Source organism: Malania oleifera, chromosome 5, assembly GCF_029873635.1.
Source record: "Malania oleifera isolate guangnan ecotype guangnan chromosome 5, ASM2987363v1, whole genome shotgun sequence".
In the NCBI taxonomy this organism is placed as follows: Eukaryota; Viridiplantae; Streptophyta; class Magnoliopsida; order Santalales; family Ximeniaceae; genus Malania; species Malania oleifera.
In genome coordinates this window covers 32,915,025-33,491,740 of record NC_080421.1, presented here as the reverse complement: position 1 = coordinate 33,491,740, position 576,716 = coordinate 32,915,025, and the positions used below count along the sequence as shown (strand labels likewise).

General features: G+C 36.1%; 7 protein-coding genes and 1 long non-coding RNA gene across 12 annotated transcripts; 4 read left to right on the top strand and 4 right to left on the bottom strand.

The window, feature by feature from the left end:
- Positions 1 to 23,381: 23,381 nt before the first annotated feature.
- Positions 23,382 to 24,835, top strand: LOC131155531 (transcription factor DIVARICATA-like). Its single transcript, XM_058108748.1, has 2 exons — positions 23,382 to 23,882; positions 24,326 to 24,835. Exons 1-2 carry the CDS (start codon positions 23,575 to 23,577, stop codon positions 24,561 to 24,563), a joined length of 546 nt encoding a protein of 181 aa, XP_057964731.1. The 5' UTR covers positions 23,382 to 23,574; the 3' UTR covers positions 24,564 to 24,835.
- A 43,159-nt stretch (positions 24,836 to 67,994) lies between these two features.
- Positions 67,995 to 70,260, top strand: LOC131155799 (protein MODIFYING WALL LIGNIN-1-like). The gene is made up of 3 exons (XM_058109213.1): positions 67,995 to 68,568; positions 68,736 to 68,944; positions 69,494 to 70,260. Exons 1-3 carry the CDS (start codon positions 68,461 to 68,463, stop codon positions 69,756 to 69,758), a joined length of 582 nt encoding a protein of 193 aa, XP_057965196.1. The 5' UTR covers positions 67,995 to 68,460; the 3' UTR covers positions 69,759 to 70,260.
- Positions 70,261 to 71,140: 880 nt separating this feature from the next.
- LOC131155798 (protein decapping 5-like) lies at positions 71,141 to 106,645 on the bottom strand. Of its 2 annotated transcripts, none has more exons than XR_009136901.1 (8): positions 106,211 to 106,611; positions 95,008 to 95,108; positions 77,648 to 77,719; positions 76,678 to 77,562; positions 72,669 to 72,863; positions 72,382 to 72,492; positions 71,908 to 72,254; positions 71,141 to 71,679 (listed from the first exon to the last, which is right to left on the bottom strand). XR_009136901.1 is itself a non-coding variant. In XM_058109212.1 (8 exons), exons 1-8 carry the CDS (start codon positions 106,377 to 106,379, stop codon positions 71,613 to 71,615), a joined length of 1,746 nt encoding a protein of 581 aa, XP_057965195.1. In that variant the 5' UTR covers positions 106,380 to 106,645; the 3' UTR covers positions 71,141 to 71,612. The 2 variants fall into 2 exon arrangements, 1 of the variants encoding a protein (XP_057965195.1); XM_058109212.1 differs by having other exon boundaries at positions 72,109 to 72,254; positions 106,211 to 106,645.
- An 82,440-nt stretch (positions 106,646 to 189,085) lies between these two features.
- LOC131155050 (AP-4 complex subunit epsilon) lies at positions 189,086 to 257,957 on the top strand. The gene is made up of 11 exons (XM_058107959.1): positions 189,086 to 190,050; positions 190,311 to 190,496; positions 191,229 to 191,444; positions 191,583 to 191,693; positions 196,970 to 197,167; positions 197,277 to 197,408; positions 218,372 to 218,428; positions 218,646 to 218,762; positions 238,892 to 238,969; positions 242,538 to 242,681; positions 256,297 to 257,957. Exons 1-11 carry the CDS (start codon positions 189,475 to 189,477, stop codon positions 257,329 to 257,331), a joined length of 2,850 nt encoding a protein of 949 aa, XP_057963942.1. The 5' UTR covers positions 189,086 to 189,474; the 3' UTR covers positions 257,332 to 257,957.
- An 8,890-nt stretch (positions 257,958 to 266,847) lies between these two features.
- LOC131155626 (uncharacterized) lies at positions 266,848 to 269,007 on the bottom strand. Its single transcript, XR_009136866.1, has 2 exons — positions 268,414 to 269,007; positions 266,848 to 267,338 (listed from the first exon to the last, which is right to left on the bottom strand). It is a non-coding gene; the product is annotated as an uncharacterized LOC131155626 (long non-coding RNA).
- Positions 269,008 to 271,925: 2,918 nt separating this feature from the next.
- LOC131156193 (uncharacterized) lies at positions 271,926 to 459,085 on the bottom strand. 3 transcript variants are annotated; one of them, XM_058109692.1, is made up of 46 exons: positions 458,378 to 459,085; positions 458,152 to 458,232; positions 457,947 to 458,059; positions 457,666 to 457,759; positions 456,159 to 456,190; positions 455,756 to 455,824; positions 448,734 to 448,795; positions 448,128 to 448,311; positions 445,822 to 445,890; positions 442,512 to 442,591; positions 423,192 to 423,338; positions 409,727 to 409,790; positions 394,846 to 394,953; positions 392,778 to 392,975; positions 392,580 to 392,707; positions 382,660 to 382,810; positions 358,289 to 358,384; positions 358,053 to 358,154; positions 351,183 to 351,241; positions 350,907 to 351,009; positions 345,890 to 346,066; positions 345,674 to 345,790; positions 331,033 to 332,344; positions 329,791 to 330,929; positions 323,368 to 323,496; positions 323,119 to 323,274; positions 321,961 to 322,530; positions 321,778 to 321,849; positions 321,215 to 321,679; positions 320,900 to 321,083; positions 320,065 to 320,815; positions 319,862 to 319,978; positions 307,270 to 307,540; positions 291,146 to 291,259; positions 290,918 to 291,001; positions 289,918 to 289,968; positions 289,654 to 289,833; positions 289,258 to 289,583; positions 288,827 to 289,183; positions 288,676 to 288,739; positions 275,257 to 275,403; positions 273,728 to 273,832; positions 273,526 to 273,636; positions 273,326 to 273,430; positions 272,894 to 272,963; positions 271,926 to 272,743 (listed from the first exon to the last, which is right to left on the bottom strand). In XM_058109692.1, the coding sequence occupies exons 1-46, from the start codon at positions 458,484 to 458,486 to the stop codon at positions 272,049 to 272,051; spliced, it is 9,918 nt and encodes a 3,305-aa protein (XP_057965675.1). In that variant the 5' UTR covers positions 458,487 to 459,085; the 3' UTR covers positions 271,926 to 272,048. The 3 variants fall into 3 exon arrangements, with proteins under 3 accessions (XP_057965675.1, XP_057965676.1, XP_057965677.1); XM_058109693.1 differs by lacking the exons at positions 448,734 to 448,795; positions 455,756 to 455,824; positions 456,159 to 456,190; ... (2 more) ...; positions 458,152 to 458,232; positions 458,378 to 459,085 and adding an exon at positions 448,436 to 448,463; XM_058109694.1 differs by lacking the exons at positions 271,926 to 272,743; positions 272,894 to 272,963; positions 273,326 to 273,430; ... (2 more) ...; positions 275,257 to 275,403; positions 288,676 to 288,739 and having other exon boundaries at positions 289,035 to 289,175; positions 458,378 to 459,079.
- A 7,271-nt stretch (positions 459,086 to 466,356) lies between these two features.
- Positions 466,357 to 468,504, bottom strand: LOC131155381 (pentatricopeptide repeat-containing protein At3g12770-like). The gene has a single exon (XM_058108462.1). The coding sequence runs from the start codon at positions 468,396 to 468,398 to the stop codon at positions 466,527 to 466,529; it is 1,872 nt and encodes a 623-aa protein (XP_057964445.1). The 5' UTR covers positions 468,399 to 468,504; the 3' UTR covers positions 466,357 to 466,526.
- Positions 468,505 to 512,465: 43,961 nt separating this feature from the next.
- LOC131155312 (uncharacterized) lies at positions 512,466 to 574,692 on the top strand. Of its 2 annotated transcripts, XM_058108349.1 has the most exons (8): positions 512,466 to 512,768; positions 514,904 to 515,052; positions 520,086 to 520,154; positions 525,211 to 525,240; positions 546,772 to 546,804; positions 551,420 to 551,490; positions 573,110 to 573,191; positions 574,307 to 574,692. In XM_058108349.1, the coding sequence occupies exons 1-8, from the start codon at positions 512,756 to 512,758 to the stop codon at positions 574,415 to 574,417; spliced, it is 558 nt and encodes a 185-aa protein (XP_057964332.1). In that variant the 5' UTR covers positions 512,466 to 512,755; the 3' UTR covers positions 574,418 to 574,692. The 2 variants fall into 2 exon arrangements, with proteins under 2 accessions (XP_057964332.1, XP_057964333.1); XM_058108350.1 differs by lacking the exon at positions 520,086 to 520,154 and having other exon boundaries at positions 512,499 to 512,768.
- Positions 574,693 to 576,716: the final 2,024 nt, after the last annotated feature.

Genomic DNA, 576,716 nt, shown 5'->3' with positions numbered 1-576,716 from the left:
TTTATTGAACAATTTATGAATTTTTGAAAATTTTTTTTATCGCAGGAAAATTCCCAAGAGCTAAAACGGGCATCAATTCATAATTTACACATAACTTTCTCATCCAAACTCCAATCAAGACGATTCAAATTTCTAGAGAAATATGGGAAGATTATATACAATTTATGTTTTTTGAGCTTCAAGAGAAATGGGCACCAGAAGAGTCAAAATGGGCCTTGTTCATGGAGAGAAAAATAAGAAAAATATATATATAAAAGTAGCTTGATGTGACCCCGCCATGCAGGCCGGGTCGGATCTCCTAGGTCGGGTTGGCCATCCAAGTTGTAGGGCGTTCTTCCCCTTTCCTTTATATCTCCCTTTCTCCTTCTTTTTTCAGTGTGCCCCGCGCACCCTTTTCTCTCCCACTCTTTCCCTCTCTTCTCCCTTTCCTTCTCGCTGCTTCTCTCTTTCTCCCTTCCCCTCCTCCTTCCCTTATTTCCCTCTCTCTCCCCTACCATTTCTTTTCCTCTCTCAGCCTCCCAGCTCACTCCTAAACTCCCTCTGATCTAGCCACTCTCCACGGCCAATCCAAAGACCTCTACAGCAGCTGACCACGGCCACTCCCACACTCAGCCGAACACCACAGCAGCAGCCACCGTCGTTGGTCTCTCACAGCACTGACCAAAGCTCTACTTTGGCTTGCTTCTGCAATCCAACCCCGAAGACCATCTCCAACACCAGCCCCAGGCGCTACACGACACCTTCCCGAGCCACTCTACCACTACTCCAGTTTCAGACCACCTACGGCCATCTTCTTCAGCAGTTGAGCCCCACTCCAGCCACTCCGAAGGTTCCACCAGTCCACCACCTCAGCCGCACCCTCCTGCAACCACCCAAGGACACAGCCCTCTCTCTCTCTCTCTCTCTCTCTCTCTCTCTCTCTCTCTCTATTGTCTTCTTTATTTTTATTAGTATTATTGTAATTGGAAATTTTTAGAATTTTATTCAGGTTTATTAGGAAACTTTAGATTTTGGATAATTGTCTAAGCAATTTCAATTTGATTGAAGTTTATTTATCTATTTATTTTTCTACTAATTAAAGTTAGTGTTAGATTTAAATATTGCTTCAGTTATTTTTTTTCTTTCTTTCTTTTTTTATTCTTCTAATTAAAGTCTGGTTTGGTTCTAAAATAAATAAAAAAAGGAATAAAATAAAAAAAGAAAAAAAAGTGTTTTTGTTTTTATGAAATTAAAATAGTTGTTCTTTTCAAAATTTATTTTTTTTTTTTTTTTTGTCGAAACTCGACATAGTTTAGGGTCTATTTTATTAAAGCTTGTATTTTTATCATGTTCCGTGATCATTTGAGTGTTAAATTTTCGTTGAGTTCGTGTTTGCATTTAAATTGTATGCTTGATTCAATTTTGTAATTTTGTTAAAGGTTCGTTTTTTTTTTATTGTCTGCTTATGTGTCTGATTGAGTTTTCATTCTTACATGATTTAATTACATGTTTAAAGTTACCGTCTTTAGTTCACTGCATGCTAGGATTAGGGTTTTAATTCGCGTGTTTGTTTAATTTGTTGAAGGAAATCTCAACCAATCTTGAAAATCTTGAATCTGAAGTGAGTTCAGTAACCTTTTATTTTTTTGATTGGGTGAATGTAAAACTTGAGATTAAAATGCATTTCTTGAGGAAACGATTTAGCCCTTGGGCAGAGTATTACACAACGTAACTCCTATACTTGGGACAACTTCCGAGTTTCTCATTTTTCGAGTGAGTCTCATTAACAAATACATTATTAATGAAGGTTTTATAATTCGTTAGTAATACTATACTATTTATGACGGTTCAAGAAAATCATTACTAATAATGCATTATTAGTGACAGTTTCTAAGAACCATCACTAATATTGTTGACTTTTTCTCAGTCAACATGCGTTATTAGTAACGGCTCATGAAGTCGTAACTAATATAATACTATTAGTGACGGTTAACTAATTGTTACTAATAAGTGGCTTTTAGTGATGCCTTGAATTCGTCACTAATACGCCAAGAAACATCGCTAATATTTTTCAGGGACAGTGTTCGCACGAAAAGTGGTTTCCCACGATGGTTTGAGTGGGAGAACTGGTTTTTAGTGGCGCAATATTAGTGACAGTTTTAATTTCTTCACTAAAAGTGTCTTATTAGTGACAGTTTTGAAAACCGTCACTAATACTCACACAAGTAGTAACGATTTTTAAAAACCAAAGTCACTTTTAGTGACGAAATTAGAACCGTCACTAATACATTCGTCACTAAAAACGAAGTTTTTTGTAGTGTCATTCCGATAAGATGAACCAATTTCTTGAATGTTGTAGTAGGTAAAGCTTTAGTGAATAAATCTGCTAGATTATCACTTGATCGGATCTATTGAACATCTATATCACCATTCTTCTGAAATTCATGTGTATAGAAGAATTTTGGAGAGATATGTTTTATTCTGTCACCCTTTAAGTATCCTCCTCTTCGTTGAGTTGTTGACCCTATGGGCAATACCCAGTTTTGATAATGACAAATACTCATTGTATTTGATGGCTTTCAAGTTTGTATGTAGGACCATACTAACTGGATTATATTGATGGCATGCGACAACTTGAAGAAGAATGAAGACCCCGACATATTTTTTTATTGTAATTCCTTTAATTCGGTCTCTAATAGTAATTAGGAGAAAAGGTCTATAATAATTATCTGCATATCATGCAAATAGGATAAATTGTAAGCTCAAAAAGACCTAGAATGACCCTAGGACCCACATGCATGCATAAACAAATGTTCTTATATGAATAGGGTTACTGTATATAGGGATTAGAACCGAAATGCATTAAAAATGCATGTTCGGTTGACCGAACCAGAATTTATAGGAACATTTGGTTGACCAAACCAGTCAGAGGTCAACAGTTTGACCATAGTATGGTTGACTAGACCTTTCCAAGTTCATACAGCTTGGTCAACCGAACTCCCACTGGATTAACGATTTGACTCCTCAGTTGACCAACCAAAAATGTGAACCAACTACCTAGTCGACCGAACCACCATGTGGGACATGCCAATCGCCTGGTCGACCAATCCTCCTAGTTCAAAATTACCTGGCTGACTGGACCGCGTGGATTTGGAAAATCACCCTTAAACCATACATGTACGGTCGATCGAACTCTCAGCTCATTTCTTAACGGTCAACTGAACTTTGTCACTTGGTCGACTGAACCTTAAGTTCGATAGACCGGTGCTCTCGGGTTGGACAATTTTTTTACCGAGGTTAAAAGTTTTTAAATGAGGTTAACTTTGCTAAATTATTTTAAAACAATCCTAATAATACCATATATGTCCTAAACGGTCATAATTTGGCCTTGGTCTATAAATATGAGTTCATTTGTGAGGATTAGCAATAGATTAGCAAAAATCATTATCAAAAATCCTCTCTATTTCCAAAAGTTCATATTGCCCATTTTACTACAAAACACTCTCAAATCTTTATTCTCTTGATATATCCTTGCTTTGTGAGAGTTCTATATTGGGTTATTAATTAGTATAGATTGCGCATACTCCCATTTGCTTGGCTTGATTGTTTGATATTATTTTGGCAGTTTAGCAAAGTTTTTCCCACGGATTTGAATATAGTAAATCTTGTGTTGGGATAAACTCATAGGCTTGAGGATCTTTGCATTGTCATTGCAAGATTCCTATAACTTGATTTTGTTGTGCAAAATATTTTCTATAAGCTACAATATTTTCAAACTACTCTTATGCTCATTTCATTGAAGGAAATCTTTTCAGATAGTTTGATTATCTGATTAGCATTTTGAAACCCTGATTTGTTATTAAGATTTGATATAACTTGTTTCAAAGATATAGCTTGTTTAGAACACTATTGAACATTATAGTGATCACATCTTGTTGAGTGTTATTTGCACAAATATTCACATCACTGAGCTTACATTTACCTATATAGTTTATGTGTATTTAATTGATTAAATTGGTACATAATCTGCTTAGTTAAGAAGCATACTTGTTGTACGCAATTTTATTGAGATATCTAGTGTATTCCAAGGGTGGCCTGAGGGGGCGGTAATCCAGTTCGGTAAGGATTGGTTGTAAAGGTTGGGGTCATCCCTATGAATTTGACCTAGGGCCTTCTCCGCCCTGTAAATAGAATTTGTAAAGGTTGAAGTTAGCCCTGTGCTATTTGACTTGGTTGTATTAGGTGTCGCTCCACCTGTGAAGTGAGTCTTTAGTGGAATCCTTGTGTTTGTGAGCCAAGGCGGGGACATAGGCACAGTTGGCCGAACCCCGATAACATATCCCGTGTCATTTTCTTTTCCTGCACTATTTAATTTTTCGCAATTATTTTTTATATTTCAAATTCTTTGAATGCTTGGGAAATACTAAGATTGTGTTAATTGTTTAAATATTTTCTTAGTTATATATCTGCGTTATTGGGGAATGCTTAGATGACCCTAGATTGAGTTATACTGTTGTTGGATTAGATAAACTTAGGAAGAATTTAAATCTCCAATTCACCTCCCCTCTTGGGAATACACAAATTCGACCAATTGGTATCAGAGCCTCGTTGCACTAGACTTAAACATTTCTGCAAAAAGATCGCAATGGCTCACTTTGGTGAATCCCCATTCAGAGTGGGACAGTCACCTTCTAGGCCTCCTATATTTTGTGGTGTCGATTACTGCACCTGAAAAATTAGAATGAGTGTATTTATAAAATCAATGGATTGGATGGTCTGGTGGGTGATTGTGAATGGAATTTGCATGCTAGTAAATGAAAAAGATATTAATTTGATGCATTCTAATTCACATGCCATGGATCTTTTGTTTTGTGCTTTAGACACTAATATTTTTCTTGAGATTATGGCATGTACAAGTGCAAAGGATATCTGGGATGAACTCGAAAGAAAATATGGGTATCCCAGAAGAATGAGACCACCATTCAGGAAGTGGTAAATGACATGGTAGTTGCACTAATAGAACATGAGGTATATGATCCTATCTCAGCCTCTATAGATGATTCATTTGTTGAATTATGTGATACATTTTATGCTGAATGTTGGCCTTACAAGGCTTAAAATCTTGTTATCTTGTTTTGATGCTAACAAACAAGTGAAATTTAATGTATTTGTGGGAGTAATAATATTTCAGGGTTCATATATGTGATATTAAGGTCAAAGTGCCCACAAGGATCAAATATGATGGAAGCAAGGTCAAAGTGCTCACAATGATCAAATGAAGCTTAAATGAGCCAAGACATGAATTACTTGTTGAAGAACATGAGGACATGAATAAGTTGTTGAAAGCCAAGGCATATTAAAGTCAAAAGATCCAAAGAAAGGCAAAGTAAGAAAGCTTAAAGAATATGGAAGCTTGAAGAAAATATGGATTCAATCTAAGGACAAAGCATGAAGACTCAAGAACTTAGAATGTTAATATTTTAGAAGTCTCATGTGAGTGCTTTAATGTTTAAAATATCGTTTGAAATATTTTGAAGCTCTTAGGCTAACTTCTTAGACCTAGATACTTTTTAAAATACCTGAATAATATTTTTATAAGGTCAAAAATTATTTTAAAAAGGTTAGAATCATTTTTGGAATAAAGAGCACAAAAAAGAGTTTTTTTCCAAATGCTGTCAGTTTTTATACAGTCACATTGAGGTGAATTTTTCTCTATAAAACACTCATTATTTTAAATAGTGGTAAACATTAAAGTTGTAGGATTTTCTCTTAGTTTTCTTTTTACACTAAGAACACCTAATTTGGAGTTATACATAAAAATTTATGGCCAAAACACTGAAACGGTGTCACTATTGTCAAACATTTAAACACTATTCAACGGGCAAATTTTTAAAATTCTAATGTTTTAAATTATAGCCATTTGAACCTCAAATATTTTAATAAATAGGGAAACTCTTTAAGGAAACTTTTTCAAGTTTGAAAGCCTATAAATACATGGTTTTGAAAATCAAAACTCATCCAAGAATTGAAAAATTTGTTTTAAGAAGCTAAAAGTACTCTTGTTCTTCCTAAGTTCTCTTGCTCACTCATTGAAAAATTCTTTTGCTGAGAACTCTGAAGTACTGATCCTTCTTCCTTTTAATTCCTATTGCTAATCCTCTTCTAAGAAGGATATTGGTGAATTCTACACTTGAGCTTCATTCTATTTCCTATTGATATTTTACATTTAAGTATATAGTGCTGAAATTGTACTAACTTGCTCTTTGAGAGAGTATACTTGTACGTAGATTTTATCTTATGTTTCTTGTAGTTCATTGGCGTTCCAAGGTGTTTGGATCGTTGGCTAAGTAAGGGGATATTGCTTAGAGAGGCAGACTCTAGCTTATGAAAGGAGTGACCGAACGAGGGAATATCGTTTGGAGAAGGCAGGCTCTAGCCTTAACCAAGGAATGTTGTAATCGGTTTTGTTCCACCCATCAACGGAACAGGTTTAGTGAATCCTTTGGCGGTTTTCCAAAGGGGAGGACGTAGGCTGGGTATAAGCCGAACCTCGTAAAAATCTCCGTCTCACTCTCTCTTTCCCTATTCTTTATTTTCAGTTCATATACAACTGCGTGGATGATTTAAATATCTAAATTATACATACTACACATATTTGGAAATCAAGTAAACTTAAAATCCAATTTTGATTTGGGTTGCGAAAACCGAAAGGGAGTACGTTGGTTACACCATATCTTGCGGAAACCATACGGGAGTACGTTACTTGGTTAACACCCCAAAGATAAATTTACCAAGAGTTTATTTGAATTCTAAATATTTGGAAATAGTGATTGGAGTTATTTATACAGGGCTTTACTTCAGTAAGCATAAATTATAATTCATAATCACAGGGCTTATATAAACAAACAAACTATCTCAAGATCTTATATTAACAAAGTGCTGAATATTTTATATCTTGGTTTGGTTGTTTGTTGTTTAACTTGTACTTGGCAAATAAATTGATTGTTTGGTTTGAAGATTGTGTTTAATTGATTGGATAAAAGAATTCAGTTCTTGATTGATTAAGGAATTAAAAAAACAAGTCAAGAATTGGTTAAAAGGAATAAAAGAAGTTTAAGGTATTTTAAAAGGAATCAAAAGAAATTTTTAGATTCCAATTCACCCCCCTCTTGAGAAGTTATTCCTAATTTCACTGAATCATCTATTGAATATAATGATAGTTCTATTATTAATGCATGCATTGATTCTTGTGAAGAATTTTGTGATACAACTTGTGATGAATCATCTGCTAAATATTATGATATACTGACTGATTATAATGCTTGCACTGATTCTTGTAACAATTCTTATGTTAAATTTTGTGATGAATTTTATGCCAAATTAATTGATAGGACCATGTTTCTAAATGAAAAGCTAGAAAATATTTTATGTAAAATGCACAAGCTTCTAGATAGGTTGCCTAAGCAGAAAACAATGTTGAAAAATGAAACTAACAAGGTAGCAAAACAATTAAAAGTATTAAAAGAATATCATTCTATCCTATAGAAGAATAAGATTAAAAGGATATTGAAAATTGTCTGCTTAGATGAAGATATAGATGATTATTCTAAAGTTGCTCTCAAAATTAAAAATGAAAATAATAATCATAATAAACCCTTAGGAATTAAAAATAAATTCTATTCAGTAAGGGTTCAGGCTTAATTCATAAATCCTATAGTCTTGCCTCATCAAGCAAAAAGAATTTAAATAAGCATAATTCTTCATGTGTATATAAAATATGCTTATTTCATGAAAGAGAAGGACATGTGTTGTTTAACTGTCTATTTAGAAGTGCCAGAGGCTTGAGTAAAGAGTTGATATGGGTAATCATGAATGCAAACCCCGTAGGACCTAAAGTGAAATGGATCTAAATTAACATTACATAAATATTTTGTCTTCCTTAGTTCCTAGGGTTAAGGGGTAGTGATGACTATAGGCTCGAAAAGTGGTGCATGCTTAAAATTCCAAATCTTAGTATAGGTATTCACTATACACTATTGCTATACTAAGATCATTTGAGAATCAAGCCAATCTGCAAGGCCAAGTATACAACCAATCTAAACTTAATGCATATATATCATAATGATTGGTGAAAATATGAAAACATTGGCAGTTTACTAAAATGAAATCCACTTCCGAATGGACAAGGCAACTAGGCCTAGTATATAATTCTGATTGCTTAAATCACACGCAAATATGAAAATCTTTAGTTAAGCACACTTTTTTCCACTACACAAGCTTGTGGTTTAGGGAATCCATCTCACACTATACATCATTTAATCCTAAACCCATCCTTGAACTCTATAGCCTTGAACAAGTAGCAGTCATCACTCTAGGTGTAAGCACTTGTTATTATAAATTCCTAATCTAATAAGTGCTTGTTAAAAAGTCATCCTCCTTGTAATCAAAATTAGAGACATCCACTAAGGGATTGCTTCCTTTGAGTTCAAAATAAAAATCCTCTATTTTTGGTTCACCATCTTCTCCATAGGAAATCTTTACCAACCACAATCACATTCGATAAAGTTTTCATCCTATTCCATGGTTTGTATCCTTACTCAAGATAGTGATCATACTTAAAGGATACTTTCCAATCACCAAAGAGCTACAGTCAAAATTCATATACTCATTAGTTCTCTTTGCCAAAATAGTTAGGACAATGTCTTTAGACTTCTTATCTTGGAAAATGTCGTGCCTATCCTAAATACTCTTCGGTACCCATTAGCGATTTAATTTTCAAAGAGTATTTACTCAAACTCCTTTCACAAGCTCTCAAAATTTAAGTCAAAAGCTTTAGATCTTTATCTTCGTGAATTAAGTTAAATGGTTAACATGATTGGTTTAGGTTTCAACATGTTTCAAGAAACCTATGCATGATTCTTAAAGTTTAATGCCATTTGAACTTGTGCCTCTCACACTTTGAAGATCATAAGAAAATAGGCAGTTATAGGCTTTATTCATTGAAGGAATATTGATTGTGACTCTTTGGTCCTTTAAAGCCTATGCATCTACCGCTAAGATATAATCACCGAAAATCTTAAAACACTTGGCTAAAGAATTTGAAAAATAGAAAAGACATGATTTGGTTGTGTGCATAACTCAAGGGGAGCGTTCATCCTTCATATCTATATAAATTAAAATGCTCTCATATCCTTGTATCGATTATGCCTTATGCTTATATATGTGTACAACATTGCCACACTATCCATGATTTAATAAATGATTAAAATTTCTTCGATGGATAGTTTATGCTTTTTTTTTTTTTTGCATGAACTTCTATTGAGCTATATTGAATATCTTGAGTTGATTATACTACTGGATTGCATGTTTGTATTGAAAGCCTCTTGCATGGTGGATGTAGTTGATATGTATTGCATGCTGGTAGTGGATATAGGTGCTCGTGTGCCTTGAATTGAATTATAAACTACTTAATTGAACCTATCAGGTACATGTTTTATAGGAAAATGTCCGATTTACAGGTGGCTTGCTGCCAAATTTTTGAAAAAATTTCCCAAAATAGAACCCTATACATAGATGATTATGATAAAAATAATGTTAAAATCTTTTTGAAAGGATGAGTGAAAACTGATAATATTAAACTTCATTCTAGCATAATCATCGAATGTTTAGAAAGACTCAAATCCATCCCTATAGGAAGCACAAATGACCCATATGCATCACTTTTGTCTACTGAAATATTGAGGCTCTTTTGATATCCTTGAACATTATATCCTGCACTTAAAGTTCTATGATTTGATATGAAATGTTCTTGGGTCATGCACTACATAGCATGTCTTAATATATATACTCTGATGCATCTATAGTCTATAGGGACAACTATACTGATAAGGATAAATATAGTTGATTAATAATCAGTATGGTTGGTTTAAAAGGTTCAAAATGATGGCTTATACTACTAAGCATAATGAAATAATTCTCTATCTGGTATAAGCTATTTATTGCATCTAAGCTATAACTCAAATTGATAGGGGGAGCATTTTAAATTAAAATACTCATCTTATTTTGCTCTCAAATACTTTTAGCTTAGATTTGTTATTGAATCAAGTGTGGCATGTGTTTAAATGAAATGGTTTATTGAAAATCTTAAGCTGAAATATATTAATTTGCCATAGTCATTTGTATTTGTCATATGATCTTGCATATGATTGTTAAATCTTTAGGATCATTATGGTTCTGGTTTTCTGGTCATATTTTAGTATGTACTTAATTGACAAACCATAAAAATTTGTGCTTGCTTGTTTTAAATTAAAGTTTATTTTTCAGCAAGCACCCCCAGTATTTTTTGCAAATATCAAAGGGGGATATATGTTTATATTTATATACATATGTATTTATTTTAATACTTTATGGTAAGAACAAATTTCAAAACTAAAACTTTTCCTCTTGCCTCATTATTATTATATACATATGTTTTTTAAAAAAAAATTGCATAACTGGTTTGGTAACTTCACATAAGAATGCATGCGAACGAGTTAGGCTGTTTTATGCTCAAACCTTCTACCTGTTATCATATGATGTGTGTTTTAAACTCATATCTTCCACGAGTCTTATGATATCTTTCAATTGAAATGGTTTGTGCATATTTATGGTCTAATTCTGTTTTCATGTCATTTAAATTTTTAAATAACTAGTTATATAGTTTCTATGTTTAATTGTTAAACCTGTCATTGCTTTATATGTTATGAATTTGTTTGTGGTATGAAATGCACAGCTATCATATCTCTTGCATATTGGTAATTATGTTTTTTTTTAATACTGGATTGTTTGAGTAAGTAGTTGTGGATATATTGTTAATATATTACTCAAACAGGTCACTTGTATACAAAGATTTTTAGGAAATGCTCTACTTTCAAATAGTATGCTGCCGAATTTTCTTAAATTTTTTCCATACCATATCTTGTATATGAATGATTTTTTTTATTTGCCTATATATAATTAAATGTTTATCTAGACCCTTTTTGCTATTACCAAAAGGGGGAGAAGTAGGAGTGTATTTGTCATCATAAAAAAAGGGGAGATTGTTGAGCCTATGAGTCAAATTCGGTTTTGATAATGACAAATACTCTTTGTATTTGATGGTTTTCAAGTTTGTGTGCAAGATCATACTAACTGGATTATATTGATTGCATGCGACAACTCGAAGAAGAATGAAGACCCCAGCATATTTGTTTATTGTAATTCCTTTTATTAGGTCTGTAATAGTAATTAGGACAAAAGATCTGCAATAATTATCTACATATCATGCATATAGAATAAATTGTAAGCTCAAAAGGGCCTAAAATGACCTTAGGACCCACATGCATGCAAAAACAAACGTGCTTATATGAATAGGGTTATTGTATAAGGGGATTAGAACCGAAATGCATTAAAAATGCATGTTCGGTTGACCGAACCAGAATGTATAAGATCATTCGGTTGACCAAACCGATCAAAGGTCAATGATTTGACCATAGTACGGTTGATCGAACCTTGCCAAGTTCATACAGTTTGGTTGACTAAACTCCCACCGGGTCAACGGTTTGACTCCTCGATCGACCGACCAAAAATGTGAACCAACTACCTGTTCGACCGAACCACCACGTGGGAAATGCCAACCGCCCGGTCGATCAAACCTCCTAGTTCAAAATGACATGGTCAACTGAACTACGCAGATTTGGAAAATCACCTTTAAACAATACATATATGGTCGGCTAAACTCTCAATTCATTTCTTGCACTTTCGACCGAACTCTGTCACTTGGTCAACCGAACCTTAAGTTCGGTCGACCGATGCTGTCAGGTTGGACAATTTTTTTACCCGAGGTTAAAAATTTTTAAACGGGGTTAACTTTGCTAAATTATTTTAAAACAATCCTAATAATACCATATATGTCCTAAACGGTCATAATTTGGCCTTGGTCTATAAATATGAGTTCATTTGTGAGGATTAGCAAAAATCATTATAAAAAATCCTCTCTATTTCCAAAAGTTCATATTGCCCATTTTACCTCAAAACACTCTCAAATCTTTATTCCCTTGATATATCTTAGCTTTGTGAGAGTTCTATATTGGGTTATTAATTAGTATAGATTGCTTATACTCCCATTTGCTTGGCTTGATTGTTTGATATTATTTTGGGGAGTTTTTCAAAGTTTGTCCCACATATTTGAATATAATAAATCTTGTGTTGGGATAAACTAATAGGCTTGAGGATCTTTGCATTGTCATTACAAGATTCCTATGGCTTGATTTTGTTGTGTAATATATTTTCTACAAGTTACAATATTTTCAAAATACTCTTGTGCTCATTTCATTGAAGGAAATCTTTTGAGATAGTTTGATTATCTGATTAGCATCTTTGAAACCCTGATTTTTTATGAAGATTTGATATAACTTGTTTCAAAATATAGCTTTTTTAGAACACTCTTGAATATTATAGTGATCACATTTTGTTGAGTTTTGTTTGCACAAATATTCACATCATTGAGCTTACATTTACCTATATAGTTTATGTGCATTTGATTGATTAGATTGGTACATAATATGCTTAGTTAAGAAGCATACTTGTTGTACGCAAATTTAGTGAGAAATCTGGTGTATTCCAGGCATAGCCTGAGGGGGCAGTAATCTAGTTTGGTAAGGATTGGTTGTAAAGGTAGGGGTTAGCCCTGTGAATTTGACCTAGGGCCTTCTCTGCCCTGCAAGGAAAATTTGTAAAGGTTGAGGTTAGCCCTGTGCTAATTGACCTTGTTGTATTAGGTGCCGCTCCACCCATGAAGTGAGCCTTAGTGGAATCCTTGTACTTGTGAGCCAAGGCGAGGACATAGGTATAGTTGGCTGAACCTCGATAACATATCCAGTGTCATTCTTTTTTCCTGGTCTATTTAATTTTTTGCAGTTATTTGTTATATTTCAAATTCTGTGAATGCTTGGGAAATATTGAGACTGTGTTAGTTGTTTAAATATTTGCTCTGTTATATATCTGCCTTATTAGGGAACGCTTAGACAAACCTAGGTGTAGTTATACTGTTGTTGGATTAGATAAACCTGGGAAGAATTTTTAAATCTCCAATTCACCCCCCCCCCCTCCCCCCATCTTGGGAATACACAAATTCCAACATGAGTTATACATGCAACATTATCTTCATATAAAACTGTTGTAATATCCTTGATTGATTGAAGGCCACAAATTTCTTGGATATGAGAAATCATTGATCTGAGCCACACACATTCTCTACTAGTTTCACGGATAGCTAGTATTTCAGAATGATTGGAGGATGTTGTTGTAATAATATGCTTTACTAATTTCCAAGATATAGCCATTTTTTTGTAAAGAAATACATATCCAGTTTGAGATTTAGTATTATGAGGATCAGATAGATATCCCGCATCTACATATCCAACCAATTGAGATTTGGAATCAAATAAGTAGAATAGACCCAAATCAAATGTGCCTCTCAAATAGCACAGAATGTGCTTAATTTCATTCCAGTGTGTTAGCTTTACTGTGATCTCAAGAGGGGGGGTGAATTGATATTTTTAAAATTTATCTCTTAGGTATTCCTCCTAACCGCAGTATATTCACAAGCCTATGGACAATCTAGTGCAAGTAATATAAATTTATCAGAAATTAAGTAGAGCAGTTTAATTACTCACACAAGCACCAGAAAGCAATAGAGAGAGTGTGACACACATATATGTTATCGAGATTCGGCCAACTACTTATGTCCCCGCCTTGGCTAACCAGCACAAGGATTATCACAATAACTTACTCACTTAAACGAGTGGAGCGACACCTATACAAACCAGGTTAAATTAACACAGGGTTGACCTCAACCTTTACACCAATCCTTACCGGCCTAGATTACCGCCCCCTCAAGCCACACCTGGAATCTCTTAGATATACAATCAAAAGGTACAATGTAAAGGTGCTTTCACGTAAAGCAGATTTGTACCCCAAATGCGCACAATCACAAACACCATAAATGATTTAAGATGTAAGCTCAGTGTGGTCTAGATAGTTCAACTCTCAAAGATTTTTTCTATCAGTGTAGTGAGTACATGAGAGTATCAATAACAATCTGTGTATTTCAAAATGTTTCAATCAAATGTGTTCACACAGAATGCCAAGCAAGCCTCAAGAATATCAATCAGTAGAATATCTCAATCACATGAATATGTATATGCTTTGGATTACAAAATAGATAATCTTTGTATTCAGAAAATGATATATATATACTTGAATAAATATTGCCACAAAGATTAATGTAACAAATACAAATATCTTTTCACAAATAGTTCAATAAAGATTCCACAAGATATTTGAGTAAGTTTGAAAATGTTTTTGCAAACCAAAAACAAATACAAACTTCCAAAGGTATTGCAATAAGAATACAACACTCGGAAGTTCACCACAAGCCTTCTTACGGTAGGCTTATTAGAAAAGCCTCCTAAGAATGCTTAGGTTATGCTCTCGTGAAAATTGATTCAAGCACTCACGAAATAAAAGAGCAAACCTCTAAATGAACACACTCAATACACTTACAAATGATTCAAAGAAGTAAAGAAGGTAAGTTTGAGTGGATTTGGAAATAGTATAAGCAGTAGGAAGTATTTAGCTTGAGAGAGAAATATGATTTTTTGTTTTTGCTAATCGATGCTTAATTCTCTCAAATGAAAGAGTATATATAAACATACCAGAATTTTTGACCATTGGGGACCTATTAGGAATTATTGGAAAAGTTTAATGACATTTAAAACATTTTAATCCTATTTAAAAATTATTTAACCACGGTAAAAATCAGGGCAACCCGAGAGGTCCGGTCGACCAGAAATGTTTCGGTCGACCAGGTTTCATATGGTTCGGTCGACTAGGGGGATTTTGAACTAAGGGCTCCGTCGACCAAGAAAGGGTGATTTCTTAATTTTCAGAGGTTTAGTCGACCGGCCCATTTTGAACTAGGTGGTTCGGTTGACCAGACAGTTGGGAACTTTCCCGAGGACCCTCGGTCGACCAGGTAGTTGGAGTACAAAAGTTGCTCGGTCAACCAGATGGTCAAAATGTTGACCAGAGAGGCTTTTGGTCGACTGGGGCCTTTTGAACTACCCAGTTCGGTCAACCAGAGCCTTGGTCAACTGTTGACCCAGGCTTGGTTCGGTCGACCAAGGCAGAATGAACTACCTGATTCGGTCAACCGAAAGTGCACAAAGTGTGCATTTTGGTGTCATTTTGAAACATGCAAGCCCTATTCAAGTGCGTAACATACATATGTGCAAATGTGTGTGTCCTAGGGTCACTTGGGGTCCAATTTTGAAGACACCGAAAAAGTCTGGTGTCGATCGACCGAAGGGAAACCCCTAAGGTCATTCTACGGTCACTTTTGGATTTGAGCTTATAAAATAAACCATGCATGTGTTGTGCATGCTTATTACAAACCAAATATCCTAATTACTATTACAAAACAAATAGATATGAAATGCATTACAAAAACAGATTTGATCTTCAACTTTACTTTCTTTTTGTGCTGTCAACGTATCTACTAATATAGACCTGCACATAAACTAGATATTCATTAAATACATGAATATTTGTCATTATCAAAATTGGGCGTAACCTATAAGGTCAACACAGTGCCACTGAGTAGGAGCAGAACTATATCTTGCTAGTAGATTTATAGAAAATGCAATGTCAGGTCTTGTACAATTTTCCAGATACATTAGAGAGCTGATAACACTTAAATATGATACTTCAGGACCAAGTAATTCCTCCCCCTCATCATGAGGTCGAAATGGATCCTTCTTAAAATTAAGTGATCGCACCATCATTGGAGATCCCAAAGGATGAACTTTGTCCATATAGAATTGCCTTAATACCTTTTCGGTATATTTAGATTGATGAACAAGAATTCCGCTATTTACATGTTCAATTTGTAAGCCGAGACAATATTTTGTCTTTCCTAAATCTTTCATCTCAAATTCTGTCATTAAATAATTAGTAGCTTTAGTAAGCTCTTCAGGATTTCCACTAAATTCAAATCATCGACATAAATAGCAATTATAGCAATCCGGATTCTAATCTTTTAATAAAAACACATGGACAAATTGGATCATTTATAAATCCCTCTTTCATAAGGTACTCACTTAATCGATCGTACCACATGCGTCCAGATTGCCTTAGTCCATATAAAAACGTTGGAGTTTAATTGAATATAAATTTTTGGGTTTTGCTTCAATCAATTTAAATCCTTTAGGGATTTTCATATAAATTTCATTATCCAATGATCCATATAGGTATGTTGTTACTACGTCCATAAGATGCATGCTCAGTCGTTCAGTAATTGCTAGCCCAATTAAGAATCTGAAAGTGATTCCATCCATTATGAGAGAATATGTCTCCTCATAATCAATTTCGGATTTCTGCGAGAAACCTTGTGCCACAAACCTTGCTTTATATCGATTAATTTCATTATTTTCATTTCGTTTGCGCACAAATACCCATTTGTATCCAACAAGTTGGACATCTTCTAGTGTCTAGACAATAGGTCTAAAAACTTCTCTTTTTGATAGAGAGTTTAATTCTGATGTAATAGACTCTTTCCATTTTAGCCAATCACTTCTATATCGACATCCATTAACAGATTTAGGTTCAGGATCCTCATTACTTTTGGTAATGTCAGTAGCTACTGTATATGCAAATGTGTTATTGACAACAATTTTATTTCTATACCACATTTCTCCTGTGTCATGACTTGGGATGTCTCTTTATGAGTTTTCCTTTTCAAGAGGTTCCATAATAGGGATTTCAATTCAGGAGAAATGGGTTTGTGAATGCTGAATGAAATATCCACCTCTATAATCTTTTCTGGAATGTTTATAGATTTCAATCTTCTCCTTCTGGGATTTTTACTTTTGCACCAACAGGTCTTTCACGCTTAACTTGTGGTTTGGGTTCATTAGCCAGCTGTTGTCCTTCAGGGAAATCAATATGTGCTGGAATATTTGCAGCAGGTATATATGAGATTTTAGTATGACCATGGTATCTGTAAAAGAATCTGGTAATTGATTTGCAATCCCTTGCAAATGGATAATCTTCTGAACTTCCAAGTTCACTTTGAATTGTGTGAGAATCTAAATGAGATAAACTCATGGCATTCTATGTGATTATATGTTGTGGTTTAGGCACTGATTTAGTTCCCCCTGATGTAGGGAATCCTACTTCATCAAAATAACAATCTTGAAATCGTGCTTTAAACAAATCACCTGTTAAAGGTTCAAGATACCTAATAATAGAAAGGGAATTAAGACCAACATAGATACCAAGCTTATGTCGAGGACCCATTTTAGTTCTTTGAGGAAGGGCAATAGGAACATAAACTACATGACCGAAAATTCTTAAAAGGAATATCAGATTGTTGCCTAGAAACTAATTGCATGGGTGAAAGATTATTGTAAGCAATTAGCCTTATACGAATTAAACATGTAGCATGAAGAATAGTATGTCCCCAAACAGATAAAAACAATTTAGTTCTCATAATTATAGGTCTAGAAATAAGTTGAAATCTCTTAATAAAAGATTTAGCTAAACCATTTGTGTATGGGTATTAGCAATGGAATGTTTAACATCTATTCCAAGTGACATGCAATAGTTATAAAAAATTTTGGACGTAAATTCACCAGTATTATCCAAAAAAATTGATTTAATTGGATAATCAAGAAAATGAGCTTGTAATCAAATCAATTGAGAAAGAAGTCTACCAAATGCAATATTACAAGTAAAAAGTAGAGAAACATGTGACCATCTAGTAGATGCATCACTTAAAACCATAATATATGTAAATGGTCCAGATGGTGGATGTATTGGTCCACATATACCACCATGAATTCTCTATAAGAAACTGGGTAATTCAAGACCTACTTTTGAAACATATGGTTTGACAATTAATTTCCCTTGAGAGTAAGCAACGCACATGAAATGAATTGATAAATAAATCTTTTGGTTCTTTAGTGGATGACCATGTGAATTCTCAATGATTCTTTGCGTCATTACATCTTTGAGATATCCAAGACGATTATGCCAATGTGTAAATAACTTTGGGTCATTACACTTCTGGTACAAGACATTATATGATTCAACTGCTTTAATCTTTATATAATACAATCGAGAAGATAAAATTGGCAGCTTTTTAAAAATTTGTTTCTTCCAAGAAACAATAGAAGTAATATAAAGGAATTATTTACTGTCTTCATTTGTAGTGTTGGAATTGGTGTATTCCCAAGAGGAGGGGTGAATTGGGTATTAAAAATTTAGTCCTAGGTTCAATGTCCAGTAGCAGTATAACACAACCTAGGGTCTATCTATGCAATCCTAAATGCGCAGATAAATATAATATACAGAAATTAAATCATGCGCAATATTTACAGTCTAATGAAAATAACATAAATGTATAATAAATAAATTGCGGAATAAAGTGCACACATGATATGCTATCAAGGTTCGGCCAATACTACCTATGTCCCCGCCTCAACTCACAAGCCCGAGGATTCGACTAATGCTCACTTAACGGGTGAAGCGGCACCGATTACAACCAGGTCAAATTTCTAGTGCTGACCTCAACCTTTACAAACTCTCCTTACAGAGCGAAGAACGCCCTAACAACTGATCCTTATAAGCTAGATCGATACCCCCTCAGGCCACGCCTGGAATACAATCAATGAATATCAAATTTGGGTATAATTTAAATGCTTCTACACAAGCAGATATGTACCGATACGCACAAGAAATAATCAATGCACTTCCAAAAGATAAGAGCTATAAGCTTAGTGCAAATATGTGAAATAACACTCTAGGTAATGCCAATAATCAATCAAGTGTGAGAGTGTATTATCAATCTATCTGTGAAACAATATATAAATATATATCAACCACAAATAGGGTTTCAAAGATTTCCAAATATATAACCAAAATATTTCAAAATGATTTTCTCAAAGTTTAAGCACAAGAGATATTTTCAAAGCAAGCCTGTCAAAAAGTTTTCTACAAAACACAAGACAAGCTTAAGAGTCGTGCAATAAACAACGCAAAGACTCATTAACTAATAAAAAGTTTTCCCCACAAAATGAATATTAATTAACTCAAGGGGGAAAGCTTTTGGGCTTAACTCTCAATAAAAAATCAACAAGAAATTTGTGAGTATGAGAGTTTGAGCAATAGTAGGACTTGTAGGATCACTTAGAATACTCTCACTCAAAAATATTTTGCCATAGGATGAGTAGGGGAAAAGTATATGACTTATGTGTGAAGAAAATGCTCTCAAAATTTCAGAGGAAATCTTTCTTAATCAAATTGCTAATTTAGTGCTAATCAAACCAAATGAGGGAGTATATAAAAACACTCCAAAAAATATAACCGTTCGGGACTCATTCGGTATTTTTGAAAAAGTTTAAGTAAGCTTAATAAAAACTTTAACCTCAGTAAAAATCAAGCAACCCAAGAGTTTCGGGTGACCATATTTGAGATTCGATCCACCATATCACTAATTTCAATCGACCGTGGCATTTTTGAATAAAGGTTTTGGTCGACCGTATTAAGGCGGTTTTGAACCCTTTAGGATTCGGTCCACTAGGGCAAATTCGGCTGACCATATTTTGATGTTAGGTCGACCAGGTCAGATTTAAATTAGTGGTTCAGTTGACCAGGTTGTTGGGAGTAATCGATGTATCAATTCGGTCGACCGTATAGTGCAAGTTCATTTCAAATTGGTCGACCAAATAGTCAACATGTTGACTCTTGTAGGTTTGGTCGACCGAGGCTTCTATGTAGGTTTGGGTTTGGTCGACCGAAAACACTTAAAGTGTGCATTTAAGTCCTTATTTTCATTTGAAGTTACCCCTATTTACATAATTATAACTTCTAAGTTATAAGGGACTTTTCATGTGATGTTTAGGGACCTATGATTAGTCTACGGTCTAGGCTTTTCAAGTAAGCCTACAAAACCTAGCGTCGGTCGACCGAATTCTTTCTATGGTCATTTGTTTCCCTATGGTCAATCTACGGTCATGTTGAGCTTATATTCCTACCATGCATGTCATGCATTAATTATTACCGACCAAAATATAATAAATGCATTTACAAATGAAGCACAAACAAGTCTTCTTCTTTTGTTCTTCATTTTCCCATTGAATATGCCAAGAGTATGATCTTTAAGTTCCTTAGGCTTCCATAAATCCACTCTCATGTGTGTGTTGCATTATAAACCTGCTCACAAACTAGATACACACATAAGATTCTTGTGTTTTGTCAGCATCAAAATTAGAGATTGGGCTCAAAAAGTCAACATGTAGTTTCAATGTGATATCTATTAAGCCTTAAATATTTAAAGCTTAACAGATTTCTTTTGGATTCGTTAGAATAGAAAGTTTCATCAATTTGTAATAAAGTACCATTAGGTAACTTTATATTAGCTCTTCCCAAGCCTTTAATCAAATTTGTAGAACTAGATATTGTATTAACATTTGTTGAAGATATATTCAAGTAAAGGAAATATTTCTTATCTCGAAGAATTATGTGCGTTGTAGTATTGTTAGTTAAACAAACTTCTTCCAAAGACATCTTGGAATCAATCAAAACTTTAAGACAATTCACACTACAACAAATATTTTACAAACTCATTACTATAATTGATTAAAATACAATAGTACTTACTATCTATCTTAAAATATTATATCATTATTTTCATTTGGATTTACAAGGAAATCAGCAATATCAAGATTAATAGAGTTGGATGGTCCAGTATTAAGATATATTGGAACAACATTATTAGAAAATTTTGTTTCAACCTCTTTACTTTTTTTCTTTTTCTTTTATAGATGCTTGGTATAGATCTACGAAGTTCCTGAGCATACAACCGGTATGCGACTAATGACATTTTCCTCCGCATCTGTAACATTTAGTTTCATGCTGCTTGGGTTGCTGATTTTGATCATTTACTCGCTTCTGGGGGTCATCCCTCTTCTGGGGGATTACAACCTCACGTTGATTCCAGTGATTATTTCAACCATGCCTACGACCATGCATGCGACCTCGTCCTCAACCACAAGATGTATTCATATTCACTTCAGGGAATGAGGTTGAAGCAGTTGGACGAGTTTGATGATTTTTCATCAAAAACTTGTTATTTGGCTTAGTGACAAGAAGACATGACATAAGTTCAGTAAATTTAGTAAATTTTCTTTCCCTATATTGTTGTTGTAGGAGCATATTAGTTGGATGGAAAGTAGTAAAAGTTTTTTCTAGCATGTCTTCATCAGTAATATTTTCACCAAATAATTTTAGCTTTGAACTAATCTTATGCAGGACTGAGTTATATTCACCGACTGTTTTAAAATCTTGCAACCTTAGGTGCAACCATTTATATCAAGCTTTTGGTAAAATTACAGTTTTCTAGATCCTTTAAATTTTTTCATAGGATAAGTGGGTCTTTAACAGTGAGGTATTCAGTCTTTAATTCTATCTAAATGATGACGGAGGAAGATCATAACTTTTGCGCGATCTTGTAGGGACGCGGTATTTCTATTTAAAATAGTATTTCCCAAGTTCATTGCATTTAGATGGATATCAACATCGAGAATCCATGATAAATAATTGTTGCATTTGATATCAAGGGGAACAAATTCAACCTTGCTTAGGTTCGACATCTGAATAAATTAACAATAATAAAATAATTTAGGAAACAAAATGTAAAAATTAAAATAAAACTTAGATAATAATATAATATTATTTCCACCCTTTTGTGGTACTTAAATATGTTTTTTGAGGAACATTATTTTATTTTTCTCAATTAGTACTTTTCAGGGGCATGATTCCAGTTTTTCGATATTAAATTGGGCAATAATTTACCACCTCTTTTGAAGGTTAAATATACTACCACATATGGATGATAAATGCTTCACCTATTTAGGAGGTCGAATTTAACATCTTTTTGTGAGATTAAAAAAATATACTCTCTTCAGGAGGTAAATATTTACTATTCCTTCTGGATATTAGATACATAGCCTCTTCAAAAGATATATCTCTTCGAGAGATTAAATATGTAGACGAGAAATTTAAATATATTGTCACCTCAGGAGGACTATCGCTTCGAGTTATATATAAGATTTAAATATATATAACCTCTTCAGGAAAACTATTTTACCTTCTCTTCTGGAAATTGATAGTTTAAATATATATATATATATATATATATATATATATATATGTATGTATGTATGTATATTGGTTTTACAAAAATAAAATCGTCCGTTAAGGCGGCATAAACATACGAAAATATATCAGTCAATTAGAGTCTCGTAAATTAAATAAGAATTAAAGAAATATGCTAGTTGGTTAAAATCTCATGTTGATAACGTGTTATAAAAGATGCAGAAAATAAATAGAGACGAGACAGAAATTTTACGTGCTTCGGCTACGCCTACTCCACGAGCGCAAAACTTCACTTTCACAAGAGGAATTACAATATGATATGAAACCAATCTTGTACCAGATATCTCTATCTTCTTTTTATCACTTCTCTTATCCTCACTATATGTCTACTTATATGGAAGCATCAAATATTTGTCCCGAATGAAAATGGCAATATGAATAGTTAAGCATTTATTGGAGAGAAAATTTAGAGGGTGGAAAATGGGGTGACATATATTTTATTAAAATAAACATATGGGGTAGCCTCCAGGGCGTGGCTCAGGTGGTCGAGCGGATGCCGGGAGTGCCTTTCACTTGGTCAGGGATTTCTCCCCTTTCGGGTTCGATTCCTCCTCTGGGCTCCTACTTTACCCTCCTCGTGGTGATGTGGGGCTGGATCCACGGGGCGTGGGATTAGTCACGACCGGTGCGGCGGACCGTAAAACGGACGTCGTTAACGGTTGTGGACACCCGGCGATATTCAAAAAATAAAAAAAATAAATAAATAATAAATAAAACATATGGGGTAGGTTCACATGAGACATGAATTAGTGCAAATATATGAGACAGGTTTATATTTGACATGAGAGATATCCATTTATATTTCATAATATGACATGGTTTTTTTATTATAATATGTTATTAAATATTTACTTTTTCTTTTAAATGAAAAATTAAAAATAAATATAAAACAAATATAGTTGTCGTAAATTGACGACAAATTTGTCATGTTATATACTTTTAAATTTTTAATAACAAAAAGTTAATATGGATGGAGATACTGAAATAAATTTAAAGGTTCAAAAATATTTTAAAAAATTAAAATTTAAGGGATCTAATAAAAAATCAAAATAAAAAAAAAAAAAGGCGAAAATCCAACGTAACAAAAAACGTGTTGAAAGAATGCACTGAGTTGGCATTCCCAAAATGAAACCAAATTCCGAAACAGAATCTCTCTCTCTCTCTTAAATGCCGTTCAAGTATGAGAATCCCGCAAAAGTCTTTAATTTTCCCACCAAACACAGATGTCAAATCCCCAAAAAACTTGATTTCTCAGAAGGAAGAGAAGGATTGGGAAAGGAATCGAGGGTGATCTGAGCTATGAGTGGCGGAAATCCGTCGGCGCCGGCTCAGTCATCTTGGACTTGGGTGGAGAACAAGGTATTTGAGCAGGGCCTCGTGCAGTTCCCCGATGAAACGCCGGACCGGTGGAACAAGATCGCCGGGCTTCTGCCGGACAAGTCGCCGGCGGAGGTGCAGCAACACTTCGAGGCATTGCTACACGACGTGAATCTGATCGAATCAGGCCAGATCGAAGTCCCCTGTTACGCGGATTTACCGCCGGTGATGTCGGACCCGGCAGCGAAGTCCAAAAAGAAAGCGAGTCCCTGGTCGAAAGAAGAGCACAGGTAATTCATTTTTCGGAAAATAACGGGGTTCTGTTATTGCTGCGATGTTTTTGTTTTTGTTTTTTTTTTTTTTTTTGGTTAATTAGTTACTTCTTTTTTTCATTCGAGAAGTTTCCTGCATTTGATTATCCAAAAATCAAGTAAACTTCATACCTCAAAATTGATAATGAAAATTGTTCACACCGTAAAATTTTCTTTTTGATGCAACCTATAATGTGTGGTGTTATGAATTTCAATTTAGGAAATTTAATTGAAAAATTAATAATTCAAAATAAATGAATAAAATTTGTTTGCAGCTGAAAATTTTATTTAAAAAAAAAAAAAAACAAAAGCAAGCTGGGGCGAACTGAGAAGAATAAATCAACTGATGATCTATGAAATTCAGAACTTATGGTATGTTTAATTTGTAATGTGAATGGATTTTAATTTGGCAATGAGTACAGGTTGTTTCTGCATGGTCTTGACATTTACGGGAAGGGAGATTGGAGGAGCATCTCAAGGTACGCAGTGGTTTCAAGAACTCCAACCCAAGTGGCCAGCCATGCCCAGAAATACTTCATTCGCAAGAACGCCAAGAAGAATGAGAGGATGAGGTCCAGCATCCACGACGTCACCATCGACTGCAGCCTCCGCGCTCAGCCGCCGTCGCCGGCGCAGGCATTTCAGTGTTCACCCCCCTAAACCTGTTTCCCTGCGGCTTCCTTTGTCGCAATGATGGTAGTAGGATAGTTTTTTTTTTTTTCTGTATGGTGATCCAATCCTGTTCATTTTGCCATGGGATTTCATTGTATAGCAGTATTTTTTTTTTTTTTTTCTTTAGATTTTTTCGTTTTCTCTAGATATGTTTTTGGTAGTCTTTCCATCAATGATTTAATTTTTGGTATGTCTGAATAAATATTTTTATGATCGTGGTCATTTAAATGCACATGGTAATAAAGTTATAGTGGATGTCAGAGTTATCTTAGATAGTGTTTTTCTTTTTTTTTAAACTAGTTACCTAAATAGGAGAAAACACATATAATGTGGCGCCCCAAACCGATAGGGTCAGGAGTGCTATTTTTTATACATATATCTCTGATACCATCATTATAACAACCCGAACTTGAAGTGGGATACTGGGTACACCTGTCGATAATTCATTTAAAACATGCAACAAAAATACTTCATACCACAAAAATTATATCAGAGTACTAAATCTTCGCATAATTATTCATATATTTCCAATCATCCATAATACATCTCAAATAAACAAAACATATCTATATACACATATATACATGTCAGTGTCTCCCATACACTTACTTTTAACAACACTATCTAATCCCGCCCCGAAGCTCCCTAAGTTCAGCTCCCTAGATTTCCTAAAATGTTAAAAGTTATTGGGATGAGACACTTTTTCAGTAAGACGGAATATATTTTCACTAGTGTATGACAACATGAGTTTTAGTGTAATAAACGTATCCATTAAATAATTAACTTTAACTGAGAAATCATGTAAAACTGTGCTCACATCTATACATTTAAAAATACATACTTTCTTTTCAAAAACATGCTTTGGTTCAATAATTTTTCTGTTTACGTAAATCATCATATACATACATAAAAGAATTCCTCTTAATGGACATTCATATATCATCATGTAATAACCCCACATGATCGGGTTATGCGGTCCGAAGACTAAACTCAGTCATGGCTGGCCTACCACCAGACTAAGTCAAACATAATCGTTTGTAAGTATGATTGGCCTACCCAGCCTGATCCGGACTCCAGGTGGGTACTCTACTCTTCTCGGGCCCAATCGACTATCCAACCGCCTACACTTTCACAATAGTGTGGCTGCACTGGCATGTCATATTAGCAACGGTACCGTGCTCTTAACAAAATTGGTCCATTAGGGTTCTTATACCATATAGTACCATTTATAATATAAAACAGTAACATGATCTCATTTCACAATTCAGTATAAAACTGCCAAAATATATCTCAGTATAAAACCGTCATAATATATCTCAATATAAAAATGTCATATCATAATCAGTATAAAGTTGTTATATCATAATGATCATATCGTGTCTCAGAATAAAACTATAATATCATAATCGGTATAAAATCATCATATCATAGCTATCATATCGTATCTTAGTTTAAAACTGCCATTTCATAACTGTCATTTCATATTTATTCCTTATGCCACACAATTTGAGTGATACTTTATAATGTAATTAATTGCCCAAGAAAAATATATTTCGCTGAAAAACAAGGGTATGATCATCTCCATAATTTTATATAACTCAAAATACATGTGTTAGACCAAGTAGTTAAGGGTCCTTCATTCCTACTATGTTTTGATGACAACAACTCATTAGCAGTTCTTCAAGGCTACTAACCTTTCTCTTTAAGTCATGATCAGCTATACAGAACGGCACTAGAACCAACAAGTTTCAAATCAGTCGAAGCAACTCGTGCCATGACCAAAAGCACAGCCTCTCAAAGCAATCATGGACTCTACACAATATACAAAGTGATCTAGAGGATGAGTGTGAAAATGAGAGAGAGACTATTTTTTAAATCCCTTATACATAGAGTAACTCAAAATTAAAAGCAAGAAATGGGGCATATCACACACACACAACAAAAACAAGTAAAGTTATTAAAAGTGTGTAAAGAAACCCCCAAACGGACAAGGACCTTGTTTGAACTTAAAAGAAATTTTCTAAAGAAGAAGGGACTCTTCGACGAACGCAGGGTTTCGTCGACGAGTGTAACACAGACCTTCATCGACGAACACAGGGTTCTCATCGACGAAAAGAAACCAAGAGGTACTTGATATCAAAACCAAGACTCGTCGACGAACACAGGGCGTCGTCGACGAACACAGGGTTCTCGTCGATGAAAAGAAACCGAGAGGCACCTAAATTCAGAACCAGTAACTCGTCGACAAATACAGGGCTTCATCAACGAATTTACTGAAGAGCTCGTTGACAAGTTTCATATTTCGTCGACGAACCTCGGGAAGCAGCGTTCATTAAATGCTGCAGAACGGCTAGTTTGACCCTAATCTTACATTAATAAATGCCCAACGGCTCTCCAGCATTCCTCTCGCCCATTTGGTGTTTAAATAGGAGTTATTGCATTTACTTCTCACCAAGAAAGTTTATATTGTATCAAGATCATTTATTGGTGCTTTCATTCTAGGGTTTGCTCATACACTCACTTGCCCTCTTCTTGTTGCTCTTACTTTTGTTTCTACTCCATTGATAAGAGGACATTGAGTGAGAATATTGTTGTGATACTCAGCTCAAAGGAGCATTTAAATTCGTATTTATTTCTCATCAACTTCTTGTAAAGAAAGGCCCTTTGTGAGCCATTGTAGGGTGTCTCTAAATGAGTACCTTGTTGAAACTCTTTGTGAGCAGCTGTGTGTATTTGGTTTCTCCGCCTGAAGGAGGATCATAGTGGATTTTGGGAATCCTTGAAATGGTCTCAAGGCGTGGATGTAGGCAGGGTGCCGAACCACGTAAATATCTCCATGTTAAGTTTCTCTTCTCTCATATCTCTTTTATATTGTTATTGCGATTTGCTACATCTTTACACTGTGATTTTATGCACTTGTTCTTGGTAAGATTTTTGTATTTGTAGAAAGTTTGCATATCCGCGAAAAACGTCTATTCACCCCCCTCTAGACGCTCAACTAGGCCAACAAGTGATATCAGAGCGCCAATCGCTAAGATCCGGAGTAACTCCCAAGCGAAAAGATCAACATGGCGGATATGTTTGCCCAAGGTCAATCCGTGGACCGTCCCCCCAAATTTTGTGGAACTAACTACCCAGCATGGAAAGATCGAATGTCGATCTTCATCCAAGCTTATAACTACCGAATGTGGAACGTCGTCACTAAAGGAGACTACACCTTCAAAAACGAAGACGGCGATGACATACCCATTGGAAAACTTCCCGAGGCAGATGCAAGGCTGGCACAGCTGAACTTCAAGACCAAGAACTTCCTATATTGCGCTATAAGTGATGAAGAGTACAACCGAATATGTGGATGCAACACGGCCAAGGAAATGTGGGAAAAGCTTCAGGTAACATACGAAGGTACAACCCAGGTAAAAAGATCAAAAATTTATATGCTAGTAAAAGAATATGAGATGTTCAAAATGGAAGAAGGTGAGACAATTACAGCCATGTTTACTCGGTTCACACACATCACTAATGGACTAAAAGCTCTCGGTAGAGAGTACTCTATGGAATATAATGTGCAGAAAGTCCTTTGTTCATTATCGACATCTTGGCACACCAAGTCCACAGCAATTGAAGAAGCAAAGGACCTCTCAAAGGTCACCCTTGATGAGCTAATTGGGTCTCTTATGACCTATAAGATCAAGAAGAAAAATGCTGCTGCAGAAGCTAAAGTACCCAAGAAGGCTACCGGAATTGCTCTAAAAGCCGGAAAGCAAAAAAAAAAAACTCGTAGAAGAGGAAGAAAATGATGATGATGATGATGATGAAGTCACCCTCCTTACGAGAAAATTCAAAAATTTTTTGATGAACAAACGAAATGGAACACAAAAGAAGAAAGGAGAATCGAGCATTAGATGCTACAATTGCAAAAAGATCGAACACCGCACGGCCGATTGCCCTCTCCTCAAAAACAAAGGCAACAATCAACAGGGAGACAAAACAAAGTTCAAAGCAATGAACGCAACCGAATGGGATGAATTGGATGGAACCTTAACTGACGAAGAAATCGAGGAAGAAGCGGCTCATTTCTGCCTTATGGCGGACGAACAAAGTGGGGTAAATTCTGATGACGATTATCTCCCTTCATATGAAGAATTAGAAGAAAATTGTTGAAAACTCTATGTTGAACTAAGAGCATCTAAAAAGAAACTCAAACTCTTAGAAGAAAATCATTCAAGATGCAAACAAAAACAAATTTGTTCATGTGACACTTTGAAAGAAGAAAATGTATCTCTTCGTCTTGAAAATGAGAAGGTCTCTTAGGAATACATAAACTACAAAAAGTCCTCTCAAAAGGAAGTTGGAAGCTTGAAAAGTCAACTAGTCGATTTTCTTCAAGGAAACTCTTGATTGAAAAAGAAGGTGGAAGATCAAAACAATACTATTTATAAATTTACAAATGGTAAAGAGAATTTCAATAAGTTACTTGGAGCTCAAAGGTTTGGAATTTTCAAAGAAGGATTAGGATACGGTCTTTCGTCTTGAGAATCAATAGGATTTGCAAATCTTTATGCTAAAAGGAACTCCGCATCAAAGAAAAACCATGCACCTAAACTAAACCCCTCACATGCTAATAAAGTTTGTCTATATTGTGAGAGAAAAGGTCATGTACGATTTACTTGTCCCTTCAGGGGAAATAGAGGAAAGAATATGAACTACAAATGGGTGATTAAGAACACTAACCCTATAGGACCCAAGAAAATATGGGTACCAAAACAAATCACTTAATGTTGTGTGCAGGTATGTTTGAAAACCGACTCCATAAGAAACAAATGGTTTCTCAATAATGGATGTTCAAGACACATGATGGGAGACGCAAGCAAATTTCTCTCTCTCACCTACAAGAAGGAAGGGATAGTCACGTTTGGAGACAATGCTAAGGGAAGAATCATCGGTAAAGGTGAAATAAGTAATTCATCCTTGGCTATTGAAAATGTTGCTCTTGTAGATACTCTCAAACACAACTTGTTAAGTGTTAGTCAATTATGTGATAAAGGATTAAACATTACTTTTCAATCCACAAAATGCTTAGTAAATGATTTAAATGGAAATACCATCCTCGTAGGAAATCGTGAATCCAACATATACACAATTGAGTTTGATGATATCAAAAATTGTAACATTAAATGTTTAACAGCTACAAATGAAAATTGTTGGTTATGGCATAGGAGACTAGGTCATACAAGCATGGATCTACTTCATAAACTTTCATCCAAAGAACTAGTAAATGGCCTACCAAAAGACAATTATGTGAAAGACAAAATATGTGATGCATGTCAAAATGGATAACAAGTTAAGACCTCTTTCAAAATTAAGAAAGTGATTTCTACCTCAAGACCCTTAGAGCTAATTCATCTTGATTTATTTGGCCCTAATGACATAGCTAGCATTAGTGGAAAGTTGTATCCATTTGTTATAGTTGATGACTTCTCAAGATTTTCATGGGTAATTTTTCTTGCTAACAAATGTGACACTAGTAATGCATTTATCCATTTTTGTGGAAAAATCCAAAATGAAAAGGGAACGTCAATTGTACACATTAGGAGTGATAGAGAGAGAGAATTTAGAAATAAAGAACTAGAAGACTTTTGCAATGAGAATGGCTATTCACACAACTTCTCCGCACCAAAAACTCCACAACAAAACGGAGTAGTTGAAAGAAAAAATCGAACACTCCAAGAAATGGCTAGAACATTGTTCAACAAACATAACTTGCCAAAATACTTCTAGGCAGAAGCCATTAGCACAGCTTGCTATGTTAGTAACCTGTTTATCATTAGATCCAAGTTAGGAAAAACCCCATATGAGATATGGAAGGGTAGAAAACCTAACATTTCACACCTTAAGGTTTTTGGATGTAAGTCTTTCATATTAAACGATAGGGATCATTTAGCAAAATTTGACTCAAAGTCCGATGAAGGAATTTTCATAGGATATGCCATGAATAGCAAAGCATATAGGGTATTCAACAAAAGAATTCAAACTCTTCAAGAATCAACCCATGTTGTGTTTGATGAAACTAACCCTCACGCATCCAAAACACCTGTTGAGATATATGAAGAAAATCAAGTCACCGCCTTTAGAATTGAAAGAGAATTAGAACAACTCAAGTTAAATAATGATCAAGATACAAACTGTCAAGATACAAACATTGATCATCTAGGATCATCTCCTCAAAAGTCTAACCAACCAAAAGAAAAGGAGAATCATGAACTACCTAAAGCTTGGAAATTTGTAAAAAATCATCCAACTGATCTTATCATAGGTAGTCCATCCCAAGGAGTTAGCACCAGATCTCACCTAAGAAGTGGATGTAATCATACCGCTTTCGTATCTCATCTAGAACCTAAAAACTGTGAAGAAGCTAAAAATGATGAAAATTGGATAAATGTCATGCAGGAAGAACTAGATCAATTTGAAAGAAACAAAGTATGGCACTTAGTTCCTAAACCCAAAAATACTACAATAATTGGCACAAAATGGGTATTTAAGAATAAGAAAGATGAAGATGGGAACATTGTTAGAAACAAAACTAGATTGGTAGCCCAAGAAGGGTATAACCAACAAGAGGGTATTGACTACGATGAAACTTATGCCCCAGTAGCAAGACTAGAAGCTATAAAGATGCTCCTTGCCTTTGCTTGCTACAAAAACTTTAAGTTATTTCAAATGGATGTTAAAAGCGCACATTTTTAAATGGATACATAAATGAAGAAGTATATGTCAAGCAACCTCCAAGATTTGAGAGCCACACTCATCCCGATTATGTATACAAACTCTCAAAAGCCCTTTACGGACTCAAACAAGCACCAAGAGCATGGTATGAGCACTTAAGCAAATTTCTCCTAGAAAATGGGTACACAAGAGGAAAATTTGATACCACTCTCTTCTTAAAACATAAGGAAAATGATATGCTTTTCATACAAATTTATGTGGATGATATCATTTTCGGTGCCACAAATGAAACCTTGTGTCAAGATTTTGCTCAAACAACGCAGGAAACATTTGAGATGAGTATGATGGGTGAGCTAACCTTCTTCTTAGGATTACAAATTAAGAAAATGAAACATGGAATCTTCATAAATCAAGCCAAATACATCAAGGACATGTTAAAGAAATTCAACCTTGAAATGGGTAAGTCTAAGGTAACTCCTATGAGCATCACAACTAAGCTTGATGCCGATGAAAAAGGGGAAAATGTTGACCAAAAACTCTACCGTGAAATGATCAGTAGTTTATTGTATCTCACTGCCAGTAGGCTTGATATAATGTTTAGTGTTTGTCTATGCATTAGATTTCAATCTTGTCCCAAAGAATCTCATCTTCAAGCAGTCAAAAGAATCTTTAGATACTTGGCAGACACTCATGACTTAGGACTCTTCTATCCTAAAAATGCTCCCTTTGACCTCACATGTTACTCTGATGCTGACTACGGTGGTTGTAAAACCGATAGAAAAAGTACTAGTGGAACATGTCATTTCCTTGGACACTCTCTTGTGTCCTGGTTTTGCAAAAAACAAACCTCCGTAACTCTCTCAACCACCGAGGCTGAGCATATCGTAGCCGGTAGCTGTTGTGCTCAAGCCTTATACATGAAACAACAGCTTGAGCACTTTCGAATCTTAGTTAAGGGTACTCCAATCCATTGTGAAAATACTAGTACCATCAACATCTCAAAGACACTGTGCCTCCATTCTAGAACTAAGCATATTGAAATTAGGCACCACTTCATTCACGACCATGTTCAAAAGGGAGACATTGAGTTGGTTTAAGTTCCTACTGAAAATTAAGTTACCAATATTCTAACTAAACCACTCAATGAAGAAAGATTCCATAAAATCCGGCATGCCCTAGGCATGTGTACCCCTTCATACATATCCTAGGATCCTTATTTTGATACCTACTCCATTCGTTAGCTCTTTTTACGCCTAACTAAGTTTTTCTCCTTCTTCCTGCTCTCGTCGACAAACACAGGGTATTCGTCGCCGGGAAGTCTGAAGAATTCATTGACGAACACAGGGGTCTCGTCATTGAATTTGCCTAAATTTTCTCAACAAACACAGGGCCTCATCGATGAAATCTGTCGGGATACTTAACCTTCCCACTCGAACAACCCGTTTTCTTTACAAACCGTAGCCATCCCTTTCACTCCCCTCCTTCCTCTCAGCACTCTGTCCCTATCTCAACACACCTTGCACCGCCCTATACCTCCTTCCACATCCCTTTCTCTTTCACCTTCAGGCTCTCCCGTCCTCTTCTAGCTCTCTCCATCCCTTAGTCCCTCAATGGCTCCCCATCCAAAACGCCGCAACCTTCAAACCGAAGCCAACAAAGGTTCCTCTCATCGCCCTACCTCCGGTCCTCCTACGCTTGCCCCCGCAAATCCCGACCCCCGTTTCATCTCTCCCGAAGCTGCCTACCACTATCAAAATGACATTCTCAAGCAACACATAGTCTACAAAAAAATCGTGCCCTCTGCTTTTCTCCAACTCCATTTCCCCACTCTTCTCTCCAAGATTAAAGCCCTCAGGTGGGATGCCCTTTTTGACCTTGATGAACTCATCTATGAGGATTTAGTTCATGAGTTCTATGCAAATTTTGTTCCCTCACATTGTGGAATTGTCACCTACTCCATAGTTCGGGGGACCGTCATTCGGCTCTCCAAGGACACATTCTCCTTCGTGCTCGGTTGCACCCCTTATCCCCTTCGAGGCCTCCCCAAGTCATCTTGGCCCACATGATTCGACTGGTTCGACTCGCACACCGCACTCAATCTAATTACTGGTAATCCTCACATTTCTGCGATTGCTCGCCCAAAATCCAAGGACCTCATAGTTGAATTTCGGGTCCTCCACCATATAATCACATACAATTTGTGCCCTCGCACTGGTGGCAGGGATTGGGTCACCCTAGGTGATATCTTCAGCATGTACTACCTCTGGGTTGGCCGTGGCATATACCTTCCATCCATTATTGTTCAGAATATGGAGGAAGGCCTCAAAAGGCAGCGAGGTTGTCTTCCTTACAGTCGTCTCCTCACAACCTTCTTTTATCACTTCAACCTCATTCGTGTCGGCTTGCCCTTTATTCATCTTGTGCCAGAAGATATATACACTAAGGTGACCCTTCATCACATGCCCTTTGAAAAATACGAAGAAACCAACTCGTGGGTCAAAGCCTATGAGCAGGGCCATCTTCCGATCGATGAAGTTGAGGCCGCCATAGAGGCTAATGAAGAGGAAGGCGAGCATAAGGACACTGCATTTGGCCATATCTTGGAGCGCCTGGACGGGCTTCATCACACCATGACACAATCCAAAATTCGTCACCGTAATTGGTTTGATTCCTTAGATGCGTCTCTTGCCCGGCAAGAAAACACTAACCGCACTCGCTTTGACACCCTCGATGCTTCTTTTGCTGCACTCTTTGACCGTCTGGGTCACCCACGCGAGTAGTGCTTTGTCTCTGCTTTCCCCCAGTTTTGATTATGGCAAAGGGGGAGAAATAGTTTTAGGCTTCTATTCGGATGTATTCAGATTTATTTAGAATGTATTAGCTTTGTAATCACTGCACACAATGTAGAAATTTAGTACTGAGATTATTAAACTTAGCAAGCATTGAAACTTTTTTGAACATAAATGCTCTATCTGTGTACAAACATGCTTGAATGATTGATATACTGGACTGTTATGTGTTATGCAGGATTAATTGGGAAATGTCTTACTTATAAACAGCATGCTGCCAAAAATTTAAATAAAATCTTCTTTCATACAATGCAAACATTAAGGGGGAGAATTTTATTTAAACTCTAAAACCTATTCATTTAGTAAGGGGGAGCATATATCTTTCAAAGAGAACACTAATGGATTGTCATCATCAAAAAGGGGGAGAATGTTAGACCAAGTAATTAAGGGTCTTTCATTCCTACTATGTTTTGATGACAACAACCCATTAGCAATTTCTTCAAGGCTACTAACCTTTCTCTCTAAGTCATGATAAGCTATACAGAACGGCACCAGAACCAACAAGTTTCAAATCAGTCAAAGCAACTTGTGCCGTAACCAAAAGCACAGCCTCTCAAAGCAATCATGGACTCTACACAATATACAAAGTGATCTAAAGGATGAGTGTGAAAATGAGAGAGAGACTATTTTGTAAATCCCTTGTACATAGAGTAACTCAAAATTAAAAGCAAGAAATGGGGCATATCACACACACACAACAAAAAACAAGTAAAGTTATTAAAAGTGTGTAAAGAAACCCCCAAAAGGACAAGGACCTTCTTTGAACTTAAAAGAAATTTTCTAAAGAAGAAGGGACTCATCGACGAACACAGGGCTTCATCAACGAGTGTAACACAGACCTTCATCGACGAACACGGGGTTCTCATCAACAAAAGAAACCGAGAGGTGCTTGAATTCAGAACTAGGACTCGTCAACGAACACAGGGTGTCGTCGATGAACATAGGATTCTCATCGACGAAAAGAAATTGAGGGGCACCTGAATTTAAAACTAGTAACTTGTCGACGAACACAGGTCTTCGTCGACAAATTTACTGAAGAGCTCGTCGACGAATTTCAGATTTCGTCGACGAACCTCAGGCAGCAGCGTTCATTAAATGCTACAGAACGGCTAGTTTGACCCTTGTCTTACATTGATAAATGCCCAACGGCTCTCTATCATTCCTCTCGCCCATTTGGTGTTTAAATAGGAGTTATTGCATTTACTTCTCACCAAGAAAGTTTATATTGTATCAAGATCATTTATTGGTGTTTTCATTCTAGGGTTTGCTCATACACTCACTTGCCCTCTTCTTGTTGCTCTTACTTTTGTTTCTACTCCATTGATAAGAGGACATTGAGTGAGGATATTTTTGTGATACTCATCTCAAAGGGAGCATTTAAATTCGTATTTATTTCTCATCAACTTCTTATAAAGAAAGGCCCTTTGTGAGCCATTGTAGGGTGTCTCTAAGTGAGTACCTTGTTGAAGCTCTTTGTGAGCAGCTGTGTGTTTTGGCTTCTCCGCTTGAAGGAGGATCATAGTGGATTTTGGGAATCCTTGAGTTGGTCTCAAGGCGTGGACGTAGGCGAGGTTTCGAACCACGTAAATATCTCCGTGTTAAGTTTCTCTTCTCTCATATCTCTTTTATACTATTATTGCGATTTGCTGCATCTTTACACTATGATTTTATGCACTTGTTCTTGGTAAGATTTTTTTATTTGTAGAAAGTTTGCATATCCGCAAAAAATGTCTATTCACCCCCCTCTAGACGCTCAACTGGGCCAACAACATGTTTAATAAGAAAAATGAGATGATTACCTTACTCACTTTAGTTTTTCCCAAATACATATATAATAATTAGAATCACTATATCCATATGCCTGAATATTCAAAAAAAAATCATATATAACGTTTATGTAATCACATACTCCTTTTTAATCGGTTAAATTTGTAAAAATAACTGACATAATTCATTCCCCTTACCTTATCCCTAGAGTGGTGCCTACAATGCCCAAACGACGAATCCACTTCGATTAAAATGCTAAGGATCGGAGTTAGGATCCTGAAATGGCGTTTCTTTTTCAATCTGACCTAGAAATGGAGAGAAATTGAGGAGAGAGAGAGAGAGAGAGAGAGAGCGAGGAGAGAGAGAGAGAGAGAGGATGAGAGAGAGAGAGGAGAGCGAGAGAGAGAGCGAGAGAGGAGAAAGGAGAGAGAGAGAGAGAGAGAGAGAGAGAGAGAGAGAGGATTCGTAGCCCTAGAAGGAGAGAGAAGATTTTCCAAAAAAAAAGAACTAAAGTCCTATTTATAGGCTGCTGTCTCAGACAAAATCATTTACGGTTTTAAGGGTTTCCTTAAAACTGTCAATGGTTTCCTTAAAACCATCAATGGTTTCCTTGAAACCGTCGACGGTTTGGTCTTTAATCAAACTGTTTTTCACCACTTTACCTTTACTGACCCTCGATAATTACTTAAAACCGTCGATGATTTTTCTGAACTCCACCAAACCGTCGACGATTTGGTCTGCACCAAACCAAATTCCCTTTTTTTCTTTTCTTTTTTAATAAATTTTTTGGGTCTTTACATATAGCATCATATTCAATTCAAACATAACATTTAAGAGCCATTCCAAAGCTTTTCTCATAGTTCATTGCATCCTTATTTTGTAACTCTATATATTATTCTATCAGTTTCTTCTTCATTTAAAGAGTAGCGCAATAATTTTTTTTTTTTTTTTTTAAACTATTTTTAGGTTTGTAGGGGTATATCAAAAGATATGACAAAAAGGGAAATAATTTAATTTATTTGATCAGTTTCAAAATGCTAAAAGTAAAATGCTAGTAGAAGAATAATTTCAATTCATTGCGTGCAAATATTTGGAAAGAAGGTTACCATGTCTTGAAGGGAGTTAATCTTTTACTGGTAAGACAAAAGATCTTTAAACTCCTTTTTTATTGGACAATATATACATAGGACATGCTAGAATTTTATAGTCCATTCTAAATCGGTCTCGTCAAACTTGCCTTTTGAAAGGCACCCTTAATTCTCATTCAAAATGCCACAATAATGAGAAAATGATTCTGCATTATGATGTGATATCATACATACCACACTATCGAAGTTCTTAAAGCATCCGGTTTGCTTCTATTGTTATGCTTGTGACACATGCACTATCAGTCACAATTATTGAATTTATTTGTTGAAACCTTTGATGCTTCAAAAAATTTTAACCTATTTTTAGCCTCTTCATATTGACAAACTCACTCTTTCTTCTATTTGTCAAAACTAACAACATATAAAACTAACATTTATAACATGTACTGATGCCTAAGAAATAAAAGAAAAAAACTTTTTTTTCCTTTTGATTGCTCCAGTTGACCCAGATGGATAGGCAAAACTTAAAATAGCATTGATTTAAAGGAGTAGAAGTAAAATTAGTAAGCCTTTTACTAATCAAAATGTGCATTAAATAGCCTATTAATATAAGTTTGAGGAAAATGATTGGGTATTTAAAGGAATATAATATAAGAAGAGTCCAAAATAATTTAATTAAAATTTTCAAAAAATCACTACAGTCTACAAATTAATTTGCGACATTAACCAAAAAATATTTTATTCACAAATCCTAAAAAGGAAAAATCAACTAAGAAAAAGAAACTGGTGTAATATATCATATCAGATGTGCTAGTGCATTCAAGGACTTAATAAAATGAAAATTAAATTCCCACAGACCCAACCATGAGATGAAGAGATGAAGTACAAAATCTTTTTCAATGTTTTGCTAACTGAAACAATTTTTTTATACACCAAAAATGCAACAATATATTATCAATTCAATGCCCAAAACATCATTATAATTCTAGACCAAAAATTGTAATTGATGCTTCACAAATTGAGCAAAGATCGACAAATTAGTCTTCTGAACTATACACTCACAAATTCTAATGCACTAGCAGCTCAGCACAATCAAGCTATAAATTTACCAAAACAATCTATATCATCTTATTCTTGATAAAAAATTTTCATCTAAAAATTTAGATTGGATGCAAACAACTTAATTTCAAACAAAGTATCACACTCTATTGCATCAACAGATATAAGCCAACTATAACTCATGATATGTGCGTGATATTCCGTTGAATGGAGAGGAATTTATAAGAATATGGAGACCAGTAGTAGATTCATTTAGTGAAGAGTAGTGGCCATAACAATGGGACAATTAGAATACTAACTATTGAACTTTGATGAACAGTCTTCTTCTGCATAACTGCCGATGATAGATGGAGGGATTGCACTAAATGAACAACATGCAATGGACTCTTCAGTTCTAACTTTTGGGGCATACGGGGGAATAAAATTTTGTATGAATAACAAAGAGAGGGTAAATTTGGAATTTTAATTTTTGTAACCTAGTAGACTACCAATATTTCCCTTTTATGCTTTTAGAAGTAGTTTAATATTGGGATGTAGTGTTTGGTGCAAAATAATGACGACTCAAATCAGTATGAAGACATTTGTTAGGTTTGTTTGTGAGAGATTAATATTTTAAATACTATGATGGTAATTATAAATTAAGACAATGTTTGGTAATTGAAAGTCAACTCTAATTTATTTTGATTCATGTTCCATGTACAATCAATATTTATCTAACTTTTAGCTCATTTTCGATTCATACCTTTTAATCTAAAATCAAATTCTAGTTTTTTGAAGCACAATATTTCTCTTGAGGGAAAGAATGGAGAGTTTTATTGAAGAAAGAAATTTTATAAAGGAGAAAGAGAAGAATGTGTCAAAGATCATAGAGTTTAGCTAGGGTGTTGCATTGTTCAAGTGAAAAGCTTCACCCAGCACAAACTAAAGAGCCAAAGGATGTAGCTCCAAGAACACCCAAAAGCATCTAAACAACTTGCAACTAGACACCCATCAAGTACTTGGTTTGCGACAATTTCCAAAATTGCTCGATGAGCTCAAGTCAAAATCTTCACACATTTCATTAGACCTAAAAAGCGAATTGGGTCTGATAATTTATGGCAAGTTAGATTAATTATCAAGTAAGGAAATTAAAATCTATATCAGACTCAATTAAATGACAAGTTTATGACAATTCAGATCGGATAATCTACGGTAGATTTAATAGATAATCCGTCATTCCCATCCCTATTATAATTCATTTTATCATTTGATGAACAATTTATTTTATAACATAATAGTTTACGTGATTTTTAAAATTATAATTTAGTAAATTATTAAACATTTAATAACTAATCAAAAACTTATAATCCTTAAAAATTTTCAAATCATGAATTTGGGGCTTTTGTTTTGATCACAAGAATATTTGAATTTGAGTTTGAATGTAAGCATGGGGTAGACTCAAAGGTGCATACAATAGTAAAAGAGTTGGGAGTGTGGGACTTGCTTCGGCCAACCAGACCTATGTTGGTTTGATTGATGCCTATTATGGATATATGAAATTATCTATAAATTTGGACATTAGTCATTAACAGATAGGCAAATACCCATCAAATAAAACTCGAAATCTGCTAACCTACTCGTTTAGAGGCGAATAAAAAAAAAATTGAACTGTATTCGACTCATTTAATGTGCAAATCGGTTATGAGTCGATTTAAGCGGGTCAAAATCAATTCGAATTAATGGATTTTCTCCATTTTTTCATGTCTACATTCCACTAATAATACAAATTCTTCAAAATTTTCGAGGTTATGAGATCACAGTCTATAGCTGTATTTTCAAAGGTACGTTCTTTCATTTCAAATTTCCTAGCTTAGAACTGTACTTACCCAGCACAATGGCAGCTGGAGTGGTGGTTCGAAGAAGTCCAAACAAATTCTCTTATTTCAAGGAAATCAAATTTTCAGCTACCTCTCCAGTTTGCGTGAAGCTTTGGCTATGAGAGAGGCTTTATGTGTGGCTTGAGACAGTAATATTGCCTCTATTCCCGTGTATTTTGATACTAAGGAGATGATGTTGGGCATTTTTTTTTATTAGGCCAAGTAGCATGGTAAGGCATGGATGTGTTCGAATATATCTGTTACAAACGAAATCATGTGGTTATATCACATTGATGGTTTCAGACATAAACATTTTCAGAAGAAAACCGCCGACAGTTTGTTGAAATAGTCGATGGTGTACTGAAACCATCGATGGTTTGCTAAAATCGTCGACGGTTTTGTTCATTGTTGATACCGCCAAGGATATCTTTATTTGAATATTGGTTGTGTGACGACCCAAAAATTCTAATAATAATAAATACAAGCTCTGATGCCAAAATTGTAACGCCCCCAAAATAAATCCATAATAAATATAAAAATTGACATCATCATATAATAACTCTGATACCACAAATGAAATAACTCGAACCCGACAGGGGCCTCAGGTATAATCTTCCATAACATAATTAACATACATCCAACAGAAGTAAAAGGACTATCCATTCCATTCCTACCAGAGTACTATCTGACAATCATTACAACCTTGAATATCCAAAAACATCTATTGTAAACAGACTATTGTCCCACCAACACTCACACTCAGCAAGAACGTCTAAGTCTCGCTCTGGAGCTCCTAGGCTCGATTTCCTGTAGACCCTGAAAAGTTGATATATTTATTGGGGTGAAACACTTCTCAGTAAGATGAAATAAATTAATATTAGTATATGACTAACATGAGTTTTAGTGCAATCAGACACATTCTTTAATTTACTTTATCTGACAAATATGTCATTTGTATAATATAACTCACACCTATACAATTGAAAATATAATTTTCTTTCATAATATAAATCGGCTCAATAAATAACATCATTTACATAAATTCCCATATATGAGTAGAAGAAACCCCTTTTTGGATAAACAACATCATCATGTAATAACCCCACATGATCGGGTTGTGCGATCTGTAGACTAGACTTAGCCCTTGTTGGCCTATCACTAGGCTAAGTCAGTGAAATCTCGTTTGTTAGTCTGATTTGCCTACCCAATCTGGTCCAGACTCTAGGGGGGTACAACAACTTTTCAAGGACAAATCGACTGTTTGAAAGCCTACACGTCTACTACCATGTGGCTATACTAACCCATTCACTAGCAACGGTACCGTGCTCTCATCACAGCCGGTCCTCGGGGTTCTTAAACCATATAATGCAATTTAAGTAATAAAAACTGTAACATATTCTCATTTTCGTAATTTAGTATAAAACTTGTCATGTCGTATCTCGACATTTAGTCGTCATCTCAAAGCACGGCATACAGTCATCATATCAAAACATGGCATACAACTGTCATATGAAAACCCCAGCATATAGTCGTCATATCACATTTCCAATATTTTCCATAAATCCGTATAAATCACTTTTTTCACTGTATAATACCATAATAATACTCAGATTTAATTATATATACAATAAAGTGAATTAATCTCATGCCACACGATTTGACTGATATATCATAACATAATAAACTACTAGAGGAAAATATATCTTTGTTGAAAATTTGGTCTGATCATCTCCATAATTGTATTTAACTCAAAATACCTACTTTATAAGAAAAAGGAGATGATTAACCCGACTCAAATTGGTTTTTCCCCAAATACGAATAAAAATCAAAACCATCAATTTCATATACCTGAACCATTGTGAAAATCATATACAACATATAAGGGTCCATATACTCAAGTTTAAATGGTTCGAATTCAAGAAAGGGCTGATATAATCTATTCCCCTTACCTGTTGGTTCGAATTCAAGAAAAAGCCAACATCTATCCCCCTTACCTGTTCCTTAAAATATGCCTACCACGCTCCCTAGAACAAATCCCAAGTTCATGAATACAATGAGGAGAAGGCCGCCGAAAGCCGATGAGGAAGAGGGAAAAGACTAGAGGGGTAGGCAGAGCCTCGGAAGACCGTAGGAGAGGGAGAGACACGCGGAAGAACAAAACCCTAGCAGAGAGAGACGGTGAGAGAGAAGAGAAATGGAATGAAATGATTTTAAAACACTTAAGTTCTATTTATAAGTTTCCAGCCCATGACGAAACCATCGACGGTTTTCCTGAAACTGTCGATGGTTTGGCCTTTAACCAAACCATTTTTTCCTTGTTTCTTTCATAGCACCTCTAGGTAGAAGAAACCGTTGACAGTTTTCCTGAGATTTCCAAAACTTTTGATGGTTTGGTATCAAACCAAACCTTCCTGACTAAAACCGTCAAATGTTTTCCTGAGTCCTTCAAAATCGTCGACGGTTTGGTGTTGTACCAAACTGTTTCCTTTCCTTTCTTTTTCTTTCTCTTTTTATTTTCTTTTATTTTCTTTTCTTTTATTGGATCGGGTTTCTACAGGTTGATATTAGATAGCCTAGGATTCTCTTGTTATATTATTTAAATATTTGTTGATATCAGATAGCCTAGGATCTTCTTGTTATGTTATTTGAATATTTTTAAATTTGTAACTACTATACTCTATATAGTTCCTAAATATAGGAAATCTATATATCAATGAATGTATTTTGCAAATTCTTTATGGTATCAGAGCTTATTTCTCTAACGATTTTTTCCCTCATGGTTGTTTCCCATAAGTCTATGATTGTCAACAATTTCGAGTTTCATGACAGTGGTAATACTTATCTTGTTGCCATCAATGCCGACTTCTAGCTTCCTTTGAAGCCGACCCCTTCCAAATTTCCTTCATGGCGCGCCCAACTGACGTCCTTGCTCATTGACTATGATCTCCAGGGCTATCTTGACAGTACCACTATATGTCTATCACTGACGTTTTCCACTAGCACCTCCTCTGCTAGATCATCTTCTGCAGATGTCTACAATCCGACCTTCAAGTGTTGGCTCAGGCAAGATAAGATGATCCTTCATGCCATCCTTGTATCTGTCTTTGAACTAGTGATGTCACTCATTGCTGCTTCAACCACTGCTCGTGGTGTATGGTCCAAGTTGCAATAATTGTATACCAACCATTCACGTACTTATGTTATGCAACTTAAGGAGGAATTGACTCTCATTCAGCAAGAGTCTCGCTCGGTCTCAGAGTATCTCCATGCCATCAAGGTTCTAGTTAATGAACTTGAATTAATTGACTCTCCTTTCTCAGCGGATGACATTACTCTTTATGTCCTCAATGGCCTCGGTTCTAAATTTTGGGATATTGCAGCACCCATGTTAGCAATGCATCGCAGCTCAGCACATTTAATGAGAGTGATGTCATTGATAGTTACATCAATGGTTTCAACTCAGAAGGAAACCATCGAATTTTCATTTAATAGCCAATGGTTTTGTCTGCTCCAGATTAGTAATATATCATGCTAATAATTTTTTCATATTTACATGCACTAACTTTATAAAATATTACAATCTTGCTCTCGGACGAAATTGGGTAATCATTCATGTTGACTTTTTGAGTTCGATTCTTATTTTGATGCTGACAAAGCACTTGGAACTAATGTGTGTGTGTAGCTTGTGAACACTTACATGATTCAACATACACATAAGGGATAGGAAAATGGAAGCTAGAAGGACTTAAAGCACATACACTTGGCATATTCCATGAAGTTTGAAGAGGAAAAGAAGAAGAAGAAGAAGAAGAAGACTTATGATTTTAATTTGTAATGTATTTAAGTTTAATTTTGGGTCTGTAATAATGCATGAATGCATGATAGGGTTTAATGCTCAAAGGCCATAGATTGACCATAGGATCCACAAACCTTCAATTTAAATGCTATAACTTATTTGCACAAGGTTGAAAATGATTAAAGACATAATTGGGAAATAATCCTTATTTCTAAAGAGCCTCGGTCGACAGAACCTTGGGTGTTCAAAATACCTTAATAGATCGACCATTATCTGAGCAAAATTATATTGCCTCGGCCAACAGACTAAAAATGAACACACTGCCCTCAGTCGACCAACCATTAGGGTTTGCTTTGTTCAGCGTACTCAGTCTACGATCAAAATGAACTAGTTAAGCCTCAATCGACCGAACCTACGAAGGTTTGAAAATAGCCTTTGGCTCAGCCGACTAGCCCTTATCTCAATCAACCAAGCCTCATGTATTTTTGAAAATCATAGAGCCAAATATTTACTGTGCTAATTAGGGTTAATTTTTTACTTAAAAATTTTCTAAAATTCCCTCCGTGTCTCCAACGGTCATAATTCTTGGGAATTCTATAAATACCCCATCATTACTCCAAATTAGCAAGAAGATTAGCCAAAAATTCTCTCTAAAATTCTTTGTGCCTTTATTGCCTATATTTTAAAATTCAAGCATCCACTTATACTCTCTCTCATTTTTCCTTAGCAAAATCATTTTAAAGAAGAGAGCTCTATGTGTTTATCCTCTTCATTTGCAAACTTATTGCAACTTGAAAAATGATTGATTTTTATTCTTGTGGGCTTAGTCTCATCTCTTTCAAAGGCTAATACTCTCTCATACTCATTTGTATTTGAAAAATATTTTGAGAGTTTGCTTTGAGTGTTTCCCAAAATACTTCACTCATAAATATTACTTAGGAAAACTCTCTTTAGCTTGTGAATGTTCACATCCTCATTGCAGCTTTTGTGTTAATTGTAAATATATTTTTTGTCAAGCTAATCTTCATTATCATTTTTTGTGGACATAATATTATTTGAGGTTTAGATCTTTGAAAAGCACTTACTAATTTTCGTATATTTAATTCAAAGATCATTTTTATTATCATATCTCCCATTACTTGATAAATACATTTTTGAGAGAAAAATTTGAAATACTCTACTGAGCATTAATTCTAATCATATAAGAGTGCATTTTTGCTTATTGGTGTACATCATTTGCTTATTTTAGAAGCTTGTTATTTGTACACAAAATCTTTATTATTGGTGAATTCTCGATGTGTGGTCATAAGAGGATTGCACTGGTCTATCACGTGCACCGAATTGACTCAGACTTGGTTAGGAGAGCACTAGATAGACTTAGGCCTGGTTAAAAAAGTTTCAGACTGGTTCAGAACCGATTAGGAGAACTAGGAGCACCGTCCTACAAGGTGTATTGGTTGGGGTTAACCCTATAATGTGACATGGGGTATTCCTCGCCTAGTAAGGAGAGGAGGTTGTAATCGGTATCGCTCCACCCGTTAAGTGAGCATTTGTGGAATCCTCTTGCTTATGTTGAGGCGAGGATGTAGGCAACATTGGTCGAACCTCGATATCATATCGTGTTGTGCTTTCTCTTCCTTACACTATTTAATTTCCGCACTTAAATTTTTGCACTTGACTTAATCTGCTATGTATGATTTATATATATGCATATTTTAAGTTATTGTGAATGGTTAAGAAACACTAAGACTGCTATATTGTTTTACATATCTACTCAATTTATTATTGTTGGGTAATTGGTATTTGCTTAGATAGGCCCTAAGTTGTGAAATACTGATTGCTGATTTGAACCTAACATAGGAAGAAATTTTTAAATACCCAATTCATCCCCCCTCTTGAGATTACACCAATTACATCAATTGGTATCAGAGCCTCATTGCATAAACTTAAACATTTTTGTAAAAGATCGCAATGACTTAATTTGGTGTATCCCCATTTGGTGAGGATCGATCATGGCTCAGGCCTCCAGTATTTTGTGGTGTCGATTACACCTCATGGAAAATTAGAATGAGGGTCTTCATAAAATTAATGGACCGGAGGGTTTGACAAGTGATTGCTAAAGGAAGATATGCACAAATTAATGAAAATGATTTTAAGTTGATTAATGCAAATGCCATGGACTTACTATATTGCGCTTTAGATTCTAATATTTTGTTTGAGATTATGGCATGTAATTATGAGAGAGATATTTGGGAAGAGTTGGATAGGAGGTATGGAGTGCCTAAGGAGAAAGATACCACCACTCTAGAAGCTCCACGCTCAAACAATCAGGTAATGGCATTTCATGGGCAAGTAACATTTGCAGACAGTGAGGTATATGATCCTCACTTTATTTCTATTAATGACTCTTGTTATAAATGCTGCTATATATCATTTGCTGAATCTAATGATAAATCTATTAATGATGCATTTGATGATTCTTGTGTTGATTGTTACAATATATCTTGTGATGAATCATCTGATTGCCCTTGTGATAATTCTGTTAATAATTCTTGCATTGATTCATGTTATATTTATTGTCAAAAATCTTATGATAAATCATGTAATAAATTAAATGATAAAGAGATGACCTCTAACAAAGAACTAGAAATAGCTTTATATAAAATCCATAAGCTTCTAGTTAGAGTGTCTAAACAAGAAATGATCTTGAAAAAGAAAAATAAAAGGTTGGCAATACAATTAGACAATCTAAAAGAATACTATGCCACTTTAGAAAAGAAAAAGATAGTGAAGATATTAAAAATTATCTGTTTTGAGAGAAAAATAGAAGATCATTCTAGAATGACACTTAAGGATAAAATAGAAGATCATTCTACAATTAGACAATCTAGATCATTTTTGAAACAATGGTGTCTAGATTCTGAGACACTCGACTAATCGATGAAGATAATGGATCTATATCTCTGCCCTTCTCCACTTAAATATCAAAGTATTATCTTAAATGGAAAGTTATAACTCCCGAGAATCGAACCCTAATCATTTAACTAGAAGAGTCTTGAGTTTACCATCTATGACACCCTCGAATGACTTATCAATACTAATTGGCCAACATAAAACGTTTGCATAAATCTTCCCAATCTAAATCGAGTATACGGCCTCCATAAGGTTGGAGAAACATTTTGACCCTTATTTTGAATATTTCTTAAGAACACATTGTTCAAAAGGACTTGTGATTGTTTTGAACTGTCAAGTCTGTTACCAAAGTGTCCTTGTGTTCGCAATTTGAAGTGATATAGGAAACAAAACCTTCAATTAGTACCATTGGTTATCTGCACATCTGACTAAAATGGAACACGTTCCTCAGAGCCTATAGATTCACCTTTCAGAAAAGCTTTTTTAGTACCATCACTGATAGGCTTTTTCAAAAAAAAAAAAAATCAAAAATCAATCCTTCTGTAGCAATATGTTATTCATTGTTTTGGAAATCCATGTGCTGCCATTGACACCTGCATGCTCGTCTGGGTCTCTTTTATCCTCAGAGTTTGGACTTGTAATTATCTCTGTTCAAAATTAGGGTCTAAATGTTGTATGTTTGTTACTATAAAAAATCATCCAAACCTTTTATAGCAACAAACATATAAAGAAGGGCAACTATAGACACCTAATTTTACACAGATTGAAATTAATTGAAGAATAAAAGTGTCTAATTGAAATTTCTCTCCCCTTTCTTTAAGACTTTGTTTATAAATTTCAAACTTGAACCTTCAATTGCACTTTTAAGACTTAATAGAGCCTTAATTAAGCAAATTGAGGAGTTATCTAAGATAAGGATAAGCTTCTATCCTTGGGAGAATTTTTTACATATTTTAATAAGTGTCAATGCTTCATCAATACCTAAACATTGTTGTCATCTGATAAGTTAATGGTAAAACAAATGCAATCACCAAGTAACGAACACAATCACCAAGTAATGTGTTATATCATAAATTGTTGGTTAAACTTTGAATAGTGAATATTAAATTGGGTATGGTTAGGTTTAGATCCAAATTCAACATTCTAGATTATTTTTTTTATGGTTTTATTTGAGGTAATTTAGTTGGGATTAGAGCAGGAAGGTAGTTTAGGTTTGCAAGTGCTCTAAGATATTTGGATCATAGTTAGATGGAAACATGAGAAAGTGGCAAGGTGGCTTGAGAGTGTCTCAGGGTAATAATAAGACATTTCTTTTGTGATTTCTTCTTAATTTTTCACTCTATTATAAGAGGAAGAGAGAGAGAGAGAGAGAGATTTGCACCTCATAAATAAATTGCATTAATTTTAAAAATAATAAATTTCAACCAATTAAATTTTTTCTTAAATTTATTGAAATTAAAATTCTAAAAAAAATAATTGAACCAATCTTAATTCAGGATCTTAAACAGCAAATAATTGAAAATTAGTAAAATATTTTAAAGATTCAAAATTATGAAAAAAATTGGATTTGGGATTTGGAGGCCTATGAAGGCATACTGACTTCTTTTAATATTATAATATAGATTTGCATCTCATATTATTTATATTATACATTATTATAAAAAAATCTCAAGAGCTTTGAATTGAGATTCTAAACAATTAAATGTGTCTTCTCTTCTGCCCTTTTTAACTAAGCAATTTCTTCCTATACACACTTTAGCTCATTCCTTATAATATCTAATGATGACATAAATTGAAAACCACCTTCTTTAGTATAGTTAATTAATCTTTTTTCTAATTTTGAAACACTTTTGCTTCATTAAATCAATTGATGTCCCTGCTTGCAATACAGAGATCTCTTTTTATTAAAATATGTTTATCTTAAAATTGTTAAGAATTTGACTTGTGATTTTGTCCCGCATTGAAAAAAGTGAGTAGATGATGGGTACTTATATATGTAGTTGGACTCAAAACTCAATAAGCTTAAAATTTTGGGTCAAGTAGATGTTTACCCATGTGTATCAAGCACACTTACGAACTCCTCTGGTGTTAAAAAGTGGTATCAGAGTCGATGATTTATAACTCTGGGTAATATCCGGCCTTGTACAAACCATTGCATACATCAAACTACCAATTGCTGATGAGTATGGAATTGCTTCCATTTCTTCCACTTCTTTCCTTGAAGAAAGACGCGATCTTTTACTCAACTTGAAGTGATTTGCCAATAGAGTAATGACTGGCTTTTCATTCTTCATGTTGAACTTTTCAAACACCCGTTCAACATAATTTTCCTATGACAATCACAATTTCTTGGTTTTCCTGTCACGAATAATTTTCATGCCCAATATCTGCTGAGCTGGACCTAGGTCCTTCATGTCAAATAATTTGGATAGCTCTTGCTTTAGTTTGATAATCAAACTTGCATCCTGTTCGACAATCAACATGTCATCAACATAAAGCGTCATATAATGAAATTACCATTAGGGAATTTTTTGAATGTAGACACATTGATCTGTTGTAGTTCTCTTGTAACCATGACCCACCATGAATGAGTCAAACTTTTTATATCATTGTCTCAACGCTTGCTTGAGGCCATATCGACTCTTTTCCAACTTGCAGATCATATCCTCCTTCCCTAAAACTTCAAAACCTTCAGGTTATTTCATATAGATTTCTTCCTAGCTCTGTACTCAACTTCAGCTGAAGATCTTGAAACCACTCCTTGTTTCTTTGATTTCCAAGATATCAATGACTCACCTAAGTAAACAACATAACCAGTTAAAGATCTTCGTGTGTCTGGGCAACCAGCCCAATTTGCATCACAAAAATACTTAATATGCAGCTCTAAATTACTTGGGAAGAAAATTCCTTTGCCTAGTGGACCTCTAATATACTGAAGTACTCTATTGGCTGCAAGCTGATGAGGTTCCCTGGGTTGAGATACAAATTGGCTTAACCTATGCACAGCATAGGTAATGTCTAGTCTGGTTAGAGTTAAGTATAATAATCTGCCAATTAACCTTCTATATTGAGCAAGATCAGCAAGTGGTTTACCTTCATACTTGGACAATCGCAAGTTTTGTTCCATAGGAAATTTAACAAGTTTGCTGCCAATAAAACATGTATCATTCAGAATTTCCAGTGCATATTTTCTCTGATTTAAACTAATTCCTTCATCATTTATTGCTACTTCAAGGCCTAGAAAATATCGTAATGCTCCCAAATCTTTCAAACCAAATTTAGCATCAAGAAGATGCTTCAAATTATCAACACAAGTAGGATTGTTAGGATTGTTACTAGTAATCAAAATATCATCTACATAAACCAATAACACTGTGAAAGAACAACTAGACGTGTGAGTGAATAATAAATAATCAGACTTTGATTGAACAAATCCCATCTATAGAATTGTGGTAGAAAATTTTTCAAACCACTGCCTTGAAGCCTGCTTGAGTCCATAAAGACTCTTATTTAATTTGCACACAAGATGCTCCCCCTCTCTGTGAAAGCCTAATGGAAGAGATATGTATACATCCTCAATTAACTCCCCATGAAGAAAAGCGTTATTAACATCAAGTTGATGTAAATACCACCCTTTCACAGCAGCCAATACAAGCATTATGCGTACTGAAACAGACTTGGCAATAGGAGAAAAAAGTGTCTGAGTAATCTAAGCCAAGTTGTTGAGTGAAACCTTTGGCAACCAAACGAGCCTTATATCTTTCAATGGAACCATCCGGATGATATTTAATTATGTACACCCATTTGCAACCAATGGGAGATTTACCTGGAGGTAATGTAGTAAGAGTCCATGTGTTATTAAGTTCCAAAGCAGCAATCTCTTTGTCCATGGCTTCTCTCCACTCAGAAAACTGAACTGCTTGATGAAAAGAAGCAGGTTTTGAGGGTGTAGAATTAACAGCCATTACAAAGGAATGAAATGAGGGGCCAAGGTGAAAGTAGCTTAGACTAGTAGAAATGCCATATGGTAAACCAAGAGCAGGTTTATTACTGACAAGTTTACAAGAATAATTTGATAAGTAAGAAGATCTAATAGACCTTCTCAAAGAAGGAATAGAAAGAATAGAAGGAGAGGATGGAGTATCTGTAGGATCAATGTTAATGGGAATGTTTGCTAAAGAACTAGGATTTTCTGAATTAAGGTTAGAAGAATTATGTTCAATGGAAGAGATATGATTTTCAGAATATGTAGGTATAGTGGAGTGAGAAGTAGTAGATTGTGAAGAAATAGAAGCAGAAACAAGAACAGAATTAATATCATAAGATCCAAATGTAGAATGAGGAAAAACAAAATTATCCAAATAAGAAATAGAAGGATTAACAGATTTTTTAAAAGGAAAGATATGTTCATAAAATTGAACATCTCTGGATATGAAAATAGAATTAGTTTCAATATCCAAAAGCTTATATCCTTTAATACCATGAGGGTAGCCTAGAAACACACACTTTCTAGCCCTAGGAGCAAACTTGTGCCTATTGTGAGAGAGAGTAGAAGCAAAACATAAACAACCAAAACATTTCAAATGAGAATAAGAAGAAGACTTGCTGAAAAGAAACTCAAAAGGACTCTTATTACCTAAAGATTTAGAAGGAATCCTGTTAGGTAAGTAATCAACAGTCAATATGCAATCACCCTAGTAGCTCAATGGCACTTTGGATTGAAATAACAATGCTCTTGCAACATTGAGTATATGTTGATGCTTCCTCTCAATAATTGCATTTTGTTGAGGAGTATCAACACAGCTCAATTGACATAAAATTCCATTTTTATGAAAAAAAATCTTTAAAAATAAATTCAGTGCCATTGTCACTCATGATGGTCTGAATTGTGGTATTAAATTGTGTTTTAACCAAAGCAGCAAATTGGGGAAGAAGAAACTGAGTATCAGATTTTTGCTTAACTAGATAAACCCAAGTACACCTAGTAAAATCATCCACAATTGATAGAAAATATCTAAAACCTTCAAGAGTACAAGTAGCAAAAGGACCCCATAGATCACAATGTATTCGCTCAAAAGGTTTATTTGAAGCATTACTACTACAAGCAAAAGGAAATCATCTGTTTAGAGAAATGACAAACATCACAACATTCTGGTTTATTGGAAATATTTACATCAAGATCATCTTTAAGCAAAGAAAACTTGGAATAAGAAGGATGACCTAGCCTATTACGCCACAATTCTGAAGAAGAATAACCAGCATGAGTATAATTGACAGCAAGGGCAATATGTACAATCTTGCAACAAATACAGCCCATTGTATTCTTTACCCAGTCCAATCGTGCTTCATAGAGCAAGGTCCTGAATGAAACAGTAATTACCAAGAAATATAAGACAATAATGAAGATTTTTGGTAAGTTTACTAACTAAAATCAAATTAAAACTAAATGTAGGAACACATAGAACATCAGTGAGGATGAGAGTAGAAGAAAGTTATACTGTGCCTATGTGTGTGACTAAGGCCTTTTCCCCATTTGGCAAATAGACATAAGTTTGTACAATAGAAGTAACAAAGGTCAACTGAGAAACAGAATGGACCATTTAGTCAGTAGCTCCAGTATCTATGATCCAATTATTGGATTTAGAGTCATGTATATGAATAGATGGAGCAGAAAATTGAGCAGAAAATATGGAATGAGATAGATTTGGTTGAAACCAAAAGGAGTTACCTAAAAAATTAGATGAATAAGAAGGAGTAGAACTGCTGCAAGCATGGAAAGAAGATTGAGAAGATGCAATGGGTGCTGAAACAGATGTAGTCTGATGAGGAGTTTAAGTACCAAATCCTGATCCAGTTATTGAATGACTTTTCAAAAAGGTAAGCAACTGCTCACATTGAGCATGAGTAGTTGGACATTGTTCCGAGGAAGGCTGTTGTTGTGTAAAGTTTGGCTGCAAAGGACCACCAAAAATATTTGATGAAAGTTGTTGTGTCTGAGGCATGCTTTCTGAATGAAGACCAATTTGGGGCAACGAACCAACCACTCGATTAGCCATAATTTTGTGACCTCCTTTAAGTTTGTACCCTAGAGGATAACCATGAAGCTTATTGTAGTGACTTAGAGGAATTATAATATTTTGATAATAAAAGGAAGGGAGAAAATACCAAGAGAGGTTTTGGGTGATTCTGAATTTCATCGATGAGGAAAGAGTTCGTCGACGAGTTGTCTTTATGACCTCATCAACGAGGTGATGTGGCTCGTTGACAAAGGCCAGTGTATAAATAGTGATTAATGCGATTTTTTAGCTTAATTTGGCTGCATAATCTCTCTCTCTCACTCTCTTTTCAGTTCCCCTCACTTCTCTCTTGCTTTCTGGGCCGTTCTTCACTGGATCAACGATCCGAAGCCACCACAACACTCCTAGGGAAGTTCCCTACATAACTGCTGGAGTGGATCATTGGTGGGGCTAGTTCGGAATCCATCCCAAATCTAGGGTAACGTTTTCTACTTAATATTTGACTTCTTGATAGTTGTAGAAAGTATAGTATACATAGAAATACTGAAGTTTAGTTTTGGGGGATATCATTTTTAGGGTGTTGAACAGGGAACTCTTAGGGTGCAGGATTGTTTTCCTAGGGGCTCTTTAGGAATCAAGTAAGGGAATAAACTAAGTTAGTTATTTTATGAAAATGTATGTATGTTATTACAGCATTTGATTTCAGGAAAATAAATATATTTATATATGTTTTATATTTGGGAAATACTGCTGAAAATGATGGTATGTTAAATATATGAAAAACTTATTTCGTGTGACATGAGTAGAAATTATAATGAAATACTATTTTCTGGGAATATAATAAAGATATGGATTTTTATAATGTGAAAAACTAGCGTACGAGCTGAGATTTTTATATGATTTGCCGACGTACGAGCCGAACTATGGATATGTTTGCCGGCGTATGGGCCAAGCAATGGATATGATTTTTCAGCGTACGGGCTGAGTTATGGATACGATTTGCCGGCGTACGAGCCGAGTTATGGTAAAATATGAAATACTGACGTACGGGCCGATGATTTTTATGATATGTATAAATATGCAAAATGATGCGATGATATTGATTTGGCAACTAATAGTATGAAATATCCATGTATCACAATTTGATTATATGTTATATGTTATCAGAACCTGGTTGGTTTGGTCTAGACTAGCACTTGCATGGTACCGATACTATGTGTTCATGATTTATCATGATATTTGTGTTAACGCTGTTGTACAGAGTGGCGTGAGGTTGGATGGTCGTCGATGTGGTTTTAAGAAGTGTGAGCACCCCTCGTGTACGGACCAGGTCTGGTAGACCCATCGGACTTACAAACTATACTTTTGACTTGGCAGCGATGCTAACTATTCTCAGGTCTCGCCTTCGATCCACACAACCCAGTCATGTGGGGGTAATACATGACAACAACCAGCTAACCTACCAGGGTTGTTTTTGTATTATATTATATAAGATGAATTTTATTTATGAAAATCCTGTATGTTTTACCATCATATGAAAATATATGTTCCTAGATATGATACAAACAGTTATACTGATATGTTTATGTATGATTTTATATAGAACACAGAAATACTTATGTTGCCACACACTAGTATTAATTTATTTTCCTTACTGAGACGTGTCTCACCTCGAATTACATCAACTTTTCAAGAGCTCCGGATAGGAGAGTAGATAAAACTTCGCTGAGGTAGTTATTGTCAATCTGCCCTTCCTAATGGGTAAGTATTTTGATATGGTCGGATGGACTTTTGAGAAGTGACTCTTGGGCATCTTTTGGGTTGTGTATTGTGTATATACGTAAATACAATGGATATAGCAACTTTAGTTTTGTGATAGATGGTTTTGTGTTTATGTTATTATGATTGTATGTTTCCTGCTGCTTAGGCTTCCATTATGTATTTCTGATGTATCCCTGGTACCCACGGGTCTAGGTGGATTATGATCTGCTGGATTTATTATATGGGTTTAATTGTATTATAAATATATATATATATATATATATATGGAAATTAAGCAGGTCATTACACTTATAGCATTTATCAACTATATGACCTGTTAAACCACTATAGGTACAAATTGGTCTTTCTTTCTTAGAATGCTCTCCTCCTTTACCACATTTGAAATGCTGAAATTGTCTTTTGTTGTGGTTAACAAACATCGTAGCAACAGTTGCTTCAAGATTATGACCTGTAATGTCATGACCAATATTTCTCCTCTTTTCTTCTTGTAGAACCAAAGAGCAAACTTTGCTTAATGAAGGAAATGGTTCTCTTAGCAGTATTTGACCAATAAGATTGCTATAACTATCATTTAAGCCCATCAAGAACCTGAAAACATGTTCCTTGTGTTGAACATCCAATTGAGAAGCCTTGGATCCACAAATACAAGCGTAAGAACATACGGTAAAAGGTTGATAGCTGACAAACTCATCCCATAAAGTCTTGAACTTTGTAAAATAAGAACTTACTGAGAGTGATCCTTGTGAAAGATGAGAGATTTCTTTCTCAAGTTCAAACAATCGTGGTATATTACCTTGTGAAAGTCTATCCTTAAGATCAAACCACAAATCCTTTGCATTATTGATATACATCACACTAGCTTTTAATTCTATACTCAAAGAATTGGTTAGCCAAGAAAGAACTGTAGTGTTGCAGCGACTCCAAGAATTGAATAAAGGAGAAGAAGGATCTGGTTCTGCGGTCAAACCATTCACAAATCCAAACTTGTTCCAGGAACTCAAGGCCAAGAACACTGATCTAGCCCAACTAATATAATTTTCTGGACCTATAAGAGGTTGAGATGTAAGAACAAAACCTGGACTCTCATTCGCAGGAAGAAAATAAGGATTATTAGCATATTCATCCGCCAATGTTGTGCTTGGATTGGACACAGATTGCGAAGAATTAGAAGTAGATGTTGTCTATGATGAACCAGTAGCGGAAACCATTGAAAATATTGAAGAAACTCGAAATCAAGAATCTTCAACGCTCTAATACCACGTGAAATTTATGAAAGCATTTTCGATTACTGTATTGCAGTGAATTGCTTGATTATCTCTATTATGCTCGAGAGCTTACAAAGATATATATATATATATATATATATATATATATATATATAGAGAGAGAGAGAGAGAGAGAGAGAGAGCAAATTACAATAGAAAAACTGATAACTAATCATCTAAAATAATTATAATAACTAAATTAAGCAAATAGCTTAACTGCTTGCTATTACAGATAACAAAGTCAGTTTATTATTCTATTGCTACTAATACTTCTCTGCTGTTGAGATTAACAAAAAGACATGTTCTCTTCTAGAGAATATTATACTCGTGTGGAGTAAAAGTTATAAGAAATAAATTAAATAGGATTTAAAGAAATATTTCAATAGTTAGAGTCTCGTACTAATAACGTGTTATAAAAGATACAAGAAAATAAATAGAAAAATAAATAGAGACAAGACAGAAATTTGACTTGGTTTGGATATACCTACTCCACGGGCAGATGGGATTAAAAACTACACTATCTTGACCGGAATTATAAGATGATTTGATCCCGACCTTATACAAAATATCGGAACCGGCCTTGTATAAGATATCTCTTTTCTCTTTATCTCTCCTCTTCTTTTTATATGTCTACTTACTTCAAGCATACAAATCTGTATATAAGCATGCGCATATATGTGTTTCAAATAAGAAAGGAAGAATTATCTAAACATTTATTAAGGTGAAAAATAAAGGGGTGGAAGATGGGGTAACATTCATATTTTTCGTGAACACAAATGAATTATTAAAAATTAAAAAAGAAAATTGAATCTTGTTGAAACAAAATACGAAAACGAAAAAAGCTGTTCTGCTCACTCCCACTTTCTAAACGGAATCTCTCTCTCTCTCTCTCTCTCACACAAACGGTTTAAAATTTCCCACCAAAAGTCATACAACGAAAATCTCCAACAAACTGACCCAGGCGAAATAGAGCAATGATGGCTATGAATCAAACTGCGCACGGCGAATCGTCGCCGAATCAGTGCTCTTGGACATCGGCGGAGCACACGCAATTTGAGACGGCGCTTGTAACATTCCCCAAGGACACGCCGGGCCGGTGGAGCAAGATCGCCGGCTCACTCTCCACAAAGTCGCCGTCGGAGGTTCAGGAACAATACGAGAAATTAGTTGACGATGTGAATCTGATCCTACCTGGCCGGATCCAGCTCCCGCATTGCGGCGACGACTCGCCGCCGAGGAATGTCCCCGCCGGTTCTCCAACTCAGTCCTCTTGGAATTGGGAGGAGGTGAAACAATTTCTGGAGGCGCTTGAGGCAATCCCTGATGGCACGCCGGACCGTTGTAACAAGATCGCCGGCCTATTCTCCACAAAGTCGCCGGCGGAGGTTCAAGAGCACTACGGGAGATTGGTTGCAGATAATGGGACCGAATCGGAGGATCCCTGGACTCGAGAACAACACAAGTAAATACCTATTTCTTTTGAAATTCTTTATTTCATTTCCGAAAACGAAAAAGCTTTTCTGAGAATAGGGTGTTTTTTTCTTTTTTTGTGCAAATGTTGCCTTCTCTGTCAATCAAGAAACGAGCCGCATGACAAAATCTTGAAAAAAATATATATATATTTTCTGTCTATTAAATACAACAAAAAAAAATTATTTAAACATTATAAAAAAAATTTTGAATCAAATGTTAAAACATATCTAAAATTTAATTTTTTTCCCCCAATGATTTACTATATATTTTATCTTTTTCTTTAATAAGGAACATGAAAAATTAAATGTATTCACATATTCTTTTCATTTCCCTCGGATTTCAACGAGAAGTTCCTTTACTATACATACTATAAGATTATGTAAAATAAAAATGTAATTAAAATTATACAAAGACGTGATTGTTTAGAAAAAGAAAAGTTACTTATACCAAAAAATTGTACTATAAATCTATCTAAATAAAATAAGATAGGATTGTGTATTTAATATTGTTATATTTTACCTTTAAGGAGATAATATATTTTCATTGGATAAGTTATCAAATCTTTATATCATACAATAACTTTTACAGAAATAAATATTTTGTGAACCAAAAACAATGAAAAACATAAACTGACATTAAGATTCATTTATAGAATGAAATTGATCAGCATGAAACGAATTAAAGATGGGATGAAACTATTGTTAGAATTCATTATTATTTCTAATTTGTCATATAAAAAGACTGTCTTGCACTTCTTTTCTAACTTTTGGTGAATGTGAAAAATAATTCATTTCTCAAAAATATTATTAATGCATAATCATCTAGTTTTGTAATCCTTCAAATATATCACTAAAATCTCTCTAAACATGAGGTTAATATTTTTTATATTTTTAAGACATAATAACAATAATAATAATAATAATAATAATAATAATAATAATATGATATTTTCATTTAAGCAAAGGCTAGGATTTTTTTTTTTTTTTATAACCTAAAGACTCCAACCACTATCGTGTCACTTTGAACACTATGGTGCAGCATCAAATTCGAGGGGTGAAAGTTGTCCGCCCATTGACGCACTCTTGGTAATTCACCGGGGTAAACTTTCAAGAGAGAATCGAACTCATGACCTTGAGTTTACCAAAATCACAAGTCGTGCTTACCACTCGAGCCAATCCGGCTGGGTGCAGAGGCTACGATGTTATCTTGTAGTAGCAGCAGCAGTTGCTATTGTTGTTGTTGAGAGACAGTTTGTTCGTATTTTTATTTTTTTTTCCTTTTTTGAGTTTTTTATTTAGTACCAATTAAAATTGTCTTTCAAAAATGAAGATCGATAAATAAATAAAAATTCTATACAAAAATTATCATTCCAGTAGAATACAATTTCGCATTCATCTATGCAAATCAAACATCACAATGATGAATTAAGGTTTGAGCTTCAATTAATTCCAACCCCCATCGCAAACAAAGAGGTGTAAATTCTTATTTCTTGGTTTTCTAAGTTAAACAGTTCCATTTTACAAAATACTTACGTTAAAGAATTCGCAATTCAATGAAGTCATATATAATAATGGGAGTTTGATTTGGGGTTGATGAATTGAACAGCCGATTTCTGTTTGAACTAACGCTATTTGGAAGCCAAGATTGGAGGGCTAAGGTGTGGAACAGACACAAATGGATGGCGAAAACCCCGGCCGAAACCGCAAGCAGCACCTCCGCTCCCAGCACCTTCCAGCCCAGCACTGCCGCCGTTGAAAGCCCGGTTCCTCCGCCCATCTGCCTGTGGCAGCCACAGGCATTGCTGCCTTCAGCCTGTGGTGATGAAACCCCAGTTCCTCCGCCCATCCGCCTGTGGCCGCTGCCGCTGAGGGCATCGCAGCCTTCAGCCTCCCCCATCCGAGGCGGTGATCCGAACAATAATAGCGTCTAGTTAGCACGTTCATCTCTGCATGCACATATGTACATAATATGGTCTCTTTTTTCTTTTTTTAAAAGGATAGATGCTCCAATCCAAATCATTTTGTCAAATTGAATTCATTCACTGTTGTTGGTTAGGAAGAGTGGGATGATCATGTGAAGAAAAGATGGGAATTCATTTTACAAAAATATATTTTTGAAAAAATATTTTTTTGGCTAGCTAAGGATGTACTCTTTTGATCGTGTACTAGTCATTTTAAATCATTGGCCTTGATGAACAGAGCTTGGCTTTCCAAATAGATATGGCGATTTAGTATAGAATAAATGGAGAGGATTCAATTCATTTGTGTAAAGTATATATGGCCGCCGTGATAATTGATGATTGGTGTTGTTCAACTAAGATCATGGCAAGGGGTTGGTATGTGTAAAGGTGTAGCTAAGTAGCATGCAAGCTCAAATTTGGAAGGGGTTTTCATCTCCATTGGAGTGACATTTGGGCAACTAATGGTGTTCTAAAAGGATAAGTTTCTTTCTTCTTCAGCTTACTATTTAAGAAAGAAGTCATAATGGAGTTTATGTTTTTTGAATTTAGAATTTAGTAAATATCAAAGAGCTAGGGTTCGGAATCTAGTGGTATCAATTATCAATTTCTTAGAACTTTCTTGCCCATGGAATTAAGAGCAAACGAAGAGGACTCCATGATTTGTCCATTAAATTTCAACTCTTTTTGTAGTCAAGTTTACGTATGATCATCTTTAAAATCAACATTACACCAAGTAATTGAGACTCCCTTTTCCCGTAATCTATGGTGTCACACAAGTGCTTCTAAGATAAGCTTCCTATTGGGGTTGGAGACTTTGGGCAAGATTCTTATGTTTGACAACTCCAAAAAGGGGATGGTGTATATTAATTATTGCTACCATTGCAAATATGGTCAAGAGAGTATAAACTACATCTTCTTGCATTGCCCCTTTACATTTCTTGGGTCATGGCAAAGAACCTATATACACTACTTTATAGTTAGGGCAACATAAAACTTGAGAGACATCGATTTTTGAATGAAAGTTCATTTTGTCAATAGCTTGGAGTAGATCATCACAAGCTCCATATATATGGAAGTTCAATCTTTAACTATGGCACCATAAGGAACAATTTTCGTGTACACTATTAGATTGATGATAAGAGCAAATCTTGTGTCTATCCTAGACTAATTTTTGTGTACACTATTATGATAATACAATTGAAATGTATGAATGGCATATAAAGAATAATCATATTTTTAGGATAAAAACCTACAAAACAAAATGTGTCATAGTAAATATTTATTCTAAAAATTTCAATCATCATAGATTAAAAAAAAAATTCAACACATAATAATTCTAAAAACTAACACATGATAATCCAATTAATCAAAATAATGGGGGTGATAGGTCTCAAAAAATTAGACTACAGGTCTAGTTAGTTGAATTATAATAATGCAATATATTCTAACATAATTTAGTATACACTGTTATATGATAATAATAAAATTACTTTCCTTTTTTACTGCTTTTATTTTTAACATCATAATAATTTAATTACTAGCATAAATATAAAAATAGCATTTAATAACACTATATTACGAGGGCATTAGTACCTAGCTAGCATTCTTAGGGAATGTGAGATTACTCCAACCCTAAAACAAATGCAAGAATATATATATATATATATATATATATATATATATATATAGCAAATTAATAAAAAAATTTAATTTTATACATTATTAGTATTTTAAATTTTTAATTATATTAAATATTTTTTTTATTTTTTAAAGTATATAATGTTAAGAGAAATTATAGCAGAAAATGGGTTTCTTTCTTATTTTTCTTTCCTTTTCCCTAAAAAAATTCTTAATCCAAAAAAATGTGCTTTTTTCGGAGATATGACCCATTATTTGTGTTTTTGAAATTATATTGTGATAAAACCTAGTTAGCATTAGGTAAGTGGGAAGTTAGTGTAGGAATACAATAACCCTATCATGATGTCCTCAAAAATGACCTCCAAGGGGTTCACAACATCTTTGAACATTCCTATGTCCATGACATCTCATTCATACATTTGTTTAGGCATAGGAATCCTAAGTGATAGGCATTTTCACATTCCTAGGATTGAAAAAATCCAATAAAGCATGAGCATCTCATTCCTATACTATACTGCTCGCAGGTGAGTAATATGAAAATCTCATTTTTATGGGAATTTTACTTTTTTGACCAAATCACAATTATTATTTTTGCAAGTTGAACAACAATCCACTTTAATCCAGTATTATTCTACTTAATTGTTATATTAAAATAATAAATAATTAATAGAAAGAAAGTAATATTATTATCATGATATAATAATATAATTTAATTATTAATATTTATACAATGCATTACCTAAATTATTTTAGTTAACTGTATTATTTAAGAGTTTTTTTTCTTTTTAATTATGATTGCTACGAATTTTGTGACATGGATTTAATTAAATATATATTCTTAATAATATTTTTTGTTTGAAAATATAATCATTCTTCATATATTGAGTATACACAAGTCAAGGTATAATGGTCATCTTCTTGAAGTACTTGCTAGATTCACAAGCCGAACCAAACTTTGGCATAAAAATCTTGTTGGAGATGGGGCTCATATTTGAGTGGAAAGCATGCACCGAGGAAAGCATAGTGACGCAAAGAACAAGGAGGGCGGTTGTAGGATCAAACCATCGACAGATTGGTCGACCTGTATGAGAGACGATTTGCTCTCGGCATCAAACCATCAACGGTTTCATTCGGTGCAAGTCACGAAATTTAAATCAGAAATCAATAGATTGGGGGATTTTAGAGGATTTTCCTCTAAGGAATTGGTACAGAAGTGTTGTAGTTATAGTATAATATTTTTGTACGCATAGGGTTAGTATTTAATCATTATTTTATAACCCTTGAGATAAACTTTGTAAGCTTCACATTGTGATAGTGAAAAACAGCCACTTGCTCCCATGGATGCAGGCAAATTACTGAACCACATAATTCTTGTGTCGTGTTTGATTTATTACTTTCCTTTATTCATTGTGCTTGATTGTTAATTTCCGTATTGTTCATTGATTCAAGTTTGCGACGTTTTTCGTTGTGCACTCACATCAACAATTGGTATCAAAGCGCCAATTACAACAATTGGTATCAGAGTGCCAATTTCAACAATTGGTATATTAGAGCTATTGGTTGCAATGGCTGAGATCTCTTTGGTGAAGTTCAATGTTAATAAGTTCAATGGAACAAGAAATTTTGAACTTTGGCAGAGGAGGGTTAAGGACTTGCTGGTGCAGTAAGGTATGGTGAAGGTACTATACGGAAAGAAGCCAAAAGCCATGGACGACACGAGTTGGAAGGAGTTGGTAGCGAAAGCAGTGTCCACTATCAGGCTTTATCTAGCCAATGACGTGTTGTATCACATCATGGATGAGGAATCACCGACAACAGTTTGGCTAAAATTGGAGTGTCGGTACATGTCCAAGTCATTGACAAACAAGTTGTATCTTAAGTAAAAACTATATTGGTTTAAGATGGTAGAGGATTTGGATCTAATTAAGCACATCAATGTATTTAATCAGAACATTAGTGATCTGAAGCGAGTTGATGTGAAGTTCGAGAAATAATACAAAACGTTGATGCTATTTAATTCCATACATACATCTCTAACGTACGAAAATCTAGTTACGACTCTGACATGGGAGAAAGAAATCCTGGAGTTGGAGGATATCACAAGTGCAGTGCTGGGGTTCCATCAAAGGAAGAAGGCCAGCGATGAGATCGAGTTCACAAGGTGAAGGGCTCGTGGCAAAGGGTGATCAGGATCGTGGAAGAGGCAAGTCCTAGAGCGGATCAAGTGATAATAAACCTAAGTCGCAGACCAAGACGAGGAAGGGTATTCGTTGTTTTAAGTGCAAGAAAAAAGGGTACATAAAACTAGAGTGTCTGAAGTGGAAGAAGGGGAATGAAGAAAGTCAAGAGGGTTCGTCAAAATCTGCAAATGTAGCGAAAGAAGGAGACTCGGGAAGCAGTGATTGTGATATGTTTTCTATTTCATCTAGTTCAGAACACCTCACGGATTCTTGGATCCTAGACTCAGGATGTTCTTTTCACATAACGCCCAACAAAGTCTGGTTTATCACTTACAAATTAGTTAGTTGTGGTTCCGTTCTAATGGGAAAAGATGATGTCTGCAAAGTTGTTAGAATTGGGGATATCTGGATCAAGATGTATGATGATGTGGTAAGGATGTTATATGGTGTAAGGCATGTACCTGATTTACAGAAGAATGTGATATCATTGGGCACTTTGGATTGTAACGGGTATAGTTATAAGTCTGAAAGTGGGACAATGAAGGTGTGTAAAGGCATCTTCATGGTGATGAAGGGACAGAGGTTAGCAGGAAATCTCTATGTAATGCTAGGTGACATGGTTGTAGGTGGAGCTGCAATTGAAATTTATGAGTTATATAATACCGTTTTGTGCAAAACAACCACACACAAAATGAAGGATATTCTTAACTACATTGTTTTGGATGTTTGGGGACCGGTGAGGGTAGCATCACAAATTATACATGGGTACTTCATGAGTTTATCACAAAAGGTCTGGGGGTACCTCATGCTGCACAAGTTGGAGATGCTTGTCAGGTTTAACTTCTGGCTGAGGTGGAATACCAAATCGGGAGAGAGTTCCTCAAGTCAGACATTGGATTTGAGTACGTTGGTGTTCAAGGAGTTTTGTGAGCATGGTAGGTTGTATGCACAGTTTGCAAGGAACTTCTTGTTATAGTCAACGAGTATAGCGTGTTTCTTGAATAATCGATCGCCAAGGGTATCACTAAATGGGAGAGTTGTAGGAGGGGCTTGGACAGGTTATACGAAAGACTTCTCTAGTTTGAGAGAGTTTGGAGGTTCAACCGTGCACGGTTCTAGTGAGGTGAGATCTAAGCTTGGTGTAATGTCTAGATAGTACAGCTTTTTTGGGTATAAGAAATATGGGTTCAAGTTGTGTGATCCAATAACAAACAGGGTGGTGATCAGTGGAGATATGGTTTTTGTTGTTAAAATCATGGTGTAGCGTACTCAGGTAGATGAAGAGAAATAGGTGACAAAAAGCTGCAGCAGCAACGAGCATGTTGTGTCGGTGGAGTTGGAGACTTAGGGCAAAAGTGCAAGGAGCTCTACCTCAGGAGACCAATAGTATCACAGTATAAATTGGGGCAAAAAAAAAATTGTGATGCGGGTGGACTTATAGACTCAGGGCAAAAATGACATTGTTCATATTATAAGGAGTTCTAACTTGGGAGACCAGCACAGTCACAATGGGCCCAGGTGCACCATTAGGCCACCGCCCAAGTATAAGTTTGATGACTTGATGTCTTATGCATTCATCACTACTAGTAAGGTTCCCACTATTTTTCAAGATGCGATGCACGGCAAAGAGAAAAATATATGTACGAGTGCTATGGTAGAGGCGATGGAGTTACTACATAAGAATCAGGTCTGAGAGTTACTGGAACTTCTAGAGGGGAAGAGGATGATAGGATGCAAGTGGGTAATTATTCCGTTATTTTATGTGAATGACATGTTAGTTGGTGGGAAAATTTTAACTGAGGTTAATCAGTCAGAAACTCTGTTGAGAAAGAAATTTGACAAGAAGGTTTTGGGTGCGGCCAAAAGGATTCTTAGGTTAGAGATTCGCAAGTATAAAGTTACAGGGAGATTAGGGTTATCTCAAGGTGGCTTTGTGTACATTATCGTAGAGAGATTGTAGTTATCTCAAGGTGGTACATCAGTGGCGAATCATTGCAAATTGTCTACCGCTCAGTACCCAAGGACAGAGGTGATGTTCAGGTCATGTCAAAGGTCCCCTATGCCAGTGCAATGGGATGTTTCAGCAGGCAACAAAGTGATTCGTCAGTTGTGAGATTCGCGTATGCAGGCTACACAAGGGACTTGGGTGATAGCTAGGAGACCTACAGCAGGGTATGTTGTGGGAGGGTCTATTTGTTAGAAGTCTAGGGTACAATCTTAGGTTGCACTTTCAACAACTGACTCAAAGTACTTGGCAGTGGCTGAGGCTACCAAGGTAGCATTGTGGTTTAAAGGTTCGTTCAAGGAGCTAGGTATTGAGCTAGGTGGAGTTCCTATTACCACGGACAAGTTCAAGTATCACTTGGACTTGGTTTACGTCTCCAGGTGTTAGACGATAGGTGGTCCCAATCTACTGCCCCAAAAGAAGCAACAGGGTTATGCTTTCGGATTTCTCCAAAGTAGTGAATATTCACCAAGGTGGAGATTGTTGAAGATGTGGTTCATATTTGAGTGGAACGCATGCACCGGGGAAAGCATAGTGATGCAAAGAACAAAGAGGCAAGTTGTAGGATCAAACCATCAACGATATAAGAAACGGTTTGCTCTCGGACTAAAATCATCGATGGTTTCAGGCTACAGCGGGAACAGCTCTTGGCATTAAACCATTGACGGTTTCGTTTGGCGCAAATTACGGAATTTGAATCAAAGATCAATAGATTGGAAGATTTTGGGGGATTTTCCTCTAGGGGATTGCCACAGAAGTGTTTTAGTTGTAGTATAAGTCTTCTGTACGCATATGGTTAGTAATTAATCATTATTTTGTAACCCTTGAGATGAGCTTTGTAAGCTTCACATTGTGATAGTGAAAAACAACTGCTTGCTCCCTTGGACATAGGTAAATTGTTGAACCACATAATTCTTGTGTCGTGTTTGATTTATTGTTTTCCTTTATTCATTGTGGTTGATTGTTAATTTTCGTATTATTCATTATTGAGTGCTTGCACTACTTGTTCCAAATTGATTTGAGTTTGCGAGGTTTTTCGCTGCGCATTCACATCAACAATTGGTATCAGAGAGCCAAATACAGCAATTGGTATCAAAGCGCCAATTACAAAAAATCTTGTATACATTCATATTCCCATAAGTTAGACATTCCAATATTTTTAGGAACAAAATTCATAAAAAAATGTGATTTCCTGAAAATATTTACATCGAGGACCAAACACCCCGTAAGTATCAACCCTGAGTTATTTACCATTTTCGCAGGCTTGTTATGTGCATTTCCATTCCATTGTCTTGCATTTGCCCACTACCTTCTTTTTTTTTTTTTATAATTTGCATCAAGTTCTATGGGTAAGCATTAAAAAAATTATTTAAAAAAAAAAAAACTAGAGAATTGAAATGATTTCACATGATGCCCATTAAGGTATGGATGTAAAAGAAGGCGAATGTAAATGCCAAATTTTGTAACAAGGTTAGAAATAGGGAATATATATAGAAGGACAAAGGACATCCGAGTTGATGTTTTCATTCTCGACCATAAAGTGTAAGATGTTTTGTCACAAGGGTTTGTGTTCAGAAGCACCTTTTGAACTTTATGTTGGATATTTAGATCCTTTCATTAAGGTTTCCTCTCCTATTTTTTTTCTTTTTGCCTCATCCAACGTGGTCCATTAATTTGGTAACTTTTGGATTTCAAATTAAGGAGGTAATTGGCTCTACATACATAAAATGCACTTGTAGATTTTCTCTATGCATGTCGACACATTGTATTTATATTTTGAATGGATGATTAATTGTTTCTTAATGACATTGATAGTTATTTGAACTCAAATTCTCAAAGATGCAAGCAGGTTTTGACTAATTCATATTTGAGACCTAAAGCTTTGGTGGTCTTGAAAAGGTTTGATGAAACTTAAGTTAAAAATTTATGTTGAAAATCTCAGTAATCGTACTTGGGCTTATAACATGAGGATAAAAACAATGCGGATGAAAATTTCTCTAAATTTGCTTTAGTTTTTTAGCAAATTACCGAACTACTCTAGATAAGATTATGTCCGAACATATTTCAGGAGGAAGAAATTGATGGCTCAATCTAAGTTAATTTGATTTAGATTGTAATGTAGGTTGGCTTTTTTGATTAAAAAATGAAAAGGATTTATTAGGCACAAAAATTTATTATTTTAGGGATTCAAAATCATTAGATATCGCCTTTTGATATTTTCTTTGCTCCTTTTGTTTTTCTTTTCTTTGCTTATTTTCTAAGTTTTGCTCTATTTATTTTTGTTTCCTCTCACCCATTTCCTTTTTTTAGTGGGTGAATATGGTAACAGTGATTTTTCTTAATTTCTTTCTTTTGTGCTTTTCAAGCCATTTTAGGTTTGCCTGAAGATGGGAAAGTGATCCTCAAAGTGGACCACTTTTTATGGTGTATATATATATAGTTTTAAAGCGCAAATAGGAAACACTTAGAAATTAGAACTGAAAGAAAAGGATCAATTATTTCTTCCCCTCCTAATGTTGGAGTAGTTTGATTTTAAGAGGGGAGAGAAAATTTTCTCCTTTTTTCTCTTTTCTTCCTACACCATGTCAATAAGTAAAATTAAAAAATTAAAAATTAAAAATGTCTGCTCGATCTCTTTTTCTTTCTCTCTCCTTCATTCCTTTGTTTTTCCTCCTCCCCACCAATCACACAATGGTAAAAGGTTAATCATCAGCAGCATCAAATGATCATTAGCCCAGAGGCCCACATCCCTTTCTCAATTAGCCTTGCTAAGTCTTGCATCTCTCATCTCAAATTTCAACCAATCTGGCGTATTCTATGGTATATATAATAATAAATTTCCAGCTTTTGGGTGGGAAATTTCTGAGAAGTAACATTGAAGCATGACCAGTAAGTGGAAGGATCGCCAGATCAACTCATCAACTATAGATATTGCTAAGTCTTCTCTTTAATTGGTCAGGGTAAATGCAGTTCAGCCCCTAAATGCATACATTTAATATCTCCCTATTTCTTTAACCCAAGTCAATGCTACTGCCACAACCTTTCATAAGAGGAACATAATTAATGTTTATAAATCAAATGATCTGTTTTTAATCTCATTCTCCAAAAACCTCTTCTTCTTCTTTTTTTGTGAACTTCAAACTCTCTCTCTCTCTCTCTCTCTCTCTCTCCTGCAGTTGACCAGCTCCAAATGTGTAGAAAGAAAAAAATGAAGGGAAGGAGATTGAGGGGAAAGCTTCACATATATTCCAAAACCTTGGAAGTAGGAATAGGAATGGTACCTATTCTTCCAAGCAATGAAAGACTTGTAGCTTGGGATTGGAAGAAAGTCTCCTCAATTACCACCACCACATCCGGTCCACATTTAGAAAAAGAAACTTCACATAAAAACTGATCCGAGCAAGGCAGCTGAGAGATGAGCGCCAACACCAAACACCAAACACCCTGAGTAATCTCCAAGCCTTCTCCCATCCTATTTTGCAATTCTCCGTTTCCAGGCTCCCATTTGTTCATGGACAAACCCCGGCAACACGGGTTTGCGCTCCTCTGCTCCTCCATGCTCTTCCTCGCCTCCGTCGCCGTCGCATCCTGTGTCGCTGCAGAGTTTAAAAGAACAAAGGTACTCGATGCTCTTCACAAATTACATACGACAGTTCTCTTCTTTTTTTCTTTTTATTTTTTATTTTTTTTCAAATTTTCAGTCCTTCTGCAATGTAATATTTTTTTGTCGGTAGATGTGGTTTATTATTTATTTGATTTTTTATTTTATTTGTGGGTTTTCTGTAGAAAGAGGATATAAAGTTGGATGGGAAGCTGTGCTCTTTGCCAGGTAGTAATGCATTTGGGCTGGGAGTGGCAGCTTTGATATGTGTTTCCATAGCTCAGGTAGTGGGGAATTTGGTGATATGCAGGCACTTCTGTTTGGGAAAGAATGGAAGAATCTGCAATAGGAGAAGAACCAGGATTTCGAACGCTGCTCTTCTGGCTGTCTCCTGGTAGGTGATATCAAACCTACCCTCCTCCATCCATAGATTATTAATTTATTTATTTATTTTAAATGCTTGAAAATAGAGACCAAATGAAATAAGTCATCATCCTTTTCAAAGTCTTACTCATGATTCAGCCACTAGGGGAGGCTGTTCTAATGAAAAAAAAAAACCTGCATGTAATAAGGGCATTAACTAGAATTTATAATCATAACACACTAATCCCATCGCGCATTCTTTTTACAAGATCAAGTTTCATTACATGAAGAATGTTAACGCGCTATATATCCTACCTAATATGCCCGCGACAATGTGAGTCGTCGCAGGGTGGCAAAATGAAGATATAATATTTAATTAGAGAAAAAGACCAAATAGGTAGAGAAAAGCTGAGATGGGGGAACATGGCCAGCTGGGGGGATTACTAAATTTATTAATTTTCATTTGCAATAATAATAATAATAATAATAATGGTACCAGACTTCCAATAGAATAAATTTAAAAGAGGCATGAAATTTGAAATTGAAGAATGCGCATATGGTATCCAATTAATGAATGCAGGATGAGCTATGGAGTAACGGTGGTATTGGTGGGCACAGCCAGCAGCATGAACAGAAGACAGGCCTACGGAGAAGGGTGGGTAGAGGGAGAGTGCTACGCGGTGAGAGATGGCGTATTCGTTGGGTCGGCGGTGCTCGTCTTAGTCGCCGTAAGTACGACGCTCGCGGCCCTCCTCCTAACCAGGAGGAAGCCCCATCTGGAACGAGGCCAGAAAGTGCATGCTCAGGTGCCACCAGATGGGTCACAGAGGAATCAATGTTTATAGACCAACAGCCACATTACAACCCCCTCCCCCCACTCTTTTTATCTAGAGCAACCCATTCTTTCGGCTTTCCTCCTCCTCCTCCTCTTCTCTTGCTTTTTCTTTTCTTTTTCATTTGAAGGAACCCTTTTTTTTGCCTTTCTTTTTTGTTTTATTCCTGCTTTTTTTCTTGGAGGAGCGAGGGGGTTTTGGAAAGGAACTTTTACCAGGTACAGAGGTATTAACAATACTTGGGGAGATGGAGGAGAGAGGGAAATGGCTTGTGGCAACTGAGGAATCCAATCCAGATCCCCACCACACGTCAAGAAGAAAATAATTATCAACAGTGCTGAAGGAGATGTTTTGTTTGTCTTTTAAAATATAATATCAATAAACAAGTGGTTGAGATGGATGAAGCCTCCACCGCTAACCACATTTGGATAGAATTTGACCTTTGTTTTTGGCATCCAGTGTACGGCTTCTTTTTTGAAAATGCAATGCATCTATGCTTTAATCGGCCAACAAATTATGGTACTACTCTTCAATGTGAAAAAATGGTGGGGGCGAAAAAGAGTATGGATGCTTATTTCTTTATATATATATATATATATATATATATATATATATATATATAGAGAGAGAGAGAGAGAGAGAGAGAGAGAGAGAGCATAGTTGTGATCAAAGAAGGATATGTTGACTTGTGGAAAATAATTCTGTTTTCTATCTTTAAAAAGTATCACATTGTTTTCAGTTTTACAACATTTGTTTAGAAAAAGTTAAAAAACTTTCAATTGATTTCCATATTTTCTAAATAAATAGTGCAAAATAAAAACAAGGCAACTTTTTATACTTCCTTAAAAAATTAATGAAACAAAAAAAAAAACCTTTGAAAAATAAAAATTTCACATCTGTAATAATGTCACGAGTAAATCCTACACAGGAATTTTAAGTCTTCCACAAAGATGTAAGTTAAGGGCATCAAAATAAGATGGGAAAGCCCCTCCAAATCCCACACTAAACGCACAATAAAAAGATTTTTGCTTATAAAAAATATTTGAACTTAATTATGTGAGACACCTCTTATAAGATAAAACCATAGATCAATGAGCTAAAACAAGCAATACCTCACTATGATTGAACCACAACCGTTATATTCACAACCCTAATGATTTATCTGGTACATAAAAATAGAATGAAAAAATAAAAATAAAAATTTGATTTTACAAGTTTACAAATTCATCATATAGATTTTTATTCAATTTCATTCCCACGGAATAAACATGATAAATTTCCCCTTCACCTCTTCATCCTACTAGGACTGAATAAAATGAACTTCTCTATTTGTTTGTTTTTTTGAGATGAGCACATTACCGGACCAACCACCACGATATACAAAACACAAAATGGCTACATTGAAACCGATAAAATGTACTCTTTATAGAACAGGAAAAGGGCAAAAAGTTGAGAATGACAAAGGGCAATTTTGTGGAAGCATGCCTCTGTACAACAGGAACAGAACACTGAAATGGTACTGAAATAATAAAAAGAAAAGGATAGCACACAGATACAAGGTGTTCAACTCCGTTTGCAAGTCTAGGCTTCTTTAGAAGGTGCGTATTATAGTATCAAATATCATGAAACTTGCAAGCTGAGCATCCCATGGGGCATGAAGTCTTGTCTTCAAAAACATTATAAAGCAGCATACCTACTAAAATGATCCCTCACCAACAGGATTTCTCAATACGAATGATAGCGTTATTAAATCTTTAAATAGTCCTGTACGACCTTACAATAAAAGATCAATCCTAAATGCCACAACAAGAAAAAAAATTTCAACTGTTACATTAAAACAATGACAATAAGTCATCTCTCTGGTCATCAATGCCCATTAGAAGCTGGGTTACCCACTAGGCTGAAACATTTATCCAAACAATTGTACCTGGCCCTGCATGTACGTGTGTATGTGGGGTGGGGGAGGGGGTGTGTGAGAGAGAGAGTAGATGGTAAGACTAATAAGTTCATATGAGACGTAAAGGTAGATACTATAATGTTCATTAACTGGCTTGATCATAGCCATTTGCATGAACATTCATGAGCAGGCTAAGTCAATTTCACCTATATGACAAAATTTCAAAGCGGGGAAAAACTTCTCAAAGAAATTGAAATTACCCACCTTTTGACCATTTTGTAGATAACACTGGCTAAAGATGATACGTGATAAAGGCTGGTTCATAGGCCAAAAAAACTTGAACCAGCCAGTTTGGGTGGATACAAACCATAACATGAAATACACAGGATCTTTCACAAAAGCTAAGAGTTTGGCAAGCAGTGGACAAAGACAAGCATATACTTTCAAAGATTTAAATTCTAATACCGGTACACGTCCATGTTCCCACCACGGCCTCCCCTATAATATCCATGTCCTCTTCCCCAATTAAATGAGCCACGGTAATTCTCACCACGTCCAGTGCCATAGCCCCCATAACCTACACGAGGCCTCTGCTGGAAGTTGCCAAAAGTCTGGACAAGAAAAGATATCAGCAAATAATCAAAGCCACAATCAGAAACTTTCCTCCCTCATTAGAATATTCAATGTCTCAAATTCACATGGTTTCACGTGTGAAAAAGAAGTGAAAAATCAGCAAACCTCAGTGTCCTGCCTCATTCTCTCAGAGAACCTATTCTGTCCATTTCTCGCTCCACGGGCGAGTGAATTACAAGAAATTGTGTCAAAGAAGTCATCCTTATTGTATGCAGACTGCAAAAAGAAGCCAAATATGATTTAACTCAACTATTCAAGTTTATATCCAAAATAACAGTGAAAAACCACAACCAATTTTCAGGCAACCTGAAGCACTCTTGTGTTTTTGTTGAAACACACAAGGGAGCCACAGAATCCAGCAGGTGAATACAGAAAAAATTTCAGAAACTTACTTTGGGATCAAACCTGGGTACCAAGCCATGGCCATCTTCAGCCACCGAGCTCTGCCCAGTTGCACTATTCTCCACCCCTTTGCTTCTCTCTCGTTGCTTTGTATGACCAAGACAGCCCCAGACCTCATCCTTTTTAAATTTCTCATTCATTGCTTCAAAATCAAATTCTTTAGTGAACTCGGTGGAGTCTTGAGACTGCAATAGAACACAACTAATCCAATTTCACTGAACTTTTTGAAAACTAAAATATTATTAAAACTACACCAACAGTAACCCATCATCTACTTTATTGCAGAGAAGCACAATGAACAATTCCCTTATTCAGTAACCATAATGATGAAGTGGACACAAAGTTCACATCAAACAGCGCAATTAAGCAATGATAAAAAACAACAGAGGACCCCACGTGACCTTAAATTGTCAAAAGCAGAAAATATATACTATTTTTAAAGTTCCTAAGTAATATATAAAAATTTTAATTTCACAAAAAATTTACTTAATTGTGATATTGTTCCCATAATGAAATTACTGTCAAAATTATAAAAAATTTTTATATTTCTAAATATCTCACTATTTATGACATCATCCTAACACAGTGCTTATGTCACCAGTTCAACCTGATGATGTCAAATTATATATTCATTGCTTATGTAACCACCAGATCAGCTATTTGCCTATGCTTACAAAATTTACATTCCATGTGCTCCGCCTTAAAAAAATTGTTTGTCCTAAAGCTCTTAGATTTTAGAGTACCCATCCAAAATTTAGAACTTATCACTAAGATACCATACTATATAAATTCTGTGGCAGGCATCAATGGACCATAATCATGCACAAAATTGTCAAATATCTAGTTCACAAGTATGAGTGAGGAGAATTTGTAATCCATCCTAAAAACAAACTCTCATGCCGTGCTTGGGAGCATGGATTTTGAGCTTTGGATTTGTGTGGATTTGGAGAAAACTGAATATAATATTGTATTATTATTATTATTTTTTATAAACAAAGAAATTTTATTAGAGAGGGCAGAATGTACAAAAAGAATAAAACAAGGAAAACAGGGAGAATAAAATCCACCCTTTACATCAAAAGTAAATAATTACAGATTTCCCATTCTAGGCCCAAAAACCAAAATCAATGCAAGAGAGCCAACCAGTCCTGCTGCATATCTTCCAAAGATATGTGACGAAAAAACCTATTGGCTAACACCCACAAAGATGAAAGATAAGTCACTCTACTCCAACGCAAGTTAGTAGACATAGCCACTCCTTTGAAAATTCTAGCATTCCTTTCCATCCAAACACACCAAATTATAGCCATAATGGAGCACTGCCATAAAGCTTTCCTATTCTTTCCCTTACCAAAGCCTTCAAACGTGATGCAGCAAAATGTCTTCAATGTGGACAGACACACCCAGCTCTCACCAAATATACCAAATAATTTATTCCAAACAGCCAACATGCAAGGACAATGAAGAAACAAACGTGCACAAGTCTCCCCGCTCCTCAAGTAGTGGACAAAAATATCCAGAGACGCAGCTTTATTGGGTTTTGTCTTTTGAAGAAAGTCATTGGTATTAATTTTTTCCAGGTACCACAGTTCAAATGAAAGCTTTTCTTTTCAAGGGAGCTTTGGCTTTCCAAATCAATGGATAATTTTTCCGTAGTAGGGTCACGAGTAAAATAATAGAAAAAGGATTTACAAAAGAACTCCCTAGAAATATCTAAGCTCCAGACCCTATTATATTATAATTTTATACAATTTTGTATTATATTAGTTAGAAATCCACAGAAATCCAAATCCAAGGCATCTCCCAAACATAGGGTCATTGTCTTGTTCATTTTTCACACTGGGTATCCAATACTGCCTGGAAAACCATACACTGTTTCCCACTACAAGCCCAAGTAAATATATTTAAGTTTGAAATGACAAGGCAGCCTCTTTTCCCCCAAAAAAAGATGAAAATTTTGTTTTGCAAAACAAGAAAAAATAACAAGCATGATCCGCGTACAATAATTAAAATAACAAGCATGATCCATGTAATTTTAAAAGGTTTAAGATTGGAGAAGTTCTTCTCACAAGACCAACTAACAATAACCACTTGTCAAACTCAAATAATCAGCCATCAAAATTCAAAGCTGTTGTCCATCATGAAAGGAAGATAAAGAAGAAGCGCTACACCTCCATATAAACTGCCAGGGAACTGCAAGTATTATTCTCTACAAAAAGATTGATATTAGCGCCTAAAAAAAAATAAACTTCTACCATACAACCTCCATGGCTCCATCTCAACACATCCACATGTCCCTCAATTCTCTCCACAAAGTAAACAAAAGATAAATGCCACCATAGAATCCAAACAATCTTGTACAATTCTAACAAAATGAACACTGCAAAACTTCATGCCCCGGCACTTGAGGATGCACCTCGAGCAGGTTGAGTCAATTTAAAGGTCAACACAGACACAACCCATGTGACAGAACTCTCAATCCCCATGCTCAATCCAAAGCAACCTCCAACCGAAGGTCCTAAGAGGCTCAATTTTGTTAAACTCACACTATGTCCAGGCTAGATTGGTTTGGCACAGTCTAAATGTAGATTCAGGCTGTCCTTTCAGTTTATATGTAATTGATTTTGAAAATATAACCGTTGGATATTCTTAATATCACAGTGCTATACGTGTGTACATACAAGGCTCAAGTCAGATCACCTGGCCAAAGACCTTTGCCTGAGCACATCCCAGGTTGGCACTACGTAGAGGTTGTCCAACCCAAGCCCAAAATTAAGTATTGAAAAATATTGTCCAAATTTTCCAAAAAACTTGGTTGGGCTCAAGGTCAGGTTTGGCTTAGCACGCTTGAGCTGTGACTCTTTCATAACAATACCATCTCTAACTGCATACCTTTTCCCCATTGTACTCCTCAACTTTTAAAAGCATAACCTGGTTCAGAACAATATCCACAGCCATATTTCCAATCAAGGTTATAAATAATGTCATCTGTGGCTCCACCAAATACACCTTGAAATCTAATCTAACTGTGATAATTGGGCCTTCACTAAACAGATACTAGGACTCCTGTAATGGGGCTGCCATCGCAAATCTCTGATGTTAAGACTCCATAAATACAAAACAACTGGCCCCTACTAACAAAAATTAAAAATTCAACCTAAACACTACCATGAAGCGAAGGGAAAATAGTTGCTTATGGCCCAACAATTCATCATTCAATCTCATTAGTAAGCATAACGCTTCTGTTCTGTCATACCTATTCCCACCACATCATTTCCTTAAGCTTGATGGCATATTCTCCATCTGCCCTACTCTTTTTTTTTGGGGGGAAAGAAAAAGAAGATGAATCTATTAGAAAAAGAAGAATGTACAAGGAGAACAAGAAATCCTCCACAACAGAAGAAAGAAAAAAGAGAAAATAAAAAATAAAACAATAAACAATAAAACAAAACTAAAACAATCAGACTAACGATGCCAACCAATCCCATTGAATATCAGAAAACTTCACTCCTTTAAATCAACCAGCAGAAGCACACCAAAGCAAGGCCAATAATGAATCTTCTCCCATAACAAAGATAGTTCAGCTTTTTATCAATGAATACACAAGCATTTTCAACCCATAAACCACACAGAATTGTGAAAACCGCACAGAACCACAAAGCATGAGCATCCTTCCTTTCAGAAAACCAGCAAAAGAAGTGGCCAACAAATCTTCCGTCTGTCTTAAATTTTGTTCACTTCTTGGTTAGACACAAAAAAAAAAAAATCTGGCACTTCTAACTCAGGAAACCTAAAGAAATCAGAACCATGATTGCGTGCAAATGTTTTGAAAAGCTCTAACTTAACCCAATAGCAGCCAAGGATTGTAATCCAAAACCATAAGAACAAAGCTGCAAAGAAGCATCAAACATAAAAAATATAGAACAGCACATGAAGCAACAATGAACATATATAACCAAATTTAGAAAGATTTTTTTCTAAAAGAAAAAATATTCTGACCTGCTGCACAGAATCTGGCAATGGCAATAATGGTTCTTGAAGTGCTGGGACAGTAATCGAGGATAAAGAGCTAGATGGTGTTAGTATCAGAGTGCCCTTATCCTTCTGATCATTGTATGTTTTCGGCATTGGAGTAAGAACAGGTGGTCTAGGCAGCATTAACTGATCAGGAGTTAACAATGTTGGTGGTTTTGTTAATAAAGGACCTAAAGTAGAACCAACCAATGGAGATGAAGAAGGCAAAGACTGAATAGGATGAACAAAAATGGGACCAGAAAAAGCCCCACCAATAACAGAAGGTTCAACAGTGTTAATATCTCGACACGATGAAGAAAGTGAAGACATGATCCGTTTATTAGCTGTCATGGATTCAGAATGAGATGGTAGAGGTGTCTTGATGGGCAAGGAGGATGATGTATCACTGGGAGAAGTAGAAAACTGTTCTGGAGTAGGTAAAATTTTTGGATATTCAGAACCATATGCAGTAAGTAAAGGTACTGGAATGACATGTTCTAATGCATTTGTCAAGCACCTTGGTGAGGACACTTCAATTTCAGAAGCAAGCAACTGATTCTGCACTTTTGAGGGGAACGATGGCATGGATGTTGGTTGAATAGGCTTAGGAAGATGTGAAGAATGAGAAACACTGGAAGCTGCATCATTATACCCTTGCCAATCCATTGGTGGTGAAAAAGAAGATACACTGGCAGTCTGAGCAGCTGGTGAATGACCCCATGAACCTATATGGGTGGTTTTAGACTGATATGAAGATAAAGACTCGTTACAGGCTCCAGTGGTCAAAGCTGTAATATCCTGGCTTGATTCTATCGAAGTTGCACCGCCAACTGAAGCTGATGACAAGGAAGATCTCCCAGCATAGTGTGACTGCAAAGAAAAATCAGATGAAAGTTTTGAAATAATTATCTAAAAAACAACAATTTTTTTATAATTTTTATGCACAAACTGGTACCTGAATAATAGCTGGATCATTGTGCATTTGCTCATCCGTTTGAGCAGGTGGGGAAGACTTAACTTGCAAATCCTGAAATGGAAATAGTTTATAAAAATTAACATATGCATAGTGCAAACTAGCAAATTATCACAAGCCAACATTTAAATTGCATAAATTATAAAATTTGAAATACTTTTGTGTGTTACCATTTGAGTCTGCCAGAATTGAAAAAGGGTCAGGCAATTATTCTTAGAATGACAAAAATAACATCCAAGGATTTTGACAAAAAAATTAAAAACAAAAGAATGTGCGTGTGCAGGTACTTACAAAAGCTAAAGAAGGCAGAGATATGAAAAAGTTTTAGGTGAATCTATTAGGAAGAGATATGACTCATAAAGAGGTAAGAGTGAGGATGGCCAAAAATTAGTCAAAACAAAAACAATATGGTTTAAGGTGTTGGAATAGTGTAGAAAATTTAATGCATAAAGAGGGAAAAAGGTAGGTGGGGAAAATTGTTATAAAGCTAAACTTAAAGCATATAATAACTAATATAGTGGACAAGATATTAAAATTTGAATAAAGATGTATACATACATGCTAGGGCTAGTCGCTTTAATAACAAGATTATTGTTAATTAAAAATAATAATCTTATATTAATTTCTTTAATATAAAACATTTAATTTTTAAAATATTAATTAAAATAAAATATTAATTAAAATAAATATTAATGGAATTGTTAATTAAAAATATTAAAATTTTAATTTAAATATTTTAAAATAATCAAATTGCACACTATAATAAAATTAAGTATCTACATACCACTTTTTTTAAACACAACCAAACACCACTTATAACTTTCAGAACTTCTCCAGTTCAACACCTATTATCAGTATTTTATTAAATTTAGCATTTTTTTTTTCCTGAAAAGCACTTATGCATAAGTGGTTCCAAACAATCCCATAAAACATCATCTTAACAAAGTCTGGAAAATCCAGATAAAAAAACAAAGAAACAACCTGAAAACTAAAAAAAGGGAGAGAAAAAACCAGCACAAACTAACAATCCAATAGATAACGCCAATCGCATTGAATATTAGAAAAGCCCGCCCCCTTAAAATTCCCCTGCCCCACAAGAAGCCAAATAATGAATCTTTTCCAAACCAGAAAATGTGATGACTTCTTCCCTAGAAAAATACGCACATTACACTCCAATTACAACCCCCAAAAGACTGCAAAAAAAAAATGCACATTACCAGAGCGCTTCCCTTTCCTTTTTCCTGCCAAAACCAACAAAAGAAACCACCAAAAAAGTCCTCCACTACCTCTGAACTCACCCAACATTCACCTAAAATACCAAATAGCTTATTGCATACCCTCCAAGCATAATCATAATGAATGAACAAATGCAATGCAGATTCTGATGACGAAAGAACAGAGACTTCTGGAGATAGAGCCTTTAAAGGTCTCCCAACTTGCAGCAAGTTATTGGTATTAATTCTACCAAGTGCAACCAACCAGATAAAACCCTTGGTTTAAAGAGGACTTCAGCCTTCCAAATGGATCTATAGATAGGAAAAGATAAATTAGACTTACTCAGAAAATCACAAAAATATTTGCAAGAGTAAACCCCTGAAGGATCCAAAGACCAAGACCTCCTATCCTCTAAAAAAAACAAGTCATCCAACAAGACTAGCAAAAAGAATAGCTCTACCATCTCCCTATCATTTAACAATATATGAAAGTGAAAATCCCAAGAAAGCAAAGGACCACCTGGATCAACAACAGATGAAGAAATGGAACCATCATGCTGTAAGCTCAAGCGAAAAAGGAGTGGATAAGAGGTGGACAAAACTGCACTCCCCAACCAAGGATCCTTCCAAAACCGAATACTACTACTACTACCTCTTTCCACCAGGAGTTTAATATGGGGAATGAAGTCAGCAACTCTGAGAAATAGCTTTCCCCCCGAAAAACATCTAAATCTCAAAACAGCATCCCACTTACTCTCGTCTAAACCACACTTTTAACAACTAAATGCCACAGGAAAGAATTCTCTAGCAAAAACCTCCAAAGGCACTTAGCCAAAAGCGTTGTGTTTTTATACACCAAGTTTCCAATACCCAACCATCCTCCTGTTAAGACCTACCCATCACTTCCCAACTTACCAAATAATCCCTAAAACCCCTACCCTCAACCACAAGAAGTCCCTCATTATCTTCTCAATCTTGCTAGCAACCCCCACCAGAATCTTAAAAATTGAAAGTATAAAGGGATACTAGAAAGACAAGTCTGGATGAGCGTAATTCTACCACAGAGAAAAAAGAGCACCTTTCCACCCATCCAGTCCCTTAAAAACCCTTTCCACGATGGGGTCCCAAAAGCTGACAGATCTAGGGTTAACCCCCCCCCCCCCCCCCCCCAAAAAAAAAAAGGAACCCCCAGATAGGACTGTGGCAAATCCAAAACACTATAAACCACCTCTGCAAACAACTCCCTAACACTCTTGACAGGCATATTGATAGGCATAATACTGCTCTTCCCCATAATAATCTTAAGCCCATAAACCTTTTCAAAAACATAAAGGAAACCCAAAATATTCATAAAGGAAGGTTTATGATCCTCTGAAAAAAAGATAGTATCATTGGTAAATTGAAGAAGCAACACCCTAACCCCCTCTCTCTCCCCACCTCCAATCCTTTCACTAAACCTCTATCCAGTGCTCTATCCACCATCCTACTCAAAATATCAGCCACTAAAACAAACAAAAACGGGGAAGGAAAATCACCTTGCCTAATCCCTCTCATAGCCTAAAACCAAGATTTAGACTTGCCATTCACTAAAACCGAGTGGCTCACATTATGCAAACAGCCTCTAATCCAACGCCACCATCTCTCACCAAACCCCTTCCTCACAAAAATCTTATCCAGGAAATTCCAATTCACTCTATCATAATCTTTCTCAAAATCCAACTTGAAAATGATTCCCTTCTTCTTCCTTCTCCAAATATCCTGAACAATCTCATCAACAACCAAAATGGCATCACAATTAGCCTACCCCCACAAACGCACTCTAAGCCTTAGAGATAGTCCTATCAAACACCCCACTCAGCCTATTAGCTAAAACTAGGGATGATTTTAAAAAATTTTCATCAAAGAAAGAGCGAAAACAAGTTACAATGAAGAAGGCTAAGACATCCTCCAACAAACAAAAACAGAAAAAGTAAAAAATACAAAAGATTTACAACAACACTGCCTTCCGGTCCCCAATGGAAAGCAAACAATGAGAGACCCAAAAACCCCAAAAGAGCGAACCCAAAAGAAAGCCAAAAGTGTAGCTTCTCCCACATCAAATTTGGGTGAGTCTTCTAGCCTTTCAAATTTTTAGCATTTCCTTCAAGCCAAACTGTCCACTGTCAAAGTATTGTGTGAATGGACAAATTGTCTGGCCTTGAGTTCTGTATATTATATATAGACTTTACAAGAATGCTATACATGGAGAGCAAATAAGTTCCCGCACGAATCTAGCCCTACACATATAAACTATATTCTGTCAATGGAAAGCAAATAAGTTCCCGCATGATTCTAACCCTATATATGTAAACTATAATCTGTCAAATAATGTATGCTAACTGTACAGAATAATGAATGGAGAAATAAGGAAATAATTGTGGGCTGAAATAAGGAAAGAAGTGTGGACAGCAGAGCTTTTGCTATCCGTTGACAACCCCCCCTCAAATTGATGCGGGTTGATCAACAAGCATCAATTTGCTACTTAGGAAGCAATGTCAATGACGAGTGAGAGCCTTGGTGAAGATATCAGCAATTTGTAATTCAGTGGAAATATGTGGAATAGTGATAACACAAGCTTCAAATTCTTCATAGATAGAGTGACAATCGACTTCAATATGCTTCGTGCGCTCATGATAAATAGGATTGTCCGTGATCTGAATAGCACTCATATTATAGGCATGTAGAGGTGTAGGATCGGTCTCAAAAAAATCTAGCTCAGCAAGCAAACCTCGAAGCCAAATAATTTCAGAACAAGAAAGAGACATCACCCAGTATTCAGATTCCGTAGATAACTTAGAAACTCTGTATTACTTCTTACTCATCCAAGAGATCAATGCATCACCTAAGAACACACACCAACTAGAGATGGAGCGACGTGTATCCGCACAATCAGCCCAATCAACATCACTATAAGCAGCAAGGCGAGTAGAATTGCCTGCAGGGAAGAATAAACCATGAGCAGAAGTGACCTACGCATAGCGTATGATTCTACAGACAGCAGCCAAATGAAGTTGACGAGGAGTCAAAAGAAACTGGCTAACTTGCTATACAGCAAAAGAAATGTCCGGTCTAGTAATGATGAGTTAAACAAGGCTACCCACCAACTTCCAGTATAAACTAGGATCAGCAAGTAAGTCACCTTCTTCTTTGCAAAGCCTGACATTTAATTTCATGGGAGTATCAATAGAAGTAAACTCCTAAAGGCCAGCTGTAGCCACCAAGTCACTAGCATACTTATGTTGATTGAGTAAAATACCAGAGGGACTACAATGCACCTCAAGACCAAGAAAATATGTGAGAGACCCAAGATCTTTCATAAGAAAGAACTCTGAGAGATGAGTCTTGAGCTGACCTAGTAAAGCAGAATTGGAACCAGTGATCACAATATCATCAACATAAACCAAAAGAACAACAATACCCATGTCTGATTTCCGAAGAAACAATGAAGTGTCATACTTGCTCTGCTTGAATGAAAATTGTAATAAAGTGGTGCGGAATTTATCAAACCAGGCCCTCGGAGCTTGTTTGAGACCATAAAGAGAGCAACAAAGCTTACACACATGTGAAGTCGAAAAGGGAAACAAACCCGGGGGTGGCTTCATATAAAGACACTCTTTAAAATCCCCGTGAAAAAAAGCATTCTTGACATCCATCTGATGTAGTGGCCAATCACTGGAGGCAGCAACAGCAAGAGCTAGAATCGTACAAACAATAGTCATCTTAGCCATAGGAGCAAAGGTCTCTTCATAATTGACACCATATTCCTAATTATTCCCAAGTGCAACAAGGCAAGCTTTGTAGTGATCCAAACTTCCATCAGATTGGACCTTGACTGAGTAAACCCATTTGCAACCAAGAGGAACAATGGTGGGAGGACAAGGCTCAATGTCCCAGGTGTGATTGGCGTCTAGAGCGGCAATTTCTTCCTGCATAGCCTGTCGCCAACAATCATGCTTGGCAGCGTGTGGGTAGGATGTGGGAATATCAAAATTGGACAATGCAGCAATAAGATCTGAAATAGAATTGCCAGAACTGGAAGAGGGAAAACCCATACCTATCTAGGGGTACAGACACTTTAGGAGAGCAACGTACCAAAGGTTCTGGAGGTGCTGCAACTGGTTACATTTGGAGCGTGGTAGGATCAGATATCGGGTGATCCATTGAAAGAGACTGTGGACGGGAGCATCTCGTATACAAAATACCTCGTTTAAAGCGAGAACTAACTTGATGAAAATCCGAGATCTGCTGCTCAAAGGAGGGGAGAAGCACAGTAGAAGAGGAGAGCACAGAGGACACCAAAAAGAAATGTTGATTTTCAAAGAAAATAACATTCCTAGAAATGCGTGTACGATGTAATGTAGGATCATAGCAAACAAATCCCTTTTAACACACATTATATCCCAAGAATGCACATCGAACAAATTGAGCAGATAATTTATGTCACTCTTAAGGAGGTAAATGAACAAAACATACACAACCAAAGGTACGGAGGTTATCATAACTAGGCTGCTTAGCAAATAAGCGAAAATAAGGAGACTCCATAAGTGGGACTTGAGAAGGTAAACAATTAATCAAGTAGCAATTTTCAGAGCCTCAACCTAGAACATGGATGGAACAGAGGATTCTAGCAAGAGTACGTACCACATCTATGAGATGACAATTTTTGCATTCGGCTACTCCATTCTATTGGGGATTAGCGGGACATGAACGTTGATGAATAATTCCTTTAGAAGCCAAAAATGTCTGAAACTCAATAGAAAAATATTCACCACCGGAAGTTGTGTAATGTCTTAATAGAAGCAGAAAATTGACTGTCAACATACGCTAAAAACTCAGTGAAAGTACGAAAAACGTCAGATTTAGACCGAAGAAAGTAGACCCAAACATCACTATGGATAATATCAAAGCACTGAGAGGCTCTACTAACATGCACAGGGAAGGGAAGAGTTTTTCTTTTACCAAGTTTGCAAAAAGCACACTTAAGAGATAAAGAAGAACGTTCTTTATTACCAAGTAAACTAGAGTTCAACACATAAGATAAGATCTGAGTATTGGGATGGTCTAAACGACGATGTTACAACATACTAAGATCTGAAACATAATTACAAGCAAAAGACTTAATAGAAGAAACTGAAGAACGTGCTGGAATAGGAAAAAGTAGTGGAAACAAGCACCCCACTTTAGGTCCCTTAGCGATCGGCTTCCCTATTACCTAGTCCTGCACAACACAAATAGCACCAGAAAAATCAACAGCACAATTGTTATCAACTAATTGACCAATAGAAATAAGATTCGTGGAAAGCTAAGTAGCAAGAAACACATTAGTTAACTTAGAAGAGGCATCTCAGACAGCAGCTATTGGCAAAGAACTGCCATTGGCAGTCCGAATAGCAGATTGACTAGCGTAGGGCCGAACATGACACGGAGCAATGGGATTATTCGTCATGTGATTAGAGGCATCTGATTCCACGTATTAGAGTTTAGTAGAATTGTTACCTTGGAACCCCATTGTTGATAATGCCGAAATTAACATCTATTGCACCATTTCGAGTGTGCAGTAACTCACTGTAAGAGGTGCGGGAATAGAGGAGTCACCTGAAGAAGAGCCAAGGGCCATAAAGATCACTGTGGGGGGTACAATAACAAAAGTCTGAAGCCTGGGCCTGACGATTCTGAGAGTGGATACGACAATCTTGATAATGTGACCCTTCTTGCAATAAGAGCAGTATTTCTTGGAATAATTAGCAGTGATATGCCCAAATTCCTTGCAGCAAAAACACTACAAGGTGCTAGAATGTGCAGACAATCCTCGTCATTGAGCAGCATAAGCCACAGGGATGGACCCTAAACTACCATGAGCCAGAGTAACTTGAGTACTAATTTGTTGTTCTTCACGAAGTAACTCACCAAAACAAACATCAAAATAAGGAACAAGAGAGCAATTCAGCAGAGAATAGCGAACTGATTCATACTCGGGGCAAGTTTCATAAGAAACTGATCACAACGACTAGTCTCGTGAAGACGTTGAATGATGGAAAGAGAGACAACAGGAACATCCGCGATAACCAGATCAGAATATTCGTTCCAAAGAGTCTAAAACGCCAAAGAATTGGATGGAACGATTGTCATGTTGAAACATGGAAATTGCATGCTCTAACTAAAAATGACGGGCACCGTTATCTTGATAATATACTTTCTTTAAGTACGTCCATACGGATTGAGCGGTGCGATGAGGCCGCAAGTCGGGGACATTATGCGGATCAACCGAGCCAAGAAGCCAAGACATAATCCAAGCATAAAGCACAGCCCATGAAGGAGAAGACGTTGAATCCTTGGATTTATCAAGATTAGGTACACAATTCGTGCCATCAATATGACCCCAAAGATCTTTTCCCTAAAGGAAAAGTTCAAATTGAAAAGCCCACGTAGAATATTTGTTGCCCGTAAACTTGGCACACAGGTGCAGAATCCATGCTAAATAAAGGGGAAAAAGGAAAAAAAAAAAAAAAAAAGGCCGAGACAAAAACAAAACAACCCAAAAACAAACTTTGCCAAAAGACAAATAGTGCCAAAAAATTGAGAAGCCCAAAAATAAATCAACACAGGTGCAAATAAAACTGAGATCGACCAGCCTGCACTGAAAAAATAAATTGCGAACCAAGAAAACTGCAAAGGAACGTCGCACAACACCTCCAATACCCTTAGACTACTATTCCGAGAATCACAAGGACAGAGTCACCGGAAACAACAACAAAAGGTTGTTCCGACAGCCACTCAGTCATAGAGTTGCCGAGAAATCAAGATTAAGGCTGCAACGACAGCCACCGAGCCTCAGAAATACCGAAAACCAGAGAACCAAAAAAATTCCAGAAGAGAACAGACCCACGACAACCATAAAAATACTGAAAAAAAAATTGTTGGGTGCAGCACTAGTCAACATAGACCTGACCGAAAGGCACGAGAGACATCTCCGAAACTAAGAAGACAAAAAATTTCGAGGGAAAAGAAAAAATTAGCAGTCGGCTCTGATACCATGTCAAAGTATTGTGTGAAAGAGTTCTGTACATTATATATAGACTTTACAAGAATGCTATACATGGAAAGCAAATAAGTTCCTGCAAGATTCTAGCCCTATACATGTAAACTATAATCTGTCAAATAATATATGCTAACTGTACAGAATAATGAATGGAGACATAAGGAAATAATTGTGGGCTGAAATAAAGGAAAGAAGTGTGGACAGCAAAAGCTGACATCCACAAGGTAGCAAAAACTGCACAACTCCAAAAACTTCTCCTTTTTCTATTCCTTCAAAAACCCCAAAAGTGCACTGCAATAAATTCCTGAACAATCTGGTGCCACCCAAACCCCACCAAAGCAGGGGAATAGGTTGTCTACACAAAAACCTTGCCACCCCACACTGCAAAATATAAATGAGAATTATCTCATTCTCCTCGTGACACATCATGCATACATATGGCCTAAGGGCCTTGTCTGGCCTCGTAGTGTGAACTCTGAAGCCAATCTTTCATGTTAATCCTGTTGAGACCCAAAGTCCAAATGAAAGTTTGAATCTTTTTTTCATATATATACATATAGCAAAAGAAAATTATATTAACACGAAAAGAATTTACAAGAGGGAGACTAAGATATCTCCCAAAGAAAATATGGAACAAACTAGAAAATACAACTAAAACTTATAGAAAAAAGAGAAACTCAACAAACCAGCACGTTCATTCAATCTCTTTGAATCTCCTGGAAGCTCTTTCCTCTGAAAACCCAAACCCAACACACCACACTGACGCTAAGAACTGGATCTTATCCCAGACCAGCTCCCAAATTAATTTTTTCCTAGAGAATATCCGTGCATTGCTTTCCATCCATATCCCCCATAAAACTACAAATAAACCACAACCTCAATCAGGCTGCCCTATCCTTCCTTTTACTGAACTTGTAAAAGAAATGGCTAGTAAGTCTTCCATCGATACAGGACATACCCAACTATTCCCTATAATACCAAACAGCTTATTCCAAATCCTCCAAGAAAAATCACCATGTAAAAGGAGATGAGAAGCTGCCTCACAGTTCTTGAAACAGAGCACACAAACATCGGAAAAAATAGCCTTCAAAGGTCTTCTTCTTTGAAACAAGTTGTTAGTATTTATTTTATTAAGCACAACCAACCAATCGAAAGCCTCAATTTTTCAGGGAGCCTTGACCTTCCATATTATAGAAAAGAACAAAAAATGAAGAATTAGAACGGATCAAGAATTCAAAAAAAAGATTGAAAAAATACACTCCCAACTAATCCAAGGACCAAGAGCGAACATCCCTCCCCAATTAAAGATTGCTTTTGTTCAACAAAGATAAAAAAGAAAACAACTCCTCCATCTCCTATCATTAGAAGGCTTCCTAAAATGAAGATTCTAGGAAACCAAAGGACTACTCAAATGCACAACTAAAAAATATATGGCTCTATTTTGCTTAGTACTCAAATGAAAGAGATGAGGGAAAGAAGTGGACAAAGCTATATTACCCAACCAAGGGTCTCTACGAAAGTGGATACATAAACCCCTTCCTGCCACAAGTTTAGTGTGAAGGGTAAAGGAAGGATAAATCTAAGAAATGGACCTCCATTGACTCCCCAGAGAACATCTTAAATCACTAATGGTATCCCACCCATTCTCATCCAACCCAAACTTCTTATAACTCTGTGCTAAAGAGAAGACTCTTCTAAAGCAAAGCACCATAACCAATTAGCTAAAAGGGCGGTGTTTTTAGACACCAACTTACCTAGACGCAACCGTCCATCCTTTCTAGCGCTACAAAGCTCATCCCTTCAAATCTTAAAGGGCCCTTTAGCTTTCCACACAACTTTATCCAAATAGAACGAACTGGGATATAGGGATTTTGTAAGACGAGTGAAAAAAAACTTTGAAGAAAAATATCCCGAAGAGTCTCTAATCCAAAGCCTAGCTTTCCCCACCTATTAGGATTGAAAGAATTTTATAACACTAAAGAGGCAAGTAAGTTCATCTACTTCTCTCTCATGAGATTTCTTAAAAATTGGAAGTTCCATGACACAAAATCCCCTCAAAAGAATGTGAAATTGTTGTGTTACAGATGGAAGATAGTCTATACAACCAAGGCACTAAAACTTCCAACTAAGCCTCACACCCAGATATCCTCCCAAAAATGAATCCTATCAACAATGCCAATAGTGAAACGAATTAGGGGGAAAAATAACCAAATACATGTGAAACTAATTTTTAGGGGTTTAGATGAGCAACAAAGCTACTCCCGCTAGAATTCTGGCCTTTCCTATGAATACCATACTAGCTTTTAATTACCCTGTGCCGTAAGGAGTTAGACTTTAAAGGGATTTTCCATAAACATTTTCCTATTAAGGCAATGTTATTAGAAACCACATCACCGAGCCCTAACCCCCCCTCTGATTTTGGTCTCTTAACCAGCTCCTAGCTAACTAGATGATTCCTCTTGTCCTCCCCATGATCAAACCACAAGAAATTTCTTATAATCTTCTCCAAATGCCTAGCTACTCTTATGGTAATTTTAAAAAGATAAAAATAATGGGAATATTAGAAAGGGAAGCACCGATGAGAGTAATCCTACCTCCCAAAGAGAGATAAGCCTTCTTCCACTCCCCTAATCTTTTCCCTACCCTCTCAATCACCAAGTCCCAAAAAGCAACTGACAAAGGATTACCCCAAGAGGAAGACCAAGATATGAGATGGGCCAAGCCAACACTTCACATCCCACCAAAGATATAAAACCTCTATCTCCTTATTATTCATATTAGAGCCCGCTAAGTCACTAACTCACTCTTAACCAAATTTATTTTTGACCCTGAAATCTCCTCGAAAATGCTAAACAAGGTAAGGAACTTATGAAATTTCTCAATACTATTCTCTAAATAGAAAATAGTTTTGCAAATTATGAATGAGACACCTCCACCTCCTCCCCACCAATTACCACACCCCTAATCACACCTAGATCCTTGGGATGAAGCATAAGCCTATTCAAACCATCCATCACTAGCATAAACAAAAAAGGAGATAACTGATCCCCTCGTCTTAAACCTCTAAAAACCCCCAAACCAATTCTTAGGCTGACCATTGACAATCACTAACATATTAGCTAAACTAACGCATCCTCCAATTCATTGACGCCCAAAACCTTTTTTAACCAACACCTTATTCAGGAAACCTCAGTTGACCATGTCATAAGCTTTCTCGAAGTCTAGTTTCAAGATAATGCCCTTTTTTGCCTCTCCTATTTACATCCCCAACCACCTCATTTGCTACCAAGACTACAACTAAAATTTGTCTCCCTTTGACAAAAGCTAATTGTGCCAAAGAAATGGTTTTCCTAACACCTCAACAAGACCTTAGTGAGGATCTTGTTAATGCTAGTAACTAAATTCTCGACCTAAAATTCTTCACCTTCCTAGACCCTCTCTTTTATTTAATAAGAGCAATAGAAGTAGGGTTAATGCTCTTACAAACTACTCCATTCCTATGGAATTCCCCAGAAATTCTCATTACATTGTCTTTCAACACTGAACAGTTATCTGAAAAAAGGCCATAGTGAAATCGTCCAATCCCAGGGCTTTGTCCCTATCTACATCAACACAACCCTCCTAATGTCCTCCATATTGATCAGCCTTTCTAACCAATTAGTAGTCTCCTTCCCGATGGGTTTCCAATCAAGCCCTTCCACCATCACCCAATGGGTAATCCTCAATGTAAAGCAGTTTATAGAAGTTAGTAATCTACTCCCCAATCTGCATGTAATCCGTCATCATCCTCCGTGAATCTAACTCCAACTCTTGATCAAACTCTTCCTTCTCCTCCCATTAGCTACCCTATGGAACAATTTAGAATTGCAATCCCCGTCCTAGCCTCCTAGGCCAACGAACCCTAGATTATTTAGAGCAACTCCTTTGTTCCCTTAACAAAAACATTCCAACTCATTACAAAGGTGAACTCTCTTCTCTCTATCTTCCTCTCCCAAAAAACCATATTCCTCCGATCTATCCAACCCAATCAGGTCATTCAAAATGCTATTTTTCTACTTCATGATATTCCCAAACTCCTCTTTGTTCCAACCTTAGGCTTGTCTTTTACAAACTTCAACTTTTTCATCACCTTAAAACCTTCTCACCACCCTTGAAGATGACACTCCTTCCACCAATCCCAAATTTTCCAAAAGCAAGGGCGGATCAGCCGCATATTTTTAAACCTAAAGGAAGCGGCCCCATTGGACAGCATTAGAAATAGAATCCAAAAGGATTGGATTATTATTGGAGGTTGGGTCTGACCATCACCTCTTGTACAACATACAAGAATAGTTCTTCCCAATCATTCAGAAAGAGTAGCGTATCAATACAAGACAAAGCTCTTCCCCCAAGGCCACCCAAGTAAAACAGCCATTATTTAAGGGAACATCCCTAACTCCCGAATAAAAGAATTGAATATTCTCATTAGTACCATTCACATTAGAAACCCCCACCTTTCCTTGGAAGTACGGGAAATATTGAGATCACCGCCACCACCCAAAGTGGATTGATGAGCCCGTACAAGCTGGTCAACTCTTCAAAAAATAAAAAATAACTACTACAGTCAAAAGAATTAGTAGGACCATACATAGAAGCAGATCATCAATACCCTACACTCTCAATTTCTAACAAACAAATAAGGAAAAAGGGATCCAAGTATACAATCTTTAAAAAGAAAATTCTAGAACCCTAAGCCACTATTAACCCTCCAAAGCCCTTGAAGAAGGAAAAACCACACACATTCTGAACCTCAAGTCCCAAATGCTCCTAAAAAGTTGAATACCAATCTATTCTCATTTAGTCTCCTATAGAAACAAAATATAAAGACTAATTGTATTAACCAAATCCCTAATAATCCTTCTCTTCTCAAAACCCCCAAGCCTCAAATACTCAACAAATTTTCATTTTGGAACATGTTGGACACCTAAAAACTTCCCCACTCTATCGTAATTGACTAAGGAAGCTAGTCTACCCAATTCCCTACTCAACTTTTTGGTTTTTCTTCTACCCCCAACCCCCTCACTACAAGTTCTAACCTCATCCCCACAAGAACTCGTCAGTGTAAGACTAAAATCAGTCAAAAGATTATGGGCTGCCTCGTTTTCTCTCTTACCCACAAAAAGGCTTACAATTTTGAGCATCTCCTCATTCTCAGCTTCCTTATGGCGCATAGGTAATTCAAAAATAATATGACTAGACATAGATATCGGAGGTTTACCTTTAGGTATCGCAATGTATCCCTGCTTTGCTATTGGAGTATCCCTTTCAAGTTCTTTGGTCATAATTAAGGGATTAGAGCAAGACTTGCCTTACCTAGAAGATCTAGTTGATATGGAAAGGCTGTTTCCCATTAAAATCCTTACATCCTTTGTGCTCTAGACTCCCAAAACAGGCATTGTAACCTATATAATGCTTTTCTAGATAGAGAAACCTTTAAATTTCTATCCTTAGCATCTTTCTCAGGCTTTTTTGTAAACTCGCTTTCACTCTCACTCTGTTCTCCTCCTCCCTCCCTTCTTAGGTTCTCGATTAGGAGCTCCTCCTCGAAATTGTAGTAAGATATCAATTGTTCCTCATCATCTTCAAAATCTGATCCTTTTCTCTTGTCTTGCACTCTTTCTTCCTCCAATTTTCTCATCACTCAAATCACAGACGTCCAACAGCCTTCACAAGGTTTGGGTTAGAATACCTATCCCATTGTCCTCCCGTCTTCTCCGTATTCCTTCAATTAATAAAGCCCTTTACCTCCCTTCGTATTCATCTATAGTTTCAATCTCCTAAATTTGTGCAATAGATCTCCTAAGTTCATTATCTCTACAGCATCTATTCCTTGAAGAAGTGGGCTCTAGGCTATTTATTTGGCCCCAATCCCTATAGCCTAGTGAGCCCAAACTCCACTTGTGCAATGAACAAAGGTTCTTGCTAGGCTTGATTTGGGACCATAATTTTTTTAGCCCAACTTTTAATGTTTGGCTCTATGTAGGCATTTCCATATTGGGCTTTAGGTCTCCATAACCCCCTTCCCGGCCCAGCTCGCCTAATTTGACATTCAAGCCTTTTGAAATCCTCCATGCCCCTTACTTCCAAAACCAACTTCCCCGCCCCCCGAGATCCCAATGCTTGCGTTTATTATGCCCCAAAATCCTCCACAAATCCTTTCATTTTCAAAAATTTTATTTCTCAGATTTTCAATGCTACAATTCCCCCTTCGCTAATTTCCCCCCACATAGTGGCATCGCTGCAGGCCATGGCAAGTTGATTGCATTGCCGCACATTTGTTGAACCACAAACGACATGCTGAGAAAAAGTTGATCTCCATATATGCCCCAAAATCCTCCACAAATCTTTTCATTTTCAAAAATTTTATTTCTCAGATTTTCTATGCTAGAATTCCCCCTTGATGTGGCATCACTGCAGGCCATGGCAAGTTGATTGCATTGACACACATTTGTTGAACCACAATCAACACACTGGAAAAAAAACTTATCTCCATGCTCGTTATCAACCCCTAGAGTCTCCTCCTTATTTCCCTCCATTGTATTCTACATCCCCAAAAAATTTCTTCCAACCTCCAATCTCCTTCCCTTATAAAATGCATATAATTTGAATTGAGCCTCTATTTGGAAAACTTTCTGGAGAACAGAACCTCCTGAAATGACCTACCCTCATTCTAATCATTAAAAAATGGTTGGGCACTATGAAAGTCCTAACCCACATTAGTCGTTTTTGTGAATAGGATGGCAAGCCACCTCCTTTCCTCCAAAGATAAAGAAAAATGAAAGGCCCATCCTACATTCTCTCCTTAGTCTTGAAAAAAGCATTGTCCTTGACAAAAGAAAATTGCTTATTGCATGGTTTCCCCCATAATCAAAAAAAAATATAAATGAGTTAAGCACTAGGAAAAAAAACAAAACAAAAAACAAAAACTTGAAAACATAAATCAACTCCTTGGTGATTTCACCTTCTTTGGTTGCCTATCAACTCACGCCCTACAAAGACAATTAATTACAAACCACTTAGAAAAAATCCCTAAATTCCAATTCCTTAATTTTTGGCATTTTTTCTCCTCCCATTTCAACCCCTCTACATGCTCTCCCTCATGTTTAGGCCCATTGCTTGAGGATAAAATTTATGTAAGGTGAATGACACAGAAACTTCAAGCCCACTAGATTCCCATCACTAATAGCAACACTTTATTTACCCATTTACTAAACAACAACAAAGAAACAAACCAAGCCTTAAGTCTCACTAAGTTGGGTCGGCTACGTGAATCTTTTTTCTGCCAATTTACATGATCGAGCGCAATTTCTTCCAACAATTTTAGGGTTATTAGTCCTTGTTACTCATTTCAAGTTATTTTAGGTCTACCCCTACCCCTTCCCACTACTAGTAACTAGCTCACTTACCCTCATGCAAGTGCCCAAACCATCTTAATAGCTCCTCCCCAATCGTATCTTCATGCTATGCCTAACTTACCAAAAATATATTTATTCATTAATATATCTTTTAACGTTATACCACTCATCCACATTAGCATTCTCATTTTGATATTTTTTACTCTTTGTTATGTTGTTTCTTAATTTCCAACATTCTGATCGATATAGCATAGCGGGTCTTATAGTCATCCTTTAAAACTTTCCTTTTAACTTTAACAGTATTCTATAATCATACAAGATGCCTGAAGCACTTCTCTATTTTAACCAACTTGCTTTAACTCTATGCGTTACATCTCCAATTTCTCCTCTAGCTTGCATAATAGATCCAAGACATCAAAATCCACTAGTGTTATTTATTTCTTTACCATCAAGTTTAGCCTCCTACCAATATTGAAATTACATTTCATATATTTTATCTTATTTCTACTTATCAAAAAATCTCTATATTCTAAAACTTGGATCCATAATTCCAAATTAGGTTCTCCTCCACCCTGGTTTCATCAATCAAGACAATATCATCAAGGAACAACATAGACCATGGAACCTCATTTTCAATACTCCTAGAAATTTCATCCATCACCAATGCAAAAAGATAAGGGCTCAAAGCAGATCTTGAAGTACACCTATTGTGATTGGAAATCCCTTAAGACTTTCCACCTCTGTCCTAACGCTAGTTATTATATTGCACATATAGTAAATAGAAAATATATAATTCTAAATCTATTTCATTATTTCTAGAATGGAGACAGCTTTGTATTAATTTTTACTTGTGCAATTCATTTAAATAAATCCATTATTTTAGTCATAATCTCAAATTACAATAATTGCATATGAAATTGGTAAGTCTAAACTCAAGTCTCAACAAGCCTAGAATACAAGGGAATCACTGAATTCACACAACATATTTACACCCCACCAACACATATTAACTCAGCAAAAGAAAAGGGAAAAGAAATTTAGATTCTGAGGTGGACTAGTTGACTTCAGATATTTTAATTAGAGGAGGAAAACTTCTAAGGCAAAAGGGGAAGGAGAGAAGCAAGTGCACAAACAAGAGGAGGAAGATGGCGATGACAACATGTGCCCATGACTAAAGTAATGGACATAAAATTGTGCCACATATTTGATGTAGTTCACTCGAAAGAAGCTTTAGGTTTAAACTTGACCAGCATACACAATCTGTCAGGAAGCTAAAGAAAAGTTTTCTATCATCAAATAGGAGAAGAAAAAAGGGAATGACGATAAGGTAAAAATATATTTAAAAAATGAAATTATCACACCTATGAATGTGAAAAATGAATTCTCACACCTTTGAAAGTGTTGTCATCAACAAATGGATGCCCCCAGTTAGGGAAAAAAATGGAAGTAATAAACACATAATTTTTGTTTTACAGTGAATATACAGTTGCACAAAGCAATATCAAACAACTCAAATCATCTAAGGGATGAGCAAGAGGCAAGGTACCCCCAAGAAAACAAATGAATTGCCATAATGAGCAAAAATCAAATAATGTCCCAAACCGTAGGAAAATGGAAATATGAACAAAAAGGATAGATAAATTTACCCTAAGGTACCTTAATATCGTTTCCTCGAAACAAAATATATTCATACACTTTATCGTTTGCAGGAATTTGTGGGCCATCTTTCTTCCGCCCCTCAGTTCCATAAGATCTTACTACAACATCAAATGAAACATAAAATCTTATTTTATTTTATTTTTAAAAAAACAATCAAATGAAACCAAAAAAAAAAAAGCATCAATCAAAAATAGCAATGTACCGCATGCATAAATTAAATTAGTTCCTACCCTATAAACTAGAATCCAAAACAATGAGCAAATTTATAGAATCTGTATGTACATAAATTGCATTTGCATGGACACGTGTAGAACATACTCTCTCAAACCAATCTTGCCAGCACTTTTCTGTTTGATATGCTACCAACAAAGATGCAAAATTAGCAATGAAACCAAAAAAAAAAAAGGCATCACTCAAAAATAGAATATATCACATACAAAAACAACAACAAAACCAAGCCTTAAGTCCCACTAAGTGGGGTCGGCTATATGAATCATTTTCCGCCAATTTATGCGATCATGGACCATTTCTTTTGACAAATTCAGGGCTATTAAATCTTTACTATCTCTTTCCAAGTTATTTTAAGTCTACCCGTACCCCTTCTACTACCCCCCACAGTAACTAACTCACTCTTCCTCACTAGCGCATTATGTGGCCTACATTATAAGTGTCCATACCATCTGAGTCGTCCCTCCCTTATCTTATCTTCTATAGGAGCTACACCTAACTTACCGCAAATATGTTCATTCCTTAATTTATCTTTTAGTGTTATACCACTCACCCATCTAAGCATTCTCATCTTGGCAACTTTTACTTTTTGGATATTCTTTTTCTTCGTTGCCCAACATTGTGATCCATATAGCATAGCTGGTCTTATAGTCATCCTATAAAACTTCCCTTTTAATTTTAAGGGTATTCTACGATGACAAAGCACACTTGAAGCACTTCTCCATTTTACCCAACCTATTTTAACTCTATGCATTACATCATCTTCAATTTCTCCTTCAACTTACATAATAGATCCAAGGTATTGAAATCTACAAGTGCTATTTATTTCTTCATCATCAAGTTTAACTTTGTCTCCAATATTCCTCCTACTATAACTGAAATTACATTTCATATATTCTGTCTTATTTCTACTTATCTTAAAGTCCCTAGATTCCAAAGCTTCTCTCCATAATTCTAACTCAGCCTCTACTCCGCCCCTAATTTCATCAATTAATACATTATCATCTGCAAACAACATACACCATGGAACCTCATTTTGAATACTCTTAGTTAGTTGGTCCATCACTAGAGCAAAAATATAAGGGCTCAAAGTAGATCCTTGATGTGCACCTATGGTGATCGGAAATTCTCTAGTTTCTCCAGCTATAGACCTTACACTAGTCATTACTCCATCGTACATATCCTTAATGACATCAGTATACCGACTACATACACCTTTTTTTTCTAAAACCCACCATAGAACTTCCCTAGGTATCCTATCATATGCTTTCTTTAGGTCAATAAATACCCTATGCAAGTCCCTTTTCTTTTCCCTAAACTTTTCCATTAATCTTCTCAAAAGATATATAGCTTTTGAGGTAGATCTCCTAGGCATAAAACCAAATTGATTTTCTGAGACCTTCATTTCTAACCTTAATCTTTGTTCAACTACCTTTTCCCATAGTTTCATCGTAGGACTCATAAGTTTAATTCCATGATAGTTATTACAATTTTGAATATCCCATTTATTTTTGTATATAGGTATTAAAGTGTTTTTCCACCATTCATTTGGCATGTTCTTAGTTTTTACAATTGTATTAAATAAATTAGTCAACCATATAATTCTATTATCACCTAAGCATTTCCAAACTTCAATTTAGATGTTATCTGGTCCTATAGCTTTCCCATTTTTCATCTTTTTTAGTGCAAACTTAACATCGTTAACTCTAATTTTGCAAATAAATCTCATATTTTTAGTGTTTTCCTCATTTGTCAAATCTAAGTTTAAGCCTTCTATTTGATTTTAATGATTCGATTTTCATTAAACAACTTAATAAAGTAACTTCGACATCTTTCTTCCATGTCTTTGTCCTTAACCAAAACAATATCATCCTCACTTTTTATACATTTTACATTTCCTAAGTCCATACTCTTCCTTTCTCTAGCTTCAGCAAGTTTAAATATATCCCTTCCCTTCTTTTGCATCTAATTTATCATACAAACTATTAAATGATATGTATTTAGCTTCACTAACAGTCATTTTTGCATCTTTTCTTGCTTCCTTATACTTTTCAAAGTTATCTATGTTTCTATATTTTTGTCACTTTTTATTCCAAATTATTTTTGTCTTTATGGCCTTGTGAACATCTTTATCTCACCACTAACTTTCTTTGCTATTCAAGAATCTTCCCCTTGATTCACCTAAAATATTTTTTGCTATTTTTTAATAGAGCTAGCTAATCTACTAATCTACTCCAAAGAGTATTTGTATCTATCCCATCCTCTATAGTCCAATCCAGATCTTTGATCATTTTACCTTAAAATTGTATTATATTTTCTCCCTTTAGGTTCCACCACCTACTTCTCTAACACTGGTTTATTTTATCATTTTTCTTCCATTTTTTAATACATATATCTAAAACTAAAACTCTATGTTGTGTGGTTAGGCTTTCACCTAGAATAACTTTACGATCCTTGCATGATAAACGATCTACCCTCCTAGTTAAAAAAAATCTATTTGACTTCTACTTTGTCGACTTTTAAAGGTTATTAAGTGTTCTTCTCTCTTCTTAAAGCAAGTATTCATTATACTAAAATCATATGACATAGCGCAGTCTAAGATCATCTCCACAAGCTCATTTTTGTCTCAATATGCATATCCTCTATGTATCATCTCATAACTTTTATTATCCCTTCCAACGTGTCCATTCAGATTTCCTCCTATAAATACTTTCTCAGTCCCAGGTATGCCTTGCATACTATCCATATCTTCCCAAAATTGTCTCTTAAGATTTTCTACTAAGCCTACTTGAGGAGCATAAGCACTAATGATATTTATTATCTTTTGGCCTAATACCATCTTAATTTTTATAATTCTATCCCCTACTCTGTTTACATCAACAACGCTATCTTTTAAGTTTTTGTCTATAATAATTCCTACTCCAGTCTTATGTTTTTCTTTTTCAGTGTACCAAAGTTTAAATCCTGATTTATCAATTTATCTAGCTTTCTCCCCCACCCGCTTAGTTTCTTTAAGGCAATTATATTAATTCTATATGTACATTAATTGCATTTGCATGGACAAATGTAGAACATACTCTCTCAAACCAAGCTTGCCAGCATTTTTCTGTTTGAATACTACCAACAAAGATGCAAAATATGGTACCAAATATATTCTCGTACAAAACAGTGAGATGCTCTTTTGATCATTCATCCTCTAACCAACTTTCAAAATGGAATTAAATTGGTAAACATTTCCCCAAGATAAAACTTAATTTAAGTGGAAAGAAATTTTTAAAAAATGAATAAATAAATAAAGTAAAATGTACACAACTTCTCTTTTATAGCAAAATATATATAATGGGCGAGAGCGAAAAGGATTTACAGCTTGAGGAAAGAAAAGAAGTTCTCCAATGAAAAAATAAAAATAAAAAACAAAAACAAAAATAAAATGAAAGAGCTTAACACAATCTAATTCAAAAAATCCTTTTTAACCCATTTCCATCAAAACTTATTGAACACTTCAAATTATCTAACTTGTGTTTATCAAAAAGCAACTTTTTCCTTTTCTTATTCCATAAGATGGGCATCCAAAAACCAAGTAAAAGTTGTTCACATAACATTATCACCAAAAAAAATTTATAATATGAAGCTCAAACAATGGACATGCAGATGAAAAGGCATAATCAGACCTCGTCTTTTCTTTTAAAATAAGAAATTTATAATCATCAACAACAACAAGCCTTAAGTCCACTAGTTGGGGTCAGCTACATGAATTATTTTTCTCCAATTCACCCGATCAAAAGCATTTTCCTCTACTAGATTAAGGGCTATTAAAACCTTCCTCACTACCTCTTTCCAAGTTATTTTAGACCTACCCCTATCCCTTTTCATGCCAAAAACAATAACTAACTCACTCCTCCTCAAAGGTGCTCTACTAGGCATACGTTTCAAATGCCCAAACAATCTAAGTCACCCCTCCTTCTCTTATCTTCGACCGGTGCTAAGCCTAAATTATTATGTCTATGCTCTATGTTCGTTACTTTGTTAATCTTTTAATGTTATACCACTCATCCACCTTAACATTTGCATCTCCACAACTTTTACTAAAATATCACAACTTCCTATATTTTCTAAATAATAGGAAATTTGTGGACGGTCGAGCAATCTCATAGTGCAAGCTTAGGACTGTCATAGGTTGAACACTTCACACCTTGTGAAGGGTCGTGCAACACTAATTGAAACACACTAGCTTAACTAGTACAGTAAATTGTGGTTTCACCACATGAACAAACTCACGACGTACAAAGCAAATGCAGTAAGCAATCATGAAAGGAAACAACTGACGAATCACGCCTTTTTTACTAGGGCTTTATCCTACTCAAAGAATGAAACCAACAACAATATCTACATAATGGCTACCCATCCCATGCACATGAGGCAGACGGTCATAGGCAAGCATAATACCCTGAACAAGCTTGGCTCGTGACATTCTCCTCCACTTATATGATCAACATCCTTGTTGACTTTGACACCAAGTACATCTCAACTTTTTCCACAAAAAAGTTCCATGTCTTCCACTATCATCCAACTGATTTCTTCATCTCCAAGGCACTTCCACAGTTCCACTTCACTAAGAACTCCTACCAATTCTTATTTGATGATGTGAACTCCCTATCTGCAAAGACATCTTCAACTCATTACAATGTCGTCACTGGTGCGCTGGTTGTTTGACTTATCGGCAATGAATTGCTTGAGATGCACCTTCATTCAAGCTAGAGGATCAATCTTCTAAGAAGCCTCCCTGATTTTGGAAAAGATGGGAACTGGTCCTTCATATTTCTAAAGTAGTCTCCTATATCGACCTCTTGATGAATTAATATATTTTGTATGGAGCTTAACAAGCATAAAGTCACCCACGTTTAAAACAACGGTTTTCTCACTTGATTTTTCCACTTCTTTATCCTCTTAGAAGCTTTCTTCATATAAGCTTAGGTCATCTCTGCTTCTGTCTCCATTATTTGGTGAAAATGCACGCTCTCAGACTTTTTTCATCTACACAATTCATCCACTGTGTGAAGAAACAATGATTGTTGGCCTATAACAAGTTCCAAAGGACTCTTGTTGTTGTTGACCTCTTTTGAGCATGAAACAAAAGTCGGCCACATCAAGTAGCTACACCCAGTTCTTTTGCTTATGATGAATTGGTGCAAGTACTCCTCTAGTAGCCCATGGAAATACTTTGTCTATCTAGCTTTTTGTAGGTGGTAGATCAAAGAAATGTCAAATTGTGAACTGAGGATTTTGAAAAGCTCTTTCTATGAATCTTGTCTCAGTCACTTACAATGTCTTAGGGAACACCCCAATACAACATGTTTCAAAAACTAGAATGCTATCTCCCTCGCCAAACAATACTTCAGAGCTGGTATGAAAGTACTATCCTTTAAAAACCTGTCTACAACCACAAGCATAGACCCTATGTCCCAACTCTCAGGTTGATGATGATATCAAGCAATATACTCTCCCACGGTCTCGGTGGTACTTGAAAGGGCTCCAACAGCCCTATAGCCTTCTTCCTTATCTTGTTGGTAGATGAGACAAGTCCAGATATACTCAACCACCTCACAACCACCTCATCACGCATGTATGGCCAGTAGTTCCTCTGCTTCAACAATCCCAAAGTTTAATGATAGGCCGCCACTACCCACATGATGTCATGGTACTTGCACAACAGTGTCTTCCTCATGCCAGCACCTGGTAGGAAAAAAGAGTCAACTACAATGTGTCAACAACAATCCATCCTCTAACCAAAATTGGTGCACTGTACCCTTTTCCACCAACTTCATGAGGTCTTAGACCATTTTTAACAAGGTTCTCCTTATTGCGCTCTCGCATTATCATGGCAAACTTAACAACTTAACTTACCATCAAAAGCAGTGTTTTAAAAGGCAAAGGCATAAAGCGAGGCATTTTACCCCAAATGAGGCAAGGCATAAGCCTCAAGGCGTTGACGCATAAGCCTTTTGGGAATTTAATTTTTTAAATATATATATATTTTATATACCATAAATAATTTTTACTTTTTAGCTCCTTTTTCCTGATGGCTCATAGGTTTAAGTCTAGGGAAATAGCCTATCTGCATAAAAGCAAGGGTAAGGTTGTGTATATTGTGAGAACCCTCCCCTTACCCTTGCAAAGTAAGGAGCCTTGTGGCCCAAGGATGCCCTTTTAAATAATTTTTAAAATATACATATAAAAATAAATTTTATTTATTATAAATAATAAATTTTAATAAATAAATTATGAAATCATATATATATAATTCTAAGACTTCCATTTCATATAGCTCCAGTTGGCCATGCCCATAAATGGTAAAGCCATAGCCATGGCCACGCGCCTTGAAATACAATTACTAATAGGATATCTTCCAGCCAATAAGAATAGTGTAAATTGCTTTTGAGAGTCGAAGAGATAAAAGGAAATCTCTCATGACCCAAATTCCAATAGTTCAGCACTTCAACCCTTGTCCTGACTCTCGTTTACTCTTCTTGCACACATCATCCTAAAGAGAATGAAATACGAAGGAATTTTCGAGAACAGAAACAGTTGAGAGAGAGTCAATCGTTGATTGGAGAAGCTTGTCAAAGGGCGAGGAAGGTCAAGAGAGGTCGTCTATGAAGATTCTTGTGTGTCACCATCAATTGAAGAGTTAAGAAGGTGGGTACAGACAGATTTGGGTTAAAGGCAAAGAGAGATTAGAGAAGCAGCAGCTCGTCCCTTCACTTTGCTGCTGCAGAATGAATGAATGAAGTCCCTTCGAGCCCTAAAGCATTTTTTTGCTTACGCCCTCTGATCAAAAAATATATCTATGTGTGTGTTCCTATTCTGCATACACCTCCTTTGGAAAAGCGTCAAAGGCATGCCTTTTGCTCTAGGGCATGCGCCTATTAGAGAAAAGTGATCGCCTTTCAAGACTTGCATATTCATAGAAGTGCCTTGATGCATTTTGGCCCCAAAACACCTTAAGGCGAATTGAAAACCCCTTTTCAAACACTAATCAAAAGTGATACCAATTATAAAGCCGCAAGCTCCGCTTTCCAACTCAATGCATCTACAACTGAATTCATCCGCCCCACCTACTCGAAAAATAAAATAAAATAAAACTCCACCATAAATTCTGGTCGATGAGTGTAAAGAAATGACTGACATCTGAATTATTTATTTCCACCACGAACTCGAACCCAAGTAGATAATGCCACCATATGCATAGACGATGAATCTCCGCAAACATATCCTTCTTTGCAACTGCATACTTCTGCACAAATTCACTAAGCTTACAAATCTTTTACACAACAAGATACCATCTTGTAACAAGACCACATGGATAGGATAGTCTGATGCATCTATTTGTGCCTCAAATGACTTCATAACATCTGTTAGAGCAAGTATTGAATCCCATATCATGTCTTCCATCAAACTGTCAAAGGCTCCCTAGCACTTCTCTGTCCAGCTCTAGAAATTCAATTAACAAGGCAATCCTCTTGAAGTGCCCCTGTATGAACATGCGATTGTACTTGGCAAGTCCAAGAAAGGAAAGCAGCTCCTTGACTGTTGGATCTTCTAATCTTGAATAGATCTCACCTTTTCCATATCCATCAAGATATGACCTTGCTCAATTTAACACTCCTTTAAGCAAAAAAAGTACTTTTTCACATAAAAGATTGTTCTTTCAGTCTACCAAACACCCTCTATAGACGCTCTTCATATTACTCCAATAGAACTGTAGCGTGTAGACATCAATGTCATCAAAATATACCATGACAAACTTGTCAATGTAGTCATGAAACATCTTATTCATCAACATGCAAAAAGTAGTTGGTGCATCTTTCAACTCGAAGAGCATCACAAAAAATTCATGTGCTTCATCTAGTGTCATGCTAATAGTCTTTGTCTCATCACCATCTACTATCTTCACCAGCTAAGAACATGCAGCAAGTCTAGTTTGGTGAAATTCTTGGCATGACTTAATTGATCAATAAATCAACAATAAGTGAAACAAGATACTTGTTGCACACGATCACTTTGCTGAGGATGCAATAGTTTGCACACATCTACATGCTCCAATCACATTTTAAAACAACACCAATGCTACAAACGATGCTCTAAAAGGACATATACTAGCTTCCAATTACTCATCAAATTGTTTCTTTAATTCCACTGAGGCACCATCTTAAGGACCTTATGCAAGAAACTTTACCCTTGGTAATAACTTGATCTCATGCCCCATACCTAGTTGCGAAGGCAAGTTCTACAATAGCTTATCCAACATCTTATCCGGAATCACAACTTTGTACTCCTCCAACACATCTTAAATGGCAGTAAACACCTGCTCTTGTCCTAAATTTTCATCCACCACCAACGAGGCAAGATACATCGACTAACCCCTTCTCAATCCATTCTCGAGTTGCATGGTTGTGAGGAACTTCTTGTCGTCCCCTTTCTTCACAACAACTTGCACCATGCAATGGTAATCTCCCATCAGACAAAGGAATCCAGCACACGAAATTAGTACTGCCAACATCAATACAGTCTTAATCTCCATTAAAATTCCATTTGAAGTATCACTTGGAAATCATCCATCGGAACAACTATGAAATTCACATGTCTCGCCCATTGTCCAAGCTTCACAGTCACTTGCTTGGCAACTCCTATAGTAGGCTAAACTACGGAGTTAAATGCTTTCATGCATCCCAAGTCCTTATTTAGCTTCAAGATGAGTCTTTGTGCTTCTTTATATGAGACAATGTTATGAGTAGCCATGATATCAAAAATCCACAAACATTAACCCTTTAATTCGATAACTTTAGTTTCTTTCATCTACCTTTCCAACGCATTAAGTAACTACATAGCACCCATCCTCAGGACCTCAGGGTTTCCTCCTCATTTTTATCCTACCCTCATGTCCCCTTTGCAATGGAAGCTTTCAAGGCATTGATGGCTTTGACATAAGAAGCATGCAAATCTTACCTTTACCATTGGATGTGTTGTGAGATCGAGATGAAGAAGCTTTCTTTGAAGTTGATGGCTTGGCGTCAACTCTACAACTTTTGGGTTTGCCCTTCTAAAAAGACTTTTAACTGTTTCCACTAAATGAGCCACTCCCTTTGGGCGTGGAGGAACTCTCTCCAGCATAGTAAGTCAAGTGTCCCGTGAAAGCATGTGAAGTGCAAATCTTAAACTCTATGTCGATGAAGTTCACCCCTTGGCCGTGATTTCAAGCCTTCAAGGAAATAGAACATCTTGTCATTCTTTAACATATTCCAAATATCCAATATCAAATTAGAAAATAATTTCACATACTCCATGATTATACCAGTATACTTAAGATCTCACAGTTTGCATTGAGTATTGTACTCCACATTCTTAAGAAAAATGGGCCTTAAGCTCTCAGTTCAAGTCTACCCAAGTATATCAATCACACACCTACCATTCTGGATCTAATGGTACTTTATATGCCAACATAGCTTATTGTCTCCACCCAAGTACATCATAGCTATGGATACTTTCACAGCTTAGGAACCAGTCCTAACCACAAAAAAGTATCGATCCATGTCATATAAGCTCCCCAACTCCTCCACATCACAGGCACTCCCATATGCTATGGGTTCTGTAGTACTCAAATTCTATTGGCACGAACCTTATTCTAAGAGCTTAAACCATTACGTTTATCTAGGCAATAACCTCACCTAGTGTTGAAGCACTTCTACCATACCTCCAATAAATCTTCCATCAACTCTTCAATGGAACTTGGGGAGCCCTCCAATAAATCAAAATGTTCAAAGTTGAGCCATCTCTATGGTCACATTGTTGGCTATTTTAGCTTGCACCTCAAGCGCATCAATTCTCTTGGTATTAATTTGCGACATGGTTCTTCTACCAATGGTTCGCACGATCCCACAATCTAAAGGCAACCAAATCACAAAGCAATTAACCAAGCTCTAATACCACCAACTGTCATAGGGTTAAATACTTCACACAAAAGGGTGACACGACACTACTTGTAGCACATTAGCTTAACTAGTCAAACAAAAGTAAACAAAGGTTTCACAATTAATTCAAAACTATTGAGTAAAAAGTAAGAGGCGGCAGTAAGCAATCAAAGAAAATGAGCTTTTTGGAAAATTGTAATGCAACACAATTCATTATTCACACATCCGTGTGCAACGTGTGTTTAGAAAGGGAAGAAAGTAGGCTAAATGAGTTTAGAATAGCTAGTGAATTTCGCAATGATTGATGAACAATCACCCTACCCTAAAGAGTTTTCTATGCTATTATAGTTTTGTCATTAGAACACATCAACCAAGTGTCATACTTTCTTTTCTTGACTAAGTATTATCATAAAGAATAAAAAATACATTATCATTTCCATGATGATTACTCATCCCATGCACACAAGACAAGTGGTCATAAGCCAGCATAATATCCTAAACATGACATTAGAGCTTACTAATGTGGAAGTGGTCACAAGCCAGCATAATATCCTAAACATGACATTAGAGCTAGCTTACTAATGTGCGAAGTTCCCTTCTTGAACCTCACATTTTACTACAAACGCTCCTTCAAATTAAATATAAAAAAGATGTAGACCGAAATTTACACTACTACTTTTTATTTTTTTATTTTTTTGTGGCCCGAGGGTTGGGCACATGCACAAAAAAGCGAATACAAATCCAACTACAACAGTATCAAAAATTCGCATTACATTTCATAATCAGCTTACGTTCTTATCAACCAACAAAGCAATAAAAAAATAAATAAAAATAAAACTATCTTTTTACAAAATTAATGGGGGGAAAAAATCAATTCGCCGCGTCATGAACTAACACTAACATTTGAAAACAAAATCCTAGGTCCGCAAACTACAACAAAAAGCACGTAAATGTGTGTGTTGTGTGTGTGTGTGTGTGTGAAAAAGGGTGGGGAGCCGCAGTACCGCTTTTGAGGCCGAGGGTTGAATCTTGAGGGTTGAGGTAGTATAGGAGGCCCTCGTAACGAATTTCATACTTCGATATCAAACTTACGAAGCTTCCTATGTACGAATCTACAGTCGAAGAAGATGATGACGGCGAAGCTTTATTTGCAAAAGATCGTTCGTTCGCCATTTCAATTTCAACGATAATTAAATGCGAAGAGTCCGAAATCAAGAAAAACGAGAAAGTCGAAATCTCCAAATCAAAATTTCCAGAGATTAATTGTTACTGAAGGTATATGCATGCGTGTGTATCATGGTTAGGGTTCTGTGACTATCGCCTATGGTCTATTTGTGCTGGTGTCCTTGTCTCCTTTGGGGGAAAATAGGAAGGGAAATTTCGGGTGTGGCGGCTTTTGTGTTTTTGTGGATGGTGCCTGAATGAGAAATGACGATGATGATGCGTACGCGTACTGCCGTGTCTGCCTTATGGAGAACTTCGATTTTTTTATTTTTTTTTTTCAATTACGCACCAGGTCTTCACGTGTCCATTTACTAATCTTACGTCTCTTGAAGCCGACCCCATAACTTCAAAGGGAGGTAAATTTCAGAAATTCAGGGGTAAAAATGAACCGAGAGAATTTAAATACCTGATTTCATGAGAGACACTTTCGCAGCCCGCACTACCACCTAAACTACAATTTGAGGATATTTCGAATTTTTAATTGAACCATATTTACATGGAACAACAAATATTTTTTATTTTCTAATTTTTAGTTTTCCAAAAAAATCATAAATTTAAAATTCTTACTAAAATATTAAAAAAAGATTTATTAAAATACATAAAATAGTTTTTTTTTTAATTCTTAGATTTTAAAATATTGATAAAACATAATTTATTTTTTACTGGAGGAAGCAAAGGACTAGCGGTCACATTGCCTTTCTTTTACAATAAGTATAAGATTGATGTTGAACTAGTAGACAGGGTAGAGTCAGACCCAGATTCCAAATAAATAAATTTAAACTTGAAAATGATTTTTTTGATTATCAATGAATGAACAATTTTGTGACTTGAATTTTAGAATTTTGTGAATTTAAAATAAATTTTATATATAGTTAAATAAAGTTGAAAATCCAAATTCAATGCTCTTATAGGCAAAGTAAAAGTTGAAAATTTAAAATAAATAAATAAAAAGTTATTTTTTAACTTTTCCATGTAGATTTAGAAAATTGAAAAGTAAGGTAACATTTTTACAATTATTGAAAAATTAAAAATAGAAAATAAAACTATTTCCATAAGCAAATATTACCGAAATTATTTAATATTGTTCATTTATTTCACGTAAATATTGTGAAAATGAAAAATTAACTGACTTTTTGTACTTTTTTGGCAAAATAAAATGGAAAATATGTTATTTTTTCATAACTAAATGGCCCTACTTATCTGAAAAAGGTAAAGTACTAAAAAATAATAAAAATCAAAGTTAGTGTTTCGTTGTACTTAAGTGATATTTAAATACTTGTAGCACTTAAAAAACATATGTGTAGCACTAATCACTTAAAATAAGTAGTTTTTATAAAATAAAAAAATAGTTTTTGAATTATTTTGCAATAAATACTTATTATAAAAAATACGTTTTTTTGAAACTACATTTTTGTGAGCTTTTTAAAGAGAATTTTGAGAAATAATGTGAGATAAATTTTTGGCCACTTGTAAGTGAAACTATTCATAGGTGGGGATAGTTTTGTAAATATAATAAATTTTAATAGTAATTTTGTAATGTTAAATAGTATATTAGAAAACAATCATGTATTATAACATATTAATTACTCATGAAATATAATTTAATTCTAGATTGAAGAATAAGAAGCACCTATTAACTCAAATTAACATTAAATAAATTAAAAATATCATTTTAATTAATAATATTATTTTAACATAAACCAATATGATAAATCAAATATTATAAACATACATTAAGAACAAGATTATTGTTAATTAAAATATTAAAATATTATATTATTTTTTCATAATAAAAATATATAAATGTTAATGTAGGATAATAATCTTATATTAGTGTACCCAATAAATATTTTTATATGTTAATTGAAAAATAATTCACATAGTTATTAATTAAAATTATTAATTTAGAAATATTAATATTTAAAATTTAACTGCATGGATGATTTAGAGTAGTTCAAAATGGTAGGAAGAGATATGATAATGATTTGACTTTTGACACATAAATCAAGACAAAATCTTGTCATTTTTTGGCTTTTTTTATCTTTTCCTACCAAATATGACTACATTGGTTGTTAAGAACAATCCAAAATGAGAATATGAGGTCTCACGGTGATTTTGACTTTAAGCACATACATTAAGGTAAAAACTTGTCATTTCTAGCTTTTTTAGTTTTTTTCTACCAAATATAACCATACTAGTCAAGTGATCGAGAGCAATTTAAAATGTAAGATAGTGTCTCACAATAATTTTACCCTTTGGAATGAAAATTAAGATCAAGCTCCATCATTTTTAGCTTTTTGCCTCTCTTTCTGTCAATTCTAACTACACCAAGTGATCTGAAATAGTCTGAAATGGTAAAAAGGGGTCAAACTATAATTTTAAATTTTACATGAAAATCAAGGCAAAATTGGGTTTTTTTGTAATTTTTTGGCATTCTTTTATAGTCATGGGATTTTTGACAGTTTTTTTGTGGACCCTAGGTACCTTTTTATTTTAGTATAATTTTTTTCAAAAAAAATTATATAATAGTATAATATTTTAAAAATTGAAAATTAAAATAATTGTTAAACATTTTTTGAGAAATCAAATAAATTCAGAGTTAGCATATGGGGACCGCGCACATGTGCCCTCAAAACAGCGTCATTTTGATTTTCAATAAAAAATGAAAATAAATAAATTTAAAAAATAAGTTGATGGTGCGTGTGTGCACATGCCCACTTAAGTGGAATGACGCTATTTTTGAGTTATTTTAATTGTTTAAAAATAGCATCATTTTAAATTCCCCCTTCTTCATCTTCCATCCCCTTCTTTTTCTCTCTCCTCTCTCCCTTTCACCGCTGCCACACTCAAAACCTACCCCCCACGCAACCCTCACCCTCAATCTCCCTCAATCTCTTCCTCGTTACTCTCACAGCCAAGTTGTTATCCTTTTTTTTTTTTTTCCTTTCTTTCCTCTCTCCACTTGCCTATGGAAGGCAGGTGGGCTAAGCATCGAGAAGGAGGCTCCTAGCCATTCTCGCTTGCTCTCTCTCTCTCTCTTGCTCTCCTCTTCTCTCTCCATTCTCCACCTCTTTCCATTCTCTTTTATGGTCTTCTCGTCTCTTCTTCTCCTTTAGTCTCCAACCCCTTCCTTCCTTCCTTCCTCCCTCCTCCTCCTCCTCCTCATTCTTCTTTTACTTCTACTTCTTCTTCTCCTTTTCTCTCTCTCTTCCTTTCTATCTATCTACTTCTCTCTCTCTCTCTCTTTTGCCTAACTCTGTGTGTGTGTGTGTGTGCATGTGTGTGTGAGTGTGTGCGCAAGTGTGTGAGTGTGCATGTATGGGATGCATGTGACTACATAGATATGATGTGAGCATGCATGAGTGCATATGCACATGCGTGATGTCATGTTGCATGGATGCATGTAAGCATGATTGCATAGATGATATGCATCATTGGTGTTGCATATATGCATGATGGCATGATGTTTGAATGCATAAGGGTGCATGTATGCATATGGGGATGTGTGACGCATGTGCATGGATGCTTGTATGCATGATGTCATGATGCATTAATATATAAGGGTGCATGTATGCATGTGGAGATGTGTGATGCATGTGCATGGATGCATGTATACATAAAGGCACATATGCATGTATGGATATATGTATATGTATGAATGCATGTGTTTGGGTGTGTGAGTATGCTACATGCATACATGCATATATACTAAATATATATGTGTGTGTGTGTGTGTGTGTGTGTATATATATATATGTGTGTGTGTGTGTGTGTGTATATATGTATGTATGCATTTAGGTATACTAGCAACAGTTGAGATTATTTGAGTAAAAGAAATCTCGTCTATACCAATTAAGACCCTAGACACACAATATAGGATATGCAATAGAAAATTATGATTCAATGAGAAGACAATAAAGATAATAATATGTGTATGTAACAATCAAAACAATACAATAAACAACAAAATAAAATTGTTCTTAAATTAATTCTTCGTGATAATTCTTTACAATAATCTGATACAGACCTACATATGTGTGTATATATTGGTATGTTTTTATGTATATAAATATATGTATTTATGTCTATAAGTGTAGGTGCCAACATACTAAAAATAATACATGTATGTATACATATGTCTGCTTCTATAATAACATGTATGTGGTTTTTATATGTTAGTTTGTGTGTGTGTGTGTGTATTAAGGTGTATATATACATATGTGGGTGTATGCATGTGTTTATATATGATATACATGTATGTGTGTTGATATATGAATATACATATATATATATATATTGGTATGTGTTTAAGTATATAAATATATGTATTTATGTCTATAAGTGTAGGTGCCAACGTACTAAAAATAATACATGTATGTATACGTATGTCTACTTCTATAATAACATGTATGTGGTTTTTATATGTTAGTTTGTGTGTGTGTGTGTGTGTATTAAGGTGTATATATACATATGTGGGTGTATGCACGTGTTTATATATGAATATATATATATATATATATATATAATGTATGTACATATGCATATTAACAAATGAGTTTATACATATGTATGTGTGTGTATATATTTAGGTATATTTTATATATATTGTTGTGTATATATACGTCTTTGTGTGGGTATATGTGAATAACGTGCATATGTGGTTGTAATTGTGTTTTAGTGTGTGTATTAGTGCGTGTTTTATTATTTAATATTGTAATTATTGAAAATCCCAAAAGAAATTAAAAGAATGTGAAAATCCCAAAATATTAATTTTTATCTATTGGTTCCCAAGTATAATTCTGGCTTATAATGAGACAAGGGGGAGAATTATATTGTATAAAGCTTTCTTCTTTTTATCTCTAGGCATGGTAAGAGTTTTTAACCTTTAAGAATCATATGATTTGAGAAGGATTACGGTTTCAAACAACAAAATTAGACCAATTGAACCAAGTTTTGTTTGTCTAGTGTTAGAGTTTTCTTGTTATAAAAAAGTCTTCAAAAATCCCAAAAAAAAAAAAGATATTGTGTTCTTTTTAGTATTCTTGACTTTAACAAGCTGATGATGAAGCTCTAGCTTTTTATATCAAATCATATTTTTCAACTTAAAGAGTCTTCTTCAAAATTCACCATTTTCAAAAGATTGGTAATACAGGTCCGATGCCCCTTTTCTCAAACATTGGTTTTTCAAGCCGATAATACAAGTCCGACTTTTTCTAAACCAGTTGTTTTCTTTACCCACCATCCATCACCATCTCATCATCATGTTTTCATCAAATATAGAGTTTTGAGCCCAAACCCTTTTAGAGCAATATTTTAATCTCTTCGAAGTAATGTCAAAGTGCTTAAACAGTGATACTATCACTAGAGGACAAAAGGGATCATTTTCCTTTTATTTTCTATTTCTTTTTTCTTTTTGAAAGCAACACAAACATAATTATGGTAATTGTTTTATGAACGGATGTTATTAGGGGTGTTGAAAGGCTAATCATCATTGAGATGGTTGGTTAATCACCTTCCTTTCGCATAAATGTACTATCAAACTCAAAACCTAGTTTCTCAACCTTTCCAAGGTTTTTCTTTATTTTATTTTTTGTATTTTAAGAAATAAGATGGCAATTATGTCACGTGCTTTTAAACCACTTACCCATTCTTTTCAAAACACCTTTTCATTTGGGGGCCACTATTCCCTTTTTGTCGGCACCTCGGACAAAATTTGGCATCGACAATCATGTAATAGAATATTATGACCATAACTCTTTCATATGTAGCACCAACATTCCTTAAGCCAAAGAGCATCACTTTGCAGCAGAATGTGCCCCACAAAGTGATGAATGTAGTTTTGCTTTATCATTTGCCATCTTGATTTGGTTGTATCCAGAGAAACCATCCATAAATAAAAATAGCTTGTGTCCACTCTTGTTATCTGCCAACATGTCAATGTGGGGTAATAGAAATCGCCCTTTGGGCTAGTCTTGTTCAAATCCTGATAATCAATTCACACCCTTACTTTTCCACCCTTTTTGGGAACTAGAACAATGTTAGCTACCCATTTTGGAGAATTGCATACCTTTAGGAAACCTGTGTCAAAATGTTTATTGACCTTTTCTTTAATTTTTACTCGCCATTTTGGATGCATTCTTCTAAGCTTTTGTTTTACATCATATGGAGCCTCTGTAATAACCCAAACTCAGAAAATTAAAGAAAAATAAATAAAAGAAAAGGGAAATAAATAAAGGAAAGGAAGAAAAATTTTAGGGTGGCACAGTAGGGTTTCATCGACGAGCACATATCGAGAGCCATAAAAATTTTAGATTTAATGGATTCGTCGACAAACCGAATGTTCTCGTTGACAAATGTTCTTCTTGGGTTTGTCGATGAACCTTTTAGACTCGATTCTGACCCGAATTTAGCTCGATTCGACAATCGGAAAACCACCATGAGTTCCTGGGGCGATTCTCTCCAAGTTAACTGGAGCAGAAACTTGATTTGAAGTTCTTGGGCACCACTCCAAAATTAGGGTAAGTAGGATATATTTTTAATATTAAATTAATTATTGGAAGTGTGTGGGCTTAGGAGATGTTAAATGATAAATATTCTAAGGTTGAACTGATTAAGTTAGGATTTTTGGAATACAGGGTTCTATTTTTCGTTCGATTTAGGCAGAATTTCGATGAACAAGAAAGGGGAATAAAATTATACTAGCTTTTTGATAAGTTAAACCAGATAACTTCGAGTATTTGAATTATATATTTATAATATGATTTTCTAAATGGTTCAAGCAACTTAAAATAATGATTTTGGTTGTAATTTTTATTTGGGAAAAACTATATGGCATGAAAATAATCTTTCATAATTAACTAGTTGTAATATTGTTTGGTTGTAAATACTGTTCTTCTATGAATACTATTCGGTTGTAAATTTTGCTTGTTTGGGTGAATACTGTCTGTTATGAACATAGATGTATAGTGAAATACATAACTGCCCTATGTGGGCCACGTATAGTGAAGTACGTAGCTGCCCTACTTGGGCCACGTACAGTGATGTACGCAACTGCTGTACGTGGGCCACGTACAGTGAAGTATGCACTGCCCTAGTGGGCCACGTATTGGGTATTATGCAATAGCCCTATGTGGGCCACGTACTAGATAGTATGTAGTAGCCCTATGTGGGCCACGTACTAGGTTGTACGTAGTAGCCCTATTAGGGCCATGTACTAAGATCAATGGAATGTACTCTATCCAGTGGGGATGTGTTGTGATGTACGTGAATACGTGAATCTTTGTGGTCGAATTAATATTAGATTGTGTGAAGTATATGTATTATATCTTGTGTGGATGAACTATGGTGTATATGTATGCTGACTATGTGGAATGATAGATGTGAATGTATGTGAATACTGGTATGTGAACTTAAATGCATGAATATTTATGGCAAAGTAAAACTCTCCGTCCAAGGGCTTACCAAGTAAGGTGAGTGCCCTGATCAGTATCAGTTGTAAACACACCCAGATTAAAGGGTATGGTTACAAATGGTATCAAAGCAGAGGAAAGGTACATGTATGGACGTGTAATCTTCCCTATTCTCAATAACTTTGGCTGGTAAATATTTATGTATTGGTGCGTGGATATGCATGTTTATTCTTTGTTGTGGTGGATTAAGAAACGACTATATTTTATATATATTGAAACTCATCTGCCACACACTATTATAGTCTATTCTTTCCTTATTGAGAGGTGTCTCACCTTAGCATTTTATTTTCTTTTTCAAGTTCTTCAGGTGATTGAGCTTAGAAAGCTCTTGGGGCAGGGTTTAGAATTTTGGTAATGTTGAGTGGTTAAAAGAACAGTTTATGTTTTTAGAATTTATGATTGTAATATATGTGGATGGATACTCCTTTTGGGGTTGTATATAGTGCTCTGGTATTTTATTTGAGGTTGTTTATTATTTTCCACTGCGTGAATGGTATTAGAGACGGTGAATGGTCTCACCACACCCCGGGCCCCACCTGGTGGGTTCGGAGCGTGACAGGCTCTCTCGTTCCTAGGTTTACCACTTCTAGTCCATTTGAATATGGCTTGATCTATTTCTTCTCCTACTCCAACATTCTTAAAAGCTCTTTAGAAGGTTCTAACTCTCTATTTCCTTCACTAAGGTTTGTCAAGGTATTTTTTGTGCAATCAACTACTTCCTTTAAACTTAATATGGGTTTTCTGCATGGATGAAATGAACTACTAAAGAGAAAGCAAGAAAAGATAAGCATGTTAATGAGTTTATCTATCTTTGGCCACAAGTCAAACCAAAGATAGATTTTGTTTGGCAAGTTATGTACATGGACAAGACCTCAGTGGTCCAATTGTCAAAGGAATTTGATGCAAATTCTGAAGCCTCTAGCTGATGATTTTCTTTATCAACCATGATGGCATATGGTTGGTCATGGAACAATTTTGCAAACTTGATCGCTTTTTTATGACATTGTCTTCAATCCATGATAAATTGTACACGAGAGCTTTGGAAATGTGCAATGAATATGAGGGATCACTATTCCAAGCTCATTGAGGTTGTTTCCTTAAATTTTGACCACCTTCCTTTCTTTGCCACAAAAGTAAGCTTCTGCTTTACCTTTTGTGGCTTGATGGAAACCTAATCCAAATGTGTTTGAATGACCCTTTAACATGATTGGTTATGCAATTCCTTGTAGATGCTTTCCTAATCCCTTTGTAGGCTTATATTCTTGTTTCATCATTTTCTTTATAGTCATCATACTTCATTGAACTTGGGTTCAAAAACCAATTCCTCGTCTCCTCCAAACATAGGAGACGTTATTTCCACCAAATTATAAGGACTTCCTTTTCCAATCCCAATATATGACACAATTCTTGACTTTATAGTTCCAATACTTTCCTCTCCTTTGATGGTGATCAAATGATCTCCTAGTACAAACTTTAATGAAAGGATGATGGTGTAACGACCTGCTAATTTAATCATATAATAAAACATATTTAATAATAAGGTCAACCCGAACCCGAGGGTAACGGGGACTCATCTGACATTCATAGCGGAAATCTAAGTAGTAGTAAATGTAAATCACATTCTCATAACCACAAATACATAATACCAAAGTTAACTATAATCCAAAACACTATGTTTATATACAATCTCCCAAAAATACAAAAATAACTCTAGGATCTCATATCAAAATCTTCTAATCCTAGTTCAAACTTACCCTTCTAACGGGGTAGCACAACAAACTCAACGACGGCCTCAATCCGCCGGTCCTTCTAGGTTTCCTGAAAATTGTTTAAGTTTCGGGGGTGTGACACTTCTCAGTAAGGAAAAATAAACTAAATACAATTATGTGGCAACATGAACATTTGATGCAATTATACATATACAGTACATTTCATATACCTGAAAACATTCATCATATCATACTGAATAATCATATATTTTCGTATTTTCTAATAAATCATACAGTTAATAAAATGTCTGATATAACTGATAATACTAAAAGTTCACCGAGGATGTATAGCTAGATGATGTCATATATTACCCCCTATGACGGGTTGTGCAGCCCGAAGGCGGGACTCGACAATGGCTGGCAGACCATTGCCGAGTTAAAAATGTTTGTAAGTACGATGGACCCGCCACACCTTGGCCCAAACTGCCAGGTGGACGTCTAACACTCTCCACTGAAAGCCACATCGACCATCCATCACCCACCCACTTGTGGAGCGGTTAGCACAAGTCTGAACATAATATCTGATCTTTATAGCTGCAGTACCGTGCTCCTGTAACTGAACTAAACTAACATCCGAGTTCTGATAATATATAATACATAATAATGTACAATTTAGCGTAAATATATTGATAGCATTTTCTGTGATAACAAAATACATACGACCTCGCGCCGATTACTTTCACATCTGTGGCCTTGTGCCAAAATCATACATATACATACGACCTTGCGCCAAAATCATACATCATACACGACCTTGCGCCGACTATCAATCACGGCCTTGCGTCAAATAGTTCATACATATCATTCTAAATAAATAAGTCATTTATCATGTATTTTGAAACTATAATACACTGCAATATTGCCTAACTTTTGAAAATCATACTTCATTCATAAAATTGCCATAACATAATACTTATTATGTAAAATAATATTCATGCCACACAATGTTGAGTAAAATCATACTTTTCATTCTAAAATCATATTTCCTGTATAACAGCAGTATTTTCCCAAATATGCATTTTATCAATAATATTCAAATATAATACATGCTTTCCTAAAAATTAATTTACTGATAAATAATAATAATTTGCATGGAAAATAACTATTTTAGTTTATTCCCTTACCAGAAACTGAAAAGAAACCCCCTAAAATGCACTCGTCCTGCACCCGCAGGGTTCCCTATTCAACACCCTAAAATGACAACTCCCAGGACTAAATTTCAATATTTTTCCGTGAAAAACATTTCCTATAACTACAGTAAAACCAAATTTTGCATAAAAAGTCTTACCTTAACCTAGGGATGAATTCCAACTCTGCCCCACCAATGATCTTGTAACAACCTGCTAAAATTCTATATATTTATATATTAAGTTAAACTGCATTGATAACTCTTGATGGAATAAAACATCAACCTAAGCAGCGAGAAACTGAAGTCAAGTATCCACAACTATATACATATACAATACAATACCAGAGTGCTAAATACTCCCAAAATACAAATACAAAACTGAACTAGGGCTACACAAAAATACCCTTTTTCCCAAAAGCGCTCACCCTCCTGGCAGGGTAGCACTATAGCCCCTCTACCTGCGAGCTTGATCTGCTCACCTAACTGGATCACTTGAAAAATATCAATTAAATGGGATGAGGCGACGCTCAGTAAGAAGAAACATGCTATTACTAGGGTGTAGTAAGTGAGTCATATATTTGGAGAATCTGATTTAAACAAAAAAAAAATACCATATATAACAAAATTGAGAAAACTTGTATACCTGTTATCATATAAAACATGCCCACGTAGCTTAACAGAGACCGATTATTCAGAATGTTCTAGTCATACTACTGATAATACTTATAGTATAGCTATCGTCTGTAAATCTGATCATAATATGTATAAATAATAACTGTGAAAATTCCCTGGATGGATAACTGAAGTCATGAATTAACCCTCATGACAGGGTTGTGTGGCCCGAAGGCAGGACCTAACCTGGTTGGCCGACTAGGGTAAGTCAACTGAACTCTAACAGTCAGATCGGCCCCCTCAACCCATATCTGATGGGGAGTCTGACCACAGCATAGGCACGATCGACTTCTGAATACCACCTATTATCTAAATAGGGGTTGCACTCGGAACTGAATATATAGCTACGGTACCATGCTCTATTGATGAATATAGTCCATTAGGGTCTGATACTATAAACGTAACTAATATTTCTGAAAAAAAATAATATTTTTACCATGATTCTGGAACATCGGAAATAACCATAACATCATATAAATTGCGGAGTAAACTGTAATAACTGAGTTTCTGAGATATCTGCATATTTGAATAACTAAAATATCTGATATACTGTATGAACTGAATGTTATGGTTTTGAAATAGGTATATCATAATATTCTGAAAATACTGCAAAATACGAGTTTCTGCGCGTATGTTGAAAATCATGGTATTCTCGAAAATTATGGAAACATTGTACTGAGCTAGTACTAACTCATACCACACAATTAAATGTCAACATTATCAGGCTCTGAAACTGTATAAATAATCTGAATAATAATTTGCTGAAAACATATAATTTATACTGAATCATAATAGGTTTGCCTAGCATAGCATATTTCCCTTACCCGATTTTTACTAAAATCCCCTACTGTGACGAGTCCTACACCCGCTGGGCTCCCCACTCAACATCCTAAAAATCAAATATCTCAGAACAAAATATCACTATTTCCTTGCGTATTACAACTGCTGGAAAGCCAAACTTTGACAAAAAGACCTTACCTTGAATCTGGGATGAAATTCAACTCCATCCCACCGACGATCCGCTCCAGCAAACTTAGGGAGAACTTCCCTAAGAGCATCGTGGTGGCCTCAGATTGTCGATCTAGCAAAAAATGAGACTGAAATCAAAGAAAGAGAGAGAGAGAGAGAGAGAGAGAGAGAGAGAGAGAGAGAGAGAGAGGGAATTTTCTGATTTTTCTACGTAAGAATCTGAGGTTTGGACTATTTATACTATGGGATTCGTCAACGAGCCACATCACCTCATCGACGAGGTCAAGAGGCAATTCGTCGATGAACTCTCCCCTTCGTCGACGAAATTCAGAGTTGCCCGAAACCCCCTCTCGGTATCTTCTCATCGACGAAGCGCACCCTTGTCGACGAGCCCAAAGTGCAATGTCGCGTTCGTCGACGAAGTCTATTGCCACCTCTTTACTATTCCCATTTTCGTCTCTCTTAATTATTATTTAAATACCATTATTCCTTGGGTCATTACAGATGGCACTTGCCTAGCTATATAAATCTAGGGTCTTCTGATTAACATGTTGAGCAAGGGCATGATCTTTAACACTTGAAATGGCACCTCAAATATGCAAGGTCAAATTTAAATATTAAGATCAATTTCTCCGACTACCTTATTCATAGTCCCATCAAAAGCTCTAACTATCAAGTTTCCATTCTTTATTTGCTAGCTTGTTAATTTCTAGCTTTATCAGTGTAAAATATAGGCTTGCATTCAAGGTTGACCCATTGTCGACCAATACTTTTGGTACGATTGTCTGACCATGCTTTATAGTTATATGGAGAGGACTTACATGACATTTTCCTTCTTTCAATGTCTCATCATCTATGTAGGCAATGCTGTTGATCGTTATGATAGCATCGATCAATTCTTCAAATTGTTCCAACAACACATTTTGTGGCACATGAGCATCTTTCAACATCTTTTTTAGAGCATTTTTATGAATTTCGGAGAATGCGAGCAAGTTGAGGATGGATATCTTTGTTGATGTCTTCTTAAACTATTTAATAATGTTATAGTTATTGATTTTGAGCAACTATAATAACTTAACCACTTAATCATCACTAAATTTTTGTGATTTCTCCTTCTCTAGTTTTTCCTCTTTGTTTTCAACAATCTTATCTTTTCCTTTCCTCCTAAGTTCTAATTCTTGCAAGGTATAACATCTTCCACTCCTTGTCATGCCTCCAATTATAGATAAGTTGGATACATTAACTTCCTTATCTGAGTTTTTTGTTATCTCAGCCTCATATTTATATTGCACAACTTGTTTTGAAGCATACAAGAATGATGAAAGTGGTTTAATGGTGATAGAGTCTACATTGTTTGCGGGTAGTGGTTGGTATTAAATGTATGTTAGGGTGTCAGTGATAATGATGGATGGTGTAGAATTATGAACTTTGCATATTTCAAAGGCATTGATGGAAGAATTATATTCAGGCAATGATCTAGTTTTGGTGTCAGGATTAGCAACATCTCCCTATTGTTGGAACATTAAGATGTTAACATCAATCAAGTCCTGCACTTGGTGCTTATGTGCTAGATAAGTGCTTGTTGCATGTCCGAGTACATTCATGTGATATTCACACAATACATTCAAATTATACCATCCTGGGTTTTGCCTTGATTTCATTAGTACGGAACAATTTTTCCTTGTGACACAAGCTTGTGATAAAGGTCAACCAAAGGTGCAAGTAAAATGGTGAATTCCCTCCTTGGTAGAGAATTGACATTATTATGATTTGAGTTGAATTTGGGTGAGTTCAAAGTGTTGGTATATTGATTGGAAAGTGGTTGGGTGGTATGAGTGCAGATGGCTTGGGTGGTTTTATTTTGTGCCTTTCCTTTAGGTACTGTGTTGACATCTTCTCCTTTTTTCTTTTCCTTCTTTATGAAGGTTTTCTTTGCAGTCACTTGTTTAGTCGTCTTTAATGTAGTGTAGTTAGTTAGCTTGTCCGACTTCAATCCACTTTCAATTCTTTCACCTATAGAAAAGCTTGAAAACATTTAGGGAATTATTTTATCATAATACATGCCTTTTAGGGTTCCAACGAAGGTACACCATCTTCGTATTGGATAATGGTGGGCTTGTGTTGCAGCCTCTCTCCACCCTTGTGCATACTCATTGAAAGTTTTAGAGTTCTTCTTTTCCATGTTTTGTAGAGTCATTCAATCAATTGCCATATCGACATTTAACTAATATTACTTCAAGAACAAATTTGTTAAGTCTCTCAACTTTGGAACTTTTTTATTATCCAATGAGGTATACCACCTTAAAGCAAGTTCAATTAGACTCTCATGAAAGACATGCATGAGAAATTTCTAATTCTTTGTATATGGTACGGTGCCATCTTTTTTGCATATATTTGCAAATGTATCTTTGGACAACTTGTGCCATTGTATTTATCAAAGTCAAGGAGTTTGTACTTTTATAGTATTACATCAGTAGGGAGACATAAGTCCCTAAATCTTCAACTCATTAATCTTGGATTCCTTGGATCGATCTCAATTACTCTTCGAAATAGGTCATACAACCCTTATCTCCTTATGATTTATTCTCCTCTTCATTGGCCTTAGCTGGCTTTGTTGGCTCCATATTAGTTACTTACTCAGTTATGTTGATGAAAATCAATTCTTATGAAACTGGTTGAGTAGGTTAAGTTTCATCAACAAGGGATGAATTAAAAATAATATAAATTATAGTTAAAGGAACATAAAACATGGAATTAAAATGCATTTTGAAATACAACATGCCAAGTGATTCCTTATTTGGTAGATTCCACTAGAAATTCCAAAGTACAATCATCCATTTTAAGGAAAGGGCCTTAGCCTCTTCCTCCTCACATACATCCTTAGCCTTTTTGAAGTAGGCTGACAATTGTTTTAGTACATCATAAATCTCTGAGAACTTTGTTGGAACCATCACATCTAATGCTCCCTTGACCAAGGGGCACAGCTCTTACGCTGAGTTGCCGATCTACTAAAGTATGGGGTTTAAGGTATGGAGACTCTCTTACTTGGTGTGGTAGACTAGAATGACAATCTGGGTTTGTCCCATAACTCCTTCTTGTAAGCCTAAAATTGAGATAGTTGCTTCTCCATGTGCTTAATAATCCACTTAAACTCCTAATTGGGAACTTTTTGAGTTGTTATCTCCTCACTTTGCCCATGAACACTTGCCTTTGCCTCCCACAACTTGTTCTCCAAGCCTTTATTCAAGTTTGAGAGTCGACGAATTTGCCTTTCGAAATCTTCCACCTTGGATGCCTTATTTGTAAGCTCAACTCTCTTAACTTCCCACTTGGCCTTCTACTTCTTTAGTTCCTAGTTATTTCATCTACCTCAACTTGAAGCTTCCTCTTGGCTACCTTACACTTTATCTTTTTTTATGGTGGCTTCCTCTCAATCATTTTCCAAACCTACAGCTATAGCCTTTAACTTGAAAATTTGACCTTGCAAAACTTTTACTTCTTCAAATTCCCTTCTCATAATGTTGAACATCTTCCTCCTTAATTATTTGAATCAATATGGCTTCCCTGCCATTGTTGGTGGTAATAATGATTTCTTGCCCAAAAATCCTTTTAACAGTCCTCAAGCTTGTCGAGGTAAGGCATAGGCTTATTTAGTCCCAAGGCACATTGGACCTTATAGCCTTCACCCATACATTTCTACCATGTGGAGTAGCTTAATGAAGTGCCAATAGTGGTACCTTCCTTCTACAGGATTTTAGGACTTAGCCAAGCTCTCTTTGCTTGCTTGATGAAGAGTATAGTGGTGCTCACTCTGCATCGGTAATGAAACTAGTGAAGTCCAATAGTCCAAGGTATATACTTGATGTAACGACCTGATTTATCATGCCATTTTTTTTGCATATATATTAACTGTAAAATTTCAATGCTCTGATACCTTCTAATTTAAATCAAACCATCATCACAGTCCAGATAGGAATTGTGGAATCTAAGACACAATAAACTACCTTTGCAGCAGAAAGCAAAATATATATAACCATGTCAATATATATAATGCCAGAGTGTCAGAATTTTCCCAAAAATATGCATACATAACCTTTCCTGAAATGCCCTCACTAGAACCTAGGGACTACTCAAAAATGACTTCCCAAGAACACTCACCCTACAGTCAGGGCAGTACTGTAGTCCCCTCTACCTGTGAACCTAATTTGCTCACCTAGCTGGATCACCTTAAAAATGTTAAATCATTGGGATGAGATAATGCTTAGAAAGATGAAATATGCTATTGCTAGTGTGTGGGAGATGAGTTTACAAAATTGTAAAATTTGATTTAGAAGAACTGCAAATATTTGAGTATGAGAAAACACGTATAAATAATGTACAGTATAGCTCATACCTATGTTACTTAACATAACATGTTTTTTCTTAAATTTCTATTTATAATACTTCTAATAATCATAGGTATGTCTACGGTTTCTATAAATTTAGATAATAATAATAATAATAATAATAATAATAATAATAATAATAATTGAGAAAAATTCCCTTGATGGATAACTAAAAGTCATGATTTAACCCCTCATGATAGGGTTATACAACCCGAAGGCGGGACCTATCACTGGCTAGCCGACCAGGATAAGTCAATTGAACTCCGAAAGTCAGATCGGCCTCCTCAACCCTAACTGATGGGGAGCTTGTCATAACATAGGCACGATCGACTGCTGATATCCACATACTATCTGAGTTATGTGGTTGCACTTTGAACTAAAAATAGCTACGCTATCGTGTTCTGCTGACTGAATCAAGTCCAACAGGGTCTGATACTATATATATAACTGATATTTCTATATTACTATTTTACCATGATTTTGAAATAACCATAACACTGTAAAACTTATCTGAATAAATCTAAAAATCTAAATAACTGACTAAATATTTAATATCTGTATAACTGAATATCTATCTGAATATCGGAGTATCTGGGTGTTACGGTTCTGAAATCATATTGCTGAAAATATATGTTTCTATACATATATTGTAAATCATGATATTTTTGAAATATTATAAATAATATTTCTGAATATATTGTAAAATTTCTATCTGTATGTATATTGAAAAGTCATCGTTTTATAAAACATGTATATCCTATGATATTTTCTGCTAATATACTGTAAAACATGATATTTGTAAACTGTGTAAATACTATACTACTCTGTTACTAGCTTATGCCACACAATTAAATAATTGGATTCACATGCTCTGAAATCTATATTTTCTATTATACAAATATTTTATGGTCTGAAAAATAATAATCTGGTAAAATATGTAATTTCTACTGATAACCATACTAAAATTCCTAGCATAGCATATTTTCCTTACCGAATTATCTGAGCACTAACTGCTATTAACAATCTCACGCGTGCAACATTTATCATTTCAACATCCTGAGATAATACACATATAATTTCCCAATCAAACAACTGAATTCACCTAAATAATTATCGCATACATACTTCCCCAAATCCACATATGCACAATTCCTAAACTATAATCCATACATCATTTTACCTATGTTCCTAAAATACCTCCCATTGGGGTCCTCAACCCTTGCCTACAGGGTCCTAAAACACCCTATTCCTAAAAAATATAATATCTTGATTTTACTTCACAAAATCTCAGTATATTCTCATATAATACAAAATATGGGTTCAAATAAACTTGGTAAAACTAACTATATTCAAATATTCTACTTACCTTGGCTTTAAGATGGTTCACAAACTTCTCAAATCAACATTTCGCTCCTGCTATGTTGTAAAGAATCTCCCCAAGATCACCGTGGTAGCTTCTGATCGTCGAATCGGGGAGAGATAGAGCTAGATTTGTGAAGAGAAGTCAGAGGAACCGAATTAGAGAGAGAGTGAATATGTTAAAATGAATTTTTCCTCGCTAAAATCTGTTTTAGGGCTATATATGGAGTGCTATCCACATGGCCTCGTTGATGAGTCCAAGCAGTAGTTTCATCGACGAACGCCTACTTCTCGTCGACGAGATTCAGGCCCCAAAAATGGCCCTCTCGGTAACTTCTCGTCGACGGGGTGCCCAAGAAGGATGCTCATCGACGTTTACTTTGTGTTTGTCAACGAGACCCTATAAGTCCCCTTTTAAAATTTTCCTATTTCTTTCTTTTTTTTTCTTTTATTATTTAATTACTATAATTCTTCGAGTCTCTATACTTGAAGTGTCCAAGTTGTTGTAGAGTCAAGGCAAATGCATAGCTAATGCATCCCCTTGCTCCAAATAATGGTACCTAAGAGAGATCTCCAAATTGAAGAAACATGGACCAAATGGGCATGTAGAGACCTGAAAAATAATAATAATAATAATAATAAAAATAATAAAAAGTAAGGAAAAGGAAGATTTGGTTTTGCACAGGCCAAACCGTTGATGGTTTTGTGAGCTCAGAGAAAACTGTCGACAGTTTTGAGTTACTAAGAGGTAGTAAGGGTAAAACGGTGAAAAAACAGTCTTGTTAAAATCAAACCGTTGACGGTTTTAGGCCAAACCGTCGATGGTTTCCCTCTAGCAAATAGCCTATAAATTGAATTCAAGTCATTTTTTGAGGTAAAAGTTATAACCCTCTCTCTCTCTCTCTCTCTCTCTCTCTCTCTCTCTCTCTCTCTCTCTCTCTCTCTCTCTCTCTCGGCTGCGACCCTCTACCTCTCTCTCTTCATTTTCTCCCTCAAATCTTACTTGAATTGACGATCGGACCCTACCGCGAGGTCCTAGGTTCGTCCCTCATCATTTTAACCTGAGCGGTTTTGTGAGTTAGGCTTCTCAAGTACCACTCCGAAACCAGGGTAAGTAAGATGGTTTAAGTTTAATTAGTCATTGGAAGTGTGTGGGCCTAGGAATGTTAAAATGATTATTATTCTATGGTTGAGTTGATTAAATTAGGGTATATGGATATAAGGTGCTGTGTGAGCGCCGCAGGCACTATTCTTGGATCCCTGCGGGCATATCTCCAGGAATCCGATAAGAGGAATAAATTATGTTAGATTCTTCAAAAATTGACTCAATTAATTGGAAGTATGAGAATATGAAAATATTGTATGTGGTTTTCTGATATATCAGGCTTTTGAAAAATATTTGTTTTGAATTATTATGTATTTGTCTAGGCAAGTATTATTTTGTGAAATACTACTTAAAACTTGTGTGGCATGAGTATTGGTTTGGTCACCATATATTTTACATATGGGATTATTTTATAATGAAATGTGATTTATACTGGCATATATTGTGAATAAAGGAATATGATTTTATATTTAACATGTGCAAATAATTTATGACAGAATGTGATTTATACTAGTTATGTGGAATATTGAAAAATACAAACATGATATTTTGATACTGAGAAATGTGATTTATACAGACAAAATATTTTAATATTGAGATTACTATGGAAATTGTGGAAATGAGAACCCTAACGGACCAGTGATGAAATTGAGAGCACGGTACCGTTGCTAGGAAATGAGTCAGTGCAACCACACTTCTCGGGGAGAGTGTTGGTATGGGAAGTCAATTGAGTCTGTGCAGGGATGTTGACCGCACCTGGGTTCGAACCAGGCTGCAGTGGGCCATCGTACTACAGACGAGCTATGTTTTGGCTTGGCTATGGTTGGGCGACCATATGCTAAGTCTATCCTTCGGGCCGCACAACCCGGTCATGTGGGGTGATTACATGATGATCATATATGAATGTCTACTCAGGTTGGTTCCCCATTACAAATATAACAAAACTACGTTTACAGACATGTTGGGTTTCGAACCCATGAAAACGTATTGAGTGCATACATATTTTTCAAAAAAATATATAGTTACAAATGTATATATATATATATATATATATGTATATGGATATGAGTGCAGATTTCATGATTACTCAGTTAAATTATTTGGGAAATGAACGTGTTTTGATTCATTTAAACTCATGTTGCCACACTCTGACGATAATTAATTCAAACTTACTGGGAGGTGTCTCACTCCTTAATATTTTAACATTTCAGGGAATCTAGAGAGACAGGCTTAGAAAGCTCCGAGCAGGATTAGTGTTTTTGGGAAATTAAAGTTAGTGTCTGTAATGACCCGAAAAATTTTAATGATAAAATAATTGGGAAAAATAATAGATGAAAAAAATAAATAAGGAATAAAGGAAAAAAGCAGAAAAGAAAAGTTTTGAAGAAAAGGGGAAAAGGAATTGTAAAAGGGTACAAACAGGTGCTCGTCGACGAGTAGGATTTTCTCGTTGACGAGAGATCTTCAGAAAATCATCGCCAAGTATGTATGTCTCGTTAACGAGGATTAATCGAGAGGGTTTTGGCTGTTCTGAAACTCGTCGACGAGTTCACAACCTTGTCGACGAGTGTTCTTCAGTGGTTCGTCGACGAGTCCTATCTTCTCGTCGACAAGTCCACGTGGCAACAGCACCTATAAATTGAACCAAGGTTGCTTCCACATGAAGGAAGTCAATTTTCCTTCAATTTTCTCTCTCAGAGTCGTCTCCTCTCCCTTTCTCTAAGAATTCGGCTCGGATTCAGCCTGAATCGATGATTGGAGTTCGCTACAATGTTCTAGGGACGATTCTCTACACATTTAGCGGATAAATTTTCTAAACTGAGCATTTTGGGAAATGCTACTAAGTTGAGGTAAGGGTTTGGATTCTCAGTTTTGGGTTTTAAAAGGTTATTTAAGGTTATTAAGTTGAGAAAATGCAGAAATAGTGTTTTATTTAGGATTATTTAATTAAACTACGGTTTTTGAACTAGGGACTAGGTGAGCATCACAGGCATGAGTCTGGATACTTGTTGGTGTAGTTTAAGGATTCAGGTTAGTGGGAAATTTATATATTAAATCAGGTTTTTATGTATTAAATGGAAATGGATTATGTTATACATATATATATATATATATATATATAATAATGTTTATATATATATATATATTTATGTTTTCATGTGGGTATAAATGCCAACCGTTTAAATAATGTTTTTCTGAGTTTAGGGCTGTTTATTTAGCAATGTATATGTGAAAATGAACTGTTGAAAGTGGAAAATATTTTCAGGATAATTATGTAAGAAATGAAGGTATATTTTCAACATATAAAAGTTAAATGTTGGTTGGCTTATTTTACAGGCAATGTATGAGTTTTACTGCAAAATTGTGTGGCATAAGTAGATGGTAATGTAGCATAAATGTATGTTATATGTATGAGATGCAGGATATGTAAGAAATGCATTGTTAATGAAATGTTAAGGACCATGTTGCTTGTGTTTGATAATGCAACCATGTATGCAATGACAGCTAAAAGGAGATGTAGACTAGGTAATGATAGCTAAAAGGAGCAGTGTTAGCAGATTCTAGCGCATATCTATGTGGACTAACTGATGTACAGCTAAAATGAGTTGCAGTACGAATGAATGAAATAAAAATGATATGAAATGGAAATGTGAATGAAATGGATATAAAATATGCAATGGGAACAATGTAAAATGTGAAAGGTTACGTAAAGTGAAATGCTATGAAATGTTAAAATCATGAACATGAAAAGATATGGATGGTTAAATAACGACAGACAGAATGATGTATCATGGTATTATCAAGTATGTATGTTAATATAACAAGTTACTTTAGGGTCGGGCAAACTCTTCACCGGAGGGCTTGCTAAGAAAAGCGAGTACACTAGTAGTATTAAATGTAGCAGTAGGCTACATAACACGTTAGGGTAGAGGGAAACTATTTGTATAGGTGGGTAGATTTTTCTATTCTCGGGGGCCTTCGCTAGTAACCTTTGTATGAACTGTGTGATTAAAAGATTAATCTGTTACTTGAGGGCTTAATGAGTAAAGTGAGTGCCTTAGTATGCTTCAGTTGTGACCCTTGGGTTACCTAATGTATCAAAGCAGAGGGTGCTACTTGTATGGGCGGCCTATCCTCGGGTAATCTCATCGTAAATACTTTGCATGTGTTTGAATAGGATCAGGAAATGTTTTCAGGAACTTATGTTAATGGTCTGTAAATGATATTAAAATGTTGATTATAATCTCATGTTGACCACACGTTGTTTTTAATATATACTGTTTCTTTGCCTTACTGAGATGTGTCTCACCCGATTACAAATTGATCTTTTCAGGACCACCACGTAAACGAGCTTAGATAAGCTCAAGGTTGATAGAATTTTTGGGATTCTAGATAAAGAAAAGGTTATAAATATTTTTGATGATATTCGGGATGTAAATAAGTTATATTTTATGTTTTAAAGTTTTCTGAGGTTTGGATGGTTGTGGAACATACTGGTGTTTGCGAATACTATATATTTTTGGAGATATGTGGATATATGGGAATACAAGTGATTAATGGCTATTATGGAATATATATAGAATTAGTAAACTCTGGTATTTTTATTTTTTTTTTATGATTGAGGATTATAGTTTTCGCGGCGTATGTATGATTTAATTATGGATTAGTAGAATTTAATTAGATATAACGCACCGAACTAAGTTTAAGGGTTCGGGGCATTACATTTTGGTATCAGAGCAATAGATTTTGGATTTTTCTAACTAAGGGATGATTTATACCAAAGTATAGGGACTAGTTAGGATAAGGATACAAGATGAATAAGTTAGGTGTTGGGAAGTAGGTTTAATGTAGAAAAGTATAGGATTTTGTCTTATAGCCTGGAGGCAGAAATCCCTTGGTGAACTTTTGTGATTTTTTGATTCAGTCAATGGTTTCATAAAACCATGGTAAATCCATTGACGGTGATGTTTCTTAGCTGTGAGATTAGTCCTCATATGGAAATTTTGGATTTTTATTGGATTTAAATTATATAATTGTGTATTGGAGTTATGATATGGAATTTTTATCTCCTTTCTGTCCTATTTTCAGGATGGACTCTGGAGATGAGAATATAGAGGCTGAAGGAAGGGAAGGTTCAGATACTTCCAGTGAAGAGGACATTGATACCCCCAAGGTGCTACGGGGTATAGCTTGCAAGGTTAAGGCAGAGATGAAGAAGGAACCTAAAGAATAGAACTGTCCACCTGTAGGTTAGGGCTGCAGCATTAAGGAGTTTATGAGGATGAACCCTCTGACTTTTGTAGAAGGATCTGATACAGTGGCTGCAGAGAATTGGGTACATGAAATAGAGGAGATTATGGTTGTACTCAACTGCATGGATGAGCAAAAGGTCCATTATGCTACATTCAAGATGACTGGAGAGGCGAAACACTAGTGGCTTTTTGCAAAGCTGCTAGAGGACCAGAGGCTGGAAAAGATAGCTCTTACCTGGGAGAGATTCAAGGAGTTGTTCTTTGACAGGTATTTTTCTTCATCTGTCAGAGAGGAAAATATTGAAAAGTCCACTAACCTGATCTAGAGGGAGATAACCATTGCAGAATACACAACAAAACTTGTGGAGCTATCACACTTCGCACCATTTCTGATTCCAAACAAGGCAAGGAAGGCCATGAAATTTGAGAAAGGCCTGAGGCGCAGAATATGCGAGCTAGTGGTGTGGTTTTAGGTTCAGAATTTTTCAGATTTAGTTGATAAGGCTTTGGTGCTAGAGAAGAGTATCTAGAGCAACACAGAGCCTTCAGAGCAAAAGAAGAGGCCTGCACCATCTACTTTCTAGTCTGAGGCAAGTCAGGGATCAGGGAAGAATAGGAAAGAGACAATGGACTCCGTATGCCAGAAATGTAATAAAAGGCATAAGGGTGAATGCTGGTTTGGCACTCCGAATTGTTTTAGGTGCGGTAAATCAAGCCATATCAAGAAAAATTGTTGGGAACCATTGCCTATGGTATTTGTTCAAAACCAGGATCAGGGAAAACAATAGGTACCACTTGGAAGAGGTGCTCCACCCCGACTGTATACAGTTCAGGCTGAGGTGGATGCTATCAGAGAAGCAGGTATGGGTTTATGATTAAGGAAATTATAAATTAATTCAGTTATGGCTGATTGAGCAGTATACATGATGATCTAAATGTTTATGATGATGTGATTAAATTGTAAATCATGTAGGGATTTGGGTGATATACATATTGAATTGTATAACTTAATGAATTCTAATGATGTGAAAGGATGATTAATAGGTAAAATTTCGAGGACAAAATTTCTTAAGGGGGGAAGAATGTAATGACCCAAAAAATTTTAATGATAAAATAATTGGGAAAAATAATAGATGAAAAAGATAAATAAGGAATAAAGGAAAAAGGGGAAAAGAAAAGTTTAGAAGAAAAAGGGAAAAGAAATTGTAAAAGCGAACAAGCAGGTGCTCGTCGACGAGCAGGACTTTCTCGCCGACGAGAGATCTTCAGAAACTCATCGCCGAGTATGTATGTCTCGTCGAAGAGGATTAATCGAGAGGGTTTTGGCTGTTCTGAAACTCATTGTCGAGCTCACGACCTTGTCGACGAGTGTTCTTCAGTGGTTCATCAATGAGTCATATTTTCTCGTTGATGAGTCCACGTGGCAGCAACATCTATAAATTGAACCAGGGTTGCTTCCACGCGAAGAAAATCAATTTTCCTTCAATTTTCTCTTTCTAAGTCGTCTCCTCTCCCTTTTCTCTAAGAATCTAGCCTGGATTCAGCCCGAATCGACGATCAGAGGTCGCTACGGTGTTTTAGGGAAGATTCTCTACACATCTAGCGGATGAGTTTTCTAAACTGGGCATTTGGGGAAATGCTCCTAAGTTGAGGTAAGGGTCTGGATTCTCAGTTTTGGGTTTTAAAAAAGTTATTTAAGTCTATTAAGTTGAGAAAATGCAGAATAGTAGTTTATTTGGAATTATTTAATTAAATTAGGGTTTTTGAACCCGAGACCGAGTGAGCATCGCAAGCATCAGTCTGGGTATAAATGCCAACCGTTTAAATAATGTTTTCCTGAGTGTAGGGCTGTTTATTTAGCTACATATATGTGAAAATAAACTATTGAAAGTGGAAAATATTTTCAGGATAATTATGTAAGAAATGAAAGTATATTTTCAGTATATAAACGTTAAATGTTGGTTGGCTTATTTTACAGGCAATCTACGAGTTTTACTGTAAAATTGTGTGGCATGAGTAGATGGTAATGTACCTTAAATGTATGTTATATATATGAGATGAAGGATATGTAAGAAATGCACTGTTAATGAAATGTTACGGACCATGTTGCTTGTGTTTGATAATGCAAACATGTATGCAATGATAGTTAAAAGGAGTTGTAGACTAATTGATGATAGTTAAAAGGAGTTGTGTTAGCAAATTCTAATGCATATCTATGTGGACTAACTGATGTACAGCTAAAAGGAGTTGTAGTACGAATAAATAAAGTTAAAATGATATGAAATGATGTTAATGAAATGGATATAAAATATGAAATGGGAACGATGTTAAATGTGAAACGTTGTGTAAAGTGAAATGCTATGAAATGTTAAAGTTATGTCATGAACAGTTATGAATTGTTAACTAATGACAGACAAAATGATGTATTATGGTATTATCAAGTATGTATGTTAGTAGAACATGTTACTTTAGGGTGGGGCAAACTATTCGCCTAATGGTTTGCTGAGAAAAGGAAGTGTACTAGAAGTATCAGATATAGCAATTTGCTGCATAACGCACTAGGGCAGAGGGAAATTATTTGTATGGGCAGGTAGATTTTCTTATTCTTGGGGGCCTTCACTAGTAAACATTTGTATGAACTGTGTGAGTAAAAGATTAATCTATTATTTGAGGGCTTAATGAGTAAGGTGAGTGCCTTAGTATGCTTCAGTTGTGACCCTTGGTTACCTAATGTATCAGAGCAGAGGGGTGCTACTTGTATGGACGGGTAATCACCCCTATCCTCAGGTAATCTCGTGGTAAATACTTTGCATGTGTTTGAATAGGACCAGGAAATGTTTTCAGGAACTTATGTAAATGGTTTGCAAATGATATTAAAATGTTGATTATAATCTCATGTTGACCACACGTTGTTTTTAATATATATTGTTTCTTTCCCTTACTGAGATGTGTCTCACCCGATTACAAATTTATCTTTTCAAGACCACCACGTAAACAAGCTTAGAGAAGCTTGAGGATGATAGAATTTTAGGGGTTCTAGATAAAGAAAAGTGTATAAATATTTTTTATGATATTTGGGATGTAAATAAGTTATGTTTATGTTTTAATGTTTTCTGAGGTATGGATGGTTGTGGAACATACTAGTGTTTTCAAATACTGTATACTTTACGAGATATGTGGATATATGGGAATGCAGGTGATGAATGGCCATTATGGAATACAGATAGAATTAGTGAACTCTGTATTTTTTTTTATAATTTAGGATCATGGTTATGTTTTCTGCTACATATGTATGATTTAATTATGGATTATCAGAATTTAATTAGGTATAACGCACCAAACCGGGTTTAAAGGTTCGGGGCATTACAGTGTCAATGAGATGCTATTGTTTTGTTTGTATATATATATATGTTTATCTACTTTAGGTTATATAGGTAGTTTGGGAGAGAGATACTGAGAGTTATGGTGTGTTCCCAAGAAGGGGGTGAATTGGGTATTTAAAAAAGTGAATTTATCCCTATTTTAATTCCACAATCAGTATAACACAACCTAGAGTCTTTCTATACAAGCATGAATCCCCCAAATAATAATGTATGCAAATATTTAAAATAATTATAACATTCAACACAAATTGAACATAAGCACATATGTGTGGAAAGTAAAGTATGGAAATTAAATAGAGTAGGGAAGAGGGAGCACAAATACAAAGTTTTTAACGAGGTTCGCATCTCGCGCCTATGTCCTTGCCTTGGGAAAACCACCCAAGGATTGCACTATCCTCTCCTTAAATTGGGACGCAGCTTCCCGTTACAATCTGCTTCCCAATAGGGCAAAGATTCCCTTTACAATCCACTACTTACACGAGGCATAGCTACCTCTTTACAATCCGCTGCTTATACGAGGCATAACTACCACTTCCCGGTTCGCAACCCGAACTATGACAACTTGCTTAATTTCCATATATTTTTTTTCCTAAAATAATACAAACCAATATAATAAATCCCACAGATCATAATCAACATGAACTCATGGGTATCAGGGATACCTAGAAACACAATACGGAAGCCTAAGTAGCAGGAAACATAAAATCATAATATCATAAACACAAAACCATCCATCTCACACCAGAGTTACTACTTCCATTGTATTTAAGTATATATATATATATCCCAAAAAGAAAGTCCTAGGAACAGCATTATCTCAGCAGAGGGTAGATCAATAGCATTATCTCAGCAGAGCTTTATCTGCTCTCCTATCAGGGGCTCCTAAAATGTTCATATAATTCGGGGTAAGACACCTCTCAGTAAGGGAAATAAACTAATACTAGTATGTGGCAACATGAGCATTTCTGTGTTATACATATAATCATATACATAAACATAATCAGTAAAATTTTATGTATCAATTATGGGAAAAACATTTATAGTCATAGCATAGCAGAACATATAGAATTTCTTTAAGCAGAATCCATCTCATATAATAATAATAATAAGAAAACAACCCTGGTAGGTTAGCTGGTCATTATCATGTATTACCCCTTCATGATTGCGTTGTGTGGCCTGAAGGCGGGACTTGACAATGGTTGGTTAACCACTACCAAGTCAAAAGTACAGTCTGTAAGTCCGATCTATCTGATAGACCTGGTCCGTACACCGGGGGCGCTCATACTTCTTAAAACCATATTGACTATCCGTCCTCACGCTACTCCGTACAACAACGTTAACACAATATCATGATTATCATAAACACATAGCAGCGGTACCGTGCAAGTGCTAACCTAAACCAAGTCAACCAGGTTCTGATAACATATAGCATATAATCAAACTGTGATACATGGATATTTCATACTATTCATTTTCAAATCAATATCATCACATCATTTTGCATATATATCATGAAAATCATCTGCTTGTACGCCGGCATTTCGTATTTTACCATAGCTCGGCCCGTACGCCGGCAAGTTATATCCATAGCTCAGCCCGTATGCCGACAAATCATATCCATAGCTTGGTCCATATTCCAGCAAAACATATCCATAGCTCTGCCCGTACGTCGGCAAAACATATCCATAATATTATCATGTTCCTAGAAAATAGTAATTCATCATTAAATCTACTCATGCCACACAAAATGGGTATTATGTATATTCAAAACATAACATCATTTTCAACAGTATTTCCCAACATGATACACATATATATATTTATATACATATATTTTCCTGAAATCAAATGTTATAAAATTATACTTATATTTTCATAAAGAAATTACCTTAGTTTATCCCTTTACCTGACTCCTAAGAAGTCCCTAAAATAAACAGTCCTGCACCCACAGGGTTCCCCGTTCAACACCCTGAAAACAACATCCCCTAGAACTAAATTACAGTATTTCTACGCATACTACGCTTTCGACAACTTTCGAAAATTCAAATAGTGAGTAGAAAGCCTTACCCTGAATTTGGGATGGATTCTGAACTAGCCCCACTAACAATCCACTCCAGTAGATATGCAGAGAACTTCCCCAGGACTGTCGTGGTGGCCTCGGATCGTCGAACCGACAAAAAATTGGCCCAAAATCCTAGAGAGAAGGAGGGAAAACCGAAAGGGGAGAGAGAGAGAGAGAGAGAGAGAGAGAGAGAGAGAGAGAGAATTCCTACAGCCAAAAATGGCTGAAAAATCGCGTTTAGGGCTACTTATATTATGGCCTTCGTCGATGAGCAACTTCACCTTGTCGACGAGGTCTAGAAGGCAACTCGTCGATGAACTCTCCCCCTCATTGACGAAATTCAGAGTCACCCAAATATCTTCTCAGTATTTTCTCGTCGATGAAGCGCACTCTCATTGACAAGCTCATAGTGCCACGTCGTTGACGAACGTGAAGCGTTCGTCGACGAAGTCTGCTGCCACCTCTTTTACTATTTCTATTTTCCTCTCTCTTTATTATTATTTAAATATTACAATTTCTCCAAGTCACTACATTCTCCCCTCCTTATAAAATTTCGTCCTCGAAATTTACTATTCATGTGATTCATCATCCCTTAAAACAAAACGGTTTACTTATTTTGTTACTTACCCTTACTTATGGCGAAAGAATGCCGTGGTTACATTCCGAGTCCTGGGAGATTACATATACAAAATAAAATTCCCCCAAAACTAAAATGTTACACACTAACTAAACTATTGCATGTACCTGCAAAAGATATACTACCTAACTATTTACATTTTGCTCGGTTAAACTTCTTAGAATAATTGCGGATACTTCTGCTTCATTTGATCCTCGGATTCCCAAGAAGCCTCTTCCACTACATGATTCCTCCACAAAACTTTTATCGGAGGAATCTTTTTGTTATGTAACTCATACCTTCCTATCCAAAATCTATACTGGTACCTCCTCATACACTAGTGAATCATTGAGCTCTAATTCACCATAGTTGATAACATGAGAAGGGTCTGAGACGTATTTCCTCAACATGGAAACGTGGAATACGTCATGAATCTTGGACAACGTTGGTGGCAAAGCTAGCTTATAGGCAAACGACCCTACTTTCTTTAGAATCTCAAACGGACCGATAAACCTAGGGCTAAGTTTACCCTTCTTCCCAAATCTCATAATTCCTTTCAACGAAACTATCTTCAAAAATACATAATCACCGATATCAAATTCCAATTTCCTATGACAGGTATCAACGTAACTTTTCTGTCGGCTTTGAGCTGCACTGATTCTATCTCTGATAAGCCAAACCTTATCATATGCTTGCTGCACCAGCTTTGGCCCCAAAACACGCCGCTCACCCATTTCATCCCAGAATAAAGGAGAACGACATCTCCTACCATACAGTACTTCAAATGGTGTCATGTCAATACTGGTCTGATAACTATTATTATAAGCAAATTCCACCAGCGGCATGAATTGAGTCCAACTACCCCCAAAATCTAATACGCACACTCGGAGCATATCCTCTAATATTTGCATTGTTCTCTCAGTTTGCCCATCTAACTGAGGTTGGAATGTCGTGCTAAATGATAACTGAGACCCTAGAGCTTCCTGCAAGCTCCTCCAAAAATGTGATGTAAAGTGTGGGTCTCGATCTGACACAATAGATACTGGCACCCCATGTGAACGAACTATCTCCTGAATGTAAATCTCGGCCAACTTGTTTAGGGAGTAGCTGATCTTGATAGGTAAAAAGTGGGCAGTCTTAGTCAAACGGTCAACAATCACCCAAATGGCATTCTTACCGTGTAACGCCATCGGCAGTCTTGACACAAAATCCATAGATATATGATCCCACTTCCACTCTGGGACAAATAATGGCTGCAACTGCCCTGCCGGCCTTTGGTGATCAGCTTTTACCTGCTAGCACGTCAAACACTGGCTACATACTCAGTAATCTCTTTCTTCATACCACTCCACCCGTACGACTCTCGCAGATCCCTATACATCTTCATACTACTAGGATGAACTGTATACAACGATGTGTGGGCCTCCTCTAAAATAGTCTTCCTGATGTTAGTATCGGGAGGAACACATAACCTGGAACGGAACCACAAAGCTCTATCATCTAACAAACAGAATTCCTCCCCCTGACCATTCTGTTCTTTGTCCATCACCTTTGCTAATTATGGGTCTTCTTTCCGAGCAACTTTAATTCTTTCCTACGGAGTAGGTTGCATGACTAAACTGGCGATATATACCTGAGGATCACTTCCAACTAATTCGATGTCGAGTCTCTCCAGATCCATCATGATCGGATACTGAATCTCCATAGCCGCCAACACTAATTCTCGGGACTTCCTGCTTAATGCATAAGCTACCACGTTTGCTTTCCCTGGGTGATAACTGATGGTACAATCGAAATCCTTAATTAGCTCCAACCATCTTCTCTGCCTCATATTCAGTTCCCTCTGAGTGAAAAAGTACTTTAAACTCTTGTGGTCAAAAAATATCTCACACCACTCTCCATAAAGATTATGCCTCCAAATATTCAATATCTGTACCACTGCAGCCAACTCAAGATCATGGGTAGGGTAGTTCTTTTCATACTCTTTCAAATGTTTGGAAGCATATACCACCACCCTGCCATGTTGCATTAATACACAACCAAGTTATTTCAAGGATGCATTACTGTAAATGACATAACCCTCACCCCATAATAGGATGATCAGTATTGGTGTTGTGACTAGCCTCTGTTTCAATTCCTGAAAACTCTATTCATAGTTGTCGTCCCACTTAAATCTGACATTCTTCCTAGTCAGTCATGTCAAATGCCTTGATAGTGCTGAGAACCCCTCAACAAAATGACGAAAATATCCAGCTAACCCCAAGAAATTCCTGATCTCCTAGACATTCCTCAGTCTAACCCAATTCACTAACGTCTCAATCTTACTAGGATTCACGGAAATACCATCTCCAGAAATAATATGCCCCAAAAACACGACCTTCTCAAGCCAGAAATCACATTTGCTAAACTTGGCGTACAACTTCTTTTCCCGTAGCATCTGCAAAACCTGCCTCATGTGTGTCTCATGCCCCTCATAGCTCCTCGAATAAACCAGTACATCATCAATAAAAATAACAAAAAACTTATCTAAATATGGATGAAAAATCTTCTTCATCAAATCCATAAATATAGCAAAAGCGTTCGCTAGACCAAATGGCATAACTAGGAACTCGTAATGCCCATACCTAGTCTAGAAAGCCGTGTTCGAGACGTCCTCTGCTTTCACTTTCACTTGATGATAGCCAGATCTGAGGTTAATCTTCGAGTACACCCGTGTACCTTGAAGCTGGTCAAACAAATCATCTATATGGGGTAGAGGATACTTGTTCTTGATTGTTACTTTATTAATCTCCCTATAATCTATACACATTCTTATAGACCCGTCTTTCTTCTTTACAAATGGAACTGGAGCTCCCCACGAAGATACACTAGGTCGTATAAAACCTTTATCAAGAAAATCTTGCAACTGATTCTTCAATTCTACCAATTTCACTGGCGCCATCCGGTAAGGTACTTTAAAAATCGGCACTGTATCAGGAAGTAGGTCAATAGGAAAATCTACCTCCCGATCAAGTGGCAATCCTCGTAATTCATCTGAAAAAACATCTATGAACTCTTTTACCACAAGTGTGCTAACGAGTTTCAATTCATTCCTGGTCATCTCCTTCACAATAGCCACAAACCCCTGACAACCACTCAGCAGTAGTCTCCTCGCCTAAATAGCTGAAACTAGTTGAGGCGGGATTGCACTCGCAACCCTGTAAACATGAATTCTGCTCTTCCTAGAGGTCTGAATAACACTTCTCGTGAATGGCAATCTATGCTGGAAAAATTAGCTGTTAGCCAGTCCATGCCAAAGATCACATCGAACCCATGCATATTCAATACTATTAAATCGACAGATAAAATTTCCCTTCGAATATTAAGTGGGCAATCCCGAAGTACCCTACTGCATCTCACTACTAACCTAGTTGGTGTAGACACTAATAATTCAGTATTCAACAGCTGTGTTTTTGCCCCGCACAATTTAACACATCCCGTAGATACAAACGAATGTGTGGCTTCTGAATCAAACAATACAATAACTTTAAAAGAAAGCATACTAACCATGCCTGTCACCACGTCACCGATCATCTCAGCATCATTTGGTGCTAGAACGAACACTCTGGCTGGAGTCGTATTCCTCTGCTGGCCCCCACGTGGCTCTTGGTAGCCTCCCCGGTATGGTCTGGGAGTAGGAGCTGCATCTGGTGGTGTAGGGCAATCTCGCACCATATGCCCCAGTCTACCGCAATGATAACAGACAACTCCACCTGCTCGACACTCTCCCACTGTCTCCTTCCACAAGTCTGATAGATAAGAGGACCCTGCACTGCCTGCACCTCGCGTCCTCTAATCTCTGGCCTCCATCCTCTGCCATGGTTTTCTCTCCTCCACTGTTTCTATCTAGGACCCTGCTAGTAGCCCGAAGATGCAAATCTCTTCCTCTGTCCCTGCTCCTCTGTATCTAGACGCTCCCCGACCTTTGCCAAGGCTACTCTATCAACTAACTCAGCAAAATTCTGGATCTGTAGCACTACCACCTGCTTAAATATGCCTTGCCTCAAGCCTCTTTCAAACTGCCTCACTTTCTTTACCTCATAGGGGACAATATACAGAGCAAAGCGAGAGAGCTCTATAAAACGTGTCGCATACTGCTCGACTGATAACTACCCCTGTTTCAAACTCAGGAACTCCTCCACTTTGGGCTCCCTAATAGTAGCTAGAAAATATCTATCGAAGAACAATTCCTTAAACCGATCCAAGTCAAGGCTATCGGCGTAGTCCTCCGCTGCTCCAGAAGCCTCACAGTAGCCCACCACCTCTCGGCCTCTCCTGTCAGTTTAAGGTGGCAAAGAGGATCCTCTGTTCTTCTGTACACTGCAACATGACCAAGACTTTCTCGATCTCCTACATCCAGTTCTCGGCAACTGTAGGATCGATTCCTCCTAAGAATGCGGGAGGATTCATCTTCATAAACTTCTCTATGGTATACCCAGGGCCTGAAGATGGACCACCCTGCTCTCTAGAGCTCCTAGCGATCTCAGCCATAACTTGCTGAGCCACGCAACATAATACTGCGTCAGAGTCAGTCCCACCTGCACCTGAGGGCCTTGCCCCATCACTGCCACTCGCATGGGCACTACCTCCTCCTGGATCTATCTTGAGAAACAACAAAACATAACTTAGAAATCCTATACTTTTAGCTTACACACCTAACATAGTTCCATACTTTAACTTTCTCAACTCATTCCTAACCATAGTCCTACATTCTAGGAACATAACCCGACAATAGTTTACTATGATTTTCCTGAAATCGTCACCCAGGAAAAATAAAGAAACCACCATGGAAGTTGTGTTTCTAGACTGCAAAACAAATCCTCAAATCCTTTTTCTATACTCTAGTATCGTTTTCGCTGCATTCTAAGGTCTACAGAACCCAGCAACCTAGGCTCTGATACCAAACTGTGACGACCTGCTTAATTTTCATATATTTTTTTTCCTAAAATAATACAAAGCAATATAATAAATCCAGCAGATCATAATTAACCTGAACCCGTGGGTATCAGGGATACGTCAGAAACACAATACGAAAGCCTAAACAGCAGGAAACATAAAATCTTAATATCATAAACACAAAACCATCCATCTCACACCAGAGTTACTACTTCCATTGTATTTAAGTATATATATATATATATATATATATATATATATATATATATATCCCAAAAAGAAAGTCCTAGGAACATTTGCCACAAAAATCCATCCGTCCCCACCAAAACTTACCCTTCAAAGAGGGCAGATCAATAGCACTAAACTTGCCCTTCAATGAGGGCAGATCAATAGCACTATCTCAGCAGAGCTTATCCGCTCTCCTATCAGGGGCTTCTAAAATGTTCATATAATTGGGGGTGAGACACCTCTCAGTAAGGGAAATAAACTAATACTAGTGTGTGGCAACATGAGCATTTCTGTGTTATACATATAATCATATACATAAACATAATCAATAAAATTTTATGTATCAATTATGGGAAAAACATTTATAGTCATAGCACAGCAGAACATATAGAATTTCTTTAAGCATAATCCATCTCATATAATAATAATAAGAAAACAACCCTGGTAGGTTAGCTGGTTTTGGTCATGTATTAACCCCACATGATTGGGTTGTGTGGCCTGAAGGAGGAACCTGACAATGGTTGGCTGACCACTGTCAAGTCAAATGTACAGTCTGTAAGTCCGATGGGTCTTCCAGTCCTGCTCCATACACTAGGGGCGCTCACACTTCTTAAAACCACATCAACTATCTGTCCTCACACTACTCCATACAACAGCGTTAACACAATATCATGATTATCATGAACACATAGCAGTGGTACCGTGCAAGTGCTAGCCTAAACCAAGCCAACCAGGTTCTGATAAATCAATATCATCACATCATTTTGCATATATATCATGAAAATCATCGGCTCGCACACCAACATTTCATATTTTACCATAGCTCGATCCGCACACTAGCAAGTCCTATCCATAGCTCGGCCCGTGTACTGGCAAATCATATCCACAGCTTGGCTCGTACGCCGGAAAAACATATCCACAGCTTGGCCCATACGTTGGCAAAACATATCCATAGCTCATCCTGTACGCCGGCAAAACATATCCATAATATTATCATGTTCACAGAAAATAATAATTCATCATTAAATCTACTCATGCCACGCAAAATGGGTATTATGTATATTCAAAACATAACATCATTTTCAGCAGTATTTCCCAACATGATACACACACACACACACACCTATATATATATATATATATATATATATATATCTATTTATATACATATATTTTCCTAAAATCAAATGTTATAAAATTATACTTATATTTTCATAAAGCTACTAGCTTAGTTTATCCCCTTACCTAACTCTTGAGAAACCCCTAAAATAAATAGTCCTGCACCCGCAGGGTTTCTCATTCAACACCCTGAAAACAAAATCCCCATAACTAAATTTCAGTATTTCTACGTGTACTACGCTTTCTATAACTGTCGAAAAGTCAAATAGTGAGTAGAAAGCCTTACCTTGAATCTGGGATGGATTCCGAACTAGCCCCACCAACGATCCACTCAAGTAGATATGGAGAGAACTATTCTACGAGTGTCGTGGTTGCCTCGGATCGTCGAACCGACAAAAATTGACCCAAAATCCTTGAGAGAACGAGGGAAAATTGAAAAGAAAGACACAGAGAGAGAGGGAATTCCTACGGCCAAAAGTGGTTGAAAAATCACGTTTAGGGCTACTTATACTATGACCTTCGTCAATGAGCCACGTCACCTTGTCGATGAGGTCTAGAAGGCAACTCGTCGACGAACTCTCCCCCTCGTCAATGAAATTCAGAGTCGCCCAACTATCTTCTCGGTATTTTCTCGTCGACGAAGCGCACTCTTATCGACAAGCTCATAGTGCCACATCGTCGACAAACGTGAAGTGTTCGTTGACAACGTGAAGCGTTCGTTGATGACGTGAAGCATTTGTCAATGAAGTCTACTGCCGCCTCTTTTACTATTTTTATTTTCCTCTTATTTAAATATTTTAATTTCTCCGAGTCTCTGCACGAACTGTAAATACAAATCATATGGAATTTTGTATATAAGTAAAATGCTTCACAAGTAAGCTCATTTGTACAAATAAAATTCTTAATGCACTCTCAAATGCTTTTCAAATGAAACTTGATAGAGTATGATAAAACGTGTTAAAAATATTTTACAATTAATAAAGTGAGATAAAGGAAAAGTATTTTCCTTTCAAATGACCTTTGATAAATCAAGAAGCCTCTCAAGCAATTAATATATGAGTTAAAATATGCTCAAGGCTATTTGTAATACTCCACCAGAATTTTCTCAAGAAATGATATTTCAAAGAAAGAGTAGGAGAGTGAATTTCTTCAAGATTGACCTTTGAAAAGCATCAAATGGTAAGAAGGCTTTCAAGCAATATATATTGGTATAAATATATTCTCAAGCTCAAACCTTGCTTGTAAACCCCAAAAATAATTCCCCCAAAAAGATTTTCAAGAAGAAGTGGGAGAAATAAGCTTTAATCTTCAAAAATGGAGTATAAAATATGTTTGGGAAAGAGAGAATATGCAAGAATGCTCTCAAATGGTTTTTCTAACATTTTTTAAATGGTTTAGGCTTGTATTTATAGGGAAAACTCATTACTAGCCGTTTTATGGCTGTTGTGGTATTAAAATAAAATTTAATTTGAAAACTAGCCGTTTTTCCGCCGTTGGGGCCCTTTCTGTGCGAATACGTTTCGATTTTTTAGACATAAATTTTTTTATACAACTCCAAATTATATTTTATTGGTATTCACATAAAGTTAAGAGAAAATATCATAACCTTCATGTTGAACACTTTTTAAGATAAAGAATTTTAGATAGAGAAAATTGCTCATCAATGAGACAAAAGAAACGTGAAGGGAATTTTTCTACTGCGGACACCCTTCAGTATTTTGAACATAAATTTTTCTAAACAACTCCAAATTGAATGTACTTGATATCAACAGAAAGCTAAAAGAAATATCATAACTTTAATGTTGAACACATTTTAGGATAAGAAGTTATTTATAGGTAAAAGTGCTCATAAATGCAACAGAATAAACATGAAGGGGTTTTTTTTTTTTAAAAAAAAAAAAACCTTGTTTTGGAAAAATGTTTCCATGAGAAGTTTATACCCCTAAGGTCAATCCAAGGTCTTGGTCATTTTGTGAAAGCTTCAATTCAAATCATATGATTATGCATGCACAAGTTGAAACCTAATTACTATTACAACTTAAAGCATAAATAAAATCTTCATGCTTCTACTCCTTAATACTCCATGGAATACACCAAAATTTGTGCTCGATTAGGTACTCCTTGACTTCCATTTTGCATCCCTTATTTGCGCCTTCTGGATCATGAATTTTTTCGAAGACTAAACGCACAAATGAGATGTTGTGGTTTGTCATAGTCAAAATAAGAATTGGACTCAAAAAGTTAACAATCCCCCCCTTTTTGATGATGATAAACACAAGAGCAAAATTGAGATTGCTCGACAAGGCTTCCCCTTACAAAATGCATAATTTAAAATCATATTCAATAAAGTTTACATTTACACATGAAGACTTTAGAAATTTCTAAGTTGAGCATTTGAGATCTGTTTAGTTTAATGTGCAGTTTATGTTGAAGCTGATTTAAAAAATATTCAGTTAAACACATTTATCATTTTCCATTTTGTAATTAAAAAAAGCAGGAGAATAAATGAATTTTAATTTTGCTCATAGATTTTCTCCTCCTTTTGTCATCAGCAAAAGTGTAAAAAATATTTTTTTTTTAAAAAAAGAGAAGAGGTAAACTTACTCCCCTTTTTGCCCTTGAATTTTAGAAATATCATGACAAAACGAATTGAAGAAGATTACAAAATATATGTCATGAATGCTTTTAAACTCAAGGCAAGAGATAAGATACATCTTTTATAAAATAGGTTCTTGTCATAAAAAATTCATTCTTAATATTTACGATAAGTAATGTGGACAATGCTTGCAATATAATAATTTTACTCACTAAAGTTCAAGTAAGAAAAATTTTTCTAGTAGTCATTTACGCACAGACATTTCATAAATTAATGAGAGAACTTCAACCATATAGATCCAAAAAGGTAATTCAGACAATTTAATCATAGATCATATGATTGGGAAAGAAGGTTGTGGCAAAACAACATATTTCAGTATAAAATTTTCAAAAAATCGTCATACTCTAATGCACATGCCACAGAAGATTTCTAATTTAAGGTATAATGTTGGTGAGCATAACAAGATAGAAATTTAATATTAAGAGCTCCTCCTTTCAATTTGAGTATGTGCTTAGATGTTTTCAACTACTTATACTGATAATGATTGTGAGAAAATCATTTCAACAATATAAGCAACTAGCTTAAAAAATTTACTAATTATTGTTTTGGCATTTTATCTAACTAGTAAAATCCCTATAGAATACACATGCATCAGAAAATTGAAATTAAGCCCTATAATGGTGTTCATATAACCCAAGAACAATCGATATTAAATTATAGATCAATAAAAGCGGGATATATTGTTCATGGTTTCCATAAAAGTTTAGTACTCAAAAAGAAAAAAAAATAATGCATATGAATCCACAAGAATGCTTAATGAAGCTCTAGTTTATTTTCTAATGATGGGGCTTAATTCTTCTATATACTTACATACATGCATACATGCAATTTTAGTTCAAGAATGATGTTCATTTTTCATGCATTCATCATATATTCATCCTTCAAAAGATTTCAACGTGCAGCAAATATTAATCATTCAGCACATATGCATGACGTATTGCATTTCAATCTGCACTCAATAGACAATCAAGGCTATACACAAATATTATGCAATAACTGTGCAGTTGGGGTTCAAGAAGGTAACACGACTCAAAAGACTCAATGAGCGTGTGACAAATAAAAGCTACCCCAATGTCATGCAATTTCTCCAAGTTTATGGACTTTAATCAAGGCATATGATTTTGAATTTAAAACAACCTGATTAATTATTTGGGTTTTACATGAATTTCATAAACCAAAGATTTGGACCAAATGGTGTCCATGATCTTAGACTATCCTAGGAACATAGAATATGCATAATTTAGAGCATCCTACGAGAATTTTAATGAAAAGTGTACATGCCTTTCAATTTGGCACATAGCATATAGGCTTCAACATGTACCAATCAATTAGATTAATTAGCATGCAATTTAAGTTATTTCTAAAATCCAATTAGCATGCACTAAATTTTAAATCATGATCATTCTACATGCAAATTCTTACAATTACCATTAAATCAGCATGCAAATGATCTTTTTATTATGCATCAGTTATAATTATTTAATAATGACACAATGCATATAATATACTAAGTGACCTCTTAAGTTTAAAAATGCTAAGTTCAACATGGTCACTATATGACAGTGCCACAGTATGCCGCTAAGTTAGCAGAGCTGTCTTGTTTTGCTCCATTTACGATTCCTGATGAGTTCAGGAAGGTGCAGAGGTTCGAGAGAGGGCTGAGACTGGAAATATATGAGTAGGTGGCAATTTTGCAGATACAGGATTTTTCGAAGCTGGTGGATGAAGCCACCATAGTTGAGACTAGTTGGCAAAGAGGTACAGGAGGTTAGAGTCAGAGAAAGAGGCCCACGCCTCTTAAATTTCAAGCGAGTACGAGTTAGGGGCAGTGTGCAACGACCTGCTATTTAACTGGGTTTTTTTTTTTTATACTATGACATTTAACATGCTCTGATACCATACTGAATTACACCCAATCATCAACCTAAGCAGCGAGAAGCAGAAATCACATAAACATAACCATATGTAAATATATACAATACTAGAGTGCTAAATTGTTTCCCAAAATACACATGTACGACTGTTCCCCAAAATACTCTTAACTGGCCTGGGGCTATACAAAATACTCCAAAAAAAAATCATACTCACTATCAACTGACAGGGTAGTACTAAAGCCCCTTCTACCTGTGAGCCTGATCTGCTCGCCTACCTGGATCACCTGAAAAATGTTAAAGTAATTGGGATGAGCCAACCCTCAGTAAGACGAAATATGTTATTACTAGTGTGTGGTAAATGAGTTACAATATTATAAAAATCTGTTTCTATAAAATCATATATAACTAAATCTGTAAATGCAGTACAAGTAAATGAAACCATCCCCATTTCCATGTTGCTTAACATATCTGTAACTTAGGTTTCTACTCAAAATACTTCTAATATAAATAAGTATACTTTCTATCTCTGTAAATCTGTATATACATAATAATAACTGAAATCTTCCCTGCGGATAACTGTGTGTCATGATTTAACCCCTCATAACAGGGTTATGCGGCTTGTAGGCTAGACCTACACAAGTTGGCCGACCAGGGTAAACCAATATACTCCCCCAGTCTGTTCTGCCCTCCCTAACCCACATCTGATAGGGAGCCTATCCACGTCTAGGGCATTATACGATCGACCTACTACCACGTATTATCTGAATAGGTGGTTGCACTCTGTAAACTGTATGAAGCTACGATACCGTGCTCTGAAACTGTATGGTCCAACAGGGTCTGATACTATATAATACGTTTCTACATACAGCTATCTGATTTACCATGATTCTGAAATAACTGAAATAATCATTATACTGAAACAAACTATAACTGTGTCAACTGTATCTCTGAACTGAACTGTATAATCATCGTACTGAAAACTGTATAATCATGGTACTAAATACTATATAATCATGGTATTCTATAACTATTATAAAACATACCCACTAGTTGTAGACTCTGTAAATCATATCCTGAAAATACTGTAAAACATGTTTCTTTACTATACTCATATTCTCAAGCCACACAAAAGTTTTAAACATATTATATATAAATAATAAATTGTATAAATTTCTATCGTGCGTAATCATCTGATAAAAACGTATAATTTATACTGAAACATGGTAAAATTGCCTAGCATAGCATATTTTCCTTACCTGTTTCCTGCTAAAATCTCTTACTATAACGAGTCCAACACCCGCAGGGTTCTACTCTCAACACCCTGAAAACAACATTTTCCAGAACAGAACATCAATATTTCTTGGCCTACTTCATTTCCTACAACTGTCATAAGGCCAAAAACTGAACAAAAGACCTTACCCTGGATTGGGGATGAATTCCAATTTCGTCCCACCAACGATCCATTCTGGCAGACTTGAAGAGAACTCCTCCAGGAGCGTCGTGGTGGCCTTAGATCATCGATCTGATGATTGATGGGTCCAGAATCAAAGAGAGAAGGAGGAAGGGTCGTAGGGGTAGAGAGAGAAGGAGCAGCACTGATTTTTGGTGATTAAAATGAGTTTAGAGGTATTTATACTGCGGGATTCATCGACGAGCCAAGTCATCTCGTCGACGAGTCCTTATGTAATTTTGTTAATGAACCTTACCCTTTATCGATGAAATTCAGAGTAGCCAAATTCTTCTCTTGATATTTTCTCGTCGACGAAGCTTGCCCTCTGCGACAAGGTCCTGCTGTACCCTCTTCGACGAATTCCCTGTATTCGTCGATGAGGCCCTAGTAAATTTATTGAGGTATTTTTCCCAAAGTTCAATGTCATCGATGAACGTAGAGTCCCTTAGGGTAATCTAGCGCCCTCTACTTGCCCTCGATGCTACAAGAGACATTTAGGGGAATGTCAGGCAAGAGCGATGGTTTGTTATCAATGCAGTAGACCTGGCCATGTGGCACGAGACTACCGTGCGCATCTAAACAATGTGCTTGCTCCTAGACCATACTGAGGGAATAACCAAGCACCCTGCGACTAGCAGTAAAGGAACACCGCCTCGGCTCTGGTGTATGCATTGACACCAGGAGACGCAAAGGTGGCAGGCGATGTGGTGACAGGTACCATTTTTATTCTGTCATATAAAGCTGTTATATTGTTTGATATAGGGGCGACTCATTTGTTCGTAGTCTTGGAATTTGTCAAAATATGAGGAATAGAAGCTCAGCCGATAGATATCGGTTTGTTAGTGGCTACACTGACATGAGTTGTATTGGTGTGTAGGAGAATATTTAGGGATTGTTCCATCAATATTCAGGGGAGGTCATTGCCTGCTAATTTGGTGGTTCTCTGTATGCATGGGTTTGACGTAATTTTGGGAATGGACTGGCTAGCCACTAACTATGCCAACATCGATTGTCATCAGAAAGAGGTGGTATTTAGACCTCTTGGGGGGAGAAGTACAGATTTGTGGGGTTATGTGTGCGCTCCTCACCACAGTTATTGCCGGCCATTTAAATGAGGAGGCTACTACTGGAGGGATGCTAGGGATATTTAGCTTGTGTGAAGAAACCACCTAAGGGAGGGTTAAAGTTTAAGGATATACCAGTTGTGAGAGAATTATATGATGTGTTTCTAGAGGATTTACCTGGCTTGCCTCCCGACTGTGAGATTGAATTTTCTATTGATTTACCTCCAAGGACGGCACCGATCTCTAAGGCTCCGTATAGAATGGCTCCGGCGTAATTAAAAGAATTAAAAGAACAACTGCAAGATTTGTTGGATAAGGGATTTATCAGATCCAGTGTGTCACCTTGGGGGGCACCAGTAGTCTTTGTGAAAAATAAATACGAGTCGATGAGGATGTGTATAGATTACAGAGAAATAAATAAAGTCGCGATTAAGAATAAGTATCCTCTTCCTTGTATTGATGATTTTTTTTACCGGTTCCAAGGAACACGGGTTTTCTCTAAAATTGATCTTCGGTCGAGGTAACATCAAGTGAAGGTCAAGATAGAGGATGTTCTGAAGACAGTGTTTCGAACTCGATATGACCATTATGAGTTCCTAGTTATGCCATTCGGATTGACGAATGCTCCTGCTGCATTCATGGATCTGATGAATAGGGTCTTTCACCAGTATCTGGATTAGTTTGTTCTGGTATTTATTGATGATATTATGGTGTATTCAAGAAGCCCCAAGGAGCATGAGGATCATTTGAGAATAGTTCTTTAGGTGCTAAGAGAAAGAAAGGTTTATGCCAAATTTAAGAAGTGTGAATTCTGGTTGGAACATGTCACATTCCTCGGGCACATGATATCTAGAGGTGGTATTTCTGTGGATCTGAGTAAGATAAAGGCAGTGGTGGACTAGGTAAGACCAAAGAATGTCCACGAGATTAGGAGTTTCTTGGGATTGGTAGGATACTACCGCTGATTTGTAGAGAGATTTTTCTAAATTGTCAAGCCTTTTGAACAGATTGACTAAAAAGAATGTAAAATATGCATGGACAAAAGAATGCGAACAGAGCTTCTAGGATTTAAAGTAGTGACTGATCACTGCACTGGTACTGACAAACCCTTCGAGAGAAGGGGGTTTCATAATCTACAATGATGCATCTATGAAGGGGCTTGGTTGTGTGCTAATGCAACAGGGTAAAGTTCTAGCTTACACTTCTCGGTAGCTCAAAGAGTACAAAAAGAACTATCGACGCATGATCTGGAATTAGTAGGAGTTGTTTATGCGTTGAAAATTTGGAGACATTACTTGTATGGTGGAATGTTGACCTTATAGGTCACGCCCTAGTTTTGATAATGACAAATAGGATTGCATTTAATAAATATCTAGTTTATGTGCAGGTTCATACTAGCATATCATCAATGGCACGTGTAAGCTCAAAAGCTTGAAGACAAACTCTTGATCTTAATTGTAATAATCTTAGTGAAATTTGTCTGTAATAGTAATTAGGGTGTTCAGTTTGTAATAAGCACACACATCACATGCATGATTTATTTTGTAAGCTCAAGCCGAACCATGAATGAGAAAGAACCATAGAAAGACCTTAGGGTGCACCTTGACACCGGACTTTTTCGGTGTCTTCAAATTGGACCCCAAGTGCCTCTAGGACACTCACACTTTCACATATCTGTGATAGGCACTTAAATAGGGCTTTATTGTATCAATACGGGACCGAAATGCACACTTGGTGCACTTTCGGTCAACCAGCTAACACAGTTCACTTTGGCCTGGTCGACCAAACCGGCCCTAGGTCAACAGTTTGACCAAGGCCCGGTCAACCGAACCCTTACAGTTCATTTGACCCCGATCAACCGAACCACCTGAGAGTCAACATTTTGACCTCTCGGTCGACCGACCAACTTTGTACTCCAACAACCTGGTCGACTGAAGGGTCTCGGGAGAATTCCCAGCGGTCTGGTCGACCGAACCACACAGTTCAAAAAGGTCCGGTCGACCGAACCTTGGAAAATTTGGAAAATCGCCTTGTATCGGTCGACCGACCACTCAGTTCAAAATACCCCTGGTCGACCGAGCCACTTGAGTCCTGGTCGACCGAACCATTTCTGGTCGACCGGACCTCTCGGGTTGCTCCTATTTTTACCGCGGTTAATAATTTTAAAATAGGATTAAATTGATTTAAACATCATTAATCTTTTCTAACAATCCCTGATAGGTCCCCAACGGTCAAAATTTTCAGTATGTCTATATATACTCTTTCATTTGGTGGATTAAGCACTGATTAGCAAAAAGATTAAGAAAATCTCTCTCAAGCCAAAATACTTATTTTTGCTTCTCATTACTCATTCTCTTTTTGAAACCTACTCAAGCTTACCTTCTTTATCTATCTAAATCATTTGTAGGTGTATTGAGTATTATTTCTTAGAGGTTTGCTCTCTTATTTGTTGCATATTTAAATCAATTACTCTTCGAGAGCATAACCTAAGTTTTCTTAGGAGGCTTTGCTAATAAGCCTACTCTAAGAAGACTTGTGGAAAACTTCTGAGTGTTGCATTATTATTGCAATATCCTTGGAAGTTTATATTGGTTTTCGGTTTGCAAAAACATATTTCAAGCTTACTCAAATATCTTGTGGAATTTATTGAACTATTTATGAAAAGATATTTGTGCTTGTTACACTAATCTTTGTGGTAATATTTATACAAATATTTATATCATTTTCCGAAAACAAAGATTATCTATTTTGCACTCCAAGCATATACACATTTGTGTGATTGAGATATTCTCTGATTGATATTCTTGAGGCTTGCTTGGTGTTATGTGTAAACATATTTGATTGAATATTTTGAGGTACACAGATTATTATTGACACTCTCACGTACTTACTACACTGATAGAAAATATAGTTGAGAGTTGAAATATTTAGACCACATAGAACTTATATTATTAAATCATCTGTGGTGTATGTGTTTGTGCGCATTTGTGGTACAAATCTGCTTTACGTGAAAGCACTCATATATTGTGCCGTTTGATTGTATACCTGAGAGATTCCAAGCGTGGCTTGAGGGGACGGTAATCCAGCCCGGTAAGGATTGGTGTAAAGGTTGAGGTCAGCCCTGTGATAATTTGACCTGGTTTGTATAGGTGCCGCTCCACCCGTTTAAGTGAGCAAGTTATTGTGATAATCCTTGTGCTGGTTAGCCAAGGCGGGGATGTAGGCAGTTGGCCGAACCTCGATAACATATCTGTGTGTCATCCTTTCTTTACTGCTTTCTGGTGCTTGTGTGATTGTCTAAATTGCTTTATTTAATTTCTGGTATATTTACAATATTTGCACTAGATTGACCATAGGCTTGTGAACATACTGCTGTTAGGAGGAATACCTAGGAGATAAATTTTAAAAATACTAATTCACCCCCCCCCCTCTTGGGATCACGGGAAAGCTAACATGGAAAGTGTGAGATATTTATAGATCATAAAAGTTTAAAGTATTACTTCATACAGATGGAGCTAAATATGAGGCAGAGGAGGTGGCTCAAGCTGATCAAAGATTACGATTGTACCATCAGTTACCACCTAGGAAATACTAATGTGGCAGCTGATGCCTTGAGCCGAAAGTTAGGAAGCGCTTCAGTATCAGCAGTGGTGGCGCAACATCAAATCATAATGGATCTAGAAAAACTTGGTGTGGAGATGATAGAGGGAGATCACCAGGCACTCATCGCCAATCTGGTAATTCAGCCCACCTTACAAGAAAGAATTCAGGCTGCTTAGATGAAAGATGTGGAGTTGGTAAATATAGTGGAAAAAGTGTAGAGTGGACAGGGAACAGATTTTAATATTTTAGATGACGGATCTTTGAGGTTTTCTAGCAAGTTGTGTGTACGCAATGACGTTGAAATTAAAAATACTATTTTGGAGGAGGTGCATCGTTCCTTGTATATGGTACATCCAGGAAGCACAAAAATGTATTGGGATTTACGGGGTATCCTTTTGGTAGAGCAATATGAAGAGAGAAATTGTTGAATACGTAAAGCAGTGTTTGACATGCCAGCAGATGAAAGCTGAACATCAGAGACCGGCAGGACCATTGCTACCACTTCACATCCCCTAATGGAAGTGAGAGCATATTTCTATGGACTCTGTTTCAGGATTACCACTGGCAATTCATGGACAGGAGGCCATCTAGGTAGTCGTTGACCGACTGACGAAGATTGTCCATTTTCCTCCGATCAGAGCTAACTACTCTATAAGTAGATTGGCAGCGATATACATGCAGAAGATAGTCAGACTACATCGAGAGCGTGTGTCCATCGTTTCTAACTGGGACCCACAGTTCACATCTCAATTCTGGAAGAGTTTACAAGGATCCTTGAGTTCTTAGTTGACATTCAGTACAAAATTTCACCCTTAGACTGATGGATAGACAAAGATGGCGATACAGATATGGGAAGATATGCTGCAAGCTTGTATATTGGATTTTGGTGGTAGTTGGATCCAGTATATGCCACCGTATAAGGCATTGTATGGTCGGAGGTGTTAATCCTCGTTATATTGGGATGAAATTGGTAAAAAACATATTTTAGGGTCAGAAATAGTACAACAGACTTCCAAGAAATGCAGACTCATCCGAGACAGAATTAAGATTGCTTAGAGTCAATAGAAAGCTATGCAGACACTCGCCAACGAGAGCTGGAGTTTGATGTAGGAGATCACGTGTTCTTGAGAGTTGCATCGATGAAAGGAATTATGAGATTTGGGAAAAATAGTAAGCTAAACCCTAGGTATATTGGACCATTTGAGATATTGGAAAGAGTTGGTCCAGTTGCCTACAGGTTAGCGTTACCTCCAACACTATCGAGGATCCATGATGTATTCCTTATATCCATGTTGAGGAAGTACGTCTCAGATCCTCCACACGTGATCAATTATGAATCACTAAAACTCAAAGATACCCTAGTATATGAAGAGGTGCCTGTTCAAATTCTGGACCAAAAAGAATAGAAATTACACACACAAGGATCCCCTTTGTAAAAGTACTTTGGCATAATCACGCTCTTGAAGCCTAGAGGAGAAAATGCGTCAGAGATATCCACGCCTGTTCAGTGGGACCCAGCATTCAACTAATAAAGGTAAAGGTAAATAATTGTTTTTGACTTTGTCATGTACAACGTAGGGTAGTTGGTTCTAAGTTAGTGTTTTTGGTTCTAAGTTGTGACAACCCAAATAAAAATGGAATTTAAATAATAAAGAGAAAGGGAAATGGAAAACAATAACAGAAGGAGGAGGTCGACTTCGTCGACGAATATAGGGGATTCGTCGACAAGGGCATAAGAGAATTCGTCAATGAGGAAATACCGAGAGAGGTTTTGAGCTGACTGAATTTTGTCGACGAGGACTGAATTTCGTCGACGAAATTATTAAAGGATTCGTCAAAGAATGACGTGGCTCATCGACGAATCCCCTGTTTTATAAATATCAAAATCCAAATTTTTTTAACTTCACCATTAAGCAATCTCTCTCCTCTCTCTCTTCCCTTCAGTTCTCTCTCTCTCTCTCTCATCGGTTTTGGGCCAGATTTATGCTGGTTTGACAATTTAAGCCACCACGACGCTGCTGGGAAAGTTTTCTCCAAATCTGCAGGAGCGGATCGTTGGTGAAAGCAAGCTGGAAATCATCCCTAAGTTGAGGTAAGACTTTTAAGCCAAATTTGATCTTACAATAGTTATAGGAAATGATGTACATGTAGAAATACTGAAGTTTTGTACTGGAAGTTTTCATTTTCAGGGTATTTATTAGAAAATTCTGCGGGTGTCAAGCTAGGATATTTTAGGGGCTTTCTCAGTAGTCAGGTAAGAGAATAAACTAAAACAGTCATTTTCATGCAAATTATTATTATTTATGAGAAAAATTATTTTCTGGAAAGCATGTATTATATCTATATATTACAAAGGAAATGTACGGTTGAGAAAAATACTGCTACTATGTTGAAATGTATGTATATGTATATGATGCCAAAAACTATGATTTTAGAATGCAATGTATGGTTTTATACAGTAGATGTGTAGCATGAATATTATTTTACACGGAAGAATATCATGATATGACAATGATACGAATAGAATATGTTTTAAGAAACTATGAAAGAATATAGTACCATATGATATTGAAAATGCATGATAAATTGATTATTTTCAGAATGATATACATATATGATATGTTCAACGCAAGGCCGTATTTATGTATGATTTTGGCGCAAGGTCGTATTTATGAAATATTCAGCACAATGCCGTATTTATAAAATGTTCGGCGCGAGACCATAATTACGAAATGTTTGGCACAAGGTCGTAATTATGAAATATGCTATAATATCACGTATTATATATTATCAGAACCCAGATTATAGTTTAGTTTAGTTTCAGGAGCTCAGTACCGTAACTATATAGATCAGATATCTATGTTCAGATTAGTGCTAACCACTCCACGAGGGGGTGGGAGATGGATAGTCGATGTGGCTTTCAGTAATGTGTGGACGTCCACCTGGCAGTCTGGACCAGGGTGTGGCGAGCCCATCGTACTTACAGATATATTTGACTTGACAGTGGTCGGCCAGCCATTGTCGGGTCCCGCGTTCGGGCTACACAACTCGTCATGGGGGGTAATACATGACATTAGCTAGCTATTCATCCTGTGTATATTTTTAGTATTATCAGTTATAACAGATGTTTAATGTACGTTATAACTTATTAGAAAATATGAAAGTATGTGATTATTTAGTATGATATGATGAACGTTTATGAAAATGTGAAATGTACTATATATGTATAATTGCCTAAAATGTTCATGTTGCCACACTGTTGTATTTAGTTTATTTTCCCTTACTGAGAAGTGTTTTACCCCCCGAACTAAATTAATTTTTCAGGAGACCCTGAGGGACCCGCGGGTCATGACCGCCATTAAGTAAGTGATATATTACCCCGTTAGAAGGGTAAGCAATGTACTAGGATCAGAATTATTTTGGTTATGGGATCTTAGATGTATTTTGAAATATTTTGGAAGAATGTAAATAAATACAGTATTTTGGGAATGTAGATAACTTTGGTATTATGTTTTATAGGTTGATTATTAAGATTTTATGTTTACTGCTGCTTAGGTTTCCGTTGTGATTGACAGGTGTCTCCATTACCCACAGGTTTGGGTTGACTTTTTCATTTATTATGTTACATTTTATGTTAAGGAATTTGAGGTTGTTACATAGGTTATGTTGGGTTTTGGGAGAATTTTGATTTGGATATTGTAATCACCCAAAGTCATTTATGAAACCACGGTATTCATTTGCCATAAGTAAGGGTAATAAAATTTCTGTGATTTTTCCTCAAATGTTGGTACAAGTGATTAACAAATTTCGAGGACAAAATTTTTATAAGGATGAGAGAATGTAGAGACCCAAAAAATAAAGAATAATAATAATAATAATAATAATAATAATAATAATAAGTAAGAAAAAAGGGAAATTGGTTTGGCACATGCCAAACCATCAACTGTTTTGTGAGTTCAAAGAAAACCATCGACGGTTTTGAGTTACTGAGAAGCAGTAAGGGTAAAACGGTGAAAAAACTGCTTGGTTAAAACCAAACCGTTGACGGTTTCAGGCCAAACCATCGACGGTTTTCCTCTGGCTAGTAGCCTATAAATTGAATTCAAGTCTTTTTTTTTTTGGGGGATAAAACTTATAACTTTCTTTTTCTCTTAGGGTTGCGACCCTCTACCCCTCTCTCTTCATTTTCTCCCTCAAATATTACCTGAATTGATGATTAGACGCTACCACGACGCCCTAGGTTCGTCCCTCATCATTTTAACCGGGGCGGTTTTGTGAGTTAGGCTTCTTAGGCACCACTCCAAAACCAGGGTAAGTAAGATGTTTTAAAGTTTAATTAGTCATTGAGAGTGCATGGGCCTAGGAATGTTAAAATGATTATTATTCCAGGGTTGAGTTGATCAAATTAGGGTATATGGATACAGGGTGTTGTGTAAGTGCCGTTGGCACTGTTCTTGGATCCCTGCGGGCATGTCTTCAGGAATCGGGTAAGAGGAATAAATTATCTTAGATTCTTTAGAAATTAACTCAATTAATTGGAAGTATAAGAATATGAAAGCACTTCGGAAGACATGAGGTGCTACATGGCCAAGGAACCAACTATATAAAAAATGAGTGCAACATAATAAGGCTCATTCACCTTCCTCTTTGCAGAAGTTGAGTGACATGAGTATCTCAGCGATGATGGTGGAAACCGATGCTTGCCCCTTATGCTCCATCTATAAAAAGACAATAGCAGCCCCATAATCATTAATGTGCGCACTTGGAGGAAATAATACTGATGAAGCTAGCAACTGAATCCTAAATTTGCCATCTAAGTCATCCAAGTGAACCTTTAAGATCTTCTCATTGTTTTTCCAATGCCATACTTCAGTTTCACCCTTATTTTGAGTCTTCCCTTCTAGTTTTTTGCTTTACCTCCCATAGTTCGGATCAAGGAATGAAGCGGGTTGGTGTTCAGATCAAATAAATAAACCTTGTCATGTGCTCTCTTAGGAACTTAGCGCAACTCGTCATACACCTCTTTATAGGGAACTATATTGGTTGATCAGAATGTGAAGCATTAGTAAATGATATCCCAATGTTTTATCATGAATTCCAACACTTTCCAATCAACATCTACTTTCAAGACATCTAATATACGATCATAGGATGCATTGAAACTCTTTTGTTCTTCCATTGATAGATAATTCTAATATTGTAGGATTCCAGCCATATCATGCTTCTTTACATACAAATTCATCTTTTTCGACAAAGTACTATGAAAATCTTGTGAAATGACATCTTATTCAATTAAATGTTTCCAGAATGTTATGCCTCTTCTATTATGTTGATGGTTCTTACTAACATGTTATGCACCTATGCAATCCAATTCTATGGAAAGAGAAAAGTCATGCAAACTATGCATGGTGGCATGTTCCTAAGGATCTTTTCTATAGCTCCATGTGTCCTAATATTTGTGTTCAACACCAAATGTCGGATAAGTTCTTTACCCTTGGGCAAGGATAAAAGTTATCTAGTGGATGGCAAAATTCTATGAAACATGACTCTAAAGGTTCTTAGATTGTCTCCAAAGAGAACAAATCGAGTGAAGGAATTTTCACAATGCCTATATAAGATACTAGCCCCCACAAAGGACCTCACTACTTCTTCTTTCTCCTATTTCCTACAAGGTGGGGAGTCTGGGTAGAGAACTTGTGCAATGTAGTGAAATGGGTGAATTGAGCACTTATAAGTGTAAATGCATAGGCATGGCAAACACATGACACATGGCATTTAAACAAACCACATAACATGGCACATATAATACACATTGTTGGCTTAACATGGCTTTTCAGTCTTGTTTTGATGATAACAAATAAAAGATGATTTAATATGTGCTGGTTAAGTGGTGATGTTTCAGGAAAGAAAAAGTTCTAAAGAAAAGCAATAGAAAGCTTAAGGACTCAAAAAGCCACATTCATATGAAGAGTGATCCAAAAGAAGCTCAAATAACACCAACATGAGTAAAGTGCATGTGGAAACTTAAAGCTAACTCCAGCTCAAGTTTAAAGGGACATAAGGCAAAATACCATGGAAGACTTGAAGATTAGAGTTTTAGGCTTTAAGAACAATATTGTGAGTACTTCATGTTTAAAAATCTCATGAAATATTTTGAAGCTTTTTAGGGGTAATTATGGACTTATAGAGATTGTATTTCAAAGTCGGAAAAATGCTTTATAAGTAATCAAAGGAAGAGAGCAAAAAGAACTTTTGAAAATAAAACTGAAAAATTAAAATATGGTCTGCCCAGATGACTGAGGTGTATGTCCAGAAGATTGAAGTGTTGTCTCAGAAGACTGAAGTTTAAACTCAAAGTTGCTCCATATTTATGACTAGTGATAGGTCTCTCATCAATAGGGGGTCGAATATAATAGTCATATCTTACAATGTAATTGTGGCCTCACTATGGGAATGGTGGAATGTGTGTGTCTCTAAACTCTATCAGTCCACAAATATAGTGACAAAATGCCAATCAAGTTAGATGTGACCAATACATTACAAGTCATAGAAGCCTACCTCTTATATTTAGTCGATGATGCGTTCATCTGCATCATACAATCTTTCAATGAATTATATGTGTAATGTCTCATAACCCGAAATTAGGGTCCGGAGTGTTATTTGAAACATATATGTGCTATCTTCTCATGACGCCCCGAACCCACCAAGTGGGGCCCGAGTGCCACGCGTTCTATTACCTATACTTGATATCATAAACTCTATTATGCAGCGGAAATAATAGCAAGTCCTAAAAAAATATACCAGAGTTTCTACATCGTTATACATCTCAAAACATAATCCAACATCCAATATTCACAAACATCCATAAACATTCATGAAAATATAAATATATTACAACCCCAAAATTGTAACCATAACTTATACCCTCTATTTCAAAATGCTACCACAGCTTCGAGCTCCCTAAGCTCGATCTCACGAAGGTCCTGAAAATATGGAATTCAACTATCGGGTGAGACACATCTCAGTAAAGATGGAATACACTAAAGCAGTGTGTGGCTAACATGAGATTTGTGTACAACGTACAATATATATTCCATATTTTCAAATGAAACCATAATTATAAAATCATTTTTTGTTCCTACTCAAACACATGCAAGGTATTTTACAAATGAGAATACCCAAGGATTGGAGTGATTACCTGCCCATACAAGTAATAGCCCTCTGCTCACATATTTTAAGCAACCTACGGTCACATCTGAAGTATATTAGGGCACTTACCTTTCTCAGTAAGCCCTTAGGTGATTAGTTTATCTCGTACTCACACATTCACACAAAGGCTTGCTGGCAGAAGTTCCCGAGAATAGGGAAGTTTACTCGTCCATACAAGTAGCTTCCTTCTTCCCTAATACGTTATGCAGCCCACAATTACATCTGATACCTATTAGGGCACTCACCTTTCATAGTAAGCCCTCAGGCGAAGAGTACACCCCACCCCAAATACATGTAATAATATAATATATAATAGATTTCTTTCTTTACTCTATATCTGTTGTCTCTATATCGTTCATTACATTTATATTCATATTCCATATTCTTATAATATGTTTCCATATCATTCCTGTCCATATAATTTCCATTTGCCAATTTCCATATTCGTTGTTCTCGTATGCGCCATTTCCCATATTATTCAAGGTTAAAATAACAATTATGCATTTAGAACTCTCTATACCAATTAAAACATAGTCATGCTTTCGCCCCATCACTAGTTGTGCGATCCGAAGGTTGGACTTTTTTCTAGTCGACCCACTAGAGCTAAATCAACCACATTCTACTATCTGTAGGTATAATTGGATGCTCCCACACTGGTCTAGACTTCATGGGGACACCACCCTTCCCAGCACAATCGACCATCCCATCTCTACACTCTATCTAAGACGTGTGGGTGCACTAGCTTCGCCAAATATATCTGCAACAGTACTATGCCCATTTTTCAGTTTACTAGTTTCTAGTTTACCAGAGTTCTCAAACCATACATTGTCATTTAACAATTGCAAACACATCCTGAATAGACCATATCACATTTTTATCCTCAATATATTTCCATTATTTCCTACATCTCATACATATATCATAATTCAACACAGAAATTTCATTTTACTCATGCCACACAATTTATTAACATAATTCATACATTTACCGTAAAATTAGCCAACCCACATTCTTCATTAATATACTGAAAATATACCTTTAATTTCTTACACAATTATCCAGAAAATATGCCATTTTATCCTTCCTTTTTTGCATATAATAACTAGCAACACAACCCTACACTCATAAATTTACATTTTAAATAGTTGGATTTTCAGAACTCACACTAAAATCATATACAAATATACATAAATATTCCATTTTTACTTGTGAATTTCACCAAAATCTTGATTTAACATATTCCCCTTACCTGATTTCTTGAACTACGCCAGCAGAAACCCCAAAATGATGTCTGTAACGCTCACCCGAACCCTGAATCAAAAACTCCAGTTTAATCAGATAAACCCCAAATAACCTACCATTTCAGCATTTTCTCAATCCATAAACCTCAAATAAACATTAAACACCAAAAACTAAGAATCCTAACCCTTACCTCAACTTTGGAGCATTTCCCAAAAAGCCGAGTTTAGAAATTTGCTCTACTAGATGTGTAGAGAATCACCCCTAGAACACCGTAGCAGTTTCCGTCATTTGATTCAGGCTGAATCCGGGCTAGATTTGAAGAGAGATGGTAGAGGAAACATTTTATAGAAAGAAAATGGAGGAAAATGAGTTTCTTCATGAAGAAGCAACTTTGGATCCTTTTATGCACGATGTTGTCACATGGCTTCGTCAACGAGAAGACAAGATTCGCCAATGAACCACAGTAGAGACTTCATCAACGAGAGGACGCATTCGTCGATGAAACTTAAAATCTAAAATTCACTCACTCGAGATATCTTCATCGATAAGGGACTGAACTTCGTCGACGATCTCTAGAAGAACACTCGTCGACAAAGACAAGAGATTCATCAACGAGGTCTGCTGTTCTTTCTCTTTTAAATCCTCTCTTTTTCCTTATTCTTTATTTATCTATTCCATTTATTATCTTCCTAATTATTTAATCATTATAATTTTCTGAATCTTTACAATATGCCACCACAACAATATAGTGGCTCCGAATGACCATTTTCCCATGCCCAACTAAAGTGGTGTTCATCACCCACTATGAGCACAGAATGATTACTTGGTCTTGAATTGATGCAATAAAGAAGAAAAGATGAATACATATTGCAAATTAACTTAAGCGGTGAAACATAAGAAAATAATTTGAGGTACCAAGTTATTGATGTCAGATATCATCCTCCTTGTCAGTAACATAACTCTCTAAGTGGCAAGTTAGATCATTCAAGATGCATACTAAAGAATCTTTAGTCAACCTTAAATGTTGTTCTTCAGTAACTTACAATATCCTCTCAAATTGAATGATTTGAATATACATTCGAGTGTTTTCTTCGTGGATTAAATTTAGTGTCTGTCTCTTTGAAGCATAAGTGTCTTGTTTGACAGATAGTGACATTTGTTTAGGAATTGGAACTTTTAGAAGTTGCAACTTCATACGTAGAGTGTTTGTCTCCTAAAGATGAAAATCCAACTCCACATCCATTGCAGAAATTGTATGTAAGGATTCATGGTCAGCAGGGCTTAACGAATAAACAATGGCCTCTAAGACAACAATATATTCCCATTCCTTCAAATAGTTCACTGGAGTGTAGTGCGAAGATAAGGGCTTATTCGCATTTTGTTGAACCCATCTTGAAGTACTTGTCATTTCTACAAAGAAGAAAGAACAGTTTGATGGCAATTGCATAGTAATGTAGATGTAGACATATATGGTTTGACTATAAAGCCCACGTCCATGATATATAGGTAATAATTTCTTCATATAAAGGGAGTATTCGTTGAAACTATTTAGAAGATTAAGTAACCCCTACAAGTTTTGAGGAACAATATAATAACTACAAAATTTATAAACTTTCACACTTTTGCAATAAGGACATAAAGCATTAATGGACAAGCCTTTTTCTAGGATGATCCTTGTGTTTGACTAAAGTTAGGTTTGCACGCAACTTCACCGTACTTGGCTCCAACCAAAAGTCTAGTGCCTGATTGGGTTAAAAACAACTACATGTGTTGCATAATATTCTTTTGTGTTGTAGTAAAGGTCAAAGCAAGATTCAATTGTCTTTGCACATGCAACTAGTAGATAGTAGTAAGGGAAGTGTAACTCTTGTCACTTCCAACATAAGGATTGTTGTTCATTGATGTTAAGAGTTATAACATTGTTGCCCTTATGCGGCTCTTGTTGTGCTATTGTTATGTTAAATGAACCTTTTAAACTATTGAACATGGTGACTTGATGTCCAATGGCCTTAATAATCTTTTTTCTTTCCATTGATAATGTGATGTACGAGGTATATGCATTGCCTATTATAATTATTTTGTGAGCTGCCTCCAATCAACTATTGAAATAATGGGTGACATGATAAAAAGTCAACTAGAAAATGGTCGTTATTAGCAGACTATGCACTCATTTAAGAACAATATTGAAACACTCCATGAGATTAGTGGTCATATTCCCATGGCTTTGCCCACCGTCGTGGCACTACATACATATATGAGGGGGGATCTAGTTAAAAAAATGACTTTGCCGATCGCTCATCTTTGGCAATAATCTTCTGCATCCACTTGTTGAAATTTTTTATTTAGTGTTCCCTCCCTACTTGTTTCGCCATCCACTTTAAAGTGGCATCTCCAACTTTACTATTGAAGTTGTTGATAACATGGCAAAGGCAAAATCGGTGGTGGGCACGTGGTGGTTACCAATCAAGATTTCATTAGACTGCAAGTATTATACATGCATGCATGTCTGATATTAAGTATATCTTGTTTTTTTAGTGACATGACAAAGGCGACCCAGAAAACAATTATATGTGTTGAAGCTCCCTTATTGCACAATGACAAATGCAAGGGAAAATATTTGTCCATTTGTGTTAGGAATCATAGTGATCAGAAGCTTGCCTTTATACTTCCCGTTTAGGTGTGTACTATTTATACATATAACAAGCAAACAATAGCGAAAGCCCTCTATTGATGCCACAAATGGCCAAAATATAGATACTAATATGGCATAAGTTTCATGCTCGGAGATATTTTTCTTCCTCCACTTCACTATGGTATTGGGGTTGTATGCGCACATCGCCTACATCCACTTCGAGAAGTTTGGTACACGATATCCCAATTGCTAAAAGCTTGCGCAATGAATTTATATTTTCCTAACCACACATTCTTATACGATATAGAGTATTTGAATTGACAATCTAGAAATTCTTTCAAAGTAGTGATGGAAGTAGATACATCTCTTATAATTATGTTTATTTTCTCTTTTGATCATGTTCATTATCTGCTCGCCTAGTTAGATCACCTGAAAAATGTTAAATCACTAAGATGAGACAATGTTCAGTAGAACGAAATATGTTATTACTAGTGTGTGGCAAATGAGTTTATTTATTTGTAAAATTTGATTTAGTAATACCATAAATAACTGAATCTGAGAAAATACGTATAGATAATGTACAGTATAACTTATACCTATGTTACTTAACATAAATTGTTTTTCTGAATTTTCTAATCATAATACTTCTAATATTTATAGGTATGTCTATGGTTTCTTTAAATTTGGATATAAATATAATAATTGGGAAAAATTCCCTAAATGGATAGTTGAAAGTCATGATTTAACCCCTCATGACAGTGTTGTGCGGTCCGAAGGCAGGATCTATCCTGGCTGGCCAACCACGATAAGTCAACTGAACTTTGAAAGTCAGATCGACCTCTTCAACCCTAACTGACAGGAGCCTATCCACAACATAGGCATGATCGACTACTAATATCCACATACTATCTGAGTTATGGGGTTGCACTCTAAACTGAACATAGCTACAGTACCGTGCTCTGCTGACTGAATCTAGTCCATCAGGGTCTGATACTCTATATATAATTGATATATCTATATTACTGTTTTACCATGATTTTGTAATAACCATAACACTTGTAAAAGTGATCTGAATAAATATGAAAATCTAAATAACTAACTGAATATTTAATATATGTATAACTGAATATCTATCTGAATATTTGAGTATCTTGGTGTTATGGTTCTGAAATTGTAGTATTATGAAAATGCTGAAAATATATGTTTCTGTACATATATTGTAAATCACGTTTCTAAATGTACGGTATAATTTCTATCTGTATATGTACTGAAAATTCTTCATTCTATTAAATATATATATATTCCATGGTATTTCTATTAATATACTGTAAAACATGGTATCTGTAGCTGCATAAATACTATGGTAATTTTCTATAAGCTTAGGCCACATGATTTAAATAAATAAATACACATGCTCTAAAATCTGTATTTTCTGCTATACAAATATTTTACAATCTGAATAATAATAATCTTGTAAAACATGTAATTTATGCTAAAAATCATACTAAAATTCCTAGCATAGCATATTTCCCTTACCTAACTATCTGAACACTAACTGCTATCTACAGTCTCACACGTGCGGCATTTATAATTCCAACATCCTGAGGTAATACACATATAATTCCCTATCAAACAACTGAATTCACCTAAATAATCATCACATCATATTTTCCCAAATCCACATATGCACAATTCCTAACCTATAATTTATATTTCATTTTACCTGTGTTCCTAAAATACCACCCACTGGATTCCTCAACCCTCACTTGCAAGGTCCCAAAATACCCTATTCTTGAAAATATAATATCCTGATTTTACTTCACAAAACCCCAATATATTTTCATATAATAAAAAATTTGGCTTCAAATGAACCCAGTAAAACTAACTATATTCAAATATTCTACATACCCTAGTTTTGGGATGACTCCCAAACTTCTCAAATCAACATTACGCTCTGATTATGTTGTAGAGAATCTCCCCAAGATCACTGTGGTAGCTTTTAATCGTCGAACTAGAGAGAGACAGAGCTGGATTTCTAGAGAGAAGTTAGAGAGAGAGAGGGAGAGAAAGAGAGAGAGAGAGAGAGAGAGAGAGAAATGTATAAATGATTTTCTTTCATCAAAATCTGCTTTAGAGCTATATATAAAATGTTGTCCACGTGGCCTCGTCAACGAGCCACGTCACCTCGTTGACGAGTCCAAGCGGTAGTCTCGTCAACGAATGCCTACTCCTCATCGACGAGATTCAGGCCCTATAAATGGCCCTCTTGGTAATTTCTCATTGACGAGATGAATGTCCCCGTCGACAAACCCAATAAGGATGCTCGTCGATGAACGCCCTATGTTCGTCGATGAGACCCTGTGATTCCCTTTTAGAATTTCCTTGTTTCTCTCTTTTCTTTTGCTATTTAATTACTATAATTCTATGGGTCTCCACTGATTTAAACTATTGTAGCTCAACCCTTACACTAGGGTAGAAAATTGAAGCACCTTATGTTTAGATTATGCTACTAGGTCACCTCCTTTGTCTTTTGGTCCATGAAACTCATACTACTTGAAATTTCGTTCAATCCTTAAACGTTAGCATTCATGCATTGCATCAAGTAGACATTCATTTTACAATTCAAAGCCACAAATGTGAAGAAAATAAAAGAAATCATCCAATTCCAAAATCCAATGCTAATGTGCCTTCACAGTTCAACTTGGGACAGCAGACTTCAATGAGCATGGTTTTCTTATAAAGTCCTTGAAAAGCCCCTTTTTTAAAACTAAAATTGCATTTCCACTTTACCCATAGTTCATCCATTACATGAGGTCTAATTCAAGAATAACAATTAAGCTTAACTTCATCTACATTAAGTAAATCATTTACATGAAGTCAGACATTTGCATTTGCATAGAATTGTCACTTGCATCTAGTTTAGTTTAAGATTAGTGATAACCTAATCAAAGATCGATCTTGGAGAAAACTTGGGTCCCCTGGAGCTGGTCGAATAAATCATCGATTATGGGAAGAGGATATTTATTCTTGATAGTTACTTTGTTTATCTCTCTATAATCAATGCACATCCTCATGGTCCCCTCTTTCTTCTTTACGAATAATACTGGTGCTCCCTAGGGCGACACACTAGGTCAAATAAACCCCTTATCCAACAACTCCTATAACTGCTCCTTCAATTCCTTCAGCTCAATCAGTGCCATTCTTTACGGCTCATTCGAAATCGTCGTTGTTCCTCACACAAGATCAAAAGAAAACTCTACCTCACGATCCGGAGGTAGTCCGGGCAAATCCACAGGAAAGATGTCAGGAAAATCCCTCATTACCGGGATCTCCTCTAATCTCAACTCTCCTTTTGATGCCTCCTTTACACAGGCCACAAAACCCTGACAACTTTCTTTCAATAATTTCCTCACCTGAAAGGCAGATAGCAACTGCGGTGGAGTACGCACACGGAACCCCACAAATTTATACTCCTGCTCCCCTGAAGGTCTGAACACCACCTCCCACGGGTGACAGTCTATACTAGAATAATGAATAGTTAGCCAGTCCATCCCTAAAATCACCTCAAATCCATCCATGTCCAACATCACCGGATTAGTTGGCAAAAACCTCCCTTGAGTACAGACTGGCAGTTTTCTATCACCTTTTCAAAAATCCCCACAGTCCCTGTTGGTCTAGCTACTGACAAACTAACCCCCAACTGCTGAGTGTCAAACCCACATAGTCTAACAAATTCTTGAGCGATGAAAGAATGAGTCGCCCCTGAATCAAACAGTGCAATAGCTTTAAATGACATTATTGAAACGATACCTGTCACTACGTCCCCGACCACCTCTGCATCATCGGGTGTCAATGTATACACGCGCACCGGAGCTACATTTCTCTTTTGTCCACCTCAAGGCACCTGGTGACCTCCTCTAAATGGTCTTTGAACAGGCACTGTTGCTGGCAATGCACGACAATCCCTAGCCATATGTCCTGGTTGATAACACTAGTAGCAGACTGTCTCCCTAAGCCAATATTCCCCTGGGTGTCTCCTATAACATGTGGGGCAAGGAGGGGGCGCTTGTCTACCCTATCCTGATCGATCACCACCCCTTGGTCTCCATCCTCCTTTGCTATCATGCCTCCTCCAAGGTCCTCGACTGGACTCAACTTGAAACTCCAAAGGTACAGATCTTTTCCCCTAACTCTACATTGTAGCACCTCTCTGCATACCACTCTCTATCACTGTAGCCCTGTCCACAACCTCTACAAATGTCGGCACCCAGAAACCAATGACCTACTTGAACAAATTTTGTCTCAAACCCTCTTCGAACTTTCTAGCTTTCTTTTCCTCATTCAGTGCCAAGTGTGGGGCAAACTAGGATAGCTCGATAAACCGGGCTACGTACCATGATACTGTCATCTGCCCGTAAGTGAGATGCATAAAATCTGCTACCTTCGCGCTCCGAATGGTAGGAGGGAAATACCGCTCGAAAAACAAATCCCTAAATCGGCTCCATATCACCGGTACAGGGTTCAGTCTCTGCTCCTCAATCAACCTCGCTGATCTCCACTAGCGTTTTGCCTCCCCTGTTAGTTTGAACGTCGCAAATAATACCTTTTGTTCATTTGTACATGGAAGTACTACTAGCATATCCTCAATGTCTTGGACCCAATTTTTAGCCACTGACGGATCCGCTCCTCCAAAAAATAATGGAGGTTTCATCCGCATAAACCGCTTGATTGTGCAACTACGCTCCCCCGAGCTTCTAGCCATCTCAGCCATCACCTGCTGAGTGACGTTTCGCAATACCGCATCAGAATCTTTGCCCCCCATACTGGAAGGTCTTACACCATCACCCCCATTATTCGTATCACTGTTTCCTAGGTCCATCCTGAAAAAAAAAAAAAAAAAAAAAAAAAAAAAAAAAAAAAAAAAAAAAAAAAAAAAAAAGAAAACCAGTCTCAGAATTCCATCACTATCACACAATTAATATATTCATCAAACTATAATTCATAAAATATCTTTCTAAAATCATTTATCTTATCACCCTCAGTTACCACTTAGGATTCAGTCCTACCACTCAAGAACAAGATCCAGCGATGGTATCCATGGTTTTTCTGTAATCGTCACCTCAATAAAAACACAAAAACAACCACGGAACTCCTATTTCTAGGTTGTAAGATAGAATCATAAATCTCTAATCTTATTTTCTAATAATCTCAAACTCATTCCTTATTCCATCCACTTTCTATCATCTCAAAATCCATTCCTATACACTGATATTGTATTCTGCTGTTTATTAATGTAACGCCCCGACCCCCTATGTGGGCTCGGAGTGCCACTAATCCATTCATTTACCTGATAATCCACATTCTAATATCATTTATGTAGCGGAAAAACATAACTATAATCTTCCAACAAATATAATACCAAAGTTTTCTACATCCATTTACACACCATAATAAATCATGCATCCACCTGTATTCCCATATACACATATATCTCCCAAAAATATTTAGTATTCACAATACTAGTATGTTTCACAACCATTCATAATATCTAGAAGACTTAAAACATAAAACATAAATTTTATACATCCCAAAATTAACATAGAAATATACCTTTTTATTTTTCTATTTCCTAATAATGATATAAAAACCTCGAGCTCTCAAAGCTTGATATCGAGGAAATCATGAAAAAGATAAATTCATATTCGGGTGAGACACATCTTAGTAAAGGAAGAAACAATATATTAAAATAGCTTGTGGCTAATATAAGGTATATAAATATCATTTTTCAAATCATTAACATAACACTAGAATCATTTTCTAAACCTAATCAATCACATGCAGAGATTTAACCCACGAGATTACCCAAGGATAGGGGTGATTACCCACCCATACAAGTAGCACCACTCTGCTCTGATACATAGGTAACCCTAAGGTCACAACTAAAGCATACCAAGGTACTCACCGTACTCAGTAAGCCCTCAAGTGTTAACTTGATCTTGTACTCACGCATTCAACAATATTTTACCGGCAAAGGCCCTAAGGATAGGGAAATTTACCCGCCTATACAAGTATGTTCCCTTTGCCCTAGTACGTTATGTAGCTACTGTCACATCTAAAGCTACTAGCGCACTCGCCTTTCTCAGCAAGCCCTCGAGCGAAGAGTACGCCCCACCCAATCGTAACGTGTTCTACGAGCATAGATACTTCTAGTATCATAATACATTGTTCTTTTTGTCATTATTTAATTATTCACATATGTTCATGTTCATAACTTTAACATTTTATTTCATTTCATCTTAAGTGACTCTTTCCCATTTTACATTGTTCACATTTCACATTTTGTTTCATTCATTCCTATTTTCATTTCATTTCATTACATGCCTAGTATCTTTCAGCAGTTTATCCAGCATCTTTCAACTGTTTTACCCAGCATTTTCAGTTGTTTTACCCAGCATCTTTCAACTGTTTTACCCAACATTTTTCAGCTATCATACATTTACCCAACATCTTTCAGCTATTTACATGGTTGCATTAACACACACAGGCAACATTGTTCATATCATATTTTATTCTTAATACTTTACTTACTTAACCTGCATCTCATACATTTAACATATATTTGCACAAAATCTCATGCCACACAATTTAACAGTAAAAATTCATGCATATTCCTTTAAAATAGGCCAACCCACATTTAATATTTATATGCTGAAAATAAATTTCTTTTCTTACATAATTATCTAGAAAATTCCCTTCACTTTCTTCAGTTCATTTTCGCATATACGTATCTAATAAATAGCCCTAAACTTGAAAAAACTTAATTTAAACAGTTGGCATTTTAAACCCATACCGAAACATATACACGTACATATAATACAATTTATTTTTCATTAAATTTATAAAAATTGTGATTTAATATATTTTTTTCCCTTTACCTGGTTTCTTGAACTACACCAATAGGGACCCCAAAAAGATGCCTGCGGCGCTCACCCAGATCTTAAAATTAAAAATTCTAGTTCTATGTAACTAATCCTGAATAAAATATTATTTTAATATTTCCTGAACCCATAAATTCTAAATAAATAAATATACCCTTAAATATAGCCAAACTACCAAAATTTTCAAATCTCACTCTCGCTTTGGAGTGAGGCCTAGAAAATCCCAATTGGAAATTTACTTATGTAAAAATGACGATGATCACAATTAGGACTCCATGGTGGTGTCTGATCGTTGATTTAACAGCAGATTTAACGAGAAATTAAGAAATTATGGGAAACTTATATTACCCCAAGAATGGTGCCTACACCGCTCCCACAACAAATCCGTTGTAGTAGAAATATCGGTGGTGGAACTAGGAATCTAATGGCACCTTCTGTTTCCCGATTGATGCTCGTTAAGCCGACGAAATTGAGGAGAGAGAGAGAAGCGGAGACGAAGATGCGAGATGGCGGAGAGACAGAGAGCGAACACAAAGGCGCTGGAATTCATAGGTAACCTTCTTTAATCTTTTTCATCTTTCTTTCTTTTCTTTTTCTTTCTTTTCTTTTACTTACTTTACATATAATATAATAATATTATATATATATATATCATATTATTTATTTAATACATCAGATTTAGTAATACTTAATTAATTAATTAATTCTTAATAATTTTTTAAATTTATTTATTTATTTACTTAATAATGTTTAATTAATTAATAATTACTCTTAATTAATTTTTTTCCCGGGTTATTATAACTAAAGTCTGCAGAACTTAACAACCTAGGTTCTGATACCAAACTGTAATGCCCCGATTTTTCATGCCATTTTTTTACATCATATTTATCAAATTGGCCACGTCACCACCCCGATAGCATACACATAACCTAGCCCGCTTTGGTACCGAGTATACTAGTCATATCATAATCCAAATACCTAACAACAGAAGTCGCAGCACATATATATATACTACAACGAATACACATACCAGAGTATCATCCCACCACCATATATATACACACATTTACCTAATCCAAACAAATCATCCCCCAAAAATCGAAAAAACCTAGGAAGACATACATCCCTAGATCAAACACTCATCTAGAAAATCATATGCCACACAATTTCTCAACCATTCATATCATAATAATAATTTCAGGGAAAAATACCATAATTCATTTCATATAAATTTCACAAAAATACCTGCTATAACTTATTCCTCTTACCTAACTTACTGAAATACTCACAAATAACCTACAATACATGCTCCTCGGTGTTCCCAGCTCAAAAGCTTGAAATTTACATTTACTCCAAATTATTAAACAAAACCTCAAAATAATTTTCATAAAACACTTCCTAGGTTCCTAATACTCCAAATAAACCATCAAACTCTAAAATACCCAACTTACCCAGGTTTTAGGATGGTGCCCCAAAACTCTAAACTGAAATTCTGCTCTAACAAGGTTGTAGAGAATTCTCCCATGAACACCATGGCAGTTCCTGGTCGTCAAATCGGCCAAAAACAGGGCCGAAATCGAAGAGAGAGAGCGAAACCCCCGTTTCTGGAGAGAGAAGGAGAGAAAAGAAGAATTTCTCACAAAAAAAATCAGTACTCGACTATTTATAACTGGTTGTCCACATGGCCTCGTCGACAAGCCACATGCATTCGTCGACAAGCCATAAAAGGAGGTTCGTCGACGAACCACGATAGGAGGTTCGTCAACCATATCCTAACCGTCGTCGACAAAATTCAGACCTTGAAGATAGCCTCTTGGCATCTCTTTATTGACGAGACACATGTCCCCATCGATGAGTCGTGTGAGTCTATTCGTCAACGAACGCTCTATGTTCGTCAACGAGACCCTGCTAGAGCCTCTTCAAATTCCCTTTTTCCTTTCCTTTCCTTATTATTTTAATTACTATTATTTCCCGAGTCTCTACAATTGAGCTTATAAATTCCTACATTATTGGTGTGCATTGATTATACTGTGCATATTGTAGTACATATATGCTTGTATAAGAAGTGTTTGTTTGTACGAAAATTTTCATATTGGTTGTATTCCAGACGTGGGTCTAAAGAGGGAGACTAGCCCTGTTGAATAGTCTCGAATTGGCTTAGACCCGATTAGGAAAGTTAGGTATACCATCCTTGTAAGGTGTAGGTTGAGGTCAGCCCCTTTAATTGACTTGGTTGTAAACGGTGCCGCTCCACCAATTAAATGAGCATTAGTGGAATCCTAGGGCTTGCGAGCTAGAGGCGAGGACATAGGCAATATTGGCCGAACTCTGATAACATATCATGCGTGTACTTTATATTTCCGCAGTTTATTTTCCACACTTTCATTTTTAGCACATGTATATATTTTGTTTAATTCATTATATGTTGTACATGTGTTAATTGGGTTTATGATTAAATAAAAAGACCCTAGGTTTGTACAATACTGTTGCTGGTTAAATTGAACCTATAAGAGAAATTTTAAATACCCAATTCACCCCCTCTTGGGATTGCACCAAAGTTAACAACGAGTCAAGTCGAGGTACATGTGTCCGACGTCCATCCTCATGAACAATCCTCAATCTATACGTCACCAATCCTTGTACTATAGGATCTTGAGAGATCATATCTACCTCATCCAGTATCCACATAACAAAAGTACAATGTGTGGGTTAATGTCTACTTACGAGACTTATATATACAACTGCGGTCCTATCCATGAAGCGTCGTGTGATGGACCTATACCTCATGAAGTATGGGTTATCCGAACGCAAGGATCATCCTCTAGCTCCACTAGGATGATATGCTATCTTCGATCCTATCATGCATCCACATACATCCTGTGAAAAGTCATCCAATCGGTCACCCCTCGATCGCGTCCATCAGCTGAATGGAGGTCGTACCCATGAAAATGTACCTCCGATGTTGAGAAAGGGTTGGGAATTCCCTGCCGATAGTCAAACTGACACAAAACTCGGTTAGGGATATACCACTCAACAATATGAAAATATATGAGTGGCACTAGAGCTACTCATGAGCCACTATTGACGTGATAATTGGTGGTAAGTCAACTACAATATCAATAGTGTATGACCTTCATATGAACTGCATAGAAATGGAAAAAAAAGTTAAGCGGACTATACATATCTCCTACAAAAAAACAAATTATTTTTTATGAACTTAAACTATGATTTATAAATAAAATATCTCATGCTCCCAGTCCATGTCCAACTTGAACTTGTACAAAGGCAATGTATGCTCTGCAACTAATGGAGCCCTCATGTCATCCCTCCATCTCTACAAAATGAAAACATAAATATTAGACTGTAACCAAGCAATAAGTACTACTTCATATGTTATAAAGTACAACTTCATTATAACAGAAGTTGTTACAAACTTGTATGCTAGTGGTAATCACTCAATTGGATCACCGTCTGTGTCCCTCACAATTAGGGGTGTGCAAACAGTATGTTCGGCCAATTAACCAAATTTTTTTTATTAACCCCAACCTATAATCGAACATACCAAATTGATTGCTTCAACCAAACCATACCCGACCGAACTGAATTTTGGAGTGATTCTATTAACCGAATAAAATTAAAATTAATTTTGAAAAATAAAATAGGATTGCCGGTTTGTGAAGTTTCTTAGAAGCTAAAAGTAGTTTTTGTTTCTAGTTTACCACCTTACTAGTTCCATCTTAATATATAATACAATAGCAGAACATTGAATCAAGATGCATAGATTCAATTGGATAAATTAGGGCTCAAAATCATCCAAATCAAAAAAGAAGTAACAGAGAGAGAGAGAGAGAGAGAGAGAGAGAGAGAGAGAGAGAGAGAGAGAGAGATGAATACTGACAAGGAAGAGCTCAAAATTAGTTCTTACAAAACTTGAGGGATTGAAGGACCGAAAGAGGACTATGACAGTCTATGAGTCTTCGAGGTTGTGAGCTACTGTTGGCATGACGCTATGGTGATTGGCGAAGGGAAGAGCTAAAGACTCAAAAAGGGAAGAGAAAAGGGAAGAGCTGAAGTGGGAAATGGGAATTTGGGAAATGAATCTAGGATTTATGAACCCTAGTTGCCTAAAAAACATATATCATATAATTTACTAAATTATATTTAACAAATAAATAATTAAAAAATTGGGTAATTCGGTTAATTGAAATATAGTTTCCCCATACTCGAACCAAAAATCGAATGCTCGAAATTATCTTATTCTAAAACCAAACCGACTGAATTTGGTCGGTTAATCCGGTTAAACTCGAATTATGCTCACTCATACTCGCAATTTGCAGCATATCAAGGCGTGAAGGATCTAGGGAGGGGAATCTCTCCAATGCCCAAATATGAAGTAAATGTAGAAAACCGGAGATCTCCCTCCTCGACGAGTGTGTAGCGCGACACATCTCTTTGTATGGCTATGCCAAATTCGCAAATCCCCAACTATATGAACTAATTTGTGTAAGGTCCTCTAAAAGTGAGAGAAACATCAGATGGGCATAACTAGTCGACATATCACAAAATAATGTCCCATATATCAACCGTAAAATGTGGGCTCGTGTGGAGAAGATTACACTCTAATCATCCGCATCTGCTGGTAAAATAACTTAATTGCTCCTATAGATATTGCATGTAGATGTGGGAACTGTGCGTCGCTGTGTCAGGTGGCATAACCCGTAACAACCGATGGCACATACGGTGCAATGCCACTTGTCCCTGGCGGTCTGCCTCACTGTCTACTGGTCCGCATGTATGACAAGTGATGGGCCTTCCATCAATAGGCAATCCAAACAAAATCGCGATGTCCTATAGCGTGATCATCGTCTCACCATACAGTCAGTGGAAAGTATGTGTCTCTAGCCTCCATCGCTCCATGAAGGCCGTCACTAAATGCCAATCTAATCGAATATGACCAATCAAGTATATTCCATATAATCCTATCATGCAGATGCATGTGTCACATGCCGACTATTTTTACACATTTGTGAAAGGACTGTGTAGTGCTAGCTAAAGCACTCTTGCTTAACTTGCCAGCCTATCATTTAACACAATTCATCCATGAAACATTTTCATTAGCATTCCATCAGATATCAGCGGAAGTTGTGAGCAATTATGAAAGCAGTGGCAAGGAAGCAGTAAACATTGAAGCAGCGCAATTTATTAACAACGCCTTTGTTAACATTATGTGTTTAACGAGGGAGGCAAGTAGGCTAAATACGTTGACAATAGCTAGTGAGTTTTACAAAATTGATGAACACTCACCCTCCCCTAAAGAGCATTATATGCAAATATCATCCTAACACTAGGAAACATCAAAGTGACCGAGGAGTCCTACTGCTTTATTTGGCATACAAAGAAACAAGTAGTAGAAAATAAACCTACACTAGTATTTACATAATGGAAAACCATTCCCAACGCACGAGACAAACAGTCACAAGCAAGCATAATGCCCTGAGCAAGCTCAGCTCGTGATGCTCCCCCACCAGTCGATGTCCTGGTAGACTTTGACGCTAGGTACACTTGAATTTTGTCGACGAAAGGTTGCATATCTTCTGCAAAAATCCAGCTAATTTTGTCATTACCAAGGCATTTCCACTTCACCATGAACTCCTTCTACTTCTTACTTGAGGATATAAACTCTCTGTCTGCAAGGATATCTTCAACTTCATGTCTGTCAGGTTGCATTGTCTTCAACTCTGCTATGTTTGACTGACTTCTGCTTGGATCGTCAGTGTCGACATTGAATGGCTTGAGGTAGTTAATGTAAAACACAGGATGCACTTTCATTTAAGTCAGAGGGTTGATACTGTAAAAGGCCTTCCCGAATTTGGCCAAGATGGAGACTGGTCCTTCATATTTGTGAAGTAGCCTCCTATCTCGTCCTCGTAGTGACGTAATTTGTTCAAGATTGAGCTTAACAAGCACCAAGTCACCTACGTTGAAGTGTTGCGGTCTTCTCCTCTGATTTACCCACTTCTTCATCTAGTTAGAAGCTTTCTCTAGATAGGCTCAGGCAATCTCTGCATTCTTTCTCCATTTTCTGGTGAAGATGTATGCTCTGGACTCTTTCCTTTGCACGTCTCATCCACTGTGTGAGGTAACAATGGTTGTTGGCTTGTAACAAACTCAAAAAGGCTCTTGTTGGTTGTTGAGCTCCTTTAGGCATTGAAACATAACTGTGTCACATTAAGTAGTTGCACCCAATTCTTTTGGGTGTCGTTGAAAAAATGACGCAAGTACTCTCGTGATACCCCGTGGATGAAAAAACTTAAAAAGATTAGATGTTTCTACCCATATCAACAAGGTGCACCTTTCTTTTTGGGAGTTTTCCCATAAGAACTCCATAGTTAAGCGTGTTTGGCTTGGAACAATCTTGGGATGGGTGACCACCTGGGAAGTCTTCTCAAGAAGTGTGTGAGTGAGGACAAAACACACTGAAAAGGACACGTGTTGGTTTATGGGGCCAGTCATTAGTCCAATAAGGCCCGCCCCCTGTTGTCTGGTCCAGGTGGAGGAGGAGAGACGTCGTGCTCCCTGACAGACTCAAGTGGGGGCGTTACAAATGGTATCAGAGCAAAGGGGTAGTTACCCCCTATCCTTGGGAACTCTTGCTTATGAATGATTGTGGCAAAGTAAGACTCTCTGTCTGGGGGCTTGCTGAATTTAGGGACGGCGATACGTAATGCCTCAATTTCAGTGAGTGCTCTAATAGGTACCCGTTGTTGACACGGGCGCAAGGCCCCTAAGGGAAAGTGACAACGTCCGAAATGGGGGTTGTTCAACTCTCCTAATAGCCCATTGAATTTCTTCATTTGTCCGTCTGTTTGTCAATGGTAACTCGAAGAGATTTCAAGTTGTGAACCGAGGATTCTGAAAAGTTCAGTCCATATTTTTCTAGTGAATCTTAAGTCTTGGTCACTAACAATGTCTTGGGAAACCCCCAATATTTCACAATTTTCTCAAAGAACAATTGTGTCATCTCCTCTATCGAATAGTACTTTGGTGTGGCTATGAATGTACTATACTTCACTTGTCTATAACCACAAGTATAAACCATACATCTCCCACTCTAGGCAGGTTGTTGATGATATCCAATGAGATACTTTCCCATGGTTTGGATGGTACTTGGAGGGGCTCCAGCAGCCCTGCACTCTTCTTCCACTCCACCTTGTCTTGTTGGCAAGTGAGACAAGTCTGGGTATAATCAACCACATCATCACGTATGTGCAGCTAACAATACCTTTACTTCAATAGTTTTGTCGTTAGAGTCATTCTTCGTGAATAACCCTCTACGAACTTCCTAAAATAGTTGGTAAGGCCAAGAAAGGAACGTAGGTCCTTTATTGTCACTGGGATCTTCCTTTATTGAATCACCCTTTCCTTCTCCATATCCCTTCAGATATAACCTTGCTCCACCACCTGACCAAGGAATTTGTTGCTCCACTGATCAAAATATCACTTCTCTTTCTTCACATATAGATTGTTTCCACTCAATTTGTTGAACACCTTCGTAGATGCTCTTTATGTTTCTCTTGAAACAGCACCGATGCTCCCAACGGTGCTTTGGAAGGGCGGACATATCCCGCTTCCAACAACTCATCAAGTTGTTTCCCAACCCTACTAGCTCTGGAGGCGCCATCCGATACGGCCCTTTAGCAATTGGTTTCACTCCTGGCAACAACTCGATCTTATGCTCCACAACCCGTCATGGAGGAAGGTTATGAGGCAGCTTATTTGGCATCACCTCCTTGTACTCATTCAACACCGCTTGGATGGTCGTAGGCCCCTGCTTTTTGCCTACTTCTTTACCTACCATCACGATGGCTAGACATGTATGCTTACCCTTTCTCAATCCCCTCTTGAGTTGCATGGCTGAAAGGAACTTCCCATCATCTCCTTTCATTGCAACGACTTGCACCATGCAAGGTTGATCTCCCACCAGACATAAGGAACTAGCAGAAGGCATCAGCACTGCCTTCATCCCCTTAGGAATTCAATTTAGAAAATGATTAGAAAGTCATCTAATGGCATCGCTGTGAAATTCCCAGGACCTTCCCACTATCTAAGCTTCACAATCACTTGCTTAGCTACTCCTAATGTAGGCTAGGCTACATGATTCATTGCTTTCATGCATCCTATATCCTTCTCCGAGGATAAGTTGAGTCTCCATGCTTCTAACTGTGAAACAAAAATTATGAATAGCCCCTGTATCCACCATAGTGCAGATACTCTTCCCATTGATCCTCAAGTCCACAAACATCAATCCTTTTGCTTGTGTAACTTTTGAATTTTTTGCTTGCTTTTCCAATGTGCTCACCTGACGCAGTGCACCCACCCTCGGGGTATCCTATTCTTCCCCATCACTTTCCACCACTTGTTTTGAAGTGGAAGCTTGTAAGGCATTGAGTAACCTTTGTGTGGCCACTTAATAACTCTGTGAAGGTCTCGACACAAGAAACATAATATTTTACCCTTTCCATTAGGTGTGTTAAACCCTTGAGATGATGAAGCTTCCTTAGAATTTGATGTTTTATAGTTGACTCCCCCACTCGTGGGTTTGCCCTTCTTGAAAGACTTTCCACTGTTTCCCCCTTTGCCAAACTCTTTGGATGAAGCGGTAGTATCACTAGTGTAGTCACTCAAGATGTCTGCGGAAACTTGTGCAGTGGACAAGTCTTAAACTCTTTGCCTATGAAGTTCAGTTCTTGCCCACGACTTGAACCCCTTAAGAAAATAAAATGACTTTTCCTTCTCCGACATGTCCCTGATATCCAACATCAAAGCAAAAAATTGTTTCATGCATTCCTTGATTAACCCAGTATACTTGAGGTCCCTTAGCTTTTTCCTAGCATTGTACTCAACGCCCGCAAGAAAGAATTGGGTCTTGAGATCTCTCTTCAAATATGCCTAACTATCCACTACACAACGTCTATTTTCGATTTCATTGTACTTGGTACACCACCACAGTTTGGCGTCACCAACCAGGTACATGGTCGCATTATCCACTTTGACCTGTTTTGAGGTCATCCTCACAGCGCAAAAGTACAGCTCCATATCAAACAAGAAGTTCTCCAACTCCTTGGCATCACGGGAACCCCAATACGTTATGGGTTCTTATACCCTAGTCTTGTTAACTCCCGCAGTATTGGAGCTTCCCATAGCAAGAACCATCATATTCATCTTTGCATCCAATTCAACTATCTGCGATTGTAAAGTTTCCACAATATGGTGAAAGTCCTCTAACACTTCACCTATCAAACTTGCTTAATGCTTTTGTGATCCCATCACTTCATCAACAAGATCCCTCAATTGCGCCATCTCCGTGGCCACATTGTTGGCTGTTGTCTCAGCCTATGCTTCTAGCACACTAATTCTCTTAGCATTGGTTGGTGCCATGGTCATCTACCAAAGCTTTCCCAATCCCACAATGAAGGTAACTGAATTCACATAGCAACTAATCGAGCTATGATACTAGGTGCATGGGCTGACTATTTTCATGCCTTTGTGAAAGGATCGTGCGATGCTATCTAGAGCACTCTTGCTTAACTAGCTAGCCTATTGTTTACCATAATTCATCCACGAAACATTTTCATTAGCATTCAATCAGATATCAGTAGAAGTAGTAAGCAATTATAAAAGCAGTGGCAAGCAAGCAGTAAACATTAAAGCAATGCAATTCATTAACAACACCTCCGTTAACATTGTATGTTTAGCAAGAGAGGCAAGTAGGCTAAACACGTTGACAATAGCTAGTGAGTTTTACAAGATTGATGAACACTGACCCTCCCCTAAAGAGCTTTATATGCAAATATCATCCTGGCACAAGGAAACATCAAAGTGATTGAGGAGTTATGCTGCCTTATTTTGTATACAGAGAAACAACTAGTAGAAAATAAACCTACACTAGTATTTACATGATGGAAATCCATCCTCAACGCACAAGACAAGCGGTCATAGGCAAGCATAATGCCTTGAATAACCTTGGCTTGTGACGACGCAATGATACGATCGTCTGTATTGAATAAGTGTTCCAAGAACTGCGTACCCACTCAAAAGTATAGGGGCTCTGCATGACCGTCCATCCATGCTAGGGTGGACCAGTGCTGATCAATCAAGGTTAAAGCAAAGCGATCACTCAACCCAGGATCAATACCGCAAAATGGAAAATTTGAATACAGTCACTAACTAAATCAAATAATTTAAGGTACTAACATATTCTATAAAATGAGGCTTACGTATCCTGATTTTCATGGTTTTCCCCATCGTCTTATCTAGATTTTAATTTTTCCATGAATGATGTGATCAATCAATGCGATGGGCCAGCTCCATCCCTAGGTAGGGTCTTTCTCGGATACCTTATGCGGTTATGTCCTTGTTCATGGCATATGTTGCACGTGTTCTTTTTCTTACCTTCCCTTACGTCCATCTTATTACGTAGGCATGAGCTCTTAGGATGACCTTTATGTCGAGCTAACATGGGATTTGTGTGAAATGTTGGCAATGAGGATGTGGTCAGTAGGCCTTGTACCTAATTGGGTTAAAATCGACTACGTATGTCGTATGGTGTTCAGCAGTGCTGTAGTAAGGGTCAACAAACCTGACAGCGTTCAGTCGTGTCTCAGCACATGTAGCTAACAAGTGGGAGCAGGGAAAGTGTAAATCTTGTCACTTCCCCCATGGGCATCGACATACATTAATGCTCAAAGTTTGAACATTGTTTCTTTTAGATGGCCCTTGTTGTGTCGCTGTTATGCTAAATGGGCTAGTTGACTTGTTGAACATCATAATTCAATGTCTAGTTGCCTTAAGCTTCATTCTTTCCATGGCTAACCGTATATGTAGAGTAAATGCATTTCCTATAGCAATTGCCTTACAAGTAGCCTCTCGTCGGCTATTGAAATAAGGTGCAATGCGATGAAATGTCACTTGCACAATGACCGTTATTGGGAGGCTACGAGCTCATTTTAGGACGATGTTGAAACACTCGACAAGGTTAGTGGTTATGTTCTCATACCTTCATTCACCATCGTGGCACTGAGTCCACATATGTTGAGGGATCTAATAAAAAAATGACTTTACTGGTACCCCACCTTCAACAATTATCCTCTCCATCCACTTGTCAAATTTTTTTACTTGATGCTCTCCTCCGCTCGCTTTGCCATATGCTTTAGAATAAGATTTGCTACTTTAGTATTAAAGTGGCTTACCACATGCCGAAGGCAATATCGGCGGTAGGCACGTGGTGGTTGCCAATCATGATTTCGTTACACGATAGCCAAGATGCCTGCATGCCTATATGATATTAGGCAAATGTCGTCCCTATCAGTAACCAAACGAAGATAACATAAAAACCAATTCCATGTGTCAAAACTTTCCTATTGGATAATGACAAATGCAAGGGAAAATATTTGTCTGTTTGCTTCCAGAGATGTAGCAATAAGGAGTTTACCTTTATACTTACCATACATGTGTATCTCGTTTATACATATAATAGGAGTGAAATTATGAAAACTCTCAATGGATGCTGCAAACGATCAAATTACGTATACTAATGTTGTAGAGTTCTCATATTTTGGAATAGCAGACCACCTCCACTTGACTATAGTACCCGGATTGTACACACACATTGCTTCCGTACACTTGGTAAGGCTTGATATGACATCTCCCAATCGTTGAAGACTTGAGCAATAGCCTCCTGTTTGCCCAACCACACCTTTTCATATGAGATAGAATAGCTAAAGTAATGATCTATGATGTCTTTCAATGAAGTGATTAATGCAGACACATCTCCTCTAATCATATTCATTATCTCTCCACAAATTAGGGATGATGTAATTTGGTTATGGTCCTGCGACAGTAGTTCGTTCAAACACGTGTGCAGACCACCATATTGAGTGATTTCGAATAAATTGTGTTTTTTTTTCAAAACATTGCACACAATCTCTATATGCACTAAGACTCCCCCTTACACTTTGCAACGCATAACTATGGGTTAGACTGCACCACGCAGAAGTCATGGTACGTTCGAGCGTGATAAATCTGCTTAGCAGCTATCAACTAATCCTTGAATCCAAAGAGTATCCCCTTACACAACTTGGATGACTCATCCCAACGAGTCACTTGTATAGGGAGCTCCTCTTGGCGTGACACATCTGCAATCTCTACATCAATTTAAGCGTACATTGGAGGTTCATCCATAAACTATGCGTTGTAGATGTCATCATTCATTTCATAGGGGGAGGCGTGGATTCACATCATCAGTGAACTTATTTAACTCTTTAGCAGCTTCTTGCTCATAGTTTCCTCGTCTTATAAATGAACATTGTTTGTAATGTTCATCCCGTCGTCTAACGCGATGTTCATTCATCCCCATCAAACTCCGCACTCTTGTACTGCTCATCCATACCACACGTAACTATTTTATAATGACGTGTTGGTTGTGTAGAGACCCGAACAGTAATGGCAATTAAATAATAGAGAGAAAAAAGGATAAATGGGTGAAAGGAAAATTCAAAAAGGGACAAAGCAAGGTTCATCGACGAATGCCTCAGTTTCGTCAATGAACACCCTCATATGATTCGTGGACGAGACTCAGTGTCTCGTCGACAAAAAGATACCGAGAGTGGAAAATTTTAGATCTTAGTTTGTTGACAAACTCATTACCTTCATCGACGAACTACCTTCTTCAGTTCGTTGACGAGTCCACGTGTCTCGTCAACGAAACCACGTGGCCAGCCACCTATAAATACGCAAAAATCATATTTTTGGTGAGAAAACCCTCCTTCCTCCATTTTCTCTCTCTAGAATTTGAACTCTCTGCCTTCTCTCTATGATTTTGGCTTCGTTTTTTCCTATTTCAATGATTAGAAGTTACTATGATGATCTTGGGGAAATTCTCTACAACTTAACCGGAACAGAATTTTGATTTAAGAAGTTCAAGTACCATCCCAAAATCAGGGTAAGTAGGTTATTTTAGGGTTTATACGGTTAGTAGGTTTTTCTGAACCCTGATCTTGTGTTAGATGAAAATATACAAAAGTTTGAGTTGATTAAACTAGGGTATTGTGATTTTAGGGGTTTCCAAACACCACATGCATGGGTTGAGGATCCCAGTGGGTGTTTTCTTAGGAACTCAGGTAACGTTGATAAATAATTAATAGTTTAGAATTTTATGGATAAAAGAGTTATGTGAGCTTAGGAAAAAAGTGAGTGTAGTTGTTATTCTGAGTTGGGTTGATTGAATTAGGGAATGTACATTATTTCAGGGTTTTGGAGTTTGGTACACTGCAGGCGTAAGAATAAAGTGGGAGTCAAGTCTCCCAGTTCGTTAGGTAAGGCAAATATACTATACTAGTAAATTATAAATTTTTATCAGAAAAAATATAGTATTTGTTTATGGTTTCCAGAGTAAGAAATTATACAGTTTTACAGATTATAGTTAATGAGTATTATTTACTTGTGTGGCATGAGAACTATTGGTATGGTATAATATTCTACACAGTTTTTACAAAATTAAAATTATATAGTTTTATAGTATTATGTTTTACAGCATATACAATTTTGTTTACAGAGCTACGACTATTCAGATATAGTTTTATTTGGATATACAAATTTCGGTACCATGATATACAGATTATAGAACCATGATATGCAGTTATTACAAAACCATAACATACAAATATACAGTTTATATAGATCAATTTATTACAACGTTATGGTTAACACAGTTTTACAAAATTATGGTTTTTACAATTGAACAAAATCATGATAAATCAGTAAGATATATAATAATATTATATAGTATCAGATGCCGATGGAACAGATCAGATTACAGAGCATGGTATCGTAGCTATGCAGTAGAGAGTGCAACCACATATCTTAGATAATGTGTGGATTTTATGAGTAGTCGATCGTGCCTTGGGAGAGATTGTAGGTTCCCTGATAGTTTGGGTTGAGGCGGCCGATCTAATGATAGAGATTTCAGTTGACTTATCCTGGTAGGCCTTCTAGTGTTAAGTCCCGCATACGGGCCGCACAACCCTGTCATGAGGGGTTAAATCATGACATACAACCATCCAGGGAAGTTTACACAATTATGAATATTTATACAGATTTACATAAAACAGAAGATATATACTGAGAGTTGTCTCATCCCAGTAATTTAATATATTTCAAGCGATCTAGTTAGACGAGTGGATCTGGCTCGGAGATAGAGGAAATCTTGTACTGCCCTGTCCGTAGGGTAAGTGTATGATAGGAGATGTACTTTTGCGTAGATACTAGGCGATTTAGTGGAGAATACTAGAGAGATGTATATATATGCTTTGGGAAAATACTGAATTTTGGTATGGTAATTATGGTTTTTATGACTTTATGTTTTCCGTTGCATAGGTGTGTTATCTTATGAACAGGGATTCCTTAGTGCCACTTTGGGACCGAGATGTCATAGTCGATATTACAAGGGTATTAGAGTAATTCAGATTTACAACTTTTATGATTTTTTTTTTTTTTAAATGGCATAAGTTTTTGGGTCGTTACAGGTTGGGTGTCATGTTCCACTTCAACCACTTGCTCGACAAGCGTCTTCTTTTGCCCATCCTCGGTGACACCAATTTGAGGAATGATTTCCACATATAACTGCACAATTAAAATATTCGCACCGGAGCTGTGTGCATTCAATAAAATGCACAGACCATAGTCATCTATTATAGAAACAACCTCATAGAGTACTGTATCATTTAATTCCCGCAGAGGCAATCTTACAGTCACCCGCAATACATATTGGTTTGGATCAATACGCAAATATTTGTATATCTTCGCATACAGTTTGTTTAATTTTGCCTTATTACCAATTTGAATTGCTCGAATAGACTTAGTACTATAACTAACACCTTCTACTCCTATGATAAATTCCCCCCATGTACAACAACATAGTTATCGGAACACTGCTTGAACTTCCTGCCATTTAGACCAGCCCCTCAGAAATAGTAAAGACCTATGGAAAATAAAAAATCGTATACTTTAGACTTCGATTAATTTCTCTTGTCATTTTTCTTTAAAGAAACTAAAAACTATATTCTTACGGTTTTTACCGTATGACAATTGCCACAATACTTTAATATAGAAAATTAAATTTTGTGGATTAATCATTCATTTTTTACACATTTAATGTGATTGAAATAAAACAATCATGTTAATCATACATTTTTTACACAATTCTTAATGTGATTGAAATAGAAAGATCATGTGAGTTTAAAATATAATTAAAATAAAAATATCAACAAAATTTTAAACAAGTTGAACAAAGAATAAAGCTCCTTTTCAAAAATATTTTTACTATTTTGAAATTGTTGTGTACAATAAGATTGTTCTTGTTGTACCATAATTTTTTTTAAAAATAGTATGTTAAAAATATTAAATTTGAACTATAATTTTTAAAAATGTAGCTAAGTAAACGTAATGGGTAACTTTTACAAAGTACTCATAAACCATGAAATTATGTTAAATCAAGTCCCAAAAAAAATAGCCAAGTTACACCACATTGATGCTCCAATTGGCGCTATATTACTAATGATATTATGAATGCTCTCAAATTTTCAAATCAATGCACAAAACCTCTTTTTCCCTAGTTTTTTTTATGAAGGATTCACAATCGAACCTATCATGCTCCATATCAAATCCAGAGCCATGTGAGAAATGTATTTAAGAATAGAACACAAATTTGATATACCAAAAAATATATGTAATAAAAAAATTTATTGGAATTGTAATACATTAACTCAATTTCTCACAAAGCACAAAAATAAAGACTCCAAATATGGACAAATGACCTCTCACATCTACTGCATTAGAAATAAGAAATATCTTCTTTGAAGTATGAGGATGTGAAGACTTGCGAACTCAAATTCAAATTAACAACAACAAATCACCAAATTCAAATTAATAGCAAAAAAATTCAAATTCAAATTCAAAACAATAACAAATAGGACATGAAAACAAGAACAAGTTAAAATAAATTAAAAATGAACAAAAGAACAAATCAAGACATGAAAAAATCCTAACCTTAAATTGGAGGTTTCCAAATGATGCTTCAAATCACCAAATTTGGCTCAATACAATCAAATTCAAAGTATAAAATACCAATTTCTTCTACAAACTAACACAAGTTTGTACTCAAAATTCGGAATCTCAACAAAACAAGAAGAATGTTTAAACGTATGAAACATACCTCATCTATCTCCTTTATATAATACCTTCCCCAATGTTTGGATTTGACTTTGTCTCACAATGGTTGACTCTCAAATCCAAAGAAACGATCGCCTCAAGGTCGTTATATATCCGGCCGTTAGCCTTATTTCCTTTCCTTCTTAGTATTGGCCTGTTTTGCAATTCGCAAAGTAAAAGGAAAGAGGAAGACGACAAATATTAGAGCAAAAAACGTTTGAACCATCCAGCATTTTTTGGTTGCTACTCATCAAACAATGTGTACCTCTCCTAGACTAAAAAATGCTAGACCATTTAGCGTCTTTTATTTACAAAATGCTAGACGGTCCAATATCTTTATTTAGAAGATGTAAGACAATTCAATATGTTTTAAGATGCATCAAATGAGGAAATAAAGTCCAAACTTTTCATAAATATTTTTCAATAGAATAAAACTAAAAAAGGAAAAAACTCCGGACACACCCAAACGTGCAGTGCGTCCTTCGCTGGCCCGCTAGTCCCCCACACTGATCGTTTCCATTCGCACAATTATCAGTCTGCTGATTTGCTTCTTTACTCCTCTCCCTCTCTCTCTCTTATCTTCTGAATTATTCCGAATAATTTCCCTTCAACCAGTGAGAGAGAGAGAGAGAGAGATTGATCGATCTGGCTGTGAAAATATGAAATCTGGTATCCTAAACCCTAAAATCACATTCTTATTGTGACCAAAACAGGAGTAGATAAAGCAAAAATCAAAGCAGACATTGCTTTAACAAATAGATTCTCCCCACTGGAGGGTCTCCCAAAGCCTTCAAACCCAAGCTTCAAAGATGTTATTGAAGGAAAAACCCCTTCCAGATCATCAGCCTCATCAAAAGGTCCTCCAAAAGGATATTTTACTAAAAATATTTATGAAGACTTATTTCCGGTTGAACCGGAATGGGAAGCCACTCAACCCTTTGAAGTTATCAAAAAATGTTTTTTCAGAGGATGTCATTTTGACACTCCTGATATTATCAAAGACAGAAGATTTTACGAATTAATCCTTATCGAAACCAACTCAGTTATCATTGATCATACTTATGATCTTCAAGAACCTCAAAAAATAAATTTTTCAAAAATCAAAATTTTAAAGGTTATTACTCCAGGAGTTTGGGGACAATATCCTCGAACGTCAAAAGAATTTAAAGGAGTCTTTATTCCTCAAACTTATGACTATCGAGATTATCAAAATGCCTGGTATAATGTTTTTTATATCAGAAACTTTACTCACTCTTGGTTTTTTTTATGAAGGATTCACAATCGAACCTATCATGCTCCATATCAAATCCAGAGCCATGTGAGAAATGTATTTAAGAATAGAACACAAATTTGATATACCAAAAAATATATGTAATAAAAAAATTTATTGGAATCGTAATACATTAACTCAATTTCTCACAAAGCACAAAAATAAAGACTCCAAATATGGACAAATGACCTCTCACGTCTACTGCATTAGAAATAAGAAATATCTTCTTTGAAGTATGAGGATGTGAAGACTTGCGAACTCAAATTCAAATTAACAACAACAAATCACCAAATTCAAATTAATAGCAAAAAAATTCAAATTCAAATTCAAAACAATAACAAATAGGACATGAAAACAAGAACAAGTTAAAATAAATTAAAAATGAACAAAAGAACAAATCAAGACATGAAAAAATCCTAACCTTAAATTGGAGGTTTCCAAATGATGCTTCAAATCACCAAATTTGGCTCAATACAATCAAATTCAAAGTATAAAATACCAATTTCTTCTACAAACTAACACAAGTTTGTACTCAAAATTCGGAATCTCAACAAAACAAGAAGAATGTTTAAACGTATGAAACATACCTCATCTATCTCCTTTATATAATACCTTCCCCAATGTTTGGATTTGACTTTGTCTCACAATGGTTGACTCTCAAATCCAAAGAAACGATCGCCTCAAGGTCGTTATATATCCGGCCGTTAGCCTCATTTCCTTTCCTTCTTAGTATTGGCCTGTTTTGCAATTCGCAAAGTAAAAGGAAAGAGGAAGACGACAAATATTAGAGCAAAAAACGTTTGAACCATCCAGCATTTTTTGGTTGCTACTCATCAAACAATGTGTACCTCTCCTAGACTAAAAAATGCTAGACCATTTAGCGTCTTTTATTTACAAAATGCTAGACGGTCCAATATCTTTATTTAGAAGATGTAAGACAATTCAATATGTTTTAAGATGCATCAAATGAGGAAATAAAGTCCAAACTTTTCATAAATATTTTTCAATAGAATAAAACTAAAAAAGGAAAAAACTCCGGACACACCCAAACGAAACGTGCAGTGCGTCCTTCGCTGGCCCGCTAGTCCCCCACACTGATCGTTTCCATTCGCACAATTATCAGTCTGCTGATTTGCTTCTTTACTCCTCTCCCTCTCTCTCTCTTATCTTCTGAATTATTCCGAATAATTTCCCTTCAACCAGTGAGAGAGAGAGAGAGAGAGAGAGATTGATCGATCTGGCTGTGAAAATCTGAAATCTGGTATCCTAAACCCTAAAATCACATTCTTATTGTGACCAAAACAGGAGTAGATAAAGCAAAAATCAAAGCAGAAAACCCAGAAAATCGAAGCTGGAGCAGTTGAAGACGATCGGTAGGGAGCTGGCGATGGGCTCCCAAGGCGGCGGTTGGGGCGGCGGGCAGTCCAAGGAGTTCCTGGACCTGGTGAAGTCCATCGGCGAGGCGCGATCCAAGGCCGAGGAGGACCGCATCGTTCTCAACGAAATTGACACCCTCAAGCGGCGTCTCGCGGAGCCCGACATCCCTAAGCGCAAGATGAAGGAGTGCATAATCCGCCTCGTCTATGTGGAGATGCTCGGCCACGACGCCTCCTTCGGCTACATCCATGCTGTCAAGATGACCCACGACGACTCCCTCCTCCTCAAGCGCACTGGTTACCTCGCCGTCACGCTATTTCTCAACGAGGACCACGATCTGATCATTCTAATCGTCAACACCATCCAGAAGGATCTCAAGTCCGATAACTATCTGGTCGTTTGCGCTGCCTTGAATGCAGTTTGCAAGTTGATCAATGAGGAGACCATCCCTGCGGTGCTTCCTCAGGTGGTCGAGCTTCTCGGGCATCCCAAGGAGGCTGTTCGCAAGAAGGCGATCATGGCCCTTCATCGTTTCTATCAGCGCTCTCCATCCTCTGTGACGCATATCATTTCCAATTTCCGCAAGGTGTGTTGCATTGTTTGCTTCATTTCGTTATTGCCCTCATTTTAGACGATGGGTTTTTGCTTTCAAATGAAACCGTTCAATTTTCACAAAGCTACCAAAATTAAATTTACCGCGAATTTTACAGGTGTTACATGCAAGCATTTTCTCGCAATGTTTCTTAAAACAACACAGAAATATATAGTATTTATTTTTTATAATCATAAACTGATAGAAGTATCCATATTTTAATCCTCGATCTAGTTTGTTTCTCTGTTTTGCAGAGGCTCTGTGATAATGATCCTGGGGTCATGGGGGCAACTCTCTGCCCACTTTTTGATCTTATCTTAATAGATGTAAACTCATATAAGGATTTAGTCATCAGTTTTGTGAGCATTCTCAAACAAGTAGCTGAACGCAGATTACCAAAGAGTTATGACTACCATCAAATGCCAGCTCCTTTTATTCAGGTATGTCATGTTATGTAGTGGTCCTATTGAACCTTGTTACCATAACACTAGGGTCAAGTGATTGCGCCGAAAAGGACTTGCTACTACAGACATTTTCATTTATGAGTTTTTGTCAATTTAAAGGGGCAACCATTCTATTCACAATAAATACAGTTCTTCTCCATGTAGAAGGTTGGACAACAGTCAATTATTGCTTTGGGCAGGGTGACAACTTGTAAGGGGCATTTTAATTTTCACTAATTAGGTGAAGCAGATTTATTAAATGTTTGAAAGGGCACTGCCAAAATTGTGATTTAGAATTTTTGAGGCCAGTGCTTAACGACCGTGGCCTAATATGGGTGTTTTGATAGGAAATTGGTTTTTGAAGCAAGAAAAGTTAAGTGGTTTGGTATCGTTGCTGTTTTCAGTTTTCTGTTTCTGTTTCTCCATAGCGAAGAAACAAATTGTAAAAACGCTTTTGGTTTATATTGTCATTTTTCCGTTTCTGTTGCCGATTTTTAGCTGTTTGCCAAAAAACTGAAAACCAGATTTTATGGTTTTCAATTGTTTTGACAACTTGTTGCCAGAAATTTTAATAACTAGAAATAGTTTTTTTGGATTAAATTATTCATTTCATACACTTTTAAATTAAAATAAAAAATGTATATGTGAGTTGAAAGGTCCCCATTAACTCTCCATTAATGTTTCCTCTGTGATTTTGTTTTCTTACACATTGTGATTGTTGTAATGCAGATCAAGTTGCTTAAAATGCTGTCATTGCTGGGCAGTGGTGACAAGCAAGCAAGTGAATGCATGTATACTGTTGTTGGTGATATATTCAGGAAGTGTGATTCATCCAGTAATATAGGAAATGCTGTTCTTTATGAGTGCATATGTTGTGTTTCTTCTATATACCCTAGTCCTAAGTTATTAGAAGCTGCAGCAGAAGTCATCTCCAGATTTTTAAAGGTTTGTTCTCTGCGGCATGCATATTGCTATGTGCTTCCCCAATAGTTTCTAGAAGAAATTTAGCATTTTGTGCTTTTTTGTCATCATACGCTGTCTTATAATTATGCATTCTTAAGAATCTTATTATCTTGTGGGCAGAGTGATAGTCATAATCTAAAATACATGGGCATTGATGCTCTTGGTCGACTGATAAAGATTAGTCCAGAATTTGCAGAGCAACACCAACTGGCTGTGATTGATTGCTTAGAGGTAAGTGATGTTATTTCCTTTAAGGCATCTTGTGATTGTATCTTTTGATCCTTCCTTGATGTTCGTCAAGCATAGTTATCTTCTTTGTTCCTCACCTCAATGGTTGCTTTTTAAGCTCAATAAGCTGTTCTATATTTTTTGTGAAGTAAGAAGTATGAACAAATACTTAAAGTGCTAACTTCGGTACTTGGATTGCATTTTGATTTGCTGATATTTGTGATCACTACAGTTCTGACGTTCTGTGTATTGTGATTTGTGATGGTTTTGATCTATTTCAATTTGATTTTGATGTTACAAGATGCAATGAAACATGATGGAACATTTTGCCCTTGTATGGATAGTTAAATCTAGTTTTTTTTTTTTGTAGCGTATATGTATAAAGTTTTCGGTAAGGATTCATATCATAGTGATCTGACAAATTTTACGCTGGCTGTTAGCTACCTAACTCAACCCTCCTCCTTCACACACTTGTTTGTTGTATATGTGTAAAGTTATTAACACATGGCATCTTCCCAAGGGCATACACTGATCTGTTTGGCTGTTGAAAGAGTGGAGTATGATGTGAATCATACAATTTCTGTGAATCATAATTATTTAGTCGTTAAAAAGCGACAATTTAACATTTGGGGATACAAATATTGGTGATTTGACTAGAGGTCCAAAGGAGAATGTTTCAGAGGTGATCGTTCAAACTTGAAGTGTCATATGATGTGTTAGTTTCTTCTCCCAAGTAATTGACAGTAGTACCATTCTTTGGCATGCGACAATCTTCATTCCATTGTTTGCTGAAAATGGAAAAAAAGAGATTTGATATAGGCTTTTCAGTTCTACATGAGAACAAATCAATGATGGGTGTCGCCTGGAACCTTGCTTAGGCATTTGGAGGCTCTTTGGAGATAATTTGGGTGTTTTTCTCTTTATGTAGGCTGGTGGAATGGTCATGCTACAAACATAGAAGTATTATTATGATTCTTTTAGAAGCTAAAGATTCAGGTGTCTCAAGATTTATTTTGGAAGGCTAAGTCTAGGCTGTAGTGGTGGGTATAAGGTGCTAATGTACTATTGAGGCCATGATTGTTTTGGGGTTAATGTGATAACAGTTTTGCTGAGAATCTATTAGCACAGGCATGAGAAGAAGGGTTATTAATGTAATTTTTGAAATGTTTGGGATGGTCCGCGTTGTGTCTCCTAGGAGACGTTTGGTTGAAGTTTGGTACTAAGGGTTATTAATGTAATTTTTGAAATGTCAGGGATGGTTCTTGTAGTGTTTCCTAGGAGACGTTTGGTTGAAGTTTGGGACTATCATGTTGTGGGTCTCTATTTCGAATCTTGGGAGGAGTGGAAAGTGTTATGAGACGAGAGATGGGCTACCTCCCATTGTGTATCTCAGGCTCAATGTGGGCCTCTAATTGACAGGGATGGCCTTTGTAGTCAAAACAGGCTTCAAGTGAGAGTGGGAATGGTATGTGGAATTTACTCATAAAAAGAAAAAGAAAAAGAAAAAAAGTTCGGACAAACAAACATGAGGAATGGGTTTTACATTATTTAGAGGAACTTGTTGCTATGAGCGAGATGTTTTTTTTTTTGTTTGAGGTTTTTTCCACGACAACATGATATTAGGAGCTGTACTTTCTCTGAACTTTTTTCATAAAAAAGTGGATAAGAAGATGGATGGCATCCTGCCCTTCCCTACGTATATACTGCAGTATCTGCATTCTTGCATGTGAGATGAATGTCAGGATTTTTATACCATATGAACAATTTATTTATTTTGGTCAGACTGCAGAGTTCTGTAGTATCAAGGTTTAACTGCAACAGAAGGGAAATGAAGATGCAATTTAGGTGAGGGATTGTATGTAGTTTTGACTGACAATATATAATTGTTTGATGAAAACACACTTGCTTGAGACTAGAAGGCTCTATGTGTCTCTCAGCCTTGGCATGCATATTATGTGCCATGAGACCAATGAAACAAATGCTCACCTTTTTCTGCATTGTAAGGTGGCATCAACCCTCTTGCATGCACTTTTCTTTTATATAGGTGAAGCTTGGGTGATGCCCTGGAATGTGGGAGACTTCTTTCTGGTGAAACATAGGGGCTGTGGCTTTAGTAGAAAGCGCAGTAGTTTTTGCTACCTTCCTTTGGGTTGAGAGGAACGCGAGAATCTTAAGGGCTGCAAATCTTGCCCTAATTTATTAAGGGTTGGATAGGCTAGAGTGGTGTGGTTTGTTAGATGAGGATGCTTGGGTTAGGAGGTCCACTCTTTGAAATGAGTTGGACGTGCTATTACCAAAAGAGGATATGAGTTGGCGACATAAAGCAAGGATGAAGTGGGTCAAGGAGGGTGATTTCAACTCTGCATTTTCCCCATATGGTGGCATGTTGCGGAAGGAGGAAAGGCTATATCAAGGGATTAGAGTTAGATTTAGGACATGTGGTGGTGGGGCAAGGCATTCCGAGCTTGGGCTGAGATCACCAACTTCTACAAACAATTATTTACTAAGGAGTCCTTATGGTGGAGAGTCTTGGTTGGAGCTCCATTGAAGCAAGTTTAGCTCATTGGTTAGTGAAACCCTTTGAGGATGAGGAAATCAAGGGAACTGTCTTGCAAGCCACTTGAGTTTTTTTTGCGGAGTCTCATTGTAATGAGGCAGTGGGTAACTCTGCGAATTCTACCTTTCTTGTCCTAATCCCAAAGGAGTGATCCATGCCATAGTGTGCATCTATTTTGTCATGGACAAATTTTAGATGTGGTGCTTGTGGTTAATGAGGTGGTTGAGGATTTGAGGAGAGAGGTCTTTTATTTAAATTTAATTTCAAGAAAGCTTATGGTAGATAAATTGGGCTTCTTGGAAAAGGTGATATGCAGGAATGATTTCTGGGTAGTGTGGAGGAAATGGATTGAAGGTCACTTGAGTAGTTGAGTTCGACTAACTTGTCAATTATCAATGGCTGATCTTGATAGTGGTTAAGAGTGACTTGTGGGCTTAGGTGAGGGGACTGTTGTCTCCTTTGTGTTCGCTCTAGCATTGGACACTTTGAGGGGCTACTTTTGCACGGTTAGGGTTTGGGGGAGGATTAGAGGCCTTTACATGGGGAGGGAGGAAGTGGAGGTGTCTCATCTTCATTTTACCAATGATTCCATGTTGTTTCTCGAGGATAATGTTGTGAAATTCTATAGTTGTTATCTTGCTTAAAATCTTTGAGAAGATATTGGGTTTGAAGACCAACTTGTTCATGAATGGGTTGGTTGGCATCAATTTGAGCATTATTGATTTAGTGAGTTTAGATCCTTGGCAGGGTTAAGTGGCTGCTTTCTTATCTTGGTCTCCAGATTGGTGTCCAAATTCCGTGGCCTTTTGGGACCTTGTGATTGAGAAGGTGGGTGGGTGATGGGACATATTTTTCTCTTGGGGGCCATGCCACACTAATTGGTGCCTCTCTTTCTAGCATTCCTATTTATTTCTTCTCTCTTTTTAGAGTGCCTTTGAAAGTTGTGGGGGCTTTAGAGGTTGATGAGTGGATTTCTTTCCATGGGTTATGGTAAAGCAAGAGAGAGCATTTAGTTGGTTGGGAGGTGGTTAGTAGACCCAAATACGAAGGGGAAGTGGCACTTGGCAGTGTGGTATTCAAAAACATCTATCTAATCAGCCAGTAGTAAGTGGATGGAAGTTAAGTTGCTATAGCACAAGCTGATTAAAAGTAAATATCCATCAAAATGGGTGGGAGATGAGGAAGTGGTATTATTTCTCATGTACGTTTTGGAAGTTTCTCATGCTCTTTTCTCTTATGTAGAAGCTTGAGTGGTGCCTCCCATCACTATCTTATGGAACCTTTGGACCGTAACCACATGAGAATCTTTAAGGGCTGCACATCTTGCCCTAGTTTCTTATGGGATAGAGTGGTTTTTTTGGCTTTGTTTGGGTCCCCCTTTCTTATTTTTTTTTTATTTTTTTGAGTCTATCGCTGCTTTGTCTTCAAAGGGATTGGAAAGCAGCTCAAATGTTATATTTCTTGTTGTAAATTATTGTATCTAGAGGACATCTTGTCCTCATTCTTTGTACATTGTTTTTGTTCTTAATGCGAATTTTCTCTTATTCAAAAAAATCTTGTCTGGATTTTTCTTGTGCCTTCCCTGATTTGCGAGACATTTTCAAGTGGATTAACATGATGTTTCTATAAAAAGATTGATATGGAACCTCCTTGTATTTGTTAGTAATGTTTTGTTTTTGTGTTTTTTTTACCCTGGTTCATAGAATCAGGTTCAACCTTTGCATATTAGGGATTTTGGAACTTATATTCTTGAAGTATAAACTTTCTAGAAATTTTTTGATGGATTGCTTTAAGCTTCTTTTACCTTTTTTTGTTTGGAAGGGGGGTGTTCGTTATTATGTTAAATTTTTTTTTCTCAACTGCAAATGTTTTGTTGAATGATTTGACAATAATCCCTTGATAGAGGTTTGGCAAGGAAAGAAGGAAAGAACAGGACAGAGTAAAAGTCATGGATATCCTTCTCGTGGTTGTAATCTCTTTCTCAAGAGTCCTGGGAGATGTATATTTTGAGCATCTGGCAATCTCAACATGGAATAATTTTAGTTCTGCTTGATCAATGTGGCCTAGAACATGGAACATTCTGTTTGTAGAATAGGATTGTGGTACGATACATGCTTTAAATTGTGGAACCTTAATGATGTGCTTATATAGATATATTGAGGAAAACTTGCAATGGAACTTGTGTATTTTGGAGTTGGATAGGATGCTTAAGTGTTTCTAGGTCTAGAGGAATTTTCTTCTGTGAAATAGACTAATAATGAAAAGAAAATAGAATTACAATGCAATGATTCCCAACTTTAACTAATGAAAAAAAAATGTTATATGACATATATTAAATTAGAACTTTGGATGATTAAGTTTAGCGAACTGGAATAAAAATGTGCTACATTCTGGAATATCGTGGTTCGCCAGGGTGTTAGCATTTTCTGTTAACTATGTGCTTGATACAGCTGTAGTTGCATAGCCCTGCTGCTTTCCATCAATCACAAACTATTTGGGTTGATGTTAGGAGGCTACTTATTTCCCCATTTTTCTTGTTAATTTTTTTGAATATCTGTACTGCTTGCTTGGAAAATTATTGTTCTTATATTTTTGCTGTATTCTGTGAGTACTTGTTGAAATTGCTTTAACAATGATGAGTTTGTGTATGCTTTCTATACAATGCTAATTGCTTTACTCTCTTCTAGGATTTGATTAAGGTTGGATGTGCTTTGTGGTGCAGGACCCAGATGATACTTTAAAGCGAAAAACCTTTGAACTATTGTACAAAATGACAAAATCCTCCAATGTGGAAGTGATTGTAGACCGTATGATTGATTACATGATAAGCATTAATGATAATCATTACAAAACAGAAATAGCATCTCGATGCGTTGAACTTGCTGAGCAATTTGCACCAAGTAACCATTGGTTCATTCAGGTAGCTAAGACCACCTTTTTCTATTCCGGATAATTACTATATCTTAACATTTTGCATGTGTTTTCTGAATTTTCTTTGATATGCTTTTCCCCATGTTTTTACTCTACAGACCATGAATAAAGTTTTTGAGCACGCGGGGGATCTGGTGAGTATTAAGGTGGCTCATAACTTGATGCGATTGATCGCTGAGGGGTTGGGTGAAGATGATGATACCTCTGATAGTCAGTTGAGATCATCTGCTGTATGTATCCTAATGAGTTTAAATTTGCGTCATTTTATTTATATCATCTGCTGCTTTGTTGTTACTGTATACAGTTATATACAGGGTTTTCTTCTGGTTGTTTATAGTCTGGGAGTTACAGTTTTGGATAATTAATAGAACAACTAAATTGTAGGAGTGTCAGTTTGATTCTCACAAACAATTCTCATCACTACAACTTCCTGCACGATGAGAAGCTCTCATTTGGAGGAGCCTTGGTTCTGAACATTGTAAAGAGTCAATCAGGGTATCAATTTCCTAGGCGAAAGCATTTTTGATCACTGGAACGTTCCAAACATTCCCTTGGGTTGAGCGCTTCTGGTGATGGTACGTGGGGCATTTTTGTCCAAGGCAGGTCTATAAATAAACGGGAAGAAGCATTAATCTGGGAGCCACCACACGAAACATTGTGTAAAAAAATACGCTCTCATTTGTTTCCCACATGTAAATGAATGTGAGAAAAGAAATTCTTTCACCCTTTCTTGATTAATTTCCATACCTTTGTACCATGGCTGTTGGTTGCCTTTTTGGAGGCTCAACCATTGTGATGAAGGCCATATTTAGAAGCAATAACTTCCCTCTAGAAATGGTTCTTCTCAGATATGAACCTCCAGAGACATTTTCCTAAGAAGTGCCTTCTTAAAAGGGAGAAGGGATCTACGACCAAGCCCTCCTTTTTTGCATGGGTTGCTTAACATCTTCCTAGCTCACAAGATGAAGTTTGAATTCCTCTCCCTATGTTCCTCCAAAGGAATCTTCTCTGGATGCTTTCCAATCGATTGGCCACCACACTACGGATGGGAAACAAGGACATAAAATAAATTGGGAGGTTGGGTAAGGTGCTTTCGATAAGGTGAGTTTACTATCCTTGGAGAGATACGTTCTTTTCTAGTCGGGCAATTTCCTTTCAAATTTGCTATAATAGGATCCCAACACCCTTATCTTTGAACTTGGCTCCTATAGGCAGGAAACAATAAGCAATCAATGAAAGCAAATTGCAAGCAAGGGTTAAACATTAAAGCAACATAATTCATCAACAATACCTCTTTAAGCAATGCGTGTTTACTGAGGGAGGCAAGTAGGCTAAACACGTTTGCAAAAGCTAGTGAGTTTTATAAGAACGATGAACACTCGTAAAGGGCTTTATATGCTATTTTAGCTCTACCACTAGCAAGGACTTAAATTTCGATTTGGATGGAAATTTTGATGGTCTCAATTTACGGAAATTTTGATTTCGATTTAAAGAAATTACGGAAATTTATAGTAAATGATGGAACTTTACAATAAAACTTTAGGAAATATTAGAATTAATGATTATGCTTAATATGGTATCAAAATACATTAAAAAAAATGCATATATGACAAGTTTTTAGTGTGTAGGATATTAAATTGCATATCGCGAAACAAACTATGAAGTGAAGAACATTCAAATGATTATAAAGTTTTGAAGCTATTCCTTTAATGATTTAAGGCAACAAATTATCATTTAAACAACTACATTTTCAATAAATATCATATGTTAATGATCTAATACCACATGGACTTTCTTGGTGGCTTAAAGTCATCTCTCCTATCCCTATCATTAGGGTTTTGAGATGATATATATTGTTTACAATAATCACTTCATGTCATGTAACTGCCAAAATATTGAGTATAGGTGTACATGTGTTGTTCATACTCCTCCATAGTCATCTGGTTCATGGCAGTTGCTACTCGGCCAGAAGATCTTCGTGTACTAGGATGTCTTCTTGCAGGTTCTACTTGTTGTGTATGTCCATAGGATTGTTTTGCATTTGCATACTGGTCATACCCATATTCTTGGCCTGTTTGTCCATACCCATAGGCATGTGGTTGCCAATTTCCATATTGTTGTGCCTGCTCATTTGCATATGAAAACGGTTGGCCATATGTAGATTGTGAGGAGCTGTTCTTTGTAGATTCATAACTACTATAACTATTAGAGTCATGCTCTGTTCCTATACTCATAGATTCCATACTAAGGGAAAAGGTATCCTCTTCTATTTGATGCATCTTCCCTTTTCCCTTTATATGACTATACTGCCTATCAACTGGACGTGTTTCTCTTTGTGGACCCTCATCTTCTAGTTGGGGAGGACGTGTATATTCCACTTCTGGTCTATAATCTTGCCATCCTTCATTTCCTCCATAGTCCCCACCATCACCATCTTGTCCACTGCTACTGCTGGGGTTAGATCCGTCACCATCAGCATCATCGTTGTCATTATCATCATCACCACCAGAGGGCATAGTGGATGAAGTTCCATATCTAGACCCAAGATTCATTTGTGAATCATCACTACTACATATTACTTCTTCTACCATCACCTGATTAACATCAATGCCAAAGTCATCTCGTGCATGCTTGGCCATTTGTGGATGGAGACTTCCGTCTTGTTCATCAAGATGAGATGGTCTAATCCACTGAAAAAGTGGATACTCATCCTCATCACCCAATTCAATTGATATGTCAATAAAATCCAAGGGATCTTGTTCAACCACATTGTCCATTTCAGCCTCCATATCTTTTATTTGAACCTTCATGTTGTAATAACAAAAAACAAGCTGTTGAAGTTTGGTGTAGGCTAGTCTATTTCTTAGCAAATGTGTTCCAATTTCGTTCACAAGCTAATGAAGATGCGGTTTGTGACAAAATGCGCAATGCTAGCTTCTTTAGGATTGGAGCACTTGATCCATACATCATCCACCAATCAGCTGTGTAAGATATTTTAAGAACACAAGTTAGTACTTACTACTTAGTAGATTGTACTTGAAGTTTGTAACTTTGTATTGTACATTTATATATAAATACTTACCAGGTGCCGTGGTTGCCCTAGCTGCTTTAGCAGCTGCTTCTCCAAGCTTCTTTTAGCATCTCTAAATAGAATAATATAAAAAAAAATTGTTATTGAATGATTAAACATGGATTAAGACTTATTTTATTTAAATTTTATTTTAAAAATATACCTCATTTCCAATTTGATCCAGGCTCGAGGAATGTGGCTCAAGGGTGTTAAAAACTTTGTGAGCTGCATCAATAAAATAAGGATCTTCCTCAACACCTTCTTTGTATTGACATTTTGGATTTAAAAAATAAGCTGTCAATCAAATAAAGTAAAATATAAATATGTAATAAGTATTTTGATATATGAATTTCTTGAAATTTATAAATATATTATACCCGCTGCATGAAAAGGATGGTCAAGGGTTCTTTCTCATCGGTTATTGATTACATTGAGAACCCATCTTGCACTTCTTGCAACTACTTCAATGGCCTCTTTCATCACCCTTATTGCTTCAAACACAACTCCTAATGTTAGCCACACTTCACTATCGACTATACGCAATACTCGATATATAGGCTCATAAATGTTACAAACTTTTGCCACTCTATCCCAAAATTGATGGTTAAGAACTGTGCTTTCAATTTCTCTACCTTGTTCGACTAAGAGCCCATTCATCAGATGTGAATTGAGATTTTAAACCTACTTTTTTTTTTTTATAGGCTATCAAGGGCAATGTAGTTTTTAGTAAATTGTGTGACCCCTGGACGCACAATATCCTCTTGATAGTGCTCCCTCATTTTAGCAAGCAACCATCCATGATTATATATAAAATTTGTGATCTGTCTCCCCTGCAAGATCTCTGTGCTTATTGCCTCTATTTTTCTGATCTCTTCAAAAATGAGATCAATACAATGGGCAGCGCAAGGAGTCCAAATCAAGTTGAATTTTTTCATTTAATTTAGACCCACTTTCTTGTAGGCACTGCCATTATCGGTCACCACTTGGACAACATGTTGCTTTCCTACCTCTTGCACAACATGTTTTAATAGGGAATATGTGTATTCATGGTCTTTTATTTTGTCAGAAGCATCTACTGACTTTAGAAAAATTGTGCTTCCTTTCTAGTAAACCATGAAATTTATGATGAATAATTTTGTAGGGCCTGTCCATCCATCACACATTACAGTGCAGCCATATGTGGCCCACTTTTTCTTCACTTCTTCTACGTGGCCTTCCATTTCTTTTACCTCTAAATCAAGGTATTTTGTTCTAATTTCATAAGGTGTCGGTGGATCGACTCCCGTTCCAGCTAATTGGCAACCTTATACCATGTTTTTAAAATGAGGTGATTTTGCCTTCTCAAGTGGAACATTATTATATATAAAAAACTTTGAAATCATCCTATTCATTTTTTCTTTTATTTTACCTCTTTTGAATAAATTTTTCAATTTTTTTTATTTTGCTGCGTTTGACTTGTAATATTGAGAAGGCTTTGAAATATATGGCTCTGTTTCTGGCTCTCTCACACTTTAAGATCGCTTCATTGGAGGTCGCCCTCCACTACTACCAGCCCCTGAACTGCCTCCTTGTTGTTTACTTACAAACCTACGAGATTGACCTCTTTCCCATTCTGTCTGTTTGAAGCATTGAATGCTTGACGATATGCAGACCTTTCATAGGGAGAAATGTCAGGCGGGTATGCAATATCGTCAACATCATCCTCTTCATCAATTTGTTGTGGTTGCATCAAGTTCCCACGCAATTTATTTTTTATTTGATCCATTCTTTCTATTTTTTTTTGCCTTAGCTGCTGTTTTTCTTTCTAAAACAATTCTCATTTCTTGCTTAACTTCTAGAGGTACTTTGTTGCAGAATTTTATATTATGCTGCGGGTCATAATTTGCTAAGTGCATTTTTAATCTCGTTACACCACCACTCTTCATTTGTATTCCGCAGTGTTTGCAAATAAATCCATTCTTTACATTGGACATCAGGTACCCATCTTCCTATGCTGGATCTTGTTCTCTTCATTCAGACATTTTTGTAGATAATTTTACTTTCTTACAAGGTAACAATGAATCAAAAATTAGGTGTTAAATTAGTCAATTATTTTAAAAGAAAATTATTTGAGATGTTTTATTATCAATATAAAATTAATAAATAAGACAAACATTAAAATATTTAATTAAATTTACAAAATTTAATGATAATGTACAAAATTACTAATAAATTATGGAAAATAAATTAGTCAAATGAAAGAAATAATTTAAACTATATTAAGCTAATAAGTACTTTAATAATTTATTTAATTACCAGGCTATAATGATTAGGTGTTAAATTACTCTAAATTTGTAAAAAAAAAAAATTATTTGGATGTTACTTTACAATTTAAAAAAAAATATTTAGATGCTAAATAAAGATAAATTAATAACTAATGGAAATATTAAATTATTAAATTAAAATTACAAAATGATAATTTTTACAAAATAATTATTAAGTAATAAATTTTTAAAATTAAAATATTCAAATAAATGAAATAATTTATTAATTTATACTATAATAAGATTATAATAGTAAATTATTCTAATTTTATTTAGTTACTAAATTTTTAGTTATTATTTACTATACTATAATTTATTAACATGTTATTGAAAACATAAACCACAAATTGCCTTTAGCTGTGCCCTTTTATTTCGTGGAACTGGCTGCTACTCGTGGAGAGAGGGGGGGGGGGGGTGACTGTGTACTATCATCTCTTAGTTTCTTGCTCGCAGCTCTGTGAGAGGCTTAGTTGAGAGGAAGATTGCGGGCTTGCAGCGATGGGAGTTCTTGCTGCTGGTTGCGACTGCGATTGCGAGTGTGCGACAACGATGGAGGTGGAGGGTGAAGTGGTGAAGTCGAAGGCTAGAGGCAGAGGCTCGAAGGATCAGAGTAGGAGGGGATTTGAAGGCTAGGGCTTTTTCGGAGTTCAAACTTCGAATGTGGAGGCAGGAGGCAGCTGGAAATTTGGAATCTAGGGTTTTTTTTTTGTAGTGGTAGGCTGGTAGACCGAAGGCCTTTGATGAATTGGTGGAATTATTGGGTTGAATTTGCAGAGCATCTTTGCAAGATATTTTTGCTTTTCACTGTATACACTCACGGGTTGCACAACTTGCGCACAAGTTGCACAGTCACGTGGGAAAACTTGAAAAGCAAAATAAAGTCTGAGAATACTCAGAAGTTAGAAGAACACTGAAATTCTTTTCGGTCGAATTTTTTAAAAATCGAATCTGTCTCTCAATTTCCTTTCGGGGCCCCTTGAAATTCGAAATTTCGGTCAAAATTTCGATTGAAATTTAAGTCCTTGGCCACTAGGAAATGCCAAATTATCTGAGGAGTGATACTCCCACTTTACATTAAGACTAACTCATACTCAAAGCATAAAACCTATACTACTATTTACATGATGGTAACCTATCCCATGCGCACGGGGCAAGTAGTCACAGGCAAGCATAATGCCTTGAACAAGCTTGGCTTGTGACTTCTCCACCATTTATGCGGCTGAAGTCCTTGTAGACTTTGAGGCTAGGTGCTCTCAACTTTGTTCACAAAAGGTTGCAAGTATTTTGTGGAAATCTAGCTTATTTCTTCTCTAAGGCCTTTCCACTTCACCAAGAACTTGTGTTGCTTCTTCCTCGATGAGGTGACCTCTGTTTGCAAGGATGGCTTCAACTTCTCTTCTATTAGGTTGTGCTGTGACTGCTATCTTCAATGATGCCCTGGTTGATTGACTTTTCACCAACTCATGGGTGATGTGGCACCACATGAATGTTTATGTGAACATTATGTGGACACTTAAATGGAGTTGTCTCTAAAGTCTTCTTGGAGAAAGATCTAGAATGTGCAATTAACACGTGTAATTATTATTGTTTCTAAAGTCTTCTTAGAGAAACTTCCAGAAGGTGCAATTGTAATAGAGAGTTAAGAAGGTATTAAATATTTCTGTAATTCTAGGATGCATTCTAGATGGTCATTGTAAACCATAGGATCAAATTGACCTCCACCATTGGTTAGGGAGGTGGAGCAGTATAAATGGGGGTAGAGATCTCATTTGTAATCATCCAAGCAACGTGAGTTATATATCCTTCTTATTCACATTCTTCTCCCACCTCGGGGCTACTATCATGTGGGACCATACACAAGGCACTCTGACAAGAGTGTTAAGAGATTGGACGGGGAGAATGTTACAGTCCCACATCTGATGTGTACTAGGGGAATCTTTGGCTTATAAGGATGGTTAGTTGGGCTTCAACTATGTGAGGCGCTTTTTATAGTACAAACCTATGATGCTAGTGGGCTTGGAAATTTCCACCAAATTCTCATGTGGCATTTAACACTCTTGGAAGACTTATAATGCTGAGTTAGCCTAAACCCACTCAAACAATGCTCGCAAAGCAATGAGTGAAAGAAAGATAGGAGAAGAATGTGAATAATAAGGATATATGACTCACTTTGCTTGGATCATTATAAATGAGATTTCTACCCCTATTTATACTACTCCACCTCCTAAACCAATGGTGGAGATCAATTTGATCCTACAGTCTACAATGAACATCTAGAATGCTCCATGGAAATATTTAATACCTCTTTAACTCTACTATAATTACACCTTCTAGATGTTTCTCTAAGAAGACTAGAGATTACAATAATTACATGTGATAATTGCATAGACAATCCTACTTTAGTGTTCATGTAATGTCCACATAAGCATTCTTGTGGCTCCACGCCACCCATGAGTTTGTGAATGTGGCATTCTCCCCCACCTATTCCATCGATATCCTCATTGTAATCATTCTTTGGAAGTTAGCTATTTCGTTGTTGAATTTCAGTCAAGTCTTCAAGTTCCCAATTGGCTTCACTATTTGGTTGTCCCTTCCACTTCACCAAGTACTCCATATAACTTCATATGATCCGCTATTTTGGAATGACTTAATAAGCCAGGATACAATCCACCTTCTTGTCATAAGTAGTAGTTATGGATGTGGGAGCCTTTCTTGAACATCCTTGGCTTGGATATTTTGCATTGGCGTGATATGGTTTGAGTACGCTTACATGGAAAATATGATGGATCCTTCTTGATATTCCATGTGTTGTGTTTTCTTATCTGCCCATTTCTTCATCTTCTTAGCTGCATTTGGCTAAAATGATTTGGCTATGTCAGTTTGCTCATGCTAACCTTTGGAAAATTTGTAAGCTAGTGTTGCCCATATATCCTATAGCAGTGGTATTGGTTATCAAAGATTGTTGCCCCATGGCTAGTTCAAAAGGGCTGCGATGCGTGGACTCACTTCTTTGTAAGTTGTAAGAAAATTGAGCTATGTCAAGCAACTTTGTCTAATCCTTTTGGTTAGCACTCACATAATGTCTCAAACATAACTCTTAAAGCATTTACTCTTTCAATTTGGCCATTGGTTTGTGGATGAAAGCTTGTGGAGAAGTTGAGATTTGAACCGATGTGTCGAAAGATCTCCATCCAAAATCAGCTCATGAATATTCCATCCCGATCACATACTATAGTAATTGGAACTCCCCAATGCTTAAGCACATGTTTAAAGATTAGATGAGCTGCTTCTTTTTCTGTATAGTTCTTAAGGGCAGGTATAAACACCCTATACTTGGAAAAGTCTACCCACCACCACCATGATGTTGCCGTACCCTTTGGAATTGGGTGAGCAAGTGATGAAGTCCATAGAAATGCTTTCCTAAGGCCGTTCAAGTATTGGCAAAGGTTCCAACAATCTTGTTGGTTGGTGTTGCTCCCTCTTATCTTGTTGGCACACAAGACAAGTTTGTACTTGTCCCTCATCTTTGGCCAATAATAAGAATCCTCCATAGGTGCAAGGGTGCGAAGGATCCTTTGTTGTGCAACCTATTTGGAGTTATGACACTCCTTAAGAATCTTCTTTCATAAGTTTCCCCATTTTGGCACATGGATACGATTCCCTTTAGTGAAGAGTATACCAACCTTTATGCAAAACCGCCGCGTCTTCCCATCTTTAACATAGTTGATCATGGTCTTGGCTAGAGGATCATGGTCTAACTCTTCCTTGATTTGGTCCATCAAGGTGCATTGTGGTCTACTAATAGCTGCTAACTCAACCTTATGGTCTAGCGCATTTGCTACCAAGTTCGCCTTACTTGGTTTGTACTCAAAGGTGTAGTCAAATTTTGCTAAAAAGTTTTGCCACCTCACTTGAGAGCTTTTTTGGAGTAAGGAAGTAGCTAGTAGCGACCTTGTTGGTCTTCACCACAAATCTCGTCCCAAATAAGTAGTATTTCCATGTACAAAGGCGATGTACCACAACGGTCATCTCCTTCTCTTGGGTGGTTTATTGTCGCTTAGTGTCATTAAGTTTCTGGCTCTTGTAGGCGACATGATGCCTTTCCTGCATTAGCACCCCTTCAATAGCAAAATTTGATGCATCAGTATGCAGCTTATATGGTTTGTTGTGGTTAGGGAGGGCTAACACTAGTATCTCAATGATGGCCTTCTTGAGTGCTTCAAAGGCCTTGACACATTTATTGCCCTACTTTCATGTTTGGTCTTTCCTAAATAGGTCCATCAAGGGTGATCCAAGGCTGATTATCTTTGGATGAATCGTTGATAATAGTTCACCAAGCCAAGGAAAGATCTTAATTCAGTGACTTTTCCTAGTGGAATTCTTGGACAGCCCGCACCTTTGTTTCATCGATGCAAAGCTTCTTGCCTCCTACTATGTGGCCCAAGAATGTAGCCTTATCATGAACAAAGGCACACTTTTCGTTCTTCACATATAGGTCATTCTCTTTTAGCACTTGGAAGACTGGTCGTAGGCGTTATGCATGTTCTTCAAGGGTCTTGCTATACACTACAATATCATCTAACTACACCACAACAAATCTATCCATGGTTGGAATACCCTACTCATATAAGAGTACAAAAAGTAGTAGGAGCATTTACAATACCAAAAGGCATAACCAAGAATTCATAAGAACCATACAGTGTCATGCATGCAGTCTTAGGTTCATCCCCTTTAGCAATCCTTGCTTGGTAGTATCTTGAATGCAAGTCCAACTTGGTAAACCCCCACCATGCACCTCCAAGTTGGTTGAACAAATCCGCAATTAATGGAATGGAATATTTCTTCTTCACTGTGATCTTATTAAGGGCCCTATAGTTGATGCAAAGGCAAAGGGAGTCATCTTTTTTCCTTTGAAAGAGAACTAGTGCGCCATAAAAGGCTTTTGATGATTGTTTGTAGCTCACATCAATCAGATCTTTGAGTTGCTTTTGAAGTTCCTCTAGTTCAGAAGGAGCCATTTGATATGGTTCCATGGCTAGAGGTCTTGCACCATGTTCCAACTCGATATTATGGTCTACCCCCCTCTTGGGTGGTAGCTTCTTCAATAGCTCTGTTGGTAGAACATCTTTGTAATCTTCAAGGACATGTTGGTTCATCGCTGGTAAAGTCTCTTTTAGGCATGGAATATAGTATTCCTCCATCTTTAAGGTTGCTAGATTTGTTGGTTCCTTTCTCTTTTCCTCTCTAGAGAGTTGCATGGCAGAAAGAGATTTAGCTTTAAAGGATGCCTCACGAGTGACTGGTACCATGCAAGCACTTTCCTCCTTCAATATGCACATGGTGTTGGCAAAGGGTATTGGAAAGGCCCGAACGCTATCTAGAGTTTCCATCCCAAGGACCATAGGGTAGTCGTCCATGGGCACCACCAATAGCTTTACCTTGCCACACCATTCCCCAAGACATAGCTTTATCTCGCGTGCTACACCATAGATGGGCTTGGCTTCAGAGTTCACGACCTTAAGACACCCTTGCTCTTTTGTATATTTGATCGTAAGTCGTTCGACCTCTTTTACCTCGATGAAATTGTTAGAAGCACCTATATCCACCAAAGCATGAGTCTCTAATCCGTTCACCATGGTATTAACATACATGCTACCGTTCTTGGTTTTGGGTACCTCAACCTTGGCTTTGATGAAATTCAATAGTTGTGATGAGCCCAATTTGTGTCTCATCTTCTTGATGATCATCGTCCTCTTCTTGAAGCAAGGCAAAGAGTGTTCCTCTTCAGGCACTTCATGGCTCGGTGAGGGTCTTCACAATGGAAGCAAGCATACTTCGGTTTGTAACCATCACTTTTGTTTCCATTGTTCGATTTGCCTTTGTTGCTGGAGGATGGCATGAAACTCCCCTCCTTTCCTGACTTCCATTCTATAATCCATCTTTGCTCTTGGATGGGTCGAACTTCTCGAATTGTAAAAGAGATTCCGCCACTGCTATTGCGGAAGTGAGGTCTTGTACACCCCGCCTTTGTAGTTTCAATCTAGCCTAGGATTGTGATCCATCCATGAATGCAAAGAGGGACTCCCTCTCAGGCATGCTTAGGGTTTAAAGCAAGAGCTTGGAGAATTCTTTCACATAATCCCGAACATTTCCTTTATGTGTAAGCCGTTGAAGCTTCCCACGAGCTTCATGCATCACGTTCTCGGGATAGAATTGCTTCTTGATCTCCTTCTTGAAGTCATCCCTAGTGTCGATAGTGCAACTGCCTTTCTCCATGTTGGAAAATCTTCACCTCCACCATATCATAGCCAAGTCCAAAAGATAAAGAGGTGCGATCTTGATCTTCTTGGATTCTTCCCTTATGCTCATAGCCTCAAAATATTGTTTAAGGCTCCATAAGAAATTATCAAGTTCTCTAGCATTCCTAGAGCCACCAAAAGATGGAGAACGGTTATACTTCTTGTTCAAAGGATATTCTATCTAGCAAGATCCAACATGCCATTGAAGACTACGAGGATATTGTGCTGATGGGGTTATCAAAGAAGCTGCCACCTAAGGAGGAGATAGTCTGCAGGTGTAATTATGATATAGAATTAAGAAGGTATTAAATATTTCCACTGGGCATTCTAAATGCTCATTGTAGACCGTAGGATCAAATTGATCTCCACCATTGGTTAGATAGGTGTATTATAAATAGGGTAAGAAATCTGATTTGTAATCATCTAAGCAAAGTGAGTTATATATTCTTCTTACATTCTTCTCCCGTCATTCTTTCATTCATTGCTTTGTGAGCTTTGTTTGAGTGGGTTAAGGTTGACTTGGCACTCTAAGTCTTCCAAGAGTGTCTAAGTGCCGCACGGGAATTGGTGGAAATTTCCAAGCTTATGAGAAGCAGTATCATAGCATGGTTATGTGGGGATGTGACTTGGCAAGATTTGACTCTAGTGTTGCCAATGCAAGAGAGCAACGTGGACAGGACAAGGATATTGGCAAGGGAAGGAAGGAGAAGTCTCACACAAGGGACATTATGGCTTCCATGGATTCTCGACTCGCAAAGGTGGAGCTTGCTGTGGTTGATGGACAAGATAGGTTCGAGGAGATTAGTCAATGCATCAAAGGGCTTGAGTGAGGGCACAACAAGTTTTATGGCAAGATGCAAGACCTCCTCAATTTTGCAGTGCATTCATGGAGGAACCAATTTGATGCCGTGAAGGGGTTAATCCTAGATGATCTTGTGGCCATGAAGGAAGAAATCAAGGAGATCAAGGTGGATTGATATCTTTGTAAGATGGCGATAACACAAGGTAACATTACTACTCAATTGATGTTCCACAACCAAAATCTTTTGGTGGTTCTAATAATGCTAGAGAACTTGATAACTTCTTATGGAGCCTTGAACAATATTTTAAGGCTATTGGGAATAAGGAGGAATCCAAGAAGATCAAGATCACACCTAATTATCTTTTGGACTTCGTCGTGGTGTGGTGGAGGTGAAGATTTTCCAACATGGAGAAAGGTGCTTGCATTGTGAACACTTGGGAAGAATTCAAGATGGAGATCAAGAAGCAATTTTATCCCTAGAACCGGGAGCATGAAGCTCATGGCAAGCTTCGACGGCTTACTCATAAAGGGAATGTTTGAGACTTTGTGAAAGAATTCCCTAAGATTTTGCTTGAAATTTAAGACATGATTAAGAAGGAGTCCCTCTTACCTTGCTTCAACAATAACGACATAGGGATTTCTTTTGGAATTCAATAATTTCTACCTATCCAAGTGCAAAGGTGGTGAGTACAATGGAAGTCAAGCAAAGGAGGGGACTCAAAAGCCATCCTCAAGCAATGAAGGCAAAACAAACAATGTCAACAAAAGCGCTAGTGACAAACCAAAGTTTGCTTGCTTCCTTTGTGAAGGCCCTCACTGAGCTGTGGAGTGCCCGAAGATGAACAAACTCTTTGCCTTGCTTTAAGAAAAGGAGGATAGTCATAAGAAAAAGGAGAGACAATTGGGTTCATTATAATTCTTGAATGCCATCAAGGCCAAGGTTGAGGTGCCCTAGATTGGGAAGCGAGGTTGCATGTATTTGAAAACCATGATGAACGGATTTGAGACTTGTGCTTTGATGGGTATGGGTGCTTCTAACAATTTCATCGAGCTAAAGGAAGTTGAATGACTTGGGATCAAACATACAAAGGAGCAAAGGTGGGTTGAGGTTGTGAACTCCGAGGCTGAACTCATTTATGGTGTAGCATGTCGAATAAGGCCATGCTTTGGGGAATGGTGTGGCGAGGTAGATCTATCAGTGCCACCCATGGAACTACTCTATAGTCCTAGAGATGGAGTTCTTAGATGGTGTTTGGGATTTTCGCTACCCTTTTTCAACAACTTGTACATCTTGAAGGGGGGAAGTGTTTGCATAGTATTGCCCACTCGAGAACTTCCTTCCTTTAAGATGCAAATGGTTTTGGCAAAGGGTAGTGGAAACTAGAAAGGCCCGAACACCTTCTAGGAATTCCATTCCAAGCAACTAGGGTAATCTTCATGGGCATCACCAATAGTTCTACCTTGCCACACCATTCCCTAAGACATAGCTTTATCCCGCGTGCTACACCATAGATGGGCTTGGCTTCAGAGTTCATGACCTTAAGCCGCCCTTGCTCCTTTGTATACTTGATCCCAAGTCGCTTGACTTCTTTTACCTCGATGAAATTGTTAGAAGCACCTGTATACACCAAAGCATGAGTCTTTAATTTGTTCACCATAGTATTAACATACATGTGGCCCCCCTTCTTGGTTTTGGGTACCTCTTCCTTGGCCTTGATGGCATTCAAGAGTTGTCACGGGCTTTAAATTTTCACCAATTCCTTTGTGGGGTAATTAGGCACTCTTGGAAGACTTAATGTGCTAAGTTAGTCTAAACCCACTCAAACAAAGCTCACAAAGCAATGAGTGAAAGAAATACATGAGAAGAATGTGAGTAAGAAGGATATAAAACTCACTTTTCTTGGATTATTACAAATGAGATATCTACCCTTATTTATACTACAACTTACTTACCAATGGTGGAGATCAATTTGATCCTACTATCTACAAAGAGTGTCTAGAATGCTCCATGGAAATATTTAATACCTTCTAAACTCTTTGAAATAACTAAACCTTCTAGATGTTTCTCTTAGAAGATTCTAATGACTATAATCATTACATGTGATAATTGTTCATTATTAGATCTTTCTACAAGAAGACTCTAGAGACAAATCCACTTTAGTGTCCATGTAATGTCCATATAAGCATTCATGTGGCGCCATGTCACCCATAAGTTGACGAATATGTCATTTTATAAAGGTGTAAAGAGAAAAGAATTAACATATCTTGCTTCTTTGAAGATGGGGGAAGATTATACTCCTTTCCAAAAAAAGAGTCTACCTATTGAGATCCAACATGTCCTTGAAAACATTAAGGTTATTATGCTGTCAGAGTTACTCCAGAAGCTACCACCTAAGAGGTAGGTTGACCGTCGGATCGAGTTGGAACATGGTGCAAGACCTCCATCAATGGTACCATGTCGAATGGCCCCTCCCAAGTTAGAGGAAATTTAGAAGCAACTTGAGGAGTGTTTGGATATGGGTAACAATCCAACAACTTATAAATTTGCCAAAGGAAGACATGAGAAAATTGACATGGCAAAATCATTTTTGGCCAAGGTAGTTAAGAAGAAGAAGAAATGGGCAGATAATAAATGAACACACATGGAATATCAAGGAGACCTTTTCCTGGTGAAATTCCTTCCCCACCAAGCAAGTGTATTCAAGAAGTTACATAAGGGGTTGGTAAGGAGGTATGAAGGACCTTTTCCGATCATTCAACAGGTTGGCAAGGTGGCCTACCAAGCGAAACTACCTTCGAAGCTAAGTATCCATCCTATTGTCCGTGTAAGCCTACTCGAGCCGTATCGTGCCAATGTAGAGGATCCAAGCTGTGGGTGTTTAAAAAGTGCTCCCACATCCATAACTACTTCTTATGACAAGAAGGTGCATTGCATCCTTGCTCATTGAGTCATTCTGAAATGGGGGATCATACAAAGTTATGTGGAGTAGTTGGTGAAGTTGATGGGACAACCCGATAGTGAAGTTGAAGCAGGTTGGGAACATGAAGACTCTTTGTGGAATTTAAGAACGAAATAGCGAACTTGCAAGAAAAGGTTATGGTGAGGATGTCGATGGAATATGTGGGGAGTGACATTCATCAACTCATGGGTGATGTGGCGCCACGTGAATGCTTATTTGGACGTTATATGGACACTTAAATGGATTTCTCTAAAAGCTTCTTGGAGAAAGATATAGAATGTGCAATTATCGCGTGTAATTATTATAGCCCTAAGTCTTCTTAAAGAAACACCTAGAAGGCGTAATTATAACAGAGAGTTAAGAAGGTATTAAATATTTCCATGGAGCATTCGAGATGCTCACTATAGACCATAGCATCAAATTGATCTCTTCCATTTGTTAGGGAGGTGGTGTTGTATAAATAGGGGAGTAGTGGTAGAAATCTCATTTGTAATCATAGAAGCAATGTGAGTTATATATTCTTTTTATTCTCTTTTTTCTCCTATCTTTCTTTCATTCCTTGCTTTGTGAGCTTTGTTTGAGTGGGTTAAGGCTGACTTAGCACTCTTAAGTCTTCCAAGAGTGTCATAGTGTTGCATGGGAATTGGTAGAAATGGTGGAGGTCCATTTGATTTTACAATCTCGAATGAGCATCTAGAATGCTCCATGGAAATATTTAATACCTTCTTAACTCTCTAATCTCTATTATAATTACACCTTATAGGTGTTTTTTAAGAAGACTCCAGAGAATTGCACATTCTAGATCTTTCTTCAAGAAGACTCTAGAGACAAATCTACTTAAAAATAGAGCCATGGTCACGAGGCCCCATAGGAATAATCACACTTTTGCTCTAATTCACCTTTAGACCTGTGATTGCTTCAATCCCAAAAAGGATGCATCTGAAGTTAAGAATTTGAATAAGATCGTCTTTGTAAAAAATAAATGTATCATCCATGGTATTTAAAATTGGTGCATAACGGCCGTTAGATAATGGTATCAGTGGCTTTTGAGACTGTTACTGAGCGATATCTTGAGGGTATGCTGATTCACGACCGTAACGTCCGTTACTAGTCGTTACAGGGCTAGGCTGGCTAGAAATGACTAAAAATGGTTTTTTTTAGTTCCTTTTTTGCTTTTTCCCTTCTATTTTCCCTTTATTGAAGTTTAGAACCTCAATTTTAAGTTGGTTTATTTAGTTGGTAAATTTTTTATTTAAAAAATTCTATTTTGGGTTTATTTTCCTTGACATTTAGTATGAATTTTTTGAATAACTACCATTAAAATAAACCCTACTTTTTCTATCATTAAATTACATTTGTTTGTAATCTAAATTCTTTCATTTTATTTTATTTTTTGTTTTTCTTTCACCTAATTTGGAAACAAAATATGTTCTATTGTATACATTTTTGTTCTTGTTTAGCATATGAACATTCTATATTTTTTTTTTCAGATAGCAAAAGTTCCCTTAAAGACTAAAAGCACAAAAGATGATATTCCATATTTTGTATTTCTTTATATTTATGATTTAGTTTGAATTTCACTTGTAGTCAATGAAGTTGTGAAAAGTAGCAAATTCTTGCTTCTTCTCGCCAATAGCAACTTAAACAACCAAGATGACATCCAATACTTGTAGTATATGTTACATTTAAATTGATTAAAATTTACTAAAAATCATTTAAAGCACATATAAGATTTTAGGATCAAAACGTTGTAAACCTATATGTTTTTAAGAAGTTTGCTAATGCAAATAATGAATCCATGGATGCTGTGACCATTACCCATTACGTAACGTCTGTAATGGCTGCAACTGCTGCACCGTGACTGTTACTGTTATGCAGACTGTTACCGTTATTTAAAACCATGATAGAATCTGCCAAAAAGGAGGCGGGAGAGAACAAAAATCTCTCTCTCCTTCTGATGCTAAGCCCTTTAAGAAGGCCAAGTTCATTTGTCTTGATTATTATTTGGCTCAAAACCTCCATAACCAAGACGAATAAGAGGTGGGGGGAGAGGTGATCTCCTTGCCTCAAACTGTGAGATGATCTGAAAAATTCAGTAGGGTAGCCATTAAACAACACGGAGAAAGAAGTGGCAGAAATGCAATGACTTGTCCAATTGCCCCAAACTTGCCCAAAATGCATCCTTTTGAGGATACAAAGCTGACAATTCCAATTCACATGGTCAAAGGCCTTTTCCATATCCAATTTACACACTAATCTGCCTTTTCCTCAGTTTAAGTAGGTGTCAATGACCTCATTTGCAATAAGAGCAGCATCCGTTATTTGTCTGCCTGCCACAAAGGCATTTTTGCACTTCCCAACCACTTCTGAAATTGCCAATTTGAGCTTAGCAGCTAGAAGAGATGAGTTTGTACAAGCTACTGACCAGGCTGATGGGATGAAAATCTATAATGATTAGAGCCCCTGCTCTTTTAGGAATCAGAGAGACAAAAGTTGAATTGATGCTACCTACAAATCTGCCTGAACCGTGGGATTCTTTAAAGACTCCAAAAATGTCTTGTTTAAGGAGGTCATAGTGCCTTTGAAAGAAAGCCTTAGAACCGTCAGGTCCTGGAGCCTTGTCCCATTGCAACTTTTGAGAGCTGAAACAGTTTCCACTTCCTCAAAGGGTCTTTCCAACCATTGAATTGTGTAGAAGTTAAAAGAGTTTTGAATGAGATTCTGTTAACAACTGGTCTCCAAGAGTCCTTCGCTGCATACAGATTTTTATAGAAAATTGCAAATGCCCTTTTTATGTTTTTCTCCTGCTCAAGGAGCATGCCACTTTCACTTTTGTCAAAAAATCTTATTTTCAATGCGCGTTACCCATTTGGTGAAAAAAACTGCTGTCCCTGTCTCTCCTGCCTTCAACCTGAGGGCCTTAGATTTTTGACTCCAGGTTATCTCCTCTGAGAAAATGATCTCAGCAGGGGTTTTTTTTAGAGCAACTCTTTTTGCTCTATCATCAGCATTTAGGCTCCCTCTAAACTCCTGATCGTCAAGCTCCTTTATCATTATCTCATTTTTCCTTAGCGTGTTATTGCCAAAGCTGTTTTTGTTTCATCACTTCAGCTTTTCCTTTAGCAATTATAATTTGGATGCAGCCACATAGCTGGCCTTCCCTTCAATCCGCATGCGAAGCCACCAATTCTTTATGAAATGTCCAAAACCTTTGTGGTTAAACCACATTTTTTTCAAAATGGAAGGGGGTTGGGCCCATCTGACTCCTCCTGAGTCAAGTAAGATGGGAAATTGATCTGAAACAGGCCGAGGGAGTAGAGATTGTGCTGTTCTCTCTCTTTGTTTTCAATTTCCTCAAAAAGACAAAATTCTCTTTATGAAACCTTCAAAAGAAGCACCAATCGTTTTGCTCACTAATTTCATTTTGCTGATAATCCAATCTGAAATCTTCAATTTGAAGCTGAGACTGCCAAAATCCATTTTATTTAATTCCCTCAAAAGAACAGGGAAGTTAGGGTCTGCAGCGAAAAAGAAGGCTCCTCGATGGGGATTAGAGCCAGGTCGCACTCCTGAATCCCTTGCCTCGGAGACTCCTCCCTGAGTTATCCACGGCAAGGGGGGAACAGAAGGTGAGAGTTGAGAAGGGTGGAGGTTGGGGGGCCTAGAAACGAGCATGGGGTTTTTGCCACCGAATGAGCCAGTAGAAAGGGTGAAAGGGGTGAAGGCTTTGGGCTTGGGGGAGGTCTTTAATGGAGAGATCTTGCTAGGAAATGGCCCAAAATTAAAGTTGATTGCAAATTGACTGAGGACTTCTTACTAACAACACTTGCCAAAGGAGTGCATATTGTCACTTTTCGTTTCCAATGCTTGCAACTTCACAACAGAGAAGCTCAGGCAACCACAATGGGGGCATTTGCAGGAGGCTAACAGCAAAGGGGGAAGAGGGGTAGCCTGAAAATCTGATTGGGAAGTAGAGGCCTTTAACAACTCAAAATTGGGTGTGGAACAAACAAGGGTGGTTGGGAAGAATCTTTTGCTTAGCTTCCACTAGATTAGGATTACCCTTTCAAATCAAAACCCTTGGAGAAAGCCACTGACCTTCATCCTCCAACATTTGTCTTGATAAGGGCGAGAAATCTCCCGAACTAGTCTCATGAAGGCCGAGCAAGATAGTCTTCTCCTTCGCTCTGGTGCAACTCTTCCACGAAGACACCCTTCCTTGCAGCCTTCCCAAAAGCCCTTAAGCATTAGGAGCCAAGTGATTTCCTTCTTCTCCAATTAGATGGAGAATCTTCTCTTCCTTTGATTTTCAGTAATCCGAAGAAGATCAACTTGATCCCCTTCGATTGCCAAGTCGACGACTCCCTCTTGATGAAGACAGCAATTCTTTCGTCACCTCTCATGGCGGACATTTGCAAATCCGTGAAGTCATCATTTATCCTGTCAATCTCTTGTCTAACATCAAATGGAATGTAATCACATTAAACTGTATGCACCAAATTAAAAGTTTGGGTAAATGGTCGAATAAAAGCACCAAACAATGATGAAGATGTATCAATCTCCTTTCTTTGTATCTTTTGCAAATGAGCTTTGGTTTTGGTTTGTTGCTTAAAACACCAAAGAATGGTGGTTAAAATCCCTCATTTATGCACGTGCAATCCAAAAGGTTTGATATTCTTTGGTAAGGTTGGAAAGAACGTTAAACTCTTCTCTCTCTTTTAGTAAAATTTCTTTTGTTATATAAAATTATAAAACTAGTCAGTTATTTAGTCTCTAGTTTAATGTGATTTTGCAAGATGAGAAAGAAATACTCATATGAAGATATTCAATTTTCTCAAACGATTTAATTACCAAATCCTGTCCTCCTTTTTCCTCCCCTAGTTTGGACTGAATCGTAGCGTTGGGTATAAGTAAGGTTATTGTTGTGTATTTGTTTTGTCGCTTCACATTGTTATGCATCAGCCTCTCTAGCACTGTGTGATGGGATTCAAATTTCATTCTGTTAGTGGGTCTATTGGATAATTATTAATTGTATAGAAATCTACAGTCTACACTTTTTAAAACCACTTTAGTCCCTTCTATTTTTTTGACTACTCTTGTTGCTCTCAACACATTCCAACTGGAGGTGCATATATTGGCGACTCACATCAAGTCATCAATACACAGGAGGTGTTCTTGAATATTTGAGGACTCATTTAGGATCTTGCGATTTTTTTTTTGGAATGTAAGATTGGAATAATTTGTGCCTGATATATTGGGTGTTACATGTGTTTCTTTGTGGTGCTATGAATTGTCCTGGGATCTTGGGGTTGAGGGCCTAGATTTTGTGATCTTGTGTAGAACATGTAATTCTCTCATTTCTAGAGTATCTGCCTTGTTGCATATTATATATTCAAATGTATTTTCCCTTAAGCATGGTGGTCCTCTTTGTGATTGGGAAAGTGATCTGACCAGCTCTTATCTTGTTAATTTATTGTAACTAAAATTGATTTTGGGGACCAAAAGGTTCTTGTGGTTTCCTTTATTCAATTTTATTCCCATATAATTCATCAGTCTCCAAATAAGTTTAATTAACATGTAAAATACTGGATTCAGGGAGCCTTTTACTTTTGTATATCAATATGAAAAGTCATGAGGAATGGAAGTCATATTTACTTTAATATGCACACAGTCATAGCTTCTGCCTTTAGGCCCTTTACTTCTGCATCCTTTTGTATTTCTATTTTTCTTTTATTAATGAGGGAATATTCTGCATGCAGGTTGAGTCCTATTTGCGCATTATTGGAGAGCCAAAACTCCCATCATTATTTCTTCAAGTACCTCCTGCCCTGTTTAGGTTTCATCTTTTTCATTTGTTTTACTGTTTGCAGACATTCTGAAAAACACTTACAATAAAGTTTAAATATTATCCCCCAATGCATACTATAAAATATAAATTTTATCCCCCTTTCCCTGACCCTCCCTCCAAAATGAGATTCTTGTGATTATTAGCTTTTTCTTTTTCTTTAATTTTTTTGAACCTTAAAAAAACAGGTTATTTGTTGGGTCTTGGGGGAATATGGAAGTGCAGATGGGAAGTATTCTGCTTCCTATATCACTGGGAAGCTATGTGATGTAGCAGAGGCACATGCAAATGATGACACTGTTAAGGTATGGTGCAAATTTTATTTTTCTGCTTCCTGTTTGGTGTATTCCTGTTCTTCGGTACTTTATCTGTTTAAAGTACATGGCTGTATTTTTTGTTGCTATGCATTATTTTAGGCATTTTTTCATAATCAAGATGGAAAACAGTGTACTTTCCAATGCTTTTGCAAGTTTTTTTTTTTTCAATAATTTAAATTTGCAAAGAGACTCACTCTATTCCTTCCATATGTAATTTGTGTTTTTTGAGATGTGGATTTTGGCATAGCCGGAGTGTTACTCTGGATGCTGGATCATGTCCAAAAGAATGAAGCTGATCTGGAAAGTTGCCGATTTCTTCTGCACAAAATTAAAGACACATTATTATTATTATTATTATTATTATTATTATTATTAATGATATGTTGAGATTTTGAGGGCTAATAGATGGTTATGGTTAGGATTTATGGTATGAGGAATTAAAAAAGAAGTTATCATTATTTATTCAAGTTTGGATTGCTGAGAAGTAAAACACTTATTATATGTTTCCCTTAGATTGTTTGTCTTAAATTTTGTATTTGTATTGCCAACTGTACCTTTTTGTTGCACTCAGAAGTTCTGTTTTCAAAGAAGACTCTTACTGAAGATGGCTGTCGTCATCCCTTTCTGCTGTCTCCCTTCTCTCATCTCTCAACTCTTGTCTTTTAAATATGCTGCCAATCAGTATGATGGAGAATCTTCTCCAGAAAAAGTCCAGTTGAAGTCCTTCAATCTGGAGAGGGTGGGTTGAGGTAGTTAGGTTTGTTTGTTGGAGAGAACCCACAGCAAAATGGATGGTTGAGGGTTTCTCTACAGGCTGTGAGGTGGATCTGTGATCGCTTTGATGATGTTGGCTCCAGTTGCAGCATTTTGTATGGAGAGAGAAGTTTGGGAGGATTTGGTGATGGGTGGGGAGTAGATGGATGAAAGTAGAAAGGTTTTTGAAATGGGTTTAAGTTTGAGAGGGAACAAGTCCCCTTGGATTTGAAGGAGATCAATGGAGTAGTTCTCTTAAGTCTTAGTACCTTGCGATTGATTGTGGGACTCAAAAGAGGAATCTGAGTTGCAGGTTGACAGTTCAAATGAGAAAGGTTGTCAATGAATTAAGGTGGTGAATTGGGGTTGGCAATGCTGTTGAAGGTTGGTGTGCAAGTTATGCGGAATGTTGGCTGCTCCAGCACTGATGGACGGCTGGCTGCTGTTTGCTGTTACTGGAACAAAGAAAAGAGATGAAGTGCGTGTGGTAACGTGCTATCATTTGGTTGTGTGACTGTCTAATGGAGCAGGCCAGGTGTAATTGACAATTTGATGGACTTGGGAAAAGAGATGATGTGCATGTGGTAACACACTATCATTTGGTTGTGCGACTGTTTGCCTGGTGTAATTGACATTTTGCTGGATCTGGGCCAGCTAAGTAGTATTTTTGGCCCTTTATAAGTAATGGTGGTTTGGCCTAACAGAGTTCTATTAAAACTGCTGGGCCTTAATTGAACCATTACAAGAGGCTTTATTTATGGAAAAAAAGTTGCCTGATTCTGGCCTGCTTGTGGGGTTTAATCTGTTAAAGTGCTGTGGCCCAAAATCATCATTCCCAAGGTTCTGGTGAGGGACACAGTCGACCTATTCCTGCAATTTTTACAGCTTGACCTTCCTAGTGTGCACAGGGGTGTTGTGGGGTATCACCCCCGTGCCGCGTGGGGGGGGGGGGGGGGGGAAGGGGGGAAGGCTTCTCAGCATTAGGATCTAGCTGATCCTTCTCCAGCAAAGGAGAATCTAAATGCAGGGGATGGGTTGGATTCGAAAATTTTTACAATATTTTTAATGTAGGAAAACGTGCAAATATACATTCTGAAATATTTAATTTATAAGCCCAACAATAGAAGTATTAATCATTATAACAAATAGCGTCAAAAAAGTTACCCCAGAATTTGGTATTATTCATTTTTGGTCAAGCACATGCCAGGTTCAATTTTCTAATCTTCTCTAGTTCATTTATAATAAATGATAAGAGCAAAATTTCCTGTTGTAATTATTCAAAGAACAAATTCATCTTATTTAAAAAAATAAAGAACATATTCAACAAACTGCGGAACACATGGGATTTAGAGCAGGAAAGGAAAAGCAAAATAAAATCCCCACAATCTCAGATGTGCCAAACCAGTAGCAATGGTTCAGTCAATTGGAACAACTCAAGTTTCTACAGTCAATTGGAACAATTGAATATGATCAATCCAATGCCTAATGGTTCAGCAGGCAAAAAAATTGATCCAACAGAAGCAGTGAAACAATTCTAGGCAATTGGAAATATTGAATACAATCAATCCATGACCTATTTGGAAAATTTCATTCATCAACTGGGAGCATATAAATCATCTTCAATCTTCAATAATAAATTTTCCCATACATGACTGATATATGCTATTTTGGCACTGATCAGCTCCGTTTAAAAAATGATTGATTTTATTGAGTACAGTAATCAGTATTAGCTGCACCAAGCCAAATAAAAGTATTGTGCCATTTCATTAGGTGTAGAGTTTGAGCAGGAGCTACATGAATGTATATAGGAGCCCTGTTGCGGCTTAGAAAATATAAAGATGTTCCGACTGTGAGCTTTTTGACAGAAAGTATAAGCAGACTCATTAGTTTACTAATTTAATGTGACTGTTAGTCTGATGCCTTTGTCTAGTTCCTTATGATTCTTGTTCCTCTGGTACCGTAATAATATGTTGAACTTCCTTCATCTATTATCTATTCTGTGGAAATTGGCAATTTGTTATCCCTCGTTTGGTTTGCAGGATGAAATTGAAGCAGGAGAGGGATCAATGGAGGAATGGAATCAAGATAGGAATGGAATTGCATTTGGTATGCAATTAAGGCATTTTGTTAGTAACGTGGAATGACTATAGGAATCATAGTTATGATTTCTTCCAACATTTGGCATTCTTCAATGGCTGCTATAATGGAATGAAAAATAAGCCATTTTTAAAAAATAACATTTGGCAGGAAAAAAAGGGTGGGGGGTTAAAGAGTTATGGGATGTGCCCTATTTGCTGTTTATTGGGGTTTGTGGATGGAACAAAATGCATGCATTTTCTTAGGGAAGAAGTTGTCATTTTTGCTGGTATAGGAGAAGATTTTCCATTTGGCTACTCGTTCGTGTGTGGGTAATGGGAACTTTTGGGGGATGCGCGTTTCGGATATTCAATGTCATTGGCTTTTCTTGTTGAATTGATAGGGCATGCTGATTATTTTGGGTTGTTGCTAGTGTTTTTTTTTTTGTTTTTCCTTTTTAATTTTTCTCAGGTGACCTAGAGTTTTGAAAAGAGGTATCTTATTTTTCTATTTGTACATTCCTATTCTATCTATGAATTCTTTTGTTATAAAAATACACACCCAAATGCATAATTTTTAAATTTTTAGTTATAATTTGTTTATAATTGTGATTGTTATTAGTGTTATTTAATTTAATTTTTTATAATAATTATTATCCTTAGAATGATACAACAACAACAGCAGTAACAACAACAACAACAACAACAACAACAACAGGCCTTTAAGTCCCACTGGGTGGGGTTAGCTACATGAATCCTTTTTTGCCAATTCACCCAATCCAAAGTGGTTTCCTCTATTAGATTAAAGGCTATTAAATCTTTCCTCACTACCTCATTCCAAGTTATTTTAGACCTACCCCTACCCCTTTTCATGTCAAAAACAATAATTAACTAACTCACTCCTCCTCACAGGTGCTCTGCTAAGCCTGTGTTTTGAATGTCCAAACCATCTAAACAACCCTTCCATTGTCTTGTTTACAATCCTTCCCTTTTCTATATTTTAATGTTAAACCACTTATCCACCTTGACATACGCATCTTAGCAACTTTCATTTTTTGTACATGTTGTTTCTTAGTTGCCCAATATTCGGAACCATAAAGCACAACTGGCCTTATAGCCGTGTTATAGAACTTTTCTTTTAATTTTAAGTGTATTCTACAATCACACAACACACTTGACGCACTCCTCCATTTTACCCAACCTGTCTTAATTCTATGTACTACATCTTCTTCAATTTCTCCTTCATCTTGCATAATAGATCCAAGATATCTAAATCTATTAGTGTTGTTATTCTTTTGATTATCCAGTTTGATCTTCTCTCTGTCGCTACTCCTTACATTACTGAAATTGCATTTCATATATTTTGTCTTATTCCTACTTATCCTAAACCTTTTAGATTCTAATGTGGCTCTCCAATGTTTTAGCTTAGATTCCACTTCGCTCCTACAATCATCAATCAACATGATATCATCTGCAAACAACATATACCTAGGGATCTCGTTTTGGATATTCCTAGTTAGTTTATCAATTACGAAAGTAAAAAATAAGGACTCAAAGTAAAACCTTGATGCATTCCTATTGTGATTGGAAACTCTCTAGAATCTCCTTCTACAGTCTTAACACTAGTCACTACTCTATCATACATATCTTTAATGACCTCCATTATATCTACAACAAACTCCCTTCTTTTCTAATATCCACCAAAGAACTTTCTTAAGCACTCTATCATAAACTTTCTCTAGGTCAATAAAATACATATGTAAGTCGTTCTTCTTTTCTTAAACTTTTCCATCAAACTTTATTAAAAGATAAATAGCTTCTGTTGTTGATCTTCCAGACATAATACTAAATTGATTTTTTGAAATTTTCGTTTCTAATCTTATTCAATGTTCAATTACCCTTTCCATAATTTCATCATATGACTCATAATCTTAATTCCATGATAGTTATTATAGTTTTAAACCCCATTGTGGTCCACCTCTTCCCCGGACTCCGCATACGCGGGAGCTTTGTGCACTGGGCTGCCCTTTTGTACTAATGTATTTTTCCTCCATTCTTGTGGCATTTTATTAGTTTTTATAATAGTTTTGAATAGATTAGTTAACCAAATAATTCCTTTATCCCCTAAACATTTCCAAACTTAAATTGGTATTTTATTTGGTCCTATAGATTTCCCACTTTTCATTTTTTTAATGCCATCTTAACTTCAAGGACTCTAATTTTGCCAATGCATTTCCTATTTTTAATATTTTCCTCATTTGTCACTTCCAGGTATCTTTTCATTTTGGCTTTCATTAAACAACTTATCAAAGTATCTCTGCCACCTCTATTTTATGTCCTCTTCTCAAATTAAGACATTATCATTCTCGTCCTATATGCATTTTACATCACCTAAATCTTTGCATTTTCTTTCTCTAGATTTAGCAAGTCTATAAATGCCTTGTTCTCCTTCTTTTGTATCTAGTTTAGCATATAAAATATCATAAGCTCTATGCTTAGTTTCATTGATAGTCTTGTTTGCATTTTTTCTTGCTTCTTTATATTTTTCAAGATTTTCTATATTTCTATAATTTTTTCATATTTTATACCAATTTCTTTTTGTCTTAACGGCTATTTTGACTTCTTGATTCCACCACCAACTTTATTTACTGCCCGAGTATCTTCCTTTGGACTCGCCTAAAACCTCTTTTGCTATCCTTGTGATAGAATTTGTCATTTTATTCCAAATAGTATTTGCATCAACCTTATTCCTTGTTGTCCAATCACATTCTTTGTTCATTTTGTCTTTGAATTTTACTATATTATCTCCCTTTAAGTTCCACCATCTAGTCCTCTTCTGTTGATATATGCTACTCCCCTTCCATTTTTTAAATATGTATAATACAAAGACTCTATGCTGTGTAGCAAATTTTTACTTGGAATAACTTTACAATCCTTGCAAGATAGACGATCCCCATTCTTAATTAAGAAGAAATCTATTTGGCTTTTATTATACCCACTCTTGAAAGTTATTAAGTGTTCTTCTCTTTTTATAAAACAAGTATTCAATATAACCAAATCTTAAGACATGACAAAATCTAAGATTGTATCACCTGCCTCATTTTTATCTCCATGTGACCTCCATGTATTTTCTCATATCCTATATTATTCTTGCCAATGTGACTATTCAAATTAGCTCCTATGAATGTCTTTTCAGACATTGGTTATCTTCCCAAAAATTGTCTTTTCAGATTTTTTGCTAAGCTTATTTGGGGAGTATACGCACTAATGACGTTCACTATCTCCATGCCTAAATCTATCCTGATTTTAATGATCTAATCCTATTCTTTTAACATCTACTACATTATCTTTTAGGTCTTTATCTACAATAATACCAACCTCGTTTTTATGTTTCTCTTTACTAGTGTACCAAAGTTTAAATCTTGATTTTTCAATTTCTCAAGCTTTCTCGCCTACCCATTTCGTCTCTTGAAAGCAGGTTAAGTTAATTTTCCTTCTAAACATTATTTATACTATTTCCATACTTTTTCCTGTAAGAGTCCTTATATTCGAAGTTGCTAATCTTATCTTAATTTCTTGTGCTAATTTACTAACCCTCACCCTTTTATACTGACCCGGTGTATTCCCTTGACCTATGTAAATTTGGTAAGAATTCATGATAATTAGATTTGACAAAGTTTTATGTTGGCTGTCAGCTACCTAACACAACCCAGCTCCTTTATTCGGATTTGGGACCGGCTGTGTGTACAAAGAATTTATGTTTCACAAGCAAAGTACACATTTGCGTTTCTTTTTAGCAAACTTATTTCACTAAGACAATTTTCTAAGTCACACCCTACAACTAGTAGAAACTGTACACACACAATTAAATACATTAAAAAAAAAAAATTTAAAGCATACAATTTTGGGTGTGAATCCAAGCTAGACTAAGGTAAAAAAAACATGCAATAGTACTTACTGAAAAATTTTGTATATTCTAAACTTGAGTTTGGTTGGTGAGGAATTATTTATTTTTGGATGACTTTCAAAATTCAAATCACAGGAATGAAAATTATAAAACCTAGAAGCTGCAGGAGATTCTGGATGTTCTTCGCATGCACATGGCTGGCATGTGTGGTGCATGTGCTGCCAGCAAGGGGCCTTTGGGGATGGTATTTCTGCTGATAGCAGATCAGGATGTAGCGAGTCTATTGGTGGTAGTGTGTCAAAACTACTCCGGCAAGGTGTGAAGCTAAAGGGGTTGACATATTTTTGCCTTTATTATTATTATTATTATTATTATTATTATTATTATTATTATTGTCCTTGTTGTTATTCTTATTTTTATAGTAATAAATATTTTTGTTATTGTAATTATTATTAGTTGTTATTATTTTTATAATAATTATTAATATTTACAATAATAATATATATTTCCTTTTAGTATTATTATTGTTCTTCTTGTTATTATTATTTTAATAGTAATAAATATCATTGTTATTGTAATTATTATTAATTGTTATTTTATAATAATAAATAATAATTAGTATTATTATTTTTTGTTTGATTATTATTATTATTTTTATAATAGTGATTATGATTACAGTAATTACTATTATTTTTATTGCTGTTATTATTTCTATAATAATTACTATTATGTTTTTTTGCCTTTTCTTATTATTATTCTTGTTGCTTTTAATTTTTTTATTTTTATAATAATAATAATTATTATTTTTGCCTTTATTATTATTATTATTATTATTGTTGTTGTTGTTGTTGTTATTATTATTTTTATAGTAATAAATATTATTGTTATTGTAATTATTATTAGTCATTATTATTTTTATAATAATTACTATCCTTAAAATAATAATAATAATAATTATTTTGGCCTTTTTTATTATTAACATTGTTCTTATTGTTATTACTATTTTTATCATAATAAGTATTATTGTTCTTGAAATTATTATTAGTTATTATTTTTATAATTATTAGTATTGTTACTATTTGTTGTTGTTTTATAATATTTTTTATTATAAAATGACTTTGATTCTATGGAATAAAGATGGATTCTAGCCTATCTGCACTGGAATCACGATTCGTTTCGCAGGAATCATATTCCAGCCAAAATTCAATTCCACTTTTGATTCCACGGACCAAACACTGGAACACGATTCCATTCCATGCCTAATTCTGCAAATTAAACTTGGGGTGGGGGGGGGGGGGGGTGGTCAGTTATGTGCAGGTGCATGCTGACCTGAATCATTCTGCACGGATGCCATTTGAAGTGGAAGGTTCTGGATTTTGCTAAAGGCAAAGCCTCCTCCTCTTGTTTCTTGAAAAACTGTTGTTTGGTTTTTTGGGTTCATGGAGCAAAAAACCAAAGATGCAGTGAGTTCATCTGAAAACTCTGCTTTGTTTACTTGCCTTAAAAAACTGAAATCTGATAATCATCATGATATGAACTGGGCTAGATAGATAGATAGATAGTAGATAGGTATTAGGGAGGTAGACGAAATAGGTCCTTAGGAAATTGTTTTTCAACCATATGTTCTTTATTTCCATTGGAATATTCAAGTGAAAAATTGAGGTTAATTATGCATTTTCCTGTGTTGTTTTCAGGTGGTGCAAATATAGAAAATAAAGACTATGAAATTTGTGAAAAGAACAGGGGTTTGAAACAAAAGAAGATTTTTAAAATAAAAAAATCTCAGGAAGTAGATCAATAATTTAATAATATGAGAGTATATTGATCTGATCTGTTGTTCGAATATTTAGGGCTGTTTGGTGTCATTTCTGTTTCCTTTTTTTGTTGTACACTGAATAGACAGGTTATATTGATGAAAACTGAAGCCTAGATTTTGTTGTTGCAACAATTTGTTGCCTAATTACTTTGATTAAATCATTAATTCTATACAAAATTTTTAATTAAGATCAAAGTGCCATGTGAGCTTAAAATATAATTAAAATAAAAATATTGATTTAATTTCAAAATAATGGGACATTCAAAAAAATCATATTGACCGGTTTTCAATCATCATTATCTGATAGGATTGTTATTGGAGCACTAAAAAATGAGTTTAAAAATATAATAATTAACTAAATCATTATAATTAAATTATATTTTTATTATAATATTTTATAATTTGTATTATTTTGCATTTTTATTAGTTTAATAATATTATCCAAATAGATTGCTAGTTTTCAATTTTTAGTTTTCATGTTTGTTTCATCTTTTGGTTTTTATTTCCATAATTTTTGACAATAATACGAAACGGTTCCTTGGGGTTTGACAACGAAGTAGATGCAAAAAGAGTGCCAAACATTTATCAGAAAAATATATAGGGTATTAGTTGGCCGCATTTTCCTCCTGCCTCAAAGTCATCTTGGAATTGGATCCACTTTCTGTTGGCATGAACATGCATTAGGTTCTTAGAGATCCCTCCCTCCCCTTCTTATGTCAGATTAAATTCAGCTGGCAGACATGTTTTCCCTGTTCAATGGTCTTTTGAGTCTTTTATTAAAGGACAATATTGTCTCAAGGGGGTTTACTTGCGAGACATGGCTATTCATTTCCAAACCCTTTTTTTTGGGCAGACCTGTTTATGTCAATGTTGTGGTTATATAGCAATGACCAATTATATTGTCATGGGTTGGTAAGTTCCATGGTTGACTGCCTGTTTCAAAATCCTATCATGAAATGCTCCATGGCTATTCTATCTGGGCATTGTTTTGTATTGTACAGATTATTTTGGACAACATGCCCATTTCGGACAGCATTCGGTTAAAATTGAATTTATACAGGGTAAATTTAGTTTTAAGCTAGCCTTGGACCACTTAGTAGATAAATCACATGTTTGGCATTGAAAATTGATTTTGAATCCAAAATCACTTTTGTAGGAAGTTGGTTAATGAAACTTATTTTAAAAGCTGACTTTTTGGCTCAATGGATGCCTCTCATGTCTCAACCAAATTATTACCTTAAGATCAGTGAGAATCGCTTTTGGAGTCGGGTGTTATCAATAACAATTTATGTTGTTGGTGATGAAGGGTGCGTTGGAGGCTGGTGTTTTAGCAGGTCTCATGAAGCTTGTGTCCTGCTATTTGGGGGATGAGGGTGATGATGCAGGAGGAAGTCCTTCGGTCTTCTTTGCATTAAGTGACTCATGATCAATTGAAGACTAAGGGCAAAGATTCGGTTGAGGAGTTGATTCCAAAGACGATTGAGAGAGAAGGGATGATGAAAGCTGGGTGGGTTGGGCCTGGGTCTTGGATGATTATTTTAGACCTGGGCTGTATGTTGGACAGCAACGGAGGCCTCTTAAAACTGGTCATGGGTCAGTTGGTTAGGCCCATAACCAGACTTATTTTTCTAATTTGGGCTTGTTCAACTGGAAGAATAATCTTCCGAATAAGTCTCTGGCCTAACATAATGGCCGGCCCTATGCCTACTTGCCTAAATATCTTGGTTGAGTGTAAGTTCCCCAATTTGAATGAAGCCCATAGGCATTGTTTAGAAATTTGTAAGGTGGTTGGACTGCATTGACGTTCGGAGCAGAAGCAAGATGCTACTGTCATGGTGCTTCGCTTGTCTTTAAATCAGAACCATGGCGGCCAAGAGAAAGAAAGTAGTTGCTTCTAAGAAGCGAGAAAACGGTGGAATTGGAAAGGTTTGATTCTAAAAATTCAGTTAGTATTCTAGAGGGAGATTTTTCTCCTGTAGAGGAGAGGATTGTTAGTGGGCGGATCATCTTTAAGAATCATCATTCTTGTGAGGATGAAATTCATGGTTTCATTGCTGTTTGGAGATAAATACAGCTGAAAAGGGAGTAAATTCAGATAGTTCTAGGGATCAAAAGGTTTATGCTCGCCATAAGGAAGTGCAAGTGGGTTTTGAAATGAGGAAACATTTGGCAGAAAATTGAGATCTTTCTGGTGAGAAAATAGGAAAAAATTATTAAGAGAGATTTAGAAGATGCTTTAGGTATAATGGGGGAGCCAATTGGTGAGAGAGCTAACACTTGCAGGAAAAGTCAAGAGCTGAGGGGTGTCTTGGGTGAAGATAGTGTGGGCAGTAGTGATTCTGAATGTGACGGGTTTACTTTTGGATGAAATTTGGGATCAGTAAGGTTTTTCTTCTGACTCTTCTTTTGATCACTGATGAAGGTAGTGTGGGCAGTAGTGATTCTGAATGTGACGGGTTTGCTTTTGGATGAAATTTGGGATCAGCAAGGTTTTTCTTCTGGCTCTTCTTTTGATCACCTTGGAGACTTATGTGCTGCTGTCTCTATTGAAATTTTTGGATGGAATTAGTATTTTTGAGCATGATGTTTCACTTAAACGGCAAAAGGTTAGTGATGGAATGTTGCCCACCTCAGTTCAAATGATTTTTGGGAGGGACTGTCAAGCTCAGATTTTATTGGATCATTTGGGCTTCACATTGCCTAATTGTGGAGGAATTGATGTTTGGATTGATGGTGGTAAATCTAAGGTGAAAAAGGGTTGGAGGGAATTTGATGATGTGAAGTGTTCAGTGAACCATGATGGGAAGGTCTTAAAGAGGGGTTTTCTTGGTTAATTTATTTTTTTGTTTTGTTTATTTTTATTTCATTTTTTTTTTTTAATTTCATTCTATTTTTTGCTTCTTTTTTATTTTTTATATTTTTTATTTTATTTTTTGAGGATTTCTTATCCTCACATTGAATGTATATTCTGTCTCTCAATTCATCTTCCTTTTCTATTGAAAAATCATTTTTCTCCAAAGTTGTTTGATGCATGCCTAAAATGTGCCTACTATGTTGCAGGAGTTGTTCCAAATTTACGCTACACACATTTAATTCTTGAATGCTTAAGTATAAGAATAGAAGTTCAATATTGTGATGAAACATGTGCTAGCATGTGATTTCACATTTCATATAGGGAAATATTTGGGTAATTGAGGGCCTCTTTGATATCATTTTTGTTTTCTATTTTCCTCTTTGCTAGAAACAAATTATGACAATGGGTTTGTTTACGTTGCTAGTTTTTTGGTTCTGTTATCGGTTTTTCAGTTGTTCTAAAAAAATGCGGTTTTCATATGGTTTGTAGTTGTTTTGACAACTTGTTACCACTTACTAGAATACTTTAACATCAAGGATTAACTTCTGTGAATCAAATCATTTGCGTTATACTTAATTTTTAATTAAAATAAAAATAAAATGATCATGTGAATTTAAAATATAATTAAAATAAAAATTTTCATAAAATTTCTAAAAATTTGAATACAGATAATAGAAGTCATTTAATTTTTTTTTTTAATTTTTCAATTGTGATGTACAATTTGATTGTTCTTGTTGCAAAGTGAATTTTGAAATATAATAATTAAATAAATAATTATAATATTTTCTATTTTTATTATAATATTTTTTAATTTGTATTTTCTTTACTTTTTGATCATATTTTTTAATTACTATTCAATTTAAAGACAAAAATGAGCATTTGTTTAATCAAGGTTTATTTGTTTACTTTTAGAAATATTAACCAATTAGGTTTTTGTTTTTTGGTTTTTAGCTTTGTATTTGGTTTTTATTTTTTAATTTTGTGGCATAGAGTTATCAAAAGTAAATTTGGCCTTGATGGGAATGATTGGGATGCTAATTTGGGTTTTAGATGCTGTTCGGAAAGTTTGTGGAAAGCTATATCTCAGATTTACCCTCTCATTATTCCCCATACTAAATTTGTTTGGGTAAAGGTTGTAACATCCATTTTTTGAAAGACCTATGGATGGGGAATGTTGTTTTATCTACCTCTTTCCTTGCCTTTTTCAATTGAGCTCAGGGCAAAATGATCCCATTTCTTCATTTAAAGTAGACTCAAATGGTTCTTTACCCTCTCGGGATTTCCATTTCAGGAGAGCCTTGAATGATAGGAAAACTATTGAGTTATCTTCTTTATTGATTGAATAATTGTTGAGTATCCTCCGAAAATGATAGTCAATGTTGGTTGTTGGATTCTTCGGGAGTCTATTCTTGTAAATATTTCTTTGAATTCTTGGTCCGGACAAATTCTTCTTTTCCTCTTTACAAGGTTATATGGAAGGTCAAAATTCCCCCTAAAATCAAAGCGTTTCTTTGGCTGGTTGTGCTTAAAAGGATTCTAATGACTTGTTGCAGTTGAGGAGGCCTTCAAAGGTTCTCCTTCGTGATATTTGTATGCTGTGCTTTAATTGTTCAGAGTCTGTTTAACACCTTTTCCTGCACTGAGACTATGCATGGAAGGTCTAGAACGAGTTATTCAATTACTCTGAAGAAAGCTGGGTTTGTTCTAGAACAGTGTAGTTGTTCTTAGAAATTTCTTTTGTGGGGTTTGGGAGGAAGAAGGAAGGAATTGCATTACGGAATTGTGCTATGTTTGCAGTGTTTTGGGGCTTGTGGAAAGAATGTAAAGTGCGTATATTTGCAGGGAAAAAGTTACCATATTGGTTGGTGTGGGAAAAGATTCTGTTTATAGCTTCTTTATGGTGTATGGGATGGAAATTTCAAGTGAATGTGTGTTTCAGAAGTTCAGCTCAATTGGAAGTCTCTTCTAAGGGCGTCTTGAGTTTTTGTCATTGTTTATTTTGCGATATTCTTTTTGGTTTTCCTGAGGATTGTCAGACTTTGTTGAGGAGATGTCCTCCATCCTGCTTGTAAATTCTATCTATATCTAATGAATTTCTTTTTCTTTCAATTTTTTTTTAATTTCTGTTTATAGTTTTCATTTTCATAATTTTTTAACAGTGATACCCAAAGAGTTATTGAGTTATTTATATTTTTTTGAAAAAAAACCATTTAATAATTATATTTATGTTCTAATGAGGTTGCTGAACATGTTCGGAGGAGCAAGAAGAAAGGTCTAGATTTTCATTTATATGTTGAGAAGGTTTATGATAGGGTGAATTGCATTTTTTAAATAGAGTTTTAGGCAGAAAGGGTTTTGGGTTGAAATGGAGTGAATGGATTAGGTCTCTTTTTCTTCTTCTTTTTCAGCAATTGTTAATGTAGCAGTGAGCACCTATGGCTTGGTTTTCAGCTTTGAGTGTGGCAAGGCAAGTGGATCAGTTGTTTCATTTTTTCTTTATTCTTTTGCAGAAGGTTTGAGTCGGAATATATGATGATTGATAGGGTGGCGGATAGGGGTGTAGTTCCGGTAGTATTTGGGGGGAAGATGGTGTGATTTTTTCACATTTTGCAATTCATTGGTGGTACCATCTTCTGTGTGTCACATGATAGGTCTTCTTTTTGTAATATCCTTGTCATGTTACAGATTCTTGAGTTAGCGTCGGGGTTAAAGATTAATTTGGGTATATGTGGCTTAGTGGCCATTAACTTGAGTACCAAGGCAGTTTATAATGTTGCTTCTCTTGTGGGCTGTGGTATTTTGCAGTGGCTTTTGACTTGCCTATGAGTTCCTTTGGGTGGGAGCCCTCGGTCACTCTGGTTTGTGGATCCAGTTACTGCTAAGTAAGGTCTCCTAAGCATCTAGATGGTTGTAAGGGTGCACTTTTCTTTGGTGGGTTATGTTACTTTAATCTAGTCTTGTCTCTCCTATAGGCTTGGAAACTATCATGATGGACTTTCTTTGGCTGAGGACTGGGGAAGAAGAGGAATCATCTTGTCATTTGGTTTTTTTTTTTCCTTTGGAAGTAGGTTTGATAGGGTCTTCAGAAGATGTTTGTTTGTTATCTTTTTCTTCTTTTTTGGGGGGGGGGGGGGTGGCTTTGCATTATTGTCTTCCTTTGCTTGGTTATTTTTTTGATCGCAAAAGAAGAGTATATTAATAGAGAGAGAATATGTAATACAGGAGAAAACAACCCATAAAGAAGCCAAATACTGAATCTTATCCCAAACGAAAACCCAAGATGTCTTCTTCTCCTTAGAAATGTGATTGTCCCTTTCCATCCAAGTACCCCACAACACTGTAAACAAACTGCATCACCATAGAGCAGCCTTGTCTTTGCTCCTTCTGAGCCCCCAAAAAAGGAATAGCCTGCACATCCTCCATGGACCCTGGACAACCTCATGTTTCCCCAATAAAACCTAAAAACTTGTTCCAAATTCTGAAAGTGAAAGAACAATGCAAAAACAAATGACGCAATCTCTTCTTTTCTCTTTCTCGGCAGGGACTTCTTTGGATTTTAACTTTAGAAGAGATTGGAATGATAAAGAGTTGGAGGATAAGCTGTTTTCTTTACTCATTTTATTGGAGGGTTGTTATGATAAAAAAAAAAAAATTTACTGGAGTGTTCTAATATATATATATTTTTTTCACTGGAGGGTTGTCATATACCTTGTAGAAGTTGTTGTCCCTAGTGGCAACCCAAGAGGAAGAGTGAATTGGGTTTAATAAAAATTTAATGCTTGATTATCAAATTTAAAGCAATTTAAACAAATTAAGAAAATACACAGACAAAGCAATTAAATTAAGGAGAGTAGGAAAGAGAGATTCAAATGCCTTTATAGTGGTTTGGTGGTTCGGCCTACGTCCACTCTCTCAAGGTCAACAACTTTGAGGTTTCATTACATCCTTTGCTTTAATGGTGGCAACGACACCACCTTACAGTTTTGCTTTAACAGAGACAAGTCACCAACTAGCAATGAGATTTTGAATACAATGAAGAATTTTTCACAAGGAAATATTTACAATTTGAAGCACGAGAAAATTCGCAAAAAAGTATGCAAGTGAATGGCACAAGAGTATTCAAAACTTCTCTTAAGAATAAGCAAATGAGAGAGTTTAGGCAATTGATAAAGTAATGTATGAATGTTCTCTTGTATACCTTGGGCTAAACGGGGCATATTTATAGTGTTAGGAGAAAAACTGGCCATTTTCTGCCCGTTAGAGTCAATTTTATATTTAGATCGATTAACCTATCTCATAGGCTGGTGGACAGGGCAATAGCCATTAGACTCAAAAACTGACAGTTGGAGTCGAAAAGATGGATCGATCGACTGCTTACTTGGGCTGATAAACTGTTAAAGCCTTTTGCCTAAGCCCGTCGACCTGCCACCATGGGGCAGTCGACCGCCTGGGCATTTTGCCTAGACTGGTTGACTGCCCCATAGAGGTTGGTTGACTTCCCTTGGCAGCAGCCTGGAACAATTTCTTTCTTTTGTTTGCACTTTTCAGTTTTAAGCTCTTTAGTGCCATGATCTGAACATTGTAAGAGATTTACAATTTTAAACACACTACAATCAAGGGAAATTAATATAAATACAACAAAAAAAGTCTTCAAATCTTCTCTCAAATTTTCACACCTAATGGCTTAACCTGTTGATTACAACTTTAAACACAAAGCCATTAGCACAAAATAGTTTGTTATCATCAAAACCAGGTTAATGAAACTTTGGGGCTAAAATAAGTGCTGGTATAATTTTGTCTTTGGATTCTTTTTGTAGGATTATTCTTCTACCTCCCTCATCTAACTTTGAATAATGCGTTCTTTCCTCTCTATCAGGGTGCTGAAAGGCTTAAGTTCCTTCTAAGACATTGGCTTCTGTTTTGCTGGTGGTCCTTTATACAGTTAACACAAACAATCTGCTGCAGAGTAGGAGACCTTCTAAAGCTACATGGAAATAGTTCAGCTGTTGTGTCTCACTTGTTTATTCATTGTTCTTTTGATTGGAACTTGTGGACCTCTCTTTTTGGAGTGCTTGGAGAATTATGGGTCTGTCCAAATTCATTGGAAGATATATTGACTATTTCTTTCTCTGGTTTTGGGAAAGGGAAGGATGATAGAGCGGAGATGTGCTCTTGGGCTTTCTTGTGGGGAATTCGGCTGGAAGGAAATGCTAGAATTTTTACAGGAAAGAGATTATTAGTGGGATTTATTTGGGACTGGATTCTATACTTGGCTTCTCTTTGAGCTTATAGTGCAGGCTGTTTTCAAGATGTCGTTAGTGATGGGGAATGCTTTATTAAGATGTAATTTTTTTTCTTTTGTTATTCTATCAGAGGACTACTTGTTCTCTCCTTTTTTTTTTTTTTGGTTGTGAGAGAAAATGAGGTATATTCATTGAAGAAGAAAGAATGTACAAATAGAAGAAAAAAAATCCTCCTATAGAAAGACGAAACTAAAATAGCATTCTCCTTTTTTGTTTCTTCTGTTTTTCAATAGATTTTATTTTTCTGTAAAAAAGGATTGTGCTTGTGGGTAAGTGGTTATGTGGGCACTTTTGGAACTAACTCTCTTTGGCATACAATTAGTGAGTGTAAATTTGGTTTGCATGTGAATGGAGGGGATGCTAATATTGGAAATAGAGTACCTCATGCATGTCCTTGGGAATTTATCTTGCAGATTTCACCGCTTTTCTTTCCTTACATTGAATAAGAAGCAGGGAATGTTCTCAGGTCTTTTTCCTAGAAGGATTTTGGGTAGGTGGTCATTGCATTTGTGATGTGTTTCCTTTTCTGTTTCTTATTATTTTGCATCCATGTGCTCAAATTTCTCATTCTCGATCATTGATCAAGGTTGTGTTTCTTGGAATTTTCATCTATGTAGGAACTGTAATGATTGGGAGATTGGAGAGCTCTCCATCCTTCTTCATTTGTTGGATGGCAGGATTTGGACTATGAACATTTCTAGTCTCTCTCGTAAACCCTTTTATTCTTGCTTGATTCATTCCTTAAATTTCTTTCCTCTTAACTTTTTGTGGAAAGCTAAGGTCCCTCTTAAGGTTAATGCTTTTTTGTGGATGGCCATTCTTAACAAATTAACATCAACTATATGTTGTAGACTGGAATGCCCCACAAAACTTTGTCTCCTTATGTATGTGCTTTGCTCACAGTGAGACTCTTGTTCATTTGTTTTTTCTCTGTGTTGGTGCTTGGAGTTAAAGGAACAAGCCTTTTGGTTTATTTGGTGACTGTTGGGTTCTTCTAAAGTCCTAACCAATATTTTGAAAGATTCAGGCCTAAGGCAATTTCTTTTAGCCCTTTTGAGGTGAGGCATACTTGCATAAGCCTTTTGAGATTTTTTTTTTTAAAGATAAAATATGTGAATAAATGACATGTACTTTTAAAAATAAATAACAATTAAGAAAATACAAGTTAAAAAATTCAAATATAATGTGTAATCTGCTTGTTGGCCAATCAAGAAAAAAATACCTCGAATTCTAAGTATATCGTGCCGAAAGATCGTTATAACATTAAGATGAAACTCTCAATTATTTTGGAGATGTTGAGATTCCAAGGCTTTACACATCAACTCATATTAGGACATATCTTCCATGTAAACATGTGGTTATGATTTCCTAGCCAAATCTAACTTGAAATTACACCCCCCAAATCCCTAAGCCTCAATTAAAAAGGCGTAAAAGGCTTGCCTTCTGTACAAATGCGTATGCTTCTGTGTATAATGCATTGGCCTTTTTAGGACTTGGTACTTTAGACTCTGCCCTAAGGTTTTTTGGGCATCTTGTCTTGGATGGAGCCTCAACTGAACCTTTTAAAGCATTGGTCCTAATTCTTTGGAGGCTTTTCTGTTGACTACTTCTAGAAGTTTTCCGCTGCAGAAGAAGCAAGGAAATTATTATGGCATGCAGTTTTGGGTATCTTGTGGGTCATTAGGCTTGATAGAAATGCTTGCATATCTCATGATTGTTATATGTCTAGTGATTTGATGCATGATAGAGCGACTTCCTTTGCATTGTTATGGGTCTTCCCCTCTGGATGTTTCAGGGGCTTTGGTTCCTCTTATCTTTTCACTTGGATGGCAGTGTTAGCTTGACCTATTGTATTTGAAGTATTTTGTTTTGTCTTTTTGTTTTTGTTTCTGGTTTTTTTTTTTTTTTTCTGTTTTTGTTTTTGTTTTTGTTTTTTTTTTGTTTTTGGGTATTTTCTAGGACTTCTTATCCTCCTCCTTTATCCTTTCCTCTATAAATATATACTTTTTTTTTTAATAAAAAATTATATCTATGTTACTGCTGGAGGATGATTTAATGGTACCTTTAGTAGTCTAGGAAATTATCCAAGATCTCTAGTGCACAAGGTTCGTCCTCCATATCAGGTGTTTGGAGAGTCATGACACGTGGCCTTACCTCCATAGTTGGAGGGGCTATTTGTCTGACTTGAACCTGTGACCTGTAGGTCTGTTTGCTGGTCACCTGGTGGTAATACCACGGATTTGAGTTCAAGTCTGCTTGTGGGTTTGAAGACCGGTCGTCACCTTTTCTCTGCCTACTCGCAGACAAGGTGTAAAAGAATCCTATCATGCCCTTCTGCATTGTATCTGTGTACATGCATGTATTTGGGAATATATTACATGAGTATGCATAAAGGCATGTCTTTTGGGATTGTGGCTGGTTGATCTTGGAGGGGAATGGGTCGAATGACATTAAATTAAATGGTTCTAAAAAAAAAAGTGAATGAAGGCTGGGGGAGTTACCAAGATTACAGAGCTCTATCGATTACGAAGGGAGGGCTTAAGAGGGGTTATCTTAATTAGGGGTGGTTAACTTTTGCATTGTTTTTATTTCCTTTTCTGTTTTTTCATCTGTGTTTTCTTTTGTAATAAATAAATACCTGCTACAAGGATCTCTTGTTCTCTCCTAGGTTGTAATCTCTCTCTTCTCTATCTTAATATGTTTCATTTGTGATAAAAAAATTGCTTCTAAGTTGTAATTTGTTGGAGGTTTTGTTTGTTGGGTTGTGTCCTTTTTTTGCATCTATGTGTTTTTAAATTTGAACATATGAAAACTCAATATGGTAGTTTCTTGAAGGAGGTGCTTTTTAAAGGAGAGATTATTTGTTGATGAGTGTGTGCATCCCTGTTAACTGCTTGTGCGGGAGAGTTTTTGCACCTGCTTAGTTGCAGGTGCATGTGGATGACAGAGGATGCATGTTCAGTATGCAGAAAGGGATTTAATCCTAAAACTAAAAATTCCTTTACATTTAAGATTGGTTACAACCCATATATTTATGAAACTCTAAAATCTTCTTTCCAAAGTTGGATGGATACTTTCCTAAAATTATTAGGTCTCTAACATTTTTGAAACGATGAGTAAGTCTTCCAGGATGGGTCCTCTCTTCATGCTAATTTACTGCCATTATCAGTTTGTTTATCTTAGTATGTGCTATGCTGCTTCATTTGTTTGTTGAAGGCAATATTATTGTTGGCACAAGGTCATGTTTTCATATTTTTTGGAACTCTATTGGTTATTTGGCTATTTTGAATGTATACGCTGTTACAAGATTTCTGAAGTATTTAAGCATGTTTGAAGTCCAAATTATGCCTTCTGTAGTGTCTATATCTTTCATTTTTTGTCAAATATTGATTCTTTGCTTATTTTGTAGGCCTATGCAGTCACAGCAATCATGAAAAATTATGCATTTGAAATAGCAGCTGGGAGAAAAGTGGATATGCTACCTGAGGTAGGTTATTACTACACTTGAGATTATTCCTCTCCTGTTTCTTACATGCCTATTTTCTCAAGTAGTTGAACACACATGAATACATATTTGAACTCTGATCAGGCTTGTCCACTGGTAAATGTATATTTCTGTTTTGAACTGCATAGAGTTGGGTTTTTAGTTTATGTTGAAGCCTCTTTGCTCTTGGTGGATTTCACTGAAACATTTTGAAAAAATTGTATGCTACATGCATGTATGTGCATGCACACTTAACTAGGGATTGTGGAAACTTATTATCATAATTTCTATTTTTCCAATACAATTCTGAAGGTTGATTAATAATTTCCTCATTGTTAGCAACAGTTACTGGTCATGATCATTGGTCATATAGAATCCATGTCCTAAGTGTGAGAAAATTTTTTTGTCTCTGCACATATGTAATAGGATAGTGAAAGAGTCTACCTTGAAAGTAGGGTTCTAACTTGCAGCTGAGTCTTCTCCTTATTTTAAGAAACAGTTGCCCATAATACTACTAATTTACTTCTCTTGCTTCTATTGGAGGCTCCCTATGAGCAGGGTCAGGTCACTTACTACCTCAGGTTAGGAGCAGTTTCAAAATGATTCTTTCCCCCCATTTCTTGAATGAGAAATGCAAGACAAAAAAAGGAACCTTCTTGTGGGAAATGTGAATCTTCTCTTCCTCACATTTTGTAAGCTTATTCTCGTATTTGATCTTCTTTCATTACCGCCCTACTTCTCGCCAGCTACGTAGAAGACAGTTTTGGATACTGTAGAGAATGAAGAGGGGCCAAATGTAATGTGATATTCCAAAACCTCATTTTTAATAGAACCAAATGATCCTGGGTTGATTAGAAGATTCTTTTGATTTGGATAGATGGAAACATAGTGAATGGTTAAGATGCATTCTGCACCTTGTTGAAAAACTGATAATTGTTTACCAATAACACATTGCCTGATGAAATCCAATTCTCTCTTGATTTGTTCCTCAAAAGATCTGACTTCTGCGGATTCTTTCCCAAGCTAACGAAGAGAATTTGTCAGAAGTTATGAAAGAACTTGGTAGAACTAATGAAGATAACTGGGCTGAACTTAATTGGGCATTTGAGCATAGTTTCTGCACTAGTTAGATGATGGATGATTTAATCATTGTCCTGTCGCAGCCCAATGCCAAATGCCTTCAAGCAATATATGCAAATGATTTTATCCCCTTAAGGCTCTGCTTATTTAATAATTTGTATGCTATATTAGATACAAAAGAAGGGGAAAGAGACATTTAAACTTGCTAGAGATAGAGAACGAAAGAGTAAGACTTAGGTAATGTAAAATGTATAAAAAGTGAGGATGATATTTTCTTGGTTAAGGAAGAAGACAAAAGATAAAAATGACGAAGTTACTTTAGTAAGTTATTTAATGAAAACCAAGTAAAAGGCTTAAACTTAGAGGTTCGAAATTAGGGAAAGACAAAAAATATGAGTTTTTTTTCGCAAGATTAGAGTTAACAAAATTAAGTTTGCACTAAAAAAATGAAAAATGGGAAAACTATAGAACTGGATAACATCCCAATTGAAGTTTGGAAATGCTTAGGTGATAACGGAATTATATGGATAACTAATTTATTTAACACAATTATAAAAACTAATAAAATGCTAGATGAATGGAGGGAAAACACTTTAATACCTATATACAAAAATAAAGGAAATATTCAAAATTGTAATAACTATCTTGGAATTAAACTTATGAGCCATATAGTAAAATTGTGGGAAAGGGTAGTTGAACAAAGATTAAGGCTAGAAATGAAGGTTTCAGATCATCAAATTGGTTTTATGCCTTGGAGATCTTCTATAGAAGCTATATATCTTTTAAGAAGATTAATGGAAAAGTTTGGGGAAAAGAAGAGGGTCTTGCATATGGTATTTATTGACCTAGAGAAAGTGTATGCTAGGGTACCTAGGGAAGTTTTGTGGTGGGTTTTATGAAAACAGGGTGTATGTAGTAGGTATACAGATATCATTAAAATATGTATGATGGAGTACTGACTAGTGTTAGGACTATAGGTGGAGAGACCAAAGAGAATGTAAGCTAGAATATGGGGAGAAGTTTTGGAATCTAGAGGCTTTAGGATAAGTAGAAATAAGATAGAATATACAAGATGTAAATTCATTAATAGTAGGAGGAATATTGGAGACAAAGTTAAACTTGATGATGAAGAAATCAATAGCACTAGTAGATTTTGATACCTTAAACTATTATGCAAGTTGAAAGGAGAAATTGAAGATGTAGTACATAGAGTTAAAGCAAGTTGGATAAAATGGAGAAGTGTTTCGAGTGTGCCTTGTGATCATAGAATACCCTTGAAATTAAAAGGAAAGTTTTATAGAATTGCTGTAATACTAGCTATGCTATATGTATTAGAATGTTGGGCGACTAAGAAACAACATATCCAAAAAGTAAAAGTTGTTGAGATGAGAATGCTTAGATGAATGAGTGGTATATTTCCAAAAGATAAATTAAGAAATGAACATATTTGTGGTAAGTTGGGTGTAGCTCCTCTAGAAGATAAGGGAGTGACGACTTAGATGGTTTGGACAAGTTAATGTGAGGGGCAGTAGAAGGGGTAGGGGTAGACTTAAAATAACTGGGAATGAGATAGTGGGTAAGGATTTAATAGCCCTAAATTTGTCGAAGGAAATTGCCTATGATCTCATAAATTGGCAGAAAAGGATTCATGTGGCCGATCCCACCTAGTGGGGACTTAAGGTTTGGTATTTTTTTGTTATTGAAGGCTCTGCTTATTTGTTGGAAATCTTTAGGTAAGAAAATGTTCTCCATGATTTTAAGATTTTAAAATCGTAGCATTCGGAGAAGGTGGGTGAGTGCTATGGTCCTCTGAGGGAGCAGTATCTACATGATGGGGCTGGGTATGGTAAGGTGACTTGGAGACAATTGTTCATTATACACTGCACAGTGTATCAACCATGCTGTGGGAACCAAAATCAAATGTGCTTTGGTGAGTCTTGTTAGAATGCGACATTGGGATGCAGAGGGCATTCAGTTTTGCAGATAATCTGGTGCTTCATAATTTTGATTTTCCGCGTCCAAATTTAAATGTGTTCTGTTGAGTCCTGTTGGAATGGGACATTGAGATGTGGAGGGTTTTCACTTTTGCAGATAATCTGATGCTGCATAATTTTGATTTTCTACACCAGATGAACTTATGCTGGGAAAGATGTCAGTTATAATTTTCCTTGCAATGGTTGAGGACAAGGTGGTATTTTTAATATTTCATTATGGTTCATTGTACCAGTTTCTGTCACTAATAGCGTCCTCACTCATATTTTACATGTGAGCTTACATGCACAAGCATACATGCATGCTCATACACAACATATCTATGTAAATACATACATTAGCGTCAAATGGTTGATTTGTTGCTGGAGATAGCAATATAGGTTGCCTTATTTATTCATCTTATTGTGGTAGATAATCAACATTATTAATCTGGTATTCTGCTTATATCCAACTCAGACAGGAATCTGCAGATTGGTGACTCTTTCTTCTCTTCTTGTAGTGTCAATCCTTTATTGAAGAGTTATCTGCATCCCACTCAACTGATTTGCAGCAACGTGCATATGAATTGCAAGGGATCATTGGGTTAGATCTGCATGCTGTTGAGGCTATAATGCCATTAGATGCAAGTTGCGAAGATATTGAGGTCATCTTTTTACATTTGAATGTACAATAATTTGATTTTTACCTCTTTTATTTGTTTCATTGGCTTGTTAATGTGCTTTTCTATGCTTGATTTTGAAGGATGTATTCTGCATTTCTTTTTGTTGATCACTCCATCATTTTTGCTTATGTGGTGTTGTACCATGTCAAATGTGTTCCTTTTCTATTTTAAGTAGTTGATTCAGTATCTTTGAAAAATAGTCCTATCTCTTGTATTCAATATGAACATATATATTCAACTTCTTGTTTGATAAAAAAAATTCCTGAACTTTTAATTCGGTTCATGATTCTTTGAGAAGAGTATTTAGTTGAAACTATTATGCAATGATAGCATGGGCACATTTGTTTGGTTCATACAATCACATATATTTGCCGCCAAAATTTTTATTTCCTACCTTCCAACTGTTGCTCAGTTTTTTAATTGTCTTTTGTCTATTAACATTGATTTTAAACCGTCCAAGGTAGGGCTTGGATCTTGGCATCAGCTGCAAGGCAGATGTTAGATTAATTGAGGTTGGTGCTTGTCATGTTGGAGAAATTCCATTGGAATAAGACTTGTAGAAAATTTCCTTATTGAGGAATCAAAATAATGATTTTTGGGGTGGGGTTTCCAAAGGTAGATAACATTCTGTTTCAATTTCGTGCAGAAAAAACGGGAAGCTGTGGGGATATTTTGATGAGACGTTAAGGGATGCAGTGGGTTTGCATAAGCTAGATTTGAAGACTGCTTCCATTCAAGGAAGAGGGTGGAGAGATGTTGATGGAAAAGAGGCAACCCATTGTGAGAATTGGTTGTAGTGGGTTTTTTTACAAGGGCTGTTAACAGGAGAGGATCAAATTTGCAGGTTCATGGTAGAGTTGCAGGACTGCTGGGAACAAAGGCGGAGAAGATGAGTTTGTGCTCAAGCTCAAGCTCAAGCTCAAGCCCTCAACAACAACTCTTTGGCGTGTAACTAGCCTTGTCTGGGTACAGTTGGAAGGGAATGGACTTTACTTTGATCTTCAAATTGGAACATATATTAAATTTAGTTACTAAAAACCCAAAAGTTCTTAGGGATACTGTGGATATGGGCTTAAGTGATGAGGCCCAAGTGGATTTTGCTCATCAGGCGTATGGCCACAGTCGTCTTGTTCTGCCCAGAAGCAAGAACAATGAAATAGCATCCTGTGATCTGAAGCAGTGATGATAGCCTTGGCCTAATTATTGAAGAAATGGCGGCAATATAACAAAATCCTTTTGCTCTCAGCCAGTAATCAAATACTCTCAGAATGAGCAATGATTGCTGGATTCTCATGGGCAAACTTGTGCTCTGCTTGAGTTCCAGCAGTGAAATTATGGGGTTAGAGTTCGGAAGCAATCTTGTGCTTCAGAAAGTGTCAAGTTTTCAATGGTTGTCTGAAGTATATAGATGCAGGGGGGAACCTGCCAAAAGTTGAGGGGGCTGAGAGCTGCTTCAAGATCAAGTCTTATGCGGAGGTCAGAGCTCTGATAATCATGCTCACAAGATCCTTCAAGGGAATAATGATGGCATCTTTTCATTAGTGGAGGTTAAGTCTGGCAGAAACGGTGATGGGATTGATAAGAGAGTTTAAGGTAAGAACTGTGGCAATTAGGGAAGCGGAAAGTGGTTTGGTGGGATTAATATTCTTGATGATGGGACTGGTAAGGAGCAAGGATGAGGGGTGAGTATTAAAACAAATAATGGTCAGGATGCGAGAGAGCAGGAGAATGCTTGGATAGATTCCCATCCATGTTACTCTAGGAGATTACTGTGATCTATTAAGAAACAGATTTTGGAGGAGTTATTAAAAAAAATAACCAAGTCATGCAAATGAAATCGTCCATATATGACATGAAGTTAATAGCTAGATCAATTCTTGGTCATAACCCCCAAATTTCTAAATACAAGACAACACTTGGATGATACTAGGTTCCCCCAACTGATATGCCTCACACCATAGACAACTTAAAAACTGGAAAGAATTACAGTAGCTTCAAAAGAGATGGTTGTCCAATGTGAGCATGTTATTGACCCAAGAAATGACCATTAGAGGAGAATGAAGATGTCATTCGAGAGAAACTTGAACTGCCACCACCCTATCAAGGTAAGCCATCCCTAAGCCTCCACCAATCTTCTGTATCCTTCCTGGATAGTGCAACCATAAGGATAAAGGCTACTAAACAGTTGAGACAGTGTTAAATGGACAGATAACATATTCAAGGAATTTTGTCACATACTGAATATTTTCACATTCAGGAAAAGGAGTAACTGAGCAAGTGAAACTTGAAGTTTGGATACTAGGTGTCAAAAGCAAATAGTTTAGACCTACTTATTACATGGGATGAGGCACCAGAATCAATAATTTAAGGTTTAATAGTCAATAATCCTTGAGTAGGATGATTGAGAGAGGTGTAGATAGAGGATTGATGGAGGGGATTAAGGTAGGATACAAGGATTGCATCATGTTGCATCTTTAGCTCACAGATGATACTAGTCTGTTCCTCATGAAAGAAAAATGGACTGGTCTAATTTGCTGACCAACTTACAAGTGTTTGAGGAAGCATTTGGGCTGAAAATTAATTTCTCTTGTAGTGTTTTGGTGAATCTTGGTATTAACGTGGATCCTTATGTTAAGCTAGCTGGTTGAGCTGTTTTGACTTGGCCTATTACTTATTTAGGTATCCCACTATATGGTAATCCCAATATTGACTCTTTCTTGGGGCTGTGTTTTGGAGAGTGTGGCTAGGACACTGAATGGGTGGAAACGAGTGTTCTTCACTTTAGGACGTCCTATACTCTTATCCATGCTTCTCCGTCCTCCATTTCGATTCCTTTATCTTATCTTTTGTGGAGGATTGAGAAATTAATGAGGGATTTCTTATAGTTGAGTAGGGGAGAGGGTAGCAGTGATCATCTTGTAGGTTGGGAGACTGTCGCCGGTCTTGTTAATTTGGTGCCCCAAAACATTTCTTTTGTGGGAAAATGATTTTGGCACTTCCTTTTACGACTTAGTTCTATTTGGCATAAGATAATTTGCAGTAAATTTGGAAGACTACACAATGGTTGGGATGCAAATGTGGGGGTTGACATTACTTATTTGAGTCCTTGGAAGTTTTTATCTCAGATTAATGATTATTTCCTTCCTAAAGTCCTGTATACAGTGGGTAATGGAGAGTGAATTCTTTTTTGGGAGGACCATTGGGTGGAGGAGATGCCTTTGGTTATTACATTTCCTTTTTTTTTTTTTTTGGGTTATCAAACCTTCATGATACCCCTATTTTTTATTTTCTTTTGGAAGAAGATAGTCATTCTTGGAGCTTCCATTTTGGGAGAAATCTTAATGAGTTGGCTCTCTAAACCAGGTTGATCGATTCTTGTCATGCTCATTGGGGATGGATAAAAGGGTTTGAAGCTGAAATCCTTCTGGAGAATTTTCTTGTGAATCTTTTTTTCCCTACTTGTGACTAGTGTGGATCCTTTTGCATTGTATTCTCTGATTTGGAAAGCTGAAGCTCCATAAAAAATAAAGCTTTTATTTGGACTATGATACTTGAAAGAATCAACAACAATGATTTGCTTCAGAAGAGAAGACCTTAAGGCTCTGTCACCTGATGTTTGTGTCCTTTGTTTAAGGAGTGGGAAAACTTGCTCACATCTTTTTTTTGAATGTCCTTTCACTTTGGCTGTTTTGGAATAAATTATTTGGTATAGTTGGTGAAAACAGGGTTTGCCACTCCACATTGAAGGTGTTCTATACCATAATGCTTGGGGGATTTGGAATGGAAGGAAAGCTTTGTGGCGATGCACTGTTATGGCTATTATTTGGTGTGTGGTTGGATTGGAACGCTAGAATATTCAAAGGGTGTGGCTACTGCAAACAATTTGCTGTATAGTAAATTGGTTTGTTTGTGTCAGTGTGATTGTTAGCAAATGGTTTTTTTTTTTTGGTTGGCTCTGCTACGTTGAGTTTGTTTTTCAGCTTTTGCGGTGATCTTTCTAACTAGTTTCTATTGATGTAAAGGGAGGTTTTCTTATTCTGCCCAGTTTTCTTTCTGTTTTCTTTTCTTTATTTCTCTGTCTTTTTGATGTACATTCTTCTCTCTTCTGTTGCAATTCTTTGTTTATCCAAACCAAACAAAAAAAAGGATGAGAGAATAAAGAGGCTGGAAGCCTTTTTGTACCTGAAGAGGTAGCTGAAACCACAGTTGAATGGTCCCTTGTGAGAAGCTTAAAAGGAGGTCAACCTTGACAAACTTAGCAGTCAACAATTCTGTCCATTGCTTTTTAGGCATCTCAACATTAGTAATTATCGGTTGGTATATATTTAAGTCACCCCCCAAGTACCCCCGTAAGTTTTCCATGCTACTTCTGGATGAATCTACTCTCCTTTTATCACACTTGAAGAACTTCTGTCAAGTATGCGAGTTTGATTCTTATTATGGGAGTTACTTCCATGGAGATTTCCACCTTGCTTTTAGTCTGGTGAAACGTCACATTGGTGACAACCTTTGATCCCCTACTATTCCACAATTGCATAGGAATAGCATCATTTTTGAGTCGTGAGTTGGGGGAATCTTGAGCCAAATATTTACTTTTGCATTAACGTATACCCTAACTCTGCCTATGATGCACTTAATGTCGTTCCAATCCTGGGTAAAGGAGGAGTGTTGCGTTAGGTAGCTGGCAGCCAGTGTAAAATTTGTCAGATCACTATGATATGAATCCTTATTGAATAGATTCTTTTAATTAGGAGGGTAGATCATTTATCATGCAAGGATTGTAAAGTTATTCTAGGTGAAAGCCTAACCACACAACATAGAGTTTTAGTGTTAAATATATGTATTGAAAAATGGAAGAAAAAAGTTAAATTAACCAGCGTAAGAGAACTAGGTGGTGGAACCTGAAACGAGAAAATGTAATAAAATTTAAAGATAAAATGATCAAAGATGGGGATTGGACTATAGAGGGTGGGATAGATACAAATACTCTTTGGAGTACATTAGCTAGCTTTATTAAAAAGATAGCAAAAGAGATTTTAGGTGAATCAAAGGGATGATTCTCGAATAGAAAAGAAAGTTGGTGGTAGGATAAAAATGTACAAAAAGCTGTAAAGACAAATAATTTGGTATAAAATGTGGCAAAAATGTATATACATGGATAACTTTGAAAAGTATAAGGAGGTGAGAAAAGATGCAAAAAAGGCCGTTAATGAAGCTAAATACAGATCATTTAATAGTTTTTATGATAGATTAGATACAAAAGAAGGGAAAAGAGATACTTTTAAACTTGCTAGGACTTAGGAAATGTAAAATATATAAAAAGTGAGGATGATATTGTCTTGGTTAAGGGCGAAGACATTAAAGAAGGATGGGGAAGTTACTTTAGTAAGTGTTTTAATGAAAACCAAATAGAACGCTTAAACTTAGAATTGTCAAATGAAGAAAAGACTAAAGATATGAGATTTATTCACAAAATTGGAGTTAACGAAGTTAAGTTTGCACTAAAAAAGATGAAAAATGAGAAAGTTATGGGACCATATAACATCCCGATTGAAGTTTGGGAATGCTTAGGTGATAATGGAATTATATGGTTAACTAATTTATTTAATACAATTATAAAAACTAAGAAAATGCTAGATGAATGGAGGAAAATCACTTTAATACCTATATGCAAAAATAAAGGAGATATTCAAAATTGTAATAACTATCGTGGAATTAAACTTATGAGTCATACGATGAAACTATGGGAAATGGTAGTTGAACAAAGATTAAGGTTAGAAACGAAAATAAGTTTGGTTTTATGCCTGGGAGATGTACCACAGAAGCTATATATCTTTTAAGAAGATTAATGGAAAAGTTTAGGGAAAAGAAGAGGGACTTGCATATGACATTTATTTACCTCGAGAAAGCATATGATAGGATACCTAGGGAATTTTTATGGTGGGTTTTAGAAAAAGGGGGTGTATGGAGTAGGTATACTGATTGACATTAAGGATATGTATGATGGAGTAATGACTAGTGTAAGGACTATAGGTGGAGAAACGAGAGAATTTCCAATCACCATAGCTGTACATCTAGGATCTGTTTTGAGTCCTTATCATTTTGCTTTAGTGATGGACCAACTAACTAAGAGTGTTCAAACGGAGGTTCCATGGTATATGTTTTTTGCCGATGATATTGTATTAATTGATGAAACTAGGGATGAAGTAGAGCTTGAGTTAGAATTAAGGAGAGAAGCTTTGGAATCTAGAGGCTCTAGGATAAGCAGAAATAAGATAGAATATATGAAATGTAATTTTAGTAAAGATAGAAGGAATATTGGAGACAAAGTTAAACTTTATGATGAAAAAATAAATAGCACTTGTAGATTTCGATACCTTGGATTTATTATGCTAGTTGAAGGAGAAATTGAAGATGATGTAATGCATAGAGTTAAAGCAGGTTGGGTAAAATGGAGAAGTGCTTCAAGTGTGCTCTGTGATCGCAGGAATTTCTATAAAATTAAAAGGGAAGTTTTTTAGGACAGCTATAAGACAAGCTATGCTATATGGATCAGAATGTTGGGCGACGAAGAAATATAATATCCAAAACGTAAAAGTTGCCTAGATGAGAATGCTTAGATGGATGAGTGGTATAACATTGAAAGATAAATTAAGGAATGAACATATTCGCAATAAGTTAGATGTAGCTCCTACAGAAGATAAGATAAGGGAGGGACGTCTCAGATGGTATGGACACTTTCAACGTAGGCCACATAGTTCATCAGTGAGGAAGAGTGAGTTAGTTACTGTGGGGGGCAGTAGAAGGGGTAGGGGTAGACCTGAAATAACTTGGGAGGAGATAGTAGAGATTTAATATCCCTGAATCAATCAAAATAAATGGTCCATCATCCCATATAGCCGACCTCACCTAGTGGGAATTATGGCTTGGTTTTGTTGTTGTTGTTGTTGTAGTATTGACATATACCCTCACAGCTTGCGATTATAAAAGATAATTGATAGAATCAGCCAATTTTATAGCTGTAATCTACTCAGGCACCATGAGTTTAACCCTTCTGTTGTAGCCAAATAACAAACTCAACAAACACTCAAAATACAGTGGCCAGTCAAGAACCACTACACATCAGAAAAACCAGCATGAAACAAGAAATACATCAAGCGATGAGATGGAGAAGTGACAGCAACAAAAACCAGTACTCACAAAGCCCGGAACAATACAAACCAGCAACCTGGGTTGAAGAGCAGCTGGAAAGGAAGCACTACACTGCAGAATTTTCGAGAGGCAGTCGTGGCCACAGAATAATGGACACAGCACTCTGGAAGTAGTAGCTGGTAAGAATGTGGTAGATGTTGCATGAGCCTTTCAAAAGTCATCCACAGCCACAACAGAGCAGGAACAAATCATAGACAGCATCTGCAGTCACAGAGCAGTAGCTTCGCCTCCCTGGCAGCAGCTAGAAACAGATGCTGGCGCAAACAGGATATGGGTGATAAGACATCAATCCTAAACCGACCAGAAAATCTGAAACTGATATATGATTTTGGCAACAAATCATGAGGACAAAGCGTCATAAGAGCATCATCATGCCACAGTGAACCGGATGAAACTGCCAAACAGTAACAGCAGTCTGCTAGAAACAGTGTGTAGACTTCTTTTGCATCAGCTGATCACCATAAACACAGAGAGCCCCCATAAGAGTTGCACGTGGATGAGAGGATAAGGACAAGAAACCCTAAACAACTCTCAAACCAGAAAAAGATATTTCTAATTTGAGAGCTGATGAGGTAGGGTAGTAGAGAGAAGAAGACGACGAGAAAAGTTTAGTGCTGTAAGACCAGGTTGTGAATTTGAGAAATCTGATTCCATCCAGGGAAACGGGAGCAGTACTGGAGAAGAAGGGTCACAGAAGAGAAAGAATAAGAGGGAGAATCAGTTGGCCAGAGGAGATGAGAACTCCCAGATGAGTCGTGCACTCAAATAAATACCCCAGACCAAATAAAACAAATACAAGCTTATAGTCAAAAAATTAATGCTATTCTAACAGGTGTTTTTCTATGGGTGTCCTGGTTAGAGCTCTTGTGTCTAATATAAGTTTCGAGGTTGAGCATATGTTGACAATGTTCTAGTGGATATTCTGTGTGTTTTATTTCTTTTTTTGTGTTTCTGTGCCTTTTGTTGGATGCAAATGCACCAGTTAATGTGTGTGTGTGTGTGTTTTTTTTTGCCTGGGGGGGGGGGGGGGGTTATTGCTGGGAAGAGGGAGAGGTTGATGATATGACTATTTTGTTGAGAGCACTGGAATCCTTTGGTTTGGGGTTTCTTCTGGTTCTTTTTTCATAAAATCTTATCTCCAATTTGCTGAAAATTCCGAGCCTTTCTTCTTGAGCCATTTTATATGGAAAGCTCAGGTTCCTCTCAATCAGGGATTTAATGTGGACTGTGGCCCTTAATAGGCTTAAGGCCAACGATTTGTTGCAGGTGAGGAGGCCTTACAAGGCAATCAAAACTGAGCCTAGTGCTCACTTGGTTCTTCATTGTGTTCTTGAAAAACTTAGGTGATGCCGTAGACTGTTGATGCTTTTTGTTTATGCAGTACACAGGTTTTGGGAGGAGTAAGAAAGGAATAGTCCTGTGGTGATGTGCGGATTTTGCTATATGTTGGACTTTGTGAAATGAAAGGAATGCAATGATTTTTAATGACAAACAAATCCTTTACCTGGTCTTTGGAATAAAGTTATTTTTAGGCTTCATTCTTTAAATTTTTTTTTTCAAGGGATTTTGCTTTTAGATTTTTAGTGGGATTGCAAAGGGGCTCTCAAGTAATTGTTTTTATTTTTCTGTTTTTGTTCTTTTGTATTTATGAAGATTACACATCCTCCACTGTTTGTATTTTTTCTCTCTTTCCTATTAATAATTTTTTCTTTCCTTTCCAAAGATTAAGTGTTGATGAATTTGTACAAGATCAAGATGTTTTGATGCATGAGAATGTCTCAAATATTTCTTCATTTGTTATAATGAGTGAGACATACTGTAGGGCTTGGGAAGTATTCAAACTCAGGGTGATTCTTGTAGGATTGAATTATTAGGAAGTGAAAATTTGCCACTATGGATCAATATCAACATATCCACTTCTCTAGGATTTGTGTTCCGGATGCTCTCTTCCTTTGTCATTTAGCATATCTAGATGGAGTGTAATGGAAAAATCTTTTTGGATCTATAATCTACGTTAAATAGCCGATCTTCAGTCAAAAGGCTTGCTGTTGCGATCTTTGTATTTATAGGTATCATGGTATCTAAGTTATGCTGACACATTTCCTCAGGTGAACTTATGATTGATGTTTATGTTGACTATGTTCTTTGGGGGGGTGGGGATATTATTTATTTGTGCTTTTTTCTTATCCCCCGCTCTTTGTTTTCCTTGGTTGTGTTTCTGTGCTTTTAGACCGCTATTGTTGTTGAAAATATGCTTTTTATATGCTTGTGGATTTGCATGAGGCATTTTTCAATTATTTCTTGACAAGTTATAATGAGTGAGGCATACATTAGTGCTTAGGGAAGCATTCAAAGTCAGACCGACTTTTGTAGATGCAAATTCATGAGATGGGTTGAGTTGAAAAAATTTCATTTGAGAAAAGAAACTAATAAATAGTAAAAGCAAATGTCATTTCAAAATTTGACATCATTGACTATAGCATGTGATCTTGGAACAATCACATTCCTAGGCTATGGTCTTATGAGGTTCATGCTTTTGTTTTTATCATGTTTAGTTTTAGAATTGGAGAAGTTGGCAATACTAAAAATTCTTGCTTGTAGTATAATTTTGTTCTTTCGCCTATGGATGGTCCATAAAAAAGTTGCCTGAGGGTTATGCCAAGGTAGCTGGAGGGTTCTGGAAAAAATTGTTGAAGCATAGCCTACTAACAAAAGTATACCTTCGCAGGGCATAGTTATTTTCTGCAGTTCAAGTGATGACCATATCTTTGTTACTTTCGGTTGATTTTGGCTTCTTCTGTGTTTTAGGTTCTATTTTGTATCCATTGTATGTTGCAAATATAATAGAAGGAAATATATTTATTAATAAAATTAATATTTAATAAAAACACAAATACTTATTAGAAGCTGAGGCATGGAAGGACCACTATCCTTAAAACTGATTTTGCGCCCACGAAGAACATTTCTTGGTGTATATAGTCTCTGCACGCATGACCTCTAGGATTACTTAGTCGGCCTGGTTTTGTGTGCACTCACAAACACCAGAATTATAGAAGATGTAGTGCCATTTAGTTACCTAACAAAATATAAACCTCAAGAAAGAGTCGAAGATAAAATTATATCAAAGAAGAAAAGCGTATCTTGAAATGAAGTTGGACCATGATTTATATTGGGAAAATTAAGTATAATTTTCGAAAATATAAATATGAATCCGTTAAAGTAATAGTTAATATTCTAAAAAAGTTTAAATTAATATATTTAATGTATATTTAATTAAAACAAAACGGACGACTATTAAACAAATATATTTTTAGTTTGAAATATCTTACATTAATACGGTAATACCAACAATCCCTCACATGGTTCAAATTAAAACAATCGTAGAAAAATAAAAACCAATGTTAACCATGAGATGTAATGCATTAGGTGACAATGCCTTTTGGTTTGAATTGCACTTAGAGCAAATATGTTATGGGTTACAAGAACTTAGTGAATATTAAATTTTTGAACCAAATTATTTTAGCATAACACTGTAAACATATCACTCGCATAATATTTCTAAACACAAAACTCCTATATGTTGGTACAAATAGGCCATGCACCATACCTGGATATTCATTAGTGCTCTAGACATTTTTAGCTCAGTGAACTTTCATAGGAAGCGACACCATTTCCACACTTACATAGGTAAATCCATTAAATGTGTATCTGTAACTAAACACACCACCTAACAAAGGATATGAATTTATTAAGAGATAAATTAACCTTACAATCATTACAGTTGCACCATTCAAACATTATGGGGATGAACAAAATGAATATTAGTGCTCACCAAACTATTAAATGACTTGTGATTATCCATTGAACCTAATTCATGGGATCAACAATCACATGAGGTTGGGTTACCATCATTAATAGTTTATGTCAAAAGTTTAGGACACATCCTTGATTTTTTTTTTTTTTTTTCTGTTAGTTTTTGAGCTAACTCTTTAGATAAGGTGTTCATTAATCAACAGCTGTTTCTTAAATCTCATATTTTGATCATACTAGTATTAGGTGCCCTCACATTTTTGTGATCATATTAATAGTAGCCCAATTTGACTATTCAATTACTTCAGGTTAGTCCACAAATATACTAACCAAAGCCAATACTATGGTTGTGTCTATTATCCATTTGGACAATGCACTGTAAAATTACATATCTATGTGTATTATTATTATACTCGAATTAATTTTCCTATGCCATTCAAGGCTTGTAAATTTAGGTTTCTCCATCACCACGCTACTGTTCTTATGCAAATACTGCCTCATTTGCACCTATCTTGCTTTGCAAAAACATTAATAATAATTATCAGGCATATGAATTTAATTGCATATTTATGCATCACTGCCTATTTCACATATAAATATAATATCAAAACACTTTAACCCACCCCCACAATTAAAGATAATAAATTTACGTGCCTTACGAAAATCATGTGATGTAATCATATAATTGGGAAAAATAGATTGTAATTTTTTACCATATACATAGTGAAATAGTATAAAATATTAAAATGTTATCTATTGGAAAACAATAGAAAATAATAGTGTCGTCTCATTTATACACATGCATCTCTCATTTAAATAAAAAAGTTAGGACCACAAATGGGAAGCGAAAAAAAACCTTCTAATTCGATTGCTCAGGCCACAATTTTTATACTTGACTCAAATATTATAAATCTCAAACAACATTATAACTATTATAACATTGTTATCCCCACACTTCAATGTGTTTTCAAATCTGGAAATATTTAAATAAGTTCAGTAAAATATTACTATGCAAATAGCATATGTTTAACAAGGTTAGATTGGAAAATAAATTTGAGAAATAAATAAATTGATCTAAAATACACAATGCTCAAGCATGCACTTATCACGCAAGAAAGCAAGAACATCAAAATTTGTGTAGTTTAGAAAACTTGGACAACAGACATAATCAAGATTGTTTTTTAAAAACTAATATTGTTATTTCACAAAAAAACGATGCCATTGAATTTGGTTGTTTTTTTTTTAAATAATAATAATTTAGTGTGAAAATTACATTGTGAAGGTCATGTATCATGAAATTCATGGTTTACAAATAAGGTTTTATAGTAATCTCAAATTGAAGTGTTCAAAATTCAAATATTTAAATAATTGAATAAATAAATGGACACATGCACTTGCATATTGCAAATAAACTAGTACCAACAATTTCAACCAATGTTAATGGAATCTAAGGTTTTTTTTTTTCTTTTCTCATTTTGTTTTTGCTTTTGTTTTTTTTTAAAATTTCAATATATGCATTTATTTTTTTTCTTTCTAAAAATAGAAAAAGGGGCTGTGCCTTGGTGTGATGGCAAGTGCCTCCGCCTCGGTACGGGTGGTCTTGGGTTCGAGACTTGGGAGCGGCCTCTCCAAAAATGGGGGTAAGGCTTGCCGACATCCACCTCTCCCGGACCCCACTCAAAGTGGGAGCCTTGTGCACTGGGTATGGCCTTTCTAAAAATAGATAATATAATTCGGCTTTAAGATTGTTGGAAATATAATAGAAGGCAAATATATTTACTAATAAAATTAATATTAAATAAAAACACAAATACTTATCGGAAACTGAGGCGTGGAAGGACTGCTATCCTTAAAGCCGATTTCGCGTCGACGAAGAATATTTCCCGATGCATAGTCATTGCAAGCACGACCTCCTGGATTACTCAATTGGCATGATTTTGTGTGCACTTAGAAAAATCAGAGTTATAAGAGGTCGTGTCATTTAGTTACTGAAAATATAAATCGCAAGCAAGAGTAGAAGATAAAATTATTTTGGAGAAAAAAAACGTATCTTGAAATGAAGTTGGATCACAGTTTTTACAGATAAAATTAAGTATGACTTCCAGCATCATAAATACGAAACCATTAAAGTAGTATTTAATATTCTAAAAATGTTAAAACTAATATATTAAATTTAACGTATATTTAATTAAAATAAAACTGACGACTATTAAATAGGTATATTTTTAATTTGAAACATCCAACATTAATACGGTAATGCTAACATTGTATTCGTCCTTTCTCAACTGTAGACCTTCCTTTGTATAGATGTCTTTCTGTCAGATAGTGCATATTTTCAGTTGTGTTTGGTTACACATCTAGTTTTGCTTCTTGATTTTTATTTGTTTTTAAAATGTAGTGATGCCTAATTTGGAAACATCAATATTTGCTTGTGTACTATTTACTAGGGTATATGCTCAATTCTCTGTTCAGTTTTTTGCAATTTTAATTTTTTGTGCTACTTGATCATTAACTTTTTTCTATTTAACAAACTCATGCTTGAATCCTGATTGACATTTTAAATCTTCCTTTGCAGATTGATCAAAGCCTTTCATTCCTTAATACTTATGTCCAACAGTCAATAGAAAAAGGGGCTCAGCCATATATTCCTGAGAGTGAACGTTCTGGGATGTTGAATATCACTAACTTTAGAAACCAAGATCAGCATGAGGTTTCAATGCATGCTCTTCGATTTGAGGCTTATGAGCTTCCAAAGTCTTCAGTGCCATCAAGGACTCCAGTTATACTTGATTCTTCAACTGAGCTGGTTCCCATTCCAGAGCCTTCCTATCCTCGGGAGATTCATGAAGCTGCAACAGTTCCATCTGTATCTAATACAGGGCCATCAGAACTCAGGCTACGACTTGAAGGTGTTCAAAAGAAGTGGGGTAGGCCAAATTATTCTTCTCCTCCTACCTCAAGTTCTACTTCCCAGAAAACTGTGGATGGGGTTACACAGCCAGATGGAGTGGCCAATACGGATTCAAAATCACACATTTCTTATGATTCAAGGAAGCAACAAGTGGAAATATCCTCAGAAAAGCAAAAGCTTGCTGCGTCGCTGTTTGGGGGGACAGCAAAGGCTGAGAAAAAACCATCTTCTGCCAGCCATAAAGTTTCAAGAGTGGGCATCCAGGCTGCTGACAAGCAGCAGGCAGCAAAGGCGGTTGCTGGATCCACTGAAACTGCTGGAGAGAAGACAATTTGTCAACCACCTCCAGATTTGCTTGATTTGGGTGAACCAAGTGTTGCAGACAGTGCGCCATCTGTGGATCCGTTTAAACAATTGGAAGGGCTTCTGGATTCTGCACAAGTTAATTCTGATGCTACCTCTGGTCTGGTTGATGCTACTAAAACGCCTGATGTTATGGCTCTATATGCTGGCATTTCTACTGAAGGGCTAAGTGGTGTTACAGCTCCTACGCCCAGTATAACTGGTCATGGAGGAACTACAGTTGAAAATAAGGGTCCAAACCTAAAAGATTCCTTGGAAAAAGACGCGCTTGTGAGGCAGATGGGTGTGATGCCGTCAACTCAGAATCCAAATTTGTTCAAGGACTTGCTTGGTTAAAGTCAGATTGGGCGATGGTTAGGAGCCCATAATTGGATGCATCAAGCCTAACTGCTGTATGATTTCCTCATGGCTTTTGCATGTTCCTAGGCACTTGAAGGCAGTGATTTGGTGATATCGGCTACAGTGGTCCTAGTTGTGGATTTCCCTAAATGGAGTGGCTCAATTTACTGCATCAGAGTTAAAATTGTGAGAATGCTATTTTCATTGCAGTTTTTGTAGTGGGATAGGATCAAAATTTCTGTATATGGGGGTGTTAAGTGAATTGATACGGAGCTCTTCCTCGTGAATGTCTACTTCCTTTTTTCCGGTTTTGGAGCGCACTGTTGGATTGAGAAGGGCTCTGATGCAAAGCTTACTCCGGCGGCTGACATTTGTTGTTTTTTATTGTTATAGTAATGTATCAGTGAATTGTTTTTTGGGTTTTATTCTCTTTTATTCTCCCTATTCAGCTCAAATCTGTTTGCACAATGACTACTACGCTTCTTATTGTCCTTTTTCCATGTCTGAATGGACACTCTATTTCTATTTTTGTTTGAATTTGACACAACCAAATCCATGTGACTGCATAATGGTCATTAGAGACATGTTTGTTTGCATTAATCCATTTAGTGGTTATCTTCTAATTCTTGAGTGAGTGTTGCAATGCGCTGGATGATGCATTGTTGATTGTGCTGTGATGTTCTATTGAACAATCAAGCTATCGTACTTGAAATTGAATTTGGCATAGTGTTGAGTTCCCAAATGTTACTAACTTGGAAAAGTTTTTTGGTTCTAGACCATTTCTACAATAGTAATTAAAGCAAAAGCAAACAGAACTGTTGTCAAGGCAAAATTGATGTCAGCTGTACCATTTTGTCAATTTCGGCGGATCTTGGATGAAATTTTCCTCTGAATTTGTTGATTGGTGAATTATTTTGTTTCTTGTTGGTTTGAATTAAACAAAGGGGGAATCCTCTTCTTAGTATTAGAGATGGGCTTTGACCCTGCAGAGCTTTTCTAAATACATTTTCTCTCCCGGAGTATGTTCTATAATAAGGATGACCTATTCAAAAGCATATGATGAAATGATGCACCTCATCTTTCAGCAGAAGTATCCGGTAAACCTCAAGGCACTGTTGATAGCCTTAGTTGAGAGAGCTCATCCAAGAATTCAATATCTCAGGATGTCGAGTTACAATACTTCAAGCCAATCAAAAAGCGAAGGTAAGGGCGGGCCTTGTCTGACCTCACGCACGCATTTTTTCGTTTGGTAACTGCTAAATGGGAGGTTTCTATCGTGGTATGGTTTTTGGATGGATTTCCATTGTAACGAATGTCTTCGGAAGATTTTGGAGCAAGTCTGTTTAGTAATGGTTCCTATATTCTTCAATGTCAACATTATAAGGATCCTGATTGGGTTCTTATGGATACTTGTATACCGGTAAAATCCCATGTTCGTGCAATTATGGAGATCTGTTGAAAAAATTTTCAATAAAGAATAGTCCTGTTTCGTGTGCTATGTATATATATATATATATATATATATATATATGAAGTGTGCTTTCAATATTTTGGATGGTTCCTTTGTACATGATTTTTCTTCTTTTTTATTTATTTATTTTGGATTAAAGCAACGAGAGATATCTCATTTTCTGGGCTTTGTGTAAAGGAAAATACTTCCCATGACACGGCCACATGGCAGGAGGAGAGGGGAGAAGGAGCTGTGGGCCTGTGTACCCTCCCTCGCTGACGGGATGAGTACCATGATTCTTGTTAAAATTGGGGCAGTTTTATCTTTCAAGATTGATCTCTTATCCATTATCATGTTGCATTTGATTTGCAGAATGGAATAAGAAAGGAAAAGGAAAGAAATGAAAAATTAAATGAAGGGTTCGATAAAATCAAGCGATAAATTGTTTGCGATTTCATTCCATTCTTATGTGTTAAACATGCAGTTAATATTGATAATTGATGTGGAATGTGATTGTAAGTCTGGGAAGTGATTTAAAAGGAATGATTTGGGTCATTCTACCATAGATTGGCACCAGAAATTACAGTGGGTTAAGAAAATGAACAACAAAGTATGTGTTTTGATTTTGTAGTTGTGGGGGAAAGGTTAGTATGAGGGTCTGAGAAGGTTACTGAAGTGGAAACTTTTAATTCTTTTGCAGTTTTGTTTAGCAAAATCATTTCTAAAGGCGACTTGAATAATATGGACGCTACTATTTCTAAAGGCAATATGGAAAAGGACATGACTTACTGTAGTTAGAGAAAGAAAGAATAGACTTGCTGTAGTTAGAGAAAGAAAGAATAGAGTGGAAATGGAAAACCAATGATTAAGAAATGAGGATGATAGTGATTTAGGTAAGCAAAAAGATATAAAGGAAAGATGCAACTTTATTTAGTAAGCTATTTAAAGAAAATAGTACAAGTCTTAAACATAGAACTAATGAGTGAGAAAAATACTAAAATTTTAAGATCTATCTGTAAAAATAGAGCCAATTGGGAATATGAAAAATGGAAAAGATACAAAACCGAGTAAAATTTGGAAATGTATAGGTGATAATGGATTTTTGTGGTCGTGTGATTTACTTGTACGATTATAAATGAGAAAATGAAAGATGCATGTAGTAGGCACATGCGTGCACACACACACATGTATGTATCACTAGGGATAGATATGATAAATTAATGATTAATGTTAGAATCATTTGTGGACAACTTATTCTACGTTACGGAGAGATCCTGGATTTGGATTTATATAAATTTGGATAAAACTTAATACAAAATTGTATTGAGTTTTATCCATATCCACACGAGCAAATGCATAGTCCGAAATTTATATCCCAAAACACAACATTATGGAATTTTCAATCACAATTTGTAAATAAGGGTTTGTTGTGTCCTTATCTTCTTTCTATTACCGGTGGAAGAACCTAATAGGAGTATATCGAATGAGGTGCAGTGGTGTATTTTCTTTGCATATGATACTGTCTTGATTGATAAAACAAAGGTGGAATGAAATATTTTAAAATTATGTAAAGAAGTTTTAGAATTTAAAGATTTTGAGATAAATAGAAATAAAACATAATATGTGAAATGAAATGTAATTTTTTAGTCATTGGTAAGAGGAAAGTTGGAGAAAAGATTAAATTTGATGGTCAAGAAATTAATAGCACCAGTGCTTTTCAATTGGGTTGATCTATTATGTAATCTAAAGGAGAAATTGAAAAAGATATGACACATAGAGTTAAATTAGGTTTAGTAAAAAGAAAAAAATATTGTGTTGTTGTAGAATATCATTAAAATTGAAGGAAAATTCAAGGGATCATGCTATTGGGAATAGAATTTGAAGCAACTAAAAGGTAACGTATCAAAACATGTAGAAGTCGTTGAAATGTGAATGTTAAGATCAGTGACATTTAAAAAAAAAAAATAGTAGATATTGTATTAAGAGAGAAGAAAAAGATAATACAACTTAGGAGAGGAAAAGCCATCCTCATAAAAGAAAAAAGAAATAAAAGAAACGAGAAAAAGGAGTACACAATGCTAATAAAACTAAATTGGAAAACCCCCCAAATGATGAAGACATAAACCTATATTGTTCTAGAACGACGTCTGGTACCACACCATTGTCAGAACCAAAAACATCTTTCTCATCGTCGCTTCTTTCCCTTACCCTCATTGACTTTCTCATCAATATCACCATTCTTCCATAATACACAAATTCCCCTTAATATTTCTCCTTTGGCATTATGAAAAACATGTAAAAATATAAAAAATAATTTCATTCCATTTCTATCCAACAAACATAATTTTTTATAAAGATTTTGTAGTTGTCTAAGCAGGATTAATCTTGTTTTCCCTCGTTTTTTTTTGTTCCTCTTTAAATTACACACCGTTGACTCACTCAAAAATGAGTAGCGCAAATGTTATTCCAAGTATAAGAGTTCTGTTGCGTAATAATTAGTTCAAAAGGTCAGATCGTCTCCTCGGGGAATGCAGATTAATTTCAAACTTTCGTTAAAACAACAAGGAGAAAATAAGAAGAAACATTTACTGAATATAGTTCAGATTCAATTTCTTGGGGTTTTTGAGAGTTTGTGACGAAATTAAAACAAAGCGAAACATAAATATCACTCATCCAATGATTCATTCAAATAATAAAATGAAAATAAAACAACCCAAACAACTCAATATTTAAACATTCAAATAATGATCAAAAGTAAGAACTTTATTAATCTAATAAAACCCATTCAACAATAAAATAAACTCAAGCCAAGAAGATTTTGAAAGAGCAATAAAGTAAAACAAAAATAAAATCAACACATTAATAACTTAAACGAAAAGAAATAAATCCTAACAATATCTTAAACAAAAATAAAACAAACTCAAAAAAAAAAAAAAAAAAAAAAAAACTCCCAAAAAGAACACCTCCAATAAGAAACCCTATTCTCCCTTTTTAATGTAGGTCAGCGCATAGGCCTCCTTTTTGTTCCTCCCAGCATGCTTCAATTTTGCATGGCTTCTTCAACGTGGAATTCTTACCACTAACCTATAGCCACCTCTAAAAAGTGCACGACTTACATTCATTTTACTTCCCACTAAAATGCCTAATAATTCCCCAATGCTTCTTTATTATTCTGCACGACCCAGCACATCTAAATTGCATAGCCCATGCATTTTGCATGGGCCTTGCGTAGACGTTTCTTTCCGGGCCTCCTTTCCTTATTTTGTGGTGCCCGATTTGTGTAGCAGGTACAGCGACTTCAAGCCCGATTTAGACCTTGATGCACCCAGTATCTCTCAAAATTCAAAACATGAAAGTTGTAAAGCTTTTTTTTTTTTTGGGCGTTTCATAACATCTTAAATAATCTCAATCGAAGCTTGGATAAAAGAGTCATGCCCATATTACGAAGCAATGTTGAAACTATCCTTAATCGTCCAATTAGCTTCGTTTTACACTTAACACCTCCATTTACATCATTTTGCATGACCCGCTTCACTTCTTTAATTCCCAAAATACTTTGTAATAATTAAATACAAAAAACTCATAAATTTAAGGTAAGTATAAGATAAAAAATTCAAATATTATAAATTGAACTCAATATTGAAATATTGGATATAATTAGGCATTTAAGTGAAATTGCAGTCTTTAATTCTTGATTTTAAACATCTAATTACGCAACTTTGACGAGTAATCGCCCGTTGTGCAACCGATATTGTGATCCTAATCCACTTACTCCTAGGTCGAGATTTCTTTTCCAATCGAATGAAACCCCTCCTTCTCTAATCTTTTCTAGATGCAGATTGAGTGTCTTGCTTTCGATCTATAGGGTCTTGAGGAAGTTCTCCTCCATTTGTAATTTTGATAAAACCCATTTAAAATAAGAGAAAAAACCAAGCAAGAGCGATAGAGAGACACAATATTTATAACAAATCGTAAGCTAATATTTGAGTGTTGAGTGGTATAATTTCAAAATACACTCATGGTCGTAAGTTAGATATAATATTTATAAAAGATAAGACAAAAGAGAGGGACGTTTAGGATAATTTGAGCACTTTCAAGGTGGTACTAGGAGGAGTGAACAAGTGATTATTAGTGGGTAGGAGAGGTTGGGAACACAAAGAATGACAATTAAGATAGCAAGGATTCGAGAACCTTTCATTTTCTAGAGGATATTACTTTAAGATTGTGTATAGTAGTGGAAAAGGATTCTTGTAAACAATGCTGCCTAGTAGGAGTTAAAGCTTGGTGGCAGTGGTGGTGAGTGTTGTTTGGATGTCTTTGTTAATTCACAATGCATAAATGGAGTTTACAAAGCAAATTAAATTCCTTTCCGAGCGAGGAATCTATTATGATGCAAACATATATAATAACTAGTAAATATGTTACGTGCGTTGCATGTGATACATGATTGCATGTAAATAATATTGTGCAAAATATTTGTATGATTTTCAATATATTTAAAAATAAATTAATAATATATTGTCATAATTAACCTAGCTAGTTTACAAATATTAAAGTGTGAGTATTCAAAGCTACTCATAAAAATTAATACTTTCTTTGAAATTATAAAATATAAATTTTGACATGAAATAGTTATGACACCACGTAAGTATGGGGACATGACAAATCTTCCTATAAAATTATATTATAATTTTTAATTTATGTTTTGCTACTTAAAAATCTTAAGTATTGCTATTTTTTATTTACTTAATGATCAATTAATAAGTTTTTGGAGTTTTAAATAAATTTGACATTTATTATTTAGAGGATACTTCTAAATCTATACTTTCATTTCTTAAATTGATCTTTTAAAAATTATATATATATATATATATATATATATGATATTTCACAATAATTTTACGTAATTTGCACATTCATTTATGATTTGTATATGCACTTCTATTTTTCTTTGGCTAAATAGAGTTTTAATTTAGGTTATAATTTGAATATACCAAAAATAGATTTTATAAATGCAATTTATCTAATTTTTTTGAATTTATTTTCTTTTAGGAACATTTTGTATTGCTTTTAAAATAAAATCAATATTTTCCCCACAAAATGTTTTACTTTATTGGTACTTTATAAATGTAATTTTATCTAATTTTGATTAAATTAATTTCTATATATTTATAAAAAATTATTTCTTTTAGATTATTGGATATATTTTCAAAAGATAGATTTTTGTCAATAGAATGATTTCCACCCCCTATACTTCTTTATAAATTATATAGATTATTTTGATTCTTTTAGAAAAGTTGGTTTTATAGTAATTTATAAAAATAAGGATACTTTTTTTATCCATAAATTAATTTTCGATTGGATCGTTTAGAAGTTTTTAGTCTTTCTTTTCAAAAATAAGAATATTTTTGTTACTTTCATATATAATATAGATATGGTCAAATTTGGGGATCAAGGCTCAATTTTTTTTTTTTTTCTCTTTCTCATATATGATTAATGCTAGGAAATCTACTAGAATTCTTTATTATAAAGATGGAAATAGGCTTGACAAATATGAGAGTATTAAATGATAAGTGCTGCATTCTTTTTCAGATTTTGTACAGTATACTGCTGATAATTATGTTAAATTCTATTGTCTGAGCTATATGCATACTATTTTAATGCTTTTTTTGTTGTTTGACTTTACTTAAAAGAAGGCTTTGTTCTCTTATTTGAAATATTAGGGCTCTAGTCTTGATGGCTGCAATGTACTGTTCTTCAAAACTCGCTGGGATATTACTGGGATTGATTTTTTTTTTGCTCGCTGCATTCTAATATTTTAGCAAGACTGCAAGCTTTTGAAGTATGTGAAAATTATACTGATTTCTCTTCCTCTTATTTCTAAGAAAGAAAATCCCAGATGGTGTTTTGCTGGCTAGGGAATTGTTACACAACTGTCATTTGAAACAAGTCGTCCCCTCTCAGATTTGCATTGAAAGTTGATACAAGGAAGTTTTACTTTAAAAGATTGAGGGCTTGAATGTGTCAGCACGCCGCTTATTTCCCTATTTCACTCGATGCAAATGTGGCAAGGGCCTCATACATAAGCCTCTTCACATTGATTGGAAGTGTTAGCAAGACTTTGGACACATTGAACGCGTAGAACATTAGCAGACAATCTTAATCTTTTAGGTTTTTAAAGGCAACCAACCCCTTAAGATGTCTTGGTCTTCCCTTAATTACTAAGATGATGATGCTGATGACTAGGAAGTCCTTGTTTAGGACAATTGGTCTTTGAACGCACAAGTATCTCTCCTTTGCTACAAGATTGCAACTAACTTAAGTTGCTCCTCTTACTTTTTATTTTTATTTTGATTTTTTAAAAGCATTGTGTGTCATTGCTGCTCTACATTACTTGCTCTACCTTCAAAAGCCATCAATGGATTGGAGTAGAGATCTAAGCTTACACAGTCCTGAGCGTTAAGGTTAGTTACTATTAGTTATGCAAGAAATTATGTTGTTATTATAAAGCAAATAAAAATGTGAAATATTTTATGAATCTATAATAAGGAATATATAAGGAATGGCTATTTCTAAATTTCATCGCGTAGATGTCTGTTTACATGTTGAGTGAAATAATTAGGAATATACGGAGAATAATTATTCCCTTAATTCTCAAACTTGAAACTCTATTTCATCTTATTTTAATAATAACTATTTTGCCGAGCTTTAAATTATTTTTATAGCATATACGGCAATGATGGGAGTTCAGACAGCGGCAAGGTTAAGTGGAAAAGATGTTTGTTAGGCCTAAAAAATGATTGAAGATGGGACAAAGGCCTTTATTTATTGAATGATCTTGAACTTGTTTCCTTCTAAAAGAGTTCTTCAAGGTTGGTCGGATTTCTTCTTACAAATTGAGCGGTGCTAGTCTTTGGCTTGTAAAAATTCGTCAGGAGATGGTCAAATTCTGCAATCTTTTTTCTTTCGTTCCAAGGATTTGCATAGGAGTACACTTGGGAAATTGGCACCACATATTTTTGTTTCTGATATAAATCGTGGGAATGTTGATTCTATTGGTATCTTCTCATTGAAGTCTAATTGGAACACAATTTTCCACCTAATGGTAGAAGACAAATTTCTCAACTTTTCTCTAATTAAATGATAAAGAGTAAGATCTAACAATACCCCTTGAATATACCCTTAAAATGATATATATATATATATATATATTTTAAAGATGTGTTTAGTCATTTAATTTCTGTAAAAATAGTATATAACAAAACATTATAATTATCTAGTTCATTTTTATAATTTATTAATGCTATTCATTTATTTTTCTTTTTCACATATTATCAAAAATTTAAAATAATAATATAATTATCTTGTTATATTTATGCCAACCAATTGATGGAACTAGTTGAATTGGTCAACGCAAAAATCGATTGGATGTACGATTCATTTACCAATTTAACTTTCAAAACATCGCAATTACCTGAATTATTTTCTCAACTTAAATTATTATAGTAATGTTATTTCTCTAATCCATATTCTCATGAGTGGGTAAAAATATTATTTTTATTTAGATAAAATTTTATTTTTTCACCTGTACCTAATACTGACTAATGAAAGGATCTTCTTCACTAAATTAAATCTTAGAAGGTTAATTGTAGTTTTCAGAAACCTAAAAGGTAGAGTGTCTTATTTAAAAAACCTAAATGATGTTGTTAAAATTTACCCAACAATAAAAATCCTTAAGAAACAATACTCTTATCCTCAAAATATTTTTTTCCCATTTGAGAATGCGAATTTATATTTGACACAAATATTTTGAATACGTGAATTTCAAATACTTAAATTTTAAATACATGTCTTTATAAATTTATTATTTGGTTAATGTTTAAAAGTAACGAATTTGAAATACATGTATTTAAATATTCATGATTTGAATTTGAATATTAGAAAAATTGCCTCAAATTTAAATAGAGATGTTAAGAATAGAGATATCGAATTAAATAGAGAGAGAGAGAGAGAGAGAGAGAGAGAGAGAGAGAGAGAGAGAGAGAGAGAGTTGTACTTGCATTCATCACAACAACATTTTTTAAACAGAGATTCAAATCCAAAAAAATGTTTATACAAAAGTTACAATAATCATCTTTTGTCACAACTTTGACCTATGAAATCATAGCCATACTAAAGAAGAAAAAAAGTGCCCCTTTTTCTCTTCATTTTTCTGTCTTGCTCCATCTTTCAGTGAAGTTTAGACCTTCAAATGAAGCTCGATTCTGATAATACCTTAGGACTGTATAAGCACATTGTACCTTTCATCTAGGCTTAGATGAGACATAACCACACTAGATCATTTCCACAACAGAAAAGACCATATTCACCACAATTAGCTGCAAAAACCTAAGCAAAATAGTGGGCAAGCAAAAAATACACTAACCAAGACCCGCTGTTGCCTCTTTGCACGGTGCATCGCTTTAATTTGGGGTGGCTTGACTGTACGATCAAAGAGTCCATATTCAAGAGCCTCTTGAGGATAGAAGCGCTTCATGCAGCTAAAGTCCTTTATCTACACATACACATGAACATAAAAATGTCTTCTGATGCTGACAATAGTCTATTTTCAAAAGTAAATAAACATACTGAGGAATAAGAAAAGCATAATATTAAAATGGCGAGAGAAACCGGAGTTACTGATGGATCATCTGCAGCCATTTATTACAAATTATTTAAAGGTTGGGCACTTTCAAATTGGCAAAATCTCAGATCATATGAAGAGTTCACAATACTACACCGTTCATGAATAAATCAATTATAAAGACATTCTCGGAAGCTAGCAATGCTGGAAGACTTTTCAAGCTTTGCATACTATCATACTTAGCCATGCTGGAAGTAAGGTGTTTCAAAATTTAAGCAAAAAGATACGAGAAAAATGAAAAAAGAACTTTATCAAGAATTGTGTTTGCTCTTAAAAAATGATTTAACAATGCAATCACAACCCCACCAAGACTGTCGAGGATAGAGTTTCTTAGAAGAATCAACACTGTCAAGGACTCAAGGTACAACATTGTTGCTTGTATTTGGTTGCTGAATTTTTCATCAATATGTTGTCCAATGAAGATAACACGCTCTCAACACCACAACCAAGGAGAAAAACTGTGAATTTTGTACATAAATATGCAAAGCCAGAAAGAAAATGAACAAACACGGTTACACGGGTAAACATCTACAGGACATGCAGAGGATAGATACACCTCCATATTTGTCCATGACAGGTCCCAGACTTCTGGCGATACCAGAAAATCACAACAAATAAAGTATTAACTGAAAGCACTGTTTTGATTTTTCTTTTCCTTTTTTCTCACCAAAAAAAAAAAAAAAAAATTTAGGAAAGCAAATCCCCAAGAAAGTTAAATCAATGGACAGTTACGAGTTATCGAGTCAAGTCAGTGGCCTAGTAAGGTCCTAGCCTCCTAGCTGAAGATATAGAGGCTTGAGGGCCAAACCCTGTTGCATACCAAGATTCCATTGATAGAAAATCCCCATAATCTTATTTACAATTTCCCATAGATTGCCTAATCAACTAAAATTAAAAAGCATCATTGGTTCATTTATGTAACATAAAATAAGTGTCAAGGACTCACTAAAACATTCTAAAGATCAACCCATTGCCAAGTTCCTTCCTCAGAATTTCTGCAGGGCACTCTTGGTGTCCCGATAGGCATCATTTGAGAACGAGCTTGTGTTGGTTTGTTGCCATATGCACTATAAACAAAAGTACAAATATCAGACAGGAAGTTTTGTACTTCTGTGACAAACAGAAGCACAGATTAACATCTCTTCAAGTCATTCAATCAAACCAGTCAAATAAAAAACAAAGAGACCAATTTATGCATCAAGAATTTCAGTTTGAGAGTTTCTAAGTCAGTATATAGACTACATTCAAATAGGAAGTAAATATTATTACATTAGAGGTTATTTTCTAGTTGAAATCATCTCCATCTGCACAGCAGAAGGGAGGATTGAATCCCAAAACCCCAGTACAGATTTTCTAATTAATTACAATGCTATAATCACATATGCTTATGGCTCAATGCTGTAAATGAGTACTGGAAAGAAAGGAAGCATAAATAAAGCTAAACCACTACCCAAAACCAAAAGTGGTAAACCACTACCCAAAACCAAAAGTACTCAAGGAGGGAGAGAGAGAGAGAGAGAGAGGAGAGAGAACTTGCCTTGAGGATCTGGAAGGAAACCCAGAGACACAGATTTCTCTTCTTTAGGAACCAGTGGCTCATATTCTGCATCTATCAGAACTGCAAATAAAAAATTTTAAATAATAGATATATTAACAAATTGGCAAATACAAACATACACCATGGTTTTAAATTGCGGTAGCGGGTAGCGTAATGCAACGGTAATGGGTGTAGCGAGAAGTGGGAGTAGCAGATGTTACATATCGGTAAGTGGTTGTAATGGCCGTGAATTTTTTTGAAACACACACAACCTTGGGCATATTAGCGTATTTGCATATTTTAAGCTTTTAGCCCTTCTTAGAAAGAGTTTTAGTATATTTTGGATCCTTTAGTTTAAATAACTAAGTTATTTGGTAAGGACAACAAGTTTACATTTGTTTTCAACCACCATTGATAGAAAAATTATGTGGGTATGTGTGTGTGTATTTTTATACTTCTCATTGTTCTTATTTGTGATAAATTCTTATGTATGCTCAATTAATTAATAAAACAAAATGCATTATACACTCCATTAATCTATTAGACACATAATACATATGAATAATAAAAATATAAAATAGGTAGAAAAGAAAGAAAGTTGAAGTTAAAAAATATAGAACATAAATATCACATTACTAATATTATCAAAATAAAATATTTTCCTAACAAGTTAGTATTTTCAAATTGTTAATTAATGCATCTATTGTGAGTATTTAAAGAAATAGTAAATTTTGTATCATTGTTATCCTCATTATAATCTTTTCCCCCTCTTGCCACTTGGTATATTGAGAATGATATAGGGAAAAAGTGAAAAATAAAATATTTTTTTAGTGTAACAGTCCTGTAGCGGTTACGTAACGATCGTAGTGGCCTTTACGTAACAGTTGCAGTTCGTAACGGCCGCTACGATCGTGATTTTTCTTTCCACCAATTTCGCGGTGTGTAACGGTATCGATAACCCAAAAAACCGTTATTTAAAATCATGACATACACACACAAATACGCACACAGAAATAGAGTCGGCAATAGAGGATGTGAGATTTGGAGATGCTGAAAAAAGAATACTGCTATCTCAAGAACAAATGCATGAATTGCTCTTAAAAAAAAAAAAAAGGACAGCCTGGTTCACAAAGCTCCCGCGTATGCAGGATCCAGGAAAGGGGCAGACCATAATGAGTTTATAGTACGCAGTCTTACCTTACATTTTTGCAAGAGACTGTTTCCACGCCTCGAACCCGTAACCTCCAGGTCATACAGCAACAACCTTACCGTTGTGCTTAAGCTCCCCTTCTAAATGCATGAATTGCTCTAAGTAATAATATTAACAAACCCGTCAAACGCGGGCTAGGGTCCAAACAATTGCAAAAAGGCTAAAATTATACATGCTCAAAATTGGAAGGCAGATGCTGATGTTAGTTAAGGCAATATAAATTGAAAGGTATAAAAGATCAAAATGAAAAATAGATAAACAAGCACATGGTCAAAATTGTTTACTTTTCATGGCTCGTAACACATGAAGCAGCTTATTTCAACCAGAAATTGGAAGGATTATCCCAAAATAAAATCACAATGAACAAGATCACCGAAATTTAAAGCAAGGCATGGATTAAACTAATTAAGTACTGGAAATATTGTATAAGTCTGAATGTCAAATGAACAGCTGAGAGAGGGAGGAAGAAGAAGAAGAAGAGTGGGAGGAGAAGGAAGATGATGATGAAGATGAAGATGAAGATGATGATGAAGAATCTATACCTGGAGGCAGACAGCTTAGTGACTTCATGGCACAAAACATCTAAGCTTCGCATCTAAGATTCGAGACCTGCAACAGAAGCTCTGGAAGTAGTGGAGGTCATTGGAGTCGGGAGTGTCAGGTTTGAGAGAATTCAGGATACAAATTCCTGGACGAAGAGGGGATTTGAATTACATTGATTTCGAGTCTTGAAATTCACCTGGAATTTCATTCAATTCAAATTCATCCTTATAAAAATGATGCCAAACAATGTATATGTATTTTGGACTCCCAAATTCGAATACATGAGTCCAAATACAGGTTCCCATACAGGCCATTAAAGAATTTTCTTTTTGGGTGCTAAGTAGAAGATATAACTATAATGACGAAAAATGCAAGCACCCCAACACCCCTCCTACAAAAAAATCGTTTTGAGCTATGTTTTTGGAATTCCACAGCAAGTCCAAGATCTAGATGAGTATAGAATTTGAAAAGATTTAACACAATTTTGTAATAACTATGCCTAAATTATGACAATTTAGGATCTTAAACCTGAACTACATTCTTCCAAACACAAAGAAGAATCAAACATGCCCATATAACAAATGCCACTATTGTGCATAAGAAGTAAACATGGTGCACAATATGTTAGAACAATGCTTTGTTGGCTCACTCAAGATGTTAGTACAAAATTCACATAATACATATTTTAAGAAAAGATAAACTATATAGTATAAAAATAGCACATCTAGTAGATCACGGTGTATTTCTCAATACAGTAATTCTCCAGGCCTACAGTGCACCTGTAATCAAAAGAAATGCGAATATACGGAAGCGGACAATAAAACAACAAAACAACATTTGACTTCATACCTGTGCTTCAAACCAAGCTGTTGTGACTCTTTATATTTATTATAATTGTATCAATCTTTTTCATAAATAGTGTGGATAGAATTTCATAAATAAATTACTTTTTAGCCTGCACATTGTCTAAGAGTTATTAAATATTCATCAACAATTTCCATTTAGAAATGTAGAAATTAAAAGCAAAATCTGTAGATCAGAGGCAAAGGAGATTGAAATTGAAGTGTTAGGGAAGGGAAGGAGAGGGAGAGATAAATGGGAGGAAGAGAGGAAAAAGAAAAAAGAGAGTGAAAAAGAGGAAAAAGAACTAGAAATAAAACACATGGTAAAACCCTAGCGAATTCATCCATGAGCTTCCAATTTTATGGTCAAATGACAGCCTCATTTATCAATATCATCTCATTACAAAAGGAACAGGGAGATTGATCTTATTACATAACATTCAAATTCTCTACTTAATATTACACTGATGCAAAATATGCCCATAACCACCACGGTGCTTTTCCCCCCCTTCAATTGTAGACTTCAAAATCTGTAAGAAGCACTGTGCATCTTCTTCGCTTGGCAGTTCCAAATTATTCACAAAAATTGGGAGAGCAGGACAATTGCTAAAATGCAATGACCTTGCTCCGCTGCTTCTTTTGGGAGAATAAAGGTTCTGCTTCATTAAGCTATGTTGACTGCTCAAAACAATATGGACAACCTCTTTATCAATGCCATAATGTATCACACTCTCCAAATTAATTTCTATTTCTATCACCCACTCTGAATCAATAGCAATGCCCTGAAATTCAGGCTTGCCCAAGTCAATCAAACTAGGCCAACTAACAACTATCACAAGTCTCTTTGTGATGACAACAAATTTACCAGCTTGTTTGAGTGCTTTGCAAATGACTAACACTTCAGACTTGAGCTTTAAGCCATCATCAGTGTCTATAAGAATCGATGCTCCAATAGCCTCCTCCCAAGAGTAAGGTCTTAGGGGAATTTCCTTCCTTAAAGGCCTCGGAAGACGGGCCCTAAAGCGCTGTGCTTTTGTTTGAGATATCCTACTCCGATTTCTAATACTCTGGGCAGTTTTTCCTGTAACCTCAAGAATACTGGCTGCTGGTTTTGCCACAAGCCCCGTCACTCCCAAAGCCATTCCTGAATCAAGACAGAGGCACCAACAAGGTGCCATCAGCAACAAGAAAGGGAACAATGAGCAGCAACTTCCAAAATTTCTTTTTTTCAATGACACTTCTAAGGTAATGATTATGACGCTTCCAAAATTACAGCATTTTAATATTGGAATACCTGAGAGGATACCAGGAAGACCATGTTTCTCAGCTTCTTCAATTGGTGATTGGAGGAGACCGGTGAGTCCCTGGAATCAACAAATAAAAGAATTTAGAAAAGATATAGACACTTTTGATGCAGATCATATATTTTCCATGATTAAAAAAGGATGAGTTCCATGATTCAAGACAGAGGTGACTTGTATGTCTTCAAGTAACAAAAAGCAAGAGTTCCATGATTCATCTGAATTTTGTTTCCATCACCAAAAATAAAATTTCCGTATGAAAAAAGTAAGTTATTGGTGCACAAAACACCATATTTTTCTATTTTTTTAACTTTAGGATTCTTAGGGTTTTTTTTTTAGGTAGAGCTGTCCTATCCAAATTGATCTTACTTTGGTGATATTGCTGTCTCATGAGTGATAACAACCACTACATTCAATTCAAATACCTCTAATACTTCATTTATAACACCTTTACTGTATGATGCTACACCAGTTCGCCGCTTTTCCAACTTTGAAACAGCCTGGTCATCAAAAGTAAATGCAAGAATTCCCTACAAGAAAAAAAAAAAAATCAATTAATATGAAAAATAACAATAGAGGAACTGATCAATGGATCTTCAAATGATAGGTATTTTGAAAAGGATACCTTGTGTGCAGCTTTACTAAACTGTGTTGCAGCGTCACTTACAGCATATATTGTGTTGCTTAAAAGACCAGTAGTGCCTTGTGCCATGCCAGTAATAAGACCAGTACGGTTCTGTCAATAAAACAGGTATTTTATGCTGGTAGGAACAAGCTTCAAACCATTTCATAAACAGAATAAAATTAAAAATGAAAATAAATAAAACCTGCAGGATGCTCTTTGCAGGAACTGATAAGAACTCTCTGACTCCAAGCACCATATTTCTTGCAAATCCGACGGGATTACCAATAACACCGGCAGAACCGAACACCTCCAATTAAAGAACCACAACATATTAATGTAAGATGATATTCAATCATATTCTATGGCTTTGGTTAATAATGTTGATTGAATGCTAAATCATATCACTGACAATAGCATAGTTTTTGCCCCTTGTGTCTTTTTGATTTTGGGCAAGTAACAATATGTGTGGCTTAACCATTCATCTTCCTGGCATCGTGAGCAAAGCTAGGAGCCCAAAAGAGCAACAATTAGCACATTTATTTGATACTTTCCAGAAAAATAAAATTTTAATTTACACAGGCTGGATGAATTCACTTTATTTTACACCAAATTAGAAGAATGCTCAATCTGCTCCCCAGCAACTCAAGTATAATGGACACTGTTTATCTTCTAACAAGTTATTCATGTTGACATCACCCCAAGTACTGTAGAATTAAGCAAGGCAGGCACCCAAGAGCACAAACCAAAATTACAGTTACCTAAAAAATCCAAGTAAAAGTAATATGTAATGAAAATTAAACTGATAAATGATTATCAGCTCTGAAAAACACATGCTTCAACAGAGGAAGCAACATCTGATGTCATCATATGTCCTCTCCATAAACACCACATTTGAAGTAAATTCTACATATTGTTTGCCCTAGTGTTTCCAAATGTCAACAAGTTCAGCACAGTTCAAGGCATCACCAACTGAATACTAAATAGTGAGATAAGATACAACAGATACCTAGCAAGTAGCAATAGAGCAACTAAGTGTCAACAGATTCTCCAATTCTTTTAAATGTGAACACCAATTCAACAATATTTTCTGCTAATGGAAGTTATCAAACACCATGACCTCTCAATGGGTTCAGTCAAATAAAAAATATCACCTTTTTCTTGATGACTCCAAGTATCCTTACCACCCTATAGAACTCTTAGTAGCTTTTGAGCTCTGAATTAATGCTTTCTGAGGGCGCCCATGCTACAAATGACCCCATTCACAAAGATCAATGACTATAACTGAAAAAGATGCTAATGCTTCCAACTCCCAGCCTTGACCTGCTCAGAAAACTTCTGGAACCATCATTCAGCCAATCAAGCGAACTTACTGCTGCTACAACCTCTTGAGCTTTGAAAACCAAAGACCATAAGCAAATCCACATACTTCCATCAGTTCCCTCCAAGGATGAACATATGTTGCAAACCTTTACAACCCCTCCCAGTAAAGTTCATTGAAGAGTCAAAGCTGCCTATAGACCAAATCTCCAGAATAAATGGAGAGACAAATATATAAAGCCAATGAAATGATTCTTGGCTTACTATATTCCCTTCATTTCTCAAGTTGATGAACACTACCATTGTTTCAATAATAATAATGATGATGATGATGATGATGATGATAATAATAATGTCAACTACTGCTAAAGCTGTGAAGAAAGTAGGTCTGTGATTTAATTGGCTAAGATATACCTTGTACATCTCATGAAGAAGCTGCCGAGTATAATGCCTCATAAAAATCTCTTGAATAGACCGCGAGCTAGCCATTATATGTTCAACAGACAACTGCTTAAAATTAATTTGTGCTCCCTCAACATCAGCAAGTGCCATTAGACCTCGCTGTAATTAATTATCAATAAAAGTACTATTAGTAAAACAGGCATGCCCAAAAATGCAAGATTTAGCTATTGTGAGTGTTTACCAACACATAAAAATCACTGTAGTAGGCAAGGTTTCTATAATCATTAAAAAGAAGGGGCATAACGCTGGTTGGCTAACTGATGAAGGTTCGCTGTTTTCTCAAGATTCAAATTATTTATCAGCTTTGTTTTTGTTTTTTTTTTTCTCTATTTGTCCTGCTTTTTAGTTAGTGAAAGAATATGCATGAAATATGATTGTTTTTTGTTGTTAAACCCCAAAAGTGTAGACACCTGAATTATTTTCCTTGATTCCTTTGTGTAGACAACAGAAAGTTCAATTTTTAATTATTTTTTCTTGAATATTTCCCTTGGAAAGCGTACACATGAAGAACGGTTTTTTTTTTTTAAAAAATTGGTTTTTGTTTTGTCATCAACATGTCAATGTTTTATTATTTAGTTTGTGTATGCACGTCAATAATTGAAATCAAATTTGGGAATTTGTACTCAATTCAATTTGCAATTTCCGGAATTGGGATCTTGATTCATGATTCGAATCCCTATTTGACAACCATGCCAAGGTTGTATTCAGCAGGTTTTGGATGATTCGAACTTGCCGCAGCAAACTTTTTCGTTTCCTTTTCTCTCAAGGATTGAGACATGGGTGTTCTCAGTCTTTACTTCTTATTTACTTTGTAGAGAATGAGAACGAATCAATTGTATATTCAATTATGTATTCTTTACATACTCGGGTCCTTGTTTAACATGTACACAGAGAATAAAATATGGAAAAATAGAAGAAGACACAACTTGCAGTTGAGATGTGTGTCAGTGGGGGATCTCAATTTATAGCCTTTGGCTTGTGGCAAGATCTCATGGTAGGTGGTGGCGGCTTACCCACCATGGCAGGTGGCGGTGGCTCACCTACCATGGTAGGTGGCCGTTATTCACCAATTGTGACTGTCGTTCACACTAGTGGCTCTCATTCCACACTCCCCCTCAAGTTGGATCATAGATATTGATCATGTCCAACTTGCAAATAAACTCTTCAAAGCTAGATCTCTGTAATCCCTTGGTGAAAATATCCGCTAATTGTTTTCTTGTAAAGATATAGGTCATGCAAATTGTCCCCTTCTCAAATTTCTCCTTCATAAAATGCCTGTCCACTTCTATATGTTTAGTCCTGTTGTGCTTAACAGGATTATGAGAAATACTAATGGCGGCTTTGTTGTTGCAATAGAGTTTGATGGAGAGCTCTACTATGATGTGTAGTTCTTCCAAAAGTTTTTGTAACCATAGCCCTTCACACATCCCTTGTGCAACAACTCTGAATTCAGCCTTGGCACTGCTTTTGGCTACCACACTCTGCTTCTTACTCCTCCATGTTACTAGATTTCCCCAAACATAGGTACAGTAGCCGGTAGTAGACCTTTTGTCATTTGCTGATCCTACCCAATCCGCATCTGTGTAGATCTCTACCTTCTTACTGTCACCTTTCTTGAAGAATAGTTCTCGCCTTGGAGAGCCTTTCACATATCTGAGAATTGCTTCTAGGTGACTCTCCTTTGGTGAGTGCATGTGTTGATTGACCACAGTTACAGTGAAAGCAATGTTAGGTCTCGTGTGAGAGAGGTAGATCAATCTACCTACTAGTCTTTGATATCTCTCTCTCTCCACAGGCTTTCCTATGTCTTCTATTCTTTTTCTTGCCTCGATAGGAGTATCGCTTGGTTTACAACCAAGCATGCCGGTCTCGGTCAAAAGGTCAAGTACATACTTTCTCTGGAAGACATTAATTCCCTTTATTGATATGGCGACCTCCATTCCCAGGAAATGTCGCATTTGACCCAGGTCTTTTACCTCAAACTCTGTGGCTAAGATCTTCTTCACTCTCTCCACCTCTCCTGTGTCATCTCCAGTGAGAATGATGTCATTGACGTACACAATCAGGATGGTCCTTCTTCCCTCATTAGATTTTTTGAAGAACATAGTGTGATCTGACTACCCCCTGTCGGTATCCTTGATTCTTTATCACCTTTGCAAATCTATCAAACCACACCCTCGGTGATTGCTTGAGTCCATATTGGGATTTCTTCAATTTACACGCTCTGGTTTCTTCTCCCCCCTTGCAAAATCCTAGTGGTAGCATCATGAACACTTCTTCTAGCTCACCATTCAAAAAAGCATTCTTGATGTCAAACTGATGGAGTGGCCAGTCCAGGTTTGCTGCCAGGGACAAGAGAACCCGTATAGTGTTCAACTTTGCTACTGGTGCAAACGTCTCAATGTAGTCAATACCGTATGTCTGAGTGAACCCCTTTGCCACAAGGCAGGCTTTGTATCGTTCTACTGTGCCATCAGCCTTGTACTTTACTGTGAACACCCACTTACAGCCCACTGGTTTCTTCCCCTTGGCAAAGTCATCACCTCCCAAGTTCCATTCTTTTCTAGTGCCCTTGTCTCTTCCATCACTACCTCTCTCCACTCTGGAATCTCCAAGGCTTCTAGAATGTTTTTAGGAATCTGGATTTTGTCAAGGTTAGAAGTAAAAGCACGACACTTGGCAGAAAGAGCATTGTAAGACACAAATTTTGAGATAGGGTGAAGAGTACATGAACGATGTTGTTTTCTAAGAGCAATGGGTAAGTCATGTTTTACCTGGTCGGGATTGGAGTCAGACTCATGAGGAGTTGGAACTATCATCGATTTTGACTCTTTTGGTGCTTTTGAAGTGAGTGTCTCATAGGACTTCGATTTTGGCCTCCTTGAGTAGAAAAGTGTTTCCCTATTTGTTTGTATTTCCGCATCTCCCCTTGAGCTCAAGTTTCCTTCTGTACTAGGTGAAGGAGCGGATATAGGGTATGGAGTGGTCTCGAAAACAACATCTGAGTTTGAGGGTCGAGCATTCCTCAAGGACTCTCCCTGAAGCGAGAATGTTCGAAGAAGGTGACATCCAGGCTAACATAGAGTTTTTGGGAGATTGGGTCATAGCATTTGTAACCCTTATGTGTGGGAGAGTAACCAAGAAAGATACATTTAAGTGCTCTGGGATCCAATTTGTTTTGCTTGGGTGCGTGAATGTGGACAAATACAGTGGACCCAAAGACAAGAAGTGGAAGATGTGAGCCGAGCCTAGAATTGGGAAAAGTCTCTTCGAATTTTTGGAGCAGCGTTGCAAGGGATAAGACTCTACTAGGCATTCGGTTAATGAGGTATGTGGCTATCAAAATTAAGTCACCCCAAAATTTTGTTGGCATGTGAGAGGTGAACAACAGGGCACGAGCAACTTCAAGGATATGTTGATTTTTCCGTTCAGCAACCCCATTTTGTTGAGGGGTGTCAACGCAAGAGCTTTGATGGATAATACCATTCTCTTGAAGATACGTGCCCAAGGAGTGATTGAAATACTCGGTAGCGTTGTCAGTACAAAGGATTTGGATTTTTGTGTGAAACTGGGTTTGTATCATAGAGTAAAAATTCATGAAGACTGATCGAACCTTAGTTTTATTTGTCAATAAATATATCCAACACAGATGAGTGTGATCATCAATAAAAGTAATAAACCATAGATCACAGTGAATCAAACTAAATGGCATGGATGGTTTATACTGAGATCTAGGAAAAGTAGTACGATAGTGTTTGGCAAGTTCACACACTTCACACTGAAAATCCAAGGCAATTTTATTCCCATCCTTTTATGCTATAACAAAAGTGCACTTTCCCTAGGACTAGATGCAGAATTACAAACAGTAGGACACGGTCCATTCATATTAGCTTTGTCGAAGTAGTAGAGCCCGTCACATTCCTTCGCACTGCCAATCGTCTTCCCCGATGATAGATTTTGAAAGACACAATGAGAGGATAGGAATTTAGCTGAGCAATTAGACTGTTTGGTTAACTGACTAATAAACAGAAAATTGCATGATAAATTAGGAACATGGAGGTCAGATTCAAGAATAATAGATTCATAAATACGAATACTCCCTTTGCCAACGACAAGGGATAGAGTCCCATATGCAATTTTGACTTTTAAATTACCAGCACAAGGTGAGTATGTTGAAAATAAATGATGAGCATCGATCATATGTCAGATGCATCGGAGTCAATAATCCAAGGTGTAAAATGAGGACTGGAACTAAGGGTTGTCAAAAAAGTACCTTTGTGGGCACTGGGCTAAAGAGCCAGATGACATAGTATTAGCGGACTGACTCGAGGCTTGGAAATTGGAAAATAGCTCATATATTTTCGCAAGCTGGTCGGGATTAAATTTCCCACTAGAAGCTGTCAGGCCATGGGCTTTTGTGGGTATTTTCTTTGCTTGGGTTTCGGTGGAGGACTGATGACCATGGGCTTTATTGGGCTATTTGGGCTTCCAATCTGTGGGCTTGCCATGTAAGGTCCAACAGGTGTCTTTAGTATGGCCCGTTTTTTTGCAATGCTCACAATAGGGCCTTCTGGACTATTTTGGGGTGGATCCAGTATGAGGCCTACGGGTTATAAGAACTGATGCCTCGGGCCCAGACATGTTTTGCTCCTTCAACATCATGTTCCTCCTACTTTCTTCACGTCGAACCTCAGAGAAGACTTCTCAGATGGAGGGCAGCGACCAACGACCTAGAATCCTGCTCCTCACGTCGTCAAGCACTCGGTTCAGCCTTGCCAGAAACTCGAATACTCTCTCGTTCTCCATCTTCTTCTTGAAATGTACACAGTCACCCATGCATTCCCATTCCTCTTCACAGTTGAGATCGAGTTCTTGCTAAAGTCCGAGCATTTCTTTTGACTTTTTGAGTCTGATCCCTGTTTTGATTATGACAAACTACAGAATCTCATTTGTGTGCTAAGTGTTTGAAGAAGTTTATTTTTCTAAGTACAGATCACAGATGAGCAATGGAAGCCGAAAAGCACTTAAATGCGCACATTATTCGGCGCAATCCATGAAATTGCAGAGGAGCAGAGCATGGAGTTTTTTTTTGTTTGTTTCAAGTTGTATTGTAGTGCATTATATTTTCATTTTGGGTTTGTAATAATCAAAGATCTGTAATAATTAATGCACTGCATGCATGGTAGGACTATAAGCTCAATTGACCATAGGGAAATCAATGACTATAGAAAAGACTTCGGTCGACCGACACTAGGTTTTTTAGGCTAAATTAAAAATCCTAGACCTTATAATGACCCTAGGTCCTTGCAAGTCACTTGGAAAAATCCCCTCTATCTTATAGATCATAAGTATGCAAATAGGGGTAACTTATGCAGTTATGCTAAAAAACAGGACCTAGGTTTAAGTTTGAAAGGGCTTCGGGCAACCGAACCTAGTGCGTTGAAAAAGCCTTGGTCGACCAAATTGGTAGGAAGTCAACATGTTGACTAAGGCCCGGGCGACCGAACCTAAATTGAACATACTGTTCTCAGTCGACCGAACGTAAAGGCTGACACTTTCTACCATCCCGGGCGCCCGAATACTAAGTTTAATTTTACCCTGGGTGGCTGAATCATGAAGTTGGTAGATCGAACCATGATCCGGGCAACTGAACCTCGAGCGTTTGGAAAATCGCCTTGGTTCAGCCACCCGAACCTGTCCTCGGGCATCCGAAGTTGAAAATTCAACTTTTCCAATTGTGAGTGTTCGGGCGATCGACCCTGAGGTCCGAGCGACCAAAACTCTCGGGTTGCCACATTTTTTAGCCTTGATAACTGTGGTTAATTAAAAGTAAATTGGTTTAAAGGCTTATTAAAAAATTTTCATAATTCCCTTTATATCCTAATGGTCATATTTTTATTGAAGACTATATATATACCTTCATTTGAAAAAACCAAGATGAGATTAGTGCCTTAATTAACAAAATTTCTCTTTGAATCTCCTGGAGGTTTTCATTCCCAAACAAGCCTATATACTCCATCCATTCCTATTCCTTTGCTAAAACAAATTTGGTGAGAGTGCTTTGAGAGATCCTACATTGTTTCCACTAGCTTATACTCTCATATTGATTGTTGATTTTAGAGAGTTAAGCACAAAGTTTTTCCCTAGTGATTTAATCAATATAATCTTTTTGGGGAAGACTTTTTAAGCTTGTGAGTCTTTGCATTTTTATTGCAAGGCTCTTGAGCTTGTCTTGTGTTTCTGAAGAAAATATTTTTGGACAAGCTTGCTTTTCTAAATATCTCTTGTGCTTGACTTTCTGGAAAATATTTTGAGATATTTGATTATACACTTGAAATCTTTGAAACATTATTTGTGGTTGATATATTTATACAAATTGTTTCAAAGAAACTTTGCTAACACACTCTCACTTTGATTGCATATTGACACAATATTGAGAGTAGATTCACATATCTTCATTGAGCTTATACTTTCTATCCTATTGAAGTGCACTGGTTATTGCTTGTGCGTATTGGTACAAATCTGCTTGTGTTAGAAGCATCTTTATTTGTACGCATATTTTTTGTTCATTGTTGTATTCCAAGTGTGGCCTGAGGGGGTGTTGATCTAATCTGTAAGGATTAGGTTGTAAAGGTTGAGGTCAGCCCTGGTAATTTGACCTGATATTGTAAATGGTGTCGCTCCACCAGATAAGCGAGCAATAGTGGAATCCTCGGGCTTACGAGCTGAGGCGGGGACGTAGGTAGTATTGGCCGAACCTCGATAACATATCGTGTCTACTGTTAATTTCCAGCACTTTATATTTCTGCACATGTATGTTATATTTAATATATTGTGAATGTTGCGCATGATTTAATTTCCACATATTACTTTTATCTGCGCAATTGGTATATGCTTAGAAAGACCCTAGGTTATGGATTACTAACATCTGGTTTAACAAAAGTTTTAAAATTCCAATTCACCCCCCCCTTGGGAATACACCAATTCCAACAAATATCGGTATAGTATTCCATGACTTCCCGATCTCCTTGCTTCATATGCCATAGCAACGTCTTCAACTCGAAAATCTGGGAAGCATTTTCAACATCAAAGTATGTCTCACGCACTGCATCCCACACGTCCTTTGCCATTGGGAGAAACAGGTATGTTTTGCCAATGGCTAGTTTCATAGAGTTATCAAGCATGACGTTATCAAGGAGTTCTCGGACAGCCATTTCTAGGATGCCACTGCATCGGTAGGAGGTGGTCGCCGAGTCTCATCGGTAAGAAAGCCGAGCTTTCCCTTACTATTGATAACGAGCTTGATTGACTATGCCCATTCTATGTAATTCTTACCATTGAATTTTTCAACAGTAAGATGGAGTGAGGAATTCTCGAATACGCCGGCCGGGCCCATGGAGGAGGTTATCTCCGACTCTCCTTCTTGGGTTGCCAACTGGCTGGACTCATGGCTGTCTCCTTTTTGGGCAGCCATGGATTGCTTAGGGTTTTAGAGTAACCCGAGCTTTGATACCATGTAGAGAATGAGAATGAATCAATTGTATATTCAATTGTGTATCCTTTACATACTCGGGTCCTTGTTAACATGTACACAGAGAATAAAATATGGAAAAACAGAAGAGGACACAACTTGCAGTTGAGATGTGTGTTTAGCTTCGGTGGGGGGTCTCAATTTATAGCCTCTGGCTAGTGGCAAGATCTCACGGTAGGTGCCGTCATTCACCAACCGTGACCGTCGTTCACACTGCTGGCCGTCATTCACTAACCGTGGCCTTTGTTCACCATCATTCCACATCTTGGTCTCTACATTATACGTGATTTGCACTAACTAGGTTCAAACTAAACTGTTCAAATAATTCATTTGAGTGTCTAGCAAGTATTGGAATTTTTGTCTATACCTACATCAAGTAAACTTTTCTTGGATCTATTTTGCAAGGTGAAGGGTAAAATGAAGATGTAGTACATATAATTAAGACAGGTTGGGTAAAATGGAGGAATGCATCAGGTGTGTTGTGTGATCTTAGAATACTCTTAAAATAAAAAGGAAAGTGTGAACAACGGCCACGGTTGGTGAATAACGGCCAGCAGTGTGAACGACGGCCACGTTTAGTGAATGATGCCCACATACCATGGTAGGTGAGCCACCGCCACCTATCATGGTGGGTGAGCCGCCACCACCTACCATGAGATCTTGCCACAAGCCAGAGGCTATAAATTGAGACCCCCCACCGAAGCTAAATTACACATAACAATTGCAAGTTGTGTCCTCTTCTGTTTTTCCATATTTTATTCTTTGTGTACATGTTAAATAGGGACCCGAGTATGTAAAGAATACACAATTGAATATACAATTGATTCATTCTCATTCTCTACATGGTATCAGAGCTGGTTTTTTCCTAAACCATGCTAACTATGGGGGACAACTCCATTAACAGTCAAGAGCTGACAACCTCAGAGACTCAAACGAGTTGAACCAATGGCATCATCAGTTCGAATGGACTAGATGGCTCTTCTGTCCCAACTATCGCAGAAAAACTCTTGGGAAGAATTTTTGAGAATGGGCCTAGACTGTGAAACTCACAGTCAACGGCCGAGGAAAGCTCGGGTATCTTACTGGTGACTCAAAGAAACCTGATTCAACGAATGCTGTGGCACTCCAGCAATGGAAATCGGAGAATTTCTTGATTACCATGGCTTATCAACTCCATGAAACCAACTATCGGGAAAACATATATGTTCCTGCCCACAGCAAAAGAGGTGTGGGATGCAGTTCGAGAAACCCACTCTGACAAGGAGAATGCTTCCCAAGTCTTTGAACTTAAGACATGCCTATGGCAGATGAAACAAGGCGAGAGGGAGGTGATAACTATTACATGGAGATGTTGGCACTATGACAAGAACTGGATTTAAGTAGCGAAGAAGAATGGCGTTGTGCTGAGGAAAGTGCGCTGTTCAAGAAGAGATTGGAAAAGGAGAAAAGAGAGTGTTTTTGAGTTTCTTGCAAGCCTTAATCGAGATTCAGATGATGTACAAGGAAGGATTCTCAGCCGCAGACCTCTACCATCCACTTGAGAAGTTTTTGCTGAAGTGAGGCATGAAGAGGCAAGGCGCAAAGTCATGTTGAAGGAAGCTTCAACCATGGTACCAGAGGGCTCAGCATTTGTATCCCATGGGACCTATGGAGGGCCAAATACCAAGCAACCAACGAGCCGCCTCTGGTGTGAACATTGTTGAAAGCTTGGCCATTCCAAGGATAATTGTTGGGAGATTCATGGCAAGCCAGCTGATTGGAAACCACGATAGAGCACCAAAACAAGAGGCTATCAAGCTTGTTCCGAGACTCAACCCGAGAGGCAACAAGTGGTGAGCAACCATTCTGATAGTGGCAGCGTCAGCACCTCCAGCCATGACCAACTACGGAAAATCATGGAGATGCTATTTGCTCTCCAGGCCTTGGGCCAGTCACCAAAAAATACTCCATCTAGTAATTTGGCGCATAGGTAATTTCTCACAAGCCCTATACACCTTTCGTAACCATACACCCTAGATTATAGATTCTGGAGCCGCTAACCATATGACAGACTCTTATCACCTTTTCTTATCATATACCCCATGTGCTGGTAACCTAAGAGTCAAAATTGTTGACGGATCTCTTGCTCCTATTGCCGGCAAAGGGAGTATTCAGATTTCTGACTTGATTACTTTAGAGTATGTTCTTCATGTTCCAAAATTATCTTGTAATCTTTTTCCTATCAGCCAACTCACTAAACACTCCAATTGCTCCGCTAAATTTATTTCATCCCATCGTGTTTTTCACGACCTGTCATCGGGGACGACGATTGGCAGTGCTAAGGAGTATAAGGGAATCTACTACTTTGAGGAAGCCAAAATGAGTGATCAATGTCAAAGTAATTCTAACTCTATCCCTAGGAATAGTGACCTAATGTTATGGCATTCTTTGTTGGGTCACCCTAATTTTCAGTACATGTGTCACTTATTTCCTTCGCTATATTCGAATAAAATGTCTCTTGATGTTCAATGTGAAGTGTGTGAACTCGCAAAACACCAAAGAACTTCATTCCCAAAATCCAAATACAAACCCACAAAACCTTTCATAGTGATGTATGGGGACCATCCCGGATTTCTAATCGCACTCACACAAAATGGTTTGTGACATTCATTGATGATCACACTCGTACTTGTTGGGTCTACTTGTTAAAAGATAAGTCTGAAGTACGTTCGGTGTTTATTAACTTTTATGCCATGGTCCAAACACAATTTCACACCAAGATTCAAATCTTGCGTAATGACAATGGCACGGAATATTTCAACCACGCCTTGGGTCTCTTCCTTCAAGAAAAAGGGATAAGTCATCAAAGCTCATGTGTTGATACCCCTCAACAAAATGGGGTCGCCGAATGCAAAAATAGACACATTCTTGAGGTAGCACAAACCTTAATGCTCACTACCCACATGCCTACAATGTTTTGGGGTGATGCTGTTCTAACAGCCACTTACCTTATCAATAGAATGCCTAGTTGTGTTTTGTCCTATGCTACAACCCTTGACACTCTTCTCGAATTTTTCCCTACCTCTCGACTGGACTCCAATTTCCCTCTTCGCTTATTTGGCTGCATTGCCATTGTGCATGTCCATCCTCACTAGTTCACCAAGCTAGATCCTAGGGCCACCAAGTGTGTCTTCCTTGGGTATTTTCCATCCCAAAAAGGTTACAAGTGCTATGACCCTATTTCTCATCGTCTCTTTGTCAGCCTTGATGTCACCTTTTTCGAAACCACTCCATTTTATCCCAAGTCTTCTATTCAGGGGGAGAATGTGAGCGAATCTCAGTCTCGGAATAATTCCAATCGTGACATGTTTTTCCTGGACTTTCCTCTCACCAATCTACCATCCTCCTCCACTTCCTTGCCAGTCACAGAAGGAAGCTTAAACTTAGGGGGAGAGATAGAACAACAAAATAACAAGGAGACACTAGTCTACTCACGAAGGCTGAATCCAAGTGGTAATGAAAAACTCATACCCGAAGCACCAAGAGAGTCGGAACTGGTGGCAGCTCCGAGCAACCAAGAGCCCAACCAAGAACCTCCTAAAAATTCAGAACAGGTAATAGAACCTACTCCTAATAAATAAGATGATATTGATCTGCCCATTGCTCTCAGAAAACATCCTTATTCATGTACCCTTCATCCAATTGAAAAATTTGTGTCCTTGTCCATGGGATACCGTGCCTTTACTTCTAACCTTAACAGGGTCAAAATTCCAAAGAACATTGAGGAGGCACTAGAAATTCCGGAATGGAGAGAGGCTGTAATGGAGGAGATAAGGGCATTGGAAAAGAATGGAACATGGGAGGTTATGAATTTGCCATGAGGAAAGAGACCAGTAGGCTGAAAATGGGTATTCACTATAAAATACCGAACATATGGGATAGTTGAAAGATACAAGGCCCGATTGGTTGCAAAAGGATTTACTCAAACCTATGGCATCGATTACAGAAAACTTTGCAACCATGGCAAAGTTGAACACTATCCGAGTGCTCCTATCCCTGGCAACCAATCTAGATTGGCCACTTCAACAACTTGACATAAAAAATGCATTCCTAAATGGTGAGTTGGAAGAAGAAGTGTACATGACATTACCCCTTGGATTCAGTAAAAGGGGCAAGGAAAACAAAGTTTGTAAACTGAGAAAGTCTTTACATGGACTCAAACAATCTGCCAAGGCATGGTTTGATAGATTTACAAAGGTGATAAAAGGAGAGGGATATTGCTAAGGACAGTCTGACCATACTATGTTTTTCAAAATGGGAAGAAGACTATTCTGATTGTGTATGTAGATGACATTATCCTCACTGGAGATGACATTGAAGAAATGGGAAGAAGTTCTAGCCACAAAATTCAAAGTGAAGGATTTGGAGCAAATGCAACACTTTCCAGGGATGAAGGTAGCTAGATCAAAGAAGGGAATTAGTGTTTCACAACAAAAATACACCCTTGATTTTCTGACCGAAACAGGCATGCTAGGTTGCAAACCAAGCGACACACCTATTGAAGTTGGAAAAAGAACAGAAGATGTTGGGAAGCCAGTAGATAGGGAGAAATATCAAAGATTAGTTAGCAAACTAATCTACCTGTCACATACCAGACCAAACATAACTTTCGCAATAAGTGTAGCAAGTCAGCACATGCAATCTCCAAAAGAAGCACACCAGGAAGCAGCCTTTAGGATCCTAAGATATCTAAAGGGATCTCTAGGGAAAGGCTTATTGTTCAAGCGAAGTGAACAAATGGAAGTGGCAATATTCACTGATGCTGATTGGGCTGTATTTATAGAGGAGAGAAGATCCACGACTGGATACTGCACCTTTGTATGGGGAAATCTAGTCACATGGAGAAGCAAGAAACAAAATGTTGTAGCAAGGAGCAGTGCAGAGGCAGAATTCAGAGCTTTTGCTTAGGGAATATGTGAAGGATTATGGCTGCGGAGGCGATTGGAAGAACTACACGCTGAGTTAGAGTTACCTATCAAGCTGTACTGTGATAATAAGGCAGCTATCAGTATCTCTCTCAACCCTGTCTAGCATGACAGAACCAAACATGTGGAAGTTGACAGACACTTCATTAAAGAAAAGGTGGAAGAAGGAACTATTTGCATGACATATGTCCCTACTAAGGAGCAGATTGCAGACACATTCACCAAGGGACTACCTCGGCAACTCTTTGAGGATTTCATTGGCAAGTTGGATATGATCAACATCTAAGATCCAACTTGAGGGGGAGTGTAGAAATCCCTACAGCATGAACGACGGCCACAGTTGTTGAATGACGGCCACCTACCATGGTAGGTGAGCCACTGCCACCTATCATGGTGGGTGAGCCACCACCACCTACCATGAGATCTTGCCACAAGCCAGGGGCTATAAATTGAGACCCCCCACCGAAGCTAAACTACACATCTCAACTGCAAGTTGTGTCCTCTTTTGTTTTTCCATATTTTATTCTTTGTGTACATATTAAATAGGGACCCGATTATGTAAAGAATACACAATTGAATATACAATTGATTCATTCTCATTCTCTACAGCTATGCAGTACTGAAATAAAGATTCCACTTGCATAGATGCGAAGAAAAGTTCTGTGAAGGTGTACATTACTGAAAACAGAGAGAGGCAGTTCAGTTGATACCGCTACATGAATCCACATGGAAAAACTCTGCAATCTAAATCTAAAGTTATTGGATCCTAGAGTGTAGCACATGGTGACAAACTTAACACCTATCTTGATTAAGCTCTTTGGGCATGGAAAAAGAATTATCATACTTGCTTTGCCAAGGAAAAGATAAGCTACTTACATGGAGAAGAGACTCTCCTGATGAAAGGACCCCATTTCTGTGCATCCAAGGGGTGCTAGAAAAACTGCGCCAATATGGTTTTTATTATAGAGAACAAGCAAGCAGCAAAATTACAAAACATAGAAGATAGTTCAAGGGATTAATGACTCACCTTAAAGTACAATTAATGGGGGCAAAATCAAATACTTCAACATAGATCTTCTTCTGTCTTCTGGCCAAGAGGTAAATCTGCTGTCCAGGAGCTCCAATAGGTACTACTAAAGGTAGCAACTGACTGCTCATGTTGTTTCCACCCGTCAGATTAACATTCATCCAATGAAAATGGTCATCTATTCTTGTGGTATAGTCAGAAGTCCAAACTTCTGTTGAGGGGTCCATTTGATAAGCATGCAGTGAAGGCTTTGAAAATGCTAAGACGGAACATTGAAACATTGAAGAGACACTCTTGAAAAAGCCAACCAAGCTTAATATCAACTCCTCTTCCAGCTCAAGGCAGAAATCTGCTACTCTACAACAATCAAGAGCATCATAAGGACCCAAACTATGGCATATGTATATGTATAAAATGCAGCAAACATATACCTTATGATTATATATTCAAATGAAACCAATGAAACATCTTTCTTCCTCCACCTTGACACTGTCAAGTACACAACAGGTTCACAAGAATTATCTGAGGCCATTTGCAGTATGCTCTCAGTTCTTGCCTTGGAACAATCATCATTAGTTTTTAATTGCCCAGCTGGGTCGCATCTGTATCCATGATTAAATGACAACATAACAGGATATGGGGTGCTGTGTGAAGGGTTATCTATTTGCAAGGATGAGATATGGAAGGAAAGCTTTTGCTGATCCAAACTCTGTAGTAGATTGATAGTTACATTTTTGGCACAGGCAAAAATCAATTCCTGTGGAGGAAAAAATAAAAAATGAATAGAAGCTTCAAGAAGCCTGAAAAGTAAGTGCATCTACACATACCTGCGGGCAAGAACTAATCAAGGAAAAAGTCATATATGGAATGAAGACTGAAATTTTCTCCTTGCAATTTACAAACTTGTTATGTTTTTGATCATGCTTTCTTTTTTCTCTGAAGCGAAGGAGACTGGAATTATTCATATCATCAAAGATATGGCAACTCGAATCAATAACACTGAGGACCTACAACAGAAAAGCAAATGTTATGTTTTTCAACAGAGAAACGTAAAGAAGCTTACTGCATATGCAATGCAATCACAATTGCACCTTTGTTGCTCCTTCGGCATGGACTGAAAAACACAATCTTCTCTCAGGCTTCTGAAGTCAAAAGTATCATTGTTAGAAACCTAGCAAAATCAAGCTTAAGTGGTTGACCAAAATTTATAGGCTTATAGCCTTGAAAAAAGTGAACTTTTATTAGGGGATTCCATCAACAAAGACGCATTGAAGAGAAAATTCAACGTTAATATTTGTTATATAATTGTGACACTTCTAACTACATGTGCTTTTCTGAATTGAAAATGAGGCTCATAGGAATAATTTAATTGCACACGAAGAAGGCCATTAACAATCAAAATATGATTTTATTTTTATTATTACTTTTATTGAATAAATTTATTTAAGTGTCGAAGTGAGAATCTTCCAACCTTCGCCTTAGCAAATCACTTCTTCATTGAACAAGTAAACATTGACCTTGGATAGATAAGACACAGCTTTCCAAAAGTTTATAATGACTTGTTTTTAGCAAAATTAGTTCAGTCTATTACATTATTGTTATTTTAGTTGAGGCAGAAGCAGCCAAAAGAATATATAGAAAAAGAAGACAAAAGGAATTAGAGAGTGGGTTACTACATCTAACCAAATATGCAAAATAATAAATGATAACAACAGTAGCCAACAACAATAACGGAACATATTTTCATAACCTTTCTTAACGTCGTTCTCAACGACCTTCAGAAGATACAGATGGCTAACAAAGTCAACCAAGTGCAGAATGTGTGTCGCTTTTACACTATACATAGCTGTTCAAACTATAGCCTCTTGAAATTTTCCATGAAAAATGGAGAAATAGTGTTTAATAATTGTAATCTATGAAGTGTAAACCTATTCTTTTAGCAAGTTTAATACAAATAAAAATGGTTGCTCGACCTGCTAACAGAAAAAAATATGGTCAGAAGGTAAAAAGAAGTAAAGATTTGGAATATAGAATTGTCTCAAAACCACCAATTGAATCAGGGATATCATAATGATTAACACTATAAAGTACCTCAGAGGTTGATGGTAGGTACACAGGCATGTAGGCTTTCACATCATCGAGTTGAAATGAACCAAGAAAACGCTCTCCAGGTACCTTGACCAAGGAACATACAGTAAAAATTATAAGTATTATTATAAAGATTACAACAACAACAACAAACCAATCCTCGAGTTCCACTAGGTGGGGTTGGCTATTATTTTAAAGATTAGACTTTAAACAAAAGAGGAAAAAAGTTACCTCGACAATGAGATGATGCGGGTAGCAGGGCTCGTCCCATGCATAAGGGCAAGATGCATAAGAGTGAACAATAGTCCCAGAAATTTCACACCTCCGTTGGTATATGCGTAGAGTCTACAAAGAAGCAAGAAACAAAGAAGATAAAATAATTTAATCAATGATTTGAAAAAGAATACAATGCATTTTGACATATTGACGGAGAACCTCCATCATTTAGACTGCCTACTTGGCATTCTTTTGCGTAGATTTGGGACCATAATTAGACCCCTTTTTGTGGTTTATTTTTTTGTTATGTTGGGGCTATTTTTTTAATTATGTGTTTTAGTTAATTGTAGGGTTTAAATACTTGAGCAGTTCAACGTTTGAGATGGTTATAAAGAGAAAGGGAGATGTATCATTGACATTAGGTCTCTCAATTTACACAATAATTTAACATGGTATCAGAGCATATCCATAGACCTAAATCCTAAGTGTTGTAGGCACCACTGAAGCAAGGCATAAACCTCATAACCCTATGCACTTTTGCCACTAGGAATCCACAAAGGCCTGAAACAACTCCAGCATCTACCAGAAATCACAAGTTGCTGGAAATTCTTGGACCAATTCAAAACCATAAGAACTCCTATATATTTTGCAAACCAACCTCATAGCCACCCGCAGATGCAGCCCCCTGAAATTTCATTGCCGGTGGTCCATCCACACGCAATCACCGGCTTGTCGAAGTGCCCAGATCCCACACCCCAGCATATGAAGCTTCGCAAGCCCTGTTTCCCACATGGCTTGAATTTCCCTACAGCCATAATATTAAGTTGTGGATCATGGTTTTTGTTCAAAGATCCAGCCTTTTTTTGATCATTCACTTGTGGCTTTTTGTTAACGATTGTATGTCAAAGATAGATGGTTCCTTGGGCCAGTGCACTGTTATGCTAGCTTGTTTGTGACTCAACTGTTCACCTTGTTTGTGGTCGTTCTAGTCGTTGACCTTGTTCCTTACTGGTTGTTGACTGATAGGGTAAAATGGAAGACCTAATCACAATGATAGGTCTTTCCCTCTATTCACATGTCAAGTACATGCCAGTGACCATAATACCCTTACTAACTCTCACTCATTAACATAACACACACAAAAAGATAATGCAAAATGATTAAAATAACCATCAACACTCCCCCTCAATCTGGAGCATATATATATATATATATACTCCTAGCTTGTTATAAGTGAATTTAACATGAGCATCCACATAGGCTTTAGTAAATAAATTAGCAAGCTGCAAATCACACTTCACAAGAGTGGTGGTAATGAGCTTCTGCACAAGTTTTTCTCAAACAAATTGGCAACCAGTTTTGTTTGCTCATGGAAGACTAGGTTGGATGCAATACAAATGGCAACTTGATTATCAAACATCAACTCCATAGAATGAGAGTCTCCAGTTGTTCCAACATGTTCTTCAGCCAAACAAGTTCATGTGTAATGTGATCCACGACCCTATACTCCGACTCAAAACTTGACTTGACCACCATAGTTTGTTGTTACTCTAAGAAACGAAATTTCCACCAACAAAGATACGGTACCCAATTGTGGATCTTTTGTCGAAAGGTGACTTGACCAAATTTGGCATCAGCATATCCTTGAATATGAGTGTGAAATTGATCCTGATGTAAGAGACCTCTCCCAAGTGCACCTTTGAGATATCTCAAGATGCAAATTACTACATACTAGTAACTTCTTCATGGATCAAGAAGCTGACTCAAAACTCTTGTCCCAAAAGATATACCCAACCAAATGATTGTGAATAATTCAACTTTCCAACAAGTCTCTAGTATCATCCTTGGTTCGACAACAAATCACCCATATCTGGCTTTAGCTTACTGTAGAACCGTAGGTGTATCAACGGACTTGAATCCAACATCCCAGTCTCTTCTAAAAGATCAAGAACATGGTTCCTTTGTGACAAGACGATTCCCATATAAGGTTTCAATATTTTTCTACTCAAGAAGTACTTCAATGGTCCCAATCTTTGGTTTGAAACTTAGTTTATAGGAAATGCATTAGGCTTTGGGTACCTTGACCATCATCACCCGTAATCACAATAATCCGCATACACAATAAGTAGAATTCTACCAAATGGAGTATGACGATAAAATACATAATGATCTATTGCACACTGCTGAAGGCAAAACTCAACTACTACAACACTAAATTGACCAAATCATGCCCTGGGAGACTATTTTAAACCATATAATGACTTTTAGAGCCAACACACTAAGCCTAACTTCCCCTAAGCAACAAACCCAAGTGATTGCTCCATATAGACCTCCTCCTGAAGATCACCATGTAGGAAGCGTTCTTCACATCTAATTGATATAAAGGCCAGCGATAGGTGGTGGCTAAGGAGACGAAAAAACGTATTGAGGCAAGTTTGAAGGCATGGAGAATGTGTTTGAATGGTCCAAACCATACACCTAAATATATCCATTAGCAACAAGACATGCCTTCAATTGAGCTACAGAACCATTTGGATTATCACTCAATAGCGATCAACCAGAGACTTTATTGCCATCCAAGCTATGTTGGATGAGTATAAAGCTATCTTGCCAAACAAGATACCTCAAAACTTGCCTCCACGACAGGGTGTGGAACTTGAAATCGAGTTGTTACTAAGAGGGAAGCCGCTTGCTAGAGGGCTATATCCGATGGTGCCTTTGGAGTTAGCAGAGTTAAGGAAACAACTTGATGAGTTATAAGATATATGCATCCTTCCATAGCACCATTTGGAGCACTAGTGTTGTTTCAAAGGAAACATGATGGAAGCATGTGGATGTGCGTGGACTACCATGTGCTTAACAAGGTGATTGTGCACAAGTACCTTATTCCACTAATTTTTGATTTGTTTGATCAACTAAGTTATGTAAAGTACTTTAACAAACTTGACTTGTGGTTAGGCTACTATTAGATGAGGAAGTAGACAGGGATGTATCAAAAACGACTTGTGGGATGCAGGCTTTCTAATTCATGGTGATGTCACTCGAGTTGACGAAAGTGCTAGAAACATTTTGCACCTTGATGAACAAGGTATTTCACAAGTACCTCGATAAGTTTGTCATGGTATACTTGGATGACTCTGTTGTCTACAATTTCACTCCGGAAGAACATAGAAAACATCTATTGAAGGTGTGTTTGATAAGCTGATTCTATTGACATACTTCAATTTTCTCATCACTTTAAAACCTTCCCATCCTTAGACATGGCTCTTCCTCTATTAACATATCATGAAAGGGAAGGGTGCAATAACCACATGTTCTCAAACTTAAATGGAGTAGGACACCACTAGATAGAATTAGAGTCCAAAGTATTGGGCAATGGTTTGAAATGGGCTTGAACAACACCTCTTGCACAATACTTGGGAAACTGTCTTTCCATGCATTGGAAAATAGAAATCTATTAATGCGAGATGAAGCTAGTCTCTCCCTCGAAGCCTCTCTCCCCCAAAATCACCCAAGTAAAAGATCCATTATTCAAAGGCATATCCCCAAGGCCACAATCTCAGTTAAAAAGTCAAACTGTATCAAGACCCCAAGCTTCTCCCTTGAGTTTCTGATAACATTGAAATCACCCTCCTCCACCAAATACTGATTACAAACTCCATTGGTAGATAATTGGAACTCGAGCTACTAACCTTGCGTTTGGGAGCTTGATTTCAAGCCTTGGATTTAGACAAAATGCAGTATAAAATTGTATTTTCACTCAAAACCATACCCAAACTCAAGGCCCAAAATTCATGCTCCCAAACACTACCTAAATGCATTTTTGTGAGCTACTCATGCATTGCCATTTTTGTCATGTTACCTTCTTTGAGTCTACAACATATTATTTTGATTCCTTGAGCCCAACTGACTTTAATGTGCTACTTCCTCTACCTAAGCTTCTAGATCTTCGTATATTATATTTGCCCAATCATCCTCCAAATCTTCATCTAGTTTAAGCAGTCTTGTTGCCCATATCATCCTAATTTGTAGGTGTACACACAATAGCAAGTCAAAGGAGGATAGCCTTGTCCAACATCTACTACAACACCCTTTGTTTTCTCGCCAATTCTCAAAGATGATGATCTTCTTTGTTCAAAAAGGTAAAAGCACCTTTGCCCAACATCCAATATCTAATTTTGTTTCTCCATAAGTTGCTAAATATTGCATACTCCTTATAATTTATAAGCTTGAGCTTTTGACATGGGCTCGCATCCTATATCCATTCTTAGTTTACTACTTGCCATTGTCTCCATCGATTCTTTTGACATCCAAGCTTAGCTTCTTAATTGAATCAAGAAAATATTTTCCTTTTTTTTTTTTTGGGGGGGGGGGGGGGGGGGTGGTGGCATGAGATTATTGAACTTTTTATTAGGTAGGGGCCATATTAATTTTGATATGAGAATTCTGAGCTCTGGCAATGGGAATTGTTCTTTCCACAACAATTGCAAATTCTCATTTTGATAATCCCATGATTGCAACTAGCCATAACATGTCGAGTGTCCATAAAAGGCCATCGCATTGTCCTTTCAAAAGCTCAGTGAGGGAACAATGCAAATCCTGAAGGTAACACCACCATTCTTGTGTTGTTCCATGCACCATTCTTGGGTGGTAAACGCATTAGAATATGAAGATAATTAGTTGGAATTTGAGAGGATTAGGTAGTTTGAGGAAGAGGAGTTCAATTAAGGAGGTTTTGGATAAGAACTCTTGTACTTATTTTGGAAACTAGATTGGAAATGATAGATGGGGCCTTAGGGAAGAATATTTGGGGTAGGAGTGGTAGAGATTGGTAATTTTTGCCTTCAAGAGGTGCTTTAAGGGGCATTCTTGTCTTCTGGAATTCATGCTCTATTTTGAAAGTGGATACCTCTCATGAGGTGTTTTTCTTTGTTAGTTTTATTTGAAATTAAGGGGAGGGGTCTGTGGTTTATCTTGAAGAACTCCTTCTGGGAAGAGCTTAGCTCTATCTTTGGCTTTTATTCCCCTAGGTGGATCATGGGAGGAGATTTCAATGCTGTTAGATTTCCTAAAGAGAAGAAAGGGGAGAGAAGAACTACCACAAGAATGATCAAGTTTGATTCTTTAATTAGGGATTGCGGATTGAGAGGTCTTCTTTTGGGGTATGCTTCATTCTCTTTCTCTTGGCCAGTAAGGGGAGCAAGTAGATTGAATAGTTTATTGTTCTTTAGTGAGTAAAGGAATGAGTTTTCTAATCTATCTCTTACACCTCTTCATAGGACAACTTCCTATCCTTTCCCCATTTTGTTGGAGTCTAGTAAGGTGTTGTGGGGTCCTACACCTTTCAAGTTTGAGAACATGTAGCGTAACCATGCGAATTTTAAGCCTTTGGTTAGGGATTCGTGTGGAGAGGAAGTGGGGAGGGGTTGGAATGGGTTTAGATTAATGAGAAAGTTAAAAAAGTTGAAGGAAAGATTGAAAATGTGGAATAAGTGGGAGTTTGGCAACGTTAGGCTTAGAAAGTCTAGTCTTTTAAGCGAGTTGATGGGTTTGGATAGAAAGGAGGAGGAGGTAATGTTGTTGGAAAATGAGGAGGTTAGAAGACGGTAATTGTAACTCCTCTTCTTTTCCATAGATCAGCCAATGGAAGCAAAAGGAAGAATCTGATTAGGGAGCTGGATTTGAGGGACAAGAGTACTAATGTTCAGCATTTGATTTACTCTATTATTACTAAATTCTTTTGCAATTTGTATTTGGAGGATAGTTTTAATAAACCTATGATGGAGGGTTTAGATTGGGATCCTATCTCTGCTGATCAATAACATTAGCTAGAGAGAACTTTTGATAAGGAGGAAGTGAGGAGGGGGGGGGGGTAGTAGTTTTTAGGATGGATAGAGATAAGGCTTCGGGTCTGGACATGTTTAACATGCCATTCTTCAAAGATTGTTGGGAGACAATTAAGGTTGATTTGATCAAGGTTTTCATTGAGTTTGATGGGGATGTGATTTTGAGTAAGAGTATCAATTCTGTTGAATAATTGGGTAAAATGGATGACCTTAAACCCAATGATAGGTCTCTCCCTCTATTTATAATATATGTCAAGTACAATAGGAATGACCATAAACCCTCACTAACTTACACTTATTACAAACCAAACTCTAACAATTAATAATAATGTTAAATGACTAAATAATCATTAACACTCCCCCTCAAGTTGGAACATGTATATCATATACTCCTAACTTGTTACAAATGAACTTCACACGAGTACCTCCCAAGGCTTTAGTGAACAAATCAACAAGCTGAAACTCAAACTTCACATGAGTGGTTGAAATGAGCTTCCATACAAGTTTCTCTCGGATAAAATGATAATTAACTTCAATGTGCTTTGTCCGCTCATAGAAGACGGGGTTGGAGACTGTGAATAGCAGCTCAATTATCACACATCAAATCCATAGGTTGAGAATGTGGAAAACCTAGTTCTTTCAACATGTTCTAAAGCCAAACAAGTTCATATGTAGTGTGCCATATCTCTGTATTCTGACTCAGCACTCGACTTGGCCACCGCAGTTTGTTTCTTACTTTTCCAAGAAACCAAATTACCATCGACAAACATACAATAAACGATTGTGGATCTTTGGTCGGAAGGTGATCTGACCCAATCTTCATCTGTATAATCCTTGAATATGGGTGTGATCTTGATCCTGATATAAAAGACCTCCCTAGGGAACCTTTTAGATATCCCAAAATGAGAATTATAGCATCCTAGTGACTTGTTCTTGGGGAATTGAGAAACTAACTCAACACTTGTTGCAAAGGATATATCTGGTCAGGTGACTGTGAGATAATATAACTTTTCGACAAGTCTTCTAATACCAACCTGGGTTAGGCAACAAATCACCCACATCTGGCACTGACTGACTATTGAGATCCATAGGTGTATCAACAGGTTTAGATCTCAACAGCCCGTTCTCATCTGAAGGATCAAGAACATACTTTCTCTGTGACAATACAGTTCCTATATGAGATTTCGATACTTTTGTACTCAAGAAGTACTTCATTGGTCCCAAATCCTTGGTCTGAAACTTGCTCTGTAGGAAAAGATTTAGGTATTGGATGCCTCGATCATCACTAGAAATCAAAATGTCATTCACATACACAATAAGAAAAATCTTACTAGATGAAATATGACGATAAAAAACAGAGTGGTCTACTGCACACCAATGACACGTGGCGGCTAACGAAATGAACAAGCAAACTGAGGCAAGTTTAGCGACTAGAGAGAATGTGTCTGAATAATCCAAACCATACAAGAGTATACCCCTTATCAACAAGGCGGGCCTTCAAACAAACCACAAAACCATCAGGATTGACTTTCACAGCATACACCCATCGACAACCAATCAAAGACTTATCAGGAGGAAGAGGTACCAAACCCCAATTATCATTATCATGCGGTGCACACATTTTTCAACCATTGTTGTCCTCCACCCAGAATGGGATAGGGCTTTAGAAATAGATTTTGGAAGAGCAACAGAAGACAAGTACCAACAAAATAGTTATAAGAGGATGACAAGAAATCATAATAAACAAAATTATAGATCGTATGTTGGGTACAAGTGCGTTTGCCTTTTTGAACAGCTATAGAAGGATCAACATCATGGAAAATAAGATCATCCGACGAGGGAACCAAAGGCACAATAGTAGAAGCTGGAGGAGGGACTTCCCCCTTGAGTTGTTGTGTGTATACTTGCAAATTGGGATGATCCAAGCAACAAGAAGGTCTCAAACTGGATAAAGATGTAGGAGGATTGGGCATAAATACTAGGTTTGGATCTAGAAGGCAAGGTAGAGGTAGAGACTCATTAAGGTCAACAAAACTCAAGGAGAGTAGTATGGTGTAGACCCAAAGAAGGTGACATCAGCAGAGACAAAAAATCGATGTAAAGTAGGACTATAACATCAATATATCCTTTTTGAGTATAGGAATAGCCCAAAAAGATACATTTGATAGCACGAGGATCCAACTTATCTATTCCTAGAGTTAATTGATGGACAAAGGACACACAACCGAATATACGAGGAGGAAGGGGGAACAAAGGAGCCTTAGGGAAGATAACTGAATATGGGATTTTGTCCCCAAGGGCAGATGATGGCATTTTACTGATAAGGGAGCAAGCTGTGAGCACAACACCACCCCAAAAAACTTTGGAGACATTCATTTGATATAATAGGGTACGAGTGACTTCAAGAATATGTCTGTTTTTCCACTCTTCAACCCTATTTTGTTGTGGAGTGGGGGCACAAGAGGACTGATGGATCATACTAGAGCAAGTCATATTAATATTGAATTGGGTACTGAAGTGCTCCTTAGCATTACCACTACGAAGTATCTTGACTGACACATAAAATTGTGTCCTTATTTGGGAACAAAAGGCACAAAGATATCAAACTCGGAACGATCTTTCATTAAATATAACCAAGTCATCCTAAAGTAGTCATCAACAAATGTAACAAAGTACCAAAACCCCAACTAGTCATCCTAGAGTAGACATCAATAAATGTAACAAAGTACCAAAGCCCAAACTTTGATGTGACACAACTAGCACCCCAAATATTGGAATGGACTAGCATGAAAGGACTAACCACTCATTTGTCAACTTGGGAAGCAAAGGGAACATTATGATGCTTGCCCAACTGACACTCAAGATTAGACACAAAACTCAACGTAGGAACCAATTGTTTCAACTTGTCCAAGGGCGGATGACCAAGGGGACAATGGATTTGAAGCGGGGCAGCTGCGACAATGCAGACAATGGGTGGAGAAGGCGGCTCAAAGTAGTAAAGTCCACAAGCCTCACGTGTCCTGTGCCCTCGTTTTAAGATCCTGAATAACCATAGAATCAGAAAAGAATGTGGAAGAACAATTTAGTGACTTTGTAAGCTTACTAACTGATATGAGATTGAAAAGAGATTTAGGAATGTATAAAGCAGAAGAAAGAGAGATGGAAGGAGTAGGATATACTGTTCCTATCACCTTAACAGCAATAGTGGACCCATCAACAAGGGTCACTTGAGGTAGATTTTTAGAATACTGGAGATCAAAAAAGAAGTTGTTTGCACCGATAACCCAAGGACTAGTGGGAAGGTTACAAGATGACATATAGATTGTAGGATTACCTTTCCAGGCAAAAAGATGCAATGTGAGAAGATGCTTGTTGAGATGATTGATACTGTAGAAGCCTTGAATACTTCTCCTCTGATATAGTCACAGTATGTGGTTCACTCAAACAAGTGATTAATGAAGGAACCATACTTTTGGGATTTGCAAACTCCATACCAACATTCACAAACTTAGACCAATGACGATAAGATTAATTGTTGGAACAATTGGAACAACCACGAACAAGGTGACCAACCACGAACAAGTCACAAATAAATCAGTACAAGACTGCCACAGCACCAAGAAACTCAAACACAGCCTCAAGAAAGCAGCGCACAGCACTGAAAGAATTGGAGAAGTGAACCACTGAATGGAGAAATCACCAACTTATATAACACTGCCATAGCCTCACAACAAACAGCTTCTGAGCACTGTCACTGCTCCAAGAAAGTCACCAATGACTGTTACTAACACCGAACAAAAATTGAAGAATTACCACGAGTGCATGGTTAAACAAAGATTGGATCTTTGAGCAAAACGCATGTCCAACAGCTTGATATTTTGATAATGGAAGCAATTAGATCATTGAATAAAAAGAAAACAGCAAATCCCACTGTTTCAGACCCAATAAACTCAATAATCATTGATAAACTGCTTCACGAAGCATCAAACAACCATTACTAGGGTGCCACACTTGAGCAATTAAAAAAAGGTGTGATCTTTGGACAAAAAACATCACGAAAAACTCCAAAACATGTTAATAGAGAGATTGGATCACTGCTGGATCATTTCAGGTCAAAACCATGCCTGAAAGTGGCTTCATGCACCGGCATGTGGGGTTGGCCCTGGCAGCCTTCATCTGGCGCATGAGGGCACATGGGACACTGCCTGGAGGTGGGATTTAAGTGGGGGGCGGATTGGCAGTGTCTGTGGGTGACTATGGTGTTGGTTTTGACAAATATATGGTGGATTTGATGTTCTCGAACTGGCATTGTTGCCCAGAAAATTCCAGCAACTGGTCTGACTTTTTGCTGCTGCTGGCTGTTTCCTAGGGTTATGGTATTGCTGAAAAATCTTCTATGATGATAGACATGCAGCAGATTTTGGGTTTCAGGCTTTGGTTTGATGGTGGTGGTAACACTTAGGGTTTAGGTTTCAGAATCATGCTCTGATACCATGTTGAATAATTGGGGAAAATGGAAGACCTTAAACTAAATGGTAGGTCTCCCCCTCTATTTATAATATATGTCAAGTAGAATAGGAATGACCATAATACCCTTACTAACTTACACAGTTACACTTATTACAAACCAAACTCTAACAATTAATAATAATGCTAAATGACTAAATAACCATTAACAAATTCCAACTTTATGCTTTGGTGCCTAAGCAAAGCTAGATCTTCTAAGGTTGAGGACTTCAAACCTATTGGTCTTGTTGATTATCACTAAAGTTCTAGCTGATAGGTTGAGTGCAGTGCTTAATGATTCTGTTTCTCGAGCCCAGAGTGTTTTTATTTTTTATTTTTTTATTTTTTTATTTTTTTATTTTTTTATTCCATGCCACCCATGCGCGCGCGCGCGTGGGTGGGGGTGGGGGTGGGGAATGAATAGTGGATGTTATCCTATGGATAATGAGGTGGCAGGGAACAAATAGTGGATGCTACCTGTGGCTTATGAGTGAGTTGGAGCTTCCTGGATAAGTTCTTCGTGAAAAAGGGTTTCAAGGAGCAATGGTGTAGATGGATTAGGGATGTCAGTTTAATGTGTGGTCGAGTGCAGTGCTTAATGATTCTGTTTCTAGAGCCTTGTTTGGTTTTTTTTTTTTTTTTTTATTCCAGGCCCGCCCCCGGGCGGGGGGGGGGGGTATGGGAACGAATAGTGGATGTTATCCTATGGATAATGAGGTGGCGGGGAACAAATAGTGGATGCTATCCTATGGCTTATGAGTGAGTTGGAGCTTCCTGGATAAGTTCTTCGTGAAAAAGGGTTTCGGGAAGCAATGTTGTAGATGGATTAGGGATGTTAATTTAATATGTGATTTTTAGTTATTGTAAATGGTGAACATAAAACTTGGTTTATTGCTTCGAGATGCATTAGACAAGGAGACCTGTTATCTCCCTTTTAGTTCGTACATTTAGTTGATGTTTTAAGTAGGTTGGTGGATAGTGCAGTTGATATCAGGGTTGATTAAAGGATTAGGTGTGGGGAATAAGGGGGTGGTTTTTCCTCATCTTCAATTTCCTGAAGATGCCGTTTTATTTCTTGATGATCATAACCTTTCGTTTAGAAGAATTTTGGGTATTCTTAATGTTTTTGAGAGAATTTCTAGGCTTAAGATTAATATGGGGAAAAGTGGCTTAGTAGCCTAAATGTACCCAATATGAGAAGACAAGAGTTTAGGTAGTAGATGTGGAGTGTGGTTTATTGGAATGACTCCTAACTTATTTAGTGGTCCCATTGGGTAAGAATCCTAAAAGGGCGGGTTTTTGGAATCCAGCGGTGGAGAGGATTATGAAGAGATTAGATGGTTGGAAGGGTGCCCTTTTCTCTTTTGGCAATAGAATTACGCTTATCCAAGCTTGTCTCTCTAGTATCCCATCATAATTTTTTATCTTCTTTTAGAATTCCAATGGGAGTCACTAGCAAGATTGAGAGAATTATGAATGATTTTTTGTGGTATGGTCAAAGGCCATATAGACCATTTGTTTAACTGGGCGGAGGCTAGTAAGTTTAAAAAGGAGCAAGGTTTGGGTCTTGGTAATTTGGTGTTTGAAAAAACCACACTTTTAGCTAAATGGTTGTGGCACTTCTCCTTGGAAGATAATTCCCTATGGCATAGAGTTATTTGCAGTAAGTTTGGATTGGATGAGAACGGGTGGGATACCAATGCTAGCTTAAGATGTTCTTTGGGGAGTTTGTGGAGGTCTATTTCCCAGATTTACTCTACTTTCATACCTCACACTAATTTGTAGTGGGGAAAGGATCCTAGATTTGTTTTTACCCATGGCTTTGGAACGATTCTTTTTCCATTTCATTTCCTCATCTTTTTAGATTGTTCTCTAAGCCAAAAAGAGTTATTTCTTTCTTTGTGGATAATGGGAGTGACTTTCTAGTATCTTGGAATCTTCATTTCAGAAGATGTTTGAATGATAGGGAGATGGTGGAGCTGTCTTCCTTGTTGTCAGTATTGAACAAATGCAAATTATCCCTGAGTAGGGGTGTTCATCCTTGGTATCTGGGTCATTTAGAGGTGTTTTCTTGTAAATCATTCTTTGAGTTTTTGACCTATTCAAATTATCCCTTTCCTCTTTATTCAATTATTTGAAAGGTTAAAGTTCCCCTAAAAATTAAAGCATTTACTTGGTTGGTTGTTCTTAACAAAATTAATACCAATAACTTGCTGCAGATTAGGATACCTTTGAAGGCTCTCTCTCCGGACATTCGCGTGCTCCGTTATAGGTATTCCAAAACAACCTATCACCTCTTTTTGCATTGTGATTTTTCATGGAGGATTTGGAATAAGTTTTTTGGTATTATGGAGTAGAGTTGGGTGTGCCCCTACTTAGTGGAACAATTATTAATCATTTCGTTTGCTGGCTTTGGTAGAAGGAAGGATAGGGCAGCCCTATGGAAGTGTAGCAAGTATGCAATATTATGCGGTATTTGGTTGGAACATAAGGATTTTTTGTAGGAAGAAGTTGAATTCGTATTTGGTGTGGAATAAGATTCAATTCTTGATTTTTTTATGTGCATCAGGTTTGGAATTTTTAGAGAAGCTAGCTTGCAAGATCTAAATAGGGATTGGAAGAATTGGTTGGATTGATTTCTATTTTTTGGTGTTTTAGCTTTTTTGGTTTGTTCTAGATTTGTTTTTGGGAGATGCCTTTTCTCCCCCCTTGTAAATTCTCTTCCTACTAAAGAATTTCTTTTGCTATAAAAAAAGAAAAAGAAAAACTCAATCATTTTTTTAGCTACATGGCAGAAAGGAACTTCTCATCGTCTCTTTTCTTGGCAGCAGCTTGCACCAAGCAAAGGTGTTCTTCCATTAGACAAAGGGAACTAGCGAACGACATTGGTACTGCCTTAGTCTCCCTCAAGAATTCCATTCCAAGAATGACTTGGAAATCATTCAACAGCACAACTGTGAGATTTGCATGTCCCACCCACTGTACAAGCTTCATAGTGGTTTTTTTCGCTGGTTCTAGAGTAGGTTGAGCTGCAGAGTTATCCCCTTTCATGCATCCTGAGTTCTTTTCTAAGGTCAAGTTGAGTCTTCACACTTCTACCTTTGAAACAAAATTAAGGGTAGCCTCGGTATCAACCATAGCACGGGTGCTCTTCCTATTGATTCGTAGATCCACAAACATTAACCTTTAGTTTGGGTAACCTTTGGTTCTTTCATCAGCCTCTCCAACATGTTGAGTAATCGCATTGCATCCACCCTCAGCGTTTCCTCCTCATCCTCATCATCTTGCAGTGCCTCTTCACAATGGAAGCTTGTAAGGCATTAAGTGATGACTTGTGTGGGGGCACTCAGCAATTTTGTGGGGGCCTCGACAAAAGAAGCAAGCTATCTTACCTTTACCATTGTGCGTGTTGAATGATTGAGATTTGAGACGATGAAGCTTCTTTTGAAGTTGATGCCTTGGTGCCGGCTCCCTTAATTTTGGATTTGCCCTTCTTAAAAGACTTTCCATTGTTTCCACCCACACCACTCTCTTTGGACATTCTGGAACTCTCGCCAGCATAGTCAGTCAAGCATTTAGCAACAGCTTGTGTGATAGGCAAATCTTGAACTCTTTTTCGATGAAGTTTTTTCCTTGCCCACGATTTCAACCCCTCAAGAAAATAAAACTTGTCTTTATCTAACATGTCTTGGATATCCAACATCAAAGTAGAAAATTGTTTCATGTACTACTTGATTGAACCATTGGGCTTAATGTCTCTTAGTTTACATCGAGCATTGTACTTAACATTCTCAAGAAAGAATTGGGCCTTGAGCTCTCTCTTCAAGTCTACCTAGCAATCAACTACACAATGTCCATTCTCAATTTCATCATACTTGATACGCCACCATAGCTTAGTATCACCAAGTACATTGTTGCCATGGATACTTTCACTTGTTCCGAGTCAGTCCTCATCATACGAAAGTATTGCACCATGCCAATAAGAATTTTTCTAACTTCCTATTGTCACGAGCATCCTAATACGTTCTGGGCTTTGGAACCTCTATTCCTCTATACTCCATAGCAAGAACCATCAGGTTCATATTTGCCGTCAGATCTGCCATCTGAGCATGTAAAGTTTCTATTGTTGAACGGATGTCCTTTGACATCTCCACCATAGAACCATGTTGATGCTTTTGTGATCCCTCCAATCCATCAACACGATCAACAAGTTTGGCCATCTCCATGGCCACACTGTTGGCTGTCTCAGCTTGTGCCTTTAGCACTTCAATTCTCTTGGTATTGGTTGACTTGGTTTGTTACCAATGCTCTCTCTCTCTCTGGCTTCGCAGCAGCAGCAGCAGGAAGCCCTCTTCTTTCTCATTGCAGGCTTTGCAGCAGGAAGCCCAATTCTTTCTCTTGCGGGCTTTGCAGTTGCAGGAAGCCCCTTTCTCTCCCTCCTTGCAGGCTTCACAGCAAAAGTTAATATTTTTCAGGATTTTTGAAATTTATGAAAATTTTATTATGATTTTTTATTTGAAAATGGTTAAGAAATCAGGGTCGCCACCTCTGGGGCATGGATTCAAACGCTATTGACCTGCAAATCTGTAGATGCAATCTGGATCATGGTTCCATGGGGCAGGCAATGGCCCAGGCAACTAGGAGTCAGACCAATTTAGTAAAACTAAAGAGTTTCCATCAAATGATTTGAAGTTCACTAATTTAGTGAGCCATTTTAGGCATAGCCTCTATTTGGAGGCCATTCACATCAAACACATGCCTCCTAAGAGTCGACAAGGGATAGAAAAGGAGAGGAAGAGAAGGGCTGTCACTATATCAGATTAATCAAACTTAGAGAAGTTTATCACTCTTATCCTGTGTTATAAATTTGAAATAAATTGAAAATTCAATGAAGAAAATACAACACTTAAGGGAGGGATGACTCAGATGGTATGAGCACTTGCAACATAGGCCACATAGTGCGATAGTGAGGAAGAGTGAGTTAGTTACTGTGGGGGGCAGTAGAAGGGATAGGGGTAAACCTAAAATAACTTGGAAGGAGATAGCAAGTAAGGATTTAATAGCCCTCAATCTGTCAAAAGAAATGGTCCATGTAGTTTTTGTTGTTGTTTGCTTGTGTTTAAAATGCATATAACATTTTGCTTGGACTATGCTGGCAGTTTCAAAATCATATTATCTACAGCGGCTCTGCACAAACTCCTTGAGTGTTTCAATTGGTTTTACAAGGATAGTTTCCAGCCACAATTACTAGTAGAGATTCCTCAGTCTGCCATTAATTCTACATTTCGTTCTCCACAATTAGCTCCTGGGTCTGTCTCTTCTAGGTTTGTTGTCGAACTCTTCTGAAGTGGGGGGAAATTAATATCCAAGTGCTGGATCTCATTTGAAGGGAGCTCTCGGTCTACAGTAGTTATTGCTCTTCTAGGAAAAAAAAATTAGGTAATTATATTATTCTCATTTTATTTAAATTTCGTTCTAATTGACGAAACTACGTTATCCTATATCTGAAGTACGATGTACTGCAGATTTCCAATTGCAATTGCTTTCGAGTTTTTTTAGTGACTAGAATAATTTTGAGTTTTTGGGTTTTATCTTGTTGTCTTGGACAGTTGTTCTACAATGCCAATGCACAAATCCACAAACAATAACAACAATGTACTTCAAAGATGCCAGCTTGGAACAAACAGAATTTAATCGTCAAAGAAGGATGAGTAGGCTGTCTGAAACACAATCCAAGAAACAGGCGATTAGTACACTGATAAATTTAAAAGAACAATAAATACCAACCTCCTTGGAGAAATTATCAATTCTGTATGGCATATATCCCATATCATCGTCTGATAAGAGAATCAAGTTTGTTCCAGAATTCCCATCTATGCTTCCAACAATCTTTTCATCTCCAGTGGAAACATCAGCATTTTGTACTTCAACCCGTATAATATTTAATGCACCAGAGGAATTACGCATTTTTACTTGGATGTCACCTAGATGATCTGGGGAGAAACTGCCTGACCAATGCCAACCCCGTTCATCAAAACAGACAGAAACCAGTAACTCCCTGCCAGAATTATGAACAAAGGGAAGAAGAAAGAAGAAAACAAGTATGAATCAGAGGATACAAGATAAACAACCAAACTAGTTAGAGGCAATCCCTTCAAATCATGAAAACGAACTGCAACTTTTACACTCCAGCAGAAATGAGCTAAGCTAAATGTCCCTAAATCTTGACACTTAAATATGGTATATATGTCAATCAATAAGCTTTTATTCTTAAGATCCAATGAATAGTTAAAGTGGCACGATTGCCAAGGTTGAGGCTCAGGAATTAGAGGAGTTCAGGGAGAGGTAGAAAACTCCTCAGAATGGACTTTAATACAATCAGTACAACGATGTCGAGGCCTATGAGAGGGTTCAGAGTTGATTGATTTCCAATCTTCCTTTGGAAGGAGGCAGAACTAATTGGAGTGATATCAAGAAGGTAGCTAATTGTTAAAAAAGGAAGGGCTCTCGGTGAAGCCGGATGAATGGAAGGAAGTTTTGCTGGATTTTTGGGGCATTAGTTTTGACAATATGCTGCTGAAGGAAGAGGAGTTCAATGAGTTGGTTAGGGAGTGGTGGAGGGACTTTGCTTGAGAGGGAGATAATGATGTTGTGCTAACCAAGAACTGTCATTTATTAAAACATGAAGAGAGAAGATTAAGAAGTGGAGTAAGAATGTGTTTGTAGATGCTGAGATGAATGAGTTCAAGAGCTGTATCGGAAGAAAATTAAAAAAAAGAAAAAAAAAAAAGAAAAGAAAAAGAAACAGGAGTCCTATGGAGCACAAAAGATAAGGTGGAAGTTGAATACAGCGCAAGGTTGTCAGAATTGTGATCCTAAGTGGGATCGTTGGATCCTTGAAGGGATTTGCAGGATGGATTACAAAATTGGATTGAGAATTGTAAGATTCTACTTTCAGTGTAAAATAAAAAAATTAAAAATTTAAGCATGTGGAACTTTATAACAAGTCTTAAGACTAAAAACTTGGTTAGTAAATTAAAAGTATAAGAAGTTAAAAATACAATAAAAGGTTCAGATAGTAAAAAGAAGAAAAAGAAGAGCAAGAAATGGAGGAGAAAAACAGAGCTCATTGTCAAGTTAGACCTAGCAAAATAGATAAAAATCTGTTAATCCGAACCAAATACAACCAGCTTAAATTGACTTATAACCGATTTGCACATTAAATGAGTCGAATATGGTTTGAACTTTTTTTATCCGCCTCTAAATGAGTTGGTTGGCGGATTTAGGATTTTATCCAATGGATATCTGCCTAAGTGCTAATAACTAATGCTTAAATTCAATGATAATCTCATATGCTCATGCTTATTAGACATCAAAACAATTAGCATAAGCTTTATTGGCCAAGGTCTAGTCCTACACTCTCAACTCTTACATTACTGAATGCATTTCTAGGTCTATGCCCACATTCAAACTCAAGCCCAAATACTCAATTTTCTTGAGATCAAAACAAAAGTCTCCAAATTCATGCTCTGAAAAATAAAAAAATTATAATTTTGTGATTAGTTATTAAATGTTTAATATATTACCAAATTATAATTTTAAAAATAACTTTAGTTATTTTGTTACAAAATATTGTTCATTGGATAATTAAAAAAAATTATATTAGGGATGAGAATGATGGATTATCCGATCCAAACCGCCATAAATCCGCAACTTAAATGAGTCAAATATGGATTGTAATATTCCCACCCCGATAATCTGCCTAATCCGCCATAGATTATTTGACCCGATCCACTTTGCCAGGTCTATGTTAAGTCATCCTTGAAGCTTTTCCAGAAGCAGATCTGTTTTCAAAGCATACCTCTGCAGGTCTGCTGGGCCTGCTGGTGTGGCTCTTTTCCAGGCTCCTGCTGATCAAACAACAAAAATTCTGTGCAGAAGAGGATTGAGGGTGCTGGGCTGCTGAACTTCAAAGTAGGTAGAAAACTGAGGTGTCAAACTCCAAGGAAGTCAGGTGCAGATTCTGCTGAATCTTTTCATTGGGAGGCTAAAGAGCTATTTTGCCCAGTTTTTGAAGACTTTGGGCCAAACAAAAATTTTTGGGGCCTTTGAAAAATAGTAAAAATATTTTTTAAAGGAATAAATATTTTTTTCAAATTGCTAGAAAATTTGTGAATATTTCTATTTTAATTATATTTTAAACTCACATGGTCATTTTATTTAAACTTTAATTAAAAATAATGGACAAAATGAATGATTTAATCCATAGAAGTGAATCCTAGACATTAAAAGTACTGTGGCAACATGCAGCCATACAATCTGGTTTCAGATTTCACAAAAACAGGTGAAAATTAACAACAAACATAAATAGAAAACTAGCAATATAAACACTGCACTAGTTATAATCAATTTTTTCATTGTACTGCAACGAAAACAGAAAAACATAAATAAAAATGAAACTGTTGATGGTTATCTTAGTCATTTGGTATTACTAGCGTGTTAGTGTTGTGTTAATAAGTGAGAGTTAGTAAGGGTGTCTCACCTTTTTTAACTGCTCACATGTGGCACCAGAGGAATGGCTGTTTGATGCTTCCCAAATGGTTATTGAGTTTATCAGGCCCCAAAAGTGGTGTTTGGTGTTTTTGATTCGTCCATTGTGTGCTTGTGGTTTGCATCGGTTGTCAAAGGTTGAGTGTGCTGGGAGCATGGGATAAAGTCGATGAATTCAAAAAACATGTTGTCTAGTGTGTACTTTTGATCTGCTGTTCTATTAAGGTGGTTTGTGTGTTGGATGGAGGTCCCAAATCCCAGAAGTGTGTCTCCCTTGTCAGTTACTCATTCGAACGAATAACGTGCTATAACTATCTCAGAGTAGGAGTATTCGAGGTTCTTGCAGCATCAAGCTTCCCAACAAGCATCTCGTCACATTGCATTTTTGCTCAGGAGAGTAATCATACTGTTTGTATGCCATCCGGTGTCTCTCCCACTGGTCCCCGGGTTATCGACTTTGTTATTATTGACCATAAGACAGGTGTCGCCAACTTCTTTTATGCTTTCCAATATTCTAAAAATCTACCTCAAGTCATGCTAAATGATAGGTCCACTACTATTGTTAAGGGAATAGGAACGGTAAATCTTACTCCCTCCATCTCTCTTTCTTTTATTTTGTACATTCTTATATCCACCTTTAATTTCATGTCTGTTAGTAAAATTACAGTGTCCCTAAATTGCTTTGTGACCTTCTTTCCTGATTCTGTTAATATCAAGATTTGAGGACGAGGAAGGAGATTAGCACAAGACGCAAGGCTAGCGGAATTTAGGGTCTAAAAACAAAGATCTCGAACTTGTAGTGCTACTGCCACACCACATCAAATCCATTGTCTCCTTGGTCATCCATCATTGGACAAGTTAAAACAGCTTGTTTGGTTGAAGAACATGTTGGAAGAATTGGGTCTTCCACATCCCGATCTATGGAGCTGATGTGTGATAATCAATTGCCATTCATATTGCCTCCAACTCGATCTTCCATGTGCAAACAAAAAGCATTCAAGTTGATTGCCACTTTGTTCTGGAAAAACTTGTGTAGAAGCTCATTACCGCCACACATGTGAAGTTTAATTTGCAACTAGCTGATTTATTTAAAGCCTTGGTAGGTGGGGTGCTTGTGTAGAATTCATTTGTAACAAGCTAGGAGCATATGATATATATGCTCCAACTTGAGAGGGAGTGTTGATGTTTATCTTAGTCATTTAACATTATTATGTTAATAAGTGAGACTTAATATGGATATTATGGTCATTGGTATGTACTTTGACATATATTATAAATAGAGGGAGAGGCCTATCATTGTGATTAGGTCTTCTATTTTGCCCAATTATTCAATAGATACAAACCAGCCCCTTGGTAATCCATCCAAACAATAGTAAAGAATCATTCTGCTCCTAGCTGCCAAGCTGGTACGGTAACAACCTAGTGACTATTTCAAGAGATGAGTACTCTTGATTATTGTTCGCTCAAGCTATGTGTTTATCTAATGCTACCCTTACCATATTAGGTATTGGTGTGTCTACTATCCTTTTTTGTACTATGGATTTTCAACTGGGCACTGGGGGCTTATCATATGGTCGATCTCTACTATGTTATTCAAGATCCAACCTGTGCCATCTTTATCCTGAGTAACATCTGCTAAGGTAAAGTAAATCTTATTTATTCTATTGGTGTTGGTTGTCCATCTACAAATATGTCTCTATATTGACAGCTCCAAAATTTTGTCTCTTAGTAAATTACTTAGTCCTACAGTTGTGCTATTACATATTTTCCATCTTATGTGTGATATCAAGCATAATACGCAAGTTTTTATTCCTTTACTTTTCCCTCACTTCAAACCCCCTCTCATGCCCCCTGGCCCAAAATAAATAAATAAATGAGAACAAAAAAATTGAAGCCCTAATATATGATGGCAAAGCATTAAAACATTAAATTGATTCCTTTTTTTGTTTTTTATTTTATTATATATATATATATATATATATATATAAAGAATTTCATTAAAAAAAAAAAAAAGAAGACAAAATGGGTTAAGTGTCATCCTAAATTAGACATGTAAAAAACTACAAACAAAAATAAAGAAGAAAGGCGAAAAGTGCCTTAGGGTAGTGATGCCATACAATCTCTCTGGAAGTTGGAAAAAAAATACCCTTAAAACAACTAGAAGACAAAGCCCAAAAAGGCAACATAAACTCAATTCTATCCTAAAGAAGCCATAATGTCAAAAGAGTATTATACATTTTTTTTATCAGAAATGAAGCAATTTATTGATAAGGCGAAGGGGCATCAAAGGGAGTCCAATTAAGTATAATAGAAAAAATGTTGATTCTTTCATTCAGCCACACTGTTTTATTGTGGAGTAGAAATGAGAGGAGTAATGATATGTCCCTTGAGAATCTTCACTTTTGTGTTAACAAAGCCTCAAAAAATACTCTATCAAATAATGGGAGTTGAAGAGAAGCAAGTCTTTGCCTTGAGGCAAATCCTTTGAATTGGTGCTTTGTAAGTAACAAAGAACAGTAAGAAATGTTGGATCTCACTGTATATTGGGTTGGAAGAGCAGTCGGCCACTAAAAGCATGGGATGAGTTTTGGTCGTAGAAGTTAGAGATTTTTTGGTTTTGGAGGAAGAGGAACAACTATGAAATCTTACCATTTGAGGTGAAGATTAGTGACCATGGAAGGATGCTAATTGTCACAGTTTTCCAGAAGGAATCATGGCAAACAACTGGTTGAGAATTTTTGGGTGTTTAAAGGAGCTCTGCACCCCTTTTGTGTCAATCTCTTACAGTTGATGGGAGGACTGAACAAAAACCCTTGGAAGAAAATCTGAATGGATCAAATGTTAGTGGTTCACCAGTTCTTTGGAGTTGAGCGAAAATTGCCCTAATTGTGAGTGCAACTTTCTCATTGGTTTCCATGATAACCAGCAAGGACAGCAGAAACTTTTGGGAGATAAGATTGAGAAGAAGCCTCCAGGGAAGGGAGAGGAGTGATGGTACATAATTCAAGCACATGTGTAGTGATCAGGGGAGTGAGAAACAGATGGATAATACTTCTTTTAATTCAGTTTCAGAAGCAAAGAGCCAAAGGCAGATGCGTTCCATTTTAGTGTTCGTTGGCTCTGAATGAATTTAAAATTTAAGCAGGCTAGGCCTCTAGTTCAACTATTAAAGCCAGCCCGTTTAGCAAGTTTTCAAAGTACAGACCAAAAATGGAAGCAGGTCGACAGCCCAAGTTATTCAAAACCTTTGGGCCTGTTCCAACTGGAGGGTTGACGTCAAACAATGGGGATTGACAAGAGAGAGATAAGAAGGCTGAAAATGACCAAAATGAGAGCTATCAGATGGAACCCAATCAGAATCTTACAAAGAGGAAGAGATTGAATGGGATCCCCAAAACAGTTCTCCAGTATTAATCCCTGTGAAAGCAGTTTTTGAAAGAAAGTCCAGAAAATACAGGAAATGTAGTCCTCATTGATTGCAGCCTGATTGAGGTTGTCTATCCAGGAATCAATCTAGATAATGGATCAAATACCAAAGATTTCTAGGAGCAGGTTCCAACTTGGGTGCTGTGAAAAGGTAAGACAGCAAGTTTATTGGGGCTTCTTTCAATGGTTTTGAACAGCGAACATATTTTGTCTTTGAAGAAATGAAGAGAAAAGGAAAGAAGAAAAGAACTTGTGGTGGAAGAATGGAGCCACTGGTGACAACAGTGAGACAATATGAGCAGAGAATTGAAGAGATTAAGATTCTTTGTCAATTATGAAAGGAGGAAAACAAAAGGGAAAGCTGAATTGAGTTGAGGGAGGGAACTTACAGTTTGCCAAGGAAGCCTTAAAATTTATTTATTAGAATGTATTGGGACTGAGTGATTCTAGAAAGAAGGGAATGATCAAGGCGTTTCTGAAAAAAAAAAAAAAAAAGGACAGCAGATATTGTATGTACACAAGAGTTACTGGAATCTTGAGGACTCAACAACTGTTAAAATATACACTGTTGTTGGATAGCTTGATATGTAATGTTGGTTCACCTCCTAACAGCTTAAGCTTTTTGGTGTAGGGGTTGCATAACAGGGTATCAGGTTCTAGGAGGTATTGGCCACAAGATGGTCACACTTGAGCAGTAGTATTGGCTAGCTAGCCTAGCTTGATATACGTTGTGGGTCCAGCACCTAATACCTTAAGAATTTAGTACAACTTCTCTTAGAATGGATATGCAATTTTTTTATCTAGTTGCACCATCTTTGCTAAAGCCATTTTTCTAAGACAAAAATAATAAGATCCCAGCATATTTGGTCAAAAGCTTTCTCCATAGTGCATATCAACTTTTCGCATATCAGCTCTCCTACTGTTATGATTTGAGTCGACAACCTCATTAGCAATAAAGGCAGCATCAAGAATGTATATTGTGTTTCATGAGAAGACAAAGCACATTGAAGTTGACTGCCACTGTAAGAAATGCTGTGATGAAGAAGATTAGGGTGCTTTTGCTGGTTTTTTAAAAGGAGTGAGGTTCTCTTATATTCTACGGGCTTGGCTAGCCTTTTTAGTTTTATTGTTATTCTTATTCTTTATATTCAACGGGATTGGCTAACCATATCAGTTTGATTGTTGTTCTTACTTTTTTTTTTCTGTCTTTTTGCCTTTTTGTTTAGGAGGATTTATGATTCACCTTTTTTTCTATTCTTTCTAATTTACTGAATTCATTTTTTATATATAAAAAAGGAATATGGTGGTCATCATACATGTTAACTCATGTAATCCACTAGGTGATTTATTTAAGAAGGCCTTGCATAAACCTGCATTTCCTAATTGATGTGACAACCTGGGATTAGCTGTATTTAAACACCTCCAGCTCGATGGGGAGGGTTAACAGTAACAGCAGGTTATGTTTTAGAATTTTACAGTTCATTGTGTTTGGGGGTATTTTTATCATGGAAAATATTTCAAATAAAACATGAGACAAGTCTGAGAGACTATTCTGTCTTTACACTCTCTGAGGCCATAACTATTTCTCATCACTTTTCCTTCCCCTCTTCTATCTTCTATCAATAACATCAATCTTAAAATCGTGTAGGTCTTTCAGTTTTATAACATGGTGCACCTGAAGCAACCATTAGAATACATTGTTTATGCACATGGGGGAAGTGGGTCAAATAAGGTTTGTCCATTACAAAAAGCAATTTATGGTTTACAACATCCAAGGAATTGTTTAATAAGTTTAGAAAGATTGTGCATATGGGATAGGACAGGCTGAGAACTACAAGAAACAAGGGAAAAAAATAATGACTTGACGGTGACAAGGAGATATATGATTACAATCAGAGATGGGATCCTGAGCACAACATTTTAACTCCTATAACAGCAATGGGAAGATCAACATCATCAATAGCAGGAACAGACAACTAGAGGATGATAAAGAGTAGTTACAACAATAGGGTGTTAGATTTGGCACTCTCATTACTTCTCACAAAAGCGCTCTTATCTTAATCTTTTCTTGTACGTCACTCATATAAATCAACATCCTCATTTCAGAAGCATTCATTCTCCAAATATGCATTTTCTTAATTGTTCAATAATTTGAGTCACATAATATAGCCTGTACTGCAACCACTTTAGTGTGTTGTTTCAATTGTTCATGGATTTTAACACTATTTGAGATTATAGTTCTGGATTTCGTTGAACTTTTATGATAGAAAGGCATCAAATTAGTAGTTCCATGTATTCTATTTGGTTGTGTGAGTGTTTATGTGAACGTTGTCATCACATATGGTCACCTAGCTGCAGGTAAAGTGTGAAAATGGGTTCTTTGGTTCTTGAACAGGACAATGGAGAAGCTGGAGGCAGTGCACATTGGTAACAAGTTGGGCTGTGAGAAAAGGAAGAAGTAGAGAATTGTGGAGTTATGATTATGGCACTTCCAGAAGGCAAATAGAACCATCAGATCCTACATTTGTAGAAGAGAGAGGGAGAGGGGGGGGGGGGGGGGGGGAGGATTGCATACATGGAAAGACACAAGCAGCACCCCCATTCTCTTTCTGCCTCTTCGCTTTCTTCTCCTTCCAATTATATCAATTCCAAAAGAACACCTATTCAATTTTTTTGGAAGATGAATACAAGAAAAAGAAAATTTTGAGGTGTGTGAGAGAGAAAGGAAGGGGAGGAGGGGGGAATAGGGGTGATTACACTTTACTTCCTGTGGTTTAAGGTCATTTAATGAGGGTCATGACTACTTACATCCTCAACTTTTTAATGTATCATTAACCTTTACTGTGGTTGGGATTCAAGTGAAATAGTCAACTCACACATCCAAACTAATATAAAAAACATGCATAATGCCATATATACATATTTCAGGTTCTGTATCCAAATTTTCAAGTTCCCTATTTGAACTAAAAGTATTTATATTGCAGTTTAAACCATATCTCTTCGCCCAAAAAACCTTCTGTGTCCAAGATGTCCTAACTCCTAAATGGTGCTCGTCTCCATGATAACATGCACAGAGACACTATTCAACTTCAAATTCCATTAAACTAAGAAGTCTTTGATAATGATGCCATGTGCTATGCTGCAGCAAAGGTTTATGATGGTGATGGTGTTTTGCATAGGATAACTGATGCCTCAGACCTTAAGGCAAATGGATCTAAGGGTCCCAAGGTTTATACTCATCGAAAGATTGTGCAAATGGGTGTGAATAAGAAAAAATTGTTTGAAAAAAGAGAGCACTCTGGTGAGGTAGTGCCAAAGATTTTAAAGAGGAATTTAGAAGGAGAAATAGTTATTATGGAAGACATAAATGCTAAGAAAAAGACAGACAATCCTTGTGATTGGGTAAGCAAAGGAAAGGAGGTATTGAAATTGGGGGATTTATCAGATTATGGAAGCAATGGTCTAAGTGAGTTTGATCATGGTGGGGGTTTACTATTGAATGAAATTAGGGAACAATATGGATATGTTTCTGGCTCCAGTGATGGTTTAGGGGACTTATCATACGTGTACACCCATACCCTTTGGAAGGATTGGAGCGGGTCTCTACATTTGAAAATAACAATTTGGTTTATGAGCTGCAGCGCAAAGATGGATTTCCAGTGAAGGAGATTTTGAGAAGGATTCTGAAGTTCAAGATCTCATGGATAAATTGGATTTAAAGTTTTGTGATCCTGGGGGAAATGAAGTGTCTTGATGTGTGTAAAAATAGAGCTTAAAAGGGTCAAAGAGAGCTAGCTAACTTGAAGCGTTCAATGAACTATGAAACAAAACAATTGAAGAGGGGGTTCCTTGTTTAATTGTTAATTTTATTTTATTTTTTATTTCATTTTTTGTGATTGACTTCTTGTCCTCTTTTGTTGTAATTTCTTTCTCTATTTAATATACCTTCTTTTATTATCTCAAAAAAAAAAAAAAAAAGATGCTATCTACTAAGCAGTTGAATCTGCAAAAGCAAAACTTTCCTATTTTCATCTAACAATCTCAACAAATTACAAAATAACAAAAAAATGAAACTTCACAGGTTATACATCTTGAAAAAATTAAAAGGCGTGCATGTTTTGCATTTTCCTCTCTTGTAATTTGGACAATTTTGAATATTTTATTTTATCAAAAATTTCATGAGGGTTTGGTGACATTTTCTTTTTAAAGTTAGGGAGGCAAACTGAAATGTACTCAAACCATTAGGGAGGATTAGTCACACATTTAAAAGGCCAGGATGGTAAGTTGAAATGACCCTAAATTCGGTGATTACTACCAACAGGATGTAAAACCATAGTTCTTGATTATAGTTTCTGTGTTTTAAAAATCACCATAACAATCTAGTTTCTGTGCACAAAAATTGAGTTTCTTGGGCAGTGTAGTTTGGTTCTTTACTTGATGTGTGTGTGTGTGTATTTACTTCCTCAATTTAATTTTTGTGAAATATAAAGTTTATTTTCTCAATTTAATTTCTTGAAATAGGAAACTCCTAGTGATAAGGATTAGTTGACTCCCCCTACCCCTAAGGAAGGAAGGGGGGGGGGGGGGGGAGGAGGAGGAGATGAAGAGAACAATCTATCAATTGATTGGTCTCTAAAGGATAAAATCATCCAACTTAGGTCAACAATTTCCCGACATCACATTTGACAGTCATATATGGGAGAGAGAGCACATGATAATGACGGGCAAACTCATGGGACGACATTGTAACTTTTCAAATTTCACGGGAGATCCATGTAATATCACTAAAAAAATTATTTTCTGGGAACCTTGCCACACACTAGGAGAAGAGAGAGGTACCAATTTTATCAAGCACATGTGGTCATTCCACATTCATATTAGACATTTGGATGTCTTGGGGATCATTTGGAATCCGAACCACTTATGAAAATGTACTTTCCTAAAAAAAGTTACTTATGTGGAAAAGTACAGATAATAAGTTCTAATTGAAAAAGTACTGACTGATATAGTAGTACTGTTTGGTTGTGTCTAAAAATAAGTACCGACTACAGAAGCTTATAAAATAAGTAGTGTTTGGATAGTTACTTGTATTATAAGCACCATATGAGTATTATTATGATAATATCATTACTAAATTTCAACATATAAATAAAAAAATCATTATTATTTATGCTAATTAATATTTTTAATTAAAATTTTAATATTTTCCAATTGACAGAATAATTAACATTCTAATTGAAAAATGAAATAACAATTTTAATCAATATTAGGATAACCACTTTTCTTAAGGGCTGTATAAATTACTATAATAATATTAACATTAATTTTCAACTTGAAAATTATAACACAAAAAATCATATTTGATTATTCAATTATGCTAATAAACATTTTTAATTAATATTTTGAATTAAAATTTCAAAAGATAATTTTTGCATATTGTTAATTAAAAATGTACATAGTACTTGAACAAAAAATGTTAATATTTGTTTTTTATGTTAATTAACTGTAATTAACAAGGTGGATCAAGGAATTTCTTAACAAAGAAGGATATTAGCATCCATATTAATTAGCAGTAATTAGTGCTGGAATTTCAATACTACAGTGGATAATTTAGTGCAGGAATTTCTTAACTAGTGTTGGAAGTTTGTAATCAATTTTACAATTTTGTAATCATATGTAATTAATTAACAAAATTTAATTACTTTGATTATTATAAATGGGCAAATCTGATTTCTTAAGAAAGGAAAACACAAACCTTGCAATTGGGGAATTGATTGTGGTGGAGGAGGAGAAGAAGGAAAAGAAGGATGCCACAGTGGTGGAGGAGGTGGAGGCCGGCGAATGCGAAGGTGAAGGCAAAGGTGGAGGCAGTGGAAGCATCGGGGGCAGTGGAGGAGAAGGAGGAGGAGAGAGGAAGGGGAAGGGGAAGTGGAGTCTGTCAGGGGCAAAGGAGGCAATCATGGCAGTGGAGGAAGAGGAGGAAGATGATGAGCAGGGGAGGAGGCGACTGTACTGGAGCAGACTGAGAGAGGGGAGAGTAGAGCAGCTGGAGAGAGAGCAGGGGGAATAAGAGAAGGAAGAAGCAAAATCCCAATTCTGCCCAAAAGTTGCTCAATATTACAAAAATGTCGATGCCCTTGTCCAATAATAAATACTTATAAGGGCCCAAGAAGTAGTCCCAGAAAACTTCTTGAGAATTACACCTTTTCCCCAAAAAAAGTGGTTTTAAAAAGTACTTTCTCTAATAAGTACTTATTGCTGTACAAACCAACCACCTCTTTTTTATACAAGTACTTAATTTTAACTTTTAAGTACCTTTTTTCAGTAAATATATATTTTCTTTCTTTTTAAGATGCTCCAAATGTGGGTTCAGCAATAATATGACAGATAAAATGCAGAGTACCTGGTTGTATCTGTCCAATGGAGATGTGCGTGATCTCCCCTCTTCAGATGGACATTATGACTGGTTCCCTTCTGCTTATAAAATAAGTCCTTGCTGCAGGCATTGCTGATGATATACCTGCAAAATTAAGAAAAATAAACACAACAGGAACAGAAAAAATTAAGAAATGGCGTTGGCTGATGAAATAAGCTCATCTATGTCACCTGGGCTGGAAAGTAATGGCATTTGTCCTCCGAACAAGTAGTCCAGAAACTGCACTAGATGTCACAGAAATCACAAAGGAAGCACTCGATGACAGCTGAGGAACAAGAACGGCCATTGAACCACTAGCTGGAACAAGAGGGAATGGACTTGACCATAAAGGATTTGGTAGGGTTTCTTCCACGCTTTCGTGCAGGCACCTACGTACCCTAACAACAAGTTCACCGGTAGAGGAAAGAGGCTTAGGAGAATACATGTACGGCCTAACGTTTCCATGCTCATAGCCAACAATGTTTGCATCCCTTGAACAAAATTGATCATTTGGAGATCCATTCTTAAGATTTTCTAAAATATCCTTGTGATGGTCTGAGTAATTGTTATTTGACTGCTCATGAGAATTTCGAAGGGGAGAATTAGTTGAAATTGAAGATTTTCTTAGAAATCTCCCAGACCTAACAATTGTCCCAGTTGAGACACCATGATCTTCAGAAACAGATTTCGTCTGATTATGCGGACAGGCATTTTGGCTGGTAGATAGCAGGCTTAGACCATCTTTCTTGTGCAGAGCATGGTCTTCAACCAATACATGACAAGGAGGAATAGAACAGGTCACTCCTGTCATTTCATCAGAAGATTCTGAGATCAAGAGTGAAAAGCCAGTGCAATTATACAAGAGAAAATGAACAAAAATGAAGAGCTCCCTGGCACCAGAAAAAGCATCCATCATCTTCTCCACTGAAACATAAAGTGGACCTAGAAAAAGACACAAATAACTAAGAAATATTATCAAACATACAGTACGTTCAAGAGGGAATTTAACAGCAAAAGAAAAGCTACCACTTGACAAGCATGGAATAAATCTCGCAGTTTCAGACAGTGAGAACTTAGTTCCATTTAACTTAGCCATTGTAGTAAATGTTTCTCTTCGAGGGAACTTCAAATCCAGTGGTTTGAATCCATGCATATTGATCTCCAGTTGTAGGTCATGTGAAGGATCAATATGATGAAAGGACGTACCCATCTGGGAAAATAAATAAAAAATTAACATAAATCAAAAGTTATGCCCCTCAAAGAAGAAGAAGAAGAAGAAGAAAACCTCCAAATTCAATAAAAAGACAGATAAGGTCAGGAAAAAATAAACACAAAACAAACCTCTGAAAGGTTGGTGCAAGTAATTAGATCACTCCCGACAGTACATATGCTCACTGAAACTTCTGTAGGAAGGTAGTTATTCACTACCAATGGAGTGCTTATGGTCACTTGGTGAAGAAAACGCATCTTTGATTCATCCAGATTGTGCAATACTTGACCAGAGTTCTCAACCGATAGCTCACCTTTCATATGCAGAGAAGAACAAGCTTCTGGATGACCAGAAGAATGTAATCTGATATTTCTAACTGATAAACAGCAATGTAATGGGTGACCACTTACACGAGAAGGGTAGCAAACAAAGGATTTAAAATTTCCAATTTTGCTCTCCTGAGAAATAAGGCTTGAGAGATCATATGCCTCACTACAAAGGTATGAATCTCCCATTGGACACCACCTCACACGATCAGCTCTAGAAAAATGAAGAGGCAGTGGCAACTCTTGACCAGGATGTATCGGGCCGTATTTCTGACAAAGTAAATCAAGCAAGAGGTAAGGTACAATGAGATTGATAGGTGAAAATATGCCTAGTTGGCTAGATGTATATTTAATTTCCTCCTTCATACCTTTGCAGATACACCAAATGGTATGTCAATCCACAATTCCAATGGCATTGATGTTGCATTCATAAGTACAACCTAGGAGTGTACAAAATGTAGCTCAGCAAATAGAACAGAAAAAATGTGAATAAAAAACAGAAGCAGATTGCTAGCAATAAAACTCAATGACATTAATAAAGTGCCCAATACCGTTGAGTATAACTGTATTAACTTGCAATGGCGTTGCACTGAAACATCAAACACAACAGGAACCACAATGCCACTGTTGGTATGAAGTCTACTCTCTTCAGTGCAATATTTGTAATTCCCAAAAAAATCAACCTCAAAGTAAGTCAATTTCACAAGATCCATTGAAAGGGGAGCTGAAGGCAGAGACATTCCATCCAGTTGAATGGTAATAAAATGACGAGCAACCCCTTTTGATTCCTGCTCATGAAGTCTATTAGAAGAATGGAGAGGCCTGTAATGAAAAAGCTGTTCTTCGGGTGCTTCATTGATAAAAATTGGAACACAACCACCAGGCTGCACATAATTCTTATCTTTGACGTCTGAGACATCTATCCCCTCACGATTAACTATCCCTTGATAAACATGATATAACAGTGGAACAGAGGTTAAATTTTTTAGCATATAGGGTGCATATCTTCCTGCAGCTGTATCAGTGTAGGGACACTCGTAAAACATGTAGTGTTCAGGAAGATCATATGGTTGCATCAGACCCCACGTGTCCTTAATCATCTCAATTGTCATAAAAACACACTGCAACAAACAAAATTAAAAAGTAAATTATTGCAGAAGTTTATAAACAAGCATCCAGCTGTAGCATGAACAATGACATAAATTAGAGAAAAGCTGATAATAACCCATCTCAAATGTTATCAAAACACACTGCAACAAAAAAAAAATTAAAACTAAATTATTGCAGAAGCTTATAAACAAGCATCCAGCAGTAGCATGAACTATGACATAAATTAGAGAAAAGCTGACATTAACCCATTGTGACTGTTTCTGCAGCTAGAATAGCTCTTGACATTCAGATGCCAATTGCATCTAAAATGATTTCTATATAGCACTTGAGGAAGGTAGAATGCCTTCCCAAGAAACAGCCGAGATGACAGTTCATACACTGATGATATCGAACCTGTAAATGATGGTATAGGGCTTACAATTCCCTAAAAAAAAAAATGCCAATTTTTTTTAGAAATCTGGAAGAAGATTACCATGCATTTGATTGATTAATCTAATATAATGAATTTAACATATATACAAGGACGAACCACAAATTTAACAATTCATCCAAGCAGGAGATGATATGTGAAGCCCAGCATGTTATATATCATTGTATACCTCAATGAGTGATTCTGTAATGTTTAAATTAAGCTGCCCAATTGATTTCAGTTGGATATCTGTCATGACGAAATCATCCACTAGGGCACCCATCTCATCTTTTCGAACTACAGTGATATGAAATTGCCAAGGCTCGATAAAAGGCTCCCATGAGACCTTCAAACATTGTTAGAAGAAAAGCAGCTATTAGTGCACAATTTATGCTAGGGAAAAAATAGTAGAACCGATTGTTCTCAATATATTATTTACATTGTGAATATTATTGTAGTTTGCTTGGAGGTCACCAGTGATTGAGCCATCCACGCTGTTCTCGGCAACATTGGCATGCAGGAGGACATCCTTCATAAGAACTTGAAAAAGAGGTCCACTACAAGACCACTAACAAAAGCAAAGGGATATCGTAAAACACACACATATATAAAGTATGCTCACATAAAGCTGATATTTACACATCAGGTGATCAATAAGAAAACAAAAATATTGAAGTGCATTGACAAGTCAAATTTCCATATTATTTTCTAAAAATAAATCAATGTACAGTACCTCATCTTTAATTCTAGAACTACTAAACTACGGACTCCCTAGTCATTAGACATTTAGATTGGCATATTATGCATCTCAAATTGTGAACTTCACTTTCTTTAAAAGATAATCACTTCACCCATCTCAATATAAGTCTGTTATTAAAATTCTTAATATTCCAAAAGTGACCTTTACAGCAGATGCGGGCATGAACCAATCATCAAAGGGAAGAAAGATAAAAAGGCAAGCAAGGGTTTTCAAAACAATCTAATTCAGAATTGAGGAAAATATACTGTTCATATGGGGGAAAAAAACCATTCGCTACCTTTTTAGTTTGCTACCTTTAAGCATACCTATGAAATTGATGAGGAAGGTGTTAGAGGTTATTTATGTATTTTAGTATTATTATTATTATTAATTGCGATAGTATGTTAACTAGTGAGAGTTAGTAAGGGTATTATTGTCATTAGAATGTATTTAATCTATATTATAAATAAAGGGAGAGACCTATCTTCAAGTTAGGTCACTCATTTCAATCAAATCTTAACATGGTATCAGAGCATGATCCAACCTAAACCCTATTATCCTCAGCCATTGCTGGAAAAACCATTCTCACGCCTGTTCCCACCAGATCCATCTCCATGGGTATTATTTCACAAAACCAACCATACACCTAGAAACAGAACCCCCCGAAGCCCAACCCCGCAAAACCCCATCACTAGAGGAGCCCCCCACACCACCACGAGCCAGCCAAATGCCAGCAGTGCTGATCCCACGCGCTGGCGGGTGTGAATTTCCAGCCACCATTCTCTCTCTCTCCTGTTTTTTTTTATCCGCCATGTTCTGATTCCTTCTCTAGACAATATTATCTAGCTGTTGGGCCTGTTTTTTGCTCAAAATTCCAACCTTTTTTTACCATGCACTTGCCATATTCCATTAATCTCGGTTCAGAGTTTGTGAAGGCTACATTGTGAGTTTTTTGCAGCAGTGGCAGCATTCGTATGTTCAGTTCTGAGACTGTGGCAATGCTATATCTGTCGGTGAGTCATCCACCTCGTTTGTAGTTGTATCAGTGCTTCAAATAGCTTGTGATTGTCCCGATTAGTCTTGATTGTTCTTCTTGTTTGACATTGGTGTGGTTGCTGATTTGTGAGTGTTTGGATGGAATCTATGAATCCCAAAAATTTGTTTCCTACAATGCTTCCACAAACGACTCAAAAGTTGGGTGTAAAGAACTATGTTCAATGGTTTCAATGGTTTAAAGTTGTTCGAATTTATTTAGCAGGATTAGGAAAATCTGACCACTTGCTCCAATATGATCCTTCTGATGAGAAGAGAAAAGACATGAGGGTTCAAGAAGATGCCTTGATTGTTTCCCTCATATGGAATTCTATGGAGCCACCGAATGCACGGATGTGCATGCATCTAGATATGTGCAAGGAGATTTGGGACAATGTCGAACTTCTATACTCTAGTCGCATTACACGTATGTATGACTTATCCCAGGAGTACTTTTAGTTACAACAAGGAGATAGTAGTATTGCAGATTATTTTGGAGAGATGAAGTGTATTCATGAGGAGCTTAACGTTGTGCAACCTATAACTGCCGACGTTCGTGAAATGCAGTAGAGGCAGCAAATGAGAGTTCTTTGTGTTCTAGCAGGCTTGAGACTCGAGTTTCAAAAGTCCAGTCACAGATACTTAGAACTACCAAGCTGCCATCATTTGCCGATGTTTATTCTTGTGTCCTTCACACTTCCTTTAGCATGCATTCTCCTTCTCTTGCATTTGGCTCTAAGAGGACAACCTTTGCTAGACAGGGTGATTCTACTTCTCTACCAAACAATTGCAAAAATTATCGAGGTGGTTCGAGTGGTTGTAGTGGTAGAGACGGACGAGGTTGAGATACTCCTCACAAGTGCACTCATTGTGGACAGAGTAATCATACTATTGAGCAGTGTTGGGGTCTTCACAGCAGACCTCCACGTGTTGCCTATGCAGCCACCACGGACTTCATACCTTTGGGGGCAGCCAATGCAGCCACCACCAACTCCTCGCCTTTGGGGCTGAGGGTGGGCAACGTAGTGTATCCATGTTAGAGGAAGAGTATTCCAAGTTCCAGTAGTATCAAGCGTCACAACAAGCTTCTCTTCCCATTGCATCTCTTGCCCAAATAGGTAATCCCATAGTTTGTCTATCATCTAGTACTTCTCGTCTTAGTCCTTAGGTCTTAGACTCCAGCGCACTAATCATATCACAGGTATACCTAGCTTCTTCTCCACTCTTCAATATCCTACAAATTTACTTTGTGATACTTTTGCCGATGGATCCACCACTGCAATCAAGGGAAATTCCTCTATTTCTCTTCCTTCAATTTTATATATTCCCAAATTTCCTTTCAATCTTATGTATGTTCACAAAATTTCTAAATCCATGAATTGTTCAATGACATTTTTTCCTAATTCTATGGTTACCCAAGATTTAAAGACAAAGACTATTGGTGGAGGGCGTCCTTGCCCAACCAACCATCCGAGTCTCCAAGTAGTTTGAGTCCTTCTCATCATCTCGATCATCCTAATTTGTAGGTGTATTCACGACAGCGGCTCCAAGAAAGAGAATCCTCTCTAGCTTCTAATACCATGCCTTAGGTTTCCTCGTTTTATGATCATACTCCCCATGACGTTGATCCTGCCTATTGCTGTTCGAAAAGGTAACAACACATGTAATCAACATCCCATTTCCAACTATGTCTGTTATGACTACATATCACCCTCCTATTATTGTTTTGTTACTGCTCTATCATCTACTACCCTTCCTGAATCTGTTTCAGAAGCCTTTAGCCCATTCTAGGTGGAGGGATGCTATGGTTGAAGTGATGAATGCTTTACATGACAATGGTAAGTTTGTGGTTGGATGTCGCTGGGTTTACACTGTGAAAGTCAATCCTGATGGTCCTGTGGCTCGTCAAAAGGCCTGTCTTGTTGCTAAGGAATACACTCGAGGTGGGGGGAGTTCAACAATGGAAGATAGAGATAGGGAGGATAGGGATGTTTTACTTGATCTGCTGTCACTTCCCGTATCTAAACCAGCTTCTTGTTCCCCCTGTGCCAAATCTTGTGTCCGAGTCCGTTTCTAAGCCTAAGCCAAATCCTGTTACAAATCATATGTCCAAACCCATGCCCAAAATTCACCAGAAAAAAAAAAAAAAAAAACTGATTCTGCTATTGAGAATGTGAGATTAGGCAAAGTGTTTTCAAGGAGGAAGGTGGCTGTCCCTGGATCTGTGCAAGTATGAGACTCCAACTCTGATCCTGAGAATGAGGTAACATTTTCTAACCCTTCATTGCAAGCTGAAACCGAACCTTAGGTTAATGACCAAGATCTTCCCATTGCTGTTAAAAAAGGAACTAGAGAGTGCACAAAACAACCTTTATACCCTCTCACATTTCTTGTCCTTCAAAAATTTTTCACCATCCCATAGATCCTTCCTTGTTAGCTTAAACACCATTGTCATCCCTACCACCTTATCCGAAGCTTTATCCAAAGAGAAATGGAAACAAGCTATGAATATGGAGATGGAGGCGTTGGAAAAAAACAAAACCTTGGAGTTGGTGAAATTGCCAGTAGGAAAGAAAACCATGCAGTGTAAATGGGTTTACACTGTGAAGTATAGAGCAGATGGATCAATAGAGGGATACAAGGCAATGTTAGTGGCCAAGGGTTATACTCAAACCTACGGAAATGACTACCTAGAGACTTTTACTCGACTTGTGAAGATGAACACTGTTAGAATCTTGTTGTCTCTAGCAGCTAATTATGGTTGGGGCTTGCAGCAGTTTGATGCCAAGAATGCATTTTTGCATGGAGAGCTAGAGGAAGAAATTTATATGGAAGTCCCACCAGGTTATGGGAATAATTTGGCTGCTCATACTGTGTGCAGGCTGAAGAAATCCTTGAACAGTCTTAAACAATCGCCACAGGCATGCTTTGGAAGGTTTGCAAGAGTTATCTTGGCCATGGGATATAGACAGAGCCAAGGGGATCATACATTGCTCATTAAACAATCACCTTAAGGGGAGTCACAGCACTCTTGGTTTATGTCGATGATATAATAATGACTCAGGACGATGATAAGAAACGACATATTTTGAGTTATTGTCTGGCTAAGGAGTTTGAGATCAAGGCATTAGGGAGCCCGAAATATTTTCTTGGGATCGAGGTGGCTCACTCTGGAAAGGGCATTTTTATATCTCAGCATAAGTATGTTACGGATCTCCTCAAAGAAATCGGCAAGATGGCGTGCAAGCCAGCAAGTACTCCAATAGATCCTAACCTTAGACTTGGAAAGGCAGAGGAAGATGCTGCACTAGGTAAAGAAATGTACCGACACCTGGTAGGAAGACTCATTTATTTGTCTCACACACAACCGAATATAGCTTATGCAGTGAGTGTGATTAATCAATTTATGCACAGCCCAAAGGAAGTCCATTTACAGGCAGCTCACTGAGTCTTACAATACCTCAAAGGGACACCAGGAAAAGGTATCTGTTTAAAAGGAACGGAAGCTTAGTTCTTGAGGCATACACGGATGCTGATTATGCTGGGTTGATTGTTGACAAGAGGTTGACCTCCGGATATTACACCTTTCTTGGCGGAAATCTGGTGACATGTAAGAGTAAGAAACAAAATGTGGTGGCTTGGCCTAGTGCAGAGGCAGAATTCCGAGCAATATTTCAGGGTGTATGTGAACTACTTTGGTTGAAGATTATCTTAGAAGACAAGAAGATTAAGTGGGATGGTCCGATGAGATTCTATTGTAAATAATAAGTCCGCAACCAGCATAGCTCATAATCCAGTACAGCATGATCGAACAAATCACATTGAAATTGATAGACTCTTCATCAAAGAAAAGTTAGCAGATTGATATTGTACACCTTATGTGTCTACACATGGCCAACTTGCTGATGTATTTACCAAGGGGTTAAGTAGTTCAGTGTTTCAAAGTATTGTATCCAAGCAGGGAATGGAAAAGACCTATTTGCCAGCTTGAGGGGGGAATGTGGGAAACATGTTTAATGACTTGTATTCTATACGTGTATAGTTAGCTATTTTAAGAAATTTTGTAACAGCCTGTATTCCTAGAATTAGGCCGATTTAATTAGTTTTCTATTCTGTTAGAATATCCTATAAATCATGGGATTTGATATAACCTAGTTAATTTTCCTTTTCTGCTGCTAGGGTTGATGTATATAGCTAATGTTTTGTGTATTAATCAAATGAAATGAAGAAAATTCTTCCACAAAGTATGGGACCGGATATAACCTGGTTAATTTTCCTTTTCTGCTGCTAGGGTTGATGTATATAGCTAATGTTTTGTGTATTATTCGAATGAAATGAAGAAAAATCTTCCACAAAGCATTTCTCAGTTTGTGTCAGTATCATTGAGAAAGAAAAAACATCTTCAGGATACCAAAATAGTCAAAGTCAATCAAAATATGCTTGCCATGAAAAAAGGAAGTGGTTTTTTATTTTCAAGAAATAAACATAAACAGATTTCTAGGTTACCCCACTAGACAAGAATCATGCCATAACCAAATATATATATATATGTTCCTACTAGGCATGACATCCTTAATATTTAGGACTCTCAATTTCTTTGGGATACATGTTGCAGGAAATGCATTCACACTTTCTCAATGGTACAACTCTCATAAAAAAAAGGGATAACCAGCATAATTAACGCATTCACAATCAAAGACAATGCAAAAATAAAAAAATAAAAACAATTTGAAATTTACAAGACAAGTTTATAACTCTTAGGCACAAGTAAAGGTCCTGCTATCCTCAAATGTCATCACTAACCGCCCAGCTTCCACCGAAAAAAAATAGACAAAAATGGTACACACTACACACTAGGATATAATGCATTACTTCACCAACATGGGTAAAATTCATCACCTTATTAATTTAACAATTAATTCAACTACTGTGAATCACCCAAAAAAAAATTTATACTTTTTTGGTAAAGACGAGCAAAAAGAAAAACATTACAGTAGATATATAAGGCAAGAGATATTCACACAAAAAAAAGAACTGCTATAATCAGGAAGATGCATATGATCAACCAATCATTCAAGAATGTCCACATACCCTTCCACCACTAAGTAGAATAGAAACCCTCCTTAACAGGACTTCAAAGACGATACCCCCAAATACAAAGGGAGAAGAGTCTGCCTCAAGAAAATTAATTTGTAAATCATGCCACAGGTAGAATACATGATGTGAAACCCATAAATCTGAATGATCACACTGAATTTCCACTTTTACATGCAAAGGATCCATATGATTCTTAGTAACCTCAGCCTCCACATTAACCTGAAATAAATGGAAAAGAGGCAAGGATTGAAAAGTCTCCTTTTCACGTACCAATACTGCACCGCTCATTTTTTCTGAATTGGACTTCAGTTTGAAATCTCCAGCATCCTTAAATATTTCAATATTTTTACTGTAAAAAGTAACAGAGATAAATTTACAGTCTTTTCCTTCAGTTGCATCATCACATTTTCCAGCTGTGTGAAAATCCCTATGAGCTTCTTCATGAACCCAGACAGGGAAATGAAATGTAATACTGATATTTTCAGACCTCACAGTTCGGACAACAGCATCCTGTTTCTTATTCTCTGGTGCAAAATGAGGTGGAACACTTGAAGAATCAAAAGAATTTAATGAAACACTAACATTGGAATTTTCTAATGGATCAACTGCCTTGGTCAGTTGTTTCACAGAATGAGCAATAGACTCAACAACCTTGGTCCAGTCGGGCATATGTAACCAAATATCAGCAGAAGGAAGAGAAACACAAAGTTCACCTTCACCATTAACTGTTGCTGAAAGACAAATCTCAAGAACTGATATGAATGTGGAAGTGGAGTTGAACTGTGCTAATACCAAAGAATTAGGCAAAGAAGAGAACTCGAAGGAAGAGAAATCAAGGCCCAAGCTTAAGAGTGTGTCAGTAGTCAATTTTGCAGAGCATTTAAAGCGCATTTTAGCCTGAGCAACAGGCTCTTTTTGGAATCCAAGAAATTTTATCAGCAACGAATCAACATAACACCAAACTTCTGTGAATATTGTGCTTGAGGCAATGGGTGAAATATTCTCCCTTAAAGACCTCTTTAACTGAAGAAACTGCAGAACATCAGATTTGAAACATTTAGATTGATCAGGAACTGAGGAAAACTGATTTATGACATCCAGTAGCGCCTCAAATCCATAAAATATGTTGTCACCTGAAAGCAAAGAGAGAAACACATTAGTTCATATACGCAAGAGGATATTACAGCTGCTCAAAATTTTGAGCAAACAATGACCCATAAAAAAAGAAGTTCCTACCATCAGCAGTAACCTGGCAGTTCGCAGTCCGGGCAATGACAAATGTTGAAGGAGAACTTTTACAAGGGAATTGACTTTCACATGGTGTTCTAACCCAAATATCAAGATTTAAGGATGCAACTAAAGAACTATCTACATAGTTGGTTAAGCAACCATGTCCATCATCCATGAACAGCAGAGATGACAGGATCAAGTTCAGTCCAAATACATTTATACAGTGATATTTTTCTTCTAAAGGTTCATGGAGTAGAACAAAATATTCAGGACAAACGTCATCCAATATTTTATTAGAGAAACAATCATAGGAACTGCAGTACAGCTGTTGAATTTCAAATTTTAGGAACTGATGCTGATTGCTTTCCACAGGCAAAATTAAACTAGCATCCAATACCTCAAACCTGCACACAATGGAACTGTCATTTTCTGTATTAGTATCCCCACACACTTCACTGGCAGTCAGACCATTTGAACTGGAGCTCCAATCAGACAATGAGAAGTAACCAATAATTATGGACAAATATTCAGGAGTTAAAATGCAACACACATGCTGCACACCAATGCTTACTTCAAATTGAGAATCCAATACTCTACTATTTTCTTTTCTTACACGCAAATTTAAGACAGGAGATAAGTTTGGTGATGATGGGCCCCATAGAAACTCTTGGAAATTCTGGGTACACCATGAAGAGGTTAGACTCAATCCCACAGCAGAGCACAATATGTCGATACTGTCTTCATAGATGAACATTAAAGACTTAGTATCAGGTAATGTAACAGTTCCAACAATGCACGAGGAATCATGAAAATGCACTCTGATCCCTGAGAGATGCAAATCAATAACTAATGCATTAGGGATGCCAGCACTCCAACAATCTAGAAATGCTTCTATACCAGTTGTGGATTTCGATAGTGAGGTATTAAAAAATCTAGATCCCTTCCTCAGACTGAATTTAGGTGTGTCCATTAAATAAAAATACTTTCTCCAGTCAGAGCTGTTATAAAGAAGTGAACCGTCAAGGTTACCAAACCAACCAGAATTTTTTACAGTAACAAATGGAAAATGATCTAAAGGGATGCTTGCCCATTCAGAACAACCTTCATTACGAAAGTTTGAGAACCCAAAGCTTTGAAACCCAACAGCTGACACAGCTTTTGAGATTTCAGTATCAACTGTCGAGCTAATTGAGCGGTTACCAGCAGAAGATGTCCCATATGCAGACAGCCTATCAAAGAATCCAATCAGCAACCCAACAACAAAAGGGTAGCAGTGGAGATCACAATAACTATTTTGTGTTGAGAGAATAATATGAACCTGGAACCAAAGAACAATATGTAAAGATCAGAAAAAGAAATAAATTCTATTTCTACTTCTCCAACACACGCACACACATTTGAAAACACAAGCATAAGTAAAATTCTAAAGTTAGACCACAGAATATTTCTAATTATCTCTACTACAGAAACATAAAAAATAACACAACATACTGAAAGATATAGATCATCCATAAATATTTTATACATCTCCACGAAGTGCATGAAGTAGCATTCGTCATGTAATTTCTCCTATTCTTTGGCCATATGCAAACAAAGATTTTTTTTAATAGAAAAAAAAAAAGAGATATTCATTGAAGAAGAAAGAATATATGAATAGGAGGAAAAGATCTTCTTATAAAAAGAAGAAACCAAAATAGACTAGAAAAAAAATAAGAACAAAATTCCCATCCAATCCCTTTGAAAACCTGACAAAGGCAGCCCTTTAAAACCACCAGCTGCAAAAGATGAAAAAGAAGCCAAGCACCGAGTCCTATCACAAAGAAAAGTAACAGAATTCCCCTTTGCAGAAGATACGAGCATCCCGTTACATCCGAATTTCCCAGACAACTACAAAAATTACAAGTCCACGAGACTAAACCATCACCACTCTTTAGAGATACGTAGTAATTTCTCCACAGAATCTGGGAAAACCCAATTCTCCCAAAAATAGCAAATAGCTTATTCCAGATCTCCAAGAGAAAAGGTCATGCAGAAATAGACGCAAAGAAAATCTCTGAGCTGTCAAAACACAAGAAACAAACATCCGGAGATAATTTTTTCAAAAGCCTCATATTCTGCAGCATATTGTTGGTATTAGCACTATCAAGAACAACTAACCAAGAAAATGCCTTTATCTTAGAGGGGACTTTAGCTTTCCATCTGAAATGATGAAGAAAGGATTTAAAAGATTCTGTTAAAAACTCAAAGAATGATTTTTGAAGTGTAGAAACCTGAGAAATCCAAACCGCAACTACCTATCCCCTCACATGAGAAATGGCAGCCCTCCAAGAGAACCAACAAAGGAAATTGTTCCTCCAACTCCTATCATTTAGGCCCATTTAAATTAAGTAATTACATTATTATGCACAAAAGAAAAGACAATATAAACAAGGGAATGAAATGGAAAGCCACCTTTCCAGAGTCATTTGCATTAGAATGGCACTGATTTATTTCATAAAATATGATCCTGATACACAATAATTATTCTGTTCCCATCCTATTCCATTCCATATAACAGAAGGTAACACGAAAGTGTTTAACAAAAAATTGATTTATAATCAGTATTAGCCCCCTGTTAGGTTCATGGAATTACGATTGAAATGGATGTCAAAACAAGTGCAGACCAGGATCCGGGACCTCAACCGGGATGGCTATCCAAAATGTGTTGTTAAGTCTACCTAATTATTATCATATAACTGGTCTCTAACTAATCGTAGGGTCCAAGGAACCAATAGTCCATAGTCTACGTAACAGAGCCAAACTCAAGAGTTTAGTTATGCAAGGGGAAGGTACTAGCACCCACTACAAACCCAACCTTTTTAGCAGTACCATGATATATTCCGGATGTTTAAACATTAACCAAACATAGTCTTTGGCTCTTCATTTGAAAAAGTAAGATAACTTTCCTTTAAATATTGTTCCACCCTATGACCATCAAGTATCCCGTCAAATTACAAGGACTCCCTCACCTTGAGATCCTAGGAAGAATTTTCTCATAGGGTCTCAAAACAATTTTTTTTATCTTTCCTTATTTTTTGAACATTTTTTACGAAAGAAAACAATTTTCAAAATATTTTTAAACTTTAAAACAGAATAAATAAATAACCAAAAAAATAAAAGGAAAACTGATATACCCGTTTAAGTGGACTGGTTGATTGATCCACTGTCACTTAAGTGAAGCAGGTGCACGACACATGATCGTAAACAAAGTCCAACCCCCCCCCCCCCCCCAACCTTCTCCTGCAGCCACTGCGGTTCTCACCAAAACACTAGTGGCTGCAGGTGCTTACCGCCACATTTCCGGCCATTTCAATGCTGAAATTGACATGCCACCACCGCCGTTCACACCTAGGGTTCCTCTGAACATAGTAGGACCATTTTTTTTGTACTGAATCATGGCTAAAACAACTCTCTCAACCACGATTGACCATCGCCGGTGATCATGGCGACGACACTAGCTTTGGCCTCCCAAAAATTGTTTTGCCCTTATTTTGGTTATTTTTCACCTCCAGGAATTGATTTTCACTCCCTAGGCCTTATATAGCTGCCTATGCACATGAAATATATTCCAAACCCAAGTTCTTACCATCGATTTTTTAGTCCTCTTCTTTTCACTATTTATCTCTCTTTATTTTTTTCTCTCCTGATTTTCAGTATTCTGAATATATTCAACAAAGGCTAATGCTACCCACCAATCCTAGATTTGAATACATGACCATACATACTTCAAAATAATGGAATAAAAAACCCTCACTAAATCAAGGTTCATAACCCAAACCACACGAATAGATATTGATCCTATTGCAATTCTAAGATATATCTAGGTATTCACCAACAATCATGCAGTAAAAATCAAAACTTTAATGTGTTCGGAACCAGAAATCACTCCTTTGCATGGAATATAATCATGAAAGACCAAGTATGGGGAGGATACTTAACTTGTCTTCTCCCAAGGTTGATAAATCAAATGAATTAAAAAAAAAACAAAATGAGAAATCAGCCCCTTGAGTTTGTAAGCTTCAATCTGTGATGATGTATTCTTCAAGAAACTCAAGGTAGGGAGAAGAAACAAAGCTTGAGGTGAGCCTCTTCCTCTCTCTCCCCGTCCTCTAGTGAACATACGTTCACTTAGTTCAACATGTGTTCTCCTCAAAATGTTAAGCATATGTGTCTCCCTTGTTGCTCTAAAGCTCCTTTAAATAAAGCAAAATTAGGGTTTGACCTTAACACCCTCACTTTCCTAGAACGCCCTTAAAAGCAAAGGCTTCCTTCCTTGTCCTAAGTGGGTGCTTGGGCACCCCCATTGTTGACCTTATAGATCATATCTTGTTTTGATAATGACAAATGCCTTTGTATCTTACCAGTGCCTTGAGTGTTTGTACAGGACTATTCTTAACAAGCAATGGCAAGGATACAAATAATACCTTAAGCAAATTCAATAATCAAACCATTTGACGGCATTTGGAAAAGCAAAGGAAATGAAGACCAAGTTTCAATTTGTATTTGCATTTACATTTGTTGGTCTATAATATTATGGTTGTAATAATTGCATTACATGCATGATAGGATGCATAAGCTCAAGACCATAGATTGACCTTAGGGAAGGTCGACCAACATCGGATTTTTAGGAGTAACTCTAAAGAGACCATAAACTGACCACTAGGACCCTAAAATCTTAGCACAAAATGCTATAACTTATTCACGCATGGTTGAATAAGTTCAAGGACAAAAATAGGGTTTCAGGCGACCAAATCGAGAATGTTAAAAATGGTTCGGACAACCAAATGTGCAAAGGGTCAACAGTTGACCATGGCCCGGGCGACCAAACCTAATTTGAACTGAATGTCCACAGTCGACCGAACATAAGAACGGTCACTTTTCACCTTCCCTAGGTGCCCGAACTCTAAGTTCAAAATAGCTTCGGGCGACCGAAGAATGTAGTTTGGTAGATCGAACCTATAACTGAGCAACTGAACCTCGGGCGTTTGGGAAATCGCCCTAACATTCAACCAACCGAACTCTCCTCAGCTACCAAAAACCTAGAATAGGCTTGTGTCCTGTTCAGGTGACTGGCCCTATGAACCAGGCAACCGAATCTCTCAGGTTGGTTTATTTTTATCGCGTTAAACCAGGGTTAATTTTAATTAACCTTTATTAATCTTGTCTAAAATTCCATCTGTGTCCCCCAACGGTTATAATTTTGAGTATGTCTATATATACTCCTTCATTTGGAAAAATTAAGCATGGATTAGAAAATATCCTTAGCCAAAAATTCTTTGAATTTCCAAATCCTTATTTTCTTATATACAAGCCAAATATCCTATTCTTACTAATCCTTCCTGCTAAAATCCTTTGGTAAGAATATTTTGGAGATTGTTCATATTAGCTAACACTCACAAATTGCTTGATTGATAATTGATTTTATTGAGAGTAAGCTTGAGTGTTCCCTTGTGATTTAATTCATAAGTCTTCATTGGGAATAACTCTCAATTGCTTGCGAGTCTTGCATTTGTGTTGCAAGATTCTTGAGCTTGCTTCTGTGCTTTTGTGAAATACTTTTCAAACAAGGTTGTTTCAAATATCTCCTATATTTTATACTTGATATTTGTTCTAGAGATATTTGAGTGTGCTCTTGAGATCTTTGAGGTTATGGCTTGTGATTGACATACATATTTTTAACTCAAAGATATATTCACATCACTTTCACATATAAATTGTTATTGTTGCATATAACTGAGAGTTGGCATTTAGACTTCACCGAACTTATACATCCATATCATATTGAAGTGTAATTGATTGTGCGTATTGGTACATATCTGCTTGTTGGAGAAGCACGTATATTGTACACTAAATTTAAATTGAATATCTGCTGTATTCCAAGCATGCCCTGAAGGGATGATAATCTAGCCCAGAAGGACTGTACGTAAAGGTTGAGGTCAGCCATGGTAATTTGACCTGATTGTATATAGTGCCGCTCCACCCGTTAAGTGAGCATTAGCGGAATCCCGGGGCTTGCGAGCTAATACGGGGATGTAGACAGTATTGGCCAAACCCCGATAACATTTCCTGTGCCTGCTTTTAATTTCCACATTTTAAATTTCAGCACTTGAATGTTTACGTTTAAGTGTTTAAATATTTGATTGGATTTGTGATTATATAGAAAGACACTAGGTTTGTGCAATTTTGTTTGAGGAATCTGAATTGACTTAGGAGAAAGCTTAAATTTCCAATTCCAACAATTGGTATTAGAGTCTCGTTGCATATACTTAAACGTTCTTTTGCTAAAGATCGCAATGGCTCTAGTTTGTCTATCCCCATTCGATGAGGGTCAATCACCTACCAGGCCTCCAGTGTTTTCTGGTGTTGATTACACTGCATGGAAATTAAAGATGAGCATATTTGTAAAATTAATGGATTGGAGGGTCTGGCAAATGATTGTTAAAGGAAGTTGTGCTCTGATAAATGAAGGAATTTTAGGGTAATTAATTCAAATGCCATGGACATGTTATATAGTGCTTTAGAGTCTAACATTTTTCGTGAGATCATGACTTGCAAAAGTGCACAAGAAATATGGGATGAGCTTGAAAGAAAATATGGGGAGTCCCAGGAGAAAGAGATCTATCTTCCGAATGCTCCAAGCTCAAATAATCAGGAGGAGGTAAATCATGGATTAGTAACACTAATCGACAAAGAGGTATATGATTCTAACTCTACCTCTATTGATGATTCTTGTACCAAATCCTGTGATATTTTATATGATGAATCATTCATTGTTTCTGATAATGATAATGCATGTATTGATTCATGTGATGTATATTTTGACAAATATTGTGATGAATCAATCATTAGAATTAATGAAGAAAGCATGCCCTCTCTTGAAAACTAGAAATTGCTTTACTTAGGATGCATAAGCTTTTCGCCAGGATGTCTAAGCAGAAAACAGTCTTCAAAAATGATAGTAGAGGGTTAGCAAAACTATTAGAATATCTAAAAGATTGTCATGCTACTTGAGAAGAAAAAGATAGAGAAAGTTTTGAAATTTATCTGCTTAAAGAAAGAAATAGATGATTATTCTAGAGCTACACTCAAAGATATAAATGAAAAGAATAATCATGATAAACCCTTGGAAGTTAAAAGACACAATCTTTTCAAAAAGGGTTCAAATCTATCAAATCTATCCCATATTCATTTGAATGGCTCGTTTAGTAAAAATAAAATAAATAAGCACAAGCTTTCACGTATATACAAAACATGCTTATCTGATGAAGGAAAAGGGCACAAACAATATAATTGTACATTTAAAGATGCCAGAGGCATAAACAAGGAAATGATGTGGATAATCATGAAGGAAAACCTTTCGAGACCAAAGGAAGAAAGGAGTCAAATTAAAATTACATAATTATTAGATTCTTCCTTAGTGCATAGGATTAGCCATAGGGGGTAGTGCTATTTGTAGGCTTGGGAAGTGGTTGGTGCTTAAAATGAAAATTCCTAGTATATGCATTCACTATATAATATTGTTTTACTAAGAACCATTAGAGATTCATGCTAATGTGGAAATACATGTAATATATCCAATCTGAACTTAATGCATATATCATAATGATTGGTGAAATATGAAAACATTGGCTATAGCCTACTAAAATGAAATCCAATTCCGAACGGACAAGGCATCTTTGCTATGTATATATCTCTTGATGCTTAATCCATGCTTGAATATAAAAATCTAAAGTTAAGCACACTTTTGTCCATCACACAAGCCTGAGTTTTAGGGAATCAATATCATCTATTCCTAAACTCAGTTTTGACTGTAAAAGCCTTGATCAAAATCTCAATCATCACTCTAGGCATATAGCACTATAGATCATAAATGACAAATGAATTGAGTGCTTATTAGGAGACATCCATTCTCAACCAAATTAGGGGCATCCATTAGGGAATCAAGTCTTCATCTAGAAATCATTAAATTTTAAATAGTGAAGATCAGTTTTAGCAAACTTCTATACCAATGCCAAATGTTTTCTTTGACATTGACATCCCTCTACAAAACATTCAAGGAACCAAAATTTTAAATAGTGAAAAAAATGGAAGTCCCAATCTACTTGTACAAAGCATAAGGGAATCACAATCAGGGGGAGATTTGCTATAGAATAATCCCTCTTCTGAGTTTCTTGTTTATGCTAGAGGCAGGTATCCTTTCAATACTAAAGATCATCCCACAATTTCAGAGCAGAATCAATCATCACCTCCAAAAACTGGTCATTTGGAAATCCTAGGTAATCCTTCTACTACATTTCCAGTTCATCAATCTACTGACCTTGATGTACCTATAAGAAGTTAGAACTGTACCACACACCCGAATGCCAAATATTTATCATACCATAGAATCTCTCATAACCATAAGGCATTTAAATGGAATATTTCTCACCTATTTGTTCCAAGGACCATTTAGGAAGCTATGGATCATCCGGATTGGAAGTTAGCAGTTCTTGAAGAGATGAATGCACTACGGAACAACAGTACTTGGGAAATTGTTGATATACTAAAGGAAAAGAAAATTGTAGGTTGCAAGTGGGTGTTTACAGATAAATGCAAGGCTAACGGCAATATAGAGGGATATAAGGCAAGACTCGTTGCAAAAGGGTTTACACAAACATACAGAATTGACTATCAAGAAACTTTAGCCCCAGTGGCCAAGATAAACTCAATCCGAGTTTAACTCTCCTTAGCTATACATTCTAACTGGCCTTTACACCAGTTGGATGTAAAGAATGCCTTTTTAAATAGAGATCTAGAGAATGAAGTGTTTATGTAATTACCATCAGGTTTTGAAGGTAATCTTGGCAGAGATAAGGTGTGTAAATTGAAAAAAACATTACATGGGCTCAAGCAATCTCTGAGAGCTTGGTTTGAACGCTTAGGGAAGGTTGTAAAGGGTCATGGTTATAGCCAAGGTCAAGCTGATCACACCAAGTTCTACAAGCACTCAAGTCAAGGGAAGGTTCTTATTCTAATTGCTTATGTTGACGATGTTATTTTGACTAGTAATGTTAGCAAAGAACTTGAGAAATTAATACAAATGCTTGATAATGAATTTGAGATTAAAGACTTGGGCGACTTGAAGTATTTTCTCGGTATGGAATTTGCAAGGTCGAGAAAAGGTATTTTTGTTTTAGAAAGAAAATATGTGCTCGACTTTCTTGGAGGAACAATTTTACTAAGGTGTAAAGCAATTGAGACACCTATAGAGCCTAATCTTAAACTACAACCTGCCAAGCCTGAAGAAGTAACCAATAGAGACCAGTACCAAAGATTTGTTGGAAGGCTACTTTATCTATCACATACACGTCCTGACATAGCCTTTGCTATCAGTATGGTAAGCCAATTCATGCACTCACCAAGGCCTGACCACTTTGATGCAGTTTATAAAATCCTAAGATATTTAAAGGGAACTCTAGGAAACGGTCTATTGTTTGAAGTCCACAGACATCTACAAGTTGAGGTATACACTGATGCAGATTGGGCTGGGACCTAGGAGTATAACCGATATAAGATCAACTTCTGGTTATTATGCCTTTGTTGGAGGAAATTTGGTTAAATGGCGAAGCAAAATACAAAATGTGGTAGCTAGGAGTAATGCAGAGGCATAATTTAGAGCAGTTGCTCATGGATTTTGTAAAGTGTTGTGGATTAAAAAATTAATGGAAGAATTGAAAGTCACTAATCCTCTACCTATGGGACTTGCGATAACAAATCTGCCATAGCCATTGCTCATAATCCAGTGATTCATGATAGAACAAACCATGTTGAGGTCGACAAGCATTTTATAAAGGAGAAGTTGGACAGTGGATTGATTTGTTTACCCTATATCTCTACTATTGAACAAGTAGTAGATATACTTACAAAAGGACTACCAAAGAGGCAATTTGAAAATTTGATCTGCAAGTTGGCTATGGAAGACATCTTCAAACCAGCTTGATGGGGACTGTTGGAAAGTTTCCAAATTTATCCAGTCAACTCTCCTTGATTATAGGAGAAATTTATGTAATTATGTAAATCTACTCTCCTTGATTATTGGAGAAATTTCTGTAATTATGTAAATAATCTCAGGAGATATTCTAGGATATATTCTAGGAGATTTGTTAGCAATTGTCATTCCTTCCTTTTTTCTATTCTTTCCTTTATTATTCTTTTTTTGGATTATCCTTTTATTTTATACGACATTCAGATTATACCTTATTTTATATTAATAAGAAATACTATTTCAATTCTTCTCCACTCCTAGATCTAGGTGTGTATGGTTTGCATTATTCAGACATATTCTCTTCGGTCGCTAAACTCGTCTCAATACGTTTGTTCATTTCTTAGCCACCACTGGTCATTGGCCTCTATATCAGTTTCATGTGAATAATGCTTTCCTACATGGTGATCTTCATGAGGAAATATATATGGAGCAACCACTTGGGTTTGTTGTTCAAGGGGAGGCAGGCTCAGTATGTCGACTTAAGAAATCATTGTATAAATTCAAACAATCTCCAAGAGCATGGTTTGGCAATTTTAGTGCCATAGTACTTGAGTTTCGACTTCATCGATTGTGCAATAGATCACTCTGTATTTTATCGTTATACTCCATTTGGCAGGATTTTTCTTATTGTGCATGTGGATGACATTGTGTTCACTGATGATGATGATCGAGGCATCCAAGACCATAAGTTTTTCTTGCAGAGTAACTATTAGACCAAGGACTTGGGACAATTGAAGTACTTCTTGGGTCTAGAAGTATCGAGATCTTGTACAAGAACTGTCTTGTCACAAAGAAAGTATGTTCTTGATCTTTCATACGAGATGATGCTATTAGGATCCAAACCTGTTGATACACCCATGGATCCTAATAGTAAGTTAATGCCAGATATGGGTGATTTGTTGCCTAGCCAAGGACGGTACCGCAGACTTGTGAGTCAATTCTCGATTCCCCCAAGAACAAGTCACAAGGATGCAATAATTTGCATTTTGAGATATCTCAAAGGTACACTAAGGAGAGGTCTCTTACATCAAGATCGAGGTCATACTCATATTCAAGGATATACAAATGTAGATTGGTTCGAGTCACCTCCCAACTGAAGATCCACAACCCGGTATTGTATCTTTGTCAATGGTAATTTAGTGTCTTCGAAAAATAAGACACAAACTATGGTGGCCGGGTTGAGTGTTGAGTCAAAATACAAGGCTATAAGACACATTACATGTGAACTTGTTCAGGTGAAGAACATGTTGAAACAACTAGGTTTTCCACCTTCTCAACCTAAGGAGTTGCTGTGTGATAATCGAACTGCTATTCTTATTGCCTCCAACCCTGTCTTCCATAAGTGGACAAAGTACATTGAAGTTGATTTCTTACCATTTTATATGACAGAAACTTGCACGGAAGCTCATTACAACCACTCATGTGAAGTCTAAGTTTTAGCTTGCTGATTTGTTCACTAAAGCCTTGGAAGGTGCTCGTGTTTAATTCATTTGTAACAAGCTAGGAGCATATGATATATATGCTCCAGCTTGGGGAGGAGTGTTAATGGTTAGTAATAAGTGTCAGTTGGTAAGGGTATTATGGCCATTCCCATTGTACTTGACATATATTATAAATAAAGGGAGAGAACCATCATTGAGTTTAGGTCTTCCATTTTACCCAATTATTCAACACCTTCAAATAAAAATAATTATCAAAACACAAATAAGTTTTTTTTCCATTTCTTAACAACCTGATAAAAACTCCAAACCAGCAATATGTTTTAAAAACTCCACACCATTGCCAATGAGAGAAAAAATAAGGTTTTACGTGCATTCATATTGGAAAATCACAGCACAATTCACATCTAGTTGGGAGTTTTGTGCACAAGATACACAACACATAGGAGCCAAACTACATCTTCATCCTCCCTCCCTCTCATTCCAACCCATCAATTAACTTGCATAAACCATTGGATGACCATCTCACTGATATGTTTGATGGCAATATATATATTAAAGAGTGTTATTCATTGTTTGCTTACTATCCACATGCAATCGGACTGCATGTGCCGGGGAGTGTTAAGACTTGATATTCATTGCTTGCCCACAACATAACAGCTTCAGTTTTTATGTAAAGTGATAATGTAATAGGTTTTAAAAGTTGTGACTATGTTAGGAGGGAGTCGAGCAAAGTGAGGTTTGAGTCCTACTACTTTTGTTTTGGCTTTCAAGAATGTGTGGTGATTCATCATTCGTTAGTTGATTTATGCTGGGTGGGGAACGTTTCAAATTTATGAAGTTATTAAAGCACATAAAAAAAGTTCTAAAATGATAGATTTTGAGGGTTTAGGGCCCTTCTACTTTCTCCATACCCTTGCAACCCTTAATAACTGTTCCTCCTTTCTGAATACTAATGGAATTCACAATGCAGACAGTAGCTTCCACATTTCTCATTGCAACTTTTTCCGTTGCCCCAGCAAAATTACCTTGCCTGTTCACCTGACATGCTTAAACCTTCTTGTAATTCCATCCATTACCAGTAGACTTTCCAAAACAACATCTACTTCCCTTTGAATATCAAACCCAAAACATTCTCTCCCCCCCCCCCCCCAAAAAAAAAAAAAAACAACTGTCCTCCATAGCAGCTTCCTGATGAAACAATAGTCCCAAGAGCAGCCCTATTCTTCTAAGGGCACAGGAACAACCCATAATAACCAAGTCGCTCCTATCCTGGCCAGAAACCGCTCATCAAGTCTCACACTTTATTTTACACGGTGCAGCGTAGCTGCATGGTAGACATGTTACTCGCCCTGTCTGCAATGTAGATTCGTCCTATACCCTGTTCTGCAAAGATGAAATAAGTGGCTCATCCATCTCCGATTGAGAAATAACCAAGAGTATGGTATTTAGAAATTTGGGCATGAGTTGAAGGCCCATTTAACTCTGACTGGGCCTTGTTCACTCCCAACTGCGGGACACTTGGGCCAGTGCCAGGGCTGAACCGGAAGAAGCCAGATTACCCACAATTTGACCAAATCTATCACAACAGTGAGAAACCCAGACCCAGACCACTCAACCTCTGATCATGTCTTGTGAAACCCCAGCCTCATCTGCTGTAAGTCAGTTACCATCCTCCACAACTTGTTATTCTGATTGCCTCACAGAATATCTGATTGTCTTCTGCTGCAGATTCTGACAACATTTTGGACAAAGATGATCTTTCTCTAGTGACACAACTTCGTTCCCCAAGACTGAGTTGATCACAGCCCTGTAACAGTTCCATTCACTGTACAACGATCTCCATTTCCCAAATTCACCACCAACATGCAAAGCATTCTCAGAAAACTCAGCAAACCTTCATCCAGTGCACCACCTGGGATGAAAATAGAAAATCTTTTCCAATTCCACCCCAGCCCTAATTCCAAATACTTACTTTTCCACATCAACCTAACTACTACCATCCAATAATCGATGTTCACATAATTTATTTTACAAGAAAGCCTCGCCAACTGTCCAAACACTAAAAAAACCATCAGCAGCAATCCATTGTGCTGCCGCTAAAGAAACTCAAACCCATCGATTATGAATAGATTCCTTTAAAACAACAAAACAAATGCAACCATCCTTTCCTACTCTCTCAAGACACATCTGGACAGTTGATTGAGAGCCACTTTCTCTCATGACAAACCAATGCTAAGATCTATCAATAACCAAAAAATGCAAGGAGAGAGAGAGAGAGAGAGAGAGAGAGAGTGAATCCATCTCTTGAAACTGCCCATGTTAATGGTAGTGTTACTTTCATCATAAAAAAGACAACCAACTCCGACCTTTTAAATGAAGTAACACCAAATGTGAGTTCTTTTGAATTAGATATTAGCTACAACAATTTATTCGATGACCTATGTCCAAATTAGTATTTGCATAATAAATAATGTTTAACTGATTTATGAATTTCATTCAAAATAATTAAATATGACTATATTTAATATGGTTATCATATTACATTTATTGCACCTCATACGCCTGATGCCCATCAATAATATATTTTATTTCTAAATTATGCATTATTATATTTATAAACAATTTCAATTTTTAAATTGAAATCAAAATTGGCATCTCCATAAAAATTTTAATAACTTTGGAACTTTGAAACTTTGGTCAAAATCAACATCTAACACCATGGGGTAAAATAATAAAATGACATAAACTCAATAACCCCAAGTCCTTAACAATGCAAAATTATTATGACAACATAACGAGCATAAAACCACCTAGATCAACCAACCATATTCTATGGACAGAAATGTAAGAATAATGACTTCCTTCAATCACAGAAGCAACATAGTGGCACTATTTCAAAGCTTCTTTTAGAAAATAAATAAATAAATAAAGGCAGCCTTGTTCACAAAGCTCCCGCATATGCAGGGTCCGGGGAAGGGGCGGACCATGATGGGTCTATAGTACACAGTCTTGCCTTGCATTTTTTCAAGAGGCTGATTTCATGCCTCAAACCCATTTAGAAATCAAAATTGAATCCTTCTACTATGCATACAAGTAAACTACGATGCAAAGTAGCTAAATCACGCAAATATTATTTAACTACCTCCAACTGCTTCGGTATTGATTCATCAGGAATCATGCAAAATGTTATGCTTATAAAAGCACCAAGTTTCTCAAATATAGATATAGCTTCAGATTGGTCGGACATCAAAATCTTCATCTGCATCAGTCACAAAATCAATCTTGATGTTAATTTTATTCTCAAAAGTAATATTAAAAACAGAATATAGAACTCCAGACAGAATTAAGAAATTTTTACCTCAATATCATTTATTTTGACCTCAAAGTAATCATACAGATCCTCAAGTCCAAATGCCTTAGAAAAGGAACTTGATCCAAAGAGTTTTTTCAATGTATAAGGTTGTTCTTCAACAATTGAAGGGGAAGAATCAAGAAGACTTTTTGACCTCAAAAGAAGAGTCCCCAATCTCAATACCTGTCAGATTAAGAAAATAAAATATGAGGCAAACTAAAAAAACATTTAATTGAACAAGTAATGTCAAATGTAACCAGAGTGGACCCTATGCATCTGACCAAATATCATCACCAAGTTCCAATGTTCCAGAATAACACACTTAACATTGTTAAATAATTGGGTAAAATGGAATACCTAACATCAATTACAGGTCTCACCCTCTATTTATAATACGTCAAGTACAATACCAATGACCACAATACCCTTAGCAACTCACACGTACAAACATAATTCTTAACACATACTAATAATACTAAATAATCAAATAACCATTAACACTCCCTGTCAAGATGGAGCATATATATCATATGCTCCTAGTTTGTTACAAATGAATTTCACATGATCACGTCCCAAGGCTTTAGTGAATAAACCAGCAAGCTGAAAATCAAACTTCACATGAGTGATTGTAACAAGAATTTGTACAAGTTCCTCCCAAACAAAGTAGCAATCAATTTCAATGTGCTTTGTCTACTCATAGAAGATTAGGTTGGAAGAAATATGAGTAGCAACTTGATTATCACACATCAACTCCATATGCAGGGAATGTGAAAAACCTAATTTTTCCAACATGTCCTTCAATCAAACAAGTTCACATCTACTATGAGTCGTAGCCCTATACTTCAACTCAATATTGGATCTGACCACCATAGTTTGTTTCTTACACTTCCACGAAATCAAATTACCACCAACACAGATACAATACCCAAGTGTAAATCTTCAGTCAAAAGGCGACTCGATCTGAATATGAGTGTGACCACAATCTTGATATAAGAGACTCTCCAAGAGCACCATTCAGATATCTCAAAATGTGAATTATTGACTCACAACACTTGTTGCGAAAGATATATATGCTCGAGTGACTGTGAGATAATTCAACTTTCGAATAAGTCTCCAATACCATCTTGGGTTAGACAACAAATCACCAATATCTGGCACTAACTTACTGTTGGGATCCATGGGAGTGTCAAAAGGTTTGGATCTTGTTAAATCTTGATATAAATTGTTAGCCCACAACCTAACAACTTAAGTTTTTAGGTAAAGTGATATTCTAATATGGTATCAGAGCTGGTTATGAGGATGTCCTGGGTTCAAGTCTTGTTGCCCGCATTTATTTGAATATCTCTATTATGAGGAAGAGATTCAAAGATGATGGTACAAGGGGTTAAAGTGGAATCTCATTTCTAGATGCTTTGGTTAGAGAAACCTATTGATGAGGAGGAGGTGAGGGGGATAGTTTTCAGGATGGACAAAGATAAGGCCCCAAGTTTGAATGGTTCTGATTTGGCTTTCTTCTAGGACTGCTTGGACATTATTAACGATAAATTACAGTATTTGCTAAATTTTATGGGAACATGAGGCTAAGCAAGAGCATTAATTCAACTTTTATAAACCTCGAGCCAAAGAAATATAGATCCATTAAGGTAAAGGACTTCAAACCTATTAGTCTAGTCTCTAGTGTCTATAAGATCATCTCCAAAGTTCTAGCTAATAGGTTGAGTGCGGTGCTGGACAAGTCAATTTCTATAGCTTAGAGTGCCTTTGTGGGGGGTAGACAAATTGTGGGTGCTATTTTGGTGGCTAATGAGGTGGTGGAGGATATCCATAGGAGAAAGAAGAGGGGTTTCATTTTTAAATTGGATTTTGAGAATGCTTATGATAGAATTAGTTGTGAAGTTTCTCTGATTAAATTTTTGTGAAGAAGGGCTTCCATTAACGTTTGCATAGACGGATAGGCTGCTGTTTGTCCAATGTGTGGTTCTCGGTAGTAGTGATTAGGGAACCTAAGTCTTGATTCATGACTTCAAGAGGCATTAGACAAAGTCATCCACTTTGCCCTTTTATTTTTGTTTTAGTAGCCAATGGGTTGAGTAAAATGGTGGATAAGGCTAGGATAGGGGGATGTTGAAAGGGTTGGAAATGGGAAGAAAGGGAGTGGCAGTCTCTCATTATCAATTTGCAAATGAAACCATTTTCTTTTTAGATCACAACGCTTCTTTTAGTTGTGTTTTGGGTATCCTCAAAGTCTTTGAGAGAATTTCGAGGCTATAAAAAAATATGGGGAAAAGTGGTTTAGCAAATACTAATGTGCCCATTGGTTGAGCTAAGAAGCGGTCCTCTATTGTGGAGGTGGTATATTGGAGTGGCCTCTAACTTATTTAGGGGTCCCCTTGGCAAGAAATCCTAGATGTAAGGAATTTTGGAATCTAATAACAGAGAGAGTGGCAAAGAGACTTGATGGTTGGAAGAGGGCACTTTTTTCCTTAGGAGTAGAATCACCTTCATCAAAGCTTGCTCATCTAGTATCCCACTAAATTATTTGTTTATTTTAGAATTCTAGTGGGGATTTCTAAGAGGATTGAGAAAATCATAAGGGATTTCTTGTCGTTGAGAGTTAGGGGTTTTAGGGTTCATTTATTGAGGTGGGATGAGGTTTGTAGGTTTATATTAGAGGGAGCACTAGATCTAAGAAATTTGGTGTCTAAAACCATCACCCTTTTCGCAAAGTGGTCAAGACATTTTCCCCTAGAAGATCACTCCCTTTGCAATAGTGTAATTAGAAGCAAGTACGGTGTGGGTGAGAACTGGTGACGTAGCAATGTTAGTCTACGATATTCATTGAAGAGCCCATGGAGATCCATTTCTCAAATTTGTGGTGGGGATGGGTTATTAGATTCGATTTTGGAAAGAACTGTGGTTGGGAAATGATATTCTAGCCACATCTTTTCCCCACCTTTTTCTTTTGAGCTATGGGCAAGATAGTATGACTGCTTTTTTTGTGGTTAACTCGGGTAGCCCTCTGGTTTCATGGAACTTTCATTTTAGAAGATATCTTAACGATAGAGAACTATTGGAACATTCATCCTTCTTGTCGTTATTGAATAACTGTCGTCTTTCTTCAGCTAAGGATACATGGTCTTGGGTTTTGGATCTTTCAAGGGTGCATTCTTGTAAAATCATTATCTGAGTTTTTGATCCATTCCAATTCTTGTTTTCCCCTATATTCATTTATTTGGAAGGCAACCACCCCCCCCCCCCACCCCCCAAAAAAAGATTAAGGCCTTCAAATGGCTGATTGTGCTAAATAAAATCAACATGAAAAACCTGTTGCAGATCAGAAGACCTTTGAAGGCCTTATCTCCAAATGTTTGCATGCAATGATATTTGAATTCTAAAATGGTAACTACATTTGGAGAATTTGGAATAATATATTTAGTGTGATGGGACAATCTTGGATCTGCCCAGTGTCAGTGGAGGAATTGTGCCCTATTACTTTTGAGGGGTTTGGTAGAAGAAGAGGGTCTTTGGAAATGCAGTATTTTTGCAGTGTTGTGGGGTTTATGGTTGGAGCCTAATGCATGGATTTTTCCAAGGAGAAAATTGAATTGGCAGCTGGTGTGGGAGAAGGTTCATTACCTGGCCTCTTTATGGTGAGTTGGGTTTGCCTGCTTTAAAGGAATTTGACTTTCGCAGGTTCAGTCAGAATGGAGGAATCTTCTGCTCTGAATATTATGTTTTTTCAGTAATGTTTTATTAGTTTAGTTTTTCTGGATTTTTCCAGAATTTGGCGGGGAGAATTTTTTTTCTCCTTTTTGTTAATTCTCCTCTCATCAATAAAATCTCTTCTTTTATTATCCAATTAAAATAAAATAAAACGAACATATCCATTTTCATACCCAGCCTTATGATAAGAAATTTTACTTTAGTCAATCTCAAACCATAATAAGAGATGCATCATTTTAGATCTCCAACTGGCCTCCACTCCTCTGTTTCCACTTTCTGAAAGACCCTCGCCCTGCTTCCTATTCATTTGTTGGTTGGGACTGAGGGCCTTTTTTTTTCTCAAAATCTGATGTAGATAATCAACCAACCAACAACTTTTGTTTTAACAAAAAAATAACATAAATTAGGAGAGAAATTTCAATTTGCATAATCTCACATTTGATTGCCATTTCTGATTTTGAAGGTGATAGAAAGTAGAAATTCAACAGGTGTTCGACAATTTCATGGAAGTTTAAGATCATGAATGCAACTGACCACCACACCGAGTACACATCTAACCTTTCCCCACCACCTATCTGGAACCTGCCAAAAAACTTCACATACAACCTCCACATTTGCATTCTTCTCAGCTGCTGCTGCCACTTAATCCACAACAGGTGAGGTGGCTTATTTCCGTTGTCTTTACCAGAATCAGGATGGAGATCCCACATGAACTCACAAAACCATTCACAAAGATTTGCCCTACATATTTTTTTGTGCAACCCAATACACAAAAAATGTCCTCCCTTTCCACCCCAGCCCTAACTCCACAACTTGCTCACCTTTGTTAGCCAAATAGACATCCAATACCATGCACTGCCCATACGAGAGCATCAGAACCCCTTCCCAACCAACCTAAAATAGGCAAGCTATTCAATTGCAAACTTGATTTTGTTCAAGAATGAAGACACAAGAACTCCTTCCCACTTTGTCCAATGTCAGATTGGAAGTCTTTCCTTTTATCTGAATTGAATGTTTATGGATCTCTCTTGATGCTTTCTAACAATTCCAAGACTCAGTCCATGAGAGAAAGGGGAGGTTTCAAGAGGGAGAAAATATATACATATATTAAGAACATGACCCTAAAAATAAAACTACAAAATTGAAAAAAGGCAGAGAGAGAGAGAGAGAGAGAGAGAAAGAGAGAGAGGGAGGGCACGCAGAAAGATAGATGACATCGCCACACTAGAATATTTCATTAATTAGATAATATTGAAGCCATTGAACCATGACATCCTGAAACATTAAAAGAAGAAATTACCAAGCTGAATTGCTCATGAAGTGCATTTTGCAAGGGAACATATGCGATAATATCAACCAATCTAACATCCCACACCACTTTCCTATGACTTGATAAAATGTATCTGCAAAAAAAAATTTAGAAGGAGCAACACAAAGATTAACATTGAAATTATGAGAATATTATAAACATACCAGCAGCAGGAGTTTTGATAACCAAAAAAGATAAATTGCATTTTGAAAATATTGCTTAAATAAAATGCAATGCAGCATCTTAAGTGGCCATAAGTGAACATACTCAGCTTTTGATAGTAATCGAGCACTACTATCTTCAATACCATTCAGCAATAACAACTCCTGCACAGCAACAGATCTTTACAGTCACCAACTTGCAAGCCCCATGTCATTACCAACTTCAAGACAGAAAAATGTTGTATATGCCTTTAAAAGTACAGGACAAAGCTCAAACTATATGTTCCAATGACAAAACAGCACTAAATTTGGTAAGATGTTCCTCTAATCAAGAAAAATGGAGAAGGATTAATGTAAATGACCATATCTAGTGGAGCAAAAGGCCTTGTTATTGTTGTCGCTTCAATATTCACAGGATGATGCCTAAGATTGGGAAGAATGGTAAAAATTGATTGATATAGCCAACATCCTGGAGGAAGTAAAGGTTAGCTGTTGCTTCCGTTTTGCCACACCTGGTGTGGTAGGTGAGGAGGACAGGATGAGAAAGAAAATTCAAAGAGGATGAGAAATCCTTCAGAAGGAAAACAGAAGAAAATGAATTCAGCTCCCTTATCAGCGATCGCACAGCTTATAAGAGCACATCAGCCTGAAGAAACCAGAAGCACAAAAATACCCCCCCCCCCCCAAAAAAAAAAAAAAAAAAACCTAGGCCCTAAAGAGAAAAGATCTGCACACTCCTCTATGCACTGCAAAATAGAAAGAACACATCTGCAACACAAACTTTTAGCCCCTTTCTTCCTACCAAAACCCAAGAGTTTCGAAGGGAACAAAGAGCATATTCCAAATACTTCAAGCAACAGAACACTGAAAAAGGAGGTGACCATAAGTCTCGCCACCATTAAAACATAACAAACACCAAGACAAAGAGCCATGCTGGGTCTCCTAACATGCACAGATGCACCACATGTTTTCCATAACAAAATGACATATTAAGAGAGGAAAAAAAAAATAAAAGGAATTTCAAGCTAGATGAGGTAAAACGGCCCTCCAAAGAGCCAAAAAAAAAAAAAAAACTGAAAACAAAACAATAGGGGGAACCACTTCCCCCCCCCCCCCCCAAAAAAAAAAAAAGAGCTACTTAATAAAACCACATTTTAAAACCTTCCCACCACAATTAATTGAACACAGCCAGTTTGCTAGCTCCTGCTGTCCCTTTTTACCTTTCTATTCCCAATGTTCCCATTAGATAAATCATATAAAATGAAAAACAGTACGTCCAAAATCAATTCAGATTAATCAGGTGTGGAGGAAATCAATGCTCGGATAGCATGTCATAAAGTTAGAGATGGAGGAGAACAGAGGACCAGAAGAAAAGAAGAGAAAAAAGTCAGGCAACAGTTTCCTGGAGCATGCATACAGCTCCATGTCTTCTCTCTTTTATATTAATAATAAAAAACATGAAAGACAAACATGCCTCACTCACCCCACATTATTACCAACATAATATATTCTCTTTTAACAATTACCAGTAGAACTCAGTCTTGAAGTAAGAACAGGCTAGAAGCTTCTGATTTTCATGCAAAAACACATCGCAAATATCACCTTTATTGGGGATATAGTTTGGAATCTGGAGACCAACTTCAAATGGAAGCCTATGGCCATGACAGAAGTAGCATCTTTGAAATTGAAGTTTAAGGGGGCAGCATTACAGTGAAGGAAAAGGTAAGGCAAAGATTTACAATTGGGACTTATGAATATTGTAAACACATAAACTTACCTTTTTGCGCAAGATTCTAGAATTGATCAACGTCAAACTTGAATATGAATAATTTTAGATTAATTTTTAATTCTATTATAATAATGCATTCTAGCAAGAGGTCAAAATTGGCAATACAAGTTGGGGTCCGCCGTAGAGACACATGGCAGGTTCTCTACCAATCCAAGTCTCAAGATTTTCAATAAATTTTTCCCCTGCAGGCTCAAATAATGGTTCACCTAAGGGAATATATTCTCTTTTAACAAATACCAGTAGAACTCAATCTTGAAGTAAGAACAGGCTAGAAGTTTCTGATTTTCATGCAAAAACACATCGCAAATATCACCTTTATTGGGGATATGGCTTGGAATCTGGAGACCAACTTCAAATGGAAGCCTATGGCCATGACAGAAGTAGCATCTTTGAAATTAAAGTTTAAGGGGGCAGCATTTCAGTGAAGGAAAAGGTAAGGCAAAGATTTACAATTGGGACTTAATGAATATTGTAAACACATAAACTTACCTTTTTGCCCTAGATTGTGGAATTGATCAACGTCAAACTTGAATATGAATAATTTTAGATTAATTTTTAATTCTATTATAATAATGCATTCTAGCAAGAGGTCAAAATTGGCAATACAAGTTGGGGTCGGCCGTAGATACACATGGCAGGATCTCTACCAATCCAAGTCTCAAGATTTTTAATAGATTTTTCCTCTGTGGGCTCAAATCATGGTTCACCTAAGGGAATATGTTCTCTTTTAACAATTACCAGTACAACTCAATCTTGAAGTAAGAACAGGCTAGAAAGTTCTGATTTTCATGCAAAAACACATCGCAAATATCACCTTTATTGGGTATATAGTTTGGAATCTGGAGACCAACTTCAAATGGAAGCCTATGGCCATGACAAAAGTAGCATTTTGAAATTGAAGTTTACAGAAGCAGCATTTCAGTGAAGGAAAAGGTAAGGCAAAGATTTACAATTGGGACTTAATGAATATTGTAAACACATAAACTTACCTTTTCGCCCTAGATTCTTGAATTGATCAACGTCAAACTTGAATATGAATAATTTTAGATTAATTTTTAATTCTATTATAATAACGCATTCTAGCAAGAGGTCAAAATTGGCAATACAAGTTGGGGTCAGCCGTAGAGACACATGGCAGGTTCTCTACCAATCCAAGTCTCGAGATTTTCAATAGATTTTTCTCTTGCGGGCTCAAATCATGGTTCACCTAAGGGAATCCTTATCCCCTAGCTTTCCCTAAGTCACTCAATCATCCTGCACATTTGACATGTGTTTTCATTTTACTTTCTCTCACCCTAATTATGTATCATGGTCTGAGATGTGCCATTGTAAACTCTTATTAGAAGATGCCATCTCACGCCCTTTTGCCTTTCCTTTTTAAATACCCCTAATATTCTTCACTCTCACACCCTAATTATGTGTTGTGGATGTGACATGGCATACTCATAGGATGTCATATCACACCCCTTTTGCCTCTCTCTTCATAAATACCCATCCCCCTTCCACCCTTCTTGACACTTTTGAGCTCTCGCCCTCTCTCCCTCTCTCTCCAACCCCCACTTTGGATTCCAACTTGTTGAGGGAATCCCCAATCATCATAACACCTTCACACGTCATAGTACATGCTTGAGCTTAAATTGCTTAGATCTCCTGTCAAGGACGTCTCCAAAACATCCATTACTTGTGTACAAGAAAGCTCTCCTCCCCTCACAAGAACCGCCCCCCCACGTTTTGGCAACTCCACTAGGCAGAGTTGATTGTAAAAGGTCATGGTGAAAAGAAAGGTAGGCACTCAGCCACATGCATCTAACATCAAAACACTCAAGATAGCGCGAACGGGGCGGACTCTAAAACATCCTTCTGAGAATGAAGAATCCACAAACTTTGCCACCTAATGTGAATATCATCTTGCCGAGTAAGAAGAGGACCGGAGGAAACATAAGAGGAACTGATGGACTATGTGGAATGTATCCTAGATAACATTAAATATGGGAGCTTGGAGAACTTGGCATTTGCTACTCTAGTGGAAGCTGCTTGAAAGACTAATAATTCCCTTCAAAGGCATAGGAATGAAAATCGCCCTTTTATGGATAGAGGACCGAGGGTGAATATCATCCAAAGTAGGGAGAACAAATTTAATAAGAAACCCAGCAATTATAGACATGCTAGAAGACCTGATGCTCCAGTTTCTCTTTGACATGCGTAAGGCATACACTAATCCTCAAAACCCTACCCTCCAAATCTTCAACACCCTAGCTAGTCTGGAACCGAGTTTTGGAGAAAAATCTTCTCAAAGATAAAAGCCAAAGCACTCCAGGAAAAGTGGCTGAGGATTCCTATTTATACTAGGATTGAAGCTTCCAAAAGAATCCAAATCCTATTACGCACATAACCCCCTCTAAAAGCCATTTATATTCTAAAGCCCTACCAAAAATAAATCCCATCACAAAATTAACCCCTAAATATTACCCCCAAAAAACACACTCAAATCTAATTTGACCAAAATGTACCCCAAATTTTACAAATTGCAAAAACACCCCTATCACCCATAAATAGCAACACTTGATATGCGCTATAAAATTAAACAAAGACTGCTGAATTGCATCTTAAGGCCCACACATACCAAAATCCCATGGACTGATGCATTAGGCCCATAACCAAAATAAGGTGATCACTTACCATAGAGCCCACTGATTCCATGCTCCCAAAATGTCCGACTTTCATTTAGTCCTCGTTTTATAAAATAAGATATGTAAGTTACAAAAATTCTAACACACCATGCCTCTTTCTACTTTTTAAGCTACAATGTTCGAGAACACTATTTGGTGAAGTAACCAATAGCAATCCAATGGTTCAACAAATCTTTTATCAAGACCTTGGGATATATAAATACTAATTTCCAAATTTCGCCAATTTGAGGTTCTACAAGATTTCATGTAAATGATAGCACTATTGTCTACCACTTACTCGTTGGTAGTAAATGGTCACATGCTAACAACTTAGTTCCCTATAACCCCCCACCAATGCATTAAGGGGAGGTGGAACATGAAGGATGTATTCATTCTTCTAACAAAATATCCTTTTGACCATCAAAAATCTTCCTTGATGAGTTTGCGGAAGACAGTGCGACAACTATTGCTCATCCTGTTGTTGTAACTCTTTAACAAGAATATAGGGACACAGAGAAAAGGGAAATTATAGTCCCTAAGGAAGTGAGAAGAATGAAGTAAAAATAGAATCATACACCCATTCTAACAAAAAAAAAGTGTATCAACTATGAAGAATGGGGAACCATGGGAGGACCTCTCTTTGGGTCCTAAGTCATCAAACGCGTTAAGAGGCACAACCATTCTTCCTAAAGTGCCTCCTATCCAAATAAACCAAAATGTTAGGGGGAGAGATTGGTGGACATAAACATAGTAGATGATGCTGGATTTGATTGCCTTCTTCTAGAAGCAAAGAATTTTCAAAGAAGCGTTGTGCCAATCTCATTGAGCTCCTTGAGAATCGAGATCACATTGCTTGGACTTATGAGGAGATGTCATGTTTGGATGAGAAGCTAGGGACACATAGATTGGAAGTCACTATGAGGAGCGGACCAGTCGCACAGTCCCAAACGGTTTTTTTGACCAAAGGTAGAAATTTAGATTATGGTGGGGATTGACAAGCTTCTCACTAACCCCTCAACTTGGATTATCAATAGCTTAGGGAATCCCTTCACTGATCAAAACATTTTTACCTATATCACAAACCATATTTGAACTTCCTCTCCTCTCTAGGCCCTCTAGAGAACATCCATTACTTGTGTGCAATAAAGCTTTCCGCTCCTCATGAAGAAGCCCCTCCACAATGATAAAACAAAGGAAGTAGTTTCTCCCAATTCTTATTTGATGAATTTAAATATTTCATGAGTTATGGCAATGGAAATTAGGTCTGGAGTATGCCAACGAAATTCAAAATTTCTCTAAGATTTGAACTCAATGAAACATATGAGCAACTTAACAGCCCGTTCTTATCTAAACAAATTCTCGCCATACAAGACAAGATTGGGATTAAAAGCCTGATCTTGAGGATGTGTAACAATGTGCACTAATGGCAGAAGAATGGGTGGCACTCTACATGCATGGAACCATACAGAATCATAATGGAAGTTGGGATGGAAGGGGGAAGCACGAGCACTTTTTGGCAGAGACTGCACAGTTAGGATGATTGGTCTTAGGATTACAATTGGCCAATGCCTCCAATAAAGGATCCAAAAAAAATGACTCCATAGATCCCATTCTTGTCAAAAAAGGGTTGTTTTTGGCTTTTTAAGATACATCATACAGATGATACAACAAGGATCTACCCAATAAAACATGAAATGCATCCATGGAACATGTATTCACAGCTTTCAAGGATTAGATTCCTTTTATTAGAGGTTTATTGATAACGCTATCACTATTTTTGAGGATGACCAACCTAAGAGGGGATATGAACCCCGGAAAGGAGTAAGAACTAAGTGAAAAATAAATTAAAAAATAAAAAGTGACACCTGCACCTTGTGGATTTTCGGCCTGCAACCTCACTTAGACTTTATTCGCATAAGAAGAGAAGCAATCCGAGCTATGGGCCATTTCTGCAGCAGAACTCTGCCATGGTAACAGGTAAAAAAAATAAAAACAATAGTTTTTCCGGCATATTTGTTTTTTTTTTTCCTTTAATTCTTTTTCCTCTGCTTTTCTTTGTTTTCTATTCAAGTTATGATGACTTGTTCTCTTGAGATTGTAATGCTTTATTCCCTATCTTAATAAATTTATTTTTCTATTAAAAATGACACAATATAGAAACCATATATTCCTCCTCTTAGAACTCTATACAGGAAATGATTGTATACTTAGATAGTTCATTAACTGCACAACATTAAATCCTATTGCTCAATTAGAATTCTCTGAGCAAAACAACTGGACATTCAGTGCATGGTTAACAACATATTTGAAATGAATAACATATGTTTCAAAAAATTTATAAAAATTCAGCAAATACAGACAATAGGATACACAAAACAGGCTAACAGCATAGACAGCAATAAAATCTCTCCAAAAATGCATTCATGATCAAACAAGTTACATGAACCAGAAACAACAATATAGGAGCAAAAAGGAATGACTTAAAGATGGAGATCTGCAAGCAGATATGAATGCTTACCTTTTCATTCTGAATATTGAAGGATTTTAACACATCAAAGAACTCCATCAAATACACAAAATATTCTGTATCAAAAGTAACCTCAAGTGTCTGAAGCAGGCCCTGATTTCAAATTTTTAGTATAACAATCAGTCACAGATTCAGCTTAGAAATATGTAGCAAACCAATGCTCTCTTGCAAGATTTATCACCATTTTCTCAAATTAATACACATTTCTGTGACGCATTGTTAAATACCTTCACCAACAATTCAACCCCATCTGTTGATGACACATCCATTTTGATGCAGCAGGAAGAATCCTCGCCATCCACATCATCTTTATGGACAAGATCCTGTCAACAAATAAGGTCACTTCTTATAATAAAGAAAGCAGTTAAGATCATAAAAAACCACTAACTTTTTCATGTCTATAGCTCATCCCATAAATTAAATCCAACACAAATAAACCAACTAAATATCCAAATATACCAACTTAATATATTTTATTACTGAGTTACTCTGTGAATTGTTGATAATTAATTTTTATAATATTTATTTTTTGGATAATAACTATTTTGACAGCTTTACAAATTTTCCTATACTCATTTTTCAGTATAACTTTTTTTCTTTTTAGTAACATATGTTAATTTAATATCATAATCTCATGCTTTGTACAAAGTATTAGTCAGAAACTACTAAGATTTTTCTTTTCACAGCATACAATAATTTTTATAATTTTTTTTAAAAATTGTACATTAAATTACCAATTAATTAAAAATTATATTTACATTTTTATAATTTCTATTTGCAATCAATTATGAGATGATAAATTCTTGCCTGATTTATAAGTCCATATACATATTAGTGTGTGAAAAAACTTATATAATAAAATTGTATACACGAAATTTTTTAATTATTATATTTAGGAGTTAGTTCAATGTATAAGACCATAATCATTAATTTTTATTTATTGAATTAAACTCATTATATAATATAAGATTGCATATTGTAGAAAAAGCTGTCATTTAAAGTTGCCAAAAATTAGATTTCTAAAATAACATATAATAAAAATATAAGTATCTTATGATTTTATATGTATGAAAAATTAATTAATAGTAATTAGAAATAATTCCAAGTTAACTTAGTAATATTAGATATTTAGTGGACTTCTTTTAAACAAGTAAAAGTTAGTGGAGTGGGTTGTGATGTAAAAAATTAGGGGGCTTACAGTAAGTCAAAGGTAGTGGACTGATTTGATATTTTAGAAAACTTAGTGAGCTTTTAAAACTTTAATCCACAAATAAATAAATAAACAAGATCAATTCTTATTTTAAAAAATAAAAATAAGATCAATCTGAGATTCTCTCTTCTATGGAAAAACAAAAGCAGAAAACAAATGTATTACAATTTGTGCTGAAAACTTAGGATATGTTTTCACTTTTCTCCATTTCCAGCATACTATATTATTCTCAATTTCCTTACTTTACCCCTTCTATATCCAAGCATATAACAAACAACCAAGCCTTAAATGCCACTTGGTGGGCCAGCTATATGATTACAGTATACAAGAAACATACACTATGCAACCTCATTTTAGATATTCTAAAAAGTTTATCCACTATGCTATATTATTCTCAATTTCCTTACTTTACCCCTTCTATATCCGAGCATATAACAAACAACCAAGCCTTAAATGCCACTTGGTGGGCGAGCCACATGATTACCGTATACAAGAAACATACATTGCAACCTCATTTTGGATATTCTAAAAAGTTTATCCATGACTGCAAAAGGTAAGGACTCGAAACAGACCAAGATATACCCCTGACCATGGAACCTCATTTTGGACATTCCTAATAAGTTCATCCATGACTGCAACAGATGAGGACTCAAAACAGACCAAGATATACCCCCGATTGAAAATTCCCTAAACTCTCCACTTGCAGTTTAAACACTACGCTTGATGTACATTTATATTTATTTTTTTTAGTTTCCAATAAATAATATCATTCAGATTACACAACACCAATATCAAGACTAGAAATAGAATCTTGATTACACATCAATAGCGTAACCAGCAGAAAAGCTAAATTTTTTCAAGATAGCCACTGTATTCACAAATAAAATGTGCTACAATCCCAGCTCTTCCAAGGAATGCTCGAACAGATCTTGAACAATTAAAGAAAAAATAAATGAATATCTGAGAAGGCAAACTGAACATATGGCAACAAAATAGACTCAGTCATAGACTTCCATGCATAACCATTGTTCATCCGTGCACACATATATTCTAACATACAGATACAAACTGCACTCATAAGTCATAACACACGACTTTATAAATGATTTCAGTCAAAATTTAGCAGAAAATATTTTAGCATGACTCAGAGGGGGAAACACTCCAGCAAGTTCTTGTGAATATAATAATGTGACTTTTTAACTCACCTTCCTCGATTCTTTTCAGCATGCTTTTAAAACCCAGACTAGTGGTTGAACTGGTGGTCAAACCGGTGATGTAATATGTACATATATGTGTAATATTATATGAAATAATATTTTCTTGCAAAAATAATATTACATCATTACACATACAAATTTTACAAAGACATTAATTGGAATCACACATAGTAGTTCATATATAAATTTTACAAAGATGTTAATTGGAATCACACATAGTAGTTCATTGAAAGTCAAAAATAATGACCAATAGCCACCTTAACTAAAAACTTGAATTTCTTTTCCTGTTTTCATAAAATATTCATTATAATTTGTCATTTTATTTTAACCCAAAAAATTTTAGCTGAAGTTGGTGTACTTGTCCTTGTGTGTGTTTTTTTATTATTTTATTATTTTTTATATTTTTATTCTATTGGAAGAAGATACTTAAAAGCATATTATATATAATGTGCTCCTTTATTTAATGCAGCCAACAAATTGGTTCAGTACATTCTCTCCCCCATGTGTCCTGGGTTTAAGTTGGGCCCACTACGCTTGTTTAAACACTTTTTTTCCCTTTTAAAGCAAAAGACTTGGTTGACCCACCTTCAACCCCAGTGCAAACTGGTTCTGGCCAGTTCAGACCAGTTTAACAGGGTCAATCCCGGTTCAAGGTATTTCCAGTTGTGGTAAGTTGACCGGACTGGCCTGGTGACTGGTTCCAGTTGAACTGGGTCAAATTGGCCAGTCCAGTGCGGGTTTTCAAACCATGCTTTTCCGCATTCCACAAAGCAGGAAACTAGGGTGTGGACCTAGGTAAGTGAAGTGTTTATACATGCATATCATTGTACTCATATTTAGCATGTTAATGTAATCCAACTGTTTTTCCTTAACAAGGAATATTTAGAAAGCTAAAATTTAAACAAAGTTTAGGGCTTTTATTCTAGATAGAAAGAGAAATTTCCTATTTTTATATTCCTTGCCAAGTACAAAATGCAAAAGAAGAGAGAAAGATGAGAGAGACCAGACTACGCAAAAGAGAAGGCATTACCCAGGAAGAAAATAAAATTTACAATAATGCAGTCCTCCAATCACACTGCAAACCACTCAGAAATACTCCCAAAAGATCTGAAAATGAAGCCCCAGGAGAAAAAGACGGGGAAAAAAAAAAAAATCCCAAAGCAGATGTGAACAAAAAAACTAATCCCAGAAAATCATCTCACTCCTTTCAATCCATATACCGAAAGAATACCAGGAACAACAAAGAAAGCACACCGAGGGGTTTAGTGAATAAATCAGCAAGTTCGAATTCATTCAAACTTCATGTGTGGTTGTAATGAGCTTCTGCACAAGTTTTTCCCAAAAAATTTGACAATCAACATCAATGTGTTTCTAAGCAGACTAGGTTGGAGGCAATATAAATAGCAGCTTGACTGTCACATATAAACTCCATACACCAAGAATGTGGAAAACCAAGTTCGTCCAACCTGCTCATTAGCCAAACAAGGTATCTCAACCCAATCAGCATTTGTATATATCCTATATAAAAAGTGACACTAATCTTGATATAAAAGACCTCTCCAAGGTGCACCTTCAAGGTATCTCAAGAAACGAATGATTGCATACCAATAACTCGTTGTTGGCAAATCAAAAGACTAGCTCTTAAGATCCACAGGTGTATGTTTGGATCCAAACATCCCAGTCTCATCTAAAAGGTAGTAGAACATACTTCCTATGGGACAAAACAATCCCCATAGAAAATCTGGATATTTCAAGAAGTATTTCAACAGCACTAAATAATTTATATGAAATTTAGTACAGTATTTCTCTGCCCAAGAAGTATTTCGATAGCCCTAAATATTTCATCTGAAATTTATTATGTAATTGATGCTTAAGGCTTTGAATACCATCATCACTAGTAATCACAATATTATCCACATGCATAACAAGGAGAATCCTACCAAAGGCAGTATGAAGATAGAATACAAAGTGGTCCTCTGTATAACTAGGCTCTGGGAGACTCTTTTAGACCATCCATATAAGGATTTCTGGAGCCAACAAACTAATTTTGAGTCCCCCACTTGTAGGATGGAATTCTTAACATTTAATATATTCAGAGGCCAATGACATGTGATGGCTAAAAAGATGAAGAAACAAACAGTGCAATGTTTGACAACCAGGGAGAACACGTTGAAACAACCAAGTTGTACAGCTGAGTATATCCTTTAGCAACAAGGCAGGCCGTCAAACAAGCCACAAAACCATCAAGATTGACTTTCATGGTATACACCCATGACCAAACAATATTAACCATATACTTATTAAGAGGGAGAGGAACCATTTCCCAAGTGTCATTATCCTTTAATGCACGCATCTTTTCACACATTGCAGTCCTCGAGCAAAATGGAATAGGGCTTTAGAAATATATTTAGGAAGGGAAACAAAAGATAAAATACTAACAAAATGTAATTTCAAAGTGAAAAGGACCCATAGCAAACGAAATTATAGATTGGATACTAGATACACGTTTGTTTTACTTTCTGGATAATAATAGATCAATATCTTAGGAAATGGGATCATCAGATAAGGGACAAGGAAATCAAACTTTAGCAGCAGAATCTAGAATCCTCCTTTGAGTCGCTGTCATGTATACACTTGCAAATTAGAATGATCAAGGGGACAAGAACGACTCAAACTAGAAGAAGATACATCATACATGTTAATGACTAGGCGAATATAAGAAGCTAGAATGTGGAAGGCTAGGTGGAAGAAGGGACTTATCAAGGTCAGCAAGTAGAGTTTGGTGTAGAAAGATGGTAAGATCAGTAAACAAAAATTCATTGCGAGGTAGGATTATCTCAGTGATATCTCTTACAAGTACACAAAAAACCCAGAAAAAAAAAAATACATTTTATAACATGAAGATCCAACTTATCCACCCCTAAATCAACTAATGAACAAAGGACACAGCCCCAAATATACATAAAGATGAAAACAATAAAGGAGCATTTGGCAACACAATAGACTAGGGGTTTTTACCGCCAAGAACAAAGGATAGCATTCAATTAATAAAAGAGCAATACGCATGGCAGCAGAGTAAAATGCTTTAGGGGCATTCATATGAGATATAAGGATGCAAGTACCTTCAAGGATATGCTTTATTTTTCGTCCCTGCAACCCCATTTTATTGTGGAGTGTGGACACAAAAATGACCGATGAATCATGCCAGATTTAGTACTCCTTAGCATTGTCACTACGAAGTACTTGAACAGGCAAATCAAATTGAGTCTTTATGAATGGAGCCAATTCATCCGTCAACAGTCAATCCACAAAAGTTACAACATGTCTGAAACCCAATTTTGACACAACCCAACTAGGATCCCAAAAATCATAATAGACTAACATAAAAAGGCTTATTGCCCATTTAGAAGGAACAAGATGATCCTATCCCAATTGACAAGATTCACACTTAAGACTAGTCACAAAACTCAAGGTAGGAACTAAATGCTTTAACTAATCTAATGAAGGTTGACCAAGGTGATAATGGATTTGGAGTGGTGTAGCAGCAGTGCAAACAAAAGAAGATAGTGAATCAAATTAGTGAAGTTCACAAGCCTCATGTCCTCCACAAATCATCTTCCTCATCTTCAAATTCTAAATGACAACAAAATGAGGAAAGAATTTTGCTCAACAATTCATGGATTTTGTTATATTAGCATATGACATAAAACTAAGGGACACTTAGATATATATATATATATATATATATATATATATATATATATATATATATACCGTCCCTATTCCCTTCACGCTAGTATTGGACCATCAACAAGGGTAACACGAGGTAAGGTTTTAGAATATTGGAGGTGAGAGAAATAACGGGCAATACTCCAGCTGTAGGGTTACCTATTTGAGAAAAAAGATGCAATGGGAACAGAAGCTTGTTGGGATGCTTGAGAACATTGATTGCTCTTCCTCTAAGACACATACAGACATACAGTACGCTGCTTCCCACTTGCTGAACCCAAAGCAGTGGAATATGTGGTAGAAGCATTAACAATGCACAACAGTTTTACTAATATTAATTTTGTTAAGAACAACCAATCATATAAAAGCCTTAATTTTTAGGGAAACTTTGGTCTTCCAAATAAAAGGATACAGAGGAAATGAGGAGTTGGCAGAAGTCAAGAATTGAAGGAAAGAATTGCAAGAAAACATCCCTAACTGATCTAAAGACTATGAACAAACATACAACAACAACAAAACCATCCCTTCCCAAAATGGGTTACAGTTACTCAGAAAGGACAACAAAGGTGACAACTCGACCATCCCCCTATCATCAAAAGGTCTCCAAAAATGGGGATTCCTAGAAACCAAAGAACTACTCAAATTTCCAGCAAAGAAAGAAATAACTTTATACGACTCAAAGCTCAATCTAAGCGATTGTTTCTAACCACTTATAATAAAGTACTTTTATGCAAAAAAGTGCATATCTAAAAGTAGTCTGAGATTTATTATTATAGGTATTTTTTTCAAATAAGTACTTCATAAATATAAATTAATTTTTCAAAAAATACTTCATGAAAAAAAAAATCGTTTGGAAAAGTACTTTTTGAAATAAGTACTTAAGTGTAAATCAAACATTACTTATTGACATAAACACATAAAAAAGTACTTTTCTAAAGAAGTACTTATTTTCTAAGACATTCAAAATAGGGTCTGAATAGATAAGGGAAATATGTGGAAAAAGAAGCATACCCAAGTGTCACGAGCTAAGCTTGTTCAGGGCATTATGCTTGCCTATTACCGCTTATCTCGTGTGCCTGGGATGGGTTTCCATCATGTAAATACTAGCGTAGAGTTATTTTCTACTAGTAGGGTCTTTGTATGCCAAATAAGGCAGTATGACTCCTCGGTCACTTTGATGTTTCCTAGTGCTAGAGTGGGAATAGCCTAGAAAGCTCTTTAGGGGAGGGTGAGTATTCATCAGTCATTGTAAAACTCACTAGCTATTGTCAACGTGTTTAGCTTACTTGCCTCCCTCACTAAACACACGATGTCAACGGAGGTGTTGTTAATAAAATTGCGTAGTTTCAATGTTTACTGCTTGCATGCCACTTCTTTCATGAATGTTTACTGTTCCCGCTACCATTTGATTGAATGCTAATGAAAGTGTTTCATGTATGAATGTTGGTGAACGATAGGCTGCCTAGTTAAACCAGAGTGCTTTAGCTAGGGCCGCACGGCCCCTCATAAGGGTATGAAAATAGTCGGACCGTGACACTTGGTATCAGAGCCCAAGGTTGAGTTGCTACGTGAATTCGATTGCCTTCGTAGTGGGATTTGGAAAGCTTTGGTAAGTGACCATGGCACCAAACAATGTTGAGAGGATTAGCGTGCTGGAAGCACAGGTTGAGGCAACAACCAACATTGTGGCCGCGGAGGTGGCCCAACTGAGAGAACTTGTTGATGAAGTGATGGGATCACAAAAACATCAAGTAGGTTTGATAGGTGACATGTTAAAGGACTTTCTCCATACAGTTGAAACTTTGCAGTCGCGGATGGCTGATCTGGATGCAAAGGTGAATCTGATGGTTCTTACTATGGGCAACTCCAACACTCCAGGAGTTAACAAGACCAAGGTGCCAGAACCAAGGACGTATGGGGGTTCCCGGAATGCCAAGGAGATCAAGAACTTCTTGTTTGATGTGGTCAGTACTTTCCCGTTGTGAGGATGGCCTCAGAACAGGAAAAGGTGAATACTGCGAACATGTACTTGGTTGGTGATGCCAAACTGTGGTAGCGTACTAAGTACCAAGAGATTGAATATGGAAGCTGTGTAATCGATAGTTGGGCAAACATGAAGAGAGAACTTAAGGCCCAATTCTTTCCTGAGAATGTTGAGCATAAGGCAAGGAGAAAACTGAGAGATATAAAGCATGCGGGATCGATCAGGGAATATGTGAAACAATTTTCTTCTTTGATGTTGGATATTCGGGATATGTCGGAGAAGGACAAGTTGTTCTATTTTCTAGAGGGAATGAAACCGTGGGCAAGAACTGAACTTCATAGGCAAAGGGTTCAAGACTTGTCAATTGCACAAGTTGTTGCAAAACACTTGATTGACTACGCTAGCGATGATGCCGCTTCGTCCAAACGGTTTGGCGGAGAGGCAAACAGTGGAAAGTCTTTCAAGAAAGGCAAACCCAAGAGTGGGGGAGCCGACTCTAAATCATCACCCTCAAAGGAAGCTTCGTCGTCTCAAGGGTTCAACAGACCCAATGGAAAGGGGAAGAGTAAAATTTCGTGCTACTTGTGCGGTGGATCTCACAGAGTGAGTGAGTGTCAACACAAGGGATTACTCAATGCCTTACAAGCTTCCACTTCGGGAAAAGTGGTGGAAAGCGAGGAGGAAGAGGACGACACCCCAAGGATGGGTTCAGTGCGGCTCGTGAGCGCATTGGAAAAGCAGGCAAAAGCACCGAAAGTTACACGAGCAAAAGGGTTAATGTTTGTGGACTTGAGGATCAATGGGAAGAGTACCCGCGCTATGGTGGATACGGGGGCTACTCATAATTTTGTTTCGCAATTGGAAGCATGGAGACGCAACTTATCCTTAGAGAAGGATACAGGACACATGAAAGCAGTTAATTTTGTAGCCCAACCTACTCTAGGAGTAGCCTAGCAAGTGAATGTAAAGCTTGGACAGTGGGAAGGTCATGTGAATTTCACAACGATGCCATTGGATGACTTTCCAGTCATTCTAGGAATGGAGTTCCTAATGGGGACGAGGGCAGTGATGATGCCTTCGGCTAGTTCCTTGTGTCTAATGGAAGATCACTCGTGCATGGTGCAAGTCATTGCAACAAAAGGAGACGACGGGAAGTCCTTTCCTGCCATACAACTCAATGAAGGATTGGGTCAGGGTGAGCAGACACGTCTAGCCACAGTGGTGGTAGACAAAGAAGTAGGCCAAGAGCTGGAGCCTACGACCATCCAAGCAGTGTTGGATGAGTACAAGGAGGTGTTGCAGGATAAGCTACCTCACAATTTGCCTTCACGACGGACTGTGGAGCATAAGATCAAGTTGTTATCAAGAGTGAAATCATCTTCTAAAGGGCCATGTCAGATGGCGCCTCCAGAGATAGTAGAGTTGGGAAAACAGCTTGATAAACTGGAAGCGGGATGTGTTCACCCTTCCAAAGCACCGTTGGGAGCATCGGTGTTGTTTCAGAGGAAACACGAAGAGCATCTACAGAAGGTGTTCGACAAGCTGAGGGGAAACAGTCTGGAGGTGAAGAAAAAGAAATGCTCTTTCGCTCAGCAGAGCAACAAATTCCTTAGTCAAGTGGTTGAACAAGGTCGTATCCGGATGGGTATGGAGAAGGTAAGGATGATTCAAGAACGGAAGATCCCCACGACAATGAAGGAGTTGCGTTCCTTTCTTGGCCTTACTAGATATTTCAGGAAGTTCGTTGAGGGGTATTCGCGGAGAATGACTCCAATGACAAGACTACTGGGGAGGTATTGTTGGCCGCACACGCGGGATGATGTGGTTGATGATACCAAAACTTGTCTCACTTTCCAAGAAGACAAGGGGGAGTGGAAGAAGTATGATACTTTCAAAGCCGCACCAAAGTACTGTTCGGTAGAGGAGACGACACAATTGTTCCTTGTAACTTTTGAAAAACATTGGGGTGTTCCCCAAGTTATTGTTTGTGACCGAGATTTAATGTTCACTGACAACTTCTTGACAGAATTTTTTAGGATATTTAGGTCACATCATGACATCTCTTCGAGTTATCACCAACAGACAGACGGACAAATGAAGAGATTCGGAGAGCTGCTAGATGAGTACTTGCGCAATTTTGTCAGCGATAACCAGAAGAATGGCGTGCAACTATTTGATGTGGCTCTGTTCTGTGGCAATGCCCAAAGGAGCTCAACAACCAACAAGAGCCCTTTTGAGCTTGTTACAAGCCAGCTGCCGATGTTACCTCACACAGTGGGCGAGCCATACAGAAGAAAGAGTCCCAGGGCGTACATCTTCACCAGAGAATGGAGACAGAATGCAAAGTTTGCCCGAGCCTATCTGGAGAAAGCATCTAAGCAGATGAAGAAGTGGGCAAATCACGGGAGAAGACCGCAGTTCCAAGTCAGCTGCCTCAAGCCATTCAACGCCAACACCAATGACCTAAGCAGAAGTTAGTCCAACAGAGCAGAGTTGAAGACAGTGCAACCTGACAAACGTGAAGTTGAAGAGATCCTTGCAGACAGAAAGTTCATATCCTCAATGAAGAAGCGGCAGAAGTTCCTAGTCAAGTGGAAATGCCTTGATGACAAAGAAATCAGCTAGATTTCTGCAGAAGATATTCAACCGTTCGTGGACAAACTTGAAGTGTACCTACCGCCAAAGTCTACGAGGATGTCGACCGCATAAGTGGGGGAGAATGTCACGAGCTAAGCTTGTTCAGGGCATTATGCTTGCATGTGACCACTTATCTTGTGTGCTTGGGATGAGTTTCCATCATGTAAATACTAGTGTAGAGTTATTTTCTACTAGTAGTGTCTTTGTATGTCAAATAAGGCAGCACGACTCCTCGGTCACTTTGATGTTTCCTAGTGCTAGAGTGGGAATGGCCTAGAAAGCTCTTTAGGGGAGGGTGAGTATTTAGCCTACTTGCTTCCCTCACTAAACACACGATGTCAACAGAGGTGTTGTTAATGAATTACGTAGTTTCAATGTTTACTGCTTGCATGCCACTGCTTTCATGAATGCTTACTGTTTCCGCTACCATTTGATTGAATGCTAATGAAAGTGTTTTGTGGATGAATGTTGGTAAACGATAGGCTGGCTAGTTAAACAATAGTTCTTTAACTAGTGCCGCACGGCCCCTCACAAGGGTGTGAAAATAGTCGGATCATGACACCAAGCCATGGGCCTTTCCATAAACGAGTCCGGGAGCCCCTCCCCGCCTCAAATTTAGTGTGAGTGAATACAAAATATATCAAAGAAATAGACCACCAGAGACTCCCCCAAAGAACAACTCAAGCTAGCATTAGTATCCCAACCATTCTCATCCAATCCAAACTTACTTCTTATAACTCTGCCAAAGGGAAAGTATCTTCTAGGGGGAAACGCCATAATCATTTAGCTAAATGGGGCAATGCAACCCAGCATACTTTTGGTCCCTACAACTCCCTATATCAGACCACAAAAATCTCTTATGATTCTCTCAAGCTTTCTAGCAATACGCACTAGATTTTTAAAAACATAAAAGAAACACAATGGAATAATAGATAGACAGACCTAAATAATACTTATTCTACCCCCAAGAGGAAACAAAGCCCCCTTCCTACCACCTAATCTCTTCATCCTTTCCAATACCTGACTCCAAAAATCATCATCCCTAACATTTTGTCTTATAGGAACCCCTAATTCAAAGTCCTGTTCAATAAACCACACCCCACAACAGCAGCCCATTCTCTAGCTCACTCAACGGGTACATTTAAGGCAGCGAAACCACTCTTCCCCGTACTTATTTTGAGCCCAATAGCCCTCTAGAAGACTTGGAGAGTACCAAAAATACTCCTTAAGGAAGGGCCATGATCATCTAGGAAGAAAATGGCGCCTTAAAAAATTGAAAACAAGAGACCACCACTCCCTCTCTCCTCACAACCAATCCTTCTACTAACCCCCTCTCCATCGCCCTATCCACCATCCTAAATACATCAGCTACAAGGACAAATAGAAAGGAGTATAAAAGGCACTCCTTGTCTAATGCTCCTTGAATCAGTAAACCAAGAAATGGGTTCATCATTCACAACCACTGAAAAACACACTTTAGACAAACAGCCCTAATTCACCCATGCTAACACTCACCAAATACTTTATTGCAAAAACCTTACCAAAAAAGCCCTAGCTCACTCTATCATAAGCTTTCTCAAATTTTACTTTGAAAAAAAAGCCCCTCTCATTCCTATGAATATCCTCCACCAACTCATTAGCTACCAGCGTAGCATCCATTATTTTCATCCCCCAATAAACGCACTCGAAATAGTATTGTTCAGCACCGCACTCATTCTATTAGATAACACTTTAGTGATAATCTTATAAACACTGGAGACAAGACTAATAAATCTAAAATCCTCTACCTTGAGAGATCTAGATTTCCTTTGCACCAAGCGTTATAAAAGAGGAATTAATGCTCTCAATCAGAATCTCATTCCTATAAAAATCAGTAAAAAATTTCAGCAATAACCCTTAGTAATCTCCCAACAATCAATCTACAATGGTCCTCCTCAGAATACAAATTATGATAGAAATTAGTGGTAATGGATGTGATCGGGTGATGGTTAGAATTGACACTCCCAGCTCCCATATCCAACTCTTTAATCAAGGTTTTATCCTTACTCTCATTAGCTGACTTGTGAAAGAAATAGGAATTACAATGAGCATCTTTAACCCATTTGAATGAGGTCTTTTGCCTCCAACCCCTCATTTCCTAAAAGATCACTCTTCAAGCTCATTTTTAGTTGAAACTCTTCTCACCTCCTCACTATCTGAAAGAATAACCTCCTCCTCCTTCCCATCCAAGAAAGCCAACTCACTCAAAAAGCTTGGTTTTCTAATTCCAACATCGCCAAACACCTCCTTATTCCCAACTTTCAGCATTTCTTTCAAACATTTCAATTTTATCATGAATAAAAAACCCAACCCCTCTTTTTTTCCTCTCCCCAAGAATCCCTACCCAAAGGCATGGTCCAGCCACACTCAAACTTGAAAGGAGCAAGATCAATAGGACCCCACAACACCTTACTAGATTCCAACAAAATAGGGAAGTGATCAAATGTAGTCCTAGGAAGAGCAATATGGGAAAGATTAGGAAATTCATCCACTAATTCACTACCAAAACAAAAATCTGTCAAGTCACTAGCCACCACTCTCACAAGCCACCAAGTCCAAAACAAACAAAGGAAGCTCTTCCCAAAAAGATCTTAGAAGAGTAGGTCTGGAAAGCCTACAGACTAAAGAAACCCACCATTACCCCCTCCTTCTCACTTTGAATAATACAGAGAGAGAAAAAATTCCGTTAGAGTATCTACTCTAGAAATAGACCAAGAATCGCACATGACAAGGATACCCCCTGAGGCACCACACAAAGGTAAAAATTCCCAATCCTTATATCAATTGCCCCAAGTATTCATGACCACACCCCCATCTATTGAATCCATCTTTGTTTCTTGAATAAAGATGATATTAGGGGAATTCTTGTGATTGAATTCCTAAATCAAACTCCTCTTTCTCAGACCCACAAAACCTCTAGCATTCCAACTAACTATCTTCATAACCTGGCACAATTACGACCCTTCTAGAACCCTTTTGCACCCCTATAGTTAACCATCAAACCAAATTTTTAAGGTCTTTCTAGACTTTCTTCTTCTTTCACTTTAACATCCTAGGTTCAATCCCATTCTCACCACATTCCCAACAAAGTCCTACTAATTCCAATACCATGTCCCCAAGAAGTTTTTGTGGGTCTAAGCAGTCTCCCTCACCTCCTATGTAGAGCTAAAACCACAGCCCTCCCTCCTAGCAAAATCCTCCCTATGGCGTAGAGTTTCCAAAGAAGTGTGGGTTGAGAAGGAAGGGGAAGCATACCTTCACTACTTTTAAATGAACAAGGATCCTCTATAAGGGAATCAACCTTCTTAGAATGATCTTTACTACTTCTAAATGAACAAGGATTTTCCATAAGAAAATCAACCTTTCTAGAATGACTCACGGGGGGGGGGGGGGGGGGGGGGGGGGGGGTGGAGACCAAAAGCTTATTGCATAGGCAAGAACACATTTCAAGCTAATGATAATCAATCATCTCAATGACAACTAGTTAGTTGGTAGACATTGAGTTCCTCCCACATAACATTGAGAGTGCTATAATGCTCACTGATGAATCTAGCTTTTTGGTCATATTTGAGAAATATCTCCCACAAGTCACAAACTTTAGTTTGACTATTTTCTTGTGAGAAGCTTTCACAAAGATCATCCCATACAGCTTTGGCTGTTCAATGAATCATCATGTTTGCAGAAATTCATGGCACCATCCAATTCCATAGCCACCAATGCAATATGGCTTCCGATCTTCATAATCATTGGAGTTAAGAGATGGAGGAGAAACGGCACATACTTGCATTTCGCTTTGTACTAACATGTACCCGCACTGCCTGAGACCACAATCAACACACACCAATACCCAGAATGGACAACACAGTACAAATGCAGAATCAAACAGCACACACAAGCACAGAACAGCTCTCCAAACTTCAAAGGTCCAGAACTTCAAGAGGCAGGTGCAACCACAGAACAAAAGTAACAGTATCCTAGGAGGAATCACAAACATAAATAGTCTGAGTGCTAAAACTAGCTTTTGACCACACAGAACAGAGATGACAACTAAGAACCACATGCAATTAAACAGGAGTGCAGATAATAAACCTGGCAGCAGCCAAAAACGTATGAAGGCATGACCAGGAGATCAGAGACTCAAAACATGATATCAATATCCTCACTAAACAATCAATCCCAGAATTTATCAGAACAGTCACAGTGGTCTGCAAGAAACAGCATGTGACTGTCTACATCAGCAAAGCACCACAAGCCACACAACACCCAGAAGAATTTCTCATGGCTCAGAAGAGGAGAAAAATTCCTGAACGATGCTAAAAAAAAAAAAGAAAAAACAGAGATATCTATTTCAAGAGTTGAAAGGAGAGAAAGAGAGCAACGAAGAGAAGAGGGTGCAACTGTCAGATTAATCCACTTTAGAGAAGAAAGGGAGAAGAGAGGGAGAGATTAACGGGAGAAGACTAGTCCTCAGTCCCTTAGGGGCTTATGTACAGCTCCAGGTCTGCCTCTTTGTACATGTCAACAATAGTAGGAGGTAAGGGACAAAAACACCCCTACTAACACCACCTAAGTACTAAACTAATGTATTCTCCTCTAGTAAGTCTTGTGCGACGATAAAGAACAACAGGGCATAAGACACTGACCTCCCCTAATATTTCGAAAATCCCATTAACCACGTATGAGGTTTCAAAATTTCCACAAACCTCCCCTGAAATTAATTTGTGGGACACTTACGCCGCTCAAAACTTTTTTCTTTTCTCAAAATACAAAGGGAGGTCAGTCTCCTTTTTGAAAACCTAAGGGGAGGTTTGTAAAATTCTTGAAACCTCAGGGGAGGTCCCTAAAATTTTTGAAATCTCAAGAAAGGTTAGTGTCTTTTTGTGAAACCTCAGAGGAGGTCAATGTCTTTTGCCTATATCAAGAAATGGTGAAAAGTTTAAAATTGTTTTGTAAAAAAAAAAAAATTTGAGCCCAATATTTGTTGCTCCCCAATTGGTCCTCATTTCATTACTGGCCCAACCTTACTTGGTCCCTAATTCGGACTCATATATATAAGAAGAATGAATGAACAAAAAAAAATTTTCCCCTCTTCTTCTTGTTTTCCTCGTTATATACCAAACCTCATATCAAACCCACTATTCAAAGCATTTATTTACTTCGTTTTGGATCAACCACCACACTAACACACTAATCAACCTTTCAAGGTAGTTCTTGACAGCTTCCAACACTTCTCAGCAATTCCTGAAGAACACTTTTATAGGTTTTTCAGATAAATGAAGATATTTTATTAAGCAGATCAAATGTACAAAATGGAGAATAAGAAATCCTCCAAAAAATAAAATAGAACAACCAGAACTCTTAAAATAATCCTATCACCAACACTTATTATTAACAAAACATATCAGCTACTACTATAGCTTTGAAACCCATACCGACAAGTGCTTCCTAGTTTCGGAGCACATCAAATTGAAAATGCATTATTCAGGGGGGTTTTTTAGATGATTAAGGGATTGGCAAGATCCAAATGATTGTAGAATGGTGCAACTATATCTATGACTTTGGTTTGCATACATGGTTAAAGGAAATACCTGGAAATTCTAGTGTGTGCACTGAGGAGAAGTGGAGAGGGAAAAAAATAAAAATAAAAAACATATATAAGAGAAGAGAAGATAAGAGAAACTACTTTCTCTCCTTCCTTCTTTATGTGAACCAAACACAAGAAGTGGAGAGAAGCTATTTCTTATCTCTTCTGCCTACCCAGTGCTTCCCAACCAAACGAACTCTTAGTATCAATATCTTTTCATCACAGCTTCTTTTTGGAAGAGTATTGTTTTTCTTCCTCCCAATAGTTTTTTTCAAGGAATAAGCCTCATATTTTCTGCTCGATTCCCACCTTCCTTGTCATTTCTATCAAGATTCGAGCTAACATGATTTTCCACATTTATCTTTTTATCCAATTTCTTTTTTTCCTGTGTCATGTTTCCTTTGAAGTTCGAACACAACTTATCTTCCTGGTATTTCCCTCTTTTTCTCATTAATAAATTAACTATTCATGAAATTTTTTTTTTTTTTTTTCATAATAAAATAACTCATTAATGGAATAAGAATTTACATCTATGAGAATAAGACATCTTCTTAAACATCCACAAAAAGGGAAACAACCTACAGATTAAAGAACCAAAGCAAAAAAGCCATCACGAACTAGCACTCCAATGCATAACGCCAATCATGCTAAATATCTCAAACATGGTTCGAAATCGTGGTCGCGGGTAACGTTGCGTAACGGTCACGGGTGTCGCAGGATATGGGAGAGGTGGGTGTTACATAACGGGAAGCGGGCGTAACGGTCGTGAATTTTTATCATGCATGCACAACCATGCCAAAATTGATAAATAAGCATGAAATTCATTAATACATGATTTTTAATGAATTTTGACGACTTCTATTCAACCTCAAAATGCCTTTTTATAGGCAATATGATTTTTATATAAATTTTAGTGCGCTGTTTACAAAAAAGGCATATTTTTTTTACAATTTGCATTACTTTAATGGGTAAAAAGATGTAGAAATGTAATTAAAATGAAGAATTAATTAGTTAAAGACATAAAGTTACTAAAAATGAGTTAATAATCAATACTCAATATACACATACATGAATTTGAAAAATGATTGGTATCAAATATCAATAGTGGAATACATGAATACAATTTTACAAATTTAAAACATAGCACATGTCACCACCAAAAAGAATGGTGTGGAGGATCTTCATAATCTGCATCTCTGTCTTGAGATTGGAATTGGGAATTATCTCCCCACCCTTGTGGAAATACATAGCTGAATAAACCCATATTTACGTTATTTCATTGTTGCTCCAGAAAATCTACTAGTGGTGAAAATTAAACTGATATAGCAGGTGCATAATCTCCTCCTTGACCATATCCTAAATAATATCTATAAGAAGATCTATAAGTTGAGGCTGGGGCTGGCTCTAGGTAGCGTGTAGAAGAAGACTCACTAGATCCTCAGACTCCTGACCCACTAGGATAAAGATGAGACGCATAACTTGGGTCATAGTGTTGAGAATCTTGAGATGGTGGATATACTAGATGAGATCCACATGATTGTGATGATGAATCATCTAAACCAAAGTCGCCAAAACTACGACCCACGCCACATGAATCTTCAACAAAATCACGATCTCGGTGTTGGTGACTTCTTTTAGTTTGTGCACTATGACTCTCACTAGGGTCACCACTAGTAGCACTCCTTCTCTTGTGTTGTGAAAATTGGTACCTTGGAAGAATATCCAAGTCATACTGTTCAAGTATATCATGTAGTCCATAACGACAAGGAGGATAGGCATCCCTTACAAATGATGTCCCTATGTCATACCCATAATCATATTCTACATCGCCGCAGCCGCCGCCACCGCCTCCACCATCACCCCCAACCCCAACTCCAGTACTACTACCACCATCATCATCACTTGGTGGAATAAAACCAAGATTGTCATCACTTTGTATCCATTTAGGGCTTGAACTTGAATCATGCACGTTTATCCGTGGTTGATCACCTCCTTCAACAATACACCAACCTCTTCATCTAACCAATTTGAATTGTCCTGACCGTCGAGCAATGGTGCCTCTCTCTCCTCTAACCATGGACTCAAAGGATCATCTTCTTCGAAAATATAGTTCAAATTGATAGGATTGAAACTATCTTCAATTTCCTATTGGCTTCTTCTCAATGTATGCCTTAGCTTTAAACTCATGTTGTAATGCAAGAAAACAAATTTTTGTAGTCTTATGTACATTACTCTATTTCTTCTTTTCGTATGGGCGAGGCTAAAGGTGCTCCAATTACGCTCACAGTTCAAAGTTGATGTGGTCTGGCTAAGAAGTTTGATTGCTATTCATTGGAGCTCACGAGCACACATGCCATAATAAATCCACCATTCAGCTACATGGATAATTAAAAAGAGTTTTATGTCAATATAGCATATTTTTCAAAAGTCAAATTTGAACATAAAGAGAGAAAATGTATCCAGTCATCCGTTATTTAGCTATACTTACAAGGATTTGTTTGTTTCACAACCCTTTGAGCCAACGGGGTTCCAAATGTCTCCTGCCTATCTCGATATAGCAACAACTAAAAAAGGATGATTGTGAAATATAATTAATTAATTAGATATATTAATAATTATTCTAGAAAGTATTACAGAATACTTAAATAATTCATTATTCAATTTAATGGAACCAATACTTACTTGATTAATAGCCCGAATTTGAGTATCTATATCAGGTACCAACTTGGTTATCACATTTTTAAACCCATCCATGACTTCTTTAGCAACTTCAAGAGAGGGTGGGGCACCATAAAAAAATTGGGGGTTCAAAAAATATCCTAAAATTAAATTTACAAACATATTAATCAATAATAATTTTTTAATGCAACTATGCATAATTTAAAAGTTGAAATAATAAGAAATTGCATTTGATTTACACTTACTAGCAGCATGCAAATCTTGGTGCAATTGAAAACTCCACCAATTGTCAATAATTTACCAATAGTCTTTGTAGAACTGGCAATCTTTTGAATGGCCAATTTCCCCCAATCAATTGCCTCGTATATGACACCCATGGTTGGTTTTTCATCACCATCAACAATTCAAGAACTTTAAATAAGGGTTCCCGTACTTTAATTATATCGAAGGTCTTTTTCCAAAACTCTTTACCTAAGATAATCTTCTTCGCATCACATGTTGGGCTTGATTTTGCCATCCCAAACCTTGAGTTTTTCCAAGCATCAGATGTGAGCATTTCCATCAATGCTTTTTTATGCCTAACAATAGTCTCCAAGGCAAAAAAGTTGGCTGCAAATCAAGTGATGGCAAGGCGAAGTAACTCTCTATTATTTGCGAAGTAACTCCCTATCAACTGCCTCGTATATGACACCCATGGTTGGTTTTCATCAACATCAACCAATTCAATAACTTTCAATAAGGGTTCCCGTACTTTAATTATATCAGAGGCCTTTTGCCAAAACTCTTTACCTAAGATAATCTTCTTCGCATCCCATGTTGGGCCTGATTTTGCCATCCCAAACCTTGAGTTTTTCCAAGCATCAGATGTGAACATTTCCCTCAATACTTGTTTATGCCTAACAATAGTCTCCAAGGCAAAAAAGTTGGTGGCAAATCAAGTGATGGCAAGGTGAAGTAACTCTCTATTATTTGTGAATTTCTTCATGAAATTCACTGTCCATGTATGGTTGTAAATAACGGAGGTTATTGTTCTTACATCATCTAAGACCTTCTTCACGTTACTTTTCTTACCAATAACTTCAAGAATAAGGTCTATGCAATGAGCTACATATGCTATCCAAAAGAAATTGAGCCTCTTCAACACTAATAATTTCCCTCTTGCCTTCATTGCAACTTTATTATCAGTCACTACATAGACAACATTCTCCTTTCCAATTTCTTCAACCACCTCGTCCATTAATCTAAAATGAAATTATAGATTTAATAATTACTGCTACTTAATTAAAAACATACAAGTCCATAATACTATTTGCATATACAATCAAAATTAGAAAATTACCTGAAATAATATTCAGTTGTTTGGCTTGGCACATCAGAGGCATCAACTGACTTATGAAACACGGTGCCTCTATTGTAGTAAACTAAAAAGTTTATTATGTGTTTTCTAGTTGGTCTTGATCAACCATCACACATAATGGTTACACCTCTCCTTCCAAATGCCAGCAAAAGAAGATATATAATCTTTCATTTCTTGATACTCTTACTCAAAATAAATTTCAGATACCTTATAGGGTGATGGACCCTTCACCCCCTTTCCAACCTCTACAACAACATCAAGCATATGCTACATAAATAGAGAGTCAGCTACATTTCCTAAAATCCAATTATAAATTAGGAATTTTTCAACTGCTTTTCTTAATTTACTTCTTAAACGTTTCAGTAACTTAGTGTTGACTTTTGGTTGTTTTACACTCTTGTTTATTTCTAAAATAGGATTCATTGCCCTTAATGTAGCTTCAGGGGCATCAAGATTGATCCATTGTCATCCACTACCTCCAGCTTCTCGAACACTATAAGATTTAACTCTACTGAAACCACTGGCACCACCACTGCCAAAGCCACCTCCCTCTTCATAAATATTACCCCGTCCAGTTGTTCTTGCTCGAAATCTCTCTCTCTCTTCCCAGTGTGTATGTGATCGTATGCTTTCTAGTTGAGCAAATCTCATTCTTTCTTCTTCCAAGTCTTTTTCATCGCTCAAATACTCAAAATCTCCTTTAATTTCGGCTTCTGCTTTTTGCCTTTTGCCTTTTTTGTTCATCTTTTTTCTTCTCAACATATTGTTGTTGATGTTTCATCATTTGTTCTCTTACTTGTGTGGTCACATTTAAGCATCCAGCCACTTGACCCTTTTTATGTGCCAAGTGTTGTTTCAAGCGTGTAATGTCTCTTTTAATTATCTTCCCACACAACTTACACATAATAATATGTCTTTTACCGTCCACCGGAGTATCAAAATGTCATCCAATGTCCTCACTAGGCAAGTTCTCATTTCCTTTTTCATGTGGCATCTTGATAAACTTGATTTGATGATCTCAACACAAAACACATAGAAAATACAAAGTTACAGTCCTTATAAAAAAATGAAAGGTATAATATACTTAGTAAATACTAAATAGTTCGTCTAATTTTAAATATTTATTACATAAACATAAAATGACGGGGAGCTTAGGCGCAACGATAAGGTTGTCGCCATGTGACCTGGAGGTCACGGGTTCAAGGCGTGAGAACAGCCTCTTGCAAAAATGCAAGGTAAGCATGCGTACTATAGACCCATTGTGGTCCACCCCTTCCCTAGACCCCGCATACGCAGGAGCTTTGTGCACCAGGTTGTCCTTTTATTACATAAAAATAAAATATAATCTTTGATTAAAAAAACAAGTAATGTTTATTTAAAATATTTAAATAATTAAAATTTTAAAATATTAGATATTTTATTAATTAGTAAAATAAGAGTCATAAAATAAAATAAAAATATATTAATTATTTATGTACAATATATTTATTTTAAGACCATTAAATTTATTTCTCAAATCTTAGCAATTAGAAATTTAGGATTTTAGGTAACCTCATATAATATATAAATAATATGATATATAAATAATTAAAGCAGAATATAATATATAAATAAATCTAAAACTGATATAATAAATAATATATTAACATAATATAATATATAAATTATATACTAATTTAAGATTTAACTATTTAAGTAAACAAGAGGGTGGGGGGGGGGGGGAAGAAACATGAAAAGTAAAGATTAAAGAGTGAGAGAGAGTGAGAGATAGGGATTAGGTAAGAAGGATAACCGACGAAACAAGGTGGGTATTGCACTACTGCGAGCATTAAACTGCTAAGCCTAGAGGAGTCTCAAAGCGATGAACACTGGAAAGTCAAAATTAAAGGACTGCAGCTGTGGGCGCTGGTCTCCAAATCTTCAATCTAGCTCCCTTGCGTGCGCTAGACCAGATCCCCCGAAGTATCGAGTCTCTCTCTCAAGTCTCAACTCTCAAACTCTCGAGTCTCGAAGATGGAGATGGAGCCGGCGAGTGGTGACAACTGGCAGAGGGAGCTGCTGCAGGGCTATCGGCGACTCGTGGAGCTGCTGCAAGGCTGCGACTGCTTGAGGGAGGAAGATCTGAGGCTTCAAAGATCGAAATTGGAGAAATGGAGGAGGTGAAGACCGACTGCAACGAACAATCCTTCTTATTCTTCAGCTTCCAAGTTCCAACAACAAATCAAAGGTGCGATTTTTTGATTTCAGTCTTTTGAATGGTAGATCTGCCAAGGATGAGTGGTTGGGAGAGGGGGAAAACAGGGAATCGTGGGCAGATTCAAAGAAGACAAGCAGAGCGTCCGATAATAGGACTTCCAGACTGTTGGCCAATGTAACGTTGCTTAACATCCGTTACGGTGGCGCAAAGGCCGTTACGGCCGTGAATTTTTTCCTCCCCGCAATATCGGTCCGTATTGGTTTCGGCCCCCTCATTTTCCATTACATAACGGCCATTATTTAAAACCATGAATTCTAAAAAGCTCACCCCCTTAAAAATCCCTTGTCTCGCACGCCAATGAGAAGCCAAATAATGTATCTTTTCCCAAACCAGCACCTGAGCTGACTTCTTCCCCAGAAAAATGCATGCGTTATTCTCCTTCCACAATCCCCAGAAAACTACCACAAAAAAAAAAAAAAAAACACAGACACACACACATTTCTAAGGGAATGAAGAGGGAATAACTCTGAGAGATAGCTTTTCGCAAAGTCTCTGAAGAACATCTAAAACTCAAATTAGTATTCCACTCATTCTCATCTAATCGGCACCAACTTAACAACCAAATACCACAAAGAGGAATTCTCTAGCAGAAACCGCCAAAGCTATTTAGCCAAAAAGGCTGTGTTTTTAGACACCAAATTCCAATACCTAAAACCACCCTGCTATTTAGACCTACCCACCACTCCCCAACTACCTAGATGATCCCTACTACCCCCTAACCCCGACCACAAAAAATCCCTCATAATCTCCTCAATCTTATTAACAACCCCCACTGAAATATTAAAAATCAAGAGAAAATATAATTGAATACTAGAAAGACAAGCAAGGGTAAACCATCAAGAAGGCTGTGTTTTTAGACACCAAATTCCAATACCCATAACCACCCTGCTATTTAGACCTACTCACCACTCCTCAACTAACCAAATGATCCCTACTACCCCCTAACCCTGACCACAAAAAATTCCTCATAATCTTCTCAATCTTATTAACAACCCCCACCGAAATATTAAAAATCAAGAGAAAATATAAAGGAATACTAGAAAGACAAGCAAGGGTAAACCATCAAGAAGGCTGTGTTTTTAGACACCAAATTCCAATACCCATAACCACCCTTCTATTTAGACCTACCCACCACTCCCCAACTAACCAAATGATCCCTACTACCCCCTAACCCCGACCACAAAAAATCCCTCATAATCTTCTCAATCTTATTAACAACCCCCACCAAAATATTGAAAATCAAGAGAAAATATAAAGGAATACTAGAAAGACAAGCAAGAGTAACTTTACCATCAAGATAGGACAGCGGCCAATCCAGAACACTACACCCCACCTCTACAGAAAGCTCCTTAACATCCTCAACAGCCATATTGATAGCTGCAATACTGCTCTTACCCATATTAATCTTAAGCTCGGAAACTTTCTCAAAAATATGAAGGAGACCCAAAATATTCTTAAAGGATAGTTTATGATCCTGTAGAAAAAAAGATAGTATCATTGGCAAACTAAAGGTGTGAAACCATGACCCTCTCTCTAGCCACTTCCAAGCCTTTCATTAAATCACCATCCACTGCCAATAACAATAGACTGGATCCATTATTTGATAGAAAAGAAGAGATTTTATTAAAGAGAAGAGTAAGTACAAAAGGGACCACAAGAAACCATCCTTAGAATATATAAAATCAAGAAAAGAACAATTTCAAAACAGCACTTCCCAAGAATAAAATATGCATATGAAACGAAACGATAACCACACTTCAGGGCATGAATATTTAGCTTCATCAAAATGAATCAAGACATCCCATGCTAACTATATTACACATGGATTGTACACATTTGCGCAAAACAAAAGAATAAAAAAAAGGGGATTAAATTGAACACTCAGTAACGTATGTAGGTACTTACCCTTCTCATAAGCCGAATAGCTCCCTTTCCATATGGATTAACCATGTCTGCTGACATACACATGACAATAATGGCTGCAGATTTTTTAAAAAGTTCACACTTCACAACTGCCCCACTAAAAGTTAACTTGCTGATATCTTGACAGCTCATCCTAAAAATGGAAACAAATCATTAATTTAAATTGTTCATAATATAAACAACAGAATTACACCACCTACACACACACAAACAGAGAGAGAGAGAGAGAGAGCAAAAGCAGCAAATGAGATAGCATTTATTAGGAAACATACAATAAACAGTTAGACATAGAATAAGACAAATACAACATCATAAAAAACTCCATATAAGACCATGTCATTTGCTAAACAATCAAGAGAACATGCATACAAACATTCCATAACCCTTAATTTCAGAGGGCAAATCTTAAAATCTGTAAGTTTCCTCTTCCTTTTCCCACCTTTTTCAAATGTTCCTCCCTTTCTCCTTTTTACCAGTCTCCTCTTATATATCACTTTCTGATTTTGTTTTTGGATACGTAAATGCACACACAAACACACAAAAATATGAACCACTAGAAGAGAAAGCTCCTGAACAGCATAACTGAAGTTCATTATAACATTTCAAGATGGATCTCTAATGAACTTCATCTGCTTCCACTTCCAAACAATATTTTTTTCTATTTTCCTAAGTGACAAGTTAACATACCAAGAGGTATTGAAACCACTATCCCACCCTCCACCCCATTCCTAAGAGTCACCATGCTACTACAAGTGTAGTGCACTCCATTCAATAACAGTTTTGTGAAGTGTAAGGCTTGATACATGTTGGAAAGTTTCAAATCTGTTTAGTCAACTTTCCTATTTTTCTAAGAGAATCTCGGCTGTAAATGTGTGAATATCCTAGAAATTTTGTTTCCTTAGAAGTTAGCATCTTTGGTTTTTTCCTTTTTGGTTCCTTCCTTCTATTCTTCTGTTGTAAATCTATTTATACAAAAATGTACCTATGTTACGATTAATGAGAATTATTTCCACAAGAAGCTTTCTCATTCTAGATGGTATCAGAGCTAGGTCCGGCTCTTGGCCTTGTGTAAAGCTTAGTTTCACTTGGCGGCTCCAATCTCTATTGGGTTTTCTTCCTTGTTCAACTCTACCCTAATCTCTTTTTTTGTTGTAGCCATGGCTGAAACTTCAAACAAAGCTAAACCCGAAACCAAACCTGAAACCCGACCTACCCATTTTGAACCTTACTCTGTCCAAATTATCAATATACGATTGAATAAGGCCAATTTCTTGCGGTGGTCACAATCTACCAGGATGTACATTCGTCGAAGAGGGAAGATAGGGTACTTGACTGGTGAAGCTAAGGAGCCCGAGAAGACAAACCCATCTTATGCTATATGGGATGCTGAAAATTCCATGGTGATGGCATGGCTCGTCAATGCTATGGATGAAGAGATTAGTGCTAATTACATCTGCTATTCTACTGCAAAGGAACTCTGGGACAAAGTGAGTCAGATGTACTTTGACCTTGGGAATTACTTTCAGATTTATGAACTGCAGCAGAAGATCAGCAATACTTATCAAGGAGACGGCAGTGTAACAAGGTATTTCAATGTTCTTAAGTGCCTATGGAAGGATCTAGATTCATTCAATGATTATGAATGGAAAAATCCTTCTGATTGCAATCACAATAAGAAGATGGTGGAGAATGCAAGAATTTTTAAATTCTAGGCTGGACTTAATGATGAGTTTGATGAAGTAAGGGGAAGAATCCTAGGGAGACAACCTCTACCCCCACTCAGGGAAGCATTTTCTGAAGTACAACGAGGAGATTGTCGAAGGAGTGTGATGATGAAGAAAAAAGAGGATGAGACTAGAAAATTATGCTCTACTTGCTGCCAATAATCTTGCTCCTCATGCTGCTGGTAACACAGATTTGGCCATTGCCAATAATTCTACAATGGCCTTACTCTAATCAAAGGAGGTTGGAAGATAAACCTCGAGTATGGTGTGACTATTGCGATAAGCCATGCCACACTCGAGAAAATTTTTGGAAACTCCATGGAAAGCCAGCAAACTGGAAGAGCAACAAATCTGGACACTGGCAACAATCATGCAGTCCCTAAAGCCAATGAAGCTAATTTCCTAAGTGCTGAGCAGGTGAATCATCTTCTTCAACTGCTGAAATCTACTTCTGCCTCTGGTCTTCCTACTGGTTCATTGGCCCAAATAGGTGATAACGCTAGTGCCTACACTTGTTGCTTAAATCTTGCACCATGGACTATTGATTCTGGTGCATCTGATCACACACCAATACCTCGCAATTGTTTCAATCTTATCCCCCGTGTTATGGTAATAAAAAGATTAAAATTGCAGATGGAAGCCTTTCATCCATTGCTGGAACAAGTTCTATCCAAATCTCTGAAAAAACAGAACTCAAATCTCTCCTTCACGTCCCTAAACTTGCTTGTAACCTGCTGTCCGTTAGTAAACTCTTACGGGATTCTAATTGTTGTGTTATTTTCTTTGATTCCCATTGTGAATTTCAAGACCAACTCTCAGGGAGGATGATTGGCAATGCTAGGATGATCGATGGACTCTACCACTTCGATGAGACTTTATTCAACAATAAACAAGCTTAGGGTTTGAGTAGTAGCACTAGTTCTGTTCTTGTACGTGAACAAATAGACATCCTAGTTTTCTCTATTTAAGACATTTGTTTTCTAGCTTATTTAAGAAACTGGATTGTAATTCTCTTCATTGTGATGTTTGCCACATATCCGAAAGTCACCGAAGCACCTATCAATCAAAAGCTTATCATTCTTCCAAACCTTTTTATGAAATTCATAGTGATGTTTGGGGTCCCTCAAAATCACTACTACTTCTGGCAAAAATGGTTCATTACGTTTATTGATGATCATACACGTTTGTGTTGGGTGTACTTATTGAGTGACAAATCTGAGGTCGAAAAAATTTTTCACAATTTTTATAATATAGTTCCAAAAGAAAATCAGCATCCTTAGAACTGATAAGAGTACTGAATATTTTAACAAATGTTTAGGAATGTTTCTTTCAACAAAGGGTATTCAACATCAGTCTACTAGTCATGACACCCCACAACAAAATGGCATTGTTGAGAGAAAAAATCACCATTTGTTAGAGGTTGCACGGGCCCTAATGTTTTCAATGCAAGTTCCTAAATATCTATGGGGTTTTATTTTACCTACATGTTATCTCATTAATAGAATGCCTACTCGAGTGCTAAAATACATCACTCACTTAGATTGCCTAAAAAAATTGTTTCCTACATGTCGGATAACAACAGACCTGCCACTAAAAGTGTTTGGATGCACTGCTTTTGTTCATATTCCTACCAATCTTCGATCCAAGCTTGATCCTAGAGCAGAAAAAAGTGTTTTCCTTGGATATGCTCCAAATAAAAAAGGTACAAATGTTCTAACCCTCTAACCAGAAAAATTCATATCAGTATGGATATTGTTTTTATTGAAAACCAGCCCTTTTTTGGCCATAACTATCTTCAAGGGTAGAAAAATGAAACTGAAGATGAGTTCTAGCAAACCTCTAAGCCTCTTCCAAATGTTTTCCTTGACATTAACATCCACTCTTTAAAGGGCCAGGAAACCGATACTTTAACTTGCGAAAATAATGGAAATCCTAGTCTACCTATACAAGGCATACTTGATTCACAAACAGGGGGAGAAGTACTATCAAATATTCCCTCATCTGAGCTTCGAGTTTATACCAGAAGAAGAAATCATCAGAATAATAGAGCTCTTTCTTCAAATCCAGAGCAAGGCAAATCATCATCACCTACACAAGTTGGTCCTCCTTCACATACTCTAGGTACTTTTTCTTCTCCAAATCCTTGTTTTGATAGGTCTTCTAATCTTGACCTGCCCATTGCCCTTAGGAACGAAGTTAGAACCAATACCACACATCCTATTTCCAACCATCTATCCTATCATAGACTCTCCAATTCTCATAAGGCCTTTACTTCAAATGTTTCTCATCTGTTTATTCCAAGAACCATTCAGGAAGCATTAGATCACCCAGAATGGAGATTGGCTGTTCAAGAAGAGATGGATGCACTAATTGCTAAGGGCATTTGGGAAATTGGTGACCTGCCCAAGGGGAAGAAGACTGTTGCTTGTGAATGGGTATTTACAGTAAAATTCAAGGCTGATGGGAGAATAGAAAGGTACAAAACAAGACTTGTGGCAAAGGGGTTCACTCAAACATATTGAATTGACTACTAGGAAACATCTGCTCCTGTAGCCAAGATGAACTCAATCCGTGTGTTGCTCTCTCTAGCAGCTCACTCTAACTGGCCCTTATATCAACTAGATGTGAAGAATGCCTTCTTAAATGGAAACTTAGAGGAGGAAGTCTTTATGGATCTACCGCCAAGATTTGAAGGGAAAGGTGGCAAAGGCAAGGTGTGCAGATTGAGGAAATCATTATATGGACTCAAACAATCTCCTAGAGCTTGGTTTGAACGCTTTGGGAAGGTAGTAAAGAGTCATGGCTACAGCCAAGGTCAAGCCGAACATACTATGTTCTATAGTAACACGAGTGAAGGTAAAATGGCTATCCTTATTGTCTATGTGATATAATTTTGATAGGTGATGATATCAATGAGCTAGAGAGGTTCTTGCCCAAGAATTTGAGATCAAAGACTTAGGCAACTTGAAGTATTTTCTTGGTATGGAATTGGCAAGGTCAAAGAAAGGAATTTTTGTTTCCCAACGCAAGTTATGTGCGTGATTTACTTGGAGAAATAGGTTTGCTAGGGTGCAAAGCAGCAAAAACACCTATAGAACCGAACATAAAACTCCAACCAGCTAAGGCTGAAGAAGTGATCAACAGAGAGCAATACCAAAGATTGGCAAGGAAACTCCTTTATCTCTCTCATACACGTCCTGACATAGCCTTTGCAACAAAAGTGGTAATTCAATTTATGCACTCACCAGAACCCGAGCAATTTGATGTTGTGTACAGGATTCTAAGGTACCTAAAAGGGGCTCCAGGTAAAGGATTTTTATTTGGAGGACATGGGAATTTACAAGTTGAAGTATACACTGATGCAGATTGGGCTGGAAGTATCACTGATAGAAGATCAACTTCGGGCTATTGCACCTCTGTTGGAGGAAACCTAGTAACATGGCGCAGCAAAAAACAAAATGTGATGGCAAGGAGTACTACAAAGGCAGAATTTAGGGCTGTTGCTCATGGAATTTGTGAAGCACCATGGATCAAAAGGTTGTTGGAAGAATTAAAATTACTAATTCACTACCAATGAAACTGTATTGTGACAATAAAGTTGCATTAGCTATCACTCACAATCCAATTCTTCATGATAGAACTAAACATGTGGAGGTAGACAAGCATTTTATCAAGGAGAAAATAGATGAGGGAGTAATCTGTCTGCCATATATCTCGAGAACTAAGCAAGTAGCAGACACACTGACAATGGGACAGCCGAAGAAACAGTTTGAAAACTTGATTAGCAAGCTGGTCATGGAAGATATCTTCAAGCCAACTTGAGGGGGAATGTTGGAAAGTTTCAAATCTGTTTAGTCAACTTTCCTATTTTTCTAAGAGAATCTCGGCTGTAAATGTGTGAATATCCTAGAATATTTAGTTTCCTTAGAAGTTAGCATCTTTGGTTCTTTCCTTCTTGGTTCTTTCCTTCTATTCTTCTGTTGTACATCTATTTATACAGACATGTACCTATGTTACGATTAATGAGAATTATTTCCACAAGAAGCTTTCTCATTCTAGAATATACATCGTTGGCCCACAACCTAATAGCTTAAGCTTTTAGGTTAAGTGGTAATCTAACCTAGTGCCAAAGTCAGGGCTGCCAGTAGGTCCTATGTTCTAATCTTGTTGACCGCATTTAATGCAAGTTTCTTAAAAAATTATCATGTTCACAATATGGGTGTTGTTTATTGTTCGTTTAGCTCTCCATGTGCATATTGTGCAATCCGGCAGCACATGCAAGGGACTGTTAAAGCTTAATATACACAGTTGGCCAACAACCTAATAGCTTAAGTTTTTAGTTGAAGTGGTAATCTAACATAAAGATCCAATGTCAATGCATGTTACAGGCCTAGATGATCATTTGCATCAATCTTAAGAGCATAAACCGAATGTGGGAATTGGCCCCAACAGATTTAAGGTTGACCCACAACCAAAGACCTTTGTCCAAAAAATCCAAGGTTGACCTAGTCATGAAGGACAGCTATAAGAAATAGGAAAGATTGAAAAAGGAATAGAGCATGGTTCTAAATTGCAGTAGCACACAGCATAGTGCAGCGGTATTGGGTGTAGTAGAAAGCAGGAGTAGTGGGAATAATGACACTCAATGCATCTTCAAAGCATACACAACCTTATCTATTTCAGTGCATTTCTACTATTACATGTTGTAAATACTTAAGCCTTCTTAAAATACTTTTAAAATTCATCTTTTTAACATGTTTTTACATTACTTTAATAAGCTTCTAATAGAAAATTTATATTTTTTCCACTCTCACTGGCAAAACCTCCCCCTTTCTTCTTCTCCCTTTTGCATAAACTCGTCACAACTGCAGTAGGAGATGAAAGGAGAGACACAAATGTTCAATCCCGATCAAAGGGAAGATCTTCAAGTTTCGTTAAAATTTTATTCTCGAACACAGTAAATCTCGTCATACGTGTGTGAGGCTGTCTGAAGATGTTGCAAGGTCTAATGGGTTGTCGTCAATTTTTGGAAGGTTCGGTAAGGGATATTAAAGCATTCATATTGGCAGTGTGAGATACTGGATGGAGATTTGAACAACAAAGTGAGCACGGTTTTTGAAGTTAGGGTTTGGTTGGAAAGGAAAGATATTTTGAGCATTAGTTCCTAGTGGGTCAAAAGGAGATGAGTGGCAACAATTTTTTATTGAATTTTGTGCAATGGCTAGGGTTTTCCTTCCTGATGCTGGCAGTGTGCAGGAAAAGGAGTCCAGCAAGATATTCAGTCGTGAGGCCAAGTTATGATGACAAAGAAAAATCATATCTCTGCACATTGTGGTGGTGAGATGCAGGCGAAGAAAATTGGACATTCATCACCAAAAGCTAATAATTTTTGTCCACAGGCTACGTTTCCTACAGCCAACATGGCTAGGGTTCGGTAGGAGCTGCAATGGTGACAGAGGCAGCTCAGGTTTCTCTCAGGGACGAGAGCACAGTGAAGATTAGTTCACTTGAGTTCTGGTCAAAGACAGTGTAGGGAGCAGAAGGTGCAGTGCAGTTCTCATGGATGGCTCTAATGGTGGAAAAGTGGTTTGTACAAACAAAAGAGGAGGTAACAATGTAACATCAGCCAAGGGTCTCAGGCTGCACAGTGGGGAAACAAGCTAAGGGTGCTGACAGGAATTGTGAATTTTGTCTGGGTGTGATAAATCTTTGCCTGATGGGATGTCAAAAGAGCTTTATAAGGTCAATGTAAATTTTGAAATGAATCAGGTTGAGCAGGAGATTCTGCCTGTTGGATGTCAGGACAAGGATCAAACTGGCAAATGGTTCACCTTCAGAGGTGCTGCGTAGATTTGGGATACCGAGGATGACAACCAAAGTTATAAAGTTGAGGATATGAAGGTGTACAAGCATTGGCCAGAGTCTAACAAGCCGGTGAGCAAACTCTTTAAAATGAGAACTTTTATGTCGAGAGGTCTCAGAATTGTTCTAAGTGAGGCTTAGAGAAGAATAGTGGAGGAATTCAAATTGAGAAGGGGAAAAAATGGTGAAATATTTCAGAAAATGACAGTGAGTATGACAGTGTTTTTGTCTCTGACAGTGAGTTATAGTTGAATGAGTACCATAAACATATTGGTCAAGTCTTTGACACTTCTGAAGAACTTGGGGAAGTTTCTCATGTGCCCCCTCTCCACTTTAAGGATTGGAAGATGCATCTATTTTGAGAAAGGGAATTTGGGTAAAGACTTGGCAGTGAGCAGTGATCATAGGGACAGAATTTTACCACCACTCCCCCACCCCCAAGTGAGGGAGGTCAGTCTAAAGGATGTCAAAGAGCTCAATAATTGTTGGATAAGATGGGATTGCGTCTCGCTCAACCTGGAAGGAATGAAATTTGAAGGGATGGTGCTAAAACTGAAGCGAAGAAACAAGGTGAATCAGCAAATCTGCATGGCTCTATGAATTATGAAAGGACGGGCTTAAGGAGGGGTTTTCTTAATTAGAGCTTATAAGATTTTGTATTTTTTTTTTCTTTTTGTTTCCGCTCTTTCTTCTTCTTGCTTTCAGGATCCCTTATCCTCTCCTAGCATCTAGTCTCTCTAGTATTTCCTGATAAATTTCTCTTGCTATCAAAAAATAATAAATAAATTTACTAATTAATGAAATCAAATACATTAGCTTTTAGTATGACATAGAGTACTAATCTATTACACTCATAAAACATAAAATAAATTTTAAAAGTTCCATAGACTAATAGAAAAAAGAATATATATATATATATATATATATATATATATATAAATCCAATAAATTTAGACCAACAAGCTATATTGTATAACCTAAATTTTCAAATTTCAATATTACAATAAATTTATCATTAAAAATAAATTCTAACAACTTGAACAAGATCAAAAATCAAAAGGGGGAAAAAAGTTATAGTTGAACAATGTAGAAAACTAATATTAAATTCCTAATATTATCAAAATAAATATTTTTTTCCCATATCAAGTCATTAATTGCATCTCCTATGAAAATTACAAAACATAAACAATTCTTTATCATTATCATCCTCATTATAATCTTCTCATCCCCCTCCTCTACGCAAGCCTGATAGGGATAATGTACGATAGGATGAATGAGAGAAGACGAGAAGTAAGACAATAAATTAAAATATTTAAGCCATCTAACAATGACGGAATAAGTGGTAACATCTCATTAGAAGCTTAGCACATCAAAAAAATTGCTTTATTAGGCCTCCTCACATACAGCAAGTAATTAATATTGGTTCAATCAATAACCAAAATCCAGATAAATAAGTTGACCTAGGAGGGAACATCAACCTTCCACATTCTTTTCTTTCCCAGAGAAAGAGGAGGACTCGGAAATGTAAATAAAAGAATTAGAAAAGATCTAGAAGTGAATGCACTAGAGCTATCCACATCCGAATACAAGTATGACACTTCAGACGAAGAGTAAAAGGGCCCAAAACTTCCTTTGAATGGACAAGCTCATCAACTTCTCTCTCATTGAGATTCCTACCAACCTCCAAAGAATAGAAAGAAGCAATTAGAGCATTATACATACAGGAAAGTCTATAAAGATGGAGAGTCAAAACGAACACAGAAGTTTCCCCAACCCAAGGATTCTCCAAAAAATGAATAGCATTATCATCACCCTCCATATAATGAGTAGGGGAAAAAAGTAGTAAGATATCTGAAGGAGGAAATTCCAAAGATTGGCATGAGTAGCAAAAACAATTCCTCTAGCAACCTACCCATTGTGACGAAGACTTTCCTGTTAATAACCTCATTCTAAAGAAAACTTGTCACCAAAAAAAAAAAGCTCCACAACAATTTTCCCACAACGTGTTTGGACACCAAACTCCCAAGGTCCAAATCCCCTTCCGATTTAGGCCTCCTACTCACATCCTACCAAATAAGAAAATCCATCTTACAATTGCCCATGTTAAGCCAAAAACAAAACTCTCATCATCCACTCTAGACTTCCCACCTGCACCTACAGCAAATATAAAAATGAGAAGAAAAACAACCCAAATAAATGAGAATATGCGATCAACCCCTAAAGAAATACAGCTCTCCGATCTCCTACCCATTCAATCAACCACTAGATCCGAGAAAAAAAACAGAAAACAGAAGATTATCAGAGTATCAGACATACTTGCTCCACAATGTTGCAGATATTTGATGAATGCTGACTCGAATCCTGCATAGAAAATTCTTGTCACTTGCAGCAACATCCCCACTGGAGAGATTTCCAGCATGGAACTTTGTTTCCTCATAATTTTCCTGCAAGAAAGACAGCAATTAGCTGCTGAAAACTGCATTTTCTTCTCTCAGCTAGTCAAAGCACAAGTACCTTTGCAACATCATCAGACACAACACTGGAAAATTGACTAGAATCATCTGTTCCTCCAACACCAAGCACACCACGGGATAGCCAAGCCAGCCATCCACGGGATTGGACTGTTGAAAGCTCATCATTTCCAGAACTCACTACAGCAATAGGACTATCATTCATCCCCATGTTTGTTGTTGAAGAGTTTGATACAAGCTCCTGCATGCACATTGAACTCAAGAAAATTAATACAAAATAACAAAGCTATTTAGAGGCTAAAAAGTTTTGGCTCAAATGGAACCAAGTTTTTGTATAGGAAGGTGGCAAGGATACAAAAACAACAACAACAGGCCTTAAAGTCTCACTAGGTGGGGTCAGCAACATGGATCGTTTTCCACCAATTCACCCTATCGAGAGCATTTTCCTCTATTAGATTAAGAGCTATTAAATCCTTCCTCACTACCTCATTACAAGTAATTTCATGTCTACCTCTACCACTTTTCATGCCAAAAATATTAACTAACTCACTCCTCCTCACAGGTGCTCTACCAGGCCTACATTTCAAATGCCCAAACCATCTAAGCTGCCCCTCCCTTATTTTATTTTCAACTAGTGCTACACCTAAATTACTGCATATATGTTTGCTTCTTACTTCTTTTAATGTTAAATCACTCATCCACCTCAACATTCGCATTTCCAAAACTTTAACTTTTTGCACATGTTGTCTCTTAGTCGCCCAACATTCTGAACCATAAAGCATAGTTAGCCTTATAACCGTCTTATAAAACTTTACTTCTAATTTTAAGGGTATTCTACGATCACACAACATACCTGACACACTCCTCCATTTTACCGAACCTATTTTATTCTATGTACTACATCTTTTTCAATATCCCCTTTAGCTTGCATAATAGGTCCACGATATCTAAATCTATTAGTGTTATTAATCTCTTGATTATCAAGTTTAATCTTCTCTCCATTGCTACTCCTTACAATACTAAAATTACATTTCATCATTCTACCTTATTTCTACTTATCCTAAATCATTTAGACTCTAATGTGGCTCTCCAAAAGTTCTGACTTAGATTCCATTCCGCTCCTACTATCATCAATCAACACAATATCATATGCAAACAACACACGCCAAGGGATCTCATTTTGGATATTCCTAGTAAGTTTGCCAATCACTAAAGCAAAAAGATAAGGACTTAAACTAGAACCTTGATGTACACCTATTGTGATTGGAAAACTCTAGATTCCCCTCCTACAATCCTAACGCTAGTCACTACGCTATAATACATATCTTTAATGACCTCAGTATATCTACTGCAAACCCCCTTCTTTTCTAAGACCCACCAAAGGACTTCCCCAGGTACTCTATCATATGTTTTCTTTAGGTCAATAAAAACCATATGCAAATCCCTCTTTATTTCCCTAAACTTTTCCAAAGCTTCTTAAAAGATAAATAGCTTGCGTTGTTGATCTCCTAAGCATAAAACCAAATTGATTTTCTGAAATCTTCGTTTCTAGTCTTATTCTATGTTCAATTAACCTTTCCCATAATTTCATCATATGACTCATAATCTTAATTCCACTATAGTTATTATAGTTTTGAATATCGCCTCTATTTTTATACAAAGGTACTAACATGCTTTTCCTCCATTCTTTTGGCATTTTCTTGGTTTTTATAATAATGTTGAATAGATTGGTTAACCAAATAAGTCTTTTATCCCCTAAACATTTCCAAACTTCAATTGATATTTTATCTAGTCCTATAGATTTCCCACTTTCTATCTTTCTTAATGCCATCTTAACTTCAAGAATTATAATTTTGCGAATAAAACTCTTATTTTTATTCTTCTCCTCATTTGTCACTTCCAAGTTAGATCTTTCATTTTGATTTTCATTAAACAACTTATCAAAGTATCTTCGCCACCTTTCTTTTGGGTGTGGTAATTCCTAGAAACTATTGAAATAAGTGAATAATAAGAAACAAGAATATACAGATATACTTAAATATTTGTACACTAAACTCCCTGAGAAAATAGGTAAGGAAGTTGTCCACATAATCCCTCCATAACACTGTTACCTGCAGTTCTTGCTCAGCAGTCAACCTTAAATTCAAAATATCTTCTACATCCAAGTCTTTCTCTTCCTCCATTTGCTCCAGTTCCCGAATAACATCCGCATCCATTGGCTGAGAAAATAATCCCACAAGAAAAAGTAAATATCAGCAAGTCAGAAAGTGAACTAGCTTTAAGCCACGTACCAATCATATACCCCTATGATAAAAATCAATGCAAATATAAACATAGAAATTAAACAATCGACACCAAAAATAAATAAATAAATCACCCTTCACTGTGTTAGAAGAGACAGGGCTGGATGAAAACATTTTAAAATGAAAAGGACAAACAGCATTTGGCTAAGCATCAGATTCTGCCATGAAGGTTCTCCAGCAGCAACTCCAAGATCCAAATTTTGTGTATATTACAAATTGTAAAGGAATATGGTGATACAGTTCATATAAGAAATAGGGAGTCTCACATATCCCAAATGGGGTATCATTTGCATTAGATAGTGGGATAGAATCGATAGACATCACCTTGTGGTAAAAATAAAACAAGGATGATACATTTCAAGCAAGGAGTATTCAGCATGCTATTGAGCTCGAGCCTGGTCAGGCTTCACCGAATTAGCCTGCCTACTCCAGAACGTAAAGCTGAAATACAAAAATTTGTTGAAGATTTTATGAACACAAAGTTGTGTTGTTCCAGCCTAGCTCATGCCTAGAAATGATGGAACACAAAGGATGAAGAGATGAAACTTATTGTAAAATAATAACATACTGATTCTCAATTCCTCATTTGGATGACTTCTCGATGTGTCAATGGGTTCAAGAAGAAAACACACTGACAGGGTACACTTGTAGGTTCTATCATTTGGCTACTTGTGCCAACATAGAATGGAAAGAGGATGTGATGATGATAGCTCTGTATAGGAAAAGGTTGAAACCAGCAATCGCCTCCAACTTACTGCATGAAATCTCATTACAAATGGGGATGTAGTACAGGCTGCCACTCAGATCAATGAGGTTACGCAACACAATCCTCCTAAACTTATAACAACCCTTCAATTTGAGACAAGTACTAGTGGAGTTGTACGAACGCAGACAGTTAAGCAATTGGGGAAAGGAGTTCAAACTAATACCCCTTAGAAGACTCCTAAGCATTCCAGAACAAGTAAGGGCCAGCCACCAATCAAATGTGCATTAAATGCCAAGGTTTTGGGCATCAAGCTGCACAATATCCTAACCAAGTCATTACTGTTCCAGAAGAAGATGATGATGATGATGATGATGGTAATGTGAAAATCTGTTTAATGCATCAACGTATGCTCTCTTCCCACAAAGTTGAAAAAAGAAAAAACATGGGAGGTGGACCAACATCTTTCAAACTCAGGTGATTTGTCAAAAGCATCTTCGTACTTTTGTTATTGATCATGGTAGTTGTATAAGTGTAGTTTAAAGAAGCTGTGAAGAAGTTAACTTTGGAAGTTGACCCTCATCCTGGTCCATACAAAATTGCTAGGGTGAACATTACCGACTGAATGTCCATGGTTGCTGCTTGCTTACATTCAAGATTGGTTAAATGATGGAGATAGTTAAATGTGATACCCTTCCCTTTCAAAAATTGCCATGTCCTTTTGGGCCCTCCATGGTTACATGATAGGAATGTTAAGCATGACAAAGATGAGAATTCTTATTCCTTCCCCCTTTGACAAGAAGAAGTATAAGTTGATGTCATCTCAAGCTCTTCCACTCACCAAGTTGAAGCATGCTGTTGCTTCCTTTATTATTACGCAAGATGATTCTATTCATGGTGATGGACTCCACAATACTTTCCCCAACTCAACGGAGTCGAGTTCTTCTTAGAAGGAGGGAATTGATGTAGGATGAGAAGCAGGCATTTGGATAGATCATTTTGAACCAATTCAAAGGCCTATGTCGAAGAAAAGGGTCAATGGATTATTCGATCCTAAATACAAATATGCTCAGTTAGTTAGTTGTTTATTTTGTGTGTTTAGTTTTCTTCTTGTAGTAGGATTGTGTTTTTTGGGTTCTTGTTTGTAATATTTGTGTAATTTAGGGGGGTGTAAATTGTAATTTCATGTAGTTTTAGAGGTATATGTGTCATGTCATATTTTGTAATGTGGAAAAGAAAACTGAATATTCCACTAACTTATGAAAATGATTACATTCCCTTTAAATATATGATAATTCTCATCTAATTACTAGGGATATTTACAACCTATTGAAAATAGAATATCCTATTTAAAAGGGAAAGAAGTAAAGTAAGAAAGACTATCTACAGAATCGAGTAACATGCTACCCAAATCCCCTAGGATCGTGGAACCAAAAATAGCTAACAAATCAACTGATATGTTAGCTGTAAATTGCCTAAAGATCAGCCTCTAATAAAGGCTGAAAGATATCTAATAATTCTACACTCCCCCTCAAGTTGGGCTGTAAATATTGATTAGGCCCAGCTTGGAACTCAGATCATCAAAATTCTTTCTTGCCAGAGCTTTTGTAAGGATATCGGCTGTTTCGAGACATGTAGGCACATACAAAATCTTAATTATTCCTTCCTCTATTTTTTCTTTTATGAAATGTCGATCAATCTTCACGTGTTTTGTTCTATCATGATGCACTAGGTTCTCTACAATGCTGATGGCTGACTGATTGTCACAAAACATCTTCATGGGTTCTTCACCTAAAATCATTAATTCCTTTAGAAGCCTTCTTACCCGTATTCCTTCACAGATGTCGTGCGTCATTGCCCTGAATTCAGCTTCTACACTGCTTCTTGACACAACAGATTGCTTCTTACTTCGCCATGTAACTAGGTTTCCCCACACATGTGCAGTACCCAGAAGTTGACCTTCGATCATTTATTGATCCTACCAATCTGCATCACTGAATACTTCAATATCTCTTCTTTGATTCTTCTCAAAAAATAATCCTTTAGCTGGTGTTAGCTTCAAATATTGTAGTATTCTATAAACTACCTCCATATGTTCTTCATCGGGATTGTTCATCAATTGACTCACTATACTGACTGAGAAACCAATATCAAGTGGGGTGTGAGACAAATATATATGTTTTCCAAGTTTGGTTGTTGAATCCATAGGATATCTGCAGGCTTGCATCAAAGCATCCCATTCTCATTCAAAAGATCTAGAACATATTTCCTTTGGGAGACAAAGATTCCCTTCCTTGACCGTGCCACTTCCATGCCTAGGAAGTATTTGAGATTCCCAAGATCCTTGATTTCGAATTCTTTAGCTTGAAGACTTTTGAGACAACTCATTTCCTCATCATAATCTCCCGTTAGAATGATGTCGTCCACATATACAATGAGGATAGAAATTTTTCCTTCAGGAAAGAATTTAACAAATAGTGTAAGATCTTATTGACATTAAGAATAGCCATCTCCTAACTACCTTTGTGAATCTCTCGAACCAGACTCCTGGGGATTGCTTGAGCCAATATAAAGATTTTCTGAGTTTGCAAACTTTGTTGTGCGTAGCTTGTGTCTCGAATCCAGGAGGAATATCCATGTAGATTTCTTCAGCTAGGTCTCCATTGAGGAAGGCATTTTTGACATCTAGTTGGTGAACAAGCATATCTAAATTTGCTGCCAAAGATAAAAGGACCCACACTGTATTTAACTTGGCTACAGGGGCGAATGTCTCTTCATAGTCTATTCCGTATGGTTGAGTGAATCCCTTTGCTACCAGTCAAGCTTTGAATCAGTTTAAACTTCCATCTTCATTGTATTTCATAGTGAATATCCATTTGCAATCTACTGGACACTTTCCAATTGGTAATTCTGTGATCTCACATGTTCCATTCTTTTCTAGTGCACTCATTTCTTCCTAGAAAGCTGACTTCCATTCAGGTGTACCGAGAGCCTCTTGTATGTTATTAGGAACGTGGATTTTGTCAAGGTTTGCAACAAAAATCTAAAATTGGATGAGAGCCCCTGATATGACACAAAAGTGTATATTGGGTGTTTTGTGCGTGATCCCACACCTTTTCTCACAGCAATAGGACAATCACTATCACCATTAGTTAACTCATTATGGGAAGTCTCGGGATTAGAGTTACTTGGTGAATTTTCACTTGATCTAGGGCTTAGATCAGACTCTTGGATTTACTCAAGGGATGCTTGTTGTTCTATCTCTTTTTGATTCCTTCTCCTCCATGAATAGGTAATCAACTCATCATTTTTTGTTGGCTGAATAGTGTCCTGATGTTTCACAAGAGATTCTAAGAAGGGATGTGAGACGAAACATAATCAGAAGAAGGGTGAGATAACTCTTCAATATCCCCAATCTGGAATTCCTGTGTAATCTCCCCTTGAATTTCAAATTTGGGGTAATATGGTTGTTGCTCAAAAAAGGTGACATCCATGGAGTGATAATATCATTTAGTAGCTGGTGAATAGCATTTATAACCCTTTTGGTTTGGAGAGTACTCGAGAAAAATGCACTTAAGGGCTCTAGGATCAAGTTTACCCCGGTGTTCACTATGAACATGAACAAAAGCTGAGCACCCGAATACTTTGAAGGAAATAGTGGAGATGAGTCGAGTATCGGGACAGGACTGGCGTAGAGTTTGACAAGGAGTTTGGAATTTGAGAAAGCGAGACGGCATCCTGTTTATGAGGTAGCCTGCAGTGAGAATGGCTTCACCCGAAAAGTGTTTCGATACATGTGTAGAGAACATGAGGGAGCGGGCAACATCTAGTAGGTGCCGATTTTTTCTTTCGACAATTCCATTTTGTTGAGGAGCGTCGACATAGGAACTTTGGTGTATTATACCTTGACTCAAAAGATAATCATCAAGAATGGATTTGAAACATTCTTTGGCATTATCAGTTTTCACAATCATCATTGTTTCTTGGAATTGTGTTTGGATCATGGTGCTAAAATTTTTGAAATTGAAAATCTGACCTTGCCTATGACTTTTCTTTCATGAGGAATATCCAAGTAAGTCTAGTGTGATCATCTATAAAAGATATAAACCAGCGAGATCCAGTAATATTCTTGATCCTAGACGGCCCCCACACATCACTATGAATCATTGAAAAGGGTTGGGATGCTTTGTAGGGTCGGTTGGGATAAGAGTTGCAAACATGTTTTGAAAACTGACACATCTCACATTGAAAATCATTTGGATTTTTATTATTGAATAATAAAGGAAAGAGTTTCTCGAGATACAAATGATTTGGATGTCCTAACCAATAGTGCAACAACATAATTGCACTATCATTCTAGACACTAAACAATCAAATTTGTAAGTTGTTGCTCAAGGAGGATCACTAACCTCAATAAGATAGAGCCCCAAACACATCTTAGCATTGCCAATTGTCTTCCCCGAATCCAAGACCTAAAATTCACACATATTTGGGAAAAATTTTGTGACACAATTGAGATCCCGAGTGAGTTTACTAATTGACAGTAAATTGCAATCCAAATTTGGCACTAATAAAACTAAGTTGAGTGTTAGGTTCTCTAAAATTTTAACAAAACCTGTACCAGCCACCTTTGAGAGTGAACCATCTGCTATCCTGACTGTTAAATTTTCGTAACAAGGGCTATAAGTAGAAAAAAATATCCCATCTCTCGTCATATGGTTCGATGCTCCTAAGTCTATAAACCATGGACCTAACTTCTCCTTTTTAACATTAAGGGCACTTAAAAAATTACCTTCGTGTGCCAAAGAACCAGTACCAACCATAGTAGTAGGGGCTGCAGAAGATTGGTTAAACATTTTTTACAACAATTGTAGTTGCTCCTTGATGAAGAGACTGGGCTCGGGAGGTGTTGGTTTTTCATCTACCGAGATGAAATTTCCCCGTCCTCCTCTGTCATTGGCAAAGCGGGAAGGTTTCCAATATGCGGGTTTACAGTGGATTTTCCAACAGGTGTCCTTGGTGTGACCAGGACATCAACACTAGTCACACCATGGCCTCCCTTTCTTCAGTCTACTGTCACTATTGTTATATGGATCTCCTCGAACTGCAAGGGCCAAATTCTCCACGTTTGTTGTAGAATTTTGAGGGCCCATCATTATCTTCTTTCGATTCTCCTCTCAAAGAACTTCTAAAAAAGCTTCTCGAATGTTCGGCAGTGGTTTGGATCCTAAGATTCTTCCTTGTACTTCATCAAGATTTTTATTTAATCTAATAAAAAATTCACATATTCATTTCTTTTCAACAATTTGTTTATACCTGATTCCATTTATGGGACAGCTCCAATAGTGCTCCTCGACTAAGTCCAGTTGTTGCTAGTAGCAGTTGAGGGTGTTGAAGTATTGGGTCATTGTCAAATCTTCTTAGCGTAAGTCATGGAGAACACTTTCCACCTCGAATAATTCAGATGTATTCTCATTGTTAGAATACATTTCCTTGGTAGCTCGCCAAATCTCCTTCGTTGTTTCGTACAAAAGAAAATTTTCTCCAATGTCATTTGTCATGGAATTAATGAGCCATGACACGACCGTGTTATTTTCCGATTTCCATGTCTTGAACTTCACATCATCCTTGCTTGGTTGGGCTGCAACTCCTGAGAGATAATCATCCTTTCCCTTTCCGCATATAAACATCATCACGAAATGGGACCATTGGAGATAGTTATTCCCATTAAGTTTGTGTCCTAAAATGGGCATGAGGCTGCTATCTGAACTGTTGTTGTTTCCTGAGACCATGGCTTCTTGATTGGTGGTGACATTTGAGACTGAAGAGGTGGAATCGCATCTCCCGGTGACCATACCGTATTTGGCCTTATGGGAAGATTAGGGTTCATAGAATGCTCTGATACCATGTTGTAACGTGGAAAATAAAACTTAATATTCCACTAACTTATGTAAAAGATTACATTCCCTTTCAATAGATGATAATTCTCATCTAAATACGAGGGATTTTACAACCTACTGAAAATACAAGGACCCCCTTTGATGTTTTGGAACTCCCACAAACCTCCCCTGAGATTTTAAAAATTACACAGACCGCCCCTGAGATTTTCCAAAGAGACACAGACCCCACCCCCCCTATATTTAGGGAAAAGATAATTTTTTTTAGGGATATAAGTGTCTCAAAAATCATACGTCAAGGAAGGTCTGTGGGATTTTTGAAATCTCAAGAGAGGTGCTAGCCCTTTTGTCAAACCTCAAGAGCACTTAGTCTCTTTTGCCTTTAAAACAATAAAAGTATAAAATAATAAAAATTAAAAATATTATAATAAAAAAAGTATTATTACTATTTTACTCCATTTTTATATTTCAAGATTCACTTTATAATAACAATCCTATTGTACATGAAAATTGAAAAATAGTAAAATATTTTGTAATTAGCCTTTTATCAATTTCTATTTTTAAAAAATTTATGGATATTATAATTTTAATTCTATATAAATAGGGAAGATCAATTTAGTTTAATTTTAGTTTAAAAAGTGTGGACAAAATGTATCCAAAAAATAAAAGTAATTCCCATTTCTAATTTTTCAAATAATTACAAATACACCACAAAGTTTTCTAACATCTAAATTTGCATACGAAAATTGAAAAAACTCTTTTCATTTTTCCTTATTTCTGATTTGTTAGATAATTTTTGGAAAATTAAAAAACAAGGTGTCTTTTTCATAATTATTTTCAAATCTAGAAACGATAAATAAAAATTTTTTTCCGCAACTAAGAGCTTACTTGGTTTCGTTTTTGTTTTCAGCCTTCTACTTTCTATTTTTGCTTCTGCATAAAGTGGCAACACAGTATATAAACAAATTTGTTTATGTTCCCAGCTTCTTGTTAATGTTTTTGAGTTTTAGCCATTTGCGAAAAAAAATGAAACCAAATTTAATAGTTTTCAATTACTTTCGGAACCTATTGCTAGAAAATTTTAATATCCAAAAATAGATTTTTTGGTTGAATCATTCATTTTTTTACACTATTTTTTATTAAAATTAAAATAAAAGGATCATATGAATTTAAACATAATTAAAACAAAAATATACAGAAAATTTTAAAATAATAAAAAATAAATAAAAGCGAAATACAAAATATTTTTTCTATCTTTCAATAATAAGGTATAATAAGATTGCCATTGTAAAGTCAATTTTGAAATATAACAATTAAGAAAAATAACTATAATAATTTGAACTTTTACTATAGTATTCTTATTTATATTATTTTTTTATTTTTATTATTGTAATCAAATTTTTTAAAAATCTTTTTGACTTACATCCAAAAATGAAAAATTGATTAATTAAATTTTCAATTTTTTTAATTTTACATTACCAAATAAGCTGTCGTTTTCTAGCTTTTAGTTTTTATTTTTCATTTCTGGTTTTCATTTTTATAATTTTTGACAAAAACACCAAATAGCCCCTAAACTTCTAAACAAACCCTCTATTTTTTTTACTTTTTTAATACAAATCTTGGAAAATAAAAGATGGGGGAATGCTTAAGCCAAAGCAACCTCCCCAACACAATGATCTTTCCAAAAGCGAATTCTCTCCACAGTACCAACCTTACACCAAACATGAGGGGAAACAAGATGATAAATCTATGACACAAATTTCCAAGCACTTGCATAGGCAACATTAACTACAAATTTAGCATGCCACACATTTTTTTGAATCTCAAATTTATGTCAAGCAACCTAAACCCAAAGACAGGTTCTAAAGATAGTATCATAACAACTTCTCACCATGAAAAAAATTTCAAGTCACCAAATTACCCAAACTCAAGCCTCGCCATGGCCTTAAATTTCCTCAAAACTGTAGAAATTTCAATCAAAACTTTTGCCTTTCACCACCCTTGAAATCAAAATGGCATTCAATTTTAACTTTACAAAATTTATGTCAAATTTCCATGAATCACCCAAAATTTAATTTCATCAAGCTCCCAAAGTTTGGACAAAATATGTTGGCATTAACTATAGAATGAAATTTTCTTGAAATATAAATTTGAGACTCAAAACCCAGATCGAAATTTCTCTATTAATTTATAATCTTTTCTTTATGAAACTGAAGATTATCACAAGAAGGACATGAATATCTTTCAAACTTTTGAAATTACAAGAAAATTTAACCTTACATATTAGATACAACATTTGGTGAACCACTTTTGACTAAATTCTCTGCATATGTATATTTTACTGATTTATGAATTTCATTTATATTAGTTGAAAATGTTTAATATCATTATTTATATTTTAGTTATTGCACCTTACATACCTGTCCTCGCATTTTACTTATAATATTTTAATTCAAAATCTTGGATTATTATGTCTATTAATAGTTTCAAAAGTTTCATAAAAAAATCCATGCTTTGCTGCATATTTTCATCATGTTTTTCTATTTAAAAAAAAAAAGAATTATATTAGAGAGAGAGAGAGAGAAGAAGTTGCAATGCACAGGAACACAAAGTCCACCAATTAAAAAACAAAAAGCACACCAAAGAAAAAAGAAAGAAAACACGAACAAAAATCAAGAAATAAAACTAAACAATATTAACCAAGGAAACCCCTTTTCAAACCATTTGAATCGTAATTTATTGGGCTCTTCAAATTCATTAATTCCTTTTGACCCTTCATCTTTTGACTTTTGCCACCATCCAAACACACTTCAATTCCTCCAGTATCACTCATCTTTAAATTCATTTTATCCAAAGGATCATGAACCACTAACTCCTTTTAGGAATCTCCTCCACAAGTGTATGCAAAATTCCATCCTTGCACTGTAAATTATTAACCAACCCGTCATTATCAAAAATAGAAACTCCCACCAATCCTTCCAATGGTGCTGGATGAACATAAGATAAATCCCCTTGTTCATCAGAAAAATCAAAAACATGCCCATATTGTTCACAAATCTCATCAAAGCCCCACCACAATCAAACTCACTTTTGAATTTTTCCTCAACAACTCTGGCACTGACTCACCAGAATTTACTCTCTTATCTTCAAATACTTTCCTCATCTCAGCACCCATACAAGCCACCTTCCGACAAGCATAAACCTTATTACTATTAAATCTGTCAGAATTAAAATATGAAACATCAGATTCCCCCCCCCCCCCCCCCAAAAAAAAATAAATAAACCAGCTTCTTCTCTTTTAATCTTTTTCATACCACCTTCTAGTCTCTCTTTGAAACTAGAAACATTTTTAACACCACGATCTTGTTTCGGTACTAAGCTGCTGACATTCTGGATTTGCTCCAAAGCTTGGTCAATTTGAGCCACATCCTTGAGAACTAGATAATGGGTATGGACTGCATTAATAGAGGTTAAAAGTACACCTTTCCTGCACTTTTCTTCTGACATCTAGGAGCAGATATTTGGGCCCGTCAATTATCAGGATTCAGCAAGGAAACGCTTGGGCCTGCATTTCCACAAGAATGGGCCTGACTAGAACTGTGACCTTTCTGCAAGAAGCCCAAATGAGGAAAACCTCCCTTTGAATCCAACGACAAGCCCAAATCATATTTTCTGAAGCATTGGGCAAGTTCCAATAAGTGGCCCAATTTTGACAAGAAAGAAGCTCCTTTTTTTCAATTACCTTGGCCAGGTCCAAAACAGGGAGCAAGCATCCAGGCTCAATTCTTTTCGCAACCTCCTCCCAAAATGCAACCTTAGTCGCCTCATCCAAAACCCTAGCTAACTTCACATTACGGTTGATCAACTCCGATCAATTTGTAATGGTATCTGTCTTTGAAGCCCCAGGTTCCTTCAGTAGCAACAAACCTCCAAACCGACAACACAGCTCCGCTCCCAACCATCACACCCAGATTTCCAGATTGAACTTGGTTGCTGCATCCCTTGTCTTCCCTTTTCTTGCCTTCCAACACCACGTGCCTCAACGATCTGTGACATGAAGAGCTATCTATGCCTACACCTCCAGAATCCTTACAAAATTCCTTAGCTAACTTGCAGAAATTGTTTGTGAAGCTGCACCACCCATCGCCTTTTGTCTTTCCACCCCAGCCCTAACTCCAAGTGCTTTCCCACCTTCTTCCACCTAATCGGCAGCCAATACTGCATAATACCCATTCAAACACTTTGATATCCCCTTTCTATACGACAGAAAACAGACAACCCATCAGCAAAACTGGTTACAGGCTTACAGCCTCCTCTAAAAACCCAAACCACCTGTCGCAAGAAACATTATTCTTTACCACAAGCAAACAAGGGATCTCCCAGACCTCGTCGAATCACAGATCAAATGATTTTTCTTCTACCTGAATCGATTGCTTCAACATAGCCTACAGCAGGAGACGCCATAGAACCAGTCACATGAAGGGGGAGAGAGAGAGAGAGAGAGAGAGAGAGATTTTAAATAATAAAGCTTCAGTCCTTTGAAATTGCCAAGGGACTTGTTTCATCATGTTTTCAATTCGAATCGAATTTGACAATGTTATCAAAAGCCTCCATACTTTTGAAGCCCCAAAATTTTAGTAGAAATCTAAATTTAAGACCTTGAGCCCACTTCCCATTTAGATCTACTCGTTGTGTCCCAACCAAAGAGAAAAGTGCACACCATGCCAATGAGAGTGCTTTCATGAGAGGTTTACTTTCCCAATTAAACACAAGATTGGTAAACTAAGAAAAGTGGCTGACATGCATTAGAATATTCCTATTGATCAGTACGAAAGAACTAGGGTTTGGAGAATTGACGAAATCAATATAAAAAATTATCCTTATTTTAGCAGCACTGTAGCCAATTGTGCAATACCAGCATGGCAAGCTAAGTTGGCATGCAGATTTCATGATGTTTATTTATTTAAAAACAATTAATTGTGCAATTCAATGGGTTCCCAGCAGGAGCAAATTAATCGGAAACAAAAAGGGCGAAGTTTGGATGAACATTTTCAATGGCTGATCAGTGACCGATATATATGGATGTAGACAGATTTATGAGAAGTGCCAAAATGTCAATTTGGAAGAAGGTCAAAGAACACTGGCACACACTCCACTGCCAACTCCTGAGGCTACAAACATCCATACCAGTACAAATGTTGCGCTGCAACATCCAAAAACAGCTTAGGTGCACAACTGTATTTTCTTGTGGGGAAAATGTCTCCAGAAGTAGTGCACTTCCTCCCATGTTCCAAGACAACAGATATACACATCACGGATTTGTTCTCTTAGAAGGTTGTGAGGCTACAAGGCTTTCCAACTTCCAACATCTATGATAGAGATGTGAAGTTAATGGAGGCATTTTTGGGGGACTTTCTGGGGAAATATGGGGACTCAAATAATTCTAACACCTCACCACAAACAGATGGCCAAACAAAAGCAGTTAGCAGAAGTCTCCATGACATGCTGAGATGCCTAGTTCAATGTCACACCAATAAAAGGGTTGCTATTGTATCGAAAGCTGAAATGGCTTAAAATGATTCTGTAAATGGGAGAGTAAGAAGGCCCATTTGAAGCAGCAGATGGACGATAACAACACCATGTTCGGGTGTTTGCAGATGAGGAGGTGTTCGCAGAACACATCCAACAAGTTCATGAAGAAGCAAGGGCAGCGCTCAAATTCAGTAATGAAGCACACCTTTTGGCTGGCATTAGAACAGGAGCTAAAAAAGATTCATCCAGAGATCCATGCGGAGCTTATGACAACTTTATAGACAATAGTTGAGCTCTTCCCAGCCCAGGGGGATTGATGCCCGAGCATCCAACTCTAAAACAAGGACCGAGTAAACCCAAAGGTGTCCCCCCCTCCCCAAAAATGATCATCTCAAAAGCAAATTCGCTCCCCATTACCCACGGTATACTAGATTTCAGGAAGGAAATGATCATGAAGACACAAACTTCCAAGGACTATAATAAGTAACATTAAATCATACTCTAGCATCCATCTGTTTTGTATTATACCAAATTTACTGCAAATCACCTGTTTTCCCAAAGAGAATTAGGTCCTAAAGGAAAGCACCATTACAAAGAAAGGGGAAAAACACTATTGGCTAAGGTGGTACTCACATTCGCTGCATTGATAAGATACAAACCATCAATTTCTTTTTAGTAGCTTGTACAATTATTTATTAATTTTTTTTAAGCTACTTTCCTCGTCTTTTTTTTTTTTTTTTTCATTTTTGGCTGTCTAATTAGATTATGCAAGAAATATGTTTTTATTTTTTTCCTTTTGGTTGATGAAAACTCAAAGTTCATTTTTTTATTATTTTTTCTTTATCATTTTTCTTAAACAACATAAAGTTTACTTTATTAATTTTTCGATCATTTAGAGAAAGCATACACATCATTAGACTAACACTTTACCTAAATGCTTAAGCTGTTAGGTTATAGGCCAACAAAGTATATCAGGCCTTACACTGCCCCACACTGCAACCCAACAGCACGTCATAAACAGACAATAAACAACACCATTATAGGGAATAAGATCATTCTTAAACAAACAAACAAATACACACGAGCAACAAGACAAAAACCTGCCTCTGATACCATGTTAGATTACCACTTAACCTAAAAGCTTAAGCTGTTACAGTATGGGCCAACAATGCAAATAAGGCGATTCAGGCCTTAACACACCAAGAAATATGACTTTTTTTATTATAAAAACTTAAATCTATTTTACTATTTTCTCTGTTGTATGTATTTCGGTATATGCATGTCATTTGAAATCGATTTTGAAAAATTGTCCCAGATCTTAGAATTCAATCTGATTCTCAATTCGCAATCCTAAAGTTCAGACCTTGATTGACATTTCAAATCTCAATTTCACAACTATGATGCTACCACTTCTCCATGATTAGATTCATTCGAAACATTTCTCCCCACCAAATTTTGTAACCCTTCCACGAAAATTCTGAAACTACCTCCTTTCAACCCTTCAAGAAATCTTCAAAAGAAGTTCGCCTAATTGCCACAACACAATCGACACAACGACACAACCAAATTTCCTTCTCCAAACATACCTGCTAAACCAGACCATAATAAGGTCCAGCAAAATCCATTGCACTCCTGAAACAAGATCCCTCGCCCACTGATTTCTTGTCTTATTCTTCTTTATCAAAACCACAAAACCTTCTATCCTGGTCTAATCTAGTCTCAAATTGAAGGATTTCCTTTCCATTTGTACTAATCACCGAAGGATCTTCTCCATTATAGCAGTCAATCAATGTCACGGTACACAAATAAAGAGGATAGCATCGACAGAGAGAGAGAGAGAGAGTCCTGAAGCTCCCAATATTCTTGAACCTCATATTATCCATTAGCAATTAACTGAGAGAAATCTCATCTTTTTAAAAACAACAAATATTTTTTTTTCCTCTTCACTTACCAAAATAAAATATTATCAAATCAAAGTCAGGACAATCGGTTTGTCAAAATATGAGAGCCTCTTCACATTAAAAATGAAATTTTTAAATTTTAAAGGCAACATTGGACTAGTCCACGCCAATTTTTTATTTTTAAATTCAAATTTACAATATATTATATTTGGATGCCCCCGGGGCTCCACATGTTTGCATGTGTGTGCATGTAGTATTCATAATATAAGGAAATGAGTTGTTATCAACAAAAATGTTGCCAAGATTAATTTTCTTCCCAAACACGAGCACCATCAGTTGTAGTTTGTGAGAACATTGCATGTACCACTAGCACTTGGCTAAATCAAGTGTTTTGTAATCAATAACGTGGCAAATTTCTAATATTCCAAAATTGAAAGTTAATGGCAGTATTTGAAAAGTTGAAGTAACAGAAAATTCAAAACATGGCACTTACAATCAGTCCCCACCCTTAAAAAAGTATAGAATTGAAAATTCCAAGAAGGTACAACAAAGGCAGATGCCACCTAATGCAGGAAACTAATTTTTCAGGACTATCCCAGGCACATTGCATCTACACAAGAAGCTTTGGACACTTTGTGACAAAAAAAGAAAATCACCTGGACTAGTTGAAGCGAACGTAACTTCTTCTTGTACAAGTTGACATACTTTCGACAATAACCCCTATGCAAGCACCAAAAAAAAATTGAACTTGAAAATGGAAACAAATTGAGCTTGATAATACAAAACAATATCACCAAATAACACCACATACGGCATCACCTAACAAATGGAATACAATGCACTATGGCTTTAAATAGGGGCCATGACTGTTATATAATGTCATTATGTAACGATTTGTTAGATTCCCCATACCATTACACACTACTTCGTGGGAACAACATTCACGGCCATAATGGCCATTATGCACCATTACAAAGTGCTTTTTCGGTTCCCCATACCATACACACTGCTAAAAAGGTCGGAAGAAAATTCACAGCCATAAGGGCCATTATAGGCCAAGACAAGACAGTTATAGCTAAAAAAAACAATTTTTTTTTTTAACTTTTTCTTCTCATTTTCCCTTTTCCCCCCTTTCATAAGTCTTTCTCGGTAAGCTATCTAAGAGGGGAGAATATTATAACGAGAATAAAAATAATATAAGACTTATTTAATTTTATTAACATTTAAAAGAGATGCAGCAATTAACAATTTGATATCACCACTATTTTGTTTAAAAAAATATTCAATTTAATTACTACTAGCAAACTAACATTTCTTTTCTATATTTTCCAATGTTTTAAAAGGCAGAGGCATAAACCTTAAGGTATTGGGGCATAATTATTTTGGGAATTTTATTTTTAGATAAAAATATGCAAATAAATTACATATTTTTTAAAAAATAAAGAAAAAATTACGAAAATCACAAATATAATGGAAAAAAAAAACAAATATAATTTTCATGCTCTTTGTTGGCAATTCAAAAATTGCAATAGCTTGAATTCATTACGCAAATCATAGAGACAACTATAACATTATAAAGCGAAAATTACTTTCAAGATCTAAGATACTGTTGACTTTTTGAGTCTAATCCCTACTTTGATGCTAACAAAGCACAAGTATCTTATGTGTATATTCACTATGTGAACAGGTTTATATTTCAACACACACATAAGGTAAGGGAAATGGAAGCCAAGAGGAACTTAAAGCTTATTCACTTGGCATATTCCATGAAAAATCAGTAGATCAAATGAAGAAGAAGACATATATTTTAATTTGTAAATGCATTTATGTTTTGGACTATAATAATGCATGCTCCATATGATGTGATTGAAAGCTTAGATGACCATATCCTGACCATAGGGGACATGACCTTTCTTGGAAAAACCTTTTCTAAAAGGCTAAAATCTCACAAAGGTTTTTAAAACTCTTTTTAGTCAAAATAAGGCTATAACCTTTAATTTTAACTGACCTAGGTCGACCGACCTCCTCGTGTATAAAACACCTCAGTCGACCGACCTTTCATCTCAGCCTGTCCTTCAAAGCCTCGGTCGATCGACCACTTTTACTCATGAATAGCCCAGCCAACTGACCGACCATAGCATTTTGGCCTGTGTTAACCTCAACTGACCGAGCCATATGCTTTAAAAAAGCCCAGTCGACCGGCACTGTTCACTCGGCCGACCAGCTCTTATGGTCAGCCGACCAAACTAAATAAGGGTTCGGAATTGCCTTTGGCCAACCAACCGGTGCCTTCCACGATCGACCGACCAACACAGAAAATTAGAATTTTGGCCAACCAACTGACGAAGTCGCCAGTTGACCGACCCTCTCGGGTCATGCTATTTTTCAGCACTAAAACGTGTTTAATTTTTAATTAAATAAATTTAAAATACCCTTCGTATCCCCAAACGGTCATATTTTTTAGAAACTCTATATATACCCCCTTCATAAGCATAATTAGCAAGAAGATTAGCCCAAAAATATTCTCAAATATTTTGTGCCTTATTTTTCCTACTCTTTTTGTTTTTCCTTTGAAAAAATCATTTCTAAGAGAGCTTTTAATTTTTCCTTTCACTTCTTTCATTTGCACATTGATTGCATTTGAGGGTTGATTGAAAGTAATATTCATTTGGGCTTTCATTTATTGATTTTAAAGCATTTACTCTCACATAAGTTTTTATTTTTTAAATCATCCTTGAGAATAAGCTTAAGGTTTCCCCCACATATTTTCTTGATAAATATTTTTTGAGGAAACCTCTTATAGCTTATGAATCGTTGCACATCCATTGCAAGATTCAAAAGCTCATTGTGCTTTTATTGCAAAAAATCTTTTTGAGCAAAAACCCTAGCTTTCTTGAACAATATTTTTTAATATTATTTTTAGAAGAAAGCTCCTAGGATTTCAAGACCTTTGAAAAAGCATATATTTTCATATTTCATATTTCATCATGATCATTCACTATTATTTGGGCAAAAAACCATTTGAAAACAAAACCCTAGGTTCTCCTACACTTTTCATTGAAAAAATATATATTTTGGAAAAATATTTATTAGGGTTTGAATCTTTGAGTATTCATCATTTATATTTAATTCAAAGATTGCAAAAATCATTTTGAAAAAAATACCCCTACTCTACTGAGCTTAATCTCATATCATACAAGAGTGCATTGAGCTTCATATTGTACATCCCTGTTTTTGTAGAAGCATGTTTATTTGTACAAAATTTATTATCTTTGTATTCCAGGCGTAGCCTGAAGAGGAATACACCGTCCTGTAAGGTGTACCGGTTTGGCTCTAACCCGATTAGGTGAGCTGAGGAGACTCCACCTCATAAGGAGAATTGGTTGTGGCTCAACCCCGTAATTGAGCTGAGGAGACTCCGCCTCGTAAGGAGAAATCAGTTTGGCTCAGCCTGGTGAATTGAGCTGAGGTGACTCCGCCTCATAACGAGTATTGTAAACGGCGTCGCTCAGCCCGGTTATGTGAGCACTTAGTGGAATCCTTGGGTTGTTCACCTTAAGCAGGGACGTATGCAGGATTGGCCGAGCCTCAATAAAAGTAACTGTGTCATTCTCTTTCCCTATACTCTTTACTTTCTGCACTTGTATGCTTATACTTAAATTGTTTTGAATGATTTACTTGTTTTAAATATCTGCATACATTAATATTTGTGGGAACTAAGATTGCTTAGAAAGACCCTAGGTTGTGCAATAATGTTTGTAGTCTAGAATTAGGACATAATTGACCTAGGAATAATTTAAATTTCCAATTCACCCCCCCCCCCCGGGGCGGGGAATACACCATTCACATCAGATACAACTCTCAATTATTTTGGGAAGTTGAGGTTCAAATTTTGATATCAATTTCAAGTTTGATTTTAAAAAATAATGGAAATTAGTAATAAAACATGGAATTCTTTTATAAAGCTTTAGAAACTATTAAATAGACATAATAATGCATTATTTTAGAACTAAATTATTATAAATAAAATACATCAAGGACGATTATGCAATGTTTAAAATACAATAACTATAATAAAATAATCATAGTAAACATATTCAACTAACGTAAACGAAATTCATAAATCGGCTAAATACTTTGAATACAAATACACATAGTTTTAGACATAAATGGTCAAATAAAATGCTCTAGCTAATATCTAAGTTCAATTTTTTTTTTTTTTTCCTTTTTTCATAACAAAAGAAGAAATTTAATTAGAAAGAAGAGAACTTATAAATAAGAGAATAAAAAATCTCCCATTCAAAGTCAGCAAACATTTATAAAAAGAAGCTAAAAACACACCCCCAAAAATATACTTCGATATATAAGAGCAAAAAATTTCTCCAATCTCACTCAATTTCCCAAAAACTCGCTCCCTTAAGACAACAAAAGCAAATGCACCATAGAGAAGCCAAATAATGAATCTACTCCCAAACCAGCTGCCTGCTCAATTTTATCCCTAAAAAAAATCTATGCATTTCACACCAACCATACACCCCACAGCACTGCAATTACACATTTCCCTAGAGCTTTTCTATCCTTTTTCCTTCCAAAGCCCTCACAAGAGATAGCCAACAAGCCATCCACGGTCGCTGGAAAAACCCAAGCTTTTCGTAACTAAATCTTTCATATAATTACAAAAGCTTGAAAGCTACAATTCATATCCTTCTTATAATAATCTTTAGTTTCACTAAAAAAAATAATAAATTAAGGGAGAAATTTCAATTTGCATTTTGAATCATAAATTTGAATTTCAAGGTTAAAATTTGGACAAATTTTGTTCAAATTTTGAGATGTAATTAAATTTGGAATGATTTGTTGAGATTTCAAAAGAAAATTTGTAAAACGGAAATTGACTGTCATTTCAATTTCAACGGCCACAAAAAAAAAAAAAAAGCAACAATTTCGACCAATATGTCAACAATTTTGCGGAAATTTTAGACCATTTTGAGAATCACACGCCAAAAATATGTAAGCCTCAACTAAAAAGGTGCGACCAAAATTTCAACAATTTCGTCCAAACTTGGACCACGTTGAGAATCACACGCCAAAAATATGTAAGCCTCAACCAAAAAGGTGCAAAAGGCATGCCTTGTGCATTAAGCATCAGGGAGTAAAGCGTTAGCCTTTCTAGGATTTGGTAATTTGATTGATCCTCAAGGTATTTTAGGCATGCCTTGCCTTGAGGCAAGCCTCAATTCAGCCTTTCAAAACATTGATATTTTTCAACTTCAACCTTCTTTTCTTTTTAATTTTTTCCGTATTCAAATTTCAGTACTTTATTTATTTAATAATAGATTTTATGATTATATATTATAATTTCTAATCTTAAGTTATGGTTATTCAATATAATTTTCTGCTCTAAGATTCTAAATTTTCCAGATTTTTATAACTTTAACAAATAAAAAATAATAGAACTTGCATAATTTATTTGTACTTTTCTGTATCTTTTATGTATCTAATATATTAATGGAACTTTTTTTTATTAATTAATTTATCAAACATGTGATTAACAAAAAAGTAAAAAAGATATAAATTTTCTATAAATAGCCTAACAGTTCCAAACAAATATAAAATTTATTTCCATCACTAAATAATGTAAGTTGAACTAAAGGATCCAAAATGCATTAGAAATCTTTTTAAGAGGGGTTAAGAACTTATAGCATGTAACTAAGCTAATATACATAAGATTGTGTCATTTGTGCGTGCTTAGGAAAAATTCATGGCCATTACGCTCATTCCTGTTATCCCGCTTCCCACTATGCCCATTATGTTACAATACGCTACCCACTACAGTTATTTAAAACCATAACATGTACCAATGAAGATAATTGTCCCCGTAAGCTAATAGAACTAATAAAGATAGCAGCATAACCCCAAAACATAATAAAGCATAAAAAGAAAGCCTGGTGGAACTAACAAGCAAGCTAATTTTAAAAAATATAAGTGCAAAAGGTAACTAACCATACAAAAAAAGAGTCCAAGAAAGAATTAATTTGCTCCTAGATTATGATCAAGAAAATCTACTGAGTTTTCCATCAGCCAGTTTTGCAAAGACACGCCACAAATACCCTCCAGCTATTTAGTAATTGCAAAACTAGAATAGTATATTAAAAAATGTCAATAATTTTATTATTGACGAAAAAAAGTGACAATCTGTTTAACAGCACCAAGTTTCATCATTTCCTGCTAATAGCTCCCATAAAATGCACATATTTAAAAGGCAAAAAAAGTGAACTGATTCCCTCCATTGGGGAGCCAATATTTTGTGGCTTGTAAGTTTGACCAAGCCTACTACCTAGCAAAGTCCTAATCTTGAATTCAACTAAAATTTTGAAGCTTCAAAAGCACGGTAGATTTCGATGTCAATCTCAGTTTTTTGGTTTTAAAAATGATGGAAACTTGTAGTAAAGCATGGAATTCTTTTATGAAACTTTAGACATATTTAATAGACATAATGCAAGTTTTATAACAAACATATTATAAATTAAATGCATCAATGACAGGCATATTCTGTTAAGGTGTAGTAGCAGTAATATAATACACGTATTAATATTTTCATTTGATATAAATGAAGTTCATAGATTAAGAGAGAAATTTCAGATTTCAGTAAAGTGTCAACCTCTCAACAATGGGTCTAGCTAAATATTGTAACTAAATCTCACTCAAACATTCAAAAGCCCTTCTAACCTAAATTCATAGATTTGGCCGTGCCTGTAATAGACCGGTGATTTAGACACAAGTGGTTAAATAAAATATTGTTACAAATACCTCAATTTAATAATTTTGTTATAATTTCAAATCCTATGTAATAATCTTTGATTTCAATAAAAAAAAAATAAGATAAATTATGAGAGAAATTACAATATGCATTTAAAGCTCACATTTGAATTCCAAGGAAATTCATTCTACAGTTAAAATTTCAATAAATTTGTTAATATTTTGAAATTACAATAAAATTTTGAATGATTCATAGAAATTTTGACAAAAATTTTGCAAAATGGAAATCAATGGCCATTTCGATTTCGACAGCGATGAAATACGGAAATTTTGACAAGTTCATGGAAATTTAAGACCAGCTACCTACCAACTTGACTTAAGCATTTTGGCTAGTTGCTTGTAATTTTTTTCTTCATATTTTTTCCCATGGGGGTGGGGGGAAGATGATATATTAAGATAGAATTTACAACCAAGGGACAAGGGTACAAAATCTTTCAAAAAATAAAAATAAAAAGCAAATTTAAATTAAAATTCAACGCTAACACTAATTAACCAAGATTTAAATCCGTCCCACCATAATTCACCAACACTTCAAACTTGCCAGTAGCTCTGACCATTCTTCCCCTTAGTTTCACCACCATCTAACTGAATTTCGTTTCTTCTCAAATCAGACATCCATAAACTCAATTTATCAAAAGCTGAGCTTCTAGATCCTTACCTAAAACCCCTAGGCAGGGGTCAGCAAAATTCCATCCTTACACATTTTCTTTTTATCCATACCGCCATTTTTAGAAATACTATCCCCCTCCCGCCCTTGCGCCAACTAGAGACTTACAAATTGCATCAGAGCCTACGCCTACTGGAAGTGTGTGAAGCCAAGTGCTATCCCAACTGGTACGAGCCACCTCTAGAATCCTTACAAGCCACCTTTGAATCCCACATAGCCTAGTGGGGTGGGACTTTGGGCCAATGATGAGGCATATGATATGGCACAAATCTCTCTCACATTTAATAGGGAGAGATTGTAATACCCAAGTTCCAAATCCCACACTGGTTTTAGGGGAGAATATTAGTTTTCTTTTTATATCAAAAGAAGAGAGTTCGCTAGAAAGAGAAGAATTTAAAAAGAGGAGAATAAGACATCTCCCAAAAAAATTGAAAAAATCCATAAAAAGGAAAGAAACTAAAAACACAAAAAATAAAAAATAAAAATAAAAATAAAAAATACTTTGAAATATCAAAGTAAAAAATTTCTCCAATCTCGCTGAATTTCTGAAACTAACTCCCTTGAAGCAACGAGAGCCCATGCACCATAAAGAAGCCCAATAGTGAATATTCTCCCAAACCACCCGACTGCTCAATTTTATTCTTGAAAAAATTTGTGCATTTGGCCCCAGCCATAAACCCCACAGCACAGCAAAAATTCTGCATTTCCACAGAGCAGTCCTATCCTTTTTCCTTACAAAGCCCTCAAATGAGATAGCCAACATCCCATCCACCATCCCTGGACAAACCAAAGGTTCTCCCAACATGCAACTTACTACCACCATTCCCATTTTTTGTTCCAAAAATCCTTGACTGCAAAATTCCTTAATGCCTTTTATGCCTCCTCTTCAATCAAAATAATTTCAAGACCACCTACACAGTTATTGAGCCTCAAAATTGAGTTAACCGTTCAGCCTACTCCCTTCTAACATGCATAAAACAGTTGGTATTTGTAGATCAAAGAGTTTGTCATTTTGGATTAGATCTAGCATCTTCTTAGGCACTGTTATGCTGCTTATGCGACACTTCCATGATTTTACTGTGTTACGTGTTAAATTTATAACTATTTAAACAAAAATATTATATGTTAGTACGTAGCTTCTTAGTACCTTATGTGCATTTTTTTCAATACTATAAATAATTTACATATGCCTACTCCTTCTCCATGCAACCATTCCGACATTAGTTTCAAATTGAAAAACTGGCATTAGAAGTAAAACATTCAGATCTTCTTCTAAAATACAAAATGGAAAGTATATCAAGAAAAGAGATAAAAAGCATCAGCACAACAAGGAGAATAAGGCATCCTCCTAAAGAAGACACTAAAAAATTAAAGAGAAATAAGATAAGGCAAGAAGTACAACAAAAGCTTAAACCAGAAAAAGTTGCAAAACCAGCCAATTCCACTGACTGAGAAATCAATTCTACTAAAACAAGAAGGGAAAAAATACCATAGAAAAAAGTAAGGAAGCCAAAGCAAGAGGTATAAGCAGACCTCTCAAAACACAAGCATTCCCACTCAACCAAAAACCACAAAGCATCAAAGAAATTGCACATAACCACATCCTTAAGCCTTCCAAAGCCTCTATGAGATATGAACAAAAAAAGGCACCAATAAAACTGGACACAACCACCACTCTAACAATCTGAATAACCTATTCAGGGAGGTCCTAGCTGCAGAACATATAAGAATAAATGGTAATGAGGCTTGTTATCAATATAAAAACTCACACATCAGGAAATATAGCTTTATATGGTCTCCTCTAAAACACATTTTTGGTTTTATTTTAAAGGTGACCAGCTAAACAAATGCCTTGACCTTTGGGAGTACTTTAGCTTTTCAAAAATCAATAGGAAGAAGAAAGGAGTAGAGAAGTAACCAAATGTAAATAAAAAGAATTGCAAGAACACCCTCATACTCTTGGAAACTCCAAAAGTGAAGGAAAAAAAAAAATACACATAATTTAGAACTAAAGACATTAAACCAAGATGGCAAGTACTGAGTTAAGATGAGATACCTTTAAATCAATAAGAATATTAAAATTAATATAAAAAATGCAACTCATAGATAAACAAAATATTGTCTTGCTTTCAAATACAATTCATTTTCTAGACAAGTGCAGCGGCTGATCTGTATATCCTGCATTTAACTTCACATGATTAAATCATCAAGGCTTAGTCCCCCCCCCCCCCCCCCCCAAGCGTGTCTTTTTAAAAGGACCTTTTAAAAAAGAATTGATGAAAAGGAGCTTATTGACATTGTTTTAAATTTGTTTGGCCCCCTATGAAAAAGCAGCTGTTGAAAAGAAAAAGCTGGCTTTGAGTGTGTGGCAAAACATTTCTAAGGCACTTAACAGAATTTAAAATGGCTACATGGATATTTAGTTTTAGGAAATACAACAAATACATTGATAGTTTTCTAATATATGAAAAAAAATTAAGGAAAACAATGGAATAAAATATTTTTCTGGGGGAAAATGGGCAAATAGAGCTTAGGAAGCTACAAAACAGTGTTTGTTCTGAGCTTATGGGCAAAAAATAATTTTCTACTCTAGTTTCTGTCAGAAGAGAAAGCTAGGCGGTTACTTGAAAGAGCCAACTGCAAGTGACCTAGGGATTAAAGATGCTGGTGGTATGCAACATTTGGGAGTCACGGAATAGAATCCTTCCCAACAGCTTGTTGGCACAGAGAGATGGCCTTGTCGGCTCATCAGTGGGAGGATGAAGCTCTTGGGAGGCAAGGGATGCATACACAGGACATGTGTAAGTTGAAAGGAATCTGCCCCAGAAATGAAGGTGGGAGACAAACACAGGGGTTCGAAGAAGAAGAAGAAGAAGAAGGTGGGACATCTGGTTAGTGATACAGAGATCGAAGGCAAGAGCTGAGAGCAGACAAAAGGAAGAGTGTGGCCATTCTCCAAGTTGATAAGCAGGTAGAAGAGGTGATTGCATGCAAGCTGCTAGCCATAATTGACCCCAATAATAGTTCATTAGCCAGCTGCATGGGAATAGGAAGTGATGAAACTGAGCATAGCAAGGATCCCCATGGGGATAAGAAGTAGATTAAAGGGCCTGGGAAAGCTCATGCGAGTCCTAGAGAAGCTATGAAAAGACACCACTTGCAGCTCTTAAATGGGGAAAAAAAAAAAACCTTCAATTAAAGGGGCAGAGGGAAATTAAAACGTTAGCCTGACAGGGTAGCTTCAAAGGGAAGGCTGGGAAGGAGACTGGAGAAGGGGAGGAAGGAAGGAAGGGCCAAACCACAAATTTAGTGCATCATGAAGTGCAAATTTCAATCCTGGAATCTAGGGGATTAATGAACCCAACAAAAGAAAAGTGATCAAAGGGCTTATGGAGAGAAATGGAGACCTTAGGTGGTGTTTATGAAACAAAGATGGAAAACATCAACAGGGGAGATATCAATTCCCATTGGTCTGGAAGGAGAGTGGACTAGGTATTCAAAGGAGCTGTGGGGGCTGCTGGTGGTATTCTGATAATGTGGGAAAACAGTACTCCAGTAAAACTGATGCAATAAATGGAGTACACTTGATTTCCTGATTGTTTGAAAACACAAAGAAAGAGACCGGCCTGGTCTTTTCTGAGCTAGTGAATGACTGAATTAGGGGAAACCATGGACTGCAATGAAGCTGATAACATCTAGACAGATACCCTGATGTATTGGAGGAGACTCCAATACCATCAGGTTCTTTTTTCAAAAGAGGGCCGCAGCAGAATCATCTCAGCCATGAGCGATTTCACTTCGTTTACAGACGATTACAGCATAACGCAATAATGAGGGTATGAAAGCCACTTATTGGACATAGAGTTTACTGCAAAAAGAAAAAAAAACCTACCCATTCTATAGATTCTCTGGCTACTAAAATATTTCAACACGGTATCAAAGTGGAGACCTGAAACCCTAAACCCTCCATAGTTGTCAACATGGCCATGGCCGCTGCAACAGCTATCATCTCTCACCCTCATTCCTCTCAGTCATCTCAGGCAAGTCATGTGCACCTGGCAAGCCAGAAACACTGTTAGCCTGGCCAGAAAATAAGCAGCCCAGCCAGGTCTCGCTACCAGTTTCGTCAGACTATTCCAGTAGTCCAGTGTCCCTCTTGCAAAAACCAACACCACAATCATCCACAAATGCTGCCAATCTGCCTACCCCTAAAATTTTATTGCCAAAGAACAGCTCATGTGCCCTCACGCACTGTTTGCAAGCTGGCATTTACAATGCAACAAAATTCATTCGAGCACATTTCTTTTCAGTTTTGCTCCATAGTGGTCCATCTCCCTCTCTAAGCCATTTTAACAAGACATTTTGCAAGTTGCTGTGTCTGATTTCTGATGTTCACGTCCATACTTCATGATCTGGCCGTCATGCCTTTCTGGGTCCAATTTTCATGCACATAGTACAGACAAAAGCAGTAAGATTTTATTGCATGACTGTTCTTAGTCCATGTTTGTGATTGGAGAGTTGTTGGCGTGTGCTGTTGTGTTGTTAGTTTTCTATTGCTGTTTGTTTGGTGTTTATCCTTGTGATGGAGTTTACAAATTCCAAGTCTGGTTCCCTCATCATTGCTTACACTGGTCTAAGGCTGTCAAGATTTATGTGACAAACTTCGGCAAGCCCAAACATCTCCTTCACTTAAGAGGTATGAGTTTAGCAAGGTACATTGACTCTCCCATTGCAATGGAATTCAATGGAACCTTAGATATTGTGAACGTGTATACACCTTGATACCTGAAAGGAGATCAAAGACTATGTAAAACTCTTATATTCCAGCAGTAATCAGACTCCCATTTATGATCCCTCTCTGAAGTACTTTCAACTGCAACAGGAGGATTGGAGGGTTATCAAGCACTTTACTGAAATGAAGCACATTCATAAGAAAGTCAATAGAGTGCAATCCATGACAGCTAAAGTTTGTGAGGTGCAAAAACAGAGAGAATAGACTATTGTTCTTTGCATCTTAGCTCGTTTGGAACCCAACTTTGAGGCACTTAGGTCCCAGATTCTCTGCAATCCAAAGTCACCTTCATCATAGAAGATTTCAGAGAAGATTTCTTAGGGGAAGCTTCGGGGAGAAGTTTAAATACCACCTTGTTAGAAGGGGAATGGTCAACAACCCATCTGTTCAGGAGGTCTGGGTTTAAAATCCCTTCTTACTTTCAATAAAGCCCTCCTCGGGAAGTGGTGATGGGGATTCATGAAGGAGAAAGACCACCTTTGGTGGAACATTATTGTTTCTAAATATGGGCTAGAGCACAATGATTGGACAACACACAATAGAAGAGGCTCCTATGGAGTGGGTGCATGGAAATTCATCAGGAAAGGGTCGGATGATTTTTTTTCAATTTCTGACATTTCAAGTGGGGGAATGCAGCCAATGTTTACTTTTGGCATGATGTGTGGCACAAGAACAATAATCTTAGAGCTGCATTTCCTTCCATGTACAGCTTGACTTGTTGACAGAAATGCCCTTATCAGCCATTGCCTCCAAATCGCTAGTCAGGGAATTTTCTGGGACATTCCTTTTACAAGGAACATGGCAGATTGGGAACTTTACACACACTCTGAAATCTACAGATTAAAATTTTTGTCGCCAAAACATCCCCAAGGAACCAAAATAGGATAAAATAGCATTTTTATAAGACCGTCGGGAACAAATTGAAATAACTCCCCCTGAATACACATTTGGAGGAAAGCAGCCCCTTCAAAGGTTGCCTTTTTTGCTTGGGAGTTCATACATAGAAATATTTTAACCCTCAACAATTTGAATAAAAGCAGGCTTACAATCACGAATCGCTGTTCTCTCTGTATGGCTGAAATCAGCAAGCTATATTCTTCCCAACTGCCCCTGGACAAGGAACATCTGGAATTTGGCTCTTTCCTTGACAGGGTAGCATTGAGTTACAGCAAATTCAGTTGGGAAGAGATTTGGGCCTGGCAAAGGAGAAGCGAAAGGCTTTGAACCTCATCCCTCCCACCAACTTTTGGTGAGCTTGGAAGGAAAGAATTAAGAGAGCCTTCAAAGATTCATCTACTTCACTTCAGACCTACAAGGCCCAATGGATTACTGCTATCTTCAGCTGGCTTAGTGGGAAAAATGTCAATGATCATTTTGTAATCCTTGATGTTTCCAATACTCTACAGGGTCGTTGATGTTTTGTACCACAAGTTGGCATCCCCTTGATGCTTTGATATTATATTTTCTTTTTTCTGATTAAAAAAAAATCATAGCACCAAATAACAAGACTTTTTATCCATTTACTCCTTACCCTTCTGAAGGTCTTTGCCTTTTGGACATTACAGCTTTCCACAATTTAATTTACCTCCATTTAAATATGCACCAAAACTGAGATGATGTGTCTGCCTCTTTTCAACAAATATTCAATATTGGATTAAAAAAAATAATTCAATATGCATATGAAATTTAAAAGCTCAAACATGTGTCCAGCCCATTCCTACCTAGCTAGTGATAAAGAAAAGTATACAGGGTATAAACCAAAATCAGACAAAATGTAGCTTGTCAACATACTCAGCACTGCATAAAGTCCCTAAAAAAATGCCATAGTAAAATGCAAACTTACAGTCTCTGTCCACAATATCTCCATGAAGTTCTCTTCAATTTCTTGCGAACGTCAGATAGAACAGATTCTTGAGCATAATGCCACCACAATATCTGCCAGCCTCTAATTCCTGATGATGGACTACAAGAGGGACGATAACGTCCATACCTACATGATTCAATGGAAAATCATATTTACTGCCCTGAGGTCTTCAGACGTTGTGAGCCTTGCAATTGAAAATGTAAGTATATACCAAAGAGATGACAAACAACAGCATTTATGACAACACCAACAATGACAAACAAGGAAAAATAGTCTTAAATTAAAACAAGCCAACAATTAACGGACACAACGTAGAATAGTGCACATCACCATCTCAGCACCAAATTCTCAAGGATCCACAAAGTGGAGTCACTCCATATTGAATTGTGACACCAAAACCAGGAATAAGAAAAAGTAGGATTAAAATGGCAAAAAAAAAGACAGCAATAATTACACTTCAAATTCTTAATTCTAATCATCGTACATTATATTGCACACTAATTGTCATCAGATAACAAGTTCAAAATTTAATCATAAGTATTCTGTGCTTAGGAAAGAAGACAGTCCTTTTTTCAATTAGTACAACGATGAGTAGGAGGTTTAAATATAAACATAAATAATACAAATATATTAGAATGGAAAAACAGCATATAACAAAATTTTCAATGAAAAATAATCGCACCCCTAGAAATACAAGGTTGGCACTTAGCACCAATTAAAGACAAGTTTAGGTTAACAAGTTTAGAAGAGACAGACAAAAGAACCATTAACAAGCATAGTTTTGATCCAAGCTGGAGCCACAACATGTACAATTATATTGCTGGAAGAAAAAAGATCAAGACAACGACAGCATATGTGATGGGGGAAAAGTTGGTATGCAACTAGCGAGCATTTAAGGAGGGTTCCCATGAAGAGGAAAGTCAAGAGTTAGGGAATTTGTGGTATCCAGACAGATCGATTGTCAAAAGTATCTGGTAGCAGATTATTATACAAAAGGTTTTCAACATACTCAGAAAGATGTTCCTGTACAGCAAGCAACACACTCTTTGTTGCCTGCTATTGGAATGTTAAATAACCAAGAGGAGGTATTGGCTTTTGGGGGTTGTGATGTTAAGTGAGGGATAGAATCAGATGAAGATCTGGAGAGTGATAATGATCAGAGTTAAGTGATAATGAGCAAGGTTTTCTTTTGGATCAATTAATAACAGAAAATGGGGTGGATGATGCAGGTGAATTTTTAAATTCATATCATAATTTAGGTGAGGAATCCACAGAATGCAAATAGACAGAGATAGATGGCATTTTGCCTGGGAAAGAGGTTAAGGGCGATAATGAACCTAAAGTTCTTTCGGAAGAAGCATAGGTTAGTGTTGAAGTCATTCTAGTAGAAAATAAATTTCAGAAGGGATTTTGGCATGTTTTTCTCAATTGGTTTGCCATCCAATTGGTGTTCCTTCTAATTTGGAGTGTGATCCTAATTCTGTCCCTAATGTGTCCGCCTCTGTGTCACAGTCCCACATCGAATATGTACTAGGGAGATCTTGGGCTTATAAGTATGGTTTAAGACCCCAACTACATGAGGCACCTTTTATAAGACAAATTCACGATGTTAGTGGCCAAAGTGAACAATACCTTACTAGAATTGGACCCAAGATCGTTACATTTGGTATCAAAGCCACCTTGAGGGTATTGTCATGTGAGTGGATCCTACACAGAGGTGTAAGCCACTCTGATGAGGGCGTTAGAGATCAGACGGGAGAGCAAGTCACAGTCCCACATCGGATGTGTACTAGGGAGATCTTGAGCTTATAAGGATGATTTGGGCTCCAAGCCTCCAACTATGTAAGGCGCCCTTTATAGGACAAATTCTTGAGGCCAGTGGACCAAAGCAGACAATACCTCAGCGGAGTTGGACCCAAGACCATTACAATATGGTATTGATGTGGATAATACTGTGTCTGAATGAATGAAGAAAACATAAGAGTTATAAATTCTCAAAAAAGGTATCCTACCCAGTCCTAATATGCTGGATATTTCTGAAGATATTTTATGTCAAGGGAGGATTCTAATAAGGGGGATGTCTTGGCCTTTTCATTCATCAAGGAGTGAGGGGGGCAACTGTACCCTACAAGTACTCCTTGAGAAGATGGGAGTTAAGTCCTTGAGAAGATGGGAGTTAAGGTAATGAATCTTTCAGAGAAATATTTCAAAGTGGTGGTTTCTAGGACCTATGAGATTAAGAATAAAAAGGTGTAAAAAGAGTTAAATAAGTTAGCTAGTTCCATCAACTATGGGGGAAGCAATGGTGTTGGGTGGGGGGAAGGGCAGGGCCAGTTGGAATAAGAAAAGTCTAGCAGATGTGAGGAAGAGAGGGCCAAATCATTAAGTGTTGGAGGCAAGCTTTGATGAGTGATAAAACCTGTTGGTGATCATTTGATATATTTGATATATAGGTGTGTGATATGTACTGATCATGTGATATATACATATATTTGTGATATGTTTTGATTATGTGATAAATACATATGAGTTTACAGATGCATTTACAAATGAGCTTACAGATGCATTTACAAATGAGTTTACAGATGCATTTATAAATGAGTTAATAGAAACATTTACAGGTGACTTTACAAATGCATCTACAGATAAGTTAACAGATACATCTACAGATGCACCGCGAACAAGTGTCAATTCCAAGACACACAGCAAATAGCTCACCGAATTCCTATATTATTCATGATTATTGAAATCCTAAACAGACACTGTTATTATTCATTGACAAGGATCCTCAACATTCAACTTTTGAAATAAGAATTAAGAAAGACTTGTCAAGTTGGAAGTTTCCATATTTAGTCAAATATCAATATTCATTCCTTTTGTATTGATCTTCCAAATCGTTAGACAACTATTGCTGAGTCAAATTTGTTGCACAAAGAAGACCCAACACCATCTATAAATAGAGCACGACTAGCTTCAAAGGACAAGGATTGAATTACACCATCTTGAGAATTATCACATTGCAATTATTTTGAGTTCATTGTCCATTGTAATTCTGATTCAGAGGAATTTTAAACACTGCATTTGCCTAATAGATTGAGACATTGATAAGGTCTCTCTAAGCTCACAGATTCTCATTCAAACAGTGTGTGTGAGCTAGAAAAGACCTCAAAGACTTGCATTTTTTCTTTATTTGTTGTTTTTTTAATGTGTGTAATCCCAGTTGGATTGTGTTGTCCCGAGTGCTGCTGCACTGAGCTTTGGCCAAGGAGCCAAGTGGTGCGGGGGCTGTGTTGTCCCTGACTCCCTAGTGCTGAGGCACCTGTTGTCGGTGGATGTCCAACAATGCTAGGACAAGTTTCTTGGTTGATTAATACTAAGTGTGTTAGAATTGAATTGTAGTAAAAAGCTCAAACAAGTTAGTTTGAGGAGTGGATAAAGGTCAAGTGACCGAACTACCATACATCTTATGTGACACTCTATTTCTTTCTCTCTCTTGTGCTTTGATTACATGTGTTAATTTCATTAACTTATCAATTGGCTCAACACATAATTGTACTATTTGCTATTCTGGAACTTTCACTCATTGCATCTTGAAATTTTGCTTAACTGGAGTTTGATTTGAATTAATCTCCAAGTTTTTAAATCAAGCCTTCACCACCATCACCACCACCACAACCACCCCCCCCCCCCCCCCCGGGCAGCTGCCTAATGGACCAACATTTGGTATTAAAGCAGTGCTCTTGCACTGGTTATTATCTTCACCCTAGTTTAGATCTATAGGCATCCATGGCAAGCAAGGGACTTGATGAAGGACAATCCACCAACCAGCCTCCTTTATTTGACGGATTTAACTACACCTACTGGAAGGCTCGCACAAACAACACAAAGAAGAAGCCTTAAGTCCCAACTGGGTGGGGTCAGCTACATGAATCCTTTTCCGCCAATTCACCCGATCAAGAGCATTTTCCTCTATTAGATTAAAGGCTATAAAATCCTTCCTCACTTCCTCATTCTAAGTTTTGTAGGCCTACCCCTACCCCTTTTCATGTCAGACACAATAACTCACTCACTTCTCCTTACAGGTGTTCTACTAGGCCTACGTTTCAAATATCCAAGCCATATAAGCCGCCCCTCCTTTATCTTATCTTCAACCGTTGCTATGCCTAAATTATTACATATATGTTCATTTCTTACTTTATCTTTTAATGTTAAACCACTCATCCACCTTAACATTCGCATCTCTGCAACTTTTATCTTTTGTACATGTTGCTTCTTAGTTGTCCAACATATTGAACCATAAAGCATAGTTAGCCTTATAGTCGTCTTATAAAACTTTTTTTTTAATTTTGAGGGTATTCTATGATCACACAACAAACCTAACACACTCCTCCATTTTACCCAGCCTATTTTAATTCTACGTACTTCATCTTCTTCAATTTCCCCTTCAGCTTGCATAATAGATCCAAGATATCTAAATCTATCAGTGTTGGCCTAACAAGGCTTAATCTCGTTTTGATAATAACAAATCAAGGTTGCTTAACATGTTTGCTTGAGTTAAGTTTCAGGGCTCAAGTGTTTTTATAAAATCAAGTGAGTATGTTTGAAGAGCTTGAATGAAGTTTTCTCTTAAAGCTATAAGCCATAATGGATATAAAGCATATTGAAGAAATTGGTTAAAGCTTGGTTAAAGCTTGGACAAAGTGCTGAAGCTAGATGACATGGAGACTTAGGCACTTAGATAGTTATTATCTTGTTAAAGTCTCATGTAAGCACTTCAAATTTCAATATTGATGATTGAAGCTCTTCGGATATATTATGGACTTAAGAGACCTATTGTTAAACATGGAAAATATTTTCATAAAGTCTAAAACAAGTTTTCCAAGTTACATGTTTAAGTTTTGGAACCAAACTTTGAAAAGCAAAGAGTGGCCAAGGGGTCAGGCGACTGATGTGCTACTGACTTTGTTAATGAACGAACAGAACAGAAGCAGGCGACTAACCTATCGTGACCAGTCGACTGACCCAGTACTGACTTTCTATAAGGGCTATTTTTAAAGAGCTTAGGCAACTGACCCTCGGGCTTAGTCGACTCATATCTATGTTTTAAACTTTTAACAGCACTAATATTGCTTCCAAATTTCATTACTTGGTTTCCGAACTCAGAGAAAACTTGGGGAAAACAGTAAGAAACCTTTTTGCTCTATATATACATTATATTTTCGCAAAGTAGGTTAACTCACAACACACATACCATTCATATTTTTGAGTTATACTGCTGAAAGTTTTCCTGAAAGACCTGCTGTGTTCTTGCTGAAATTTCTCAGGAAATTCTGATTTAATCTTTCGAAATCCACATTCTCTAATCAGATTACTAGTGATATAATCTCGAGTTTCATCTCTTTATTGATTTCATTAAAATATATTGATTATAACGTGTACTAATCTGCTCTTTTGAGGAGTATTTGTATTGTAAAACAATCTTGTTTGTTTGTTTTCTTATTGACGATTAGGGGATTTTGAATCGTTGCCTAGCGAGAGGGTTGTTCTTGTTAGAGAGGCGCCTCCACCTTAAACGGAGAGAGGCTTAGCGCCTCCACCTTAAACGGAGAGAGGCTTACTTCACCTAGTAATGAAGTGGAAAGGAAAATCCTCAAAGCGGATTGCTTGAGGCAAGGACATAGGCTGCTGGCCGAACCTTGCAAAAAATCTCGGAGTTCAATCTTCTTCTCCCTATCTCTTTTAATTTCTGCAAGTTATAAACAGCGTATATGATTTTATTTTTATTGGGAACTTGCTGAATATTGGAATTGATTTTAGTAGAATCAAGAAAACATATTGTATGCTGGTTCTGTTGTTGGATTGAAAATTCATACAAGCATAAATCTCTGAATTCTTGAGTGAATAAGCTGAGGTAAAAAAATTTGTGATTAATCATTCTATTGAAGCATATATGCTAAGATAAACCAACTCTCACTACTGAAATTGTATCTGAAAATATCATTGAGTATTGCTGAAAATCAGATTCTGATAAATTACTCAACTGAATTAATTGAAGCTTGATTTTGTATTATAATTTCAGATTTCATATTCATATTTATATTTATATCTAGGATTCCCAATTGGTATAGTACGGTCGCTATTTAGATATCGTGATTGTGTGGTTGTGGAAGTTTAAATTAAAAAGGGTTAAGGTAAATTGAAATTCCGCAAATAAATTTTTACATTAATCTCTTGGGAATACACACCCCTCTTGGGAATACACCTCGTATTCCCAATTCACACCCCTCTTGGGAATACATCTTTAATCTCAATCAGTACTATTAATCTCTTGATTATCAAGTTTAATCTCCTCTTTATTGCTACCACTTATATTAATGAAATTACATTACATTATTCTATCTTATTCCTACTTGTCCTGAACCCTTTAGACTCAAATGTGGCTCCCCAAAGTTCTAGCTTAGATTCCAAACCACTCCTACTATCATCAATCAACATGATATCACATGCAAACAACATACACCAAGGGATCTCATTTTGGATATTATTGGCTAGTTCATCAATTACTAAAGTAAAAAGATAAGGACTCAAAGTAAAACCTTGATGTACACGTACTGTGAATGGAAAATTTCTAGATTCACCTCGTATAGTCCTAACGCTAGTCACTACTCTATCATACATATCCTTAATGACCTCCGTATATCTACTACAAACTCCCTTCTTTTCTAAAACTCATCAAAGAATTTCCCTAGGTACTCTATCATAAGTTTTCTCTAGGTCAATAAAAATTATTTGCAAGTCCCTCTTCTTTTCCCTAAACTTTTCAATTAAACTTATTCAAAGATAAATAGATTGTGTTGTTGATCTCCAAGAATTAAAGCAAATTGATTTTATGAAATCTTCGTTTCTAATCATATCCTATGTTCAATTACCTTTTCCCATAATTCCATCGTATGACTCATAATCTTAATTCCACGATAGTTATTGGGAGGCCCACACGAAAACCTATATTCAATCTATTGATGTTGGTGTGTGGAAAACATTTGTAAGGGGGCTATAATTCCTATGAAATTGGATAATGATGAACTAATTCCTAAGTCTGAGGACAAACGGAATGTGACTAACAAATAACATGTATGACTCAATGTTAAATATGTGAATATACTTGATTGTGCTTTAACTCAAGATAAATATAAAAAAGTCTCATAGGGTAACTTGCAAAAGAGATTTGGAACCGACTTGAGTTATCACATGAAGGAACCATCCAGGTTAAAGAATCCAAAATTAACATGCTCGTAAGTGAGGATGAAATGTTCAGAATCAAAGATGATGAATCAGTGGCTAACTTGTGCAATCAATTCATCAATATCATCAATCCAATGAAGGGACTCGATAAGACCTTTCCAACAAGTGAAATGGTTAACAAGATCATAAATCTATACCCAAAATGTATGAAACCAAAGTAGCTGCAATAACCAAAGCTAAAGATTTAAATTCTTTATCTATAGATGAATTGATAGATTCTCTCATTACACATGAGATAGCCATGAACATTACTAATGCTTCACCTATGTATAAAGGCATCAGAGGAAAGTTCCTCAACAAGCACCACAATGATGATAGTAAAAAAAGAAAAGTTAAGGACAAGAAGAAAAGTGCAATATTAGCCACTGGGAGTGATTCAGAAATTTCGGACTCCAATAGTCAGAAATCATGGAAGAAACCGCAAATTTGTGTCTAACAAACAATATTAGAGAGAACCAAGAGGCAACAAGGGGCTCTGCTTAACTATTGATGATACATCGATTTATGTAGAAAGTATCTTGGTTTGAAACAAAAAATTATAAATTGAAGTAACAGAATTTTGAGCAAAAGGAAAGTAATCAAAAAATTTAAAAGTTTTGAAAATCAAAAGGCTTAACTTAAATCTGAAAATCAGTTTTAAAAGATAGACTGCAAGTTTGTGAAAATCAAATAAAAGAACAAGAAAATAAGAACAAACTGATTTTAAGAAAAACAGATTTTCTAAAGAGAGAATTTGAGTGTCAAGTAAATGAGTTTGAAAATGAAAGATGTTTTGAAAAAAAAAAAGAATTGAAATTTTGAATGATGGGAGTGATGAGCTAAATAATCAAGTCATTGACTTACAGTCCGGTCTTGAAAACGTAGGTGTTTAAAATAATGTGAGAAACTCTTTGAAAACTCAAGAAGCTGGCACTTCTTCAAAGTACTCATTTGCAGAATCCACCAAAAAGAGACATTTTGTGAACACACATATCTTATTCAGTGCAACTTCTGTAAAAAGGTTGGACATCATGAAAGGAATTGTTTTGAAAAACAAATAATGGTTTCAATAATATTAGAATTCTAACGATTATGCACCCAGCCTCACTAGTACCAAGTTAGTTAGTTTACCTTTTTTTTAGATATAAATAAAAATAAGAATGAGAAGTGGTCTTAAATAGCACATGCTCGCCACACATGACTAGAGACAAGTCTAAATTTATATCCATCCAACCTAGAGACTACGAATGTGACCTTTAAAGACAGCAATAAAGGTAAAGTACCTGGAGAAGGTACTGTTGGTAATAACTCATGCATTATGATTAAAAATGTGTTATTAGTTGATGGACTAAAAAACAACATGCTAAGTACCAGTCAACTATGCAATAATGGTAAAATTATATCCTTTACAAAGCCTGGGAGTGTGGTACTGGTACATAATGGTAACAGTTGTTTAATGTTTGACACGCCTAGAGAAGGAAATGTCTACATTGTTAATTTATACCTTTGGCATAAAGAGGTTTGGACATTAATTTTGAATCCATTCTAAATGCCTCTAAGCATGAAAGTGTGTTAGAACTGCCTCGTTTTGATTTATGCATTCACTGTCAGGGATGCATGTTTTAAAGGTAAAAACATATCTTTCAAAACTAAAAATGTAATCTCCACCAAAAGACCACTTGAGCCTTTACATCTCGACTTTTTTGGTCCTATGCAAACACTAAGCATGAATGGAAAAAGATTTACACTAGTTATAGTTGATGATTTCTCTAGATTCACTTGGACTATCATTTTGAGATAGAAAGATGAAACATTTCTATATTTTGTAAAAAGATTAAAATAAGTTGAGTTTTCAAATAATATCTTTACATAATGATCATAGTAGAGAATTCAAGAATAAAGAACTTGAATCATTTTGTGTTGAACTTGATATATCCCAAAACTTCTCCACACCTAGTACTCCACTACAAAATGGAATAGTTGAGACAGAAGAACTCATATTGAAAAGGTCAGAACTATGTTAAATGATAAATTGGCGTTATGCATTGGAGTGCTAGTTCATGACGGTTTTTTATCTTTTGTTCTTTAGTCTGTAGGTTGTTCCTTTATGTTTTTTTCCTGGATTTTCCAAACTTTGTTAAGGAGATATCTTATTCTTCCAGATGCTATTCTTATTTTATTAATCAATTCTTCTTTTATTATCAAAAGAAATTTACCAAAATATTTTTGGGCCAAAGCTGTCAACACAGCTTGCTACAAGTTCTAGTTCAACCTATTTTATGCAGAACTCCATATTAACTATTGTTTGATAGAAAATCCAATGTAATGTATTTCCAGGTATTTGGTTGCAAATGTTTTATACTCCATGAACGTGACCATAAACATAAAGTTGACTCAAAAAGTGATGAAGGAATTTACTAGGATATTCTAACACAAACAAAGCCTACAAAGTATTCAACAAATGAACTCGTGTGGTATAATTAAAGCATTAACATTAAGTTTAATGAATTATGTGTTAGAGATATTGTAGATCTTATAGGAGAGGAAACAAATAATATACATCGGAAGATCATTACAAAGAAAGAAAAGATAGAGGAGCAAGAGCATAGGTAATCAAAGACACATTCGTAGACACATTCACAAACGCATCCACAGAAGCACTCACTAACGCATCCACAAACACACCATAGATGCAGGAAAAATGCAAACTTAAATGCATGAACAACTGACTAGGCAGACTAATTCATCACAAATGTTTATTAGGTTCAATCCTAATAATCCTTTAGATTTAGTCATTGCTTATTTGAGAGTTGGTGTAAAAACCAAATCACATTTAAGAGAATTGTGTGAAAAATACGCTTTCATTTCTCAAATTGAACCTAGGAACTTTTAAAGAAGCTGAAAATGATGCATATTTGATGATTTCTATGCAAGAAAAATTAAATCAATTCAAAAGAAATCATGCGTGGGATCTTGTGGCCAAACTTGAGAATCATTCTATTATAGGAATTAAATGAGTATTCAAGAATAAAATTGATGAGTCTGGAATATCATAAGAAATAAAGCTAGACTAGTAGCTCAAGGTTATACTTGAGAAGATGTAACATATTTTAATGAAACCTTTGCACTTGTTGCTAGACTTGAGGCAATTAGTATTTTACTTGCATTTCTCTGCTTTATAAGTTTCAAACTATTCCAAATGGATGTAAAAAGTGCTTTTTTGAATGGTCACATAGAAGAATTATATAAGTGTCAACCCGCTACCTTTGAATGTTATATCCATCCTAAGTATGTGCATAAGCTCAACAAAGCATTATATGGTTTAAAACAACCTCTTAGGATCTGGTATGATAGATTAACTTATTAATGATCAATGAATTTCATAGAGGCACTGGTGACAAAACTCTTTCATGAAGTTCAAAAACAATTAATTGTTTATTGTTCAAATCTATGTTGATGACATTATCTTCTGTGCTACAATCCTTGCAAGGAATTTTCTAAGTTCATGAAAAATGAATTTCAAAACCTGTTGATACCATTTGATATGTTTGATATATGTGTGTGTTATACGTACTGATCATGTGATATATATACATATGTGTCATATGTTTTGATTATGTGATAAATATATGTAAGTTTACAATTGCATTTATACATGAGTTTACAAATGCATTTATATATGAGTTTACATCTAGTATCCACAGATGAGTTTACAGATGCATCTTCAGATGCACCGTGAACAAGTGTCTATTTTGAGATACACAGCAACCAGCTCATTGAACCGTTGTTATTTGAATTATTTCTTATATTATTCATAATGATAGAAATCTCAAACAGACGCTATTATTATTCGTTGACAAGGATCCTCAACATTCAACTTTTGAAGCAAAGCACTCCACATTTTCGAAAGACCCCCTCATCTACAATCCAAGGCAATTTATTACGCATTTTAAATAATAATGATATCATTACAGTCTTCAGTTTCCATAAAATTATTGAAACTTCCATCACTTTCCACTACTCTCTAAATCAAAATGGTGGCCAATTTCTATACTATAAAATCTCCTATTGAAATTTCCATGAATCGTTTGAAAGTTGTCAAAATCTCAAAACTTCAATGAGACATGTCAAAAAATTGACTATTAAATAAAATTTCCTTAATCATGAAATTTTTTATCTTAATAAATATTTTTTATTGAGAAAGAAGATTATTTTTTATAAGAAAAAAGAATTACATTAAAAATAAACCAAAAAGTACAAATAAGGGGAGAAAAAGATTTCCTCCCTAGAACAAAATGAATACAAGCAGAAAAATTACAAAAGCACAGCCTGCCAATCCCTATCAAGATCAGGCAGAGGCATATACCTAAACATCCCCGAATGAATGAGCCCAAAGAGAGGCCAAGAACACTGCTCTATCCCTCAATAGACCCAGGGAGGTAGTGCAATCATTTAAGTTTCTTGCATTCCTTTGGATCCGTAAGGTCCACAAATAGGAAAAACCACACTATGCCATAGCATTTCTTCCTTAATATTTTTGCTAAAACTTCAATATTTCACAAGCAAAAAATTGCCAACCACTTGAGGTGGCCCAAGCTTTACCAAAACAAGAAAAGAGGGCACTCCGAAGATAGGTAGCCACCCTGCAATGTAAGAAAAGGTGTGCACTTGTTTCATTAGACACCCAGCATGTCATGCTTTTGTTAGGACTGACTCTTGTAAGGCCTTCTATTCAGGAGCAAATCTCCATTGACACATGTCAGGATTGAAAATAAAGATTAGTCGAAGAAGCATATGAATGATAGCTTTCAAAGTCATGAAATTTCTTTCAAAATTGAATAAGATATTATCTATATAATTGAACTTTTATGGCTATATATTGTATTTGCATAATAACTACCAATTAAACTAATTTGTAAATTTAATTTATATTGAATGAATATGAATGCATGTTTAATATGGATATTATAGATATTATAGACATTGCACCTTACACACCATATGCTGGTCATTATTGTATTTTCTTTCTAATGTTCTAATGTTCTAAAGTTTCATAAAAATAAATAAATAAATAAATAAACTTCCATGCTTATTTAAAATTGAAATCAATTCCAAAATCAAAATTTTCATACTTCTGAAACTTCAAAATTTTAGTCAAAATCAAAATTTAAAACCTTGGATATCGCCACATGATTTTTGTACATTTCACCAAAATGTTGAGTATTGTGTTCCAAATCGCTAATTTTGTAGGGGGATAAAAATTTATGACAACCCAAGTTAAGGATAGTGGGAAGGAGAATGATGCATATGAGAAGGAGACGAAAAACATTAACACCACTTCACAAATGAAAAAGTTTGCCTCCCTGCAAATTGCTTTTAGCCCAATACTGCCTCAAAATAAATGACACATCTTAGGCCAACAATATACAACAGTTTATTTCAAATTGAAATCAATTCCAAAATCGAAATTTTCATACTTCTGAAACTTCAAAATTTTAGTCAAAATCAAAATTTAAAACCTATGATATCGCCACATGATTTTTCTACATTTCACCAAAATGTTGAGTATTGTGTTCCAAATCGCTAATTTCGTAGGGGGATAAAAATTTATGACAACCCAAGTTAAGGATAGGGGGAAGGAGAATGATGCATATGAGAAGGATACAAAAAACATTAACACCACTTCACAAACGAAAAAGTTTGCCTCCCTGCAAATTGCTGTTAGCCCAATACTGCCTCAAAATAAATGACACATCTTAGGCCAACAATATACAACAGTAGCATTACAAAAAAGGAAATGGGAACTGTTCATATCCCAATCTCCCACTTACTGACATTTGAACCCATGAATGAAGGCCTTCCAGAACAACTCTAAACAACATCTTACCAAGGGCTTCCACAGCCAATAGGAAGACAAAGGGAGAAAGGACACCTTTTAAAACAGCATCAAACCCAACCTAGATTTCTTTCTTACCAGTGAACTTGATCTTTCCAAAAAACAAAAAACCAAAAAAACCAACCTTTCTCCATATGAACATGTCCAAGAACCACTTCATTTGATTTCTTGAATTCGCATTCAGAAGCTTCAACTCCATGCGAGCCACAAGACTTCAATAACTCTCAACCTCAAAGTCATTACACAAGATTCAACTTAATTTAAATTACCTCCTTTTTCTTATATAATGAAAGAAGAAACTCCATTAAAAGGAGAAGAATTTACAATCAGGAGAATAAGACATCACCCATCAAACTTCTGAAACAAACCAGAAGAAAGAAACTGAAAAGAAAATAAATAAAGACAAGGAAAAATCAAATCAAATGATTCCTCTATTCTTGCTGAACTTCCATAAAGCTAACTCCCTTATAGCAACCGAAACCAATGCACCACAAAGAAGCCAAGTACTGAATCTTTTCCCAAACCAACTGCCAAGTCAACTTTTTCCCTTGAAAAAAAACTGTGCATTCCGCTTCAACCACAATCCCAGAATATAGCAAAAATACCGCATTTCCAAAGTACAGCCCTATCTTTCTTCCAAAACCATCAAAGGAAATACCAAAAATTCCTCCACCAACACCAGGAAAACCCAATTTTCTCCCAACACACCAAATAACTTATTCCAAATTCTTCAAGCAAAATCACAGTTTAAAAACAAATGAGATGCTGTTTCAGAATTCAAATAACAGAACACACAGACATCTGGAGATAAAGCCTTCAAAGTTCTCCTGATCTGCAACAGGTTATTAGTATTGATTTATTAAGCACAATCAGCCAAATGAAAGCCATAATTTTTGGGGGAGCTTTGGCCTAGAAAATAAATTATATAGACAGAAAAATGAGTTTGAGTGGATCAACAACTCAAAAAATGATACAAGAATACACCCCCCAATGATCCAAAGACCAAGACCAAGCATCCCTATCTGAAGAAAGATGACAATTATTCAATAACGACAACAAGGAGGAAAGTTCCATCAGCTCTGTATCATTTAGAGATTTCTGGAATGAAAGCTCCGGGAAACCAAAGGTAACTGTCTAACCAAATCAACCGCAAGAAGGAAATCATAATATTCTACCCTAAGCTCAACAGAAAGATGCAAGGACAAGATGTGGATAGAACATCATTCCCCAACTCCGGGTCTCTCCAAAAATGATTCCAAGAACCCCTCCCCGCCACAAATTTAATATGAGGAGCGAATAAGCATAAACCTGAGCGAGAGATCTCCATAGGCTCTCAGAAGAACATCGCAAACTAACATTGGCATCCCACCCATTCTCACCCAACCCATACTTACTTCTAATCACTCTATGCCAAAGGGAATTATCTTCTAAAGGAAAATGCCATAACCATTTAGCTAAATAAGCTACATTTTTTAGACACCAATTTTCAAAGACCCAACCCTCCCTCCAATTTAGACCTGCAAACCTCTTCCCACTTTACTAAACGAACCCAAAGACATCTAACTCCCAACCACAAGAAATCTCTCATTATTTTCTCTGTCTTATTTGCAATCCCCATTGGAATCTTGAAAAGTGAAAAACAAAATAATGGGACACTTGACAAACAAGCTAGAATAAAAATGATTCTTCCCCCAAGGGAAAAAAGTAATCCCTCCTGAGTCCCAACCATCTAGTTGCTTAGCTGCCCATTCCGTAACTGGATTCCAAAACTTTGCAAATTTTGAATTACGCCCCAAAGAGACCCCTAAATAAGTCAAAGGCCAATCCAAAATACCACACCCTACCTCAGAAGACCACTCTTTAGCTCGTTCAATAGGTGTTTATATTTGCTAAACCACTTTTATCTATATTTATTTTAAGCCACAACACCCGCTCAAAAACTTGGAGGATACCCAAAATACTTCAAAATGAAAAGTTATGATCACCTAAAAAAAAAATAGTGTTGTCCACAAACTGAAGACAAGAAACCACCACTCCCTCTCTCCTTATTCCCAACCCTTTCACCAAACCCCATTCCACAGCCCTATCCACCATTCTACTCAAAACATCAGCTCCTAGAACAAATAGAATGGCAAAAAGTGGATCACCTTGTCTAATACCTCTCGAAGACATAAACCAAGACTTAGGTTCCCCATTCACGACTACTGAGATGCAGACATTAGACAAACAACCCCTTAATCATTGGCACCAACGATCACCAAAACCCTTTTCCACAAATATTTTATCCAAGAAGCTCCAACTAACTCTATCACAGACTTCCGCAAAATCCAATTTAAAAATGGAACCCCACTTCTTCCTCCTATGAATATCATCCTTCACCTCACTAGCCACCAAAATAGCATCCACTATTTGTCTACTCCCCACAAACGCACTTTAAGCAATAAAATAGCCTTTTCAAGCACCATACTCAGTCTATGATCTATCAACTAGAACTTTGGTGATAATATCCTAGAATTCTTGAAGAGATCTAAATAAAATCCATCTAGACTTGATGCCTTATCCCTTTGCATCCTAGAAACTACCCCCTTCACCTCCTCCTCATCAAACAGTCTCTCTAACCAAAGCATTTGATCACAAAAAATGGCATTCCACCCTAACCCCTCTACCATCACCATCGACCTACAAGCCTCTTCCTCATAATATAAATTATCAAAGAAATTAGAAATCTCAAAGGCAATCCTACAAGGATAATTGATAATTCTCCCTCCCCCACATCCAACTCCCTAATCGTAATTTACGTCATCTTCCCATTAGCTAACCTATGGGGAAGAAACCAGCATTACAATCACCTTCTATAACACATTTAAATTTGGTCATTGTCCTCCAACTCTTCATTTCCTTAAAAACCACCTATTCCAATTCTAAGAGATTAATCTCCTCTTCCTTTCTATCCCAAAATTCCAACTCGCCCAAGATGCTGAATTTTCTAATTCTTACATCACCAAACACCTTTTTGTTCCAATATATCAATTTCTCCTTCGGATGTTTCAACTTCCTCATAAACCTAAAACCTTCCCAACCCCTGCCACGTCCTCTTCCCAAGAGCTCTTCACTAATGGCTTAAGCATGATCCAACCACATATTCTCAAACCTAAAAGGAGTGAGACCCTACTTGATTCCAACACAATAGGGAAGTGATTGGAGGTAGGTCTCAAGAGAACAATTTAAGATAAGTTAGAGAATTCGTCCTCCTAATCACCACAAAACAGGAATCTATCCAGTCTACTGCCACCGCCCCCCCCCCCCCCCCCCCCCCCGGGCGGCCCCCAAACAGACTAAGTAGCATTTCCCAAAGGAAGATCTCTCAAGCCACTCTCCCTATTAAACAAGTCAAACTGCTACATACTAGAAATTAGCCTACCCACCCCCCTTTTCACTCCCAAAAACTTCATCGCATTAAAGTCACCACCCACTCTCCACCTAGGGGAGCAAAAATTATAGACATAATAAAGCTCATCCCCAAAAACACTCCTAACAGTTGGTCTAGAAAGACCATACACAGAGGAGACCCGCCATTGGCCCCTCCCTTTCACTTTCACTTAAACAGAATGCAAAAAGAACCCCACTAAATTATCCACTTAAGAAATAGACTTAACAGTCCCGCATAACTAGACCGCCCCTAGAAGCACCTGAAGATGGTAAGAAACCCCATCCTCTATACTGGCCGCCCTAAATATTGCTAATAATTCCTTAGTCGATCATCTCCATTTTAGTTTCTTAAAACATAACAATATCAAGGAATATTTCGAAAAAACTTCCTTAATCAGGCTCCTCTTCCTCGCACCCCTAAACCTCTCACATTCCAACTAATAATCTTCATAACTTAACATGCTTTTACCATCCTTACCAAGCCCCTCACCACCCACATTGTTAATAGAAGAGACCAAATTCTTCATTCTTTTTGGACTTTATTTTTCTCTCTCATAAGTTCCATGGCTCATATCCAACCTCAACTCCTTACCTAAGGGGTCCCCTGCTTTCCAGCCCAGGTCTTCTAAACACTTCCCTCAGAGCTAAACCACAGCCCTCCCTCCTACATGAATCCTCCCTTTGGCAATAAAGTATTAGAAACAACAATAGGCTTAGAAAGAAGGGGAAGGAACCCAGATCCCCCAAAGTAGCATCTACCTTATCAGCATTATCACCCCCCCCCCCCAAAGCACCCAAGGAAGATGCAGTCAAATTGTCCATATGAAAGGGATCAAGCTCAGGACCAGAAGTCAAAGACCCCTTATCATTCAAGGCAAGGAAATGATCTGAATAGCAATTAATAGAATCATTACCTGCTTGTGTAAAAACCCAATCCTAATGTTGACACTCTTTCTCCACTTGCTGTGAGGTATTTCCATTAAGTGCATTCTGCCTCAAGCCCATCTCATAATTATCTCCATTCACTACATCAAAAAGTCGAAACAAGCCACTCTCTTCAGCATGTTCGAACTCCAAACTCATCTGGTGGACTAACAGTTCCTTATCAGATTCGCACAAGCTGCTCATGTCATAAGAAGAATCATAATCCGATTCCTGTTCTGACATAGCCTTCTGATTCTCCTTAAGGACTGACTTTAAAGGAAATTGGTTCGTCAAAGTGAGACTGACATCCTGTAAGCCAATCTGAGAGTTCCTAATTGTAATAATGTTCTCCTCTGCTGTGAAAAGGATCATCAGTCACTGTGCACTTAGCATCTGCTCTGCCTTCAATAATGCTGACTGTAGCCTCTGCCTATCATTACAAATCAACCAATCGTGCACATGGAGACCCATCTCTCCCCTCCAGTTCTGTTATACACCATAGCATCACATGGAACATCCCTGTGAGGGCCTCATTAGAAAAGGAAGCCCTCTTGTACCCAAACTTGTTTGACCTCATAACAAATATGACTTGGACCTCTTAACATAAGGCCACTAGATTCTATCCCTTTAAGCCCATTAAGATTTTTGAAATTTAAAAATCCCCCATTAGCAGTACTGCGGTCAATTATAGGGAGTGAATGAAGAAATAAACCCTCCGCTTGCAATTGCCACCTTCGCTGCCAGGATTCAATCTTCCTTGCACACGTCGGTCAAGGAGATGCCTGCTGAGAATTTCTGAAGAGCAAATGGCTCTTCGCCAGTGCCACCCCTGCTGCCCTTTGCATGTTCAACGTACCACACTCAAGGCACCATAATCTATCCTTGAGGATGTCTGATTCAACCTTGCTGGGCTTCAACAATTCCAGCAGAGCTGCAGGAAAGACTTCCAACCCCAACACTGTTCCCACTCAAGTATATGAATAACCAACCACCTCCCTCCAATATTTTCCTTCTTCAGTAGGAGAATTGCCCTTGTTGTACGAAAGAGGCCCTATACTGATGGATCACCCTCGTCTCGAAGCATCTAAAAGATTCACGCTGAACACCTTTCTTTCTACTTTTAAACTAGAGTGTCCTCTCTTTCTCTTCTGCCTTGAAGTTAGGGAAAGGAGAGTTGACTAGGCAAAATCTCACATAACCTCTATTTTTAACCATGTCTCCAAAATGAAAACAAGTTTTCCTCCTCCCTAAGCCACTCAGTTCAAGACTAACAGGATGGTGATTGGAATTCTGAACTAAACTTAAAAAAATATAAGCAATATCTTTATTCCAAACTCTTAGTTTTAATAATGGAGTTATCCATAATCTACACAAAACCATAAATAAATAAATAAATAAAACCCTAAAATGTGTGCTTTAAAACCAGATGAAACAACATACACACAGCAGCCTAAGATCACAATTAGATAACAGATCAAATCACAAAAATTACACACTAATACCATCTTCAAGCAAAACCAGCATTGCAAAACCCAAATCAATCCCTCATCCACCCCACTTCCACCACCGCCCCCCCCCCCCCCCCAAAAAAAAAAAAAAAACCACCAAGTTTAAATCTGAAGCAAAATCACCCAACCACAAAATAAGAACCAAAAAAAAACTTGAAAGGTAGAAAAAGCTTCAATAGCGAGAACAATTAAGAAATTCAAAGCTGAAAGGTTCTCAAGAAAGTTTAATATGAAATGAAAATAGACAAAAACTGTACTCACTTCTCCCTTAATCGACATATGCATAAATAGTCCAACAGGATCATTATCTGTTGCAAGTGATCTTTATTCAAGGAGATGACCTGATAAAATTGAAAAGCACATATTACATATTAGATTGAAATAACTCTGTTTGCGATTGCAATGAACATATGCAGTGGGAACAAAAGGACCTGTTCAGCTTTTTAAATATTTTCCATTTTCCTTTTCCAATTTTCATCTCCATTCCCTAGTTTTCCTTTTTCGTGGAACAATTTAGAAACATAGAAAAGGTTTATTTCATTGAAAATGAAAAATCATTTTTCAAAGCAACAAAGTAAAGGATATATTAGTGGTGTCTAGTGGTGGTGGCGGGTTATCACAGCAGCAGCGGCGTGGTCACGTGGCAGTGGCAGCGGCAGCAGCAATGGTGGTGGTTAGAAATAAACTTCAAAAATTTATAAAATCTTAAAAATATATTATCCAACTATGTATTGCTACTGGTTATTTTAATCATTAAGCATTATTAGTGTGTCCTGGTGCTATTATAGTAAAGGTATTAAGATCACTGGTATGCACTCAACATATATTATAAAAGTAGGGAGAGACCTATCTTTTTTATTAGTTCTTCTGTTTCACCCAATGCTTCAACATGGAATTACAGCAAGATCAGACCTAAACCCTACCACCAAACCAAACCCTAAACCTGATTGTCCCATGCAAATATTCCATTTATGAAGGAGGATCAACTGCACCTCTAAAGACAAAAAACAAGCCTAGGTGCTGCTAGGAAACAAATCAGTGACCAAAACTTGCAAGATGTTGCCACCCTTTTCAAAATCTCAAGAATCCATCCATATTTTGCAAAACCAACCCCATACTTAGTCACAAAACCTTCCGATTTGCAAGTTTGAAATTCATCGCCGATGGAGGCCCCACGGCCCATGCACGCCAATTGCTTGTAGAACTGTCCCACGCATTGGTGTGTGAGACATTCCTAGACTGGTTTTGCTCTGATTTTCTCCATAATGACTTGAATGCTTATATAGACCATACTATCAGGTTGTTGGTCATGTATTTTCTTCTAAGATCCAACCTTTTTATTGTTTGCTAGTGGCAATTTGTTAGTTGTTCTTTGGTACTATTAAGCTGATCTGTTGGTCCCTTGGGGTAGTGGCAATGTTTCATATGTTAGTCATAGGGGTCTAGCAACGTTATGTCACGTCATTGGTGACTCATTTTTGGTCACTTTAGTTGTTCACCTTGTTTGTCGTTGTTTCTATTGTTCCTCACCTTACTCCCATCACTGGATTCGTTGGTGAGTGTTTGGATGGAGTCCATGAATCCCAAAAGTATGTCCTCTTCATCATTGCCACAAATAATACCCAAAAAGTTGGATTAAAAGAATTATGTTCAATGGTTTGAGGACATCGAGATCTATTCGATAGGGTGAACATTTGTTCAAATCCGGGCCATCTAGCCATAAAGGTAAACTCAATGGAACCCCACATTGCACGCAAGTTGATGCATCTAGATGTATGCAGGGAGATTTGGGATTATGTCAAGCTCCTTTATTCTAGTAACATGTATGATCTGTCCCTAGAGTACTTTACAAGGGGACATAAGTGTCACATATTACTTTGTGGAGATGAAGTGTATCCATGAGGAACTTAACATCACGCAAACCATAACCAATGATGTTCATGAGAAGAAAAAGAAAAGGGAGCATATGACAGTCCCTTGGGTTCCAATGGGTATGAAACCTGAGTTTGAGGCAATCTAGTCCCAAATTTTTGTAGTGCAATGTTGCTATCCTTTGTTGATGTCTATTCTCATGTTCTTTGTGCTTCCTCCATCACATATTCCCTAGCCCTTGCATCTATTATTTCAACCTTTGCTCTCGTCACAAAATGTCATCTTGGTTTTCAACCACTTCGCCACATAAGGTCTCAAGGCGGTTCAAGTGGTGGAAGAGATGGACAAGGTAGAGGCCCTCCTCCCAAATGCACCCATTGTGGACAAGGAGGTCATTTGACTGAGCAGAGTTGGGGTCTTCAAGGAAAACCATCTTGCATCACCAATACAGCCTCCACCATAGTTGTTAAGTCTTACGGCTCACAATTTGATTCACCCAAGGATTGTAACAGTAAATTAATGTCATATATGGGTGATTTGTTGCCTAACCCAAGACACTACTAGAGACTTGTTGGAAAGTTGAATGACCTTAGTCACTCGACCAGATATATCTTTCACAACAAGTGTTGTGAGTCAATTTATTGAATCTCCAAGAACAAGTCACTGGGCTGCATTAATTCGCATCTTGAGATATCTCAATGGTGCACCAAGGAGAGATCTCTTAGAATCAGGGACACACTTTTACATAAGGATATTCATATGCACATTGGACCAGCCAAGGTAATTTGGTTTCCTAGAAGAGTATGCAAGAAACTATGATGGCCAGTTCAAGTGCTGAATCATATCATAGGGCCATGACTCACCCTACATGTAAACTTGTTTGGTTAAAGAACATGCTGGAAGAACAAGGTTTCCCACATTCATATTGCCTCCAATCCTATCCCACATAAGCAAATAAAACACATTGAAGTTGATAGCCACCTTGTTTAGTAGAAACTTGTGCAGAACCTCATTACAACCACTCATGTGAAGTCAAATTTGCAGCTCGCTGACTTGTTCACTAAAGCTATGGGGGGTGCTTGTGATAAATTCATTTGTAACAAGCTAGAAGCATATGATATTTATGCTCTTGAAGGAGAGTGTTAATGGTCATTTTAGTCATTTAGCATTATTAGTATGTATAGACTTGTGTTAGTAAGTATTAGTGAGGGTGTTATGGTCATTGGAATGTACTTAACATAAATTATAAATAGAGAGAGAGACCTATCATTGCGATTAGGTCTTTCGTTTTACCCCAATACTTCAACAAGTATAACATTGAAAAACTCAAAATTAGGTTTTTTGTTTTTTTATGTGGGAAAAAATTACATTTGAACATGAAATTACATTTTCTATTTTTGTAGAAAACTTATGAACTGAAAACTGGAAATTTTTCTATCACTGAACATGCCCAACTTTTTCAAATGGAGTAGCGCCTCTGCAGCTGCTTCTCCAGTTAGGTTCCAAAGCTGCCTTTACAGCACCAAAATTATCGGTAACACTGAACAGATTTGTGGTACTATTGTAAATCAAATGGTGATATTCGAGAGAACACACTGGGGGAGCACCACAGCAATACCAAACCAGCTAAGAATATACCAATAACACATTGATGAGAGTTATTCTTAGAAAATCAACGGGTTTTGAACAAAGCACAAACCAAGGAAGTCATATCAGCAGAAACAGAATATTGAGGGGTATTGTCATCCAGCTTTCCTGATCGATTGACCTGCATGAAAGAATAAAAGTCAACACCTTCAGTACCCAAAAAAAAAAAATCTGTTTTTACAACCGTAAACAAAACAAAAACTTGTACACCACTGAACAAAAAATTTCCCAAAAATGAATGGTATGACACACATGTTAGAAAAAAAAAACAAAATAACAAAATAAAAAAAAAACAAAAAAAAAAAGGAAAAAACGAAAAAACAGTTAAGACTTCACCCAAAACAAGAAGGAAAATGAATAAAACAATAATCACTTCACAGGAACAAAATGACCGCCACTAAAATGCAAGCAACAATATAAAATATGCAGCAGTTATTTAAACAAGTCCACTTCTTCTTCTAGGGAAAGGGAGGGGGGTGAGAAGAAGAAGAAGAAGAAGAGAGGATACAGAAAGGGAAAGGAGGAAAGCCAAATTGAGATATTGAAATTGGAAAGAGATCAAAAACCTTTCATCGAACTAATATGGAACCATTAGACATGAAGAAACATACACAAAACAGGATCACTTCAGAGGTACAAAACAACCACCATCAAAATACAAGCAATAATACATATAATATCTTATGAATTAGTTCCTCAAACAATATGACCTATTCATTTCATCTAGGGAAGGGGGGAAATTATAACATCAAAAAACCCATAAAACCAAATAAAGGAAAATTTGCGAGATCATTCAAAGAACTATATGGATATTTTGGAACTGTAGAAGTATAAATTTGAGAGGGCCAAACACCCTTAGTCACAATAGAGGCACAAAAATTAATGTAGAAGATCTTCAATATTAACAAAGTTGTAAGCACCCCTTCATCTTTGAATGTTTGGAAGATATTTTTTGTTGGCCCCCAAGGGCTCTCCCCACTCCCAAGCCACCCCCCCCCCCCCCCCCCCAACAACACCCCACAAATTCCTCACTCTGAATGAAGTAGGATTTGATCCCTGGCCACATATGCAGCAAAGAAGCATCCAACCAACCAACCTCACGCCATGGGACTTTTTAAAGAGATCTAACAGCATATTTCTATGCCAATTGAAAAGGATATTTTCAGATTCATTCTTGTGAAAATAAAATCAAAAACATCTTCATACTATACAGCATCAAATTGCAAAAAGGATACTTCTCAACAACCATTTTGTTGCAAATTGTTAGGTTAACAAATATCTCAACCACCGCCAAGCCTTTAATTAAAAAGCAAAAGTTCCTAAGCAACCTCAACAAAACCACATTAAGAACAACCACCAATTCCAACAACCAAATTACTCCTCCAAAGCATACCACTGCCACCATCAACACAAATTTCACAACCATGCACACCAAATCCAAATATCATTGCTGTATATAAACTTAAGTACAGTAAGGAAAGCAGTAAAATGAGAATTGATGTCTATGATGCCCATAATTGAAATATCTTTCCCTGTCCTGCAGTTTGATTGTTAGAACTTCATTACTTCACAAGTGCACAGAAGCTGCATCACCACCTACCAAATATTTCTATGAATCAGCATGATGCAGCACTCATGCAGGATCTCACAACCTCAAATGAATGTGTAAACCCTAAAACTCAAATTCAACTAATAATTCAAATCTGAAAAAACGCTTACAAGCACAACCTTATAGGCCTAATATGCCAGGGAAGTGGGAATCAAGCATATAAAATTAGGAAACCCAAATACTACTAGGGCATTCCGTTCCCAATAAAACCCTAGAACCTCATAGATCATTAACTAATAAAATACATTATAAAACCCCGAGAAAAAAGGGGAAAATCTGAAAAATTATACAATTAACCAAAAATCTTTAAATCCAAAACATAGCAAAATTGCATTATTGAAGCTCACATTGCATCATTCTTCCGAAGTTGGTCAAACTTCAACCTCGAATTCAAAGCATTTGATGGATGATAAATTGAAGAACCAAGCAAACTACTAGTTGAATGACATAATCCACAAGCTTCAAAAATAAATACGAGTGCAAGTTGGCAGAGTAATCAAAAAGGTCATCAAGAATGATAAATTCCACATATGCAACCACAATCAAGGCTGTAGCCTTGAACTCAACAAATTTACCATCCACCGATGGCTTAATCATTATAATTTCTACCTACTCAAGTTGCTGCAAGAGACCATGTCACTTAACCCAATAATAATAATAATAATTATATGTTACAAGTTACAATTATAACCAAAATGGCAAAAAAGGAAAGTGTGTTGTGAAATGAGGTTCAAACAAGTTTTGCATACCGTAAGGAGGACAGATACATGACATGGTGCCAATAGAGAGTCACATTTCTCTACTTCAGATGTCGCATCTGCAACAATATCCTTGTAGTCCACATCATTTTCCAAACAGCAAAAATAAATTTCCAAACCTTTAATCTCCACAATTTTGTTGACTTGGTTCCCTCTCACTATTCCACTATATGACCTAACAAAACCAAATAATCAATTAAATTGAATTCTAAAGAACATAAAACAAGTTACATACCATAAAATTAAAACATTTAAGATTGGGGGCGAGGAAGAGAGAGAGAGAGAATAAAGCACGTAACTAAGCAACGGTTGTGGAGGTTGAGCAAGAAGAACCTAAAAATAAAACGTAAATGATCTCACAAAAGTATTAATTATAGTCGACTACTGTGAAATTATAACACAAATTATGATGGCTAGTCTTGGACCAGATTATTAAAATGTAAAATATCCCACGAATTTATTAATTTATAGTCAACTACTCTGATTATGATGATGATGATAGCAAGACCAACAATAGCAACTGCAAATAATACAAAAAATACAAAAATGCGAGCAACGCCAATCTAACACTATGCTACAAATACCAAGAAGTATTACCCAATGGGATTTTGCTTCATTATCATCAAGCTGGAAAACTTTAATCCAAAGATAACAGGTGCCTAACAATCATTAACAAACAAACAATTATCAAGTCATTTGAAGAAATCAAGTTACAACGGTTGAGTGATATAGAACAACTTGGCAAGAATGAAACCAACATATACATATATATAAAAGGAAATTAAGGAATAAGGGAAAGAAATAAAATTAGAATCAATGAAAACAAAAACAAGAACAACAGAAGAAATTAGGGTTTTATATTTCTTAAACAATCAACAAATCACCAAAAACCACACAAAAGACCTTTTGCATATGCATCCCCCCAACAGCTAAATAAGTGTGGAAGTAAACCAATTACATGAAAATAAACCCAAAAAATCCCTAAATTATTACAAATTAAACCCTCTATTTTTTTTTGTTTTTGGGGGGGGGGGGGGGGAGGAGAGAGAGAGAGATAACTACAAGAATTAAAAGAAATGGAAGCAAAGAGCACAGAAGAAGATCTCTCATGCAATCCTCTCAAAACAGAACACCATAAACCATTTTTATGGGCATTCCTTCAATGGTAAAATAAGATATAAATTAAATGAAGGCATTCCCTAAAAAGCTAAATAAGTGTGGAAGTAAACCAATTACATGAAAATAAATGCGAACAATTCATAAATTATTACATAAAATAAACCCTTTTTCTAGAGAGGGTGACAGGGGATATATATATATATATATATATATATATATATATATAGAGAGAGAGAGAGAGAGAGTGAGAGAGAGAGAGAGAGAACTACAAGAATTACAAGAAATGGAAACAAAGAGCATAGAAGAAAATTAGAGTTTGTGATCTCTCAAGCAATCCCCTCAAAAAAGCACACTGTAAACCATTTGTATGGCCATTCCTCCTTCAATAGAAAAATAAGGAAATGTGAAAAAAAAATTAAATGAAAAAAAAAACCCTAAATGACCTAAACTAATAAAAAATAAATCTTAAAATTGTCCATTAGTATAATTAACAACTAATGAAAATGATTCCTGAATTTTATTTTTTCCTCCCATATCATCATCTCCAAGTTGGAGAAAACACAGCCAAAAGTTTAGAGAAACCAAAAGTAAAGCAATCCACTAAATATGCACATGCAAGAAGGATGAAACAAACTTTAAACAAGCATAAAGTGAAGCCTGCTCTCTGTGAGCCTTCCCCTTGGGAAAGTAGCAAAGGGGTCCCCAAAAAGATATATTGCAACCCAAAACCTCCATATCGTCTTGACTATATGTGATTGTTTGATTACCACTTTACCAAAAAGCTTAAGTTTTTATGTTGTGGGCCAACATTGTACCTCAAGCCCTAAAACTGCTCCGCACATGCAATCCAATTTCAAATGGAAGATAAACAAACAATAAATACTAACCTTAATGAGAACTTTTTAACAAACTTAGAATAAAATATGAGCAATAAGACTAGAATCGATTACCTCCTTGCAACCATGGCTAGGAAAACATGTCAAATTACGATTTTAACTAAAAGCTCAAGTTGTTAGATTGTGGGCTAACAATGTATATCAAGCCTTAACAGTTGCATATGACAACAAGGTTAGTGCCACCATGAGAACCCCAGGAAATTCCTCTATCGATCTCCCATAATTTTCTTCCCTATTGAGGTTCCGAATTAGCAATGGTTAGAGAGTTCATCTCTAACAAGAGCATTGACCAGGAGATTCTTCATTATTTACGGCTTTCTCAAATTGTTTCTTTAGAAGGAATTTCAACAAAAGAGAAACAGCTGATTTTGTTCAATTTTTAGGGGTGCTTGGTTCTTTTTGCTTAAATTTAAGGATTTGGAATTTGAAGACTTCACAGAAATTTTCCTACAAATCATTCTTTGATTTTGTTAGATTGTCACTTTACCTAAAAGCTTAAGTTGTTAGGTTGTCAGCCAACAATGTATATCAAGCCTCAACACTCCCTCGCACATGCAACCCAACAGCACGTGGAGAGAAACAAACGATAAACTGCACCAATTATAGGGAATAAGATAACTCTTAACAAACAAACAAACAATAAATGTTGGTAACAAGACTAGAACCTAGGACCTTTGAGTAACCACTCTAATACCATGTTAAATTATCACTTTACCTAAATGCTTAAGCTGTTAGGCTGTGGGCCAACAATGTATATCAAGCCTCAACAAATTCTAACCTAATGCTCAATTTTTCCTGTTGCATTCATCTCATTGAGAAAGCCATGTCTCCAATATTTTTGTATTTTTTTCCAAAGTGCTAAGACAAATGCATATTTGTTTCTACATTGCTCCTTCTCTTGGAACATTTTACAGGGAGCCCTTCTTCTTTGGATAACTATTTTTTCTTTAGAAATTTAAGGGCTTCGGTTAGTAGGAGGAAGAGAAGATACTTTGTGTTACTTTTGTGGTAATTTGTTGTCATTGGTTGGAGCAAAATTCAAAAATTTTCAATATGAGATGATGATGTAGTCTTAAATTCCAAAAATGCACCACAAGTATGGGTACACTATCACCTCATCTTGCATGTGTGGCCATTGACACACCCCTTTTAGGTTCAAGAATATGTGGTTAGACCATGGCTCTTTTCAATCCTTGGTTAGGGAATCATGGAGTGAGGGCATGAAAAGGGGGTGGGAGGGGGTTTAGATTCATGAAGAAGTTGAAGAGGTTGAAAGAAAAACTGAAAGTATGGAACACAGAGGTGTTCAGAGATATTAGGATTAAAAAGTCTACTATTATAGGAGATTTGGAAGAGTTAGACAAAAAGGAAGGAGTGACACTTTCGAGGGAAGAATAGGCTAAAAGGATTTCTCTGAAAAATGAATTAGAAGAGTCGATCTTTAAGGAAATGAGAAGTTGAAGGCAAAAGACTAAGTTTAAGTGGGTTAGAGATGGAGATTGAAATTCTAAATTTTTTTATAGGATGGCTAATGGAAAAATGAGAAAGAATTTGATTGGGGTGATGAAGGTGGAAAGGTGGGTTATATTCACGGAACTCTAATAGAATTACTTCAGGGATCACAAATTTTTATTACAATCTGTATAAGGAGGAGGATGAGAGTAGACCAATTAGGGAAGGATTAAAGTGGGATCCTTTGCCTGTTGATAAGATAGCCTAGTTAGAGAGACCTTCTGAGAAAGAGGAAGTTAGGGCAACAGTTTTTGGTATGGAGAGGGACAAAGCTCCTAGGCTGAATGGTTTTAATTTAGCTTTTTATCAAGATTGTTGGACGGTGGTGAAGAATGACCTTATGAAGGTTTGTAATGAATTTTATTAGAACGGCGTTCTTTGCAAGTGTATCAATTCTACTTTTATCACTTTGGTGCCTAAGAAATAGGTCCATCAAGATTTCTAATTATAGAATGATTAGCTTAGTTTCTACTGTTTATAAAATAATAACTAAAGTGCTAACTAATTGGTTACATGTGGTGCTTGATAGGACTATTTCTAAGGCCCAGAGTGCATTTGTGGGGGGAAGACAAATTGTAATTGCAATTTTAATTGCGAATAAAATCGTTGAGGGTATTAGGAGAAGGAGAAAGAAGGGGCTTGTTTTTAAGTTGGATTTTGAAAAAGCTTATGATAGAGTTGGAATTAGTGAGGAAGAGGTTTGATAAAAATGGCGTAAATGGATGAAAGGATGTATGTCTAATGTGAATTTGGTGGTGATAGTGAATGGTGAGCCCAAATCTTGGTTTAGGCCCACGTTTTTGTATGTGTTAGTGGCGGATGTCTTAGTAGATTGGTTGACGGGGTGGTGGATAGAGGTTTAGTGAAAGGTATTAAAGTGGGCAAGGAGGAGATTATGGTTTCCCACCTTCAGTTTGCAGATGATACTATTTTTTTTTCCTAGAGGACCATAAGTCTTCTATTCTAAATATAGTGAGCCTTCTTCGAGTTTTTGGAAGGGTATTAGGGTTGGTAGATTAATATGGGAAAATTGGAATTGTGACTATTAACGAGCCTATAGAGTGTTGGGGAATTAGCCTTGGTTGTTGGGTGTGCAAAGTTAGATTGGCCGATTTCCTATTTAGGGGGATCCTTTAGGGGGCAATCATAGAGTAGCTAGTTTTTAAAATCCGATGGTGGAGAGAGTATCCAAGTATGGAAAGGAACCCTTCTTTCTCTGGGAGGGAGGATTACTCTAATTCAAGCTTGTCTTTCTAGTATTCTGTTGTATTTTGTGTTTGTTTTTGAAATCCCAACAGGAGTCGCTAGTAAGATTGAGAGATTTTTTATGGCCAAGAGTGGGGAGTTTTAAAGATCATTTAGTTAATTGGGAAGCAGTGTGTAGGACTAAGAGAGAGGGTGGTTTGGGTATTGGAAATTTGGTGTCCAATAACACAGCTCTTTTCGCTAAATGGCTTTGGGGGTTCCTGTTAAAGGCTTCCTTCTTGTGGCATAAAGTTATCAAAAGTAAATTTAAATTTGACGGGAATGGATGGGATACTAATTTGGGATCTAGATGTTCCACGGAAAGCCTGTGAAAAGCTATTGCCCATACTTATCCTCTCTTTATCCGCCACACCAAATTTGTGATGGGTTAAGGGTAGGGACATTTGCTTTTGGAAAGATATATGGTTGGGGAATGTTGTTACGGCCACCTCTTTTCCGTGCTTATTTCGTTTGAGCTCAAGGAAAAATGATCCGATTTCTTCTTTTATTGTAGATTTGGACAGTCCTCTACCTGCTTGGGATTTTCATTTTAGGAGAGCCTTGAATGATAGAGAAACTATTGATTTATCTTCTTTGTTGGTTATCTTGAACAATTGTAGGATGTCTTCTGAGGATGATAGCCAATCTTGGTTGTTGGATTCCTTGGGTTTTTTTTGTGTAAATCTTCTTTGATTTCTTGGTTGGTACCAATCATTCCTTTCCACTCTACAAAGTAATCTAAAACGTTAAAATCCCCTATAAAATCAAAGCATTTCTCTGGTTGGTTGTGCTTAATAGAATAAATACTAACAACTTGCTGCAGATGAGGAGGCCTTTAAAGGCTCTATCCCCTGATATATGTATGCTTTGTTTTGATTGTTCAGAATCTGTTTCTCATCTTTTATTGCATTGCAATTTTGCATGGAAGTTTGGAATAAGCTATTTAATTATTTTTGAGAAAGCTGGGTCTGTCCGAGAATAGTGGAGGAGTTCTTGGCAATATCTTTTGTGGGGTTTGGAAGGAGGAAGGTATTGCCTTATGGTATCGTGCTTTATTTGCAGTGCTAGGGAGCTTGTGGAAGGAGCATAATCTACATATTTTTTCAGGGAAGAAGATTCCATATTGGTTGGTGTGGGAGAAAGTGCTTTTCATGGCTTCTTTGTGGTGTGGGGGCAAAGGGAATTTTAAGGGGACGTGTTCAACAGATGTTCAGCAGGATTAGAAGTCCCTTCTAAGGGCATGCTGATTTTTCTATATTATTTTGCGTTTTCCTTTTTTTGTTTTGTTTTTTCTGGGGATTCTCAGAAGGAGACATCTTCTCACTTGATTGTATGTTCTAGACGTCTTCTCACCTGATTGTATGTTCTTTCTTTGTCTAATGAATTTATTTTTCTATCAAAAATAAAAAGAGCCAGGTACCAAGTGTTAGCAGTAAACCATCCTCCAACCAGAGCTGGCACGCTTTGACCTTCTCCCCCAACCTCATAAGGTTTTCAGCAACTGGATCCTTAAGATAGTTCTCCATAATTTATTCCCATGTTATCATGAAAACCTTACTTAACATCAAGTGAATTACCAATAATAGGGCTACAAGCTCAACCTTCCTGCTCAGTGCATCTACAACTTGGTTTATTTGCCCTACCTTGTGCTCAAAGAAGAAATCGGATTTTGCTAAGTATTCTTGCCAACAAGCCTATTTAGGGGATCACTTTGTCTGTGTAAAGAAGTGACTAATAGTCGAGTTATCCATTTACCACAAACTTAGACCCAAGCACATAATACCACCACACTCGAAGGCAATGACTCACTAATAGGATCTCCTTCTCTTAATACTTAGACCCAAGGCACTTCCCCCCACCCAACAATCCTCCCAATAACAAATCATCTCCCATCAAGGTCTTAAATTTCAGTTTCAACTAAAATTTCAAGCCTTCAAAAGTATGGAAACTCAATGTCAATGTCTTTAGTTTTAAAAATGATGGAAATTAATGGTAAATCATAAAATTCTTTTATGAAACCTTCGAAACTACTATTAAGCATAATAATGTGATTTAAAACTAAAATATTACAAATAAAATATATCAAGGAAAGCTATGTGGTGTATAAGGTGCAATAACTAGAATATAATAATTATATTAAACATATTCAATTAATTTTTATGAAAATTCATAAATCAATTAAATATCATTGATTATACAAATACAGAATTTATACACAAATTATCAAATAAAATGTTGTAAACTTGTAGCTAATATACAAATTTAATTTTCCACATAAAATCAAAAGTTTGAAAGCTATAATTCATACAATTCTTGTAATGATATTTAGCTTCGATTTCAAAAAAAAACAAATTAAGAGAGAAATTTCATTTTTTTTTTTAATTCCAAATTTGAATTTCTAGAAATTCCCATGCTATAGTTAAAATTTAAACAAATTTCACTAAATTTCAAAATTCCAATAAACTTCAAATGATTTTTTGAAATTTCAATGTACATTTTGTCAATAGAATTCAACTACCATTTCAATTTGATGGTGGTGGATAGCAAAAATTTCGACAGAAATTCAACTAGTGGAATTTAAAGACCATTGACAAATGCAATGAGAAACCTGTGCTCATACTCCTGACAAAAGAAACAACAGCAGTTATGAGCTTCACCGTTCAAGAGACTAACACATACATGTACAAATGCATTGAGAAAATACACCCTATACTCCTGGCAACACAAATGCAAACAATTGAATAATCAACACAAGTCTCATAGGTAACCATTTGAGTAGAACAAACAAGACCAATGGTAAAGCAGAAGTGATAAAGTGGAAAAGAGCTATAACAAAGATAATCTTACCAAGCCTCTTTGCATATCACAGTACAAAACATTAAAGTTTCTGATGGATACTTGGATGCGCCCAAGAATCTATGTGGAAAAAGAACAAACATCAATGCCATTACAGAAAGATCGTATACTTTGAAAAGAACTCATGAAAATTTCAAAAGAACAAACATAAATCACTTTTTCTCAAGCTCGTGACAAATTCAAAAGAACAAACATAAATCACTTTTTATCAAGGATTCTATGATTTCCAACAAAATAATAATAATAATAATAATAATAATAATAATAAGGAGAAATAAAACATTGATGTAAGAAAAGAAAATAATTTTAACTTCTGTAAGTGCATAATGAAATGACATAATGAGGTCAGCAAAAGAAGCAAATGCAATTATAGATGAGAAAAAAGTCCTGTCACCTTTCCAGTAAATAATTGCCAAGCTTGACCATCTGCATCAAATGAAACCACATATAAGCAAGTCCGAAATTAAATTAACGAGACTATTTCAACATTAACGCTCAAGACACATCATCATGTCTCCAATGCAAACTTCAGACCAACATGAACACAGCTTAGGTTAGGAAGTTATTTTTTCTTCTAAATTTCAAACCTCTTTTTCCTTTGAATACCAAGAAAAAGATTATGGATGGAATGGTTGAAGCACTGTAGCAGAGCTCTAGATGGCAACCCACAAATCTAAGGTTCAAAGTGTCCCTAGAACTCAAAAAATTTGAAAAGAGAACCCCAAAAAGAAGGGAAATTTAAAAATAATCGTTGAATGCGAGAACAAACTAAATTATTGAAATTACAATAATTCACGTAGGGTAAATCTCAACTTCCACAATTCCTAGAAAGTCAAGTCAAAAAAGCTTCAGAAAAATAGAAAGGGGCTAAGAGGGTACAATAATTGTGTTTGAAAAATGAGAACATTTTACAATTACCACATATAAGACCGACTAAATGAATCCCTCTCGCTAACAAGATATCTGGGCAACGCAAAGCATTCAACTTTTCCATATCCCCTTCCATGTGTTGACCCAAAAACTTCAAGGCAAACCAATCTTTTCTTTTTGTTCTGTCTTATTTTATTTTTTTCAAAAGAAGAATTTTTTTTTAAGAAAGAGAAAAAATTCGAGGGATAAAAAAGGGCAAGGAACTCACAGAAGGTAAACCAATATATGACTTCATTAATTCCCCTAAACAGAGGAAGGGAAGAAATAAAAATGCATATAAATATCATAAAGTAAACCATTAGACCAAATAAATTTAATTACATCTAATGATGATCAGGCCAACTGCCCATGAGGCCAGACTCCTGACAAACCATACAGTTAGTCTAAAACAAAAAACAAAACAAAACAAAAAAACAAAAACAAAAACATAGAAAAACAAATATACAAACAAAAAAAAACAAAAAACAAAAGCACCCAAGCTGTAAAAAGGTTTTAATATATTTAAATAGCATCAGAGAAAATTATTCCAAAGACTAGAATACATCGATTAAAGGATCTTTGGAAAGAAGGATTTACTAACACAATCAAATTGTTCATTTCCCTAGAGCATGCAGAAAGAAAAACTAAACTGCTTGCCCACTGAAAAAATCGATAAATAAATACAGAAAAAACATGTCTTGAAGAATTTAAATCCTCCCTTCTAACACAAAAGATTTAGTCAACCAATTAATCTACCCTCGAACATTCTTACTCGACTTTCTTAGAATTCTGTAATAAATAGAATCATTTACATCCATAAGCACAAACAAATAATACCAATGAGGCAATGACATCCTTTTATGACATGAGATAGTGAGAATATAATCAACTCAGTCATCTAAAGGAATATGCAATAACATAATAGTGTATATATAAGAAAAAAAATTATAGCATTGACACTTTATATTGTAAGTTCAAAAAAAAAAAATCACCGCATGCGTGTCTAGGTAAATTTTCCAGCTCGGCAGCAGCAAGTATGGCCTTTTTGGCAGCAAGTTCCCTTTTTTCCACGGCATCTGAACTCCACTGCAGAAGGGGGACGAAAATCTCTCAGCATTACAATTCAGTAATGAGTCATTTCTTTTGTAAGACATTTACTGAGGTTCTTAGGATGATACATATAATATGAGGCATCTGTTCAAATAAGAAAGCCTGATATTTTCAAATAGAGGTGCTTTTGCAACTCAAATAGACATCTGACACTAAACACTACCTCTTCATCATCCCGCGGGGACACGCATACACAAACCCCCTCAAAAATAACTTCGACGGGTTGTGACCCAAGTTTTGTCCATGGAATTGTGATGCTTAGCTTCTGGACCCGACCTACAACTCGAACCAGAGTTGGGAATTCAGTTAGCACAGCCAAAAACACGTATAACATCCTATATCCAGTTAGGAGTGGAAGCCGTGAATACCGTGCTTTAAGGAGAATGGCAACTGGGGATGATCAAATGCTTCAACATTAAGCTCAAGATTATCCCATGACAGTATTTCCCCTACACCCAAAAAATTCATCAAATTAAATATTAAATCAAACAACGGTCGTCCTTCAACCAACCAACTAATACTTCCAAAAACAACAGTAACCAAAAAAGGGCAAGCCTATTTCTACAAGAAAAAGGGTCGGCAAGATAAGATTACCCTTCCAAAAAGTGATATTGAGCTGGGCATTTTTGAAGTACCGACCGAGATAACTCGACTGCAGCGGACGAACAAAACGCTCAAACACTCCCTTCAGTCGATCAAACATTATCCGGCGGTCACGTTTGCCGCCAATGAAGCAGAGAGAAATACAAGGTGGGAGAAGTAGAAAAGGCAAAGACAGGAAATTTTGTCTACGCTAAAACACAATTCCTTCAAAATTACTGAGAAAAAGTTCTCTTTAAAAGAAGTGATAATATAAAACTATCTAACACAAGAAGGAAACCGCCATCGGAGGGTGAGTGCGTGCGGTGATGCGAGGAAGACATGTTGACGTGAAGAGGGAAACGCTGCGATCCGCCCACCCGGTGTTCTACTCGCGACTCGGCATATGAGCACAGCACAACTCAAAACTATGGGAGAGAAGGTTGGTGGAAAAGAAGAGGTTGAGGTGAAGGTGCCATCGAAGCATGGAGGCGTGAACGGACTTGAGGGCGGTGAGGGTGCGACATCGGTTGATTTGAGAGATGCAATTATCTGGTTCGATTGGCCTAAAGAAAAGGGTCGAAGATTGTTCTACTGCCGCCGAAAGATTAAGGCGCGAGTGATGTGCGTGCCCGCCGGGAGCTTGCCCATGTGTGTGTGTGTGCGTGCCCGCCGGGAGCTTGCCCATGTGCGTGTGTGTGCGCGCTAGTCGCGACTCGCGAGGATTCTGTGGTATTGTGCGGCATAAATTAGATATACGAAATGAATATTTGCGTCTGTGTTTTCAATAAACAATTGCAAAACAAAAAACCACCTACTTTTTAGGGTCTCATTGCTTTCTTTTCTTTTCTTTTTTTCCCTTTACAATGAAAAATACATGTATTTCTATTATTATTATTTTTTATTATTGATTTTTAATTATTTATCAAAAACTAAAAAACTATATTTCATGATTTTTGATTATTTTGACAGCCTATTGTCGTAAATTTTAATATTCACAAATATATTTTTAGATTAAATTATTCATATTATACATTTTTAAATTAAATTTAAATTTATATGATCATATGAACTTACATACAATTATATTTATATATATGTAAAATTTTTAAAATAATATTAAACCCAATTACAAAATACTTTTAGTATTTTTTAATTATCATGTCCAATAAAATTTGTATTCTAAAGTAAATTTTAAAAGTAGATCCATTCCATTCGAACTGATTCTATGCTTGTCACCAAATAGTGGAATGTGAATTGTCATTCCATTCCACCATCCATTCCATTTTTCTTATCCCACTCCATTCCTTATTTGAATCACACACTCCGGCCAGAATTTAAAAGCCCAAAAAGAATAGCCTAGCTTCTCCCTATGGGCACACAACATTTTCTCCTTTACCTCCTACTCTACATCATGCAATACAAAGTTCAAATCTGGCACATGCCCATCTTGTTGTATCCTATCCATCATTTTCTCCAACTCCATATGGATTAAATCTGCCTGAGGGTTTGACTTCTCACCTGCGACAAATGTATAGAGCTTGTTCTTAATCTCTATGATAGTGTGGCCAGCAGTTTTCCTCACCCCTCTGCATTTCATTAGTATTCTTATCCAGTTTGCTTCCTTTCTTTTGCCTGATGATGCATAAATGTTGGACAAAAGAACGTATCGACCAGGATTATGTGCATCTAAACTGATTAAGGATTTTGCAGCCATTTCAGCAAGTTCCACGTTTAAATGAACTCTACATGCTCCAAGTAGTGCTCCCCAGACTCCGATGTCAGGTGCTATTGGCATTCTCTCAATAAAGGCTTGAGCTTCCATCAGTTTCCCGGCTCTGCCTAAGAGATCAACCATGCATGCATAATGTTCAGGTCTGGGCGTGAGCTCAAAATCTCTACTCATGGAGTTGAAGCAGGTCCACCCTTCGGATATTAACCCACTATGACTGCAGGCTGACAATACTGACACAAATGTGATGTGGTCTGGCTTTATTGAAGCTTTCATCTGGTCAAAGAGAAGGAGGGCTTCTCTCCCACAGCCGTGCATCCCGTACCCTGAAATTATGGTGCTCCATGAGATTAAATTTTTTGTATGCATTAAATCAAAAACTTTCCTAGCATATTCTAAGCTTCCACATTTGACATAAAGATCAATTATGGCAGTTTCAAGTGCAATTCGATTTTTTGAAAACAAGCAAAAGGACTTGGAGAAAACATTTAAACGAAAGTTTAAATGTATCTTTGTACAAAGGATAAATCATTGTGAAGAAAGGGGTTCCAAGAATAATTTCTTGTTGCATATTTTTAACAAGTACAAAGGTAGTTTTGAGACAAATGTTATCTCTACAAATATGAGCATTAGAAATTTTGTATTGTATTTTGAGCGTAGAGTTTGTTGCACTGAATAATTGAACTTTTGTTTTTTCAAAATAACAAGTAGGAATAAGACCTTCTTGAATGCAGTTAAGATCTGCACCTGTGTCAAGTAGGGCACAACCTTTAAGAATAAAATCTTTGTTAATTACAATTTTAACGTTAGAATACCACTTGTGAATGTTAACCTTTGATAAATAATTAAGAAATCCTTGATTAATTTGAAAATCATCTTCATCTTCTAAAATGATCTTCTCTTTTCCTTTATTGTTAATTTTTTCAAGTTTTGAATTTAAAATAAACATTTCTTGTTTAAATTCTTCACCTTGTTCCTTTAGCTTTTTAATTTCTTCTTTAGTTTGATTTACCTCTCTTTGTAAATCTTGTATGGTTAAATTTTCTTTTGGTAATTCTTTAGTTTTAAATTTGTTAATTATCTCTTCTAAATTATAACCTTCACTAATTTTGGGAAGTTTATCTTTTTCTAAATTTCTTTTTAATTTTTGTAAGTATTTATTCTTAATTTCTGGTTCTTGAATATGTTCAATCATTTTTAGAATAATTTCATTCGTTTTTGAAATAACATTAACAGATTTTGAACATCTATTACATGAACAAAATCCTAAATCTTCTTGACAAGATTCTTCTGAAGAAGTGTTAGATGATAATTCAGAACTTGAATTTATTTCATTAATAAATTCTTTTTCAGATGAGCTTGAATAAGTGGTTTCTGAATCTTCTGAACTACTATTGATAATTAGATTTAGCATTTGTCTTTTTAATTTCGTTCCTATGTTAAGTTCTTTTATTTCTTGCTTAACTCTGCAGTCTCTTGCATAATGTCCCTTTTTACCACATTTGAAGCATGTTTTTTGATTCTTAAATTTTTGAGGTTTATCCTTCTTTTGAACTTTTGCATTTTCTTCAGTTCTCTTCTTTTTCTTTTTATAATATTTTTTGTCGTAATTCTTGTAATATTTTTTTGAAGGTTTATATTTCTTTTTTAAATGTTTTCTTGAAGGTACTTGAATCTTTTCGTACCCATATTGGGCACAAAAATCTCCTAGTTCACCTTTGTTCCTTTTGAATTCAGATTTCATCTGAGATTGTATTTTAAGTTCATTACATAACTTAAGACCTTCATGATTAATTGTGCAAACAATTTGGCTATAAGTGATTGATTCATAATTTGTACCTAATGTTTCTTTAACACGATTCCTAACTCTTTGAGCAAAAAGCTTTGGTAACCCACTTATAAATTTTTCTTTCCAAAAACCAGATCTCCCGTCTGGTCTCCCCATGACTTTAGCAATAAATGTATCTTTGTACCATTGAAAGTCTGATAATTTTGGACAAGTAAGGTTAAGAAGAATAACACTATTCTTCTCATGTTGACTACTTTGTTCTCCTATGAACTGTCTAAAGATTGACCAAATTAAAGCTGCAACGGCATCACTTTCTTGTGTAGTGATTCCGTTTTCTTCTTTAACTTTCTTTGATTCGTAAATTTGTCTTTTTTCAAAAGGAGTAAGATAGTGATCCCACCATTCTTTAAGTGTTCCGGTGAATCCATGAGTAAGAAGAGAAACAATCTGTTCCTCTGAAGCTTTATGTGAATGTAGTTTGTAGGCAGTTGCTGCCATGGCCATTTGATGTAAAAAGGAATGAAGTTGATGTTCAGTAAGACCATCAATTCTCCATTCATGAATTTCATTTCCTTGAAAATTTCTTTGAGGAAGTAAGTCATTTGATTCTTCTGATAAAAGACTTGGTGGTGTAGGCTTTTTATAATAGGTTTTTTGACTTTGACTTCTCCAATCTTTGATTTTATTTAAGTCAAAGGTTTCTTCCGTAAAATTTGACTCTAAAGCATTAATGGCATCTTCTTTGGTTATTGTATTAATTTTTAGGTTTGAAGTTTGGCTAACTAATTCGTCAATTCTTTTAATAAGCAATTCGTTTTGTTTGTCAAAGTTAAAATTCTTAAGATTATGATCAAGTATGTTAAATTCAATTGGTTCTTCTGTTTTTTCTTTTGATTTACTTGATTCTCCTTTTTCGTAAGTACTGCAAGTTTTTATCTCAGTAAGGTTCTCTAACTGTTCTTCAATTCTTGTTGTTTGAGAAGCTATTGATCTAAGCATCTGATTTGTATAATTATTTTGACTAATTATTTGATCAGTTTCTCCTTTACCTTTTGATTTTTTGTAAGGTGATGCTAAGATTTCGTTTCCTTTATAATTAAATTTGATTGAGTTTTCCGGTGGATGAACAGCTTTGACAAAGTAATTATCAGTAGTTTTCCAATTTTTTATTGGGTTTTGAATAACATTAATTGTCTGTCTTTCTTTGACAAATTTGAAGAAAGGGATTTCTTCTTTTATTTGATTCATCCTTTTAAACCATTCTTCTCTAATTTGTTCTCTTTCTTCTTTATTATATCTTTTAAGGAATAATTTTCTATTTTTTGCATTAAGTTCATGATTGTAATCTTTCTCAATTTTTCCCATATTTGGAATAAATTCTTTTTTATTAATAACCATAACATTTTTTCTTTCTTCGTAAAGATTTTCTCTTTGCTCTTCTGTTAAAATTTGTGATTCTGTTGGAGAATTTAACTCAGGAATTTCTTGATAATAACCTTGAGGTATTTCTGGTCCAAAGTCAACTCCTTTAAGTTTAAAGTTTGTTGGACTTGGTTCAACATAAGTATAAAGACTTGAAATACTTTTTCTTCCTAAATCAATTGGTTGTCTAGAAGTTTGTCCTAGACTCTGACTTCTTGTGAGTACGGGTTGAAAGTTAATTTTTACATTACCTTCATTATCTTGAATAATTTTTGTGGCAACTGTTTTTTGTATTTCTGGAGTAATTTGGTAATCTGTTTCGTTTAAATTTGTAAATTCCCATTCTCCCCCAGCCTGAATCTCATTCCATAGAAGTTTCTTGGGATGAGAGGCAAAGGATTTTCTATTGTAATTGGCTTGTAACATAAGAGTTTCTCCTTTTTCACTTGTTTGAAGTAAGTTTGGTAATATTGTTGAAGTTGTTGCTTTGTAATAAATTTGATAAATAAGTTCAAGATTTGAACTTCTTGAATCCATATTATATCCTTTAGTTTGAATGTCTAATGTTAATAATTTGTATAATGATTCATCATTAAGATTTGCCCTAATATTTGGATAACATTCAAAATAAATTGGACCTTCAGCAATATTTGATTCTAACATCCCTAAAAGGGAGTCATTAAATTCATGATGCCTGGCATCTCGAAGGATAACACAAACTGGTTTGTTAAGTCCTGCTCTGGTTAATGGAAATAGTCCTACTTGGACCATTCCAATATGAAGTCTATCATATTTTGACCTAAGAGATTCTAAATCTTCAAGACTGAAAAGTCTCTTTTGTTGTCTTGCTTCACAAGTTGTTAATGAAATGGATTTGTTAATTATTTTAACAAAATATTCTTCTTCTTTCTCAAGGGATCCTTTATGTTTGATAATTTGGCTTTCATGTTTAGTCATTTTCCAAATTTTATTTGAATCTTGACTTGGTAGGCTTTTACCATTCCAATTTGATAAACGTCTTTCAATTTTGCCAAGTGATATTTGTAATTCCTTTTTATCAGTTCTTTTGCTTGTCTCAATTCGTTCATTCTTATCTTCTTTCAAGAATTTTCCTTTGTTCATGATACTTTGAACTAGTTTATCCATCTTCTCTTCTAAGTTTTCAAAAGTTTGAATGTTTTAGGTTTTCCTAATCGGGAACGGCACCGGGACCACCCTAAACGCACTCCTGGCAACAACGGGCTGACCAACGGATTTTCACTGCCTTACCAACGCTTAGCGAAAATCAAAACATACAAGTTAAGAAAACTTTTGAAAAGATCAATGAATAAAACTGATAGTCATAAGTTTAAACGATTTTCAAATATTTGATTTGAGTTGTATTTTATTACGATAAACTTTTGAGTTGTCATTGCTTTATATTCTTCTATTGTGTTTGCTTGGTTTCACTAAGCTTGGTGATATGTGGTATTAAAGTAAGTGCTCTTTACTTTTTTTTTTTTTTTGAATAAATCCATAGTTTTCATATTTATTTGACTCATGCATTTCAATTTGAAATAATCGACTCATCATTAGTCCACTAGATGCTTAAACTCCAACCTCACCATCTCCCCTTAGACACCACCAAAGTTAGTATTAGGATTTTCAGTTAAAAATGACAAAATAAGAATGTTTTTGTGTTTATGATCAATCATAAAATTGAATATTTTTTTTCCTTTTACAAATTAACTTTGCATCAACTTTAATTCAACTAAAAAAAATTCACTGAACATCCAACTATATTAAGTTAATTATTTTATAGTCATTTTTATTACCATTCATTAATCTTTTGTTTGTTTGCATTTCAAGTCTTGAATGGGATGGGAACCAATTCTTTGAGTCATATAATTGTCATTGCCTATTTTAACATAATTTCAAGAGAATACTCTAGAGGACTTTAGATGCTCATTCATAAATATCTATTGCAATTATTTGGTTCACTAAAGTCAAATATAATTTTTTTTTTATGTTATGAACATTAGTTGCTTCTATTTGATCTAGAATAAAGGAAAAAATAGTAAATTGGACCCTCAACTATGTTTGATTATGGCATTCCTATTAAATAATCATTGAACTCATGAAGTCTGGTGTCTCTAAGTAAGACACAGATTGGTTTGTTAAGACCTGCTCTTGTTAAAGGAAACAGTCCTACTTGGACCATTCCAATATGAATCTTATCATTTTTTGATCTAAAGGCTTCTAAATCTTCTATACTTAAAAGTCTTTTTTGTTGTCTAACTTCATTTGTAACTAAGGAGACTAACTTATTAACAATTTTGACACATTCACTTCTAATGAACCCTTTTGTTTAATTACTTGAACTTCTGTTCTGATCATTTTCCGAATTTCTTTTGGATCTTGTTTAGGTAAATCTTTACCATTCCAATTGGTTAGTCTTGAAGATTATACCAGGCATTTTGATAAGGAAGAAATACCTCAAGGTTATTATCAAATACCACAGAATCAAATTAACTCTATTTGATTCTGTGGTATTGCGCCCAGCGGCATAAATGGGATATAGGAAACACGAGAGACGATAAAATATTTGCGTCTGTGTTTTCAATAAACAATTGCAAAACCATAAACCACCCATTTTTTAGGGTCTCATTGCTTTCTTTTCTTTTCTTTTCTCTTTTTCCCTTTACAATGAAAAATACATGTATTTCTATTATCATTTTTTTTTATTATTGATTTTTAATTATTTGTCAAAAACTAAAAAACTATATTTCATGATTTTTGATTATTTTGACAGCCTATTGTCGTAAATTTTAATATTCACAAATATATTTTTAGATTAAATTATTCATATTATACATTTTTAAATTAAATTTAAATTTATATGATCATATGAACTTACATACAATTATATTTATATATATGTAAAATTTTTAAAATAATATTAAACCCAATTACAAAATACTTTTAGTATTTTTTAATTATCATGTCCAATAAAATTTGTATTCTAAAGTAAATTTTAAAAGTAGATCCATTCCATTCGAACTGATTCTATGCTTGTCACCAAATAGTGGAATGTGAATTGTCATTCCATTCCACCATCCATTCCATTTTTCTTATCCCACTCCATTCCTTATTTGAATCACACACTCCGGCCAGAATTTAAAAGCCCAAAAAGAATAGCCTAGCTTCTCCCTATGGGCACACAACATTTTCTCCTTTACCTCCTACTCTACATCATGCAATACAAAGTTCAAATCTGGCACATGCCCATCTTGTTGTATCCTATCCATCATTTTCTCCAACTCCATATGGATTAAATCTGCCTGAGGGTTTGACTTCTCACCTGCGACAAATGTATAGAGCTTGTTCTTAATCTCTATGATAGTGTGGCCAGCAGTTTTCCTCACCCCTCTGCATTTCATTAGTATTCTTATCCAGTTTGCTTCCTTTCTTTTGCCTGATGATGCATAAATGTTGGACAAAAGAACGTATCGACCAGGATTATGTGCATCTAAACTGATTAAGGATTTTGCAGCCATTTCAGCAAGTTCCACGTTTAAATGAACTCTACATGCTCCAAGTAGTGCTCCCCAGACTCCGATGTCAGGTGCTATTGGCATTCTCTCAATAAAGGCTTGAGCTTCCATCAGTTTCCCGGCTCTGCCTAAGAGATCAACCATGCATGCATAATGTTCAGGTCTGGGCGTGAGCTCAAAATCTCTACTCATGGAGTTGAAGCAGGTCCACCCTTCGGATATTAACCCACTATGACTGCAGGCTGACAATACTGACACAAATGTGATGTGGTCTGGCTTTATTGAAGCTTTCATCTGGTCAAAGAGAAGGAGGGCTTCTCTCCCACAGCCGTGCATCCCGTACCCTGAAATTATGGTGCTCCATGAGATTAAATTTTTTGTATGCATTAAATCAAAAACTTTCCTAGCATATTCTAAGCTTCCACATTTGACATAAAGATCAATTATGGCAGTTTCAAGTGCAATTCGATTTTTTGAAAAGCACCGAGTTACATAACCATGAATGAGACGTGCCTGCAGGTAAGATGCTAAACTTGAGCAAGCACGGATCACGCTTAGAAGAGTCACAGAATCAGGGACAATTCCTTGCAACCTCATCTGCTCGAAGAGCTCCAAGGCTTCCCAGGGCAGAGCGGCTTGCGCATAAGCTTCAATCATGGAGGTCCAAGACATCAAATCCTTAATAGGTATCTCATCAAAAAGTCTTCGAGCCACATCAATTCTTCCGCACCGGGTGTACATCCGCATGGCTGCATTTTGGACAGATTGATCCGAATCAAGCCCGTGGCCTCTTACAACTCCACAGATGTGATCGGCCTGATTTTCTTTACCCACACAAGCCATTGCAGACAAGACGGCAACCCTGCTGGGTCTGAGCTTCTCATCCAACATCCGCGAGAACAGAAACAGCCCATCCTCGAAATACCCGTTTTGTGCGCACGCGCCCATGATTGAGCTCCATGAGACTACATTTCTCTCAGGCATTTCGTCGAACAGCTGCCGGGCCATCTCCATCCGCTCGCACTTACCGTACATAGCTACGAGGGAGTTGCAAACAAAACCATTGGATTCACACCCAAAAGAGACCACATCCCCATGGACCTGAATCCCGAAAGGAAAAGCTCGAAAAAAACTGCACGCCTTTAGAACGAACGGAAAAGTGAAATTATCAGGTGGGACGCCCGAATCCCGCATCCGGCGATAAAGGGAGAGGCAACGGTCGTAATGGGCGTTATCGGAGAAAGCTTGGATCATGGCATTCCACAGGAAAGGGTCGGAAGAGGAGGAGGTACAAAAAACGGCATGGGCGTGGGTAATGGAACCGAGAGAGGCATAGTGGGAGAGAAGGTTGGTGGAAAAGAAGAGGTTGAGGTGAAGGTGGCATCGAAGCATGGAGGCGTGAACGGACTTGAGGGCGGTGAGGGTGCGACATCGGTTGATCTGAGAGATGCAATTATCTGGTTCGATTGACCTAAAGAAAAGGGTCGAAGATTGTTCTTCTGCCGCCGAAAGATTAAGGCGCGAGTGAAGCCTTACCCTGCCCGCCGGGAGCTTGCACATGTGTGTGTGTGCTAGTCGCGAGGATTCTGTGGTATTGCGCCCAGCGGCATAAATTGGTTATAGGAAACGCGAGAGACGATAAAATATTTGCGTCTGTGTTTTCAATAAAAACAATTGCAAAATCATAAAACACCCACTTTTAGGGTCTCATTGCTTTCTTTTCTTTTCTTTTTTGCCCTTTACAATGAAAAATACATGTATTTCTATTATCATTTTTTTTATTATTGATTTTTAATTATTTGTCAAAAACTAAAAACTAGATTTTATGATTTTTGATTATTTTCACAGCCGTAAATTTTAATATCCACAAATATATTTTTAGATTAAATTATTCATATTATACATTTTTAAATTAAATTTAAATTTATATGATCATATGAATTTAAATACAATTATATATATATGTAAAATTTTAAAAATAATATTAAACCGAATTACAAAATATTTTTACTATTTTTTAATTATCATGTCCAATAAAATTTTTATTCTAAAGTAAATTTTAAAAGTAGAACAATTGAGTAAAATAATTATAATAATTTTTTGTTGTTATAGTAATTTGTTTAATGTAATATTATTTGTAACGTTATTATTTTAATCATATTTTTATAATACTTCGATTTAAAGATGAAAATGAACATATTTTTAATTAAGTTTTTTATTTGTATTAGTTTTATAAATGTTAACCAAATATGTTGTTGGTTTCTAGTCTTTAATTTCTATATGTAAAATTTTAAAATAATAATAAAATCCAATTACAAAATACTTTTACTATTTTTCAATTATCATGTCCAATAAAGCTTTTATTCTAAAGTAAATTTTGAAAGTGAAACAATTAAGTAAAATAATTATAATAATTTTTTTTACTTATAATAATTTGTTTAATGTAATATTATTTGTAATTTTATTATTTTAATCATATTTTTATAATATTTTGATTTAAAGATGAGAATGAATATTTTTTAATTAAGTTTTTAATTTGTATTAGTTTTATAAATGTTAACTAAACACGATGTTGATTTCTAGTCTTTAATTTCTCTTTTTGATTTTTTATTTTCATTTTTAGTTTTTATTTCTCTAATTTTTTACTGTGAAAAACGGCATGGGCGTGGGTAATGGAACCGAGAGAGGCATAGTGGGAGAGAAGGTTGGTGGAAAAGAAGAGGTTGAGGTGAAGGTGGCATCGAAGCATGGAGGCGTGAACGGACTTGAGGGCGGTGAGGGTGCGACATCGGTTGATCTGAGAGATGCAATTATCTGGTTCGATTGACCTACAGAAAAGGGTCGAAGATTGTTCTTCTGCCGCCGAAAGATTAAGACGCGAGTGAAGCCTTACCCTGCCCGCCGGGAGCTTGCACATGTGTGTGTGTGCTAGTCGCGAGGATTCTGTGGTATTGCGCCCAGCGGCATAAATTGGTTATAGGAAACGCGAGAGACGATAAAATATTTGCGTCTGTGTTTTCAATAAAAACAATTGCAAAACCATAAAACACCCACTTTTAGGGTCTCATTGCTTTCTTTTCTTTTCTTTTTTGCCCTTTACAATGAAAAATACATGTATTTCTATTATCATTTTTTTTATTATTGATTTTTAATTATTTGTCAAAAACTAAAAACTAGATTTTATGATTTTTGATTATTTTCACAGCCGTAAATTTTAATATCCACAAATATATTTTTAGATTAAATTATTCATATTATACATTTTTAAATTAAATTTAAATTTATATGATCATATGAATTTAAATACAATTATATATATATATATATGTAAAATTTTAAAAATAATATTAAACCGAATTACAAAATATTTTTACTATTTTTTAATTATCATGTCCAATAAAATTTTTATTCTGAAGTAAATTTTAAAAGTAGAACAATTGAGTAAAATAATTATAATAATTTTTTGTTGTTATAGTAATTTTGTTTAATGTAATATTATTTGTAACGTTATTATTTTAATCATATTTTTATAATACTTTGATTTAAAGATGAAAATGAACATATTTTTAATTAAGTTTTTTATTTGTATTAGTTTTATAAATGTTAACCAAATATGTTGTTGGTTTCTAGTCTTTAATTTCTATATGTAAAATTTTAAAATAATAATAAAATCCAATTACAAAATACTTTTACTATTTTTCAATTATCATGTCCAATAAAGTTTTTATTCTAAAGTAAATTTTGAAAGTGAAACAATTGAGTAAAATAATTATAATAATTTTTTTTACTTATAATAATTTGTTTAATGTAATATTATTTGTAATTTTATTATTTTAATCATATTTTTATAATATTTTGATTTAAAGATGAGAATGAATATTTTTTAATTAAGTTTTTAATTTGTATTAGTTTTATAAATGTTAACTAAACACGATGTTGATTTCTAGTCTTTAATTTCTCTTTTTGATTTTTTATTTTCATTTTTAGTTTTTATTTCTCTAATTTTTTACTGTGATACCAAATAATTCTTAGTTATGAAGAATATTTCAAGTTTTTTTAATTGTGTAGTTATTATTTTTTATTTAAAAATTATTTTTAAAAAGTTAATTAATTTTTTTATTTTTATAATATTTTATAAAATAAATAGCTTTGACACTTAGAAATAGTTTTAGTTTTTATTTCTAATTTTTCAAATAATTAGTCAATTTTTCATGTACATGTAATTGTATGTCTACAATATTGTGTGAAATATTTTGTAAATTTTAACAACTTTTAAATACAAATTTTAAAAAATAATAATATATTATCATAATTTAGTTTACAGTGACTTCAAAATTATTTATAATAACTAATATTTTGTTTAAAAATTATAAAGTATAAGTATCGTCATGAAATAATGTTTGTTATGCACCATTATAAATATAAGGATGTGAAAGTTTTTAAAAAACTATAAGATATGATATGACACAAATATTTTAATTAGAATTATGAAAAACATTAAATTTTATAATTTACACACGTAACAAATAGAAACAATTAATAAGTATATTTTTCATTATTTTTATTTTATAAAAATCTCAATACGTGACTTTTTTCCCATAAAATATTAAAAACTTGATTAAAACTTTTAAATTGTAATTTGCTACCTAAAAATCTTTATTATTTTTATTTTTAGTTACCAATTAATAATTTCTAAATATTTTAAATAATTTTAAAATTTATTATTCGGAACATACTCCTTCTATAGTTTCATTTCTGAAAATTACACAATTAAATAGATACAAAATATAAAAATGTGAATATTCAAAGTTATTTAAAAAATTAATACCTTATTTAAAAATTATAAAGTATAAACATCGACATAAAATATTGTTATACACCATTATAAATGTAAGGATGTGAATTTTCTTTAAAAAAGAAAAAAAGACAAGATATGATATGACACAAATATTCTAATTCAATTATCACAAATACTGAATTTTAAAATTCACACAATGCTATAAATTTTTCATCATTCTTATTTTATAAAAATCTCAATACATGACTTTTTTTCTATAAAATATTAATAAATTTATTACAATTTTTAAAATTTAATTTTCTACTTAAAATCTTTAATTACTATTATTTTTTGTTTATTAATTAAAGAGTTTTTAAAAAAATTTAAATAACTTTTATCACAACGTCTTGCAGGACCGTCTCCCGAATCAAGTCTCTGAATCACCTCGACAGAATTGCACCCACGAAACTAATCAGAATAATGGGTTCAAGATCTTATCCAAGGGAGTCGCTACTAACCTATTTCAACCTAGGTGAGTTCAGAACACCTACTTACTAACTACCAAATAATTGGTTAATTTAGGGTCAATAAACCGATAGTCAGAACTCTGCGCAACTAGATAAGGTTCAAGAGTACAGTTATGTGAGAAAAAAATATTAGTATTCTCTGTACACCTATCTAATGGATGGTACCTAATTAACTTAAGATTATCTTTGAAATCAAATAATCAAGACTTTCATCATTTTATTCTTTGCTCAAATATCGAGCTTTTTGATATTAGATAATTTTGAAATAAAAATTAAAATTACCCTCACCTTGGGATCCCCAAAGGTATGCACAGATATAACCCCTAACCCTAAGAAGATTTATTTTTATTAAATAGCTTTCCAATTTTTTCATTCTTTGTGTGTCATTTACCTTTCCTTTAAATGTTGCGAAGTCTTACACATGATAAAAACCTCCCTCACTTTCTCAAGAGCTTACAATGTTCGCGTGCAAGAAAAAAGTTCATTATGAATGTCCATTTAGTTCAATGAAGAAAGCACACAAAGACATGTAGAGATAGAGAAACCATACAAGTGGATAGATAAAATTACTTTATATTCAAATACACTTGCAAATAAATATATTGTTAGAATTTGTGTGATCCCAAGAGGGAGGTGAATTGAGTTTTAAAATATTTTGACTAAATTAAACATTTACGCCAATTCGCCACATATCATATCTCATTCAATATTAAATGTGTGTATGAAAAAGGATTAAAAGTTAATTGGTTCATGCATATACGCGTATCTCATTCAAAGTAAATGTGTGCAAACAACTAAATATAACAGTAAATAAATAGACATACACATACTAAATTTAAAGTGCAGTAATTTAAATGAGATAGTGAGATAGAGACACAAGATTTGTTATCGAGGTTCGGTCAAATCAACCTATGTCCCCGCCTTGGGCATACCCCCCAAGGATTTCACTAAACCTGCTTACTTAACCAAGCGGAGCAGAAACCGTTTACATCCTCTCCTTACAAGGCCAGGAAAACTTTAGCTCAATTACTAGGCTTAACCGAACTAGTCTCATTTACGGGACTGAGGCTCCCTAGTTCAATTTCCAGACTAAACCGAATTGATCTCACTTACGGGGCTGAGACTTCCCAGTTCAATTTCCAGGTTAAACCCAACCGGTCTCACTTACGGGGCTGAGACTCCCCAGTTCAATTAACGGGTTAAACCCAACCAGTATAATAAAAATATTTTTGTACATGAAAATGCTTCTAAAAAATACAAGTAAAAATGTACACAATAAAACTTAAATATATGCACTCTAATATGATATGATTTATGCTCAGTAGAGTAAAGGTGTTTAAATATATTTAAACCCTAATAAGCGATTTTCTCCAAAAATATATTTCAATAATAATATAGGAGAACCTAAGGTTTTTGGTCTTCATAATATTTTTGCAAGAACGAAAATGTGTGATCTTCGATGTTGAGAGAAATATGCACATGCTTCAAAGATCAAAATAAAATAAGTATTTCTCCCACAAAGATTAGCAATAAAAAGTATTTTGAGAAACTAAGAGTTACGCTCAAAAATTGTTTTTGCAATAAGCTCAATCAAAATAGATGCCCAAACACAATAAATACTCTCTTACAAAAGATTTTCCAAATAGCAATAAAGAGAGTAGGAGAGTAAAAAATTTGACCCCAAAATGATTTTCCAAGTAAAAGTGTAACGACTTGCTCCTCTTTCACATTTTTTTTTTATATATAAATAAATTATCATCACATCATACATCCCAGCTCAGCAGGTCACAATCCACCTGGGCCCGTGGGCACCAGGGATATAACAAAACATACAGCAGAAGCCTACGCAGCAGAAAGTATAAAATCATATACATCTCATCATAAAGTGCATAACACATACCAGAGTCACTACAATTACTATCTCACAGTATATACATCTCAAAAATGAAATCTAGGGACAATCCCCACAAAACCTAACTGTCCCTACCAAAAACTTACCCTTCCAAAGAGGGCAAACAACTGATCTAGATCAGCGAGGCTTTTCCCGCTCTCCTATCAGGGGCTCCTGAAAAATGTATAAGATTTAGGAGTGAGACACCTCTCAGTAAGGGAAATAAACTAATACCAGTGTGTGGCAACATGAGTATTATGTGTTCTACATATACCATACATAATATTTTCAATACTGTTTATCAAATCTGGGAAAACATACATGTCTCATCTCATACACTAATAATAATATAAAACAATCCTGGTAGGTTAGCTGGCTGTTGTCATGTATTACCCCCACATGACTGGGTTGTGTGGCCCGAAGGCTGGACCTGACAATGGTTGGCCGACCACTGCCAAGTCAAACAGTAGTCTGTAGGTTCGATGGGTCTACCCAGACTGGTCCGTACACCAGGAGCGATAACAGCACACTTCTTGAAAATAACCACATCGACCATCCAATCTCACACCACTCCGTACAGCGGCGTTAACACAGATTTCATGATCACGAGGACCATGGACACATAGCAACGGTACCGTGCAAGTGCTAGCCTAGACCAAACCAACCAGGTTCTGATATCATATACATATACTAAAACCGTGATACATAAATATCTCATATCATTTATTTTCACATCAATCATATCATTTCACATATATACGTGTATCATGAAAATCATCGGCCCGTACGCCGGCAAATAACATAGCCCAGCCCGTACGCTGGCAAACCACATAGCACGGCCCGTACGCCGGCAAATCACATAGCACAGCACATACGCTGGCAAATCACATAGCACGGCCCATACGCCGGCAAATCACATATACATAGAAAAATATCTCTGCCCGTACGCCGGTTTTCCATCATAGAAATCCATATCGTCCCCATTCCAAAAAAAAAAACAGTATTTCACAACATTTTTATACTCATGCCACACTAAACAAATTTTTCTACGTATTCAACATATAATCATTTAAACAGTATTTTCCAAATATAAATCATATATATAAATATATTTATTTTTCCTGAAACTAGATGTTATATATATATACATACATTTTCTCAAAACAAAACTAGCTTAGTTTATCCCCTTACCTGATTCCTGAAAAGCCCCTAAGAAAATCTTTCCCGTACCCACAAGGTTCTCAACTCAATACACTGAAACTGAAAACTCGCAGAATTAAAGTTTAGTATTTTCGTACGTACAATATTTTCTATAACTACCACTAAGTCAAATTCGACTTAAAAAATCTTACCTCAACTTAGGGATGATTCCCAACGTTCCCAATCAATACCCTGGAACTGAAAATTTTCAGTATTAAAGTTCAGTATTTTTACGCGTATATTACTTTCTTCAACTGTCAAAAATCCAAATATTGAATATACAGCCTTACCTTGGATTTGGGATGAAATCCAACTTCGTTTTCCTGACGATCCGTTCCGGCAGACTTGTAGAGAACTTTGCCAGGAGCGTCGTGGTGGTTTCGGTTTGTCGATCTGGCGTAAAACTAGCCCGGAATCGAAGAGAGAGAGTCGTAGAAGAGAGAGAGAGAGAGCACTTCCACAAATATCCAATTTAGCTTCTTGAAGAAGCTTCCCACTTTATATATATATATATATACACCTTTAACCTTTATGTTAAATACATATCATAATAACTTACTTATATATATATATATATATATATACACACACACACACACACACACATATATATATATATATACATGCTTCAATATATATATATATATATATATATATATATATTTTCCTTATCATACTATTCATTTTACTATTTAATTTAATTAATTAATTTTATTTTATTATTTTATTATTATTATATATACATATATATATTTAAATTAAATTTTATTATTATTTTTTTTTCGGGATACTACAAAAATAGTATGTGGGGGAACTTTAATTAGGAAAAAGATTTGAAAGAAAAACTAGTTAATCAAAGTTGCTAATCTAGAGTAATAAAGGAGTATTTATAGATTTTCTAAAAATTATGACCGTTGGGGACACACTGGGTATTTTGAAAAAAGATTAATTGAGTTTAATTAAAAATAACCCAGTTTAACCTCAATAAAAATTCGAGCAACCCGAGAGGTTCGATCGACTATTTTCATGGTTCAGTCGACCGGGGTGCTCAGTTCGGTCGACCAGGGCATATTTGAACTAAGGAGATGGTCGACCAATCTTGAGGCGATTTCCAAAACTCCGAGGTTCGGTCGACCGTTTTGGGTTCAATTGAACGAACTTTGGTGTTTGGTCGACCAGGAAATTTTTGTACTAAAGGTTCGGTCAACCAGGGCATTGGGATCTCCCAAGGGTCTGTTCGGTCGACCAGAGCGTTGCAGCTTATTTTAGGTTCGGTCGAGCAAAGGGTCAAAATGTTGACCCTAGGGAGGTTTAGTCGACCGAATGGTTCTGTGCATTACAGTTCGATCGACAGAACATGCCAACTTTGGGCATTTCGGTCCTACTCCTATTATGCAATGTCCCTAATCACATGATAATCAGTTCTAAGTCAATAGGGAACCTTTTCATGTAGAGTTGTGTGTCCTAAGGTCAATCTAAGGCCTTTTGAGAAATAACCCCGAAAATCCGGCATTAGTCGACCGTGCCCTATGGTTATTTGGTTCCCTATGGTCAATCTAAGACCTATCTGAGCATATAAGACATATCATGCAGATGCATGCATTATTACATACCAAGATATAAAAATTAAATGCATATACAAATTATAATGCACATCTTCGTCTTTTGCTCTTCAGTCTTCATGGAATATGCCGAATAATATGATCTTTATGTTCCTCCAGGCTTCCATGTCCTTTACCTCATGTGTATGCTGAATCATGAACCTCTTCAAAAACACTAAATGCACACAAGAGATACTCATGTTTTGTCAGCATCAAAATAGGAATCGAATTCAAAAAGTCAACATATACTAAACAGCAATTATTAAATATTTGTGCTAAAATCAGACAATCTAATAGAATCACCTTAAGCGGGTTCGAAATAATTCCGTTACACCTTCCTCCTCTCATAAAATGATTGAGGATTACATAACCACCTTTTTTTTTTTTAGAGTTTTTCTCATAGGGGTGTCCACACGCACACATACACGTACACGTGCACATGCAAAAAAAAAAAAAGCACACAATACAAGATATACACTTATAAACGTACAATCATGCATATAACAATCCAGCAAGTTGAAATCGAAGATTACAAAGGTCATAAAGCATCAAAAGGATGTCTTAGAGGATTAGGACCTTCCAAAAAATTTTCACGATTTCTTTGATTATTTTTTTAGGTTTTTTATTAGGACTTTTCAACATTTTTATGGATTTTTCAATAATTTTTTCTATTTTTTGGATTTTATAATATTCACGAAAAAGGGAAATTATATTTTTTTATTTTTTCAATTTCTGATTTTAGTGGATTTTTTCAAAAGAATTTCATATTTTTGGACAGTTTTGATATTTACTTTGACTTTAAATGAAAAGAAAGCAAAGGAAAATAAATTAATTTTTTCTTTGTTTTAGTGGAGGACCCGTGGCAGGTTTTTATTGAATGGCTCAATAAAACTTTAATAGCTATCTCATCCATCCATTCCTTTTATCTTAACGGCCAAGAGGTCGATACCTAACCACTTTGATGGGGATCAACATGCCCTACTTATTTCCTTTGCAGATATGGTGACACTTGGACGATCTCTCGATGTCCCCTCCTTTGCTGCATGGTGACACGTGGACAACCTTCAGATGTCCACTATCATTAAATCTGTTTTGCAGGAACACATGGAATTAATTGACGATCATATTTGAAGACCATCTACTATTTGGATGAAAGACTTTGTTATTGTGTTGACTTTATATTTTTCTTGGATATGTTATTTCAAGGATATAGGTGCTTGAAGACTCAAAGAGAAGTGTTGAAGCAAGAAGACCCATGTGGGCCCCACATGGTCTTGTGGGCCCCACACAGCTCCAATGGACCCCATGTGGAACTGACTTTCTTTTGGCTTATGTCTTTGTATTTAATTTGTATTATTGAAAGACAATTAAGCTTGCTTGCATGTGTGTCTAGTAAGTTATGTGAGTGTCGTTAATATGTTAGTAGTTAGTGTAGTATTTAATACTTTGTTTTTCCCCATGTGCATTTTCCCATGCCTTGTCCCCTAATGCTTGTGTAAGAAGTTAATGTATTGTCCCCCATGCGAGCTATATATATTCCTTCATTGTAAGAACGAGAAGCTAAGTTTGAATATAGAATATTGAAAAGAATTTCCTTTGTTAAGCTTGAAGCTTGTCCAATCTTCCGATTGTGTAGTGTCAGGCTACGTCGTTTTCTCCGGAGACCAAATGGTGAGATACCACTATCTATCCAGTGAATCCATCATCATGTCCTCTCTCCCTCACCCACACGGCCACCTTCCCTTCATTGCATTGTTGCGTTCATCTTGGTTACTCAAAGCTTGTATGAAGAACTTAAGGCGTGATCTAACTTGGTTGAGCAAAGCCCAGTGTTGGCCTAATAAGGTTTACAATTCTTATTTTGATGATAACAAATCATTGATATGTTTAATATGTTTCAAGTAAAATTTTTTCATGAAAGTGACAAAGCCCAACTGCATAAAGAAGCCTATGAATTACAAATAATTCTTGAAGAACACAAATATAGTTTATGGATTACAAAGAATCCTTGAAAAACACAAAGAAAAGCTTATGGATTACAAAGAGCATGAAGAATAAAATTGTACTGGTGAAAAGCTCAAATAAAAGATTGAAACAACAAAGATGATAGAAGAACAAGATTGAAGATTAAATAATTATATTTTATGAAGTTCTTAATGTAAGTACTTCAAAGGTTAAACTCAAATATAAAGTGGTTTGAAACTCATAGAAAATCAAAAATATTTTTTTTACATATATACTTTAAAAAGTTTTTTTTTTAATAAATAAAAAGGGCTTAAGAAGGGAAGATTTTTTAAACCATTTTTTTAAACATATATACTCTAAAAAGGTTTTTTTTTTTAAATAAATAAAAAGAGCTTAAGAAGGGAAGATTTTTTAAACCATGTTTTTAAACATATTTATTTCAGAATATTTGGAAACAAATTTTAGGAATCTTTGGAAGTAATGGATGGCTTCTAAAAACATCTATAAATAGTCAAAAGTTTCAAAAATTTAAAATAATGATCATAGAGGCAATATTGAAAGGTTTTTGAAATTAAGAAATTCTCAAAAGTTTCAGATCCAGAAATCTTCAAAAGTTTCAGATCCAGAAATCTTCAAAATTTCAGATCTAGCAATCTTCAAAGTTTAAGAACAAGCAACCTTCAAAGTTTTTAGATCAAGCTAGTTTCAAAGGTTTTTAGATCAAGTGATTTTCAAATATTCAAATTTCTTAAAGGATCTAAAATTTTCTTGTGCTTAAACTTTCTAATTTGATATTGATTTCTATTTTTGAAGCAAAGTTTTAAAAAATCAGAATCTTTCATTTTCTTTGAAAAATCATTTGGTAATTCATACTAAGCGTTGAGCTTCAAATTTCTTTTATTTGAATTACTTTGGAGTATAAGTGAGCTGATCATTGTACTAATCTACTCTATTGTGAGAGTTCTCTTTTGTACACAAATTTCTTTATCATCATTCTTAAACGATTCAGAGTTGTTAAATCATTTGACCAAACAAAGGGGTTATTGTTTGGAGAGGCGGGCTCTAGCCTGACAGAAGGAGTGGTTGTAAATTGGTATTGTTCCACCAGGTAATGGAACTTTGGTGTTTTGCCAAAGGCGAGGACGTAGGCTATGTTGAAGCCGAACCTCGTAAAAATCTTGTGTCTTTCTCTCTGCTTTACTTTATATTATTTACTTACTATTGTGGTATGATTTAAATGTGCAGGTTGCAAATTCTTAAGCGAGAAAGAAGCAAAGGTACTTGATATTTAGAAAGTACGTTTTGATTAACCATTTGCGGAAACCCAAAAAGGGAGTACGTTGGTTAATCTGCGGAAATCTTGATCAAGTAAAGTGCATACTAAGAGTTTACAGAAAAATCAACTAAAGCTCTAATATTTTTGGTTGAGTGATTGAATTACATTGTTCAAAAAGGACAAGAAGAAAAAGAAGGAAACGATGAAAGCTACTTGGGACGATTCAAGCTCCGGCGAAATTGAAACTGAATAAAGTGAACAAGAAATGACAAATATATGCTTCATGGCAAACAATGAAGAGGTAAATTCTTATTACTCTTCAACAGAATCTCAAAATGTGTCTTGTGATGAGTCATGTGAAAGTTTGCCTTCTTACAAAGAATTACAAACTAAATTATTTTCACAACATAAAAGATTTATAAAAGTGTCTAAAAGAAATATAACTTTGAAATATCATAATCAAGAACTAGTAAAGCAACTAGAATCATTCAAAGTTATTGAAGAAGAAGGAAAAATACTTATATTAAGAAGCTAGAAGAAGAAATAAAACACGAATTAGATAAAACTCATATAGGTGGTTTGAATAAGAAAGATTTAGAAATAAATGAACTCAAAAAGATAGTTAAGGATAAGGAAAAGATTATCTATAACTTTACTAAAGGTAAAGAGAACTTTGAAAAGATGATTGGACAGCAAAGGCTTCATGGAAACAAAGAAGGAATAGACTACAATGGTAAAACAAATGAAAAGAATAAAAAGCTATACATGGGATACTTTAATAAGGAAGCTAGGTTTTATGCTAGCACTTCATCAAATAACAAACATGAACACACCACTTGCTATATGTGCAAGACTAAAGGTCATATAATATTTAATTGTCCATTAAAAAAATATATGTTAAAGTCCAAGGAGAATGGAAAATAAATAGTGGAACTAACAGTAAAACAATGAAAGTCAAAAGAATTTGAGTTCCAAAAAATAACACATAGTGTCCCTCATTATAGGTTTGCCTTAGGACAACAACGACAACGGATAAATGGTACTTGGATAGCGAATGCTCAAGACATATGACCGGTGACAAGAACAAGTTCACTACCTTAAAACAAAAAGATGGGGGATACGTCACCATGGGCGACAATGCCAAAGGTAAAATTGTCGGTATAGGTAAAATTGGTAAAGAACCTTCACTCACTATAGATAATGTGTTATTAGTAGAAGGACTAAAACATAATGTTTTAAGTATCAGTCAATTAAGTGATAAAAGGTTCGAAGTAATGTTCATGAAAGAAAAATGTGTCATCCAGAATCCCAAAAATAAAGAAACCTTGTTTATGACTCATAGAATAAATAATGTTTACGATATAAATCTTGAGAAAATAACAAATCAAAACACAACTTGTTTAACAGCCATGAATGAAGCAAGTTGGTTATGGCATAGGAAATTAGGACATGCTAGCATGGACCTACTATATAAGTTATCTAAGAAAAATCTTGTAAAAGGATTACCAAATATTAAGTATGTAAAAGACAAGATATGTGATGCTTGTCAAAAGGGAAAACAAGTAAAAACAAGTTTTAAAAAGAAAAAATTCATATCCACCAAAAGACCCCTAGAACTCCTACGCTTAGACTTATTTGGTCCAACTAGAACCTTAAACTTAGGTGGAAAACAATATGCTTTTGTAATAGTAGATGATTTTTCAAGATTTACTTAGGTAATATTTTTAGCAAACAAAGATGAAGCTTGCAATCAATTAATAACCTTATGCAAGAAACTACAAAATGAGAAAGGTTGTAATGTAACAAGCTTTAGAAGTGACCAAGGAAGAGAGTTTAAAAATAAGGAAGTTGATAAATTTTGTAATAAACATGGAATAACTCACAATTTTTCAACACTTAGAACTCTACAACAAAATAGAGTTGTTGAAAGGAAAAATAGAACTTTGCAAGAAATGACAAAAACAATGCTCAATGAAAATAGTTTACCTAAATATTTTTGGGCAGAAGCTGCAAATACATTATGTTATACTGTAAATAGGGTATCAATAAGATCAAAAATAGATAAAACACCATATGAACTTTGGAAAGATAGAAAACCAAATATATCCTACTTTCATGTATTCGGTTGCAAATGTTTTATATTAAATACTAAAGATGACCTAGAAAAATTTGATGCAAAGTCGGATGAAGGTATTTTCTTAGGTTATTCTACAAATAGTAAAGCTTATAGGATTTATAATAAAAGAACTTCTACAATTATGGAATCAATTCATATAACTTTTGATGAATCAAATTATTATAACATTAAAGATATGAATGATGAAAAAGAAGTCACTTCACAAAAGGAAGATGTTATTGAAATAAAAGAAGAAAAGAACAATGATGAATTAAATGAAAACCTTTCAGAGAAACTGAAACTTCCTAAAGAGTGGAAATATGACAAAAATCACCCAAAAGAACAAATTATTGGTGAAACCTCAAAAGGAATAACTACTAGAGCCTCACTAAAAAATATTTGCAATCATTATGCTTTCTTATCCCAACATGAACAAAAAAATATTGAAGATGCCTTAAATGATGACTCTTGGATTATAGCTATGCAAGAGGAATTAAATCAATTCGAAAGAAGTCAAGTATGGGAACTAATACCAAAACCCAAAGATAAATCAATTATAGGAACTAAATGCGTGTTTAGAAATAAGAAGGATGAAAACAGAGTTGTTGTGAGAAATAAAGCTAGGCTAGTTGCACAAGGATATAATCAAGAAGAGGAATTGATTACGATAAAACTGTTGCACCTGTGGCAAGAATGGAAGCAATTAGGATGCTTTCAGCCTATGCAGCCCATAAGGATTTTAAGTTATATCAAATGGATGTGAAGAGTGCATTTTTGAATGGATATATAAACGAATAAGTATATGTCAAACAACCACCAGGGTTTGAAAATTCTAAAAATCCAAACCATGTATTCAAATTGACAAAAGCTCTTTATGGTTTGAAACAAGCTCCAAGAGCTTGGTATGAGAGTTAAGTAAATTCTTACTAAAAAAATGAATTTACAAGAGGAAAAGTTGATAGTACCTTATTCATTAAAACTAAAAACAAAGATTTGTTATTAGTTCAAATATATGTGGATGATATTATATTTGAAGCTACAAATAAAGATCTATGTAAAGAATTTGCCACATGTATGCAAAAAGAGTTTGAGATGAGTATGATGGGAGAATTAAATTTCTTGGATTATAAATCAAACAAGCAAAAAATGGAATCTTTATAAATCAAACTAAATACATTAAAAACATGTTAAAAAAGTTTGATATGGAAGAAAGTAAACCCAAAGGAACTCCTATGAGTACTTCAACTAGTCTTGACAAAGATGAAAAAGGGAAACAAGTTGATTCTAAGCATTATCGAGGAATGATAGGAAGCCTACTCTATTTAATAGCAAGTACGCCAGATATTATGTTTAGTGTATGTATGTGTGCAAGATTTCAGTCAGCCCCAAAGGAATCACATCAAACAGCAGTCAAAAGAATTCTTAGGTATCTCCTAGGTACACTTGAACTAGATTTATGGTATCCAAAGGAATCTGGATTTGAAATGATTAGTTATTCAGACGCAGACTTTGCTGGATATAAAATAGATAGAAAAAGCACAAGTGGAGCGTGTCTTTTTCTAGGACATTCTCTAGTTTCATGGTCTTCAAAGAAACAAAATTTTGTAGCATTATCCACAACAGAAGCAGAATACATTGCTGCAGGAAGTTGTTGTGCTCAAACATTATATATGAAACAACAGTTAAAAGATTTTCAAATACAATATCAAACTATCCCTATCAAATGTAATAACACAAGTGCTATTAATATTTCAAAAAATCCAGTATCTCACTCAAGAACAAAACACATCGATATAAGACATCATTTCTTAAGAGATCATGTACAAAATGAAGATATAGTACTAGAATTTGTAAATGCACATGATCAATTAGCAGATATTTTTTACAAAACCTTTTGTCGGAAGAAAGATTCATATTTATAAGAAGAGAATTGGGCATGTCTCACAGTTGTAAAGTAATCTAGAAATTGTTTTGGTTGACAGGCGACTGCCACCAGGGTACTAGGCAACTGCTTGGCTACTGTCTTTCAAAATTCCACAAAGACAGGCGCCTGCCACATTGAAGCAAGCGACTGCCTCGCAGCGGGTAGGGTTTAAAACCCTATTTTAAGTCATTTTAAAACCCACCAGGCGCCTGACCATTCATTTTTTCTCTCTAAAACCCTTCGTCTCCATCACTTTCCATACACAAATCTTGTTTAAAGCATCTTGCAACCTAGTATCAAATCCTTCCTCCAAACAAACACCGAGTTTAACTTAGAGTTTCTTTGATTTTATTCTTCATCCAAACATGCCTAGATCAAAATCTGTTGGTGTTAAAGGATCTTCCTCTTCCACAAGAATAAATAACGATGAGGTGGAGAAATGGTTGGTCACTCCACACGCCAAGCACCTTTACTGAAATCAAATTGCTTTAGCTGAACTGATATTAGGTAAGGTACTCGACGTAACATTCTTCAATTCTGATTTTCCTGAAATCTTGGAACTTTTCAAGAACATTGGAAGGGATAAGTTTATCACCAACCAAGCTAAAGGCTATTTTCCTAATGTTGTACGTATTTTTTACGCAAACATGGAACGATGCGAAAATGGAATCAAAACAAATTTGCTTGGGAAAGACATCCATCTAAATCCCATATCTTTGGGAAAGATTCTTCGAATTAAGCCAGGGGATTTTGAGATTCATATTATTGAGAAGCAATGGATTATGACTCAAGGTTTTACACCACAAGAGTTTTTGCCACTAGTTATGACTGCCACTCCAATAAACTTTGGTCTTCCTCCACTTTATAAGCAGCTTAGTTTGAAAGGCCTCGTTTTGCACAAGCTCATTACAAACAACATTTTACCACGATCTGGTTTTCACGATCACATTTCATTTATGGATTGTTTTGTAATGTGGTGCATTCTGAAAGGGAAGAAGATGGATCTTCCAAATTTGATCATACAGTGGATTATCATGAAAGTTGATGCTCCCCGTGTTGTCCTACCATATGCGGGAATGTTGAATATGGTTTTCGCTCATTTTAATGTTTTAACTCCATCATTCAACTTTACTAGCAAGACGTACTATGATATCTTTTCTAACACTGTTCTAAAACGGATGGGCTATAAAAATTCTCCTCAAGGGTGGTTCCATAAAGGACATAGGAATGTTCCATCTGCACCACCACCTTCTTCATCATTTATTTCCACACCTTCAGTTGAGCCTGATCCAGATACTCCATCACGGTTTGTTCCATTTTTTAACCATTATATGACATTTAGTGATGGTATGAGATCTGGTCTTGGTACTTTGCAAGAAAATGTTACATCTATAGAAACTCATTGTTCACAAATTGATAAACGAGTTGAAAAGATTGAGCAACAGTTAGCTAGCTCCTCTAAAGGAAAATCTCCTATGAGTATCAGCTCTGCCACATCTAGTGAGGATGAATCTGGAGAAAAGGAAGAAGGAGAAAATGACAGTGAACAAGAGGAAGGAAATAATGTATCAGAAGAACAAGAAGAAGAAGATGATGATGAAAGTGAAAATATGGAAGCCTCTGACTGATGTGCTTTTACCTATCACTTTTATGTGTTTTTATATAATTCAAGTTTTATCGGCTAGGCTATCTTTGGTTTTCTAAAACTAGTACTTTGACTTGCACCATTTCTTTGTTTTGTCACTCTTTTTCCTTTTTGATTGATGTCCAAAGGGGGAGAAAATGTTTAAGAGAAGTGAGTACAAAAATATGATATATAATAATGGTTTGTAAAACCTTTTAAATACCTTTTAAATGGACGGATGAATCTTTTATGTGTATGTATGGTTTATTCATGGATTATCTTTTAGACTTACATACATGAATTATATCATGTTTATTGATAGGGGGAGCCATGAATATTAAAATCTTATTATTTTTGCTCTTGATTTGTCATCATCAAAAAGGAGGAGATTGTTGGCCTAATAAGGCTTACAATTCTTATTTTAATGATAACAAATCAATTATATGTTTAATATGTTTCAAGTAAAATTTTTTCATGAAAGCCCAACTACATAAAGCAGCCTATGGACTACAAAGAATTCTTGAAGAACACAAGTATAGTTTATGGATTACAAAGAATCCTTGAAGAACACAAAGAAAAGCTTAAGGATTACAAAGAGCATGAGGAATAAAATTATACTCGTGAAAAGTTCAAATAAAAGATTGAAACAACAAAGATGATGAAAGAATAAGATTGAAGATTAAAGAATTAAAATTTAGCATGTTCTTAATGTAAGTACTTCAAAGGTTAAACTCAAATATAAAGTGGTTTGAAGCTCATAGAAAATCAAAAATATTTTTTTTACATATATACTCAAAAAAGTATTTTTTTTTTAATAAATAAAAAGGGCTTAAGAAGGGATTATTTTTTAAACCATTTTTTTAAACATATATACTCTAAAATGTATTTTTTTTAATAAATAAAAAGAGCTTAAGAACGGAAGATTTTTTAAACCATATTTTAAAACATATTTATTTCAGAATATTTGGAAATGAATTTTAGGAATCTTTGGGAGTAATGGATGGCTTCTAAAAGCATCTATAAATAGTCAAAAGCTTCAAAGGTTTAAAATAATGACCATAGAGGCAATATTGAAAGGATTTTGAAATTAAGAAATTCTCAAAAGTTTCAGATCCACAAATCTTCAAAATTTCAGATCCAGCAATCTTCAAATTTTAAGATCAAGCAACCTTCAAGGTTTTTAGATCAAGCTAGTTTTCAAAGGTTTTTAGATCAAGTGATTTTCAAATATTCAAACTTCTCAAAGGATCTAAATTTTCTTGTGCTTAAACTTTCTGATCTAATATTGATTTCTATTTTTGAAGCAAAGTTTTAAAAAATCAGAATCTTTCATTTTCTTTGAAAAATCATTTGGTAATTCATACTAAGCGTTGAGTTTCAAATTTCTTATATTTGAATTACTTTGGAATATAAGTGAGCTGATCATTGTACTAATCTATTCTATTGTGAGAGTTCTCTTTTGTTCACAAATTTCTTTATTATCATTCTTAAACGATTCAGAGTTGTTAAATCGTTGGACCAAACAAGGGGTTATTGATTGGAGAGGCGGGCTCTAGCCTGACAGAAGGAGTGGTTGTAAATTGGTATTGTTTCACCAAGTAACGGAACTGATATAGTGGAATCCTTTGGTGTTTTGCCAAAGGCGAGGACGTAGGCTGTGTTGAAGCCGAACCTTATAAAAATCTTGTGTCTTTCTCTCTGCTTTACTTTATATTATTTACTTGCTATTGTGGTATGATTTAAATGTGCAGGTTGCAGATTCTTAAGTGAGAAAGAAACAAAGGTACTTGATATTTAGAAAGTACGTTTTGATTAATCATTTGCGGAACCCAAAAAGGGAGTGGCACCTAATACAACCAAGTTAATTAATGGGGCTGACCTCGACCTATACAATTATTCTGGGCTAGATTATCACCCCTTCAGGCCATGCGTGTAATTCAACAGATTCACAATACAATTTGTGTACAAAATATATACTTCTCAAGCAAGAAGATTTGTACGAATATAATCAAATCACTATAGTATAATAGGATATGATAAGCTCAATGTAGTCTCAATGTCTACTATTAAAACAATGCAAATATAGCAATTAGAATGTTAGCATCTTTGTGTCAAAATAATAATATCAATCACAAGATATATCAACAAAGATCTTCAGCACACAAGCAAATATCTCAAAAATATTTTTCTCAAAAATAAGCACAAGAGATATTTGAAATTGGTTTGTAAAAATTATTTTATAAACAAAATACAATACAAGCTCTTGAATATTGCAATGATGATGCAACCCTCACAAGCTCTAAGGAGTTTTCCCAAGGAAGACTTATCGACAAAGTATCGAAGAAAAACTCTAAGCTTACTCTCAACCAAAAATAAATCTAAATCAAACAGAGCAGATGAAAGTGTAAGCCTTGTAGGATAATCACAATAGCACTCTTACTAAACGATTTTTGCAATGGGAATGAGTAAGAATGGAAGTGGAGAGCTTGTATATCAAAAATAGGATATTTGAATTTCAAAGAGAATTTGCTAATGATATTTTATAATTTATTACTAATCCAACCAACTGAGCGGGTATATATAGACACCCCAAAAATTGCAATCATTTGGGAACTATACAGTATTTTTAAGAAAGTTTAAATAGGGTTAATAAAAATTAACCACGTTTTAACCTCGGTAAAATTCGAGCAACTCGAGAGGGTTGGTCGACCATTTCTATGGCTCGATCGACCATGTTCATCAGTTTAATCGACCAGGGAGTTTTTGAACTAAAGTGTTGGTCAACCAGCCTTGAGGCGATTTTAGAACCTCCGAGGTTCGGTCGACCAGGGCATTGGGAAATCCCACGTGCCAGTTCGATCGACCAGAGTGTTGAAGATCATTTCACATTTGGTCGACCAAATGGTCAGCTATTGACCCTGGGGAGGTTAGGTCGACCGAAGTGCTATGAGTGTTCAACTTCGGTCGACCGAACATATGAAAATTGTGCATTTGAGTTCTAACTTTCTTTTGAAGTCACCTCTACTCATATGATTATTAGTTCTAAAATATTTGGGGGGTTTTCCATGCAATATATTGGGACCTATGGTCAGTCTAAGGTCTTTGAGCTTATCTCTCCTATCATGCATGTAATGCATTAATTATTACTGACTCAAATAAAATTTAATTAAATTACAACAAGTAAAAATTCTAGGTCTTTATCTTCTTCAAGTCCATATGCATTATTTTGAAACCTCCAATCGATCCTGCATACAAACTCATCAAATATTAAATACCAAAGTATTTGTCATAATCAAAATGGGATATGACCTATAAAGTCAACAATCTCTCCTTTTTTGATGATGATAAATACCTTATGCAAAAGTGGGTACAGCCAAGAAAGGATCCCCCTAAAACTATACATAAGGAAAATGTAAAGATTGTAAAATTTCAAACTTTCCTAAGGTACCCAATTTTACCTAACTTCTCTCCCTTTTGGCAAAAGCAAAAACAGCCATGATAAATTTAAAGTATATAGGCAAGGCATTGAGTATGAATCATTTAAATACCAGATTGAGTTCAAATTTACAATTTATCCACAACTAACAACTCAAACAATTTAGCCACAACTAACAACTCAAAATTCCTTCTTGCGTTGTCCCCGAATGTCACGAATCCTCCTTCCTTGGGAGTGATGGATGCGAACTTGGCCTTGTCGCCGGTCATGTGTCGAGAGCAGCCGCTATCCAGGTACCATTTGTCCTTAGAAGAGGACGACCTTAAGCATACCTATAGAAACATCTAAGTAACTGACGCTAGTCCCCAAATTTTGTTGGGTCCAAAGGGATTAGTTCCTGATTCAGCTTTGACTCTCCACACCTTTTTAATTTTTACACGTTTGTTTCTAAATGGACAGTCAAACTGAATGTGACCAATCTGTTTGTATTTAAAGCATATCAATCGACATCGAGGATCTTTAGGTGGAATTTGGGAGTCTGATTTTCGAGTAAAGTGTCCCAAGTAAAGATCAGGTCGTCTCACGTTTTCATTACCATTGAATCCGAGACCATCTTTACTAAGAGAGTTTCTTTGTTCACCAAGGAGTTTTTCAAAATTGCATTGTCCCTCAATAAATTTATAAATAATTTTGGAGCAATTCTCCAATTTTTTTCAAGTTCAACCATTTTCACATTCTTTTCTTCTTGCCAAGCAGAATGAACAGATTTTCCCATTTAAACAAGTTTTGAATAATTTTCACATTTCTTTTTCAAAAAATCATTTTCGTTAGTTATTTTATTTAATAATTTTGACATGTGGATATATTCATATTATAATTCTTTATAAGTAGGCATGTTATCAGAATCACAATCATTATCATCAGAATAATATGAAGATAAGGAGCACGAAGACAATACCTCATCACTGTGTGCCAACAAGCACAGGTTAGAAACCTCCGAATCACTACAGTTTGAATCTAAATCACTGCTACTTTTTTTATCGCACGAGGTGTTTGCTTTCATGACTTTCTTCTTTTTTCTAGACTCTTCAGCAATGGGCAGTTGGGTTTAATGTGTCCAACCTTGTTACAATTGTAACACGTGGGAGCATTAGATTTTTCTTTTATTTTGCTGGATTCTCCCTTCTTAGATACTGAATCTCTGAACTTTCTATTTGGCCTACTATTCTTTTTAAAGAACCTACTGAACTTCTTAGTAAGCATAGTCATATCATCTCCAGATTCAGGTTCACTGCACTCACTAGAAGTATTAGTAGACGTTTTTAAGGTAGTCACTTTTTTCATTCTATTGTGCTCATTTAGTCTCTCATTAATAGCTAACTCATAGGTGATAAGTGAACCTATTAGTTCATTTAGTGACATAGCCGTAAGGTCTCTACCCTCATATATGGTCGTAGCCTTTGCTTCCAAACAACAGGCAATCCCCTAAGGATTTTCCTAACCATTTCATACGTGGGATATGTCTTACCTAATGCATGCAGTGAATTAATGATATGTTTGAATCTAGTGTACATGCCCTGTGTGGACTCACCAGTGTTCATCCTAAATGTTTCATACTCACTGGTCATCATATCAATCCTACTATCTTTCACATCTCTAGTACCCTTATAGGTGACCTCTAACTTATCTTATATCTCCTTAGTAGAAGAATATGTCATAGCTCTATTAAATTCATTAACATCAAGTTTATAGTAAAGATTATTCATGACAGTAGCATTTAAACTAACAGCTTTCATATCCTCATCAGTATATTCATCTTTTGTCTTAGGGACTTTAGTTTCACCTTCAGTTTTCATAGGTACACAGTTTCCCTTAGAGATAACTCTCTACACCTTTCAGCCAATGTTCTAAAGGTAAATACGCATCCTTTGTTTCCAAAAGGTGTAATTAACCCCACTAAAAACAAGAGCACGTGTAGAAGAGGGTCTCTCAGGGAAAGGAGTTACAGTGTTATGAGCCATCTAGATCTTTTGCTAAAAAACGTTTAAGTCTAAGCTACTAGGCTTTGATACCAATTTTTGGTTAAATTTTTCTCTCCTAGGTCATATATCCAGCACCAGTATAACACAACCCTAGGGTTGATCTAAAGCAGATAATTAACTAAATCAATAAATGTAGCTAAAATTAAATTGCATAGATAAAATTACTTAGGCAAGCACAATAAATCAAGTAGGACACCAAATATGTTAATGAGGTTCGGAAAATGTGCCTACGTCCCCGCTTTGGCTCACAAGCATAAGGATTCCACTACTGGTTACTTAACGGGTGGAGTGGCACCTAATACAACTAGGTTAATTAACGGGGCTGACCTTAACCTATACAATCATTTCGGGCTAGATTATCACCCCTTTAGGCCACACCTGGAATACAACAGATTCACAATACAATTTGTGTACAAAATATATGCTTCTCAAGTAAGCAGATTTGTTCCAATATAATCAACACACTGCAGTATGATAGGATATGATAAGCTCAATGTAGTCTCAATTTCTACTCTTAAAACACTGTAAATATAGCAATCAGAATGTTATGATCCTTGTGTCAAAATAATAATATCAATCACAAGATGCAACAACAAAGATCTCCAGCACACAAGCAAATATCTTAAAAATATTTTTCTCAAAAATAAGCACAAGCGATATTTGAAATTGGTTTGTAAAAATTATTTCACAAACAAAATACAATACAAGCTCTTGAATATTGCAATGATGATGCAACACTCATAAGCTCTAAGGAGTTTTCCCGAGGAAGACTTATTGACAAAGTCTCCAAGAAAAACTCTAAGCTTACTCTCAACCAAAAATAAATCTTAATGAAATAGAGCAGATGAGAGTGTAAGCCTTATAGGATAATCACAAAAGCACTCTTACTAAAATATTTTTGCAATTGGAATGAGTAAGAATTGAAGTGGAGAGCTTATATATATATATGAGAAATATGGTTTTTGAATTTCAAAGAGAATTTGCTAATGATATTTTCTAATTCATTGCTAATCCAACCAAATAAGGGGGTATATATAGACACCCCAAAAATTATAACAGTTTTGGACCAATTCGGTATTTTTGAAAAAGTTTAAATAGGGTTAATAAAAATTAACCACGTTTTAACCTCGGTAAAATTCGAGCGACTCAAGAGGGTCGGTCGACCATTTTTATGGTTTGGTCGATCAGGTTGCTCAGTTCGGTCGATCATGGAGTTTTTGAACTGAAGTGTTGGTCGACTAGCCTTGAGGCAATTTTGGAACCTTCGAGGTTTGGTTGACTAGCTTGAGTTCGGTTGACCAAAGTTGCACGTTCAGTCAACCAGGCTATTTTATAACTAGGAGTTCAGTCGACCAGGGCATTGGGAAATTCCCATGTGCCAGTTCGTTCGACTAGAGCATTGAAGATTATTTCACATTTGGTCGACCGAATAGTCAACTTTTGACCTTGGGGAGGTTTAGTCGACCAAGGCGTTGGGAAATCCCTATGTGCCAGTTCGGTTGACTAGAGCATTGAAGATTATTTCACATTTGGTCGACCGAATGATCAACTATTGACCATGGGGAGGTTCGGTCGACCGAAGTGCTATGTGTGTTCAGGTTCGGTCAACCGAACACATGAAAATTGTGCATTTGTGTTCTAACTTTCTTTTGAAGTCACCCCTACTCATATGATTATTACTTCTAAGATATATGGGGGCTTTTTCATGCAATATATTGTGGCCAATGGTTAATCTAAGGTCTTTGAGATTATCTGTCCTATCATGCATGCAATGCATTAATTATTAAAGACCCGAATAAAACTTAATTAAATTACAAAAAATAAAAATTCTAGGTCTATATCTTCTTCAAGTCCATGTGCATCATTTTGAAACCTCCAATTGATCCTACACACAAGCTTATCAAACATTAAATACCAAAGTATTTGTCATAATCAAAACGGGATATGACCTATTAGGTCAACAAGCTGGTTTGGTAAGTGACCAAACCGTTGACGGTTTCGTGGGAGCCAGCATGCCTACAAATAAGAGTGAGAACATTTTTTTAAGAAAAACTCACTCTCTCTTAGTGTTTTGGTTTCCCTCTCTCTCTCTCTACATTTTCTTATGTTTCTCCCTCTCTAAAGTCCTCCCAAGCTCTCTCTTGCTCTCTGATCCTCTCTCACTCCTCCCGGCTTTCCGGTCCTTGTTTCTTGTCCAGATTTAAGAAGCTAGGGTATCCTCTGAAGGTTACAGACAGATTTTCAGGAACAGGTAATGGGATTAGATTATGTCAGTTATTTTTTAAATGTGAACCGATTAAACTAAGATATATGGATACATGTATACTATGTATAATTTTTGAATGAATCAGGCGTATGAAAATAAGGGTTTTTAGTATTATATACGTATTTGGGGAAAACTAAAGTGAGTAGGGTGATCATCTCTTTTTTCCTATAAATCATATATTTTGAGTTAAATTAAACCCTAGAGATGATTATACCTTTATTTTTCGCAAAATATATTTTCCCTTGGCAGTTTGTTATATTATGATATATCACTCAAATCGTGTGGCATGAGAATGTTTATTATTATGGCATAATTAAACTTGATGGTTTGTATGGTATTGTACAGTGAAGGATATAGTTTTACACTAATATCAGGAAATGAAAAGAATATTGTGGATTTATGAAATGACGGTTTTATACCGAGATATGACACGACGATTTTATACCAAGATATGACATGACGGTTTTATACCGAGTTATGACATGACAGATTTTATACAGATTTATGAACATGACGGTTTGTAGTTATTTATGAAAATAAGATCATGTTACTGTTTTTACTATGTAAATTATATATATGGTTTACGAACCTTGAGGGACTAGCTCTTATGGAAGCTCAGTACTACAGTTAGTGTAGCCACATTGTAGTGGAAGTGTAGGCCATAGACAGTCGATTTGGCCTGAGAAGAGTAGGATACCCTCCTGGGACTGGACTAGGTTGAGGTAGGCAAATCATACTTCAAAGCATGTTATGTTGACCTTGCAATGGTAGATTGCTAGGTCTAGTCTTCGAACCACACAACCCGATCATGGGGGTTATTCATGATGTTAGATGATGGCCCAATAAGGAAGGTTCTCTATTCATATATGTAATTTATCAAAAATGGGCTACATTGAGCCAAAAGTATGTTATTAAGGAAAATGTATGTATTTTTAATGATATAGGTTTGAGTACAATTTTCAAACACCATTTTACTTAAAATTAAATATATGAATGTATTATATTCATACTAAAACTCATGTTAGCCACACACTGATGATAATCTAATATGTCTTACTGAGAAGTGTCTTACCCCAATATCCATCTCATATTTCAGGTCTTATAGGGAATCGAGCCTAGTGTGCTACGGGGCTGGGATTAGATTTTTGTAGTTATTGTAAGTGCAAGCGAGACACTAGTTGCTATGTTTGTTTATTTTGGGATGTAATATACATAACATGGAAACACATATGAGTAATTGGGATGGTTTAGAACTCTCGTAAAGTGTTTGAGGTTAATTGTCTTTCGCTGCATGTTTTATATTAAGTGTATGGGCAGGGGCACCTAGGACCCCCTTCAGGTTCGAGTCGCTAACACTATAGTTCTTGTATCTGAGATTATTATAGGATTTATGTATGGAATAATAGCACATTGGGCCCCACCGAATTTGGGGTGCTACAGTTGTGGTATTAAAGCCCAAGTTGATAGGTCTTGTAGACTTTGACAGATCATCTTACCAGGGTATAAGTTCGAGTTAGGATGAGGATAGGGACAGGTAGGTTAAGATACTAGTAGGTTATTTTGAGTTTTGTCTCCCATCCTGGAGGCAGAAATCCCTTGACGGTCTTCTGTGATTTTTTTAGAATGATGGTTTTAGAAAAGCCATGGTAAATCCATCGATGATTTTTGTTTTTGAGTAGAGAGACTAGAACTTGAAAAATTAGAACTGAAACATTAAGTTGGTTGGATATGTCGTAATTTATGTGGTGATTTGAGGCCTATTCCTGGAAATGACTAAATGTATACAAGGAAAAGGATTGGTAAAGTTTTTGGGACCAAATCATCAATGGTTTTCTATGGTATTCACAAACGGTCGACGATTTCCTCAAAACAGGCTCTCAGGATCTCAGGTTTTCCGTCGGTGGTCTCAAGGGTCTTAGTAAAATCGTCGACGATTTTGTGTCTGAATAGTAGGAGTGAACCTTAAATTGAAAACTTATACTTGAAGTGGTTCTTAGTTAAATAATTGTACCAGCCATGTTAAGACATTGAAATTCTAAATTCATTTCTGTGCTATCTTCAGGATGGATCCCAAGGATAAAAATGTAAATGCCGGAGGAAGTAGCAACGAGGGGGCTTCCAACGAGGATGACATTGATTCTACATTAGTGCTTCGTGGTTTAGCCCAGTAAATCATGGTAGAGATCATGCGAAATTCTAGGGGGGAAAATTGTCCCACCACTAACCTGGGTTGCACCATCGAGTAGTTTACCCACATGAATCCTCCAACCTTTGCAGGAGGAGCCAACCCAATCATTATGGAAAATTAGGTTCATGAGATAGAGGATATATTGGCTGTATTGCGCTGCACTGATGAGTAGAAGGTCCTTTACGCCACATTTAAAATGACGGGAGAGGCTAAGCGTTGGTGGATAGTTGTGAAGCTACTTGAGGAACAGAAGCTAGCACCTGCAGCTCTGAATTTGAACCATTTCAAAGACATTTTCGTTGATTGATTCTTCCTTGCCTTCACTAGAGATGCTAAGGTAGGGGAGTTTACGAACCTAACCCATGAGTACTTGATTGTTCAGCAATATATGACCAAGTTCATTAAGCTATTTCATTTCGCCCCATATATGGTTCTAGATTAAACCAGGAAGGCACGAAGGTTCGATAAGGGCCTGAGACAGGGGATCTCTGAGTAGGTGGTGAAATTTCAAGTGCAGAAATTCTCAGAGTTAGTGGGTAAAGTCACTATAGTAGAGACGATTCTGCAGAGAAGTGCAGGGAGACTTAATATCTAAGGCACTTGAAATGATGGTTAAGGGACTGCTGAACTAGTTAAGGGAGACTTAGTTAAGGGACTGCCTAAGGCAAAATCCGTGAAAGATAAAATTTGTGATGCATGTCAACTAAGAAAACAAGCAAGATCTAATTTTAAGAAGAAGAAAGTAGTCTCTACTACTAAGCCACTTCAAATGCTACACTTAGATTTATTTGGTCTAAACCCAATTCAGAGTTTAGGAGGAAAAGTATACGCATTCGTTATAGTTGATGATTATTTTAGATATACATGGGTGCTATTTTTAGGTCACAAAGATGAAGCGTGTGAACAATTCATTAAACTATGTAAGAAAATTCAAAATGCAAAAGGATATACAATCAAAAATATCCAGAGTGATAGGGGTAGAGAATTTAAAAATCAAAATATGGAAGAATATTGTGATTCATTAGGAATATCTCATAACTTTTAAGCTCCTAGAACACCTCAACAGAATGGTGTAGTTGAAAGAAAGAATAGGTCTATACAAGAAATGACCAGAACTATACTTAATGAACATAAGCTACCTAAGTACTTATGGGTTGAGGCAGTGAATACCGCCTGCTATGTTCTAAATAGAGTTTTGATTAGATCATCTCTAAATAAGACTCCTTACAAATTGTTGAATGGCCATAGACCAAACATCTTGTATTTTCATGTCTTTGGTTATAAATGCTTTGTGCTTAGAGACAATGAACACTTAGAAAAGTTTGATGTGAAATCAGATGAAGATATTTTTCTAGGATATGTCTTAGATAGTAAACCCTATAGGGTATATAATAAGCGATCATTAACTGTTGTAGAATCTATCCATGCAGCATTTGATGAGTCAAATCATTTCTCTAAAAAGACTGATGAGGATGAAATTGAGATAAATCAGGAGTTTGAAAAACTGTCTATTGAAAATGATTCAGATAAGTGAAATGAAATTAAGGAACCATCTGCTGAAAACAATCAAATTGAAAATGAGGTTAATGAACTACCTAGAGAATGGAAGTACATAAAGAATCACCCCATTGATCAAATAATAAGTGAACCGTCACGTGGAGTAGCCACACGATCTTGACTTAGAAATATGATTAGTTATTGTGCCTACCTATCTAAAAAAGAACCTAAGAATGTGAGTGAAACAATTGAGGATGAATCTTGGGTGATGTCCATGCAAGAAGAGTTAAACAAGTTTGAGAGAAATAAAGTATGAACATTTGTTCCTAGACCTGAGGATAAGACAATTATTGGAAAAAAATGGATATATAAGAACAAGAAAGATGAACATGGGATAGTTGTTAGAAATAAGACAAGACTAGTAGCTTAGGGATATAACTAGGAAGAAGGAATTGACTTTGAGGAAACCTTTGCACTTGTAGCTAGAATAGAAGCCATTCATATGTTGTTAGCTTATGTTGCTTTTAAGGATTTCAAAATATATCAAATGGATGTCAAAAGCACATTTTTAAATGGCTACATAAGTGAAGAAGTATATGTAGACCAATATGTATAATTGGGATGGTTAGAACTCTGGTAAAATGTTTTGAGGTTGTATGTCTTCTTCGTGGCTTCCACATCAAGCTTACTATATGTGCATTCTAAATTATGATCCTGTTCACAAACTCAATTGCATAGGTCAAATACCAAGTAATTTGTCATTATCAAAATAGGATTGGACTTATAGAATCAGTAAACATGAAGAAAGAGATAGCTAAGTATGTAGAGCAGTGTTTGACATGTCGGCAGGTGAAAGTTGAGCATCAGAGACTGGTGGGATCATTGCAGCCACTTCACATCTCTGACTGCCCTAAGGTCATTTGGTCCCTATGGTCAATCTACGATCATTTTGAGCTTACAAAACTGCATGCATGGCGTGCAAGGATTATTACAGGCCGATATAAATTATTACAGACCCAAATAATATAAATTACAACAAGAAATAATATTCAGGGTCTTCAGGTTTTACTTCGTGTGCCATTAATTGATTTTCTAATATAAACCTACACACAAACTTAAAAGCTATCAAATACAAGAGTATTTGTCATTATCAAAGTCAGGTGTGACCTATAAGGTCAACATAAGGTAATCTTTCTCTCCCTCTCCTTAATTTTTCTCAAATCTTTAGTTAAATTGACGATTGGACACCACCACGAGGTCCTAGCGACGATTCTCGTCATTTTAATCGGAACAGATTTTTAATTTGGGTTTCCTAAGCACCACTCCAAGGCTAGGGTAAGGATAATGAAATTATATCCCATTAATTATTTTTAAAGCTTAATTAGCTATTGGAAGTGTGTAGACATAGGAAATATTGAAATAATTATTATTCTATGGTTGAGTTGATTGAATTGGGGAAAAATGATTTCAAGGTTTTGAACTTTGAACGCTACGGGCGTGGAATTAGGAATTTTAGCAGGCCTCTCAGTAAGTCAGGTAAGGGGAATAAATTATAACAGTTATTTTTGAAATTACTTGTTGAGTAAATATGTGAAAATGCGAATTTGGAGTATTGGTTTTAGGAAATGGTGATATGAATATTTTCCTTGGGAACTATATATTATGATATTTTTCTCGTGAATATTATATTGTGAATATCAGACGAAATTATGTGGTATAAGGAATGTGAAATAATATTTTATACTAGGATTACTATAAAATGGAATGTGTGTGTATATATATATATATATATATATATATATATATATGTTATACGGAGATGTTTTTATATAAAAATGATAATGTGAGAAACCCTGATATGTTTGATACATATATGAGATTTACATGGATATGATGTATACAAAACTAATGAAATATGAGATGTACAGTTATGTTTTTACAAAAATATGATAAAATGTGTATATATAGAAAATGCTGAGAATATTATTAATATAATGGGATATACAGAAATGATGAAATATGAATATAGAAAAGTGAAAATGAAAACCCTGATCGACCATAGTATTCAGAGCATGATACAATTGCTAACATTGTTTTAGTGCAACCACACGTCTGGTACAGTCGATTGGGCCTGAGAAGTGTTGTGTTACCCCCTAGGGTCCAGACCAGGATTGGGTAGGCCAATCGTACTATAGACGCGTCCCCTATTTTGATCTAATCGGGAAGGCCAACCGCGGTTAGGTCCAGCCTTCAAGCCGCACAACCCGGTCATGTGGGGTGAATACATGACAATGTGAATATCCTTAGGGTAACCATGAGCCATAGACGCGACGTGTATTATATACTGGTGGATGCTCATGAGTTAGAAAATGTTATGAAAAGTGAAAAGTAAAATGAACAGTTGTGGGTTACAGATGCGTCGTATTATAGGCTAGTGGATACCTATGGGCTAGAAAATGTGAATATGAATATGAGTAATGAAAGAATGTAGAATTGATGTGAGAAATGAATAGTCGTGGGTTGTAGACGCAGCATGCTATATGCTGGTGGACACCCGTAGGCTAGGAAATGTGAATACGAATATGGGACATGAAAGAATATGAATATGATTACGAGGAATGAGAAAGTATGTAAATGTTATGAGAATAAATGAGTATGTATATGATACGAGAATGAACGGGTATGTATATGATTTGAGAACTAGAAGTATATGCATATATGATTATGAAAATGAAATGAAAGCTTTTGAAACTACGTTACACATACTTATGTGATTATGAGTACATATTTGTATATATATTCCTAGTTGATATATTTATTAAAATGGATTGTGTTATGATATAATTAAACTCCTGTGCCACACACTGTAAATAATTTATTTCATCTTACAGAGAGGTGTCTCACCCATAATCTAAACATTTTAGGTAATCAAGACAAACGAGTAGAAAGAGCTCTGAGATAAAAGGGAGCTGCTACCCTAGTTGTAAGGGTAAGTATTTTGAACTAAGGATGTATTTTGTGTAACTCCTAGAGTATTATTGTGACACCCCGATTTTCGTACAATTTTTTTTCTCAATAATAAATAATCACTCGTCATCCACAACATCCACAAATCGGCCACGTCAGCAATCCTACTATCATTCATACGACCGACCCGCATTGGGTATCGGGTAAAAAGTTTTTTTATAATACAACTTAACAGTGGAAGACAGTATATACATATCAGTCAGAATACAATACCCAGAGTATTAATATACGCATATACACAATACTATCTCATACCCAAAAAAAATACAACACTAGGGAATCACACCTCCCTAGTCCAAACTCACCCTGTATATCAGAGTTCCAGCTTCCTACTACCACGGATTTCAATCACTCGGTCGGTCACTGTCCACTGAAAAATTTAGATAAATTGGATGAGACACATCTCAGTAAGAAGGAATAAATTATTTACAGTGTGTGGCCATCTGAGTTCAGTTATAACATGCTTTACTTTTCAAAACAACATTTCATCTGAGAAAATACACTGATATTCACATTCTCATAATCATATAGGTATACAACACAAGCTTTTGTAAGCCTTAAAACCATTTTCTCAAATTCAATGATTTCCAACACATAATTATCTGCGAAGTTCCTGAGAATAGGGAAGATTACCCACCCATACATGTGATGACCCGAAGAATAATAGTATTTAAATAATGATTAAGAGGGTGGAAAATGAAGACAGTAACAGAAGGAGGAAGTCGACTTCGTTCATCGATGACATTGCACATTTGAAGGAATAATCGAGAGAACTTTTGAGCAGTCTAAATTTCGTCGACGAGGAGTGGGTTTCGTCGACGAAATTATTGAAGAACCCGTCGATGAGATGATATGGCTCGTCGACGAATCCAGTTCTGTAAATATCATAAACCGGGATTAAATGGCAAAATTAAGGAAAAATTTCACTCTCTCTCTCTCCCTACAATTTCTCTCTCTTCTCTCTTCGATTCCGGCTTCGTCACTCGCTGGATCGACGATCTGAAGCCTCCACGACGCTCCTGGAGAAGTTTTCCGCATATCTGCCGGAGCGGATCGTTGGTAGAACTCCATTGAAAATTTTCCCTGAGTTGAGGTAAGGCTTTTTAAGCTAAATTTAGTCTTACGGTAGTTATAGGAAATGATATACACATGAAAATACTGAAATTTAGTACTAAGAGTTTTCATTTTCAGGGTATTGAGTTGGAAATCCTACGGGTGTGAGACCAGAGTTTATAGGGGCTTTTCTTAGTAGCCAGGTAAGGGAATAAAATAAAGCAGTTATTTTTCCACGCAAATTACCATTATTTCTCAGCAAATTGATATTCAGAAAAACATGTATTATATTTGAATATTATTAAGTAAATGTATATTTGGGAAAATACTGTTGTATACATGAATTACAATTTTAGATGGAACGTATGATTTAATTTAGCCTTGTGTGGCATGAGTATGATTTTTCATGAAATGTATTATATTATGACAATTTTACAAATAAGCATGTTTTCAGAAATTACGCAATAATGCAGTATATGATGATTTTGAAATACATGATAATTGATTTATTTTCAGAATGATATGTATGAAATATTCGGCACGAGGCCGTAATTATGAAATGTTTGGCACAAGGTTGTATTTATGAAATGATCGGCACAAGGCCGCTATAATATCATGTATTATATGTTATCAGAACCCGGATGTTAGTTTAGTTTAGTTTCAAGAGCTCGACACCGTAGCTATATAGATCATATATCTATGTTCAGACTTATGCTGACCACTCTACGAGGGGTGGTAGATGGATAGTCGATGTGGCTTTCAGTGTAGAGTTGTAAACATCCACCTAGCATTCTGGACCAAGGTGTGGTGGGCCCATCGTACTTACAAACATTTTTGACTCGGTAGTGGTCGACCAGCCATTGTCGGGTCCTGCCTTCGGGCTGCACCCGTCATGGGGGGTAATACATGACATCAGCTAGCTATTCATCCTGGGTATGTTTTCAGTATTATCAGATATAACAGACGATTTATGAATGATATGAGTTACTAGAAAAATATGAAAGTATATGAAGATTCAGTATGTTATGACGAATATTTACCGATATATGAAATGTATTGTATATGTATAACTGTATTATATATTCATATTGCCACACAACTGTATTTAGTTTACTTTCCCTTACTGAAATGTGTCTCACCCCCGAACATAATTAATTTTTCAGGAGACCCTGAGATACAGGCGGGTCGTGGCCGCCGTTAAGCTTATTAAGTTACCCCACTAGGAGGGTAAGATTTTGATCTAGGATTAGGAGATTTTTGTTGTATGATCCTAGGGTTATTTTGATGTTTTGGAGGTTGTATATAATTTGCAGTATTTTGATGATGTAGTAAACTCTGGTATTATGTAATTCATGTTTTGATGGATGAAATTTATTTTTATTGCTGCTTAGGTTTCCGCTGTTTATGTCAGGTTATCCCCGCTACCCAAGAATTCGGGTTGATGTTGTTATTATTTATGTTTTTTATGTGGAAATTAAGCAAGTCGTTACAATACAGGTAGCTTCCCTCTGCCCTAACACGTTATGCAGCTGGGTATGGCCACATCTGATACCTATCAGGGCACTCACCTTACTCAGTAAGCCCTGAGGCAGAGAGTTTCACTTCGCCTCAATTATTTATGTCATTAACTCACACAGTTCATTTCTCATATTTAACAATTTTTATTTCTCAATTTTCATTCTTTTTTTCATTTCTCATTTTAGCCAATTTTATCATTCTTTCACTTTCCATTTTCATTTTACTTTCCGGTTCATGAGTATTCTTGGTATCAAATACCAACATCGCGTCTCTAACTCATGGCCACCCTGAGGATCTTTCTATCCATGTCATGCTTCCCCGATGGTCAAGGTTGTGCGGCCCAAAGGCTAGATCTAACAACGGTTGGCCAACTTGGTTAGATCAAATATCATATCACATATTGCGTCTATAGTACGACTGTCCGCCCTATAACCCTGATCTGAACTCAGGGGGCCCAACAACCCTACAAAATGGCTCATTCGACTGTCACGCCACACGCTCCAAAAGTCTGTGTGGTTGCACTAACACCACTAGCAACGGTATCGTGCTCAATATCATAACCATCCATTAGGGTTCACTACCACATACTTGCAATCATTATGCGGTATTGACATTTCATCAATCATATTCCAGTATATCACGATTCAGTTCAATATAAATATTCTCATCATTTTCTGTGCACATTTCATCATCTCGTAATAACATATATCATATTTCACGTATTTTCACATTTTCCCAAAATACTCATAATAGTAATTTGTACAAACTCATTTCTCATGCAAATAATTTTCAGACAAAATACCGTAAACACATTTTCACATATTAATTTAAACAATAATTCTAAAAATACTGCTATAATTTATTCTCCTTACCTGGCTTACTGAGAGACTCGTTAACACCCAGATTCTACGCATTTGGCCCCCGAAACTCAAATCCTGAAATTCACATTTTTCCTAAATTAATTAACTCATTTCCCCCAAAACAATACTCAACTAACCTTCCCTAAACTTCATACACCCCAAATTATCATTTAAACTATTATTTAACACCCTCACTTAATTTTCTAAATTTTGCTTGTGGGTCCCAAAATTACACCTGCGGCGCTCACCCGGGTTCTAAATTTCAGAAATCCTACTTCAACCCCGGATGGTCAATATTTTATAATTTTTAAATTAATATTAATTAATTAAAAATAAGCCCCTTTATAACCTCCGTACCCCAAATTTGAGGTTTTGCCCACGACGAACCCACGAGAATTCCGTCCCGCTAGACTTGTAGAGAATCATCCCTAGATTCTCGTGGTGGTATCCGTTCATCGATTGGTTTTATAATTTGCAAGAAATTAAAGAAAAAAAGAAAATTGGCTTACCCTAGGAAATACGTTTACGCTGCTCCTACTACAGATCTGTTCTGGTAGAAATGACGGCAGTAGAAAATGGAGTCCAGTGGTATCTTTCAATTTTCGATCGAGCAAAAATCTGTCACGAAATTGAGGAGAGAGGGAGAGAGAATGAGAGGAGAGAGAGAGTGTCTGCGACAACAGAAAAAAGGAAGAAGAAGAAAAAAAAAACAAACGAAAATGATTATAAAAAAATCAAACCTCTTGAAGCTAGAAGCTTCAGGAGATTTATAATAATAATAATAATAATAATAATAATAATAATATATTTAATTAATATTAATAATATTATATTTTGTTAATAAAAATTAAAATAAATTTTAATTATTTTTTTTCCTTTTTTTTGAATCTAATTAATTAATTAATTATTATTTTTATTTTTATTTTTATTTTTTTGGAGTCACTCTACGAATCTTCTATAGCCCTTTTTGGGGTTATTACAATTATGATGGATTTTGGGGACGTATATAGATATGTATATGTGTATGTGTGATGGTAAAGTGCTCTAGTATTTGTATTTGGGATGGTGTATACATATGGACTTCCGTTATTAGGTATACCTATAGGTGATAGACTGATCACCCGGTACCCCACTTCGGGTCAGGTCATATTGACATATGGCATCAGAGATGTTTGTGATATCGATTAATTATTATTGTTTATTAGGAAAAAAATAATGGTAGAAAAATCAAGTCATCACAATTTCAATCCAAATTCAATCTTTTATATGAATGAATGATATTAAAGATCAGCTGATAAATTCTAAGTACCAATATAAGATTGATTAAAAAATCTCAAAACTTTTTTATATTCAAAATCGGATTTTATCCATCAACAATGAATAATGATAATATCAAAGATGTTTTCAAAAAAGATTAATTTTATAAATCCCTGCAACTTTCCTTTAATAGAATAATGAATTTAGCAAAATTAAGTTTAGCTTGTGATATTCAAATCAGTATTCAATTTTCAACTTGTTAAATCAACCAACAAGATAGTATACTGATTTCAAATATGAACCACATTTAGTATTTCAACAACTTCCAATATGCAGCAAGAGTTTAATAATCATACATGCAGGTTATATACTTGCAACAAAATAAAGAGATTAGCGAATAAGAGTTGATGACCAGATTTTTTACAAGGTTCGGCCAGCAGCCTACGTCCTTGCCACAAGCAATCGTTGTAAGGATTTTCCTTTCCAACTTTTTATCAGGCAAAGTTACAACCTCCCTTCATATGAGGTGGAGATCCCTCTCTAATAAGAATACCCCTTCTTGTTAGGTAACGATCCAATAACTCTGAATTGTCAAGAAAATAATAAATAAGAACAAACTTGGTTCGTACAAGTAGAACTCTTTGTTAGAGCAGATTTGTACAATTTAAAAACAATTTACTTCAACAATAATCAATATAGAAGATTGAAGCTTAGTAGAATATCACCAGGATTCTGATTGGATTTGAAAATCTCAGTAGAAAAGATCAAAGAAATGGGGATTATATCAGCAAGAGCACAGCAAGACTTTAGAGAATATTTGTTGTTGTTAATTTGTGAAAATAACATGCATTTATAGAGTAATAAAGCATATAATTGTGTTCCCCAAGTTACTTGCAGTATTTCTCAAGTTTTGAAAAAGTTTGGAGCCCAAAAAATCAAATTTGGAAACATTTAAAACACTGTTTAAAAAGTTAAAATACGAAAATCATTGGACTATGCATGAGGTCAGTCACCTAAGCTTTGTAAGTTCAGCGTAATTTTGAAACACAATGTTGTATCAATCAACTGGTCTTGAAGGGGCAGTCGCCTATCTTAGTTCTGTTTGCTTTCTTAAAAAATCACAGAAAATGTCAGTCGCCTGATGATGTTTCATCAGTCGCCTATCCTGCATTCAGCTTATGTGTTTTTCAAGTTTTGATTTCAAAACTTTACTTGGATCTTGGAAAAACATAAGTAAGACATAAAAAAACATTTTTCATGATTTTGAAATAAGGTCTCTAAGTCACTTGAACTTTCCTAAAACTTCAAGCATCTATATTGAAGTCGTGTGAAGTACTTACATGAGACTTCTTATAAACTATAACTTTCTAAGTACTAAGTCTTCATGCATTTGCTTTCATTTTTTGTCTATCTTGAGCTTCTTTCTTCAATAATCTTTAGTTTCATCAAATTTTCAAATTTTAAGTACAAGCTTTTAATAAAACTCTTTAAGCACTTGATCTTGATCTTTATCAAAACATTTGAGCCATAAAACTTCACTTAACCAAACATGTTAAGTACCAAGGCACAAAACATGGTACTCATGCTATGAGGGGGTGTCGTCAATCCTTGATTTTTAGAAGTCACATGTGGTACTCATTTCTCAACTAACCAATATATAAGGAGATTAGTTAATCATGCATAAAAAGAGAGAGAAAGTGGTTCTTATCTAGGAAAATCTAGTTTGAAAAGATATTTGGAAATTTTATTTTTCTAAAATACAAATGATTAAATAACAACAACAACAACTAATAATAATACACTTTTAGCCTAAACCCCAACCCATGGGTGTATCTTCCTCAACTATTTAGTATATCATGAAAGGGGTGTTCTCCATCTCAAAAGAGTAAAGACCCAATTTAAGGGCTCTTTGACACTGTTAATATATAATTGAGAGTTTGTGATTAATAAGATAAATGCAAGAGTAAAAAAAAAAAACCTTATTCAAGACTTCAACAGATTGTCGTATCATAGGCAAAAACTGAGTATCAAAAGTTCCAAAATTACATGTTTTAAAGCAAATGGGGCGAAACATGCAATAAGAATGTTTACAAAGATAGAAGAAAATCTATTTATTTTAATATTTTTAATATTTCTAAATAAGAAATTGACTAATATCTATGTTAATCACTAATTTTAATTACCATTTTAATATTTTCTAGTTAAATTTTTAATTATTTTCTAGTTAAAATTACTTGAATTTTTATTAAAACTTTACAATTAATATCTTTAAATTTAAATTCTATGGTGTATGTCGTTTATAGATGATATTATCTTGATTGATGAAACTGGGGGTGGAGTATAAGTTAGTATGGAGAGAAGCTTTGGAATCTACGGGTGTTAGCTTTGGTACAATCCCAATAGGGGGGTGAATTGGTATTTTAAAAATTTGTTCCCTAGGTCAATCCACTAATCTAGCAATAGTATTACGCAATCTAGGGGCAATCTAAGTATGTATGAAATTTCAGATATGATATATTAACCAAATTCAGTACATGCACTACAATTTCAGTATTTCTCAACAAGATACAATACCGTGTCAATCAGATACACAGTATATTCAGTAGGAAAATTAAATCAAGCACAAAAGCATAATATAATGCAGGAAATGTAAATGTGACATCGAATATGATATCGGGGTTCGACCAATCCTACCTACGTCCCCGCCTTGGCACACCCGCACAAGGATTACACTATAAGCTCACTTAAAGGGTGGAGCAACACCTAAAAATCAGGTCAATTAACACAGAGCCGACCTCAACCTTTACAAATAATCCTTCCGGACTAGATAATTGCCCCCTTAGGCCACACCTGGAATACAATCAATGAATATGAAATTTTGCGTACAATTTTAAGCGCTTTTACATAAGCTTATATGTACTACGATACAATCTAGATAAATATGCACTCACAGATGATATAAATTTAATGCTCAGGTGATATCCAATATGTAAACTCTCTAAAATGTGGAGTGTATATATATGTGAGAGTTCAACCTTTGATTCAAGATAAGATATTCAACACACAAATAATCAAAGGAAGTTTAACACAAACCAAATCAAATATCTCAATGATATTCTAAATGTAAAGCACAATTAATAATTTGGATTAAAGCTTGCAAAAACAATATCAAAGATTATATGCAAGCTTTCAAGTCTTGCAATATGAGTGTCACGACTAGCAAGCTAAAATCAAAATCTTCTCAATCAAATATTTATAAAATAAAATACTATGGGAAATATTAAATAAGTAAGAACTCTCAAAATGAATTTTCAAACGTATGTGTATATGAGAGTATTTGCCAAAGGAATGATTTGTAAAAGTGTATTTAATAACCACAATAACTTCCCTTCAACCTTGCAATTGATTTGTAAGAGATGAAAACAAGTAAAACCAACACTCAATCTAAGAGAATGTTTGCAAGAAAGTATGAGTGAGACTTTTCAAAGGTATGAGCTTGGAATCAAAAGGATGTAGCAAAAGAGTATGAAAAATTTGAGAGGAAAATTCCCTAATCACTTTTGCTAATTGGTTACTAATTAAGTCAAATGAAGTGATATATATAGGGACCCTTTTAATTTTGACCATTGGGGACCTATTGGGAATTGTAGAAGATGTTTAATTGTATTTTAACCCAATTTACCCCTAATTACTACAGTTAAAAATAAGCAACCCGAGACTTTCGATCGACAGAGCCATAGGTTCGGTCGCCCGAACTGAACAGAGACATGAGAAAAAGCGAAGTTTTCATGTTCGGGTGCCTAAGGAATTGTTCAGTTTGCTGAACAAAAGTCATAAATATTTAGTGCACGGTTTGGGTGCCCCAAGAAAAGTTGGATTGATCGAATTCAAGTGTTCGGTCGCCCGAGATCTGTTTTGAACTAAAGTGTTCAGTAGCCCGAGTTGGTGAAAGTGCTCTGACATGGGTTTGGTTTCACCCAAGGGAGATAGGGTCATTTTTTGTTCGATTGCCTGAAGTCAAGTCAACGTGTTGACTTTCCAGCGGTTTGCGAGCTCAAAGTGTTTTGAACACAACGAGTTCGATCACCCGACCTTCCATAGTTTTGCTTATATGGTCCGATTTGTTTTCAATTTGACCCCCTGATTGAGCAAATTATTATGGGGACTGTTTGTGCATATGTGCAAGGACGTAAGGTCTTTTCTATGGTCATTTGGAGATAGTCCTAAAAAATCTAGCATCGGTCGATCGAAGGGTGCCCTAATGACATTCGGTTCCTTATGGCCAGTCTTTGGTCGTGTTGAGCATTTAGTCATATCATGCATGTGATGCAATTTATTATAAACCATATTCTATTATAGACCAATTAAAAATGAATGCAAATACAATATAAAATAGGTTTCATTCTTTCAATTCTTCAAACACCATAAATGAAGCTTGATCTTCATAGTCCATATGATTTGCTTGAGTTCCTACCAACAGTGGATGCTAAGGATAAACCTGTTCAAGAAGTTTAGTGCACAAGTGAGAAACATTGGTTTTGTCACAATCAAAATGAGATCAGACTCATAAAGTCAACAACGGACTTTAGGATATGTAGAAATAAGACAGAATATATGAAATGTAATTTAAGTACTAGTAGGAGGAATCTTAGAGACAAAATTAAACTTGATGAAAAATGAATCAATAGCACTAGTTGATTTTGATACCCTGGTGTTGGTTTTACAAGGTTTAAAATATTATTTTGATGATAAGATGAATTTAACATATTTGTTAAAGTGATGATATTTCATAATTGCTCATAGCGCAAAGTTTAAAAGTCTTAATAGCTATAAAGGATCAAGACCATTAAAGCTATATTCATCAAGACCATTAAAGCTATATTCATACTTAAAGAGATCCAAAGAAAGCTCGAAGCAACACTGAAATGATCAAAGGATGAGAAATCTAAAGCTGACTCAAGCTAAAGTCCAAGGAAACTCAAAGTGACCATATCATGGAAGACTTCAAGCTTAGAGTGTAGGGCTTTAGGATATACAATGTAAGTACTTCATATTAAAATACCATGAGAAAATATTTTGAAGCTCATTAGGGGTATTATGGACTTAGAGACCTAATTTTCAAAACCTCGAAAAATGTTTTATAAAGTAACTAAAGTAAGAGGGCAAGGAGTGTTTGAAAAATAAACTGAAAACCTATTTTTTTGTCTATCTAGATGATTGAAGGTTCACTTCCCTCAAACGGCTGAAGATTTTATTCAAACAGTTGAAGAATTTCCTAAACAGATTATGAAGAGGCAGTATAACCTCTAACGTCTGAACTGGATCCTTAGACGACTGAAGTGTCACCTCTGACGTCTGAACATGATCTTCTAACGGCTGACCCTGTATCAGTTCAAATTCTTTAGAGTTTTTGAACCATTCATACGACTAAACCTGAAGGCTCAGACAACTGAAAACTGTTAACGACCAAATTTTTTAAATATTTTGATTTCAAATTTAAACTTCTTCCGCCCCAATCTTTCTAAAACCTTAGGGGACACTCCAAGTAAACTTGTGCAGCACGAATGAGAGTATTTCTAAACCTATAATTACATGGTTTATGAAAATCAAATTAACCAAGAATTGAATAATCTCTCAAAGCTCTCTCTCTTTCAAAGCTCTCTTACCACTGCTTTGTGCTCTGAATTGTTGCGAATTAACTGAGTGATTTATGAGTTTATCACAACTTCTCTAAGGCAAACAAATCGAGTTCTTGATTCTATTCAAGAGAAGGAAACCAGTGATAAATTTCTTGGTACTAACTTGCTCTTTTTGAGAGTGTTTCTTGTATACAAAAATTCTTTTTGATTCTCTTGTAGATTGTGACGAGTCCAGGGTACTTAGATAGTTGAACCAAGCGAGGGGATATTGCTTGGAGAGGTGACTACTTTAGTCTATTGAAGGAGTGTTGAGTGTGGGGTATCGCTTGTAACGATGTTGTTCCGCCCAGAAAGGAACTTATTAAGTGGAATCCTTTGGTGGTTTGCCAAAGACGAAGACATAGGTTGGGGATAAACCGAACCTTATAAAAATCGTGGTGTCACTCTTTTTCCTTACTCTCTTTAAATTTTCAGCAAGCATATAAACTACGCAGATGTTTTAATTTTCATAATCATGAATACTACGAAGTTTAGAAATTAAATAAACTAAAGTTTAAATTGTTTTTGGGCTTGCGGAAATCAAAAGGAAGTACATTGGTTGATCAATACTTTGCAAAAACCGTAAGGAAGTACGTTGATTGGTCAACACCTAAAGACTCTTGAAGTGAAGTAAACTTACATTATCAATCTTTACTTTAAGAGGTTGAATCAAAATCATATATAGGGCTGCAAACAAACAAAAGCTGATTTTTTGTAAAAAACTGAATCTTATATCTTGGTTTGGATATTGTGGTTGATTGGATAATTGATTGGTTGATTATGTTTTATTTTATTGTGTGGTTGTGGATTGAATAAGAATTAAACATTTGTTGTGTGATTGCTAAATCAACAAGAAGTTAAAAAATTCACAAAAAGAATTTAAAAGAAATTTTAATAACTCAATTCACTCGCCTCTTAGGACTACACCTTTGTTTTCACCTGGATCTATTATGCAAGATGAGGAAGAAATTTAAAAGGATGTAATGCATAAAGTTAAAGCCGGTTGGGTAAAAGGGAGAAGTGCTTTAAGCGTATTTTGCAATCATAGGATACCCTTAAAATTAGAAGTAAAATCTTATAGGATGACTGTAAGACTAATTATGCAATATGGTTTGGAATATTGGGCGACTAAGAAACAACGTATCTAAAAAGTAAAAGTAAAAGTTGTTGAGATGAGAATATGCTTAGATGGATGAGTGGTGTAACACTAAAAGATAAATTAAGAAATGAACATATTCGCAGTAAGTTAGGTGTAAGTGTGTAATTCCCTATAGAAGATGAGATAAGGGAGGGACGACTCAAATTACTCGAGCACTTGTAATGTAGGTCACATAGTGCGCTAATGAGGAAGAGTAAGTTTTTACGAGGGGCAGTAGAGAGCGTAGGTGTAGACCTAAAATAAATTGAATTGAGATATTGAGTAAGTATTTAATAGCCTTGAATTTGACGAAGGAAATTGTCCATGATTGTATAAATTGATGGAAAATGATTTATATAACCGACCCCACTTAATGAAACTTAAGGTTTAGTTTGTCGTTGGTGTTGTATTTTTCTAATTAAGAACATCAATATTTGTACTAATTTTAAAATTTCACTTTTAGCTTATTAATAATTTATTATTTTAAATGAAATAATGTAGTGTGATTATATTATAAGAGACATTATTGTCCAAAAGTCAAAATAATAAGGGCAAATTGGTCCAAAAAGTAGCACCATTTCTATAAAACTTATGAGGGGTAGAAATAGGATGCTTCTCGGAATTCTTCATTTCGAATAATGTGAATATGTTCAAATAAATATGAGAATGAGATGTCATGAACAACACGTTCACGAAAAGTTTTAAAAATATTACAAAAAAGCCGCTTAAATTTTTGCCTTGCCTTGCCTTGTAAAGAAAATATTGAAAACAACATAATAAATGACGAGGGCATGAAAGGAAATGAAGGAGAAGCGACGGGCGGGGTATTTATGGATGTGAACGCTTCCGAACCGAAGGAAGCAACCCAAAGCAGATGCTCTTTAGTCTGCAGTCGGTTTGTGTGTGTGTGTGTGTCTCTCTCTCTCTCTCTCTCCTTCAAATTTGTGATTCTTTTCGGTTTTTAGATTGTCCCCTTTGTTTTGATCTGTGGTGGCCCAATAGAAAGCGGTGGCAGATTGTGACGATGGTGGTGCGGGCTCGACGGGTGTGGTGGTGATGTATGGACCAGGTTTTGGTTTTCTTGAGATTTATTTATCTTTTTTTTTCCTGAGGTTTTTATTCTCATGTGTAAATCAACAATGAAAAGAAATATGTGAAAAGAGAAAATGGGGGAAGGGGGGGAATGTACCTGTTCATTTGAGTAAAGAGGAATACAAAGAATGCCAGTAGACCACGATTAATTGTAAAAGATTATTGTTACTTTAATTTCTGGGCACCAACGAGGAGAGAGAGAGAGAGAGAGAGAGAGAAATCATGTATAGCGGTATATTTATAGGGAGTGGGCAATTAGGACGAGCGCTGCGTCGTTCGGCAAAGACCCGAAACTTCAATTGGGAGAGACATAGAGAGACATTGGTGATGGGTCGTTAAACGCACCATTTGGTTTTTTAGAGGCATCCAATGCGAAAACATACACATTTTAAAACGTATCATTTGGTTGTTTATTTGTTTTAATTTTAATTTTAATTAAATAAAATGCATGGAGGCATCTAAAAAAATAAAACCTTTTTCTTAGACACTCAATGTGAAAATACACACCTTTTAATTTCAAAATTCATTTTAATTTTAATTAAAAATAAAATGCGAGGTAGCATCCCAAAAGATAACACCTTTTCCATATTCACCTCATTGTGAAAACACACACTTCTTCTTCTTCTTCTTCTTCTTTTATTATTATTATTATTATTATTATTATTATTACCAGCAGCAGTAGTAGTATAGATTAGTAGATATAGATATAGATTAGTAGTATGGATTGATGTAGATGGATTATGAGGATGGCCTGTCCTTTCCTAGGTTGTATTCTCTTATTCTTCTTCCTCTATACAATTTCTTCTATTATAAAAAAAAATGTCCTCCTCTTCTATGTCCATTTGTAGCCTTTATGCAACCATGTAACTGTAAGATAAAAATCATTATCATTTAAAATTTAAATGATAGAGAGTTGGAGGAGCTCTCTTCTTTGATCATTGTGCTGGAAGGTTGTTAACTTGCTATATCTCCAATAGGAGTTATGCTAGAATTGAGAGTTTGGATTCATTGGGGTTATTTGTGTGAATCTTTCTTCTCTTCTTAGTTAAAGCTGATGTTCCTTTTGCTTTTGTTCAGGGCATATGAAATGCTAAGGTTCCTTCTAAGATCTGGGTGTTTGTTTGGTTTGTGACCCTTAATAGAGTTAACACCAACAATTTGCTGGCGCAGAATAGGAAGCCTATTAATGCTTCATCTCCAGCTATGTGCTTCATGTGTGGGAGTAACTTTGAGGGTGCTTTTCATTTGTTTTGACACTACTGATTTGTTTGGGAATTGTTGAACAAACTATTTGAAGTTCTTGGTAAGTTATGGATATGCTTGAAATTGGTGGAGGAGCTCTTGAGTATTTTTTTTTTGTTGGTTTTGGGAAGGGTAATCTTTTGTTGGTTTTGGGAAGGGTAAGGATGTTGGGAGGATGTAGAGGTATGCTCTTTGTGTTTTTCTATGGGGAATTTGGTTGGAAAGGAATGCTATAATATTTTTTGGGAAGCAGTTGTCAAGGGTTTTGTTTGGGACAGAGTTCTGTACTTGCCTTCTCTTTGGGCTTATAGCACAGTCTGTCTTGAGGGATGCTGAGTGTGGGTTCCACCATTAAGATGACGCTGTTCTTTTATTTATTTTTCATCCTGTCTGTGGACTTCTTGTTCTCCTTTATTATATATTTTTCTTCTTGCTTGGAGAAAGGATTTTCTATCCTTAGGGAGTGGTTATGCAGAACCTTTTGCACCATGTGGAGTGGCAGAGTCTACACCATAAGCAGTGCATCACACGCCTTGGTTGCAATAAGTCTAACCAATTTGCCTTTATTTAGCATTTGTATCCATAAAGACTGTGCCTTTCATCTCTTTGGGTGAGTGCATAGTTAAAATTGCTGTTATTTTTTGCTGCTTTAGTAAGGGGTGTTGAAAAATTTGATATTCAATAGCATATTTTTGGGTTTGAAGGGGACGCTTCAAAATCATGATCCTGTCTGTCCAATTGAAGAGATGCTTCAAAATCACTTCATACATTGAAAGTTTGAAAGAGCCTATTTTGTGTATATTGTTTAGTGATTGTCACCTTAATTTTTTTTAATTATCTTATTTTGACTACCTTCGTCTTTTTGGCTAGGCATTTGTGTTGAGTCGTGTGGTGCACCTTTTTTGCTTTGTCAAATGGAGGAAACTACTGAACTTACTTACCCAGGATTGAGGCAGTTGAATTTGAAGAAGTCATTTAAGTTGGGCGGCCGCTCTCTCCTAACAGCGTGTTCTAAGGAGGTAACAACTTCTGTGCTATGTGCATTGCTTCTCTTATTTAATATTTATTTAATAGTTCTACTTGCTATTTAATGAAAACTAAGTAGAAGGTGTAAACTTAGAATTTACAAATGAGCAAAAAGCTAAAAATTTGAGTTTTATCTGCAAAAATAGAGTTGATGGAGTTAAGTTGCAGTAAAGATGATGCAGAATGGAAAAGCTATAGCACCAAATGACATCCCAATTGAAGTTTGGTAACGTCTAGGTGATAACAAATCATATGGTTAACTAATTTATTTAACACAATTATGAGAACTAAGAAAATGCGATAGAGTGGAGGAAAGGCACTTTAATCCCTTTATGCAAAAATAAAGGAGATTCAAAATTGTCATAACTATCATGAAGTAAAATTGTGAGTCATACAATTAAAAATTGGGAAAAGGGATAAAGGGTAATTGATCAAAGACTAGGGTTAGAAATGGAGGTTTTAGAAAATTAGTGTAGCTTTATGCTTGGGAGAACTATAGAAGCTATATATCTATTAAGAATATTAATAGAAAAGTTCAGAAAAAAGAAGAGGGACTTGCACATGATTTTTATTGACCTAGAGAAAGCCTGATCGGAACCTAGTAAAGTTCCATGGTGGGTTTTAAAGAAAGGGAGAATGTAGTAGGTCTATAGATGTTAGGAATACATATGATTGGGTAATGACTAGTGTTGGAACTATAGATGGAGGGTTTAGGGAATTCCATTCACAATAGTTGTACATTAAGGGGTATGCTTTGAGCTTTTCTTCTTTTGGAAAGTGATGGATGAACTTACTAATAGTATCTAAAATGAGGTTCAATCGTATCTCGATTGATGAAACTAGAGGTTAAGTAGGATTTAAATTAGAATTAAGGGGAGAATCTTTAGACCTTGGTGGTTTTAAGATCAGTAGAAACTAAGTAGAATATAATTTTGGTCATGTTAGGTGGAATATTGGAGAAAATATTAAAATTGATGGTCAATAAATTAAAGAAATTGCACTGATGATGGCATGGGTGCAGTTTGAACTTTGAAGTTGTTGTTGAGTTTGTTTTTGTGCCATAAAGAGTTCACACCTTGCTTTTCTTTTGTCTGTGTAAGACAGAAGGGGGGCTGGGCGGGGGGAGGCAGGGAGAGTGAGGGAATGGAGTAATGGGATGGAGCATTCTCCAAAATGCAAACTATTGTACACTTTTGCTGCATAAGCCCACTTTAATTAGTTCTTATATTAGTATGATAAAATCTTCATTATTTCATGCTTACTTCTTGGGCCCTGAGTAGTAATTCATGCCTATGGACTTAAATTTCCACGAAATTATCCAAATTTCTGTTGAAATTTCCGATTTCTGTCGAAATATCAACGAATCATCCGAAATTTTATCGAAATCTCGAAATTTTAGCGAAACTTGTTGAAATTTTAACCATACAATGAAATTTTGTTAGAATTTAAATGAGAGATTTAGGAGTGAAATGAAATTTCTCTTTTAGTTTATTTTATTTATTTTACCAAAACAAAAGATTATTACAAGTGCTTTTGAAAGTATATGAAAAAATAAGCTGACGGTAACATTTTATTTAACCATTCATGTCTAAATTATCATTATTTGAATAATAAATAATATTTAAATAATTTATGAATTTCATTTGTATTAACTGAATATGTTTAATGTACATTCTCTTACAAATATGTTTGATACACATAATATTTTATAACTTTTCCACCTCATACAAAACATAGATGTATTCAATTTGTAATATATTAGTATTAAAACTTATATTATTATGTTTGTTAACCATTTCTAAAGTTTCACAAAAAATTCCATGCTTTACTACTAATCTTCCTTATTTTTTCAAATTAAAATCGAAATTGACATCGAAATCGAAATTTTCGTCGAAATTTCCATAATTTTGGAGCTTCGAAATTTGAGTCGAAATCAAAATTTAAGACCTTGTTCATCATGCCAAACCAAAGTTCATATTTTTTTTCACACTTCAGTCATGTTCTTCATATGGACACAATTTTCAGACTTACATATCTTATTATTTTGCCAGTTATTTTCCTATACATAACATTCAGGTGATTCAAAGCAGCTTAAGGGATAATTTGAACAAATGTAAAGCTGCAATAAAACTTACATATAACATAGGGGATAAGGAATTGATTTCGGAATTCCTTTTGCAGAGACAATGTAGGAAATAAGACACCTCTGGTAAAATTACATTAAGTACTACATTCAGGGACAGATCAAGCGGGAGCAGGCAGGGGACTTGTTCTCTATTTTGGGACAGATCAAGAAGGACCAAGAGTGGGGGTGTGGTGAACGGTCTCCTCCCTTGTTCCACATTAACTTGGGAGCAAAGGCATAACCCTCTTCTTCCTCTTCTATAGAAGGATTCCATCCCCCTTATTTTAAAGATGATTATGGTAATATAAAAAAAAAAAACGATTATGGTAATTCTAATTTTTGAAAGACCGCACCATAGCATTACTTATTTATATGCTTTTTTTTTTTTTTTGAAAATGGAAAAAGTAACAAATAAATGAAAATATCTCCGTTTAAAATTTAAAAATTCAAATAATAGAAATGTGATTTAGTTTTTTCGTTTCATTGTACTTGTAAAACTGAAACTGGAACCAAAAACCAAAAACCAGAAAACTGAACCATAATGTAAAATGGTTTGGTTTTGATCCAGTTTTCACTTTGTAACAACTTTTGTGCATTTCTAGTCCCACCTCTTCCTGACAACGATAAATTCTCCCAGTAACTCCCTAAACTGCCTTTCTCTTGGCCTATACACACCCCTAAGATCCACATCGGTCTATCTTCTTTTGGTTTTAATTTCATTAGGCAGTTTATTGTGTAATACCCAACCCAGCTATTGCTACCTCTAACCTATTGTCCCTACGCATGACAACTGCAACAAAGCCTTTTGTTGGCATATATTTTCTATATTGAATTGTTGATTTTGTTTTTTGGATAAACAAAGAAATTTATTGAGAGAGAAAAAAAATATACAAAGGGGAGGACAAGCTAACCTCCAAGCAAACAAGAAAGCAAGAAGGAATGGAAAAAGGAAACAAACCACGATAAAATGAAGCAAAGAAGCTCAATCTCTCATTATATTTGCAACACAGTCAAGAAAGGAGACTACTCTGAAGAAATCATTCCTTGAGCACTAAAGTGATTCATGGAAGATACAACAACAACAACAACAACAACAACAATGGCAACAACAAACTAAGCCTTAGGTCCCACTAGGTGGATTCGGCTATTTGAATCTTTTTCCGCCAATTTATGCGATTCAGGGCTATTAAATATTTATTCACTATCTCATTCCAAGTTATTTTAGGTCTACCTACCCCTACCCCTTCTGCTGCCCCTCGCATTAATTAAATCACTCTTCCTCATTGGCACACATGTGACCTACGTTGCAAGTGCCCAAACTATCTGAGTTGTTCTTCCCTCATATTATCTTCTACAGGAGCTACACCTAACTTGCCGTTAATATGTTCATTTCTTAATTTATATTTTAGCGATATACCACTCATCCATCTAAGCAATCTCATCTTGGCAACTTTTACTTTTTAGATATGTTTTTCTTAGTCGCCCAACATTCTCATCCATATAGCATAGCTGGTCTTACAGCAATTCTATAAAACTTCCCTTTTAATTTTAAGGGTATTCTTCGATTACAAAGCACACTTGAAGCGTTTCTCCATTTTACCCAACTTGCTTTAACTCTATGTATTTCATCTTCTTCAATTTCTCCTTGAACTTGCGTAATCGATCCCAGGTATTGAAATTTGCTAGTGCTATTAATTTCTTCATCATCAAGTTTAACTTTGTCTCAAATATTCCTCCTATTGTTACCGAAATTACATTTCATATATTCTGTCTTATTTCTGCTTATCCTAAAGCCTCTAGATTCTAAAGTTTCTCTCCATAATTCTAGCTTAGATTCTACTCCATCCCTAGTTTCATCAATCAAGACAATATCATCTACAAACCACATACACCATGGGAACCTCATTTTGGATACTCCTAGTCAATTATCACTAAAGCAAATAAGGGCTTAAAGCAGATTCTTGATGTACACCTGTTGTGATTGGAAATCCTCTAGTCTCTCCACCAATAGCCCTAACCCTAGTCATTACTCCACATTACATATCTTTAATGACATCAGTATGCCTACATATATACACCCCTTTTTTTTTCTCTAAAACCCATCACAAAACTTCCCTAGATACTCATATGCTTTCTTTAAGTCAATAAATACCATATGCAAGTCCCTTTTCTTTTCTCTAAACTTTTCCATTAATATTCTTAAAAGATAAATAGCTTCTGTAGTAGATTCCCCTAGGCATAAAATCAAATTGATTTTCTGAGACCTTTGTTTCTAGCCTTAATCTTTGACCAACTTCCCTTTCCTACAGTTTCATTGTATGACTCATAAGTTTAATTCCACGATAGTTATTATAATTTTGAATGTCTCCTTTATTTTTGAATATAGGTATTAAAGTTATTTTCCTCAATTCATCTGACATTTTTTTAGTTCTTATAATTGTGTTAATATAATCAGTTAACCATATAATACCGTTATCACCTAATCATTTCCAAACTTCAATTGGGATTTTATTTGGTCCTATAGCTTTTCCATTTTTCATCTTTTTTTGTGCAAACATAAATTTCATTAACTCTAATCTTGCAAAAAAATCTCATATTTTTGGTCTTTTCCTTATTTGTCAATTCCAAGTTTAAGCCTTTTACTTGGTCACCTCATTCAAAACAAGAGTAGGAGTGACAGTACCCCTAATGATTATTAAATATTTTTGATATAATGAATATTGAAGAAAAGGGATATATGTACAGAAAATGATAGGTTATTATGCATGAGAGTTGCTTTGCTTATCCAACGTGACATTAACCATAGTTTCTTTTGTTGTTTTTTTTCTTTCTTTATTTTAAATTTTCTTCTGCTAAGGATATTTATATGCGTGAAATGACTTTCTTTTTATGTACCAAAAGGAATTTTCGAAAGCATTTCCTAGATTTACTGCTGCAGAGCAAGAAAGTCTCCACAGGCTATTTATTCAGGTATATTTTATCTTTATTTATGTCAACCATTAGGTATTTTCAGAGATGTTTTTTTTTTTTGGAAGCTGTATTTGATCGATCAAGTACCATGGTTGCTTGAAATTTTTGTTCCTTAAGAGAAAAAGAAGAAAACATAAGTTTGAGGGATTCTTCCTGAGAAGAAATGAAAACTAGAGGAAATTAAAATAAAGCAGTCCAATCATTATACCGCAAGGAAGGGTGAAAGGGCATTTAAACTCTATCATTGCTGAAGCACTTGTTTGTCTTCATAAGGTCCACATTTTGTTAGGTTGCTTTAGAAACCGGTTCAAAAGATCACCCCAAAGGATTAGGAACCTCCATGAAGTCCCCCCAAAGTACCAAGATGGATCTTTTTAGGAAATTTAGTGAATCAATATTTTTTTTTTTTTAAATCAAGGGAGAAAATTCCCTAAAGGACATTGAGGGGGCGGCAACTCAAGTACAAATAAGTAATTTGCAAAACAAAGAATAAAAAATTTGCAGTACACTTTGGTGATCAACATTGCTATCTCCTGTATATCATTATCAAACGAAAGGCACACCCTACTCAACTATTTTTGATCATGATGAGCAAAGGCTATTCTAAACCTTTCCCTCCACCCTATCCCTAAAATTGTGAGGTATAATTCTAAAAATTTTTGTTCTTTCTGTTGCATTACCTCCCATCCAAAATTGCAAGTCATGAATGATTGAATCTGTGACTGCACAAGACAGACCAATCATCACAAGGGACATTTCCCATGACTCCCTAACTCATGCAATGAAGACGAATTTGCGAACTGTCATAGATTCTTTCTTGCAAAAATAGCTCGTGCTATGCATGATTTTCTGCTTCTTTTAAGATTGTCAAATAGTTTTCCTGGGGAAATTAGACTGCCTAGGTTATCTCTTTTTCTGATATCTTTATAATAAGAATTCATACTACCTCTAGAGTCGAGTCTCTACCTAATTCCATCCTCCCTTTCCAAATCCTGATTCCTCTCAGACAAAAGAATGAAAGAAGATTGATACCTCCTCTTCCCGATATGGAGGGTTTTTAAATGTTATATCAACCACCAACAGCATTTGTTATGCAAAATTAGCCAGCTCATCTTTATACTTAGCCAACCCATAGATTTCTGGAAAGAAATTCTTTTGGGGCCAACCTTTTCAACCATCATATGCTAACTCCACGTTACCTTAAGAAAAAAATCCACTTATTGATTATATCTACCTACTCATTAAGTTTCCATCCAAACAAAATCAAGTTGGTTTTTGTTCAATTTTTAAACTTGCTGAGATCTTATTGGTAAAAGTAAAACTGATACTTAAATTCAAAGGTTCCCTGTTTTGATTTTTTCATCTTTGGTTTTCATTTAATATGTTAAGGTGGAGAGGCTGCATTTTCTAAAGCTTTGAAAAATTAGAGTTCTTGTTGAAGTTTAAAAAATATGGAATGGTTTCATGGAAAATGAAGATGATGATAATGTGGCTTATCATAATTTTGAAAAAAAAAGTGCATTCTTTGTGTAAATCCAAGAATTGGGTGTTAAAAGTTTTGGCATTTGAATTTAGCTTGTAAAAAATTTAGGATAAGCTTTACCAATTGCCCCTACTGAGTGCCTCCACGGCCTACCCACAGCACCTTCCTCCTTTAGGTCCTTAACGTTTGCTCTTTTGTTGTTCTATTCTTTTGACTTTCATTTATTCATTCATTTTTCTTTTTCTCCTCCATGATTGTATGGCCCATGTGCATCACAATTCACTGCAATAACATTACATCTTTGTTATCCACCGCCAGACACTGGTCATCATCAGATATGTTGCAATGCCTCTCCTGTAGTTTCATACAAATATATCAATCTTGGAATTGCATAAATTTTAATCTTTCTCATATAAATACACAAATCATCCTACAAAATTCAGTCATTGGACAGACGCAATGCTTGTACAATATGTTTTTATTTGTTTTTTATATAATTAATTAAATTTTATTTTTATTTGTATATATATTTTTATAATTTAACTAAAAGTTTTACATCTCTAACATGTATTTTCTATCTCGTATAAATTATTGCAATTTGTTATTGGGAAAAATGTGGTTTAGATAATAATAAAGTCATAGATTTAAATTTGAAATTTGCATAGATATAACTTAAAAATTTAAAAATAGACTTAAGAGAGAGAAGTCCCTGAGAAGTTTAGTGCATATTCCATTATAGATGATTTTTGTGACTTAAAGGGATGTTGTGTTTTAGTTTCTTTGGTTTTTGTATTTTTTTAAACTAATGAAAAGGAGTTTGTTTTGATTTTGATTTGTACAAGAAATGAATTTTAGTACTTAATTTTTTTTTTGTCATCTTATTTAAAGACTATGAATATTAATAATTCAAATTTATGTAACTTAATTTTTGTGTTTATATGCACGCACACACACACACACACACACACACACACACAAAAGTTAACATTTTAACTGTATGGTTTTGGCCCTTTCTGAAATGAAATCCTGTCTTCGTCATTGAATTCAAACATTTAAACATGTTAAGTAGCTCCATTCCACTTGGTTGTAGGTCTTGGACATGTCAACTTTGAGAGTCATGAGTCCTTTCTTTTTCTTCAATACATGGAATATATCTTGTTTATTCTTACTTTGACCTCATCCAAGCCTCTCTTGCCATGTTTAATTCAATTACGCTTTTTTTATTAGCTTGACGAGTGCACATAGGTTTCTTCATTTCTTCTTGAAACTAATGCATCCACTTGCTTAAAAAGGGTAGGTCGGTGCACAAAGCTCTTGTGTACGCGGGGTCTAGGGAAGGGGCGGACCACAATGGGTCTATAGTACTTAGCCTTACCTTACATTTTTGCAAGAGGCTATTTCCACGCCTCGAACCCATGACCTCTAGGTCATACGGTGACAAACTTGCACTTGCTTAACCATAAATTATTTAACCCATATGATAAAGGAACATTGCTGGCCATAAAAGGAATGCAATTTAATTATGTTTAATGTAAATTAAGTTGTGGATTATCCGTATATGTTGTTTGGTTGCTGGCATCTCATGGTCTCTGTTTTATTTTATTTTCTTCTGTTTTACTATGTTTTTCTTGGATGTTTTTTGAGAGGGTTCTAGATTTGTTAAGGGCTTGTTTGGTATTGTTTTTTTTTTTTTTTCTGTTTTTGTTTCTCCGTGGTAAAAAAAAACAGATTATAAAAACACGTTGTTTATGTTATTTGTTTTCTGTTTCTGTTGTTGGTTTTCAGCTGTTTGTCAAAAACTGAAAACCATATTTTATTCTTTGGTTTTTAGTTTTTTGGCAACTTGTTTCTAGAAATTTTAATATCCAGAAATAGTTTTTTTTGGATTAAAGTATTCATTCTACACACTTTAAAATTAAAATCAAAATTAAATGATCGTATAAATTTAAATATAATTAAAAGAAAATATAAAAAATTTCAAGTCATAGTAGTAAAGCCAATTACAAAATACTTCTACTATTTTTCAGTTGTCAAATCCAATAAATTCTATTGTAAAGTAAATTTTGAAAGTAGAACAATTAAGTAAAATAATAATTATAAATTTTATTTTTATTATAGTAATTTTTATGTATATTATTTATAATTTTATTATTTTAATCATATTTTTGTAATATTACTTGATTTAAAGATGAAAACGAGCATTTTTTAATTAAGTTTTTTATTTGTATTAGTTTTATAAATGTTAACCACAGGTTGTTGATTTCTAGTTTTTTGCTTCTGTTTCTGTTTTTTGGTTTTCGTTTCTCTAATTTTTGACACTGATGACAAACTGCCCCTAAGGTGTTGGGGAAGTAGGTGTGGGAGTAGGAGGGTGGCACATTTGGTTGAAGACTAAGCGAGTCAGGAAAGTGTTGGAGACCACTTCTCTTTGGCAGAATTAAAGTGAAGAACTCTCTAGACATTGGTCAATTGGAGCAAAGATCTTTATTTTTGATTTCAACTAAAATTATGAGGGTACAAAATCACAGAAATACTGATGGAAATTTTTATGACAATGTCTATTTTGAATACAATTTTTAAAAATGATGGAAATTAGCAGTAAAACTTCTAATTCTGTTATGGAACTTTAGAAATTGTTAATAAACACAATAATGCAAGATTATGAACTAAAATTTTATTAATAAAGTAATCAGTGGCGCATGTATGTGTATATAAAAGTTGCAATAATTGTAATGTAATTATCATATTAAATCTTGAATTAATATCAATGAAATTCTTAAATTAGTTAAATATTATTGTTGTAGCAATTAGATAATTTAGGCATAATGGTCAATGTTGTAGCTAATATCTTGGCTTAACTTTTACTACAATTTAAAAAATCTAGAAGCTATCATTCATATTCTCCTTGTACTAATCTTTAGATTCAGTGAAAAAAGGAAGATTAATTAAGAGAGAAATTTCAATTTTGATTTTGAATCTCAAATTTATCTTCAAGGAATCTTTATTTATAGTTGAAATTTCATCAAATTTTGATGAAATTTTGAGATTTCATAAATTTATGATATGTTAAAGTTTCAGAAGAAATTTTGTAATACAGAATTTACTTTCATTTTGATTTTGAGGATGGTGGGAAGGAGAAATTTATGACCACTGAAATTTTGTAAGGCTGAATTTACTTTCATTTTGATTTTGTGGATGGTGGGGAAATAGAAATTTATCACCATGGTTGGAACTCTAGTTATCCATCTTTTCTTGATTTTTTAGATTCTTGTTTTTGTGGGTTTCGTTTTCTTTTTATTGCCTTTAGGCAGCATACTTTTGTGTACATTTCTTCTGTGCATGGGTTAGGCCTCTCTTTCTTTGATGAATCTTTAGTATTTATGAAGGAAAAAAGTCTGCTACATTTTGTGTGCCTAGAAATTTCATTGCATGCACTGGTCCTTTTTGAACAATTGCTTTGCGTGTGTTATGAATGTTAGATTTCTATCATTATAATTTCCATTTGTTAATATTTTGAGATTGCTTGAATTTCAGTTTGAACTGATGTTTCAAACTATTCTATCTGTTTATCAGGTTATAACTTCTTTGCATGAAAATATTGAGGTATATTTTCTTCCAACTCAAAGACCTATATTTTCTCATCTTTTTCTGGTTAAATTTGTTATACCTGTAATATTTATAACAGCTCATCTCTTGTTGGAATAAAAATGTTCATATATTTTTCTTCCTCCCCTAGACATGGTGTGGTAGAATGTTTATGAAGCCATTTTGCAGTCCTATTTTTCAGAAGCATAGCTGACATAGGTTCCTCGTCTTCACTGGATTAGTTGTTTTCTCCGAAATGTTATCTTCTATATTATGGATGTTCTGTGGTTATATTTTGAGCAAACTGTTACTAGTAGCTCAGGATTCTTGTGGCTTAAATGTTTATATGATTTCAGAGCATAGCTGTAAACAAGTTACGATGCAGACATTAGTCTTTTGGGTTCATGTATCATGGCATTCATAACTTCTGAACTGTTTTCTTGGGTTATTTATGGTGAAGTTTCTTTTAGGACCACCCTAAGTATTTTGTTTGTTATGGTTTCTGATTGTGCTGAGTTGCAAAGCATGCTGGTTTTTGAATTGTGCAGATTTGGATGAACACACAATACAAAAATGCATTGAGTTTTGTCGAATTCCACACTATTCCAAATTTAAGACTCAAACTCCATGCTTTCGACTGCAAGTGCTACAATCTCTCACTTGTAATTACATTTTGTCACTATGGTTGTTGCATTCATCTTTCAATTGTAGTTACTACTTTGGAAGCCCACGTTACTTGGACAGTTCAAATGTTTGAAACTGAAAATTTGAATCTTGAAAGTAAGTATATGTTGTCAGTTGCCCCTCACTAAAGCAAACCACTCTTTTGTCATTTGTTATACACTTGGCATTCTCACGTGTGACATTTCAGTTTAAATGCTCTTCTTTAGCATCATCTTCCCACCCGCTCCCATCAACTATTTGGCAAATCATATTAGGCAAAGTTGTGTGTTTTCTCCATATGTTTGTCTGCTTTGTCATAATAGTTCAGAAACAGCATCCCATTTTTCCTGTATTGTGATTTTTCGTGGAGAGAGTGAAATAAGTTATTTGATTTATTGGGAGAGAATTGGGTTTGCCCAGAAATGGTGGACTTTTTTCGGCAGTTTCATTTGTGGGTTTTGAAAGGAGAAAGGACAGGGCAGCACTATGGAAACGTGCTTATTTTGCAGTGCTGTGAGGGTTATGGTTGGAACGTAATGGACATACCTTTTCAGGGAAGAAGTTGAATTTTTTGCTGGTTTGGGAGAATTCATTACTTGGCATAGCTTTGGTGTGTTGGTTACGGGTACTTCAAAGAAGTGAGTTTCTTAGATATTCTATGAGAATGACGATATTTGTTGGCTTGATAATGCGTGCTGTGGTTTTTTTTTTTTTTTTTTGGTATTTTCTATTTGGTTTGTTCCAGATTTTGTCTACAGAGATTTTTGTTTATTCCTAATCTAAATATAAGATTTCTTCTTTTGCTATCCAAGAAAAAAAAAATCACATCATTCGAAGTTTGTCTTGCAAAAACTCATAATAAGACTCTGGCAATAATCAGTTCATGTTTCCAAGAAGATAAAATGTGCACAAAATAAACTCTTATTTTATTTTTCTTTTGTTAAATATTTTCTATTTAGCCAAGCTTAGCAAAGTTGTTGAAAATTCTCCTTGCACATTCTTCTTTCTTAATAAATTTATTTTCTAAAAAAAAAAAAAATTGATTTTGGAAATTTGTGCAAATTTTTGGATGATTTATGGAAATTTAATAGTATGGAAGTTGAGCACGGTTTTGATTCCAAGGGTGGTGGAAAGCTGAAAATTTGACACAAATCTGATGCAGTGGTTTCCTAGCCCTTTTAGATTTTAGAACATGTGGTTGACACATGCCTTGTACGAAGAGTTTGAGGGACTTGTTTGGGGAGCATCAGATCCAAGGTTGGAAGGGGTTTAAACTGATGAAAAAACTGGCGCATGTGAAGATGAAATTGAAATACTGGAGTAAGAGGTTTTTCAGGAATGTTAAAGATGCTAAAAAATATCAACTTTTTTTTGACATTGCTGATAGGATTGGCTGGAGGAGTGTGTTTTATTAGATGAGATGGCAAATGCTAGAACAATTAGTCTTTTTGTAATTGTTAATGGTTAGTTTGGTGATTTGTCATCATTAGTATGTGTTGGTGTTATGTTAATAATTGTGAGTTAGTAGAGTGTTACGGTGATGGGTATGTGCTTTGACATATGTTACAAATAGAGGAAGAGGCCTATCATTGTGATTAGGATTGGGTAAATTTGAATAGTCGTACCAATTTGGGTCATGAATAGTCGTACCAATCCTATCAAATTGACCTTAACAGGATTGGGTAAATTTGAATAGTTGTACCAATTTGGGCCCTCTGATGATGAAAGGAGAGAAGTGTGAATTTTGGAAGATGCATTGATTGTTTCACTTTTGTGAAACTCTATGGAACCCCACATTGCATGGTTGTGAATGTATTTGGATGGATGCAAGGAGATTCAGATTATGCCAAGCTCTTGTATTCATAACATTTACGCGTATTTACAAGATATCCTTGGAGTACTTTGCAGAGATGAAGCATATCCATGAGGAGCTTAGCACTGTGCAACCCATAACTGCCAATGTTCATGAGATGCAGAAGCAGAGGGAGCAGAAGATAGTTCTTTGGGGTTTAAAACTGATATTTGCATGTTGCAGAAGCAGGAGGAGATGATGCTTGGTAGTACAGGGTTGCCATCCGGCACAAATGTTTATTCTTGTGTACTTCATGCTTCCTCCAGTGCATTGGCCAACTCGTGCATCTAGTGTTTAAACCCCTAGCTTTGAAAGGATTGCTTTCATTATACAGGGCGATTCTGGGTGAAAACCAAGTAGTCGCAGAATCTCTCAAGGTAGTTGAATTGGCCGTGGTGGAAGAGATGAACGAGGTAGAGGACCTCCTCACTAGTGCACTCATAGTGGATGAGGAGGTCATATTGTTGAGTAATGTTGGTATCTCTATGGTATACTGCATTGCATCACCAATGCAACCACCATAGATTCCACACTCTCTGGCCCAAGTCAGTAGTAGTACTATATCTATATTAGAGGAAGAGTATTCTAGATTCCAGCAGTATCAAGCATCACATCCTTCCCATTGTGTCTCATGCTCGGATAGGTAGCCCTGTAGTTTGCCTGTTATCCAGTACTTCTTGCCCTAGTCCTTGGATTATAGATTCAGCTGCCACTAATCATATAACTGATATACCTAAATTTTTGTCTACTTTCTAGTATTATGAAAACTTACCTTGTGTTACCATTGCTGATCATTGTGTTAAGGGAATGGGGATTGTAAATCCCACTTGTTCTGTTTTTCTTCCTTCGGTTTTGTGTATTTCCAAGTTCCCTTTCAATCTTATTTTAGTTAGCACAATTACTAAAAATGGTTATTTTGATCATTTAACATTACTAGTCTATAGGTCACGTATGTTGCACACGTGGTTGTATGTGTATAATATTGCATACAATATTTTTATAATTCTTAATAAATTTTGAATGTCTTCAAAATTAATTAATAATATATTGTTGTAATTTAGTTTACAAATATTAAAATGTGAATATTCCAAGTTATTTATAAAAATTAACACTTTCTTCAAAAGTTATAAAATACAAGCATCGTCATGAAATACTATTATAACACCAAGTAAATATAGGAATATGAAAAGTCTTGACAAATACTGAATTTAATATTTAAATAACATCATAAATAAAAAAATTTCTAGGTAGATTTTTCACTATTTTTTATCTTATATAAAACTTAATATATGACTTATTATCGTAAAAGTATTAATAACTTTATCACAATTTTTAAAATGTGATTTCCTAACTAATATCTTAATTATTATTTTTTGTTTATTTAATATTCAATCAATGAGTTTTTTCAAATTTCAATAAATTTAAAATTTGTACTTTTAAGTCTATAGTTTCATTTTTAAAATTTATTTTAGAAATTACATTGTTATTTATCTGAATGAGATTATTCACTTTATAGTAATTTTAGAAAAGATAAAATAAATTTACCTATTTTATTTTTGGACAAATATTTTATTTAACATTTATGATAAATTACATTTATTTTATTTTTTGAATGAAATGGATTTTTTAGGTCCAAATCTTGACCTATTCAAAATAAAAATTTTTAAATATAGATTTATGTAATGTTATTGGATTTTTTTTTTTAGAAATACTTGTCTTACTCCTAAAAGTTAATAATATTTTTGTCTACAAAATTATTTACACTCTTTGTACTTTTATGTATGATATGTATATAGCATACCTTTTTTCTTCATCAGCTAAATAGAGTCTATTTTTTAGGTTCAAATTTTAATGTATCTAAAATAGATGTTCTAAATGTAATTTTATCTAATTTTGGTAAATTTATTTTCTTTTATGAATTTTTTGTTTGATTTTAAAATATTTGATATTTTGGTTACAAAGTGATTTGCTTTATTCATATTTTTGTTAATTTTTTATAAATATAGATGTAGAAGTAGTTATCTATATATAATTTTAGTTTATTTTATTTTTTAATGAAATGAAAGTTTTTTCTTTAAGTTTAAACATTAAATTTTGGACTTTTAAAATATAATTCTTGTAATTTTGGTTGAATTTTTTTATATCTATTATATAAATTTATTTTTTTTAAAAAATTATTTGGTCTTACTTTATAATGATATTCATGTCAATAAATTAATTTACATTATCTATACTTCTATATATAGTATATAAATTTACGTTTTTTTTAATGCATGTTGGTCTTATAGAAATTTACTTTTAAAAACAAGGATACTTTTGTCGACAAATTGATTTATAATTACATCTTTTAGGAGTTTTTTAGTATTTTTTTAAAAGATAAGGATATTTTTGTCCACAAAATGATTTACACAATTCATACTTTTATGTATAGTATGGATTAGTATGTGCTAGTGTTATGTTGGCAAGCGTGAGTTAGTAAGGTTATTATGGTTATTGGTATGTACTTGATACATATTATAAATAGAGGGAGAGATCTATCGCTGTGATAAGGTCTTTTGTTTTAGCATGGTATCAAAGCTAGATCCAACCTAAACATTGCTGTCAAACCAAACCCTAAACCCGATCATCCTACTCAAATCTGCTATGATTGGAGGATCAACTGCACCACTATAGCATAGAAATCAGTCCAGGGTGTTAAAGCTTGGTATATATTGTTGGTTCACAGCTGAACAATTTAAGCTTTTAGGTAAAGTGGCATTCTAACAGGGTGTCAAAGTTGATTACCAGGAGGTCTTGGGTTCTAGTCTTTTTCGCCACGTTTATTGTGTGGTATTTATAAAATTATTGTATTTCTTGTAATGGGTGTTATTTATTGTGTGTTTATCTCTCTATGTGCTGTTGAGCTGCATGTGCAGGGGAGTGTCAAAGCTTGATATACACTGTTGGTCCACAATCTAACAGCTTAAGTGTTTAGGTAAAGTGGTATTCTAACACAGGGATTGCCGGAAAACAACCAGGCTGTTGCTGCCCTTCTCTTAGCCCCAAGAATCCTTCCATATTTCACAAAACAAACACGTAGCTAGTCATATGATCTATAGGTCTGTGAAATACCATCGCCTGAGGAAACCCCACGCTCCGACTGATGGGCAGTAGCTCCCACCCTATGCATCAGCACGTGAAAACTCTTCTCGGCCTGCGTATGTTGCTTCTTTTTTTATTTTTCTTTTTTTTCCATCCTCCATTATATTATTCTCCCCATCTTCGAATTCGGTTATATCATACAAATTTCTTGGCTTAAATTTTTGTGCCACATGCCAATCACCTGTCAATTTTGTGTCCTTAAGATAAAACACTTGTTCTGCCTGCATTGCTAACACATAAAGGTCATCTTGATACCATGTCGTATTAAAATTGACACTAGTAATTAGGCATCTCTGTTTATCCCACTATTCTTATTGCTAATGCCCCGTTAGTCACATTTGAACAAGTAGATGAGTTTATGGGCTCCATAGTTTAGCTCAATAATATCATTTAAGATACCAAAATAGTCAATATCCTCGTATCCTTCTATGCCTAGCTCGACAACACCACTATTTTTGGGTTCTTCTATGCACCTTAAGAGACTTTAAATTAAACCTTAAGCCATTAATAGTGCAACCAGTGTAGTGGTTAACTCGTTGATCGAGGCCAAACGCCAATGCGTACAAATCTTTACTTGCCGTAGGTTCTTTATTATAATACATGAGTTTTATCTAGTTAAATTAAGTTTAGATGAGTTAACAGTTATTGAGAATTTAATTATTATCAAATTCACAGAAAATTTATTACTTACAAGTGTCCTAAACCACTTGAAAAATTCTTTCTTATGCCTTTCTTCAACATTTGTTACTTACAAGGGTCCTAAACCACTTGAAAAATTCTTTCTTATGCCTTTCTTCAACATTTATTCCATTTTCCTTTTCAAGTTCAACTTTATGTTTGTTTTATGCAACAATAATATATATTAATGTCAAGCATATATATACGCATATATACAATGCAAAGTATGAATTAAAAAAATCACATACTCGATATGTGGAACAACTTCATCACAATTATTAAGCATGCAAAAATGCGCCTTTGCCAACTTTTCAACATCAATGAAATCATATACTTGCCCACCCAGTGGTTGCACATTTGCTCTAAATATAGAGCTGATGGGTTCTTGGTCTTCATTATTATCATTTATGTTTGCATTTCGCTTATCACGAGTGAACCTTGGGTCATAGATACATTGAGCAAAATGCAAGACATTCACTATCAATGTATGCCTCAATGATTGAGCCTTCCGTCATTCCTTATTGTGCATATAGTTATTTAGAGTGTACAAGAACCTGTGAATTTTACATAATATTACGAAACATGCAAATAGAGCAAGGCAATCATATGGAAATTGTTGCATCATAAAAATTACCTCAATTGGGTACGTCCAACGGTATTGCACTGGTCCTGCAATTATGACCTCCATCAGTAAATAGACAGCTAGGTGGACCACAACACTGAATAATGCTAGTGGAAATATTTTTTAGCTAGCTAGTGGTATAGAGCCAGTTGGTATAGGTAATCTTTGAACTTATTTTTCATAAAATTCTAAGCTAAAAGAAGGTAAGCTAGGGTAGTAAGTCCCAGTTTATGGAGAAGAAGGGCAGTAAAGCCAGTATGCTAGGCCGCTGCGGCTAAAGAATTTATGTAGGCCATGCGCAATTTATTATGAAAGGATGGATGTCGGCCATATTATCATTTAATCTGTTTGTATAAGTAATAGGATTGGCTGTTAAGTTCTTGAAGTTCTGTTCTATTTTAGTAATATTGTCTAAAAGCTCATCTTCAGAATTATCATTCTGTCCTATTTCTGGATCGGAGTCTTCTATAGCTAGATTTCTAATTTGGTCACCTAAGGCTTGAATTCCCTTTGAAGTAGACGGAATGTCTTTGAGTTTTTCATTAATCTCTTTTAACATTTCATCATCCTTATCAAGGCATGCTTTTAGGTGAGTTGGATCAGGCCATTTGTAGCTGCCTATTTTGTTTAGATTTGCTGGACCGGGTTTTTGTGTTTCTTTTGCCTTAAATATTGAATATGTATCTAATTTTGCAGTTTGGGGAGGTTTTATTTCTATCTTATCAATACTTTCTTCTATTCTATCTAATTGTTCACCTATAGTTGTAAGGTATTCATTTGCAAAGTTATTTTGTTTAATTATTATGTCGCACTGTCCTTGGGTTGCAGGCTGGTGAGGATTTTCTATTTTTGCTTTGGCAAATGTTAATGCTTCTACCTCATTTTTGTTATGTTGAAATTGAAGAGGATGATTTCCTACAATTGTATTTGTTGCTGTTTTGTAAATCCTTCCTTTTCTATCAATTGGGTCACATTTTTTTTTTTTCCTATTGGAAAACCAATCAAAGAAATATATATATTTTTTCTTGTTTCTCCATTTCACTTATCCATCTTTTGCTTATAGCCATCAATCTTTTTCTTGGAGAACTTTTTGAAAAATTGTTTTCTTAAGTTTTCATTTTTCTTTGAAAAGAATTCTTTGTTTAATTTTGCCTTATCCATTTGGAATGTTTTTGTTTTGTTTATGACATTAATTTCAGCCACGTCAGATTGAGTTGGGTGGAAACTGTTTTGTTGATTTATTATCTTCATAAATTGGTTGGGCAATTTGGTCTTCTATTTTTATTCCTTTGAGTTTTTCTGGAATATTAATTTTTGATGAAAATGGTCTAGACTCTTCAAATTCTGAAGTATTTTGCCTATACTAGACAAAAGATCTTTGCCTAGAGAGAAGACTTTATCTGGCTGTTTGAAATTCCTCATTTGACTCATCATTTGAGACCATGTTATCTCTGCTAAATCTGATTCCTAAATCTTCCGAGTCATATGTAATGAATCCTTCAAAATTTCTATTTGATATAGTTTGAATTTGTGGTTTGCTAACCTTTGGTTTTGCCCATTCTCTTGGAAGATTAATTTTGTTCCATTTTAGAATTTTGGGAACTAATAAATTAGTGTGTCCTGTTGCTTCAAAACAAATTGTTTGTCCTGGAGGAACATCTGGAGGATTGAAGAAGTAGTAATTCCAGATGTAAGGACTCTAGTAAATTTTGTAGATTATTTTGTATGGTGCTGTTCCGTGTTGATAGTTATAGGTTTGAATATCTGAAATTAAACATTTTTCTTTGAATATCTTAAGAAGAGGAAGGACAATGAGAAGAACAGAACAAGGAATTAGACATAACAGAGAAGGGAAGGAAGAAGGAGCAGGAACAGCGCATGAGGAAGAGAGGTTGCTCTTTAAATTTAGGGTAATAAGTGTTAGATTACCACTTTACCTAAGAGCTTAAGCTCTTAGGTTGTGGGCCAATAATTTATATCAAGCTTTAACACTCCCCCGCTGTGCAGCCCAACAACACGTGGAGAGATAAACAAATGATAAATAACACCCATGATAGGGAACACAATAATATTTCTTTTTTTAAAACGCACACAATAAACGCGGGCAACAAGACTAGAACCCAAAACCTCCTGGTAACCAGCTTTGAAACCATGTTAGATTGCCTCTTTACCTAAAAACTTAAGTTGTTAGGTTGCGAGCCAACAATGTATATCAAACTTTAACACTCACCCGCACGTGCAGCCTGACAGCACGTGGAGAGATAAACAAATGATAAATAATACCACAGAATAGAGGCGGCGACAAGACTAGAACCCAGGACCTCTTGGTAACCAGAGCTTTGATGCCATGTTAGATTACCACTTTACCTAACAGCTTAAGCTGTAAGGTTGTGGGCCAACAATGTATATCAAGTTTTAACACTTAATAACAGGTGACTCTAGAAGAAGGTTGCCTAAGACTGCACAGTTGGTCTAGTAATTGTTGAGAATTGCCAACATGGTAGGAGTGAGATATATGGATTTGACTCTTTATTTTTTAAATTATTTTTAACTGGAGAGTAGATATGGACCAATGCACATTCAAACAAGTGCCAAAAGATGAGCAACATTAATTCAATTTCGGTGGACTCCAAGTAGGTAACTCTATGCAACCTTACCAAAGGCCCTTCAATGATCATAGATGCTCAAACTTGAAGAATGGTGCTGGGCCTGCTGGCACACTGAATTTGCCCTCCCAAAAACATGTATGATGTATCACACAATCAAAGTTGGATTTCTTCAGACCAACATCAAAGTCTCGCGAAGGAAATTTCGTCGCTGTAAATCTCAAAATACAGCAGTTGGGCCTCAATCTGAATGCTAGCAGGCCTCCAGAACTCAGAAATTTGTGCTGACAGTCCAATATTAGGCTGAATTTATACTTAGAAATGTGAACCAAACTTGATCAATCAGTTTTCAATAAAAAAGCTCCAAAATATTGGAATAAAATAAAAAATTCGCTGCTGGAAGCAATATCTTGTGGGTCTGGAAACTACTGGGGAAGTTCAGGAAGTCTCTCATGCACATGGCCTGTGCGTGGGCTGCTGACAAGGATCCTTTGGCAATGAAATTCCTGATGGAGGCAGATCAAGGGCTGGGGAGTTGAATGGTGGTGGTGGCGTGTCAAGTAAACACTGTTAAATCTGGGATTTCAGAGTGGTGTCAGATGGAGAACATTCAAGTTGCACGTGGGGCCACACTTGTCGTTGGGTGGAGGTGAAATTGCTGGGAGGGCCTTTTAGAGGGTTCTGATTATGATGGTGACTTGGTGAAGCTAGTGTTGTAAAATTATTGCTGGAAATTTGGGATTCGAAACTAGTGGCATGATTGTAATTTTCAGAAAAGTGGTAGGCTGACCAGCTTCAGTTCCTGGGGCTCTTCCTGTGATTTCTGAACTTTGAATGACTGGTAATACATTGCAGTTGTGCACAACACTTCCAGCAATTGTCATTGACCCAAATTTATAGTGAAGTGTTCTTCTGTATGGAAACAATGCCAATGCCAGTGCCAGGTGAATGTGGACATGGTTTGAGGGCTGTTCTGATACCAATGTGATGTAGGACCGTAAGAGAAACAAAGAGAGGGATAGAATTGGTAGCTATGTGATGTAGGACAATGAGAGAAACGAAGAAAGAGATAGAATTGGGGGAGAGTAGCTGAGAGGAGAAGGGAAGAAGAAGCAGCAGGACAGAACAGAAGAGAAAAGGAAAGGGGCTGCTGGACAGTAGAGAATTAGACAAAACAGGGAGAGAACAGAAGAAAGAGAAGACCAGACCAGAGATTTAGGCAGCACAGAGAAGGGAAGGAAAAAGAAGAAGAAGGGACCAGTGAGAGTTCTGATTCAAAGCAATAACTATCCCAGACAATCAAGGTCTTAAATTTCAATTTCGGCTAAAATTTTGAGGCTTCAGAAGTACAGAAATTTCGATAAAAATTTTAACATCAATTTTAAAAAATAATGGAAATTATTAATAAAGCATGGAATTCTTTTATGAAGCTTTAGAAACTATTAAATTGACATAATAATCTATTATTGTTGAACTAAGATATAAACAAAATACATGAAGGACAATTTATGTGGCATATAGGGTGGCAGTAATTATAATAGAATAATCATAGTAAACATATTTAATTAATGTAAATCAATTTCATAAATCGGCTAAATATTTAGTAACCGAATACACAGTTTTCGACATAAATGGTCAAATAAAATGCTGTAGCTAATATCTAAGTTTAATTTTTCATATAATTTCAAAAGTTTGAGAGCTACAATTCATATCTTTGTAATAATCTTTAGCTTCACTATAAAAAATAGATAAATTAAGGGAGAAATTTCAATTCAGATTTTGAATATTAAATTTGAATTTCAAGAGTAAATTTTTGGCAATTTTTGTTGAAATTTCATAATTTTAATAATTTGTGGAGATTTTGATGGAAATTTTGTAAAATGCAAATTGACTGCCATTTCAATCTCGGGGGTAGTGGAAAATTGAAAATTTGGCTGAAATTTTAACAATTTTGTGGAAATTTAAGCCCATGTATACAATACATGATCATAATGCTTTTACGTCCACTAAAATAAAAAAAAACCTAGCTACTATATAAACATCTAGGGTTGTTCGTGATTCTCCATCACAAGGTCAGGTGCTCACACCACATGTGAACTTGTTTGGTTGAAAAACATGTAGGAAGAACTGGGATTTACACATTGAACATGTAGGAGGAATTGAGTTTTACACATTCTTGGTCTATGGAGTTGATGTGTTATAATCAAGCTGTCTAACCCAATGATCGGACAAAACGCATTGAATTTGATTGCCACCTTGTTCGGGAGAAATTTGTACATAAGCTCATTACAACCACATATGTGGAATCTGATTTTCAGCTTGCTGACTTGTTCCCTAAAGCTTTGGAGGGTGCTCGTGTTAAATTTTATTTGTATCTGATAAGATCATATTGCTTTATTGTGGATAAATTTGAAAATTTAGAGAATGGAAAGTATTAAGAGAGATAGGGTTCGATCATTGCCTCCAAATTAGCGAAAGGCTGTGAATTAAGTTATTGCTTCATTGCTTGCTTGAATGCCAAAAGCCTCATAGGGATACATATATATAGGGTAGAGAAACTGACTCCTATTAGGACTGTAAAATATCCCCTCGAATCCTAACTTTTTTGGGAATCCTAACAAACATTAAATAATCCTAACATTAAAGAGAATCCTAATTGACTTAGGACTCATATTAATTAGAAATCTGAATTGATTTGGGAATCCTAATTAACAAACATTAAATAATCCTAACATTAAATAGAATCCTAATTGATTTTGGAATCATATTAATTAGAAATCCCAATTGATTTGGGAATCCTAACTTTCCCACCTTCTTCAAATCAACCTTGTCCTCGAGGTTGAGCAGCAATAAACTCTGAAAATCTCTCCACTTTGTAATTGCATAAACAATTTGTAGCATTGCTTTGTTAGTCATGCCAATGTGGGATCGAGAAAAAGCTTTATTGGTAAAAGCAATGGGGCGTCCGACTTGCATCAAAACTGCACCAATATCAACTTTGATGCATCAGACTCAATGATGAACACCTTCTTGTAATTTAGCAAAGCAAGAATTGTGGTGGTGGTCATTGTGTGCTTAAGCTTGACAAAGGCCTGTTCAATTTCCTTACTCCATTTGAATGCATCATTTTTCAGTAGAGCGGTCATTGGAGCAGTAATCATTCCATAATCCTTGACAAACTTGCGGTAGTAACTAGTCAACCCCAAAAATCCTCGTAGCATTTTTATTGTTTGTGGAGTAGGCTAGTTTGTCATCACTTGTATTTTAGAAGTGTCAATTGAAAGACCTTCTTGGGAATCAGTATTCGGTTGAGCAAAATGACATTTAGATTTCTTGACAAACAAATGATGTTCACGAAGAGTGTTGAGTACAGTTCATAAAAGTCCTAAATGATCTGGCAATAGAGGAATGCGGTGATGCATTTGCTGAGGTGGCAATCCCTATTACTTCTTAAATAGGTAAGAAAATTATGAAATAAGATATTCTAGCCCTTCATCCTGCCTAGATTGATGTTGTATCTCCTTTGATGCTTGAATTTGTACTAGGTAGCCATGTTGCTCCTTTTTAAGGAGCTTCTTAATACTATGGCTTGAAATTGTAGTGACATTATCACAACGCTTGCCTTTAAAAGTCACTCTTTGGCCATTCACGATGAACTTCATAACGAGTTCAGAGAAATTCCAAGCTATATCACCTAAAGTCCTTAACCATTCAATAACCCAAACCACTTTATAGTTTCCTAGTGGGGGCAAAAAGAAATCAACATACAACCCATGATTTTGCGTAGTAAATTTAACCTTCACACACTTGCTTCGGCATGTCAAGGTCCTTCCATTTGCAACCCTCACATCAAACTTTTCACATTACTCCACAGGATAGTCTAGTCATTTATCGATTTTAGTGCCCATGAAATTATTAGTGCTTCCCGTATCAATTAAGATAGTAACAAATTGGCGTTTTAGGATGCCACTAATTTTCATGGTTTGTGGATTGGCATAGCAAATTAAAGCATGAACTGAAGAAGTGATAGATTCATTATTATCATCAGATTTCATACCTTCTTGATCTGAATAAGGGCAGTCATCCTCAACCTCTTTTTTCCCCTCCACTGGTTCAATCATCAAGAGTTGTCCTTTTTTGCAACGGTGCCTTTTATGCCATTTTTCATCACAATGCCAGTATAGTCCTTTTGTCATTCGCTTTTTAAGTTCCTTTTGAGTCAATTGTTTGGTAGGGGGATTGTGAGGAGCAAATGGTGTGATAGTGCTGCTGTCATTTTGCTTGCTAATGGTCTTGTTAGAGCAATGTTGTTCTTCTCCCAAATTTTCTTCTTCTAACCATGCAAAGGAAATTGCAGCAGTCATACGCACTTTGATGTCACGCCGAATGATAGGTAGGAGACCTTCAATAAAAGTACCTACAAGTTGGCCTTCATTCCAATCTTTTGTCCTGTTTGATGGCCACTTAAATCGTGTCTGACACTCCAAGAAAGTGTCAGTTTGGTGTGCTTTAGCAAGATCTCCATTGATATTCTCATATCAAGTGGGCCCACATTGGGCAAGTAATCCAGAAAAAAAATTTTCCCATGAAGGCATTCCATAACGAGCTTCAAACCAATCATACAATTGATAACATTGCCATCTAGACTAATAGAGGCAATCTCAACCTTCGATATTTTGGGAGTACGGTGAAAGCGAAAGTATTTTTCAGCCCTAGAAACCCAATTGATAGGGTCATCATTGTCCTATCGATGAAATTCCACCTACATACAAGAAAGACCATGATCATACCCTCTTTGGTAACCTCCTTCACACATGTACAATTGCCCTTGATGATTAGTTGATGTAGAGACATCATCTTCTCTCTCTTTATGGGGGAGATATACTAAGTAGTTTAGAGAGTGATGCCTGGATCTCTTCAAATTGAGACTTAAAACATATTACTAAATTCAGCCTTTAGCCTAGCTTTCATTTGGGACACTGCTGAATTTTTCGAGGCTATTGCGTATGAGTGAAGATCAAGAGTTCCAAGATCTTGCTTTTGTTGGGGGGTTAATGGCATCCACAAGAATGCCCGCTCTAATACCAAATGATAAGACCCTGGGGTTTTATCATGGAGAAATTGGGGAAATTTAAAAATGGAAAATATTAAGAGAAATAGGGTTTGATCACATCGAGGGGATTTGCCTCCAAATTAGCCAAAGTCTATGAATTAAGTTTTTGTTTCATTGCTTGCCTAAATGCCAAAAGTTTCGTAGGGGTCACATATATGTAGGGTAGAGACATTGACTCCTATTAGGATTTAGGGCTGTAAAATATCCCCTCGAATCCTAACGGATTTGGGAATTCTAACAAACATTAAATAATCATAACATTAAATAGAATCCTAATTGATTTAGGACTCATATTAATTGGAAATCTGAATTGATTTGGGAATCCTAATTAACAAACATTAAATGATCCTAACATTAAATAAAATCCTAATTGATTTGGGAATCATATTACTTAGAAATCCCAATTGATTTGGGAATCCTAACAGTATAATGGTAGGAGCATGTGATATCTATGCTCTAGCTTGAGGGGGAGTGTTAATGGTTATTTTCGTCATATAGCATTATTAGTATGTGCTAGAATAATGTTAATAAGTGTGAGTCAGTAAGCGTATTATGGTCATTCATATTTTTTTGACATATATTTTAAATAGAGGGGGAGACCTATTGTTGTGATTAAGTCTTTTTTTACCCAATATCATGACGATAATGTTTTGTAGGTGTTGTTACTAAGGGAGGACATGAGTTGGAAGTTGGAACTAAAAATCGAGAGTGAAGTGTACTAGAGAAGGGGACTATAATTTAGGATTCTTTTGTAGAGTGGCTTGTGGGGTTGAGGAAGAAGACTTTTGTACAAAATTAGAATTAGATTCTAGGAATTGGGTAAAGGTTCATAATTAGATTAAAGTGGAGATTATGAACTTATGCAAGCATCTTTTTACTCAGGATAACTTGAGTAGGTTGATGTTAGGGGCCTCAATTAAAGTACCTTCAATGCGAGGTTAGCTTAGGGCTGGAGGGGCCGCTTGAAATTGACGAAGTTAAAAAACACATTGTTTGAGTTATGAAGGGAGAAAGTTTTTGGCCCTCACAATTTCATGATGGCATTTTTGAGGAGAGTAGGGAGATCCCGTACACATATGTTGTGATGTTTTTGAGGAATTCCATTAAAAGGGGTGGAGCGGTGGGTAATAGTGTGTACCGTAGTTACGTAAAAATGCTAACACCCTACAGAGCCACGTATTGGTACATGAAATGTGGTTCATTTTCGTTGCGGAACGCTAAATCTATTGATATGAAGTTTTTATTCAATGTTTTTCACATAACCTTTTTTTTTATTAGTTAATAATTGGGAATCACCACAGTTTAACTCTATTTCTTTCATTATTATTATTTTCTACAATAGAAAATCTCTTCTATATTTATAAAAACCTCAATGTCCTCTCCAAAATATACAAGTGCCATTTCACCTGTTTGACCAATGTGTCTAATTTTATTTATACTTCTAATGTTCCATGTTTTAGAGGATGTGCCGCACTGGGTTCCTGTTCCTGTTCCACGAACCAGAATATTCCATGTTCTAGGTAACACTGATTTCTAATTTTTTGAATTGGATCCAAATAAAGAGAGATCTATCAGGGGAGGGATTTCAAACTTATTATTCTGTTCACAAGCCCTTGTATGATTCTTTCTAAAGTTTTATCAAAGTGGTTTTGGGGAATATGGTGAGCACTGGTTTTATTAAAGACAGGCAAATTTTAGATGCTTTGTTTGGTGCTTAATGAGGTGGCAGAGGATGTGAGATTTTTGGGAGGGAGGAGGGGGGGGGGGCATGAGGGGGCTAATCTAAGCTGGACTTTGAGAAGGCTTATGAAAGTGTTTTTTGAATAATGTAATGTGTTGGAAAGGCTTTGGGGATGTGTATAGGAAGTGGATTAGAGGTTGTTTAAGTTCGATAAATAATTTTGTTTTTGTCAATGGTCAGCCTTGAGAGTGTTTCAGGATTTTTCTCAAGGGTGCAGGCAAGGGATACGCCATCTCTGTTTTGTTTACTCTGGTGGCGGATGTCTTAAGTAGGATGATATTGCAGGCACAGGGCTTGAGGGTGGTCAGGTTTTATCTCTTGGCAAGGAGGTGGAGGTGTCTCATCTCGATTTTGCCAATGATACTGTGCTGTTTCTCGAGGACAAGTGTGAAACGTGGAAACCGCCTCTTGCAAATATGTAAGGTAAGGCTGCGTACTATAGACCCATTGTGGTCTGCCCCTTCCCCGGACCCTGCATACATGGGAGCTTTGTGCACCGGGCTGCCCTTTTTTTTTTTTTTTAAATTTTTATTAGGGGGTTAAAAATAAACTTATCCAAGAGTGGGGTGGAAGGCATTAATGTGGGTGGCAGGGATTTAGAGGGGTTTAAGGCCCTGGTGGTTTGTGCTACATTTGAGTGGCCACCCTCATGTCTCGGCCTTCCCACTTGAGACAACTTTAAGTCTGCACCTTTTGGGACCTTATGATTGAGAGGTTCAGTGGGAGAGTGGACAGGTGGAGAAAATGTCCTTTAGGGGGCCATACCGCCCTCCTTAGTGCTGCCCTCTCAAATGTCCCTGTTTACTTATCGTCTCTTTTTAGAGGGCCCAAGAGCGTTGAGTTTGGGAGAGAGAGATGGATCACCGTGTTGGCTGGGAGATTGTTAGTAGACCTAAACTGAAGGGGAGCTGGGGCTTGGTAATTTGATTTCCAAAAACATCCCTCTGATTGGAAAATGGTTTGGAGTTTTCCCTTGAAGGTTAATTCCTTGTGGCACAAAGTGATTAAAAGTACGTATATGGTTCATGGAATGGGCAGAATTCTAGAGAAGTGTTATTGTTTCTCATGCTAGCCTTGGAAGTTTGCATCCTAGATTTTTGTCTTTTTTACCCCCTCACCCAATTTAAGGAGGGTAGTGGCAATAGGGTATGGTTTTGGTAGGGTGCTTGGTTGGGTGTGGGTTCATTGTAGTTGTGGTGCCTTGCCTGTTTAAACTTTCTACCCTTTAGAATGCACCTATTAGCGCCTTTCCTTTAGGCTGGGCATTGGGGTGGGCCGCCGGGGGGGGGGAGGAAGTTGAGGTTGTTCTGTTTCTTGGGGTTTCCATTTGCTTATAAACCTCAATGAAATTGCTTACTACTTTAGTTTATGACCTGGATCATTTTATTCCATTCTACAGTGAAGATGATAGGGCTTGGGAGGGCGATTTACCAGGTCTCCTTTCCCCCAAATCTTTCGTTCTTCACCTCCTTAAATCTCTTTCCCCTTTTGTTCCCTTGGAACTGCAGCATTTGGAAGGCGAAAATTCCTTTCGAGATTCAGCCTTTCATATATACTTTGATTCTGAACATGAGTAACATGCATGGTTTTTTACACGCTAGAAGGCTCTACTAGGCCCTCAACCCAGATATGTGCTTTTGTGCTGCAAGTCCAATGAAACTATTCCTCACCTCTTCTTTTATAGGTCACATGGATTGAGAGGAATGTGAGAACCTTCAAGGATCACATAATTTTTTGTCTGGTGTGGGATAGTGCAGTGTTCTTAGCTTCTTTTTGGGTCCATTCCTCTGGGTTTTTTCGGTTTTTGTCGTCATCTGATCTTCTTAGAGATTGAAAGGCAGTGTTGTTGTAATTTTCTGGTTGTTTCCTCTTGCTCTTTGGAGGATGCCTTATTCTCCTCCCGTTGTACATAATTGGTTTGCAGTTAAAAATAATTTTTTCTTTCGCAAAACTTATTTAGGGCCATGGATGTAATCTCATATATTGTCGGGATATCGGTTGACTTGAGTGTGGGCGTGCAACATTGATTGTGCAGATTTATATATTTTTTCTATTAAGAATTCATCGAGGGAAAATAATATGCTGAGCGTAAGTGTCTTCTCGAATAAGAAAATTGCAATGTAAAATAAAAAGAAAAGTAAATTACATAAAAATAGCTCGGTAATCATGCCAGAGGTTAAAAAACCAGCCCTCATAAAGCATCGAGTAGAAAAACCCTAAAGAGAAGCCAAAAACCAGATCCTGTCCCAAAGTGAAGACAAGCAAACTCCTACTGTTAAAAATTCATGCATTCCTCTCCAAACAAATACTTATAGAACAGCAAAAATGACACGTCTTCCCACTCTATTCCCATCCTTACTCCTCCCCAAACCTTTGAAAGAAATAAGCATGAATCGTTTCACTGATTCTGGATAAACCTTACTTTCTTCGAACAAACCAAACAATCTAGTCCACAATTCCCAAGCAACAAATGCAATGAGAGATGAGAAGCAGTTTTTGAAATCTCATAGCATGAAATATGAACATACAAGAGATATTGGCTCTATGCCTCATTGAGGCTCCTGCTTTGCAAAAGATTTTGGTGATAACTCTATTAACCATTGCCAACCATATAATTGCCTTACTCTTAAAAGGGAACTCATGCTTTCCAAACAATATATTGATAAAAAATATTTCAAGAGAACTTCCATGAGGGCTGAGACATCTAAAACTGATGCTTGAATGGCCCATTTATTAGGAGGATGATGAACATCCAGCAGAGAAGCAAGGACGAAGGCTCCTCAGCCTCCTGGTCATTAAGATTCATTTGAGAATGGAGATCTTGAGAGACAAACAACCATTAACATGCAAGAAGAGATAGAGGCATTGTGAACTATGGGAAGGTTCAAGGGTCAAGGGTAAGACTCAAAAACCTATAAAATAGAAAGAATATTCCACAAAAATTCTGTATGCTTAGATATTAATTTTTGAAATTTGAATGAGACACCACGACCCTGTCACTCCCTACAACAATCCCTTCCACAAAACCTTTATCCGTAAACCTTGTATCGATTTGCGTAGCTACATAAAATGACCATTTTTGGCTCAAACAAATATGGGGACAGTGAATCTCCCTTCCTAACTCCTCTCAAAGCCCTAAATCATGGCTTAGGTTATGCATCTGGGAAGATTGAGAAAGAAGCACTAGAAAAATGGTCCCTCATCAAAGACCTCCAACTATCAGCACAATCTTTAACTAAAAACTTGCCCAAAAAACTCTTACCAATACCGTACCCTTATCCTTCCTCCTATGAATATCTTCCGCCACCTCATTAGACACCAAGGTAACATTCAGGATTTGCCTACCGCCCCACAAAATTACCTTGAGTGTGTGGAAAAAATATCACTTAAAACTGCACTCAACTTTTCAGCCAAAACTGACACTAGTCACTAAATTTTTTGTTTTTATAGTAAAAGTATAATTTCATTAATAGAATAAGAATATACATCCAGGAGAATAAGACATCTCCTTAATGTAGTCTGGAAAATCCAGATAAAAAACACAAATAAATAACCTGAAAACTAAAAAACAAGAAAGAAGATGATTTTCTTGAAAAAAAGAGATAATAGAACAATTCTTTTTAGACACCAAAGTGATAAAAGTAGAATTAATTCTTTTACTAGCAACCACATTCAGATAGAATTCTTGAAAAATCTGCAACAAGTTTACCCTTCCCGTGTCCCAGAAATCCTTTAAGCGATTTTAAAACAATCTGAATGAGGATCCTTGTCCCTATCTATCCCAAATCTAGCCCCTTCAGCTGCCCCTCAAGAGGCTTCTTTAACCCAGACACCTGGTTAGATATGAGCTGACGCTAAATCATCCTTTGAATGAGTAATAACCAACAAGACTCCAATTCTCATATCAAATTCTGCCTATTCTGAAAAATATAGTTCTTTTTTTTTGTTGAACGTGCTTAACAATTTTTGGTTCATCAAATTTTTGTAAGTTTACTTCTACAATTTGTTTTGTTACTTGAGTCTATTAATTTAATTTCATTGACCGCTGAATTTTGCTCCTAATGTAGTTATGTTATCTTTAAGTGGTATTAGATATCATTTTATAATCCTAAAATAAATGGATATGTAAGAAGTGAAGTCTTTTGGTCAGGAAAAAGTTTCAATCTAGATAAGAATAATCATGAATATGTTCATGTATTCATGGTGGACTTGCATTATTATTGCATATTTACAAAGTACGAGAATAAATATTTAAAGAGTCTGTTTGATATCATTTTGAAAATATTATTGCTATTATTATTTTGAAAAAGAATAAGTGAAATAGATGTCAAAACATGTTTGTTGGGGATTTTTGAAATGTATTTTTCAAAATTTTCTTAAAGCAGGTCATTTTTCAGGAAACAATAAAATGTTGTTTTCTGAGCTTTATTTAAGAAAACAACTTTTATATTCATATATACCATGCTCTAGGAAATGTCTTTGCTTTTGGAATCCTGAAGTGTCAGTGTCTGATAACTCTGCCCAACCATCATAATTCTCTTCTATCTCTCTAAAGTCATCGCCTGCTTGCCGCTCTGTATTAATAATTTTTTTTAAAAAATTTCTTGGTGAACCATATCCATTGCCCACCAACAGCCATGTCCTTGAGTTGTTTTTGGTTGTTGGACCAATATATTCTTTAATATGAATGTAGTTGATGATTGTTCGAGCATAGTTGGCAAAATGTGTAATTGATAATTTTACATGAATGATGCTTATATTTCTTTTTAAATCAAAATTACCATAATATTTATCATCTAAAAGGAAAAACAAACCTAAATAATTTTTATATTGATTAATTAACATATCCCTGCTGTGTCGTATTCTCATTTTATTTGAATTGTAGTGTAACTGTGTTAGTATCCTGTCATATCTGCGTCTTGTGTTGGTATTGGTGCTTTCAAGGCCATGTTCATTGGATGATTGTGTGCACACATACACACACACGCACTTGAATGGCCAATGGGTTCATTGGTTGATTTTGGTTAGGTGTTCAGGAGTTGAGGAATTTGATGTACTTTTATGATTTAACAGTTTTAGTGTACGTTTATGATTCCACTCTTACCCTAATTCTGTCTCTTTCAAAACTCACAGGATGAATTTGAGTCTTTATGTCTTGAAACACAGGTATGCCTTGTATTCTTGTTGTTTTTTTATATTGTGATGTTGTTCTTCCAAGTTGGGTACAAAGTTTCATGCATTAAACTCTTTTTATGTTCTTGTCTCCTTCATCAGGAAGATGTGAATCCATTTTTTATTACAAATTAGAGGGAAGACTTATATACTGATAGTTATGAGATTAAAATAATTGGCAGAGCTAAATGTGGCATTCCTGCTGAACAGAAGCATAGATTTTCCTTTGTGTTTGTGGGACATGGCACTCACTGTAGAATTCTATGCATTATCTGGTAGTTGTTGCTTCCTTCTTATTTTTATCTGCAGAAGTTGGAGTCTTGGACATAGCGTCTACAACACTAAATGTGGAATTAGAGGACAACAATGAAAGTTTCCTTTATCCTTTATGCCCATTATTTGAGCGGGTACTCAAAAATATATGCTAAAAAATAAGGGGGAGAGAGGAGGGATCTACTGTGATGTCTAAGTGTGTGGATGGGAACATAATTTTGATAATTTTATTTTCAAATGAATTGTCATTACCTTGTTACAAATATAGTTACGCTGTACAATGAACGCATTTTTGTCTTTTATATTATTTTTAGGGTTTTCCAAAGGACATGTTCTTTCATTTATGTGTCCAAACCTTGAATCCAGATCTTATGTGGGAGACCAACCAGATCTTAAGAGGCTTATGCACACATGGACACTCAGCTTTCAATGCATATTGGATGAGCTCATACTTGGATGTATGTGCGAAATGGATTTTTTCTGAAAGGCATATTTTGGGATTCAACTGTCATTTAGAGGTTTTGGAAGGATTAGATATGGTATTGTGGGGGTGCGGTTTGTTTGCTGTTTTGTGGGGATTTTATTGGAGAGGAACGGTCATAATTTCACGGGGAAGAAGATGTCTTGCTGTATGCTCTGGGATAGGATTTAGTATGTGGCCTCAATTGGCTTTTGTAGCTGGTTGTTTTAAAGGGCTGTCTTTCTCAGATTTTCAGCATGATTGGATGGCAGTACTTCTTTGATGTTTTTATTATTTCTGGCTTTTTCTCTTATAGGAGGGATTCATGTGCTCCATTTTTTACATTCTTTCCCTTCAATAAACTCTTCTTTTTCATATTGTCGGAGTATAATACTCGTGGGAGTGCAAAGAATGTCTTTCAGTAGCATAGTTGTAGAACTCTAGTAGAATTGTGATGGAACTCTGCGCACATTTGGGGCTGTTGGAGTGTTCTGTAAAGTAGGTGATGTTTTTCAGCATGACTTACGTGATATTTAGCATCTCATTCTGTCATTTAAGAAGATGGATTGTTGTCCTCACTATTCTGTTGATAAGTTGGCTATGTGCTTATTTTTCCAATCATTTTGCTTTAGTGTGCATGAGCTAGTTCCCTAGTGTGCTGGAAAGGTGAAGAGATATCTATATTTGTGGGCATTAGTGACAGTAGTGTTGCTCAGGTCCTGGAGGAAACATAGTTTGTCTGGATGGTGGCACAAGGAAAGTGAAGAAAGAGTAGTGGGAATTAGTAAACTTGTTGTCCTGTGAAATATGATGCAGTGATTTAAGGAGGTATTTTCTCAATTAGTTGCTGTTAGTTCTTTTCAGTGTTTTGAAAGGCGTTTTTGAGGCGCGCCTCAGTGCGTTTTGGGACAAAAATATTTCAAGGCGTATGTGTAAAGGCGTAAATCCAAGAAAGTGTTTGCCTCAGCCAACAAAGCATACGCCTCAGCCAAAAAACCACGCTTTTTTATGCCTCATAAGCAAGGCGTATGCCTTCTGGTCTCCTGCGAGCTTCTTCTCCTCTGCTCTGTCGCCGAAGCTTGAGAAAGCCTTCGCTCTCTCTTCGAAGCCTGGATGATGCTCGATGAAGCCTCTGCTTTCTCTCGAAGCCTCTGCTCTCTCTTTCGAAGACTTGACGAAGCTTGGCAAACCCTCTGCTCTCTCTTTCGAAGCCTGGACAAAGCTTGACGAAGCCGACGAAACTCGGCGAACCCTTTGCTCTCTCTTTTGAAGCCTGGATGAAGCTCGACGAAGCCTCTACTCTCTCTCTCTCTCTCTCTCAGCCTCTACTCTCTCTCTCAGCTTCTGCTCTCTCTCTCAGCATCTGCTCTCTCTCGCTCTCAAAGCATCTGGTCTCTCTCTCTTTTGAAGTCTTACGTGTCTGAGTTCTTTATTCGTCTCTCACTTTTTTGTTTCATATTTTAATTGTTTAAATTAAATCTTGCCGCACCTGCCGAAATGTCTGAAGCTGATTTAAGGGGCAAAAAAAAGATTTTTCTTGTAAATAGTAAATACATAAAATGTTTTCTCCATTATTCTAACATTTTTCTCATTTTAATACTATATATATAATTATTTATTTATTAATTATTTTAAAGATTACAGTCCCAAAAGACTTACGCCTCAACGCCTTAAGGCTTACGCCTCGCCTCGCGGAGGGTAAAACGCCTCGCCTTACGCCTTCGTCTTTTAAAACACTGGTTCTTTTATTTATTGTTCTTGGTTTTTTTTTTTTTGGTTGTTTTTTTGTTGTTTTTCAGAATTATTTGTTTTCCTCTTAAGTTGTAATCTCATTTTTCTTCTTCATGAATACATTTTCTTTTATTATTAAAAAAAGGACCATGAGAGTGGTTTTTCTCTTACTTTATAATGAGCGAAAAGTTGTAAAATTGTGGACTGACACGATGATCAGGTTCTCCTCTTGCATCTCCTATTTGCTTTTGAAGCTCTCTTCCTCTTATCTTTCCTTTGTCTTGGCCATGAGATTTGATTGCCATTGTAGAGAGGAATCTCCATTGATCTATCTAGATGAAAGGTTACCTTTGACATAAGACTAGAAAAGGCGGGTAAGGGTGTCTCTGCCCGTTGCATTGTGAATTACTTAGTGCTTGAGTTCCACTCGCATTCAACTGGGGCTGTTTGTTTTGGTTATCTAGTAGAAGGTTTAGACGTTTTGATTACTTGGTGGTTATCAAATTGCCATGAAGTAGTCTGTTGAGATTGATATGCAGATGAGAGACCAAATTAGTTAAAAGAAGAAGCATTATGGTGCTGGGAAATGTAGATTGAGTAACAACTGCTCTGACAACAATGCTAGCTTTGAATTGGTCAGGGTGCTCATTTTTGTCTAATCAGGGGACTTCCTATGTAGCAACGATGAAGGATGTTGAGCTTCAAGAGGTTGGGACTTGTCAAACAACTCAGGGAAGTTAGGTGGCAAAGGATGCTGTTCATATAGGTGCTAATTTGCAGGTTTGATTGGCAGGGTCTGACGAGGCAGTTTCTAGAATGAGGTGATGATGCATCAGGTTTTTAGATGCGCAAAATATTTGAAAATTGTTAGAGCTTGATATATATTGTTGGCTCACAACCTGACGACTTAAATTTTTAGATAAGGTGGTAATCTAACATGGTATTAGAACTGGTTACCAGGAGGTCTTGGGTTCTAGTTTTGTTGCCCACGTTTATTGTGTAGTGTTTAAAAAATTATTATGTTCCCTATAATGAGTGTTATCCATTGTGTGTTTATCTCTCGACATGCTGTTGGGCTGCATGTACTGGGGAGTGTTAAAGCTTAATATACATTGTGCGTGAGTGTTAAAGCTTAATATACATTGTGCGTGAAGAAGATTCTAAAGAGCAATAATAATGGAGGTTTTACACCTTTGAAGAGCCAGTGTGATAGAGTGAGTGGTTTTGGGGATAAAGGGTTGAGAGCTGATGGAGATTAAGAGTTGGGATAATGTGTCTATGAGTAGACTGAGTTTGTCAATGGTTTTGGGTGTGATGGACTACTGTTGGAAGAATTGAATGTGCCGTATGGTGGTAATTTGAACTCTTCTTTTTGTGACGACTCCCTTGTGTCAAAGACTTTCAAGGTCAATTTAGAAGGGGTAACTTATTCTAAAGAAAACAATTTAGTTGCAGATAATGACCTGTTGAAGAGGGAACCGGTGAGTCGTCTCAAAGGAAATGGAATTTTACTGATTCCCATCTGTCTAGATGGTTAATGAGAAGAACAATGAAGTTGAAGACCTCTTGAACAGGATGGATTTGCATTTGATTGATCATAAAGAGCTAGATATAGGTTGAGTTGTCGGAAAAATTAAGAAGAAAATGGCCCAAAGAAGTTACAAAGCTTGAAGTGCTCCATAAATTATGACGGGAGGGTTTGAAGGAGGACTTGTTGAATAAGAAATTTACTTCTCTTTATTTTTCCCTTTTTTATTTTTTTATTTTTTTGTTTTTAATCTGGAGGGCACCCTTGTACTCCTTTTGGTTGTGTTTCATCTCTCTCTCTCTCTCTCTGTCAATAAACTTTGTTTTGTTATATGAAAGAAAATAAATTACTATAACCTTATGCTTGGGAAGGACTTGGGTTTGGATTTATGTGGTTTTGAAGATGTAATTCAAAATTGTGTTGCATTTTGTCCAAATCCACCGAAATCCAAATCCATGGCTCAAAATCTATGCTCCCAAACGCAGCGTAAAGGTATTCTTATAAATAGATATTGAATTATGTACAAATGGTTTCTTAGCTAGTTTGTTCGATCTTATGCTAAATCTGTATCTATGTTTGGACATAAATCATGTTGAAAATTTCCCCTTGATTCACAGGTGGGAACTATTCTTGATACTGTAGAGCAAATTGTTGAAGAACACAGTCTGGACCCTTTATCTTCGGATAAGTAGGTACCTTCTTATGTCAAATCTCATAATGATAATATGTATGGCCAAAATTTACTTTCATTCTGTTTAAGTTGTGAAGGATGGCTAAAAATGTTTTATGCAGCAACTAGAATAGCTTACTCTAATTGTCTCATATACTTAATGCATAAACAGTACAGTTGTAGTAATGAATAATTTAGTATGAATTTTTTATAGATTTTAATGCTTGTAAAGTTCTTTAATAAAGTGTTGGTGATTTTAATGAAGCATTAGATCTTTTAGATAGGATGGGCTTGACGTTGACAGTTTGTTGACATTAGGAAAGATTGGATCTTTCAATTCATTTGCTTATATTTCAATTCATTATTTTGTATAGTTAGCATATATTTAGTTTACATGTATATGGCTTGACAAATTATAGTTTACTTGTATAAGGCTAGAATCATGCTAGACCTTATTTGCTTTCCATGTGTAGCATTCTTGTAAAGTCTATATATAATATACACAACTCAAGGTCAATTCATTCGGCCATTCACAAAATATTTGACATGGTATCAGAGCCAGCCGATTGCTAGGTTTTTTTTCCCTTCAATTTTTTGTCTTCTTGGTTTCATGGTGGTTGTGGTTTTGTTTTCTCTTCTGGAATTATCTCTGTTCTTTCGGTACTACTGTGGTTGTGTGACTGTCGGCACAACAGGTTTCTAGGTTGCCAATTATTCCTCCAGTTTATGTCCTTATGATTCTTGGCAAGCAGACAACAGTTTTCTGTTGCTGTTTTTGACTTTCGGCAAGCAAGCACAACAAATTTCTGGTTTGCTACTTATTTCTCCAGTTTTTGTTGTTGTTTGTGATTCTCGGCAAGCAGACTTGTGACTTTCGGCAAGCAGGCACAACAGGTTTCTGGTTTGCCACTTATTTCTTTAGTTTCTGTAGCTGTTTTTGACTCTTGGCAAGCAGGATTTTGGTTCAAGATTTAATTTTTACTACACTTTTTTGGTTCAAGGTTTAATTTTTTAGTGCAGGGAGGTTGTTCTTGGTTTTTCTTCCTACCTGCGTTGTTTATTTTGGGCTTCTAGATTTTATGGTGGTTTTTCTTTCAGCACAGTCTGTATTTTTGGGCTTCTCGATTTTCTCCATTATTTAGCATGAACTTCGCACCTGTGTGTGCCAAGTTTACGGGCAACAATTATTCTACGTGGGCTTTTCAGTTTGAACTTTTCCTGAAGGGAAAAGATCTTTGGGGTCATATTGGTGGCATGGATTGTGCACCCAATCCTGATAAATCCAAGGAGTTCGTAGCTTGTCCTTCATGGGCTGTGCTTGATGCTCAAATTATGTCTTGGCTTCTTGGCTCGGTTGAGCCACATATTGTCCCCAACTTGCGACCCTATCGCATCGCTCAATCCATGTGGACTTATTTAAAAACAGTATATCATCAAGATAACGATTCCTATCGTTTTCAGTTAGAGTATGTGATTGCCATGTTTCAACATGACAATCATTCCATCCAAGACTATTTCTCGGGGTTTCTGACTCTTTGGAATGAATATTCTGATTTGGTTATTGCGGATGTTCCTGTGGCTTCTCTTCCCATTATTCAACGTCTTCAGAAACTAGTCATCATGATCAGTTTCTTATGAAACTCCGCCCTGAGTATGAATCTGTTTGCTCGTCTTTGCTAAATTGCTTTCTTGTTCCTTCTCTAGATGTTTGTTTTGGTGAGTTACTTCGTAAAGAACAACGGCTTAGTACTCAAGTTGCTTTGGCACAATCTCATGGTAGTTCTGGGGCTGTCCCTGTGGCTTATGCTGCACAATGACGAGGACCACCTACGCATTCTAGCACTTCGCAGTCTTTTTGCTGCATAGAATTTGGACATATCGCTGCTGATTGTTCCAAGAAATTATGCTCTTATTGCAAGAAGAAGGGTCACATTATCAAAGAATGTCGTATCCGCCCACAGAATCGTCAGGCCCAGGCATTCCAGACTTCTGTTAGTGTACTCCCCACAGTGACTTTTGCGGCCTTGGACTCTTCCTTAGGTGACTTCTCTGTTCCTGCACCTTTTCCAGCGAATTACTGCACACCCAAAATGGTGTAGTAGATGCTAATTTCAACATTATCAGCAATGGGGCTCCAAGGTAACAATTCTACTAATCTCTGGTATGTGGACTCGGGTGCCTCTAATCACATGACGAATAATCCCACTACCTTGTGTCATGTTCGGCCCTACGTTGGTCAATCTGCTATTCAGACTGCCAATGACAATTCTTTGCCAATAGCTGCAGTCAGAGATGCCTCTTCTGAGTTCACTAATGTGTTTCTTGCTCCTCAGCTTTCCAAGAATCTTATTTCTATTGGTCAATTAGTTGACAACAATGGTGTTGTTAATTTTTTTGGTAATGGTTGTGTTGTGCAGGACCAGGTAACTGGGGAGCCGATTGTGAAGGGGCCTAAAGTGGGGCGCTTGTTTCCACTACTTTTGCCTGTTCCAACACGTTCTATAGTTTCTTCTATTAAGTCTTTTGCTTGTAATAATGTTTTAGATCTTAGTATGGTGTGGCATCATCGTTTAGGCCATCCCAATACTCAGATCTTATCTCATGTATTGAACTTTGGTTTACTTGGTAATAAAGAACGTTCTTCTTTATCTCTTGAGTGTGCCTCTTGCAAACTTGGTAAAAGCAAAACTCTTCCCTTTCCTTTGCATGCTAGCAGAGTTTCTCAGTGTTTTGAGCTTATCCATAGTGATGTTTGGGGACCTTCCTTGGTTAGTTCACATGAAAAATTTAAATACTATGTGACTTTCATTGATGATCATAAAAGATTTACTTGGATCTACTTTCTTCGCTCTAAATCTGAGGTTTTTCGTACTTTCACTGAGTTTTTAGCGTATGTTGACAATCAATTTTCTGCTTCTATTAAGACATTATGCACAGATTCTGGTGGTGAATATGTGCCTACTGAGTTTCAGGCATTTTTGGCTTCTAAAGGCATTATTCATCAACGTTCATGTTCTGCTACTCTCCAACAGAACGGAGTAGTTGAATGGAAAAATCGTCATCTCCTAGATGTGGTCTGTACTATCTTGCTGGAATCCTCTGTTCCATCCTTGTTCTGGGTTGAGGCTCTTAAAACTGCTACTTGATTAATCGTTTACCTTCTCAAGTCCTACTTATGAAGTCTCCTCATTCCTGTTTATTTGCTAAGCAACCTAGTTACGATAACCTTCGTACCTTTGGTTGTGTATGTTTTGTTCATTTACCTCCTCATGAGCGACATAAATTATCTGCTCAATCTGTTCGATGTGCTTTCTTGGGATACAATGTGTGTCAAAAGGGATTTGTTTGCTATGATCCTACATTACATCGTACATGCATTTCTAGGAATGTTATTTTATTTGAAAATCAACATTTCTTTCCTGTGTCCTCTGTACCCTCCTCTCCTACAGTGATTCTCCCCTCCTTTGAGGAACAGTTCTTGGATCCTCATCCAGTCAGTTCTCGTTTTAGACCACGTATTGTGTATACGCAGCGCCCCCGCCCACAGTCTCTTCTGGTAGCTCATCCAATATCTGATCCTACCACGCTCCAAATTCAGTCAGTTGCAGCACCTCCAGAGCCTTTGGTACATTGCTCTTCTTGAGTGTATGTACCCCCAGACAGGTATCTATTTCCCTCTTCAAGTTTTGGTGACTATTTTGGCTTTTACTGCTGCATTGTCCAATTTAGATATTCCCACTTCCTACTCACACGCTGCCAAGCATGATTGTTGGAGACAAGCTATGTAGGAAGAAATTGCCGCTCTAGAGGCCAATCGCACCTGGGACATTGAGCCTTGTCCTCCCACCATTGTTCCTTTAGTTTGTAAATGGATTTACTCTGTCAAGGTTTGATTTGATGGAAGTCTGGATTGTTACAAAGCTCGGCTTGCTGCACTTGGGAATAATCAGGAAAATGGTGTCAATTATGAATAGACCTTTGCTCCTGTGGCTAAGATGACTACTGTTCGTACAATTCTGGCTATTGCTGCTTTTTGTGAGTGGCCACTACATCAGATGGACGTCAAGAATGCTTTTCTTCATGGGGATCTTAAAGAGTGTATTTATATGAAGCCACCCCCGGGATTGTTTCCCTCTCCAACTTGACATGTGTGTAAGCTTCGTCGTTCTCTTTATGGTCTTAAACAAGCCTCGAGGGCTTGGTTTGATAAATTCCGCACCACTTTATTACAATTTTCGTTCAAGCAGAGCAAGTATGACACTTTATTGTTTCTTCGGAAATCAGACATGGGTATTGTTGTTCTTTTGATTTATGTTGATGATATTGTGATTATTGGTTCCTATTTTGCTTTACTTGCTTAGCTCAAGACTCATCTCTCAAAGTCCTTTTATATGAAAGATCTTGAGGGTCTCACATATTTTCTTGGTCTTGAGGTGAATCGTAGTCCCTCAGGTATTTCACTCAATCAACATAAGTATGCTAGTGACTTGGTGGCCATAACTGGCCTTCAGAAGGGTACTTCTGTTGATACTCCCATGGAATTAAATGTCAAGCTTCGCAAAGAGGAGGGTGACTTACTTGCTGATCCCAATTTATACCGGAAGTTGGTGGGTAGTCTTGTCTATCTCACCATTACTAGACCAGACATTTCTTTTGCTGTACAGAAAGTCAGCTAGTTTCTTTAGACTCCTCGTCATCTTCATTTGGCTCCCTTCCGCAAGATCATACGCTATGTTCAGGGCACTTCTGCCTGTGGATTATTCTTCTCTACAGGCAATTCTACTCGCCTTGCTACTTATATTGATGCTGATTGGCTGGTTGTGCGGATACACGTCGCTTCATCACTGGTTGGTGTGTGTTCTTAGGTGATGCATTGATCTCTTGGAAAAGTAAGAAGCAAGACAGAGTTTCTAAGTCATCGACGGAATTTGAATACTGGGCGATATCTCTTGCTTGTTCTGAAATTATTTGGCTTCAAGGCTTGCTTGCTGAGCTAGATTTTTCTGAGACCGATCCTACACCTCTACATGCTGATAATACGAGTGCTATCTAAATCACAACCAATCCTCTCTATCATGAGCGCACGAAGCATATTGAAGTCGATTGTTACTCTATCCATGAAGCATTTGGAGCTCGTGTTATCGCTCTTCCGCACATTTCCACTGGATTACAAATTGCAGATATCTTCACCAAGGCTCTCACTCGTCATCGACATTGCTTCCTAAGTAGCAAATTGATGCTTGTTGATCAACCCACATCAATTTGAGGGGGGCTGTCAACGGAACAGCAAACAACAAAGCAAAATATTTCTTTCCATACTTCAGTCCACATTTATTTCCTTATATTTCAATTCATTATTTTGTATAGTTAGCAACTTTGCATATATTTAGTTTACATGTATAGGGCTTGACAGATTATAGTTTACTTGTATAGGGCTAGAATCATGCTAGACCTTATTTACTTTCCATGTGTAGCATTCTTGTAAAGTCTATATATAATATATAGAACTCAAGGCCAGTTCATTCGACTTTTCACAAAATATTTGACAGAATATATCCTAGAATATCTCCTAAGAATATTTATATAATTATAGAAATTTCTCCTATAATCAAGGAGAGTTGACTGGATAAATTTGGAAACTTTCCAACACTTCCCCTCAAGCTGGTTTGAAGATGTCTTCCATAGCTAGTTTGTCGATCAAATTTTCAAATTACTTCTTTCGTAGTCCATTTGTAAGTATATCTGCTACTTGTTCAATAGTAGAGATATAGGGTAAACAAATCAGTCCACCGTCCAGCTTCTCCTTTATAAAATGCTTGTTGACCTCAACATGTTTTGTTCTATCATGAAGTAGTGGATTGTGAGCAATGGCTATGGCAGATTTTTTATTGCAATACAGTCTCATAGGTAGTGGATTTGTGACTTTCAATTCTTCCAATAATTTTTTAATCGACAACACTTCACAAATTCCATGAGCAATTGCTCTAAATCCTGCCTTTGTACTACTCCTAGCTACTGCATTTTGTTTTTTGCTTCGCCTTGTAACCAAATTTCCACCAACAAAGGCACAATAACCAGATGTTGATCTTCGATCGGTTATACTCCCAACCCAATCTGCATCAGTGTATATCTCAACTTGTAGATGTCTATGGTCTTCAAACAATAGACCTTTTCCTGGAGTTCCCTTTAAATATCTCAGGATTTTATAAACTGCATCAAAGTGGTCCGGCCCTGGTGAGTGCTTGAATTGGCTTTCCATACTGATAGCAAAGGCTATGTCAGGACGTGTATGTGATAGATAAAGTAGCCTTCCAACCAATCTTTGGTACTGGTCTCTATTGGTTACTTCTTCAAGCTTGGCAGGTTGTAGTTTAAGATTAGGCTCTATAGGTGTCTTAGCTGCTTTACACCCTAGTAAACTTGTTTCTCCAATAAAGTCAAGCACATATTTTCTTTGTGAAACAAAAATACCTTTTCTTTACCTTGCAATTTCCAAACCGTGAAAATACTTCAAGTCACCCAAGTCTTTAATCTCAAATTCATTAGCAAGCATCTGTTTTAATTTCTCAATTTCCTTGCTGTCATTACTTGTCAAAATAATATCGTCAACATAGACAATTAGAATAGGAACATTCCCTTCACTTGAGTGCTTATAAAACATGGTGTGATCAAATTGACCTTGGCTGTAACCATGACCCTTTGCAACATTCCCAAAGCGTTCAAACCAAGCTCTCGGAGATTGCTTAAGCCCATACAATGATTTTTTCAATTTACACACCTTATGTTTGCCAAGATTACCTTCAAAACCTAGTGGTAATTCCATAAACACTTCATCCTCTCGATCTCCATTTAAAAAAGCATTCTTTACATCCAATTGGTGTATGGGCTAGTTAGAATGTACAACTAAGGAGAGTAACACTCAGATTGAGTTTATCTTGGCCATTGGAGCAAAAGCTTCTTGATAGTCAAATCCGTATTTTTGTGTAAATCTTTTTGCAACGAGTCTCGCCTTATATCTCCCTATATTGCCATCAACCTTGCATTTAACTGTAAACACCCGCTTGCAGCCTACATTTTTTTTTTCCTTTGGTAAACCAACAATTTCCCAAGTGCTGTTATTTCGTAGTGCATTCATATTTTCAGGAATTGCTAACTTCCAATCCGGATGATCCATAGCTTCCTGAATGGTGCTTGGAACAAATAGGTGAGAAATACTGGATGTAAAGGTCTTATAATTATGAGAGAGTCTATGGTATGATAAATATTTGGCAATGGGGTTTGTGGTACAGGTTCTACATCCTTTCCTAATGGCTATAGGTACACCAAGGTCAGTAGATTGATACTCTAGAAGTGTAGTAGAAGGATTACTTGGGATTTAGAAATTACCAGTTTTTGGAGGTGATGATTGATTTTGCTCTGAAATTGTGGGATGATCCTTAGTATTAGAACGATACCCGCCTCTAATATAAACACGAAGCTTAGAAGAGGGATTATTTTGTAGCAATTCTCCCCTGGTTTGTGATTCCCTCATGCTTTGTACATGCAAATTGGGATTTTCATTTTTTTCACTATTTAAAATTTCAGTTCCTTGAATGTTTTGTAGAGGGATGTCAATGTCAAGGAAAACATTAGGCATTGGTATAAAAGTTTGCCAAAACTGATCTTCACTACTCTTTTTCCTCTTCTGAAGATAAGTTTGGTTAAAGTAAGACTGATTTTCAACAAAAACGACATCCATACTGATGTGATCTTTTTTTTTTTTTTTGGGTTTTTGGATTCAAACATTTATACCCTATCTTATTGGGAGCATGTCCAAGAAACACACATTTTTCAGCCCTCGGATCAAGTTTAGATCTAAGATGAGGTGGAATATGAACAAAAACAGTGCATCCAAATACTTTTAGAGGCAGATTATAAATTATCCTATTATTAGGAAAGGATTGTTTTAGGCATGCCAAAGGAGTGATATACTGCAGCACACAGGGTAGGCATTCTATTAATAAGGTAACAAGCATTTAGAATAGCATCCCCCCACAAATATTTTGGAATATGCATAGAAAACATTATAGCCTGTGCAACCTCTAGTAATTGACAATTTGTTCTTTCAACGATGCCATTTTGTTATGGGGTGTCATGACACGTGGATTGATGTTGAATCCCTCTTTCTTTAAAAAAATTTCCCAAAACTTGGTTGAAATATTCTGTACCATTATCCATGCAAAGTATGCTTATTTTTATGTGAAATTGTTTTTAATCATACTGTAAAAATTCTTGTGTAATATTTCAACTTTAGATTTTCCATTCATCAAATATACCCAACAAATCCGAGCATGATCATCCGTAAAAGTCACAAACCATTTTTTTCTGGATAAGGTAGTAACCTTAGAGGGACCCCAAACATCACTATGAATCAAATAAAAAGGTTTTGATGCACTATAGCCTTTTGAATTATAAGGAACTTGATGGCATTTTGATAAATGACAAGCGTCACAATAAAGAGAAGTACAATCAAAATTTTTAAATAGACTAGGCAACAAATATTTTAAATAAGAAAAACTAGGATGCCCTAATCTAAGATGCCACATCATTATTTGATCACACACCAGGATTGAACTAGTACTACCACTCAAGCCCTGAGCTTGTTCATTGCTGAATAGAGTATCATCAAAATAATAAAGGCCGTCGATCATCCTAGCACTGCCAATCATCACCCTCGAGTTTTGGTCTTGAAATTCACAGTGAGAATCAAATAATATGATACGACGATTAAAATCATGGGATAATCTACTAATAGGCAGAAGATTGCAAGTAAGTTTAGGAACATGATGGACAAATTCTAATTATATTTTCTTGGAAATTCTTATTGAACCTGCTCCTGCACTGGATGAAATACTCCCATCTGCAATCCTAATTTTTTATTACCCGGACAAGGACAACAAGATTGAAGCAATTGAGATATACTAGTCATATGGTTGGATGCACTTGAATCAATAATCCATGGTGCAAAGGCTAAAGAACTGGAATAGGCACTTGGCATATTACTTCTTTGGTTCAAAGAACCAATAGAAGTACCGGATATCGGATTGGATTTCAGCAGTTGAAGTTGATCCATCTGCTCTGAACTTAGAACATTGGTCATGGCTTCATTTGCTCTAGGAATCACTTGGTTGTTTCCAGGTCGTTGTAGTTTCTAGCAGGTTTCTCAGGTATGGCGTGGCTTATTACAATAGTCACACCGTAGATTTTTCATTGGGATATGACCGCTATACAAAGGCATTAGCTGCAGCCAAAATAGTAGGATTAACATAAACCAAAGCCAAGTTCTCCACTATTCCATCAACCCCTTTTTTATTTAGCATAACATTTCGATGACAATCTTCACATCTTGCTTCAGAAAATAGCTCTCTAATTGGAGGCAGAGGTTGTCTACCAAGAATCCTCCCCCTGACATCATCAAACTCATCATTGAGTCCAGCCAAGAATTTTAAAATTCTTTCATTTTCCACCATCTTCTTGTTGTAGTTGCAATTATTAGTGCTCTTCCATTCATAATCATTGAATGGATCCAAGTCTTGCCATAGTTCCTTAAGGACATTAAAATACTTATTCACACTGCCTTCCCCTTGTTGGGTCTTGCCAATTTTTTGCTGCAATTCATAAATGTGAGAATAATTTCCATGGTCAGAATACATCTGACTAACATTATCCCAGAGTTCTTTTGCAGTAGAATAGCACATGTAATTAGCACTAATATCTTCATCCATTGCATTCACAAGCCAAGCCATAATCATGGATTTTTCAGCATCCCATATAACATATGATGGGTCTGCTCTGTCAGGGGCCTTGGTTTCACCAGTAAGGTACCCAATCTTACCTCTCCCGTTGATATACATTCGAATTGGCTGAGACCATCTCAAGTAGTTGGCTTCATTGAGACTGATATTTGTGATTTGGACTTAATGGGGTTCAGTATGGGCTACTTTGGTTTCAGTTTTGGTGTTGACCACAGGTTCAGATATGGCCATGGTGGAAGTTTCGGAAATTTCAGACATAATGGAGGCTGAATAGGGTTAAGGCAATCAGGCCTAGGTTTTAGAGGCTATGATTGCCGAAAGGTAAAGAAAACTAGGCTCTGATAACATCTAGAAGTGGAGAAGAATTGAAATTGTATTTCTTATTCTCTTAAAATAAGGTACAATCTGAATGTATTATAGACTACAAGGATAATCTAAAAGGAAGGAATAATAAAGGAAAGAATAACAAAAGGGAAGAATGGCAATTGCTAACAAATCTCCTAAGAATATTTACTTAATTACAGAAATTTCTCCTATAATCAAGGAGAGTTGACTGGATAAAATTGGAAACTTTCCAACATTATGGCAAGAGTAAGAAGAGTGAGAGAGAGTTGGAGAATAAAGTGGTTCTATAAATTATGAAAAAATGGTTTGAAGAAGTATTTTCTGAAGAGGCTGCTTTGTTGTTTTATTTTTTACTTTCTCACTCTTGAGGATGTCCTATCCTCCTTTTAGTTTGTACCTTCTTTTTTTCTTATTCAATAAAATTTCATTTTCTATATTAAAAAAACTATAGCAGTGTGCGTTCAATAGTTAAAACAATTGGATTTAGATCAATGAACCTTCCTGGTCTGTATATAGCATTCAATGATCCCTACGCTCCTAATCTTCGCCATGGTAGAAATCGCAGAGCCTATCATCTTTGCTTTTAGGGAAAAGCAAACTGTTGTGGGATGGTTGCTGATGAAGAATAGGAGTCTCCCTGCCTCGTCTATTTTAAAGATGATTTTTGAATGAGTATAGTGAGGAATGTGGAAAGATCTCCAAGCTTTTCTTCTTAATTTTTATTGAATGTTATAATTTTTTTTAGATAAAAATAGAAATTTATTAAGGGGAAGGTGCAAAAGCAAGAGGGCAACGTGTCCTCCAAAAAATAGGGAGTTATTAAAAAAATTACAAAAGAGCTGCCTCATTATCTTGTAAATCATTCAAAGAAACACCTAAAAATTCTGGTGGCTAAATCAACCTATCCCATAACAAGTAGGAAGGTGTTACTTGATCTTCAAATATTCCCACATTCTTTTACATATGTGAAATCCAAAGAATAGAAAATGAAGCACAATGCCACAGCTTTGCCTAACTCCATTGCCTAATGATTAATCCTCACCTTTCCAAAAAATAAAAAGGGGAAGCTAACTCGCTACCTAATAATGAAGGAACATGTGCGCTTTTGTCTGACTTGATGCTAAGCACATCCCACATCTCTGAACTGATTGCTTTATTAGATGTCTTTACAAATAATTGATTAGAGTACAAGTCTTATGAGTTTCTGGACTTTTGTAAGTTTAGGGTGCAACTCAGATGCCTAGATTTTTCCAGGTTTTAAGGGAATTTTCCTGCACTTTACAGTTTGAAGGACCTGTGACAGAATGGGATGGCTCAGAGGATGAATAAAACTTTGCTTGATAAGTCTAGAGTATGAGATTGCGGCAGAATTGCCAAAGCGTTTTTGGGTAGAAGTAGTTAGCACGAGTTACTATGTTTTTAATAGATCACCTTCTGTGGAGCTTGATGGTGAGGTGGCCAAGAAGGCTTGGATAGTTCAGAAGGTCAACTGCTCTACATTGACGATCTTTGGTTGTCAAGCATATGATCACATTCTCGGTGAGCTTCAATTCAATTTTGATACTTTGGTCTAGAGAGCAACTCAAAGCGCGGGCGCATGCAAGTGGGGGGAAGGTGTTGAATTTGGTTGATAAGCTAATTTCAATTTTCAAATTAAAATGATGGTGGGGGGTAAGGGGAGGCACACACTTTTATGATAGTTCAGTCCGAACAAGTGAGTTATATCCACTCCCAAGGGTTATACTTGAGCTTTCCACTATACCAATCCTCTTCATGATGAGATCAAGCAAATACAAATATGTGGTTCTTTGTGAACTGTTGAGGTACAATTCCTCATCATCGTTGTCAGTGTTGGAGATTTGGTGTTTTCTTTTGTTTCTTGTTTGTTTTCAGAGGAGAAATGATTTAGAATCTCTTTATGAATGTTTAGTGAACTTAGTATCATGGGATAAGCTTGATCATCAAATTCTAAGTTCATAGTTCTAGCCCATTCCCATTTTTTGGCAGAACATATCTACTAATTATTTGGTTCCAATATGTAAAAGGGATTTTGCAGTAAGAAATAGTCTTTAAAAGCTATAAAAGTTTTTAGGCCGATTGGAATGTGGTTAACGTTCACTGTGTGGATTAATTTTCCTTTCACATATTTGAATTTTCAAGAAAGTCCATGTCAATTTTATTGTTGAAATATGATGAATTCCAATGGGTTTTAGGGAAGCTGGGCATAGGGGTGAGCATTCGATCGGTATGGGTAATTCAATCAATTAATTGAATTCCCAAAAAAAATTGGTTAGGAAATTCTAATAATCGAACCAACCAAATTAGGGTGTTTAACTGATCATGCACCGACTGAATCGAATTCTTGGTTAATTAGATTTACCAAATTTAACCAAATTGAATTTCTAGGGAGGGATGGATTGAATACGTACATAGTAGTCAAAAGCACGCCTGAGGTGCGCCTAGGCGCGAGGCGTAGTGGGGCGACAAGGCTGGCCCCTCATTAGGGTTGAGGTGAGGCAACCTTCAAGAGGCGCAACTAGGGACAGTGAAGCGCATTGAGTCTACAAGCGCAATGAGCCATGCCTTGAGATTTTTAACCTCTGAACTTCATTTTTTTTAACCTTTTAAGAAAAAAAACGTAGCCAGATTCAAGAGCCAGAGCTTTTGAACCAGCCCTTGCTCTAGCTAAAGGCTTCGACTCGAACCAGCAAGTCCAGGCTTCATCTTTGAGCCTTTAAACCAGCACAAAACCAGCAAGTCCAGGCTTCGTCTTCATGTTTTGAAGTTTTCAAGCCTTCGCCAGCAAGAGAACCATCGCAAAAGCCCTTTGTCTTTGAGGTTTGAACCTTCAAATCAGCACAACCTTCGTCCTCAAGCCTTCAAACCAGCACGAAACACCTTCATTGTCAAGTCTTCAAGTCTTTTGAGCCTTCACGAGTAAGAGAGCCTTCACAAGTGCCCTTCATCTTCGAGGTTCAAGCCTTCAAACCAGCACAACCTTCGTCTTCAAGTCTTCGAGCCTTCCGCCATAGCCTTTGAACAAGCGAGAGGCTTCAAGCCAGTGAGTTGTCATCGCCAGTCTTCATGAGTTGTCAGGCTGCTGCAAACTAGCAAGTCTTCTTCTTCTTATTCTTCTTTGATACTTTTGTGCTGCTGTTGCCTTCTTCTTCTTCATCAGTTCTTCTTCTGTTTCCTCTTCCTTTTCAGTTCTTCTTCTTCTTCAGGGCTCTGTGTTTTGCTGCCTGCTGCTTCTTCTTCTTCTTCTTCTTCTTCTTGCTGCCTGCTGGTGGCTGGCAGGCAGCCCTGCTCTTGGCAAGTTAATTAATATATAACATCCTTTTACTGAGTTTAGCTGCTGTTTTATTTGTAAATACAGTATACAAACTATGCATTTTTTCTGAAATATATTGTACATTGCTTTTGCATTTAGGATAACAGGTCTTAAATCTTAATTGGATTCTGGAAGTGGAAACTCTAGCTTTGCAAAGAAAGATCCTGCATGGAAGTATGCACATTTGGATGATAAAAAAAATAGAAATAATTGACTTACAATATTTTTGGCAAAGTCACAAAGGGAGGAATATTTCGGGCAAAACAAGATATTGTTGGAGGATTTCAAAACATAAAAGAATGCTCTAAGTGCCCTGCTCATGTTCTTTAGGAGATTAGGGAGTATATGTTGAAGAAAGATATACAGGAGGAGGAAAATGAGTTATTGCCTGAATTTGATGATATAGATCGTTACGGTGAAGATGAAGATGATGAAGTTTAGGAAATTGACTCTCGTGGTAAGAGAGTGCTTAGTAGTGGAAGTGGAAGTGGAAATGGAAGTTCATATCAATCCACCTTGAAGAAGCCAAAACAGAAGGGGCCTATAGACTTGTTTTTTACTCTTGATCCAAGGAAAGTGGTTCAAGCTGAGAAAGAAGTGAAGATGAAGCAAACATCAATAAATGAGGTGTGCAAGAAAGAATTAGGACAAAAGGCAATGGAAGATTTTGCTAGGTGGATGTATGATGATGGAATACCATTTAATGCTTTACGTTTGGACAACTTTGTAGTGGCACTTGAATCGATTGGGCAATATGGTCTTGGAATAAAGCCGCTTAACTATCATGAAGTGAACTCCATTCCTAAAGAAGGAAATTAGTCGAACGGAAGAGCTGATGAAGGTACATAAGGAGGAAGGGGCAAAATATGGATGCTCAATTATGTCTGATGGTTGGAGAGATTCGGTTGCTAATAGGGACATAATAAACTCCTTAGTGAAGTCTCCAAAGGGATCAATGTTCATCAAGTTTGTTGATGCTTCTACTATTGCCAAATGCCAAGAATGCAGATAGAATGTACAAATTCTTGATGAGATGGTGGAGGAAATTGGAGAAATTGGAGAATCAAATGTGATTCAAGTAGTAATTGATAATGCTTCAAACTATGTTGCAGCAGGTAAGAACTTATTTCTAGAACTACATTCTATAATTTATATATTGTTTATTTCAATGTTTTAATGGCTTCACTCCTTGATTTTTGGATAGGGAGATTGTTGGAAGCAATCTCGCTTTCTCTATCTTGTTCAGTCCCCTCTCATGAAACGATCTTCGTATATGCTGCTATGAAGCCTACTGCTGTAGGATATGCTGAATCAACCATTACAGATCGAAGGAAATTCCTTCAATCTGTGCTTGGACAATGGCAGGGGGGTTTTGTATTTGCTCATGGTTGAGAATAATGCTGTTTGAAACAGGTGGGTTAGGTTTTCTTGAGAGGCTGCAACCCTGTTCGGTGATGGATTGTTGATTTTCTGTCAGATGGAAAGGGGATTTTGGTGTATGTTCAATGGTATGATGTAGTATTGGCTGTCAATTAGGTGGACGAAGGTGGGAAATTTTTGGAGTTAGGGTTGGGGTGGAGACGTAAGAAAGTTTTAGTATTTATTCTTGGTGGCACAAAGGGTGAGGGTGGCGACACTCTGCTAGTGATTTTTGCCAGTTGGCTAGATCATGGAGTCGGGTGGTGCTGGAAGGTGAAAAAGGTGAAGGCGAAAGTCGCAAAAATCAAGATTGTACTAAAAATAAGGGTATGGAGGTTGGAAGAGAAGAGCAGTGCCGTAGGTCTGGAGGTATGCTTCAGAAGAAGAATTATGTGATTTTGAAGACAGCTTCCGGCGCTAAGTGACCAAGAATTGCCGACCAGAATGTGAAGGAAGCTAGGGTTCAAGCGGGAGCTGTGCTTCTCTCTGAGGCAGCTATGGTTGCTTTCAGGGAGGAGATTGTGAAGAGGAGTGGGTCGGGTGGTATTTTGTGTTGGACTCGGCTTAAATAATTGAAAAAAGAGGTACATATCTCTTGTCTAAACTGGGCAATTATTTGAGTAGGCCCAATGTTTAGGTAAGTCTATTGTGGGCAGTAATATGGAGTGTAAGGGAGGACCACATATTTTGGGCTCCACGCTGAAGGGCAAGGTGATTTGGGTACTTCCTTGCTAGACCCCAATAATGGGCAAGCCCAAACTACTGGTCCTAGTACTTGGGAGATTAATAGTGGGAACGACTCTATACCTTTTTGATAATGGGCTCATTTTACTGGCTCCATCTCACTAGATTACAAAGCTTTGGAAATGACTAGAATATTAGCAGGTTAGTTTCAAAACTAGATTGTGATGTTAAAGATGAGATAAGAGAGGGATTAAAAGGTGTGTTGGAAAGGAGTGAAAGTTAGAAGCTGCCTCGGGGGGGGGGGGACTAATGTTTTTTTGTCTAAATTCTATTAGATGTGAGGGAAACTAGGTTTATGCTCGTCAGATGGCAGCTCATATGGGGGTAGAGATGAGGAAGGTGTTTGATGATACAAGAGAAAAATATGGTGAGTCAGTGCCAAAGATATTAAGGAGAGATTCTAAAGTAGAATTTAGCATAATGGAAGACTCTCATGCAAAGAATTAGATTGGGGGGTAGCAATGGGGCAAGTAAAGGAAAGGAGATAAAGATATTTTGGGGAGGGGGGGGGGGTGGTTCATATTCAGAGAGTGATGATGCTAGTGAGTTTGACTGTGGTGGGGGTTGTTGGATGAAATTTGAAAACAATATTGTTATGTTTCTGATTCTTATGACGAACTTGGGGATTTATCATATGTTCATCCTCCCTAGTTAGGGAAAAGTTTTGAGGGAGTGTTTATTTTTGAAAATGATGGGCAGTTTAATAATTTAAAGTGTGGGGATGGAATTTTGCCTACACACATGGAGGATATTCTTGAGGAGGTAGAGGCTCAAGATATTTTGGATAAAATGGATTTAAATTTGATTGATTTTGGATGAAATGAAGTGCGATTGGATGGTGGCAAAAGTCAATATATGAAGGGTAAAAAGGTATTAGAGAATTTGAAGAGATCGGTAAACTATGATGAAAAGGATTTCAAAAGGGGTTTCTTGGTTAATTTTGTCTAGTGATCTTGTGTTTTTTGCTTTCTTTCTTTTTTCTTTTTTATTTTTATTTTTTCTTTGATGGTCTTTTATTAAAATCCGGTTGACTCCTCGTCCTTGCACATTGTACCTTCTCTTCTTTCTATCTAATATAGCTTCTTTCATTATCGAAAAAAAAAAAGAAAAAGAAAAAAAACATAATTCAAAATGTGTAATTGCAACATGTGATCAATGCCTAGGCAAATTAATTTTTAAGGTTACAAAAAGTATCTAGGTACAATACTTAGCTATCTATTAGATAAAGGAAATATATATAAAAGGTGTCCTTGGGCCACGAGGCTCCTCACCATGTGAGGGCAGGGGGAGGGTCGTCGCAATCTATGCAGCCTTAACCCCCCCCCCCCTTTATTTGTTTGTTTGTTTGTTTATTTATTTATTTTTATGTAGTGAGGTTGTTTCCTTGGACTCGAACCAGTGACCAACAGGTTACAAAGGAGAAACCTTACCATTGATCCAAGGCCGAACCTCAATTAACTACAGAGGAAAAATGTTGCAACTAAATTAGTTAAAAAGTATGATATGCTATGACATAGAATAAGCCATATAAATGCGTAAACCAAGTGGCAACACATAGTTACATTATCAACAACAGAAATTATGTTCCAGTTATAAGCTTTTAAACATAGCACAACCATATAAGAAATTCATTAAAATCTGTATTAATCAATAGTAAGTGCAATATCCTAAATCCAAGGGGGATTTTCATCAGCTATGAAATCAGAGTGAAAAGATTCAAGTTGTCGGATCAAGGAAGGAGGTGGTGATGAGTGGGGACGTAGTGTTTGAAGAGTGGGGGGGGGGGGGGTGTGCATGCTATATGGTGGAGAGGCTGAGCAAGGATGGGGATCACTTTCAATCCATTTGGATTGAAGAAAAAACCTTCTGAGACTAGATAAATTGTAAAAGGGAGATTTATTTATTTATTATTATTTTTTTGATAAATTTAACATAACCCAACACATAACTGGTGGATGAGGCTTTCTTTGGTGGCAGTGAAGTGGTTCTTGGATGTATTGGCATTGGTTTTGGTTGGACCGGAAGGGGCTTTCGAAGTACAAGATTTGGTAGTTTGAGATACCTATTTGTGATTCTACTCACAAAACTTGGGAAGTTCTTGGTGATGGGGCTGGGATGGAGAGTAAGATGTTTTCCGATGTTTGTTCCTGGTGGATCTAAAGGGGATGAACAGTGGAAGTTCATGAAAAAATTCTGAGCATTGTTTAGGGCTTTCCCTCATGGTAGTGACAGCGGAGAAGATCAAGATCCGTGAAAGATGTGGTTATGTGATGCAGGTGCAGCAGCAGGTGCAGGCGCTGAAGCTGATGTAGCCACAGCTGCTGCTGCAGACACAGCAGCAACAGCCTGTTTGTCCATTGTCAGCTGGACAGCATCTCCATATGGGGACTTCTGCTCTAGTGGTATGGGCGGCTAGGGTTTCATTGGGTTTGGGAGTGTGTTGAAGATGGGATGGAGTGGCTGGGGTGCAATTATGTTGGTCAGATTTTGTGCTGTAAAGGATTTGAGTGAACATGCCTAACTTTCAATTTGTGATCAGGCCCAAATTATAGCCCAATCAGTTTTGCATAAAATACAAGGTCCAATCAAAGGAACTGATGGGACTTCTGAAGGCCATGCAACTGAAAAGAATTGTTCGTGTAAGGGTTACCCTCATCCACTTGAGAGTGACTTGTGGCGAGGATCATGCAATGTAATGAAATGATGGGCAGGTGAAAAAAATTGAAATCCTGTGGATGGGTCAAGTGGATCAACAGGATCTGTTAAATCTATTTCTGGTAGGTCAACTGGAGTGGAAAATAGAAGTGACCATAATACCATTGGGGTTGCTAGGGAGTTCCATTTGGTGGTGGTTGATTCTCAGGTGGGACATAGGCATCAACTTGCTCATGATCTGGGTTTGGTTTGAGTTGAGCTGGTTGGGGCTTGCATATAGAGGTGGATTGGTGGACTCTGATAGAAGAGCTAATATTGGTATGGCATGAGTAAAGACTGATTCAAATAAGTGTATTCTCATTGAACGTTAGGGTATAAGGAGCTAAAGAAGGAAAATTCTCTTGTGCGCAGGAGTAAGCTTTTTAAAAAAGGTACAGATGGTAATCGTTATATTGAGGAAAGGCAGAATTATTCAATGTTAGTTTTCGATAACAAGGGTAAGAAAAACATACTGTATTGTGGAGAAAAAGAAATGGGTTGATGAATAGGACAAAAGTGATGGGTTTGATAGTATTTTGTTTATGAAGATGAACTTTTACTCGATATGGTTAGTGAATAAATTGGGTATATTTCTAATTCTTCTTATTCACTTGGGGACATTTCTCATGTGCCACAATCTCCACTTGATGGTTTGGAAATAATCTCTATTTTTGAGGAACATGGGTATAAAGAGGTGTTGGAGAGTTGTCAATATAAGAATAGTATTATGCCCACCCCTATGCAGGAGATTAGTGGGAAGAGTATTAAACTGAACAATTGTTGGTTCTTTTTATTTTTCAGTCTTTTTTCTTGTCCTTCCCTACACTGCAATTGCTCTCTTTTTTCTTAATACATTTTCTTTTATTTAAAAAAATAGAGCATTTGATGAGTAATTGAAAATCCCCTTAGGTGATCCACAATAGCAATTGGGTGGGCACAATATAGTTACGAGCATCCCCAACTGCACCAACCAAACACCTTAGGTATATGATTTTGAGGATACAGTTTTTATTCTAGTGTTATTGGCCATGGAAGAATTTGATATAGTATTAAAATTGTTGGACAAAATTTAAAGCAGCACCGATAAAAAGTAAAGTGATTGATGTTAATTTTTTAATATCTCTATTGAGGAACAATTTTGAAATGAAGGATGTAGGTGCTACCAAGGTCATTGCGATGGAAATAAATGTATACAAGCATAGAAACACGCATAAACTTTCGAGTCTCAAATGGACCTACATAGAAAAAGGTGTGGAGAGAGGTTTAGCATTAGTGGTGCGACTTTGTTGGAAAACTATTTTAGATTGTCTTTAGCATAGTATCTGGAGAATGTGGAGGAAATGTTCAGGACATCATGACAGTGCTGTGGGGTGCTTGATGTATGCTATGTTTTGGACTTGTGTAAATCTTGCCCATACAGTTGGGTTTGTCCCCATTCAGTGGAAGACTTGTTAGTCATATCAAAAGGAAGGATAGGGCAGCTCTGTAGAAGAGTGGAAAATTTGCAGTCTTATGGGGGGTGTATGGCTGGAGCATAACGCAGATTTTTTACGGGGAGAATTTAAATGTCACTGGTGTGGGAAAAGATCCAGTATATCTTTATGGTGCTTTGGGTTTGGAATTTTTAGGGAAGCTAGTTTTCAGGATTTAAACAGGGATTGGAGGAGCTGGCTGGTTTGATTTTTGTTGTTTTAGTTTGTATCTTTTTTCTGGAAGCAGATTTTCTGCGGGTGATATCTTATTCTCCCTCCTTGTAAATTCTTTCCCTATTAATGAAATTTTTTTTTTTCTATGAAAGAACAAACCTTGCACATGCAGTTGGTATGGTGAGTTGACAAATCTAAGGAAGGATCATTTGCAACTTTGAATTGGGTTCTCAGGTACTCAAAAGGGTATTGAGTTTGGTACAAGGAAATAATTCTGCTTCATTCATGGGGTATGTTTTTTTTTTTTTTTTTAATGAGCTGTCATGGGGTATGCTGTTTCTAACTAACATCAGATTTGGATGACAAGAAGTCCGGTACAGGATATACCTTCAGTATGGAAGCCGGCCTATTTGTTGGAAATCCATGCTATATAGAATATGGGGTGATGACAGAGGCTGCAATGGATGCTATGTGGCCAAAGGGATCAGTAGCTGTACTGGACATAGGGCAACATATTTTTCATTTTGTATTGTGACAGTCATCATGCCATCTATATATTTAATGAATTAGGTTTATCATGCTAGAACAAAGTGCGTTAAGTAAGGTTTCACAAAATATGAAAGTGAATTGCTATGGGTGAAAAAGTTCCTTGATTAGTGATCCACCTTTATGCGGAGGCACAAGTCTGAAATACTTCCAAATGATGAATATTTGCATATGGGGCATGGACATGGACCTGGATGCCAGGATACAACAAATTTTAAAACTATAGGACATGACATGATATGGACATGCTAGTTAATTAGTATATAAATTTACATTTAAATAACATTTATGCAACAATGGCCATAGAATTATCTCGTAGACACACACACACACATATTATATGTGCCTTTTCAATGCGTCCCTTCTTCCATTGTAAATGTGATGAATGAGTTAAAAGCAACTTAAAAAAAATTAGCATTGTAATTGTTCTTCTCATATAGTTTCAATTTTTTTTTTTTTTTAATGAATGTAATGTGTAAAACATATTACAATTTGTTGTTGTACATGTATAATTATTAGTGCCCAAGGGCTAGTGTCAGTAAGTGTGAGAGGAATGGACTGATGTCAATGACCAACATGGATACAACATGAACACAGCAATGCTGTACAAGCGTTGTTGGTTCTTGTATATTTGCCAAGATGGTGATTGTTAAATTATGGCTGATACCAAATGGTGCTCTGCTCGAAGTTTTTAAAAGATGGGTTGGTTTGCCCTCAGGCCTCAAGTAGACGAAACTAGTGTTTGCATATTATTCTATGGGGGATATTTTAGGGTTTTCACATGGTATTTTATGCATGCATGCATGTATACTACATTATACACAAAAACACACACACGGACACATGCGTAAATTTTACGTGTGTGTGTGTGTGTGTATTTGTAATCAAGGGTTGAAATTTTTAGTTGAGATTATGTACTTCGTGTTTGTAAGCATACTGCCAAACCACGGACCTTCTATTTTGTTCTTGCTTTTTCTGTTGTATTTTCTCTCTTTCTGTGTGTATGCTTAAGTTGTTTTCGCAATACAATGTAGAAAGTAATGGATGAAACAAGCTCAGAATATTTGGTAAGTGGTGATATGAATTTCTCGTATTGAACTAGTAGCATTTAAATGCAGGACTAGTGTAGGTGACATTAAATTCAATCTTTCAACAGCAAAGAGGCATGAGATCCTGTACTTGAAGGATAGGCTGGAAGCAGTAAGTAAAATGCTTAAATTATAAATTGAATTTTAGGAAATGATGATTATCATTCACTTTTCATGTATATGCACAAATTTACATACATTATTTTTTCTTGAATTGATTGAACCAGTTATTTCATGATTTTTTGAATGTCCTAGTTAAACTAATCAAGAATATTGTCTGTATTTCAAAGAAAATTGGTGGTATATATAGTCTTGATGAGGCAGATGTTCAAAGAAAATATATATGCTGCTCATTTTAAAGCTTAAACATGGGTTGGCTGGAACTAACTTCAAGTTTTATTACGAGTGAATGTTGGAAAATGGTGATTTTGAGACCATAGTAAGTAGTTTGGTGTCAAGAAGCATGCACATTATAGGCTACCCTTGGTCTAGCATAATGATTAAGTGGTCATGTGCAAGGTTAGTAGAAATGTTGGTGCTATTGTTTGAAGCACCGCCCACTGGGTCTGTTTTTCTTTAGGTTTGCCTTCTGACATGGGCTCAAGTGTTTTACTCATTATTATTGAACAGTTCTCGTTTGAATATCTTTGGCGTTCCAGTTAAGAGTTTGCTATTGCTTGAATTTTTGTTGCTAAAATTCATTTTTGTTAGTTTTCTTGAGAAATACAAATTTTAATTGAGAAGCACTCTTTCGAAGAATATGTACTTTTCATGCGTGGTAGGGATCAAGAGTATGAGCACTTTCAGTGCTTTTATTTCTAGTATGGCTCTCTGTATCTCAGTTCACTTTTCTTTTAATTTTTAAAAAACAAGAATGTTTTAGGCAGTGATATTCCATCAAGGAATGGAAATGGGTTCATGTTCATAATTTCTTGTTAGAGATTGATATTTATGCAACTTCTTGGAGAAACTCCAAATGGCCAACTCTAGTATGTACACATCCTGCCTTGTCGATATAACTCTAGACAAGCTTATTATTATTTTGATTCCACTTCTGAGTGAACTGCTATGTGCATGCTATGCCAAGCAGCCCTTTCTGCATTTGTCCTCTGAAGTCAAAGCTGTATATATTATCGAACTTGCTCAAACATTATATTGCTTTTCCTGTGGAATATGAGATAATGATTTGGCTGGAGGTGATTTTTTTTTGTTCTGTTTTTTGGTCAGGCTGAAGAACAGAATAGACTTATAAGGGCTCGTATTGAGCACCTTAAGAAGGAGAGGGAGTGTTTCTCAGACACTTCGGATGCTGTTCAAAAAGTACCATTATATTTCTGAAATATTTATGAATGTTCATCTCCTAATTCCCATCGCCCCTTCCTGTTTCCTTTCCAAGTGATGTATTACCATTTCTCATGACAAATATCCAATAGTAACAGGATGGAGCCAATGTTGTCAGTTACGTAAGTGCATTTTAAAGGAGTTTTGAGATATATTCTCTTGTTCTTATGTTGCCCAAGTCAACATTTGCTGATCTCAGTGAACTCAGCTTTATCAGTAGGATTTTCATAAACAATTGCAAAGCTAAGTGGTTAGGCCTTATTTTGAGTTGAGCTTTGTTGCAACTTTATTGATTTGTTGAGTAAGCTGTGATTTTGAAGCTTTTGTAGGCATTGAATATGAATTATGCTTGAAAAGTTCTTATGTCAATATGCATGAAGAAATAGTAGGAGGTGAACATCTGAAATTGGAGGAAAGAGAAGGGATACTGGCTCCAAGTGTGGCCCCAACACACTTGTTGTGACGCCCCGAAACCCGCCAAGTAAGGCTCCGGTGCCACGTGTTTCAATAACTTGTATTTGATACCATAATTAACATGCACGCAGCGACAAATAAATAACCTCAAATAAATACCAGAGTTTTATATAACAATCCAAAAACGAACACTACAACATCCAGATATCCATATGCACATCCAACATTTAAAACATATTTCAGTACAAATACATCTGTATATATATACCAGTATCTCACAATATTCTAAAAAGAAACCAACAAATACAATCCCAGTCTAGACCTTTAAAGCTGGTCTCCAGAAGAACCTGAAAAATTGTTAATCCACCATGGTGAGACATTTCTCAGTAAGGGTGGAGTAAATTATAACAGTATGTGACACATGAGTTTTAATATCTACATATCAAAATAAACTATTTCTCACATAATATCAATAACAACTGAGAAAATGTACTATTAATAACATTTCCGACATCTAATATCATACACACATCCAATATGCACAAGTGTATAATTTTTATGTAGGCGAAAGTCTCCAAGGATAGGGAAGATTACCCGTCCATACAAGTAGCTTCCCTTTACTCTGGTACTAAAAATTATCCACTAGAGCACTCACCTTACTAAGTAAGTTCTTAGGTGAAGAATTAACTCGTCGTCAGTATACACATCTTTATTATTTTAAAGGCAAAGGTTTCCGAGGATCGGGATGTCTACTCGCCCATACAAGTAGCATCCCTTTGCACTGATACCAAAAAACTATCTAGCAGAGCACTCGCCTTTCTCAGCAAGCCCTCGGTGGTATGTTTATCTCGCTGCATGCACACATATGCATTCACAATATGTTATGCCATTATTTTTATGTTATAATTAAATTCACATGCGCACAATACGTCCACACAAGAATCATGCATTTCATACTTCATCTTTCAATGTCCTCAGTACGTGGCCCACACAGAGCAATTGCGTACATGTCAGTACGTGGTCCACACAGGCACTTACGTAGTTCTTCTCTACATATGACTCACACATGCACCACTACCCACACAGGGTACATAATATGGCCACACAGGCACTACCATCCACACAGGATACATAACATGACTCACACTGACACCATTATCTACACAAGATATAACGTGACCCACACTGACACCACTACCCACATAGGATACATAACATGGCCCACACAGGATATAACGTGGCCCACACATACACCACTCCAGCTTCCGCGACACGTGGCTCACACATGTACTACTATCCTCACAGGATATAACGTGACTCACACAAACACCACTACCCACACATGGTATATAACATGGCTCACACATGCGCCACCATCCACACATGATATAACGTGGTCCACAAAGGCACCACTCTAGCTTTCGCGACATGTGGCCTACATAGATACCACTATTCATCAGTATCCAATTCCCATGACCTACCTGTTATACATCAGTAGAACAAGCTTCTCGACCTGCCAATGTTCTACCCCATATAAATGACAATATGATGAGTTCCTCGACCTGTCAACGTCATATCATGATTTATATCGAGGTAATATAACAACCTCCTCATACTAACGTTATATTGAGATGTATACGAATAACCACACCAATTAATTCACATTGACGCATTAATGCATTTTTCACACAGGAATCTAACAAATCAATTCATTTTCCACACAGTATCCCAACAGATTAACAGATTTCCATACAGGTGTCAAAAATAATAATTTATTCATCTTGTCATAATCATTCCAAACATTCCCACATGCAAACCCAAATGCCATAGTAATTCATATTCAATTTATTACGAAAAATTATTCCCATGTCACACGAATTTA

Coding starts and splice junctions, on each gene's coding strand:
- LOC131155531 (XM_058108748.1), top strand. CDS start 23,575: ATGAGTGGCGGAAATCCGTCGGCGCCGGCTCAGTCATCTTGGACTTGG. Junction 23,883..24,325: donor TGGTCGAAAGAAGAGCACAG/GTAATTCATTTT, acceptor CAATGAGTACAG/GTTGTTTCTGCATGGTCTTG.
- LOC131156193 (XM_058109692.1), bottom strand. CDS start 458,486: ATGTTTGATCGACTGAAGGGAGTGTTTGAGCGTTTTGTTCGTCCGCTG. Junction 458,060..458,151: donor GCCATTCTCCTTAAAGCACG/GTATTCACGGCT, acceptor TTCGAGTTGTAG/GTCGGGTCCAGAAGCTAAGC. Junction 321,084..321,214: donor CTTGCACCAACCTTTCAGAG/GTTTGTTTTGTG, acceptor TTATTTTCCCAG/ATGGGTACGTCCTTTCATCA.
- LOC131155799 (XM_058109213.1), top strand. CDS start 68,461: ATGGACAAACCCCGGCAACACGGGTTTGCGCTCCTCTGCTCCTCCATG. Junction 68,569..68,735: donor CAGAGTTTAAAAGAACAAAG/GTACTCGATGCT, acceptor GGTTTTCTGTAG/AAAGAGGATATAAAGTTGGA. Junction 68,945..69,493: donor GCTCTTCTGGCTGTCTCCTG/GTAGGTGATATC, acceptor TAATGAATGCAG/GATGAGCTATGGAGTAACGG.
- LOC131155050 (XM_058107959.1), top strand. CDS start 189,475: ATGGGCTCCCAAGGCGGCGGTTGGGGCGGCGGGCAGTCCAAGGAGTTC. Junction 190,051..190,310: donor TCATTTCCAATTTCCGCAAG/GTGTGTTGCATT, acceptor TCTGTTTTGCAG/AGGCTCTGTGATAATGATCC. Junction 197,168..197,276: donor GTAACCATTGGTTCATTCAG/GTAGCTAAGACC, acceptor TTTACTCTACAG/ACCATGAATAAAGTTTTTGA.
- LOC131155798 (XM_058109212.1), bottom strand. CDS start 106,379: ATGGCGAACGAACGATCTTTTGCAAATAAAGCTTCGCCGTCATCATCT. Junction 77,563..77,647: donor ATGATCCAGCTATTATTCAG/GTACCAGTTTGT, acceptor TTTTCTTTGCAG/TCACACTATGCTGGGAGATC. Junction 72,493..72,668: donor TACCCAGGTTTGATCCCAAA/GTAAGTTTCTGA, acceptor TTCTTTTTGCAG/TCTGCATACAATAAGGATGA.
- LOC131155381 (XM_058108462.1), bottom strand. CDS start 468,398: ATGTGCAAGCTCCCGGCGGGCAGGGTAAGGCTTCACTCGCGCCTTAAT.
- LOC131155312 (XM_058108349.1), top strand. Junction 515,053..520,085: donor TAACAGCGTGTTCTAAGGAG/GTAACAACTTCT, acceptor ATGTACCAAAAG/GAATTTTCGAAAGCATTTCC. Junction 546,805..551,419: donor CTTTATGTCTTGAAACACAG/GTATGCCTTGTA, acceptor CTTGATTCACAG/GTGGGAACTATTCTTGATAC.